Source organism: Galleria mellonella, unplaced genomic scaffold, assembly GCF_026898425.1.
Source record: "Galleria mellonella isolate WM207_F2 unplaced genomic scaffold, CSIRO_AGI_GalMel_v1 utg654, whole genome shotgun sequence".
Lineage (NCBI taxonomy): Eukaryota > Metazoa > Arthropoda > Insecta > Lepidoptera > Pyralidae > Galleria > Galleria mellonella.
In genome coordinates this window covers 750,477-1,327,192 of record NW_026442139.1, presented here as the reverse complement: position 1 = coordinate 1,327,192, position 576,716 = coordinate 750,477, and the positions used below count along the sequence as shown (strand labels likewise).

At 36.8% G+C, this 576,716-nt stretch overlaps 21 protein-coding genes across 31 annotated transcripts in view; 14 read left to right on the top strand and 7 right to left on the bottom strand.

Moving 5' to 3' along the window:
- LOC113522352 (sodium/potassium-transporting ATPase subunit beta-1-like) overlaps positions 1-4,367 on the top strand; it is a 23,251-nt gene extending 18,884 nt beyond the window's left edge. The window contains exons 5-7 of the mRNA XM_052900809.1: positions 436-537; positions 855-1,011; positions 1,572-4,367. Of these exons, the coding sequence (XP_052756769.1) occupies positions 436-537; positions 855-1,011; positions 1,572-1,726 (414 nt within the window). The 3' untranslated portion in view covers positions 1,727-4,367. The remainder of the gene's footprint in view (positions 1-435; positions 538-854; positions 1,012-1,571) is intronic.
- A 1,263-nt stretch (positions 4,368-5,630) lies between these two features.
- Positions 5,631-21,565, top strand: LOC128202021 (sodium/potassium-transporting ATPase subunit beta-2-like). The gene is made up of 7 exons (XM_052900813.1): positions 5,631-5,814; positions 16,708-16,836; positions 17,906-18,028; positions 18,735-18,913; positions 19,502-19,606; positions 20,038-20,206; positions 21,207-21,565. Exons 1-7 carry the CDS (start codon positions 5,679-5,681, stop codon positions 21,314-21,316), a joined length of 951 nt encoding a protein of 316 aa, XP_052756773.1. The 5' UTR covers positions 5,631-5,678; the 3' UTR covers positions 21,317-21,565.
- A 2,170-nt stretch (positions 21,566-23,735) lies between these two features.
- Positions 23,736-32,814, bottom strand: LOC113512282 (sodium/potassium-transporting ATPase subunit beta-2-like). The gene is made up of 6 exons (XM_052900811.1): positions 32,728-32,814; positions 31,176-31,358; positions 28,095-28,349; positions 27,355-27,647; positions 25,940-26,108; positions 23,736-25,210 (listed from the first exon to the last, which is right to left on the bottom strand). Exons 2-6 carry the CDS (start codon positions 31,333-31,335, stop codon positions 25,107-25,109), a joined length of 981 nt encoding a protein of 326 aa, XP_052756771.1. The 5' UTR covers positions 31,336-31,358; positions 32,728-32,814; the 3' UTR covers positions 23,736-25,106.
- A 10,900-nt stretch (positions 32,815-43,714) lies between these two features.
- On the top strand, positions 43,715-46,448 carry LOC116413559 (GATA zinc finger domain-containing protein 14-like). Its single transcript, XM_031913393.2, has 2 exons — positions 43,715-43,770; positions 45,429-46,448. Exons 1-2 carry the CDS (start codon positions 43,744-43,746, stop codon positions 46,293-46,295), a joined length of 894 nt encoding a protein of 297 aa, XP_031769253.2. The 5' UTR covers positions 43,715-43,743; the 3' UTR covers positions 46,296-46,448.
- Positions 46,449-49,031: 2,583 nt separating this feature from the next.
- On the top strand, positions 49,032-64,276 carry LOC113510516 (sodium/potassium-transporting ATPase subunit beta-2-like). Its single transcript, XM_052900812.1, has 7 exons — positions 49,032-49,217; positions 57,246-57,386; positions 58,379-58,498; positions 60,066-60,259; positions 61,706-61,795; positions 62,277-62,460; positions 63,619-64,276. The coding sequence occupies exons 1-7, from the start codon at positions 49,085-49,087 to the stop codon at positions 63,726-63,728; spliced, it is 972 nt and encodes a 323-aa protein (XP_052756772.1). The 5' UTR covers positions 49,032-49,084; the 3' UTR covers positions 63,729-64,276.
- Positions 64,277-72,825: 8,549 nt separating this feature from the next.
- LOC113520160 (sodium/potassium-transporting ATPase subunit beta-2-like) lies at positions 72,826-83,683 on the top strand. The gene is made up of 7 exons (XM_052900796.1): positions 72,826-72,963; positions 77,369-77,419; positions 78,133-78,252; positions 79,379-79,560; positions 80,431-80,517; positions 81,209-81,437; positions 82,241-83,683. Exons 1-7 carry the CDS (start codon positions 72,900-72,902, stop codon positions 82,342-82,344), a joined length of 837 nt encoding a protein of 278 aa, XP_052756756.1. The 5' UTR covers positions 72,826-72,899; the 3' UTR covers positions 82,345-83,683.
- Positions 83,684-85,236: 1,553 nt separating this feature from the next.
- Positions 85,237-104,821, top strand: LOC113517673 (lysosome-associated membrane glycoprotein 1-like). The gene is made up of 5 exons (XM_052900795.1): positions 85,237-85,444; positions 85,632-86,006; positions 94,631-94,855; positions 95,437-95,625; positions 102,754-104,821. Exons 1-5 carry the CDS (start codon positions 85,387-85,389, stop codon positions 102,783-102,785), a joined length of 879 nt encoding a protein of 292 aa, XP_052756755.1. The 5' UTR covers positions 85,237-85,386; the 3' UTR covers positions 102,786-104,821.
- Positions 104,822-108,607: 3,786 nt separating this feature from the next.
- On the bottom strand, positions 108,608-335,440 carry LOC116412780 (laminin subunit alpha-1). Its single transcript, XM_052900805.1, has 54 exons — positions 334,834-335,440; positions 264,518-264,695; positions 263,833-263,998; positions 229,033-229,296; positions 228,107-228,274; positions 226,656-226,829; positions 225,562-225,667; positions 224,417-224,625; positions 223,421-223,567; positions 222,951-223,058; positions 221,871-222,033; positions 220,630-220,823; positions 220,002-220,206; positions 219,327-219,415; positions 218,404-218,691; positions 217,394-217,574; positions 216,679-216,840; positions 136,810-136,916; positions 131,912-132,083; positions 130,388-130,549; positions 129,354-129,538; positions 128,811-129,011; positions 128,478-128,726; positions 127,736-127,914; positions 126,612-126,873; positions 125,706-125,856; positions 125,161-125,367; positions 124,159-124,667; positions 123,516-123,752; positions 122,692-122,930; positions 121,948-122,186; positions 121,531-121,815; positions 121,158-121,324; positions 120,618-120,788; positions 119,695-119,849; positions 118,885-119,163; positions 118,065-118,266; positions 117,833-117,992; positions 117,308-117,552; positions 116,622-116,796; positions 116,300-116,415; positions 115,432-115,607; positions 114,588-114,720; positions 113,625-113,777; positions 113,187-113,318; positions 112,332-112,487; positions 111,702-111,840; positions 111,350-111,495; positions 110,841-111,152; positions 110,462-110,749; positions 109,938-110,370; positions 109,373-109,882; positions 108,885-109,020; positions 108,608-108,752 (listed from the first exon to the last, which is right to left on the bottom strand). The coding sequence occupies exons 1-54, from the start codon at positions 334,913-334,915 to the stop codon at positions 108,608-108,610; spliced, it is 10,797 nt and encodes a 3,598-aa protein (XP_052756765.1). The 5' UTR covers positions 334,916-335,440.
- Positions 235,687-242,964, top strand: LOC116412796 (uncharacterized). The gene is made up of 2 exons (XM_052900797.1): positions 235,687-235,980; positions 240,037-242,964. The coding sequence occupies exons 1-2, from the start codon at positions 235,739-235,741 to the stop codon at positions 240,215-240,217; spliced, it is 423 nt and encodes a 140-aa protein (XP_052756757.1). The 5' UTR covers positions 235,687-235,738; the 3' UTR covers positions 240,218-242,964.
- A 6,609-nt stretch (positions 335,441-342,049) lies between the features above and the next one.
- On the bottom strand, positions 342,050-425,708 carry LOC116412781 (uncharacterized). 2 transcript variants are annotated; one of them, XM_052900793.1, is made up of 7 exons: positions 425,348-425,708; positions 368,911-369,134; positions 355,989-356,133; positions 345,675-345,812; positions 344,349-344,486; positions 343,178-343,419; positions 342,050-342,311 (listed from the first exon to the last, which is right to left on the bottom strand). In XM_052900793.1, the coding sequence occupies exons 1-6, from the start codon at positions 425,691-425,693 to the stop codon at positions 343,235-343,237; spliced, it is 1,176 nt and encodes a 391-aa protein (XP_052756753.1). In that variant the 5' UTR covers positions 425,694-425,708; the 3' UTR covers positions 342,050-342,311; positions 343,178-343,234. The 2 variants fall into 2 exon arrangements, with proteins under 2 accessions (XP_052756753.1, XP_052756754.1); XM_052900794.1 differs by having other exon boundaries at positions 345,675-345,797.
- LOC128202018 (uncharacterized) lies at positions 369,817-373,053 on the top strand. The gene is made up of 2 exons (XM_052900799.1): positions 369,817-370,131; positions 370,954-373,053. Exons 1-2 carry the CDS (start codon positions 369,983-369,985, stop codon positions 371,174-371,176), a joined length of 372 nt encoding a protein of 123 aa, XP_052756759.1. The 5' UTR covers positions 369,817-369,982; the 3' UTR covers positions 371,177-373,053.
- Positions 397,737-410,195, top strand: LOC113514804 (maltase A1-like). Its single transcript, XM_052900800.1, has 9 exons — positions 397,737-397,845; positions 398,504-398,664; positions 401,643-401,811; positions 405,024-405,190; positions 405,830-406,215; positions 406,814-407,015; positions 407,394-407,750; positions 408,809-409,047; positions 409,400-410,195. Exons 1-9 carry the CDS (start codon positions 397,782-397,784, stop codon positions 409,470-409,472), a joined length of 1,818 nt encoding a protein of 605 aa, XP_052756760.1. The 5' UTR covers positions 397,737-397,781; the 3' UTR covers positions 409,473-410,195.
- Positions 420,300-424,307, top strand: LOC113522315 (neutral and basic amino acid transport protein rBAT-like). Its single transcript, XM_031907907.2, has 7 exons — positions 420,300-420,447; positions 421,209-421,388; positions 421,820-421,956; positions 422,225-422,490; positions 422,732-422,921; positions 423,035-423,412; positions 423,875-424,307. The coding sequence occupies exons 1-7, from the start codon at positions 420,300-420,302 to the stop codon at positions 424,208-424,210; spliced, it is 1,635 nt and encodes a 544-aa protein (XP_031763767.2). The 3' UTR covers positions 424,211-424,307.
- A 5,091-nt stretch (positions 425,709-430,799) lies between the features above and the next one.
- On the top strand, positions 430,800-452,585 carry LOC113522316 (uncharacterized). Of its 3 annotated transcripts, XM_052900788.1 has the most exons (3): positions 430,810-431,813; positions 434,906-435,097; positions 450,991-452,585. In XM_052900788.1, exons 1-2 carry the CDS (start codon positions 431,004-431,006, stop codon positions 435,089-435,091), a joined length of 996 nt encoding a protein of 331 aa, XP_052756748.1. In that variant the 5' UTR covers positions 430,810-431,003; the 3' UTR covers positions 435,092-435,097; positions 450,991-452,585. The 3 variants fall into 3 exon arrangements, with proteins under 3 accessions (XP_052756751.1, XP_052756750.1, XP_052756748.1); XM_052900791.1 differs by lacking the exon at positions 450,991-452,585 and having other exon boundaries at positions 430,800-431,856; positions 434,906-435,039; XM_052900790.1 differs by lacking the exon at positions 450,991-452,585 and having other exon boundaries at positions 430,801-431,852; positions 434,906-435,044.
- A 7,902-nt stretch (positions 452,586-460,487) lies between these two features.
- LOC113509850 (uncharacterized) lies at positions 460,488-486,874 on the top strand. Of its 2 annotated transcripts, XM_052900779.1 has the most exons (11): positions 460,488-460,669; positions 476,561-476,647; positions 478,234-478,337; positions 479,526-479,597; positions 480,847-480,996; positions 481,272-481,470; positions 482,569-482,739; positions 483,921-484,075; positions 484,660-484,880; positions 485,120-485,345; positions 486,193-486,874. In XM_052900779.1, the coding sequence occupies exons 1-11, from the start codon at positions 460,657-460,659 to the stop codon at positions 486,403-486,405; spliced, it is 1,611 nt and encodes a 536-aa protein (XP_052756739.1). In that variant the 5' UTR covers positions 460,488-460,656; the 3' UTR covers positions 486,406-486,874. The 2 variants fall into 2 exon arrangements, with proteins under 2 accessions (XP_052756739.1, XP_052756738.1); XM_052900778.1 differs by lacking the exon at positions 460,488-460,669 and having other exon boundaries at positions 476,315-476,647.
- A 338-nt stretch (positions 486,875-487,212) lies between these two features.
- LOC128202014 (kelch-like protein diablo) lies at positions 487,213-490,552 on the bottom strand. The gene is made up of 4 exons (XM_052900787.1): positions 490,458-490,552; positions 489,566-489,704; positions 488,083-488,195; positions 487,213-487,395 (listed from the first exon to the last, which is right to left on the bottom strand). Exons 1-4 carry the CDS (start codon positions 490,535-490,537, stop codon positions 487,371-487,373), a joined length of 357 nt encoding a protein of 118 aa, XP_052756747.1. The 5' UTR covers positions 490,538-490,552; the 3' UTR covers positions 487,213-487,370.
- A 446-nt stretch (positions 490,553-490,998) lies between these two features.
- On the bottom strand, positions 490,999-509,903 carry LOC113522393 (kelch-like protein diablo). The gene is made up of 13 exons (XM_052900777.1): positions 509,690-509,903; positions 509,512-509,582; positions 503,533-503,712; positions 503,172-503,340; positions 499,536-499,715; positions 497,494-497,652; positions 496,771-496,963; positions 495,785-496,008; positions 495,176-495,328; positions 494,207-494,457; positions 493,287-493,425; positions 491,803-491,915; positions 490,999-491,181 (listed from the first exon to the last, which is right to left on the bottom strand). Exons 3-13 carry the CDS (start codon positions 503,709-503,711, stop codon positions 491,157-491,159), a joined length of 1,785 nt encoding a protein of 594 aa, XP_052756737.1. The 5' UTR covers position 503,712; positions 509,512-509,582; positions 509,690-509,903; the 3' UTR covers positions 490,999-491,156.
- Positions 509,904-510,472: 569 nt separating this feature from the next.
- LOC128202011 (conserved oligomeric Golgi complex subunit 4) lies at positions 510,473-520,862 on the top strand. Of its 2 annotated transcripts, none has more exons than XM_052900775.1 (13): positions 510,473-510,656; positions 512,015-512,208; positions 512,700-512,802; positions 512,888-513,020; positions 514,081-514,201; positions 517,240-517,449; positions 518,340-518,510; positions 518,620-518,747; positions 518,871-518,984; positions 519,431-519,561; positions 519,671-519,909; positions 520,131-520,380; positions 520,486-520,862. In XM_052900775.1, the coding sequence occupies exons 1-13, from the start codon at positions 510,566-510,568 to the stop codon at positions 520,860-520,862; spliced, it is 2,262 nt and encodes a 753-aa protein (XP_052756735.1). In that variant the 5' UTR covers positions 510,473-510,565. The 2 variants fall into 2 exon arrangements, with proteins under 2 accessions (XP_052756735.1, XP_052756734.1); XM_052900774.1 differs by having other exon boundaries at positions 520,483-520,862.
- Positions 520,863-531,592: 10,730 nt separating this feature from the next.
- LOC113522097 (CKLF-like MARVEL transmembrane domain-containing protein 4) lies at positions 531,593-540,011 on the bottom strand. 3 transcript variants are annotated; one of them, XM_031907860.2, is made up of 4 exons: positions 539,847-540,011; positions 538,514-538,659; positions 533,135-533,401; positions 531,593-532,895 (listed from the first exon to the last, which is right to left on the bottom strand). In XM_031907860.2, exons 2-4 carry the CDS (start codon positions 538,646-538,648, stop codon positions 532,743-532,745), a joined length of 555 nt encoding a protein of 184 aa, XP_031763720.2. In that variant the 5' UTR covers positions 538,649-538,659; positions 539,847-540,011; the 3' UTR covers positions 531,593-532,742. The 3 variants fall into 3 exon arrangements, with proteins under 3 accessions (XP_031763720.2, XP_052756740.1, XP_052756742.1); XM_052900780.1 differs by lacking the exon at positions 539,847-540,011 and adding an exon at positions 539,563-539,781; XM_052900782.1 differs by lacking the exon at positions 539,847-540,011 and adding an exon at positions 539,322-539,448.
- Positions 540,012-541,340: 1,329 nt separating this feature from the next.
- LOC113510289 (uncharacterized) lies at positions 541,341-568,709 on the top strand. Of its 3 annotated transcripts, none has more exons than XR_008253559.1 (5): positions 541,341-541,765; positions 542,402-542,561; positions 543,339-543,605; positions 546,983-547,207; positions 568,692-568,709. XR_008253559.1 is itself a non-coding variant. In XM_052900783.1 (4 exons), exons 2-4 carry the CDS (start codon positions 542,433-542,435, stop codon positions 547,121-547,123), a joined length of 537 nt encoding a protein of 178 aa, XP_052756743.1. In that variant the 5' UTR covers positions 541,341-541,765; positions 542,402-542,432; the 3' UTR covers positions 547,124-548,499. The 3 variants fall into 3 exon arrangements, 1 of the variants encoding a protein (XP_052756743.1); XR_008253558.1 differs by lacking the exon at positions 568,692-568,709 and adding an exon at positions 553,224-555,195; XM_052900783.1 differs by lacking the exon at positions 568,692-568,709 and having other exon boundaries at positions 546,983-548,499.
- On the bottom strand, positions 564,069-575,171 carry LOC113510994 (proteolipid protein 2-like). 2 transcript variants are annotated; one of them, XM_052900785.1, is made up of 4 exons: positions 575,011-575,171; positions 569,883-570,021; positions 568,734-568,994; positions 564,069-565,715 (listed from the first exon to the last, which is right to left on the bottom strand). In XM_052900785.1, the coding sequence occupies exons 2-4, from the start codon at positions 569,997-569,999 to the stop codon at positions 565,629-565,631; spliced, it is 465 nt and encodes a 154-aa protein (XP_052756745.1). In that variant the 5' UTR covers positions 570,000-570,021; positions 575,011-575,171; the 3' UTR covers positions 564,069-565,628. The 2 variants fall into 2 exon arrangements, with proteins under 2 accessions (XP_052756745.1, XP_052756744.1); XM_052900784.1 differs by having other exon boundaries at positions 569,883-570,007; positions 575,011-575,170.
- Between the last annotated feature and the right edge of the window lie 1,545 nt (positions 575,172-576,716).

Below are 576,716 nucleotides of genomic sequence, written 5' to 3'. Positions count from 1 at the left end.
TACTAGCAATGGGGATTAAGGTCTCATTATTAACAAACCCTCTCCCCCCTTAAAATATTAGTATTAGAAAGGATTTTAGTCTTCTCATTCATCCGAAGAGTAAAATCTCTCCATTTGCAATATAAACTGTAGGGGGGCGGGGGGAGAAGGGATTGTTAGTAATGCGAGCTATCAGTTCCATTGCTAGCAATATACCCTGTTAGGTTGACCTCCACGCGGTTCCCCCTGGAAACCATCGTGGCTAATTTTACTGTAACTCCGCCAGCGTAACCCGTTAGCGCAGGCGGAGTTACCATTCCATTTTCACCCATCAAAAAAAAAAAAAAATTTATATATATATATATATATATATATATATATATATATATATATATATATATATATATATATATATATATATATATATATATATATATATAAACTGTAATATTACAGATATTCGACTGGGTGCCAGAATACTACGACGACGCCAGCAACTTACCCGCTGACATGCCTGAAGACCTTCAGGATCACATCAGGAGTTACGACCAGGCAAAGGTATATACATAAACTACCTTTTTCCCGCGGCTTCACCCGCGTGCATCAGTATATGTGTAATTTACAGGGTACAGAGGAATAACATCTGAGTCCTCAGAAATAGTGACGCATGGAGGGTATCATGGGCGAAACAGTATACTCTGTTATGTCCATGATACTGCTCATGTCTATAGGCAATGGTTACCACTTTCCATCAGGTGGGCCGTCAGCTTGTTTGCCATTCTAAGCTGTATAAAAAAAATACATTGCATTCAAGATTCTCCAGTAGAGGTGGGCAATCAATGTGATTATTCACTAACTATCTATTACTTGTACAGCTCAAACAAGTGTGGGTTTCGTGTGCTGAAGAAGGCTCCAGTACGAATTCAAGCAGAATACAGTACCCGTGGGGCAGGGCGCTGCTGGGCAGGTATCCGTTCCGGAGCCAAGTCGACCACCCGAGTCCGATACTGGCTGTGAAGTTAACGCCGCCAGGTAAATTGCTGCTTTATTTTTCCTCTATCCAAAAATGCACCGCCTACGTATGTCTCTGTTTGTCCAATGGTTGACTGGTAGAGAACACCGTCCGATGTTAAGTCCGCCATATGTACATAGAATTTCACTGTGCATTAAAGTTTAAATAAATAAATAAATTGTTTTTTTTTTATACCACTGAGGTGGCAAACAAGCATACGGCCCACCTGATGATAAGCGGTTATCATAGCCTATGAACGCCTGCAATACCAGAGGTATTACGCGTGCGTTGCCGACCCTGAAGAAACCTTTTTACCCCCCTTTTGAAGAACTCTATGCTGTAGTCTCTTGGGAAAACCTCGGCAGGTATTTTCCAATCGGCTTCAAAAAAACAGTAGCTTCTCAATTCGATTGTATTTTTTATGTTTCCCATCCCATTCTATCAGCTGTTAATTGCCCATTGCTGAACATAGGCCTCCCTAATAAAGTGGGGGTTTTGCTAATAGTTGCCACGTTTGGCAGGAGGACTGGCAATCGTAGTGTGAGTTCAACGCATACCTGATCTGTTTTGTTTGTTCCAGTGAACACTCTATACACAGTTCGATGCAGGGCGTGGGCTAAAAATATAATTTACAACAAGAGCTTGAAGGACGCCTCCGGGTACACTCGGGTCCAGATCCACATAGAGGGCAACACGGCACCCGTCACTGAAGACCCAGAGTCCGTTGCGACATAACATACAAGCCATACAACCCGGTTTCGCGCGGGTGAAATTATATGTTTCTACTTATTTAAAAGATATATTAAGATGTATTTGTACATATAAATCACACAGTAAAATACCAGTTTAATCAATATTAAAGTCCGTTGTGTTGTATAGAGGATGTAAGGTGGAGAAATAGACAAATGCGACTTTGTTTTATACAATATAGAGATTAATTTACAATGACCTGTACGGAAAAGGGACATTTTGTCTGCTGATAAAATTTCTTTTTACACGTGACGTGAGACAATCCTCGGCGGACATTTTTGTTCGGTCACAGTGGAACATTAAAAATAGCATGCTGTACAAGATTTTGTCCACGCTTTGTGTGTGTAGTCGTAATATATATATGTATATTATTAAATTAGTGATCTTACCCAGCTTCGCACGAGTGGACAGAATTTTCCAAAATCAATACATATAACAAAAAAAAAAAGTTTCAGCCGAATCAACTGATCGGTTTTTTTTAAAGCATTTTGCATGTGATTCTTTAGATTGATATAACTTTTTCACTTATGAACCGATTAAAATAAAATAAACAGTAAATGTTAAGTGGAGCAAACTGTAACGCATTAGTGAAAACCGCATTCAAATCGGCTAAGCCGTTATGGGATTAGCATGCACGAACGTACAGACATATAGACAAATAGACAAAAATTCTAAAAATCATTATTTTGGGTTTTACTGCGTTCATAAAGCCCCCCCTTATAAAATAGTTTTTCTTATGTATCTTTCATGGATAGACAGCGATCAGTTACTATTTTATTATATGTATTGATTACATAATTATGTAATAGAGACCATTCTATTTGTTTATGATAGAAAAAAATCTATTTTTTTTTTATTGTACATAGGTATACCAAATGAAAATCAGTATTTGTACTTAAAATTATGGCGTTCGAATTTTTTGTATAGAAAAATATGTGTGAATATGAAATAATTACATGAAATGATTATTTGAAAAAGCGAATATTATTTTAATAATTTTTTGCAGATAGAGTACTTATATATATTTTTTTTTTATAATCGGTGAAAATAAAATGGTCACCAAACAGGGGCACCGACAAGTAAGGGATGATAGGTGACGATGAAAACAGCTCAGTTAGCCCATCGTGACGAATTCCACTAGAATTAACCACGATGGTTTCCAGGGGGAACCGCGTGGAGTTCCACCTGATGGGTGTATTGCTAGCAATGGGGCAGTTGGGCCCCATTACACAATAACTATATAATAACATTTCCTTGCCCCTCGCCTATATCTATTATAAATCGGTAGTCTTAAATCTTGTGTTCAAAATTTTTGAAAAGTAAATTGTAAATGAAATTATGAAATTTTCGAAATTCGAATAAAATATAATAAAGTTATTGTAGCAACATTTGGAATGTAAGATTATTATGTAAAATGTCAAAGTGAAATGTTTAAAAAGTTTTTTTTTTTAATTTTAAAAGTTTTTACCCTCTTCAAGTACATCAGTCCTATTGTACTATTGTGTCAACTCATGTCTAGTTCAAAACTGTTTGAAAATATTTACGTTAATATCTACCTACATAAGTATTTCAAGGTGCGACCACGTATGAGAATTTTCAGAAATAAAATTAATCAAATTATATCGACGATGGTATGTCACTATTACAGAATGTTATAAAAAGTATTTATAAAAAGTCGTCAAGCTTGCACAAGTTCGTACTTTTTTTTACAGTAATTAGGCTGTGGGGTTTTGAGGTATCAGTTCCTTTTGGGAAAGGGGTTTCTTGTCCAAAACAGTTTGAGAATCTATGATACTAATTATCGTGTTAATTCCCTTTTTTTTTTGTAAATATTCAAATATTGATAAATGTTTAATCGTTTTTATAGAATAAATAATGCAGACGTTTCCTCACATATACATGTGTAGGTACAAACTAAATTAGTAAAATGTAGTTAGTTGAAGTGTAATTTTGGTAGTGAGGTTAAAACAAATTATATTACATTATTCTAAGCAACTGGTTGACTAAATATTTACCTTATCGTGTTGGATATTTATTTATTTATTTGTTACAAATTACGATAACAGTTTGCGAACAGAAATGAGCATGCCATCAAATTACCAAAGGGAGACTTTGTACAAAAGTTGTTTGCTTGTGTACCTCTGTCCCATTCGTTTTTCAACTGTAAAGCAGTTGTGTTTGCATGGCTGTGTTTCGGTTTGAAGGGTTGGATATGGCGTGAATTTACTGGGTACAGAGGAATAACATCTGAATCCTCAGGAATGGCAATGCATGGAGGGTATCATGGGTGAAACAGTATACTCTGTTATGTCCATGGTACTGCTTATGTCTATAGGCGACGGTTACCACTTTCCATCAGGTGGGCCGTTAGCTTGTTTGCCATTCAATAATTATATAATAATAATTTCATGAAAAAAAATAACCAAAGTTTGTTAACCTTATATACTAAACATCTGTAGCAGTAAGTTAGAAGAAAACGTTATATGCTTTAATATTGTATTTAAATGACATTTATCTTTTATTTTAGTTATTATAAAATTAAATAATATTCGTACATGTAAAAATAATGATATGTACTTATTTAGTAAAAAATAAAATTGTTTTCCACAGAAACACTGACATCAATTATGATAAAACCAGTTATTTTGATTTAAAAACTAAACTACTAAATTGATTTTTATAAAACTTCTACGGGACTAACCTGTATGTGTACGCATTCAAATAAAACTAAAAAGGATTTGCTAAATCGGTTTAGTATTTGGGGGGAAGGGATTGTTAGTAATGCGGACAACCAGTACCATTGCTAGCAATATGGTGTATTGTCAGGTCCAACCCCACGTGGTTCCCCTTGAAAACAATCACGCTGAATTCCAGATGTATTCGTCACAATTTTCATCCTCACCTATCACCCCTCATTGGAGCCCCGCCAGCGTATACAGTTAGCACAGGCGGTGTTACCGTTCCATTATCATCCATAAAAAGAACCTGATAGTTCAGGCATGGTAATCATTCCACTTTCATCGCATTACAAAAAAGACTCCATTACTAATAACTTTCAGTTAAACCTATTAGCACGTGACAATTACTCTATTCAGTAAATGAAAACCTCCAGTTAATTGTCAGTGGAGGGCTGGGCGGAGGGCGGCACGTCACGCCGGTTGTCGGCAGATTTGGGCGGCGCGGAAACGTCATAGACTATCTATGGAATATCTCTACATGTACCCAGTCATATTTTATATTTAATGCCTACATCGTCATATCAACCATCAACTGTCCACTGGCCACATAGGTTTTTCCCCATAAGGGGAGTTTTGCCAGTAGATGCCACGCTTGACAGGTGGGTTACTAACCGTAGTTAGGTTTTGATGTTTAGAGAGGGACGCTGTTGTCCATCGTTCGACAATTTATTTTCCTTAATCGCTTCTTACGACATCCACGGGAAAGGAAGTGGTGGCCTATTCTGTGTCGGGATCACACCACGAATAATAAAACCATATTGCAATAAAAAAGCGGAAATGAATATAAGTATTTAAAATAATATGTTAGTAATATAATAAAATTAAAATTAGACGATGTTTTTGTATAGGAAATATTGAAATAAATTCGACACGAAGAGAAGCTTATTCCTTTTTAAAAGGCCCCCAGCACATTTGCAATGCGTTTGGTGTTGCGGGTGATCACGGGCGGCGGTAGTCATTTATCATTTATATATATTTTGTCAATTATTCAAATTGGAAATTTTACACTGAAGAAAGAGATAAAACAGTCTAACAGTTAAAATATGAGATTTTATGAATAAAGGTTACTTCATATAATTAAAACACGTTGTCTCTCAGAGACGATAAAGGTGTAGGCACAATATTTTCCTGTTGGAGCGCAGCGATCATTGCGAAGCTGCCTACTAGAGTAGTCAGTTAGCGGCGGCGGATCAGGCACGATGGGCGCGGACAAGCCCAACGGCGTGGTGGACTATTGCAGGAGACCGCCGCAGAGGCCGTTCTTCCAGCAAATACAGTACGCCATTTGGAATCCAGAGGAGAGGACCTTCCTAGGGCGCACCGGGAAACGATGGGGTGAGATTATTTTTAATATTATCTGAAAAAAAAATAAGATATTTACTGTGATTATTCACAAAAAAAAATATTTTTTTTTTGTAAATTTTGGTATAATTTGAAACAAAAAAAAATTTATTTGGAAATAAAAATAAATAAATTTATATTAGTAATCGTGTTGAAAGTTTAAAATAGCGAATATTTGTCTTACATCTGGTATGTTTTTAAAACTTTATTTTTTTAACCGACTTCGTAAAAGAGAAAATTTTCAATTCCATGTCTCTTTGTGTTTTTTTTTTCACGATATCATAGTAAAATAATTATAGTAAAATAATTATAAATAGTAAAATGATTATTAATCGAAAGATTTTTTTTTATAAAAATATTTACTTTCGTATTTGTTCGTAAATATGTTTAAAAAAAAAATAATAATAATATTGCCATACAATTTAAGTAAAGACAATTTTATTTTGAAAGGTACATAGAGTATATATAAGTTACATTAAGTGCCAACAATTTACACTTACAATGTAGATTTTTGTGCATTTACAACTTTTCGAATTTCTTTTCGAACTTTTCGAGTTTGAATTTTGATTACAAAATACGTTGCATACAATTTTTTTTCATGCAACATGGATTGGGGCATATAATTAATGACCCATCTAATGGACAGTAGTGGGGGGAAAGGGGTTGTTAGCAATGGAGTTTGACAGCCCCATTGCTAGCAATAATATTAGGTCCATCTCCACGAAACCATGTGAACAGTTTTTGTTGAATTCAAAGGGCTAAGAAATATTCATCCTTAATCATCCTTCATGGTGCCCCGCCGGTGTATACCGATAGCGCGGGTGGGGCTACCATTCCATTATCATCCATAAAAAAAGAAATGGAAAGTAGTAAACGTCGCCTATAAACATGAACAGAGTCATGGACACCATAAAATACATCGTGATACCCATACTTCCTTACTAATAATATACTAGAGAAAGGGTGAAGGGGTTGTAAGTAATGTGGATTATCAGCCACATTGCTAGAAATATGCCCTGTCAGGTCGACCTCCTCGTGGTCCTCCTTGGAGACTATCGCGTTGAATCTCAGGTATATTTATTACGATGGGTCAACTGATCTGCTTTCATCGTCACCTATCATCCCTCACTGGTGCCCCGCCAGCGTAATCCGATAGCGCAGCCGGGGTTGCCGTTTTTCATTCTAGTATTATTCATTAAAAAAAACTTTACTATATTCTACTCACGTGTCGTCGTTTCTGGAACTTAGTTGTTAAGCCTTCGTATCCCGTAAATTTATTGTTATGTCTCTTTTCAAACCATAAAAATGATATGCAAGCATTGCTCTGTTTTGTAACCAAAGGGAGAGTTGGTACAAAAGTCGTTTGCTTGGATACTGTTCAGTTGTGTTTGCATGGCTGTGTTTTAATATGACAGTGAAAACAGGGTACAGAGGAATAACATCTGAGTCCTCAGGAATGGCAACGCATGGGAAGCATGGGCGAAAAGTATACATGATGGTACTGGTCATGTCTATAGGCGACGGTTACCACTTTCCATCGAGTGGTCCGTCAGCTTGTTTGCCAAGTTTGTTAAGTTGTATAAATAAAAAAAAAAAATAACAAAAACACAAATGGGACAGATGTAGCCAAACTGATGACTTTTTGTACAAAGTCTAAGAAATATATTGAAAATTGCTACACATACATAATTATGAATAAAATCTGTTGTCGGTAACCATTAAGAATTGCAGGATCAATTTAAATAAAATTTTATATATATATATATATATATATATATATATATATATATATATATATATATATATATATATATATATATATATATATATAGGCATGATTATCAGTTCATCATCTTCATCATCATCACCTATGATCTGTATCGTTGCGTATTGGTATTATAGTATATATTCGTGTATTTATATTTGCATGTGTATTTTTATGATATATATATATATATATATATATATATATATATTTGTATATGTAAGTTACGTCTATAGCTGTTTATCTACAATAATTTTCAATTTTTCACTGCTTAATTACATTTCTGTTTTGCCGAAGGTTGACTTTTTCTTTATACAATTTAGAATGGCAAACAAGCTGACGGCCCACCTGATGGAAAGTGGTAACCGTCGCCTATAGACTCCGTTACTAACAATCCCTCCTGTCTCCCTTCTCCCCACGAGTGAGACATCTTGAAGGAGCGGCCGAGCCCGTCTACTGTACAATAATTTTATATACCGACGGAACTTTCCGTAACATCCGACCTTGATCTGGCACTTTTTTAATTAAACTTCGCATATCGATTGCCACCCTCTATACGACTCATGGTGTCACAGTGAAATATTGTAATGCTTTTAAGATGTTTCAGCAGTCTGCGAAGTGAACAAATGAATTGATTTGATTATAAGACAGTCTGCTGGTGTTCCAACGGTAGTACAAATAAAAAATCGATTAATTAATAAATGAATGAATGGTTTATTTTCTCTTCACAAAAGGTAGTACAAAGTGACAACTTGAGGTACAATTAAATATTTGAGACCAGTTGTGTGAGAGACTGGTGCTTGCGGTAGGTTTTGAAGAACCTATGTTACAAGTCACCAGTGCCCCATCACTACATTAAAAGCGAGTAACATGGGTTGTAGTTATTTTATACTGAACAAAGCAGACAAAATAGAGGGAGACTTTGTACAAAAGTCGTTTGTTTGGGCACCTCTGTCCCGTTCGTGTTTCTACCGTGAAGCAGTTATTTTTTTTGATGAGCGAAAATGGTATGGTAACCCCGCCTGCGCTAACGGGATACGCTGGCGGAGCACCAGTGAAGAGTGATAGATGAGAATGAAAACAGGCCAGTTAGCCCATCATGATGAATTCATCAGGATTTAACCATGATAGTTTCTAGGGAACCGTGAGGAGGTCGACCTGGTTGAGTATATTGCCAGCAATGGGATTCTCAGTCTCCATTACTAACAATCCCTTTCCCCCCAAATATAAACAATTATAAGAAATGATCACAATGAGAAAACAATGGGCGACCTTATCGCTAAAAGCGATCTCTTCCAGGCAACCTTTGGATGGAGAGGAGTAATTATAAACAATTTGATTTAATTTAAAAATAATTATTTCATATGTGATAAAACATACTGACGAACGTCGAGATGTTTTGTTTACATTGGAAATATTTGTATTGGGAATGCGGAATCGTGTATCCGAGAATTATTTATTTATTTATTTACGTTCACATACAACTTTTACATTTTACATGCTACATAATCAATAACACAAAAAATAATTTTGCCCAATGTAAAAGTCTTTTATAGGCGAACACCACATGCACTATTATAATATTTAATAATTATTTACAATGACAATAACAATATCCGAATAATAAGTAGATTAAGAAATTATGTCTTAAGATTTTCCTCAAAAAGTTAAATCTGCTGTTGATGGATCCAAAATTGATGTCAATTTGATCGCTGTGAGCATTTAGAATCCTACATAATCTGGGTACAGGCGAGTTGGCTCCTAACACTGTTCTTCTTAACGGAGGACATAAAGGTGTTATCTGTTTCCGAGGTATTCTAGAGATCGAGAATAATCGGGAATTCATGAAATACATAGTGATCACAGCTTGAAGATGAAGGTCTTTCCACTGCGTGTTGCCAGTGATGACCTACGGAACCGAAACATGGTCCTAAAAGGGGGAAAGGGATTGTTAGTAATGCGGGCTACCAGTCCCATTGCTAGCAATATACTCTATCAGGTCGACCTCCCCGTGGAAACCATCGTGCTGAAATCCAGGTGTATTCATCACGATGGGCTAACTGACCTGCCTTTTCATTCTCATCTGTCACCCCTCACTGGTGCCCCGCCAGCGTATACCGATAGCGCCTTGTTGTAACTCCATGGAGTAGGAGGTTGATCTACAGTGCATATATTTGTACGAGATTGTCACGCTAAAACCTTTTCTTTCTATCGATTGTAAATTTTTCTAAGCTATACGATCGTTTTTAATCTTATTTCTTACAAATTTTACATAAAGTTACAAAATTTTTTTTTTGATGGGTGAAAATGGTATGGTAACCCCGCCTGCGCTAACGGGATACGCTGGCGGAGCACCAGTGAAGGGTGATAGATGAGAATGAAAACAAACCAGTTAGCCCATCATGATGAATTCATCAGGAATTAACCATGATAGTTTCCAGGCAGAACGGCGAGGAGGTCGACCTGGTTGGGTATATTGCTAGCAATGAGATTCTCAGTCTCCATTACTAACAATCCCTTTCCCCCCCTTTCTAAATATGTTTAGTTTTTTATCACTCAAACATCTTTAAACGGCTGAACGCAAATCTATGAAATTTGGCACACAGATAGACAATATCCTGACTAAGATAGCGCCGTAACCATGGAGAATGGCTCACTCCATAAAGACGGTGATGTGAAACCGTAAAAAACAGCATTGGAGTAGTAAATCTAATATCGTACTTCATAAATGTTGCTAGCTACACCGCGCGCGAACTAATGCCATATGCACTCGTATCTACCTAACAGTGAATCATGCGCGGACGGTGGTTATTTTAAACGTATACCAATCATAACTTACCGAGAAAACTCAGTAAATCTACACAGACGTATGGAAAGTGGTATTCTAAACATAGCAAGAACTAGCACATTATAATATTGAAAAGTGTATGTATTGGTATATACACACATACACACACATATATATATATATATATATATATATATATATATATATATATATATATATATATATATATATATATATATATATATATATATATATATATATATATATATATATATATATATATATATATATATATATATATATATATATATATATATATATATATATATATATATATATATATATATATATATATATATATATGTAGTTCTTTTAAGGTCAGTTAGCCAGTTAGTTACAGTTATTAAATTCATCACGATGGTTTCCAGGGGGAACCGCGTGGAGGTCAACCTGACAGGATATATTGCTAGCAATGGGGATTGACATCCCCATACTTAACAATGCACGTTCCTTCAACAAACATATCCTGGTCACAGCTAGTAGGTTTAAGTATAAATGTAGTATCAGGTCGACCTCCACGCGGTTCCCCCTGGAAACTATCGTGACTAATTTATCGTTGAATTTGTCACGATGGGCTAACTGAGCTGCCTTTTCATCCTCACCTATCATCCTTCACTGGTGCCCTGCCAGTGTATACCGATAGCGCGGGCAGGGTTACCATACCATTATTATCTAATAAAAAAAAGTTTTTTTTATTTTTTTATACAACTTAGAATGGCAAACAAACTGACGGCCCACCTGATGAAAAGTGGTAACCGTCGCCTATAGACATGAGCAGTACCATGGACATAACAGAATATACTGTTTCGCCCATGATACCCCCCATGCATTGCCATTCCTGAGGACTCAGGTGTTGTTCCTCTGTACCCAGTAAATTCACGCCATATCCCACTCTTCAAACCGAAACACAGCCATGCAAGAACAACTGCTTCACGGTTGAAACACGAATGGGACAGAGGTGCCCAAGCAATCGACTTTTGTACAAAGTCTGGTAAAGTATAAATAAAGAAGCATAATGTACCTCTCGCCTACAGATGGGCGCGACCGTACCACTATAGTAATGATCAATTACTTAAGAACACCATGAGAAATTTCCTCATAAAATAACTTCCTATTAAATATGAGTACGTATGTTTTATACATGTATTCTTAAGTAAAATAAAATTGGGATTTAAAAGCATTTTTCGTGTTTTTTTTTTAATGTATAATAATGTATTGGTATAAGGGTAGGAAAAACATGATTTTATTGTGATTTTTTCGGCGGAATATAGTAAAAAAGTAAACGTTAGAGTCATCATATATTTATTTATTTATTCATTAGTACATATATGTGTATATGGCGGACTTAATGCTAAAAGCATTCTCTCCCATTCAACCATAGGGAAGTGTCTGAATATTCGAATGTGGTACTAGTAATTATTGATATACATACATACTAAAATTACATATATAAACGAATAAATATATATGAATAATAAATATACTTACACATATATGACATATACTATATTATACACGATATTGAGAATAATATAAAGCACTTACTGCTCGGATAAAGTAAAAATGTGAGCATGAAGGGTTTTTTTTTGAAAGACGGTTTAGTCGGTAGTCTCTTAATGGTATCAGGATGCGCGGTCCAGAGTCGTGAAGAATGTAGGAGAAAACAGTTTGAAGCGAAACCAGTACGGTGAGAGGAGATAGATAGTTGGAGAGTAGTACTGGAACGAAGGTTACGATCGTGAGGTTCAAAACGGTACTGGAATTTGCTGCTTAAGTAGTTAGGAGACTGGGGGTTTCCTAACGTTTCTGCATTAACGAATTGGAAGCCATTTGAGCTGAGACCGATAGAAAGAAATCTGATCGAACTTCGGAAAAGGGAGACTTTGTACAAAAGTCGATTGCTTGGGTACCTCTGTCCCATTCGTGTTTCTACCGTGAAGCGGTTGTGTTTGTATGGCTGTGTTTCGGTTTGAAGGGTGGGCGTTTGAAGTATGGCGTGAATTTACAGGGTACAGAGGAATAACATCTGAGTCCTCAGTGTACGCATGGGGGTATCATGGGCGTAACAGTATATTCTGTTATGTCCATGCTACTGCTTATGTGTATAGGCGACGGTTACCACTTTCCATCAGGTGGGCCGTCAGCTTGTTTGCCATATTAAGTTGTATAAAAAAAAGGTTAAAAATAAAGCGTATAAAATATACTTGGCTTGGTATAAAATATATAATATACTACATATATTATACACGAAATTGAGAATAATATAAAGTACTTACTGCTCGGATAAAGTAAAAAAATGAGCGAGAACTTTTTCAATCATTCACTTACATACTGTTCAGAAAATATTGTATTATACTATACCGGTAATATTAGATAATACAAGATCGTGTACGTCATCCAATAAAGTTTACTGGAGCCATAAATAGTGGTGCGGCCTCGGCAACAGTTTACACGACTGCGCCTATAAATGTCTGTATGTAGGTATGTGCAAGGCCAGGGTGGTAACCGACGGTGGATGGATCGCGCCATTCGCCCCTTGATGTACATAGCAACATATTTATAATGATATACTTATTTCAAGTGGTTTGTGTTTCATTTAATCCTGATAATAAATATAATGTATATTTGTTTCCTTATCATGTTTTTTTTTTTTAATTTTTTTATGCTTAAATAGTTGAACGGGTTCCAATAAAATTTTATGTTTGGCTAGGCTATGTCCAAACTTAACAGAGGATTTTGGGGGGGGAGGGAGTGTTAACAATGCAGACTACCAGTCCTATTGCTAGCAATATACCCTATCAGGTCAACCTCCACGTGGTTCACCCTGGAAACCATCGTGCTGAATTGAAACTGTATTCATCACGACGGGCTAACTGATTTGCCTTTTCATCCTTACCTATCAAGTTTTGCTGATGCCCCGCCAACGTATACCGTTAGTGCAGGCGGGGTTAGCATTCCATTATCATCCATTAAAAAAATTAGGATATTTTGTTCTATACAAAATATTGTACACGCAAGTAAAACCATGGGAAACAGTTGTTAATGAATAGGTTCTTTTATGAAACTTAAAATTACAAATAAGCTAATAGCCCAAAGTGGTAACTGTCGCCTATACACATTGTGATAGTAATAAAATACCATTCTTGATGAAAAGTCGATTGCTTGGGTACCTCTGTCCCATTCGTGTTTCAACCGTGAAACAGCTGTGTTTGCATGGCTGTGTTTCGGTTCAAAGGGTCCCACCCTTTTAGAGGAAAAACACCTGAGTCCTCAGGAATGGCAACGCATTGGGGGTATCATGGGCGAAACAGTTACTCTGTTATGTTCATGGTACTGCTCATGTCTATAGGCGACGGTTACCACTTTCCATCAGGTGGACCGTCAGCTTGTTTGCCATTCTAAGTTGTATAAAAAGAATAACTGGTTATTTGGTTAGAATTACTTCTTCGAGTGTTGCCAGTCACACACATACTAATGGTAGTGGAATTAAACAAAATAATTCTAATAAAATAACCAGTAATATGGACTTCAACAAAATAACACATAGTTTAGGAAAATATGTAAAATAATTTAAAAAAATGGAATCATTTACATTTTTTTATGCAATTTAGAATGGCAAATCAACTATTTCGTATACTGTTTGGCCCATAATACCTTTCATGCATTGCCATTCCTGAGGACTCAGGTGTTATATCTCTGTACCCTGTAAATTCACTGCCATATCCCACCCTTCAAATTGAATCACAGCCATGCAGACATATGAATTTGCGTCGAAGTGTATGTAAATGTTGTATTGATGCTAATTAGCGTCATCTCAAGGTTTAATTTTCTCTTGTAACACACCTGTTTACCTTTTTTTTTAACCGACTTCAGAAAAGGACTAAGTTTTCAATTCGTCTGCATATTTATTTAATGTCTGTTACCTCATAACTATGTTAGTTCTATTTCTATCTGAAAGGGTACACTTTCAAATTGGTTCCCACAGAAATTTTATCAAAATAGGTTGAGTAGATTAGTTTTTAAATAAAATTAACTAATTTTGCCATAATTGGAGTCGTTTACTATCATGATTAATTCCTGATGAATTAATCATGATGGGCTAACTGGCCTGTTTTCATTCTCATCTATCACCCTTCACTGGTGCCCCGCCAGCGTATCCATTTCACCCATACCATTTTCACCCATAAAAAAATGTGAATATATAAATGTATATTTTAAATGATTGGTTAAGTCGTTACGGCGCTATAAGGTAACAAATAAACAGACTTACTTTCACATTTATGTTACTAAGAATGTAGTATTGAACTAGGTGTTCTAGATTGTGAAGTGGGACTTCTTGGGACGTCAACAAACGATAAACAAACGAACAAGCGGTCTCGGCACGAATCGATTCGGCGTCCAAAATAGCTGGAATATAGTTCGATATGCTGGTAGTAACGAAAACTGAATGTTTACACTGTACGCGCGTCATTGACTACTGATTTAATGACGTATCCACGGATTGTGGGCGAGTGAGGGTACCTATATTTGGTAAAACGAGATGTTATCCACTGCTATTAAGCTAGAAACAACATTCGTTTCGACCGACTCCCAAAAGACAGAGGTTCTCAATTCGCTTATATTTTTTTTCAATGTTCCTTGCCTCATAACTCCGTCAGTTTTTTTTTTAATATATGATAATGAAAATGGTAACCCCGCCTGCGCTATCGGTACACCCTGGCACCAATGAGGGATGATAGGTGAGGAGGAAGGCATCCGTCGGCCCAACGTGAAGAGTTCGACAAGAACTAACCACGATGGTTTCCAGGGGGAACCACGTGGAGGTCGACCTGATAGGGTGTATTGTTAGCAATGGGGTTGTTAGAACCCATTCCAACTCCGCCAATTCTAAACTGATTTGAAAAATTCTCTTTTTATCTGAAAAAATATACTTACAATTGGATCTCGTAGAAATTTTATCAAAATCGGCGCAGTAGATTAGTTTTTAAATCAAAATAATTTGTTTAGTCGTTTTTTTTCTTTGTGTGTACACAGTTTTCATACTATAATATTTAAAGCCAAAAAATTTTTTTTTCAAAACAGCTTCCAATAAAGGTTCCCCACCAATCAACATTTGGGATCTACAGTGAATCATGAATGTGGTACTTCTTTATCAATATAGTTAATAAAAATAATAATACTTCTCTCTCTTTTCATTTAACAGTTTCCTCTTGTCGGTGCAGCTAATTCATGCATCTTCCTCCAGCCAGCTCTATCCCAGGCCATATCCTTGACTTCCCTATACGACATGACACCTAGTGTTTCTGTTATCTTATACGAATAATACTTATACAGATATATAAATTAAATATTCAACAATTTCTACAATGACATAATAAAAGCCAAACACAAAGCTCGTTATGTTCCATTTAGCACTCAATTTACATGAATGTGTTAATATTGCAATCATTTATATTTGTACAGCGCGCCCACAATATTCAGAGTACATAGCTAAACAAACTATTTCAGTACAATAGTTTATAGCTTCTAACAATTTTATGTACATGTAACATTGTACTTCAGTTTTGTAGCTAATATAGATAGATAGATAGATACTTTTTATTGTTTCCTCCAAAAGATTACAATAGTAAACTTATTATAAATATAAACAATTACAAGAAATAATCACAATGAGAAAACAATGGACGAATTTATTATATATATACATGCATATAAACACCTACACAAATACATAAAAATGGGTGGAAAGGTATTGTTAGTAATGCGGTCTAATTGACCCATTGCTAGCAATACATTCTATCAGGTCGACCTCCACGCGGTTCCCTCTGGAAACCATCTTGGTTAATTCTAATGGAATTTGTCACGATGGGCTAACTGATCTGCTTTCATTCTCACCTGTCATCCTTTACTGGTGCCCCGCCAGCGTATCCCGATAGCACACCCGGGCTTACCATTATCACCCATTAAAAACAAATACATAAATATATATAAATACTATTCACATGTATACGTAATCAAATTTATGCCTATTCTATTATAATTTTCAAATAAAATTTTACATTAATATTAGATACAGCATCCATATTTTGGAATATGCATTCGGAAGTACGTCAGTAAAGTCTCTGGAGTTGACGTCCATAAGCTATGTTAATCGTTTACCATCAGACGTGCCGTATCTTTGATTGAAGTATTGCTATTTTTGTTTATTGTAGTTTAAAAGGAACAGGTTTTAGTATTGGTCCGGTTTGTGATTTTACGCTTTCCTGTTTTCCAGGTGTCATCGGTTTGATCTACCTGGTGATGTACATCTGCATCATCATATTTTTCTCGATCTGTATGTGCGGTCTCCTGGCCACGATGGATGAAAGGATTCCTTACTTCACGCTTGCTGACTCTATTATAGGTAGGTATTTTTTTACTTGACTTACTGCCTATGGGTGACTACTTACTACTTGACTATGGGTGTCGCATAAGGCGATTAAAGGAATTTAATGGTTTAAGGCATTGTTTCTAAACCATTTTTATGTCGCGATCCACGAAAAATAACAAAAAGTTATGGAGAAAGTCTTGCGACCCCGTCACTAGAAAATTAATTAATAAATAATTAATTAATTTTATATTTTAATTAATAATTAGTCTTTTCCCTGTATCCACTATTATCACACCGATAGTGTAATAAAAAAAACAAGTAATAACCAAAAAAAAAAGGAAAAAAAGTAGTAAGAGGGAGACTGTACAAAAGTTGATTGCTTGGGTACCTTTGTCCTATTCGTGTTTCAACCGTGAAGCAGTTTTGGTGGGCGAAACAGTATACTCTGTTATGTCCATGGTACTGCTCATGTCTATAGGCGACGGTTATCACTTTCCATCAGGTGGACCGTTAGACCTCTTTTAATGATAAACGTGACCTCCCCAAGGGTCGCGACCTCTCGGTTGAGAAACGATGGTCTAGGGATAGACAGCAGTGTGCCTTTTAAAACATGATACCACAATACAAGACAAATCAAGCGTGGCAACTACTTGCAGAACCCTCCAATATGGGGGGACCTATGTCCGGTAGTAGACAATCAAAGACTGATGTGATCATTGTTATAATATTAACCTTTAACTGTCCACTGCTGGACATAAGCCTCCCAATAGTGGGTTTTTGCTAGTAGTTGTCACGCTTGGCAGGCGGATTGGCAACCGCAATTAGGCGGGGGGAAAGGGATTGTTACTGATGGAGACTGAGAATCCCATTGCTCGCAATATACCCAACCAATGCGATCTCCTCGCGGTTCCCCCTGGAAACTATCATGGTTAATTCCTGATGAATTCATCATAACGAGCTAACTGGCCTGTTTTCATTCTCAGCTATCACCCTTAGACTAAGACCCCTTATATTAAGTTTCCTTTAATATCTCCCATGTACAGAAAATTTCAATTTTATTACATTACATTACTCATATATCTCTAAACGGCTGAACTTTCAGGCGACAACCCCGGCATGGGCCACAGGCCGCTGCTGTTCGAGGAGGGCGCCCTCATCTGGTACTCGGCTGACAACTCCACACAGGTCAAGAAGTATGTGGACAACATCAATCAATTTCTAGCACGTGAGTGATTTGTATATATTGTCGTTTGAATTATCTAAGAGATGAAATGCCTATAGTTAATTTTTTTTTTTATTTATTCGTATTTGACGTTCCATTGAATCTGCTACACTTATTTTCGCATATGGGATCAGATCCTAAACGATATCCGTTGTTCGTCGAATAGACCCACATATCTACTACCGGGATCTTTTATGTGACTTCCCAAACTAGGATCTCCTGTGTTATTAGGAACCAGCCATCGTATATCTGCCAACACCAGAGGGAGACTTTGTACAATAGTCGACTGCTTGGGTACCTCTGTCCATTCGTGTTTCAACCGTGAAACGTTTATGTTTTCGTTGGCTGTGTTTCGGTTTGAAGAGTGGATATGGCGTGAATTTACAGGGTACAGAGGAATAACATCTGAGTCCTCAGGAATGGCAACGCATGGGGGGTATCATGGGCGAAACAGTATACTCTGTTATGTCCATGGTACTGCTCATGTTTATAGGTGACGGTTACTACTTTCCATCAGGTGGGCCGTCAGCTTGTTTGCCATTCTAAGTTGTAAAAAAAAAAACCCAGAACAAAGATTATTCAATAAGAAAAAATTAATATCCAGAATTGAACCCGGGATCTTATTCGTTGGTAAAAGCTCGTTTAACAATACATGGCTGAATTCTACATATATTTATATAATGTGTTATTTAAAAAAAAAATATTACAGCCTATGAAAACAAAAGCCTACTGATCAACAAGGGCGTGAATCAGCGCGAGTGCGGTGATGTGAAGCCGCCGCGGGAGGAAGTGTGCGCATTCGACACTAAGCAGTTTGGACCGTGCTCCAAGCAGAACAATTACGGCTACTCCTCCAAAACGCCTTGTATCATCATCAAACTAAATAGGGTAAGTGGTTGGTGACGTCGCCATTCTTGCTGTTTCTAAAAAAACATATAATGAGTATTCTGTATTTGGTAAACTAAACCAAATTTTCATCCCAACTATATGGACAAGTGGCAGTCCTCTACCGTGCATTTTTCAAGGCACTTTCTCCCACGCACAACCACTCTTTAGAATCAACATCCAACAGCAGTATTTCCAAACCGATACGACATCATAACCTTCAAGAAAAGAGCATATTCCTTTATAAAAGGCCGGCAGTACACCTGCAATGCCGCTGGTGTTGTGGGTGATTATGGGCGGCGGCGGTCACTTACCATCAGGTGAGCCGCTTGTTCGTTTGCCCCCTGTGTTGTAAATAAAAAAACTAGTATTGGATTGAAAAACTTGCCTTTACGACAGGATCCAAACTTCATAATGGCTTGGGTCTTGTTCAAGAATAAATATTTTGTAAGAAATGTTTGTTCCTCACATTACATTATTATATATATGATATATGTATGTATGTATGTCCTCTTCATTGATTAAATACACAGAAATTGTTTTAGGTAGATCCTTATTTTTATTACTACTATGTATTAAAATTTTTATCAGTTATTCAACTGGAATCCCGATTTCTACGACGATCCCGGCGACCTGCCCCCTACGATGCCTCCAGACATCAAGGAGTATATCAATTCCACCACAACGGCGCAGCAAGTGAGTGAACAGCTTTTATGATAGCTATGTATATTGAATCCAGATTTTACCACAGGATTATTTTGTACAAAAGTCCTTTATTTGGCTACATATTACTCACTCGTGTCCCTGATCTCAAACAGCTTGATAGTGGTTTTTCGATTTCAAGGACTGGATATTGGAATTTAATTACAGAGTAAGAAAGCATAAAACCACAGAAATGGAAACGCGTGAGATTTACTGGCAATTAAGTTATAGAGAAAAGAACTATAACTTCTTAATCGAGCATGAGGTGTATCAAGGAGCCGCGGTGTATTTATAATGTTAATGGCGCAGTTTAAGACTTTCATGTTATTAAAAAAGTTCTGGCTTCTTCTGTCAAACTGTATCTGCTAAATCTATTCAGCAGTTTAAGATCTTTATTACCTGTGGTTAATTTGATTTAATTTCAGCGTCGCAAAGTGTGGGTGTCGTGCATGGGCGAGCGGCCAGCCGACGTCGACGCTCTGGGCCCTTTGAAATATTGGCCATACCCTGGTCTGCCAGAGACATATTTCCCGTATGACAACACGCCAGGTTACCTCAGTCCCCTGGTAGCAGTGCAGCTCCTCAAACCAACTTGTGGGTTTCTTTAATTTATTTTAGCTTCATCTAAAGTGCTTTTTGTTGCCCAGATTACCGTTTTATTTAAAAAAAAAAATCAGTTTAAAAAATTCACAGATAGATCTCAGTTCCCTGGGTAGTGTTCTAATTTTAACGTTAATCATTAAATTTTAAATTATTTGATATCTATTCTTATATATATAAAGTAGGTTTAAATTCAGTTTTTAAGTGTTTTAAAAAGCAGAAGGTCCTTAATTGACCTGTATTTTTTTGTTATGAAATGTCATTGCCAACTGTAAACCGATTTAGATAAAGATTTGTTGCCATTAACAGGGCTTATTTACATATTGAAACCATATTTTATGTTGTCTTACATTTTGCTCTTAAATTGATATTTTACTATAAAACAATTGCAAGAATATACATACATTTTTATATTTGAATTTGTAATAATAATTGATTGTTTTATTTGCTCTTCTAATCGGTTTATTTATTTGTTAAAGTACAATTTTATATATTTATTTTAAATATAATGTGTATGTTTGTTTTAGTCTGATTATATTAATATATATATATATATATATATATATATATATATATATATATATATATATATATATATATATATATATATATATATATATATATATATATATATATATATGACTTGCTCAATGGTTGACTGATAGAGAATATCATCGATGTTATGTCCGCCAAATGTTCGAAAAATTTCACTGTGCATTCAAGTTTAAATAAATAAATAATTATTGTATTGTATTTAATGTTTGTTATATGTGTGTGTGTTATGATGCAATATGCTGTTGGTATTCCTATAAATAAATAGATATTTTCACGCGAATTCAATTAACAAATATTTTGTGTAAATTATATTTTAGCAGTTAACGATAATATTAAGGCGCAGATTTATAATATCTTCACAACTAAACTCGCTGTTTGCTGGAGTATAATTTTAAATTTTAACATTTATACTATATAATATAAACATTTTTATTTTCAGTGCACCAGATTATAAACATTCGATGCCGCGCGTGGGCTCGCAATATCAAATACACGCCGAGTTTGAAGGAGAGGCTCGGCTCTACACATCTCGAGATTATGATCGATTGAGTGGCCAGTTTACGTTTTAATTTATAATTAGAATCTGAATGTTAGTCGAATTTTTTCTCATAATTTTATACATTAAATTATTTTTATATTTATATTTTATTTGTTTTTAAACGTACTTATTGTAAGGTGAAATTGAAATCGTTAGCATTGTTCGAGTTCTAACAGTAAAAATACTGGTCAATGTCAACGTCAATTTATTTATTAAAGAAAAATGAGAAAAATGATGTGGGAGACCAAAATTGTTTTATTATTCTTAATTTTTAAGAATTACTGTCTTAGTTTATTATATATATATATATATATATATATATATATATATATATATATATATATATATATATATATATATATATTGTCAGGATATATTGTCCAGTATATGAACATCTATTTTAGATTAATAATTAGGTAATTTTGAATCTCGAAGATCAGGTCCAAAGCTGGACAATTTGTGATTATTTTTCCTACATATTTATATTGGAGTAATTATTATTGTCTCGTCAAACATTAGGTCGTGTCGAATTAAAGTCATACTTAGAAATTATATGAATGTAATGTAAATCAATGTTATTAATATCGTGCCTTATAATGGTATTTGTAATTTAATGTTAGTAGTTAGTACGTAATAGACATTTTGTAATATTTTTATGAATCTATATATAGATAATAATCTTTATTATAAAAATTTATATATTTTTGTATTGAAATATTATAAAAAAAGAGGGGAATTAAACTTATAATCAGTTATACATTGCTATATAGGTAAAAACACAAATTGTGTGTTCCCTATTTACCCGTAGGTTAAAATATTAGTCAAACTATAATATGTGATGCTAGTCCTATTAACAAAGTCGTGTTTAGTCCACGGGAAGAGAAATTACATTGAAATTACGTGCCATCTCGAAACATGTCTACCGTGCTGTGATTTTTATTTTAAATGACGTCAGGAACTTGTAAAAAAAGGTCAGTCCATCAAACAACTAAGAGAGGGAAAGAAACAAATATTTTTATTCAAGTAAACTTAGATTTAATAGTCCTTTTCTCATTATCGCCCATTCGGAATGGAATTTCAGCCAAGAAGAACGGACAAGAAACTCAGCTGTTGCTTTTTTCAAATAGTTTAACTATATAAATAATGAATTTGTGTTAATACAAACTACTAAGCAGTATCTGATTATAAAATTTAAAATAAAACAAACCAATAAAACAAATCAGTTGCAGTGACTAGAGCAGACCAGTTCTTACAGGCAACGCTTAATAACTCAAAATCATGTCTCAGATATGATTTTGAAAAATTTTTACATAATAATTATATGTATTATTATTTATTACCTATTTTATATTATTCGTGTCAGTAACGTGGTGTAGTTGGAATAAATGTATTTCGATGTTACCAGTGAAAAGCTATTAAGCTTCAGGTTTAGAAGCAAGTCATTGTAATTTCTTTGGATTTCTTTTATATATCTAGAAACTTTAAGTTAGATATTTCTGTAGTGCGAATTGTATTATTTGATGAACAATATGAGATGAAATCTCGCAGAAAACTTAAAAGGAATATGGCTTGTTTAAAGAAAAAAGTGTTATGTTCTATAAATTGTGTTCCATTTTTGTTTTTTTTTTTTTAATCAAATTCTTCTAAAATACTATTTAATGAAATATAAATCATTGTGATTTGCTTACACTTGGGTAACAGACGTAATATTTATGATCTATAAATTAAAGTTGGAAATTATAAAGTGAATGCTAAGGGAGTTAATGTGTTAATGAATAAATTACATTCATGAAATGAATGGAATTTACAAATAGTACAAAATTTGTTTTTTTTTTTCCATCATTTTCATACTAAGTACTGTACTGTGTATATACGAAATGACCATACAAAATTAAACGTTGCATTTTTTCAAGTAGATATTCCATCAAAGGGAGTGACAATTTGTATCAAAAACATAGGTAGAAAAACGTTAGTGTTGAGTTCAATTCAACTGGCTAAAAGTGGATATCGTTGTCAATGAACATGAATATCACAGAATAAACTGTGACGTGACACCCTTGGTACTTCCTGTGGGTTTTTGTTTTTAATGGATAATAATGGAATGGTAGCCCCACCCGCGTTATCGGTATACACCGGCGGGGCACCAGTGAAGGATGATAGGTGAGGACGAAGCAGGTCATTTAGCCCATCGTGACGAATTCAACAAGAATTGTTCACGATGGTTTCCAGGGGGAACCACGTGAAGGTCGACCTAATAAGGCATATTGCTAGCAATGGGGCTGTCAAACTCCATTGCTAACAATCCCTTTCCCCCCACTTCCTGTGGGTTGTTATTTTAGTGTCAATCCGTTTTAGCTAATTTGTTACTAAGAATCTTTTTGGGATTTTCATTTAGGAGAACGGGAGAAAAGGAAATAGAAACCATATATGTATATGCTCTCAAACTATATTCGTTTTAAAATAAATTACAAATTAATCTCACTCTTATTAACATTACGGTAACGTTCACGTTCGCTTTCCATTCAGAGACTATTACATACTTTCACAAAATACTTTACTTTACAATACAATACAATATAATATAATGTTTGTCAAACAAAGATAACTTTATAATCTATAAAGAATAAAATACCTTTTCACAACACTCCTGATGCTTTTGTCCCCATTAGGGACTGAAGTCGACCGAAATTTTGCGACCCTTCGGTGATCCCGAAACTTCGGAATTAGACTTCATTATAGATTCTTAGATGCAGATTACCATGTGATTTCTTCATAGAATGGGCCATCCGTTTCTTTATCGTAGTTGTCGTAAGAAGCCACTAAGTGAATTTAATGCTCGTGGGATGGGTAGCAGCGTTTTAAGAGTAAAACATCACCAAACCCTAATAGTTGTTGCCAATTCGTTTGCCAAGCGTAGGAACTATTGACACAGCCTCCCTTTTGGGAGAGGCTTATGTTCAGCAGTGGACAGTTAACTGCTGATCTGATAACAGATTCATAGATAATCAATATTTTCAAGTTGGAATTCAAAGTTGTATCGAAGACAGATAGGATTATATATAATAGTATATAAGTGTATATAATGAGTAGGGATATATATTTTACATTTATTACATGTATCACATCTCTATATTAAGAAATAATAGAATTTCATCGTGCCTCCGATCAAACTGTTTATAACTACTCCTCTCCATCCAAAGGTTGCCTGGAAGAGATCGCTCTTAGCGATAAGGTCGCCCATTGTTGTCACATTGTGATTATTTCTTGTAATTGTTTATATTTATATTAAGTTTATTATTGTAATCTTTTGGAGGAAACAATGAAGAGTATCTATCTATCTTTTTGGTGCTGTTTTGTACCGATTGTCTCCAGTTAATGGAAACGAATTGGAGTAAATGTTAATTAATTTAAATCAAATGTTAATTTAAAATATACGAACTATAACCTTGAAATGCAGAATTGATTTTGATGTTAAAAGGTGCGAAAATACTTTTAGCGAGATTGGTCAAAATTTTTAGAGAATCGGGGTGTCCAAAAGGGTCTTTCACATGCTTTGCTGCAGCAAAGCATTGGGCACTACAATTGCTGTTACTGATTTTGTAAGAATTTTGAATAAATATCTTAAAAGAACTACGATCTTTGGAAATTTCCACTTGCATCGTGCCTTCTCATCAAAGTGTTGTGAAAGGAGTCTTTGACGTGTTCTATTAATTTAAATTTCAATACAGACATAGAAGAGGACATAAATAAGAGATATGTACTAAACACTCGCAACACTCACTGTCCTGTTACTGTGCAGGTCTACTCGATCATGATCTCTATGTGGACGGTGCCCATGCCCTCGTGGCGGTCGTACATGATGTTGTGCGCCCACGCACGACACTCGATATTGATCAGCATTCCCGCTGTAAGGACACAGAAGGTGTTACGCTCACAAAGTACTCGATCTTACTGTTCATATGGTCGGGTGAATGATTGACGAGCACAAAGTGGAATCAACATGTGCCATGAATAAATGAATTTGGCATGACTTTTGAATACCTATATGCTATTATTCGAATTATATTCCATTGATGAATAAATTTATAAACAACTATATATCTTGGACAGATATTTTCCATTATATTTTTTTGGTAGGTGAGAATGAAATGGTAACCCCTCTTGCGCTATCGGTATAAGATGGCGAGACATTAGTGAGAGACAAATTTCACAAGAATGACGTGTAGCTAGCAATGTAGCTATCAGACCCATTATACAAACAAGCTGTCGGAAAGTGGTAACCGTCGCCTTTAGACATGAGCAGTACCATGGACATAAGAGAGTATACTGTTTCGCCCATGATACCCCCCCTGCGTTGCCATTCCTGAGGATTCAGATGTTATTCCTCTGTACCCAGTAAATTCACGCCATATCCCACCCTTCAAACCGAAACACACCCATGCAAACACAACTGCTTCAAGGTAGAAACACGAACGGGACAGAGGTACCCAAGCAATCGACTTTTGTACAAAGTCTCCCTCTGGTAAAAGTCTCCCTTTTCTCCCTCATCATTATTATTTCAAGCGTGAACAATGAACAGCTAAAATAATGATGACAAGAACAATTATAATTATAATTAGAGATAAAAATCTTACTTTTCGGCCTCTGTAAGTGAACAGCGACCAGGGGACTGAGGTAGCCTTCCTGGTTGGTGTATGGAAAGTAATAGCCAGGGAATCCTCTGTTTGGCAGGTATTGAATAGGGCCAATGTTCTCTCTGTCCGCAGGGTTTTCGCCTTCGCAGGACACCCACACCATGTTCAGCTGAAAGGGTTGAATGTTAAAAATAAACTTGTAATAAAAACTATTATGATCTGAAATATATTATGACGATTAAAATTTTTGTCAATCATTTGGTGCCAAGAAATTAAAAGCCAGAGAGGCTTTTTCACGCAATTGTAATTGGCAAACACCTGATGGAAAGTAGTAACTGTAGCCTATAAAGACTTATAATGCTCCTTGTGGTTTCACATTTTTAAGGACTAAGGTGTGAGCCTTCATATCCTGTAATTTAGGTCATAGAAACTGTAACTCTCCACGGCGTGGACATTCATATTCACAAAATTCATAGATAGAACATTTATTCAAATCTTACATTGAAGCACTTTTGAAAAGTCATTACATTTTTTTTATTTTGCTCGTTCGGAAAGCTGATGTTATGAATTTCAAATAATTTTATCATATAATAATATACATAACATCAAAATAATAATACATAACATCAAAGTATTGATGTTATGAATTTTGTGCCAGATATTACACTAGTTACCTTAGCCTTCAGAGCGACACACAAAACTTATTTCCATAAGAGATATAGGTAAGGTGCGTTTTTCAAGGCACTTTCTTCCACGCACAACCACTCTTTGGAATCAACTTCCAGCAGCAGTATTTCTGAACCGATACGACAACATAACCTTTAAGAAAAGAGTATATTCCTTTTTAAAAGGCCGGCAACACACCTGCAATGCCGCTGGTGTTGTGGGTGATCATGGGCGGCGGTAGTCACATCAGGTGAGCCGCATGCTCGTTTGCTTGTTGTGTTGTAGAAAAAAAAATAATGACAAGAATATGCTGTTAAATTTTGAAAAATTTTGTTATTGATACGCGCCAAATATTTTTTTCTTTATTTCTTCTTATTTTTATGGTAATGGTCACATAAAACTCGCTGGTAAAGAATCATGGGAAATATTACAAAAGGTCCTTAGAAGGGAATTATTTATTATCATAGTTCCAGGAACAAAGCAAGAATGAATGAATATGTCGGTAGGGGCCGCCCTAGACGGACGTATGTCGACCAAATAGGCGACATGCTGAAGAAGGGCCAAATTAAAAGTACCCGTAACCGGCGAGCGTGTATGAAAAGATTGATAAATGTGGAAGAAGCGCAAGAGGTTTGTTTGAATCGAAGCATTTGGCGTTCGTTTGTTTCTGCCTACCCTAATGGGAGACAGGCGTGACAGATATGTATGTATGTATTCCAGGAACAAAGTAATAAGAGGACTTTACTTACATAGTTTTTATCATGTGCCGTCAAGTTCCTGATATGGTTTTTCAAGTCTTCAGGCATGGCAGGTGGCAAGCTATCCGAGCTGTTGTAGAAGTGTGGCTTCCATCCGTATATCTTGTTGAGCTTTAGGAACACACAGGGTGTGGACTTGTGGTATGCAAAGTGGTTACCCTCGACGCACGGTCCCCAAGTGCTGATGTCGACGTCGCAAACCTTCCCGGCTGGCGGTGGATGCTGGAAGTCACAGTTGTGAATATTCTGTCCAGCTCCGGCTTTTTTATCGTCCCGTTTGTACGCTAGAAATGGTGTTAAGTTGTTATATTTATTGATGATTTCATGGCTTACAATCCTGAAGACTAAAGTATTCTTAATTTGGTGGTAAGGATATGTCTCAAATTTAAATTTAAATATAATTTTATTATTAAACTGAACAAAAGCAATTTAAGGGTTATATAATAGAAGACAAGGACTTATTAAAAGTAAAACTGAAGGTTTTCTGTACCACGATCTTTTTTTTATGCAACTTAGAATGGCAAGCAAGCTGACGGCCCACCTGATGGAAAGTGGTAACCGTTACCTATAGACATGAGCAATACCATGGACATAACAGAGTATACTGTTTCGCCCATGATACCCCCCATGCGTTGCCATTCCTGAGGACTCAGGTGTTATTCCTCTGTACCCTGTCAATTTACCACCATATCCATGTGATTTCTGTTACTGTTTTCTAAAATCAGAATTACCTTTCAGAAACTTCGACAGTTCTTTCACCCAAAATTGGTGACTGCTTGGATCATTCCCTTTGTACCAGATGACGCTGCTCATGACCTCTGGAGGCAACGGCCTGAATCCCAATCCTGGGTTGGTGCCAATTATGCTTTTGTCTAATTGCCACATGGGCTGCCTCGGGTCCAAGAGTTGCAGGAAAGTCCACATGCAAATAGCGACCAAGATGGCCAGAGCCGCGTAAAATATGAAGTAGAACAGCGCTATTTTAGCTGAAATGAAATACATAATAAACATTTAATGGTTTAACATTTGCAATTAGGAAAGTAGCCATACTTTCTTCCCTAAGCATACCTAATTCTGAACAATTTTCTTCAAAATTAAAACGATATTCTGAACAATTGTTTATTATCTATACTTAGGATAAATCTGTACATGAAATATGTATATTTCCAAAATAACTATCAGGGGGTGATTAGTGATCGATACTGATACCAAAAATGCAATCAGTAAAATTTTTGTCTGTCTGTCTGTATATTCGTTATAGAAACAAAAACTATTCGACGGATTTTAACGAATAACTTGGTACAATTATTCTTCATACTCCTGGACAGGTTATAGCATACTTTTCATCACGCTACGATCAATAGGAGCAGAGCAGTGAAGGGAAATGTTAAAAATGTCCACCCGAGCGACGCCGGGACAGGCCGCTAGTTCTAAATAAAGTAAAAAAAATGCAACGACGCACGAATGGGCGCAGTATCAATTGCATCCTGTCTACATTTGTTATTAACACATATGTGTTCGCATATGATAGTATAAAAAGTACGTATATAAATATAAATTTTGCTGGGAAGTCGTAACATAATCAAATTCATAACTTACTGATATTTCACGGTAAAGTCACGTGAAAAAACAGATACATTTAACTAACTAAAAAGAGAAGGTCCGTGCCAAAAAACCAGAGTGAAACAAAAACGAACTTAGCTTGCAATTAGTAAATTGCTAAGTACCTAATTATAAATAACAAATGTTTAACAATAAAGAAAAATTACAAAAAAAAAAATTACAGCTATTCCAGACAATATATGGATTCTGATGATACTGCATACATGCAAATCTCTTTAGACATTTAAAAGTTTTTGTATTGCAGGCAGTCAGTAGCTGCAGGTGGTTCGGGACCGTTCTTTATGGCAGTCTATGGGGGAGGCCTATGTCCAGCAGTGGACGGATAGCAGCTGATATCATGATGATGATTTAGAAGTTACGGTGGAATAAAGAAACTCACATATGTGTACATGAACCCTAACACTTTATTTTTAGAGAGTCATGTAAGAGCGATAAGACAGCCTTTTGTACCTTTATGTATATATTTCAATCTGTACTCCATGCTACTGTATTTCACTTGAATTGTTTATATGTCATTTTTTATTTTTATGTTTTTGGTGCAATAAAGAGTTAAAATAAATAAATAAATAAAATGTGATTTATGTATTTTTTTTTTACATGAAAACACATCGATGAATGTCATAGTTCATATAAATGAATACTTTCATTAAATTTGAATGCTTTCTAAAATTCGAGGTTAAGTTTTGTGTAGGTAATGGAGAACTAGGTACTATTATATATATAATCAAGGTTGGGCAGCGTCTTGTCCAGTTATATCGACCGAGCGCACCGCCGGCGCCGTCCAGGATGTCGCGTAATGATCTCATTGCTTCAATTCTGCGGCCGTCGCTGCTTCCGCTCCCACTCCGCCATGCATCATTCTTGTCATTTGGATACGGTCGACGTTTGCTTTGTTTTTGGTAAAAGTCATAACGTTTCAACGTAATTCCGGACAAATGAACAGGGACTTCTTTTGTGGGATTTTTTTATACAACTTAAAATGGCAAACAAGCTGACGGCCCACCTGATGGAAAGTGGTAACCGTCGCTTATAGACATGAGCAGTACCATGGACATAACGGAGTATATTGTTTCGCCCATGATACCCCACATGCGTTGCCATTCCTGAGAACTCAGGTGTTATTTCTCTGTACCCTGTCAATTCTCGCCGTATCCCAGCCTTCAAACCGAAACACAGCCATGCAAACACAACTGTTTCACGGTTGAAACACGAATGGGACAGAAGTACTCAAGTAATCGACTTTTGTATAAAACTTGTATCCTTGTTGGTTTTAAGAAATACTGTTATATATCGAATAACCAATTGTCAAAATTAGGTCAGAATTAATTAAGATATTGCGTATCATACAGATAATTAGAATACAGACGATTTAAAAACCTCCTCCTTCTAGAAGATGCTAACAAAAGAACTTTTTCTAATAAAGATTAATTTCTAGATCTATGTTCAATAGTGGACAGTTAATTTTAATATAATAAATACTGGTTTAAAGATCAACTAGTTTCGGGACCAATCCGTGATCCTTAATCATGAGCGGCTGTGATGTGAGCACGAGCCTGACTGCGCGCCTCGACTCGTTATGGTTATTAATGAAGTTAATAGCTGATATGATGATGATTAATTTGTTGCTTTTTTTATTATTATTATTATTTTAAGGGCTTTTACCTTTTTCAGGTATATCAGCCCTATCGTACCCTGAACTGATTTCTCAAACAAAATATTATCTACTTTTCCTAGACATGGAAAGAAAATAATTAGTGGGCATCAATTTGTTGCATTTATTATTAATCCAAATTAAGTTTTACACTTTTTTACATTATCCGACCAGTAAGTGCTTTATATTATTCTCAATATCGTGTATAATATAGTATATGTCATATATGTGTAAGTATATTTGTTATTCATATATATTTATTCGTTTATATATGTAATTTTAGTATGTATGTATATCAATAATTACTAGTACCACATTCGAGTATTCTGACACTTCCCAATGGTTGACTGGGAGAGAATGCTTTTAGCATTAAGTCCGCCATGTACACATATTTGTACTAATGAGTAAATAAATAAATAAATAAATAAGTTTTACAATATTTCAATAATAGTATCTTTACGAGATATTTACAATAAAAGATAGATAATAAATACAAAAAGGTAAATGAGTAGTAAAACTCGACAGCCAATATACTCACACCAACTGGAGCCGGTCCTGCCGCAGAATTGCCTGGTTTTAGGGTTCCATATGAAGCGTCGCATCCTCTCGTTGGTGCTAAGGTTCGGCTCCTGCTCCTTGTAGTACATATTGAACCGCTCCAAACTGGTCAGATCCGACACACGCTTCTTCACCGTCATCTTGGCTTGATTTATTTACGGTACTGTAAGTGTAAGAAGTATCATGTGCTATTAAATTCGAAGCCTCTCGCCATCGACATGTAATCCTCACACGTTTGAACCTAAATTATCGCGTACAGTGTGATTTCAAAAGAGTTTCCTCCCGCGACCGCTCATTCTATGGGTTTTTCTTAGACTACAGTATGGGGTTCTTTAAAAACTATTCTTTTTAAGGTTTCTTCAAAATCAGTAACACGAATTTGATACGCCTAGGTCTTGCACGCGTCCATACGCTACAGTGACCTTTTACCATCAGATGGGCTGTATGCTTATTTTTTACCTTCGTGGTATAAAAAAATCTTGTTATGAACTCCTTCATGTTTTTTAATGGACGATAATGGAATGGTAACTCCACCTGCGCTAACGGTATATGCTGGCGGGGCACCAGTGAGAGATGAGGGTGAATAGACAAGAATTCAACACGATGGTTTTCAGGGGGAACCACGTGGTGGTCGACCTAATAGCGTATATTGCTAGCGATGAAACTGGTAGTCCGCGTTACTAACAATTTCTTTCCCCCCATTCCTTTAGGTTATGCAAGTACTAAGTATTAATAACCTTGTACTATTTATGTAAAATAAATAAATAGATAGTAATATGAGTATATCTAAAGAAGAACTATAGAAAGAAGAATATTTAAGATAAAATATGGCAGCTGGAGAACTATATTTTCATATAGGTGTATATTCCAACTAAAACCGGTTTTAACTGCTCTCAGCAGTTAAAACCGGTTGTGTAGTTGGTGTGTCTGGATGTGACTGCTCAAGATCTGTGTAAAATAAATAATGTGTGTGTGTGTGTGTGTGTGTGTGTGTGTGTGTGTGTGTGTGTGTGTGTGTGTGTGTTGATCCATTTATTAATTTAGTTGAGTAGGATTTGTGATAATTTAAAATTGGTTTTTTTTTTTTTAAGAAAACGTGATACAAAATTCTAGTAAATCGCTCTCAGTATACTCTATTAGGTCGACCTCCACGCGAATAACTCTGGAAATCATCGTGATTGATTTATTGTTGAATTCATCATGGGCTAAGTGACCAGCTTCATCCTCACCTGTCATCCCTTACTGGTGTCTCGCCAGTGTATACCGATAGCGCAGGTGAGGTTACCATTTCATTATCATCCATTAAAAAAATTATAATAAACGGATTTGAAAAAAACATTTTGAATTTGAAAGCACATTTGTCGAAGAAGGCAAATGGTTATTTACTATACGACCATGGGCGAAGTCAGCTAGTAATAAAATCTAATAATTTAATATTATAATTTGTCTAAAATTGACACGAAAAATAGTTTAACTCTCGACAGTTTAACACATTCCCTATCTGTCCTTAATGAATCCCCAGGTACACTTACCTATCCACGATATCAGCGTGCGAGTTGCGCGTGTGTGTGGCGACGCGGGACGACTGCATCGGGCGCGTCGCCTGGACTGACCTCACAGGATAATGGGATGCCGCCGTGCAGTCGAGAGCCACGAATGAATGCTCTAAATAATTAGAACTAGCTCTTTCTTGTGAATTTTCTGCCTTTATGAGGCTCCTTAGGACATCATCATTAACGAAGTCGACCTAATTTTTTTTTATACAACTTAGAATGGCAAATAAGCTGACGGCCCACCTGATTTCTGATAGAAAGTGGTAACCATCGCCTATAGACATGAGCAGCACCAGCTGCTGCCTATCCCATGACCGATAAGTTCCTTTACTTACCTTTTACGAGAAAGGAAGGAACGGTATTTGTTAATTTATCTATATGTATTATATATGTGTTTTTATAAAGTTTCCCTTTTATTTTAAAGTAACGCCACCATCTCTGTTCGCCCCATAGTTGACTGGTCGAGAACGCCTTCAGATGTTATGCTCCCCGTGCGTGCTTTTGTTTTGTATATGTTTTTGTGTATGTTAAATAAATAAATATTCGAGGACAAAGGTGACAAAGGTACTCGCGTTACTGTTCAGTACCCTATAATTTTATTGCCATGTTCTATGCCATCTATTTTGTTGCCATTGCCATTCAAGTTGAACAATACTATGCAAATACAGCTGCTTTGTGGTAGAAACACAAAAGGACAGTGGTACGTATGCATAAAGTCGCCCTCTGATGGTGTTTGTCGTAGATTAGGTTAACTAATGCAAAATTGTGTTACGTACTTGGATTTCTTTTTAATGGATGATAATGGAATGGTAACCCCCGCCCACGCTATCGGTATACACTAGCGGAGTACCAGTGAAGGATGACAGGTGAGGATGCAGCAAGTCAGTTAGCTCATCTTGACGAATCTAACAATAAATTAATCACTATGGTTTCCAGAGGGAACCACGAGAAATACATTCTATCAAGGACGCAAGGACAACCTTGCGGTTCTTACTGGGAACTGGAGTGTTCTATTCCAGTTGAATTTGTCACGATAGGCTGACTGACCTGCCTTTTCTTCCTCACCTATCATTCCTCACTGGTGCCCAGCCAGCGTATACAGTTAGCGCAGGCGGTATTACCATTCCGTTATTATCCATTAAAAAAAACTGTTGTCAAGTGCGATGCGAGTGTGGTATAGTGCCGTCCAGTCGCCCCCTCACGCGATCTGTACGCCACTCGTGATTTGTCACCTCCATGTTATTAATGTTACCTTATATAAGAATTGTAATGGTTTATTACCTTAACATAGTATAGTATTATATTATCTGTGCCTTTACCTTATGTATGTTAGAAGAATATATAGATAGATAGAGTAGAATACATAGATAGAGGATCGAGTCTCAAAAACGGATCAACTTTTTGTCAGCAAATTGTTAGGTGATAATGCATGATCAAAGTGTACACTTGTATTAATACGAATATGTTAAGGAATTTACTTATATTTGTATCGTATACGTATTACAGAATATGAACAATTATAAACTACAGAATATTTTTTTCATACAACTTAGAATGGCAAACAAGCTGACGGCCCACCTGATGGAAAGTGGTAGCCTTCGCCTATAGACATGAGCAGTACCGTGGACATAACAGAGTATACTGTTCCGCCCACGATACCTCCCATGCGTAGCCATTCCTGAGGACTCAGGTGTTATTCCTGTGTACCCTGTAAATTCACGCTATATCCTACCTTTTAAACCGAAACACAGCCGTGCAAACATAACTGCTTCACGGTTGAAACACGAATGGGACAGAGGTACCCAAGCAAACGACTTTTGTACAAAGTCTCCCTCTGGTAAATTAGTAATGTAATAAATGTGAAGATTTGCAACGATGGAGGTTTTTTCCAATTTCTAAAATGACTGGTGTGATGAAGGTGGTGAATGATCTATAATGACTTAAACCGTAACATTATTATTTGAATGACAAGCAGACGAAGTCGCGGGCAATTAGTTAATTACTCAAAACCTTTGCGGTCTGTAAATCCAAATAGGTCTCTCATTATTTTTCAATTGATTAATTTAACACTTAACCTGCCAAGTGCGTTCAAATGGCCGTTTTTGAAATTTAGTTTAAAAATTTCACGTATAACGTTACTGTATCACCATGTAACTCATTTTTTTTTATATGGGTGAAAATGGTATGGTAACCCCGCCTGCGCTAACGGGATACACTGGCGGAGCACCAGTGAAGGGTGATAGATGAGAATGAAAACAGGCCAGTCAGCCCATCATGATGAATTCATCAGGAATTAACCATGATAGTTTCCAGGGGGAACCGCGAGGAGGTCGACCTGGTTGGGTACTGTCATGTATAGTTAGTTTGAGGGTAGTTGAATAATATGATTAAAACAGTTGTTGTCTGACATTGGGATGGTTTCATTAAAACATTACATGGTGGCAGCGGTATATCATAAATACGTGTATAAATTTGATAAAAGTGTTATAAATAACGTATTTAAATAAAGATTAAACTTAACAAATATAAATTTGCATAATAAACTAGTCGTGAGTGGATATTTTGTTATACGGCATAATGGAGCACGCGCGACCACCGCCCGAATTAAATATGGAGGGAGGCCCTGTGAGTCGTGCCGATGCATGGAGGCGTTGGCGACAACAATTCCTGCTGTTTATCAAGGCTTCGGGTGTGGATTCCGAGAATTCAGCAGTACAAGCCAGTTTACTAATCAATTTGATCGGTCCGGAGGGGTTTGACGTGTATCAAACTTTCACTTTTACTAAAGATACAGATAAAGATGACGTAAATGAAGTACTAAAAAAAATTCGATAGTTATTTTGGAACTAAAGAAAATATTACATTACGCGCGCCGGCGCCACGCCGCGCCGACGGTCGGTTCACGCCTGTGCACGCCGCGCCCTGCTCTGGCTGCGGTGCCAGGGTGCGCTGCCAGCAGAAGCAGTGTCCGGCTCAGAATGCCACTTGTTTTGTATGCGGTAAACGAGGACACTTCGCTCGAGTATGTAAGTCTGGTTACAATACTAATTTCAACAGTGGCAGAGTTAGGCACGTATACGAAATCGGCGAAGAAGAAGCAAATACCGAGTCAGACGAGGAAGAATCGTTTCACATATCAGTAATTACTGATAACAAAAGTGAATCAGGAAAGTGGTTTGAAATTTTGACTTGTACGAACGGGGAAGAAAATTTTAAATTGGACACGGGGGCGGACATAAATGTAATATCATACAGGAGATTCATAGAACTAGGTTATAATGAATGTGATATTAAAAATACTAATATAAAGCTAGAAGCATACAGTGGGGATAAAATACCTATTAAAGGTACATGCAGCATGAAGTGGGTGTATAAAAATACTATATATAATTTGAGATTTGCGATAGCAACAAAATTGTCAAAGCGTGCTGGGCCGAAAATCATGTGAATTAATGAAATTAGTAAAAAGAATTTATGGAATAAATTTAACAGATTATAGTGACTTATTTCAAGGAGTAGGATGTCTGCCCGGAAAGTATCACATTGTAGTCGATAATTCCATACGCCCTGTCGTATGTGCTTCCAGAAAAATACCGTTAGGGATACGGGATAGATTATTACTAGAGTTACAAAAAATGGAAAAATTAGGTATCATTAGGAAAGTATATCATCCTACCCCGTGGGTTCATCCATTAGTTATAGTTGCTAAAAAAAATAATGGCATTCGCATATGCCTAGACCCGCGCGATCTAAACCGCGCGGTACAGCGCGCACACTTCCAGCTGCCCACAGTAACGGAGTTAGCGACACGTTTACATGGCGCCTGTTATTTTTCGGTACTTGATGCCATAACAGGGTTTTGGGCTGTGCAACTCGATGAGGAAAGTGTAGATCTTTGTACTTTCGCAACTCCCTTTGGCCGTTATCAGTTCCTTCGGTTACCGTTTGGAATTAATTGTTCCTCAGAGGTATTCCATGCGAAAATGCGTCAACTCTTAGAAGACTTGTAAGGGGTGGATAGCTTCGTCGATGATATTATTGTTTGGGGAAAGACGAAACGAGAACATGACGTTATCTGCCTATTATGTATGTTAGGCTGGTTGCACTATTAAATCGAGCACGAAATATAAATTTAAAATTTAACAAAGATAAATGCAAAGTGGGTGTAGAAGAAGTTGTATATTTAGGGCACGTATTTGATAAGAACGGTATGCGACCAGACTATAACAAAATAAAAGCCATAAAGGAGATGCCAGAACCGAATGATAAGAAAAGTTTACAGCGATTTTTGGGAGCGGTAAATTATTTGTCAAAATTTATACCGAATCATTCTGAGAGCGCGTTACCGTTAACCAATTTATTAAAAAAGGTGATCAAGTAATATGTAATGATGGTAAAAATCGTACTAGGGCCACTGTAGTAAGCACGGCTGATACGCCTCGTTCTTATATTATAGAAAATAAAATAGGAACCAAATATCGACGTAATCGTCGTCATTTAATCAAATGTGAACCACCGGAAGTAAAGTTTGAAATAAACAAAGCTGAACCAGCCGTGGTTACTAAGGTTTTAAACCAAAAACATCGGAAACAAGGTCGGACGTATGTATCGGTGGCACGATGGATGCACCGTACCGCACTGTGAGACACCGCCGGGTTCGAACCCGCAACCAAATAGCAGTAGTGGTAGTATGTTTCTTAAACCATCGCTTACGCGCAAACGTGCCAAAACACTCAAATAAATTAGATAGAATGCATTCTCAGTGAACACACTCATATCTGTTTTTGTATAAAACATACTACATCTACTATATTTCATTATACTGATTTCTTTAGCAATAAGGTGTTATAAAGTAGTATATAAGAAGTACATATTAAAGCATTACAAACTCGGACTGTTATTGCATTTACATGTTTATTTTTTGATAAGGTTTATTTTCATCTATAGATTTAATAAAAATACGAGTATATATTCCTATTTACTGTTTATAGACTTGTATTGTAGTAGATAAGTAACTATGTAGTTAAAGTGTATATATTTAAGCAAATAGGTAATAAGTACTCAATTATATATTTTGTTTGGGGATATAAGTTCTTATGTCTTTTTTTTATATAGGGAAAGATGTCATGTATAGTTAGTTTGAAGGTAGTTGAATAATATGATTAAAACAGTTGTTGTCTGACATTGGGATGGTTTCATTAAAACATTACAGGTACATTGCTAGCAATGGGATTCTCAGTCTCCATTACTAACAATCCCTTTCCCCCCCATGTAACTTATTGATTTTACCTATAATATACGTACAAGCTATTTTTCAATATTTTTAACTTACTATTATTTACTTGTTCACTATCCAATTGGCTAAAATCTCTTTCTATACTAAGATACATACTTTATATTAAAGCGATCATTTGACAGCTCATGGTAGGATTAGGTATATATGAAATGTCGGTAAGTGTTGAGTTTAACAGTAGAAGGAGCCCAGGAGTTCAGTAAGAAGAGGCACAACTTTATTTTTTATTTTTTTTTAATGGGTGATAATGGTAAGCTCGCTTGCGCTATTGGTACACGCTGGCGAGACACCAGGGAGGGATGATAGGTGACAATAAAAGCAGGCCAGTTAGCCCATCGTGATGAATTCCACTAGAACTAACCACGATGATTTCCAGGGGGAACCGCGTGGAGGTCGACCTGATTAGGGTGTATTGCTAGCAATGAGTCAGACCCTATTACTAACAATCCCTTTCCCCCACAACTTTAATATTATAATTACGTACGGAAGTCACCACAGTTTGCAGAGAAGAGAGGGAGGCGGCCGGTACAGATTAAATATTGTTTGGGATATAGATTAGCTATTCTAACAGTACATTGTGTACATCTGTAATTTGTGTAAGTGCAAGATGCAAGCCCAGGGGGAAAGGGATTGTTAGTAATGGAGTTCGACATTGCTAGCAATATGCCCTATCAGGTCGACCTCCACGTGGTTCCCCCTGGAAACCATCGTGAACAGTTCTTGTTGAATTCGTCACGATGGGCTAACTGACCTACTTCATCCTCACCTATCATCCTTCACTGGTGCCCCGCCGGTGTATACCGATAGCGCTGGTGGGGTTACCATTCCATTATCACCCGTTAAAAAAAAAGATGCAAGCCCTGTATATCAATTAAAATTTGTCTGTATTTACACTGTTGATGTACCTTTTAAAAATAAATAAATAAATAAACAGTAGGTTTAGTGTTAATTAGTGCTCAAGCCGGGCGTCGTGTCCAGGAGTCAGGGGCCGTGCTGGCCCACGTCACGCCGGACGCGGTCGATTGTGTCGTCGCGTACGCTTCCTTTGGTGGTGACCTCCGCGCCTCACTACTTAGTGGTACGTAGGTATGTTACAAACATATGTATCACACGTGGTCACTATTATATACGTACTATTGTAGATATGTTGCAGATAAATAAGAATATTAGGAGATAAATGAAATACCTAGTTGTTTTACGAAATCAGGAATCGTCTATTGCGTTTTATCGCTGGATTAAGATTATGTTCCATAAAAATACTTTGTATATTGACTTGTGAATTCATATAACGTATGTTTCCCTTTTAAAGTAAAATAAAAATAAAATAATAATACCAGAGGGAGACTTTGTACAAAAGTCGTTTGCTTGGGTACCTCTGTCCCATTTGTGTTTCTACCGTGAAGCAGTTGTGTTTGCATGACCGTGTTTCGGTTTGAACGGTGGGATATGGCGTGAATTTACAGGGTACAGAGGAATAACACCTCAGGAATGGCAACGCATGGGGGGTCTCGTGGGCGAAACAGTACACTCTGTTATGTCCATGGTGCTGCTCATGTCTATAGGCGACGGTTACCACTTTCCATCAGGTAGGCCGTCAGTTTGTTTGCCATTCTAAGTTGTATAAAAAATACTCTGTATTTTATAATTATGCAGATTCTGTTATAAATAATAAGTATACGATACAAGTAAGTAAATTCCTTAACATATTAATACATTATTTAGCCACAAGAGACAAATCTCCGGTGCGCTTCCTCGAAGTGTTTAATAAGGTTACGATAATAAATCGTCAATCGATAATGACTCGCTGAGCAGCGATGCCATCGCGATAAATTGATATAAAAATAAATAAAATGTGCCAAGTGCGAGTCGCGACAACAAGGTGCTGTATCAGTATAGAATAAAAGTCATGGCTCCCGACATTGAATAGGCCATCCCTTCCTTTCCCGTGACTGTCGTAATAGGTGGCTAATGGAACTTAAAGATCGAGGGATGGGCAGCAGTGTCCCTCTTAAAATGTCAGTAAAATCTAACTGCGGTTGCCAATCCGGCTACCAAGCGTGGCAATTACCGACAACCGATGGAGTGACGACCTGAAATGCTTTGCAGGGAGTCAGTGGATGCAGGTGGCTCAGGACCGTTCCTTATGGCAGTCTATGGGGGAGGCCTATGTCCAGCAGTGGACGGATAGTGGCTGAAATGATGATAATGACGAATATTTTGTGTATAATCTTCTATACTTATAATAAATCTGTGGAGAGGTCAATTCTGTACATGAAATATATTTCCAAAATAACTATCAGGGGGTGATTAGTGATCGATACTGATGCCAAAAATGCAATCAGTAAAATTTTTGTCTGTCTGTCTGTATGTTCGTTATAGAAACAAAAACTACTCGACGGATTTTAATGAAATTTGGTACAATTATTCTTTATACTCCTGGGCAGGTTATAGTACACTTTTCATAACGCTACGATCAATAGGAGCAGAGCAGTGAAGGGAAATGTTGGGAAAACGGGAGAAGTTACTCGATTTTTAAGCTTCCGTCGCGTGTGCAGCCTTAATGGCCACTTTTTAAAATGTAAAAATGTCCACCTGTGCGAAGCCGGGGCGGGCCGCTAGTAGAGTATAAATAAATTGTACAAACAATAAACGAAGTGTCATTTATATTCAAAATAAAAAAAAAACTTTTATTAAGAAAAATGACAATTAAGCTAAACATTTGTATTGGTGTTTCTATTGATAATTAAAACATTTGTACAAATTGTTTTACCAAATAAAAGTTAAATGATTAATAGTTGTTTGTTTAACATTACAAACATGTAACTAATAAAATTAATTACAGGGGTTCCCTCTTTGATACGAAACCCGAAAAAACAAAAGATATGATGACGTTTATTTTGTGCGCGGGCGCTGCGTCAATCACTGTGGAGGCGGTGCGCTTGCTCCGCAACGGGTTGGCAATGGTCGATATTGGTTTATCGATATTTGGATTTTATTCTAATATATATATATATATATATATATATATATATATATATATATATATATATATATATATATATACAGGGTAGGCAGAAACAATGGAACGCCAAATGCTTCGATTCAAACAAACCTCTTTCGCTTCTTCCACATTCATCAATCTTTTCATACATGCTCGCCGGGTATATATATATAAATGAGGATGCTGACTGACTGACTGACACATATATCAACGATAAACGTGTCATTTGATTTGATCAATGTACAGCTGCAATGCGAAACCGCTGTATCTAGAATCTTGAAATTTTGCAGATAGATTCTTTATATAGCATAATTGAATAATAAGAAAGCAATTTTGAAAATTCAACCCCTGAGGGTTGAATTATGTAGGTTAAAAGTCCGTATGAAATTTTTTCAATTTAGAAATTAGACGTAGTCATTCTTCGTGGTGAACCGAATGAATTTCCATTTTTTATATGTACGAGTACCTTTTAGATATATTTTGGTGTTTACCATTGAGGGCTTTGTCAATAGTCATTACGCTTGGCAGGTGGGTAGGCAACCGCAGCAAGGCTTTTCTTAAAGAGGGATGCTCTTGCCTATCCTTTGATCATTAGGTTCCCTCATTCACCTCTTACGACACCCACGGGAAAGGATTGGGTGGTCTATTCTATGCCGAGACCACACGGTAAATATATACCATTTTATTAACGAAGTGTATGCATGTGCATGTATGTAATGCGAACACAGGGGGTGAAGGGATTGTTAGTAAAGCAGATTACGAGTCCCATTACTAGCAAATATACCCTGTTAGGCTGACTTGCACGCGGTTCCTCCTGGAAACTATTGTGACTAATTTATAGTTGAATTCGTCACGATAGGCTAACTGACCTGCCTTTTCATTCTCACCTACCACCTCTTTCTGGTACCCTCCCAGTGTATACAGATAGCGCAGGTGGGTAACTCCGCTATTTACACCCATTAAAAAAAAAATGCAAACACAGAATACTGTCTGTGATATTAATTTGTTGTTTATTTCTAATAATATTGAAAATATGTGAATAATATTTCTTAACAGGAAAATCGATAGGTATAATCGTCCCCGCACTGGGCTGCCTACTATAGCGGTACTTCATACAGGGGTGAGATAAGTCAACGCATCGTTTTCAATCACATGCGATTCACAAATTCACTATACGAATACGTGTAGGGTTGTCAACCAACGGATACAACAAGAATTTTATTTAAATTTGATATTAGTTGACGATAATTTTCAAAATTATCACTTTAATTATCTCTCTACTAGTCAACAATGTTTGTAAATTTTAATACACATACAAATCTAATGGCTTGATTTTTATTTAACCTCGACAATACGGAATACACCTAATTGACAGTCATATTTTAAATTGCATGTCTTCTTTTGTATTGAGGGATAAAAATAAAGAATTTTAGAAATTGACTTTTCTTTAGTTTTTTTTTTATAACATAGGGGGTAAATTTTTTATAACATAGGAGACTTTGTACACAAGTCGATTGCTTGGGTACCTCTGTCCCATTCGTGTTTCAACCGTAAAGCAGTTGTGTTTGCATGGCTGCGTTTCGGTTTGAAGGGTGGGATATGGTGTGAATTTACTGGGTACGGAGAAATAACACCTGAGTCCTCAGGAATGGTAACGCATGCGGGATGTCATGGGCGAAACAGTATACTCTATTATGTCCACGGTACTGCTCATGTCTATAGGCGACGGTTACCACTTTCCATCAGGTGGGCCGTCAGCTTGTTTGCCATTCTAAGTTGCATAAAAAAAAGGTAGCAAAATACAATTTGTTCAGTGTGCATTTTGTATGTGATACATTTGTTTTATTAAAACTAATACTAATTATTACATGTTGAGTGAAGGTAGCGTTTTACATACATACATACATATCTGTCACGCCTGTCTTCCTTTAGGGTAGGCAGAAACAATGGAACGCCCAATTGCTTCGATTCAAGCAAACCTCTTTTGCTTCCTCTACATTCATAAATTTTTCATACACGCTCGCCGGTTACAGGTACTTTTAATTTGGCCCTTCTTCGGTTGGTAGCATTTTCTAGCGCTAAAAGTTTTAAGCTATCTTTGTTGAAATTTTTCGGTTATAATCTTCTTTGACATTTAAAAGGGTAGAAAGTGTTAATGATATTTTAAATGATCCAATTTAGGATACCAATTTACCATAAATTTAAAAAGGTTCGGTTTGAAATGTGGGATATGGCGTGAATTTACTGGGTACAGAGGAATAACACCTGAGTCCTCAGGAATGGCAACGCATGGGGGGTATCATGGGCGAAACAGTATACTCTGTTATGTCCATGGCACTGCTCATGTCTATAGGCGACGGTTACCACTTTCCATTAGGTGGGCCGTCAGCTTGTTTGCCATTCTAAGTTGTATAGAAAAAAAACAATTCGATAATTTAAAAGTATTTTTGATCAATTGGCATTTGTTGGCAGTTTTAAAATCCAACAATATATCGACTGAGTTATCAACTTTTATTAGTTAAAAATTAATATTTAAAAAATTATAACTAGGTATTATAAAATTTAACTGGAGGCAACCCTAAGACATTAATACAGTCGGTAGCGTCTTCAGAAAGTACAAGAAGGTATAAAAGTGTGTCCTTGAAGGCACCGTGGCAATCGTCGCACCTCCTCCGTGGGACCGGACCACCAGGAACCAAAAATGGGAGCCAGTGCTAAAATTATTCTTGTGAGTATTCAAATATCAATTGGGCATTATTATTATTTTGATTTTTTTTACTCAACGTATAGTTGGCTTTATTACGACGACTGGCTACGAGTACGGGCTGGCCGCCAAGTATCTCGTAGCCGTACCGCCTAACAATGGAACAGGTGTTTAGTATTATAGACTTCTGCAGTTCGATGTAAGTGTAGCACGGAAGGTCAAGTGTTCTAAGTGATAAGTGTAGCTAATTCGGGATTACTCCTGTAGTAGATAGGACTATGTTGCGTTGGTTTGGTCATTTGGAGAGGATGGATGAAAGAATTACGAAAGAGATTTATCGAGCAAGAATGAATGGAGATATCGGTAGGGGCCGCCCTAGACGGACGTATGTCGAACAAATAGGCGACGTGCTGAAGAAGGGACAAATTAAAAGTACCCGTAACCGGCGAGCGTGTATGACAAGATTGATGAATGTGGAAGAAGCGAAAGAGGTTTGTTTGAATCGAAGCATTTGGCGTTCCATTGTTTCTGCCTACCCTAATGGGAGACAGGCGTGACAGATATGTATGTATGTATGTAGATAGGACTATTGGAACTATGGTTGCGGATTGTAACCGCCACATGCGGGTTATTTCGTCCTTTAGATCTGTATATTTTGCCAGTTTTTCAGCTATAGTGTTCTGTACATTGTGTGTATTTGGGACTGCAATGTCGACAATATATGCTTTGCGATTATTATTAATCAAATATATTTTTCTACTTTAAATAGGTATTTTTTATTCTCTTCATATATTTTTTATATTATATTAAGAATTGAATTTATTTAAGACATTTTATGTAAATGATAATTAAATGTAATCATAATAGATTGTGTTAAAAAATGTATCAAAACCAGTTATTTTGATTTAAAAACTATATTATTGAACTGAATTTGATAAAATTTCTATGGGATCAAACTGTAGGTATAAGATATACCTACAGATCAGATACACATCGGTTTAGAACTGACAAAGTTATGGGGTAATATAAAATTTAGCACACCTGCAATGCCGCTGGTGTTGTGGGTGATCATGGGCGGCGGTAGTCACTTACCATCAGGTGAGCCGCGTGCTCGTTTGACCCCTGCGTTGTAAAAAAAAAAATTCATATTTCTTTATTAACCAATGTAACAGTTTCCGTCGCACAATGGCCAGTCAATATTTACATTCTAAATTTAAAATTAATAAAATAAATAATAACAATAATAATAACATTTGAATTATAAAATAAAAATAACATTACAAATTAATTACAGTTAACATTATAAATTAGTTAATACATGTCCATATAATGGAAAACTATATGAGTTAAAGGAAAACAAATGCGACCGAATTGACAACATTCTTTTTGAAATCGGTTGAAAAGTTAATGAGATGCAAGGTTTGATTCTCGGTTGGTTAAATTTAGGATTTTTTTTTTAATTTTCTGGTTCTCATAACGTAGTTCACACATCAAATACTTAGTTCTCAAGCTAGGATACTTAAGAACAATAGCTATTATTGATTAATTATTAAATGTGATTTTATATATTTTTTAAACACAACAACACATGTCTTTCTCTTGAGAAGATTCAAAGACGTAGCTTGAATCATACGTTATATAATGCTTCTATAATTATATTTAAATTATTGATTTTTTTTCAGTGTTTCATCATTGCAGCTATATGTGACGTCGCATCATCCAACGAAAAGGAGCCTCGGAAAGTGGGACTGCTAATTCCTGAGAAATTAATAGGAGGCGTTATAGACATTGTGCATAGCCACAAGCAAAAACCATCGACCACCGTGCCCGTGCAATCGATCCAGCAGACGTATCCAAATCAACAGATCTACGCCCCACAGCAGGGCTACCAACCCCAGTATGGTAACCAGTGGAGCCAACAAAACTATCAAAACCAGTTCCAAAATCAATATCAAAACCAATATGGCAATTATCAAACGGCTAATGGCAACTATCCACCAGCTAATGGCAACTATCCACCAGCTAATGGCAACTATCCACCAGCTAATGGCAACTATCAAGCAGCAAATGGAAATTATCAATCAACGACGGGAAATTACGTCTCCAATTATCCTGTGCCCATTCAACAGGGTAATTACGTTAGTCAGTCGCAAAATCAATACATAACTCATCCGCAGAACCAGGGAAATTACGTTCAGAACCAAAATCAGAATCAGGGCAATTATATTCAGAATCAAGGCAATTACGTTCAGAATCAAGGCAATTATGTACCAAATCAAGGCAATTATGTTGTTCAGAACCAGAATCAAAATCAGAATTTGCAATTTGCCGGGCAAAACGGTCAGAATCAGTCCAATAACCAATTCCAAGGACAGGTAGTCAATCAGGCGACATCAGGTTCTGGGGGTGGTCAGAGTGGATTTCAAGTATCGGGCAGTCACCAAGCTGGCGGACCGGGGCCCACCTGTATATGTCAAGCATGGACTAAACCGCAAACAGCTGGAGTGAACGAGCAGGGCCAGTTGAAACCAGAAGAAAAGAAAGAATAGTAAATTTAAATGTTTAAGTTGCTTAAGTAACAAATAGGTAGTAGTAATTTAAATAATTAAGTAATACGTATTGTATTTATTTTTTAATCAGTACTATTTATTCCTTCAAAAAAAGATTAAAATCATTCTATCTTTCCAATTTAGTTTAAATATAAAAAATGATTAGAAGACTGTCATCATTGTGTTCTCTTGTAATTGATATTTATATGTTGTATTTAACGTATATATATATATATATATATATATATATATATATATATATATATATATATGTGTGTGTGTGTGTGTGTGTGTGTGTGTGTGTGTGTGTGTGTGTGTGTGTGTGTGTGTGTGTGTGTATGTGTACGTATGTATGTATGTGTACGTATGTATGTATGTGTATGTATATGTATGTATATATATAATGATTTATAATTTATGTAACATTGGTGGTAATTTTAATTATATGTATTAATTTTTAATATAATTTAGCAATGCGTGCATCTATATCAGTGTATGGATTTTTTTATTCGGTTGAGTCAACGTACTTTTCTGAATGGGTCGGGTCTAGGTGTTTTGTGTTGCGGCCCCAGGTATTGATTACCTATTTACTTATAACCTAGGGTATCCTAGTTGAGTATCAAACAATTGGTATGATAGTGTGGCATTTTCTTTTGCAATCTAAGTTCTTATTTTTTATTAGAAAAAAAAAAAACATTTTTTTTTCCATTTCCGCCAAATTACAATTGAACAGTCAATATTTTGATAAGAATTTAAACTCCTGAGAGGTGATGAAAACTTGACTAAAACAAATAAGTTTATTACCTACATTATAAAGATAGAATGTCTCCATACAAATGGTTCGAGAAAAGCGGGTCAACTTTTTCATAAAATTTTGAATGATAATTTTTTTTATTTTTTTTTATTTAATTAGCATGCATATACATTAAAAAAAATTGTGGATTTATTAGTACCACTTAAACCTTATGGCATTAAGGCTTATGAATGTTTCCTTTATAACTTCTATATTTATTTTATTTTATAATTTTTGCTTATTTTTAATTCGTAAATATTCATTTTATTTATTAAATAATTAAATATAGATAGTCGTACGTCAAGATACATTACGTGCGTAAGTATATAGAACACTGATAAAAAAACGAGTCGGCTAAATTGACAATTAGCTGACAAAAAGTAGACCCGTTTTTGAGACTCGATGATCTATACAATCTAAGATTTAATGAGACCAGTTAGCAATTCTACTGATGTATTTTTTTAATAACAGTTTACTGTTTATACCCTATCAGGTCGACCTTCACGCGGTTCCCCCTGGAAACCATCGTGGTTAATTCTAGTGGAATTTGTCACGATGGGCAAACTGACCTACTTTCATCCTCATCTATCATCATTCACTGGTGTCCTGCCAGCGTATACCGATAGCGCAGGTGGGGTTACCATTCCCTTATCACCCATTAAAAAAAAAAACAGTTTACTGTACGATAATATAATGTGGGTAAATGTTACAAAAAAATGTGAGGTTTGTAAATCCTATGGACTGAATCCATTAGCATTTAATGGCTCTTTGCCTATTCCATATAAGAGATTTCGCGTGAAGATTTAAGCAGTTAATGTTTATTGAGATTAAATAAATCGCTTTTATTTAAGTACATTATCTATTATGTATCGTAATTCTATTAATATTGGGCTTGTTATTTCTTGTTTTTGTCACTTATTGCTTTTAATTCTGAGCAGGCGTTTCTTTTTGTTGATCTCTTTCTACTTTGTTATATTACTAAATAATAATGTAATTTTATCAATAAAATATTTAAAATTTATTGGAACCTTTAACAAGGGATATATTGAATGTATTTAGATCAATATTGACTCATCCTGTTTTAAAATATATTAATCTACATTAAAAATAAATTTAATATTTAAAATAGGTTCTTAAGTTTTATTAAAATCTATTACGGATATTTTTTTTTTGTTTACTTACTAATTGAATTCATATAATACTTGATTGATTGTTTATGTAAAGTGAATTTTATTGTAAGGATTTATTACTTAGAATAAAATAAATATTTGAAGGATGATTACTTTTATTTTTATCAAACTGAACTGTGCCAGTGTTTTTTTTGTCAATGAAAGTCCCAACAATATCAGTCAGATTCAATCTTCTAAGTTTTATTTTATTTTATTTCTAAATAAAATGAAATGTACATCTGAATAAAATGTAATGTTGAACGATGAAATATTTGAATTTAGAATGCTAAATCATATGTAAGTAAATCAATCATAGATAAAGAATAAAACTAAAAAGACGCAAATTGGCGCCAATTTTTATTTTTTTATAATACAAATAGAACATAGACCATTACATGCGCAGACATAAAATCAATTTTTCATTGAACCTATTAACGCTACCAACACTTAACTTATATCAGTAGGTACATTATGTGTAAGAAAAATATTATTGGATAATACTCCATAGAGATTCTATTTATAGCGCAATGGTTAAATTTGCAATCATATCTTTGGACCATTTTATTAAAAACCCTCATAAATTGCTCCATATTAATAGTGAAGTGTCATAGTATAATATAGGAGAGGTCCGATACACTGGTTTGTTCAAAGTAGGTTCGAATCGTGCGCGCGCCGCTTGCCTTACGTAATCGTTACGTAAGGGGCGAATGGGGTTGCAGGGGTAGTGCATGGATAACGGAGGGGCCAGAAGGGAGAGGAGAGAGGCAGAACGGGGGCGAAGGCGCCGGCAATCGATTCCCATCCGCAGTCCGGCTTGGCGTTTGAACATGGCTGACAAGACTAAAGTTGCTGAGCAGTACTACGCTCCGCCACCGGACCTAGGAAAATGGGAAGCGTTCAGGATATTTCTTTACAACTCCGAGACTGGACAGTTCCTTGGCCGCACGGGATCGAGTTGGGGTGAGTTTTTTTTTCACACTTATCGTTTTTCCGGCCAGTTATGTGACAAAGGACGGTTGCTAATTTTGGAGGGAAATCGATGACGTTTAATTTATTTATAATCTATGAAATGTAGTTCGTGTTAATTAAAAAAGAAAACACGCGCAGGGGCAATGTCATAAGACGGATGTTCCCATATATGTAACATATAAGGGAACGAATGTTACGTAACGTCTTTAATATTTTAAAATTACTTTACTACTTTATAGGAACAAAATTACTACTACTCTATTATACAACTAAAAAAGAAGGTCATTTTTATGTTAATATAATTTAAGTAGAGCTCTGAAAAAAAAGCGACTTAAATCGGACATAACTAATATAAGGCCGACACCTCCCGTATTAAGTAAATCGTATGAACCATATGAATATTATTGATTGCAAAAATAAATATTAAAATCGGTTCAGTTAATTGGAGAAGATTATGTGTGACATACACACAGAAATACAGGCTAATTGAGAACTGGCCCCTTTTTGAAGTTGTTTAAAATTTTTAAATAGGTGGGTAACTTAGCGAATTTTATACGTCTAATTGTTGCATGACTCAAGTAATTATATTGAATGGATAGATTTACATACATAATAAAATTATTGACCAAATAAAATACTTTGCGTACCAAATTCGCTGTGTAAATGACGAGTTCACTCAAATGGTGCTGATATTCCGATGTACTTAATAATTTCGAGTGATATTCGACTTGTGCAGTGCGCATGCGCTCTATTTTATAATAGGTACCCACAATCAGCCAGTCGAGTGGCTACACACTACATTTTAGACAATATTCGAACGTACAAATATTTTATTATCTGTAGCTAATTGTATACTTGTCATATACTGCGTATTTGCCCGTGTAGTAACTAAACATATATCCTATGTTTTTTTTTATACAACTTAGAATGGCAAACAAGTTGACGGTCCACCTGATGGGAAGTGGTAACCGTCGCCTATACACATGAGCAGTACCATGGACATAACAGAGTATACTGTTTCGCCCATGATACCCCCCCATGCGTTGCCATTCCTGAGGGCTCAGGTGTTATTACTCTGTACCCAGTAAATTCACTGCCATATCCCACATGGAACACTTAATTAATCAATAATCACTTAATTAAACAATTTATAAATCAATCTTCATTATTTCTTATAGTGTATTCAGACAGGAACTGTTCAGATTCGTATTTGAGTTGATTTAGTATGTAAGGTCTTATCTGATGATACACCTGATCGAAAATACTAATGCAAATAATAAATTGAATTTAGAACTACATAATGCACAAAATACCCTTTTTTTTCTGAAGTTTTTTTTTTAAATTATGTTTCTTTTTAAGGCGGTAGAAGACTAAAGAATTTTATCAAAGGTTTTTTTTTAATAGGTGATAATGATATAGTAACCTCGTCCGCGCTATCGGTATACACTGGTGGGGCACCAGTGAGAGATGATAGATGAGGATGAAAGCAGGTTAGTTAGCCCATACTGACAAATTCAACTAGAATTAACCACGATGGTTTCCAGGGGGCACCACGTGGAGGTCGACCTGACAGGGTATATTGCTAGTAATGAGGCTATTTGACCCCATTACTAACAATCCCCTTCCCCCCTTTATCAAAGGGTTAGATAGGTGGGCTCGGCTGCCGGCTGCTGGATGTCATTGGGAGAAGATGGTGATAATGAAGTTAGGTCAATTAGTCAATCGTGATAACTGACTCTCCCCCCCCCCCCCCTCTCCCAGCCCTCTGTAAGGCGACAAGGACACTGCATTTAGTGTTCGTTGACTGCTTTTTAATTTATAATATAATCTTATACTATCTATACTTATAATAAATCTGTAGAGATGTCATATTTTTGATATATTTCCAAAATAACTATCATGATTTTTGATCGATATCGATATGCATTTATTGTTTTATAGAAACAAAAACTTACGGATTTTAACGAAACTTGTATCAATTTTTCTTCATACCAGGGCAGTTATGCTACTTTTCATCACGCTACGATCAATGGAGCAGAGCAGTGAAGGGAAATGTTAAAAAAGTCACCCGTGCGACGCCGGGTTCTGCTATATTCATAAACCACGACCGTTTATTGTACCTTCCATCACGTTTTTATTTCTAAATGTCAAAATTATAAAAAAAAAAATATGTATTAGTGTTGCCAGATACATATTTTTTATTTTACCCAAATGTTAAATATTTTTTATCTAAATCGATATGCATTTATTGTTTTTACCCAATTACATGCTTGTATCAATTTTCACCACGTCTTGCCATGTAACCACAAATGAAAGTCGTCTACGCTTAACTTCACTGACCCTATTGTTCTGCTATATTCATTGACATGGTTTATTGTACCTTTGTACGTTTTACAAATACCAAAATTATAAAAAAAAAATCTAAATTCCTCGAATCCTTTTCCACTTTTCTCCAAATGTTTATTCAGCAATGTTTCATTTCATTTTCCTTTTTTAGTTATGATTTTCAGCGAGTCTCTTCACCACTTGATACGATACGACATCAACTTTTCCCTTGATCTGTCTGATGTAGTCATGCCCAGAACTGTCTTTCTCTCCCCAGGATAAAACTCTAGATGGTTTACTATGAAGAATTAATAGAGGATATATATATATATATATATATATATATATATGTATATGTATATGTATATGTATATGTATATATATATATATATATATATATTATACCAGCTGTTAAATGTTCACTGCTGAATATAGGACTCCCTCTATTTTGCCAGTGAGTTGCCATACTTGGCAGGCGAGCTGGCAACCGCAGTTAGGCTTTAATGATGTTTAAAGAGGGCCGCTACTGCTCATCCCTCGAACATTGAGTTCTCTTATTCGCCGTTTACGACACCCATGGGAAAGGAAGGGGTGGCCTATTCTATACCGGGACCACACGGTAAAGACATAATGTGTTATAAGAATTTCAAGTTCTCCCGCTATCGTTCACGGAAAATAATCTTAAATACGTTAATATTTACTTAGCGATAAAGCGTACTTGATACTGTTTACGTTTTATGCCAGAACTAAAGCGTCTAGACGGCAAAATTAACTAAACAATGTCCTAGGTCTAAACTTTTCTATATATTTCTTACGATGATAATATAATGATTGGGGGAAAGGGATTGTTAGTAATGGAGACTGAGAATCGCATTGCTAGCAATATATCCAACCAGGTCGACCTACTCGCGGTTCCCCTGGAAACTATCATGGTTAATTCCTGATGGATTCATCACGATGGGCTAACTGGCCTGTTTTCATTCTCATCTATCACCCTTCACTGGTGCTCCGCCAGCGTATCCCGTTAGCGCAGGCGGGGTTACCATACCATTTTCATCCATCAAAAAATATAATAATTATATAATAATAATTTATCACATGGAGACTTTGTACAAAAGTGGTTTGCTTGGGCACCTCTGTCCCATTCGTGTTTCTACCGAGAAGCAATTATTTTTGCATGTCTGTGTTACGGTTTGAAGGGTGGGATATGGCAGTGAATTTACAGGGTACAGAGGAATAACACCTGAGTGCTCAGGAATAGCAACGCATGGGGGCTATTATGGGTGAAACAGTATACTCTGTTATGTCCATGATACTGATCATGTCTATAGGCGACGGTTATTACTTTCCATCAGGTGGACCGTCAGCTCGTTTGGCATTCTAAGTTGCATAAAAAAAAAAAATAACAAATTGTTGAAAATTTTTTAATATTATTTACGTAAATCAGCATTCGTCCTTGGATCGATTGGGCGAAGGACGCGGCGCGCGCACCACGCAATGGCGGGCCATCGGCCGCCATAACGCGACTTCAAGATTCTAAGATATTTTATCATTTATCGCTAAATTTGAATTAGTAAATCCTTTTGTTTGTTTGTTATTTTACAGCGTCTTAACGATTTAACTAATACTATGATTTTTTTTAATGGGTGATAATGGTATGGTAACCCCGTCTGCGCTATCGGTATACACTGGCGGGGCACCAGTGATAAATGACTGATGAGGATGAAAGCAGGTTAGTTAGCCCATCGTGACGAATCAACTAGAATTATCCACGATGGTTTCCAGGGTGAACCACGTGGAGGTCGACCTGGTAGGGTATATTGCTGGTAATGGGGCTATTTGATCCCATTACTAACAATCCCTTTCCCCACTACTATGAAATTTAGTATACACGTACTTTTTTGGGTGGAGAAGGATGTAAGTTGATTTTTATATTATTTTTTTATGCAACTTAGAATGTCAAACAAGCTGACAGCCCACCTGATGGAAGGTGGTAACCGTCGCCTATAGACATGAGCAGTACCATGGACATAACAGATTATACTGTTTCGCCCATGATACCCTATGCGTTGCCATTCCTGAGGACTCAGGTGTTATTCCTCTGTACCCAGTAAATTCACACCGTTTTAGGTCAACGGGATATGTTTACTGAAAGTATATCGTTCAGTAAATATGTCCCGGTCACGCGGGCGAAGTTGCGGTATAAAACTAGTTAGTTAATGACGTGATTTATGATTAATTGAATGTAAAGTGGCCAATCGTTGAAGGCACGCGTCAATTTGTACGCGACCATCATTGCGTTGTGTAATGTTTGATTGGGTTGAATTATATTTATCAACACGATATCTATGCAAAATGTTTATTTATTTATTCATTAGTACATATATGTGTACATGGCGGACTTAATGCTAAAAGCGTTCTCTCCCAGTCAACCATAGGGAAGTGTCAGAATACTCGAATGCGGTACTAATAATTATTGATATACATACATACTAAATTTACATATATAAATTAATTAAAAAAAAGACACTAGTAGCAGCAAACTTTTTTGCTAACCTACGATATTTGCGGAGACTATGATAAAGTACTGTCAAAGATAATGCCAAGATTTTTTTACTTTTGTTTGGTAATCTATTAGAACCCCATCAAAAAACCACAGGCAGAAGACTGCCCAAGGAAATTTTTAAAATGAGTCTGGGACTACTTGTAATGATGGTTGGTGTTTTTAAGGGTTTACAACAAGACTATTAAATATTACTATTTTTTTTTTGATGGGAGAAAATGGTATGGTAATCCCGCTCGCGCTAACGGGATACGCTGGCGGAGCACCAGGGAAGGGTGATAGATGAGAATGAAAACAGACCAGTTAGCCCATCATGATGAATTCATCAGGAATTAACCATGGTAGTTTCCAGGGGGAACCGCGAGGAGGTCGACCTGGTTGGGTATATTGCTAGCAATGGGATTCTCAGTCCCCATTACTAACAATCCCTTTCCCCCCAAAATATTACTATTTATCTTTTAATTATTATGTTTAATTGTACAAAATATATACACTAAATGATTCATAACACTGGACCGGAGTTGGTTGCAATGGCCTGAATAATATCTGTGACAGGCGGTCGATAATAAGCGATAGTTCGCGCTACTCCACTAATTACAACTTGTGTGTCTCTCTTTTCAAATAGTATACGTAACATTGCTTATTACAAAGTTATAATTGTTTGTATTATATTATATGTATTTAGTTTGCTTCCCAAGGGAGAAATCACGTCTGTAGAATAGGGAAGCCTTGACTAAAATGAAAGTGAGTTTTTTTTTTGATGGGTGAAAATGGTGTGGTAACTCCGCCTGCGCTAACGGGTTACGCTGGCGGACATGATGTTTGATAGATGAGAATGAAAACATTGTTCTTTTAGACTTTCATGATAGAATTCATCACGGAATTAATCATTTATTGATAGTTTCCAGGGGAACCACGAAATTGAGTCTCGACCTTTTGGGTATATTCATTTCATGGTAGACCCGCAGGTCTTCATTACTAACAATCCCTTTCCCCCCAATGAAAGTGAGTTAGTTTGTTGCCTCTTAGCGTCTCAATAGTCGATCCAATCACTGTAAAATTTGGTATTCACGTACTGTATGGGATTTTATTTAGTTCATTGAACATATCCCGGTCACGTGGACGAAGTCCGTGTGTTCCCTGGATAGAATAGGCCACTCTATTCTTTCCTGTGAATGTCGTAAGAGGCGTCTAAGGGACGGCGAGCGTCCCTCTTAAAACATCTCTAAAGTCTAACTGCCAATCCGCCTGCCAAGAATAGCAACTACTGGCAAAACCCCCCAAGGGGGAGGTTTTTTAATCGATGATAATGGAATAGAAACCCCGTCTGCACTAACGGGATACGCTGGCGGAGCATCAGTGAAGGGTGATAGATGAGAATGAAAACAGGCCAATTAGCTCATCACGACGAATTCACAAGGAAATAACCATGATAATTTCCAGGGAGAACCGCGAGGAGGTCGACCTGGTTGGGTATATTGCTAGCAATGGGATTCTTAGTCTGCATTACTAATAATCCCTTTCCCCCCGCAAAGGAAGGGTTATGATAATATGTCCAGTGGTGTTTATTTATTTGACCAAAAATCGAATTTAGATCCTTAACGGGAGGAAAGCGACGTGTTTACCAATATCTTAACACACGAGAGATCGTATTTTGTGATTTCCATCAGATTCGTTATCGATTCGATGGTATCAACTCATCAATTGCCTTAAATTCAGTGTAGGCCGCTAAAATGCGGCCAGTATTCGATCGGCAATTTGGTAGGAAACTCTTATTGTTGCCACTTATAGCAATTACTTGACCCGATACTATTTGTATTGAGGTATCGGCTACGAATCGATATGGAGCTATACGTATCATATAATTACATAGAATGATATAATAAAAATTGTAAATCATATGGTTGCCTCCTTTCTTTTTATGCAAAAATATAATTAGTAAAAAGACGACGAAAGATACACAATCAGTTGCTATTTTTCTCAATTCATAGCAGGCTAGTGTATAGAAAATGTTTGATATGTCAATTGTTTGTCAATGACAAATTTTACATTACTAGATTATATATTCGACACAGTCTATGTAGAAAGTATGCAAGCAGGTTGTATCTGAATTTGGTAGGGTTATACGGCCGTATAACATTTTCTATACACTAGCTTGCAATGAATTGACAATTTTATCACTTCTTCTATGTAATTCCTTGTTCTTAGGTTCCATGAGACGCGTCGACTCGTTCTTTTTTTAAACTTATTCTATTTTTAAACAATCGACTTTAAAAAGAAGGTGCTTCTCAATTCGGTTATATTTTTTTTTATGTCTCTAACCACATAACTCCGTCAGTTGTAAACAGAGGGCCTACCATGAAATATTTTCCGAAACTTCGGGGACGAACGAAACAGAAATTCGATGTTAATATTATTGTTATTATTGCTATTGTTAATACATGCTGTTGAAAATTAATAAAAATGTTTAAATATCGTTCCTTTGGACTTTTATGATAGGATGTATGACGAACGAAATGTTAACTCCATTTATTGGTCCGATTTTGGTATAAACAAAAACACGAAATTGAGTCCGAAATTTCGGAATTTCATTTCATGGTAGACCACCTGATTAGGAATATTCTTTTTTTTTTATCTGAATAGATATAGTTATATATTGGCGCCATGGAAATTTTATCAAAATCGGTTTAATAGTTTAGTATTGAAAACAAAATAACAGGTTTTGCGACAATTGAAGTAGTTTTTTTTTTTTAAATTTTTAATTATTTTCTCCATATTTCTAGTTTACACTTAATATCTTGATTTATCATTTATATATGTAAAATATTTTAGTTAGTTATTAGTTAGTTACCAAAATAAATAAAAATTGTATTTAGTACGCAATTTGGCACCTAGATATGATACGTGTTCCTGTGGGAAACATATTCAACCTCACCGACAGAATATTTCTTTAAAAGGCCATGATTTTAGTATTATCCGGCGCAAATAGGGGGAAGGGATTATTAATAATCTAACTGGATTAACTTAGAATAGCAACCGCGTTGCTAGTAATACACCTTGTCAGGTCGACCTCCTCGCGGCTCCTCTTGGAAATTTGTTATAAATATTCTTATTATAATGTTTGTTCACAGCTAAAATCTTGTTGTTCTACCTAATCTTCTATGCGGCGCTGGTGGGTTTCTTCGCGGCCATGCTGGCCATCTTCTACCAGACACTCGACGCGAAGATGCCCAAGTGGCAACTTGATGGGTCCATCATAGGAAGTAATCCAGGTATGTAATAATGTTAAGTATGATTATCTGGCATAAGACCCGACTGATGGTAAGTGACCACCGAAGCTGAATAATTTCTGTGACGCGGCACGAAAACTTTGATTTCATCGTAGCTTGTAATCTAACTGATATAGCTCGTCTTTGAAGCTAAAAGACATCATGCAAGTAGTTGGTAGAAGAAATAAATTATCCCAAAGGTAATCATAGAATACTGTTAGTGAATTAATTTACCAGAGGAAGATTTTGTACAAAATTCGTTTACTTGGGCACCTCTGCCCCATTCATGTTTTTACCGTGAAGCAGTTGAGTTTGCATGGCTGTGTTTCGGTTTGAAGGGTGGGATATGACAGTGAATTTACAGGGTACAGCAGAATAACACTTGAGTCCTAAGGAATGGCAACGCATGGAGGGCATCATGGGCGAAACAATATACTCTGTTATGTCCATGGTATTGCTCATGTCTATGGGCCATGCTTGTTTGCCATTTTAAGTAGCATTATAAAAAAATCACTAAAATATTAGATATACCTTTTATACCATATTTTATTAATAATCCATAAATAAAGAAGTGATACAGGTTTATTTTGTAATGGTAACTCCACCTGCGATTTCATTATTCGTTTGCGGGGCATCATTGAGGGATCATAGATGAGGATGGAGGCAGATCAGTTGACTTATAGTTTTTTTTTGATGGGTGAAAATGGTATGGTAACTCCGCCTGCGCTAACGGGATACGCTGGCGGAGCACCAGTGAAGGGTGATAGATGAGAATGAAAACAGGCCAGTTAGCCAATCACGATGAATTCATCAGGAATTGACCATGATAGTTTCCAGGGAGCACCGCGAGGAGGTCGACCTGGTTGGGTATACCCAATATTGCTAGCAATAGGATTCTCGTTGACCCATAGTTAATCCATCAAGTATCAACCATGTTGATTCACAGGGAGGATCATATGGTAGTTGATTTGCCTAATAATCCTTCTCCTCCCCAGGTCTGGGCTTCAGACCCATGCCGGACTCCGCCAATGTGGAGAGTACCCTCATCTACTACAAGGCTAACGACAAGGGCTCCGTGCTCAAATGGGCCAAGGTCATCGACGAGTTCCTTGAACGTGAGTATTTTAGGACACAGTATTTGTGGCACTACATACGATTACTTATTTAATTATTACACACATATTGACAAGTTGTATATTTAATTACGTACCTAAATACTATATTTATGGTGTTTTTCATATTAAAGGTCGTGACCCAAAAAAATCCGTCTTCAAACGTGACAACCCTAGTTATTTGGTTGATAAAACTGTTATGGGCTCAATCTGTAAGTAAATTTTTTCCGATAAAAAAAGAATATTCACTAATCGGTTTAAATCTGACAGAGTTGAATTATGAGGTAAGGAATGTAAAAAAAAAAATACAACCGAATCGAGAACCTCTTTTTTAAAATCGGTTGAAAAGCAAACAAGCTGACCGTCCATCGACTGGAAGGTGCTAGCTTGTTTGCCACTAAGTCGCATAAAAAAAAATATTTTAGTATCGTATTAGACACATGTCAGCTGCATGTTATTTTTATATTACAAGATATGAATGTTAATAAAGAATAAGAAAAAACTTCTGTGTAAAAAAAGTTATAATTTTTTTAGAAAAAAAAAAACATGTACTATCTATGGATAGTATTCCCGTTTCTACTCTCGACTCAAAATGTGTTAAATTTATCTTATATCAAGAATTACTCTATTTTGCACATCAGACAGAAATACCACTGTATCTACGCATTGTTGTTTTATGGGAAATAGGCACAGGTTAAACAGTGTAAAACCTCATGTCCGGATCAAGGTTGCATAAATCCTGCCTTAACCTTAATCCATGGTACTGCTCATGTGTATAGGCGACGGTTACCACTTTCCATCAGGTGGGCCGTCAGCTTGTTTGCCATTCTAAGTCGCATAAAAAAAAATATTTTAGTATCGTATTAGACATATGTCAGCTGCATGTCCAATAAACACTTATGTGGCAAACAAACTATCTGGTACTTCGTTAAGTTGATTACATTTGAGCAATCAGTGCCACTTTGGTTTCTAAGTGTTCAAGTTCAAAATTCAATTCAATTTTAATTCAAATAAACTTGTTTACAAGCACTTTTTAATCGCCATTTTTTATGAAGGCAGAAAATTTACAGTTACTCCTTTAAATCACTGTTAACATTACGTGTATTTATTTAAATGTACTATCTCTAAAATTACATGGTCGTTAAAAGCTCGTGCATGATCGACTAGCACCATACACATTTGTCTCTCAAGTAATCGTTTAAAGCAGGGTATCCCAAACTTATTTTGTCTACTGCCCACTATGAGAATAAATTATTATAAGTATAGTTTTTTCTTTTTTTTTTATGGATGGTAATGGTATGGTAAGCTCGCCTGCGCCATTGGTATACGCTGGCGAAACACCAGGGTAGGATGATAGGTGACGATGAAAGCAGGTCAGTTTGCCCATCGTGATGAATTCCACTAGAACTAACCACGATGGTTTCCAGGGGGAACCGCGTGGAGGTCGACCTGATAGAGTGTATTGCTAGCAATGGGTCAGACCCCATTACTAACAACCCCTTTCCTCCTTCGAAGTATAGTTGTATTAAGCTTATTAAGATCACTGTTCTCTATTATACTAATTTTGTAGAATATCGCAAGAAGGGAAGTGGCAGCGGTGAGGCCAGCGGCGCTGAGAACAGGGTTCCATGCTCCCCGACATCAGGCGCCCTCGGTGAGAAGCAGGTGTGCGATGTGCCAATTGACGAGTTCCATCCATGCACTGCCGCCAACCAGTACAACTACGAGGCGGCCGGACCTTGCGTCTTCTTGAAGCTGAACAAGGTTAGTTCAGTTTTACAATGATATAAAGTCTAATTAATGTGACACCACTGAAGTTGGATTTAGACCAAATGTTAGAAACTTGTTTTTTTTCCTACTGTAATATTTTTTTTTAGTATACTCGTCATGATGTTTCCGTATTATCCCGGTATAGAATAGGCCATCCTGTCCTTACCCGCGGGTGTCGTGAGAGGCGACTAAGGAAAGTTAATGGTCAAGGGATGGGCAGCAGCGTCCTTCTTTAAATGTCTCCAAGGTCTGACTGGGATTGCTAACCCGCCTGCCAAACTTGGCAGTTATTGGCAAAACCCCAGTAATGAATCAATAACATCTGATATGGTATGGTATATTCTTAAAGATACTAGGAGACAGTTATTAGCATTCTAAGGTTTTTTAATAGATGACAATGGAGTGGTAACCTCGCCTGCGCTAACGGTATACGCTGGCGGGGCACCAGTGAGGAATGATAGGTGAGGATGAAAAGGTGGGTTAGTTTGCCCATCGCGACAATGGATTGGAATTCAACACGATGCTTTCCAGGGGGGACCACTTAAAGGTTGAGCTGATACCAGACTGAGACCAATTCCATTGGTAGCAATACAGGGTATAGTTCGCATTACTGACAAACCCTTGCACAAAGGTTGGAAACCTTAGAATGCAGGGGGACAAGGGTCATCATCATGTCTTGAACTCAGCTGTCTATAAATAACACTACTATTATGACCACATAATTGTATTCATATGTACAAGTGATAGTTACCACTTCCAACCATCAGGTGGACCGTCAGCTTGTTCGCTATTTTAAGTATTATAAAAAAAGAAACTAAGAATACAGGTAAAGTAAACTAGGAATATCTTATTCTTCTACTAAATTAAATTTTATTTAATGTATGTATACTAAAATATGGTTAATAACATTCTTAGAGCATTCTTTATTGGATCAACTAGTTTTGTGAATTATTTTTTTTAGATTGCTCTTCTAGTCCATGTTTTAGCTCTTATTCTATGGGAAAATCTAATGGGATTAAATTTTATGGCACACGTAGACCTTGGTCATTATCTTATGTAAAGTATAATTAACCTATTTAATGGTATTGTATTCCATGACGTGAATACTTCTAGATATTATCTAGTACCCATTGTTTTAGTTAACGCCAGCCTTAGCCTATCTGGTGACATTGGGCAACTTCTTGATAGGGCTCTAAAAAACGAGGTCATCTTTTACTGAAATGCCCTTAAGAATAATTTAAGGCACCGACCAATTTCACTCACGACGAAAAATGTTTATTATGATTCGCTCTGTTCACTCTCTAAGATCAAACTTGATCCTCTACTTATGCTGTAGCACCTATCGTGAAACTCTTTGCCTTCTAAGGCCAGTACTGGTGTTAGTATGTATTTTGAATTTAACTGTAAAAGTTTTAATGCTACCGTATTTGTCACTTCCAGATCTTCAACTGGCAGCCGAAACCTTACAACAACACTGAAGACCTGCCCGGCAACATGCCAGAGGATCTGAAGTCACACATCAAGATGGTTGTAAGTATTCACTTTAACTGTAAACCGCAAATTGTCACAGCCATGTGATCTTCACTAATTAACACTAAGAAAATGGCTTAAGTAACCAGCAAATTCAATTTCTTTTTTAATTTACTCTTCCATAATTGCCCGTTATGAACACTGTTTGCGAATATTGTAAAAATTAAAGCCAGGTTAGTTTACATTTATTTTTTATTAAATTTGGGGATAAGTACTTATTCGTATGTAATTGTTGGTTATTCAACAAACTGGCAGTCATCTCTCTTTGCTTATTTTGCAAGAATATGGTGTGAAGATTGATAGATAGCATCTAATTTATACTCTGAAGTTATGCAAATGCAGAAAGCAAAAGGTGAATGCCAGGTCTTTAGTGCTCAGTTTTTTCTACCTACCATACAAGTGACTTAGTGTGAAGACAGATAGAATCTCTAGGTATATCTAGAATGAATATCAATTACTAAGTAAAATAATTCTTTTGCAGTCGGGCAAACCAGAAGCAAATACAGTGTGGGTGTCGTGTGAGGGTGAGAATCCCGCAGATGTCGAGAATATCGGGCCAGTGCAGTACATCCCGCGGCGGGGCTTCCCTTCATACTATTACCCATTCACCAACAAGGAGGGATACCTGAGTCCCCTAGTTGCTGTACTCTTCGAGAAGCCCAGAAGTACGTACCTTTGTATATTTATTATTACATATGTGCACAACACAATACAGCGTATGACTAAAATATTCGTTTACGTCAGTACTTTGACTGTAATAGGAGCCACAGGTCGCTATATTAATTTTTAAATGTGATAGTTAGACATCTGTGTACGAGTATTAATTACATGTAGTTTTATATCATATTCGATTCGAAAATCTGTATTTTTTTTATACAACTTAGAATGGCAAACAAGCTGACGGCCCACCTGATAGAAAGTGGTAATCGTCGCCTATAGACATGAGCAGTACCATGGACATAACAGAGTATACTGTTTCGCCTATGATACCCCCCATGCGTTGCCATTCCTGAGGACTCAGGTGTTATTCCTCTGTACCCAGTAAATTCACGGCATATCCCACCCTTCAAACCGAAACACAGCCATGCAAACACAACTGCTTCACGGTAGAAACACGAATAGGACAGAGGTGCCCAAGCAATCGACTTTTGTACAAAGTCTCCCTCTGGTAAACTGTATATATGTTTTAGATAATTTGCGATCACTTAATTAATTACATTAAGGCAATGTTGGCCAATACTGTGACAAGTCAAATCTTACAGAGCAAAGATCCAGAAGAGAAAGAAAAAATATTTATAATGTCTCCCATTATAAGTATTTTATATATACTTATAACAAATACACTATGGCTAGATAATTCTTATATATATCTATGGGAAAGGGCTACATCGCATGTACAGGAATCAAATAATTAAATAGTCAACTTTAAAGAATTGTCTATATGTATCAGGATTTAAATCGCTTCTCGGGTTTCTCTGTGTCTAAGAGAGTTGGTGTAAAACATATATAGACAGCATTACATTAATAATATCCTTGCTAACATAGACCGTCAATTTTATTAATTCGACAGGTTATCTGTTCCTAAAATTGCTCCCAAAGGAGCAATTTTAGGGACAGAGGGATTAAGATTTTTTAATGTCAAAACATTAACATTATTGTCGCTGACTATCTCAGGTCAGACGATCTTTTTGTATACTTGGATATATTTTTATATTATTCTTCTTCATATTCTTTTGGATGTATGTTTTTTTTTTAATATCTTTTTTTAATAGTTTATATGATATACATTCTTTTCCAGTTCTAATAATAGTATGTTTTTGCAGCGGGCGTACTGATCAACATCGAGTGCAAGGCGTGGGCGAAGAACATCTTCTACGACCGCTACGAGCGGCGCGGCTCGGTCCACTTCGAGCTGATGGTGGACCGCTCTTAAATCCCCATCGTCAGGCCATTGTAGCCAACTGACTACCGTGGTCGACATATCCCGTGAAGCTCAGGTGTAATTGAACACGGAATCTTTGGCCAAAACGATGTAGGTGTCTGCGTGAATGGTCCAATATGGTAGCTCGTTAGTTCTTACATTTTGACGACAAAAAACTGTCTTTACTTAGATGGAGAGTTAGCGTAACTGTTAAAGTCTTAGATCTTAAGTATATTGATCTCGTTATCCAGTGCTCAGTGCCAAACATTCGGTGTTTTATTACATGTTCAGTGAGTCAGTTGGCCACGGAGGTCGTTGGTCGGGCCGAGGCAGCTTGGCACATGGCAAGCATTTCAGCAGTTGCGTGCCGCTGGTGCCGGGCGATTAGCAATAGCCACATAGTCGGCGGTTAATTTATATTCGTTTTAGAATAAGCCAAATGGCGTCACTAAGTTAAGTTTCGTTTCACGCTTCAAATAATGTTTTAAATTATTGATAATATTTATTATGTAATGTTTTCTGGACGAGATGTCAATAAACACGCAATAGTTGGTTCCAAATTTTGTTTTCTGATATTTTTATTCAACCCCTGAGTCCTTGATTTAAAGAATTAAGCAATGACATATGTTTAGTTATGATTTTAAATACCTAAGTAAATAAAGGCGATTAATTACTGAAGAATTATAAATATGTTGAAGATTTCCTTAGAAGAACCGCCTATAGATTTGGCCATCAAAAACAATGGCCACTTTTTTTTTGATGGGTGAAAATGGTATGGTAATTCCGCCTGCGCTAACGGGATACGCTGGCGGAGCACCAGTGAAGGGTGATAGATGAGAATGAAAACAGGCCAGTTAGCCCATCATGATGAATTCATCAGGAATTAACCATGATAGTTTCCAGGGGGAACCGCGTGTAGGTCGACCTGGTTAGGTATATTGCTAGCAATGGGATTCTCAGTCTCCATTATTAACAATCCCTTTCCCCCCAAATAATGGCGACTTAAAGAGATTAGTATTTATCTTATATCTGAAAGGTAAAGTGATATCGTGAGAAACAGTAAAATCAGAATATGTCCCAGTTGGCGAAATCAAATAAAATGATTTTTTTTAATGGGGGTATAAAAATGCAATGGTAGCCCAGTCTGCTTTATTGGTATACGCTGACGTGGCACCACTGAGTGATGATAAGTAAGGATATATGGTATGTAGTCAAGCTAGTTGGCCGTCATGACCACCACCGCTATGAATTAATTTTTTTTTATACAACTTAGAATGGCAAACAAGCTGACGGCTCATAGACATGACCAGTACCATGGACATAACAGAGTATAGTTTCGCCCATGATACCCCCCATGCGTTGCCATTCCTGAGGACTCAGATGTTATTCCTCTGTACCCTGTAAATTCACGCCATATCCCAACCTTCAAACCGAAACATAGCCATGCAAACACAACTGCTTCACGGTAGAAACACTAATAGGACAGAGGTACCTAAGCAATCGACTTTTGTACAAAGTCTCCCTCTGGTATAAATATGTCCTCTCCCCTCTGGTAATAATTATGTCCGTATACCATTCATAGCCACAAAACTAAAACTTTGATCTCACTGATCTTGGTTTAGATGGATCTGGGATTGCTGTGTAACTCTAGTCATATCTAAAAGTCGAGATCAGAAGAAAAAGAATGAGGCAATTTATTTAATGAGTGAAAGTTGTTTGTATGCAGTTGGCAACATGTAAAGACGCAGTAAAAGGGCTGTTGGAATATATCGATAGATACGTTTTCGCTAGCTCATGCATGAGATAGAGGAGAAGATCGGACGTAGCTGTCTCGTTTTATCTCATACATGACGTAATAACATTATCGTTGCGGAAGAATGTCTTATGGCATGATCGATTCGTAATTTATTGTCACAAAAAAGAGAAAAGAATAATTAGGATAGAAGAAAAAATATTGAAATTTGGACAAAATAATTTCTTATCGAACAGTGCTCTGGTCTCTCGGTGCTACTTACGAGTCGCGAACCGCGCTAATGAATGAGGGTTCCTGTTAACCTGGAAACTAGTTGGGCATCCCTGCATTTTTTTTTATACAACTTAGAATGGCAAACAAGCTGACGGCCCACCTGATGGAATGTGGTAACCCTCGCCTATAGACATGAGCAGTACCATGGACATAACAGAGTATACTGTTTCGCCCATGATACCCCCCATGCGTTGCCATTCCTGAGGATTCAGATGTTATTCCTCCGTACCTAGTAAATTCACGCCATATCCCACCCTTCAAACCGAAACACAGGCATGCAAACACAACTGCTTCACGGTTGAAACACGAATGCGACAGAGGTACTCAAGCAATCGACTTTTGTACAAACATGTGTAAAGTTAACATAAATAATTACATGACAAAGTCTACCGGGGGTTTTTTGTACCTCCACCTGTAGTAACGCGCTTTTTTTCGTATATTAATTTCCACGTTATTTATCTATTTTTATTATTCAAGTAGTATTTTCATTCATTCTTCCTATCCATTCTTCTTCCATCTTTCATTATTTTATATATACTCATTATTGTTTCCTCCATAAGATTACAATAGTAAACTTATTCTAAATATAAACAATTACAAGAAATAATCACAATGAGAAAACAATGGGCGACCTTATCGCTAAAAGCTTGATTGGAGGCACGACGAAGACCCTATTATTTTTAAATATATAATATTTTATTTCATTCCCTTCTTAAGTGTGATTTCTTTTCTTTTCTGTCTTCTTACCGGTTAATGTTGTTTTGTTGTTCAGTTATTTAGTGTCTGTTTAAACTGATCATGTCTACCTAGTTGGCAATTTATTAATAGCTGCTTAAAATGGTCCACGTACAGTTTGTAAAGACATATTTCAACAGCGGGATCACTCATCAAACCATACATTGTTAAATTATAATGAGTTCCCTGTTAAATTTGAGGCTAATTCTTTTCTTTTTTTTTCGTTTTATTCTTTACTCAGGTGGATATATTAATTTTGAACTAGATGGCTCAGGTGCATTTGTTTAAAAACTTTTTCTAGCTTAGCTTCTCTGCAAAACAAAAAGATGAAAAAGAATGGTATATTGGAATATGGTATATTGGTATAATGGAATATGGGATTTACACAACCATTGCATGCACATATACGTAGATTTTTTTAATGGGTGATAATGGAATGGTAACCCCACCTGCGCTAATAGTATACGTTGGTAGGGCACCAGTGAGAGATGACAAGTGAGAATGAAAAAGCAGGTCAGTTAGCCCATCGTGATGAATACACCTGGGATTCGCATTAATGGTGTCCAGGGAGGATCATGTGGAGGTCGTCCTAGCAGTGTATATTGCTAGCAATGAAACTGATAGTCCGCGTTACTAACAATCCGTTCCTCCCACATATACTCGTAAGTATTTTTTAAATGAATGATAATGGAATGGTAACCCCACCCGCGCTATCGGTATACACCGGCGGGGCACCAGTAAAGGATGATAGGTGAGGATGAAGCAGGTCAGTTAGTCGATCGTGACGAATTCAACAAGAATTGTTCACGATGGTTTTCAGGGGGAACCACGCGGAGGTCGACCTAATAAGGTATATTGCTAGCAATGGGGCTGTTAAACTCCATTGCTAACAATCCTTTTCCCCCCATTCGTAAGTATTTGTAATATGCTCACAGTCAAGAAATTCAGGAGAATGAATTTTGTGTAATTCCTACACAGATGTATATCAGTGAAGGTTTGCTATTACACCCTCTTAGCGACGGTCTATTTTTTTTTTATACAACTTAGAATGGCAATGGATGGGATATGGCAGTGAATTTACAGGGTACAGATGAATAACACCCGAGTCCTCAGGGATGGCAACACATGGGGGGTGTCATGGGCGAAACAGTATACTCTGTTATGTGCATGGTACTGCTCATGTCTATAGGCGACGGTTACCACTTTCCAACAGGTGGGCCGTCAGCTTGTTTGCCATTCTAAGTTGCATAAAAAAAAGAATAATTCAGAAAGTATAAAATTAAGGAACATAATTAGAAGTACTTATTATCAAATTGTTTAAATAAAATTGTAATGGTTGTTTAAAAAAGTTACAAATCTATTCATCTATCTGTTATTACTAATTTTCACATTAGTAATATTAATATATATATATATATATATATATACATTTAAGATACATTTATTTATTTATTGAACAAAGTATGTTTGTATTAGCACAGAATTTATCATTGCTTCCTACACTAGGCTGAGCCTGTCCTGTAGGAAGCAGTACTCGTGTTATCATATACATGCATATAGATATTAAACATAGGCTTTTTAGCAGTACTGACAACTGTGTTACTAATCTGTATAATACAATTTTTTTTTTTTTTTTTTTTCTATATATCGTCATAGTAGTAGAATACTGACGGATCTGATGAATATTACATATAAAGATCCGTCAGTATTCTACGACTATGACGATATGTAAATAATTGAAATAATTTATTTGCTGGAATAAGGTACATTGTTATAGGTGTTACTTTACAAGAGAATTAGTCCAATCTTATTCTGCCACGCTGTGGACTTGCAAATATTATAACTTATTAAACAAAAAATTAAAAAAAATTCATCATAATAACATATACATACTGGGGGGAAAGGGATTGTTAGTAATGGAGACTAAGAATCCCATTGCTAGCAATGTTCCCAACCAGGTCGACCTCCAAGCGGTTCCACCTGGAAACTAACATGATTAATTCCAGATGAATTTATCATGATGGGTTAACTGGCCTGTTTTCATTCTCATCGATCACCCTTCAGTGGTGCCCCGCCAGCGTATCCCATAAGCGCAGGCGGGGTTACCATTCCATTTTCATCCAATAAAAAAAAACATATACATATTGCAATAATATTTTGTATACATAATGTAACTATTTTTCCTTACGTCACATCGCATGTTACCAATAACCCAGTTAAAGATGTTTCAGGTACAGTGTAATGGTAGACAAAGACCTCTATGTGGGCCAGTAGAAACTCCCCCTAGGGGGAGGGAGGGGCGAGTTCAGAGGGGACGGCGGCGCCACAACGGCGCCTAGGGTGCTGGCTCGCGAAATGTCACAAGTATTGCAGATTTGAACCGTTGGGGTAAACGAGACTATTAGCGAATATTTTTTTTATACAACTTAGAATGGCAAACAAACTGACGGCCCACCTGATGGGAAGTGGTAATCGTCGCCTATGACTATAGACATGAGCAGTATCATGGACATAACAGAGTATACTGTTTCGCCCATGATACCCTACATGCCATTCCTGCGGACTCAGGTGTTATTCATCTGTACTCTGTAAATTCACTGCCATATCCCACCCTTCAAATTGAAACACAGCCATTTAAACACAACTGTTTCATGATAGAAACACGAATGAGACAGAGGTGTTCAAGCAAACGACTTTTGTACAAAGTCTCCCTCTAGTTGATGTTCTCTGTATATAAATAAAATTGTTCCCTTTAAAGAATGTTACAGATTATAAAGACTAACAATGTGTACACGAACTAAATAAATAACTAAATAATTACATAAACCTCGATACATAAATATAGATTAAAAAATAAGATAATATTAATAATAATTTTCTCAAACATGCTTGAAAATGTGAGCATTATTTTGACAATCTTCTTAGAGATAAATCAAAATTGCCGTACTGGCCAGGTACATGCGGGCAGCGGCCGGCAAAAGTTGTATGAAAATCCATATCTGTCGTGTTTTGCGGCCAGATAAATTACTATGTAAACTCATATCTGTCCTGTAATTTAAAAATGAAATGACCTTTTACTTCGAAACATGCCTACCAAGGAGGTAACTAATACAAGGTTTTATTTAAATTTCGAACTGGCTTGCAAATAGAAAGCTGTTTATTGAAAAAAAAAAAAAAAAAATATTAGCGCGAATGAAAAATTATTATTGTTCGTCATTGAACTTAAAAAATAATATTGTGTTTTTGATTTCCGCGCATTGTTTGAGAAAAGTACTATACAAGCCTTGGCCACAACTAGGCATTGGTGGACTCACGTATGTGTGCCTCGGCTACGTCTCGGCCCACATTTGCACGTTCGTCCATCAATGCCTCAGTTGCTGGCCGCTGCAGTAATGTACTATTGTTTTACCTTTTACCTATATATCACTGCTGTGACAAAATTACACACTGTGACACCCATGGAACTTTAAACGCATTACTATTTCAAAGTAATTTATGTATTCTAATCCTAGATAAATGAAACGAAATTGATATTTTACAAGGGAGATACTCACACTATAATATTTACATACAAATGTCCCCTGTGCAAAAAGTATTAGCAAATCTGTCGAACTGTCTATACGTGTACATCTACCGAACAACCCCCCCGCTGGTATTTCTTCCCTTCGCAGATATTCGATGTCATTGACCCTTGCAACTATATTTATGGTGTATGTATATATCTGTCTAACCTTCTACACCTACTAACATTATTTTGAGATAACATTGTTTAATATATATATACTGAAAGCTGAAAGTCTGTCCGTTTGTGTATTTTAAAAATAAGAGAAGAAAAAAACAATGATATAATATTTCTCTATAGATGGGGGAGGGATTGTAATACGAACTATTTATTCCCATTGCTAGCAATATACCCTATCAGGTCGACTCCACGTGGTCTCCCTTGAAAACTATCGAATTAATACAGGTATTCTAGGTGTAGTCTTCACGATGGGCTAACTGACCTGCCTATTCATTGTCACCTATCATCTCTTATTGGTGCCCTTTTGGTTAACGTAGGCTGGGTTACAATTTTATTGTTATTAATGTGAAAAAAAAAAAAACTTCTGTATCTATGAACACAGTCTCGCCCGTTTAAATTTTTCAATTATACAATAATTCATAGAAAAATTATTTCATGTTACTCTATTTTTACATTGCATTAATAAGTATGTCCGTACATGTGCTGTTTTATGCAAAGTTAATAATACTCCATAAAAATGTATTTGTTTTTTTTTATCTATGGCACAAAACAAATTACCTAGAGAATCGATTCGGGGACGTTAATTATACGAAGCAACGTGTGTCTATACCTACCACGGTTCCAGAGAGTTTGTAAATACACCGATTGTGATCAGGAGGAAAGGGATTGTTAGTAATGGGTTCTTACAGCCCATTGCTAACAATACACCCTATCAGGTCGACCTCCACGCAGTTTCTCCTGGAAACCATTGTGGTTAATCCTTTATGATTTCTTCACCATGGGCAAACTGACCTACCTTCATCTTTACCTATCATCTATCACTGGTGCCTCGCCAGCGTATACCGATAACGCAGGCGGGGTTACCATTTCATTTTCACCCATCAAAAAAACCTCACTTTATCTATGATCAACTTATGGTATCTCTCTAGAGTTAATTAACAGTGCAGCTAAGCTTGTCATTCCATTTTCATCCGCTTAAAACGCCAAAATAGGTAAAGCCAGGGTTTTCAATAGTATTACTAGTGAATGTTATTTGTAGTACGCTGGAGGTGCCTGGTGGCGCCAGCGCGGCGGGCTCCAGCTCGCTGCGTCGCCGTCTGCCAGACCCTCGGCCTCGGGGATGGGGTGTGCGTACTTAGCAGTACATTGACGCTCACTATATATTTCAATATTATATAATAATTTATTTTAATTTAATTTAATTTAATTTATAATAATTTATTTGGATTACTTACAACACACAAATAACAACAGACATACGCAGTAAAGAGATAAAATAATGTATACACAAAAAAAGCAATATATATAAAGTAACATATTTTTTTCTTTCTTGCGTGCCATAAGGAGACTACCGACTAAACCGTCTTTCAAAAAAAAACGTTCACGCTCACTTTTTCACTTTATCCGAGCAGTAAGTGCTTTATATTATTCTCAATATCGTGTATAATATAGTATATGTCATATATGTGTAAGTATATTTGTTATTCATATATATTTATTCGTTTATATATGTAATTTTAGTATGTATGTATATCAATAATTACTAGTACCACATTCGAGTATTCTGACACTTCCCTATGGTTGACTGGGAGAGAACGCTTTTAGCATTAAGTCCGCCATGTACACATATATGTACTAATGAATAAATAAATAAGGGTTACAACTCAGTTTATTGTTTAATAATGTAATTATTGTAATCATATTTTTTTTTTGTTAAATTACAATTGTAGGGTAGTGTACGATAACAGCCACATTAGTTAAACATAACTGTGTCGTGGCTGTCAACGCCCACCTCCTCATGGCAGAGGCGCTAGCGTTCTAGTAGAATAAATAGAACTGTTAATTAAATAAAGACAAAGTTCATAGGATAGCATCACCATGGAGACTTTGTACAAAAGTCGATTGCTTTATTGTTTAATAATGTAATTATTGTAACCATATTTTTTTTTTAAATTACAATTGTAGGGTAGTATACGATAACAGGTTAAAAATAACTGTCGTGTTTGTCACGCTCTGTCCCATTCGTGTTTCAACCGTGAAGCAGTTGTGTTTGCATGGCTGTGTTTCGGTTTGAAGGGTGCGATATGGCGTTTATTTACAGGGTACAGAGGAATAACAGGAAACAAGGAAACAAGCTGACGGGCCACCTGATGGAAAATTGTAATCGTCGCCTATAGACATGAACAGTACTATGTATATAACAGATAATACAATTTCGCCAATGACACCCCAATGCGTTGCCATTCCTGAGGACTCAGGTGTTATTCCTCTGTACCCTATAAATTCATTGCCATATCCCACCATTCAAACCGAAACACAGCCATGCAAACACAACTGCTTCACGGTAAAAACACGAATAGGACTGAGGTACGCAAACAAATGACTTTGTGCAAAATTTCCATTTTAAAATAACCAGTCAGAAATATTAAAAAGTGTTAAATTGTTTTTAAAAATTGTTAGACACTTCGATCAGCTAGAGTTATGAAAGTTCTTAATGCTAAGAAGAACAATTTCGATTTAATTCCGTATTATTTTTAAAACCTATTCTAAAAGCAGCAATGTATGTTACACACTGATTGTACCCATTAATCCCGACAATCTCGGGACGCGGTGCCGGACGGGACGGGACGCCGCAGTCTCGTACTGGGTTCTGGGACGGCGCACGACTCGGGCCATCACCATGGGACTGGAGAAGAGGACTGTGAAAATAATTGTTATTGTGTTCTTTACGCTACTTGTTATAGGTAAGATAGTTGTTTTTCTGTACTAATCGACTTAAAAAAATAAAGTGTTAAATTCTACATTATTAATTAAATATAAAAACTAAAATATCCATTTATAAAAATATAGTGTATATTTAGATTTGGTATTTTTTTTTTATATTTGTTGTTAGTGTTTTTGTGTTTTTTTAGTATAACATTATTTTTTATTATTTCTCAATCTATGGTTTACTGATAGATAACTATGTATCCAATTTCATATTAAAGTATGTGTATATAGAATAATAAAGTACCATAACTTTTTTTTTAATAAGAAAGCACTTTTATTTTTAATATTTGTTTACACTATTGCATTGTCAGTTACTTATTCTATTATTTCTCAGTCTATGGTTTACTGATAGATAATTATATATTATTAAACTTCGTATACAAGTTTAATGAATAAAATTAACTAAAATGACATTATAAATGTTTTAATAAGAAATTAAAAGTTAATATATTAATGTTAAAAATCCATAGATATAAATTTTAATTTTTTTTTTTGTGTAATATATTGTTTTTAAAACTAGTAGGTCCTCAATTAAAATGTATTTTTGTGTGTTTGTAATGGGAAATAAATAGTTTTTAAATAGGTACGTAGGTATTATTATTTTTACGGTTTACTTTTATGATAGCCTAGTCTTGATTTTCATAAAATTGAAATAGATTTTTTTACTTTAAATTATTGTTACTATTCAAATTTTAAGGAGGTTAACTGAATTCAATTTTCATATATCTTATTCGATCAACAATTTTTTTTTAATCAGTCGTATTTAACGGTTTTTTTAAGGTGACCTTTAAAACTAGCAGAAGTTAATTATAATATAACAAACGAAAAATACACAATCGACATAAAAACTCTTTTTTAATTAATTTATATATACTTAACTAAATTTTACCCGCAGTTTCGTCCGCGTGACCGCTATGAAAATAGTAGTGAAAGTGGTAGACTATATCCTTCTCCATTCCATATAGAAAGTAAATTTCCCGCCACCAGACACATGACATTATAAATTTTTTTCCGATTCCGGACGATAAAAATGTAGGTCCGAAGTTAATATATTCCTTTAAAAATTGAACCTTTATAAAATTTATATATTTTTCTTAGAAATAATTCGTAGTTACCCATACTCGTTCATTTGTCGTACATCTTAATCCATCTCTCCAACCGTTCCTCTCTTCACTCCACGTCAGTCTTTCTCATTCCTCGTATTCCAATCTATGCATACAACATTCACTTTTAACATACGTTCCATTTCATATCAAACCTACATGTACCAAATGTCATAGAGATTGCTGTTAAGGTGTCAAGAGATAATAAACAAACAAACAAATCCAATACCAGAGGGAGACTTTGTACAAAAGTCGATTTTTACCTTGTCCCATTCGTGTTTCAACCGTGAAGCAGTTGTGTTTGCATGGCTGTGTTTCGGTTTGAAGGGTGGGATATGGCGTGAATTTACTGGGTACAGAGGAATAACACCTGAGTCCTCAGGAATGGCAACGCATGGGGGGTATCTTATACTCTGTTATGTCCATTTTTTTTTTAATCATGTCTATAGTTAACGGTTACCTTTCCATCAGGTGGGCCGTCAGCTTGTTTGCCATTCTAAGTTCTATAAAAAAAAAAAATCAATTTTTACACTCATAATATTAGTACTGTAGTACTATTACTTATACTGTGATCTTAGTGATAATTACTAACTTGATTAGGCCAAAATTTCATTGTTATCATATTAGCCGTTAACTGTCCACCGCTGGACATAGGTCTCCCCTTATTGGGGAGTTTTGCCAATAGTTGCCACCCTCAGCAGGCGGGTTGGCAACCGCAGATAGGTTTTACTGATGTTTTAAGAGGGGCACTATTGACCATCTCTCTAACATTACGTTCCCTTAGTCGCCTCTTACGACACCCACGGGAAAGGAAGGGGTGGCCCATCCTATGCTGGGACCACACCGCCATTACTATACTTACTCATAACTTAAAAGCTCAGGGGGAAAGGGATTGTTAGCAATGGAGTTTGACAGCCCCATTGCTAGCAATATGCCTTATTAGGTCGACCTCCACGTGGTTCCCTCTGGAAACCATCGTGAACAATTCTTGTTGAATTAGTCACGATGGGCTAACTAACCTGCTTCATCCTCATCTATCATCCTTCACTGGTGCCCCGCCGGTGTATACCGATAGCGCGGGTGGGGTTTCCATTCCATCCATTATCATCCATTAAAAAAAAAAAAACTTAAAAGCTCAACGGTCGTAACCCCACCTAAGTACTTAAATCTACTATACAATATTGTGAGTCAATGACGTCATCCACGTCGTCTGTCCGTGTGGCCAGGAACATAAGTAACATATTACGTACTAGGGCTTCATAATTTATTCATTTATTCATTTATTCATTTATTCATTTATTCATTTATTCATTTATTTATTGCCATTACATGTTGTAACAAAATTGGTCTTAATTTACTAAAAGTATAGAATCAAACATGAACCCTGAAAGGGCACAGCATTGTTACATTAATAAATCTTATATAAACTACATAATTAAATTTTTACATTATATATATGTATCGTCGATTAGTATAAAAAATAAAAAAAAAAAAAAAAATCATCATTAAATTAAAACAAACAGGCACAAACACAACTAACTTTTTTCCTTGAAAAATTCCTGTAGCGCATAATAACTCTTTGCGATTAAATATTTTTTTAGAGAATTATACAAAGTACATAGACTTTTGACTTAGCATTAGTTGTACGAGATATCGCATTATAGGGACTCCTTCCCGGACACCGATATATACGAATAGATGTAGTTAGTGATCATAATAATAACACTAGTAAAATATATATATCTAATATATAAAATTCTCGTGTCACGGTGTTTGTTACCAAACTCCTCCGAATCGGCTTTACCGATTTTCATGATATTTTGTGTACATATTCGGTAGGTCTGAGAATCGGCCAACATCTATTTTTATACCTCTCAATGTAAAGGGTGACCCACCCCTAAAAATTTTTTGAAATTTTTTTGACAAGTTTTTTTATTTTTATTTAAATATGAATTTAGCATTGAAAAATACATACATCTTCAAATTTTCAACCTCTGTTTTTTAAGCGCAATTTTTATATTTCGCAATAAGTGGTAAAACAACGTTTACGGGGTCAGCTATATATATATATATATATATATATATATATATATATATATATATATATATATATATATATATATATATATATATATATATCGTACACATTAAAATATGTCTACAGGGCGGGCTTAATGCCTGATGGCATTCTCTACCAGTCAACCGTTACGCTAAACAGAGAGAGAAAATGGCGGTGCATAGATTAAAAAAAATGAAAATTATATGAATATTTCCAGAGATACTCTCTATTTACAATTATAACCTAATCTAGTGCGCGGTCGCACACGTCAATTGCTCTTAAAAGTGTACGACATTGCCTCTGAATTTCGTGTGCTAACTTTGACCAACTTAGCACGGGATCGGCTTCCCACGAGACTGTGGACCCCTTTCCAGAGATAACATATAGTACAGATTATAATGACATAAAATTTTGACGTTTATTAAAAGTGGTTGTCTTTTTCTATCATTTTCGAAGATGGGCTGTAAACTTGTCATTAAAATATAGTAGTATCGCAATGGATAAACGGTTGTCCATTTACGATCCATGATAGCGAAATTCCTTAATTGGCTTAGATCTGATACAATTGACTGGGGCTTACTATGAGCGCTTAAAACCTAACAGTTTTTCGCTGCCTTACAAATTGGCGCTGAGAACATAGGCATTTATATATTTAGACTTATAGATATAGGGGGAATCTTGTTAGTTGGGATCTATAAGTTCCATTGCTCAACATAGTAAGCATCAGGTCGACCTCCACGCGGTTCCCCCTGGAAACTATCATGGTTAATTCCTGATAAATTTATCATGATGGGCTATGGTAACTGGCCTGTTTTCATTCTAATCTATCATCTGCTTGGGCACCTCTGTCCCATTCGTGTTTCTACCGTGAAGCAGTTGTGTTTGCATGGCTGTGTTTCGGTTTGAAGGGTGGGATATGGCGTGAATTTACAGGGTACAGAAAATAACACCTGAGTCCTCAAATGGCAACGCATGGGGGGGTATCATGGGCGAAACAGTATACTCTGTTATGTCCATGGTATTGCTCATGTCTATAGGCGACTGTTACCACTTTCCATCAGGTCAAGTTGTATATATAAAAAAAAAAATATGTATTATATATATGGCCACTATTTGCAAAGTCCCTCTTTCGAGATGAGCGCCTGTTTTCCACGCTCCCGTTCCCTGATTTGGGATAAATCTTTTGCTTGTTTTAAAATGTCAATTTCTTTTTAACAGGTTGCATTTTAGGCCTCGTTTTGGGATTAGTGTTGCACCGCCGCTATGTGGGTGAGTACACAAAATCTTATTGTTATTTTATTTATTTATTTATTTACACTTTATTGCACCAAGTAAAAAGAGAAATAACAAATACAGTAAATATTAATGAGAAGTGATACAAAAAGCGGCCTTATCGCTAAGCAATCTCTTGCAGACAACCTATGGGTAGAGGACATTGAGAAAAAGACAAAGAGTAGGTGGCGCACTATTATATAAATATTATCATATACAAACATATATAGATACATACATACATACATACATATACATACATACATACACATACATACATAATATATACACAATGATTATTGTTATTTTAGTAATTATGTTATGTAATTTGTCGAATTGCAAACGGCCACCCCATGCCAATATAAACAGATAACGAATTTTTCGAATGCGTAATAATTAATTATTTATTATTGTATTTAATATAATATAGATAGATAGATACTCTTTATTGTTTCCTCCAAAAGATTACAATAGTAAACTTATTATAGATACAAACAATTACAAGAAATGATAGTGAGAAAACAATAGGCGGCTTTGTCGCTAAAAGCCAAAAAGGGGGTACAACCTTTATTTATTTAATTACATCAAGAGATAAAAGTCTTGATGGCAAAAAATGTGAAATTATCAGACATTCAAAAGAATAATTTTATTTTTACATTAATTTTAAATTTTGTGATATGTTACATACATGATCATGTTGTCTGTAACAGAGCTGGAGGTATGGCCTCGCTCCGACGAGTACAATTGGGAACAGCCGAGGATACAGTTCCGGCCGTCGGACCCTGGCAGCTGGCATCATTGGTACAGGCGCATCAACGAATTCTTAAGAGGTGCAAATGGCATGCCAGCTTGTTTTGTAGTCATTACTCAATAACATGAGATATAAATATCTATAATTATATTCCATATACCCACATAAAAGGAGATATTGATTCCTTGGATGACAAATTAACGCTTTACTGAAACTGCTGGATCTAGACCAGATTTTTTTACAGTACTTTATACGTACTTGATACTGTATTATAACTAATAAACTGTCTATGAATGTTGTGCACTATTTTATCTTTGTTTATAACTTGTCTTACCCCTTTCAGACCTGAACGATACGGGCGTGAGTTGTAACTTTAAAAAAATTCTAAAACCGCGCGCAATTATTTTTTACGCACTAAGCTGAAATAACACGATAGTGAGATTCTAAACCAGCCAATAAGAAATCATTTTAGCGGTTAGATGGTGCAGTAGTCTCGTGCGTGCCGGCGAAATGGCTTGGTTCCAAAACACGAAAATATGTTTAATCTGAAAGAAAAAATCTTGGGTCTGAAAGGGTTATGTGTGTAGGGTTATAAAAACTAGAAGCTCGGTAACCACTTACCATCAGGTAAGCCGTATGCTTGTTTGCTACCTCAGTGGTATATAAAAAAAAAGCTACTTCATCAGAAGTATATGATAATTAAATATTGAACCGCGATAGATAATTTGACCACAATGCAGGTGACAGGAGACAATGCAGATGGTATAGAACAATACTGTTTTGCTAAATACACTTTTTTTTTTAATGGGTGATAATGGAATGACAACCCCGCCCGCGCTAACGGTATACACCGTCGAGGCACTAGTGAGAGATGACAGGTAAGATGGCAGGCCAGTTAGCCCACCGTGACGTATTCAACAAAAACTGTTCACGATGGTTTCCAGGGGGAACAACGCGGAGGTTGACCTAATAGGCCACGTTGCCAGCAACGGGGCCGTCAAACTCCATTGCCAACGATCCCTTTCCCCCAGCGAAATACATATAAGGGAAAATTATGTTCAGCAATGAACCATGGTTATAATTATTGACTGAAGATCCTTTCAATAGATTATCACCAAACGATGCCGTGAATTGTTGGATTTTTGTCCAACAAATGCTACCGTTTTTGTTATACTAATATTTTGGATTGTTTTTTATTCTACCAGCTTACGAGACTACAGTGCCGGACGAACCCCCAAGGGCTCCGTGCTCTACCCACAACCGCCGCGACCAGCAGATGCGTTCGGACAACTGCGACTTGGCAATGAGAATGTGGGCGCCGTGCACTGCCGATGAGTTCTACGGATACCATATCGGGAAACCTTGTGTTTTCCTGAGGCTCTCTCATGTGAGTTGCTTTTTTTTTTAATTTAACCACTTACAGCTTACTGTTAAACAGCTTTGTTACACTGCCTTTGATATTTAAAAGTGATTATACTCTTTACGTCAATAGATAATGGCTGATATGGTGATGACGATGATACTATCTACATATTTTATTTTTTATTTATTCATTAGTACAAATATGTGTACATGGCGGACTTAATGCTAAAAACATTCTCTCCCAGTCAACCATAGGGAAGTGTCAGAATACTCGAATGCGGTACTAGTAATTATTGATATACATACATACTAAAATTACATATATAAACGATGTAATAGCAATCCCGCCTGCGCTAACGGTATACGCTGGCGGGGCACCAGTGAAGGATGATAAGTGAGAATGAAAACAGGCCAGTTAGCCCATCGTGACGAATTCGTCAGGATTAATCATGATAGTTTCCAGGAAAAACCGCGTGGACGTCGACGTGGCTAGCAATGGGATTCTATCTCCATTACTAACAATCTTTTTTTTCCCCGATCAGTTAAATTAGCTCATTCCATTATCACTTTAACTTTCTGACCAAAATTTTTCTCTAGTTTTAATAGTAAACGCATTTAAAAATTGTAGCAGAGATTTTAATTATATGTGTTTGAAGTGGTAATGCTAGACAAAAAATATATAAATATTGATTGGTAGACAGATAAATACATACTCTTTATTGTTTCCTCCAAAAAATTACAATAGTAAACTTATTATAGATATAAACAATTACAAGAAATAATCACAATGAGAAAACAATGGGCGACCTTTTCGCTAAAAGCGATCTCTTCCAGGCACCCTTTGGACCTTCTAAAACAATAACTACAAATTTATTTGTGTATATTGTTGTTATAGATCCACTACTGGGTGCCGGAGCCGTACAATATGTCCATGCCGATGTCGCTGCCGCCGGAGATGCCTGAACATCTGAAGCACGCCATGGTCAGAACTCATCTCACTGTATTCTTGTGATGATTAATTTTAGTCAAATATTTAATAGTTTTTTTTTTACAACTTCAAAAAAGTTTTGACAATTGCACAGAGTAATGTAGTTAAACCAATTCTCATAAGCTTATTTTTGGATATAAAATCTTGACCATCTTTGTTACAGACGCTTCGACGTGACAATCCATATTATTAGCAATGGGGCTGGTAAACCCCATTGCTAGCAATCCCTTTTCCCCTAATTGGTATAAATTTTGAGTTATTGGTACTACTCTCTTTTCGTTCGCCGTGTGGTTCCCGCCTTAATTCCGATTGTCAACCTGCCTCTCGAGCATGGCAACTATTGGCAAACCCTCACTTATAGTGGAGGCCTATCTTCAGCAGAGCTGATGATCCTCTTTTTAATAAATAATTAGTCATATGAGACTAATTATTGTTTATCATTGAGATTGAGATATGCGTTGTTTATCATTGAGATTCGCTGCATCTAAATTCCTAATCATCATCATAACAGCCTTTAACTGTCCACTGCTGAACATAAGCCTCCCCTTTGGGGGTTTTTCCAGTAGTTGCCACGCTTGGCGGGCGGATTGGCAACCGCAGTCAGGCTTTAGATATGTTTAAAGAGGGACGCTGCTGCCTATCCTAAATATAAACTAGAAATAATAAATATTTATCCATTTTGCAGCATCAGTATCCAGCTCGGCAATACGGTGACTACGTCTGGGTATCCTGTGGAGGGGAGTTCAATTCGGACGAGGAGAACATAGGCCCCATTCAGTACATTCCTGCTGGTCTGCCACCAGGGTTCCTCATGTCCCGATTGCACACTGCCGACCGCATCCCCTACTCTTCCAGACACCTGCCAGACCAGATTCCTGCTCCGCTTGTCGGTGTGTTCTTTGAGAATCCAAGACGTAAGTATGGTTTATAATATAAAATTATTACGGTAATTTCATCTTTGCCATTTTAGACATTAATTTCATTGTGATGAGCATTATGTTCTGAAGTCGAGTGATATTTTTAGACTCAGATAGTCTTCCAAGTTTCTTCTTAGTCTTCCAATTTATTTATTTTATTTTATTTATTTATTTAACACTTTATTGCACCAATATAACAGGATTTGTTGAACAATTTTCAATACGTATAGTGTAGTACAAAAGGCGGTCTTATTGCTAAGCAATCTCTTCCAGACAACCTTTGGGTAGAAGGAATTAAAGAATTAATAGGTAGGTGGCGCGTTAAAAAAAAATAGATCTGTAAAAAATAATATCTGTGACACATACATAAATAAACAGTTTTGATGTTCAATTTTAATTTACTTTAATTGTGGCGAAACCCAAAATTTTGATTTAAAAATTAAACTACTGAGCCGATTTTAATTTTTAATAAAATTTCTATGGAACCAATCTATAAGTATATTCTTTTACATAAAAAAAAAAAATCCAAAATCCAGAGTAATAAGGCAACAAACGTAAAAAAATTACAGCCGAATTGACAAACTCTATCTTTTTGAAGTCGATTGAAATTAGTACAGTCAGTAACAAAATGTAATTAATATTTTTCTAACATAATATAAAAATAAATATTCTATTTTATACACAAAAAAAAAAAATGATTATTTCGGAAATTCGAATACACGCTTGGAGATTCAATGCTGAATGTACATATTTAAATTCTTGATTTTTATTTATAATATTGATTACATTTTTCCCCTCAGGTGGTCTCCTAATTAACGTGGAGTGTCGTATATGGACCCGTGACATTTACTACGATCGGTCAAGCAGAGTCGGACGAGTGCGGTTTGAATTATACATTGATTAAACTCTATACAAATTAACATAAAAAAAGTTTTAACATAGCGAAGGGGCAGAGTGAAAACAGCTTTTGCAATATCGTCTGACTCGGTTACACAACACAGTACTGAGTAACTAATAAAATAGATGTGAAGAAATTATTTTGTATCTGCCTTACTTTAAGTGGAGATATCCTTCAAGATTAAAATGTTGTTTTTATAATAATTTCCACAAAGTAAATAAAATGTAATGCCGTATTCTTTTTCTGTATTTAAAATTTAAACCATTTTTTATAAAAAAAAAAATGTTAATTATACACAAGAAAAAATTACTATTTTAGAAGTTAATTTTTGTACTGAACTATAAAGTGGCAAAATACCCTAAAATCGGGGTGAATGTCACTAAAGAAGGAACTAAAAGATTCCATAGATAGAAGGAAAATACAGGTTAAGGAATAATCGATTTACTTTTTTTATATTTATCAATACATAATTTCCTATAAATTATTGAAATATTCTTTTTTACTTAATTAAAAACTTCATGAAATAACATAGAGTACCTTTAATAAATAAAAACATAATGTATTTAAATTCTATAAATGTGTTAATTATTTTGTACTTAATATAGTAATTCTGAACACATTCCAAATTTGACACCCTATTACATTGAGTGTATTGATTGATAACTTGAAAGTGTAAATATGTATTTGAGTTATTATTAATACTGCGGTAGTAATAATCTGGTGAACTAAGTCAATTTAATGTTGTAAGGAAATATTCACTCATCTAAATTAACTTAAACTAAGTACACCTTTCCTTTTAAACATTATTTACTTTAAACACGCCAATTATGTCTAGTTTTTACAGTTACCTAATTTTAAATATTTATGAAGGAAAAATTTATTAAAACTAATAATTGATTTCATGTATTTTTTTACGTTTAATATAAGTAGTTATATTTATTATGTAATACAAGAACGTAACTATGTTGTGGTTATTAGATGTTTTTATAAGACAAAATAGAGATAATGATAAATAGAGATATTAAAGTTTTGCTGTAACTATTCCTACCGCCTTTGATGCTTAAGTATTAAATAAAAAATATATGTTTTTAATTAAGATTACAAAATGAGTACTTATTTGCAAAATGTAATAATATATCAAATACAACTATGTACCTTGGAACTATCATCAGTTTTAAACAATATAACTAGTTTTTGTAGTTAATGATTTTGCTTAAGATTCTAGATAAATAAGGTGAATAATAATTTAGTAATACGATCGTAATGTTATGAATTGTATTTTTCTTAAAATAACTATTTTGTCTGTTCGTAAAGTTTGTGAATAAATTAAAATATGTATAGAATATTTTATTTTCTTCTTTTTATACCTTGAATTCATCCATCTACTAAGATATAAAACTAGGAGTATACTGAGAGTACTTTACAATTATTCAGTTGAACAAGATATTGCGCATTTTTTATAATTTATTTTACTGCAAATAAAAGTTTATTCAATATTTGAGTATATTACTCACTACAACTGTATATAATGTACAATGTAACTTAATTTAATTTAATTGTAAAACAATATTAGATTTTGCCCGTGTTTACTATTTCTGAAATTCACGCGATTTCGTGTGTGTAAATTTTAGAAGTAGGAAAACTAATAAAATGCATAAGTTCTAAATATCATATATTATATCATATAAGATAAAAGAGATTTTAAGTTTGATTATCAGAAATATAACTGGGAAAGCATAAGTAGTTTTTAAATAATTATAGAACAAACAAGCAGATAGAGACAGACAACATTTTTAAAAAATATAAACCTTTTAAATTATTTTTTCTTAAATATCTTCTAAATACAAGCTTATGTCTGTATTTATAAGATACAGACATCAGTCTGGACATTACAACTAGGTACATGATTTTAGTTGCAATTTCATGAAAGTATCATACAATTAAATCAATTAGAATAGATAGCTGTACATCTTGCATTATGAAAAACTTAAGGCTAATCTTAGGATGATACACCACACAACACAAAATACCTATTTAGAAAATTTATTTTCCAAATTGACTAGAAACAGAATCCAAACCCGGTAAGTAATTTATCATTGTAGTATAGGTACATATAATACATTTTAAATTATATATATGGCTATACTAATATTATAAAAAGAAAAGATTTGTTTGTTTGTGATGGATAAACTAAAAACTACTCAATCGATTTTAAAGATTTTATTACTTATAGAAAACTCTTTAATGAAAACTATATTATCAGCGAGTAACATATTATTTTTAGAACTATATCTACCCATGTGAAGCTAGGCTAGATCCCTACTACCTAGTATTGTGTAGTTTTGTTGTACTAAAATGAGTAAAGTAGTAAAACTATGCAATATAATTAATTAAAATAAGCTCATCAATGATGCCATTACTATATTCATTATATTATTTAATTATTATATTATATTAATATATAATAATAATAATTATTATTATATTAAGTATATTAATGTCAATTAAAAAAAATACTAATAATGGCATTATTTATTATATACTTTTAAGTATTCATTAATACCTACATAAAGTACAAAAATATTATAATTAAATGTAAGTATTGAAAATAATATAATTTAATGTTTCTATTATATAAATAAAAAAAAAGATTATTATAATGTTGAATTATAGTGGTGTAAATGCATGTTAGAAACGAGTAATATCTAAAAATAATTTTTTACTTTCTTTATTATTTAAAAATAATGTGTAAAGCAGTAAATTTCAATAAATTATAACTAATTAGCAACGCAATGGTATTATATTTTTCTATGTATGCTAGCAACACTGTTTAGCTGTCGAACAGCTGTCGACTGTCATCCGTTAAGTCAAAAAGATGAGATTACATGACATTTAGATATGTAATTAGTCTGTGGTTCTGAGTCGAGGTCGACATTTTTGTTCGTTGTTCACCGCTGCATTAATAGCAAATCATTATTTGCTTTGCATTTTTATCTTCTTATCCTGTCTTCTAATATAAGTCATTAAAATACAAACCAAAACGTGTAAATGGCTCGCTTAAGGTTTTTTGTGTTATTAGCGGTTTTATGCAGCTGTTCCGAGTTGGGTAAGTGCGTTCTAAAATCGTGTTGCAATGGTCAATATCTTTCTTTGTTACTTTTTATCATCACGTCGGGGCGGCGCAGCGTCATTCCCGCTATTGTTGAATCTGATTTGCGTAATTGAGTAGAATTGTTAATTGCAAAGATGGCGTATGATTTTTCTAGAATGTTGAAATACCCACATTTGTTTAGGACACGGGGAGATGACGTCCCCGAAGACGGTGCTGATTGATGTGCCTCCTCAGCATCCAGGGGTGGTTTACAGCGTCCCAGACGACCCAGTGTCCTCCACTGAAGCTCCGATCACTCACCCTACGACGGATTCGACGGAAGAGCCGACGACAACCAGTTCCACAACCACGTCTACAACTACGTCCACGACAACTACAACCCCTCCCCCGCCTCCGCCTCCACCTACTCCAGCCCCAACTCCAGCACCCAAACCTGGTCCAGTCCCTCCCCCAGATCAGGGCATGTGGCATTACACCGATATGAACAACATCACCTGTGTCATGGTCCAGTTTGCTGCTCAGCTTGATGTCAAATATCCACAAGGAGCAAATAACAGTAAGTATTTACTGCAAGTTTTTTATTAATTATAAAATAGTGGGTAGTTTTAATAATGGATTAAGTTTAGGGTAAGGTCTAACATTTGTGACATGTCCTTTTGTCTTTGATTAATTAATTAAATAATTAATTAATTCATTCATTCATTCATTAAATAATATTCACTGTCAGATACTTGTCTCCAATAATGTATATATTTTTTTCTAATAAATTTTAATAGAATTCAAAGAAAAAATATAAATCTTCTATGAAACTTTATAACAAGACTATAATGAAATATATGTCATTAGGTAGGTTTATACTGAAATAATTAATTGTACAAAAATGAAAAAATATTCATAATTTCTTAAGTAATTTTGAACATAAGGAGCAAGAAATGAAAGGTCTTTTTGTATTGGAGAGAAAAATAGGAGAAAAAGCATGTCCTCATTCTTCTATCATTAGGAAAAAGAGGAAATGTGATTTTTGAATAAATATAGAAAAGTTGCAGACATGATGTAAATGGTAACACTAAATTGTATTCTAAAAAATTCTCGAATTTTTAATCTCAACGAATTTAGTATGAGATTGATATGAGAGAAATCTGTTTGATTTATAAAAGAATCATTAACATTGGCTCAGACTTATTGCAGTTAGTGCATACACAAAAAAAAAAAAAACATATAAACAAACTGATAACCTTATTTTTGTAGTCTATTTAAAATATAATTTATAATAATTTTATGTCCGGAAACTATGATCTGATCAGATGTAAGGAGGGTCAAGTTTTGTTGTCTGATAAAGTGAAATTGCATTGCAATTTTATTTGTTTATTTTGCATTTTATTGCTTTTTTTACCATTATTTTATCTATCATAGTCTCCTATTAAGTAGATGAGTAAATTATCATTGTTGTTAATGTGAAGCCAAGATAGCAATTGTCTCATTACTAAAATGATATTGCTGTTAGAAATGAGACTATAATTGTCTATGGTCACCAAGGCTCTTTTAGGAGACATATTTTTAAAGATTCATTTATTTATTTATACTTTTGCATACATTAAAATATGTATACAGGGTGGACTTAATGCCTGATGGCATTCTCTACCAGTCAACCATTACACTAAACAGAGAGAGAAAATGGCGATGCATTATTTTACCAAAAACAACTTGTAAATTAAATATTTTGAGAGAAAACAACATTAATGCATTTTAAGTTTCATTATTTCAAGCTAGATAAGGATTTGTGTGTATGATGAAACATCATTGGCATATTTAATTTTATTTTTTTCTCCTCTACTTTGGGAGCCGGGCTTTTTAAAAAAATACATATTTACTACTAGATATTTTTAAATAGAAGGTTATACTCCTGATCCTGGGGAGAGCGCCACACAATTTTGGGGTGGGCACAGCTCACCTGAATGAATGATCTTTTAAATATGCCTGTGTGAAACTTGAAAACAAAATTGGTCCCACATACAGAAGCTACAATGTCTGATTTGTTTTTTCTTTTGTTTGATATATTTGACAGATTTTTCATTAAAAATAAGAAATCTATCTAGAATTAAATAATAAATGTGTCAGCCAGTGGGAGACTGTACAAAAGTAGATTGCTTGTGTACCTCTGTCCCATTCGTGTTTCTACCGTGAAACAGTTGTGTTTGCATGGCTGTGTTTCGGTTTGAAGGGTGGAATAAGGTGTGAATTTACTGGGTACAGAGGAATAACACCTGAGTCCTCAGGAATGGCAACGCATGGGGGTATCATGGACGAAACAGTATACTCTGTTATGTCCATGGTACTGCTCATGTCTATAGGCGACGGTTACCACTTTACATCAGGTGGGCCGTCAGTTTGTTTGCCATTTTAAGTTGTATAAAAAAAAATTGCAACTTTTTATGTGTTGACTTAAGAAACTCAACTTCCACCAGTATGATTAATTATGAAAGTATGGATGTATAAATAGTATATTAGAGAGTATAATTATCACATTATAAATTGTTTTTTTGATATTTCTTTTTCATATGTGCAACAAAATAACAAATTACATTCACTTAATTGCATAACGTTTTAACAGTTGATAGAAAAATTATGAATCTTATATTTTCAAACTTTTCTTTCATATTTATGATATTGTAGATATATTACTACAATGATATGTTCATATTTTTTATTTTTAAATGGATCATAATGGAATGGTAATGTTGCAGTCAAAACTCTTAACCAGTCAAAAGTACTATTGACTAGCAAAATCAGTGAAAAGTACTTTTAACTGAACAGGTTGGTCAAAAGTGGTTTTGACTGAAAATTATTGGTTATTAGTACCTTTGATTGCAAATTTTCGGTTAGGTTAAGTACTTGTAACTGTTATTTTTGTCAAAAGTTTTTTATTGATTAAAGCATACGGTCAAAAGTACTTTTGACTGATTTTGATAGTCAATAGGACTTTTGACTGGTTAAGAGTTTTGACTGCAACAGAAACATTATCTGCGTTAACGGTATACGCTGACGGGGCACCAGTGAGGGATGATAGATAAAAATAAAAAGACAGGTCAGTTAGCCCATCGTGATGAATACACTTGGAATTGAACACTGGTTTCATAGGGGATCGCGAGAAGGTCGACCTGACAAGGTGTATTGCAAGCAATGGGGCTACTAATCCCCATTATTAACAATTCCTAATAGGTTAATGTTTAATATCATACTTCAGATATAAATCTGTTATTTACTCTTACTACATTCTATTGGTAGGAAGTGCGAAGCCGGGGCGGATCGCTAGTATTTAATATATTAAATTTTGTAATTTTTTAGTAGGTACTTGGTGGTTTGTATTTTCGGAGAATGTAATTTATTTAAAAGGGGGAAAAAAAGGAGGGGGAAAGGGATTGTTAGTAATGGGGTCAATAGCCCCATTACTAGCAATATACCTTGTCAGGTCGACCTTCACGTGGTTCCCCCTGGAAACTATCGTGACTAATTCTAGTTGAATTCGTCAGGATGGGCTAACTGACCTACTTTCATCTTCATCTGTCATCCCTCACTGGTGCCCCGTCAGCGTATACCAATAGCACAGATGGGGTTACCATACCATTATCACCCATTAAAAAAAAAAATATTTAAAAACAGCAGTGTTTCGTGCCAATTCTTTACAGCTAAAGTTACGAATTAAACGGTAGATTTATAAAAACAAAAAATTTATAAGTTTTACATAAATAGTTTGTTGAATAAATATTATTGCTGTTCTATTCTATATCTATGAAAAAATGTTATAACATCAAGTAGTTTAGTAGTAACACATTTAATTTTCATATAAATTGATTTACCTGAAGTGGCGGCGCGGCGTCTATTTCTGTCTGTGGTTTTCCTCCTACGTAGATGGTAGTTTTTTAATTTTTTTTTATTTACGTTTTTTATTTAAAAGGCGGACAGGCTCAGGACCGAATTTAGAAGTGGACAGGCTCAGAGGGCCTACCATCAAATGTTTTCCGAAATTTCGGAACCGAAAGAAACACAAATTTAATGTTAAAATTACATAATACTTACCGTTTAAAAACATTAAAAATATGAAAATATGATTCCTTGGGACTTTTACGGTAGGATTTATGATGAACGAAATGTTAAGCTCCATTTACTGGCCCGATTTAGGTGTGAACAAAAACATGAAATTGAGTCCGAAACTTCGGAATTTCATTTCATGGTAGGCCCCCTGGACCGATTTTTACGGCAGTCTACGGGGGGGGGGGGGATGTTCAGCATTGATAATTGTTGAAATGGTGATGAACAGTCATTGAAATGTAATAAAAAAATTTTTACATTAACACAAGATGCTTACAAAAATACCTGACCAAACAAAATCAACAATAGGAACTAAATACCTTAACAAAGACATTTGAAGGTTGCCATTAAACAATTACTGAATAAATCTAACTATATAAATATATATATATATATATATATATATATATATATATATATATATATATATATATATATATATATATATATATATATATATATTGCTATAATCCTTTCCCCCTTATATAAATATATTAATGGCATGGATATTATAAATATTTTTTTTTATAATTTTTTTATTTATTAATTTTAGTCCAAATTATGTAAACAATGCGGTATTCATTCTAAAAGCGTTCTTTCCCTATCAACCTAAAGGAAGTGGGGGGGAAAGGGATTGTTAGTAATGGAGACTACGAATCGCATTGCTAGCAATATACCCAACTAGGTCGACGTCCTCGCGGTTCCCCCTGGAAACTACCATGGTTAATTCCTGATGAATTCATCATGATGGGCTGACTGGCCTGTTTTCATTCTCATCGATCACCTTTCACTGGTGCTCCGCCAGCGTATCCAGTTAGCGCAGGCGGGGCTACCGTATCATTTTCACCCATCGAAAAAAAAACCTAAAGGAAGTGTAAGAAATTCAGTTAAATACTGAATATTGTGCAAAATTTTTATAGGGGTTAGGGGGGGGGGGAGGGATTGTTAGTAATGAGATCTCACTGACCTATTCCCAGAAATACACCCTATCAGGTAGTTCCGACCTCCGCGTAGTTCTGATCACGAGGACAACTTCGCGGCTGAAAGCTAGTTTAAGAAATAAACATCTAAAAATAGAAATAACCAAAAATAGCTGAGTCGTAGAGTCCAAATTATAGCGTCCGTTCACGATTATGACGTATGAGCCACCGTTCACTGTATATCCATATGTCGGAGCGACGACGCGACGCCCCCTTCAATTGAATAAACACTTGCTGTCTGATAAAACGCATAAAATGCTATTGTTGTAGTAAACACCAGAGGGAGACTTTGTACAAAAGTCGATTGCTTGGGTACCTCTGTCCCATTAGTGTTTCAACCGTGAAGCAGCTGTGTTTGCATGGCTGTGTTTTGGTTTGAAGGGTGGGATATGGCGTGAATTTACAGGGTACAGAGGAATAACACTTGAGTCCTCAGGAATGGCAACGCATTGGGGGGTATCATGAGCGAAACAGTATACTCTGTTATGTCCATGGTACTGCTCATGTCTATAGGCGACGGTTACCACTTTCCGGGCCGTTAGCTTGTTTGCCATTCTAAGTTGTATAAAAAAAAAACAGAACGATGAGCGCTCAGTGCAAATATGACTTTTTTTGTAATGGATGATAATGGTATGGTCACCCCGCCTGCGCTAACGGGATACGCTGGTGGAGCACCAGTGAAGGGTGATAGATGAGAATGAAAACAGGCCAGTTAGCCCATCATGATGAATTCATCAGGAATTTGATACAAACCGCGAGGAGGTCGACCTGGTTGGTATATTGTAGCAATGATGTCATCTCCATAAGATATTTAAATATAACTGTTAGTGAACCATATGTCTAAATAAGTCACGACTTGGTGATTCCCCGCTCGTTTCATTCGGGTAACATGATAAGAAACTTGTTTGGACATACTTACATAGCGCGATCCCGTTAGATTGAGTCCCATGTATATTGGACTGCATTGGTATATCCACTCTGCCGTGTTGCGCTGTAAACTTAGATTTTTTATTTATTTTTTATACCACTGAGGTGGCAAACAAGCATACGGCCCACCTGATGGCAAGTGGTTATCGTAGCCTATGAACGCCTGCTATACCAGAGGTATTACGCGCGCTTTGTCTGAAGAAACCTCTAAATAACCCCATGCTGTATCTCTTGGGAAAACCTCGGCATCGTTCCATTTCGTGGATAACAACTAAGTGATTTAAGTACAAGTACTTCATTGTAACAATTACATTTCGACTTTTTTTTTTTTACACAACTTAGAATGTAAACAAGCTGACGGCCCAGATGGAAAGTGGTAACGTCGCCTATAGACAATACCATGGACAAACAGAGTATACCGTTTCGCCCATGATACCCCCCATGCGTTGCCATTCCTGAGGACTCATGTGTTATTCCTCTGTACCCAGTAAATTCACGCCATATCCCACCCTTCAAACCGAAACATAGCCATGCAAACACAACTGCTTCACGGTAGAAACACGAATGGGACAGAGTTACGCAACGACTTTTACAAAGTATAATAATAATCAAACAGTTTAATTTTTTTTTAAAACATGTAATCAATGCAAATTTACGACCGCTTTTACTAATATAGGTTAAGTTTTTGACAAAATGGGCCTTATGCTTGATTAAATAAATATTATTATTATTAATAAAATGTTTGTCAAATTTATTTTATTCTAAAGTTACGCCAGGATACATCGCATCAATTTGCAAACAGACGTTTTCGCATCAGTGGTTGAAGCACTGTGTAATGTAATAACAGAGCGGTACACGTGATAATAAAAAAGCCGGTCAAGTGCGAGTCGGACTCGCGCAACGACGGTTCCGTATAAAATAATCAAGTTTAATTTTTTTTTGTGTAATAACTACAAATTTAGGGTTTTCGGATTTTTTCCTTTACTTGTGCTATAAGACATTGTTTCTTGCCAAATTTCATGGTTCTAGGTCGGGAAATACCGTATAGAGTTTTTAGATTTCCTTTGCGAATATCAAAATATGCGATATAAATGGAACGTATATGGCCGTATCTTTTGATTGCGTCGATTTAGAAGCGTGATTTTTTCATTGCTTTAAGATATTGCAGACCTGAGTATATGATATTAATTTCAACTTGATACCACCACGCGTTCCTAAGAAAAAGGCTTTTGACAGACAAATGGACGGACAGACAACGAAGTGATCCTATAAGGGTTCGGTTTCTTCCTTTGGACGTACGGAACCCTAAAAAATAACTGTGAATCTCATAATATGATATATCACTGACTTTGTTTTTTTTTAATGGGTGAAAATAGAATACGTCACGATGGGCTAACTGACCTGCTTTCATTCTCACCTATTCATATCTCTCACTGGTGCCTTGCCAGCGTATATCATTAGTGTAGCCGGGGTTACCATTTCATTATAATTATTTAAAAAATAAAACTTTTCACTGTTGAACATTAGCCTTTTCCAGATGGCAAGTTTTTCCAGTTGTTGCCACGCTTGGCAGGCGGGTTGACAATAAAGAAAAAATTATAGATATTGCTAGTGGTCAATTGACGTGTATTTATATGCCAGATAGTGTACAAATGATTCACGCCGTCAAATGACTCATGCTGTACAGACTTTTTGCACATTTACTGTCTTTGTTTAACTCGAAGACAAAAAAGATATATATATAGTTTTCTTGCGTGAATCAGTTATTAAAAATTATAATAATTACCAAAAATTATGTTAATGATGTGCGTTTGCATTTTGATGATGAACAGATGATATGATGATGATGATGATGATGATGATGAATAAATATACCTAGTATTTGAAGCGGTTTAATTAGGGTAGATAAAAAATAAATATATAATAATATATATATAATAATATATATTATATATATATATATATATATATATATATATATATAAAAGCCTTCCCCATAAATAAGGGGAGTTTTGTCCAGTATTTGGCATTCTTGGCAGGTGGGTTGGCAATCGCAGTTAGGCTTTTAGAGATGCTTTAAGAGGGACGTTGTTCCCCATACCTCGCCGTCCCGTAGACGCCTCTTATGACACCAACAGGAAAGGAAGGGATGGCCCATTCTATACAACAAGCAGTATATTCTATAAACATACAGTAATTATGACAAAGCAAAGGCTTAACTTATCTTTAAAAGGGATTTCTTCTAGTCAATCTAACACAGTGGCATAGGAAGTAGTTAGTGGGCTAAATAGGCAGTAGTAGAGAACTAAATAACAAAAATAAATATTTACTTAATTTACATATAAATACATACATATATTTATTTATTTATTAATGTCATACAGTGGAACTTGGTCTGTCTGTCCGTATATCATAGCGCTGTATCTCGGCAGTTATTGAAATTTGGAATAGTTTTACATATTGCTTGCCCAACATACATGAATAAAAAATGAAAATCCCTACTAATATTATAAATGTGAAAATGAGTTTGTTTGTTACCTTATAGCGTCTATACGGCTTAATCAATTACCATGAAATTTGATATACACGTACTATATGGGAGCTACTTTTTGTCAAAAAATACGAACGAAGTTGCGTGAAAAACCTAGTAACAAATGGAAATAATATATAAATATTTTTGATTTACGGTGTCCATTTTGTTCTTTATCGTTGTGGTTTCATAATTGGTAAATTTTTTGCGAAATAAAATATATCTGATTAGATTTTTCCTTGTAATTCTTTTGACGGTGTGTATTTTGCTTGTTTGTAAGTTTTATGTTTTTTTTCTTTTGCTTATTTATGTTTTTAGGACATTACGAACATAGTACTTTTTTTTTTAAAATGGTTGATAATGGAATGGTAATCCCGCCTGCGCTATCGGTATACGCTGGCGGTGAACCAGTGAGAGGTGATAGGTGAGGATGAAGCTAGTCAGTTAGCTCACCGTTTCGAATGTAACAATAAATCGATGGTTTTTAGGGACAACCACGAGGAGGTCGACCTGATATAGTATATTGCTAGCAATGGGGCTACTAATTACTAACAATATCTTCCCCCCATATTTAATAATTAGCTACATTATGGTATAATAACCATAAATAATATTACATTATTAATCTAAGCACCAATTATTCTATTGTTCCAGCACTAACAGATGTGTTCATCAACGTGCCAGCAAACGCGTCCGTCACCGGCGGTAGCTGCAACGCGACTGAGCAGTGGATCGAACTCGTCTGGGGCAACGTCACTGTTGGCAATAACATTTTCAACAATACCCTCAGAATTGTGTTCGCAGCTAATGCCACCACCAAGACCTATACGTTCAAGGGCTTGAATGTATCACTCAGCCCACAGAACTTCTATAACAGCTGTGAGTAAACTTATGCCCTTTACAATGTAAATGGTCACTGACCGCTAATACAAAGTAGCGAATGTCAGATATTATACCTGAAGATACAAAGTTAATGTTTAGTATGATGGACGACTCGATGAATTGTAATAGGCATTCGTTGCTATTTCTCATTTGTCTTGGATTTTTTTTAATGTGTGACAATGGTATGGTAACCCCGCCTGCGCTAACAGTATACGCTGGCGGGGCACCAGTACAGCATGATAGGTGAGGATGAATAGTCAGGTCAGTTAGCCTATACTGAATACACCAGGAATTTAGCACGATGGTTTCCAGGGGGGGACCATGTGGGGGTCTACCTGATAAGGTATATTGCTAGCAATGGGACTGGTAGTGCACATTACTAACAATGCCCCCTCCTCCTGAAAAGGCAGATCAGTAAGCCCATCGTAATGAATGCACCAGGCATTCAGCACGATGGTTTCCAGGGGGGACCACGTGGTGGTCGATTTGACGGGGTGTATTGCTAGCAATGGGATTGGTACTCCCCATTATTAATAAAGTAATCCTCGTGGTATCTTAATGAAGTATAATATCAACAGCCATCAATACCAACGTGGACGTATGGCACGGCAAGGAGTGGCAGACGCCGCTGTCCACGTCGTACCGGTGCTCGCGGCCTACCGAGCTGAAGCTGACCGGCGAGACGAGCAACGTGGCCGCCGCCATCACCTTCACCAAGCTGCAGGAGGAGGCGTTCAGGAACACTAACAGCACATCGTTCAGTGCCGGTGAGTGGCTCACATTAGTACAACGTAACGGCTTGTTCCTAAGAACTAAAACCTTTTACAAGCTAATTTATAGCCAGATATACTAGCTTTGGCTCACAACTTCGTAGGCTCTTCATATAATTCTTTTTTTTAAACATCTATCCCTATATATATGTCCCTATAAAGATGTTGTCTAGTTACAGCTTTAAACCAACTTCAAAAAAGGAAAAGGTCCTTAATGCGGTCGTAAATACATATTTTTATAATTGTTACCTCTTTTTCTAGTAGTTGCCACGCTTGGCATGCGGGTTAGCAGTTAGGCTTTGGAGATGTTTTAAGAGGAACTTTACTATACTATACTATGCTATACTCTAACGCTATCCAGAGGGCATTTGCGGACCGTCCATACTGCCAGTATTTGAATCGTTGCAGAATGATTCACACGCTGGCTAACATACAAAAAAAGAGGGGAAAGGGATTGTTAGCAATGGAGTTTGACAGCCCCACTGCTAGCAATATGCCCTATCAGGTCGACCTCCGCGTGGTTCCCCCTCGAAAACATCGTGAACAATTCTTGTTGAATTTGTCACGATGGGCTAACTGACCTGCTTCATCTTCACCTATCATCCTTCACGATGCCCCGCCGGTGTATACCGATAGTGCGGGTGGGGTTACCATGCCATTTTCACCCCAAAAAAAAAATTATATTATTGTCCATCCCTCGACTTATAAGCTCTCTTAGTCGCCTCTTACGACACCCACGAGAAAGCAAGGAGTGGCCCATTGCCCACATGGCGTTATAGTTTTTTTTTTAATGCATGTTTAATGGAATGGTAACCCCGCCTACGCTAACGATATATGCTGGCGGGGCACCACTGAGGGATGTTAGGTGAATAATGAAAAAAGGCAGGTCAGTAAGCCCATCGTGATGAATACACCTGGAACTCAGCACGATGGTTTCCAGGGGGAACCGCGCGGAGGTCGAACTGACAGGGTATGTTGCTAGCAATTGGACTGGTAGCCCGCATTACCAACGATCCCTTCCCCCTTATACATGGCGTATAGTAATACATTCGGAGATTTTTACAGCGAATAAATATAACAAACTATATTTATTAACAATAATGTTCGTTTGTCACGTTATCTCGGGTCTGGCGTGGCCGATAAATGTGTACCTAATGATTTGTTATTACTGATAACACATTGTAGGCACCTAATGTGATAAAATATAATATTATGATGTACACGAAATATGCCAGTTGAAATTGTACGAATCGACCATTAGATGCAAAGGTCGTGTCAGAGCAGGTCTTAATGTTTAAATTTTTTTTTTTTAAAAATAGGGAGACTGTCAAAAGTCGATTGCTTGGGTATCTCTGTCCTATTCGTGTTTCAACCGTGAAGCAGTTGTGTTTGCATGGCTGTGTTTCGGTTTGAAGGGTGGGATATGGCGTGAATTTACTGGGTACAGAGGAATAACACCTGAGTCCTCAGGAATGGTAACGCATGGGGGGGTATCATGGGCGAAACAGTATACTCTGTTATGTCCATGGTACTGCTCATGTCTATAGGCGACGGTTACCACTTTCCATCAGGTGGGCCGTCAGCTTGTTTGACATTCTAAGTTGTATAAAAAAAAAATATGGGCCCAGTATGGACTAGGCCACACTTTCTTTTTCTGTAGGTATAGAATGAAGTGACTGAGGGAACTTAATATTATAAGGATGGATAGCAGCGTTCCTCTTAAAACATCTCTAAAGTCTTAAGTGCGGTTGCCAACCCGCCTGTGGCAACTATTGGTAAAACTCCCCAAGAGGGCTTATCCAAACATCGTCATCACATCATTAGTTATCCGTCCACTGAGGACCATCGACCTTCCCCATAAACCGCCATAAGAAACGGTCCTAAGCCACCTGCATCCAATGACACCTTATAATGCATTTGAGGCCGTCATCGCTCCATCTAGTGGGGGGTCGTCCCACACCGCATTTGACCGTACACAGTCCCCACTCAATAACCTTTTTCCCCATCGAACTATACGACCAGCCCATTGCCACTTCAGCTTGCTTATCCTTCGGGCTATGTCGGTGACTTTAGTTCTTTTACCGAGATCCTCATTTCGGCTTTTGTAACGCAAAGTAATTCCAAATATAGTTCTCTCTCTCTCTCGCAGCTCGCTGAGTAATTTAAAGCTTGGAATATATATAAACAAATATACATAATTAAACATGATTATATGTTTTCCCAGCGGACCGCGTGGAGGTCGACTTGACTGTATATTGCTATCAATGGGGCAGCTAGTCCTCTTTAATAAAAAAAAACCCTTTATTGTCGACTTATTTAAACTGCATTACAATTTCTAAGTATCGTAGATCGTGTGTTATCTATCTGTATAGAGGCGGCCTCGTCCAACGTCGTATCGGCAACTTACGTGCTTCTTTGAGTTTTGTTATCGAAACATCTTTCTGTGAATTATAACATTATGTATTATGTCAGCATTTATATACATATAATAAATTTGTACGTCCATATGTCCTCGGCATGGAATAGGCCGCCCCTTCCTTTCCCGTGGGTGTCGTAAGAGGCGACCATTATGCAAAGAAGTATTAACATGTTAACAAAGCGTAAATGTTTCTGGAATGTTACGATTAAACAGTTTGAACTCCCCATTTGCATGTACGCGGCGACACTAGCACATCCTGCGGCACACACGCCGGACGATGGAGTCATTGATATGCCTGTCTAGTCTAGTCTAGTCTAGATTGGTAAAAATATTTATATGTCTGCAGCGAGTGTTATAATTTAATATAATTTTCTATATTATTTTTCTTTTTTTTTTTTATACAACTTAGCATGGCAAACAAGCTGACGGCCCATCTGGTGGGAAGTGATAACCGTCGCCTATAGACATGAGCAGTACCATAGACATAACAGAGTATACTGTTTCGCCCATGACACTCCCATGCGTTGCCATTCCTGAGGACTCTTTTTTTTTATGGTTTGCGGTACAGTATTTAAGGCATCCCGTCCTCGCTATTGGATACGGGTGAGGGAATGCCTATATAAGAGGGTACTTGGTGGGCGTAATTTAGACGCAATATTTGAGGAGTATTAAGAAGATGTATGTCGGTGTGAGTGAGTATATATGTGTATATAATAATAAAATAACAAAAACCAATAGAATTCATTCATTTCTGGTCATAGTGATCAGGACAGTAAAATAAGATAGAATAAATTTGACTTTTTTTTTTTTTAAAGATATTAAAGGTACTGCTTATGATATATTTTGTTTCCTATATTTTTAAGGACGGCCATAAGTTGAACTATAAGACGTTTCAAGGTTATCCATTCATTACTGGACACTTTGTATATCGTCATAGTCGTAGAATGCTGAGAGGGAGACGTTGTACAAAAGTCGATTGCTTGAGTACCACTGTCCCATTCGTGTTTCAACCGTGAAGCAGTTGTGTTTGTATGGCTGTGTTTCGGTTTGAAGGGTGGGATATGGCGTGAATTTACTGGGTACAGAGGAATAACATCTGAGTCCTCAGGAATGGCAACGCATGGGGGGTATCATGGGCGAAACAGTGTACTCTGTTATGTCCATGGTACTGCTCATGTCTATAGGCGACGGTTACCACTTTCCATTAGGTAGGCCGTCAGCTTGTTTGCCATTCTAAGTTGTATAAAAAAATACCGACGGATCTGACAAATATTACATAAATAGATCCGTCAGTATTCTACGACTGTGACGATATGTACTATGTGGGACGGAGGAGGACGTTGGTTACTTCTATCCTGGTCATTTAACATATGCCGGTTATATGCGTACGAAGTTGTGAGCTTATTCATTAATTATATTTTATGTAAAATATTTAAATGAATGAAAACTCTTTCCTTTGAAAGAATGACACAGATTATAAATACTAATAATATGTACACAAACAAAATGAATAATTATTTACATACACTTAATTACGTAAAATTATATTTAACATTTTAAGTATGATTTTGATATTTTAGTAATATTTCTGTATGTTTTTTTTTTGTATGGGTGTTAATGGAATGGTAACTCCATCTCAGTGATAGGTGATAAGTGAAGATGAATCAGGATTTGTTGAACAATTTTCAGTTAGCCCATCGTGACGAGAAAGAGTTCCGCGTTAAATAAGATATATAAGATGGAGAATACCTTTTCACCCCCGCTCCGAGAGGTGTGTTTCAGCGCGCGAACGGCGCGTGGATGTCGCGGTGGGGTGCGCGCGGGCCTGGTGGTGGTGGTGCTGGTGGCCTACCTGGTGGCGCGCCGCCGCTCCGCAATGGGTCAATTAGACCCCATTACCAGCGCTAGACAATGACCAGCTTTTCATCCCCACTAGTAGCTCCCTGCACTGACACCAGCGCTGTGAGTCAGCGTCAGTCGAGCCAGTTTCTTTTACCCAATATGAGACACTTTTCATATATGTATTTTCTATTGTAATTGTGTTTTTGTAGCAATAAATATTTTCTTTTTTTTTATACAACTTAGAATGGCAAACAAGCTGACGCACAGTGGGAACTTTGACTCCTTTTCATCTCATAAATCTATAACTTCCGTATTAATAAAAATATGTACATGATTTTTTTTCCTGATAATCTTAAATATATATGCTTTTAAATTATGTATGCTTTGTGAGTAAAAATTTATTTCTAATAGTTATAAATAATATAGCGGTGCTTACATTTATGTCCTAAGAAATTTATACAGGAATAAGGGGTAAAAAACGATAACGCTCAAGAGCTCCTTTACTTCATCAAAAAGTTCTAAATATTTTTTATTGGAAGGTTTTCTGTATGTGGTGGTATATAAAAGGTGCTCTTCGGTGGCTACCCTCGAACATTGTCTTGCATGATGAAGCGAACGCTTTGTTCCGTGACTCTTGATCATCGCGCGCGAAAAGTAACGTATCACACTCCAATGAATCAATACCTTGTGATTTTGCGGCGTAACCACGAATCAACTTGTATGATAGAAACAATAAGCAATTCTTTGCTATCAAACAACTCCTCATATTTTCTTACTGCCTTGTTCACCTACAAAAATGCTAAGATCTTCATCTTTTGACTGTTATATGTATCATTAAGAAAATTACTGCGTATTTCACTCTTTTTTTCTGACGGCCATGCTCGTAAAATATCAACGATGAATGCTTCATCTACTTCAGCTCCTACCACTAGTGACTCCCTGTACATATGAGTTCAGTATGAAATCAAGTCCACAGGTATCAAGCAGTCCCTTGTTTTTCCGTTTCTTTGTACTCTCTGAACTGTCATCGTATCTTTTAGTCTTCCTCTTTTCTCTGTCGAAGTAGAAGGTTCAGGTTCGCATGTTGTTTTTTCTAGATTTACAGCATTAAACCAATTGCTATTTTGATTTAAAAACTGTTCTTTCTTTCGACCACATTTCGTATAGCGTTGACGAAACTGAGTTATGAAGGACTTCTAAATACTTGCGAATATAGCAAAAATTCTATATTCGCATCTGAAGATTCGGTAATATTATTTTGTACATAGTTTGAGATATAATCAATATAATTTGTATCACTTTCAACAATAAGAGACTTAAGTCGCGTCCAGTACACGAGACTTCACTTATTGCGGAGAGATAAGTAATTAACAATTGTTTAGAAATGACAAATGCTTATATATATAAGAACTGTAATATTTCATATGTAAATGCACTATTTTATACTTAATAATGATCATAGACGTGTGCAAAATTACTTGATTTTAAAAAATTCATCATTATGCGGTTATGCGGTAAAGAATAGGTCTGTATGAAAATGGGAACTAAATACTATGTGAAATACTTGTAAAAAGTAACGCAAAAGATAAAATATAAAGTAATAATTGAGACAAAAGTATTTTTTTGAGTGTCCAGACAGAGAATCTCAAATAAAGAAAAAAATCTTAATATACGTACTTAGAAAAAAACATTCTCACCATGATATTATACTAGATTTAAATATATTACGAGTAAAACTGCAAAAAAAAAAAATCTTTTGCCCTCAAATTACATTATATTTCCTAATAAATTAAACCAAAATCAGAACTTCGGCAAGTCGGCAACTGTCAAATCTCCAACTGAAAGTTTGAGAAAAGAAAATAATACATATAACGATATATGGATCTTTGGTTAAGTAATATTGTACTAAACTAAATATATTTTTATTTTATAGTAAAGTACACATTCTAAGCATTTTAAAATGGTATCACACTATATGACTTCTATTGTTTTGATACTATAAAATTATACCAAACGAAATTTAAGTTTCATAATTATTTTTGTATTTTTTTCATTCCTTGACTTTAGATGCTCTGTTCTATGAAGTATGAATAGTGATAGATTTGAATCATACTTATAATGATAGAGTAACTCTTTAGCTACAATTTGAGGTATTATACATGCATATCCACAGAGTTTTAGAAAAAGTATTTATGAGATGGCTTTCTTAGGAGAGTTCCCACTGTGTGACGGCCCACCTGATGGAAAGTGGTAACCGTCGCCTATTCTATTCTAAAAATGATCTAGTAATTTTTAAATTTATTCATTATAAACAAATAGATATACAAAAAGACAAATGTTTCTTTTTTTACTGTAATAATTTAGGTCATCTCTTATCACGTTTAAAATACGTCAATACCCAACTAGTTCCAAACTCAATAGGAGAATATTATGAATAAGGGATTCATGAAAGCACTTTAAGACTGTCGCGACCAGCGCGCTTTATTACTAGTTTTTTTTTTTTTTATACAACTTAGAATGGCCAACAAGCTGACGGCCCACCTGATGGAAAGTGGTAACCGTCGCCTATAGACATGAGTAGTATGTACATAACAGAGTATATTGTTTCGCCCATGATTCCTCCCATGCGTTGCCATTCCTGAGGACTCAGGTGTTATTCCTCTGTACCCTGTAAATTCACACCATATCCCACCCTTCAAACCAAACACAGCCATGCAAACACAACTGCTTCACGGTTATTCTTCATGTATAGGTTAATTTTTTTTTTTTTCCTAAAATTATGTACACAGTAAACAGAAAACTTTTCATAAATAAATTGTATATTCTATAATTATTTGTATAAGCATATTTTTTTTTATTTCCAGATAACACGGCATCGGAGTATCAGTGCAAGTAGTCAATATATAAATATTATATTATATAAAACAAACAGCATCCTTCCATCCAGTCTGTTCATCCGCATCGCGACCACAGAACTCTGCACGCCGGTACGAACGCTCAAAGCAATTGATTCCCAATCATTAAAAGGGACTTAAATATATATATATATATATATATATATATATATATATATATATATATATATATATATATATATATATATATATATATATATATATATATATCACCCTATAAGCGATATTCGCTTGAAATACATATTTTATTTTTTAATTTTTGCTTGTTTAAAAATATATATTTCGTAATTTGATATATACAATGGCTTCCTACACAATACTGTGGCGATAGTCATTTGTATTTTGGAATTTAAAAATTGTATAGTGAAAAAACTGGTTTATAGTACTGAAGGTTTTGTTTAACTAAAGCATTTAATAAGGCAGCAATAAAAGGCGTGAGCAGAAGTCTTAATTCTTAAAAATGTTATAGCACGAATAATGGAGAGCAGAGCTCTTGAAGCTCTGTACGTATCGTAACGTAAAGCATTTTTTTCTACGCCTGCAGCGACTATTTATAAATACCATAGATAAAATTTTCTTTAGTAACTGGTTGGGAATCAGTTGTCGCGACTCTGTGTCCTAAAATATTGTAAATGCGTAGATAGGTCGCACGTAACATTTGCTCAAGCTTATTTTGAAAGCTGGCAACACTCATGTCCAGTTGTCGTTTTGTTCACGTTTAGGTTATGTCAAATATAACTTGTACAGTTTTATGTAGAAAAAAATTGCATCACTGACTGTGTTTAGGTTTCCGAAATGAAAAAAAAAAAATAGGTGGATACAAGTGTCACTTTAGTGTTCTAATAAAGTCTTTGAGATAGGTACCAGAAGTATTAAATTAACATATTTCAATTAGAACAAGTACATCTGTTCGCTTCTCATGTGGTATTAGAACAACTATATATTGTTTCAGAACATCGTTAATAAAAAAATAATAATAGCTAACAAAAATAAAAAAAAATGGCCATATTCTGCTCAGCATTCTCAATTTTATTTCTGCTGGATGGAGTTTTGATTTTTTATTATTTTTTTTTTTAAATAACATTATTATCCAAAGCAATGATCCAGAGATGGAAAGAGTTTTAGCAAAAAAAAAAAAAGACATTCGTCTCGGCCATAATTATAGATAGAATTTATTAAGATTTTAAAATTCGAAAGATTCTTTTCCAATTTCAAACTTTTATTTAAAAGATGCAGTCAAGGAATCTATTCATAAATATAATATGTGATGTTATTAGTTTTAAATGTGATGGGGTTAGCATAATATGTCAAATAAATTAACTATTATTGCAATATATATAAATATATATTTTAATTAATTTTAATTTCTTTCATTGTATTAATTATTTTTGAATTCTAATTCCGTGATTGTGTCCAAAGATGTTGTTTCAGTTATACACAAGTATAACGAATCAGTTTTACATTGGTTTCTGTCCAAATATTGAGAATATTATATTATAAATGGCGCTCGTAACTATACAGTTGATACGAAGCAGTGTCTTTCTTTACTGTAGTTAGTATTCGACATCTACTTATGTAAGTGTAAAAGTACGGGACATTCATTGCTGAAGATCAAATTGATGGGATTACTGGTTACAATGTTCTGGCAACACATACTTTGTCGATATTTTTTTTCTCAACGTTTTAACGGTCCTGGATACTAGTCTTTTAAGCATACCAATATAATACTAGTGTTGCCAAATAATATTTAAAAACTGGCAATGAATCGCCCTGTATTGCGGCGGTACCTTATTATCCATCTTTGAAGGGTTCTCGCCGAGGTGTGCAAAAAGTTATCGTTGTGTGACTAGACCGGGATTTTTATTTTATAATTCCATCGATTCGTTTATTGATTTCTGAATTTTATCTTTTTTTATTTTATTTTTAAACGACCCGCACTGGCCAACCAACGATAGCTAGACTCGTGTTGGACGAATTGTAATTAATTGATGAAAAAAATAAATGTTTTTTATTGCCATACCAGACTTTTATTTCATTAAAGCAGTTACAATAAATACGTACATAATTATTTACACAGTAGTTCATTATTTACACAGATAAAAGCTACTGAACACGTTTTGCTAATAAATTATTTGTGATTATGCTGTTAACTATTAAAGCTGATCCCTATGTCTGTATGTACAAAGTAACTACGTTTATAATAAACCTCCAATCCTGGGCAAAGCATGAATGAATCTATATTATTGCTAGCGAGTCCTTGAGAAAAGATAGCGACATCCGACATCTTGTTCTTTCTCATGCGATCGAAAGAGATATATATATATTGTACTTATAATATATAGCAATACCTATATATTGGTAGTACAATACCTATATATTATTGCAAGAAAGAATATAATAAATGTCTGTTATCCAATATACTATATATTAGAATGAAGAATCTGATAGAAATAAATATATCTGATTTGTATGAGCGATATTAAAATAGATCATTAGCTTTTTATCCGTCATCAATATCTATAGCAACCCAATAATGAACGGATATAATGAATATGGAACGGTAATGATATTACCATCCCTACTTGGTACATTATAGTGAGTCTATGTATTGATAGATTCGTTTATCACTTGTCTGGGAGGTACTGGGCTTTAAACAAGTGAATTTATTCTTTGTTTCATGTGTATATCATGAGAAAGAATAAGACTGAATGTGCCGTCTCGTTCTTAAGGGACAAATGAAAATTTAAAAAAAGAATAATTAGAAATAAATTACATAAATGTAGAGCACGAGTGCTAAATGATACGAAGCGTTTCTATTTCTACAAACGTTATTGATTAAATTTTGTAGTAGCGAAGTAAATAAATTTTATGCTCGTACAAAATATTTACATTCCTTTAACCGAGAGCCTGATATAAATGGTACGGGCAGGACTAGACGATTCAGTTTCTTACGTATATAATAATATACAATCTTTTACATTGCCAAGAATAAAATATTAACGCTTATAAAAATAGATACGCTTTTAAGTCTCTGACACAACTAAAGGTTTAAAAATCTGTCAACATAAGTTGATCGCTTGGTTATCTTTATTAAAAGTGTCACCAATGAATTAGCATCACAGACTATAGCAGCTGGCAAGCGATATTTCTTTTGGTATTTGTGGTTTCGACCGCCATGGAGTAGACCAGGGAGTCAACCATGAAATGAAATTCTGCTTAATTTCGTGTTTTTATTCATACCGAAATCGGTCCAGGAAATGGAAGTTAACATTTCGTTCGTCATAAATCCTACAATAATAGTCCAAATGAACGATATTTTAACATTTTTTTATATATTTTTAAACGGTATGTAATATATAATTTTAGCATCAATTTTTTGTTTCGTTCGGCCTCAAATTTATAAAAAAAACTTTTAAAATCTGACAGGTTCAATGCCTAGACAGAGAAAACTAAAATGCTTTTATTCGAATTATGTGAAGTTTTTTTTTTGCTAAATTGTTTATGAAGCAAAGAGCTTTGCTGTAAAGTTTTAAATTTCTGACTTACATCTCGATTAATTTTTTAGTCTATGAATTTATGCTTCTAATAACGATTTGCAAGGTCATTTGTGCGTTGTAATTTGATAAAACTGTCAGATTTTAAGCGTTTATAATAATCGTAAGTTGATATCATAATTTCGTTACATAAATTTGAATTGTATCCAAGTGAGTTAAAGTTTGAATTGCCAATTCTTTTTTTAGTGTTCACAGATGCGTCCAAGTCTTGCTTATCAAATGAGTACGAAACTGACGTTAAATTTAATTACCCACTACTGACTATAATGTAAATGCATTTCACAATATGGTTATTTAAGGTTACTTGCGTGCACGGTAGTGTAGTGCCAAGTCATGTTATATTTATTTATGAAAATATGTTATTTCACGTAAAAACGGACAGAAATTACATAACGTAGAACAATTATATAAATTGCCACTTCTATAGAATATGTTACGATTAGTGAGTTTATTAAAACAAATCTTATTATGGTTATTTGTCTCGTTAGATTCTGTGCTAAAAACACTGCTCGATCAGTTAGCATAAATGTCATTTCTCGTTGCTCTATTCGAGCTTAAATTTCAATGACTTTGTAAATATGCCATATTTTTGTATAACCGTGTCCTTGTTGCTGCATTATGGACATAGTTGTACGTCAAAAGAACGTAATCTACGATCATTTACACACGCATTATGTTGTACATACAAAGGCACTTATAAGTGGGGTTACTTATCTATTTGAAACTTAAAATAAACACTATACAGTATTAAGAGCTAGGAATACTGGTGATTAAGTACCCCGACTATTTACATTGAGTATTGTGCCTCCAGCGGATAATTTAACTTATATTTAACTTAATTTTACTTTTTACATTAGCCTCTATAGGTGTCTAGCCTCATGAAAATTACATTCATTAATTAAAAATGTGTAAATCCCCCATATAAATGTAAAGTCATGTAATTCAGGTGCTAAGTATTGCATAAACTATGTTTTTTTGACTTAGTTTTGGTTAATGATCTTAAGATACTATTACCCTATAGTTACAGTTCAGATTGAATAGATAGAGTGTCTCCATAGAAATGCTTCGAGAAAAGCGGGTCAACTTTTTTATACAATTCTGCGTGATAAATAGTTATGAGTGAAATCCTTCTATATTTATTTTATTTTATAATTTCTTTATCTTTTTAATGCGTCAACATTCATTTTATTTATTAAATAATACCTCAATATACATTTTATGCGTAAGTATATAGAACACTGATAAAAAAACGAGTCAGATAATTTGACAATTAGCCGACAAAAAGTTGACTCGTTTTTGAGGCTCGAGGCTCTATCTTTATAATCTAAGAGTTACAGTAATAAATTACAAACACTTGTTTATTTTATTTTAATATAAAAATTAAGGGAAAATAACATAAAAACTATAAATTGTATGGATTTGACATTACATGTCAAATTATTTAATTACTCTGTAGCATAATTTTATAAGGGGGTTTACATGGTCGCAACTTCTAATCATGACAAAGATTAGTCAAGTAAATGTTTTTTTTTTTTTTAAAACTTGGAATGTCAAACAAGTCGACGGCCCACAAACTTAATAGTGATACTATCTGATGGAAAGTGGTAACCGTCGTTTATAGACATGAACAGCATCATGGACACACGGAATGTACCGTGAAGCACATAATACCGCTCACGCTTTGCCATTCCTGAGGACTAGGATATTATGCCTCTGTACCCAGTAATTTATTTTATTTTTTCTATTTATATTTTTCAGTATAAAATTAAGTACAAGTACGCTATTGCGTCCTACGTAATATGGCAGTAAGGTCGATATTAAAATGGCACTATTTGGTAATTAAATATTTACAATTAAAGGCACATAACAAATATGGTAGCTTTCATGCTACCAATGTGCGTAGTCCTTGCCCTTAACAACAGTTTGGGCATAGATAATTCAGAAAAGAAAAACTAAGAAACAGCAAAAGCTGTAACTTCAAAGTATAGTCTTTACACTATGCCGAGGTTATAGGAGGCTAAAGAAACATGTGTTCATTTGATTAATATAACTATGGAATATGACGCAAATTTTGAACCTTCAGATCTTTTGGTTTAGTAAAGGTTTTCTGGATTAAGCACACTGACAAAAAATGGCCCAATGACATTTTCGGTGTACATATGGTATATGGCCATAACAACTGTCTCGTGAAGTACAAATATTATGGCTGAGGGCCATGTTAATTTCTCAACAGGCTGTAAATGGTCAAATTAACCTCCAAGTGGGGCGTGGAAGGTATAGAACCATATCAACTCTGCAGCAAGGCGCAATTGATACAGGATTGCAACAACTCTTTGCTGAGACTGACATTCATTTCCATTGTTCAATTTGATGCAGATGGTACACGATCGTTTTCTATATAGATCATTAAAAACTCCTTAATCAAGTATAGGTTCATTTTAACGTCCATCTGAAGTCAGATGGTACAAGATTGTTTCCTTCCCGATGGGGTGATGACGTAGCCCGGGCATTCCTACGGCGGCTCACTGCTGCACCGGGCACGAGTCGAGCAGCACGTTGTGCAGCGCCTCCATCTCGGTCCAGTCGCGTTTCTGTCCACCTACGGTCACCTCGCGCATGCACCCTTTGAAGTTTTCTCGCGTGCTCTCGCCCGTGTCGCCCTCTACAATTATTATATAAATCATTTGTAGTACAATATTCATTGTACGAAAATGGGATTGCTTTGAAATATATAATTAAAACAAAAAAAAAATTGTGAAGTATAACAGAAATAGAAGACGCAGCCATCGTCCAGCGTGAGATAGAGAGAGAGAGAGGTAGAGCGGCGCGCGGGCGCGCGCGGTGCGGCCGGTCGGCCAGCAGCGCGGCGCGGCGCGCGGCGAGATAGAGAGAGAGAGTTAGAGCGGCGCGCGCGCGCGGCGGGCTGCGGCCGGTCGGCCAGCAGCGCGCGCGGCGCGCGGCTCGCAGCAGCGTGGCGCGCGGCTCTGTTGCGAGAGAGAGAGAGAGAGAGTTACGGGCCCTCCGTCCGGCGTGAGATAGAGAGAGAGAGAGAGTTACCGGGCAGGCCGGCGAGGTAGAGCGGCGCGCGGGCGGCGGGCTGCGGCCGGTCGGCCAGCAGCGCGGCGCGGCGCGCGGCTCGCAGCGCGGGCCCGCCGGCCGGCGTGAGAGAGAGAGAGAGAGAGAGTTACCGGGCAGGCCGGCGAGGTAGAGCGGCGCGCGGGCGGCGGGCTGCGGCCGGTCGGCCAGCAGCGCGGCGCGGCGCGCGGCTCGCAGCGCGGGCCCGCCGTCCGGCGTGAGATAGAGAGAGAGAGAGTTACCGGGCAGGCCGGCGAGGTAGAGCGGCGCGCGGGCGGCGGGCTGCGGCCGGTAGGCCAGCAGCGCGGCGCGGCGCGCGGCTCGCAGCGCGGGCCCGCCGTCCGGCGTGAGATAGAGAGAGAGAGAGTTACCGGGCAGGCCGGCGAGGTAGAGCGGCGCGCGGGCGGCGGGCTGCGGCCGGTCGGCCAGCAGCGCGGCGCGGCGCGCGGCTCGCAGCGCGGGCCCGCCGTCCGGCGTGAGATAGAGAGAGAGAGTGAAAGTTACCGGGCAAGCCGGCGAGGTAGAGCGGCGCGCGGGCGGCGGGCTGCGGCCGGTCGGCCAGCAGCGCGGCGCGGCGCGCGGCTCGCAGCGCGGGCCCTCCGTCCGGCGTGAGATAGAGAGAGAGAGCGTGACCGGGCAGGCCGGCGAGGTAGCGCGGCGCGCGCGCGGGCGGCGGGCTGCGGCCGGTCGGCCAGCAGCGCGGCGCGGCGCGCGGCTCGCAGCGCGGGCCCGCCGTCCGGCGTGAGATAGAGAGAGAGAGAGTTACCGGGCAGGCCGGCGAGGTAGAGCGGCGCGCGGGCGGCGGGCTGCGGCCGGTCGGCCAGCAGCGCGGCGCGGCGCGCGGCTCGCAGCGCGGGCCCGCCGTCCGGCGTGAGAGATAGAGAGAGAGAGAGTTACCGGGCAGGCCGGCGAGGTAGAGCGGCGCGCGGGCGGCGGGCTGCGGCCGGTCGGCCAGCAGCGCGGCGCGGCGCGCGGCTCGCAGCGCGGGCCCGCCGTCCGGCGTGAGATAGAGAGAGAGTGACAGTTACCGGGCACGCCGGCGAGGTAGAGCGGCGCGCGGGCGGCGGGCTGCGGCCGGTCGGCAAGCATCGCGGCGCGGCGCGCGGCTCGCAGCGCGGGCCCGCCGTAGATAGAGAGAGAGAGTTACCGGGCAGGCCGGCGAGGTAGAGCGGCGCGCGGGCGGCGGGCTGCGGCCGGTCGGCCAGCAGCGCGGCGCGGCGCGCGGCTCGCAGCGCGGGCCCTCCGTCCGGCGTGAGATAGAGAGAGAGAGAGTTACCGGGCAGGCCGGCGAGGGAGAGCGGCGCGCGGGCGGCGGGCTGCGGCCGGTCGGCCAGCAGCGCGCGCGCGGCGCGCGGCGCAGCGCGCGGCGCCGGCGCCGTCCGGCGTGAGATAGAGAGAGAGAGTTACCGGGCAGGCCGGCGAGGTAGAGCGGCGCGCGGGCGGCGGGTAGGCCGGTCGGCGCGCAGCGCGGGCGCGCGGCTCGCAGCGGGGCCCCGCCGTCCGGGCGTGTGAGGAGAGAGAGAGAGAGCACGCGAGCCGGCGAGGTAGAGCGGCGCGGCGCGCGGCTCGCAGCGCGGGCCCGCCGTCCGGCGTGAGCCACAGCGCGCCGCCCGACGCGCGCGCCTCCGCCTCGTGCCACGCGCCGTCGCACAGCGAGCCGCCCGCCGCACTGCCCGCGCCCCGCCACTCCACCACCTCGTCGCCGCGCGACAGCACCACCTGCACACATGCAACATTTTTGTTAATCCATATTTAAATCCGGCTTGAAGGACCATTTTACAATTTGGTCCTTCGAGTCGAATATCAGATTAATATAAAATTAATTTATATGCCATTTTTGTCACGAATTTTACTGAATCAATATTACACACATGCTAATATATTATATTTATTCTAAGAAGGAATGTAATACTCACGGCACCATCTTTCAGTTCGAGTATAAGATCTCCGATCGCGAAGAGCACGCCGTTCGGCTCAGCAGTACGGAACTGCAATCGCACCTCGAGCACTCCGCCCTCTCCCCACAATGTGCGCGACGACGACCACGTCGCGTACGCGTCACCTGATTCGACAGTATAATAAGAATTTATTTCAAACATTTTTTTAATCAATCAGACTAATCAGTGATTAATAATCACTTGTTATAATAAAATAAAATAAAATAAAATTATAATTATATATAAATTATATTTTTCGAACACATTTAAGTTCTAATAACCTATTGCAATAGCAACTAGGCTTCGAGTGCACACGCGCATTTGTACATACCTGCGAAGTAGGCGGCGGGTTCGACCCGCGGGAAGCACTGTCCGACGGCGTGCAGGGCGGCCTCCCGCGCCACGTCCCGCGCGCGCCCGCGCACCGTCACACGCCGCACGCACCCCACGAACCGCGCCCACCGGCTCATCTGTTGCGCACACGTACACATTTGTTACTGGCAACTGTTTAATCATCAAACCAAAAAGGATGTAATCGGAAATAAAACGAGAGACAGAACAATATCATTGCCTAATAAAGGAACAAAAATAGTAATTGAAAGAATTTAATATGATGGTTTAAGAAAATGGACCAATAAATGCTTTACGAGCACATGAGGGAGACTTTGTACAAAAGTCGTTTGCTTGGCCCCCTCTGTCCCATTCGTGTTTTTACTGTGAAACAGTTGTGTTGCACGGCTGTGTTTCGGTTTGAAGGGTGGGATATGGCGTGAATTTACAGGGTACAGAGGAATAACATCTGAGTTCTCAGGAATGGCAACTCATTTTTATAAGCGACGGTTACCACTTTTGGGTGGGTCGTCAGCTTGTTTGCCATTCTAAGTTGCACAAAAAAAATGGGTCCGTAGTGACACGAGCAGCTCGAAGTTAGCGGTGAAGGTAGCGGCGGCGAGGTACTGACCGCGGCGGGCAGGTGCGGCAGCGCTGGCGGCGCGGGCAGGCCGCCGAGGTAGAGGCGGCGCGCGCGGGCGGCGGAGGGCGCCGCGCCGCCCGCCGCGCCCCCCGCGCCCCCCGCGCCCCACAGCGACGCGCGCGCACGCGACACGCGCACCGACACCTGCGCCAACACAACCACGCATTACGTAATGTCCCCTAGCCACTATTGGCTACCTGCTGTACCCGATGATTCGTAATATATTTATTTATTTAAACTTTAATGCACAGTAAAATTCTATGTACATTTGGCGGACATAACACCGGAAGGAGTTCTCTACCAGTCAACCATTGGGCAAACCGAGAAATCAGTAGGCGGTGCATTTTTGAATAGAGGAAAAATAAAGGAATACTTGATAAATCCATATAATATAAACATACATGTAATGTATGAAATAAATAAATATATACATATAATAAATACATACAAAGATAAATAAATACATAAAATTTTACTATATAAAACAACTGCAATAGAAGAGTAAATAGTAATCCATAACTCAAACAGAGTAACCAGCAGGAGAAGCTTAAATTAGATTATAAATATATCAGTTTCTAAAAAAATATTATCTCATAATTTTCTGCAATGTGTTCAACATTAGTCGAAATGGATCCTCTGCAGAGTTTAGAATTAATATTTTATTTTAGAATCCAGCAAAAAAAAAAAAACATGAACTACAACACTAAATACTAGTAAAAGTACAGTTTCATGATAAATATATCAATGAATTTTTGCATACAATGCGTATTAATTTATACTATAATTTATAATAATAAAAAAATTACATAAGACAGTTTATATTATTAAGATTTGCAAACTCACAGTTCTCCATGTACCGTCGGCGACGAAGGCGGCGAGCGAGAACTCGCGCCGCTTGCGCCCGCGCACTATCAGCTTCAACTTGCCCTCGCGCACCATCAACACCGTGTAATGTTTGGGTTTCGTTTTCGAACCCTGCACATTTTGAAAGAGCAATTTATACTTACAGTTACAAAAAGGCATTTACCGTAAGACTGTGTTTTGTACAAATTTATTCAGAAATAATATTAAGTAAATAATAGGAATAATAGGAGCAACCTGAAATGCATTGCAGGGAGTCAGTGGATGCAGGTGGCTCAAGACCGTTCTTTATGGCAATCTATGGGGAGGCTTATGTCCAGCAGTGGACGGGTAATGGCTGAAATGATGATGATGATGTACATCATCGATGTCGATAGTGAAGGCGGGGTGATCATTCGATTCACTATGTAGTGCATTTACCGGCGCAAGCAGCAGGATCCCGTTGGGCGCGAAGGTGCGGAACTGCAGCGTGACGGCGAGCTGGCCGCTGTGCGCGCCCAGCCGCAGCGTGGCGTGGCTCCACGCCGAGTCGCCGAACTTCAGCGCGCCCGCCTCCAGCGTGTACGACGACGACTGCGCAATACACACGATACAGCTCAAACATCGCTCATGATCAACCAAAAACACCATAGGAAAACAAGGTTTTTTTAATGGGGGATAATGGAATGGTAGCCCCGCCTGCGCTATCGGTGTACGCTGGCGGAGCACCAGTGAGGGATGATAGGTGATGAAAGCAGGTCAGTTAGTGCACCGTGACGAATTCCACTAGAATTAACCACGATGGTTTCTAGGGGGAACTGTGTAGACGTCAACTTGATAGGGTGTATTGATAGCAATGGATCAGTTAGATCCCATTACTAACAATCCCTTTCCCCCCAGGCGAGGAAGGTTAGCTGTAAATGTACGTCGAACTATTTTAGAATAAATTATTCTAATTTATTTATTTACAGGTGTTTTTTTAAATGGATGATAATGGAATGGTAACCCCACCCGCGCTCTCGATATACACCGGCGGGGCACCAGTGAAGGATGATAGGTGAGGATGAAGCAGGTCAGTTAGCCCATCGTAAGGTATATTGCCAGCAATGGGGCTGTCAATCTCCATTGCTAACAATCCTTTTCCCTATTTAAAGGTGTTGTACAGGTTAAAATAAATTTTGGTCATCAGCCCATACCTATGTAATTGGAAACTAGTATAGTAAGGAGTTTGTTTATCCATAGCATAACATATGATTTAACAACATGAGTAAACTTCAAGCATTTTTTATCATACTCTCACTTGAACAGTTGAATGACAATTGAAGAGTCCAGTCTGGTTCGAAACCAGAAACACCCAGCATTATACCAGAAACAAGACAGCGGGCAGTGGTGCAGGGCGGGTACCTTGGAGCAGCCGCTGGCGGCGGGCGGGCGCTGCAGCGCTCGCGGCGGCTCGCGGGCCAGCTCGCGCGGCTCCGCGTCCGCGCGGCCCAGCCCCGCGCCCCGCCACCGCACCGCGCCCTCCACGCCCACCAGTCTGAAACGTTTCATTATACCCGATTCACTTCACTGCCTACTGTGCCTTATTAATTACAAGACACAGTAGTTCATGTCTTTACAGTGTAAGTAAACAAAACGTCCCAATGATTCTTGTTTGTTTTTTTTAAATCGAGTACTAGAAGAGCAGCAGCCAGCTGAACCAACTGAACCACTGATACAGTTCGCCGGCTCGTAAAAAAAAAAATAAAAAACTAAAAAAATAAGCAACAGTTTTAGCTACGTTCTTCCGATTGCATAGCTAAGACATGGTTTCAATTTGAAGAGTAATATGGCAGCAAAATTACAGGGTCATCATCATAACCATCATCATCGTATCAGCCGTTAACTGTCCACTGCTGAACATAGGCCTCCCCCAAAAGGTGGGCTTTGGCTGTAGCTGCCACGCTTGGCAGGTAGATCACAGAGGGATAATCACAGTTAGGCTTTGGTGGTATTTTAAGAAGGATGCTGCTGTCTATCCTTCAACTATTAAATTCCCTTAGTCGGGAAAAGAAGAAATGGCCTATTCTGTGCCCAGACCACACGGTACAAAATTACAGGGTACAGAAACATAAAAACATAGTCCTCAAGATTAGTATTGCATGAGGATTAAAATAAAGCCTACAATCAACGGTTACCACTTTAGATGAGCTGTCAAAATGTAAACTACTCAAGTATCAAGAAAAAAAATTAAACATGAAAAACTTACTGTCCGTCCACGATAATATCAGCGATGGTACCAGTGAATCCAGTAGTGGGCACGTTGGGAATATTGGCGGTATCGTTATCTACGCCACCAACAAAGAAACCGTTGTCGCGAGCTGCGAAAGTTGACCCCGACAAAGGACCTTGTGCCAGCTTCTCATCATCCACCCATAGTTCTAGCTGAAAAAATTATAGGAAGTTAAACTTCGAGTTTTAAACGGTATAGCCAGGTAAAGAATATTTGGAGGCACAATTCAGATCACCGAGACACGAAGCAATTTAGAAAATTTATGATATAAACTAACCAGGGCTTCTAGACAAGTGGCAAGCGAATTCGTCGATAGAATCGATATCGCTAGCGAGTCCATGAGTTAGAATGTCATTTAGCGTTGCTATCTCATTCTGTCTTACGGACATGCTAGCGAAGTCGATTCTATCGACGAATTCGCTTGCCACTTGTTTAGAGGACTTGATAGGAAATCGATTTTGGAACTAAATTTATGCAAGACAATATGCAAGTTGAGATTATCTCTAGTCTGAAGTTTGAAAGCTTGAAAGAACTTAAAGTTTTATATGTATTATGCAAAATAAATAAATGTCTAGGGTGTGTGTTCTTCTAGCACGTAGAACTGGTGGCGAAACAGTATACTCTGTTATATCCATGGTGCTGCTCATGTCTATAGGCGACGGTTACTACTTTCCACCAGGTGGGCCGTCAGCTTGTTTGCCTAATTTTCATAAAAAATCTTTAGACCCGATCTATATTTTACTTCACACCCGACCTATGTATTAAGTGGCATCTTCTATAGCTTCTATTTACCTAGTAAGTATACTTTTTTATTCATATTAAATATACACAAATTATTATTCACCTGTTTATGAGCACGCAGTAATCGGACGGTGTGTAGTCTCCGGTCGTCGAATTTTGTACCGTTGGTGCGCAGACGCAACTCTTCTTTGCCCGCCGCAGCTATCACTTCCAGTTCACCTGCAAAAAATTAAGCATTAAGTTTAATCTATTAATAACTTACTGTTATTAGAAGATCCGTCTCTAGGTTATTTTAACAGGTCTTCAGGTAAGCGACTTTAAATTGTACATCCACCTGTAAAGCACTGACAGGATCATTGCATATATTTTAAAAAATAGTAAGTGTATAATTCGGCGATATAATTTGTAGGTGTACGAATACATACCGTTGACCATGAGTAGTGCGAGGTAGTGGGTGCGGTCGGCAGTGGGCGCGAGCAGCAGCAGCAAGCCATCTGCGGCGCGCGCACGAAACGATGCGCCCAGCGCGCCGCGCCGTCGTAGCGCCGTCCAGGGCAGCTCCACGAACCCGTTACCCTCGAACACCGCTGACCGCAGCACCTGCGGACAAGGCGTTACAGTATTTACCCATTGATTCATGGAATTAGGGATCCACTTCAACATGCTATCTTTTTCAGATCGTTACGAGTTCGACACTTGCAGCTGGATTTTGTGTGTTTATGGGTTTTGTATGTACATATTAAATATGTATTAAAATGCAATTTGAAATAGCAAACAAGCTGACTTGGCACAGACTGGAAACAGGTAGCTAACAATCGTTTGTATACAGACAAGATTAGCATCATGTATGTACCTCACAAAATATATAATTTTATGCATTTTTTGTTTTTATTTTTTAATTTCTTGTACATGTATCTTTTTTTTTATCTTTTTTCACTGTGCATTTATGTCTATTGTTGTTTGTATGCTGTAAGTAATGCAAATAAATTATTTATCTATCTATCTATCTATGTGTTGAGACATCAGAATCACGAGTGGGGCTGATCAACAAAGTTTTCTCTGGAAAAATAATCATATTTGCATCAAATAAAGGAAGTTAATATGAACTGACCCTGGTCCCGCAGGAGGGCTCGACGCCGTGCCTGCTGGGAGTGTCCATCAAGTCGTAGCCCTCGCGGTCGACGGAGACGGCGCCGAGGCAGCCGAGCAGCGCGGGCGCGGGGGCGGGGACGGGGCGGCGGGGCGGCAGCCCGCCCAGCCAGTAGGGCGCGGCGGTGAGGTCGGGCAGCGCGGCCGCCGCCTGCACGGGCGGCGACGGCGAGCCCAGCGTCTCCTCGCCGTTCACGCGCAGGCTGCCTGCCGACCATGCGCTCTGAGATATCGCCTACACGTATATACTCGTACAACTAAGCACAGCGATAACCCGTGCTGAAGAGGAACGGTTTTTACACGAACAATATCCTTTCCTGAGTCCTTCATCTTTGTTCATTTACAAAATAGTTTGGTGGCGGTGGTGGTTTTCTCTAATGAATGATAATGGAATGGTTACTCCGTTTGCACTGTCAGTATACATTGGTAAAAGTACCAGCGAGGGAGGCGGTGGTGGTTGTAAGCGGTGAGGGCAGCGGCACGGTACCTTTTTCGAGGTTGTTGGCTGCGAAGACGCGAATGGCCTGCACGTGCGCGGGCCGGCCGTCGCAGTGGCGGCCGCCGTCGGCGATGCGTAGTCGCGCGCCGCCGTACTGCACCGTGAACACCACGTGGCAGTCCTGCAGTGCCACCCACACCGACCGGTTCTGTGCATGGCGGATCAGTTAATAGGAACCCTGTTTTACAACATAAACATGTGCAGTACAGAGTATACGTACGTTAGCAGCGTCAAACGCCATGAAGAGTAACGCGTCGCGGTCTCGCGTGCGGAAGGTGAAGGCCAGGCTAAAGTGACGGCGGTCAGGTGCGCGCGGCGAGGCTCGCCTTAACTCTGCGTAGCCGGCGCCATCGAACCACGCCAGCGCTGCTTCCGCGCCACCGCCCGCTGCGCCACCACCCGCCACGCGTCCACCGAACCATCTGCCCAAAACCATATTAGCCCTTGTCTGTCGTAACGAAGAACAACTACTATGTGAGTTGCATTGATAAAAGTTTGTCACTATCAGCAAAATAGCCATAGGAAGGGATTGTTAGTAAATAGATAGGTTAGTCCCCGTTGTTTTTAATGTACCCTATCAGGTCGACCTCCACGCAAGATTATCGTTGAATTCATCATAATAGAATAACTGACCTGCTTTTATATCCACATCTATCATCTCTCACTGGTACTCTGCCAGTGTATACTGATAGCACAGGCGGGGTTACCATGCCATTTTCACCCATTAAAAAAAGCCATAGCTGCAAAGATGAGAATGGGTGTCTATCCTTCGTTACGCAAAGGTTGTTCGTTGACGAACTGTTCTTTGTTATGTCCCGTAACACTGGATCTCCAGTGTTACAAAGTCCTTTCATATAAGAATATATTACTTCCTTTTATTCTTTCAACACTTTACCCCTAAACAGACTCTTAAAATTTCTTTATTCTCACCTTATAATCGTCTACTTCTACATCTCCTAGTCCCGGAAATTAAAATAGACAATTTTTGAACGTTTGGTGACTTTCAAAATAAATATTTTGAATTTTAAATTTAAACTCACCTTTGCGTACAGCCCGTGCACTGAGCGTTCTTCGGCTGCTCCACGAAATTCCATAATCCAATAGTCTTGTCATCACTGTACAACGCGTGCACACACCCGGGCAGCCCGGGTAAGTGTGATATGCCGGGCAAATCGGATGCACCAGTCTTGCCCGGAGGCGGCGCCCCGAGCCAAACACGCGACGCTTGCAGCGTGACGGCTCCAGGGCCGCTGCTGTTGGATGCGGACACCACGCCCGCGCCTAACCGCTCCACGCGGAGGTGCACTGTGTTCCATACCCTACATTGGGTACATGACTATAAAGTATGGTACACATAATAAATAAACGGATTGTGTGATCTTGATGTTGCACTCGAAAAAAATTAATGTCACGTTAATATACTTCTTTTTTTATTTATGGCAATATTATTTTTGAGAACATGTTGCCAGTATCGAGTGTATATATTTAAATTGTTTTTTGTCATAGAAAAATTACTGGTTAGGAAAATATACAAAAGGCAATGTAGTAGGTAAATTTCGGATTACGATCATCGTTTTAAATCTTCTATGGATATTCTCATTTAAGATCCTGTCTCGCAATGAAACTAGGTTCCGTGGATCTGCAAGCAAATTGGAGTTTATTCATATGGCTAGCACAATAACTTTATACTTTTATTGTAAGACCTAAATTTCAGCTTTTTGGAAATCAGTTTTTAAAACTGTTGTCAATTTAATGTGTCTATAGGCGACAGTTATCACCTTTTATCTCGCCGTCAAATGTTTGCCATTCTGAGTATCATAAATTAGAAGACACTGTCATGACGAGATCACCTGTCGAGTTCGATCTTGTAGGTGGCATGGTCAGCGTCGTCTTGAGCTGGCTGCAGCTCCTGAGGGTGGCGAAGGTAGCCAGGACCGTCGCCCAGATCCCATCTAACGTGTAGCCGCTTGTCTTCTACACTTAAGTGTAGATATTTCTCGTTCCCCTTGTAAAAAAGGTTTAATTGAATATTCGTATGTTTCTAATATTAGTTGGTAAAATTGATAGGTGTTTGAGGACCTTCTAATTAATGTTATTACGAGAGCGTCGTGTTAAGTGCTATTCCACTTCTACCTATTGGGAAAAAGGATTGTTAGTAATGGGTCTAACATTTTTATTGCTAGCTATATATCCTATCAGGTCGATTTCCATACGGTTCCTTGTGGAAACCGTTATAGTTAATTCTTGTTGAATATTTGAATAATTAACTTGACGAATGAATGATTTAAAAGTGCTTGTAAACAGGTCTACTTGAGCAAAGATAAATTGGATATTTGGTAAATTCGTCACGATGGGCTAACTGACTTGTTTTTCATCCTCATTTATCATTTGTCACTGGTATCCCACTAGCATATATTGATAGTAAGGGCGGGGCTACCATTCTATTATTATCTATTAAAAAAATCCTACTTACTACAGTATAAAGCTGGCCAAGATGTATATAAGTTCATTTTTTGCCATGTTGGATTTAAATTTTGAGTGTTTCTTTTCTGACTAATAACAAATAAATGTCATTGACTACTCTATGAGACGTGGTTTATTCCAATCACCTTAATGAAATAAAATATAAATTACTTTAAAAATAGTTTTATCTTCTCTAATTTCGATTCGCGACCCATTTAGATCGCAAATGTTTCTTTATTATGTAACTATATAGTATGAACGCTTTTTTAAATCATTATCCGAGTCATGTACTGTGTTAGCGTGTACTTACGTGCGCGTTGTCGTCGTGCCCGTCGTCGAGCACGTAGAGCAGCGTGCCGGGCTGCACGTGCCGCTCGAACGACACAGCCAGCGCCAGCCGCCACGCCGCCGCCGACGGCGCCTCCCGCAAAAACGCGCGCGCGCACGTGCCGCTTGCCGCCGACGACACTGACACTGCGATCTGGTGGGCAGGGGCGTCATATCATCACATGTAACTCAAAACTGGTTATCCGTTTCGACTCGTGATGTTGATTATAATAAGTTAATTTTTCAAATAAAGTTTATAATAAACTTATATGATAAATTCGATTTAGTATGGGTAGGCGACTCACTCCGTAATCAAAGATTGAGTTAGTTTATATGTGAAATGTCGAGACATCGCAGATGACAATGTGGTAATCCTTTAGTTACGTCTTCCTGCTTATTTCATAAGGAATTTGGCATAAAAATAGTTTAGATGACCGCGCCGCGCTCCGCCTGCTCCCGGCCGTGCGACTTGTTGCTGCAGGTGCCGGTGACGGTGAGGGTGACGGTGAGGGTGAGTACGTACGGATGCGGCGGCATGGTGCGCGCGCGCCACGCGGGCGGCGAGCGAGCGCAGCGCGGGCGACAGCGCCGCGCCGCGCTCCGCCTGCTCCCGGCCGCGCGCCGCTGCCGCGCCCTCTAGCGCTGCTACCACTTCAACTTCACGCGCCATGTTTCCCCGGATCTGTGACACTGTTGTAATTTTTTTTTTTATATATCATGAATAAAAAAAAGCTGACGTCCTGCTCTACATACGCTCAAAATATGCTGGCAGACAGCACAAATAAGAGTGGAAGATTGCATTCCTCTGGTCATACACCCTTTTCCCCCATACCACTACTTGTCCAAACTTTGTTATTTACTAAAACATTTGCGGGATATTTCTCCTGATTACTCACCATGTTCCTGAGCAGCTCCGAGAGCAGTATCGCCATGCCGCTGTAACTCGACGAGCTGCCTACGCATCTGGTACTGCACTCGTCTCCGCAGCTCCGCCGCCTCGTCGTACAGCGCCCTCGTGGTCGCGAACACGCGGTCAGCCTGCCTCCCAGACTCCGCTAGCGTGGCGGCCACATTCGCTTGCGGCATTATTTCCAATTCCTGCTCCTGCCAGCCGAGACCTCGTAGCGTTACACTGACGAGGTCAGCCTCGTGGATAAGGCGGTCTAGTTGTGTTCGAAGTTCTACAAATTGTAACAAAAAATAACTTTCGAATTAGGTAGGGATTACAGCTCGAGATCTTTTCTAGAGAACATAAGAAAGAGTTTAGTTACTTCGATGTTTAGATCGTATGCTACTAATGAGAGAGTACTGACCATCAGCCTTGGCGAGAACGGCAGCTCCCTTTTTGCGCAGACCATCGGAGGAGCGAATGCCAGCAGCGGCGGCGCGCAATACGGGGTCGGGTCCACGGGCCATGGATGCGGCAGCGGCGGCAGCAGCGAGGGCGCTGTTGGCAGCCGCGGCCGCCTCGCGCACCGCTGCCGCTACCGCCGACCATGCGCGCGCAGCTGACATGCCCGGCGATGCAGCAGCGCGCGTACCCGCGAACAGTCTGTACACAGTACACACATATCACAGATCGAAAATTAAATCAGGATCTAAAAAATAATCTTTAAAGAGCGAGGACGAAGGACTTTCTTTACACAAAGAGAAGGGGCTCTCCACGTTTGAGGAGGAGAAACGCATTAATTGGCCATTGCCACATCAGATAGATCATCATTAATGAGAACCTGGCAGTACCTATAATGAACTTACTGATACAGAGATATTTTTAAAGGAGTTATTCAACTGGTTTAAAAATATCTCTGAACTAGTACTCCTTCTGTACTATAATTGGAAATGCCACTTGTCAGAAATTTGCGCGCAGAACTCCAACTCCCAATACAATTTCGAATTCTATCGTAAGTATATTTCAATGAAAATTTGCTTATGTAATAAATACGAAATGTTTATTTTTATGCGGAGTTAGTTCCTTTAGTAGAGAGAATTAAATTTCAAAATGTCTTTTTTTACAAGTCCAGTATACCACAATACAGTGGAACAGAAGTAGTGATTACCTTTTATATTCTTTGGCTTTCTCGCCCAGCATAGCGACGTGTCTTTCTGCATTTTCCAAGTATTTCTGTCGGTAAACTGGAGTAAGGTTATATAAGATTCCTTCCTTCTCCTCCGCAGCTGCTGTGAGAGTCTCCAGTTCTGCCGTCAGGCTTGGGAACTTGATGGCCACCGCCTGACTCCGTAATATTGCGGACGCTATCTCGTCTGTCAGGTTCTTTGCAGACAGCGATGTGATATCCTGAAAAGAGAAGACTATTAGATTTTAGAGATGTATCGTCCTCTTTTGAATGTTTACATATTTATTTGTTTCTCTTAAATTGCCCCTAAATACGAGAGCAAGTTACTTGTTTTGGTATACTACTTAGTTGGAATATAAAATCACTATTCAATTTAAAAACAAGTCGCCCTTTGCTGCAAAAAAATAGTGTTCTCAAAAATTTTAAAAATTTCAAAAAAATGAAGTAGAAATTTTTTTGAGAATATTCAATATTCAAAGAATAGTCTTTGAATATTGAGTTACATTAGTTTTTATGTTTTGGAAATTGGGTAGATTATATAGATAGAGTGTCTCCATACAAATGCTTCGATAAAAGCGTGTCAACTTTTTCATATAATTTTGCGTGATAAATAGTTATGAGTGATTCCTTTATAACTTCTATATTTATTTTGTCTCATAAATTCTGCACCTTTTTAATGTGCAAAAACAATTTTTTTTGACAATTAGCTGACAAAAAGTTGACCGATTTTGATATTCGATGCTCTATCTATATAATCTAAGGGTAGGACAAAATCTAGTTTTAAATTTAAAAACATGTAAACTAACCTCCAGCATGAGTCTGCACCTCAAGCCAATATCTCTGACTGTGGCCAGTCTGGGCAGTACGCGCGTGCCGACGGCGGTGACCACCTCTCCCGCTGTCCACACCGTATCCGCCAGTCTTGTCAGGTCCTCCCCCTTGCGGTCCCACTCCATTAGTGCGTTTTGCAATGTTCGTACTCGTTTGTACATGTCGTCGATTAGTCGGTTGTTCTGTTGCACTGAAGCCGATTGGAGATGTGCCTGAGAAGATGAGGGAGATCTTAAATATTCGAGGACTATGTCTAGCTTTAGCCTTATTTAAACCATTTTCAAATATAATACTGTTGTATAAATTATAAAATTAGCCAGTTCCAAAGAAGGTCTAGCTAAATTAACGTGATATGAAGATTAGATAATCCTCCAGACCCGAGAAGGATCTTCGGAATAGGGGTGTACAAGAGCCAAGTTATGAAAGTGAATAAAGCAACAGATGAATATAAGGAAAAAATGCTTTTAGGACTCCATTTTTTCTATCTATTACCCTAGAAGATAGAGTATACATTAATTCACACTTTTTATCGAGGATATTTTTGACATACTCGAAGAGTTATTACTTTTCATTTCTGTCAGTTTTAAAAAAAACGTAAATAAGTAATCTATAACTTACCGTATTAAATACATCATTCACTGATCCAATGTAATCGATCAATTTTATATCATTAATTTGCCTAAGTAACTTCCTCGCTTCTTTCAGCGCTTTGTGCGCGCTAAGATGTCTTTCGCCTTTTGAAAATTCGTTCAAACGTGCTACCTGTTCACTTATTTGCCTTCTTTGTTTGAGCACTTCATCTAACGCATTCATGCTTTCTACATTCATAGATTGTGAATAATTTTGTATTCTAAAAGCTTCTTCTTTCAGTTGGTGCGCCTCTGTAAATACTAGATGTTCTTCGCTTTCTAGATTAGCTATAGAGTTTTCGATGTATTGCATTTGTGTCATGTCTGTCCTCAAGTTTTTTAGTTCGTCGACTAGTTTAGAAGAGTTGTGAGCAAATTCTAGCAAGGCTGGAAATGGTTTTGGTATCCTGCTGAGTTCTGTGGGGTTGGCGCGTGCTCGTAGATCTCGGGTTAAATCTTCTGCCGCATCTAAGAGGGTTTGCGTGCAGTTGTCGCAAGCTGTAAGGTAATTGATAATTTTTTATAAAGTGACGTTATGAGTTTATTTATTACGTACGTGCCAATTAACAACCGGTTAATGAAATAACTGGAATTTTTACACAGATAACGTCTAAAACCTTTAGTTGTTATTGTAACAAAATAGACCGTGTGCTGTTTTAGGAAAAGATCAAAAGTTATGGAAGTAAATGTGGCAGAATGTGATAATAATAATTATTATATCACATATTAACTGTTCATTAATGAATAAAGATTTTCCCCATAAGGTGAATTTTACCATTTGTTGCTCAGTACGCGGATTGTTAAAAGCATTAAGTTTTTAGTATACAAGGTAGGTCTATCTTCGGACATACTGTGCAGACTGTGCGGTGAGAAATCGGAATTCATGGAATACTTGATGTGCAAAGATATCAGACGTAGCGGTCTCGTTGTTTATTATGCGATCAAGTGTTCGTTAGTCTCTTCTTCAGAAAGGAAGGTGTAGTATACTGACGCGTGCAGCCGTCGTGGCCCATGTAGGTGCGTGGCGCTGCGCAGAGAGAACAGGTGGGCCCGGCGGCGGGCGGCCGGCAGCGGCACGTGCCGCGTGCGTCGCAGCGCGCCGACAGCGCCCCGCGCGGGTCGCACGCGCACGCCGCGCACGCGTCGCCCACGCGCCGCCAGCCTGCTGCACACCGCTCGCATTCCGCGCCCGCGTACCCTGCACAGCGCACCACGCTCTACTTCACACCGGCTCGAAGGACCAAATGTTGAGCCTCTAGTCATCCTAATTACGAGTAATTTATTGTGGAGGTGAGGCGGGATATTGTTGAAGACAGTGAAATACGTTGTGATTTCTTTACTTTTCAGATAAAAAAAAGAATTTTCCAAATCGGTTCAGAACTGACAGATTTATGGTGTAACAAACAGAAAGGAAATACAATCGAATTAAAAACCACCAACTTTTTGAAGTCGGTTGAAAATAGAACAACTCAGTATGAGATCTTTTAAAAAATATATAAAAAGGTCGGTGTGGGTGTGTTGGTACTATGTACATACCGGGTTTGCAGAGGCACTGCAGACGTCCGGCGATCAGGCGGCAGCCGGAGGCGCCGGGCGCGCAGGGACAGGGTCGGCAGGCCGGCGCCGCGCCGTAGTAGCCCGCCGCGCACTCCGCGCACCGTGCTCCGCCCGTGCCGCCCGTACAGTTCTGTGGGCGACGGCCATGCGAGAACACGTGATAGGCATAAGATACTTCTTATTGGATGATAATGGAATCGTAACCCCGACTGTACTATCGGTATACACTGGCGGGGCACCAGTGAAAGAACTCAACTAGGATTAACCTTGGTGGTTTCCAGGGGCAACCAGGTTGAGGTCGACCTGACAGAGTATATTGCTAGTAATGGGGCTATTACCAACGATCCCTTTCCTCCAACCATGTCTGGTTAGCCTATCGTGACAGACTCACCAATAATTAATCACGATGTTGTTCAGGGGGAAACACGTGGATGTTGACTTAACTGGGTAAATTGCTAGCAGCCAGGATTAACGATTTCTCTCCCTAGGCATAAGGCATGACACCTTGTTGAAGTTCACACATGATGACATGATACATAAGATTGCATGCGAGAGCATGACGCTGTTCAAAATAGATGGGAGATTCTGATTAATTCAAGCATGTTCATTGATACACTAACACGGCTTTCATAAGCAACTTAATGGGAATAACCAAGCAGTCGCCTCTGAAAGAATCTTAGATGGTAGCCTATCCGCTGTAGTTGCAGTGCTGCGCTTGGCAGTCCACACTGATGACGATAATCCTATAGAAACCAAATGGGACAATCTCCAGTGACGGGTTTGTTTGTTGCAGTTACATGGCTGAACTTAGTCATCTATCCTAAAAATAATCATCTAATATAGAGACGTTTATATGATTTTGAGTAGTAACAAAGTGAGACTGACCAAGCAGTCGCCAGTGACAGGATCGCAGGCGGTAGCCCTCCCGTTGCAGTTGCAGGGCTGCGCTTGTCCGTCGAGTGTGATGACGATGGTGCCGTCTCTGAGGTGAATATTCTGGCGTATCGGTGGCAGCCAGTAGCCGCGCGCGGGCCGCTGGCACGAGTCAGATGCGAAGCCCGACGTGCAGTCGCAACGCTCCACCCCTAACGCCGGCTCAGAACGGCTTAAGCCTGGGATCGCCGTGTCCATTGATACGTTGAGGAGTCTGTTATGGATATTATAGCGTGAAAATTTTAGTATCTATATCTTCATGCAAAATCTTTTGTGGTTTGGCTTGAAATCATGCCAAAAACATCGAATGGCAAAAAACTCTAACCCTATATACGTCTCTTGCTTTCTGCACTTTCATATCTCGTCTTGAAAGACTTGAACAAGGTTTAAAATATACATCACACATATACATATACATCACGCTTATCTTTCATTAAGGTAGACAAATACAACGGAAACAATTCTTCGGTCCTTAAAACTTCAGATAAAAATATCGCTCGTTTTTGCATCGAGTTAAAGAGTCATCTACGCCTTGGATAATGGACATTTGGTCAAAGACAAAAATTCTCTTATGCAACTTATGCATGTAATTTTGGTGTTTCATTATGACAGATAGCGAGGATTGTTAGTCGTCGGACTTAAAAGCCTGGGCAGATCAGTGAAACACAAAAAGCAAAATTTTGATCGTTGTCAAAATGTCTCTTGTCTGCCAGAACAGTGCAGATTGTATGTTTCATTGGTAAGTAAGTATCCTTCACTAGTGGAAGACTTTGTACAAAATTCGTTTATTTGGGTACCTCTGTCCTGTTCGTGTATTTACCGTGAAACAGTTATGTTTGCATGATTGTGTTTCGGTATGAAGGGTGGGATATGGCAGTGAATTGACAGGGTATAGAGAAATAACTGGCAATGCATGGGGGGTATCATGGGCGAAACAGAACACTCTGTTATGTCCATGGTACTGCTCATGTCTATAAGTGATGGTTACTACTTTCCAACAGGTGGACTGTCAGATTGTTTACCATTCTAAGTTCCATAATAAAAAAAATGTTGGTTTGGTGCATCCAGATACTCACAGCGCATGAACGTTGTCCCTGGCAGTGGGTACTCTGGTGGTGACCCGCAGCAGGATCCGGTCGAGTTTCCCCAGGACCACCATGAGAGCGGAGCGGCTGGCCACGCCGCCGCGATCCCGCACGCGCCATAGCGACTCGTACAGTCGTACTGAGTGCGTGCCGTTCTTGGCTGGCACACGCTGAGGATTATATGAAGAGTTAGAGAAATAAATTTATTTCTTATATTCAGTGAGATAGCTGTGAACTAAGAAGCCCTACACATGCAAGAATACAAATGAGAGTTCCGGAAGTACTAGAGGAAGCCCTTAGAAAATTAGTGTTATTCTATTAACATAATCTACAGGATTTATTTTCGGAGCGCTTGTTGCTTTTATTGTAATGTTATTGCTTATAACATATTTGTATGATCAATTACAAAGAAAAGAAACAGTAACTTAGAGATTATAGGGCACGGAGTTATAATACTATAAATAGATACTCTTTATTGTTTCCTCGAAAAGATTACAATAGTAAACTTATTATAGATACAAACAATTATAAGAAATGATCACAGTGAGAAAACAATAGGCGACCTTATCGCTAAGAGCGATCTCTTCCAGACAACCTTTGCATGGAGAGGAGTAATTATAAACAGTTTGATCGGAGGGACGATGAAAATTCTATCATTTTAAAATGCATATAGAGATGTAACAAAAAAATATATTTTGCCATTCTAAGTATCATAAAAATCTTAGGCATTTACCTCAAATTGTTCCAGCACGATATCTTTACTATATAACAAGACTAGCGGGAACCGTCTTCTGGTTTCTAGCGGTAACTCCTCGCCGCCCTCCTCTTCTACGGTGAATCGCAGCGCTCCACCGTACGACGTGACGCGGTCGCCAAGGAACCGCTTGTCCAGCTCCACGTAGACCGGCACTGGAGGCCAGGGGAGGGAGATGGTCGCATCGGGGGAGTGCGTATGAATAGCTAGCGGAGAGTTTTGATCCATCTATTGTGTGAAATAGAAAATAACATTTAGTGTTTCTTTTTTCTGTTGCATTCATGGTTTTAAGAGATGATAATAGAAACCTACCGTAGTGATCTGATCTTCGCCCCTGAGTAGCGTGACGTGTTGAGGAACGGCGACGTGCAGCGCGGACCTGGTGAGCGCGGCTTGGGAACAGTGGGCAGCGCGGCCGAAGCAGAAGCACGCCGTGCACCCAACCGGGTTGTGTGCTGACAGTCCGAAGGTGCCGTCCAAACATTTGTCGCATTTGTCACCCACCACGTTCTCCTGTAGAAGTAAGATTATGCAGCTTTCTTGTCTAAGTTTCAACTTAAAAATAATGGTTTGATTTGAAGATATTTGATGTTTTCTATGTGGCATAGGTCCCGACCAAACCCTTTCTTTCCGGTGGGTGTCGTAAGAGGCGACTAAGGGAATTTAATAGTAGAGGGATGGGCAGCAGCGTTCCTCTTGGAACATCACCAAAGCCTAACTGCGGATGCCAATCTGTCTGCCAAGCGTGGCAACTACTAGCAATCCCCCTCTTTTGGGGGAGGTTTTACAGATACAGTATTCTGACCGATTAACTAAGAATTAGGATGTCAATGAAGTTTGTAGTAACAGCCTCACCTTGCAATTACACCGTCCGTGCTCATCACAGCCACAAGTACCATTCTCACAGTGCAGGGTGCCGACGGGCGAGCAGTCGCACGGCCGGCACCGAGGCCCATAGTGGCCCGTAGCACATCTGTCGCACCCCACGCCGGTCCAGCCCAGCCGACATTTGCACTGTCCTGATACTGGGTCGCACATATCTGTAAAACAATTAATACGGAAAAATGATAAACGCTGCTTCTGTAAGCATTTTTATGTAACTTAGAATGGCAAACAAGCTGACGGCCCACCTGATGGAATGTGGTAACCGTCGCTTACAGACATGAGTAGTATTATGGACTTATCAAAGTATACTGTTTCGCTCATAATACCTCCCATGCGTTGCCATTCCTGAGGACTCAGGTGTTATTTCTCTGTACCCTGTAAATTCACTGCCATATCCCACCCTTCAAACTGAAACACAGCCATGCAAACACACCTGCTTTATGGTAGAAACACGAATGGAACAGAGGTGCCCAAGCGAACGACTTTTGTACAAAGATTTTCTCTGATGAACATACGAGTACAATTATATTTAAGAAACCTCTGGTTTATCTCTTTTATTAGAAATTGTATCTATTTATAATGGGCTAATTTACATTCAACCATTACCCTTGAAAGTTCAGTTCATTTAGATTTTCATGATGATTGCGTTTGCTGGATGGTGGCTTGACGGCATTCTTTGATAAAATAACTAAAAAAAACAAGAGTAAGAGAACTAAAATTATATTCAAACATTGATGAGTTACCAAAGAATGCTTTTAATTATCCCCAATCATGTTAAAACTAAACCAAAACGGGAAGAAAATGAATTTGCTGATTTAATAGAAATCCTTATTTACATGTTTCTACTTAAAATTCAACGATCCGAGAACATTCCAGATTCGCTGTGTGGTTGTTAAAACTAGAACAGTCTACAGCGTTGTTGATCGAGCGTTTATCTTCTACCAGACCTTAGATCCTTTGATCTTCCTTGGACAATCCAACTAGTGCACTACTAAGATACTTACTGAATATAGCTCCAGCGCCACATCTGCAAGGCTGACAGCCGTTCTGTTTTGACCAATAGCCAGGCGCGCACTGCCGACAACCAGGACCCCGGGAACGCGGCGGACACACGCACTGTCCAGTGTCCGGGGAACACACCTTGCCGTCCGTGCACGTCGGACAAGCTGAAAAGTGATGGTTTGGATGGCTATATATATTTACATAGCCTGTATAGAATAGGCCACCTCTTCTTTTACCGTGGGTGTTGTAAGAAGCGATTAAGGGACGGCAAGGGATGGATAGCAGCGTCTCTCTTTAAACATTTCTAAAGCCTAACTGCGGTTGTCAATCTGCCTGTCAAGCGTGGCAACTACTGGCAAATCCCCCCAAAGGTTAGGCTTACGTTCAGCAGCGAAGAAATAAAGGCTGATATGAAGATACATTTATATCAGGTAATATACATTGTAAATAAAGAAAATCAAATGTCAACGACCTGTATTAAATTGTTTGTTTATTTTCTTATTTATTTTGTTTATTTTTGTATTAAATAAATAAGTATTAGAATAAAAGATACATTACATTTTTAATTATGACCTTTTGGAACATAACCTCATCCAATTGGGGGGAAGGGATTGTTAGAAATGGAGTTTGACAGCCCCATTGCTAGCAATATGCCCTATCAGGTCGACCTCCACGTGGTTCCCCCTGGAAACCATCGTGAACAATTCTCGTTGAATTCGTCACGATGGGCTGACTGTTTCATCCTCATCTATCATCATTCACTGGTGCCCCGCCGGTGTATACCGATAGCGCGGGTGGGGTTACTATTTCATTATCACCTATAAAAAAAAAACACATCCAATTGGGGGGAAGGGGTTGTTAATAATGCGGGTTACCAGACCCATTACTAGCAATGTGCCCTATCTGGTCGACCTCCACGCGGTTCCTCCTGGAAACCATCGTGCTGAATTCCAGATGAATCCATCACGATGGGCTTACTGACCTGTGTTCTTATTCTCAACTGTCACCCTTCACTGGTGTCCCGGCGGCGTATACCGTTAGCGCAGGCGGGGTTACCATTCCATTATCATTAATAAAAAAAAACTACATCCAATTTGGTGCAGTAGCTTTTTAGATGTCGGAAAAAATAAACGGACAAAAAAAAAAGACAAAATTTCTAAGAAACATTGTTTAAGCTTCTATTGTCTTTATTAAGATCCCTCATACTTATATATTTTTTAAATGTCTTCTATGACATCGTATGCTTAAAATTTTATTGTACGTAAATAGATAAGTAATTGAGTAAGATAATTTGCAAAAAATGCTTTTTTAATTATACAGCACTATCATACCTACTTGTACAACAATTAGTCCATTACCTTAAGGTTGTCTTGAAAAGATTGCTCTCAGCAATAAGACCGCCTCACTGTACTTATACAACTGTATCGTTGTGTTTGTAAATTGTCTTGCTTATTTCCTATATTGTATAATGCAAATAAAGTATACTCATTAATTCATTCATAAGTAATCATATTATTGTAACTCACGTAAACAGCCCGCAGGTCTGAAGCCATAATACCCTGGTAGGCAGTGGTCGCACTGCGCGCCTCCTACTCCGGATGCGCACGCGCACATCCCAGTGACGGGGTCGCAGGCGGCAGCGCCCGCGCCGCACTCGCACCGCCTGCACCCTCCCTGCTGTAGGCCCCAGTAACCCACCTGGATAAAAATAACAGTAATATAATTAATTAGTGTATTGTATCTCAATAGCCGTTAAGTATCAACTGCTGGGGGAAGGGATTGTTAGTAAATTGGAAGGATAGTCCTTATCGCTATCCAGCCACGCAGAGAGAACTGTGTGGAGGTATACCTGATAGGGTATATTGCTAGCAATGGGGCTGTTAAACTTCATTGCTAGCAATCCCTCCCCCCACTGGTCATTTACCATCGCTTCACTCACAAGTCGCTTTCCTATAATATCATGGTGATAAACTTATGTCGCCGCACATCTCCTATTAGCATGGAAATTTCAGGAACTACACTTTAATGGACTTACCTATAATGCCATAAAAACTAGCTAGTCAATATTAAAGAGAATAAGTCTTTGTAAACGTATCTTATAGCAGTCTATAAGATTGCTATATTATTAGATTTATTTATTTATTCTTTTATGACCACATTACAAAAAAAATGTCTGGTACAAAAGGCGGACTTAATACTATATAGCATTCTCTCGCAGTCAACCTTTGGCAAAACAGAAAATTTTATTAGATTGCTATATAGATTGCTATGGGAGAGGCATAGGTTCCAGCAGTGGACAGATAACGGCTGAATTGATAACGATGCTATTTATCTTGTAACAGTAATAATTTTTATATTATTTATATAGTTATTTAAAACAGGACTTAAAGCTTATTCACAAAAACATAACGATAAATTAATGACAATTATTAAGCCTTACAAGCTTTTAATAAGAGATAATTTTGTTTCGAAAAGTACAAGACCAATACGGGAGTAAATCTGTCGACTGTGAAGGAATGAACAGTCCTTGTAATATAGGTATAATATAATTTATGAAGTACAAAAAAGCGGTCTTATCGATATAGCAACTATTTGCATACAAACTTTGGGTAGAGTGAAAAAAAAAAGACAGTAGAGATTTAGCGCAAAAAGTGTAACTAATATAAAAAAAGAAAAGGCTAATGTTATTAAAACATATGCAAAAAAAAAAAAACAATATATATCATACATTTAAATATATTATATATTTATCTTTGTATTATTATTTACGTGGTACAATAAAGAATAAATAAATAAATAAGGACGAGTCAAAAATACCTTTTTTTGTAATTTTGATTCAGAAAGATGTATCATCAAAGAAAATCAAATAGAAATTCGAACTGGGAAACTCAATATTTTATTAGCCAATAGAATAGATTATATATTTACGTCTCCATGTTTTATAAGCTACGACATACCCATTCAATTCACAATCCCATATCATGAAATACTAAAGTCTACGATTAGAAACTGCAATGCTTCATAAACTGTAAATTCAATCGGTTTCAATTCTCAGTAAGTCTCCTAATACATACATATTATCATTACACAATTGTTCGGATTATATGAAAATGAAAATACTAACTCCACAATGGGATTTAATGCTGAATTGTAGCGCTTTAGAAATCGTATTAACATGTGTTAGAACTTTCAAAGCGACACGTCGCCTGCCAAAGTCGTTTAGCAATTTTCAATGAAGCATATAATGTTGCTTGCATTATTACTCTGCAAATAGCTGATCCATAAATTTGTGGTTTAGTTTAGAATTCTGTTGGAGTTGCAAACGGCATAAGTTTATAATTGGTGTAGTTCTATCAATAGAACTGTGTAAGTTATCGATTCGATTCCTCAGCAGTTATAAAATAGCTTTAGAAGTATAAGAGAGTAGTTTAAATTCTCTAATTTGTTTAGATAAATAAAAAAGTGGCATTATTTATTATTATTTTTTTTTTTTTACAACACAGGAGGCAAACGAGCATGCGGCTCACCTGATGGTAAGTGACTACCACCGCCTATGGTCACCCACAACACCTACGGCATTGTAGGTGTGCTGCCGGCCTTCTAAAAAGGAATATGCTCTTTTCTTGAAAGTTATGTTGTCGTATCGGTTCGGAAATACTGCTGCTGTAAGTTGATTTCAAAGAGTGGTTGTGCGTGGGAGAAAGTGCCTTGAAAAACGCACAGTGGAGGACCGCCACTCGTCCATTATTGAAAGATTTGCTTTTTTTTTTTCAGGCAAAATAACCTGTGACACTGCGACCTTCCCATGATCTTTTGTGCTCGCTCTTTTTATAAAGTTCGCTGCTAATTCCTATCAGTGATAAGAATTTTAAGATGTGTTTTTTTATTTTCGACCACTTGATCTGGGGAATTTTTAATAGAAATACTTGCAACACTGAAAAATGGCGCGATCTGTTAAAAAAAAAGTATTTCTCGACTAAAAAGACATTTTTGACTACCTGTTTTTTGTTCCATTTTTGGGACTCGATGCTCGATCTTATTTAGGCACATGCAGTCAGACACATTCAAAGATTAAGAATGTATCAAGGATACACCTGCGCCGTAGAACCGTTTGACGTTTATTGAAATTTTAAATGTAATGCAAATGTTACCAGCCTTGTGGTATGCGATCTCTTTACACTGTAATTCCTCAATCACGAGACTTGTATTGATCCATTTATTTACATCGCGAGTGTACAACGGGACCTCGTGGAAATCCGCGGCGAGTGTTCCACATCGATAAATCAGGTACCGTCTGAATGACATTTAATTGAATAAACAGCGGCCCATTCCATCGGCCAATTATTGATATTATAACCGCTCGCAAATTCCGCTCCGGTACCCTCATTCCGCTTTTATAGCTTGCAAATGTCACCGAGGCATTTGCGGGTTGTGTATAGGCAGTAGGGTTGCCAGATAAAAACGTACTTTTCCTGGAAATCCTTCAGAGGGAACAAACAAACTCGGAGTTAAGTTTAACAATAGGAGGTTGCGTGATTCGTGTGCATGCATACCTCTACCTTACACTTTTTTTGCTTCCAAACGGTGCATGACTGCATTTTGCACTTTCAAGTTAATTAAAATTCAACCTTATGAAAAAGAAGTTTCATACAAAAAAAAAGTGTAAAAAGTAAACTTAATACCGTATAGTGTTGTTAGTTTAACTTGTTAAATATAGACATATAATTATTTCGCAATTAGTATTAAAAATATAAATTCTCCCGGATGTTCCGGACATCTGGCAACCCTATCTGCTGGCAGGGAACTCAATTTTGAACGGGTTATATTCTTGTGAACGGAACAAATTGTTGCAGGCGTGGCAATTACGAGCAAATATTATGTGCTACAGAAAAAATCGTAATGACACGATGTTCCACATTTTTTTCCCATGAGGTATCAAATTATTTTTTGATGTTATTATCACTGTAAAATCAGTATCGATTTGTTTAAGGTCGTAAACAGAAGTATATTGGAAAGGGGAGAAAGAATTTGTTTTTTATTATTAATGGATGATAATGGAATGACAACCCCTGCGTTAACGGTATATGCTGGTGGGGCACCGGTGAGGGACGATAGGTGAGGATGAAAAGGCAGGCCAGTTAGCCCATCGTGATGAATACATCTGGAATTCAGCACGATGGTTTCCAGGGGGGACTACGTGAAGGTCGACCTGGGTGAACATATTGCTAACAATGGGACTGGTAGTCCGCATTACTAACAATCCCTTTCCCCAGGGGGTATTTGTCACAGAAAAGAATTGTTTAGTACTGTCCCCATTACTAGCAAAACACCCAAACAGGTCGACCTTTTTTTTATACAACTTAGAATGGCAAACAAGCTGACGGCCCACCTGATGGAAAGTGGTAACCGTCGCCTATAGACATGAGCAGTACCATGGACATAACAGAGTATACTGTTTCGCCCATGATCACCCCCATGCGTTGCCATTCCTGAGGACTCAGCTGTATCCTGTACGCCATATCCCACCCTTCAAACCGAAAGACAGCCATGCAAACACAACTGGTTTACGGTTGAAACACGAATAGGACAGAGGAGCCCAAGCAAATGACTTTTGTACAGTTTCCCTCTGGTGACACAATATTTAATTATATTAGTCATTGTTTTCAACAAGGTGGTTATCTTGATCTATGTAGTATATAAATATATATAAGTAGGTAGATTATGGTCAGCAATAAATTGATCAGATAAGTGGATATATCACAGGTGTATTACGAGTCACGCATGAGTCAAGGAAGTGATGATGAATTTGTGGTTTCTTGATAATCAACGTGATAAGGGAATGTCAGCGAAGATTTTAAGGTTGTCATTAGAGATTGACGTATGGATGCATTTTTATTACATATCTAACCAGAGGGAGCCTTTGTACAAAAGTCGTTTGCTTAGGATTGTTAGTATAAGGGATGTGTGAGGAGTGAGGAATGATGGGTGAGGATGAAAGCAGATCGATGAGCCCATCCCAGGTGGGACTACGTGGAGGTCGACCTGATTATTGCTAGCAATGGTGCAGTTAAACCTCATTATTAACAATCCCTTTCTCCCGGAAAGCATGTGGTGGCCCATTCTACGCCGGGAGCACACGGCATGAGATACGGATGATTTGTCACACAAATACCTTGTAGGTGGGGGAAAGGGATTGTTAGTAATGGAGACTAAGAATCCCATTGCTAGCAATATACCCAACCAGGTAGACCTCCACGCGATTCCCCCTGGAAACTATCATGGTTAATTCCTGATGAATTCATCATGATGGGCTAACTGGCCTGTTTTTATTCTCACCGATCACACTTCACTGGTGCCTCGCCAGTGTATATCGTTAGCGTAGGCGAGGTTACCATACAATTTCCATCCATAAAAAAACAAATACCTCGCAGGTGTCGCAGGCGCGACCCGTGACGTGCGGCTTGCACCGACACTGGCCCGTTCGTATGTCGCACACATTGCTCTCGGCGCCCAAGCTGGAGCAGTTGCAACCTGGAACAATGCAGAAATAGGTTTTCATTGCTGTCATACTCAAAACAAGCTGTACCTGGGATCTAAATGTAAAGCTAAATATTAGCAATGGAGTTTGAGCCCCATTACTAGCAATATGTCCTATTAGATCAACCTCCACGTGTCTCCCCCTGGAAACCATCGTGAACAATTCTTGTTGAATTCGTCACGATAGGTTAACTGATCTGCTTCATCCTTACCTATCATCCTTCAATAGTGCCCCGCCGGTGTATACCGTTAGCGGTGGTGGGATTACCATTCTATTATCACCCATTAAAAGAAAAAAAAATGGGTATAATGATAAGTTGACGATGAAGGTCCATTTTGAACATGAGAAAGCTCTTTATATGTTGTTCTTGGGATTCATTACTGAATAATGTTTTAAAAGGTTGATTATAACTTTGATTTTGATTTATATTATATAATAAAATATATAATCTTATATATAAAATTCTCGTGTCGCGGTGTTTGTTACCAAACTCCTCCGAAACTGCTTTACCGATATTTATGAAATTTTGTGTGCATATCGGGTAGGTCTGAGAATCGGCCAACATCTATTTTTCATACCCGTCAATGATAAGGGTGACCCACTCCAAAATATATTTTTTTTTGACAATTTTTTTATTTTTATTTTATTATAATTTAGTATTGAAAAATACATACAACTTTAAATTTTCATCGTTTTACGATCAACCCCTGTATTTTATTTGCGATTTTAATATTTCGCAATAAGTAGTAAAACAACGTTTACGGGGTCAGCTAGTGTTCTTATATAAGTTGTTTAGGAACAGAATTGACTGTTCTCAGTTTCTTGCCAAATTTCATTTTCCATTGCCCGTGCACTATCCCCGTAGTTACATCAGTCTAATGTCCGTGCCGTTCCGTAGAACTGTTCTTGGTGCCAACTCCACTGTACCACGTCTTTGCAAGCTGTTGAATGACTGCAAGCAACACTTGGATATTCACTTCGATACAGAAGGGGATTTCTATAGGAAAGCACTGCAGTTAATTTAAATAGCTAAAACTTATGTGAAGCAATCATCTACAGAATCTAAAAAACTATACCAATGTTAAATACTTCAAGAGATTGTTATACCATGTTATTGTTTTTGTTAATTAGCACGCTGTGTTTCATTTAAAATGATTGTACACTAAGTATAAATAGACAGTAATTTTAATATTAAATCTTACCAGTGTAACAGTTGCTGGGAGACCAAATAAAGATAAAAATAAAAATATTTGCAGTGATCTAAAAAACTAGTAATTAAACATGTTTGTGAGATTATAAACATTAATAAGTTAACTGTGTAAAGTAGACGCTGTTTCAACTAACCGCCGATCTAGATATCTAGGCGCGGTTAAAAAGCCGAGATTAGTATAAGGTTGTGCGTAGGCTTTTTAAAAGAGAATTTAGTTATCGTATATATATATATATATATATATATATATATATATATATATATATATATATATGTGCACGACGCACCTTTTTAGTTTCTTTTTTAAATTTATTAAAAAAGATGTTTTGTTTGTAATTTGAAGTGTGTGTCAGTTTAGGTTTTTGTTTTGGCTTCGCTTTTTTACTCCGTTGGTTTGCTATGTACATTTTTTATATAATTATATTATCTTTCTAAAACACCGTGTTTCCATACCAGCATACAGTCCTTTCGCCCACATTTTTGGTCACCAAAAAAGCGAAGGCAAAAACAAAACCTAAACTGACACACACTTCAAATTACAAACAAAACATCTTTTTAATAAATTTAAAAAAAGAAACTAAAAAGGTCGTGCACAATATATATATATATATATATATATATATATATATATATATATATATATATATATATATATATATATATATATACGGCCCATCTGTTGGTAAGCGGTTATCGTAGCCTATGAACGACTGTAATACTAGGGACATTACGCGCGTATTACCGATCCTGAAGGAACCCCTCTACCCCTTTTTTGAAGATGAATCATGGGGGATGCTGTAGTTTCTTGAAAAAACCTCGACAGAAGTGGTTAAAAAAAAAGGTTTTTCAATAGTGAGAAATTTAATACGGAATGAGCACAGAAGTAGCCCTATACCTTGCAAAAACAAAAAGTAAAATCGTTTAAAAAAAATTAATGATTTTAACAGTCTATATGCAACATCGAAAATTTTAAAAGAGAAATTTAAATTAGAAGGAGTTTGAAGGTCCTTAAGATCACCACTGACTTCGCCACTCACGGTATTAGAGAGTATGTATTCGATTGCAGATTTTTAATCGTGATGTTTACGAACAGCCTTAGACAGAGAGATCTAAGTTATGCGGCATTAAAGCAGACAGCGAACTGAACAGCGCCGCCGGCTATTGACAAAGCGAATTCTAATGGCGCGCGCCAAATTATGAGCTTGTTATTTATCGCTAATTGAGCGAGTTGTGTGAGCTAAAAGCATTCGCCAATGATGCAAAATGTTTCTACTTAATGCAAAAACCAATATCACAGTGTAAACTCTTTTGTACCAATTTAACGGGTGTCTAGACAGAGTAATGCGTGCCGAATTCGGGGCATGCCAAAGGCGTTAGGTTATCTCTGGTTATTTCTTACACTGTGTCAATATATTTTTTTTATTATACTTAATATTCCTTTTAGTTTAAATTGAAGAGCTATAGTTTTATCAACGTCATCATTCGATACTGGACAGTCTTGCCAATAGTTACCACGCTTGACAGGCGGTTTGGCAACCGCAGTTAGGCTTTGATAATGTTATATGTGTACACATGTGTAGGACGATCCTTATTAGATGGAACGACGACCTCAAATGCATTGCAGGGAGTCAATAGATGCAGGTGGTTCAGGACTGTTCTTTATGGCAGTCTATGGGGAAGGCCTATGTCCAGCAGTGGGCAGATAATGGCTGAGATAATGATATACTTTTAAAAAAATTAAGTCTTGACCACAAGATTTTACTTTACAAAGACGTAAGTATTTCTGTACCATAACAATTTGCCAATTAAACGAGATCTCATGTTTAACGTACATGGGAGAACTTCGAGTATAACGACACTTATTCTGCAGAAATAAATGCATCGTTAAACGAACAATGGTTTATTGTTTACATAACTCAAACAATAGGAATAAAGAAATGCAAGGTAGCGAAGTATTTAACTATTAATAACGTAGGCATTAATGTAATTATTATTATTATATTAATAGCAATGCTGTACAGTAAGCATGGGTAATATTGTTACCACTCCGATTTTTTTTTATACAACTTAGAATGGTAAACATGCTGACACCTGATGGAAAGTGGTAACCGTCGACTATAGACATGAGCAATACCACGGACATAACAGAGTATACTGTTTCGCCCATGATACACCCCATGCGTTGCCATTCTTGAGGACTCAGGTGTTATTCCTCCGTACCCAGTAAATTCACGCCATATCGCATCCTTCAAACCGAAACACAGCCATGCAAACACAACTGCTTCACGATAGAAACACGAAAGGGACAGAGGTGCTCAAGCAAACGACTTGTACAAACTCTCTCTGGTAATTTTACGAATAATTGCATATTTATGTTAGTTTATGAGTCGTTTAGTGTTTATGACATAATTATAATATCTCAAACACTTTTACGAGTTAACCGTTATGGTGAAGAGTGAATGATTTCAAACTATCAATACACTATACAAGGCAATTAATTGGTGATAAATTATACAGCACTCAAATGTTGACATCATTTGGTAAGAATCATAATAAAATTTATAAGAGTGGGTTGAATTATTATCGGTCGTAGATTTTATATTTGTATTAAAATAATGACGAAGCATCGAGTGTCGAAATCGAATTCAAATTCACCGTGTTTTTGGCGTTTGCATGTATGCATTTGTTTGGAGATACTCCATCTGAATGTTTATAATCTATGTAACTAGCGCTACAAAATAATTATTACTTCGGTATTCCGTTGGATTTTTAAGTGATTTCTGAAACAAAAAGGTTCCATCTCCCATCACCACTTTTTAGAGTTTACTCCTATAACGGTCCCATAAAAAATTTGTCAGGAAATTGTGTTTTGTTTCGAAACACTATTTTTTTCTACGTTGTTTTCTAACTCTGCTATTTTTTAAAGATCATAACATTTTTTACTATTAAATTTATTAATGTATTTAATCTATATGTCTGATGCAATTAAATACAATGGACAGCCACTAACCAGTTTCCCCTATATCTCAGTAGCCACTCTATAAAGTGACTACATAATTACATTATTTTATTTCTCCATGATATCTCGAAGGTGTAAAATAATTAATATAATATTGCCATTTGCCTTCGTGCTGTAGAGATTTTATTAGTTTGATGCCATTCCTGGCTAAATAATTGTAAATAGATAGATAGATAGGTAATTTATTTGCATTACTTACTAACAGCACACAAATTACAACATACATATACAAAAAAAAGCGAGATAACATAAATGATAAAAAAAAAATACATAAAGCTAAATACAATTTTCGTTTGTGCGTGTGCCGTAGCAGTACAAAATGGCCACAACTCAGTTTATTGCTTCGCCCTCAAAAGAGCAAAGCACTGATATTCTGTTGCGGCCAAAGGGAATAGGGTAACAATAAAACAATACTATCAGATTATCCATACAGTAAATAGATAGATAGATACGGTAAACAGACAGATATGACAGTTTATCTAGCAGACAAATGGAACATACATATATAGTTTTTACATACATACATACATATATGTCACTCCTGTCTCCCATAAGGGTAGGCAGAAACAATGGAACGCCAAATGCTTCGATATATAGTTTTTCTTTTTTATGTAACGAATAGCAATGAAGCTAAGGGCTTACTTTATGATGTTAACCGTCGCCTATGTGTAGACATGACAGTACCGCCACACCTTCTATGGTTTTAGTACTTTTGTTATGTATACATACTTTATATTTTATATTTTATTTTTTTAAATATTATTGTCCAATAAAATGTGGTTCAAAAGGTGGACTGAATGGACTTAATGCTGTCTACCAATCAACCTTTAGGATGTGCAAGATACTTGATGGCCGTTTCAATTATAATTTATTTTTTAGTATAATATGGCAAATTACATACACACAGAAACGGCTTAACCGATTTGAACGCTAATACGTTGCAGTTTACTTTATTTAACATTTAATGTTTGTTTTATTTAAATCGGTTCATAAATAAAAAAAGTATTTCATTTCTCAAACATGTTTGGAAATGTGAGCATTATTTGAACAATCTTCTTAGAGATAAATCAAAATTGCCGTACTGGCCAGATACATGCGGGCAGCGGCCGGCAAAAGTTGTATGAAAATTTATATCTGTCGTGTTTTGCGGCTAGATAAATTACTATGTAAACTCATATCTGTCCTGTAATTTAAAAATAGAATGACCTTTTATTTCGAAACATGGCTACCAAGGAGGTAACTAATAAAAACTTTTATTTAAATTTCGAACTGGCTTGCAAATAGAAAGCTGTTTATTGAAAAAATATAACAAAGGAACATTATGGCGCGTGAAAAATTATTATTGTTCGTTATTCGTCATTGAACTTAAAAAATAATATTGTGTTTTTGATTTCCGCGCATTGTTTGAGAAAAGTACTATACAAGCCTTGGCCACAACTAGGCATTGATGGACTCACGTATGTGTGCCTCGGCTTCGCTTCGGCCCACATTTGCACGTTCGTCCATCAATGCCTCAGTTGCTGGCCGCTGCAGTAATGTACTATATCAATCTAAAGAATCACAATTAAAATTGCTATAAAATAATGGGACAGTTGAATTGGCTGAAAGTTTATGAAGATATTAGGTATGTAATTATCATTTAAGTATATCAATATAAGACCGGATTCATAAAGAGTTCTAATGGGAATGATATACGGGAACTATATAGTTAGAAGCGGGCAACGCCACGGGAAACTGCTAGTTTACAATATTAATAAAGATGAATAATACGATAAAATATATACTAAGATTATTTAAAAATTTCACTGCAATAATTTACCTAAGAATTATAACAGAGGGAGATTTTGTACAAAAGTCGATTGCTTGGGTACCTCTGTCCCCTTCGTGTTTCAACCGTGAAGCAGTTGTGTTTGCATGGCTGCGTTTCGGTTTGAAGGATGGGATATGGCGTGAATTTACTGGGTACAGAGAAATAACATCTGAGTCCTCAGGAATGGCAACGCATGGGGGGTATCATGGGCGAAACAGTATACTCTGTCATGTTCATGGTACTGCTCATGTCTATAGGCGACGGTTACCACTTTCCATCAGGTGGGCCGTCAGCTAGTTTGCCATTCTAAGTTGTATAAAAAAAATCTAAGAAAAGAAAAATAGATTAAACGTAGTATGTTTATTCTATGTGAACTACTGCCGAGCCCACTAGAGGGAGCGGTTGTGAAACTGATACTGATTAACATTATCGGATATCGCGGTGAAAGTCGGTTAAATTATTAATAAAACACAAGTTGTAATCTAAAAAGTATAGATATTGATGGAAATAAGAAGCTTATTATAGACGGGTAGGGTTTTATTACTTGCCTTGTTGTATCCCGTGGTTTCATCCGTATGAATTACAATATGTGTATCCTATATGTTCATTTAGAATATAGTCTATCTATAGTCTAATATACTCAATTTCAAAAATTTTGAGGATAAAAGCTGACAAATACACATAGCCCAATGTGACAAATACACATAGCCCAATGTGACAAATACACATAGCCCAATGTGACAAATACAAAAAGAATGGGGGGAAGGGCTTGTTAGTAACGTGGACTACCAGTCGTATTGCTAGCAATATACCCCGACTGGTCGACTTCCACGTGGCCCCCTTGGAAACCATCGTGTTCTAATTCTAGGTGTATTCATCACGACGGGCTAGCTAACCTGCCCTTTCATTCTCATCTATCATGCCTCACTAGTGTCCCGACAGCGTATACCGTTAGCGCAGGCGGGGCTATCATTCCATTATCTTTTACTAAATACAAAAAGAATTAAGCATGATAGTTTCCAAGTGGAATGAAATGGAGGTCGACCTGTTAAAATCTTGCAACAACAGGGCAATTAGACGCCCCTACTAACAAACCCTTTCCCCTTGTTCCCTACTTTACGGATTTTATTAAATTCTGTCGAAACAATTTGTAATCCTTCAAACTTGACAGCGTAATAAGGACCTTAGTAAAAGGGCTAATGTGCAACGAGATGAATAAGTAGGAACCTGGGGCATTGCACTTTAAGTGAAACAATAGAATGTTTACAAAGTCTCCAGCAAAGCTCTGTTTATTCGTGTAGTGACTTACAAAACATAGGTACCTATACGATAAGCTTCGACTTGTGCATAAGACATGTGTTACGTAAAGACGTACTTCATCACAATCGTGACTTTCTATTATCTGTGTTTATTAACATGATTATGTTGAGAAACATACTCTTAGATATGACTGTAAATAGATATCGCAAATGAATGAGCCATATAATTGTTTTCCTTTTAATTTTTTTAATAAATGACAATGAAATAGTAAGTCCATTATCATCCATTAAAAGAATAAGAAGGAAAACAACCGAATTGTTATTTTCTTGCAACTTAGAATGGCAAACAAGCTGACGTTCCACCTGTTGGAAAGTGGTGACCGTCGCTTGTAGACATGAGCAGTACCATGGGCATAACAGAGTATACTGTTTCGCCCATGATACCCCCCATGCGTTGCCATTCCTGAGGACTCGGGTGTTATTCCTCTGTACATTTATTTTCAAAATATTCGCAATAACTCATCGTAAAAACAATGCCACTCACCTCGCTAAAAGGGTATACGGAAACATGGTAAAAAATCTCAAATTAAATGCTGCTTCGAGTTACAGTAAGAGAGTAATTGCCAGAGCCAAATTTGAATTTGTGGGCGGAATTGGTAGGCGACTATCAAGCCTTCCTTCTGGTAACCGTGCTTTCTGGTCGCTTGCTAAAGCTGCCCAAGGAAACTTTTGTCAGTCGTCTTTTCCACCACTTCGGAAACCGAATGGTAACTTGGCCCTCAGTGCTAAAGAGAAAGCCGACTTATTTGGCATTCTCTTTGCCTCTAACTCGACTATGGACGAAGGTAATTCTGTACCACCTACCATCTTGTGTTGCGGAAGCTCCATGCCGGAAATTACTATAACACAATGTAAAGTCCGGCGGGATTTACTATCCTTAGATGTTCATAAGTCGAGTGGGCCAGACGGTATACCGGCAATGGTCCTAAAGCAGTGTGCTCCGGAATTGTTTCCTGTATTAACGCATCTCTTCACGATCTCGTACTCCACAGGGCAATTTCCTTCGACATGGAAGACCACCCTTGTACATCCTGTACCTAAAAAGGGCGATAAGTCGGACCCTTCAAATTACAGACCGATTGCGATCGCTTCCCTTCTCTCTAAGGTGATGGAGCGTATAATTAACGCACAGCTGTTAAAATACCTAGAGGATCACGATTTATTGAGTGACCGCCAATATGGCTTTCGCCATAGTCGCTCAACTGGTGACCTCTTGGTATATCTTACGCACCGATGGACATCAGCTATTGAGAGTCAAGGTGAAGCGCTCGCTGTCGGTCTTGATATTGCAAAGGCATATGACCGGGTCTGGCATCGGGGTCTTCTATCGAAATTGCCCTACTATGGACTTCCCGACAGCCTCTGTAAATGGGTCGCCAGTTTTTTATCCGGCAGACGTATAAAAACCGTTGTAGATGGTTGCTGTTCCGATAGCATGGATATTAACGCTGGCGTCCCGCAGGGCTCTGTGCTGTCCCCAACGCTGTTTCTACTGCATATTAATGATATGTTAACCTTCGGTAGCATTCATTGTTATGCGGATGACAGCACCGGGGATGCCCTTTATACGGGTCGTACCAATGTCTCCCGTTCCATCGTGGAGAACAATCGTGAACAGCTTGTGTCTGAAATCGAGAGAACACTAACTGGAGTCTCTGATTGGGGACGACAAAACTTGGTCCAATTTAACCCCTCTAAGACACAAGCTTGCGCGTTCACCGCTAATAAAACCCCATTTGCTGTGGCTCCACAATTCCAAGGCACGTCTCTTAACATCTCTAAAAGCATTGGGATCCTTGATGTCGACATCTCTAGTGACGTACAGTTCCGTGGCCACCTCGAAGATAAGGTGAAGCTGGCATCCAAAAAACTCGGTGTGCTCAATAGAGCGAAGCATTACTTCACGCCGGATCAGCGATTAATGCTTTACAAATCGCAAATCCGGCCCCATATGGAGTATTGCTGTCACTTATGGGCGGGAGCACCTAGATACCAGCTTGAACCCTTCGACTCAGTGCAACGACGAGCTATGAGAATTGTCGATGATCCCATGCTTGCAAGCGGTATTGAACCCTTAAGTCTTAGGAGAGATTTTGCCTCACACTGCGTGTTCTACCGCTTATACAACGGATTGTGCTCAGAGGAATTATTCAATATGATGCCTACGGCCACTTTCTATCATCGTACGGCTCGCCATCGACAGGGAGTTCACCCTCATACCTTACAGCCTAAATGGTCGCGTACAACGCGGTTTCAGAGATGCTTTCTCCCACGAACACTCAGGTTATGGAATGAGCTCCCTGCCGAGGTTTTCCCGAGAGACTACAGTATGGGGTTCTTCAAAAGGGGGGTAAAGAGGTTTCTTCAGGGTCGGCAACGCGCGCGTAATACCTCTGGTATTGCAGGCGTTCATAGGCTACGGTAACCGCTTACCATCAGGTGGGCCGTATGCTTGTTTGCCACCACAGTGGTATAAAAAAAAAAAATCGAGAACTCCCGGCAGTAATAGTCAATCTTCGAGTGTTGGCAGTCGCAAACATACTAATTGGTAGCGGAATTAAACAAAATAATTCCAATTAATTAATCAGTATTGTGACGAATTTAGTAAAAAAAAAATAATTACGGTTTCTTCGTGGTATCATCTCATAAGCAAAAACACAATAATCTCCAGAAATGGCAATGAAAGATGTATATCATGGAAAGGGAGACTGTACAAAAGTCGATTGCTTGGGTACCTCTGTCGCATTCGTGTTTCTACCGTGAAGCAGTTGTGTTTGCATGGCTGTGTTTCGGTTTGAAGGGTGGGATATGGTGTGAATTTACAGGGTACATAGGAATAACACCTGAGACCTCAGGAATGGCAACGCATGGGGGGTATCATGGGCGAACAGTATACTCGGTTATGTCGATGGTACTGCTCATGTCTATAGGCGACTGTTACCACTTTCCATCAGGTGGGCCGTCAGCTTATTTGCCATTCAAGTTGTATAAAAAAAAAATCACAATATATTCTATTATATCCGTAGTCACTAATATCCACCAGGTGTCTTCAGAAGCAAAATATCTGATTCTTTATATGATGACATAAAAGATGCATAGACATCGAAGAAGATTTAAAACCGCCTACCTAAGTAAGCGAAACTGCATTCGAGATGGTTCCATACGGGTCAAATGTTAATTAGGGCTGAATTAATAACAAGTTAATACTTACTTAGGCTGCAGTGCAATCGTCTATCACCTGCACCCATATGAAAGTTGCTTCATTGACATTTATCTTCGAGATTATCATTTGCAAAATGTTTCAATAAGCCCACGTGTTGCATAGTTAATCTATTCTAAAATTATAAATCTAAGCAAAGACTTATTATTAAATGACTTGGGCAGCAGAAATAACATTATCTTGAGATGGATCCCTGGTCATTTAAACATTCATGGAAATGAAACAGCTGGCCAATTAGCAAAGGAAGTGGCAAAGGATGCCCAAATAGGACCAAAACCTTATGCCTGTGGCATGCCTCGAACTATAAAGCTCAGACTTCTCAAACACGAAAGTTTAGAAGCAGCAAATAATAGCTGGCTCTTGTTGCTAGGTTTAAATCACTCAAAAGCCTTGATTAAGGGGTTTTCAATAAATCACTTCGCGATTTTTTTAGGCAGAAAAATATAATGTAACTGCGGATGCTCTTCTATCCAGTATATTCGCTTATTCACGAATATCTAATAAAAAATAGGCCATGAATTGTAATAGACAAGTAACAGTTTTGTAACACCGTCCAACCAACTGCGCTAGGTTAGTACCTGGCGCGGTTTACTGCACATAAATACAGATTTTAACGGGAGCTATGGACAAATGGACGATTTCTAGTAATACGTGTTAAATGCTTATCAAATGCAAATGGCAACCAGTATTATAATATTATTAAAATATGTATTTTAATATACATTTGCGACTGAGAATTGAACGCGTTGTCATGGTAACGAAAAGCAATGTATTTTTACTAATATATTAAAATTGTAACTAGACGATGTCTGTATACGTGACATATTAAACAAAAAAAAAAAAAAAAATAAGACGTCTGAATAAGACCAATAGTTGCCAAAACGAAAATTTTTAGGTTTTTTTTTATCTGTCTCTTTTTAAGTTTGTTCCGGCATCACGAAAAAATTACTACATCAAATTAGATGACTTTTTAACAATTATATTCCTGAAGGCCTAATGGCTTGCTCTACCTTAAAAGGCCCTATGCCTCAAAATGAAAAGTCCCAAAAAAATTGGTCACATTCGCCTTTTCAAAGTCACTTAACGCTTCTGCCCTATCAAACAGTTCTTTTGCCCTACCTTAAACTTGGATCTAGCTACAACCTTGGCGTGGAGTCGATCTGGCAGGGCATATTGTTGGCAATGGGGCCGATAGTCCCCATCAACAATCCTCTTCCTCCAGGGGAAAGGGATTGTTAGCAATGGAGTTTGACAGCCCCATTGCAGGCAATGTGCCCTATTAGGTCCACCTCCACGTGGTTTCCCCTGGAAACCATCGTGAACAATTCTTGTTGAATTCGTCACGATTGGCTAACTGACCTGTTTCATCCTCACCTACCATCCTTCACTGGTGCCCCGCCAGCGTATACTTATAGCGCGGGTGGGCTTACCATTCCATTATCACCCATTAAAAAGACCTCTTCCCCCCGTCGTCCGACCGTTAGCTATTTCGTAACATGTCGCTCGCCCCGTCATCTCATCGTTCACTAGTTATCAAACGTATGTCGTAAGCGCTGGATACATTGTTATCAAACGCCTATTGCAATTACCGTGTTAATTGATCGTTTCTGAACGTTCGTGACCTATTTAATGTCTAATTAATGAAGTGTTAAGTGCTTTACACAGATGTGGTAAGCGGTCGTGTTGCCTACGTAGAAATGTTTTATTTTTATTTCATTTCAATAGGTACACATTACAGAGAATTAACATGATTACATTAATTTATACAGTACAGTAATGTTTTGTTCAAGCCTCCCTCAACCCTCCAAAAATATGCGTACACAGCATGATCAAAACATACAACACACAGCTAAACAAGTCTGTAAAAACAATATAATTTATATAACAAAAAATAATTTAACTTGTACATTAACTGTGGGGTGAGGACCTGGTGATCTGTAACACAGGTTTATCCTACTTCAGACACCAGTTCTTCACAATACATTAAATTATGTAACCTCCAAAAATAAATGTATTAGAATATACAGTGGACCCCCGATAATCCGGCCCCTGTCTAATCCGGCGCCCCCTGTAATCCGACATGACAGAATTATGTTTGACAATCTTTGCTAATATAGATCACGCAAGTTTGAACAGGTCACAACTCGTACGCGCCACCGCTATTGTGCTCGACGCATATGCATTGTTTTACTTAGTTTGAATTTGACTACTAGTGATAGCGATACGGCCTAGCGTACGTTCATTGTTTACTATTTATTCATTGTGTATTAAGTATATGTAGTACCTAGTAATGTCGTCACAAACCCAGAAGCGAAAGCACAAAACGTTGACAATTAAAGAAAAATGTGATATTTTAGATCGCTTAAATCGCAATGAAACTTTCAGTAGTTTAGCAAGTGAATACGGCGTAGGCCGATCTACAATTTATGACATTAAAAAAAACCACGAGAAGATTAAGAAGTTCGTGTCAACTACTGACTGCGGGCCAGGCAAGAGACAGACACTCAAGAAAGCTGAACATCCAGAAGTGGAAGAAGCTTTGTACATGTGGTTTCTTCAGGAAAGAAACAGGCATGCACCAATTTCGGGACCCATGTTGGCGATGAAAGCTAAGTTTTTTTATAAGGAAATAACAAAAAAGATGATTTTATGGCCAGCAAAGGATGGCTAGAACGTTTTAAAAGTCGTCATGGCATACGTTTAATGACTATTACAGGAGAGAAACTTTCTAACGATGCCACCTGCATAGAGCCCTTTAAATTAAGATTTTTGCAAAAGGTGAACGATTTTAATCTTGACCCGTCACAGGTGTATAATGCAGACGAATCAGGGCTTTTTTGGCGTGTGATGCCTAACAAAACTTTCGTTTCTTGTAACGAAAAAGACGTACCTGGACGAAAGTGAGTAAAGAGCGTGTAACCATACTACCATGTGCTAATGCTGCAGGTACACACGCGCTTAAGATGGTGGTCATTGGGAAATCTAATAAACCAAGGGCATTCAAAAACATTGATTTACCTGTACACTATTACGGACAAAAAAGTGCATGGATGACAAAAGACCTTTTCAAAAAGTGGTTTGATGAATGCTTCGTACCTGAAGTTAGAAAATGGTTAAAAGATCATAATTTTCCTCAAAAAGCGTTGTTGCTTCTTGATAACGCTCCCGGTCATCCGTCTGAAGAAGAACTGACAACTGAGGATAAATGCATCACTGCGATGTTTCTTCCGCCAAATTGCACTGCACTGATTCAACCAATGGACCAGAACATCATTCAGTTTGTTAAGCAAGACTATAAAAAAAACCTACTTTTGAGAGCCGTATCAAAAGACCAACCAATAGAAAAACTTTAAAAGAATTTAATATGAAAGACTTGGTTTTTGCTCTTAGTCAGTCGTGGAGTGCGTTACCGTCATCAACTATTAAATCGTCTTGGAAAAAGTTATGGCCAGATATAATCACCACTCCTAGCAACGATCCACAAATCAGTGTAACTTCGGAAGTTATAGAACAAGTCTCTACTGAAACACAGATAAGTCCGGAAGATTTGGAAGTCTGGTACCGTGGAATGGATAAAGAAGAAAATGTTTTTCTTGAAATGTCTGACAAAGATATTATAAAAGAGGTTTCTAATAATACAACAAACGATCAGGAAGATAACGACGACGTGATTGCAACTGCTCCACAAGTCACAGATCAAGACGCAGTTAACGCTTTTGAGCTAGGTTTACAATGGGCTGAAGAGAATGGTACATCCTACAACGAACTTTTACTTTTGAGAAGACTGAGGGACAAAGCTCTGATCTCGCGTTATAACAACCTTAAACAAAAAAAATTGATGAATATGTATTTCAAAGCTTCATAATTTGATATAGTATTCACTACATGATTTTGATTAATAATTCTTGATTATTTTGGTAGATATGTATGTGCATTTATGCTTAATTTTATAATAAAACGTAAGCTCTCAATTGTTATTTAATTTACTAAATTCGACTTACATAAATTAAGTCTGATTTGTACTTCAAAGTACATACATATGTACGTATAATATAGTATAGACTCTCGTCATTAGATATGTAATTTGTCGGATTACAAGGTACTCTTTCGTAAAAAAATCCGGACTATAGGGGTCTTAGGCAGTGGTCTATAATCCGACAAATTCGATAGTCCGACACTGCCCTGCATAATGTTTGCCGGATTACCGGGGGTCCACTGTAATAGATGTACAACTGGTATTGTGAAGAGAATAAACTTTATTATTATTATTTTTTAAATTTCACTAAAATTCTCATCTCCCCTCTTAAGGAGAGGAGATGGCAACTAACCCCCGGCAGAAGCACAGTCGGCCGGGGTTCAGGGCCCCAGGGAGAGAAACCGGCGTACAATGCGGGCAGAATCTAAGAGCACCGCTTTCTGCATCTTTCCCGGGAGTGAGCCGCCTCGGAATCCCAACCGTCTGAGATGTTGTTCCAGACTGGTTGGGATAAGACCGTTCACCGACATAACGATTGGGATGATTTCGGTAGATGTCACCCCCACATTTCGGTCACCTCGTGAGCCAGGTCGAGATATTTTCTCTTCTTCTCGGTTTCGGCTTTCACGAGGTTCTCGTCATGCGGTATGGTGACGTCCACCAAAAACACCCTCGAGAGTGCCCGATCCATCACCACGATATCAGGTTTGTTCGCAAGAACGGTCCTGTCCGTGATGATGGATCGGTCCCAGTAGAGCCTTACGCTGTCGCTTTCGAGGACCGGCTGGGGCTCGTACTTATAGTACAGCAACCTCTCATTCGCGAGGCCGTACTTCAGAGCTAGCTCTTGATGGAGTATTTTGGCTACCTGGTTGTGTCTATGCAAGTACTCAGTGTTGGCAAGAGCTGAACAACCCGAAAGCACATGTCTGAGTGACTCTCCGGGATGGCGACATGCCCGACAGATGTCCTCAGTGCCATCCTTCAGAATGTGCTTTCGGTAATTGTTCGTCTTAACCACCTGATCCTGTATTGCACAGACAAAACCCTCGGTCTCTCCGAAGAGATCACCGAACTGTAGCCAGTGCACGGAGGTCTTCGTGTTTACGTACGGCCCGTGAAGGGCTTTGAAGAACCTTCCGTGCAACTCCTTCTCTTTCCATACGGCCTCCCGCTGAGAGGTACCCAAAACTTCGGGTTTTCGCCAGTCCTCTTTAGCCAGAGAAAGAGGGGTGAATCCTTTGTCACATTCTATGACCTCTCTATGCAAACCCTCGTCTATTTTCTCCAGAAAATATGTCCTGAGGCTGTCAACCTCGCGGTTGTGCATGGTCTTAACACTTAACAAGCCTCGACCACCAGCCTTCCGCGGGATATACAGCCTCACGACTGACGATTTCGGGTGATGCATTCTATGGAGGGTCATAGTTGTGCGGACTTTCCGATCCAGGGCTTCGAGATCGGTTTGAGACCATCTGAGCACGCCAAAAGTGTAAAGGAGTACGGGTATGACCCAGCCGTTATAAGCTCGGATTTTATTGGCGCCCGACAAAGAACTTTTCAGTACTCTTGTAAGGCGCGCAAAAAATTCCTCGCGGACTGACTGTTTCATATCCGTCTCCTTCACACCGATGTTTTGTGACATGCCCAGATACCGGTATGTTTCAGCCTCGGAGAGGGTTTTAATATTAGAGGGATCTGTGGCGATCCCTTCAGTTTGAGTGACCCGTCCCCTCTGCACATGGAGGACCGCGCACTTGTCTATTCCGAGCGCCATCCTAATAGAGCTGCTATAATCGTTTACGATATTTAGCAGCTCCGTCAGGCGTTCGACGCTCGGAGCTAGCAGTTTCAAGTCATCCATGTACAGAAGGTGAGACACTCGTGTACCTCCTCTCCGATACTGAAATCCAGTCCCCGAATTCTCCAGTAAAGTACTGAGTGGATTCAGGGACAGGCAAAACCAAAGTGGACTCAAACAATCGCCCTGGAATATTCCCCTCTTTATCTCTATCCGGTCAGCGGTATCCGTCAATCGCTCGCCCTGGATAGTCAGGATCGTCGTCCACTGCCCCATGCATGCCTCCAAGAACACCCGAACTGTACCGTCGATCTTGTACAGCTCGAGTATCCTCCGGAGCCATGAATGGGGCACGGAATCGAACGCCTTTTTATAATCTATCCAGGCGGCGGAGAAATTCCGACGGTTCCGCTTGACCACGTGGCCAGCGACAGCATCAATGAGGAGCAGCTCCTTCGATCCGCGGCTACCGCTCCTGCATCCGTTCTGAGCGCTAGATAGGATCTTATTCTCGTACACATGACGAGAGATCTTAGCGCTCAGAACGGATGTTAACGTCTTATATATTGTCGTAAGACAAGTGATGGGGCGATATTTAGATGGATCCGCGGTATCGTCCGTCTTAGGAGCTAAATGAGTGATCCCGGTTGTAAGGAAGTTCGGGAGCGTCCTGTTTTCGAGGGCACTCTGGAATTGCACGGCTAAGGTCGCATGGCTGGCCGAGAACGCCTTTAACCAGTAGTGCTGCAATCCGTCGATCCCCGGACTTTTCCAGTTCGGAGCCCGACGGATCGCGGCAACCACGTCTTCCTCCGTAATGGCAATGGCGTTCATCGGCGTTATTCGAGCACATGCTTCCTCAACATCGTGCATCCATGCGCCCTCCTCATGTTCCACAGGTTCAGACCACAGCTGTCTCCAGAAGGCGACGAAATTGGCTGTTTCGGGTCTTTGTCCTGTGGGCTGTAGTTTTGGGCGCTCCAAGTTCCTATAAAACTTCCGTTGATCACTCATAAAGAGGCGATTCTGTTGATACCTCTCAACCCTCTCAGAGTACCGTCGGAGTCGCTTCCCCCATGCAGCGATCTTCTGCTTCAGTTCATCTATGCGCTCCGTAAGTTTGTGCCCGAAGTCCGGCTGGAACAGACGTACACCTGTCCCAGCAAAGGCCTCTTTTACGGAGCGCATAATTCTCGGGCGTGTGTTGCCCTCCCTGAAGCAGAGCAGTCTACCAATGAGGACTCTGGCCTGGGCGATCCGTCGTTCAATCCTTCTTTTCCAGGCTGGTTTCATATTATCCCTTTGGATATTACGTCCAGCCCGGGGCATTTTTGCGCCGGTATATCGGCATACTGCCAACGCAGCGCCAAACAGGATTGAACTCGTCTCTCCCAGGTCACCGCTGCCCTCAAGGTACTGAGGCAGAAGTCCATTTGTGGCCTCAATGGCATCCCGCGTCGCCACATTTAGATATATCCGGGGAAGCTTCGGTCTCTCTTCGAGGGGAGTTCTTCGGATCTCTAGAATCGCCTCGTCTAGTATGCTCCTCATATGCTCTATATCCTGGGAAGTTGTTCCGTCCGCATCCGCTTCTGAAAGCGTTTCGGCAACCACCTCTACGCTAGGTAGCACGTCTGAGATGGGTTGCTCTACGGTCGCGGAGTTTGCTTCTGGAACAACTTCACTTCGCAATCGTTCGAGTTCGGTCGCGCTAAACATACCAGAGCGCTGTATGTACCGAACTCTGTCGGCTAGGTTCTGTTCCGAGACGGTTAGATCCGGTAAAAGACGCAGAAACTCGCGGTGCATTACTGCCCGGTATCCTGTTCTGCCTGTTTCTGTCCCTGTAGCCCTGAAGAACGCACGCATGAGGTCCTCATTCATGGCTCTTGTCCACCTCATGCGACGTGTACCACCAGTGGCGGGCACCGATTGCTGGGCCTGTGACGGCCCTGCCGGCGCCAAGCCAGCTGATGTCGATGGCGAGGGGTCGGACCGGCCAGGTGGTGGGGCCGGTCGGCTGGCTCGCATTCTGCCGCGCCTACCGCCAGTTGTAGACGCGCCCCGGCGACCCCCGGGCAGCGACCCTATACTGTCTCCATTATAATTATTCACCATCTTTATTTTTGCCATTGCCCCTTTAGCCGCGTAGGTTTTATTTATACGCGTGACCGCCTTCCACGTGAGCTAGATGGTGAGCTCGGACGCGGGGTTGGACTTTGGAAGGCTTATTATTATTATTATTATTATTAACAATTATAAAGGTAAATATACATATATATTACATTATTACATGTATATGATTATCCATATACATATTTGCAAACTAATTGGAGATTGGAGGAACATTTTTTTACAACACAGGGGGCAAACGAGCATGCGGCTCACTTGATGGTAAGTGATTTTTTTTGCTAGGTGAAAATAGTATGGTAACCCCGCCTGCGTTAACGGGATATGCTGGCGGGGCACCAGTGAAGGGTGATAGATGAAAATGTAAACAGGCCAGTTAGCCCATCGTGATGAATTCATCAGGAAATAACCATGATAGTTTCCAGGGAGAACCGCGAAGAAGTCGACCTGGTTGGGTATTATGCTAGCAATGGGATTCTCAGTCTCAGTCTTAGGAAATGATTTTGTTTTTTTTTTTTTATTTAAAATTTAATACACAGTAAAACTATGTACATATGTATATATGGCGGACTTTTCATATAATTCTCGTATTAGATCGACAAAATTAAAAAAGAAAAAACAACAGAAACAAGACTGGACGACGTCTGTCGGGTTTTAAAATAAATTATAATTTATTTATTAAAAAAAAAATAACAAAATTTCCTATTTCAACAAAAAATCAACTAAAATGTATGTACACTTTATTGCACCATTTATAGAATAGTAAACACATTTAACTGTAATAAGAAATGATACAAAAGGCGGCCTTATCGCTAAGCAATCTCTTCCAGACAACCTTTGGGTAGAGAACATTGAGAAAACAAAGAAAAATAAAAAATAAAGTTGAGTACGAAATTGAGAAATGTGATCATACTTGCGAAGACCAAATATGAAGCGAATACATAAATTTTGAAGACGCTCAAGCTTGTTTAATTGCTCTTCAGTAAGGTCTAATAACATATAAAATATAATTTAGTCAGTGACGAAATATCTATATAATTGGTTTATGCTAATTTGTAACGCCATTTTTCTTCTCCGTTCGATATATCTGTCAATAGAAATGATCAATAAAATGTGCTATAAAAATTTCCTCTAGTCACTGATAACTTGATACTATAACTGTTGTGCAGCGGTTCTCAAACTTTCTTGATGACAAACCTCTTTTGGAGTTTTAAATATTTTATGAAGGTAGACTTAAAATGATAAAAACTGTTTTACTTTTATTAAGTAATAGAAAATCGTATAAAAATATTTCTATAATTGGCACAATTATTTAGTATTTTTCCAAATTATTTTCATTTAGTCGCTATATGATGTAATGAATTCTATACGCTATTTGCAATCATTATATCAGCCTTTAACTCTCCACTGCTGTATATAAGCCTTCCCCTTGGGGAGGGGGGGGGGGGAGGTATTGCCAGTAGTTGCCACGCTTTGCAGGCGGATTGGAAACCGCAGTTAGGCTTTGGAGATGTTTTAAGAGGGACGCTGCTGCCCATCCCACGCTCTCCCATAGTCGTCTCTTACGACACCTACGGAAAAGGATAGGATGGCCTATTCTATGCCGGGACTACACGACTCTTAAAATAACCGCATAATGTAATTACATGTATTATTTTAAATTAATAAAAAAAAGTTTTCGATTTGTATGTAATTTTTCACTATATTAAGCAATTAGAATGCTAATTCTAAACCGATTTTGATACATTATTTTTTATTGAAATTTTCCTTACATAATTAAAATATTTTTCTTCTATTAAAAAAGTATTATTTGCATTAATGTTTTTAATTTTTTGAAACTTTTTATTATAACAGTAATTTTCACAGAGAGGCTTTACAGATCTGCTAAGCATACTTTGAGAAGGACTGTTCTAGTTATAGCCCATTAGAGGCTGTGCTAATGTATCTGTTTTACGTGGTTATAAAATATGGAACACGCATAAAACCACTTTAACCGATATTCACGAGCGAAATGTGAAGCTTCTGAGATGTTTTACATGTAATAAAAATGGTCGTAAACTTTGGGAGCTACTGGGTGTGTACAAATATTGCTATTTTTATGCGACATCAAATAACGACATGGCGTAGTGGTATAGTACGTACTTCGAATTATAAAACCCCTAAAGCACGGGATACGGTCAACATAATCTGTTTTTTTTTACAACACAGGGGGTAATCGAGCATTCGGCTCACCTGGTGGTAAGTGACTACCACCGCCCATGATCACCCACAACACCAGCGACATTGTGGTGTGCTGCCGGCCTTTTAAAAAGAAATATGCTCTTCTCTTGAAGGTTATGTTGTCGTATCGGTTCGAAAATACTGCTGCTGGAAGTTGATTCCAAAGAGTGGTTGTGCGTGGTTATACGAAGTCACGGATGAAAAGTAAGTACATTGATTTTTTTAATGGATAAATAGATTTTTTTCATACAACTTAGAACGGCAAACAAACTGACGGCCCACTTGATGGAAAGTGGCAATCGTCGCCTATAGACATGAGTAGTATCATGGACATAACAGAGTATACTGTTTCGCCCATGATACCCCCCATGCGTTGCTATTCCTGAGCAATCATGTGTTATTCCTCTGTATCCTGTAAATTCACGCCATATCCCACCTTTCAAACCGAAACACAGCCATGCAAACACAACTGTTTCACGGTAGAAACACGAATGGGGCAGAGGTACCCAAGCAAACGACTTTTGTACAAAGTCTCCCTCTGGTGGTAGATGATAATGGAATGGTTTTTTTATGAATGATAATGCAATGGTAACCCCGCTTGCGCTATCGGTATACACTGGCGGGGCACCAGTGAGGGATGATTGGTAAGGATGAAAAGGCAGGTCAATTATGCCTATCGTGACGAATTCAACGATAAATTAGTCACGATAGTTTCCAGAAGAACCGCATGGAGGTCGACCCGATAGGGTATATTTAGAGTAATGGGGACTAACCTCCCTATTACTAACAATCCTTTCCCCTCGATAATGGAACGGTTACCCCGCCTGCGCTAACAGTGTATGCTGGCGGGACACCAATGAGGGACGATAGGTGTGAATAAAAAGGCAGGTCAGTTAGCCTATCGTGATAAATACACCTGGACTTCAGCACGATGGTTTCCAGGAGGGACCGCGAGGAGGTCGACCTGATTGGGTATAACAGTATATATTTGGTAACAATACTGGCAGTCCATATTACTAATAATCCCTTTCCCCCCTAGTATATTGATTGTGTTAAAGAAAATAGAGAGAAACCTAAACTAGAATAATTAACTATGTGAAGCTAAACAATTCTGCGGATAGGTAAAATTAAGTCGTTCTAGATCTGATGACCTATGGGTCGCTGGCTGTAGACAAGAACGAGGCGTGTTCTAAGGAATGGGAATTCTAAGTTTCTAGTTAAACCTATAATTAAAGTTAGGTAAATAAAGCGAAATATACCGTAATGTTGCAATGTCTGAACACTGTTAGAATTTTGCATAACTACTTCTTGAGTTGAGTTTTACGAAATATTATTTTATTTATTTATTTTTATTTATTTTTTATTGCACCATAGTGTACTTTATACTCTGTTATGTACATGCAGTACTATGGACATAACAGAGTATACTGTTTCGCCGATGATACCTCCCCTTGCGTTATCATTCCTGAGGAATCGGATGTTATTCCTCTGTACCTAGTAAATTCACGCCATATCCCACCCTTCAAACCGAAACGTAGCCATGCAAACACAACTGCTTCACGGTAGAAACACGAATGGGTTAGAGGTACCCAAGTAATCGACTTTTGTACAAAGTCTCCCTCTGGTTAGCAATGAGGTTGTTAAATCTCATTACTAATAATCCCTTTTCCATCCTCTATTTATGTATTAGGAACTGTAAAGATGTAATGGTATGAACTAAGTCTATGGTGAACATATCCGTACTGTTTCTATTGACGGCGATAAGTGTAGGTCCCAAATACGGAGACCGCCGGCGGCCAGCTCTTGTATGGCAAGTCTATTATCCAATTCGAGAGTCCGCTACAGGCCCTATTTGTGTTCACATAATTGACGTTTTGTTGAGGGTTTAGAAACATTTCACTGGTATAAATGATCGCATTGTCTGTATCTATCTATACTTATAAAAAATCTGTAGAGAGGTCAATTCTGTACATGAAATATATTTCCAAAATAACTATCAGGCGGTGATTAGTGATCGATACTGATGCCAAGAATGTATGTTCGTTATAGAAACAAAAACTTCTCGACGGATTTTAAGGAAACTTGGTACAATTATTCTTCATACTCCTGGGCAGGTTATAGTATACTTTTCATCATGCTACGATCAATAGGAGCAGAGCAGTGAAGGGAAATGTGTCTGTTACATCAAAACCACTGAACCGTGAGGAAGGACATAGGCTACTTAATTTACGAAAAACGACGGAAACGCGGACGAAGTCGCCGGCAACAGCTAGTCTATAATAATAGTGATCATTTGAAATAGTTAAAGAAAAGTAAACGAAAAATTCATTTATTATTTTACTAAAACTTTGTACAAAAGTCGATTGCTTGGGTACCTCTTTTCCATTCGTGTTTCAACCGTGAAGCAGCTGTGTTTGCATGGCTGTGTTTCGGTTTGAAGGGTGGGATATGGCGTGAATTTACAGTGTACAGAGGAATAACACCTGAGTCCTCAGGAATGGCAACGCATGGGGGGTATCATGGACGAAACAGTATGTGTGTGTACTGTTATGTCCATGGTACTGCTCATGTCTATAGGCGACGGTTACCACTTTCCATCAGGTGGCCGTCAGCTCGTTTGCTATTCTAAGTTGTATAAAAAAAAAAGTAGTATATCAGGCGGGTTGGCAACCGCACTTAGGCTTTTAGAGATGTTTTAAGAGGGAGGCTGCTGCCCATTCTTCTATCGTTAAGTTCCTTTAATCTCTTCTTACTACTCACTCCTAAAGGAAAGAAAGGAATAACCTATTCTATGCTGGGACCATACGGGACGTCGTAACAAGTTTTGTTGCAAATTACACTTGAAATTTGAATTGTCAATGTATATTCTAATGTTATTGGTGCAATAAAGGGTTTAACATTTTTAATATTATTTAATGGTATGTATATATATATATATATATATATATATATATATATATATATATATATATATATATATATATATATATATATATTTTAATAACAAACTGGAACCCATCGTGATTGAATTATTGCTAGATTTGTCACCCTGGGCTAACTGACCTGCTTTTTCATTTTCACCTATCATCTTATTATACAAACAAGCATACGGCCCACCCGATGGCAACCGGTTACCGTAGCCTATAAACGCCTGCTATACCAGAGGTATTACGCGCGCGTTGCCGACTCTGAAGAAACCTCTTTACCCCCTTTTTCAAGAACCCCATGCTGTAGTGTCTTGGGAAAACCTCGGCAGGTAGCTCATTCCATAACCTGAGTGTTCGTGGGAGAAAACATCGAAAACATCTCCTCACTGGTGTCCCGCCAGCGTATACCGTTACCGCAGACCGGGTTACCATTCCATTATTATCCATGATAAAAAGAACAGTTCTTTATAGACTAACATTGGATGTACCATACAATTCGCTTAGTGGATGATAAATTGATAATCACTAATGGCAACCGAGTAATGTACACTGCGTAATTACAAGATTCCCTTATCGTTCAGGTATCAGCGCGTCCGAGGCAATTAGTGATAGCGCGTGAATACGCGTCTGGCCAGTGTCTAATCTCGCCGCTAGATGGTGCACCTGCTTGTTACGTGATACCCTATAAATAAGTTAAGATGTCATTCGGTTTATACTGACACCTGAGATTGGGTTGTGTCGCTCATTTATGACGTATTTTTTTTACAATTTAAGAGGTTTTTGTCGGTGCAACTGTTTCATGCATTCTCTTCCAACCAGCTCTATTCCAGGCCATATCTTTGACTTCCCTATACGATATGACATCTAGTGTTTACTTTATCTGTCCCATATAGTTATTCCTCGGTCTTACCGTTCCTCTTGGGGGGGGGGGGGGGGGGGACTGTTAGTAATGGAGACTGAGAATCCTCGCGGTTCTCCCTGGAAACTAACATGGATAATTCCTGATAAATTCATCATGATGAACTAACTGGCCTGTTTTCATTCTCATCGATCACCCTTTACTGGTGCTCCGCCAGCGTATCCCGTTAGTGCAGGTGGGGTTATCATACCATTTTTACCCATCAATTCAATTTTGTACATATTTCCAAAATAACTATCAGGGGGTGATTAGTGATCGATACTGATGCCAAAAATGCAATCAGTAAAATTTTTGTCTGTATGTTCGTTATAGAAACAAAAACTTCTCGACGGATTTTAACGAAACTTGGTACAATTATTCTTCACACTCCTGGGCAGGTTATAGTATACTTTTCATCACGCTACGATCAATAGGAGCAGAGCAGTGAAGGGAAATGTGTCTATTACATCAAAACCACTGAACCGTGTGGAAGGACATAGACTACTTATTTTATGAAAAACGACGGAAACGCGGACGAAGTCGCAGGCAACAGCTAGTCTACAAAAAAATACTTTATGTACCACTTCAGTTAGGAATAAAAACATTTAAGTAATCAGTAAGATGAGATAGAGTTAGCAACAGTTTAAAAAACAATAGTTAAGGTTAAACAGTGTTTAGAGATATTGATCAAAGCTTTATGGAGACCGTGAGTGTTATATGTCACGAAATTTATGGACAATCCACTGACAACGACAGCGCCTTCTCGTGACCACGGTTACAAGCTAGTCGTAACGTCTAGCTAGGTAAATACTCTATCTGCACTCATACAAGTATTATAAAGCGGACAGATTTGATTGTTTGTTTGTAATGAATAAAATCAAAAATTACGGAGTTAAATTTGAAAATTTTTATACTTATACATAGCTACGTTGAGTAACATAAGGTATTTTTTAGAATGTAGAATAGTATAGGATAGGATAGGTAGGGAGAATAGGATAGGTAGGATAGACTAGAATAGGATAGGTAGAATAGAATAGAGTAGGATAGGTAGGTTAGAAAAGAATGTGATAGGTAGGATAGAATAGGATAGGATGGGATAGGATAGGATAGAACAGAATAGACTTTTTTTAATCAGAGATCGTTACGAAAATTATTATAATGTGAACCAAAATATCAAAAATTTGCCTATTAAAGTTAATATACACAAGTCATCACTTTTAAGACATGTCTAGAGCCTAACTGCGGTTGCCAATCCGTCTGCCAACCGTGGCAACTGCTGGAAAAATCCCCCAAAGGGAGACATATTCAGCAGTGCACAGTTAAATGATGAAATGATGATGATGATGAGAATGAGGAGACTGTACAAAAGTCGTTTCCTTGGGCACCTCTGTCCCATTCGTGTTTCTACCGTGAAGCAGTTGTGTTTGTATGGCTGTGTTTCGGTTTGAAGGTTGGGATATGGCGTGAATTTGCTGGGTACAGAGGAATGACACCTGAGTCTTCAGGAATGGCAACGCATGGGGGGTATCATGGGCGAAACAGTATGTGTGTGTACTGTTATGTCCATGGTACTGCTCATGTCTATAGGCGACGGTTACCACTTTCCATCAGGTGGGCCGTCAGCTTGTTTGCCATTCTAAGTTGTATAAAAAAATATATATAAAATACTTATTTAATTTTCCTTCTATTTACTGGTGAGAAACCGGGGCGTTTACTACAAAATAATTCGTTTTAAGCCTCCACGAAACGTGATAAGACGGAACGAACGAAGAATACCTAATTACGTAACGGAATATCGTCATTAGAATAAAGAGTATACCTTAATGTTTAGAATGCCCTTCACAGGTGTGAATAAGCGATTTAAAGAAAAAAAATGTTGTGAGTATTTCAAATAAACTTTTTCGTAGTTACCAAAAAGACTACTTAACCTATTAAATTGGGGGAGGGACGGGGGGAGGAATGTTAGCAATGGAGTTTGACAGCCCCATTGCTAGCAATATGCCTTATTAGGTCTACCTCCACGTGGTTCCCCCTGGAAACCATCGTGAACAATTCTTGTTGAATTCGTCACGATGGGCTAACTGACCTGCTTCATCTTCACCTATCATCCTTCACTGGTGCCCCGCCGGTGTATACCGATAGCGCGGGTGGGGTAACCATTCCATTATTATCAATTAAAAAAAACCTATTAAATTGGGGATAGAGATTGTTAGTAATTGGGATGTTAGTCCCCATTGCTAAAAATATAGCTTGACGGGTTTGTTTTTTTTTATACCACTGAGGTGGCAAACAAGCATACGACCCATCTGATGGTAAGCGGTTACCGTAGCCTATGAACGCCTGTAATACCAGAGGTATTACGCGCGCGTTGCCGACCCTGAAAAAGTCTCTTTACCTCCCTTTTGAAGAACCCCATGCTGTAGTCTCTTGGGAAAACCTCGGCAGGGAGCTCATTCCATAACCTGAGTGTTCGTGGGAGAAAACATCTCTGAAACCGCGTTGTACGCGACCATTTAGGCTGTAAGATATGAGGGTGAACTCCCTGTCGATGGCGAGCCGTACAATTGATTAATTTCATTTCATCTCATTTCATTGTTGCCTTTTTATTTCGCTTTTATGTAATTAAATTTAAGTTTTTAATTATTTATTTTGTTTGTGTACATATTATTAGTATTTATAATCTGTGTCATTCTTTGAAAGGAAAGAGTTTTCATTCATTCATTTAATTGAGTCACACCTGAGTCCTCAGGAATGGCAACGCATGGGGTGTATCATGGGCGTAACAGTATACTCTGTTATGTCCATGGTACTGTTCATGTCTATAGGCGACGGTTACCACTTTCAATCAGGTGGGCCGTCAGCTTGTTTGCCATTCTAAGTTGTATAAAAAAAAAATTACATAAATACATATACTATAAATTAATATATAATACCTACCTACTTATATAATAAATGTTAAAATAAATACATTATCAGAATGGCGGACTTAATTCAGAAGAACGCAACATCGACCGTAGATAGGCACGTGTGGTGCAGATTGTGACTAAGTGGACCGACCGGTTCATGTCCAGCAATCAGCAATGACAAGATTGTTTACAATCAATAACCTTTTAACATCAGTTATTAATCGATGAAAAGGAGGCATTTCTTAGATGCACTTTTTTGAGTTTATATTTTTTTAATTCAAATCATATTGTTATGGCACACGCACAAAAGAAAAAAATTTACTTGGCTTTAGGGGTTTTTTTTTAATAATTTATGTTATCTCGCTTCTTATGTATATCTATATTTGTGTGCTGTATGTATATATATATATATATATATATATATATATATATATATATATATATATATATATATATATATATATATATATATATATATATATATATATATATATATATATATGTATGTATGTATGTATGTATATATATACTAGCAGCCCGTCCCGGCGTCGCACGGGTGGACATTTTTACATTTTAAAAAGTGGCCATTAAGGCTGCACCTGCGACGGAAGCTTAAAAATTGAGTAACTTCTCCCATTTTCCCAACATTTCCCTTCACTGCTCTGCTCCTATTGATCGTAGCGTGATGAAAAGTATAGTATAACCTACCCAGGAGTATGAAGAATAATTGTACCAAGTTTCATTAAAATCCGTCGAGTAGTTTTTGTTTCTATAACGAATATATAGATAGACAGGCAAAAATTTACAATATAGACATACGTGTACAAGTCATTATTATTCGTGAGAAACTTGGGCCAGCGTTATTACAACACCCAGGCCCTGGCGGAGGAGCGTGTGCAGTAAATTCTGCAGGTGACTCCTGTCGGTAATTACAACAGTATTGGCACGTTCAGTCCCAACAGCGGCTATACATCACATCGACGCGGCCGCGCGTAAATACTCCGGGATATTTATCGACCGCTTGCAGAATGTGTCGCAATGCTATCGGAATTTGAAATTATTACTATCTCCGGACGTTTACAGTTTGGATTTTTTGTAATTTTCTAAAAGGAGAAAGTACTCTATTTCTTTTGTACTTATAGTAAAGCAAATTGTGAATTTATTTTAATAATACTTTTGCAATCGATTGGATTTCTTTATTTGTGTTTCTTTTTCCTTCACAAAGAAAATTTATATTTTTTTTTATACAACTTAGAATGGCAAACAAGCTGACGGCCCACCTGATGGAAAGTGGTAACCGTCGCCTATACACATGAGCAGTACCTTGGACATAACAGAGTATACTGTTTCGCCCATGATACCCCCCATGCGTTGTCATTCCTGAGGACTTAGGTGTTATTCCTACGCCATATCCCAGCCTTCAAACCGAAACACAGCCATGCAAACACAACTGCTTTACGGTTGAAATACGAATGGGATAGCTCATGTCTATAGACGACGGTTAGCACTTTCCATCAGGTGGGCCGTCTTGTTTGGCATTCTAAGTTGTATTAAAAAGAAAAGAAAAAAAAAAGCAATAAAAAATACAGGATAGTTGTATTTTTTAATGCTTTTTTTTTGCTAAACGCGGGTAAAGTCATTGGTAATAAACAAGTGGCAGTCTACATAGAACATAGACGTAGTATAACGTATTGTACTTCATGATCTGTACAGAACTGTATAATTCTAAGCAGTTAGCTACTTATAACTTCACAGTACAAACAGACATTTCTAATTCCCTTCTCGCAATCAACGTCAATTTAAATCGTTCCGCGCGATATTTGTCGTGTTTGCGGAGCTAAGTCCAGTCGGTGTTGTCGACTACAATGTAGCAACCGGCAACCGAGCTGAGACTGCTAGGGTTGCCTGAATTTATTTTACAAATAAAAAAAGTAACAATTGAGTCAGTACTCTATTTTCTATAATAGATTTCCGAATGGGCGATAGACTCATAAAAAATGACCATTCAAAAATGCTTGTAATTAAGTTTACCAGAATAAAAAATATTTTTATTTTTACTCTTTTTCATAAATACATTATATAAACGGTTATTACATTATGATTACAATCAAATGCACTTTGGATCTACGATTAGGTGTTTGAATTAAAAGACGTAGGTAAGAGAGGTAGTCCACGTGCTAGAGATTTCCAACATGATAAATATGGTGAAAAAATATTAACATAAAATATAACATATTAATAACATCATACGCCATTATTAGCATAACAGAAGCACGCACGCACGCTCGCACGCACGCACGCACGCACGCACGCACGCACGCACGCACGCACACACACACATGCACACGCACACACACATTTTCAATTATTAACAAACACAACAAAAGTGTGTCTTAACATAATAAAAGATAGATGTAAAATGAACTTTTTACAATTTATTGCGTACGAATAGATTTCGAATAGAAATTGGCAACCCTAATGCCGAAGACTTTAAAGTAAATAGTAGTGGAAGCAAATACCGCCTTTATGCCGTCATGTCGTAGATATTATAGCTGCATTTGTTTGAACTGTTTGAAAATATTTATATTGTTAAACAGGTACTGTTTCGCGATTAAAATCTTCAGCAATTTTTTTATACGCTTTAAATTCACGTATAGTGTTGATAGCTATCTGGAGGGGGAAAAGGGATTGTTAGTAATGGAGACTAAGAATCCCATTGCTAGCAATATCTCATCCATCACCCTTCACTGGTGCTCTGCCGGCGTATCCCGTTAGCGCAAGCGGCGTTACCGTACCATTTTCACCCATAAAAAATATAGGGAAATAAGCAAGACAATTAATAAATATAACGATACAGTTGTATAAGTATAGTGAGGCGGTCTTATTGCTGAGAGCAATCTTTTCGAGACAACCTTATTTGAATTTGGTAGGGTTATACGGCTGTATAACATTTCCTATACACTAGCCTGCTATGAATTGACAATTTTATCACTACTTCTATGTAATTCCTTGTTCTTAGGCCTTACCATAGCAACAGACTGGCCAGCCCAACTCGTGAGCGATAGTATCTCGCGTCCAATGCCGCTCATGAATGGCCGTTTGTTCTACGGACGGCGGTATTACCATACTCAGGGCCAGATAATCTACGTACACTGACTTACATATGTCTATATTTTTTTTAATTGTCTTTTTTGGGGTTCCGCAATTAAGGAGTGAAATACTACATTCATTTTAATAAAATCAAATATATATATATATATATATATGTATGTAAAAATAAGAAAGAGCGTAAAATGAAAATAATGTAGGTACGCGAGCGCAGGTGGTCGTTTCGTATGGTGTGTGGTAGCCGTGTGGTCCCGGCATAGAATGGGTCACCCCATCCTTTACCGTGGGTATCGTAAGAGGCGACTAAGGGAGATTGATGGTCGAGGAATGGACAGCAGCGTCCCTCTTATAACATCTCTAAAGCTTAACTGTGGTTGCCAACCCGCCTACTAAACGTGGCAACTACTGTCGAAACCCTCTTAATAGGGGGAAAGGGATTGTTAGTAATGGAGACTGAGAATCCTATTGCTAGCAATATACCCAACCAGGTCGACCTCCTCGCGGTTCTCCCTGGAAACTATCATGGTTAATTCCTGATGAATTCATCTTGATGGGCTTACTGACTTGCCTTTTCATTCTCACTTATCACCCTTTACTGGTGCTCCGCCAGCGTATACCGTTACCGCTGGCGGGGTTATCATTCCATTAACATCTATAAAAAAATAGGGTAAGGACTATGTTCACCAGTGGCCAGTTAACGGCTGGTATGATGACGATAGGATTATTTTAAATGCACTGTCAGTTAAAAAAATGTACGCGGGTTGGCGAGGCTCGTGCTGAAAATCAGCGCTGTAGTGTTTCTGACACTATAGCAAAATGCTAAGCATACACCTTATTTTGCAGGTATTGTGCCGCACGCGCGCGCACACACACACACACACACACACTCGTTTTGGATGAAACTGTTATAATAAGATTTTTTTTTTCTATTTTTTATTTTATATTCTTTATATATATATAAATAATTTGTGTGTAGTTTCGTTATTACAATTCTTAATAATTTTTTTTGACCGCTGTGTGGGTGTAGTCGTACATTTCTGTATAATCAAATTTCTTTCTTTCTTCTAAACGAAGTAACGGACGAAAAACTGGATAACTATATTTTTTTTTTAAAATACACACAGTAAAGTAAAAATTAACTCAAATTATTGTATTGGCAGAAACTGTACCAGTACACTGTGAGCACTATTGCAGGTAGCAATTTATCTATGTTCACATTGCATCCTGCCGATCGGCCGTGCACGCTTCTTGTAACTTACGAGGCTCGTACCCAGATATACTCTGAAGTTATGAGTGCCCTATTCAATGGTAAACCTATTGAGATTAGACAGTAATAGATTCTTGAAGTGGTCTCTTGTTTAACATGCTTCTAATGGGCTTTATAAAGGATTGCTACTAATGATGGTACAATTACCAGAGAGAGACTTTGTACAAAAGTCGTTCGCTTGGGTACCTCTGTCCCATTCGTGTTTCTACTGTTAAACAGCGGTGTTTGTATGGCTGTGTTTTGATTTCAAGGGTGGGATATGGCAGTGAATTTACAGGGTACAGAGGAATAACACCTGAGTCAGGAATGGTAATGCATGGGGGGTATCATGGGCGAAACAGTATACTCTGTTATGTCCATGGTACTGCTCATATCTATAGGCGACGGTTACCACTTTCCATCAGGCGGGCCGTCAGCTTGTTTGCCGTTCTAAGTTGCATAAAAAAACAATTACTTCATATCAGCCGTTAACTGTCCATTGCTGAACATAGACCTCCCCCTATTGGGGGGTTTTGCTAATAATCGCTACTCTTGACAAGCGGTTTAGCAACCACAGTTACTATGATAATATTTCAAGAAGGATGCTGCTGCCTATCATGAAACACGTGCCGCGAACGTGCGTGCACGAAATGACGGTCGGAGATTGATGGCTAATATGGAAGGTTGTAGAACTTCTGGTAATAATAACAGTAGTCGATCTTCGAGTGTTGGTTGTCGCACGCATACTAATGGTAGCGGAGTTGAACGAAATAATTTCATTCGCAAAATTCCTTACGCAAAATAACACCTAGTCCATTAAAATGAATGAATGAATGATTTATTTTCTTTTAAAAAAGGTAATACAAAATAATAACTAGAGGTACAATTAAATATGTGAGACCAATTTTCTAAAAGACTGGTGCCCGCAGTAGGTTTTGTAAAGACCTATGTAATAAATCACCAGTGGTATTAATATTATTTATTTATTTATTTGAAAATTACCACACTTACAGTTTCCCAAAACGTGTAGTGGGCCATAGTTTTATTTCACAAACTTACAAATTTTGTACAACATTTTAAAAAATTATCTATTTTGTCATTAAATATGTCAATATCTGGCTGCTGAGCAATCAGAGAATTGAGCAGAGAAATAGCCTGATAAGTGGGAGCGAACTGAGCAGTACAGGTGCGAGCCGGCGGTGACGATAGTAGTCGACACGCGCGCAATCGCATGCAGCGTTGGGGTGCGTACAGAGAACAACGGCTGAGAGTTGCAGGATTACTTATTTAGTACTATTATTTTTAAATAATCCGTCAATAATTATGTGTTGCTTGATCCTATTTAAAATAATACAAGAAAGTCTTAAATAAACGATTTTAATTAATCGAGAATTATCGTTGGAATGAAACTAAAGCGACAAATAAAGGAAGAGCATATTTGCATTGGAAATAAGCGCATTAGTACCTGGACAAATGATTATCATGCAAGCGCCCTCTTTCAAGAGCACAGGAACTGTCGCCGCATGAATGGAAGTGTCAAGGAACTCATGAGAATTATGCCGTGCACGTATTAACACGACCTATGGTCAGAGTTAATCGATTAATTATTTATAATACTACATCGTTTTCACTTGTTGTTTTCGTAAAATTGGCACACTAATTTAATTTAATTTATATTTGTAAATCGCCGTGTCTTGGTAATCTCATATGGACTCCCGCGATACAGGTTCACCTAGTGCGGGCTCCAATGTACTCGCTGTTGTAAATTTATTGTATTTAATAAATAAATAAGTAAATATTATTTCAACCACTACTGCGTACAGGTTACTCTGTGATTATTTCTTTCTCGAGGTTCTGGAGAGGAAAGTAAAAAGGGAAACAGTACGAGACGATACGTTGTGACGTAAAGTACCGTATATCTCCTAAAGAAGACTTCCAGATGAAGTCCAAACAGCTATAATCTTATCCCCGTATATAACTATAAAACCCAATATTTTCCTTTCCATTCTCCTATCTTAGAAATGTTGGCCAACGTTAATATAGATTAGTGAAATATCAGCCCAATCATTACGATACGTGCATAATAACACTCTAACATGTGGACATATAATGACCGAGATGATGATGATGATGATGTACTTGTATCTTTCCCTCTTTACCACAGGGAGACTTTGTACAAAAGTCGATTGCTTACCTCTGTCCCATTCGTGTTTCAACCGTGAAGCAGTTGTGTTTGCATGGCTGTGTTTCGGTTTGAAGGGTGCGATATGGCGGGAATTTACAGGGTACAGAGGAATAACACCTGAGTCCTCAGGAATGGCAACGCATGGGGGTATCATGGGCGAAACAGTATACTCTGTAATGTGCATGGTACAGCTCATGTCTATAGGCGATGGTTACCACTTGCCATCAGGTGGGCCGTCAGTTTGTTTGCCATTCTAAGTTGTATTAAAAAAAAATATAAAAAAAATCCTCTCATCCAACATTCCACACATAATTGATACATGTACGTTAGCTTATAATGTGCAAAATCAGTTTTATAAGCAATTCTCGCTATAGTAACATGTCAAGTACCACCGCCCACCGTGGTATCGGACCGAACTATCCGCTTGACAGCTGGCACACCTTCTAACCTGTGGCCAATGGGGACGTTACATCATCTCTATAATTAGCGGAGACTCGTACAGCTTTTTCTCCGAGGTCAATGGTAGGATTCCTGATTAAACACGCGAAGGCCGTAATAGATTTTTAATATGGTTTTTATTGTGCACAAAAAAAGTGTGGTTTATGGGCTTGTAACTTTTTTTTTTATATTAGAATACAGTGTTAAGGAAATAGATAGATAAATAGACCTTAATCTAGATATAAACAATACATACATACATACATATCTGTCACGCCTATCTCCCATTAGGGTAGGCAGAAACAATGAAACGCCAAATGCTTCGATTCAAACAAACCTCTTTCGCTTCTTCCACATTCATCAATCTTTTAATACACGCTCGCCGGTATAAACAATTACAAGAAATAATCACAATGAGAAAACAATGGGCTATAGGTATAAGGTAAGGCTATGGTATGCAACCAAGCACGTCATACAATTTACTGAATTTACTGGGTACAGAGGAATAACACCTGAGCCCTCAGGAATGGCAACGCATGGGAGCTATCATGGGCGAAACAGTATACTCTGTTATGTCTAAGGTACTGCTCATGTCTGTAGGCGACGGTTATCATTTTCCATCAGGTAGGCCGTCAGCTTGTTTGCCATTCTAAGTTATATAAAAAAAATAGTTCTTATTTTAAATGTTATGTCCACGGTACTACTCATGTCTATAGGCGACGGTTACTATTTTCCATCAGGTATTTTGCCATTCAAAGTTGCATAAAAAAAACAGTTTATTTAAAAGCTATTATGTTACCATAGATGGCGTGTAGGTGTAACATAATGTTAGCTGTGATATTAGTTTGTTAGATACAGTCATTTACAATGATGATCATTATTAAGTTCTGTAGGTAATGATATATTTTTGTAGCAAGTAATTACATTATTTTTTTTTTATTTATACATACATATTTATTTATTTAACTCTTTAATGCACCATAAGCAAAAATATACAATGACAAGTGAATGATTTAAGTGAAATACAGTATTATAAATACAGATTGATATATACACATAAAGGTACAAAAGGTACGGTCTTATCGCTAGGGCAATCTCTTACAGACAACCTTTGGGTAGAAGGAATTAAAGAATAAATAGGTAGGTGCGCGTTAAAAAAATAGATCTGTAAAAATAATATATAAAAAATAAATATCTATGTAAGCACAATTATATATATACACAAATATAAATATAAATATACATGCACACATAAAAATATAAATACATAACAAATATACGACACTAACATACATATATAATACACATAAATACATACATACATACATATCTGTCACGCCTGTCTCCCATTAGGGTAGGCAGAAACAATGGAACGCCAAATGCTTCGATTCAAACAAACCTCTTTCGCTTCTTCCACATTCATCAATCTTGTCATACACGCTCGCCGGTTACGGGTACTTTTAATTTGGCCCTTCTTCAGCACGTCGCCTATTTGGTCGACATACGTCCGTCTAGGGCGGCCCCTACCGACATCTCCATTCATTCTTGCTCGATAAATCTCTTTCGTAATTCTTCTTTCATCCATCCTCTCCAAATGACCAAACCAACGCAACATTCCTTTTTCGATTTTGGTCACTACATCGACTTTCAGTCCACACTTCTCTCTAATCACACTGTTTCTTACTCTATCTTTTAAAGTAATACCACACATACTTCTCAAAGCTCTCATCTGTACAGCATTTATCTTACTTTCATGCTTCTTCTGCCATACCCACGATTCGCTTCCATACATGAGTGTTGGTGTCAGTACTCCTTGAATTATAGCAAGGCGAGCTTTGCTCGATACATTTTTACTTGACATAATCGAGAGCAATGCACCGTTAACACTGTTTCCCGCTTTTACTCTCCTCTCAATATCTCTTTCACACTTCCCATCCCTCGTAAACAAAGAACCTAAATATAGAAACTCACTCACTTGCTCCACTTTTTCATCTCCTATCATAATCTGGCATGCCGTTAAACTTTCATTCCTCTCAAAAACCATTACCTTCGTCTTCTTCGCATTTATTTTCATACCTTTTCTTGCATACGCTTCATTCATTATAGTCACCATTTGTTGTAATTCATACTCCGACGATGCAAAAAGTACTTGGTCGTCGGCGTATAAAAGAGTCTTAAACAGAGACTCATTCATCCTGAATCCACAATTAGATCCTTTCAAATCGGTCAAGCAACTGTCCATAAATAGGTTGAACAGCCAAGGAGACGCTACACAGCCCTGTCTAACACCGCGTTCAATGCCAAACCAGTCTGTATTGACTCCATTTATTCTGACACAGGCATTTGAATCCTTATATAAAGATTTGAATGCCCGTATCAAATGGCTGCTCACCCCATACATTGCCAGTGTTGACCACAGTTCATTCCTCTCCACTCTATCATAAGCCTTTTCAAGGTCAATGAAGGCGCAGAAAACCTTCTGATGTTGAGCTAAGGTTTTCTCTGTTATGCACCTTAAGGAAAAGACTTGATCCGTACATCCCATACCCTTTCGAAACCCTGCTTGCACATCCCAAATTTTACTTTCCGTCTCATTCATCACTCTTTTAATCAAAATCCTAGCATACAATTTGCCTACAACACTAAGAAGGCTTATTCCGCGGAAATTTTTGCACTCCTGCTGTGACCCGCTGCCTTTATATAGTGGCACAATAACAGCTTTGCTCCAGTCACCTGGAACACAACCGGACCGCCAACATTTATTGAACAGCAGACACAGCAGGTTTACAATGATTTCTCCACCTTCTTTAAGCATTTCGGCAGATATTCTATCAAATCCCGCTGCTTTACCAAATTTCATAATCTTCATTGCATTCATTACTTCATCCATACTTATATCACTTTCACTGTCAACTTCTTCGTCCATTATTTCATTTTCAACATTCTTTCTTTCACTTCCACGTTCAAATAAACTTTCAAAATATCTCTTCCAATGATCTAAGACTTCCTTTTGTTCCGTGATAACATTACCATCCATATCCCTTATCACGCCCATTTTCGGATCTCTCTTTTTACCTCTAGCTGTTCGAACTAAATGCCAGAAAAGAAATACATACATACACATAAATCTAGTAGAAAATAAGGAGGACTAAGTGATTATAAGGACAGGTAGTGGAATTTAACTAGGTTTTAATTTTTTTTTTAAATATATAATTATTACACCTGCTTATGTAACGACTCGTTGCCTTTTTCATACGGGATCTCGGGATTGTATTCTCTCTAAGTAATAAACGTAAAAAAAAATAACCGAATATATCCGTCCCCATTTTTTAAGTCGGTTGATAAAGCGGCAAATATATTTTAATTCTATTAAACACCATTACTATGTAATAACTTAATCATAGAAACGAAATATCAAACAGGTTTCGGTGAACGACCTTATTCATATATGATATTCGCCATATAATATTCGAAGGTGTTCGGAGTCATGAATGAACCAAGTGGCAGACGTAATATGAATATTATTAGACGAACTAAACCCGTTCCGGCCGCACCAGGACCCCAGATCAACGTTATCTGGAACTGTCAGTGATTAGCGCGAATAACGGCGTACTATTTTTTTTTTAATGGATGATAATGGATTGGTAAATGGTAACCCCACCCGCGCTATCGGTATACACCGGCGGGCCACCAGTGAAGGATAATAGGTGAGTATGAAGCAGGTCAGTTAGCCCATCATGATGAATTCAACAAGAATTGTTTACGATGGTTTCCAGAGGGAACCACGTGAAGGTCGACCTAATAAGGCATATTGCTAGCAATGGGGCTGTCAAACTCCATTGCTAACAATCCCTTTCCCCTCCGGCGTACTATTTACTTGATTAGAATTATTTTATTTAATTCCGCCACCATTAATATGCGTGTGACTGCCAACACTCGAAGATTGATCACGTCTATTACTACCAAAAGTCCCTCAACATTCCATATTTTTTTATTTTGTATGCAATTTAGAATAACAAACAAGCTGATGGTCCACCTGATGGAAAGCGGTAACTGTCGCCTATAGACATGAACAGTGTTATGGACAACAGAATATACTGTTTCGCCTATGATCGCCTTCCATGCCTTGTCATTTCTGAGGAGTAAGGTATTTATTTATTATTTCTCTGTAGCCTTCAAACTGAAACACAGCCATGCAAACACAACTGCTTCACGAAACACGAATGGGACAGAAGTACCCAAGCGAATGTCTTTTGTACTAACTTACTTTTGTAAATCTCCTCTGGTAATGTTGGCCATCAATTTCCGACTGCCATTTTGTTCGCGCACGTTTTGTGACACGTGTTTCGCCTCTAAACGAGGCATCTTTAGGCAAATACCTGTTTACCAGTGTAACACAGTTTTTGTCACACGAACTTTGTGATGAGTTTTATTTATTTTGATGTTCCCTCATTCAAAAAATAATAATATTTTGTTTTAATCACATCCAGTTTTTTCGTGACAGCCATATATTCTTTTCTGACCTCATTTACTTGTTGTTGTTTGAATAACTTAATTTAGGCGACTGTACGAGTATAACGATTACATTTAACTAAGTTACGTTTGTTACATTGTAAATATGCCGCAAAAGTGTTCTAATAACCCGGACAGTTTTTGTTATGTATGTGGAGAATTAACTTTTACATCTCAGTGTCGAACATTTACGCCTATAATTGAAAAGTGCTATTTAGACTATTTTCGTTTATTAAACACAGTGAACATGTTTGGAAAATTTGAGGAGATTTTAAAGTCATTGCTCTTTTGCTTGGGCTACAGCTTGGTTACACAAAATCATTTGCAAATGGGACAGCAGAGACAGAAAAAGTCACTACACAAGGAAAGTATGGCCCAAGCGTGGATCACTTACTCCAGGGCAGAAGAATGTTAAAAATGATCCTTTAGTGAACCCTGAGGACATACTTTTACCACCATTGCGACCAAACTGTGAATGCGCGATGTGTAATAAATCTATTATTATTTTAAAATTTAAAGTTAAAACACAATTTATCCTTTAATGCGAAAGCGGTGTACATCTCTGATGCGTAGGGTCCGGGACAGCTCTAACGCTATCCTAAGGATATTTGCGGACCGTCCAGAATGCCAGTATTTGAATCGTTGCAGAATGATTTACAGGCTGGCCAACATACAAAAAAAAGTAGGTTAAGTGAATGTTATTTATTTATAAGTGTAACAATTTAATTTAATACTTTATGTTTAGTACCAATTGATATTGTTCAAATTTTGTGGGCCCCGATTGTCTTTATTAAAGAATTAATGGGCGCCTAAAACATTTTCAACTGTAAAAGTTCCTTCTAGTTATATTTATAGCTTCGTTTGGTAGCAACAGTGTACGCCCACGACTTACTTAAAATGAACATATAATTCTGTAGCAAATATGCAGTTTCGAAGGTGTAATGGGATAGTTATATCGACAATACAATAAGATGTATTTGGCTAAATACTCTTATATTTAGAGTAAGTATTAATTTTTTAATCAACCTATTTCAAAAAAGGAAGAGTTTTTTGAATCGGTTATATTTTTATGGTTGTTACCTTATAACTCCATTATTTATGGACCGATTTGGAAAACTCTTTTTTATCTGAAAATTCTCTTTCCCTTTGTTATCTTCTGGCTTGTTTATCACGTGTTTTCCACCTTCACCTTCCAATGAAATTCCAAGAGTTTAAAGCCCTGTTACTTCTGGTGTACCCTGGTGACATGACAGGGCGCGTGGGAGCGCCCACGCGCCGCCACGCGCCACCTGATCCCACCAGAGCGGAACTATGATTGAAATGAATCTTGCTTTATCAATTCACCTGTAATTGGCCGTGACAAACGATAGAGCTCATTGAATTTCATTGGCTTGTTTATTAACCATTGATCTGTATACAACAGTACGCAGAGATATTTGCTAGGAATACCTATTGGTAGTTTTTTTTTAATTGATTACAATGGAATTTACTGGGTACGGAGGAATAATACCTGAGTCCTCAGGAATGGTAACGCATGGGGGGTATCATGGACGATACAGTATACTTTGTTGTGTCCATGGTGCTGCTCATGTCTATAGGCGACGGTTACTGCTTTCCATCAGATGGGCCGTTAGCTTGTTTGCCATAATAAGATGTATAAAAAAAATTGAAGAAAAGAGCGCAGGCCAGTTAGTCTATCGTGGCGAATTAAAAAAAAATCAACCAAGATGGTTTCCAGGGGGAGCCGCGTGGAGGTCGATCTAATAGGGTATATTGCTAGCAATAGGGTTGGGGGTGAACTGTGCACAGTTCACTTGTGTTTATTAATTTATTTATTCATTAGTACATATACGTGTACATGGCGGACTTAATGCTAAAAGCATTCTCTCCCAGTCAACTATTATTATGTAATAAATATTACTCTATTACAATAATATGTATGTATGTATATGTATGTATACTGCTGGACATAAGCCTTCCCCATAAGGGGAGTTTTGCCAGTAGTTGCCACGCTTGGCAGGCGGATTGGCAACCGCAGTTTTTTTTTAAAGGATGATAATGGAAAGGTAACCTCGTCTGCGTTAACGGGATACGCTGGCGAGGCACCAGTGAAGGGTGATAGATGAGAATGAAAACAGGCCAGTTAGCCCATCATGATGAATTCATCAGGAATTAACCATGATAGTTTCAGGGGAACCGCGAGGAGGTCGTCCTCAAAAAAAAACTCTTTAATGCCATGTCTGTTACTCTATCTCATAACTCCTTAACTCTTTTTTGCATAATTTTGTTATTGGTGAAATACATCAAGGTGATATAATTAATGTTCAAAATTAAAGGAAAAATGGTTAAAAAAAATAAATTTGACAGCTATGTTTTTTTTTTCTGCAATGGACATTAAAAAGGCATCCAGACACGATCAACTTAAAGTGAACTTGTTCTTTTATAAAATTTTCGGGCTTTCAATGTTATGATGGAAATATCCACCATTATGCAAAAAAGGGTTAAGTTATAAACCGAATTGGAAAACTCTTTTTTTTTCCGAAAGGACCTACAGACTAGTCCCATAGAAATTTTATCAAAATCGGTTCAGCAGTTAACTGATTTTGCCACATTTGAGGTCGGTTTTTGGTGGCACACAATCATAAAATATGTTCAAATAGCGGCGGGCCGCTAGTATATATATACTTTACACGTACGTGCTTCGCCACATATAAAGTGAAATAATAAAAAAAAAATTAAATGACCGCATGAATGACATAATAACAAGCATGTTGTTATGTACTGTCAACACTGAAAAAAGTTTCAATTCGACAGCGCAATCCCCATCTTAAAAAAAGTTTGAATTTGACTCAAAAATCCCCATTAACAAAATGATCCGCCATTTATTGAATTCATTTGTTACAAAAAATGTGATAAACGAAGAACCGCTCGAGCGATTTTGTGCAAACTTCACATAAACCATCTACTAAATACACCTATCCCCCGATTTACACGGTACTTGTTTTATACGTTTTCGCTTTTCAAAATTCAAAATTCAAAAATCATTTATTCATGTAGGACATTTTAGCCGCTTATGAACGTCAAATTTTTACATTATAATTTTATATTTACCCTACCGTCCAGTTCGGTATATAGATCCAATTGAGAAGAACTGGCAAGAAACTCAATTGAATTACTTTTTTTTTTAAAGCCAGTTTATTTACAATGTATATTTATATAGGTGTCTATGTCTAACATTAAATGAAAATTCAGTGCATGAACAACTATTGCCATGCACACTCATCATTCAAGTAATCGTTTAGTGAGTAATAGGCTTTGCTCAGTAAATATGATTTAACAGATGTTTTGAATTTATTTAAGGGTAATTCCAACATATCCTTTGGTATCTTATTGTAAATTTTTATACCTATTCCCATAAAAGACCTATTAACTTTTTCTAAACGATACTTGGGGACAGCAAGTTTGTCTTTAAATCTAGTATTAATATTATGAATATTGCTGTTTTTTGGAAATAAGTCAAGATTTTTATGAACATATAGAATATTTGAATATATAAATTGAGAAGCAACGGTGAGAATATTTGCCTCTTTGAATTTCTCTCTTAATGAGTCACGACTCTTCATACAGTAGATCGCTCGAACGGCACGTTTTTCAAATAAGTTTTACACGGTTTTCCAAATAAGTTTTTTTTTTTTGTTTTTATCGCACTCTACTAAATGCTACTGTGTTTGAACACGTGCGCTGTGTACACATTTTACGGGGAATCCCGAACTTATGTGCTGACTTGCTGCACATGCACACTGTGTCTGTATTTCTTCGCATAAAATTAAAGTTTTATCTACGGAATATTGTATTTGAGTGAAAGTTTCACAGTGTCAGAAAGATTTAATTTTTGAAGTTTAATGTATTGTAATTAAATAAAAAAACAGTGTTTCCGTAATATATTACATATTTTAACCTGTCAATGCATTTTATTTTTATTTCTGTGTACACCTAAAAATATTGAAAAAAATCACAACTGTTAAATAGCAAATTTATGCATTTTCTGCAAGCTTTTCGATTTACACGGTTTTGACTTGAAAATTTTTAATTTTCGATTTACACGTTTTTCTCAGGAACGTATCTACCGTGTAAATCGGGGGATAGGTGTAGTCCGAACAAAGCCTAAACATTTGGTTTGGATAGGTGAGCCCGTTCTTGAGTTATAAAATTACAACGAAAAGTGGCATTAAGTTTTATACATATAGATATAGATTTAATATACATTTAATATTTAAACCGAGTCACATAAGTAAATAATCACCTAATTAAATATTAAATCGAGTATTACCTCGTAATGACCGACGTGTCACCTAAAATGTACAGTTAACATGAAAAAAGAGCTCATAAACTCTTCCGGTTTTAGCGCCGTATCCAATTAAGGGGCCTACTTAGGGTTGCCAACCGATTCGGGATGGATTGCCCAGGAGACTCCGGTGAAAATAGTTAACCTTCTGACTTGGGGGAAAGGGATTTTTAGTAATGGGAACTAAGGGCCCTATTGTTAGCAATATACCCAACCAGGTCGACCACCCCCTGGAAACTATCGTGCTTAATTCTAAGTGTATTTATCACGGTGGGCTAACTGACCTGCTTTTTCATCCTCACCTATCATCCCTCACTGGTGCCCCACCAGTGTATAATACCATTAGCGCAGGCGGGGTTACCATTGCATTATCATCTATTAAAGAAAAGAAACCTCCCGACTTTCCGGAGTGTAATAATTTCTTCGGTTATTCAAAAAATTTTATGTATCTATCGCTCGTTTGTCGCTATACACTCGATTTGCTTCATGCGAGCGCGTATTCAGCATGATGGAGCAAATGTGGAACAAGGAAAGAAACCCAATGAGTATTTCAAACAAAATAAATGTAAATTTTAAAAAATAATTAATGATTATCTTTTAATAATCCCCTCTCTCTTTCTTGATAAAATTCTTAAACATAAAATTCTCCCGGTTGGTCTTTTCGAGAGTTGACAACCCTAGGCCTACTGGATAAAGTCGAAATCATCGCAAACTCATTTGTCAATCAATTGACAACTTAATGTTCATAGACATAAGTTTCATCGGAGTTGTTTTATGTTTGCATATGTATAGCGTGACCAATTTAACGCGTAATTATAGGAATTACAAAACAATTGGGCTTCATTGAAGAAAAATTGTTTGACGATAATATTGGTTTTAAAAAGATGTGAATGTAAATGCGAAATAATTAGAATAATTTAAGGAATAAAAATCTAAAATATTTAAATAACGATAAATTTATTCAGTTTTCGACATAATCGGCATTTTTCACTAGCAACCTGTTACAGTTAAATAGGCAAAACTCTAATTTAGATAAGAAATACTGCTAATATCACTCGCTATTAATGTAGCTTTGTATAGGTCAAAGAATGTGTAAAAACGATTAAACATTTTTAAGGTTATAAATTTAAAATATATTATAAATTTAAAATGAAATCTTTTCTCTTTATAAATGTATGTAAAATTAAAAAGTTTAAAAATTGTCACAATACTGTACACTGCTGTATCCGCTGACATTGATGCTCCTTTCCACTTTGGGTTTGCTGGAAGAGAACTCTATCAGAGTTGAGCTCGCCTTTGTACTTTTGTTTACCTCTGTCTTATTCTTATAACTAGTGTGTATAATAAAGAATTAAATAAATAAATAAGATAAAATATATACACATATACGTAGGCAGAAATAATGGAACGCTAAATTCTTCATACCTCTTTCTCTTCCTACACATTCATTAATTTGTTAACATTCGCCGATTACAAGTTCTATTAATTTGGTTTTTTTTTTCAACATCTTACATACATATATGGTTGGCATACACTCATCTAGAGTACTCTCTATTGACATCTGATTTAAACTCTATCTGAAAGGTGTAATACTCTCTGTCGTTTATCGACATTCGTTCTGTTTTATTTTGACAATAATAAAGTGTTTAATCGATAAAATATCTTTAATTTTCTCTTTTTGTACTACATTTTAAGATCGATATTATCGTCAAACAATTTGTCACTAATGAAATCACTAATTGTTTTGTAATTCCCGTAATTACACCTTCGATTGGTCACGCTATGCGATTACAAATATATATAAAGCGACACCGATAACACTTATTCCTACAGCCATTGAGTTGATAATTGCCCGACAACGAGTTTGTATTAGGACATTTTGTAGCTTGTACGAAGGAGTAGAGGTGTGATCAAGTCACGGTGTCGAATCGATTGGACTCGCATGTCCTGATACATAGATCGGGGACAATGATGATGTAATCGAATAATCTTGTCTAGTAGATATTGGTCAATCTTGCGTTTGAATTAATACGCTTAATTATTTTTTATATTTTAAGCCACAAAAAAGTCAGTATGCTTTGAGGAATTATGTTTCATTGCTTCATTGATTATAAGGCTATAAATAATTATTAGTACCCAAGGTTAAAGACCGGGGGAAAAGGAATTGTTAGTAATGGAGACTGAGAATCCCATTGTTAGCAATATACCCAACGAGGTTGACCTCCTCGCGGTTCCCCCTGGAAACTATCATGGTTAATTCTTGATGAATTCATCATGATGGGCTAACTGGCCTGTTTTCATTCTCATCGATCACCCTTCACTGGTGCCTCGCCAGCGTATCTAGTTAGCGCAGGTGGGGTTACCATTCCATTTTCACCCATCAAAAGGGTTAAAGGACCGTTAATTCGAATGTATTGAAAATGTATTCGAAAATTGCTTTTCTGTCCAAAATGGCAATTTTCGATTGATATCAGACATTAACTGTACACTACTAAATATATGCCTCTCCTTGGGAGTTTTACTAGAAGTTGCCATGCTTAGCAGGTGGATTGGCAACCGCAATTACAGCGCATTTAATTACATTTTAAGAGGAACGCTGCTGCCCATCTTTCGACTACTAAGTTCCCTTAGTCGCCTCTTACGACATTCACGGGAAAGGAAGAGGTGGCCCGTTCTATACAGATTTTCGAATAATCCACCTAAATTTTCCATTCGTTCTATTTACCTACACGTAATTGATGTTTAAAAATGTTTAAAGTATTGACAAAAATAGTTCCAGATGCTACCTATCTACCTAATTGGCGTGGATGGAACAGATGGGGGTTTGCTATCAATAACTAGCTTTTACAAAGACGGTTGGTTGGCCTTCGCACTGAGGAATGACGCACTGGCGCGTAGGTACTGAAATTAAAATATTTCCATCATGTCTTTGTCGATCGATCGATCTAAGATTCATAGGAATGAATCAATACTAAAAACTACTATTTTACCGGTATCTATTATATATTCATCACAGGGAAACTTTGTACAAAAGTCGTTTGCTTAGGTACCTCTGTTCCATTCGTGTTTCAACCGTGAAGCAGTTGTGTTTGCATGGCTGTGTTTCGGTTTGAAGGGTGGGATATGGCGTGGATTTACAAAGTACAGAGGAATAACACCTGAGTCCTCAAGAATGGCAACGCACGGGGGTTTCATCGGCCAAACAGTATACTAAGAAATTGTTAATGCGAACTACCAGTTCCATTACTAGCGATATACCATGTCAGGTGGTTCCCCCTGGAAACCATCGTGCTGATTTCCAGGTGTATTCATCGCGGTAGGCTAACTGACCTGTCTTTTCATCCTCACGTATCATCCCTCGCTGGTGTCCCACCAGCGTATACCGTTAGCGCAGGCGGAGTTACCACTCCATATATTGATTTACTGGGTATAGAGAAATAATACCTGAGTCCTCAGGAATGGCAACGCATGGGGGTATCATGGGCGAAACAGTATACTCTGTTATGTCCATGGTACTGCTCATGTCTATAGGCGACGGTTACCACTTTCCATCAGGTGGGCCGTCAGCTTGTTTGCCATTCTAAGTTGTATAAAAAAATCCATTAAAAAAATAACCCATGGGTATTTTTCCTTATGCTTTATTCCACCATCTTGTGAACGTTATCAAACTGTGTTATGCTTTAGATAATCTATTCTTAGAAAAAAAATATATGCATACATGTCAATGACTCACGTGAAGTGGTCCTTTGACTTGGAATTATGAGTAGGTACATATGGTGACCATTTCCTATGAACACGTTTTTTGTTTTTTTTTACAACACAGGGGGCAAACGAGCATGCAGCTCATCTAATGGTAAGTGACTACCGCCGCCTATGATCACCCACAACACTAACAGTACAGCAGGTGTGCTGCCGGCCTTTTAAAAAGGAATATGCTCTTTACTCGAATGTTATGATGTCGTATCGGGTTGGATATACTGCTGGAACTAAGTTGGAACGTATACATAAATATCCTGTACAGCAGTGGACAATGGATACACTGTAATGATGATAAATGGCATCCCATACCATATCTGTTGCCATGTCTACTGCTAAATATACACCTCCTCCAAAAGGGGAGGTTTTGCTAGTAAATGCCACACTTGGCAAACGGATTGACAACTGCAGTTAAGCGTTGGTGAAGTTTGAAGAGAGACACTGCCACTTATATCTCGACTATTAAGTTCCCTTAGTCGCCTCTTACGACACCCACGGGAAAGGAAGGGATGGCCCATTCTATGCAGGGACCACACGGCAGATGATAGCATAAATTTCACCAACACGAGTACATACAGAATCGCCATATTGGCAACAGAAAAAAAATTATCTTAATTTTTTTTTTTTATACCACTGAGGTGGCAAACAAGCATACGGCCCACCTGATGGTAAGCGGTTACCGTAGCCTATGAACGCCTGCAATACCAGAGGTATTACGCGCGCATTGCCGACCCTGAAGAAACCTCTTTATCCCCCTTTTGAAGAACCCCATGCTGTAGTCTCTCGGGAAAACCTCGGCAGGGAGCTCATTCCATAACCTGAGTGTTCGTGGGAGAAAGCATCTCTGAAACCGCGTTGTACGCGACCATTTAGGCTGTAAGGTATGAGGGTGAACTCCCTGCCGATGGCGAGCCGTACGATGATAGAAAGTGGCCGTAGGCATCATATCATATTACATTATACAAAATAGCTATAATTTTTGGCAATTATGTTTTTCTCTTTTCCATTTTGCGTTACCGCTCAAAGTCATTCATTAAGCACCCCAAAATATATGCAAAGCCAAAATTGAAATTGCCCGTACATTGTATGTACGGATGAGGCCTGACCCACAGGTCACGGGTTTGGTGCCTACGCGAACCTGCCCACGGACAAACGGAAACACTGTAATATTATAATAATAGTGTCTTCACGCCTGTTAACTCACAAGCCCCAATTTGTATATGACATTAACCGATCCTCAGGGGCTCGGGGCTCGGGGCTCAGAGATCTCGAAATATTTTACAACGTTTTACCTCTTTACTGTAGCATGAGCAAGATTGTAATCGTGCTATTTACATTTATGTATGTATTATTTTTAGATATTATTATTTAAATATGTATATTTTGCATATATGTACTTAGTATGTCGTGTGATTTTGGCATAAAATAGGCCCTTTTCCTGTGGTATTGTAGAAGACGACTAAGGGAGGGTAAATAATGGGCATCAACGTTCCTCTAAAAACATCTCCAAAGCCTAATTGCAGTTGTTAATCTGCCTGCCAAGCAGGGCAACTACTGGCAAACCTCCTTAAGGGAGAGGCTTAGCCTATATTCAATTATCAAGCCTATATTATATTTTTTTAGTAAACCGTAAAAATGAAAGATGACCTATTTTTGGTAAATTTATTATTATTATTATTTCAGCCGTTAACTGTCCACTGCTGAACATAAGCTTTGCCCATAAGGGGAGTTTTGCCAGTAGATGTCACGCTTGGCAGGTGGGTTGGCAACCGCAGTTAGGCTTTTAGAGATGTTTTAAATTTAGTAAATTTAAGTCACGTAAATTCTTATCCATATGTTAATACTTCAAACATAGATATTTTGTGCGTTCAGTTAAAAACATAGAAGAGTTTTCACAAAAAAAAAAATCGAAATAAAGCTCAAAATCACATACCTATAAGGTAACTAATTCACGGGGCCCTGGCCCTTCTATGGGGCCCATAGGTAACTATTCCGCTCTATAATTCGGCACTGTTTATGGGTGGCGGGTTCTGGCTCTCATTAGGTGCGTGGGAGTTGATGGGGTACGTCCCACTTTGATGGCAATATGATGTTGATAATGGTGATTTATGTATGCATTAAGATGTCAGTTCCCGTAACCCATCATTGGAGGCTTTTAATTATGGGGTGATATAATAAATAATTTGATACATTGTAACATTTATAAGTCGTTAATCAAATTGTCATAAATAATTTAATCAATTAATATTTTTTAATTGAACTGTTGTTAATTACATGTATTTATTAAAAAAAAATATATATATTAGATTTATTTATATATATTCTTTATTGCACTTGTAAGTTACATATAAAATAATGTATTTATAAATGTTGTGAGCAAGGGTGGACTTATCTCTGACAGAGATCTCTTCCAGTCAACCCAGTACAGTGAGAAAGCATTTCGTTAGCGGGCAGCTGAAGTGAATTTATTTATTACTTGTAATGTTTGTATTACGTGCCATGTGGTCCCAGAATAGATTGGGTCACCGCTTCTTTTACTGTAGCTGTCGCAAGAGGCGACTAAGAGAACTTAAAGGTCGAGGTAGAAGGAGGTTAACCAACACACCTGCCAAGCGTAGTTCATCATCATCTTCCTACCCTTATCCCAATCATTTGGGGTCGGCGTAATATGATTTTATCCATACTACAAAAAGATTTGGTTTTTAGTTTTACGACCGGCCACCTGCCTGACGTCAACCCTCTTTGGGAATACCTGCCAAGCGTAGTTACTACTGGTAAAACCCACCTAAAAGGGAAAGTCTATACTCAGAGAAAGGAAGTAGCTTGTTCTATGCCCGGATCACACGGCAGACAGGTATACAGTACATATTTTTAATTAAAAATATAATCAAATGTTACGCAAGGAGTTAATTTGAGAAAATGTAAAATTGATTAAGAAGCAAAGTTATGGCGATTAAGCATGATAAGTAATAGTAAGCAGAGCAATCACAAGACCGCTGCTTCTGCGAAGCGACCGCACAGCTAGCGGCGGCCCGGGGCAGTCCGGAGACACCTTTGTAGGCTATGAACACACTGGGCGATTACCAATCTCTCCTGTCATGTTTATAGTACAACTATAGACATATATACTTGATCTTTGTAAGTACTAGAGGAAGCTAAAGATTATAAGGATGAGGAACTTTGCAACTTGGTTCCATATTTTTTTTTTTGATGGGTGAAAATGGTAACCCCGCCTGCGCTAGCGGGATACGCTGGCGGAGCACCAATGAAGGGTGATAGATGAGAATGAAAACAGGCCAGTTAGCCCATCACGATGGATTCATCAGGAATTAACCATGATAGTTTCTAGGGAGAACCGAGAGGAGGTCGACCTGGTTGGATATATTGCTAGCAATGGGATTCTCAGTCTCCATTACTAACAATCCCTTTCCTCCCAGGTTCTATATCTATTAATCCAGATGAAGATGTAAAGAACTAATTGTAGGTAAAGGACAGTCGACAATTTAACAAAACTGTCCTTGCATAGAACGCTACATAAGAAATATTCATGTCTCTCGCTGCCATAGAAAATATGGCTATTCATGGTAGCGGGAGACATGAATATACTCTGGAAGAATCCTGCAGGTTGTAATTGCCCTATATTATTGTAAATCCGACCTAACTGTATTCAATTTGCGATTATCTCCTGTAAAGTTTGTTGGTGTTTCCAAAGTGGCATTGGCAGCAGTCCGTGTGGTCCCGGCATCGAATAGGCCACCTCTTCCTTTCCCGTGGGTGTCTTAAGAGGCGACTAAAGGAGAGCGAGGGATGGGCAGCAGCATCCCTCTTAAAACATTTCTAAAACCTAACTGCGGTTGCCAACTCGCCCGCCAAGCGTGGCAATTACTGGCAAATTTCCCTAAGGGGGAGGATTATGTTCAGCAGTGGACAGTAAAGGCTGATATGATATTGGCAGCATCGATACATACTGTAATCCCTTAAGTTTTCGTTTATTATAATTACAATCATAAATAAGTACTCCTGGTAGAAAGTTAAAAACGTCGCATTCAGCAGCATGAATATTCTAGAATGTACTCTGACATCTGTGGTGGCCTTCAAAAGTTACCATTCCTGTAGACTGTAGATTTTCATTCCTTGTAACCTCACTACCATTTCTGTTTTGATTTGACGTAAAACAGCTGCCTTGCTACTGAAGCGGGTGCAATTAGAAACGCTCCATGAGCACTCACCCTAAGAGGTCCTGGCTTAATGATCCCGTCTGATTTATCGCGCATCATAACAGTGGAACCGGTGGCCTGGTGGCCGTCGCTCGTTAACACCGACAGCAATTGATGGCACGCTCTAATTCCATGGAATTAGAACTGCAAACACGGATTACGCGCCGCCGAAGACAGACTGGCTTAAAAATAACGGAATCGCGAGATTTATCTCGTAAATAATTTGATGTGATTACCGGCTAGGTGGTGTGCTCGTAGCTCAGTGGCTCTCGTTGAGTGATCATGATTGAAGAGTTTCACTTATCCAGTATAGCCATATTTTAAATGACATATTGTTAGCAAGCTCTTGCCTGCTAACATTAGCTTGCAAGAGAAATAAGCAATTTATTGGGATTACGCGTCCCATGTTACACACGCCTTTGATCATGTAGGTTTTCGGTCATTAATAAGCAGATTTACGCAATTTAATGGTAAATGATCATTTGTGACGGTAGTCACTGACCATCAGGTGAGCCGCATGCTCGTTTGCTTCGTGTGTTATAAAAGAACACCAGAGGAATTGCAGGTGTGCTGCCGGCCTTCTAAATATTTTTATGGTCTTTTCTTTAAAGTAACGATATTGTATCGATTTGGAAATAATAGCAGTGTTTTTGAAAAAAAAAAATCATTGCTGCAAAAGTACGAACAGAAAAATAAAATATGGAAATATTTGTCATTTCAATAAAGTACAGGTGTGGTCCTAGCATAGAATAGGCCACGCTTTCTTTTCCCGTCGTAAGAGGAGACTAAAAGAGGGCGAGAGATGAGTAGCAGCTTCCTTTTTAAAACATCTTCAAAGTCTAACTGCGGTTGCCAATCCGCCTGGCAAGCGTGGCAACTGCTGGCAAAACCCCCTAAGAGGGGAGGCTTATGTTCAGCAGTGGACAGTAGAGGCTGATGTGATGATGGTGAGTGGAGTTGGCAGTTGATGCACCAAAAAGAAACAGACTCAATTTTATATTTACATAAAATTAGTAATGAATAAATAAGACTTAAGTCTGTTAACAGGAAAGAAAGAACTTTTTCCTTTCGGCACTCATATTTATCATTTGATATTATCGTATAAAAATATTATATACTAAAATATATTCCAGATAAACTTTTTTTATGTAAATTTTTTATCATCAAACATATCAAGGCATCCACATAAAAACTACATTTTTATCAGGACTTAGATTTGTTACTGGTAACCCCAATTGGGTGATTAGCTGCGCGGGCGCACGCTCATTCGTTAGCTGTTAAAATATCACGTTTTTAATATTCAATGATTTATATTTAATTGCTAGAGGTGTGGTGAACGTGTAGGGCAGGTATATAAGTTGATTTTTATTGATGCAGCAGGTATATCCTGATTTAGATGGCTTGAATGCATGTATGAAAGGGACTTTTCGGATTAATACTTGAAAAATTCCATCATAATCATCATCATCACCTATCTTACTTTATCATATAGATCGATTGTTTGCTGTTCTAAATAATATTAAACCTTACTATATAATATAAAAGGGTGAAGTTGGTAAAGATATCTGTATGTTTGGTTATTAATAATTTTTAAACACTTGGAAGAATTTGTATGAATAGGGGGGAAGGGATCGTTAGTAATGTGAGATACCCTGTCAGGTCGACCTCCACGCGGTTCCCTCTGGAAACCATCGTGCTGAGTTCCAGGTGTATTCATCACGAAGTGCTGACAGACCTGCCTTTTTTCATTATTCACCTATCACCCCTCACTGGTGCCCCGCCAGCGTATACCGTTAGCGCAGGCGGGGTTACCATACCATTCATCATCCATTAAAAAAAAATTTTATGAATGAATGAGTATACTTTATTTGCATTATACAATATAGGGAGCAAGCAAGACAATTAGTAAATGTAACGATACAGTTGTATAGGTACAGTAAGGCGGTGTTATTGCTGAGAGCAATCTTTTCAAGACAACCTTAAGGTAACGGACTAATTGTTGTACAATTAAGTATGATAATATTGTATAATTAAAAAGTAAAATACAATTAAGAAAATAATTGCAAGTACCTATTATCAAACAAAAAAAAAATTACAATATTTAAAGCTATACATATATGTTAAATATGTACCTCATACTATGTTGATAATAGCTGGAAATATTTTGATATGTGTAGTTTGACATAAATTTAAAATTACTATAGGAATTCCTTTTTGTCTTGTCCTTCATTGTGCTAATAAAGTATACAATTCTCTCTGAATACATTCTTTCTAATAATCACTTTATATATTCGACGATTTAGAACATATTAGAATAGGGGGGAAAGGAATTGTTAGTAATGGAGATTGAGAATCCCATTGCTAGCAATATACCCTACCAGGTCGACCTCCTCGCGGTTCCCCCTGGAAACTATCATGGTTAATTCCTGATGAATTTATCATGATGGGCTAACTGGCCTGTTTTCATTCTCATCTATCGCCTTTCACTGGTGCTCCGCCAGCGTATCCCACTAGCGCAGGCGGAGTTACCGTTGCCATACCATTTTCACCCATAAAAAAAAACATACTAGAATAAATATTTATAATTGCAGGCACAAGAAAAACAAATTAACAAAAAGTAAATAATTATATAAATACATAAATAAAAAAAAAATGCCAATTTATCAAATCAGAAACAAATCGGGCACTCTAGACAAATGGCAAGTGAATACGCCGATGGAATCGACATCGCTTGCGAGACCGTTTGATAGAATGAGACGGCAACGCCGGGTGACTCATTCCAACTCACGGACTCGCCAGCAATGTCGATTCCATCGACGAATTCGCTTGCCACTTGTCTAGAGGCCCAGATTTGATATCTATGCACCAAATTTGTGATTTGGTTCATAGACAGACCATGTTCTAGATTAACACATACTATAAGTACGTTTTATTATGCTAATTCACGTCCGCGAAGCCCCGAGATACAGTTATAGAATATGTTAAAACAATTCCATTAAATACCAAAGAGACATGAGAATTATTATGGCGAAAGCCTACATCCGGCTATTCAATAAAACACCGTGAAAGTTTATACGCTTCTTCAAATTCCCGACATAGCTAGCAGTAAAAATTGGGAAGCAATTCGTTCTTCAGTACAAGCGTATAAACGAGAGGACGTTCGCAGTTAATCGAGCTCTTTTACAAGGGCAAAAAGTTTAATTTGCAACGGCGTAATTGCCGGCAACAATATTCCGAACACGGTCGGGAATCTCCGGCATCCGGAGACAGTTACACGAGTAACATCGGCGAAATTGCGACAAGCGATGTATCTACGTCAATCCTGGTCTCCTGGTACATCACTGTCAGTAACCTGATGCTTTTGAATTTATATGTGAAAGTTTGTGAATATTCTGATTAAATGATTGATAGTGCATGCTAAAGATTAAATTTGTGATATTTTGATCAAACTGTGATACTTCCTTCATATTTTATTTGTTGATACAATTACCGATACACTAACGACTCTGCCTGCGTGACCCGGGTATATTCACTGACCAGGATGAAAAAGTGCTTACATACTTCTCCATCTCATATAATAGTACTATCTATCTATCCTATTTAAGAGCTGCGCTCTTGTCGTATTTTGATAGCAATGGGGACTAATATCGCCATTATGAACAATCCCTTCCCCCCTGTCAACCGCAATTAGGCTTTGGTAATATTTTAAGAGGGAGGTGCTGTCCATCCCTCGACCATAAGTTTCTTTAATCGACGAAAGGAAAGGATGGCCTATCTCTACCATACAGTACACACAGCATTCTATGCTGGGATCACTGTCATTAGCATATCCTATTAATATAATAAATGTGACAGTTTGTAACGATGGATAGACGGATAGATGTTTATTAGATAGATAGGTAATTTATTTGCATTACTTACAGCACACAAATAACAATAGACATAGATGTGCATGCACAGTGAAAAAAGATAAAAGAATATAAATACAAAAAAAAGAAAAAAAATGCATAAAAGAAGTAACACTGTTTTCCTTCATACGTGTGCTACAGTAACACAAAATGGTCACAACTTTGCTAAGATTGCTTTGTCCTTAAAAGAGCAAAACATTGATATTCTCTTGTGGCCAAAACTACTCCTTCACGGAAAAACTAGTGAATGAATTTGAATTCAATTAGGTACGCGAGTAGGTTACATCTTAACTTGGCACACAGAATATATTCAGATTTACACGAGCAGAGCCGCGGGACATAGTTTTTATTAATTTTCGCATATCGAGCTTCTGAACCTCTCTGGAAACAAGTTACTGTTACATAACAGAGTATACTGTTTCGCCCATGATACCCCCCATGCGTTGCCATTCCTGAGGAAAAAGATATTATTCCTCTATACCCTGTAAAATATATATACAAACACAACAACTAAAAACACGAATGAAAAATGACTTTTGCACAGTAAACTTACCTAGGAGACTTGCTGCATTTCCACGCTGAATAGCTATGGAAATACGTTTTTAAGTTATGGTGCATTCAACAAGTTTTATTATGACAGAATAATTTAGATGTAATTGAATATATCGTTCCTCGAAGGAAACTAGCAACTTCAAGTATGATAAATCAACTCTAATCAGTTAAGCAAAGGATGCTTTCATACTGCCATGTAAATGCAACTTGCAATGTATTTTTGCTGATTTTTTTGATGGGTGAAAATGGTATGGTAACCCCACCTGCGCTAACGGGATACGCTGGCGGAGCACCAGTGAAGGGTGATAGATGAGAATGAAAACAGGTCAGTTAGCCCATCACGATGAATTCATCAGGAATTAACCATGATAGTTTTCAGGGAGAACTGCGAAGAGGTTGACCTAGTTGGGTATATTGCTAGCAATAGGATTCTCAGTCTCCATTACAAACAATCCCTTTCCCCCCTTCTTGCTGATTAATTGTAAATATTTCAACGTTAGATATTTCCTTACATGCAAGGATGTAAATAATTATAAATCGCTAAACATGTTTCCAAGTGTAAATCTCTAGAACGGTCGGTTTGATTCGGCTACATTTATTTTCAAATAAAGAGAAAGATTGGAAGAGTTGCCCGCAAAAAAAAAACAAAAAAAAAACCCTTTTTTCCTATAGAATGTGTTTAGCTCGTAGATGGAGTGCCTGCTTTATTACGTTACATAGTTTTTTTTTTTTTTTTTGAGATAAATTACTTATGCAGTATGTCGCGTACCTAAATTGTTTTAGGGACAAGGAGTTTGTGTATAAAATTTTATCCAAATTGTTAGAGCCCTTTTAAGTTCACGTAATGGCAAGTATTCTCTTAGATTCTTATGGTTTGCTCACAAAATTGTTAATATATTTAGTATTAATAGCTATACAATTTTGGTCACAGAAAACATTTTTATTTCTTGAATTTATTACAAAGTTACGAATAATTTAATATATTTCAAAACTAATTTAGAAACCCTAGTTACAATTGTACATTTTGTTATGTTTAATTGACTTCAAAATTACTTTTCAACGAAGTGAGAAACGGCGAAATTCAAACGATTTTACACATATTGTGCGCTTTGTACCTGCATTTGAATCTATTTAAATAATACAAGAGACAATTTGAACGCCTACAGTAACAAAGACCTTAAAGGTTATGCAACATGGCTATTTGAAGATAATTTGGTTGGAGGGTATCGCGTTGGGCAATTCAATGGTGACGGGTACCACGGGCTTTGTACGTGTAAAGAAATCATCTTAGATGTAGATAAGACTGGAGATACAGTTACATTCATAAACATACGCAATAGTTAAGGAACGGCCTATCTACAATATATTAAGATACTCATGCAGGTATAAGTATAAAAGTATTTAATAGTAATTTAGTATTAAAAATATTGCGCTAAATTTGATGAGCTTCTAGACCAAGTTACGTTACAGAATCGTTCAATCCGAGAACTGAGCAAATGTTTACGGATTAACTGCATGAAATAACTGGACACAGTAATCGAAAATCTAATCATAAGGGTGTAAAACGTACGAGGGCAACACTAAAGCCATTATTTTGGTATTGCAAGTACTCAAAATTGTAGTGCCAAAAATATTATTAAAACCGTGTCAGGAAAATATGTTTGTCACCTTTTTTAAAATCATGATTACAGAATTTTTCGTGTTTACCACAAAAATGTGTTGTTGAGTACTAACATTACTAAATTACATATCATTCAATAGATTGATAACCGTTATTGCTGTTGAAAAATTACGGAAACATAATACCAAGGAATGGTCGAACGTCGTGTGCCGGCGTGGAACAATCTATTGGGAGGTAAAGTTTAAAAAAGGAAGTTTCAAATCCCGTAACGAGCCGGTGAAACAATTCGGCCGTGTAAAATCGATGACGGCTTACAATTCTCGATTCGGGCAAGCAGAGAAACCTCCGGGCGACGACCTCGCATCAGGAGGTGGTCCTGTCAAAACGGATTCGGTCCTCATTTTTTTCCGTTTATCTTAACGATCAGCTTTGTTGTGTAATTACTACAAGATAGAGGGATGGACCCGTGCGCGCGATCTACAGGTCACGGTTCACGGGACAGGCTGAATGCCGCTTTATGGATCTGCCCCAGCTGCTCAGCGCCGATCATGAGCGCGGCTCGATTGAGACATCAATACACAATCGATACATTGTGCTCGCGTCCTACAGAACTATAGCGGCCGTGACACATGACGCGTTTTGTTTAGATTACAGCTTTCTCTACAGTGATGAATTGGACGGTCCTAAAACAAAAAGATACGTTGATGAATGACGGAGTCGCTCCGTCCACTTACGGGGACATGAATGAATCACTGACTCGCTCGGATGATTTATCGATCGACGGAGCGGCATTAGAGATTTGCCGATTGAGACAATGAATCAATAGTGATGTGTTGTATTGATAAATAGATCCCGTTGAGTAATTTAGCCGGGTCAGGCGGCGGCGTGGTCCGTCCGGTCGCACCGGTTCTATGCCGGTATCCGTAAATATAGTGTCGTGATTGATAAATGCGTGCGGCTGATTGAGACCTTAATTCTGCAATGCGATTATGGTGTTATCGAGTTGCAGTAACATGACGACAATATTATGCGGCGCTATTAAGAACGCTAGATTGCAATTAGATAAATTGAAATAAAGGATACGAAGTGTGCTAGTCTGATTATATGGTCTCGACTCTTTAGTAAATTATCTGCAACTTTCAATCGTATGTGTTAAAATTATTTCTATGGATTTTTTTGAGATATTATATTGAAAAAATCCTAAATAACAATCAGAAAATAAATTCAATACCTAGTTTTAATATATATCGAGTTGTAATATTAACATCATTTTAGTGGGGGGAAAGGGATTGTTAGTAATGGGACTAGAGGTCCCATTGCTAACAATATACCTTATCAGGTCGACCTCCACGCGGTTCCCCCTGGAAACCATCTTGATTGTTTTTTTTTTATGAATATATCATTATGGGTCAACTGTACCTGTTTCATTCTCACCTATCATCCTTCACTGGTGCCCCGCCAGTGTATACCGTTAGCGCAGGCGGGGTTACTATTCCATTATCATCCATTAAAAAAAACATCATTTTAGTCGGGTGACTGTCCAATGCTGGACGTAAGCCTTACCTATAAGGAAAGTTTTGCCAATAGTTGTCACGCTTGGCAATCGTTAGGCTTTTAAAGGTGTTTTAAGAGAGTCGTTGCTTCCCATCACTCTACCATTAACTTCTCTTAGTCAGCTTTTACGACGCACACAAGTAAGAAAAGGGTGGCTTATTCTATACCGGGACCACACGGCCATGTAATATTATAATCCTCAGAAAAGGGAACGCATGAAGGATATCAAGGATGTCAAAATGTATATTGTGGTTTCCTTGGTATTGTGTACTTGTATAGGCGCCGGTTACTACTACGCATCAGAATGGTCATCAGCTTGTTTAGAATCGCAAGTTTCATAAAATAGATAGATAGATAGATACTCTTTATTGTTTCCTCCAAAAGATTACAATAGTAAACTTATTATAAATACAAACAATTACAAGAAATAATGATGAAACAATGAGAAAACAATGGGCGACCTGATCGCTAAGAGCGATCTCTTCCAGCCAACCTTTGGATGGAGAGGAGTAATTATAAACAATTTGGTGAGAGGCACGATGAAAAATTCCGTTAGTTCTAAATACGGGAGATGTGATACATATACTTAGTAAAAGGTCGTAGAAATTCAACAAAAGATAAAATTTATTCATTAAAATGCGCTTAATGAAAATTTTTTAGAAACGTTGAGTCGACAATCAAAGATGGTGGTCGGGCAATGTCAGTCATTATTTGGATTTGCATATGCCCGTTACGAGATCGATCGACACGGCCGATGATCGATGGAATTGTGTTTCTGAGCTCTCGATTCGATGTCAATAGTTTTTGAATAAATTATTGACAAGTCAAGTACATACTTGCTCCTAATCTCTTGAGATTTCAGTACTGTGTACAGAAGAGAGAAGTTTGCTTATTATCGGTAAATAAGCATTGTGTTCGAAGCGATTCTTTTTTTGATTTTTGAATTCTTTCCGCTTTCTTTTTTTTTTTTTTTGTTAAGCATCTATGAAAGAGAAACAAACTGGAAATGCTTTTATGTAAAGTGGTAACCGTCGCCGATTCATATGTAATAATAATAATAAATGTGTTTATTTTTTATTTTTTTTGATGGGTGAAAATAGTGTGGTAACCCCGCCTGCGCTAACGGGATACGCTGGCAGTGAAGGGTGATAGATGAGAATGAAAACAGGCCAGTTAGCCCATCATGATGAATTCATCAGGAATTAACCATGATAGTTTCCAGGGGGAACCGTGAGGAGGTCGACCTGGTTGGGTAACAATGGGATTCTCAGTCTCCGTTACTAACAATCCCTTTCCACCCTAAATGTGTTTATTGCCATTTGTATAAATACAGTACAATAATTATAAGATTAATAGAATATGATATATTATATTAATAAATACATCATAAAATACCCGGATGCCTGGCAGTAAGTTCAGATTTTCTGAACTCATGTGTGTTTAGCGCTAATTTTTATATACGATATATGTATATTATACCGAAAAAAAAAACTAGTGTACCAATAAATAAAAAATAAAATAAAAAACGGTATATATTTACAAGTGTAGTATATTGTATGCATTGTGGATACTTTAGTTAGGTAATATTTTTACCAATTCTGAAGGCCTCGATCTATTTTTTTATTAATTGTTTTTTTCTTTTTGATTATTTTTACATACCGTTACCTATTAATTTTGGAATAATTAAAAGTGTTGCTTTAAAAAGAGTCTAAAGTATTACGAGTAAAATTTCCAAGATACCAAAATTAATATCAGAGCATTTATTTCAAGTAAAATTCACATGAATTCAAAATTAATATCAGGGAATTTATTTTAAGAATTTCTAAAGGTGCTAAACCGATATGAGTACGTTTACATTAATACTTATATACAAGTCAGTGTTAAAACAACTACTGTGCGTGAGATAAATTGATAAATTTATATTACATTCACGTACTATTTGTTATTTTAATTTCATTGGGCTACGTCGGGTGTTTGAATCTAATTTTAGGTAACTCCGGTTCCATAGCACGTACCTATTAAACGCAATACCATAAATCCATCTAATCTTTAATGATTGGAATTAAAATTAGCTAAGTGTATTTTATAGTGCTTTCGAACATACTCAGCTTACAGTGAAGAGATAAAATTGATCTAACATTTTTATTGCATACATACATATATACAAAATTGAAAGAAAACTCAAAAACTGACTTTTAAGTTTCTATTATTTGCAACCGACTTTCCGAAGGTTCTCAATTCGGTTGTAATATTTTTATGTTTGTTATCTTAATAACTCCGTCGATTTATAAAATTCTTTTTTACCTTATTTTTTTTATACAACTTAGAATGGCAAACACCCTTCAAACCGAAAGACAGCCATGCAAACACAACTGCTTCACGGTAGAAACACGAATGTAAAATATGATGAGGACCCTTAGTAATCGAGACGATGGAAGAAAGATTACGACGACGCTGAATCTCGGAAGGAAGGGATTGTTAATAATTTACATTTTTAAATAACAGTCCTAGTTGCTAGCAATATACCCTGTCAGGTCGACCTCTACCTGGTCCCCCCTGAAAACCATCGTGCTGGACTCCAGGTGTATTAATCAGGGTTAACTGACCTGCATTTTCATTCTCACCTATCATCTCTCACTGGTGCCCCGCCAGCGTATAGCGTAAGCGCAGACGGGGCTGCCATTCCATTAGCATCCATAAAAAATGAACCCTGAACTAAAAATATTATTTAAAAAAAATATAGCATTAAATGAACAAACTCCGTTACTTTTTATAATACGCTACTGTTTTTACATAGATAAATAGTTTACAAACAAGATAATGTACGATAAAGTCCAAGATAAATCTTTGGATATCTAAAAATTTGCTTAATTTTTAGGCCACGTCACCATCATGGAGATGAGTCTATGAGGCATGACGTATGCAGCTTATCTCCAAATCCGCTCCAATAACCTGAATGGACAGGAAGTGCGATTAGGTTATCAGCCAACCGAATAGACATTTGGCAACGTTACAGAATATCAACGGTTCGACGACCGCGCTTCCGATAACCTGCGCCTGCGCCGGTGCGCGCAGGGGTGCCAATTAAATAAATCCATTGTAGTAATGATGAGTTCAATTAAAATCTATACATAAACACTTCATTGCTTGAATTAAAATGAAGCCATACAACCTTCAGAACTGAAATAATTTCACAGTCTTCTATGCGGGATAAAACTAGAGGATCAAACGTTTAATATCGTCATTATATACTAATACAAAAAATAGACTTTATTCCACCGTCTATGTAAAAATACTATCAGTCTATTAAATGGATCGATGTAGCATCCATATAGTATGCACTATATGCACTCATACATTTAAAATAATCATTTTCATTTGATACCAAAATGCAAGACAACAAGCTATTATTATCTTATTGACAGTTTTCTACAATAATCCATTAAAATAGGTTTGTTGATGTAAATTGCTGATAAAATCAAATGCAGAATTGACTAGAATCATAGATAAATATTGATAGAAGATAAATTCTCGATGATAAATTTGCTTTGAAAACTGGGCCATTTCGTATATTACCATTAAAAATGTGATTTATATTAATGGAAAACTTGAATCAATTTATAACCTTATAATGAGGCATCAAAACGGTTGCGTCAGATTATCTAAGTTGTGAAAACTGTTTTAATTGAAGCGATTATTTGGCTTCTAGCAAGTTGATTTCTACTAATATATTAAAGCGGAAGAGTTTGTTTGTTTGCTTGAACGTGCTAATCTCTAGAATCACCAGCTGGATTTAAAAATCTTCTTAGACTTGATAGCTTATTTATTAAACACAAACGAAATCGCGAGATAATGCCAGTTATGTTACGAATTAGTAAACACTGCACGATGGTTTTGTGATGGTTTGCTAGTTGTCTAAAATAAAGGCATTAATAAGAGATACGTAGATTTTTAAACGCTTGATGGATTAACTGAACTTTCCTGTAATAAATAGTCTCAAGAATGATTATGTGGCATTATACAGAATTAATCTATAATATATAATTAACTTGGCGACAAGGACAAGTTTTCTCAGGACCGTACCGTCTGTGGGAGAGGCCTATGTTCAGCAGTGGACGGATGATGGCTAATATAATGATGATGATGTAATTACTTCCTAATCACTGTACAGAGACACCACAAACACCGCTGGTTAAACTTCTGGTGCTGTTACAGAGGTAGGGCGAGTGCGAGACGACATAAACTGGAGATAAACGTAGCTAGCTATCTTTGACCTTTGCGAGTCTACAAATTTAATTTAAAAAAAAAAACAAATATTTTGAATGGAGATTTGGCAAATGTTTATAACATATCAGAAGTTCGACGCCCGACTTTTGTGCTTGATAACCTGTGACTAACTGACAAAACGGTTAGGGTTGCCACAATGCAGTTTAGATATGTTATTGATAAACATTTTTTTTTTATCAATACGTGATTCGTATAAATATAATTAATAATAGGAATAGTAAAGATATAAATTATCTATAAACTGTATTTATACAACTAATGATTCAGTTTGAAGTTACAGATATCAATGAAGATATTTATCAAATTTATCTTTTAGTAAACTTCCTAAACAAGTTTAGATTATTGTTGACCCATTGATGTTAATACGGATTAGAAAGATTAATTACGATAATTATTTATCGATGCCGCAAACGTGATAATGAAGCAAGACATCAAAGCAGTTAACATACCATAGAATATAAAGCAAGCTTCTATAGTCTATGATATGGTATATTAGGAGTGCCAAGTGTGTTGAGTTGGCGCGTTGGATTATTAGAAACCTAACAAAGAAATATATGAGGGCGTGTTATAAAATATAAAAATTAGATACAGGTTCTTTGGACAACTGGTAAATGATTTTATTCATAAGTGCTAAGTGTGTTTATGCTATCGCAACTATATAAAAGACCAAGACAGCATATTTGCGTCTCGTTCTTTTGAGACCTGTATAGCGGTAGACATTTTGTCCGTGGATAAAATTCTGTTATATTTCTAATAAGAATTAGAATATTCAAATCTTGTAAAGTGCATAATACATGTGCATTACACTATGCAGTTAGAGGCGTATTATTCTGACTGGAATAAAAACTAGGCCATGGATTTTAATGATCTTAAAAGTCTAAGAAGACGAGGCAAAGAGGCATAGGAAGTTATATGAGAAACGAAAGCAGAAGAAAGTTCATTTTTTTAAAAGAAGAAGTTATGATCGCAATAAATGCATGCGGTAGCAGGATCAAAAATAGAAATAGGTTTGAAATCCTCGATCAATTCAAAACAGTTTTCAACGTTGCCCCACCCGAATGAATAACCAATTGGACCAGCTACGAAGACCTTAATTTCGCCGTCTTCTATCTTAACATTACTATTAATTAAACTATTAACAAATTAATTACTGTATCAATCATTCTAGGCGGAAACGTTACCGACCCTACGCGGTGCCGCGGTGATGTGGCCCGCTGTGGTGTAGCTTGAGTTCGGCCTCATTCAGAAAGGTCACGACTCGGCTCACGATCCACATTTTGGACTGGTTCCGTTCCGCTATCGAAATGCACCCGTATTAGTGTAAAATGATATTGTTGTGAAGAATCAGAGGTGAAGTATGGCTTTGTGGAATGATAATTGAAGATTGATCGAATACATGTTCGAAGTATTCGGATGAATTTATTGGTACATTTGTTCACTACTGTAATCCTTAAATTAATAAAAACTCATTATTGTTAACTTCAAATATATATATATATATATATATATATATATATATATATATATATATATATATATATATATATATATATATATATATATAAGTACCAATATATTTTGGGGCCATTTCAAAAAGAAGGAATTTTTCAATTTAGTTGTATGTTTTTTTTTAATGTTTGTTACTTCATAACTCTGTCAGTTGTAAAACGATTTTAAATATTATTTTTATATCTGTCGGTTTAGTAGTTCAGTTTTTAAATCAAAAGCAGTTGTTTTGTCACAAATGAAGTTGGTTTTTTGTTTTAGTAATCATTTCTGGGACCTGCAGCTAGTGAATGCCCCTAAATTATATCATTGTATCTAGGTGCTTTAATAAACAAAACTTTAACGTTTCTATCAATCAAGGAACACGCTGCATACATCTATGAATGGAGCTCCTTTGTAGATAGATAAATAGACAATTTATTTGCATTACATACAGCACACAGATAACAATATAAACATACACATAATACAGACATACACAGTAAAAGAGATAAAAGAACGAAAAACAAAAAAAAAAAAACAACAAATAAAAAATCAAAATACATAAAACTACAATTTCCTTCTTTCATGTGTGTGAAATAGTAACACAAAATGTTCACAACTCAGTTTATTGCATTGCATATTTTAATTTATTGTAGAAATCTCCGCGACAAATCAGTCTCTCATTATTATCTACTTATCGTTGTATTACCAACTTATTAATAGATCACTTAGCAAACTCAGTAATTACATAATCGTGTCAATCAATTTTGTTATGCTTACATTTTGATTTATGAGAAAAAATATTACTTCTTCATAATTTTTTTTTATTATCATACACACATTTTTTTAATTAAAAAAAAAAAATTATACCACGAACGTAATAAACAAACATACAGCCCGTCTGATGGTAAACGGTTACTGTAGCCTATGGACGCCTGCAACATTGGGGGTGTCACGTGGCAGGACCGAGGAGGAGATCCTACTTCACCACATGGGCCAGGGGTGGCAGCTGCAAGGGCAGCTGTCACCTCATCACCAACACGGCCCGGAGGAGGCACGCGCGTGTTCCCGCGTGCCTCTCAGTGAGGATACACCTACAGGTCATCTAGTGTAGGGGTCCGCCTTGTGTGGCGGTCCAATGCGTTCGGGACGGGACGATTGCTCGCGCACACACGTCTCGAAAAAAGCGCTGAGAAGGAGCACCGGAGGGTTTTAGCCGGTAAGAGTGCGGCAGTACCCACATATCTCTTTCGAGGTAAGTATATCTTGCAGACACTGCATGAGCATTTCTCCTCGACAAAAAAAGGGATGTTATGTGCGCGTTGTCAACTCTTAAGAAATTTTAATATACTCTTTACGTATATAAAACGCGTTAAATACGATACCGTAATAATTCAATGGGCTGACAGTTCGTAGTGCTAATACTGCGAGGCGAAGTCTATCATGGCTATGGATCTAGAATTGTAAATGTCATCGAGTTATTGCCCAGTAGGTTTCCGACACTAACTCTAACGTCTGCGATATGTTGTTTTAACACTGTAGAGGAAATGTGATGTGACTGATTACCTGTACAAGTTCAGTTTAGAACACTGTTCTTAACTAACTTCAAAGTGTTTTATAGGTATAGGTAATATATAGCAAAATTTATATACTAGTCCGATAACGAATCAGTTTAAAGATAAATATATTTTTTTACACAACTTAGAATGGCAAACAAGCTGACGGCCCACCTGATGGAAAGTGGTAACCGTCGCCTATAGAGATGAGCAGTACCATGGACATAACAGAGTATACTGTTTCGCCCATGATAGCCCCCAAGCTTTGCCATTCCTGAGGACTCAGGTGTTATTCCTCTGTACCCTGTAAATTCACGCCATATCCCACCTTTCAAACTGCAACACAGCCATGCAAACACAACTGCTTCACGGTTGAAACAATATAATTTATTTGCATTACTTACAGCACACAAATCACAACAGACATAGATTGACATACACAAAAAGCGAGATAAAAGAAATATATAAACAAAACCTAAATACATAAAAGGGAAACATAGTTCTTTTTTTTCTTGTGTGTACCATAACAATAATGTAATATTAAAGTCTTTTATCTAAAAATAATATCGGATAACAGGCTTAAAACACATATTAAATTGATAATATAATATATAGATATCATATAATATTGGATCGGTATCCATATTTGACATGCCTAATATTTTGATCACCTCTAGTACACCATAGTTCGTCACTTTTTTATCATTAGCTATTTTTAGTATGTCTTAAAGAAAGGTTTCGTACATTACAAGATATGTCCGCATTATTTTATATGTAATCTTTTGGAGGAAACAATAAAAAGGTGATCTATCTATAGGGTCCCTATTTAACCCAATCAACAGAGCAACTAATACGTACTTCGGATAAAATTATTTAAATGAATCTAGAAAAACTCTGTGAACTTCGGACTGTGAACCGAAATATAAAAATTGAAGAAGATCGACGAAAGTAATATTTTATTCAGCAATAATGGATCCAGGTAATTGATAAAATTGAAAATTGTTGTAATTTGTTAATGTTTAGGCATAATGTTTTCAAAATTTACAAAATTGTAACAAATTAATAATATTTTTGATGTACAATATTTTCTAAAATAATCTATAACCTTCATCTTTAACCCCAAGATTAAGTTAATTAAGATATAGTACAATTAGAACCTGATTATATACATTACACCGATTTATTGTAATTTCTTATGAACAGCTTCGTAAATAATAAATATTTTTTTAAAAATTGTAATCACCTACCATATTTGAGACCGTACCACGTCTTGTGAAATGGCTGATATCGCCTGCTAGAAGTTGGCCGTGATCTGCTATATGTAGTGGAACATATAGGAGTACAGCACAGTAAGTAGAACCTCTTGTCCCGAATCTTCTCAGCAGCTTTAAGCCGCTCTCTAGCGAGCCGGCCAGCACAACGGCGAGGGCCTAGCGGCTTTGCAGCTAATGTCATCGCAGCCAGAGTGGCTACCGCGGCCGCAGCCGCCAGCAGCCACCAGCGCATCACTGTTGAACCCTCGCAGACCGTTCATCTGTTAGTCATCTCCAATCTGAACGTTCTCCCACTTTAATTCACTCACAACAAACAGTTAATCACAAATCACATCACACTAGAAACGAAACAAGATAACTACCGCAATGACTGTTTGTCAATTAGTAAGAACAGAAAATCATCTAATGATGTAGGAACTAATCATTTCCTAAACTACGATAATGATATCGCGCGCGTTGTAGACCGCAAGGTAAGTCCGCGTCCGCGATGCGTGCATACGGCCTCCTCCACTGCCGGCGACTGGGCATTGAGACCCGCGAGCTCCGAGCCTGCCAGTCTTCGTATTCCGTAGGATTCGGCCCGCAATCCTGGGGCACTAAAAACGCGCCGACTTACAAATTGGCTCATTAATTGGATACCGTTAGCTTCATTCGATTGTTTGTATCAATTCGAGTAATAACAAACCCATGTTTCGTTTTGAAAGATCACGATTAACATCTTATCGGATGTTTCATCTTAAAGTTAGTTTAAGATGAAATTGAACATGTGAAACAATTTTAAGACCCATCCTATAAAAGATAATCTTATCTGATTCAGACCAAACGCATTTAAATTGAGTCGCTGCGCTTTTAAAGTTATCAATGTTCTCAAACTCGTAGAGTTTGATTTTCTAGGATCACCATAATGTAAATAATTGTCATTCATGAAAAATTTATGTCCCCATTCTTTATCAGTAGTCGACAAGCATAAAACGAGCAGCATTTTACTATTGGTTGGGCAGCGGCGGCACGCGAGTCCACTAATTAGGCCGGCTCTCATCTAGAGATTGCTTCGCTGATAGTGTATGATAAAAACACGCGGGTGGTCGCGACACTGCCTGTGGCGTTCGCGTACTCTCATGGCTGTCACATCCATCATGCCATCTATATCTTTAAGCCAATGTGTTAGAAGCTACATTTGCATGTGTCATCCGTTCTAAAATATCACGCCGTTTTCCAATTAATGCACGCAGATCTTTATCGTTTAATGCTCTAACGCTGGTTCCTAGTGCGTCTGGTTGTAAATCCTGGGTGATGTCATGAGAATTTGACGTCGCCTCATTCATAGAAACATCACATTTCTGCATATTGATACATATCCACTATGTATTTTGTTTTATATTTTAATTTTACGATTCTTGATTCATGTGACGCATTACTAAGAAACTAGCCTACTAAGAAATCTACCAAATAAACTAAAATATATATTAATTCAAATTTTAATTTCGTGTACTCTTAATGGTGGTATGACGTTGAATTTTTACTGACGTAAAAAACACATTTAGCAGAATGTACCTAACCATTCGAGAGCCTTCATAGAGAAAGATAAGGTAAGTATTCGAAAGATTTATTTGAACTAAAATATAACTCTATTTCAGTTCCAAATATTTTTTTAATTATTATATTATAGACGATATACTTTTAGTTTTGCTAGGTACCTGCTAGCTATTATACTAAAATACTAAAGAATGCTGGACATACATCATATCACACACATGAAAGTTCTTTACCATTTTGGCAAAAAAAAAATTGTATGAAGATGTTTTGAGTTGCAAAAAATACATCTTGCAAAACAGTAAAATAAATTTAGACTTTAAAATTACTATTAAACAAAACACTGAATTGAGTAAATGTGAATAAACCAAAACATTTCATAGACTAACGTCTGTTTGATAAAGAAACACCTATAAACAACGGCATCAATGATTAGATCAATGATCGACGAACATGAACAGCAGAGACTTGGAGTTGGCAATTAATTCGTTCAAATCCTAATAAATTTTGATACGACATTTGTTTATTTCACAAATGCAATTACAGTCACACGAATAGACATAACCAAATGTCGACATGAATTTACTTATTCAGCTTGGACTCGATCAATGTAGAAGTGTCCCCGTAGTCGTGGTTCTGAATTAGTTGAAGAAAGTCTTTGAATTAATAAGTGGTCCGGTTTCATTAAAGCGTATCAGGGTTTCACTAACAAACGTACTGCTCTAAGTGGCCGTATAAATGTGTAAATCTAACGGGCTTGCGGTCGTGACGAGTGAGTAATGTAGAAACAATGATTCATAGAACATGGCACTGTTGACATTAGGGACGGGGTGATATCTAGTAATATTTATATATTGGCCTAATAATAGATGTATCAGATATCGATGGCCCGATATATAATATCAAAAAAACGAATCCGCTCGTAATGAATATAGATATTCGACTGGTATGGGCGATCGTCAATGTCCACAACATATCAATTAATAGATATCGGATATACCAATCTATAGAAAGGTAATATATAGCTGTATCTAATATATATTGTATCCACGATCTCTATATATTGACTTAATAACAAATATAATAATTATTAGTTATCTAATATATAATATCGAAAATCCGCCTGATTTAAATGAATATCAATACCTGACTGGTGAACATCCATTTCGATAACGAAAAGGACGGAGGTGGATCTGGTAGATTATGTGGCTAAAAATGGTGGCCCCATTAGGGCCAAGTATTACTAAAAAATCCCTTTTTCTCCCGCACAACAACTTTGAATAATTCCGAACTATCATAAATTTAGACTAGGATTATCTTTTGGGATACTCGTATTGCTTTACGTGGTACTATGTCCTCATGACAAATAACAAAAACTTATTTATTTACCTGTTCAAATGTACTCTTTTAAACAATTTGGCATTAACCAAGGCCCCAGAACATTGCCCTGAGGTATCACCTATTTTTGATAAACATGCTCGTTATTATCTTATATTTCTTAAGTAAATACTCAAATAAAACTGTGGCAAGTACCTACAAGTAGACCCATTGTGGGAGAGGCAACGTTGGATTCATGGAGCCTCAGATTAGATTACAACCAGCCGCTCCTACTCCGCTATTGTGTAAAGATTCTTTGCAAATGCGCACAGAGAGAGCTTCTAATTTTTTTATTTTAATTTTTATGACTCTATTACACGTTTACGTTGTCAATTCCAAACCGATTTTGATAATTCTTTTCGCAATTAACTATTTTACATGCTTGTTTTTTTTTTTCTTTGTTTCTTTGTTGTCGTTAAATGTAGCATCTTTCTTGCTAAAATTATAAATATTAAAAGGTACTTAAATTAAAAATGAAACTCTATCTTAGTAATAAGACCGCTTTTTGTATCACTTCTCATTAAAATATGTATTTAATATGTTTATAAATGACGCAATAAAGTGTAAATAAATATACATAAATACAATATAATTTTATCTATATATAGGGGGGAAAGGGATTTTTAGTAATGCGGACTACCAGTCCTCTGGTTAGCAATATGGTTGCTAAGTCAATTTCCACGTGGTCCCTTGTCACCTGGAAACCATTGTGCTGAATTCCAGGTGTATTCGTTACGATGGGCTAACTGACCTGCCTTTTCTTTTTTTTTTTATTTATTAAAAGGTATACACAACAGGTTACAATAAAGATAATATATTGAACTAGATTGATACCCAGACAGGTGTACACACAGCATGGTTAAAGCAGTCGACAAACGATGTTAAATTATAAATTATATAAAGAAAGCATATGAATGTGGTAAATAACAATGAAATTTTCATTTTCATCAATCTATAAGACCACGTTTATAACTTTTAAAAACATTTTGACCCCAATGTCGTTCAATAAATAGAAGTGAATTAACTCGGTACAGGAGCAATGAAAGTTGGAAATGCACGTTTAAAATAAACACGAGACATTGGCAGTGTCTTATGTGTATTTCTGTAACAATATAAAAAGCAATAAGTCTATACCGTTTAGATACGACCATATCCAGACAACAAGCGCGATCAGGGTTGCCATATGTGATTTTTGTTTTTGCCCAAAATTGACAAATATTATTTCTCTAAATCGATACGATTTCCATCACATTTTTAAACCGAATTAAAAAAAGGAGGAGGTTGTATGTTCCAGTGTATATTTTTTTTATGTATGCCTACTGATTTCTCCGTCGATTGTGAACCGATGTTAAAATAAAATAATTTATTCGCAAGAATATACTTCTAAGGTGGTTGTCGGCATCAAGTCTTGATCTGATGATAGAGTTTCAAGGTAATCGAGGGCAACCCTTAAATTTTATAAGCATATTAATGGTGTTTCATATTTTATCCAATTACACACAAGTTTCTGTCGATTTTCATTAGAATCTGCCAAGTAACGATTACGCCAGATGCCGAAAAAATTACAGCGCCTTTTGCTAGGCCTGACTTTTTCACAGTACGTTGTTACTTTCATTTATATCATACTAATATAATAAAATGGGAGAAAGGGATTGTTAGCAATGGAGTTTGACAACCCCATTGCCAGCAATATGCCCTATTAGGTCGACCTCCACGTGGTTCCCCCTGGAAACCATCGTGAACAATTCTTGTTGAATTCGACCTGCTTCATCCTCACCTATCATTTTTCACTAGTGCCCCGCCGGTGTATACCGATAGCGCAGGCGGGGATACCATTCCATTATCACCCATTAAAAAAAAATATAATGAAATTGTAACTAGACAATATCTATGTATAAGAGATATTTAAGAAAAATTGATATGATTGATAAGGGAGTGAGCCGCTTCGGATTATTATTATTATTATCATATTATAATATAAGGAATAAAGAGGAATATGGGCTACATTTTATCCTAGTTAGTGAACATATTCCGATAACGGGGAACAGAGTAACGAGGTCACAGGTAAAAGATAGTGTTCTATAAATTTAAACGTATTTATACTACTAAACTGTTATAGGGTTTACAAATATTTAAAATGTCAAAAAATACCTATATTCCTATATCCTCATTTCGTTTATATAAAATTTCGCGATCATCAAAATTTTACCCAATATCGTGGAAAAATACTCAATCTGGCAATACCAGGTGCGGCGATCTCCGCCAGGCAGACAGCGGGACGCATACTCGACAGTCAAGCCAACTGGCTATTTGTGGGCGAGAGATTGATATGGGAGAAGATAAACTATGAATCCACTTGTACTTATATCGACGTTGGTGGTTTTGGACTTTTGATGTGGCGCATATTCCTGTAAAATAAAGTTTCTTTCTTTCTTCTTTCATAAGTCCGTCAGTTGTGAACCGATTTAGATTTTTTTTTATACGTAAGGATATACTTACAGATTCGTCATATAGAGATTTTGTCGAAATTGGTTCGACAGTTTAGTTTTTTTTTTTTATAAGACAAGGGGCAAACGAGCATGCGGCTTACCTGATAATAAGTGACTACCGCCGCCCATGATCACCCGCAACACCAGAGGTTTACTTTAGAGCACTGTTTTTCAAAGTGTGGGTCGCGACCCCTTGGGGGTCCCTGGGCCTCTACAAGGGGGTCGCGGAAGGTCGCGAAGCAGTGAAAAATCATCAGTTCCGTAAATACATCAATCAATTAATAATACATAATGAAGTAATTAGAACAGACATCGATTACATGTCTGTTTTAGATACTTTATTATCTATTATTTATTTTATTTTATCGATACCTAATTGTGAATTTAAGGGGGGAAAGGGATTGTTAATAATGGAGACTGAGAATCCCATTGCTAGCAATATACTCAACCAGTTCGACCTCTTCGCGGTTCTCCCTGGTAACTATCATGGTTAATTCCTGATGAATTCATCATGATGGGCTAACTGGCCTGTTTTCATTTTCATCTGTCACCCTTCACTGGTGCTCCGCCGGCGTATCTCGTTAGCGCAGGCGGGGTTACCATACCATTTTCACCCATCAAAAAAAACTGTGAATATAAATACAACTGTACGGATTTCATAATTGTACTATAATAAAATTCATACACATTCGAAACTTTGGAGGGTAGAGGGTTGCAAGATATCTCTACATACTAAGGGGGTCGCAAGATATTTTTACATAATAAGGGGGTCGCGTCATGGAAAAAGATTGAAAAACACTGCTTTAGAGCTTAGTTTTTAATTTAACGGTTTTTATTTCATGCATTCTTTTAAATTCGTTTTCATTTCTTTTAAATCTTTGAACTATTTCTACTCGGAGTATAAATTCTTTAAAATATGTAGCCACCTAATTATTTCGCATAATTATCGCACAGAGCTCGAATTTATCAATTCGTATTTGGTAATATTTATTTATATTGATGTGGTAATAAAATAAATATACAATTACCAACAAAAAAATATTATCGAATGGAAAAATTACGTATGCGTAGATCAAAGGAAAACATCGTACGAACGGTGATGGCAGCCACAAACTATTTCACAAACGAGAAACTCATCAAAGGGAATAGTGTAAATACGTGGATACAACCATGATCATTGTACTGACATAGTGATGTTTACGGGACCGAAGGCAGGTTTATGCAATACTTACCTACATTGATATCTTTAAATCGTGCATTGCTACATGCACTGTAGGGTTGCCAAATTAATAATTATTTTTAATTATTATTATTTCAGCCGTTAAATTGTTATACCTATTATTATTTCAGCCGATAACTATCCATAGCTGAACGTAGCCTTCCCCATAAGGGGAGTTGTGCCAGTTGTTGATAGATAGATAATTTATTTGCATTATTTACACACTTGCATTTATAACACATAAATTACAATACAAACATATTGGGGGGAAAGGGATTGTTAGTAATGGAGACTGAGAATCCCATTGCTAGCAATATACCCAACCAGGTCAACCTCCTCGCGGTTCCCCCAGGAAACTATCATGGTTAATTCCTGATGAATTCATCATGATGTGCTAACTGGCCTGGTTTCATTCTCATCTATCACCCTTCACTGGTGCTCCGCCAGCGTATCTCGTTAGCGCAGGCGGGGTTACCATACCATTTTCACCCATAAAAAAAAACAACAAAACTACAATTTCCTTCTTTCATGCGTGTGCCATAGTAACACAAAATGGTCACAACTCAGTTTATTGCTTTGCTATCAAAAGGGCAAAGCTGTTATTATGCCGGTATACACCGGCGGGGCACCAGTGAAGGGTGATAGGTGAGGATGAAGCAGGTCAGTTAGCTCATCGTGACGAATTCAACAAGAATTGTTTACGATGGTTTCCAGGGGGAACCACGCGGAGGTCGACCTAATAAGGCATGTCGCTAGCAATGGGGCTGTCAAACTCCATTGCTAACAATCCCTTTCCCCCTTTATGCTGTATAGTCCTGGCATAGTATGAGCCACTCTTTCCGTAGGTGTCGTAAAAGGCGTATAAAAGAACCTAACATTCGAGAGATGGGCAGAAGCGTCTCTCTTAAAATCTCACCAAAGCCTAACTGCGGTTGCCAACCCGCCTGCCAAACGTGGCAACTACTGGCAACCCATTGACAAAGCAGTGTTAACTTAAAATAGGTCTGTACAAGGAGTAGTTTAGTTTTTATAAGGGGATTACAGTTAAAATAAACTATTTGTATTTTTTTTATTTAAAACTAAAAGAATCATAAAGACTTTAACTACAATAAATCTATCGGCAGGATCGCATTAATTTGTGAATACAATGTCTACATATTCAGATTTGCTGTAACAGCCATACAAACATTATTTGCCTTTACAGCTCGCCCACCGTGCATGTACTTATTTGACACCGTTCGATTGAAAATAAACAGCGATTACACTGCCGGCCATTATAATGCGAAACAGTTAATTTATTTTATTTCCTACTTTTTTTTGACACTTATTGTTGTGAATATATTAATTTGAGGATTGCATCTTACTAAAGTGTTGTCAAAGTACCTGCCAAACGTGACAACTACTGGCAATACTTCTTTTACTGGGAATTATGTTCAGCAGTGGACAGTTAAGGGCTGAAGTGATGAAGGTAGGTATGATAAGTGCAGTATGTATGTAAGCTGCGACTTGTGTATAAATGTATCGTCAATCGATTTAACAAAGCGCTTTTTAATTCGGTTGCATTTTTTTTTATGTTTAGAAAACTTTTTTTTTTCTAAAATGATATCAAATCATACTTTTTTATGAAAATCGGTTCCGCAGTTTAGTTCTTAAATCAAAATATTTATTTGTTATTGTACCTTCCTATATGTATTTGTAATAAAAAATATTATATCTATTTAATACTCGTAATAATAATTATATACTCAAATCTCGACTTTTATTCGCCTATAAGAAGAGTTCAAATTGGCCTATCCGTATCCGTCTTTGTTTACGTCCGCGTGCGTGCGTGCGTGCGTGCGTGTGCGTGTGCGTGTGCGTGTGCGTGTGCGTGTGCGTGTGCTGACTTACTGAGCGTACTTATTTATTTATTCTTACATATATATGAAATATACTATATTATACACAAAATTAAGAATAATATAAAGTACTTACTGCTCGGATAAAGTAAAAAGGTGAACATGAACGTTTTTTATTGAAAGACGGTTTAGACGAAGCTAAGGGATATAATATATATAGGATACAGTATCATAAAAAAAAAAACTAAATCTACTGACTGTAAATTGTTGACCGTTGTCCGCATGTGTACCGCTTATTTATAGGGCGTGTATTTAGATGGATTTAGTTCACAGTGTGTTTATTGGTGTAGTTAAACCCGCCAACACCAGAGAATCTATGGGTTTAACTGTCAGATGTAAGTAAATATTTACATTATATGAATTTGCATATTTGTGTCACTATTGGCCCATCTAAAGACAAATCTTTAAATATCATCTTTGTGATGTATTTTTTTTATGCAATTTAGAATACCAGAGGGAGACTTTGTACGAAAGTCAAAGTTCTAAGTTGCATAAAAAAAGCCAAACAAACTGACGGCCCACCTGATGGTAAGCGGGAACCGTCGCCTATAGACATGAACAGTACCATGGACATAACAGAGAATACTGTTTTGCCCATGATACTCCCAAATCCATTTCTGAGGACTCAGGTGTTATTCCTCTGTACCCTGTAAACTGTCATATCACCCTTCAAACCGAAACACAGCAATGCAAACATACTGCTTCACGGTAGAAACACGAATGGGACAGAGATGTCCAAACGTACGATTTTTGTACATAAGTCGAGAGACATTGTAATTTGGACTTGGTCAGAATAACAGACGAACCTACGAGCTATCATATAAATTAGGATAAGCTAAAATGGAACGCTTTTTGTATATTGCTCCTTTGAGGGCAAAGCGATAAACTGAGTTGTGACCATTTTGTGTCCCTATGCACGAAAGGAAAAATTGATATTTATTTTATGTATTCTCCTTTTTTGTATATGTATTTTTTTTAAACCATAGAGGTGGCAAATATGTATATGGCCCACCTGATGGTAAGTGGTTACCGTAGACAATGAAAGCCTGCAATACTAGGGGCATTACGCGCGTGCTACCAACCCTGAAGAAACCTCTTTACTCCTTCTTAGAACAACCCCATGCTGTAGTTTCTTGCTCACTCCATAACATGAGCGTTCGTGAGAGAAAACATCTCTGAAACCGCTCTGTACGCGATCATATATGCTCTAAGGTATGAGGGTGAATTCTCTATCTATGGCGAGCTGTACGATAGTGGAAAGTCAATGTGGGCCTCATATTGCACGTTTTTTGAGTATTTATTTACGTTTGTTGTTATTTATGTGCTGTAAGTACCCGTAACCGGCGAGCGTGTATGAAAAGATTGATGAATGTAGAAGAAGCGAAAGAGGTTTGTTTGAATCGAAGCATTTGTCGTTCCATTGTTTCTGCCTACCCTAATGGGAGACAGGCGTGACGGATATGTATGTATGTATGTATGTGCTGTAAGTAAAGCAAATAAATTATTATTTACCTATCTATCATTTAGGTGAATTCGCGAGCGGCTATTAGTGGAGAATTAAATATAAAACTCAATTTATAGATAAAATTAAAATAACACCATAAACTAAAATGACGCCGCGTGCACATGATTGAATGCCGGAATACCATTCGGACCAATATATACCATAATTACTTGTACGCAGGGACGTTTGGATTTACGATAAAAACAAGCGTAATAATATGCAATTTTGCATAATTTCATCAAATTGCTACTTCTCGGTGTAGTTATTCTAAACAATCTTGACGTGACGTCATAATACAGTATATTGGAACCCGTCATTATATCCCCCAAGTTGATACACGACGTCATTATATGACAGGTATGTTTAAGTGTCCAACGCGTGGTTTAACATGTAATTTCGAAGGGGAGTTAATACTGAAACAGCAATGTATTCGATGCGATGAGGATATCGCCGGCGGCACGTGACTCTGTGGTGGGTCCGTCGCTCGTATGCACATACTCTCATCACACATTACACAAATTGCAGTGCGCGGTTGTGTACAAAATACGTAGTGTGCATTCTGAGCTTGTGTAACTTTTACGTGTTCTGTGCTTTTCTTTGTAGATAGCTAGTCATATCATGTAAACAATTATTAAAGAAGTATAGAATTCTTTAGAATTCCACCCTAACGCTGACAATTGTGAATAATATTACGTGAAGTAATTAAAATTGTCGCCAGATGGCGCTGTCAATACAATGCACATATAAATGAACTATTTCACAATTCGTGTAAATAAATAATTAAATATTTTTTTTATTACAGATTACTATGATCTATGATTAATTTTGACCCAAAATAGGTACATCGGGCTGTCGTACATATTATATACTTTCAAAATGCTGTTACTGCTGCCATAAAGTCGGTGTAACAGAGACATAAGGGGGAGGGGGGGGGGGGGAAGGGATTGTCAGTAATGTAGACTGAGAATTCCATTGCTAGCAATATACCCAACCAGATCGATCTCCTCGCGGTTCTCCCTGAAAACTGTCATGGTTAATTCCTGATGAATTTATTATGATGGGCTAACTGGCCTGTTTTCATTCTCATCTATCACCCTTCACTGGTGCTCCGCCAGCGTATCCCGTTAGCGCAGGCGGGGTTTTTTTTTTTTTTATAAATTATGCATCTTTTATTTATTATTAAAGTCTGTGGTCAAATTGAGAATAGATTAATATTATTTGTCTATAGCATTACTGAATGTCAAACATAACCATAATAAATTAATTTATTACAATATATGTTATGGTCGAATTTCGACCACTGGGCGACCACTGGTTTAATATTATTATGGATGTTGGCCGTTATTGAATAAGAAGCCATAAATTGGGTTTAACGATTTCACATGATATTCGAAACACGATCTTCAAATTCTTCGAATTGAATGATTCCTTTGTAAACTTCATTATAAATAATTATTGGATAATCTACCAATTGTACATGTCAGAATTACGAGTAGTTTAATTGAGAAATTATAGACAAGACCGGTACTTACCTAGTTTGTTGTGCTTGTACTTGGTTGCTTGAAATGTAAGACGTAAACTGGATTTGTGTACATAGAGTTTATTATACTTTAAAAATTAGTTATTAAAATAAAATAAAAAAAGAAATAATATATTTTTTAAAATTTTGTATCGTTTAAATAAGTTCATTTAGTTTAAGTATTGAATAACTAAAAAAAATTAAAAAAAATGTGATTAATGTTTTTTATATGTTTTTCTTTTATTCAAAATTAAAAGTAAAATAGTAATGTCATTATATAATTGTGTATTCTTCATTATTATGTTGTTTTCTCACATGTAACATGTATAATTTATATAATTTTTCTTAAGAGCAATTGTATTTAACTAATGATATCATTTAAATGTAAGGTTTGTTTAGTGCATGTGTAAATAAATAAAAAAATAAATAATGTGAATTTTAATTGAGTAGAAATCAAATATACTTAGTTATACACTGAGTAATATAAACATTATATCTATCAACTCAGTTGGGTATTAAAGTACTTACTGAGTGATTACAATCCACAACATCTTGAAGAAAATGAAATTTTTATAATTATATTCAATGTTCCGGCCTACAACAACCTGACCTTTATCTTATATTAAACACATCCATAAAAAGTTTACAAATTCACAATAAAGACATAAAAAAATGTCTATAAATATGTAAATAACGCCAGCTAGCGGAGAATATAATTACTATTTTTACTTACCGCTACAGCCAGTTGTGTTGAGGTCGTAATATTCGGGAAGGCACGTGTCACAAGATGGCGGCGCTGCGCCGGGTGCGCACACGCAGGCGCCACTCTTGCCGTCACACGCACTGTGTATCGCAGCCACGCCGCATCGGCACGGTGGACAGCCTTCTTCTATGCCTAATTAATTACAATCTATTAGATTAGATGCATGATAGTTTTCTTTTTTTTTAATGGGTGAAAATGGTATGGTAACCCCGCCTGCGCTAACGGGATACGCCGGCGGAGCACCAGTGAAGGGTGATAGATGAGAATGAAAACAGGCCCGTTAGCCCATCATGATGAATTCATCAGGAATTAACCATGATAGTTACCAGGGAGAACCGCGAGGAGGTCGACCTGGTTGGGTATATTGCTAGCAATGGGATTCTCAGTCTCCATTACTAACAATCCCTTTCCCCCGATGCGTAGTTGTAGTAATAATAAAATTGTACTTTTTACAATTAGTCTAGTTCGTGGTTCGTCACCCTCGGAAAACTGAGACAGATATTCAGATTTACGATATCTGTTCTATACCCAATTACATTATTTTAAATACATATATGGGACATAATTATTATATGAGTATTTTGTAAGTTGCAATACGATACAATCAGTCACACTAATAATATTTTTAGAATATAAATTAGAAAATAACTTAATCAATAAAAAAAAGTTATAAAGCAATGGTGACCTCCATGTCCGGGTGCGCAGACGTCGCAGGCGCGGCCGGCCCAGCCGTGGCGGCACGCGCACTGGCCCGAACGCGCGTCGCACGCCGCCGCCAGCGCGCCTGCACCGCACGCGCACGCCACGCACGCACCCGAGCCCACGCTCGCACCCATGCCGCCGCTCGGCCCGAACCAGTAGCCCTCCTGAATAATTTTCAATTAAAAATACACCTTCTCCGATGGGTATTTAGTTATATTTTCCTTACTCTAACAATCCAAAAAATATATTTTTGTACAACTTAGAATGGTCAAGAAGTAGACAGCCCATTTGATGGAAAGTGGCAACCATAGTATAGACATATACAACTATAGACATGAATAGTATCATGGACATAACAGAGTAACTATATTGTGTTGCCCATGGTACTTATTATGTATTGCTGAGGACTAAAATATTATGCCTCTGTACCCTGTAATTTCATTGTCATGCCCTACCTTTCAAATCGAAACACAGCCATGCAAACACAACAGCTCCACTCTAAAAACACGAATTGGTCAGAGGTACCCAAGCGTACGACTTTTATACAAAGGCTTCCTCAAAACATCATGTCTCATTGGTGATGATGGGTTCCATTCCCTCATCAGCAATTCCGCATTAACAATCCGGTTACGATACCCAAATGATCGGTCATTACGTCGACGGAACATTACAGAGTGCTTGCGTTTGACATCTGATTACTTTGTGCTCGTCGATCTGTAACACCATGGAACGTTTTGTTATATCTGGAGTCGGGTTAAATACTTTAAGTACTTTTATTATAATTTTATATGTTAGCACACTAGTTTTATAACATTGATTTAGCTTTTGCTGTCATAATGTTGCAGTTATTTTTAATAAATAAATAAAATGATATGTCACACTCGACAGGTGAACTGCATCGATTGCACGCATCGGTGAGCACTTATACGATCGAAGATCGACGACTAAAAATACGTTAAACATGGCATTAACGTTAAGAACGTTAGTGCGTACCTCGCAAGTGTCGCAGCGCGCACCCTCAGTGTGTGGCGGACACACGAGGCACTCGCCAGTGTCGGCGCGGCAGGGCGCACCTCCACACTCGCAGGGTCGACACGCGCCCCCAGGTTCCGTGGGCGCGCCCCAGTGTCCGGCATCGCAGTGCTCACAGTGTTCGCCTGTGTATCCGTCCGGGCACTGTGTGCAAACGTACTCGTCGCCCGACGCGGACGCGAGCACGCAGTTCGGGCTGAAGTTGTTCGACGGGATGTACAGAGGGCACGCGCACGGCTTGCACGCTCCCTGAGTAAACGTAATTTATAAAGTTATTGATATTTCCAAATTTGTAGTAATTTATAACGTGTAGGGGCTATTCTTTTGCAAGCACCTGGATAATGACTACAATCCTTTTAGTCGTATTTCATTATTGCAGGCATATGTAAATGCGTGTTATAATGTTATTGACGTGTGGTTCTGGCATAGAATAGGGCACTCCTTCCTTTCCCGTGGGTGTAGTAAGAGGCGACTAAGGGAGGGCGAGAGATGGGCAGCAGTGTCTCTCTTAATACGTCTCTGTAGCCTACCTGCGGTTGCCAATCTGCCTGCCAAGCGTGGCAACTACTGGCAAAACTCCCCAAGTGGGAGTTTAATGGTCGAGGGATGGGCAGTAATTTTTTTCTCTAAAAGCCAATCTGCGATTGCCAAGCGTGGCAGTTACTGGCAAAATCTACTCAATAGTAAACTGCCATAAGGAACAGATCCGTTCATTATGGTCTACGGGTACAGTTTGTGGGGGAGGCCTAAGTTCAGCGGTAGACAGATAACAGTTGATATGATCATGAATTAAAGTTGTTGAGAGTGTAGTTAATTTGACAAAGACTTAACCAAAGTTACAGGTCATAATTCAAATCTTCAGAATAAGATTGGTAATTACATACCTGTACAGGGTTTCCATAGTGCCCTGGTAGGCACCGTTCACAGTGTGGTCCCGTCGTATTGTGTTGACAGGGACCGCAAGGACCGTCAACTATAAGGAGTAAAATTATCAATATGTAGAACTATTATTATTATTAAGTATATAAGTGTTTTACAAACAAAAAATCTAGCTAAAAAGTCTGGCTAGAAAAAGACTACTTGGCAAAAAGCTGTGCTTACTAAGCCATGTTTTGGTTTGAAGGATGACGTTTTCGTTCTCAGGAATGATAGCGCATGAGTGTTCTGTGGTATTCATACCACAATACCAAAGGGAGAGTTGTTTGCTTTGGCACCTCTGTTCCATTCGTGTTTCTACCGTGAGTTGTTTGCATGGCTGTGTTTCGGCATGAAGGGTGCGATGTGGCAGTAAATTTACAGGGTACAGAGAAATAACACCTGAGTGCCCAGGAATGGCAACGCATGGGATGTATCATGGGCGAAATAGTATACTCTGTTATGTCCATGGTACTGCTCAAGTTTATAGGCGACGGTTACCACTTTCCATCAGGTGGGTTAGCTTATTTGCCATTCTAAGATGCATAAAAAAATCATTGTGCTGCTCGTCTCTGTTAGATTTGTCTTCGATCATTCTTGAGTTGTATTTGTAATGGTGTAGTATGTGTCGGCGGGCGCGGTACCGGTGTCGCAGTGCGCGTGGTGGTTGCAGGCGCAGGGCACGCATTCGAAGCGCGGCGTAGCGTGCGGCGCGTGCAGCAGGCGCGCGTGCCCCCAGGCGCAGCGCGAGCAGTGCGCGCCGCCGTAGCCGCGCGGGCACGCGCACGCCTCGCCCGCCGCCCGCGACCCCCGCGCCGCCCCGCGCACCTCCGCGCCCTCCAGCCGGACCTGGCGGGCCCCTCTGGTCCAGTCAATGTCTCCACTTCAACGTGTTAACATCGACAAAAATGTCGACTCATATATAGTATTAACATATACACACTGGGAGGAAAGGGATTGTTAGTAATGGAGACTAAAAATCCCATTAGTAGCAATATACCCAACCAGGTAGATCTCCTCGTGGTTCCCCCTGGAAACCATCGTGAATAATTCTTGTTGCATTCGTCACGATAGGCTAACTGACCTGCTTCATCCTCGCCTATCATCCTTCATTGGTGCCCCGCTGGTGTATACTGATGGCGCGGGTGGGGTTACCATTCTATTATCGTCCATTAAAAAAAAAAGTCCTCTATGATCAACCTCACACATCAAGTTATACAAATTTATATATGAAAAAATAAAGAAATACAATGTGGATGGTTCAGTGCAGACCTCGTCCTGGTCGAGGTGCAGGTGCGCGCGCAGCAGCAGGCGGCGCACGTCCCGCAGCACGTCCATGAGCTGCGCGCGCGACGCCGTCCACTCCTCGCCCGCCGCGTACCACGCGTCTTCCTCCAGGGGGACCGAGATCTCCAGCTGCCCGGCCGTCTCGTAGCTCGTGTTCGCTGATGTTAACTTTGTGCCATCTGCAAGAAAAGTAATATAATAATATGTAAATCATTTTCAACCGACTTCAAAAAAGAAAGACCTTTACAGAGAGCGAATTGTAATCCGTTTGTACATTTTTCTTTATGTTTGTTTACTCGTATCTCACAACTCCCGCCATTTGTAAAACAATTTGGAAAATTCTTTTTTTTATCTAAAAATTAAAGTGGACGTCTCTGTATACTGTCTGTACCTACGTGATTCAGAGATGATTGTGTTCTGACGAATTGTTTGAAATAATACCTACAGCCACCTTTTATAATCACATCGCTCGCCATCGACAGGGAATTCATCCTTACACGCTTCAACCTAAACAATCACGTGCAGCTTCAAAGAAATTTTCTCCCGCGAACGCTTACGCTGTGAAATGAGCTCGCTGCCGAGGTTTTCTCTTTCAGAGATTATGGTATGGAGTTCTTCAAAAAGGGTATATTAAGATTTCTTGAAGATCGGCAATGCGCACGCGACTTCTTTTGTGTTGCTAGTATCCATAGGCTACAGTGACATTTACCATCGGACGGGCTGTATGCTTGTTTGCCACCTTCGTGGTATGAAAAAAAAGAATTATAGCATTTATAATTCTTTATTCGTTACAATATGAAAAATCTATAGAAGAGATGAAAAAATATGGAAATAACTTGTAATAATATATATAACTGGATGTACCAGATATATAACTGATTCATCAGAGGGAGACGTTGTACAAAAGTCGATTTGCTTGGGTACCCATTCGTGTTTCAACCGTGAAGCAGTTGTGTTTGCATGGCTGTGTTTCGGTTTGAAGGGTGGGATATGGCGTGAATTTACTGAGTACAGAGGAATAACACCCGAGTCCTCAGGAATGGCAACGCATGGGGGTATCATGGGCGAAACAGTATACTCTGTTATGTCCATGGTACTGCTCATGTCTATAGGCGACGGTTACCACTTTCCATCAGGTGGGCCGTCAGCTTGTTTGCCATTATAAGTTGTATAAAAAAAATGTTTTAGGGCAGTAAAGAATATTATATAAATAAAAACTTACTCACCAGCACCGATCAGTATGATATCAGGTCCAACAGTAGGATTCCCGCCGGTGTCCCCTCGAACTATGCCTAAGTTGAGGGTGGCATGGATCTCACCGCCGTACATGGAAAGTTGCTCACCGTTCCAAGAGTCAGTAGCCCAGTAGAACGACTCCCAGCCTTCCACCTGGTGAACGAAATTGTTTTAGTTTATTAAAATCAGAGGGAGACTTGATATAAAAGTCATTGGACGAAAACGGAATGGTTACTTTGCCCGCGTCTTTGATATACATTGACGGAGTAAATATATAGAATGATATAATAATATGATATGATGGAACAAGATGAAATCAAGTCAGTCGGTCCATCGAGATGAATTCTACTACGAGGATTTCCAGAGAAGATCGCGTGACGTTTGACTTGGCAGAACATAGCAAGAAGCCGAGGCGAGAAGAGATTGCTAGTTAGTAATGGGGACTAGCGATTCCATTGCTAGCAATATGCTTATCAGATCAAACTCATAATGGTTAATTGACCTGCTCATTCTCATCTATCATCCCTATCTGGTGCCCCTCTAGCATACACCGATAGTGTAGGCGAGGTTATCATTCTATTTATCATCCTTAAAAAAATACCCCATTTCTAAAAATCCCTTTCCTGCTCGGCATAAAACTCATTGGCAGATCGGATATTTCTATTCCATTCATGTTTTTGCTTCCTATAAAATTGTGATTGCATGCTATGTTCCAGTTTGAAAGGCGAATATAATGGTTACTCAAGATCTTTATAACACAAAGGTTGGTGACGTGCGAGTGATACCCATATTGTAAGCTTTAATAGTCTGCAATAGTTGCCGTGTGGTTCCGGCATAGAATAGTCCATTCTTTCCATTCCCATGGGTGTCGTAAGAGACGACTAAAGGAGGGCGAGGGATGAGTAGCAGCGTCTCTTTTAAAACATCTCCAAAGCCTAACTGCAGTTGCCAATTCGTCTGCCAAGCGTAGTAACTACTAGCAAAACCTTCTAAGGGGAAAGGCTTATGTTCAGCAGTGAACAGTTAAAGGCTGATATGATGATGATGATGATGAATAGCTGCATACTTACCTCATAACTAATCAAGTACGGTTTCCCTTGCTCGTCAATGGATGCTTGTAATGTCTGGTTGCCTTCAACGTCGCTTACCAACCATGCATCTCCCAGGGGTAACACTACCTAAAAATTATGCAGTCAAAAATCAGTTTCCGATAAAATCTACTCGTTCATCGATTGTTTATGGAATGGCATTCAGAATAATGTATTGTTGCGTTGCCAATTCTTGATTTAAACTTGGCTTTGACACGCTGTCTGTATATCTAGATAAAAATGGATGAAACAAGACGAATGCCATAACGATGCTTTTGAATCTAGTTGTAGAAGCTGTAAAATCAGACAGAAAAGAGATATGTACATTATAAAATCTTCCAAATTTGACTCTGTTATCCAAATCAAGATCCACAAAATATTGACAACCTATCAGATCACAATGTGTACCGCTGAGTTTTAGAATTTTCTTTAAAGTTCTTCTAAGTACTGACCGGCGGCAGTGGATCGGAGGGTTCAGCAGCCACGCATGAGTCAGTGATGTGGGAACAGTAGCACGGACGACAACCGCTTGCTAGCTCTGCACTCAGCCCGTAATGTCCGCTCGCACAAGTGTCACATCGCTCGCCTACCACGTTTTTCTGCAAAAATATATATAAAAAATTTAAAGGTGAATATAGAATTATGACTTCGCCTGCGTTTGAATTACACTGACGACTATTAACAATGAAGAACGAAAACAGATTGTCCATGGTACTGCTGACTGGGCCGTTAACCCATCATGATTAATTCGTCGACAAAATTAGAAAAAATTAGGTATTCATCTTCTTAAAGGATTTTACTAACACTCGAATAATGAATCTTAACAACTGTTCCTAGAGAGCAAGATGTTAATATATATGAAAGTCATTTCTTGGATTTTTTTTATTAAATTCCTTCTTGGGCCATTACATTTGTTAAATCATTATTCAATCAAGGCCGATGTTCACTGCTGATCATCAGCCTTCTCCATGGACTGCCAAAGGGAGCGATTCTGAGCCATCCTCCATGCACTGACTTCCCGCAATGCATTTGAAGTCGTTACTCCATCTAGTAAGGGGTCATCCTACGCTGTATATTGGGTCGCCAATCAAAAACCTTTCTTCGAACGGTGGTCAATCTTCGAACTATGAGACCAGCACATTACCATTTTAGCTTGCTTATACTTCAAACTATGTCGGTCACTATGATTCTTTAGCGGATATACTTATTTCGGATTCTGTCATGTAAAGAAACTCGGAACATAGCTCTCTCCATAGCTCGCCGAGAAATTTGAAGCTTTTGCATACGGGGCTATCTGTAGGACCATGTTTTGGTTCCATAGGTCGTACAGTTTGGTTCCATAGTTTTCCAAACGTTTGTTAAATATGTGACTTCCCAAAATCCAACTGTTACTACAAATATTGTTTTGCCTTAACTAATTTATAAAAGGATGAGCTTCAGTTCCTTACCTTGCACTCACAAACTTCGTCACATACTCGCGTTGGATCCACTATACCCCTGGGGTCACATTTGCATTTCGGTACAGCAGTAGTTGTTATTGGTAGACAGGCAGGAAATACAGCAGAAGAGTCCTTGCAAGCATCGCAGTGGGGTCCGGAGAACCCTGGCCGGCAGTCACATAGTGCTTGGCGATGCTTTCTGTTCCATTTACATGTACCTGTAAATTAACATAAGGATATATCATTGTTGGAGGAGTAAAATAGTGGAACTAAATCGACATCATAATCTTCAAGAAAAGAGCATATTCCTTTTCAAAAGGCTAGCAGCACACCTGCAATGTCGTTAGTGTTGTGGGTGATCCTGGGCGGTGGTAGTCACTTATCATCAGGTGAGCCACATGCTCGTTTGCCCCTTGTGTTATAAAAAAAAGTTGAACAATCCAAATTAATATAATTGTCCTCTCTGTTCATTCTTACTAATGGAACTAGGTTTTTAGTTCGTTTTGTTCTACTAGGAGAACAGAACAGATTTTTTAGTTGGTTCTGTTCTACTAGTAGAACTAAATCGTAGAACAATATGGATATAATCACTTTTGCTAAGTAGGTAAGGATGCATTAAATTACTGTCAACGTGAGAACGCCATTTTATTATTGTAAGAACTGGAAGGTTTTCAGAGGAGACTGCGTGGAAGTCGACTTGATTGTATAAGTACATCACTAGTAATAAGGTAGCTGGACCTTCTTAATTATACGCTCCCAGTATCTTTGTTTTATGTATATCTCTGAGTCGAAGTAGTTTACATGTTGTTCTGATTTCACAGATGAGATATGGCAGGGACATTATTAAGTCCAGATCTTTTTTCTCTTTATTCTTTTAACTCTCTTTATCTTTTTATTCTTTTAACTCGTGAGCAATGCATCTACTTCTAGTTAAAAGTGGTTGGCTGGTTATGGCTAAAACTTTTATTGATGGATAAATTTGCCACTTGCCTAGGAGAATTAACGTAGAGTAAGTGTTTAAGAGATGCAGTAGCCACTTATCACGATGGCTGTATATTTCATGCTATCTTTGTTGCATAAAAAAATAGATATGCAATCAATTTAATCCAATAGAATCTGTTATAACGATATATTTATGAACTAGAGTAAATTACCTTTAGAACCTTCTGGATCGCATTCGCAAGGTAGGCACGGTCCATCTGGTAAGGCGTTGTAGTATCCGACAAGGCAACGATCGCATAACGGACCTGCGCGATTTTCCTGTAATAATAAAATTGATACTTTATAAAAAATATTTATTCGTAGTCTATGCTGCTCTGCTGTATGATAAACCATAGATTGATGGCTAACCTCAAGCACCTGTATTAACTTCTTACGATCATTGGTTGTACTTTTATAAAGATTTTATAAAAAAACAGAAGTGAAATTTTTGGCATAGTGCTTTAGATCGCATCCACCAATTTTTTTTTTTTTTGTAGAAAATTTAGATATTCAGAGACCTAAATTCTTGTTTAAGAAGAAACTATGAAACTATTAACTACACACTAAATCCCCGTAGTGTGATTAAAACTCTAGATCAGTATGTATTTTTTTAATCGAATTGTCTACCAAAGTTTTTGAAGTAAGTAAAACAATACGTAATAAATGCCTCTGAGTAGCAAGCATTCATGATAATTCATGTCTTTTTGATATTCTTAATCAAAAACATAGGACTCGTAAAAGGAATTTCCATTTATGATGCCACTCCACAACAAGCTCCAGGTCTTCCCAACTGAGACTAGTCAACGAAGTCTTGTGCTCAACTGTTTTCTTGCCACCTACTTCTCACTCAAGACTCTTCTTAGATATAAGACTGTCTGGTTTCCGAAAAGCATGCCCATAGACTATCATCTGTTTACCGTCTGTCAGGCCGTATACTCATTTCAGTAGTTTAAAAGAATATTAACAAATGTCAAGGCATTTCCATTTGCTTCGAAAAGCAATGTTTTTACAACACAGGGGGCAAACGAGCATGCGGCTCACCTGGTGGTAAGTGACTACCGCCGCCCATGATCACCCACAACACCAACGGCATTGCAGGTGTGCTGCCGGCCTTTTAAAAAGGAATATGCTCTTTTCTTGAAGGTTATGTTGTCGTATTGGTTCGGAAATACTGCTGCTGGAAGTTGATTCCAAAGAGTGGTTGTGCGTGAAAGAAAGTGCCTTGAAAAACGCACAATTGAGAAGAAAAATAACCAGAAACACTAACCGTACAATTGACGCATACTATAGCGCCAGTGTCATCGTAGGTGCACGCGCCCCGCTCTCCGCACGTGCAGTCTGGTTGTAGTCCGCATGGCACACCAGCCGACCACGTGCCGCCTGAGCAGCATCGCTCGCACTGCGCACCGCAGGTGTCGTGCTCGCATGAGCACTTAGCACCCTGCTCAATGCACAGACAAATCTTCATAAGGAAAATAGGAATTAGTAAGATCACAGCATGAACGAATGTGGAAAACTGCTACCGCAATTCTGGTTAAATTATATTCAGAGACAGAAGGAAGGGAAAAAAAGAAAGACTCACATTGACATTTATTCTTCTCTTATTCATCGAGTAAACACATTTGCTATTAAATTATTTAGAATTTTACGGGTAAATCTTGCGTAAGAAATAGAGGGAGTGGGAAGGAATACGTCCTACATTCTGAGTTTCAGAGGCAATAAAAAAAATTTCAGCCAATTGTGTTCTTAGAGCTATTACATAACTATTGCAGCTTTTTGTGCATTACAGAAAAACAATTCAATAGAATTTTAAACAGAAAAACACCATAGTTCTCAGAAATGAACACGCATAATAGTACAATAAGCGTTCTGCTATATTAATGATGTTTTTCATGCTATGCGACAGTTTAGTAATTGGTACTTCCCATCGGGAAAGTTCCCTTGGGAAATAGTACATTCTATCATTATCTAGCAGAGGGAGACTTTGTACAAAAGTCGATTGCTTGGGCACCTCTGTCCTATTCGTGTTTCAACCGTAAATCAGTTGTGTTTGCATGGCTGTGTTTCGGTTTGAAGGGTGGGATATGGCGTGAATTTACTGGGTATAGAGGAATAACACCTGAGTCCTCAGGAATGGCAACGCATGGGGGTATCATGGGCGAAACAGTATACTCTGTTATGTCCATGGTACTGCTCATGTCTATAGGTGACGGTTACCACTTCCCATCAGGTGGGCCGTCAGCTTGTTTACCATTCTAAGTTGTATAAAAAAAAACTTAAATGATATTAGTAAGCCATAATTATAACCAAACGAGGTTTTACAAGATAGCAGACATAGGAGATATTTAAAAAAAATAATATAAGATGTCTTAATAAGAGAAAAGCTAAAACATTAATTATTTGGAAAATTTGTCTCTATGTATGTTTGCCGCTAGTATAATGCAAAAGTTACTGCACCAATTTGGATGCGGTTTTCCCAGTTGTATTTCTGAAGGTACAAATTAAAATTTGGTGTATGTTTTATGTTATCTAGTACTGATCTATTTCATTGACTTTTGTTTTTTTTTTGCAACAAACGAGCACGCGACTCTCCTGATGGTAAATGACTACCGCTGCCCATGATCACTCACAACACCAGCGGCATTGCAGGTGTGCTGTCGGCCTTTTAAAAAGGACATAAGATTAGTAGGTGATATATATAAAATGTGTAGTCCATGCCTGTGCGTCAACATTGCAGTGCGTGGCGTGTCCGTGGCACAGGCAGCGTGCGGCCAGCGTGAGCGCGCGCACGGTGTAGTACCGGCGGTGCGCAGGCGCAGGGTGCGCGCTGCGGAACGACACGCGCACGCGACGCGCCCACACACCTTCGCCTATGCCGACGTGCATCTGTAATGGCATATAATTAAAATTTTTACTAATATTAAAAAAGGAAAAAGCGTTTGTTTGCTTATTGTTGTTTTTGTAATAATTAACATGACAAAGTGTATACAAATTTGATTATTGTAAAATTAAGTAGTAACTTAAAAAAATATATTCATATAATTTGCATGCTAAATATTAGCTAAATATGGAACTGTCTACTTATTAACTGAGAACTCTGTATCACATATTCAAAGCAAATAAAGTATTCTATTTTACTCTATTCTATAAATATAATAATATATTATTTATAAATTAAGAGACTTCATGCATGCAGTCGAATTTATTATTGCAAGGTACAAAGCAGTCAGGCAAATGCGCAGAACGACGAAACCAATTCATCGAGTTGACATGGACACACAAGGTCGCTAAATATTCATTTTTATTCGGATAGATAAAATAGCTAGATCGAATACTGCATCTTGCTGTAGGTCACCCCATACTACGCATGCTGATTTATTAGTCTACTTTCCAGAAACAGTCATGTTTATACTTTGTTTCGATATAAAGGGTGAAATATGGCAATGCAATTCCAAGGCATGGAAGTGTAATACTATAGTTCTCAAGAACGACAATGCCTTAGGGGTGCCATGGGTATCATGAGTATTCTGTGGTATCCATGGTGCTGTTCATGTCTATAGGCGACGATTGCTGCTTTCCATCATGTGGCCGTCAGTTTGTTTGCTAATTTATATTTCATAAAATAACGAAGTCGAGAAACTTACCTCTCCATTTTCAAGAGGTCTTGGACTAACGAACTGAGTTGAGCACGTCGGCTTATCAAACCTATTAGATCTCTTCGCGCCCCTGGCCTTCCGTCTTCGTCTCTCTGGTCTTAAGTCCCAAAGGCGGCGACAGTGTTCTTTGTCTCCAAACGCGCGTATCATCTGCCAGTCATCACCACCTTCAGACGTTGATACCTCGAGAGACCACGCAAGCGGGCGAGGTGATGGACCTGATTTTATTATAACGTGGAGCAATTCCATTTTCTGTAAAAAGCAAAACGAAACAGAGTAAGTAATGACGGTAATGAAATATGATGTCTTGTTGCATGTAAATGTTTCAGACTACTGTATATGGGGCAAAAAAGTCAACAAAAAAGAAACGGAGCTATTTTCAAGTGTTTTATCATATATTTTACTCTCTATATGATATAAAATTTTAAAACTATCTATTTCGCTATATGCTGTTTTGCAACATAAGTGTAAACCCAATAATGATCAGAGACTGACGACTAACAGGGAAGGTCACAGATCCTCTACTGAAAGTAATCAATCTTCAGCATTAAATGTTGGTAGTCGTACACTTATTAACAATAATGTAAATTAACTAACCAATGAAAATTATGTAAACAAAAGATGTAGCGACGAAGGTTTGCTTATAGCCAAAGATCCTGTCGCTGACTTCTGCAGGTATAAGACTTTTATGAAATGAGTTTTTTGGCTAAATGAGAACAGACATTGCGTGCATTGTAATATTTCACATCTTTCATTAAACTAAGTTTCATTAAAAAAATGTATACCTGCAGAAGTCAAAACCAGAGAGAGACTTTGTACAAAAGTAGTTTGCTTGGGCACCTCTGTAACATTCGTGTTACCACCGTGTATTTTGGTTTGAAGAGTGGAATATGGAAGTGAATTTACAGGGCACAGAGGAATAATACTTGAGTCCTCAGGAATGGCAACGCATGGGGAGTATCATGGGTCAAACAGTATACTCTGTTATGTTCATGGTACTGCTCATGTCTGTAGGCTACGGTTGCCACTTTCCCTCAGGTGGCCGCAGCTTTTTTACCATTCTAAGTTGCATAAAAAACAGTCAACTGCGAGATCTTAGGTTATTAACTTGGGTCTCAGTGTAGAGCTGGAAATATTGGCACGATCAGTGTAGTGATCCTCTGTCTAGTATTATATATCATTTGCATCACAAATATCGCTGATACTTAATATATCATTTGCAGTGAAACTCGTTTTTGAGATAATGCTTTTAAATATTACTTCAGCATTGTTATTAGTGTAATATACTTGTATGTACACATTGCTTCCACCAAGAAGAGCAGTTCAAACATTTTTTTAAGCAATCGTATGGAAGCGGAGAGTGAGCAAACAGTTAAAAGCAAACACCCAGATCCGTGGTATGATTTTCAAGTTGTTTGTCTTCCATTGGTGTAACAGAAAATACCTCAGAAGTGAAGAGACCAAGTTTCGAATACTGATAGGGGCTTAAAATACTTAACGTATTAATTTTAAATTTTAAAACAGATGATGTATATGATTTATTTATTGCTACAAAAGATTGACTCATCAGAATGAAATGACTCCACCCATGCTATTGATTTATACTAGAGAGGTATCAATGAGTGTTGATAGGTAAGGACGACGCCAAATCTATTGATCTACTGGGACGAGAATTTAAAAATTAACTATGATGGTTTCTTGGGAAATCACTTAAAAGTCGACCTGTTTGAAAATAATAATATTACTAGCAATAAAGCTATTAGTTCCCAAGCATCTTGCTTGTAAACTGTTTCATTTGAAAGGTACGATACGATAATAAAATAGTTTTCGATTATGTCCCCAGATATACGTCGTCTGGTCCTTCATAACATAAAGTATGCAGTTTAAGAATCAGAAAATTGGTATTTGTGAAAAAAAAAAACTTTTTGCTTGACAATATGATATACATATTTATCACTTTTCTTATATAAAAAGTAATTGTCAAAATAGTATGGCTTTGGCCAAAACAGAATATCAGTGTTTTGCTCTTTTGAGAGTAATGAAATGTGTAGTGACCATTTTATGTTACTGCATATGCATTCAATAAAAAATTATGTTACTTCTTTTATGTACGAGTATATTCCTTTTGCTTTTTTCTTTTTATATCTCTTTTTGCGTATGTATCTATATTGGTTGTTATTTAAGTGCTGTAAGTAATGCAAACAAATTATATATCTATCTAGTACCTATAAAAATTTAACACGTTTCTTCTAACTCTCATACTGCCTAATTAAAAACATAAAGATACACGCAGCGTTATCGTTAATGTACGGGGAACGAAATCTATGAGATCTCTCACACCTCTAAAAGTAAATGTGTAGACAAACAAGGTGGAAACAAATACGCATTGTGGCCGTCTTGATTTATACGCTCCAAGCAGATGTCGTGTCTCCCACATTAACGCAATTATCTGCGCCGGAACACGTGTGAATAGGAAATGACTTATTTAGATGTTTAGACCCATTCCAGAATTCGAAGAAAACTTTTGTCAATAAAGTGCGGAAATTGTTTTAAATTAAAGAATTACATAAGATGATAACGAATTTAAAATAACCAAAGTAGAATGAAACTAGTACAGAATAATGGCGTGAATTTACTGGGTACAGAGGAATAACACCGGAGTCCTCAGGAATGGCAACGCATGGGGGGTATCGTGGGCGAAACAGTATACTCTGTTATGTCCATGGTATTACTCGTGTCTATAGGCGACGGTTACCACTTTCCATCAGGTGGGCCGTCAGCTTGTTTGCCATTCTAAGTTGTATAAAAAAAAGTCTGAAAGTTAATAAGGAAGAAAGTACATTAACCTGTCATGTTCAAGAAAAATCGCATGCTGTCTGAAGGAAATAGAATAAAATTGACAGACAAAAATGGTTCTAACTATGAAAACTAGGAAATTCAGCATTGACCATAGGATTATCCATTGACAATGACACTAGAATAAACAATGATTCAGATACACAACAAACATATCTAAAAACATATTGATAATTTTCTATCTAATCATTATACGACATACATACGCTGATATTACACCTGTCACTGTGTAATACAAATGAAAACATTTGCTCATATTTAACATATCATTAGAGTATTAATTTTTATAACCATTTCAAAGGTACATATAAACATTTATGAGGTAAATATTTAAAAATTAATTCAATTATCATGGCTTAGTGTTTTTTTTTATTATTTGTATACAACTTAGAATGGCAAACAAGCTGACGGCCCGCCTGATGGAAAGTGGTAACCGTCGCCTATAGACATGAGTAGTACCATGAACATGACAGAATATACTGTTTCGCCCATGATACCCCTCCCCCCATGCATTGCCATTCCTGAGGACTCAGGTGTTATTCCTCTGTACCCAGTAAACTCACGCCATATCCCACCTTATAAACCGAAACACAGCCATGCAAACACAACTGCTTCACGGTTGAAACACGAATGGGACAGAGGTACGCAAGCAATCGACTTTTATACAAAGTCTCCCTCTGATTAAGTAGAGTCATTTAAAAAATTAATTTATAAATTCGTATCTCGCTGACACTAACAGTAAAGAATATATTAACTTTAAATGACTCACTAAATTGAGATAAATTATAGTTAAACACGCCTCCAGCAATCGGAAAGTAAATTAAAACCACTGACATAAAGGGAATATATTAGCTGTAAGTATGGCTTTGTCCACGTGAATTAGAATTTATTAATTTAGCCGTTAACTGTCCACTGCTGAACATAAGCCTTCCCCATAAGGAGAGTTTTGACAGTAGTTGCCACGCTTGGCAGGCGGGTCGTAAACCACAATTAGGATTTGATGTTTTAAGAAAGACGCTGCTGCCAATCAATCAACTACTCGTATTAAGTTCTCTCAGTTGTCTCTTACGACATCCACAGGAAAGGAAGGGCTAATCCAATCTATACCGGGACCACACGGCAAACTTTTTACAGCCTAAATGGTCGCGTACAACGCGGTTTCAGAGATGCTTTCTCCTACGAACACTCAGGTTATGAAATGAGCTCCCTGCCGAGGTTTTCCCAAGAGACTACAGCACGGAGTTCTTCAAAAGGGGGGTAAAGAGGTTTCTTGAGGGTCGCAACGCGCGCGTAATACCTCTGGTATTGCAGGCGTTCATAGGCTACGGTAACCGCTTACAATCAGGTGGGCGTATGCTTGTTTGCCACCTCAGTAGTATAAAAAAAAAAACTATTATTTTCCGTATTATTTCCATATTAATTTTATTATAATTGAGTAAAATCTACCTGTTTGTATGATTACAGTTATGAATTATAATTTGGGATCGGTGTAATATGTTGAGCGTCATTGTCGTCTTATGGGTTCTCATGTTAAGAAAAAAGAGCCACGTCATGAGTTATCATCTTATGAGCTTTATTTCTTTTAAAATTGAAATAAAGAGATTACTAAGAATTAATTTTAATTTTGTCATAATCGAAACCATTGCTTTTTTGTGAAACGAAATTTATTCGTTAAGTACATTTTTTATTTTCTTAATCACCTGTTATAGCATAGCTCTTTCTTTTTAGCTAACTTTACCAAACACACTTAAGGAAATAAGAAAACATTTAAATAATCTATTCAGAGTGCGATCAAAACTATGCTGTGGCAGGTTCCAATTAGACCGAGGAATGCGCTGGTCGCCTTACGTCCAGTCACGAGAGGTGCTAACAACGAGCTCTACATATCGGATTCAGATTAATTGGTATTGGATGGCGAGAAAACATTACTATTTCAGTAACAAGCTGTAAAAGATAACATAAATAAGTACACAAACAACAAGTGATCGTTAAAAATATTTTACTGAACAAATTATTAAGAATTCAAGTTGTCTAAAATAAACAAATAAATAAAAAAATATTTTGCGGAGGAGATTATCCATGTAAATTCATCATCATATCAGCCTGAACATAAGCTTCCATCTAGAGGGATTTTGCCAGAAGTTGATTGGCAACCGCAGTTAGGCTTTGAAGATGTTTTAAGAGGGATGCTACTGTCAATTCCTCGTCTTCCCTTAGTCGCCCCTTACTTACAGAGAAAGGAAGTGTTTACCCATTCTATGCCAGGACCGCACAGTTTATAAGTAACACATAAGTTAGTTCATGATAATAACTTTTTTACGCTAACGTTAGCATGTAAGCATCTTCAAGTATTGGAGAGATATGTGAAGATTGACTATTATTATTATTATTACCAGAAGTACTACAATCTTCCATATTAACCATCAATTTCCGACTGCTGTTAAATCCACGCACGTTTTGCGACACGTATTTCACCTCCAAACGAGTCATCTTCAGGCAAATTAATAGATCGCTGTTCGAAGCCGAGTGTTAACAGTTCGGCGTCAAAACTGCGAACGACTATATTTAAAAATGCCAAATGATCCATTTTAATAGCCTTAGAGCTTAAGGGGGAACATTTAAGTTACTACTTATTAACTAAAATTCTTCAATCCACTTAGATAGAAAGACATGTTTTGTTATTCTCGCCAAAAAATTTTAGTGTTAAACTTAGGAAAATAAAAAAGAAATCATTAGGTAAGTAAACTGGGCATCATTCGTGCAATAACATATAATCATAAAGGCATTTTGATGCGTTTTTGATAAGTGAATATGTATAGTTTTTAGTTTTCATTTAACATATACAGCTCACTTTATGAGGTTTTCAGACCTACATCGACAATTGCACTGACTTCTTGACTCAATGCTGGTAAATACGCATTCATAATTAGAATTCCTATTGACATTATTTATCCATTCTCTGTTAACTCTCTTTCTTTTATTAATTAAGTATAAGTCTACATTAAGATTTAAAAACATTTCTTTTTGCCTGCCTTTTTGATTGCCAGCAATGTAAGAAAAAAAATTACTATTCCCTTCTTTCTATTAAATCCTTCAAGCGTAATGGAGTTGCGTAAGTTGATATCTCAACGTATACCCATGATATTCGAATTTAAACTATCTTTATGCAAGTGCATACATTATGTTCTCCTATTCTCCACATCAGTAGTTATACTATTAAATGCAGTTTTACTTGCACTTAAATTTTTATGTGCATTTAGTTTAAATAATCTTTATATGCATAAAATAATTACACTAACGACATTATGGGTTTACTGCATTTTTTCACGATACAACAATATTACGTAGTGCATTCCGCTTTAACAGAGTTGCTCGATGGGGTCTTACCCGTATACGGCGCAACTAATGAGAACGCGTGAGCGAGACTCTTTTTGTTTTTACATTGTCAGTTTATTGGATAATAGGAAATAAGTATCCCCAATTAGGTCTAAGAACAGAAATAATTTCCTGCCCTTAAATTTTTGTATTAATTCATCAGCTATAAGGTACGGTATCTTCAGATATGTTTGTTATCTAGATACGAACGTATTTACACATAACGCTATGCATACATCAAGCAAAATCATATATTTTCCGACAATGTAGATACAGTTTAAGCACATAAAAAATATAAGCCAAAACAAAGTGTGCATATAAAGAGCACACAAACAAAACCCGCAGCCGAGATCTATCCTCGGAAGTCACAGCTATCAGCGTCGCGATATCTTATCAAACAGTACCCATACGATAACAGTTAGTTGTTCGCGAGATGTGATACCGGCTAGACATTGTTAAGACAATGTCTAAAAACGAGATCCCGCTATCCGCTAAATCCCTTTCTGATGTCCGGGTTGAGGTGTTGACACACAAGCCAAAACATAACCATGGCTCGAGCACGCCAGAAAAAGATAAAAGAAGAATAGCGGAAGTGTCAAGCAGTAGTGGTAATTATGTGTATGTGAACACAGCTTACGTTGGAAGTTTAAACAATCTTACAACAAGAAGCGATCGGATTGATAGATTACCGGAGCCGCCGACAAGGTTGGTATTATTTCGTCGTTGAAGCCTTCTTTTAGAACTATAGACGTTAGTAGACATGCGAACTGATAGTAAGCAGTTGTTCTAGCCCATGGATACCTGCAATATTGGGAGTATCACAGTAGAGCATCGTTTTTTAACCGGGGAGTCAAGTTTGTTATTAAAGGGGCTCGCAGTTTTTTGAAAAATAATAAGACCTCGAAAGATTTGTTTAACGTAGCGATGCTCGACTTTACTAATCCGACTATTAATTATTCTACTGAGCAATTCATTTGGATTATTCGAATGATTTTCAAATCATTCGACTACTAATTTCATTTACTATACGCTTCTATTACTAGCTCTTTTTTGGTCGTCTCTTGTTATCACTTAACGTGAAGGTAGTAGTGTGGTAGTAGTGGATATAGGGAACGAACTTTGTTTTCATCATTCTGGTCGATTAAGAATTAGGGAAATCAATCGAATACGGGGTTGCAACACTTTTTGGATTTTTCGTGGATCACACATAAAAATGGTTGAGAAACAATGCTGTAGAGCAGGGATGTCCAAACTAGATAGGATCTAGGGCCAATAAAAATGACTAACATCATTGGGGGGATGCAAAATATTTGTAAAAACCAAAATGCAGCTTATAATATCATTATTTTGTTATTGTATTACTTTTTTTAATAATTTATCTTTTACAATTCTGTCAACATCAACATCAATATTGGTAGTGGCTAGAAAAGATTTGGTGGGCAGTGTCAATTCAAGCTACGGGCTGCATGTTGCCCACGGGCCATGGTTTGGACAGCTCTGCTGTAGAGCAATCTCTATTCTACTGTAGTTCCGAATATGAGGCAAAATATGTCAAAATTCCGGAGTCGTTATTAGATAGTATTTCTTTATTTTTGTCTTAATCACTAACATTCTTATATCTCCTCTTATTTTTTTTTTATTAACGTCGTAATAAATATTGTTAAATATCATTTACTGTCCACTGCTGGACATACGCCTTCCTCAATTTGGGAATTTTGCCAGTAGTTGCCACGCTTGGCAGGCGGATTGGCAACCGCAGTTCGGCTTTAGAGATGTTTTAAGAGGAACGCCATCCCTCGTTCTCTCTTAGTCGCCTCTTAAGACAACCACGGAAAAGGAAGGGGTGGCCTATTCTATGCCGGGACCACACGGCGATGCCGGAACCGACACGGCGTTATATTAATGTAACACTGCTGATAATATATTATTATTAAACTAATTTGATTTAAGATGTACTTGAATTCTACAATCTAAAACCTTCATAAAAATAATCTACAGGAATTTCCTTGTTATTTTACCTATTTCAAATTTTTTTGTATTATTTAGATATGGATGTACTGCTTTATTATAACAATTAATTATATATATACATATATACATATATATATATATATATATATATATATATATATATATATATATATATATATATATATATATATATATATATATATATAAATTTTCATTTTCTTGTACATTATTAATTACAATAGACCGACATAGCCCAAAGGATAAGCAAGCTGTAGTGGCAATGGGCTGGTCACATAGCTCGAAGAACCGACAATCGACGGGGAAGAAACGTTCTCGAGTGGCGACCTCGTACGTGCAAACGCAATGTAGGACGACCCCCCACTAAATGGAGTGACAACCTCAAATGCAATGCAGGCAGTCAGTGGATGCAGGTGGCTCAGAACCGTATCTTATGGCGGTCTATGGGGGAGGCTTATGTCCAGCAGTGGACAGTTAGTGGCTAAAATGATGAGGATGATTGACTACAAAAATCAATTTTTTTTTTACACAACTTAGAATGGCAAACAAGCTGACGGCCCACCTGATGGAAAGTGGTAATCGTCGCCTATAGACATGAGTAGTACCATGGACATAGCAGAGTATACTGTTTCGTCCATGATACCCCCCATGCGTTCCCATTCCTGAGGACTCAGGTGTTATTCCCCTGTACCCTGTAAATTCACGCCATATCCCACCCTTCAAACCGAATGCACAGCTATGCAAACACAACTGCTTCACGGTTGAAACACGAATGGGACAGAGGTACCCATGCATTTATTTCTTAAGCACTCTAATTGCGCATTTTGGATCGTTTTGATATTAATGACGTAAATCCAAGTATTGTGCTGAAAGTAGTAGCTAGGAGTATACTTCAAAAACTTTATATTATTATTTATTTATTTATTTATTATTTCTACCATACCTTTTCTAATCTTTCTAAAATATATAATAGATAAATATGAATTATCAGTCGCAGCCATCTTTGAAATGACAGTAAATATAAAAATAGTTTTTAATTTCATTTTTACAATTGATTTTTAGGTAGATATTGCCTCGGAGTCTTTTTCTTTTGAAAATTATATGGTTTCATTCTAGTTTACCGAGACTTTTCTTGAGTATTTCATAATAAAAAAGTAGCCTATACCGAATACTAGATATACACCAAGTTTCATGAAAATTTGTTACAAGAAGTAAAAAGCCACTTATAAATATTAGTAAAGATACGGTTTAATATTATATATATATTCTTTATTACACTAAAACATACAGTAACAACAATAAGTTAATAACAATGTTAGCAAAGGCGAATTTTTTTTTATACCACTGAGGTGGCAAACAAGCATACGGCCCACCTGATGGTAAGTGGTTACCGTAGCCTATGAACATATGCAATACCAGAGGCATTACGCGTGCATTGCCGACCCTGAAGAAACCTCTTTACACCCCTTTTGAAGAACCCCGTGCTGTAGTCTCTTGGGAAAACCTCGGCAGGGAGCTCATTCCACAACCTGAGTGTTCGTGGGAGGAAACATCTCTGAAACCACGCAACTTATCTCTAAAAGAAATTTCTTCCAGTCAACCTAACACAGTGGCATAGGAAGTAGTGAGTGGGCAGTAGTGGTGCTAAACAGAAGTTAGAATAAATAATTACATACAAAATAAGTCTAAAAATATTGTCGTTGAATTAAAATACGTTAATCATCGTCTCATTAGTACTACGAATGAAGTCGACAAACGTATTGTTAATGAAATAACCTCAATTAATAACCAAGTCACAGAACTCGCATGAGTCATTATTTCATCTTGATCATACGTGATGATTAGCAAAAAATAAATACAACACGAAAATAAAATTAATCAGATTATAGCGTGGCTATTTTTTGGAACTGTCTAATTCCTCTTCGAAAAGTAGGTGCTTTACTATACGATATCTGACAGATAGCATATCTGCGGCATTAAACATGATAATATTATCAATTTATACAAAATATTTAATTGCAGAATATTCATGTGTGACTTTGTAAATTGTAACAATATAAAAGTGTAAATATTTTATTGAAGAATTGAAACCTCCAACAGTACTTTAAAACACATCCCTTAAATATTCGAAACGATTAAGTTAATTAATGAAATAATAATCTATGTCATCGTCAACATTAGAAGCCTATCCTTTATGCACGTCTTCCCATCATTTATGGGATTACCATCCCATACCCACATCAATAAACTGCAAGTTTAAATGTAAGTGCGAGCACAAACACTTTTGTGGTCGTCGATTTACTTACGATTTTATCCATTTCGAGGCTAGGTCGCCATTTATGAAAGCTTTGACCATATCGTTTAAGACTTCCTCGAGTTTTATAGAGTCAATCAAAGTTTTATCAAGAAAATTACAGCTTTTATTTCTGAACTATATAGGTATTTTTAGTTTTATCTTCGGACACCGTAGTTTTTGGTTCTCTCCAGTACTAGTTCGAGAATAGCTTTATTCATTGCGTGAGCTACTTAGAGAAATTGTAGGACCAATAATAATAAATACTTCATAATTACACCAATCGACTATTATTAAAGGCTGTATACCCTGCCTTATAAGGAACTAGGCAATGAATCTCTGGGTCACAATATCCAAAATACCCAAATCCTAGGCAATTCAGAAAAGCTCGTTTCCTAAGTAGACCAGACTGGGAATCGAATCAATATCTTATTTGCTTAAAGCAATAGTCTTTATAATATTCCTTTTTATTATTTCAGTGTGGTCCGCGAGCAATACTGGGCATGCTCAAAATGGCCTTTTGGTCAGCGCATGCTTGCAATCGCCGTGGGAGTGCTGCTCGGAACAGTGATAGCATTATCCTGTATCGTCGGATTGAACAATCGGGACGTCGTGGACAACCTACTACCGGGACTTCTGAGATCGAATCCTGAGAAATGAGTTTTGGCTTCTTGAAGTTACTTAAAACTGGATTCAACATTTTGTCGTAAGATTTTATGACTGTACACCTATATTTGTCAGTATTCAAAATGTAAACTGGCAAATAAAGAGTTATACTCCAATAGACTAAGGTTTGGTGTTACTAAACCATTTTAACATTTTGAAGCTATTTCAAAACTGGACTCAAAATGTCATCCAAGGTTTTAATGACTTGATACTTATATTTGTTAGTTAACAAAGTAAAACTGACAAACAAATGTAATGGAGTTACATTCCACTCATCTAAGGCTTAGTAATATTAAGTCAGTCTTATTATATTCTCTAATATTAAGACAAATATTCTGACTGAATTACCTATTATTACCAGTACAGCAGATTATTACCATTGTATTGGAAATAAAAGAATTTTGGACGCAAGTTCTATATGTGATTCATATGTGATCTAGGCATCCATTAAACATGTATCTATTGACACAATAATTCTTACTAGAAATTGTTTTAAAAGAAAAAAGTAGGATTACAAATACTGACCAAATAGTTTAGATCATGTATTGGCCTATTTGGCCCCCAAAGATTTGCCAATGATGATCTCTTATCTGCATAGAAAAGCATTTTGGTAATGCTTACGAGAATAGTAGAAATCAAGTTTCGCTAAAGATTGCTTGTATTTTTCGAGTAAAAGATCTTTTGGCTTGAATATTAATATCTTCCAATAGTTTGATCTTACATTTAGACGATGCCCATCCAATGCTTGTCTTGGTATACTTCTGCAATTGTGATTAGGTTAATAGTAAGAGAAAACATAGCAGTATTAAAATAAGGACAAAATAGAGTGAGTGTGTGAAATATTGGAATGGGTGACTAAGTGTGAGCATTTTAAAGATCCCAACTGTATATAGGTTTAGGTTGAATAGATTAAATCAGAACATTATGTTAATATTTAATATTCTAATTAAAAAAAAAAGAACCTTTCAAATATTGCTTTTGTATAATTAATAATTTTTTGTAATTAAATTTCTTTTAATTACCGAATATTAATGAATTAGTTCCTTCATTTCCGTAAGACGTATATCAAACTTTGAAGTTTTCAATTCGGTAGTATTTTTAAGTCACCCATATGAGTACATGATAATGAATTTTTTTGAAATAATTTAATTATAAACAGTAGGATAATTATCTTATTAATATAATAAAATTGTAACTGAAAGACGTCTGTACGTGCGAGATATTTAAGAAAAAATAATATGAGCGGTCTTAATAAGATCAACAGATGTCAATACAATATTTTTTAGAAATTTTGGCTGTCTATTTGCACATTTGTTCGAATATGACGCAAAAACTACTATATCAAATTAGATGCGGATTTAACAGTTGTATTTCTGAAGGTCTAACTTAAAATTGGTGTATGTTTAATTGTGATACGCTCATCTAGTGATAATTTATTTTTATTTATTTATTTAAACTTTAATGCACAGTAAAATTCTATGTACATATGGCAGACTTAACACTGGACGGTGTTCTCTACCAGTCAACCATTGGGCAAACCGAGAAATACGTAGACGGTATATATATATATATATATATATATATATATATATATATATATATATATATATATATATATATATATATATATATATATATCTTTGTATATATTTGTTTATATATAATAGTGCGCCACCTACCCTTTGTATTTCTTTCTTTTCTCAATGTTCTCTACCCAAAGGTTGTCTGGAAGAGATTGCTTAGCGATAAGGGCGCCTTTTGTATCACTTCTTATTACAGTTAAATGTATTTACTTTTTTATAAATGGTGCAATAAAGTGTAAATAGATAAATAATCTATTTAAATGGTTTTCCTATATCTGAAATCCGAGTGTACAGAGTAGAAGACAAACATATAGTTAGATAATTAAAGTAAGGATTAGTAATAAGCTTACTTTTTGACATTATACCGTCCTATTCTTCTTATTAAGTTAATTATTATTAAAAAATATGATTGAACAATTTTTTTTAATTAAAAAGTTTTTCGTCTTCGAAAAGCATCGTTTTATTTCCTTGATTTTATTAACTTTTTAATAAATAATATATTGAGGAGCTAATAATAATAAATAATTATATATTCTTTGTATTTGTTGTTTTAGTATCTAGTAAAATAATAACATGTTATTTAACATGTTAAATATATATATATTATTATATATACATTTGTATATAATATATATTAAATATATTCATATATTTTACCACACTTTCATATTTTGTCTCATATCTTTTAAAATCAAAAGATAAGCTTTTTTTTTTTTTTAATATTTTAAGGGCTTTTACCTTCTTCAGGTATATCAGTCCTATTGTACCCTGAACTGATTTCTCCAACAAAGATGAACAAATTAAACAAAACAAGTGCTGAATTTCTTACTCTATTAGTCATAGATTTACAGTCGTTCTGTTTATTTTTTCTTTTAAAACAAATGTATATGTTACAAATTATTATTATTATTCATTATTTAATGGTGCATTTTTATCTTTGGTTTGTTAATATATAAATAAATGAAGTCTGTTAAGAAGGAGAATATATATCTAGTAAAGAATAAAAGTTGACTTAAGCTGTGACGCTGATGTTTTTATCATAATGACGTGCCGACGTGACGTGGGTGAGAGTCAGTGAAGCAATTTGTGATATCGTATAGTTAATTTATTTAATAATTAAATGTACTGTAATAAATAAATATACTGTATAGTAATTTACGACACTGTATTTTTGTTTTATTACCAGCAAATCTTCTTAACCGTGTGGTCCCTGCATATACGTAATCGACTACCCTTTCCTTTCCCGTGGGTGTCGTAAGAGGCGACTAAGGGAGAACGAGGCATGGGCAGCAGCATCCCTGTTAAAACATCTCCAGACCTAAACTGCGGTTGCCAATCCGCCTGCCAAGAGTGGCAACTACTGGCACCCCCAAGAGAGAGGCTTATGTTCAGCAGTGGACAGTTAGAAGCTGATATGATGCCGATTATGAAATCTTTGGGGTGAGAGCCAAATGTTATAAAAATGGATGAGTAAAAAAATATATTTATACTCCCCTGCGGGCAGATGTCGTTCAACTGTCACGTGACCGCTGACTGGCTGGTTTGTAGCGTTCATAATATGAATAACTTGCTAAGTTCAATTTACGCCGTAATCTGCCTGGAAATAAGAGTTCATAATACGACCCCTGGATATATTGTTTATCACAATTCAAAATAGTGTAATAAATAAAATTCTTTGTACAGACATGCATATTTAATTTTTTTTTTTTCTAGTTACACAACTTATATGTTATAGGTACGAAAAACAAATTAATAACAAAAAATTTTACCATAGAGAATCTCATATCTATATATATAAAAATTTATGCCACTTTTCGTTGTATTTTTATTTTATTTTTTTACAACACAGGGGGCAAACGAGCATGCGGCTCACCTGATGGTAAGTGACTACCGCCGCCCATGGGCACCCACAACACCTACGACATTGCAGGTGTGCTGCCGGCCTTTTAAAAAGGAATATGCTCTTTTCTTGAAGGTCATGTTGTCGTATCGGTTTAGAAATACTGCTGCTGGAAGTTGATTCCAAAGAGTGGTTGTGCGTGGGAGAAAGTGCCTTGAAAAACGCACGGTGGAGGACCGCCACTCGTCCAGATAGTTGGGATGAAATTTTAGTTTATGGCGGGTTATACGATAGTGAAAATCAACAGCAGGTATCAATCTGAACAATTCCTCAGAGCACTCGCCATAATAAATTCGGTAGAAGATGCACAGAGATGCAACATCTCTACGCAGTTTCAGTGGGTCAAGCCGGACAGTAAGACGCCGATCGTCAACGATTCGAGCTGCCCGACTTTGAATGCGGTCTAACGGAAGGAGTTGGTACTGTGGCGCTCCTGCCCATAGGTGAGAACAGTATTCCATGTGTGGCCTCACTTGAGCTTTATACAGTTTCAGGCGGTGTTACCTAATTTAATATTAGAATTAAAATACGATCATTTATCAAGCGCTCAATTAATACGGTAATATGATAGAATACTAATAATGCATCGTCATCGTTAAGCTACAATTTTAAAGCACAATGAATTCTATTTTTAAATCCATTAAGTTTAGATTACAGCGTATTGCTATTAAGATGTCCTGATAATTAAAAAAACATTTTTTATCACATGTATCAGCATTTTATCTTCTTTGGGACTATAATATTTATTGTACTATTTTTTTTTGCGATAATTTTTTTATTTATTTAATTATCAATTAATTTATATCATAATAAAGTTATTTCAACCTTTGTTTTTTTTATGGAATGCATGGAAGCATTTCTTTTTTAATGGAATGGTAATCCTACCCGTGCTATCGGTGAGGATGAAGCAGGTCAGTTAGCCCATCGTGTCGAATTCAACAAGATTGTTCACGATGGTTTCCAAAGGAAACCACGAACAGGTCGACCTAACAGGTCATTCTGCTAGCAATGGGGCTATCAAACTACATTGCTAACAATCCCTTCCCCTCCGACCTTCCATATTAGCTATCAATCTCCGAACGTTATACAGTCCACACATATGTTGCAACATATGTATGGACTTTGTGTTATGTGTGTTATATGTGTATACACAATAATTTTTAGACATAATAATTTTTAATTAAAATATAAATTAAATTAAATAAGTAAAAATATTTGCATAAATTCTTATTGATTATCATTATATCAGTGATAATCAATATGTGGTTATAAAGCAATCATGTAAATAATGAATTGCATTGTTTGTATGAAGTGTTGAAACTAATGACGTACATACAAACATCGCAGAGATAAAGAAATAAATATATCCTGCATTATAGAGTGCGTAACTTGATTTTTATTAATAGATAGATAGATACTCTTTTTATGTTTCCCCCCATAAGAATACAATAGTAAATTTATTGTCATTTATTCAACTCATTTATTGCACCAGAAACAATTTTTTTTTATGTAACTTAGAATGGCAAACAAGCTGATGGCCCACCTGATTGAAAGTAATAACTGTTGCCTATACACATGAGCAGTACCATGGACATAACAGAGTATACTGTTTCGCCCATGATACCCCCCATGCGTTGCCATTCCTGAGGACTCTGGTGTTATTCCTCTGTACCCAGTAAACTCACGCCATATCCCACCCTTCAAACTGAAACACAGCCATGCAAACACAACTGCTTCACGGTAGATAATGTGAGTTTGAATTTATTATAAATTAAATAACGAGTACATGATAATATTACTAATTATAGTTATATAGATACAGATTATGTTATATCCGTAATAGTATATAATTATGTACAATAATTAACTTGATATTCAATACATAAAGCCGTCTGAAGGCGGATGTTTATCATAATTAACATTATTTATCTATTTTTACGCTACTGAAACAGCACACAAGATGTCCATCGGGCATTTGGAAAATATTACCAATACCTTTTTTTTTTATACAACTTAGAATGGCAAACAAGCTGACGGCCCACCTGATCGAAAGTGGTAACCGTCGCCTATACACATGAGCAGTATTATGGACATAACAGAGTATACTGTTTCGCCCATGATACCCCCCATGCGTTGCCATTCCCGAGGCGTTGCGTTCCATTCATGTTATTCCTCTGTACCTTGTAAATTCACTCCATATCCCACCCTTCAAACCGAAACACAGCAATGCAAACACAACTGCTTCATGGTTGAAACACGAATGGGACAGAGGTAGCCAAGCAATCGAGCAATTTGTAATAAAATAATTGTAAGTAGGCGATGTTTACATGGGAGATATTTAAGAAAAATTGATAAGGCGCGGGCGTGCGTGCGTGCGTGCGTGCGTGCGTGCGTGCGTGCGTGCGTGCGTGCGTGTGTGTGTATATGTATATGAGAACTTGAGTATGCAACTGATTTGTAGAGTCAAATCAATGGGTAACTATACAAAGATATATAAAAATGAATAATAATTTAAATTAAAATGACTGTTTGTTTGTAATAGACCAAACTTATAAATTACTCAATCGATTTTAAAAATTCTTTCATTTATAGAAAGCTATATTATAAGCGAGAAACATAGGCTATATGTATATTATTTTCGAAAATTATATCTACTTAGGCGAAGCCTAGATTATATATCTACAGTCTTCTAAATTTCTATACCTTAATACGAAACCTGTTTTTATGACACATAATTACCTTATTTTTAAGAGCATAATAGAAGGAAAGATACAGGGCGAAAGAGGAAGAGGAAGACCGAGGATTAACTACATGGGACAGATAAAGGAAACACTAGGCGTCATGTCGTATAGGGAGATAAAGGATATGGCCTGGGATAGAGCTGGCTGGAAGAAGATGCATGAATTAGTTGCACCGACAAGAGGAAACTCTTAAATGAAAATGAATGAATTACCTTATTGTACTTAATATATTTTGGAAGGTAGCTACCAATATCTTTGTTATTATAAAATAAAAAAAAATACTGAACCTAATGTCAAAATGTTAACAGACATTTAAAAGAGTAACTGTTGAGTTTCTTGCGGACTCTTCTCAACAGATAACAACTTTCCGAATCCTGAAGTAGATTTAAAAGGAAATATTTTTTTTTACAACGCAGGGGGCAAACGAGCATGCGGCTCACCTGATGGTAAGTGACTACTTAGTATAAAGAGAGATTATCACACCCATAATGTTTGCTTTTACGATAAGCCTATAGAAGATAAGCGTGGAGAGGCGAAACGCTCCGAAATATCTCCGTTTGTCGTATACTAACTACAACTGTGATACTACTGTTTCTTTCTAACTGATAACGATTAATGTATCTTATCAATTTATCAAAGATAGGATTAAAATTGTAATCCACAAACAAAACGTCGGTTGACTTGTGCAGCAAAAGGGATGAGGTAATGAAAGTATGGTCATAAAAATAGACATTTTTTAATGGGTGATATTTTTTTTATTGAATAAAAATGGAATGGTAACCCCGCCTGCGCTAACGGGATACGCTGGCGGGGCACCAGTGAATGGTGATCGATGAGGATGAAAACAGGCCTAACTGGCCCATCATGATGAATCCATCTGGAATTAATCATGATAGTTTCCAGGAGGAACGGCGAGGAGGTCGACCTGGTTGGGTATATTGCTAGCAATGGGATTCTCAGTCTCCATTACTAACAATCCCTTTCCCCCTAATGGGTGATATTGGAATGGTAAGCCCGCCTATGCTATCGGTATACGCTGGCGGGGCACCAGTGATAGGTGATGAGGATGAAGATGAAAGCAGGTCAGTTGGAAAATTTCTTTGTGAAAATTTCATAAAGCAATAAACATGATGGTTGATGGAAGCAGGTTAGTTAGCCCATCGTGATGAATTAAATAAGAATCAACCACGATGGTTTCCAGAGGGAACCGCGAGGAGGTTGACCTGAAAGGGTATCTTGCCAGCAATGGGGATCGAACTCATTAGTCAAAAACCCTTTCCCCCCTATGAAAGTATGGTTATAAAAGTCGAGCATGTGCTTTATGAATGCGACTATGCCGGCAAATTGATAATAACTAGGGGGGAGAAGGGATTGTTAGTAATAGGACTAGTCGTTTCATTACTAGCAATATAGTCTATCAGGTCGACTTCCACGCTAGTCCCCCTAAAATCCAGCGAGACCTATTCTTTACGTATTTATCACGATGGGTCAACTGAGCTGCTTTCATACTCACAGTTCATCCTTCACGCGGTTTATTAATAAAAAAAGTAAAGTTAAAATAATATTATTTAAAAATTTTGTCTCTTTGTCTGTCTGTATGTTTGTTCGGGTATCACGCTGAAACCACTGCATGAAATTGAAAGCATTTTTCATAGTTATATTCCTGAAGGTCTAACTTAAAATCTGATGTAAATTTTATTTTCTCTAAAGGTAGTCTTTTTTCAATCGACTTCAAAACGAAGGAGATTTTGTACAAAAGTCGTTTGCTTGGGTACCTCTGTCCCATTCATGTTTATACCGTGAAGCAGTTGTGTTTGCATGGCTGTGTTTCGGTTTGAAGGGTGGGATATGGCGTGAATTTACAGGGTACAGAGGAATAACACCTGAGTCCTCAGGAATGGAAACGCATGGGGGGTATCATGGGCGAAACAGTACACTCTGTTATGTCCATGGTCCTGCTCATGTCTACAGGCGACGGTTACCACTTTCCATCAGGTGGGCCGTCAGCTTGTTTGCCATTCTAAGTTGTTAAAAAAAATTTAAAAAATCAATTAACAGAAAATCAACTGACGATAAGAAGTAAATGAAAACAAAAACGGTCGTTTTTGTTTTTCAACGAAACATGTCAAAGGTTCCGCGATCTCGTAAGGCCGGCGCGGTTTATCTGATCGCTTTCAACAAATCTGTTTTAAACGAAAGCCGAGACTGCGTTAATTTGATCTGGCCAAGCATTAATCACGTCTATAAAAATTCACGAACTACCACACCGTTGTATAAATAGAGGAGACATGTATAATCTATTTCTACAGAATTTAATGAAAATGGCAAATGTATATGGCAAAACAACGTTTGCCGAGTCAGCTAGTCTACATATATTAATTTTTATCGGTTTTCATTCATTTTTCATACATACATTTCTTTTTTATATATAAGAATAGAATAGAATAGAAACATTTATTGTCATACAATTACAATATAAAATATAAATAACATATACAAAAAGTGTTCCATACTCGGCAAAAGGAACCGGCTCAACTGATGCTGTGAGTGTCCCAGCGCAATGTGAACAGCTGCACAGCGCTGGTTTTCAGCTAGTCCCTCTCTTAACAAAACATAACCAAAGTGCAGGGTACCACTGTAAATTGCTTCTTACAAGAATTATTTTTCAAATATACTAATTACCAAAAAAAAGGAAAGAAGTTTTTATTTGTGCCTAATATATTGGATATTGGATAATCATCATCAATATTTAATATATACGTTAATGATCAATATATAGTTATTGTCTCTACAATATATGGATATTGCTGTATTACCCAGCACTACGTCTTAATAAAAATGTCCGCTCTACTAGCTAATCTCAGTGCGAGCCCTTTACAGCGATCAGCGCGGGCGCAGGCTCGTCGGTATCTCGTGTAATTAAAATACGACGGCAATTTACGAGTCGGCGCGTGAGTACAGTTGTACGTATTAATATGTACTATTAATATTGAGAGTTTAACTACATGTAGTGTACACTACAAACTACACAAAGATGCTAATGCATATGTGCATCAAAAGTATTTTTTTTTATACAACTTAGAATGGCAAACAAGCTGACGGCCCACCTGATGGAAAGTGGTAACCGTCGCCTATAGACATGAGCAGTACCATGGACTTAACAAAGTATACTGTTTCGCCCATGATACCCCCCATGCGTTGCCATTCCTGAGGACTCAGGTGTTATTCCTCTGTACCCTGTAAATTCACGCCATATCCCACCCTCCAAACCGAAACACAGCCATGCAAACACAACTGCTTCACGGTTGAAACACGAATGGGACAGAGGTATCCAAGCAAATGACTTTTGTACAAAGTCTCCCTCTTGTAAAGCGTGACTAGAAATTTGTCTATTATTAAAGATACATATATTAAATATGTATCTTTAATAATAAAAACATCAACAATTTTTTCAAATAATAGAGCATTTGGCGTCTTGTACGAAAATAAAAACGTTTTACCTTTTATCAAGAGGATTTTAATTTAAAACAAGATTTTGTACTAATAACTAAATGAAACATCTTACCCTAAAAAGGTTACGTTGGCAACATTGGCCAGGACCTCGTGTTTTCCTAATAAACAAGATGGCGCTCGGCGGTTAATTCGCTAAGCGGCCCCGCAAAGTATTTTTTAATGGCCGCGACACGTGCGGTCGCAATTAACAAAACGTTTAATTGGATATTTATTAAAAGCAAACTGTGTTAATGGCATCGCATTTTTAAATACATAAAAGCCGCTAATGTGATTGCAGTGAAAATAATGTGGCCGTTAAAGTAAAAAGTGTTAAGTCTTTAAAAAATAATCTCAGATTTGTAATTAAAGCAAAAATGTTTTTTCAATTTATATTTATAGCAATTATAGGAAATAGGATTTAAAGCAATGCGGACTACCAGTCCCATTACTGGCAAAATACCCTGTCGGGTCGACCTCCACACGGTCCCCCCTGGAAATCATCATGCTGAATACCAGATGTATTCATCACGATGTGACTAATTGACCTCTTGAAGGTTGTGTTGTCATCCCTCAAAATACTGGTGCCCCGGATGTTGTTCCGTCAAGCAGGCGGTTTTTTTGGATTTTATTTTTTTTTTTATTTTATTTATTTAATAACGCACATACAACTTTTACATTTTACAGATGGTTAATGAACACAAAAAATAATTTTGCCTAATGTAAAAATCTTATATAAGTGAACACGTATGCACTATTATAATATTTAATAAATCATTTACAATAACAGTAAGATTATCCGAATAATAAGTAATTATGAACTTATGTCTAAGATTTTCCGCAATAAGCTATATCTGCTGTTGGTGGGTCCAAAATTGATGTCAATTTGATCACTGTGAGCATTCAGAATCCTACACAATCTGGGTACATCATGCTGAATACCTAACACTGTTCTTCTTAACGGAGGACATAAAGGTGTTATCTGTTCTCACCTGGCATTCTCACTGGGCCCACGAAATGTTAAACAATTGAAGCATTTTTTTTATATGGTGATAATTTTAAAACCCCGAAATGTCAATAAAATCTCTGCGTTTTTCTAATGAGATGATAGAATGAAAATGCTTCAGCTTGTCAATGTAAATTCATCAGTTTTTAATCCTTTATTATTTACATATATGTTAACAATCTCTTTTGAATACGTATATTTCTTTTTTATTGATAATGTACCATTCCATTTTAACCTTAAAAATGATAATTTAATAAATCATTAAAACAATTATAGATGAGAATGAAAACAGGCCCTGTTTACCATTTTGATGAATTCATCAGGAATTAATCGTGATCGTTATATATATGTTAACAATAGGTATAAGTATTTCTTTAATTAGGCATGCAAAATTTAAAATTTAAAAATGATAATTTAATAAATCATTAAAACAATTAGTAACGTTAAAAAAAATACATTCTTGTTTACCATTTTAAGTTAATATCGTAGAACATAATAATATTTAAACTACTATCAAAAGAATACTTGTAAGATATATATATATATATATATATATATATATATATATATATATATATATATATATATATATATATATATATATATATATATATATATATGTCCAGCTGTTAAGTTGGTATAGTAAATTAATAATTTTTTGTAATTTTTCGACAAATATTTCCTTATAAAATAGTTTGTTTTCACTTCATTATCTTTTATTAAAAGGATCCAAATAATTTTGATGTCACCTTGTTTAATAGGCACGTAGGGGAGAGGAAAGGGATTGTTAGCAATTGAGTTTGACAGCCCCATTGCTAGCAATATGCCTTATTACGTCGACCTTAACGTGGTTCCCCCTGGAAACCATCGTGAACAATTCTTGTTGAATTCGTCACGATGGGCTCACTGACCTATTTCATCCTCACCTATCATCCTTCACTGGTGCCCCGCTAGTGTATACCGATAGCGCGGGTGGGGTTACCATTCCATTATAATCTATTAAAAAAAAATAGGCACGTAGGTCATGGCTACCCTACAAATAATGATTTACAAGGCGCCCCATGAGTCCATTACGTCGTCCACTCTATAATGGTGTAGATCTGTATCTAACCCCATTATCCTGATATGGCTTGAATCTTTTGTTGCTTACGAACTCCATTGTTCGAGAGTCTGTGGTTAAGTCCTCGGGAACTGCACGTATGAGAGGTTAATTTTTTTTTTAAATTGTAGAAAACCAAAAAGTAATAAGAATAGTGGCAAGCATAATAATCGATTAGGGTGTGCATAATTTAATATTTTTGCAGAATGAATGAATGAATGAATGAATGAATAAATGAATGAATGAATGAATGAATGAATGAATGAATGAATGAATGAATGAATGAATGAATGAATGAATGAATGAATGAGTATACTTTATTTGCATTATACAATATAGGGAGCAAGCAAGACAATTTATAAATATAACGATACAGTTGTATAAGTACAGTGAGGCAGTCTTATTGCTGAGAGCAATCTTTTCAAGACAACCTTAGGATAACGGACTAATTGTTGTACAAGTAGATATTGTATAATTAAGAAAATTAACAGAATAAAATATTTAGGAAAATAATTATAAGTATTAAATATATATATGTATAATAGTCAAATTAAAATAAATAATAATAATAAAATTATTACCTATATATAATATATAATCGCAGACATGTTAAATATGCACCTAATACTAGAACATATAGGTAATTATAGGCATAAAGAAAACAAATTAACATAAAATATATACTAATAATAAATTTAAAATACTCCACGAAATGTTATTAAAATTATGTATCTTTTTAATAAAGTTTTTTAAATTAACAATATCTTATTTAAAAAAAATGTTATGTACGCCTTTTTAATTATTATTCGAGTTGTAAACGTTCATCAGTACCGCCGTCGATGTGGCTTTATTCTAAGCGAAGATCTATTATGGTACGCTAAATTTGATTGTCAAAATTGTGCATGTATGTATTTTCATACATGTATTATTATCAAAATAAACATATTTTGTTTTTTTCTTTTTCTTTTCTTTCAATAATTTATATGACTTATTCGAAAAACGTCTGGTCATGCGGCGAGTTGCGTTTTAAGTGGATTTTTTACTAAACTTTTTGTTATTTATGAAGCATCCCCGTATCGAAGTAACAGGTTATCTTTGGCCTTAAGTGGTGGCCTTTGTACTATTTTTAAATTATTCGACCATTTATGTCACGCTGAGCCTGGAATTTGGGTTATCTGCCTTTTAAATTTGTGTACAATAAATTAAAATAAATAATGTGTTTTAAGTCGAACTTTCCGTAAATTGTTTAGCATAGAATATTGATTATTGGAATGACATCATTCCCGAGATATTACTAGTTTCAGTGTTGCTTTATACAATATTTGTTGTTATTATTCCTTATATAATATATAGTTTATTAAATATCTTATTAAACAGCAACTTTTTTTATATTAAAAGACATTATTGTAGTGTATAATTCAGCCGTTAACTGTCCACTGCTGAACATAGGCTTTCCTCATAAGGGGAGTGTTTTCCAGTAGTTGCCACGCTTGGCACGACCATAAGTGTCAATGTCGACATTTATGACAATGTTATAAGCAAATTATCTATATCTGTTTTTTTATTTTAATAATAAAGCAGAAATTAATTTACAAGAAAATAAACAACACACAAGCAACTTCTGTCGTATTGCAAGTGTTCATGAGCGATGGTAGCCGTATTCCATTACGTCGACCGTCTGCTCGTTTACCTCCTTACAATAAAAAAAGGCAATACTAAAATTAGAAGGATTGGCAACTCATCATATTTGATATTTCCAATTTATCTTTCTTTCTCTCTCTCTCTCTTATTGCCCAATCATGCTGAGTAGCGAATCATATTTATATTACGAATAAACAATGCCCTGGAATGACACTTAAAAATAATCCGGCAACATGTTCCCATGGGATAACTTTTCAAAGAAAACTACACACAAAACCATTACAACTTTACAAACAACTTTACAAATTAATTTTGTTACAACATGTAATGGCAATAAATAAATGAATAAATGAATAAATGAACAATTATTTCGATATAAATGACAAATCGGGACTGTCCATAAATTTACAAGTTCATGGTGTCACGAGTGCGCCGGCGCAACGCACCGCGATTTATTGTTAATCGGCAGATAAGCGCTCAATAGGGCTAGAAGCGCCCTTTTGTCCAGCTTATCAGCTTCTAATAGGTTTAAAGTAGATAGTGCGTTATTGATGCCCGGGCGCGCATGGACTTCACTGGATACCAGCTGGTATATATGTATTTGGTATTACAAGCAAGTTTGAGTTGCTTTTTATAATAACAAGTATAAGCTAATGCTGAGAAAAAAGAATAAAAAACAAATAATAATCTGTAAGCTACCAACCTCTTTCAAACCTACATAGTCACAGAAAAAGAAATAGTGACGTTCTTGACAATCTCCTTGTCTTAGCAATTTTTACGGAACTATATTTTGTATCGCGACTTATTATATCTGAATTTATTTACTGTAAATATTATTAATTATACAATCTCGTACTAAATCTTTCTTTCTTTCACTCCTTATGAATTTATATATATAAATATCATCAAGCCCACACGTCTACACGCCTCCACAAATCTTTTTAAACTATATACATTAAAAGTACATGTTGTCCTGACTCCCAAACTAGCGTTAACTATTAAATGAAATATTTAATAAAAAAAAAAAAAAAAAACCGTGCGACGTCTGGGCATTTCGATAGTAATTAGTTGAAATGTTGATTGAAGGTCAAATAATGGCGCTTGATTAATTCCTAGTTAAAGTAACCCATCTGTGGCAGAAATGGATTATTAGTAATGGGGTTTTACAGGCCCATTTCTGTCAATATATTCTGTTAGGTCGACACTTACAAGGTTCCATCTGGAAACCATTGTTTTGTAAAATTTGTCACGGTGGGTAAACAGACCTCTTTTTTTATACTACAAAGGTGGCCAACAAGCATACAGCTCACCTGATGGTAAACGGCCACTGTATCCAGTGGATCCTTGCAATAAACATGAGCAGTACCATAGACATAACAGAGTATACTGTTTCGCCCATGATACCCCCCATGCGTTGCCATTCTTAAGGGCTCAGGTGTTATTCCTCTGTACCCTGTAAATTCACGCTATATCCCACCCTTCAAACCGAAACACATCTATGCAAACACAACCGCTTCACGGTAGAAACACGAATGAGACAGACGTACCCAAGCAATCGACTTTTGTACAAAGCCTGAGCGTTCGTTGGTGAAAATTCCTTTGAAACTGCACTGTACGTGACCATTTAAGTTCAAGCGTGTGAGCATGAATTCTTTGTCGATGATGAGCAGTGCGATGATAAAACTGACCTGTTTTCATCGTCACTTATCATCCTGTACTGGTCCTCCGCCAGTATATACCGATAGTACAGGTAGGGTTACCATTTTCACCCATTAAAAAAGTTTACTTATTCATAGAAGAAATAAGGCTACCGAAAAAAGTTTAGTTGACCAGTAGCGTTTTACTAATGACTCCTAAAGGTAAACATTCCGCTTACTTTACTTAAAAATGATAATCAAGACGTCATCACTAAATCATACTCCTGGTAATCATGCTGGAAGAAAACTCTATCAGAGTTAAGCTCGCCATTGTACTTTTGTTTACCTCTGTCATATTTTTATAACTAATGTGTACAATAAAGTATAAAAAATACTCCAACTACAGTAGATTGTTTTAGAGGGGTAAGGGATTGTTAGTAATGGAGACTGAGAATCCCATTGCTAGCAATATATCCAACCAGGTCGACCTCCTCGCGGTTCCCCTGGAAACTATCATGGTTAATTTCTGATGAATTCATCATGATGGACTAACTGGCCTGTTTTCATTCTCATCTATCACCCTTCACTGGTGCTCCGCCAGCGTATCCCGTTAACGCAGACGGGGTTACCATACCATTTTCACCCATCAAAAAAAAATAAAAAAATAAAGCAGATTGTTTTAATTGGAATTTAATTGTAGCGCAGTACAGAGATTGTAAACGCAGTGAACGACGTAGGTATATCTCATTTAATACACAGTTGCAAATTGCCATGTTTACGATCTTTAAAAATGCATAAATTTCGTGTAAGCACTATGTACGAAGCCACAATTGTCGGGTATGGAGGTATTAATTTATGGATGCGATCGTGTACGCTTGTTATTGTTCCGACATTTCGATATCAGATAACGGAAATGTCTGAAAGGGGGTTTATTAATGAGAGTAGCGAAATCAACGATAGCATATTTTTTTTTATACAACTTAGAATGGCAAACAAGCTGACGGCCCACCCGATGGAAAGTGGTAACCGTCGACTATAGACATGAGCAGTACCATGGACATAACAACTGCTTCACGGTTGAAACACGAATGGGACTTCGACTTTTGCACAAAGTCTCCCTCTAGGATATTTTTTTTAATGAGTGATCATGGAATGGTAACCCCTCCCGCGCTATCGGTATACACCGACGAGGCACCAGTGAAAGATGATAGGTGAGAATGAATGCAGGTCAGTTGGCCCACCATGATTAATTCGACAAGAAATATATGATGGTTTCAAACACAAGTGCTTCATGGTTGAAACACGCATAGGACAGAGGCACACAAGCAATCGGCTTTTGTACAAAGATTTATTCATGAGAGTGGGATATATTTTTTTTAATGAGTGATCATGGAATGGTAACCCGAACTACGCTATCAGTATACACTGGCGGGGCACCAGTGAGGGATGATAGGTGAGGATGAAAGCAGGTTAGTTAGCCCATCGTGATGAATTCAACAATAATTTACGATGGTTTTCAGGGGGAACCGCGTGGAGGTCACCCTGTTAGGACATATTGCTAGCAATGGGGCTACTAAACTCTATTACTGACAATACTTGACCTGACCCTAGCGCCTATTTATGTTATAATAAATGTAAAAAACTGCATAAATCATTATAACCTAGTATTTGACTAAATTTATGTCCCTTCACATTCTATGTTTTAGGAATAGTATGTATTATATTATCTGTTGTTTCAGGGCACGAGCCTACTATTATATGTTGAAATTATTTTGTAATTACGAGTATAAGGAATACTTCTGGATGAAGTCGAAACAGTTGTCGGAAACGGCAAAATATAGAGTGTATATATGTATATATATATTATAACAATGTTAGCAAAGGCGAACTTATCTCTAAAAAGATTTCTTCCAGTCAACCTAACACAGTGGTATAGGAAGTAATGAGGGGCAGTAGCACAATATATATATATATATATATATATATATATATATATATATATATATATATATATAGACATCGAAATGAAATATTATGTTTGTTACAGTATTTACGATCACCGGTATTAGTTTAAAACCTTATATTTATTTATTTATTTATTTAATACATAAATCCACAGCTCTTAAAAAATAACTTATATGCTAAGATTCTTATAAAAACAGCAAATAACGGATTTTAATTATATAAACGAACATTATAAGGTAAGATAGGCATATTATATAAATTAATGTCATTCAACTGCCTAATCTATACAGCGCCATCTAAGGTCGAATAGCTGAATTACGTAGTCTTATAGTTTTGTAATTTAATAAACTAGTAAACGATAACTATATATATATATATATATATATATATATATATATATATATATATATATATATATATATATATATATATATATATATATATATATATATATATATATATATATATAATTTCATCATTATTATAATTCTTTATGTATATATTTTAATCTGTACTCCATGCTACTGTATTTCACTTGAATTTTTTATATGTCATTGTTGATTTTTATGTTTCTGATGCAGTAAAGAGTTAAATAAATAAATATATAATATTGGTATTTAATTATGATGGATATTGGTAAGTCGTGATAGGTGAGGACGAAGTGAGGCCAGTTCGTCCATCGTGACAAATTCACCAGGAATTAATCACAAAGGTTTCCAGGGAGGACCGCGTGGAAGTCAATCTGAAAGGGTATATTGCTAGCAATGGGACAAATTTAGTTACCGTTACCACAGATAATATCCGTTACTAAGAATTCCTCCCCTCCCTCTTTGCTTAATCTACTTAATACCTATTTACGTCAAAAGTATTACACGACCAATTAAAATGGGATCAAAGATAAAAAAAAAGACTTATAGAAAAGTAGAGAGGTGTTTAAGTTTTTTTTTTTTAACAATGAACAGATTTGATTATATAAGCTCGAAGCAGATTTGGCGGGAGTGTAATATTTTTTCTGTAAAATAACTCTTACGGTTGGAATATCAACAGATATATTTTTTTTATCACGACTATCGTGATTGCAACATTACGATTCTGCTGTCTATTGTCTATGTCATTTGTCTATAGATGCGCAAAAAAAAAAAACATTCTAACTTGTCAATGTATAAAAATGTGATCTTTGATAGAAAAAAAAAAACAAAATATATTTATAATTATTTTTTATTTCCATCGCAATCACAAGTAAACTAGAATTTAAATTTTAATTGGTGTTAGTTTGAAATATTTATTTTATCAAAATATTTGATAAAGAAATTGGCAGACGTTGTTTTACCATATACATTATTTCGAGAACTATACATGAAAATATATCGTACTACAATTATTATATTCGATTGCCATCTTGCAACCCTATTGCGGCATATAAAAATCGCCATTAAAAAATAGGAGTTGATTGTAAAAGCGTGAAAATTTGAATTTGTATTTTCAATGCTAAAAATAAAAAAAATAATAAAAAAATGTCATAAAAATAAAAAAAACATATTTAGGGGTAGGTCGCCCTTATCATTGAGGGATATGAAAAATAGTTGGCCGATTCTCAGACCTACCCGATATGCACACAAAATTTCAAAAAAATCGGTAAATCCGTTTCGGAGGGGTTTGGTGACAAACACCGCGACACGAGAATTTTATATATATAGATATATTTGTATTTTTCCCAAGGCCATGCATATTGATATGAATGGAAACAGCGGTGGCCTCTATCAGTCGCGCCAAGAGGATGCAGGACGAGGTCAATGAACCCACAACACAGTCCTTTATCGCAGAATGTAACAATCTTTATTTCGCATGCAAGCGCTAGGAACTATCCGTGTACTATGATGTAAATATGTTTACGGCTGTAAATCCTTATGGGGTAGTCAGAGGTGTATGTCGACTATTATCGTGGAATTGTAATTGTTGACAGTGTTCATTTATATTTATATATTTAGTGCACTGACATCACTAATAATAATAATAAGTCGATTGCTTGGGTACCTCTGTCCCATTAGTGTTTCAACCGTGAAGTAGTTGTGTTTGCATGGCTGTGTTTCGGTTTGAACGATTTTTTTTATACTACTAATAATGGCAAACAAGCTGACGGCCCACTTGATGGAAAGTGGTAACCGTCGCCTATAGACATGAGCAGTGCCATGGACATCACAGAGTATACTGTTACGCCCATGATACCATCCATGCGTTGCCATTCCTGAGGACTCGGGTGTTATTCCTCTGTACCCTGTAAATTTACTGCCATATGTCCACCCTTCAAACCGAAACACAGCCATGCAAACGTAACTGATTCACGTTAGAAACACGAATAAATATATATAAATTTAACAAACAAGGTATCGTTTAATGCATTTTTTATCGGAAATAGCCATACCACCAAAACGGTTTAATTATTTCATTACCACTTCCCACCACATTACTATATTTAAGCTATGATATGTCGCATGACGTTTTCGTCATTCCGTCACACGTTGTCCATATTTACTTTGTATATGTTGCGGTCAAAACTCTTAACCAGTCAAAAGTATTATTGACTAGCAAAATCAGTCAAAAACACTTTTGCCCAATGGAGCTGGTTAAATTAAAAGTACATTTGACTAAGTGATTCCGTCAAAAGTGATTTTAAATACTTGTATCAGTCAAAACTAAAAAAATTCCTAACTTAACCTCATTTAAGTAAATTTTGTTTAATGGGTGAATATGGCTTGGTAACCCCGCCTGCGCTAACGGGATACGCTGGCGGTGCACCAGTGAAGGGTGATAGATGACAATGAAAACAGGCCGGTTAGCCCATCATGATGAATTCATCAGGAATTAACCATGATAGTTTACAGGGGGAACCGCGAGGAGGTCGACCTGGTTGGGTATATTGCTAGCAATGGGATTCTCAGTCTTCATTACTAACAATCTTTTCCTCGCTAATTTAAGTAAATTAGGTTAGGTTAGTATGTTTTCTTTGTATTGATTGTAATGCCAAATTTTTCGTAATAAACGATTTCACATTTAATAAATATCTTTCTTATTCACATCTAACGAGTTAATATTGCTTTTGACTGACGCTTAATTGCAGTTAAAACTACTTTTGACAATAGTCACTCTGTATTCATGACTAAATTAAAATATTGATGTGACCTCGCCATTACATTATATTTATTTATAATTTATAATAATTTAATTACAATTTTCATTATTTATATTATATTATTATTCATGTTGTTAATATCTTTACTTATTTAATGACATTTAATAATTTAATTACATTTTAATGTTTATCAAACACAAGGCATGCTGTGGTCGCCTATAAATGTAAGAACAGTTAGATCTAATCTGCCAGTGTATTGTATTGAAATGTTTAGCTGTATCTTATGTTGGTGATCCTATAAATAAATAAATAAGAGCGTCAGTCAAAAGTATTTTTAACCGCAAATTTGCAGTCAAAAGTAAACTAATAACCAATAATTTTCACTCAAAACCACTTTTGATCAACCTGCTTAATTAAAAGTACTTTTCACAGATTTAGCTAGTCAATAGTATTTTTTACTGGTTAAGAGTTTTGACTGCAACATATATAGTGATCGCTGCCGCAACAGAGCCTACACAGTCGCAGGTCAGGGAGGGCGTGGGCGCGTCTGCGCGCGCGCACCTAACATGGTAACACGTGACCGCGCTGTCACTACCGCCAACATGGAAATGAGCTAACTAGTTTTTTTCATGTAACTTAGAATGGTAAGCTGATGATCCACCTGATGCATAAAGGTAACCATCGCCTATAGGGAGGGGAAGGGATTGTTAGTAACGCGGACTATTATTCTTATTGCTAGCAATATACCTCCACGTAGTCTTCCCTGGAAACCAATGTGCTGAATTTCAGATATATTTATCACAATGGACTATCATCCCTCACTGGTGACTCATAAGCATAATATGCTTATGGGGCACCAGTGAGGGATGATATATCGTGAGCGCAGGCGGGGTTATCATTCCATTATCATACATTAAAAAAAACCGTCACCTATGGGGGCGAGGCAGATTCACAGTAATGGGGACCCGATGGTCCTATTGCTAGAAATGTACTTTATCAGGTCGACCTTCTCGTGGTTCGCCTCGGAACTATCTCGGGTAATTCACGGTGAATTTATCACGACGAGTCAACAGTCAATTTCTATTCAAATCCGTTTAGTAGTTTTTGCGTAAAAAAAAAAAACAAATAAATATTCATCCATCCATCTTTACAAATTTTCATACAGTATTAATATTATCATATTTTTATATTTGTTAAATTTTTTTTTTAATGTTTACTCAGAACGAATGTAATCGAATGCCATAATAAAAATGGAAAAATAACGCCACTGCATGGTCTGTGTGTCCTCTTGAAGTGACAGTATTATCTGTTTTATTTGCATATACTATAGATAATTGTAGTAGCATTGAACTTGTCCGCCGCCACTGATATAGGTAATAATAGCTCTACATAACTAATTATCTGTAATTATATTTAGACAGGAGTCACTAGTAAGCTATCCGTATGATCCCGGTATAGAATAGGCCACTCTTTCCATCCCCGTGGGTGTCGTAAGAGGGCAACTAAGAAAAGACGAGTTATGTGTAGCAGCGTCCCTCTTAAAACATCACCAAAGCTTAATTTTGGTTGCCAACTCGCCTACCAAGTGTGGCAACTCCTGGCAAAACCCCTCAAGGGGAGGCTTATGTACAGCAGTGGACAGTTAAAGGCTGAGATGTTGATGATAATGATTTTTGTGTTTTTTTTTTTATACAACTTAGAATGGCAAACAAGCTGACGGCCCACCTGATGTAAAGTGGTAACCGTCGTCTATAGACATGAGCAGTACCATGAACATAAAAGAGTATATTGTTTCACCCATGCGTTGCCATTCCTGAGGACTCAGGTGTTATTACTCTGTACCCAGTAAATTCACGCCATATCGCACCCTTCAAACCGAAACACAGCCATGCAAACACAATTGCTTCACGGTTGAAACACGAATAGGACAGAGATACCCAAGCAATCGACTTTTGTACAAAGTCTCCCTCTGGTGTCCTCTCTTGAAGTCATAATATTATCTGTATTGTTTGCATATACTATAGACAACTGTAGTGGCATTGAACTTGCCTTCCACTGATATAATAGGTGGTAATAGCACTACATATGTAATTATATAGTAGACAGGAGAAATACTAGTAAAATCTTAGAATACAAAGTATATATTTTGACAATGTAAACGAGATAAAAAAGTTATAACAATGTTAGAGTGAGATAAAAAAGTAGGGTATGCACCTATACAATATAGGCTCGAAGCTGATTTGTACGAAATAAATTCTCATTCTTTTTAAAATTGAAGGGTAATTAGTTTTAAGTAAATGTAAGGTAAGAGTCAAGTGTGTATCAGGCATGAATTTACTGGGTACAGAGGAATAACATTAGAGTCCTCAGGAATGGCAACGCGTGGGTGGTATCATGGGCGAAACAGTATACTCTGTTATGTCCATGGTACTGCTCATGTCTATAGGCGACGGTTACCACTTTACATCGGGTGGGCTGTCAGCTTGTTTGCCATTCAATGTTGTATAAAAAAAAAAAGCAGAATATAATATACTCGTAAAGTAGGGGAAAAACAAAATTGCATTTTTTTCAAGTAGTTATTTAATAAACATTTAATTCTTTAAATTAAATATAACGGAACCATCAAAAATATTTTTACAGGAACTGATGAAAGGATATTTTATTTAATTCACATAAAATTCTGAATGTTCACAAATAAAATTAAAGTTGTGAAAAATATGTGAATTCTTGTATAAATATAAATAATAAATTCAAATTTGTCACATGTACATATTTACGAAATACGCACACCAGTGTAACCATTTTTTGTCTCGTTTTGTTCATTGTATTGCCAGTCTGCCAGTATATTATATTAAGTTTTTTTTTTTTTGATGGGTGAAAATGGTATTGTAACCCCGCCTGCGCTAACGGGATACACTGGCGGAGCACCAGTGAAGGGTGATAGATGAGAACGAAAACAGGCCAGTTAGCCCATCATGATAAATTCATCAGGAATTAACCATGATAGTTTCCAGGGGGAACTGCGAGGAGGTCGACCTGGTTGGGTATATTGCTACCAATGGGATTCTCAGTCTCCATTACTAACAATCCCTTTTCCCCCTATTATATTAAGTTAAATTAATAAATATATAATGTGTTATGCCACTCATGAATAATGATCACAAATTGAGCCCGAAACTAGTCGAGTTTTCTCGGTCTAATTATACGGAAATTAAACCTGTAGTTATTATATTAAAATATTCCTTTTATTTATTTATTTATTAGGAAAACTAACAACTTTTCCAGCAGTAACAGTAAATATAAATTATAATAAGAATTAGACAGCCAACTATGCCAGATCCCATGGTCAGAACAGAATTTTTCACTTGTTCTTCTAAATTGAAAGAATAAAAAATATCAAGTAAATATCAGTACTTACATCAGGTAAAGTGGCGACCAGCTCTACATGGCTGAACTCTTCACCGGCTGCTTGCGTTGGACTCTGCCACCAGGTTGTAGGGCTTCCATCCACTGCGTGTGAAGGGGGGTGACGCCGCGAGGGGGACCCGTCGATGCCTTCGCATACATCGCAGACCACGCCGCGTCTGGTAAAGAAATATTGTCATCACAATTTCGTTGCCCTTTTTTTCAACTGATGAAAATGGATTTTTTTTTATACAATTTAGAATGAAACAAGCTGACGACCCACCTGATGGAAAGTGGTAACCGTCGCCTATAGACACTAGGAAGCAAAAATATAGTCGTACGTAAACAAACAATATTTACGGTGTATCCTTAGATTATAGGTGTACCCTACACTGTAAACTGCAAAACAAGTGGTTGTAAGCATCTGTGTTTCGGTTTGAAGGGTGGATATATGGCGTGAATTTACAAGGTACTGACGAAAAACACCTAAGTCCTCAGGATGGCAACATATGGGGAGTATCATGGGCGAAACAGTATACTCTGTTATGTCCATGGTACTGCTCGTGTCTATAGGCGACGGTTGCCACTTTCCATCAGGTGGGCCATCAGCTTGTTTGCCATTCTAAATTGAATAAAAAAAAATCTACGATACATCTACATACGAGTACTTTGTAGTTACATGAATTGTGTCTACGTACTTGCCAGGAGTGTCTCTGCAGAACTCCTCGGTGCCCGTGTCTCCGCATGTCGCGTTCGCTGTGATTGCGGAGTAGGGCGCGACGTCGAGTGGGGCGGGTAGTAAGCCACTAGTCTCATCACCGATCGCCACCACCTCACCCTCGCTGGTACTCGCGAGGCGGTCCAGCAGTGCTCTACCTGTAACAAAAGGAAATGTTATGTTTACTTGATAGTATATACTTGCATGTTTATTATTATTTCAGCTATTAACTGTCCACTGCTGGACTTAAGCTTTCCCCACGAGGTTAGTTTTACCAGTAGTTGGCAGGCAGGTTGGCAACCACAGTTTTTTTTTGATGGGTGAAAATGGTATGGTAACCCCGCCTGCGCTAACGGGATACGCTGGCGGAGCACCAGTGAAGGGTGATAGATGAGAATGAAAACAGGCCAGTTAGCCCATCATGATGAATTCATCAGGAATTAACCATGATAGTTTCCAGGGAGAACCGCGAGGAGGTCGACCTGGTTGGGTATATTGCTAGCAACGGGATTCTCAGTCTCCATTACTAACAGTCCCTTTCTCCCCTAGCAACTACAGTTAGGCTTTCAGAGGTGTTTTAAAAGAGACACTGTTGCCCATCCTTCGCCGTCCTTTAGTTGCCACTTACGATACTCACGGGAAAGAAAGGGGTAGCCCATTCTATGCCGGGGCAGTCACGGCGAGAGACTTGCATGTAGAAATTGAAAATTATGAGCATCCTTTGAGAGACTATAGCACGGGGTTCTTCAAACAGGAGTGTAAGAGGTTTCTTCCGGGTTTGAAATGTGCGCGTAATATCCCCGGTATTGCAGGCGTTCACAGGCTACGGTAACCGCTTATCATCAGGTAGGTCGTGTATTTGTTTGCCACCACAGTAGTATAAAGAATTTAACTCTTTGGAATCAACTGTGTTTGCAGCAGTATTTCGGTCGAACCGATACGACAACATAACCTTCAAGAAAAGAGTATATTCCTTTCAAATGGCAACGCATGGGGGTATCGGCAGCACACCTTCAATGCCGTAGGTGTTGTGGGTGACCATGGGCGGCGGTAGTCACTTACCATCAGGTGAGCCGCATGCTCGTTTGCCCCCTGTGTTGTAAAAAAAAAAAAAAAGAAAAGAAAATATAAAGAAAAATAATGTTCTACCTTAACCGATATCTTAATTTGAACATTGATGGCACGATTCACGAATGAATATATCAAAATAATCTTAAAGTTACGGATATTATGTTATATTTTTAGAATAAATAATATATATATATATATATATATATATATATATTAGTATAAATTATTACCTCCTTTATTATATATTAAAAAAAATATATTATAAAGGAGGTACTCTTCGAAAAAATCAGCCAATCATAGCTACGCCACAAGAAATAAAGACAAATTGGAATTGACAAGAACACGACTCACAAAAGCTATGAAACAAGGCATGTATCTAAAAATAAAAATGTATAATAAATTATCCAATACAGCAACGCAATTGCCGAGAAATGAATTTAAAAATAAAATAAAGACATAATTTGAATAACATCCTTTTTACAACGTGACCGAATAACTAAATGCCAATTATAAATTATGACATTATTTATTTATTTCTGTTTAACTATAAGAAGTGTGACAACTCCTATTTTATAACTTGAAGTCATTATTATTGGTATATAGTTACCATTATATTGGCATGTATTAACTAATATATAATGTTAACTGTAATTAATTTGTAATGTTATTTTTATTTTATAATTCAAACGTTATTATTATTGTTATTATTTATTTTATTAATTTTAAATTTAGAATGTAAATATTGACTGGCCATTGTGCGACGGAAACTGTTACATTGGTTAATAAATAATAAAGAAATTTGAATATGAATTTACTACTAAAATTAGAGAAAATTCCCTATCCAATCACAGTGCATCAAGCCATCAATCCCACCAGCATATGTCATACAAACTGATATCTAATTACGTGCTCGGCTGTCACAGAACAGTCGTGCGTCTGGTCGTAACATATCTCAGTGGTCAGCGGTATAAACCGGCTAATTTATGCGAGCTCTGACTCCACACAGCATGTTCTTGTGGCGTCATCTCTGTAACTTATTACCATTGGCACAGCTATCTCCCGCGCGCCATCTGGCAACACTTCTTGACGTTGTGATAGCTTTATTTGTGAGCTTGGCCACAGAGTAGCTACGTACAGAGTGCGAACTTCGTCTATTTCGAAAGTTCTAAACACCGTATTTTTGAGAGTTCTCTAAAAACAAATTTTTGTGTGCGTTGCCTGTTATCTTTATTGATATTGAACCGATTTTGATAAATTATTTTGTGGCGATTGTTTGCGGAGCAAAATCTTGAATTGCCATACATAAGAATTAAAATAATTACAAAATAACAGCAGCGTCGCTCTTAAAAATTCACCAAAAGCTAACTGCGGTTGCCAATCCACCTGCCAAGCGTGGCAACTACTGGCAAAATCCCCTTATGGGCGAGAGTATGTTCAGCAGTGGACAGTACGGTTGATACAACTAATAAAATATCGACAAAATAAATTCCTCGACGTTCACCCTTGACCAAGTTTTTCGAGTCATTTCATTCTCGGAAATCAACGAGTCTGAGGTCAAATACATAATTAAAAACATGTTACAAGGATCATGTGAGATATCACCGATAACATCGCGTCTTTTCAGTTCGCTTAACCGCCGGCTTTCCAGTGCCGCCAACGGACATATTCTTGAGTAGTGTTGTGCCGAGTCAAACCGACTCGAATACCTATTAAATAGTCATTTACTCGAGTACTCAATATACCGAACTCGAATATATGATATCCGAATACAAGTTTTAATTAATCTAGTCATGTATTTATTGTAAATTTTTAAGTCTCTGTTATAAATTATTATTATTATTTGCCATGTGGTCCTCGCATAGAATGTGCTACCTCTTCCTTTACCATGGGTGTTGTAAAAGGCGACTAAGAGAACTTAATTATTGAAGAATGGGCAGCAGTGTCTATCTTAAAACATCACCAAAGCTTAACTGCGGTTGCCAACCCGCCTGCCAAACGTGGTTATTACTAACAAAACCTCTCTTATGAGAAGACTTACGTACAACAGTGGACAGTTAAGGCTGATATGATGGTGATTATTATTAATTATCATTTTATAAATTATAAATTTATTTATTTATTTAACTCTTTATTGCACCATAAATAAAAATATAAAATGTCAAGTGAATAATTCAAGTGAAATAAAGTAACATAAATACAGATTGAAATACACATAAAGGTACAAAAGGCGGTCTTATCGCTAATAAAGATTAATTATTAAATGATTGCACATTTTTTTTTTTTTTATTTTTTTTTTATTATACACACCAGTTATAAGAATATGACATAGGTAATCAAATGTACAAAGGCGAGCTTAACTCTAATAGAGGTTTCTTCCAGCAAACCTTAAGAAGGAAATTTATTATGTTTATTACAAGTAAAATTAAGAGATTACTAGAATTTTATGAAGTTCTTTAATTTCCAAACAATACTCGATTACTTATACGAGTACTCGAACTCGAATCAGAATGTGACTTTATTTAATCCATTCTAAAATACTCGAATACATTAACACATCGACTCGGGACATCACTACACGCAAGTACTGAAGTTATCTGGTAACAAGTTGTTCCTTAGCTCTTCTAAGACAACTAACAGCTTGTTTGCTGCGAATATTTACATATTAATTCCTGTTAATACTGGTGTTTTTATTAAATTTGATCTGGGTATTGTTCAGAGCATAATGTTAATCCTACTGCCAAAGTTATTTTGTGCTTAACCCTTCATTGCACGATTTCTTTTATTGGTGAAATAAATCAAGGTGATATAATTCATGTTCAAAATTAAAGGAAAAATGGTTAAAAATATGTATATAAACATACATTGGTCATAGTTGCAAAAATTATGGAAAATTGCCTACGAGTACATCTTTACGATTACCTCTTCACGCCTAATCATATTCCAAATGTATATAATTGTATGATATTAGCACAACTCATACAGCGTTTCCATTTAATAAGATTTACAATGAAAGCTCATTTGCCAAGTAACTATGGGGAAATATATAGTAACTGACGGCAAGTAATGTATGAATAATTTTACCATATGTACGTATCTAAATGCATATTATGTGTTTTACATATTTATTACATATTTATTTATGTAATAGGAACGTACTTATATGTATATTATATACAAATATATACAAATAATTACATATGTTTTATTAACATGAGCGTTTTTTATTTGTTACATCTCTTGCGCCAATAGTTACCGTTTCTTTCTTTTCTCTTCTGTCCAAAGGTTGTCTGTCAAAATCTTTTGCTAATTTTCATGATTTTTAAATGGGTCAGTGTATATTGGCCGGGCACTAGTGAAAGATGATAGGTGAGGATGAAGTGGATCAGTTGGTCCATCGTGATGAATTCAATAATTATTAACCGCAATTGTTTCCAGGGGGACTTAGTGGAGAGCGACGTGTTAGGATAAATTTTTAGCAATGGAACAGACAGACTCCATTACTGACAATCCCTATGTTATACACAAGTACACGATTCTGCGGTCTAAATTCAAATATTTTTAATAGACTTCAAAAATAAAGAAGACTCGCAATTCGATCGCGTTCCTTTTTAAATTTGTTACTTCAGATTTTTTTTCTTTTAAAATGAATATATCTACTTTCACATTAGTCGCAAAGAAATTTTATCAGAATCGGTACAGTAGTTTAGATTTTAAATCAAAATAAAAACGTTTGACCAGGATGAAGCCGTTTTTTTTCAACACAGGGGGCAAACGAGCATGCGGCTCACCTGATGGTAAGTGACTACCGCCGCCCATAATCACCCACAAAACTAAAAGCATTGCAGGTGTGCTGCCGGACTTTTAAAAAGGAATATGCTCTTTTCTTGAAGGTTATGATGTCGTATCGGTTCGGAAATACTGCTGCCGGAAGTTGTTTCCAAAGAGTGGTTGTGTTTTTTTGACAAGAGACAAGAGAAAAATCTATTTATCAATATCAATGTTATATATTTAGGAAACATATCTTTGTCCATCCGTGTGTCTTATTACTTATTACACTGCAACAAGTATCTTTTTTTTTTTTAAATGCAAAATGCAATTTTTCTTGCAAATATTTTCTAAATTATCTTCCAAGTCTCGGGATTCGTAGTTAAAGAAACAAAGTGCGATACGCCGAATGCCTGACCAATTACAGTGCACGGCCCGAGAATTCGGCAGTGCGCCCGGCGCTGCGTACCGAAACCTCATTACTGGTAAACGGTTGATTAAACAAATAAACCGGTCGACAGGCCGCCACGAATGTCGGCTGTTTAACGTAATTACGGACATTTCCACTTATATCTATATTATTATTAAGTATGCAGTCACATCAATGTTTATGTGTGTATTAATATATATATATATATATATATATATATATATATATATATATATATATATATATATATATATATATATATATATATATATATATATTTCCATAACTAATAACGCAACTTTTAAAATATTTGTAGTCCAGTATTATTTAATTCCTTGAAATTGTTTACTTCATTTCACACTGTATAAATATGTTAAAGGAAATGCTGTAAATACCTTTAATAGGCATGTGTATTAATATTGTATTGTATTTAATGTTTGTTATACATATGTGTTTTTTAATGGGTGAAAATGGAATAACCCTACTCGCGCTATCGGTATATACCGGCGGGGCACCAGTGAAGGATGATAGGTGAGGATGAAGTAGGTCAGTTAGCCCATCGTGACGAATTCAACAAAAATTGTTCACGATGGTTTCCAGGGGGAACCATGTAGAGGTCGACCTAATAGGGCATATTGCTAGCAATGGGGCTGTCAAAGTCCATTGCTAACAATCCCTTTCCCCCTGATTTGTGGGGTATTACGTAATACTAACTTACATGGTATATCTTTAGAAATATAAAGGTTGTAATCCTCTTAGTGATAAATAGAAATAAAACACAAGTACTTACAGCTCTGTTCAACGGTTGGACAAGAAGTGTCTCCCCACCCAAAGAATAATCTTTTATATCTACACGGCCGAATTCGAGTGAACATGTCAGCGAGATCACGTGTTCTTACAATTTCATTACTTTTTATTTAAGTATCATAATAATAAATAATTATAAAATCAATTAAAATATAAATTAGTGTTCTATATACATTACAAGAATAATTTATTACCAAATTTGGTATAATAACAATTTTAACGTTTTATTATATTTAAAGTAGTTAGTCTGATTTTTATTAATAAATGTAGGTACACATTTTGACACAAGATGTTTAAGAAAATTAATATAATTTAAAATAAATATCTAACACGTGCAGTGCAGTAAGGGAGTTCACCAGAGGGAGACTTTGTACAAAAGTCGTTTGATTGAGCACCTCTGCCCTATTCGTGTTTGTACTGTAAAGCAGTTATGTTTGCATGGCTGTGTTTCGGTTTGAACGGTTGGGATATGGCAGTGAATTTACCTGACAGGGTATGTACATTGGGGGAAAAGGGATTGTTAGTTATGGAGTCTAATTCTCCCATTACTAGCAGTACACCCTATCAGGTCGACCTCCACGCGGTTCCCCCTGGAAACTATTATGGTTAATTTTAGTTGAATTAGTCATGATGGGCTAGCTGATCTACTTTCATTGTCACCTATCATTCCTCACTAGTGCCCCGCCAACGTACACCGATAGCGCAGGCGGGGTTACCATTTCATTATTATTCATTAAAAAAAGACAGGGCGCATTGCTAGCAATGGTACTGATACTCCGTATACAACAATCCCTTCCCCCCCGATACCCTTCTGTTAGCGTACACGAGTATCGTACGAACTCTCAGAATGTTACTGGACAGAACCCGTTCTGCTTCCGGCGTGTAATAGCTTTAGTTAAATAGACGTTGTGACTTGGAACACGTTGCGGAGAGCACGTGTCGCTGTTTATCTAAGCGTCCATCTGAGAGTGCGCTGGCCTCGGCAAACAGCGCCACGACCGGCCACCAGGCTGACTCAGCGATAGTAGAAGATGATATAACTTCGAAGCGTATACAGTATCATCTGCTTGGAGGGATTGTTAGTAACGGGGAGGTTAGTCCACGCAGGATAGTCAGGTCGACCTCCACGCGGTACCCCCTGGAAACCATCGTGACAAATTTTTCATTGAATTCGTCACGATGGGCTAACTGACCTGCCTTTTCATCCTCACCAATCATCCCTCACTGGTGCCCCGCCAGTGTATACCGATAGCACAGGCGGGGTTACCATTCCATTATCATCCATCTAAAAAGTATCATCCACTTTGTTAACAATTTGACACAATTTGACGTGACAATCTCTGTAACGCAGTAGTGGACACGTTGTCTAAATGAAATCTCGGGTTTGACTCCAAATCAGGCCAATTAAAAAAAACTAACTTTCCCAAATAATTATAAATAAAGAAATACCAACGTATATTATAATTTTCATCTGTCATTATAGCTCTTTTTCTTCTTTTATTTCACTTTTATTAACCGGCTTCAAAAAAGAAGGATGATTATTTAGTGTATGTAATATGTGTTGTAAACCGATTTGAGAGATGAGACATTGGTCCCCTAAAAAATTTTTATCAAACTCGATTCAGTAGTTTAGTTTTTAAATAAAAAAAACTAACTTTACCACAATTAAAGTCTTTTTTTTTTTTTTTTTGTTGAACACAATTTAAAAATATCTTATAAACTTATAATTTTAAACTTATTCATTGAACTGTATCAGACAGTTGTTACTTTTTACTGTTACTGCTTTATCTTTTTTTTTTTTTGCTTTATCTCGTCCTTGGTTATCATTATTGCCTTATTTTTTTATCTTCTTGTTTAAGGTTTCAATATCTTTTGTCTCCTTCAGATCCTTATTAATTTCATTCTCACGTTTGTCCTACATTCTCACATAATATTTTCATCAAGTTCGTATTCTTTTCGAGAAAAATCTTAATTTATTATCTACAAAAAAAGATTTTTCTGTTATCAAATCGTAAACCTTCACAATCATTACACTCCTTAAGATTACTTTACCATCAACAAAGTAATAACCACTCACAGAACAAGTGTAACAGCTCTGACAGTTCAACAAGCAATTATCGCGTCAAAGGAAAGCTTCGAGAACGATATTATCGAATTGCGTCGGGGTGGTCCTGTTAAAGGGTTCGGCTTGGCAATTTTATCGACATTTATTTATTTATTTATTCATCCGTTCGTTTGTTCAATAATTCATTTATTAATTTACTAGCGACCCGCCCCGGCTTTGCGCGGGTACACATTAGAAATCTCTAAATTTATCAATATTTCTCTACAATATTATGCATGTATTATACATATGAACCTTCCTCTTGAATCTATCTATTAAAAAACCGCTTCGAAATCCGTTGCGTAGTTTTAATGATTTAAGCATACATAGGGACGGTCAGACATCGATAGTGACTTTGTTTTATACTATGTAGTGATTTATAGGAAAACCAGCGTTAAACCAGAGCAAATAAATACAGTTTAGAAACACAAACAAGACATACCAAGACACTGATAGGTTTTCACAAATAACAACAATACAGATAAAAAGCGTCGCACACAAAGCAACAAAAATTGGAATTAACATTAATATACTATTTATTTACCGATTTTCTACAAATTTATTTTAAAATTTAATCCAATAGTCAGTGATATGGATTTCTGTAAGATAATATATATATATATATATATATATATATATATATATATATATATATATATATATATATATATATATATATATATATATATATATCTTCATCGCGCCTCCAATCAAACAGTTTATAATTACTCCTCTCCATCCAAAAGTTGTCTGGAAAAGATCGCTTTTAGCGATAAGGTCGCCCATTGTTTTCTCATTGTGATTATTTCTTGTAATTGTTTATATTTATAATAAGTTTACTATTGTAATCTTTTGGAGGAAACAATAAAGAGTATCTATCTATCTATCTATATAAACTAGTAAAATAGACAACATTTCTTTCGTGTGTTCCACAGTAACCTGATGTCACGTGTAATCATTCTCGAGTTTGAAGCTTATCAACATATTCATATATATATATATATATATATAACATGACGTTAAGGTACTACAGGCGTCTGTAACACGTCTCACAATTTGGAAACACGACCAATAAAACTTTTATTAATTGAGCCGTTGCACCTGCTACAACGGTTACAACACAAGCATCACGAGCGCCGCGGGCGCCGCCAATAATTACTTAATTATCAGATCGTAGTACCTATATTTCTCACCGTAGTAATAATGCATCGGCGGATATGAGCTAACTACATGGACAGATAACATGGGTGTGTCGGTGGGAAAGGGATTGTTAGTAATGGAGTCTGAGAATCCCATTGCTAGCAATATACCCAACCAGGTCGTTCTCCTCGCGGTTCCCCCTGGAAACTATCATGGTTAATTCCTGATCAATTCATCATGATGGGCTAACTGGCCTGTTTTCATTCTCATCTATCACCCTTCACTGGTGCTCCGCCAGCGTATCCCGTTAGTACTGAATAACATATTTTAGATAGAAAAAAAAAATTAACCCCTTTCTGAATTCTAGGTGTATTCATCACGATGGGCTTACTGACCTGTCTTTTCATTCTCACCTATCATCCTTCACTGGTGCACCGCCAGTATATACCGTTAGCGCAGGCGGGGTTACCAATCTATTATCATCGATTAAAAAAATACCGACTCGATTCTATCGATGGACTCGTATCCCATATGTGTAGGATCGTATCTTCTATTTTAGTATCGCATCTCCTTCAATCGATCGTTGTTATAACTCGACAATTACATCCACGCACTGGCCAGGATGAATCATGGTATTGGAAATGCAATCCAACATTAATATGGCAACTCATCCGTACAGAAACGGTTTTGGAGCACTCGACAGTGACATCGGTATTCGCCATCGATGATTTCACGGGCTAACGATTTCACGGCGCGTACCCAACTGGCAGGCCACAGAGATGATATGATACAGCGGACAAATAATTCAAAGGTACAATAACCTAAATCGCTTAATACAGTGGGGAAAGGGATTGTTACTACTAGAGACTGAGAATCCCATTGCTTGCAATATACCCAACCAGGTCGATCTCCTCGCGGTTCCCCCTGGAAACTATTATGGTTAATTCCTGATGAATTCATCATGATGGGCTTGCTGGCCTGTTTTCATTCTCATCTATCACCCTTCACTGGTGCTCCGCCAGCGTATCCCGTAAGCGCAGGCGGGGTTATCATACCATTTTCATCCATAAATAATTAATACACGTCGAATTGCTAGATACAGACTCCGTGGTTTTCATACAGCGCTTTAAAAATTAAATCACCACATTTATGTTCACTGCGTGACCCCAGCATAGAATAGGCCACTTCTTTATTTTCGGTAAGTGTCATAAGAGGCGACTATAGGGAATTTAATTGTCCAGGAATGGGTATCAGCATCCCTCTCAATACATCACCAAAGCCTATCTACGGTTGCCAACTGGCGCAGGCTTATGGTCAACAATGGACAATTAACGACTGATTTGGTGAATCGGTTAGGCACATAACGTATGTCGCTTGTATGCACATAATAAAAAGAGAAATATGGCTTATTATATTTACCAATAAATTTCTCTTTAAAATCGTAAAATATTTTAACTTTAGGAATTTTAAAAAAGTATTTTACTTTTAGTATATAAAAGGTATATCTATATATATAAAAATTAATGCCACTTTTCGTTGTAATTTTATAACTCAAGAACGGGCTCACCTATCCATACAAATGTTTAGGCTTTGTTCGGACTATTTAGTAGATGGTTCATGTGAAGTTTGCACAAAATCGGTCGAGGGGTTCTTCATTTATCACATTTTTTGTAACAAATGAATTCAATAAATGGCGGATCATTTGGTAATGGGGATTTTTGTGACAAATGCAAACTTTTTTTAAGATGGGGATTGTGCTGTCAAATTGAAACTGTTTTTCAGTGTTGACAGTACAAGCATGTTGTTATGTCATTCATGCGGTCATTGTCATTTTGGACGTGCTTCGATTAAAGCAAATTGTCAGCGATATTGATTTTACAATTTTTTTTTATTATTTCACTTTATACGCAGCGAAGCACGTACCAGGCCGCTAGTATGTTATATAATGTTTTAATTTAGATTGAACCGGGTGAGCTTACCCTATAATATCTATATTTTCACCTCGCCTTCCGAGAAATGCGGAATCAATCTTCGCATAATACAAATATGAATCTATATGTAGTATGTGTATTGTTCTAGAGTTCTTTTTTTCTAAATTTAATATTTATATATTTACGAATAAAAATATAAATAGTTGTCCAATAGGTGCCCATACAACAAGTTCAGATTAGGTTGGTACCAGATGGCGCTGTATTCCAGAGCTATTAATATATATATATGTACATATATTTTTAAACTTATTTTCATTTTTAATACCATATATATCATCTATCTATCTATATTTATACTTATAATAAATCTGTAGAGAGGTCAATTCTGTACATGAAATATATTTCCAAAATATCTAACTGATTAGTGATCGATACTGATGCCAAAAATGCAATCAGTAAAATTTTTGTCTATCTGTCTGTATGTTCGTTATAGAAACAAAAACTACTCGACAGGTTTTAACGAAACTTGGTACAATTATTCTTCATACTTCTGAGCAGATTATAGTATACTTTTCATCACTCTACGATCAATAGGAGCAGAGCAGTGAAGGGAAATGTGTCTGTTACATCAAAACCACTGAATTGTGAGGAAGGACATAGGCTATTTATTTTACGAAAAACGACGGAAACGCGGGAAACAGTAACTAGTATATAATAAAATACAACGGGAATTTAATTTTAATTTAAATTCCCGTTGCATATGTATATAGTCATCATATTTAATATATTATTTCAATAATGCCACCTCTAATCACCGTACCCATGTATTGTACAAGTAGACAATAGAATGGACCCACTCGAATGAATTGCCAGAGGATGCGCAAGCGCGCTCCGCGGCGCGGCGCCGACAAAGCGACCGATTAGCTAGCCTGATAGTGTTTTTTTTTATACAACTTAAAATGGCAAACAAGCTGACGGTCCACCTGATGGAAAGTGGTAACCGTCGCCTATAGACATGAGCAGTACCATGGACATAACAGAGTATACTGTTTCACCCATGATACCCCCCATGCGTTGCCATTCCTGAGGACTCAGGTGTTATTCCTCCGTACCCAGTAAATTCACACCACATCCCACCCTTCAAACCGAAACACAGCCATGCAAACACAACTGCTTCACGGTTGAAACACGAGTGGGACAGAGGTACCCAAGCAATCGACTTTTGTACAAAGTCTCCCTCTGGTGTGCTAGATTGAGACTGGACGGAGCGAACCGTTTCTTTTTGACATATATGGCCATAAATAAATGTAGTTTTTATGGGAACACTAAATGAGTTTAAAGAGCTATGTAGGCTCTTTAAACTAGCCAGTAACAAAAATAACTGTTAAGTTTTGTTAATGTAAAAACAAATAATAGAAATAGAAGAGAAGAAGAAACACTATTATCATGTCACTATAGGATAGGGAAGGATAGGAGCAACATACCCTCCACGTAGTCACTCTTGGATACCGACTTAGTAAATATCTAGTGAATTTGTCACGATGAGCTAACTTTACCAGAGGTAGACTTTGTACAAGTCGTTTGCTTGAGCACCTCTGTCCCATTCGTGTTTCTACCGTGAAGCAGTTGAGTTTGCATGGCTGTGTTTCGGTTTGAAGGGTAAGATATGGCAATAAATTTACTGGATACACAGGAATAACACCTGAGTCCTCGGGAATAGCAACGCATGGGGGGTATCGTGGGCGAAACAGTGTACTCTGTTATGTCCATGGTACTGCTCATGTCTATAGGCGACGGTTACCACTTTTCAACAGGTGGGCCGTCAGCTTGTTTGCCATTCTAAGTTGTGCCCAAATAAAGGACTTTTGTACAAAGTCTCCCTCTGATAAAAAGTATTTAAGTATTTCTCAGTGTTTCAAATATTTTAGTGATGTTTACAAAATTTTTTTTATGCAACTTAGAATGGCAAACTAGCTGACGGCCTACCTGATGGAAAGTGGTAACCGTCGCCTATAGATATGAGCAGTAAATGATTATTATTATTAATTTTTTATCCTAGTGCAAATATGCTGTTTATTGCTACGGAATTATGGAAACAAACTCAATGATAATTTAAAACTTACAATACAACGTACTCGCCAAACATTCATAGAAAATACTAAACATAACATAAGGTCAACCGCCTCTAAAGTGAGTTCGAGACAATGAACAAGCAAAATGACTAAAATATGCAAGTGTCCCGGGGTCAAAGACCATGTGCCTACAAATATTGCATATAGTTTCATGTGTCAACCGCAACACTATGTGGTCCGGGGACCACACGCAGCCCCGGCGAGATAAAACATTGGTCAAGAACAAGCTAGGGTTGCAAACATTGTATAATAAATACTTTTTTTACATACAAAAGGATGGTAACAAAGCATTCAATCACTTGAATACTTGCAAGACCATACGAGTTGCATGTAGCCAACCCTTGTGACATGAAGATCTTGAGTAAGTACCCAGTAATTCCAAAGCCTTATCTCACTTTTCGAATCTTTATTGATGCTAAGGCGACATGATTATATCTTTTGGACCTCGGTGTCCTCTTTAATTCTTAGACCTGACCCAATCCTTTCTGGTGACAAACTGCTACTGAAGGTAGACGATTGGTAGACGACTTTGTACAAAATCTCCCAACGATTAGACCCTAATAAAAAAGTAACAATTACGTTAGATAGAAATTATAAACTGACATTCTGAATAAAGTCTTAAAACATGTCTATTAATTATGCCTTTCATTGGTCACTTAATACCACTGACAAGGAGTTCATTCCCATATATTAGAGCCTATATGGTCGCGTAAAGCGTGGATTCAGAGATGTTTTCTCCCACGTGTACTCAGGTTATGGAATGAGCTGTATAGAGTTCTTCAAAAAAGAGGTAAAGAGGTTTCTTCAGCATCAGCAAGGCCGTGCGCCTTAAACTTAAACGCCTGCAGTACTCCTGGTATTGCAGGCGTTCGTAAGCTACGGTAACCGCTTATTTACCAGAGGGAGACTTTGTACAAAAGTCGATTGCTTGGGTACCTCTGTCCCATTCGTGTTTCTACCGTGAAGCAGTTGTGTTTGCATGGCTGTGTTTCGGTTTGAAGGGTGGGATATGACGTAAATTTACAGGGTACAGAGGAATAGCACCTGAGTCCTCAGGAATGGCAACGCATGGGGGGTATCATGGGCGAAACAGTATACTCTGTTATGTCCATGGTACTGCTCATGTCTATAGGCGACGGTTACCACTTTACATCAGATGGGCCGTATTCTTGTTTGCTACTTCAGTAGTATAAACCATATACAGACTTCCATAATACACTGCCATAGGCAATGATCCTAAGTCATGATAGCCTATTTGATTGAATTAGATATTTTTAGAAATCCAAATATTGGTGGGCACAAATACTAATGATAAGGGGGAAAGGGATTGTTAGTAATGGAGACTGAGAATCCCATTGCTAGCAATATACCCAACCAGGTCGACCTCCTGGTTCTCCCTGGAAACTATCATGTTTAATTCCTGATGAATTCATCATGATGGGCTAACTGGCCTGTTTTCATTCTCATCTATCACCCTTCACTGGTGCTCCGTCAGCGTATCCTGTTAGTGCAGGCGGGGTTACCATACCATTTTCACCCATAAAAAAAAATACTAATGATAGTGGAAATACAAAAAAAAAAAACTATATTTTAGAACATAAGACTACCCTGCACTGCATTTAGCTATTAGAAACCTTTGGTATCCATTCCATGTAACTGTACTTCTTGAATATTCTTGTTACAGCTGTGTATTCCTTGTACAGTTCAAAAGGCAAAGCCCTGTGCCATCCAATTTTCTAGAAACATGGCCACCTCTTCGTGTGTGGAGGCACAACAAATGTTTAAATGAGGGAAGTGGTCACTGTGTAAACATACCACTTATATTTTAAACGGCTAGGAAGTACGCGGCGCCGGGGGGCGTGTTTATATTTAAGTTAACATCGGTCTTAAATTTTAAGTGTTTCGTTCGGCGTTTCATGTAACATTCCTGTTTGGGTTATTGTTAGTCAATTAAGGTATTTAGTAACATGTATTTTATGTTTATATTGCTGTGACAGGGGTAAAAAATGATTCTTTGTATTGGAATTATACACATGGTATTGTGGTAAAGATAGATAGATAGATGTTTATCACTCTTTTACATTAAAATCTACTGAACTTACTGAACTGTAATGAAATTGCATTACAGTGGTAGTTGGTAGGTTACATCTTAACTAAGCATATAGGGGGGGGGGGAAGGGATTGTTAGTAATAAGGATTAGTAGCCCCATTGCTAGCAATATTTTTTTTATACAACTTAGAATGGCAAACAAGCTGACGGCCCACCTGATGGAAAATGGTAACTGTCGCCTATAGACATGAGCAGTACCTTGGACATAACAAAGTATACTGTTTCGCCCATGATACCTCCCATGCGTTGCCATTCCTGAGTACTCAGGTGTTATTCCTCTGTACCCTGTAAATTCACGCCATATCCCACCGTTCAAACCGAAGCATAGCCATGCAAACACAACTGCTTTACGGTTGAAACACGAATGTGACAGAGGTACCCAAGTAAACGACTTTTGTACAAAGTCTCCCTTTTGATTATTTTATACTAAATACCTCATGTATAAATTTAAGTTGTTTTTGAGGAGACATAAATAAATATATTATTATTATTATAAGTAGCATCATTTATTACACTTAAGTAAATAACTTACCAACACACAATACTAATCTTTATGGGCGGAAAGGGATTATTAGTAATGGGGGTTTAATGAGCCCATTGCTAGCAATACACCCTATCAGGTTCCCCCTGGAAACCATCGTGAACAATTCTTGTTGAATTCGTCACGATGGGCTAACCGACCTGCTTTATCCTCACCTATCATCCCTCATCCCCTGGGTGTGCCTTTTTAAAAACCATGTTATAAATATTTATTCATTTATTTTTTTAAAGGAACACCAACAGCATATTGCATTATAACACATATGTATTGGGGGGAAAGGGATTGTTAGTAATGGGGTATAATAGCCCCATCGCTAGCAATACACCGTTTCAGGTCGACCTCCACGCGGTTCCCCCTTGAAACCATCATGTTTAATTCTTGTCGAATTCATCATGGTGGGCCAACTGGCCTGCATTCAGTCTCACCTATCATCTTCCACTGGTGCCCCACCAGTGTATACCGATAGCGCAGGCGGGGTTACCATTTTATTATATCATCCATTAAAAAAAAAAACCACAAATCTTTAAACGCAATAATTCTCGTAACATTCAATAGAGGTCCTAACAAGCAAGAAAACTTCATGGACATAACTTCATAGAATATCTATAATAAGCATCCGAGCCGGCCGAGCAATAGAATTCACCAAAAAGGAGTTGACACGCAAAAACTGGTGGAGTGTGGGAGCGCGTCCCGGCATTATACGGGACCCATTAGGCTCATTAGGGGCAACCAAATAAGGGCACGGGCCGCTTTTTGTGGGAACCCACCGCGCACCGATGTCTGTTATCGATATTGTATCGATACGAATACGTATGATCGTAACGATCTATCACGTTTCATATGCTGCTCGGAATTATACACGGCCCAATATGGACGTCGTCGGGTCGTCTTAGAATTTATGTTTTTTTTTTTTTGCATTTCAATTGGAAATTATATGAATATTTGAAAAGTTATTTATTATATATACAAGTAATGTAAACGTCTATACGTATATGTACATAAATAAATAATAATTTATTCAGCAAATATTGTTACAGTTACAAAAAAATATTCATACAGAGTAAAATAACAGATGTGAATAGCAAACAAGCTGACGGCCCACCTGATGGAAAGTGGTAACCGTCGTCTATAGACATGAGCAATACTATGGATGTAACAGAGTATACTGTTTCGCCCATCATACCCCCAAGTATATTTGCCGAAATGGTCCCCGCTCAGTGATATGCCGCAACCGACTTAATTAAAACTGATGGAAGATAATGGAATGGTAACCCCGTCTGCGCTACCGGTATACGCTGGCGAGACACCAAGGAGTGATGAGTGAGGGGCGCGGTAGTTAGCCTATCGTGACAAATGCAAAAAGAATCAACCAGGGTGGACCGCGTAGAGGTCGATCTAATAGGGTATATTGCTAGCAACAGGGTTGGGGGTGAACTGTGCATAGTTCAGTTGTGTTTATTAATTATTAATTTATTTAATTATTAGTACATATATGTGTACATGGCGGACTGCTTTTAGCATTTAAAACATTCTCTCCCAGTCAACTATTATTATGTAATAAATATTACAATATTACAATAATATGTTGTATATTGCATCAGTCATTAACTGTTCACTGCTGGACATAAGCCTTCTCCATAAGGGGAGTTTTATTAGTAGTTGCCACGCTTGGCAGGAGGGTTGGTAACCGCAGTTAAGTTTTTGGTGATGTTTTAAAAAGAATACTGCTGATAAGTTCCTTTAGTTGCCTCTTACGGAAAAGGGAAGGATCACCGAGACCTAGACGATTATTACCACAATATAATATAATATTAATTATCACAAATAATTACAATAATATATTGTGCAAATACACAAAATCATCACACTTAAGACACACACCGGTCACCAAACATCCAACAGGCAACTAACACACAACACTCAACAAACACACCAGATTCATCCAACACAATTCATACATCAAACACACAATCACTCACAAATTCAGTATACAATCTAAAGAGAAGGCGATGTAGAAGACGGACATAAAAATAAAACTGGGGCATACGTACCTTTTTTCCTGTGAGTTACAGGACGGGGTATGTTTTTAAGCCGACATAAGTCGAGAAGGTGAAAACCAAAAAAATAAATATATTATGCTAATACATTGGATAAGAAATTTTATTTGATGTAAACCGATAAAATGTGTGTGATATAAAATCGTTACATAATCGGTACTCGGAATCAGTTACTCGATTCGATCGAGATATACCGAGTTACTTCAGGAGGCTGACTGCAAAATACCTAATATATTATATATAAATGACTTTAAAGAATATATATCTGTCAGTTGATCATTTAAGTGCTCCTAATATGTTTAGCAAATTAATTATACGGCCCACCTGATGGAAAGTGGTAACCGTCGCCTATAGACATGGGCAGTACCGTGGACATAACAGAATATACTGTTTCGCCCATGATACCCCCCATGCGTTGCTATTCCTGAGGACTCAGGTGTTATTTCTCTGTACCCAGTAAATTCACGCCATATCCCACCCTTCAAACCGAAACACAGCCGTGCAAACACAACTGCTTCACGGTAGAAACACGAATGGAACAGAGGTGCCCAAGCAAACGACTTTTGTACAAAGTCTCCCTCTGGTTTCAATTTTTCAAGACAGAAATAATAATGTTTGAACTCATTATTTTTAAAAATCATAAAGGAACCTTTCTATATCGTTACAAAGTCGTCACATCATCGTTGTTCGAGATCAACCGCGCGATGATATCGCGACAAAATCGCAAGACTGGTCGCAATAAATCGCCGCGAGGAATGCTCATACCATACCGGGGATCGTCATCTTATGAATCTCCTTAATGCGTTACACGGAAGCCGTGGTGTTTGACGTATCTGATTCTATCAATATGTAGTTGTTTGGAGGAAATAAGTAACAACTAGCTTGATTATATTATTGATTTTAATATAATGAGAGAATGACAGCAGAAATGAATGTGAGAAGTAAACGTCGCTGTCATGTCTGTATGTCCAGTGCGAAAGATAGAAAGAGGTGAAACATCTATGTACAATTAAATTAACCTACTTGATGGAGAAGAAAGTAATGATGTTGACAAATGGTTATGAGATGAATATTTACAATATTAATTTACAGACGCCACAACACTCCCCTGCCGAGACCGTTTCACGGGCGATAGTAGTTCGGGAACCGAACAGTTCTGCCGCTGCGTGTGTTTCTTTCAGGTGGCCTCTCTACTGAAGTGTGCGGGAGTAGCGGTGATGTGGATGCTTCTGGGCTGGTGTTATTGTTGTCCCATGCCATATACGCCGGTTTCAAGCGATCTATTGTGACGGTAAGCTCTTTTCCTTGAACGTCGATTTTGAATGTTTTTGATTCTCTTTCCAGAACTTTATGTGGCCCCGTGTAGGGTGATTCAAGGGCTTTCTTGAGATGACCTCGGCGCAAGAAAACATATTCTGCATTGGCGAGATCTTTGGGTAAGTAAAATGTCGGCTTACTGTGGCACGATGCAGGTGTTGGTGTCAACTTGGCCATATGTCGACGTAGGCGAGCAACGAAGTCTGTGGGATCGTATATGGTGTTAGCAGCTGGAGTGAAGAACTGGCCAGGCAATCGAAGCGTCTCGCCGAAGACAAGCTCTGCTGCTGAGGTCTTCAGGTCTTCCTTCCAGGCACTCCTGATACCCAATAAAACCAGCGGCAATACTTCAGTCCACTGCGGGTTATTGTGGCACATGATAGCTGCTTTGAGTTGCCGGTGCAGTCTCTCCACCATGCCATTGCACTGCGGATGGTAAGCAGTGGTGGGATTGTGTTTGGCACCTATTAGTTGTGAGATACTCTGGAAGAGGCGGGACTGGAACTGTTGACCCCGATCTGTAGTTATGGAGTGAGGACAACCAAAGCGGGCCACCCAGCCAGACATGAAGGCGCTCGCACAGGATTCGGCCGTGATGTCCACCAGTGGGTAAGTTTCAGGCCAACGAGTGAACCTATCGATGGCGGTGAGGCAGTACCTGTAACCAGATGAATGAGGCAGAGGACCAATTATGTCGAGATGGACATGAGAAAAGCGTTCAGATGGAATGGGAAATGTGGTGAAAGGTGACAATGAATGACGGGTGACTTTGTTGCGTTGGCAATCTGTGCATTGTTGAGCCCACGTTCTGCAGTCACGTTGTATACCAGGCCATACATATCTATGAGCAATTAGTTTGGCTGATGCTGCTGCTCCAGGATGACTGAGATTATGCAACTTTTCGAATGCCAGTCGTCGAAATGATGGTGTCAAGTATGGTCGTGGATATTCCGTCGAAAGGTCGCAATATATATTTCCGTCAACCTTTTTCAAGACAAGTGCTGAACCTTTTTTGGATCGGAGGATTGGAGGAGATCTTGTAGTTCAGGATCTTGAGCCTGATCACGTGCAAGATCTTCGTAATTAATGTCCGATGTGATGTCCTCAATGCGAGACAATGCATCAGCTACAATGTTGTCGTTACCAGCAATGTGACGTAAATCTGTTGTGAACTGGGAAATGAAGTCTAAATATCGAAATTGACGTGGCGAGCATTTGTCTCGTTTGGTTTTAAATGCATACGTGATAGACTTATGATCGGTGAATACTATGAAGATTCTGGCTTCCAACATGAATCTGAAGTATTTTATCCCTTCATATATGGCGAGAAGTTCTCGATCATAAGGGCTGTACTTCTTTTGCGATGATGACAGCTTTCGCGAGAAGAATCCTAACGGTGACCATTCGTTATTACGCCTTTGCTGGAGAACTGCGCCAATAGCTTCATCGGATGCATCAGTGAATAAAGCAAGTTCGGCATGAATATCTGGATGTGACAAAAGGGTTGCCTGAGATAAACTAGATTTGCATTGGTTGAATGCTGTTTCAAATTCCTCCGTGATATTAATAGGAGCTGAACCCTTGATGTTTCCTGTGAGTTGGGAATTGAGGGGATCTTGAATTTGCGCTGCATTAGGAATAAATCGCCGATAATAATTCAGCATTCCCAAGAATCTCCTTAACTCTTTGGCAGTTTTGGGCACAGGGTAATTCTGTATTGCTGTCACCTTCTCTTGGAGGGGACGAGTACCGTCTACAGAAACGTGGTACCCTAAGAATGTCAGCTCACTAACGCCCCAGACACACTTTGCGGTGTTAATTAGTACGCCGTAATCTTTGAACCTCTCGAACAGGATCTTAAGGTGGTTAAGATGCTCTTCCTGATTCTTGGAGAAAATGAGGATGTCATCGAGATAACCGAAAACAAAATCAAGTCCTTGCAGTACTTCGTCGATAAATCGTTGAAAAGTTTGGGCTGCGTTTCGTAACCCAAAGGTCATATAAGGAAATTCAAACAACCCAAACGGTGTGGTAATAGCAGTTTTCGGAATATCGGCTTTGTGAACGGGAATTTGATTGTAGGCCTTGATTAAATCAATTTTTGACAATATTTTTGAACCTGATATCTGATAGCTGAAGTCCTGGAGATGTCTGATGGGATATCTGTCTGGAATCGTTCTTGCGTTGAGTGCTCGGTAGTCTCCGCAGGGACGCCAACCATCATCCTTTTTACGGGCGAGATGAAGTGGTGAAGACCAGGAACTCTCCGATCGACGAGCGGTTCCATTCTGTAACATGTCCTCAAATTCCTTTTTAGCAATGAGTAGTCGGTCAGGTGCTAGTCGGCGAGGCTGAGATGCGACTGGAGGTCCGGGTGTGGTTCGGATGTGATGACGCGTGTTATGCTTCGGTTCGACTGGTGCACCGGCTGGTCTGGTGATTTCAGGATACCTACGCAGCAAGTCGTGAAATGGCGAGTCTCCCACAACTGCTTTAATGGCAACTGTCTCTAGTGAGGTATCGTGACAGTGAGGAACTGACACAGAGAGAGTGGTGAGTCCGTCTATAAGTCGATGGTTACGGCAGTCGATTAATAAATTATAGTGACTTATAAAATCAACCCCTATTATCGGCTTGGTAACGTCGGCCACGATGAATCTCCAGCTGAAGTTCCTTCTTAGACCAAAATCGAGGTGAAGTTGGGTGTAGCCATATGTAGCTATAACGGAATTATTAGCTGCGTATAACTCGTACCTGGTTTTAGGTCGCTGTCCTCTGGTCGCTGATTTTGGGAATACGCATAAATCAGATCCTGTGTCTACCAGGAACTGCGTCTTCGTTTTTCTATCAGTGACGAAGAGGCGGCCATTACACACTAGGCAGTCATTTGCCGCCACTATTGGCTGCCTATGCAGTTTTCCGACTTGAACGTGCATGGAGTCGTACACCGTTTGGCTGAAGCCCCGAACTTCCGATGATACCAGCAGACACTGTTGTTACGTGTTATAGATCGCGAGCGGGATCGTGAATTAATACGTCGATAGTTCGGTCGGTCTCTCGATCTTGACCGAGACTGCTCCTGTTGTTTTAGAATCAGCGTCTCTACTTGGTTTGTTAACTCCTCTACTCTACGGCACATAGTATTGAAGACAGATTCAGGCACTGTTGATGTTACCTGAGCAATGGTGGGTGGTGCAATGTCGTGCACATGATCCACGAGGTCTGCAATGGTTTCGAGCGGGTTGTCCTTTTGCATGGCGACAATAGCTTGAAGGTTGGCCGGCAGACGACTTGACCAAATAGTACGCATCAGATCTTCACTTACAGCTTGACCGGCGAGACTCTGCAGGTGACGCAAGAATTGTGAAGGCTTCCGATCACCGAGCTCTTCATGCATCAGCAATGCTTATTCTACGTTCCTTAGATGTGGTAAGGCGCTTAATAAGTTCCGATTTCAATTTATCATATTTGTCTGAAGATGGTGGCGATACGATAATGTCTTTCACCTCGGCTGCATACTGATGATCAAGTTGACTAATCACGTAATAAAATTTTGTATTGTCGGCCGTAATGTTTGACAAAATAAATTGACCTTCAATTTGCGCAAACCATACCTCCGGTTCTTCAGGCCAGAATGGTGGAATCTTGACGCCTACTCGGTATGTGTCATTAAAAACTTTCATTGCTTTAGTATTAAGATGGCCGACAACACACTTGTAATGCCGCTGGTGTTGTGGGTGATCATGGGCGGCGGTAGTCACTTACCATCAGGTGAGCCGCATGCTCGTTTGCCCCCTGTGTTGTAAAAAAAAAACCTTCTCCAAACGTTTACAATCACATTAAAAGCAATCATCGATGCAGAACGAATGATTCTCGAGTATTATGCATTGCATAAGAATTGCGTGTGGGCGACTGTGCATTGGTATTGTTGCATCGAGCCCGGGGCGCCGGCGCCGTCCTTTACTCTCTAACCTCTCTGTCCTATTGACAGGGGAATGTTAAATGTCTGTAAACGGCTTTTTTTGTAAACAACGGACATATTGGGGTCGATTCTATTATTTCTCTAAATCACCTAATGTTTTAAAAAGTAAAAAGTAAAATTAAAAATGTATTTATTTATTTATACTTTATGCATATGTGGAGGCGTGTAGACGTGGGCTTGATGATATTTATATATATAGATTCAGAAGGAGTGAGAAAAAGAAAGATTTAGTACGAGATTGTATAATGGAATAATATTTACAGTAAATAAATCCAGACATAATAAGTCGCGATACAAAATATTGTTCGGTAAAATTGCTAAGACAATAAGATTAACAAGAACGTCACTATTTACCTTTCTACAACCATGTAGGTTTGAAAGAGGTTGGTAGCCTACACATAGTTATATAAGTATATATATATATATATATATATATATATATATATATATATATATATATATATATATATATATATATATATATATATTTACGCTGCTACTCATCCCCCACCTTTCCTTAGTCGCATCTTACGACACCCAAGGGAAACCTAAGGGGTGGCCCATTCTATGCAACTGTAAACTAGGTTCAAAGTTCGATTCTCTATCTCATCAATTTAGGGATTGAATTTTCTAAATTAGCTCAGATAATCATATTAGACAAAAATGTGTACGATTTCACAAAACACATAAGATATAAGATGGGATAATATTATCAAGTGGCAGAAGTAACATGTAACAGAGTGGTTCAAGAAACATAAGACCGAAAACGGTTGGAGGTCTTTGACGATTGACTAACAGATAGTAAATAACAAGCAATTACTAGACTTTGTACAAAAGTCGATTGCTTGGGTACCTCTACCCCCTTAGTGTTTCAACCGTGAAGCAGTAGTGTTTGCATGGCTATGTTTCAGTTTGAAGGGCGGGATATGGCGTGAATTTACAGGGTACAGAGGAATAACACCTGAGTCCTCAGGAATGGCAACGCAAGGGGGGTATCATGGGCGAAACAGTATACTCTGTTATGTCCGTGGTACTGCTCATGTCTATAAGCAACGGTTACCACTTTCCATCAGATGGACCGTCAGCTTGTTTGCCATTCTAAGTTGTACAAAAAAATTGTTTTATTAAGTTTTTTTTTTAAATTTAGTGTTTTTTTAAAACAGTGTTATTAGGCTAAATTGAACTGAATAATACATAGCTACAATTAATTCCCTAAATATATGGTTAAAAAAAAACAAAATAAAAAGTTCGCGATAGTCGTCCATCTAAAACTGAAATGTAGCAACGATTTTATAGTATGAGTCACATACACACACAATAGTACACTATTAAAGTACATACAAAATATGCCACTTCCAAAAACACGCATTATCTAACAAACATCACCTTTTACGGTACATCCACTATGTATGGTGGCATGCAAACGCTGGTACCTGCCGAGGTGAGTCTAGTGATGTGCTAAGTCTTCCTTTTATGTATTCGAATATTTTGATATTCGATAAATAAGAATCGAATCCTGATTCGAGTTTGACGACTCAGATCAATAATTAAACACAGTGGTATACATACGATTTTAATTCGTTCCGTAATCTTGCCCGTATGTCAAATTGCTCGTATCTCAAAATAATTTTCCCCATTAAAATTATTGAAATGTCATTAATCCGTTTTCCCAAAAAAGTACCTCAGTTGTTTTTGTTAAGTGTTAGTCTGAGGTGGGAGAAACTGTTAGACACCAACATCCACCCCGCGTGTTGAGATCGTGTGCAGCGGTGTAGTGTGCGATTCTTGGCATCTCAAATCCTGCTCTCATCTCAAAGCAAAATATCGCTCGCTCGGCGGCTCGTGTCTCAAAACACTTGTATATTAGGGCACTCGTGTATCGAGGTACCACTGTACTTGTATGTATACTCGATTAATCAAGGCTTGGACACTTGTTTTATTCTATACACAGGGTCGAAAGCGTTTTTGTTCTTGTTTTTCTTTTGTTATTATTGTTTTTACTGATATTTTTTGTTCTTTACCTATTTCTATTTGCTCATGTTTGTGTACTATATTGCTATAAACATTAATTCATGATCTTGAAGGACCGGGCAAGGTGATGAGGTGCTAATTGAAAATCAGCGTTTCTGCAGGAATAAAAACTTTAAGCTGAATTAGTATCCAAATTGAAAAACATTTCCATAACACTGATTGGCTTTAACTATACTTTATATAAAATGTATTTTTTTTTCTATATATATATAAATATATATATATATATATATATATATATATATATATATATATATATATATATATATATATATATATATATATATTATATATATATATATATATATATATATATATTTAATGCAAATGTTGCGAATTATTGAAATGAATTTTCATTCATTCATTTATCAGACATGATTATTATCGTGCCAACTCGCTAAGCCAAAACCAAGCATGCCAATTACTGGCAAAGCCTTCCAGTTGTAAAGGCAGCCTATTGGGAGACCCATATTCAGTAGTGGACAGTTAACGGCTGATATGATATGACGATTATTTAGATTAATTTCTGAAACTAACGAACAAACATAATCTTCAGTCATTTTATTTTTATACCACTAAGGTGGCAAACAAAACGGCCCACCCGATGGTAAGCGATTACCGTAGCCTATGAACGCTTGCAATATCAATTTAGTATTTTCTGATTTTTATATATTTCTTCCATTGTAATTAGGGGGGGGGGGGAGGAAAGGAACAAAGAATGCAGGGGAAGTAGCAACAGCTGTTAGGCTTTAATGTTTTACGAGGGACGCTGCTGCCCAACCCTCGACCATTAAACTGCCTTAGTCGTCTACGACATCCACGGGAAAGGAAGAGGTGGCTCCATCTTTGACGGGACCACACCGTGCGAGTACTTTAGTATCTCTACTTATTAGTTTCGAGTCAAACTCGACTCGGTACATCACTGAGTCGGCGAGTCCCGCTGTGAAGGGTGCGCGAGCGCATAAAGCGCGTCTAAACGGCACTTCATTAACAATTTATGGCCTCCCCGCCCTTTGACGGCCCACCGCCACTAGGTATTGTCCGTAACAAAAACGGCACAATAAAACGTGTTGTCTACGACAAAAGGGGACAAGGTATCAATTATATTGCTATTAAAGTAGGTGTTTATGGGAGATCAAAAGACGATTTGGCGGTTTAAATTTCGAAGTTTCATGTAATAAAATCCATTTTGAATAGAAACGAAGAGGTCGCCATATTTTCAGCTTGATATTTATTTATTATTTTAGTTTTTAAATTAAAATACGAGGTTTTACAATTATTTAAGCTGTCTATGTGGAATAAAATCATAAATTACGTACGGCGCACATACTGTTGAAACTTTCACACACGTGTGATTAATTTAGAAATTCTCACACACACTATAAGAAAAAGAAATAGGCTGTTCATTATATATATATATATATATATATATATATATATATATATATATATATATATATATATATATATATATATATATATATATATATATATATATATAACATATATTCAATTAGCCAAGCATTTTTATAAAGATATAGACAATTATGAATTGATTTTTTATCAAAACCTCATATTTTATGTTTAGGCTTTTATACTACTGGCATATTAATTTTAAATAACATAACTAACTTTACACAAAACATCAGTTAACACCGTGCTAATGACGGCGAAAAATAAAAATAATTTCAAGCTCACTTCCTTTTATAATTTTCTTATTTAATTCCCACGCTGTGCCACCCAGTCTTGACGTTCAGTCTAATAGCTTTATAAAGAAAGATGGCGGCCGAGACGACGACACCACGAGCATACAGCCATAGCATACGCACTGGTCACAAACTAATATTTAAGTAGTTCAAGTATAGCCGAGTGCAGCTTTGGACACTCGTAAAACGAATTCTCGTGAGAGAAAACATTTAAAATTGTATTTGACATATCGTAAAATTTTATTATTAGCTCTAAATACATAATACTTGACAATAGTCATAAACTAACTGATTTAGAAGACATGTCGGAAGTCAGTGAACATGAATAACGAAATTGTAAATAAATAGAAAAAATATTTCAATACTAGCTATATCCCAGGGGTTCGTCCTCGAAAATCGTTGTATATAAAATATCACATACATATGTATGCTTAGTATAGTAAGTATAAGTAAGTAGCAGCGTCCCTCTTAAAACATCTCCAAAGCCTAATTGCGGTTGCCAATCCGCCTGCCAAAAGTGTCACCTACTGGCAAAAGCCCCCAACGGGGAGGCTTAAGTTCAGCAGTGGACGGGTCACGGCTGATCGTCATCGTAATCATATTACGATGACAATTTCAAAGACGCATGGAATGGATATTTTGCAACGGACATTTCTTATTACCAAACCAAAGGAACGGAAAGGTCTGGCTGTTATTCCAACTATGTCATTGTTAAGCCAAATAAGACAGAGGCATTCCCCAATTACACACGATCGGACTGTAACAGTGGAGTGTAAGCCATCACGGGCTGCGTGTGCGCCGGTTCCAAATATGGCGGCGGTAACAAGCGGCCCATACTCGGCCTCACAATCGTCCTATCACAATTCGGATAATATGTGGCCGGGGCGCGGAATCTGTATACCATGTTGACCTCTCCAAGTTCTATATACCATAAAACAAGTTACAATGGATACAAAGACCTTAATAATCTTAAATTCACCAATAGTATTCGTTTTGTCTATGTATCTAGTCCATGATTTGACAGTGACAGTGAGAAAGAATTCTTTTTTATTGTTGACAAGTGTCTGACATTTTTCATGTATTTTTTTTTTTATATAACATTTCGAATTTTAGTGACTCATATTTGCATGCCTAATTATGGCGAAATATGAGGACTTATACTTATTGTAACATCTGCACACTAACCATGTTTCTTGTAAATAAATAAATCTATAAAGTCCAGGAAACACGGGAGCATTCAATTAAAACAACCTCAGTTGATACTCCAGGTTTTATAACTACCTTCCGAACTTTCATTACAACAGTACCTGCTTCATTCTCACCTATCATCCTTCACTGGTGCCCCGCCGATGTATACCGATAGCGGGTGGGGTTACCATTCCATTATCACCCATTACAAAAAAAAAAACCACATAAAAATTACAGATGGATTCAGAAGCATGTTTAAAAAAATGACTTAAAAAACTGATTACATGAATACCAGTATAATAATATATTAAAGTACTTAAACTGGTAAGGCAGTAAATTGTATGTAAATCTATTCATAATTATTTCTGTACATTAAATCCCTTGTATACGCCACATTCCCCACTCCTAGTTACTATACATCCTTTCAAACCATTATATAATAAACTACAACACATACACAATCCTTTTCATAAATATTCCAACATTATTTTATTAAGTTTAGGGTCCAGTGAATAAAGCTAAGACGGAATGGCAGTTAAGCAAAGTCTTAGTAATGTTATAAATTTGAAAGTTACGTTGTTTGTTTATTAACTGTGATTCGGTTTGAAGGGTGGAATATGAGTTGCCATTAGAGTTGTTAAAAGGTTCGAGTCTCCCGAGTCTTCAACTCATTCAAGGCTCGAGTCTCCTATGAAGGCTCGAGCTTCAGCCTCGAGCCATATTGCGAAGGTTCGAACCCAGTCTCGAGGCCTAGTTTCGAGACTCGAGTCGCGACTCGAGCTCTGTTTAAAATTGCTGAGGACTCAGGAATGGCAACTTGCTATTCCTAAGTCCTCAGGAATGTTATCGCATGGGGGATATCATGGACGAGCAGTATACTCTTTTATATCCATGGTACTGCTCATGTCTATTGGTGACGGTTACCACTTTTCATCAGGTGGGCCGTCAGCTTGTTTGCTATTCTAAGTTGTATAAAAAAAAATTTAGTAGGAAGCTACGGCACCCTGTTATTGCATCCCTGACATGTGCTTGACCTTCTTTTTTATAGAGTTGAGGAGCCGTTGACGTACGAACCGACACGCTAATGGGCTCAGCCATTCATTCAATTCAATTCCATAATAACGACAACCATAATCATAAGTCCATATTGGTACCTACGTACACCGTTTGATTGCCATGAAGGAGCTCAGAGGCCTTTGAAATCGTGTATGAATTAATCGCTATATATGGATCAAACAAGAATACTTTTTTTTTTTATTCAAACAAAGAATGGAAAGGAAAAAATGTACAATACATTGGTCGTCAAGATGTACTGGTTTATTTCTGGTATTAGCAAGAAGAAATCCAATTTTTCCATGTAGTTCAAGTTTCAGTGTTTCAGGTATGTAAGCCCTGATGATACTAATCTAGTGCTTATAACTTATAGTGACATATTTTGAGAATCAAGCAGTTATTGTTTTCCTGTAGTATTTTAAAATTCAATTATTCATTACGTTTTATTTACCTATTATATACATCTATTACAGGTTTGTTTGAACCGAAGCATTTGGCGTTCCATTGTTTCTGCCTACCCTAATGGGAGATAGGCGTGACAGATATGTATGTATATATACATCTATATAATAATATAGTGAAACTTCGATTAACTCGAAACATGTTAAATAAAATTCGAGTGACATCAGTAAGTCGAAAAAAGATCATTTCATTACAGTGAACCTGAAAATATTATGCGCTATTTCGAATTATTTATACTTTATAGCTCATAAAAAATATAATTTCAATATGAGGTAATAATAGTACATATTTTTACTGTATAACTCGAATTTTAAATAGCAGACTCTGTAATTCGAATATCAATAAAATCTTCTTTTTTTTTATCTTGCAATCTGCTAATTATTAAATCATTATTATTAAACTATGACACTACAACTCGAAATTCGTAACCAAATGTGACCAAAATCTTAAACTGTTTATCGAATCAAAACCTCGAATGACTCGAAATTTATATCTTATCTTAAAATTCGAGTTATTAAAGTACTATTTTATATTTACTTCAATAACAACAATTCACTAATTCCACTATTTGGTGTTGCCATCACAGTCGAAGAAACTTTCAGACAATAACAAACTAAAATATAAAAAAAAATATTTTTAAACATTGTAGGCTACAAAAAAATAGGAATATAATTCGGAATAATATTTGAATGCTGAAGCTAAAATATTAATTTACTTTAAGTCATATGACATAATTAAAAACATTTTACAATGTACCTAACTTCATAAGACAACTATTTAAGATTATTTTAATTATTAATAAGCTATTAATAATATCGCGAATCCATTTTAAAAGCATCAAATTAATAATATTCTAAACAAAAATACCAAAATTTATTAACTGTTATTGCTTTTTAAATTTTAATTTCATCATGACACAACATTGTAAATGAAAAATTCGTTTTGTAAATTAATAAACATAAAGTGATTGTAATTTCAAATTTATGGCCAGTTAACGCTTTAATATTTTAATTTCACTCATTATAATTATCATAATATTTGAAACGTAATGAAATGAAAAATTTATTTCAGAGATTATTAATAGACATAAAATTATCATATCTATTATTCTAACAATATGTACAGTTAAATCCTATTTATGCTTAATAATTGTTACTCCCAATAAAATTGTGTTTCATTAAATTTTATTAACAATTCTCGTCGTCATTTCCATGTAAAGTACTTTACTTGTGTTGGTAATTTACATAATTTTATGATAATTAAATCTATTATAAAAAACCTATTATAGAGATAGTCCCACGAGTCTTATTCAAATGTATGTGTATATAATATTACGTATCTTCGTAACCCGTAGCTTTTACAAAGGCCTTTCATCCAATGCCGACTGCTTAATTAAAAAGGAGGGATAGTATTTTTTGGTTTGTTTGTGCTCTAAAATGAGATGTTACGTGTGGACGCAAGGAGCTGACGGCGTTACGGGGTATTCTGTAATTTACGAGACAAGCCGCGGGCCAAATGTAGACTTTTTCAACACGGACGTACGTCGTTACCTCGCCTCTGATGACGGCTTTTTGATACTGTAATTACGGTAATAAATGTCGATGGGAGAATGATTGGGGTGTAAAGAATATCTTGACGATTTTTTACTGCTAGTTCGATGGGGATTTTTAACGAATCCTTACTAATAATGTATTTTTTTTTATAAATCACGAAGGTGGCAAATAAGCATATAGCCTGTCTGATTTTAAAGGGTCACTGTAACCTATAGGCGCCTATAACACTAGGAGTGTCACGTGCACGTTGCTGACTGAAGAAACCCCGTCTGATTATAAAGGGTCACTTCAGCCTATAAACACCTGCAACATAAGGGCGCCACGTGCGCGTTGCCGACCCTGAAGAAACCCCGTCTGATTTGAAAGGGTCACTGTAGCCTATAGACGACTGCAACACTAGGGGTGCCACGTGCGCGTTACCGACTCTGAAGAAACCCCGTCTGATTTGAAAGGGTCACTGTAGCCTACAAACGCCTGCAACACTAGGGTGCCACGTGCGCGTTGCCGACCCTGAAGAAACCCCGTCTGATTTGAAAGGGTCACTGTAGCCTATAGACGACTGCAACACTAGGGGTGTCACGTGCGCGTTGCCGACTTTGAAGAAACCTTAATATGCCCTTTTTGAATAACCCCATACAGTAGTCTCGAAAACCTCAGTAGTGAGCTCATTCCACAGCCTAAGCGTAATTTCATATAATAGATTCAAACATAATTGCGAAGTATGTTCTCGTGTTTATTATTGTACATAATTTAGTGTTACACATGAAAAGGTTTGCTGAAAGAAATCTCTTATTAGAAATAAGATAAATGTTATCTTTAAAAATATTTAATTTAATTTTTTTTTTAAATCTATGCACCGCCATTTACTCTCTCTGTTTAGCGTAACAGTTGACTTATAGAGAATGCCGTCAGGTATTCAGTCCTGTAGACATACTGTAATGTGTGTAAAAGTATAAATAAATAAATAAAAATAAATAAATAAGCTTGCCTTTGTACATTACATTTAAAATTAATTATTCCTATTATTAAATTTGCGTGCAACAAAGAATAAAGTATTGTTTTCTTTAATATTTGTTTTAAAACCAATTTGTTTTATATGTATTAAATATAGCAAACAAAACATGCTTTTATAAACAATTAACATTATGAATTTTTTTCAATTTTCAATTTATTTTTATTCGCTACAATACTGCATTGCGTTGAATATTTTTACAAGTGACAAGAAATCAATTTACAAATTACACAGAATCACAGAGAAATTGACAAATTAAACCATTCATTATTATGTTTAGATAAAGATAAGACATGGTTATTTAAATTGACTTGTTTACAAGCATTTTACATCGTCGTGTAATACGACCGATGTATTCGGAATGCCGTTTCTGTTGAGAAAAACCGGCAAGAAACGAACAGTCGAAGAGTACGAGAGTTCTCAGTCGTGTATTTGACTGCTGACACTCTTTTTACAAGTTATTTTAATAGTGATTTTAAAATTTATTTCAATACAGATCATAATATTTGTATTATTTAGTAATGGAGTCACGGAGCTTCATTGCTAGCAATATGCTCCGTAAAAGCGGTTCCCACTGGAAACCGTTGTAATAATTTCGAGGACAATTGATTACGAAAGGCTGATTAACATGCTTTCTTCCTCGTCTGTCATCATTCATCGGTACTCCACCAGCGTATACCGATAGCGGCGTATGCGCAGCCAGAGTAACAGTTCCATTTTTATCCCATTAAAAGAAACCATTCAAAACTGGGCAAAATATTACGCAAAATACTCGCATATATACAAACAAATTGAGAACTACTCTTTCTCAGAAATAAAAAAAATAAATAAAAGAAAAAAGCAAGAGGTTACATTGCAAATTGCGATTCTAAGACAAGAAGCAACAATGCATTTTCGTTAAAAAGCATACGAATCGAGTACCCCTTTCTTTTAGAAAGAAAAAAAGCAAGATGTTGCGTCGCAAATTACAAATCTATTAATTCTTCTCTTTCCGCGTCTAGAGAAAGTAGATAAAGTTTTGTTTGAGAAATCAGTTCAGGGTACAATAGGACTGATACACCTGAAGAAGGTAAAAGCCCTTAAAATAATATTAAAAAAAAAAGATAATAGTGCATTCTGCATCTTCGTTAAAAAAAAACAACAGACGATTGGAAAAACTTTTTCTCTTAGAAACAAAAAAAAATTAAAAGAAAAAAACAAGACTTTACGCTGCAAATTGCGAATCTAAGATAAGAGCCAGTACCGCATCCCGCATCTTCGTTTAATCCGTCTCAGTAAAATTGATATCATCGCCTCTAAAGTTTCACGAGCATAAAATTATCATGAATCTTCAAGCGTTCAATAATCAAAAAACCGGTCAAATGAGAGTTGAACTCGCACGCGGCGGGTTCCGTACGTAAAACAAACTGGAAATAGGTTTTTATTTTCTTTGAATAAAAGTACTTATACACACTATAAAAATGGATAGATAGTTAAATCATTTATTTGCATTACTTACAACACACAAGTAACAACAGACATAGATAGATATACACAATAAAAAGAGACAAAAGAATAGGTACATATACAAAAAAAAAGTAACTTTTTTTTTTATACAACTTAGAATGGCAAACAAGCTGACGGCTCACCTGATGGAAAGTGGTAACCATTGCCTATAGACATGAGCAGTACCACGGAAATAACAGAGTATACTGTCTCGCCCATGATACCCCCCATGCGTTGCCATTCCTGAAAACTCAGGTGTTATTCCTCTGTACCCAATAAATTCACGCCATATCCCACCCTTCAAACCGAAACACAGCTATGCAAACATAACTGCTTCACGGTTGAATGGGACAGAGGTACACAAGCAATCGACTTTTGTACAAAGTCTCCCTCTTGTATTTATAAGTATATACTTTCAGATAAAAAAAGTCCAAATCAGTTGCAACTGAAGCAATATGAAGTAACAAACGTAAAAAAATAACCCAAATGACGACTTCCTTTTTTAAATCGATTAAAAATGTCCAAGACCCAAGCGTATAGATTAAAATAGTCGTGCCATAAGGGTTCCTTCGTACCTTCTTGGTGCGGAACGTTAAAAACTGGTTGCATCCGCCTGTCTCACAACACCCGATATGCATCGCCAACTATTACTAAATTATGCATAATAAATAGTCATTTCCGAGCGATGCATCTGTTTCGCCAACAAAATTTATTTGTCGTACAACGAGCGTTTAATATGTATATATTTGTATTTATTGCTCGTTCCATTTGTATAGATGGATTCTACGTGAACGATGTTCAGCGATATCTCAAGTTAACGATTGAAAACTTTATTGGACATGCATTTCGCTGGCGATAATATTAATATCTACTATTCATACCAGAGGGTACATCTGTACAAAAGTCGATTGCTTGGCCACCTCTGTCCCATTCGTGTTTCAACCGTGAAGCAGTTGTGTTTGCATGGCTGTGTTTCGGTTTGTAGGGTGGGATATGGCGTGAATTTACTGGGTACAGAGGAGTAACACCTGAGTCCTCAGGAATGGCAACGCATGGGGGGTGTCATGGGCGAAACAGTATACTCTGTTATGTCCATGGTACTGCTCTTGTCTATAGGCGACGGTTACCACTTTCCATCAGGTGGACCGTCAGCTTGTTTGCCATTCTAAGTTGTATAAAAAAATACATATAAATATCCATATATATATTGCGAGGCAAGACAATGTGACGTAAAGTACCGTACTCCTCTTAAAGAAGACTTCCAGACGAAGTGGAAACAATTGTCGGAAACAACAAACATAATAAGTTCGTAAAATTCCCGTTATAACATATACATAGTTATAAATGAACATATATTTCAGAGACGTCTTCATCAAAGACTTTCTTATGTTTAGAAAATACAAAATGGTAGCCGCTCCGTAAGTTCAGGGTTGCAGCCGTCTATCGGTGCTTAAGCACGTAATAAAGTTACAAGAACTGTCTTTGTGTATATTTTATGACTTTATTTTACGAGTCGATGCTCTGACGAAATCATAGTGAATGATGGACTTGCTCTCACGTTAATAATGGGCCAGTATTAAGAGGAAGATTAGTAAATAATAAAAAAAAAAAAATACGTGTACGTATTTAATATATTTTTTTTTATATTAGATACATACAGTCATAAATGAGCAATATAAAAGGAAACCAATTACGATAATTAAATAGAACTGGCTGTAAACCAGCGCTGTGCAGCTGAACACATTGCACTGGGACACTCACAGCATCAGCTGAGCCAGTTTCCTTTGCCTAACATGAGACACTTGGGGGGAAAGGGATTGTTAGCAATGGAGTTTGACAGCCCCATTGCTAGCAATATGCCTTATTAGGTCGACCTCCATGTGGTTCCCCCTGGAAACCATCGTGAACAATCTTGTTGAATTCGTTACGATGCGCTAACTGACCTACTTCATCCTCACCTATCATCCTTCACTTATATATATATATATTATATATATATATATATATATATATATATATATATATATTTTCTATTGTATCCTATTCTATTATATAAAAATATATAGATACTATAACTACAATGATACGGCTGTATTATTATATATTACAATCCCTCTAGCACATACGCGGTTACCGTTTCTTTTTCACACATTATAAAAAATGCTATTGGAAATCCCTTTAACAAATTGTGCTCCAAAAGCTATTTCCGCTATCCCTTAAAAATCAAGAGAAGTTACATTAAATGCTGTGTAACAAACATTTTAACGACACACTGTGTTCTGGTGAGTGGCGTCCCCGGATGTGGGAGCACCAATTACATAAATCCCGTACGGCGCAGCTATCTCGGACTGTCTGACATTGTCAATCGATCAGCGGGTGGAATCTGGGCGCCAGAACTGTTACTTGAAAGCCACTGTCAATCTAGGTACACTCGGACGATAATGTCTCGACTAACAGACACTACGTGATAAAATTACGTATAAGGACTTTTGCTTGCAACTTGACCAACCAACTTTTTTCACGAACACTTAAAAAAAAGGCGTAGCTTCTCAATTAGGATTATATATTTCTTACGTTTGTTACCTTAGAACTTGTTTATTTATAAATCAATTTAAAAAAAAAATGTTTTTTTTTTGTTCTGAGGGGATATACTTTTAGTTATGTCCCATAGAAATTTTATAGAAATTGGTTCCTATAGTTAGATAGAGTGTTGGGAGGAACATTAGGTGTCTGGGAATCAGACCAGCTCCCCGATACACTGGCTTACTGTGTAGAAATGGATCACCCTGGTTTCTATAGTTTTATTTTTAAATCAAAATAACCGGGTTTGTTTGTAAGAAGCGACTGAGGGAAGTTCATGGTCAAAAGATGGCCAGCAGCGTCCTTCTAAAAAAATCACTAAAACAAGCGTGGCAACTGTTGGTAATCCTCCCCTCCCCCCTCCTTGTTAGGGAGGTCAATGTTTAGCAGTGGACAGATAATGGCTAAAATAATAATGACGATAATGAAATTAGAATGTATTAAGGTGTTATGACTGTGTAATCTGTAATTTCATTGCCATATCCCACCCTTCAAACCGAAACAGCAACACAAACACAATTGCTTCACGGCAGCATGTGACGGTTCGCCTATAGTACAATAGGTTTAATATCATAAGTACATAGAAAAGAAACAGGGGTTCCTATGGGTGACCGCTGCGAAAGCTGAGCTATTTAATATAAACAAACTTTAAAGTCAAGCTTCACAATAGTATACAGAGAAGACGTTACCATATATGAAATATTGACACAGAAGGGAAACTCCTTTGATGTGTTTCCAGAGTGTAGTGGACGTCACAAGAAAATTAAATAAATTAAACAAAAATATATTATATTTTATATTAACCAAATTATAGTTTACCTTTTTATCATCAGGTGTAAAAAAGATACATACAACACAGTTTAATAAGGTTTATGAGATCCTTTAAAGTTTTATAAATTAGATAATCAATTTAATATAAAATACCAAAATACGTTAACATATAATTAAATTGAATTTAAAGAAAAGTTCAATTCGAATAATAGGCTAAATCTGATTATTGAAATATCTACCCTTCGGTGACATAATCTATGACGTTATTAGAGAAAGAATAGAAAAAAAAAAGAAAAAAAAAAAATGGCGCGGGAGTCGTGTTTTAGGAATTGCGCAATAGAAATAAAAAACTAACTGGGATATAGATCTAGGAGGGACTGGATCGATGAAGGGGTTTGAGACCTTAGTGTATCACTATCGATTAAGAGTGTGAAATTAATCAATGGAAGACTGGAGAATCCGGTGAGCTTGTTCCATTTATTACTGCGTAGTTAGATTTTTGACTGTGATCGCAGGCAATGTCTATACTTAATATTTCCACCAACTATTGAAATACATATTTACTAGAGTCAATACAAGCTTAGGTAATGCGTTTAATCTTTAAATGTTATCACATTTGATAAAATTTTGACTTCAATATAACGATGATGATGAATAATCTATATGATGATATATACCTATGTTATTCTATTCATATACAAAACTCTAATTAGACATTTGTTTAGTAGAACTTTATCACTTTGATTCAGTGAAGCTGATGTAAACTTAGGTTCCACTATTACAAAATTGTTGTACTTGTTTAGATTTGGAGATTACTTTAGGAATTAACTATCAAGCTATTATAACAACTATATAAAGACAGCTTATTGTTTAATATAAAATTATTTATTTATAACGGTCAGGCAAGCAAGCAAAGTTATTATAGGTTGATCAGGGAGTTAGTGGATGCAGGAGTCTCGAGACGTTCCTTGTGGTAGTGTGTGGGAATTGCCTGTGTTCAGTCGTGGATTGATGATGGTTGAGACGATGATGATGATGGAATAGTTGTATTTATTACACTATTACAGTGTTGGTTTGAAATATCTGTGCATGCTTAACGTCTCATGGTGAAATGTTTTCATACCGTTGCTCGGTCGACTGGACTAATAATTCTTTTGTATACTTCTGTTTACCCATGATTACATGTGGGATTTGTTTTACACCAGATGTACAAAGAAACAGCTTAACTGTTGCATGTAATATTATGTGAATGTAATACTTTTAATACATTATTAATTGTGTTATTAGATAAATTCATGTGACTGTGGGGTGTTTATGGTAAACAAGCCTGTATTGTTTAAATAGATATTTTGTCTTGATTTATTATAAGCTTTAATATTGATTTTATTGTAGTGAGCAAGCTGACAATAACAACTCTTTGTATATTACTGCTTTTAATAATATTTAATTATATTGATATTATAGGTGTGGATTTATTTCCTAATGGTAATAAATGTACTAAAGGATTCTCTGACTATAGTTACTCTTAACTAGGTATGAGGTACAGTATAAAATTAGTACTAAATGACAAGTGTGAGTTATTTATTATTTATTATATTATTTTACTCATATTTAAGAAGAAAGTTGTCATGGCGATAAGGTTTGAATGTGTGTTGTTTGTTCATGCTATATTGACTAGACAAGTTCAGACAGGGTTAAAATTAGTGAATCTTTATTCGATTTATATTTAATATACATATTTTGAATATTTATGGGAATAGAATGGAGATATACAAGTAGTAAAATATAATATTAGTATTTTATAAATTTCATTATTGAGTTAGTTGTATATGTCGGACTGTATCCAAGGAGATATTATCCTATTAATATCAAGTTAGGACAATTACTTTAAATATTAATAAAGCAAACACTAACACTGATTATTCACTTCTTTAATAAATTTACATTAGAGGTTAGGAATCAAATAGATAGCATATTGGGAAATCTTCACCACACATGTATTTGAGGAATGTCCTTGATAATTAGTACTGTATGTATATATTATTGCAAGTACAATTGCAATAAGAATGTTAAACTTCTAATCTTCTGTTCATTCTTGAATTTGAAAGTAAGCTTGGCTACTGATATGAATATAAAACTGCAGCATTACTGGATACTATTAATTATTTCTGGTGTAAACCATGATTATTTATGTCACTGATAATTTAGTTGTATATTACGGTTGTTATATGATGATTTTATATTTAATTATATTAAACAAATACAAATAAACAAACTTGCTAGTATTTGTTACGTTGACAGTTGTGATAGATAATCAAAATTCAATTCAATACATCAATACGTCATTCAATACGTCATTATTGTGACAGACGTCAAACAAAAGGAGATTATACACGTTATGATTCTATATCTAAGTCTATAGAAAATTTATATAATTTTCTGTTATTTTATAATAACTGTAGGGGAAATATTGGAATTATTTATATGAGAAATTTCACTTAAATGATATGATAATTATTTAAAGACCTAATTTCTTAGGGATTTAATCATGATGATTTAAACACTAAAACACTTGTTTATCTGAGAAATCCTCTTAGTAAATAGGTTTACTAAGACACTAAAAGGAAGTAGATATAGTATAACTATAGTACAGCTACAATAATTGTATAAGACTTACTGTCCTTTCTATACAAATATATATTTAATCTATATCTTTCACATTATAATTATGCAATATATTGCCTCTACTACTACAACATACACAAATAGGACTTATTGTCCTTCCTATATACCTATATATAATAATTGGCCTGGCACTTTAATGTGTAATTTATCAGTACTTATGACAACAACCAATTAGAACTTATAGTCCTCTCTATAAAGCTACATAATTATTTAATCTGATTATTTCACAATGTGATTAATCAAACCTCTACAAATATTACAAAAGATCTCTATTACTCTCAACACAATAATAGCTTGTTGGACTTAGTGTCCTCAAACTTATAGAAAACCCAACTGGTTATTTCACGAGACGTTGTTAACTTGTGATTAATCAGTGTCTTTTAAAGGACTTATAGTTCCTTTAGATATATCTCTCTGAATAAATAATTGGTTAATTCACAATGTGGTTAATCAACAATAATAATAATAAAAATAATTGACTGGACTTATAGTTCATTCAATAGCACTCATTACTTTTAGTAGCTCTCGACCTATGGGTTGAACTACTCGTTCTTAGGCTCCGGCCTAATCAACAGATTTAACTTGAACCTTGAGTATTCTTGGTATTAAGTAAATAATATTAAATTGACAATGCTATGTTATGATATAGCAATTATCAACATTATATGGCTTGGCCAATTCCAGGGTGTGGAAGGTATCCCCTATCACACAAATCTTCATCTCTATCGGACTGTCTTCACAGGTGATCTCTAATGTCACATTATAGGGCCGAAGGGTTATGTCCCAACAAAGTAAGTTCTGGTGTCTGGGTGATCTCGCTTCTTGGTCTGATCTCTTGTGGAGCCGAAGGGAAACCCCCATTGAGTAAGCTCGTAACAGGGTGACGCTGGGAAACAGTTTCGTACTGTTAGTGGGTGATCTCTATGTCGCCATATAGGACTGAAAGGGTCATCGCCCATGAGTAAGCTCTCGTGTCGGAGTGATCCTGGGATTTCAGTTCCGATCCGTTTGCCTCTGGCAAACACTAATTTATACTGGAAGCATCGTGGGGCTGGTGGAGCCACTGTAATGTTGAAGTAAATCTACTTATGTTTGGTTTGGAACTGAGAATACTCATTCCCTTATTACCATCAGAGTGCATTAATAAATAGTAATACCCTTCCCTACCTTTTAGGAGGAAGAGTTATAGATAGTTGGAAAGTCTTCCACTGGTCTGGGCGTGTGAGGGGCCCGACCGCTCCCCCATTTTTTTATTATTACAGTTATTCTGTAATTTACTATTAAATTAATATATTATATTCTAACTTCCTAGTTACATGAATTATGAGTATAATTCATTAATTATTCTTAATCCTTAAATATTTATCAATCATCTTCATTATTTAACTCCTATCATATACCAATTAAAGAACCTTTTGGTTATTACACACACAACGGGTCCTACATTACTAGACGATCACACATTTATTTATCTGGCCAGATGATCAAGTGTTCTACTAAAGATCTGTTCAATATTATGTGTTTATTGTAAGTTTTTTTTAAGATTCATAAGATGTTTAGGGTGTATAAGCTAAACAAAAATAAAGTCGAATCTTGATCTTGAATGTGTTTATTAATTTTGTACAAGAACGTCACAATCGAAAGTGTCAGATAAAAACATTATTTTTCTTTTTTTGTATAAAGGGCCAACAAAGAGTTTATATACCAGTTATTAATTAAACATTCCGCCACCCAAGGACTACTATAGTCCTTCACAATATAGTAAACAAGTAATACAAAGTGCGATAATAGAAATCAAATTAGTACATAACTGTTAGAAAAAATAACAAATTTTACTTATTCAGTGGCAGAGGGCACAACTTGGCTACAGGTCTCTTAAAGAAACTGTTTTTATATCTAAGTGTAACAACTCGCGTTGTACCATCTGCACCTGGATGTTTATCTACAACTTGACCCAAAAGCCACTTACCAGGTGGTAATTTATCATCTTTCACTAAGACTACAGTACCTAATTCAATATTAGGATGTATTTTTGACCATTTGTATCTATTTTGGAGAGTTGTTAAATACTCTAGTTGCCAACGATACCAAAGAGATTGAATAAACCGTTGAATCATATGCCAACGATCCAAAGTGTTAAGCTTTACTTCTTGTAAAGATTCCTCAGGTACAGCAATTAGAGGACCACCTATTAGGAAGTGACCCGGGGTTAGCGGAGGTTCATCAGGAGAATTGTTCATCAAAGTAAGAGGTCGAGAGTTAACACAAGCTTCGACTTGAGTTAGTAATGTAGAAAATTCTTCAAAAGTTAGAATGGTCTGACCAATTACACGTTTTAAATGTCCTTTGATAGACCTGACTCCGGATTCCCACAAACCTCCAAAGTGTGGAGCACTAGGAGGTATGAAATGCCAAGTTGTGAAATCGTTTGCTAAAAGTTCGGCAATTTCTGTGACTACTTGGGACTTTAAGTTCTTAAAAGTAAGATTTAACTCTCGTGATGCACCAACAAAATTAGTTCCACAGTCACTCCAGATATTCCGGCAATGACCACGGCGAGCAGTAAATCTTTTAAAAGCAGCTATAAATGCAGCAGAAGATAAATCACTCACTAGCTCCAAGTGAATAGCTTTTGTTACAGTACAAACAAATAGACAAACATAGGCTTTACATGTTTTTTTACATCTACCGGGATACAGTTTTAACGTAAAAGGTCCCGCAAAATCTACACCGCTTGTACTAAATGGTCTATCGGGATTGACTCTGTAATTTGGTAAATTACCCATAAATGGTACCTTTGGTACTGCTCGTTGTTTGAAACAAGATATACAATTATTTACAATAGTTTTAACAAGATTTTTTAAACGAATAATCCAGTATCTCTGTCTGACGTAATTTAAGGTAAGTTGCAAACCACCATGCAGAGTTTTAAAGTGTGCATCAGAAACAATTAGTTTAGATAAATGACATTCATTACTTAAAATAATAGGAGACTTTAGATAATTCGAAATCTCTGCGTTAGCTAGTCTGCCACCCACTCTTAGTATCTTTTGTTCATCAAGATACGGATTAAGTGTATATAACTTGCTTCTTTTGTGAATTCGCTTATTGTGAGTTAAAGTTTCAATCTCGTCTTCAAAACTAATAGCTTGTGACCGACGAATACATACAAGCAAAGCATTTTTTATTTCAGAAGCAGTTAAGTAAGAAGTACAATCCCTTTTGATTGAATTAATTTTGTTTTTACAGCATTGAAAAAATCTTAAACAGAACGCTGTTACACGGATCAACTTTGAAAGCTTTGAATATTTGTTTAGATAGTCAGTAATATCATTATTTTCAGTAGTACAAATGTGAACTTTAACTTTTGTTTTTATTTCTAAGTCTGTTTCAGGAATATTTATATCATTATTAACAATATCATTGGGTTGACTTAAAAAATCAGGGCCGTTCCACCATAGTTTTGACTGTCTCAAATCATTCGGACTTAAACCTCGAGAGCCTAAATCTGCAGGATTATCAAAGGTGTCAACATGACGCCATTGACTGCTATTTGTGACAGTTAAAAATTTCTGCTGTTCGATTAGCAACAAATGTTGTCCAAGTACCAGGTGTTTTGCGTAACCACGCCAAAACTATAGTAGAATCAGTCCAAGCGAACACACAATTATTTTGTATTTTCAAAACAGTTTTAAGACTGCTCAACATCTTGGCTAATAAAACAGCACCACAAAGTTCAAGTCGTGGCAACGTGATTTGTTTTACTGGAGCTACACGTGTTTTTGCAAAAACTAAATGAACATTAACGTTTTTGCCATTCCAAACCCTGATATAGACAACAGCAGCATAAGCAGCACAAGATGCATCGCTGAAGCCATGTAATTCTACTCTAGTAGTAGTATTTAAAATACTGAGCCATCTTGGAAAGGGAATGATTTGCATGTGAGAAAATTTATCTAGGTAAGTGAACCATTCAGTTTTTAATTCTAGTGGTAGCTCCTCGTCCCAATCCAATCCAGCTAGCCATAATTTCTGCATGAATATTTTAAGAACAATAATAGAAGGTGCTAACCAACCAAGAGGATCAAAGGACTTAGTTATCGCAGAAAGAACAGTTCGTTTAGTGACATTGTGGGATTTAAATTCTAAATTTAATGTAAGTTCAAAGTTGTCAGTTTGTGAATTCCATATAATACCTAAAGCTTTAATAGTGTCTTCTACTTTAATAGTGACTGTACTTAAAGAATCTCTTTTGTCGTTCGAAATTTGATTCAATACTAGTTTACTATTAGACGACCATTTGTGCAAAGGAAAGCCACCTCGAGCTAATAACTCAGTTAACCGATTTTGAAGAAATATTGCACTTTCCTCTGTTGACGTACCTGTTAACAAATCGTCCATGTAGAAGTCTTCCTTCACAATTTCAGCTTCTCTAGGAAACTCACCACATTCATCTTCAGCAAGTTGGTGCAATGTACGGATAGCTAAAAAAGGAGCACAAGACGTACCATAGGTTACGGTAAGTAATCTGTACTCTTGAATAGGATCATTGAGAGATTCACGCCATACGATTCTTTGTAGATCTATATCTTTTTTAGATACAAGTATCTGTCGATACATCTTCTGTATATCTGCAACTAAACATATTTTGTGTTGTCTCCATCTAGTAATTAAGTATTGAATATCTTGAAGAAGAGGAGGACCGATTAACAATTCATCGTTTATTGATTTTCTATTTGCAGGTTCAACACTACCATCGAAGACTACGCGCAACTTTGTACTCAAGCTCGATGGCCTAAGGACAGCATGCTGAGGTAAGTAGTATATATTTTTATTATTAGTATTAAGTTCACTTTCAGGAATCATCTCCATATGTTCGTGTGACAGGTATTCATCCATAAAGTTACTATATTGACTTCTAAATTCAGGTTTGTGTAAAAATCTCTTCTCCATCTGTTGCAGACGATTAATAGCCAAGGTTTGTGAATCACCGAGACTTGTAGAAAGAAACTCTTTAAATGGCAAGCAATCTATGTATCTACCATCATCGTTACGTGTGTAAGTGTCCTTATAGTGTTCCTCGCATTGTACTTCTGATGTAGACATAGGCTTTTTGTGAGGAACGTGCTCTTCGATCTCCCAAAACTGCCTAAGTAACTGATTAACCTCCAATTTAGTATGAGCTACAGTCACATTGTGTACTTGTGTATCAGTTTGTGAAACGCTTCCAGACAGCAACCAACCCAGGCGAGAGTTAAGAGCAACGAGAGTGTTGTGTTTGTGCATTCCATCGAGAATTATGTGAGCATGCACGTCGGCACCCAATAAAACATCTATAGGACTCGGCTTGTGAAAATCAGGATCAGCTAGATCTAATTTCATTGATGAAGGCCAAGTACCTTGTGGAAATTCTCGAGATGGTAGTATTGAAGTCAGTTTTCTAAGTACATAAGCGTTAACTTCAATACGTGAAAGTGATGGGTTTTTACAATGAATTGTGAGTGTTACCATAGAGTTAGTAGTAACTTCTTGTGAGTTGGATATTCCAGTGACTTTACCAATTACAGGTGTGCGATCAAGATTCAACAGTTGTACAGCTGCTTCAGTAATAAAAGAAGCCTGAGAGCCCTGGTCTACAAGTGCCCTGAGAACGTAAGTAGAGCCATTCTTTGCCTTTACTTTAATTTGAGCTGTAGGTAAAATAACTTGTTTATTATTTGTTCCAGGTTTCGTGTTAGCAGTATGACAAGACGTAGAGGGACTCTGTACTGACTCATTTCTCTCAGTTGTAATCTCTGGTTTGTTAAGAGTTGTTAAATGCAGCAAAGTGTGATGACGTCCTCCGCATTTCTTACAGGTTGTGCTTTGCCGACATTGTTTCACAGAATGACCCTTAATCAAACAGTTGAAGCAGATGTTGTTCGTTTTTATAAAATGTTGACGTTCTGATACGGTAAGTGTAGCAAATTTCTTACAATGACAAATGTAATGGTTCTGTGAGCAATATGTGCAAGTACTATTTACTTCAGTAACGTAAGTTTTGACAGATGTAGATTTTTGTGGTGTGTATATCTTCTTTGACAATTCTTTAACTTGAGTTGAACTAATCATTTCTAGTGTTCTGAATCTATTCTCCAAGAAAGAAGCTAAATCGGCATAAGTAGGAATCTCAGTAGAATTACCAAGAGACTGCTCCCAAAGTTTATGTGATTCGGAGTCTAACTTTCCGACAATGACATATACTAAAATAGCATCCCAGTTAGAAATACATATGTTGAGATTTTTCAACGAGTCAAGACATTGACTAGTAGTGTCTAATAATTCTTTGAGACCTTTAGTTGATTCACCAGCTAACTTCTTTTGACTTAATAAGCGATTCAGTATGTTGTTGACAATAATCCTTTTATTGTCATACCTTTTTTCCAGCTTTTTCCATGCATCGAGATAATTAGCTTCGGTAAGTGTGAAATTCTTTAATAACTCTGCTGCTTCCCCAGTTAAACTAGACTTAAGGTAATGATGCTTTTCAATTTTAGACAAACTGTTATTGTTATGTATTAATGAAATATATAAATCTCGGTAGTTAATCCAATCATTATAATCACCAGAAAATACTGGAAGGGGTATCGGAGGAAGATGTGGTCTCGAGTGTGAAGATGATGCGATGGTGATGGTGTTATTATCATCAGTTTGAATTGATTTTGTTTCATGTTCATATAACCAATCTTTTATCCAGGTCTTGAGATCTAAGTAAGCCTCTTCAGTAGAGTTATAATTTTCCTCTAGATCGAGATTACATGATTTAAAATCCGACTCTGAATATGTAGTTGTAATGTATTCATATTGCTTATTATATGATGACCAGTACTCACATAGCATCTCTAAACGTGCATCCAAATATCCTCTTGTAATCTTAGCTCGAGCGCACTTCTTCGTGTTAGTTAGTAATTTCACAATTTTATTTGAATTGTCCAACAACATTGTAATACGTGATCTAAAATCTTCTGTCATTGTGATATGCAAACAACAAAGTCCGATATATATATGTGAAACAAGTATTGTACACTGAAGTTGTGAATATTTATGCGTTTAGTACTGCACTATATTTATTTACTTAATTATGCGGCTATCGAAGGACCAAATGAACAAAAATAAAGTCGAATCTTGATCTTGAATGTGTTTATTAATTTTGTACAAGAACGTCACAATCGAAAGTGTCAGATTAAAAACATTATTTTTCTTTTTTTGTATAAAGGGCCAACAAAGAGTTTATATACCAGTTATTAATTAAACAATAGGTATGGGCTATATTGAGGGTGTTAGGCCTTTCTTTAGGGTAGATTTTCATTATATTTTCATAGATTTCATTAGGTAAAGCCTTCGTAGGCTTTTCTTAGGCTTTGTAGATTTTCCATGTGTAGGTTAGTTTAGAGGGTAGTTATTATAAGGGGTGCAAAGGGGGGGACCATCACAAGCAACACGGATGGTATGGATGGTACGGATGGATGACGGACAGAGGTAGCCAAGCAAACGACTTTTGTACAAAGTCTCTCTCTGACAAATAAATAAACAAACTTACTTGCTTACACCAGAGGGAGACTTTGTACAAAAGTTGATTGCTTAGGTACCTCTGTCCCATTCGTGTTTCAACCGTGAAGCAGTTGTGTTTGCATGGCTGTGTTTCGGTTTAAAGGGTGAGATATGGCGTGAATTTACTGGGTACAGAGGAATAACACCTGAGTCCTCAGGATTGGCAACTGTTATGTCCATGGTACTGTTCATGTCTATAGGCGACGGTTACCACTTTCCATCAGGTAGGCCGTCAGCTTGTTTGCCATTCTATGTTGTGTAACAAAAAAAATTTATTTGTTACATATTTTCTCTTTAATTTAGTATATTAGAAGTAACAACCAACCCAAATTAAATCTCGACAAATACGAAAACAAAAGAAACAAAAACTCGAAACGAAATGAACAATTTTAATCACAGTGGAAGAATTTGACATCGTTAAACTCTCGACCGGACATACCTTTCTATACAAAAAGTCCAAAAACAATTCAAGTCTCTACTGGCGACCTTATAATATACGTGGACAACGATATTCGGAAGGTATTAACAACTCGTTAACAATCACTGTTTATTGGGGGATATGGGATTGTTAGCAATGGAGTTTGACAGCCCCATTGCTAGCAATATGCCTTATTAGGTCGACCTCCACGTGGTTACCCCTGGAAACCATCGTGAACAAATCTTGTTGAATTCGTCACGATGGGCTAATTGACCTACTTCATACTCACCTATCATCCTTCACTGGTGCTCCGCCGGTGTATACCGATAGCGCGGGTGAGGTTACCATTCCATTATCATCCATTAAAAAAAAAATCGCTGTTTAATTTCTATGTTAAAATTTATAGCTTCGCTCTGTGGTGAGTCGTAAAATTAGAAAAGGGTATGCACAAGATCAAGGCGGTACGCCTAGTGGGAATATACATTTTTCTTTATAACTCACGCAGCAGCATTGAGCTCACGGTGAGCCCAATGCTCGTTTGCCCCCTGTGTTGCAGTGTCATGAGCCGCTCATCTGATGGTAAAGGACTAACACTGCCAATGAGCACCCGCAACACCGAAGAAATTACGAATGAGCTGCCAATTTTTAAAAGGACTATACTCTTTTCTTGAAGTCTATTATTTCCGAATCGATACAACATCATAACCTTCAAGAAAAGAACATATTCCTTTTTAAAAGGTCGGCAGCACACCTGCAATGCCGTTGGTGTTGTGGGTGATCATGAGCGGCGGCAGTCACTTACCATAAAGTGAGCCGCACGCTTGTTTGCCTCCTATGTTGTAAAAAAACAAGTCTATATCTAATAACTTATTAAAGAGAAACTAATGAGAATGACAAACCAAATTCTTTGAGTGTAAAAAAGCTTCCATCCACTTCCATTTAAACCGTATGCCAACTATCAAAATATAGTGATATTGAAAACAGAACGTGGCCGTTCGACTCCAACGCATATCTGTGGAAAGGTCACGGCATCCATTCATCACATCGCAGCGTGGTGGGAAGCCAGCGGCACCGCATCTGATGAAAAGGAAATCCGCTCTTGTTACAAAGAACATTCTGTAGATTTATTGACATTTTTAAAGGGACTTTCGAATATTAAAACTACAACAAGTATGCCTAATACACCATTTCTACGTGTTTTTGATTAATTTTAAAACCTCTTTGTACATAATACAAAACTATACCAAAGGCCATATCGTTGCTGCTTTTTTTGTGGGTGAATATGGAATGGCAATCCTGCCTGCGCTATTTATTTACGTTGCTCAGAACAATTCACTGCTGCCAAAGACTTTAGCATTGCTAACACGATATAAAAAACTCATCAAGTGAATTCTCAGCAGTTAAAGTGTTAATCTCCTCTCTCCTCTTCTCGAGGAGTCAATTTAGGGCTTGAAATATTCTGAATGGGCTCGGATTTGGATGTTCTGGGTTTTGTTTAATAGGTGAAAATAGAATGGCCTGCGCTAACGGGATACGCTGGCGGAGTACCAGTAAAGGGTGATCGATGAGAATGAAAACAGGCCAGTTAGCCCATCATGATGAATTCATCAGGAATTAATCATGATAGTTTCCAGGGGGAACTACAAGAAGGTCGACCTGATTGGGTATATTGCTAGCAATGGGATTTTTAGTCTCCATTACTAACAATCCCTTTCCCTACGGATGTTCTGGGTTGTGCCTAGATGTGCGTTGCCTGGTTCCTTACAACACATGGTATCCTGGCTTGAGGATCAGTATCCTGACTTGAGTAATTAGTGTGATTGTGGCGTATTTATAAAAATTAAGATTGTATCCAGAGAGGACCTAGTGGAAGTTAATGAGATCGCTAGTTGCTATTATTAATAATATCTTCTACCAATTAACATCCTACAACTGAGCATGCTCTCTTGCAAGCATGGTCCATTGTCTCTCTCAAGCAAGACTGTTGCATGGTCTCTCTCAAGCAAGACTTCTTTTTCCATTAAAATGAGAAAAAGAAGATGAAGGGTTTCGATTCAGCGGCGATTACTACATGCGTTAGAAGAGCTGTATGCTTTAAAATTTTAATATCGTAAAAAATATTATATCCCGAAGCTATAATTACACTATTACATACAAAATCCGTTTATTGTCACGCTGTAGAGTTACGGATCCCACGACTAACCAAACATAGTTGTGGCCACATACAGCGATAACAATTAGAGAAGGCCAGCCGATATGTCAAGAAGGGCAGTTAGAGCTCTGTTTGCCGAACAAACACTGAACGAATGAATATGATGCAAGACATAAATGGTAGCGGTAATTAAATATTTATAATTTTTTTTTATACAACTTAGAATGGCAAACAAGCTGACGGCCCACCTGATGGAAAGTGGTAACCGTCGCCTATAGACATGAGCAGTACCATGGACATAACAGAGTATACTGTTTCGCCCATGATACCCCCATGCGTTGCCATTCCTGAGGACTCAGGTGTTATTCCTCTATACCCTGTAAATTCACGCCATATCCCACCCTTCAAACCGAAACACAGCCATGCAAATACAACTGTTTCACGGTTGAAACACGAATGGGACAGAGGTACCCAAGCAATCGACTTTTGTACAGTCTTCCTCTGGAAATAGAATTTTATATGCAAATGTTATTTAGGAAATCAGTTATATATAGTATAATTATATTTTTTTATATCTAAACTTCATGCTTCTTATATCAACGATTAATTGACATTTACAATTTATTTTATTGTATAGTGAAAGCTTTAGTTACGTACAAAAGAAATCCTCTAATACATTGCAAGTTCAATTTAAAATGTTCAGTTTTACTAAATAAACATTCTTAATTAATTTTTTGACATCTTTTTAAAATGCAAAGATATTTTCTCTTCATAATTCGACACAGTAAAATACAATGAGACATGCTTATACTAATTAAATTATTAATATAATTGTGGGAGCCTGATGCTGCCTGAGACAGGTATAAGAATACCTGTATAGGAAGTTAAAGATATATTAAGTATTACATTAAATACATCTAAGCCAGAGTTTTTAATTTTCTGACTTCCAGCAACGTTTCCGCTATAGCGAGTGCTTTGTACCACCTATTTGTGGTATGTAGAACACGTCCGATGTCCAGTGAAGATCGCCATGTGAACCCAAGTTGGCCTAATCCGTGAGAACTGCAGTCGTTACGACATAACTACCATTTGTGGAAGTGTGTCATTCTAACTTGTACCGTCTGCGACACTGTTGGCGGAACAATGACCAAATTTGGCATTTAGGACCTTAAGATCCCGAATCATAGGACCATATATTTTCACAGTAAATGGGATATTATTTTATGCGAAATTATAGAACCCCGCCTACGGCATTCGTATACACTTACAGAGCAGCAGTGAGGAATGACAGATGAAAATAAAAAAATAAAGTTTGGTCAACTGGCCAATTGTGATGAAATCGTTAATTTTAAACTTTCACTTTGTTTACACATATTTTAAATACACAATCGGGAGTTAACGCGATGTAAAAGCCTTTACAGGTAAATAGTATCTACATATCTGGTGCAATCCACGCGGCCACATCGAAACATCGGCAATAAAGAAGCTGAATTCTTTAGAAATTAACTACAATGGTTAACCAGAGAATATTGTATAAAAGTCGATCTAATATCGCTTGCTAGAGGTCTTGTATCATTTCCCCTCTCCTAAATAAGATATTATATTGCTAAATTAATATATAATCATTATGGTATCATTTAATTGCATAGTCCTCAAATTAGGGTTAAACAAAACTGGACAAGTTAGAACACCAAAATTTGCTAATTTAGAAGCCTACTGCCTCCTAAATTGCCCCGCCTGGAATCCAATTCGGAACCTAATTAAACTAAAGCACTACACCATGAAGGTCGTTAAATTGAGAACGATTATGGCTACTGTGCCGACATAGTATCTAATGATGGAACACAGGAGCGAGGAACCAATTAGCCGAGGGCACGATAATTGGGCCAGAACCAGTTTGGAACGACCGATCTTTCCACCGTGAAGGTTTTGGATGCGTCACATTGCTCCATTGAGGACAAATAAAGAACGTATAGCGTTGGTATACCAAAGTCCCAAGACTCACATTTTATAATAATAAAAAATGTATAAAAAAAATCAGTTATCGTGAGCAAGACATAACTTTATCCGCGTGATTGGAATATATTGTAACTTACGTCTTTCTTCACGCCAAATATCACATATAATCTATTATGAAAAAAAAAGTATGGTTATGAGTCATAACCATACTTTCAGATTTATAATATTAAAAAATATCATGAATCTGTGTATCTAGACGCTGTATTTAAACAAATTTCAACAATACGAGTATTTATGTTTGTAATGGAATGAGCGCAAAATTTGGTATAATGCGTTCTATTTTAAAACCTTTTAATGTTTGATTCCACATCTGATCATTTTGCTTTTAGTCATATATACCGTCTTAGCTTCCTCAACATTCATACAATTCTTGATACAGGCTTCTTGGTTATTGGTGCTCCTAATTTGTCTTTTCTTTAGGATGTTACCAAGTTGTTCGTTGTAAGTACATTGAAGGTACTTTCCGCTGTCTTGCTTAGTTAATTTTCTCTATTTATTTAATAGTATCTAATCTAGTGCCCTCTACTGGCCATGTGAGGTTGCTCCAAGCTTTCTTTCTTTTTTCTTTCTCCAAATCAGTCAGGCTATGGAGAGGCCTTGGAGTTTTATTGCGTGGTAGGATTCGAAACGAGGAAATCCGCAGAAGAACTAAAGGCACCGACGTTGTCCTTTAAATCTGCAAGCTGAAGTGGTAATATGTCGACTATATAGTTCAAATGAACGATAATCGATGAGGACGAAAGTTTCTCAAGTGGTGATTCCATGTAGGCAAGCGTAGTGTGTAGTGACCATTTAGGAGATGGAGCGACGACCACATGCAAACAACACAAGACAGTGCTTTGTGGCGAAATATGAGGAAATCTAAAATCAACAGTGGACGATGGATGGGTTCTAACAATGGATATGTATCTAGTAAGAGTTAAAGCAATCACACTACTGTCTAAATTTACTTATTCTATTTATCTCACTGAGTGCATGGTGACAGTGAATCACGCTGTCCCGATTCTGAACAAGTACGTGTTTATAAATAGACGCTACTCTAGCAACAATAGTACGAGACGAATTGTCTCAAATAAACAGAAATGATAATGTGGCTTCGGTTTGTACTATTATAGATAGATAGATAGATACTCTTTATTGTTTCCTCCAAAAAATTACAATAGTATACTTATTATAGATACAAACAATTACAAGGGATTGATCATAGTGAGAAAACAATGGGCAAGCTTATCGCTAAAAGCGATCTCTTCCAGGCAACCTTTGGATGGAGAGGAGTAATTATAAACAGTTTGATCGGAGGCACGATGAAAATTCTGTTTTTAAACGTATATGGAGATGTAATCCATGCAATTATGTAAATTATATAATTATTCCATATTTTATTCTTTTGTCTGAAAATCGTAAGTCAGAGATATTAACGACTCTCTTTGTTGCTTGACCTTCTTGTCTATGGTCTTTGCCCGTGTGAATCAGTATATAATATATACTATATTTTGAATCAGGATAGAACCTACCATGTACCAAATTTCATTCAAATCTGGTCAAATATTTAGGCCTAATTGAGCAGCAAACATCCAAATATCTTTACAATTTCTGACATTTATAATATTAGTAAGATAATTTTTAAAATTAGAACTGTCGAATTAAAAAAAACGAACATATTCATAAGTATATTCATTTATTTTGATCTCATTTGGGTATAATCTATTCTATTTTTTTTTATAATAATTGATGGTATAACAAATGCCTGCAAAAGAAAGATAGTACTAGTGTACAATCCATAAAAAAGATCAGCCCGAGAGCTAGGTGAATCTAACTCACCGCTTGACCACGCTATACCAACTTTTTTTTACAACACAGGGGGCAAACGAGCATGCAGCTCACCTGATGGTAAGTGACTACCGCCGCCTATGATCACCCACAACACCAACGGCATTGCAGGTGTGCTGCCGGCTTTTTAAAAAGGAATATGCCCTTTTCTTGAAGGTTAAGATCATAACTGTTTATATTCATATATAATAAATGAGATTAGACATTAACTTAACATCAGAGAAAATGCAATTCTTTTGCCTATCTTTTAAGAAGGAATATACTCTTTTCTTGGAGGTTTCCATGTGTTTTCCACTTTTCTTACGATCTGAAGAGGTTTTCCCAAGAGACTACAGCATGGGGTTTTTCAAAAGGGGGGTAAAGAGGTTTCTTCAGGATCGGCAACGCGCGCGTAATACCTCTGGTATTGCAGGCGTTCATAGGCTACGGTAACCGTCTACCATTAGGTGGACCGTATGCTTGTTTGCCACCTTAGTGGTATAAAAAAAAAGTCGGAGGAAAAACACAGGATGATAAGTTGGTGTACATTTTCATAGCTCAACATAAGAAACAGTTGCCAAACTTAGCCGTACGATATACTTATTTCCATACGATATACTTATAAAAACTAATATAAAAACCAGAGGGAGACTTTGTACAAAAGTCGTTTGCTTGGGTACCTCTGTCCCATTCGTGTTTCAACCGTAAAGCAGTTGTGTTTCCATAACTGTGTTTCGGTTTGAAGGGTGGGATATGGCGTGAATTTACAGGGTACAGAGGAATAACACCTGAGTCTTCAGGAATGGCAACGCATGGGGGGTATCATGGGCGAAACAGTATACTCTGTTATGTCCATGGTACTGCTCATGTCTATAGGCGACGGTTACCACTTTCCATCAGGTGGGCCGTCAGCTTGTTTGCCATTCTAAGTTGTGTAAAAAAAAATATTTAAATATGACTATCAGATATTTAGAACTAATATGGTTCATACAAAACATTATCCGACCCACGTTCTTTGAAGTCACTTGTTCAGTTTCATGAATAGGTAGTCTAGCTGGCTGGATTTCTAGTTACTGTACGATTCAGTCTGCTAACAATTATATAAAATGGTCGAATAACAACATGTGGTCTTCTAGTTACGTAGGTATATTAGATATGACCAAATTTATGCGCTAATTCTAAACATGTGTGGACTGAACATAGATGGAATCTATAACCGTAGATACGTATTCTGTTCTTCAATACATGTGATTAATTATTAATGGAATATCTAAGAATAAAAATAATTTATTTGCTCGAAATGTGGTACAAAGGTCTTAAATGGTAACTGAGCTACACATTTCGCCTTATCTAAAGGCATGCAAATGTCTTAGCACATGTTAATTTATCAATTACGTATGTACAAATAATTATTCTAAATACATATTAATTGTTACATTGAATTAGTTAATTATGTCAACATTTAAAAGTAGTCGATATTATAGTTAGAAAGCATTAAAATTGTACATGTCATATTATTAATATTATTACATAATGTGCATTCTTAGTCTAATCTAGCATTCAGACTTACAAATTCTTTTATCGTGTAAAAACATTTTTCAATAAGCCAATTTCTATAAAATAAACTGGCGTTTTGCGTTGGCATGACATGGTTTTTTTTTTAATAAAATACAGCACATATTTATTGATAACGTAGTTTTCTGTAGATGAAGAGTTTTTTTTTTCAAATCGGATGTAAGTTTTCAATTTATCCATTACAAATAAAAGATCAAGTCCTCCTTGTAATATCTGTTTGGACATATTGTTAAGTTACTCAAAGTTGACTGGCAGAAATCCCTTAAAGGGATAAGTCTATAAGTGTACATTTATTTATTTGACAAAAAACATAAAGTTACAAATACAAAATACACTGGGCCCCACACTGGGCGAACCTGTATGGTGGGCACCCGACAAAGATTAACAAATCACAAATGTGTTATAATAAAAAGTACATAGTGGGCGGGTATTAATATGAAAAGGAGTATAAAATTGAAATGTTGAAAAAAGTAATAAAATCAACAATATAGATACACAAGCAATTATAAGATACTGACAATATTTGTTTGTTATTATTTAATATTTATATTAAAAGTGAATGTACAAAAATATATCTGAGGAATTGTTCGGACTGATACCTGCTGCTGATTTTCACCACCGTACAACCCGCCACAAACTAAAGTTTCATCCCAATCATCTGGACGAGTGGCGGTCTTCCACCGTGCGTTTTTCAAGGCACTTTCTTCCACGCACAACCATTCTTTGGAATCAACTTCCAGCAGCAGTATTTCCGAACCGATACGACAACATAACCTTCAAGAAAAGAGTATATTCCTTTTTAAAAGGCCGGCAGCACACCTGCAATGCCGCTGGTGTTGTGGGTGATCATGGGCGGCGGTAGTCACTTACCATCAGGTGAGCCGCATGCTCGTTTGCCCCCTGTGTTGTAAAAAAAATATATATATATATAAATAAATAAGTTCTCCTTTCCTCTTTGTAACAGTTAATATTTGTAAAAGTTTAGATATATAAATATGCTTACGACAATTATTCTTAATAAAATAAACAAAGGCATGTAAGTGTCATGTTTACCAAAACGACAGGGGGGAAAGGGATTGTTAGTAATAGAGACTGAGAATGCCATTGCTAGCAATATACCCAACCAGGTCGACCTTCACGCGATACTCCCTGGAAACCATCATGGTTAATTCCTGATGAATTCATCATGATAGGCTAACTGGCCTGTTTCATTCTCATCTATCACCCTTCACTGGTGCTCCGCCAGCGTATCCCGTTAGCGCAGGCGGGGTTACCATGCCATTTGACCCATCAAAAAAAAAACCACAACGACATAAAGAAGATGAAATGAAATGAAATAAAATGAAAAGATGTCATTGTACATGACACTTACGTACCGATATTTCGCCGAGCATATTTTTAATGGATGATACTCGTAATAGAATGGTAGGCCTAAACTATCGGTATATGCTACCAGAGGGTTGATTAACTGCGGATTGAATCAGGCCAGTTGGCCCATCACGACTAAATGCATGAAGAATTAACGAGCAAGTTTAATATTGACAAAATTAGTATATGACCAACACATAATAAGCCCAATCGGTTGCAAAAATCGGTTCAAAATTGTGGTTACAGATTCTATGTATTATTTTTCTTATTTTTCGTACAAATAAAAAAGCCACCAAATTTTTTTTTTTTATACAACTTAGAATGGCAAACAAGCTGACGATCCACCTGTTGGAAAGTGGTAACCGTCGCCTATAGACATGAGCAGTACCGTGGACATAACAGTGTATACTGTTTCACCCATGATACCCCTCATGCGTTGCCATTCCTGAGGAGTCAGATGTTATTCCTCTGTACCCAGTAAATTCACGCCATATCCCACCCTTCAAACTGAAACACAGCCATGCAAACACAACTGCTTCACGGTTGAAACACGAATGGGACAGAGGTACCCAAGCAATCGACTTTTGTACAAAGTCTCTCTCCATCCCTACTAAATGAGGTACTTCCATCTTTTTACTACTACAATTTATAGTACGTCCAAATTATCTGAAAATTATTTTCTCACTCCGCGAGGGTAAGTGACCGGTGATTCAGCGTCGAGACCATGATCTCACTGTAACCGCATGACAGTTGTCATATAATTAACTACTCTATTTTGTTTCGCATACAGTTGTCATTGCTAGACGTATACACTTCCATATGAGACGTTCCTGGCCCGGTGTCGGTATCAGGTCTATATCGGTACTGTCTCGCCCCTCCCCGACACGTCGTACTATTTATTCCGCGCCCCCTACTTTCGCTCCATTGAGAACTGTAGAGGATCATAACCGGGAACTTGCGAGCTGCCTAACTGCTTCACTCGTCACTTTGGTCTCTCGCATGAAATAGACGTTTTATGAATACGTATTATGTTGGCCATAAATGGTTACAACACAGTAAACAAAGAGACCACGCAACCGAAGTTTACGATATCGGTTAACACTTGAAAGCATCCAATATATAAGTTTATACGTAGAATAAGATTACAACTAACAAACCCTTTACCATTGGATTTTGAAGGGGATTATTAGCAATAAGGACTTGCAGTCCAATCACTATATAGTATAAAACAAAGTCGCTGTCGCTGTCTGTCCGTCCCTATGTATGCTTAATCTTTAAAAGAACACAACGGATTTTGAAGTGGTTTTTTTTTTCAATAGATAGAGTGATTCAAGAGGAAGGTTTATATGTATAATGCATGCATAATATTGCAGAGAAACACTGATAAATTTAGAGGTTTCTAATGTGATGTCGTCAATAAACACATTTGTTTGCGCTTACATTGCTAACGCTGGCTGAACCCCACGAGATAAATCAAAATAATGTACACCTTAAAAAGGTCAACAAAAAAGTCCGCGATGGTATATGTCTATTTCTTAAGGATAATCCACAATAACAATTGTTTATCCTTTACATTTTACGGGAAAAAATGACTTATTTACGAAGTGATTTTAAGCAATACAGCATTAATTTTTATCCAATTAAGTACCTTAATTAGATTGTCCATTTAATATAGATTAATATGGCCCTTTACAGCATATAATTTAAATGATTATTTTCGAAGATATTACAGATTTAAAATGTAGGGACATAGAAATGCGGCATTGCACCCGTGTGAAGCCGGGGCGGGTCGCTAGTTGCAAATAAAATAAAATAAAATACCCTGTCAGGTAGACTTTTACATAGTGCCCCTAAAAAACTCAATGGTAATTTCCAACTTTTACCATCGCATCATTCAATATTGGCAAGGGTTTTAGAAGCCTAATACCCCTTGAACCAAAATGGTCACACACACTGCGGTTGTGGAATAACCTTCCAGCCGAGGTTTTCTCCAGAGACTACTACAACATGAGGTTCTTAAAAAAAGGTGTCGTAAAGGTCAACAATGCGCGCCTGACGTTCTTGATGATACAGACTACGGCTAGATTACAGTAACCCCGTTTACCATCAAACGAGTCATATGCTTGTTGTCACCGAAGTAGTGTAAAAAACCTAACATAATTGTTAACAAATATCATAAATTTAAAAGAAAATTCAAGGAAATTAAAACTGATAAACTTATCTTGAAAAATATCGATCTAATAATCCAAAAATCAACCTTTCATACTAAATCGATAACAACTGAATTGGCAAGCGCAGGTGGAAAAATATTCTTACGCTCTAGGATAAACAGAATTTCTTCGCCTCCATCCGTGTTCCCTTATTACGTCTACGCAACAGTGTCGATTACTGGCAAGAGCATGCCTTCTGTTGACAGCGGACCACGTGTTCTGTTTAAACACGTCACCTATACATTAGTACGTGCTACAGGATCGTAAATAAAAAGTACATTTGTTTATGTTGCTAGAGAAGATTCTTTAAATACTCGAAGGAGCATTTATTCAACCCCCATATCACTGCTCGTCATCAACAGGGAGCTTACCCACCTCCGTCAATAGCATTGAAGTAATGTTTACTCGTACCAACTTAAATAAAGATATACCACCCTTCAAACCGAAACACAGCCATGCAAACACAACTGCTTCACGATAGAAACACGAATGGGACAGAGGTACCCAAGCAATTGACTTTTGTACAAACTCTCCCTCTGATGAGTACTTTATGTATTTAGATTTTTATATCAATTTTAGTTTAATTCCAAAGATTTCAACTATGACGGAATTCTCGATCAACCAAGTGTTAATTTAATTTCTAATCCAAATGCGTAATGTATTGGAATCTTTCTTGAGTCTATTTAAAATTTATGGCCCAAAACAACAATATTTCACAAATTTCTGTGCAATGGTGCATCAAATAATGTGAACTCAAATGAAAAAACAACACTTGTCGAGTTAGAATCATTGTCAGTACAGTTGAAAGCCGCCCCTTGGACAGGTTCGGAGGGGTAATCGGGTGAAACAAAGCGCAGGTTCCCGGGTTCCCCGAACCGACTACCTGCCACCTGCCAACTGCCAGCCACTCGTCCTTTCTGTAGTGACGGACAGACGAGTACTGTTGTTTAGTAATCGTTGGGTATTGATTATTAATCGATTAGTCGACTAAGGGCCCAAAAAATCTAATTCTCGATTATAAGTAATGAATTGATTACAATTGACTAAGACACTATAAGCTATGGTATCAAAAGTTTGGAGTCCTGGAAAACCTACCAGAGGGAGACTTTGTACAAAAGTCGATTGCTTGTGTGCCTCTGTCCTATGCGTGTTTCAACCATGAAGCACTTGTGTTTGCATGATTGTGTTTCGATTTGAAGGATGGGATATGACACTGAATTTACACGGTACAGAGAAATAACACCTGAGTCCTCAGGAATGGCAACGCATTGGGGGTATCATGGGCGAAACAGTATACTCTGTTATGTCCATGGTACTGTTCATGTCTATAGGCGACGGTTACCACTTTCCATCAGGTGGGCCGTCAGCTTGTTTGCCATTCTAAGTTGCATAAAAAAAAAACATTTATTGACATATTTTATATTATATATAATTTGTACTATCAATTGTATTGCTTTATTGGATAGAACGTTTCACCCTTTCCTTTTCCATTGGTATTGTAGGAGACGATTAAGAGAAGTCAATGGTCGAGGAATATGCTTCTTAAAAATAGATAGATGGATAAACTTTTTATTTGAGCCATTTATGACACACGTAAATTTACAAATGAGTTTATACAATCAAATTATTTACACTTTTTAAAATATACAACAAAAGATAAAATATGAAAATACGGTTTCGCCATGTGTGTCACAGTGACCCAAATAGGCTACAGCTCAGTGATGGTTTTGCTCGAAAGCAAAGCACTGATTTTCAGCTGCAGCCTGAAGTTTGGCTACACGGACGCGTGCAACAAACTCAGAGTGTAACCTGTAAAAATATTGAGTATTATTTTTTTTTTTTGTAATTTTCTCAAATCTTAAAATCATTAAACGAAATTTCTAATGTAAGTAGTATATTAATTTATTTTAACATTTGTTATATAAGTAGGTAGGTATTATATGTATTTATAGTGTATGTATTTATGTAATATTTTATTTAATTGTATATTTATTTATGTATTAATAGTTGTAGCACTTCAGCTGCCCGCTAACGAAATGCTTTCTCACTGTACTGGGTTGACTGGAAGAGATCTCTGCCAGAGATAAGTCCACCCTTGCTCACAACATTTATAAATAGATTATTTTATATGTAACTTACAAGTGCAATAAAGAATATATATTAAAAAAATAGTTTATTCATCTCCACAAATTACAATGTATAATAATATTACAATTTACTTTATACAAAATAAAAGTATCGTAATTTGTGGGAGACATGGAGCCTAAACTAAGTCGTAACTTGTATCTTAGACACCAGGTCCCCCCAATAAAGTATTGACAATTATATTGATAAGTCAAAGTAAAAGGTAGTTGCGTGGAGTATTACTTCGTTTTTTTTTTTATAAAATATCTTTTTTTATATATCATTTAAAATTACTATCGAATAATTAATCGATGATCGGTTAGTTAACTACACTAGTCGGGTCGTTATATCGCACCATCATATTTGTAGTTCACAATTGAACGTTAAAGAAATATTACGTTGCTATTTTTTTGGAACGATTCTTTACATTATAGCGTTAAAATTCTAACACAAAATAATAAAAAAAAAGTAATTAAACGTTACTGTGATAAAATCTTTGCCGCATTTTATAATTTTCTGTAAGAATGATGTCTTACTGTTGTATGCGAAATTTAAAATAGTACTAAATAAATAAATAGGTGGATATTTTTACAACATTTTAAAAAGTGGTTATTGTGACATAACGATAACAGTTGGACATACAGTATCGCGGAGTTTTTTGTAGTCATTGATATTTTCTTCAATATTGTAGAACATACTTTTGTTCTATCACCAATAGTTTCCGCAGTGCACGCGACGAAAGATATTTTATAGCATTTTTTACACCTTGAGTTACTTTACTGATGTTTTAGTAAGGATACCTAATCTTTTCTAGCAATAAATATAGCTTATGTTACTCAGGGCGAATGTAGCTTTCTAATGGTGAAAGAATTTTTGAAATCGGCAAGGTAGTTTATGAGTTTATTCATTACAAACATACATACACATAAAAATACAAATCTTTCCTCTTTATAATATTAGTGTAGACGTAGATTAAAATTGCATTTTGTAACAATTTCTGCAAAAATAAGATTACTTTTTATTCTAGTAAACTTAATTACAAGCATTTTTGTATAGTTTTTTGTTTATGATTCTACTATCCATTCGGTATACAATTTCAGTTGAGAAAGACGGGCCTGAAACGTTATTATTTAAGTATTTCAGCCGTTAACTGTCCACTACTGGACATAAACCCCATAAGGGCAGATTTGCCAGTAGTTGCCAAGCTTGGTAAGCGGATTTGCAACCGCAGTTAAGTTTTAGAGATGTTTTAAGAGAGACGCTGCTGCCCATCCCTCGTCCTTTCTTATTCGCCTCTTACGACACCCATGGGAAAGGAAGGGGTGGCGTATTCTATGCAGGGACCACACGGTTAGAATATAATTGAATAAATTTCCTCAAAAACTTATTACATAAGAAAAGTAAGAGTATTTACTATGCTTGTTAATATTTAAACACTATCTAGAATTAAATTTATTTTGATGTTTTAAATGCAACTTAACTTCAAATCTTATGGGTTTGCACGGTAGCCTGAGTGCAGACCATGGCCACATAGATATGCAATATTAACGTTTACAAGAATTTATTTGCGTAGTCATAAAATATTACATTTTAAAACAATTTATAAAAAAAATAATAATATTTTTTATTGAAGTAAACTTAATTAAAAGTATTTTTCGATAGTACTTTTTTTTATAAATCCACCGTCCATTCGTTATGCAATTGCAGTTAAGAAAAACGGGCTAGAAACACATAAGTTGCTTTTTTTATCAAATAAAAGATAAGTTTACAACAAAACATATGAATGTTACAACGTAACCAAAAAAAAATACTTATGTTGAAGTTACTTATTTCTTTGGACAAATCGCGTCCATTATTATAAATATTATATTGTATTATATGTCAAATAAAATATATTCTAATATATGTTACATTTAATTTGTAATTTAGACAATGAATATCCCACGCACAATCATTTAGAGCCTGGCACGTTTATCTTGTAAGTAATCGTTTGGTTTATTCACTAAATATATCTTAATAAAACAAAAAAGGAATTTCGAAATCTTATTACGAAAAGGAAAAAATAAAAATGGAGTTAAACACAAGCACAATTTGTGAAACAAATCAAATATTAATACATTTATTATGAGAAAAAAAAACAATAAACAAATAAGTATAGACTTTGAGATTAACAACGTAAGATCGAAGCATTCCTAGCAACGCATGGGGGGTATCATGGGCGAAACAGTATACTCTGTTATGTCCATGGTACTGCTCATGTCTATAGGCGACGGTTACCACTTTTCATCAGGTGGGCCGTCAGCTTGTTTGCCATTCTAAGTTGTATAAAAAAAAAATCCACTAATTGTTATGTTACAATATGAATTTTATTTATTTATTTATTCATTAGTACATATATATGTTTACATGGCTGCAGGAAGGAGTTGGTGTCGTCTCGTATCAAGAGGTGAAGAGACTCGCTGTAAATCGTAGTGAGTGGCGAAAGCTCCACCGACAAGAGAGCAGCTCTTAAATAGGATAGATAGATATTCATTATTTATACACAATTATTATTTCTAAGTAAGACTTTCTATACATACGGTACTGTGAAAGCAATCTCACACTGTCACATTATCTTGTCATTTTTATCTGCCGCGGACGTCTCTATAAATAATGCGTACGCGCACGTGTGCGCACTGTCGATAGGATAAATCTTTGATGAATAACATACGGGGAATAGCATACGGGGAATTGAGGTGAATAGATTTTCCAGAAATAAAGTTTTTTTTTTTAAACACAGGGGGCAAACGAGCATGCGGCTCACATGATGGTAAGTGACTACCGCCGCTCATGATCACCCACAACACCAACGGCATTGCAGGTGTGCTGCCGGCATTTTAAAAAGGAATATGCTCTTTTGAAGGTTAAAGTTGTGTACATACGAATAATTAGAGAAAGGTCTAAGTAACAATTGTCTCGGCTTAGAATGGGCCACTCCTTCTTTTTACGTGAGTATTGTAAGCGGCAAATAAGGGAACTTGATGGTCGAGGGATGGGCAGCAGCGTCCCTCTTAAAACGTCACCAAAGCCTAACTGCGGTTATAATTAAAAAAAAAATAATATTGTTCTGGCCTCTTTTGGTGAGACCATCAAACCCAAGACCCAGACCATTTTCATCAAACCCAATCCGACATATTTTTTTTTAAATCTCAGTATCGCCCGCTTCTATGTAGTTCCCGTATATCATTCCCATTGGAACTCTTCATGAATCCAGTCTTATATTGTATTATATACTTAAATGATAATTACATACCTAATACCTTAATAAAGTTTCAGCCAATTCAACTGTCCCATTATTTTATAGCATTTTATATGTGATTTTTTAGATTGATACAATTTTTTTATTTACAACCCGACTTAAATAAAACAAACACTAAATATTAGGTGGCGTAAACTGCAATGTAAGAGCGAAAACCACGTTCAAATCGTTTAAGCCGTTTCTGAGATTAGCATCCCCAAACATACAGATAAACAGTCAAAATTTCTAAAAATAATTGTTTTTGGTTCTATTGCATTCATAAAGTTTTTCTTAATATCTCCCATGTACAGACAGCGAACAGTTACGATTTTATTATATGTATCGATTGATTTGTAAATCGTTATCGCCGTCCATTGTAAGAACATAGACAAATCGTTTCCTTTTTTTAGCCGAGACAGGAATGCTGTTGATCACTGGTTTCCTTAAACAGGACATGGCAACCAGCGTTCAACAGGCGAGCGTAAACACATACGCTAGTAACGATAACCACCCTCGAGGTTTATTTTAACTCTCAGCTAACTGGCGGTTGGGAGTTTACTCTGTTATTTCCTAGCTCTACGAATAGCGTAATTGCAGATGCTTCTTGGGAAGTTTTACACAATGTTTATCCTATTGGGTTTTCTAGTGAAACGGTTGTACGATCAATTCGCGATAGGTCTAAAATTTGTTGCTAATACGTATTAAGTAAAATTCAATAACTATGGAAACAACAGAAATACTCCTCACGTTGACCACTAGATGGAGTTGTTATTTTAGTATATATGTATGTGTGTGCTACAACGCGATATTAAGATTTCTAACCTGTGCATATAAGCTCAGGAATGTATTGAATAATAATAGTAATTTAAAAAATGTCATCGGGTACAGTTCACGGGTGTATTTATTTATTGAAACCTAAATTAAAACTTACCTGTACTCGTACATCGGACTTTGTATAAAAGTCGATTGCTTGGGTACCTCGGTCCCATTCGTGTTTCAACAGTGAAGCAGTTGTGTTTGCATGGCTGTGTTTCAGTTTGAAGGGTGGGATATGGCGTGAATTTACAGGGTACGGAGGAATAACACCCGAGTCCTCAGGAATGGCAACGCATGGGGGTTATCATGGGCGAAACAGTATACTCTGTTATGTCCATGGTACTGCTCATGTCTATAGGCGACGGTTACCACTTTCCATCAGGTGGACCGTCAGCTTGTTTGCCATTCTAAGTTGCATAAAAAAAATCAAGTACCTCGATTATGAAGTCGGTTGCTAAAATTTTTTTTTTAACTATGTTTGCACTCAATGTGTCAATATTTCACACAAATTAGGGTCACATCCATCATGTCGCATTAAACTAATAACCCACTTAACCTATGAAAGCGTGTACTCAGTGTAACAAGTTAAAATTGTGAAATTTATGTTTCTGCGGCATTTACAGAGCGGTAACGATCGATAAATCACTATGATACTATCGTTTGGGAGCAAATTATAGCCTGCCTGATGGTTTTGACGAATTCATTAATCCGCCATTATTATAGTTTAGATAGTTAATTATCTAAATATTATATTAGTTATTCTTTGATATTAGAATTATTTCGATTAATTCCGTTACCATTAGTATGTGCGTGACTGCCAACTCTCGAAGATTTTTTTTTAATGGAATGGTAACCCCGCCTGCGCTAACGGTATACGATAACGGGGTACCAGGAAGAGATGATAGGTGAGGATGAAATGTCAGGTCAGTTAGTTCATCGTGATAAATACACCTGGAATTCGGCACGACGGTTTCCAGGGAGGACCATCTGGAGGTCGACTTGACGGGCTATATTGCTAGAAAAGAGGACTAACTCGTCATTGTTAACAATATGTACCTCCCCACTCTCAAAGATTGACCATCACTGTTTTTACCATTTAGTTCACTAGTCATCAGCAATATCTTCCTACTCTTTACCCCAATTGTTATTTAGGATCGGCGTATTATGTTTTTCACCTCCATTCTTCTCTATTTGCAATCATTTCTGTATCCACTCTCATTCTGGCCAGATCATCTATCACACAGTCCATCTATGTCATTAGTCGAAATCTCCTGCTATGAAATTATCGAGTACGGAGACATAACACCTTAGTGATCAGGAATGGCAACGCATAAGCATACCCATGGCACTATAAGCGTAAAAAGGTATTGTGGTGTCCATTGTACTGTTCATGTCTGTAGCTTCTTTTATCGTCAGATTAAGTAAACACATTACATTTACTTTTATAACTTCGAATCAAACATGTATTATAATTCTTACTAGTCGTCGACATATTCTATACTCTTTACTTGTCAAGTAATGTGTCAATGTCAAAATGTCAATTGAATGACATATATCAATTCTGATGATGCTACTAACAGTTTACACAGATACTAAAACTTTACAATATCCATAGGCAACGGTTACCTCTTTCCTTTAGCTTTAGCTTATTTGCTATACTAAATGCTATACTAAACCGTCTTTCAAAAAAAGCGTTCACGCTCACTTTTCATTTTTATCCGAGCAGTAAGTGCTTTATATTATTCTCAATTTCGTGTATAATATAGTATATGTCATATATGTGTAAGTATATTTGTTATTTATATATATTTATTCGTTTATATATGTAATTTTAGTATGTATGTATATCAATAATTAGTAATACCGCATTCGAGTATTCTGACACTTCCCTATGGTTGACTGGGAGAGAATGCTTTTAGCATTAAGTCCGCCATGTACACATATTTGTACTAATGAATAAATAAATAAATAAGTGAAATAAAATAAATAGTGAATAAAAGAAATAAAAAAAATATATTTATTTAAATATTTCCAAAATATGAAATATATTTTTTATGTATGTATATTAGTAAATATTATTTGACTGAATACTTCAATTCGATAGTAATATAATATTATATAATTTGGAAAGCCCCGATTGCCGCCTGTGTTCGAAAAAAAGCATTTCTATAATAATTTGAACAAAACTAGCTTACCTTTTTATTAAGTTCTATTGAAATGGAATACCTATAATAACCTGAAGATGAGTCTTCCATTTTAGTATACCTCGCCCAACCAACGGTGCATATGAACCATTTCGGTATTTGGTTTCAAAAGACAATTTTCCACTATGAAATTCTATACGACCTTATTAAGAATAAAGTAATATAAATAATGAACCTAATGTATATAAAGTAAAAAATTGAATTTTGATTTATTTTGTCTTAATTAGTGGATGGAAAAGACGAAGTAATAAATTAAATGAATAAATAAACGTAAACCGTCAACTGCTAGTTTTTTTTTTGTTATTAATGGATGATTATGGAATGGTAACCCCACCTGCGCTATCGGTATACACCGGCGGGGCACCAGTGAAGGATGATAGGTGAGGATGAAGCAGGTCAGTTAGCTCATCGTGACGAATTCAAGAAGAAATGTTCACGATGGTTTCCAGGGATAACCACGTGGAGGTCGACGTAATAAGGCATATTGCTAGCAATGAGGCTGTCAAACTCCATTGCTAACAATCCCTTTCCCCCCGTCAACTGCTAGTTATACATATTAATTATAGAAAAAACAAATTGATTTTCTCATTTGATTCGAACATAGATCTTTTTAATACTAAAACAAAGGGTTCGAGAAAGTTTAATAATACAAAGTTCATTGGAGACATACAATGTAAATACAGTTTTTAAAATACTAATTGCCGGACGCATAGGCAGTTGCTTGCACTGCTTAATGGATTATCAGACTCTGTTTGAAAAACGTACAGCGGTATACATTATATATTTTATTCTATGCCGGCACTACACAGTTAAAACTGTGGTTTTGCCGTCACACATACCTACACAGATACATATAATTTTTTTTTTATCTAATACATATATAAAATTCTCGTGTCGCAGTGTTTGTTACAAAACTCCTCCGAAATGGCTTTACCGATTTTTATGAAATTTCAATATGCACATCGGGTGGGTCTGAGAATCGGGCAACATCTATTTTTCATACCCCTCAATGATAAGGGTAACTAAACCACTCCTAAATATATATATATATATATATATATATATATATATATATATATATATATATATATATATATATATATATATATATATTTTTTTTTTTTCTTTTTATTATAATTTAGCATTGAAAAATACATACAACTTCAAATTTTCAACCTTTTACGATCAACGCCTATTTTTTTAATCGCGATTTTTATATACCGCAATAGGGTTGCAAGATGGCAATCGAATATTATAATTGTAGTACGATACATTTTCATGTACAGTTTTAAAAATAATATATATGGTAAAACAACGTTTGCCGAGTCAGTTAGTCTTTGTATAAAAATAAATTAAAAAAATACTTTTGCATCGGTACTGTAGTGCCAACCAGGAACCATAGGTGTCCGGTGGCTGCCTCACGTACCGCCCGCATTCTTTACATTTCTCGGAACTACGTTTGTCCATGGTGATAATGATGTAAGTATAAGGTCTTATGGGCTCCCTTTTCTAACCCCACCGTAAACAGGGCAAACCGGAATGGTGTGACATCCAATGGATATCACATCTATGGACGCACCCTTAAATATTTTTTTCTCAAACATGCTTCGAAATGTGAGCATAGTTTTGACAATCTTCTTCGAGATAAATCGAAAATGCCGTACTGGCCAGATACATGCGGGCAGCGGCCGGCAAAAGTTGTATGAAAATCCATATCTGTCGTGTTTTGCGGCCAGATAAATTACTATGTAAACTCATATCTGTCCTGTAATTTAAAAATAGAATGACCTTTTACTTCGAAACATGGCTACCAAGGAGGTAACTAATACAAGGTTTTATTTAAATTTCGAACTGGCTTGAAAATAGAAAGCTATTTATTGAAAAAAAAAAGACAGGAACATTATGGCGCGTGAAAAACTATTATTGTTCGTAATTCGTCATTGAATTTAACTTTTTCAGGAGGAGAAACCTGTGTTACTGCGATCTTTCCATGATCTTTCGCTGCTAATTCCTATCACTGATAGGCATATTAAGATGTTTTTTGTAGTGATGTTTTTTTTATCTCCTCAGAATATAGAGTGTGTTTTCCAAAGGATATATATCGTTTATGTATGAGTGTTTATGTATGCCTCAAATTAAGTGCTACGGCATTTCTTCCACATCGTGACGAAATCTGCAAACACTTTTTGGGCATAAACCTAGATGGGCTATATGCTTGTTTAGTTTACAGTGTACATTGTAAATATATGTTAGTCATTACATTTATTGTAGATAATTAAATTAAATTACCATTTTTAAATAATATTATAATTATGTAATACTATTACAAAGTTTAAGTTTCGAGATTTTTTTGTATAAGTTATTTAAATTTTATTAATATTAAAAAATTATATTTTAATATTATTAATAATAATTGTTTTAATAAATTTTATTAAATTCATTTAATTAATTTAATGAAATTAAGTTTAATTAATTTAATTTAATTAAGTTTAATTAATTTAATTTAATTAAGTTTAATTAATTTAATTTAATTAAGTTTAATTAATTTAATTTAACTAAGTTTAGTTAATTTAATTTAACTAAGTTTAGTTAATTTAATTAATTAATATTAATATTATTAAATAAAAATATTATTTTTAATATACTTAATTTTAATGTACTTAAAAAAACCCTCCATATTTTTTATAATATTCTTCATATGTATTATTAAAAAGATGGTCTGAAAATTTATTTAAAAATTTCTATTCGTAATTAAGTTATAGTCTATTTTAAACACAATAGAAAAAACCAGTTTGATAGTAGAGTTACAGTTGTAACTCACCAGGCTTCTGATGGCGATGCTTCTTGCCCTTACCAGCGGCGACCGCCACCAGCAGTGCCATCACCAACCACCGACGCCACATTCTACACCATCACACAACACCACACATTACCACAGAAAACGAGGGTCTGAGAAAACTTAAAAAAAAAAAATATTAAAAACACCAAAAAGTAATCTTTCTATTTAAGTACTTTGTTAATGATACACAAAATATTAAAATATAATTAAAAAAAAACACACACAAAACGATTAATGTTTCATTAATAATATTTCGGTTTTGAATTCCACTAGCGTGTTTAAGATCGAAGGAACTCTGAAGGTACAGCGCGCGTAATACCACTAACGGACAGAAAACAACTGCCACTAACTGACAGGGGCCTAAAGCGAGTTCGCCCGAGTCGGTCACTACCCTGAACTTACCGCTAACAACAAAACAAACAAAACCCCAAACTGAGCTTTTTGCTATTTAACAACCATAATTTTAAATAATAACAATATGACATTGCTGAACGTAATCTGGTAACGTGAAGACAAAAAATTTAATGTAGGGTATTTAATAATAATAAATTAACTTCAAATTTTGTTTTTGTATTTCATGACAAAAATGTTTTGACAAAAGCTCGTCGTAAGCTCTCATCTGCTAAGCAAACTTTTAGTTAAGATATAGTTTAACTACTCCACGTTAGATGGCGTGGTAAAGGAAAAAGTATCTAAAAGTAACAAAACGATAGATTTTGAATTTTTCTTATAAACAATTTGTTACAGTATTTCTGTTAAACTATCTTAAATATAAAACATTATTATATCAAATAAAACCAAGTTCAGTGAATGAATCGTTTAAATAATTTACAGTTACTTTATTTGTTCACTAGATGGCAGCACACGGTTCGTGTAGACATTTTGCATATTAGTTTTTTAAATCCTATTTTTTAAACAAAACCAACGCTGCACATTGCAATCTCGTTCTATTCCATATGCGGTAGCGATTACATATCTATCAATAGATTCGTTCACTTTTCCATAACTCTATCAAAAGTACCTATTTTATTATGGATTGCCAAAAATCTATTTATTATATTAGTGATTAACTGGCCGTGTGGTCCCGGCATAGAATAGGCCACCCCTTCCTATACCGTGGGTGTCGTAAGAGCGGACTGAGAGAGGGCGAGAAATAGACAGAAGCTCTTAAAAAATGGGGAAAACTTAAGTCCAGCAGTGGACAGTTAAAGGCTAATATGATGATGATGATAATGGGTGATAGTTAACTGTCTGCTGCTGCACACATCCCTCTCCCCCTATTGGGGGTTAAACCCCCCAGTATATATTTATAAAAAACCTTAATTCCTCACTAATAATATCAATATGAGCTTGTCATGCCTTTTATCTTATCTTATATTCGCATATGGGGTCAGCAAAGCCGTTGCACGTCGACCCATCGGGATCTTTTGTGCTTTTACCATCATTTTATAGATCCTTTGTGTTAGGGGAAAAATGTTAGGACACTTGATACGACACGACGAACTTATGAACATTATAATAGAAGGTAAGATAGAAGGAAGAAGGGGGAGAGGGAGACCGAGACATAGTTACATCAGGCAGATCAAGGAAGGAGTTGGTGTCGTGTCGTATCAAGAGGCGAAGAGACTCGCTGAAAATCGTAGTGAGTGGCAAGAGCTCCACCGACAAGAGCGCAGTTCTTAAATGGATAGATAGATAGGTTTGTGTTACCTTAACGATATCTCGCGGTTTAAGATATCTGTAGTCCCCTGGCTTTGGATAAGCCGTTCCCAGTAGACTCATGCGCATGCTCGCTAACGAATCGCAGTTGCACATCAAGTGTTCCATGGATTCCGATTTCTCCCCGCACAGTCTGCACAGTGTGTCCGAAGATACACCCATCTTGTGTAGTATATGCCTTATTGGCATATGTCCAGTTAGGGCACCCATAATGAGTCTTGCCTGTTGTCTGCCACCGCTATAGATGAGTTTATCCCATCCTTCAATTGTCACCCCTTGGTGCTTTAACGATTTTTTTTTAATAAGTTTTTTTAGTAAGGAATGGTATTCGTAACCCCGCCAGCGCTATCGGTATACGCTGGCGGGGCACCAGTGAGGGATGAAAGGTGACTATAAAAGTAAGTCAGTTAGCCCACTATGGTGAGTTCGACAAGAATTAACCACGATGGTTTCCGACGGGGAACCGTTTGGAGGTCGACCTGAGAGAGTATATTGCTACCAATGGTGTTATTAGACTTCTTTACTAACAATCCCTTTACACCCTTACTTTAATGGTTAAACCAGTAATCATGGAATAAGTTATTTGCCAGAGGGAGACTTTGTACAAAAGTTGATTGCTTGAGTACCTCTGTCTCATTCGTGTTACAACCGTGAAGCAGTTGTGTTTGCATAGCTGTGTTTCGGTTTGAAGGGTGGGATATGGCGTAAATTTACTGGGTACAGAGGAATAACACCTGAGTTCTCAGGAATGGCAACGCATGGGGGGTATCGTGGGCGAAACAGTGTACTCTGTTATGTCCATGGTACTGCTCATGTCTATAGGCGATGGTTACTACTTTCCATCAGGTGGGCCGTTAGCTTGTTTGCCATTCTAAGTTGTATAAAAAAAGTTATTTGCTACGGAGAACTACAACTGGTAGAGACTGCTGTATATTGCGGCCATTCAATAAACCCCAGTTACGGGTTAAAAGTAGTACCAAAGTTTCAGTTTGTTAGTGCTAGAAATAATACTCGAGCCTTAACTCTCAGGGTTGTCAGAAAAAGTCGCAACTGTGATCCAATAAATAAATTAAAACAATTTTGTACTTAGCCACTTTCTACCATCGTACGGCTCGCCACCGACAGGGAGTTCATCCTCATGTCCTACAGCCTCAATGGTCGCGTACTGCGCGGTTTCAGAGATGTTTCCTCCCACGAACACTCAGGTTGTGGAATGAGCTCCCTGCCGATGTTTTCCCAAGAGACTGCAGCATGGGGTTATTCAAAAGGGGAGTAAAGAGGTTTCTTCAGGGTCGGCAACGCACGCGTAATACCTCTGGTGTTGCAGGTGTTCATAGGCTACGGTAACCACTTACCATCAGGTGGACCGTATACTTGTTTGCTACCACAGTGGTATAAAAAAAAAGTAGGATCATTGAAATAGCCAACCCTACGATATGCATCAAAAACTAGGGCTGTCCATTAAATAGAGGCGGCCCTTTCAGCGTGTTTCGGCCGGTGATAAATTGATAATTGAAAATACAATACCCATTAGCCTCAATAAGGGTCGGCCGACCCTCGACCGACACGCTTCGGATTTCGAGTTTAATTATGTGTGCAATAAGTCGATATTACTTTTCGAACGACTTCGAAATGGGTGGAGAGAATTTTTTGGCTACCGCCATTTTTTATATTTTCAAGCAAGCCTACATATTTTATATTGAAAATAATGAGTTCATATTCAGGTTGATATTGCTATATTGACATTTTTTTTATACAACTTAGAATGGCAACCAAGCCGACGGCCCACCTGATTGAAAGTAGTAACGGTCGCCTATACACATGAGCAGTACCGTGGACATAACAGAGTATACTGTTTCGCCCATGATATCCCCCATGCGTTGTCATTCCTGAGGACTCAGGTGTTATTTCTCTGTACTCTGTAAATTCACTGCCATATCCCACCCTTCAAACCGAAACACAGCCATGCAAACACAACTGTTTCACGGTTGAAACACGAATGGGAGAGAGGTGTCCAAGCAATCGACTTTTGTACAAACTCTCCCTCTGGTCAGTAAAATCCCTCTTAATGGAGAAAAACAGAGTATTTTTAATAATTTATAAAAACAAACTCGATGTCACATTTATAATATTATTAAAAATGATATAATAATAAAAAAAATATACAATAATCATTCTATTATTACGAATAATGACTCGCTGCTCTGCGCAAGTGTCATTTTGTGTACTTGCAGGAGCACCCGCGATGGGGTACAGTGCCATCAATCATGGGGCACGGCGTAATGGACTCACGTACTTTGTTAGATTGGTTCCAGTTATAATCGATTCCATTATGTATTTTTTTTTTATGGTATCTATAAAATATACGTACCATTACGTGTAGAACTCATTAACGTGCCGCTGTAATGGCGTGGATCTCTTCCCATAGGACATTAGCCTAGTATTACCACCTTGGTTTACCTTCTTTTATTCTGGAAACCATCGTGACTAATTTATCGTTGAATTCGTCATGATGGGCTAACTGACCTGCCTTTTCATCCTCACCAATCATTTCTCACTGGTGCCCCGCCAGCGTATACCGATAACGCAGGCGGGGTGACCATTCCATTATCACCCATAAAAAAAATAAAGATATATTTATGTTAAACCTTTTTCTAAGCCGATATTAATATCGAGCTATTTTGTATCATTTCCTTTCCTATATATATTAAACAAATAACAAATGTTTTTAAGTGGTGACCCCGTATGGACAAACGTAGTGTGAGACGCCCCCACACTATATGGAGTGACGACCTCAAATGCCTTGCAGAGAGTCAGTGGATGCAGGTGGCTCAGAACTGTTCTTTATGGCAGTCTATGGGGGAGACCTATGTCCACTAGTGGACGGAAAATGGCTGAAATGATTATTAAAATTACTATGAGTATTGCATTCGTATTTTTTTTTCTTTTTTTAAGCCTACAAATAATTTTTCAATTATTCCCCTAAATTATATTACCATTCCTTTTCAAGAGGTTATGGGCCCAGTACTGTAAGATAGCTGGATTGATATACATAGAAAAATAAAAATATACAAACACAGCCAGGTGTCAATATTAGATTAAAAAATAATTTAACAATTGTATTGTAACTATTTCACCATACGAACATCAGTCATATTTCAATCATATTGAAGCAGAATGGAAGGGGCAAAAATACTTTTTATACTCATTTTGGTACCAAAAGAAAGAAATAAAGACAGAAAGAAGGAAAGAAAGAAGGAAATAAAGAAATTTATTGACTATTTTACCTAAATTTATATACTTTTCTCAAACATGCTTGGAAATGTAAGCATTATTTTGACAATCTTCTTCGAGATAAATCGAAAATGCCGTACTGGCCAGATACATGCGGGCAGCGGCCGGCAAAAGTTGTATGAAAATCCATATCTGTCGTGTTTTGCGGCCAGATAAATTACTATGTAAACTCATATCTGTGCTGTAATTTAAAAATGGAATGACCTTTTACTTCGAAACATGCCTACCAAGGAAGTAACTAATAAAAGATTTTATTTAAATTTCGAACTGGCTTGCAAATAGAAAGCTGTTTATTGAAAAAAAAAAACGAAAGGAACATTATGGCGCGTGAAAAATTATTATTGTTCGTTATTCGTCATTGAATTTAAAAAGTAAAATTGTGTTTTTGATTTCCGCGCATTGTTTGAGAAAAGTACTATACAAACTTTGGTCACAACTAGGCATTGATGGACTCACGTATGTACTATTATTTGATAACCAATTACGTTTACATACATAATAAAAGCAATTATGTCTGCTGTGTACTTACAGCCGCTCCTTACGATGTTCTCGGGATGAATATATTTAATGGTGTATCGTATTTTTTTTTGATGGGTGAAAATGGTATGGTAACCCCGCCTGCGCTAACGGGATACGCTGGCGGAGCACCAGTGAAGGGTGATAGATGAGAATGAAAACAGGCCAGTTAGCCCATTATGATGAATTCATCGGGAATTAACCATGATAGTTTCCAGGGAGAACCGCGAGGAGGTGGACCTGGTTGGTTATATTGCTAGCAATGGGATTCTCAGTCTCCATTAATAACAATCCCTTTCCCCCCTGATGTATCGTATTTTGCTCCATCACCATACGAAAAACGCTCATATATTAGTCAGATATGATAGAAGAGGGAGGTTAGTCCTTCGAGCCGGATCAACCTTGCGAGATTTTTAACTTAATTATTTTTTGGTGCTTTGCCCGAACATGAAATCGATTGTTGATAGATAAAGATAAATATGTATTTATTTAACAAAGTATGTTTGAATACGCACAGAATTTATCATTGATTCCTACACTGGACGAGTGGCGGTCCTCCACCGTGCGTTTTTCAAGGCACTTTATTCCACGCACAACCATTCTTTGGAATCAACTTCCAGCAGCAGTATTTCCGAACCGATACGACAACATAACCTTTAAGAAAAGAGCATATTCCTTTTTAAAAGGCCGACAGCACACCTGCAATGCCTCTAGTGTTGTGGGTGATTATGGGTGGCGGTAGTCACTTACCATCAGGTTTGCCCCCTGTGTTGTAAAAAAAAATACATGCATGCATACAGAGATTAAACATAAGCTTTTTAGTAGCACTAACGATTGTTTAACTAAATTGTATAATGCAATTATTTCATTTAGATCTCACCACTAATACATATGTATGTATTAGTATTATGTATGCGCGTGTGTGGATGCGTGAGTGTGGAGTGTTTGTGTGTGTGTGTGTGTGTGTGTGTGTGTGTGTGTGTGTGTGTGTGTGTGTGTGTGTGTGTGTGTGTGTGTGTGTTAGTGCGTTAGTGCGTTAGTGCGTTAGTGCGTTAGTGTGTGTGTGTGTGTGTGTTAGTGCGTTAGTGCGTTAGTGCGTTAGTGCGTTAGTGCGTTAGTGCGTTAGTGCGTTAGTGCGTTAGTGCGTTAGTGCGTTAGTGCGTTAGTGCGTTAGTGCGTTAGTGTGTTATTGCGTTAGTGCGTTAGTGCGTTAGTGCGTTAGTGCGTTAGTGCGTTAGTGCGTTAGTGCGTTAGTGTGTTAGTGTGTTAGAGTGTTAGTGTTATGTGTGTTGTGTGTGTGTGTGTATGTGTGTGTGTGTGTGTTTGTGTGTGTGTGTGTTCGTGTTTTTGTATGTATGTGAAAAGTATTTTCATTTATATGATTAACACATTACATTAATAGATTTACTTACTATATACTTTATTATTATTTATATACTTTTAATTTTGTTTCTTTTAGGGTACAGTTCTTTAGGATGCAAATTTTGCAAATTTTATTATACATGAATGGGATCATGCAAGGAGAGAAGCGTTCGGCATAATCAGTTTTTGATAGAACATATGTATAATAAATAAAATGCCTACAATATTTTCAATTTGGAATTAAACGTAGGGTCTGTTTATTTCAATCTCACTTATCAGCTATCAATGTGGAATAACAACTCAATAATACGAACAATAAGCCAAAAATGTTTAATGTCATATCGATAAATTTACATTGCGTTTATCGTAACACCAAAAACTGGACACCCACGACAACACGCGTGCGGCGCGGCGCGCCATCCACTAAACGAGTAAAAATTCACCTAAAAAAATCCTCGCTAAATCAGGTAGTACATACATAGATACGTTCGGATAGTTGCGCCAGCTGGCGCGCGCCGGCCGCCGCCGTCGGCGCGGCAGCCGCCGGGGGCCGGTACGGCGCCCCCGCCCTGCAACAACCAATTCACACTACACTCTAGCCACATTTCGTATATAGTTAGACGAGATTACTTTTTCATTCATTGACCAGTTTAAATAAAATGGCGGAAAATCTAATTTTTATATTGGCAATAATGCTCTCTCCAAGTCAAAAGCCCAATATAAAAAAAGCAAAGAAAATGCCTTTAACATTAGTAAATAATGTTCTGATTGGAATATATATATATATATATATATACGGGCAAACTCAGTGTAGGATGACTCCCCACTAGATGGAGAGACGACCTCAAATGTATTATAAGGAGTCAATGGATGCAGTAGGCTCAGGACCGTTCCTTATGGCGGTCTATGGGGGAGACCTATGTCCAGCAGTGGACGGATAATGGCTGAAATAATGTTGATGATTTTTTTACCACGACTATACCACGAAAGTGGTAAACGAGCATACTTATAGATCTAATTTTTATTTATATACCAAATTTATAGAAGAAATATAGAAAAAGAGACAAAATGCTGGGCCACCTTATACGACATGACGATTTTTTTAAGAGCATAGTAGAAGGAAAAATAGAGGGCAAAAGAGGAAGAGGAAGACCGAGGAATAACTACATGGGACAGATAAAGGGAACACTAGGTGTCATGTCGTATAGGGAGATCAAGGATATGGCCTGGGATAGAGCTAGCTGGAGGAAGATGCATGAATTAGTTGCACTGACAAGAGGAAACTGTTAAATGAAAAGAAGACCAAATTTATATACCAAAGGAAATTTCATTCTAATCTGGCTGGACCTTAAGGATTATTTTACATTACACTCTCGGCGTTGGTGCATTATTCACACAGCGCAGTGCATATACATGTATGGGCGAGCGTGCGTACCTGCGGGCCCGGCCGGGCCGCCTCAGACGAACCACTCGTCCTTGTGCGGGGCGGCGCTCAGCGCTGCGCCCGCGCCCGGAGGCGGCCCGGACGCGCCGCACTGTACCCGCGCGGGCCCGCAGGGAGCGCCCAGTTTCCCGGCAGCCGCGTGCTGCCGCTAGGCGAGGTGGCCGGCTTGCCGCCGCCGCCGCCGCCGCCGCCGCCGCCGGCTCCGGCGCCGTTGCTGCTCGCCATTTGTTGCACTGAAAACACAACGACAGCGGCGTCAAGCGCTTCGGTTTTACGCTTAATCAAAATAATGATTAAATAGTGCGGGATATGGTAGTAAATTTACAGGGTATAGAGGAATAGCCATAGGAATATCCACAGCCACTTTCTACCATCGTACGGCTCGCCATCGACAGGGACATCCTCATGTCCTACAGCCTCAATGGTCGCGTACTGCGCGGTTTCAGAGGTGTTTCCTCCCACGAACATTCAGGTTGTGGAATGAGCTCCTTGCCGAGGTTTTCCCAAAAGACTCCAGCATGGGTTCTTCAAAAGGGGGGTAAAAAGGTTTCTTCAGGGTCGGCAACGCACGCGTAATACCTCTGGTATTTCAAGTGTTCATAGGCTACGGTAACCACTTACCATCGGATGGGCCGTATGCTTGTTTGCCACCTCAGTTATATAAAAAATAAAACATGAATTCTCGGAGTTATTTCATTATTATGGGATTTTCAATAGTGAAAAATGTGAAATGCTGATGAGAATTTTGCTTTATACTACGAATGTGGCAAACAAGCATACACCCCGTCGGATGGTAAACGATTACTGTAACCTATGGACGATTGCAATACTAAAACTGTCACGGTCGCGTTATTGACCCTGAAGAAACCTTTAATGGGGTTAGTAGTATAGTATGGGATTCTTCAAAAATATACCCTTTTTGAAGAACCTCATACTGTAGTCTTCCACAGCATGAGCATTCACGGGAAAAAATCCTTTGAAACCACACTGTACGTGACCATTTAGGTTCAAGCGTGTGAGATGAAATCCCTGTCGATGGCGAGCGGTGCGATGATAAAAGGTGGCTGTGGGCATCATTTCAAACAATTCCTTAGAACAAAATCCGTTATACATACGGTAGAACACAGAGATTAAAAATATGTTAGTAGATCAATATGCGTACAGTGTAAATGTGTGCGCTGCGAGACAGCGCGTCGGCGACACATACAGCAGAGCACGACGGCGGCCGCCAGCGCTGCCAGCGCCGCGCAACCGGCGCCTATCACCAACCACGCGCCGTTGGCGCCCGCCCCGCCGCTGTCTGTACCACAAAAACAATTTGTACTTCAAGTCGCACAGAAAGTAAATTGAGATGTTTTTTTACGGATGACAATGAAATAGTAACTCCGCCTGTACTATCGGTGTACGCTGGTAGGGCACCCGTTAGGAATGATAGGTGAGAATGAAAAGGCAGATCAGTTAGCCTATCGCGATAAAGGCACCTGGAAATCAACACGATGGTTTCCAGGCGGGATCACGAAGAGGGCGATCTGACAGGGCTTATTGCTAGCAATGGGAGTGGTAGTTCGCGTTACTAACAATCCCTTCCCCCAGTAAATCGAGGTTAGAATTCAAATGTTAACCAATTATAACAATTTAGATATTGAACACAAGTGGGATTGATAAATGAAATGAAATGAATTTATTTTGCTAGAATGTAAGTAATTTTAGATGACAGAGGTGACATTTTCCATATATATTTTGCTACTAAGTCGGCGTGCAAATGTTTATGATAACATACTAAGGATAAAATGAAGGAATGAAATAATCTATACATATAAGCAACGCTGTTCACCACACAGAATTTACTATTCATGGTATCCCAGAGACAATGCCGGTCCTTAGGACTAAAGTGTTAAGCCAATTGTTCCTGAGTCTGCACAAGTTGATTATGATGCGGTTTATCTTTCAGACCGGAAGACTTTTAGTTTATTTTGTATCATTCAAATACAAATGTACATACATTGTGTTTTTTTGTGGGTCATATTAAAGTTTTACACCAAAGATTAAGGTGTTCAGTAAAAATCTTACCAATCTACCATCATATACGACGGAGAATTTTAATCACTATTGACAGCAATATGTCCTGTCAGGTAGACCTCCGCGGAATCCCTTCTGGAATCCATACAGAGTCGTCGTGGTTAATTAATAATAAATTGGCCACGATAGGTCAACTAACCTGATTTCATCCTTACGGTTTTATCCTTTACAGGTGCCCGACCGTTGTCGTTTTTTTATGCACCTTAGAACGGCAAACAAGCTGAAGGCCCCTCTGATGAAAAGTGGTAACCGTTGCCTATAGACATGTGCAGTACCATGGACGTAACAGAGTATGTTGTGTCGCCCATGATACCCCCCATATGTTGTCCTGAGGACTAAGACGTTATGTTATAAGCTGGAGTATCATTCAATCTACATCCAGAAAATATCAGATACGTGTATAACGTACCGGGACAGAGCGAGGCGGTGTCCTCATCAGATCCATCGGCGCAGTGGTCGACGCCATCGCACGTCAAGTCTGCGCTCACGCAGAATTCGCGCTGCTTACACCTGAACTCCTTACATCCGTGTTCTGCAATAAACGACACTGTTCTTACATATAAACTCGAAATAAATGCTAACACACGAAATGCAATTTTTTATTTTTATGCAACTTAAAATGGCAAACTAGCTGACGGCCCACCTGATGGAAAGTGGTAACCGTCGCCTATAGACATGAGTAGTATCATGGACATAACAGAATATACTGTTTCGTCCATGATACCCCTCATGCGGTGCCATTCCTGAGGACTCAGGTGTCATTCCTCTGTATCCTGTAAATTCACTGCCATATCCCACCCTTCAAACCGACACACATGACCATAGCCATGCAAACACAACTGCCTTATGATAGAAACACGAATAGGACAGAGATGCTCAAGCAAACGACTTTTGTACAAAGTCTCTCTCTGGTATACATATCCAAGATATGGTTTCAAAAATCCCGCTTTTTGGAACTAAATGTATAAGCCTGGAAAAAAGAATCAATTTTTAAATTCAGTTCATAATTGACGAAGATATTGCATAAGTATACATAAAGCTTACACTAGAACTAGAAACTATCATTTCATCATAAATTTTTCACTGTCTAAAAAAATTGGAAAACCTAAGTTTCTCCATTTTCCCCGAGAATATTTCCCTAAGTATTCATCATCATCATCAACATATCAGCCCTTAATATTTATTTTACTAGCACAAAACGGACACTAAAAAGATATTTAAAACAATTCCTATTGCACATACCAAAACGTTTTTCTTTCAAACTGTTATCTGACAAATATCTACGAGTAATTCCTTATTTCTTTCTATCATGTTTATCGCAAAATATCCAATAGCCACGCAAAATTTCCTTTCAATAAATAATATGTTAAATAAATGTTTAATTCATTTCATTTCGTATTTTTTGAGAGAATCGAAATATACATTCAGTACTTAACGATTTAAAATAAAAGTTTCTTTTTCAACTTTAAAAAAGGAACGACCTTTCGTTCTTTGTTTTAGTATTCCAAGAAAATTTGAATAATAAAACTGCTGAGAAGTCGATTGAAGTAAAATATGTAGAATTGTCTATGGTCCATGGCTATGATTTAATGGACAAATGTGATTTGTGGCGGTAACTGTCAACGCCATTCGATTCTTTATTCACAATAAAAAAATATGTATAACGCATTATAATGTTTTTCTCGTATTTCAGTAGGTAATTTTCTCTTTATAGATCTTACCACGCTATGAATTCATTATTATATATAGGTATTATGATGGTTACAAAGTCCAAGAGTTTAGAAAAAAAAGTAGAAAATTATTTTTTTTAGCTTTTTTATGCCGTTTTTTGTAAAATCCCTTTCAAAAGTACAAACACTAATTATTGCTCATGACTTTCTAGTTTTAATACGTTACATTTTTTTGTTTGTTTTTGCACTCTTGCACTCTTGGAGAGAATTGAGAACTTAGAGTCGGTGGAAAAGTTAGAAAACTAAGTTGGGGAGAGTCACGAAACCAAATATTCAGACAATCTACAAGTATATATTAAAAGATACATTATACTGTTAAAAGTAAACATTACTTTCAATGTTGGCGCTCTAGGCGATTACAATCAAGGTAGAGAAAGCATTCAACTACACGCATCTAGAGAGCTTTTGATGTTCAACGGGGAATTGTCTCGGAACTCAGGTGCCCGAGGGTGCACGACGCACGACGCACGCCCCCCGCCGTGTATGATATTCATTGTTAAAAATTTTATTTAGGCAGCAACGGGTGTTGCCGCTTTGTTGTATAATTCAAAGGCGTAAGTGCTTAAACACATAGCTTTGTGCCAAGTCTGCTGGGGGTATTTTTAAACTGGCTCTTGTTGATATGAAAATGTTTTGTGGCTCTTATACGACTACGCTGAAATTTATCTTACAATTGAACTTTTGTTTTGGCAAATAGACTTCTATTCGTTTGCGTTTAATTGGGGATTTTTTTATGTAACTTAGAATGGCAAACAAGCTGACGGCCCACCTGATCGAAAGTGGTAACCGTCGCCTATAGACACGAGCAGTACCATGGACATAACAGAGTGTACTGTTTCGCCCATGATACCCCCCATGCGTTACCATTCCTGAGGACTCAGGTGTTATTCCTCGTTACCCTGTAAATTTAAGCCATATCCCACCCTTCAAACTGAAATACAGCCAAACAAAACTGCTTCACGGTAGAAATACGAAAAGGACAGAGGTACCCAAGCAATCGACTTTTGCACAATGTCTCCCTCTGGTCCTCTTGTTTTTAACATGTCAATCCCATAATATCTAGACCGGTTATCCACTACTATAAATGTGACTAAATAATTCTAGTTATTAATTCACTTAATTGCCGTGTGCCCCGGCATAGAATGGGCCGCGCCTACCTTTCCCGTAGATGTCGTATGAGGCGTCTAAAGAGGGTGAGGGATTGGCAGCAGCGTCCCTCTTAAAACATCTCTAAAAGCCTAACTGCGGTTGCCAATCTGCCTGCCAATTATGGCAACTACTAGCAAAACCCCCTAAGGGGGAGGCTTATGTTCAGCATTGGATGGTTAAAGGCTAATATGACGATAATGATTGAAAAAGGATCTCGATTTTTTTTTTGTAGAACTAAAGTGGTATAAATTTAAAAACTGGCTGAAAACCAGCGCTGTGCAGCTGTTCACATTGCGCTGGGACACTCACAGCATCAGCTGAGCCGGTTCCTTTTGCCGAGTATGGGACACTTTTTGTATATGTTATTTATATTTTATATTGTAATTGTATGGCAATAAATGTGCTATTCTATTCTAAAAAGATACGTGGCAGTAAAATATTCTTATTTCTTCTATAGAGATACAAAAACAATCTCGGAGTCCCGACTTAAAGTATGCAAGTAAAGATGCCGAGCTAGTAGAGAATCCAGGAGCCCCGGGGTCGGTTACAACTATTCCTTAATGGGCCAAGTTTCTGACGCACTTCATTATCAAATCGGCAGTGGCTCCCTAACTGGCCTCTTATAAACTTATTAAAACAACACAAAATAGTTGTGAAAAGAACTTGTATATGAAATTGTTAAGTATAATAGTCTTAATTTATTACTTAATAAACTATTAAGGGAAATATTTTAAGTGTTCACCACAGGGAGACTTTATACAAAAGTCGTTTGCTTAGGTACCTCTGCCCCATTCATGTTTCAATCATGAAGCAGTTGTGTTTGCATGGCTGTGTTTCGGTTTGAAGGATGGGATATGGCGTGAATTTACAGGGTACAGAGGAATAACACCTGAGCCCTCAGGAATGGCAACGCATGGGGGGTATCATGGGCGAAACAGTATACTCTGTTATGTCCATGGTATTGTTCATGTCTATAGGCGACGATTACCACTTTCCATCAGGTGAGCAGTCAGCTTGTTTGCCATTCTAAATTGTATAAAAAAAGTGTTTATAGGATTTACATAAAATTGTTTGATATTTGGTCGAGTTTTAAGTACAGTATTAATTATATACTAAAGTATTAATTAATATACTTTAGTATATAATTAATACTATACTTGCCGTGTGGTCCCGGCATAGAAAAGCCCCCCCCCCCTTCTTTTCCGTGAGTGTCGTAAGAGTCCACTAAGGGAGGACGAAGGATGGGCAGCAGCGTCCCTCTAAAAACATCTATAAAGCCTAACTGCGATTGCCAATCCGCCTGCCAAGTGTGGCAACTACTGGCAACCAGTAGTTGCCACACTTGGCAGGCGGATATAATGATGATTATGCTTTTGTATATTACTCGACCTTAAATTCATCGACGGAATAAAAAGTAGACTACATCTTCCTTCATTTCATATGACCACGTGGTATTCCAAATTTTATAACGTTTGGTATACTGTGTATATGTATATATATATATATATATATATATATATATATATATATATATATATATATATATATATATATATATATATATATATATATATATATATATATATATATAGACGCCAAGGGATCATGAACAAACTTATTTTTACATATTTATAATAAAATATTGATAAGGACTCAAATCTTCGAGTTAATCCCAAAATACGCTATCAATTTTAACTTAAAGTAACTTTTAGACTTTCGCGTTGCATGTTTTATAAAATACAGGAAATACGGAAAAGGTGGGTGACTCAATTTAGTATATATTGTCTGTTATCTCTGCAAAGAGAACGGATTATTAAACATGGGGGTTAATAGTCCCATTGCTAGCAACACACCCTGTCAAGTCGACCACCTCGCGGTTCTCCCTGGTTACTAAACCATCATGTTCTATTCCAAGTGAATTCATCACGATGGACTAATTGACCTGCCTTTTCATTCTCACCTATCCCTCACTGGTGCCCTGCCAGTGTATACCGATAGCGCAGACGGGGTTACCATTCCATCATCATTCATTTAAAAAAAAAACTATCTCTAATTAATAATTAGTGTTCGCTGTAAAATAAATCGAATAAAAAAAAAAATAAAAAACAAAATTAATCAAATCCATTTTAATATACCATATTACATCAAACAGCCCATAAAATATCAGAGACAAGACATTTCTATTCGCAACAGAGATAGACTTGTTGCATTATCACGCCTATTACTCCTATACCAAATAGCTGAAGGCGCTGTGAGCACTCAATACCATATTTAATGTCCTGAACATAAAAATATTACGAGGCACCATAGAGAGGCGAACCATCTAATGATGCTGCTTTATCCCTCGATAAAGACCACTAAAACCCCTATTGCTTTTAATACTACAATAACAGTTCTTTGTCCTCAATATTTGGGTCAAGTTTGTTTACTGTCGCTCGTTTTGTATATAATGTATTAGAACTAACAGATCTTAATGCGCTGTGATGGTCGTTACCGGATGATTTATGTATATGGGACAAAGTCTTGAATGTATAAAGGGTGTCAGTGGATGCAGGTGGCTCGGGACCATTCTTTGTAGTCTATACAGGAGGTCTAAGTTCAGCAGTGGACAGATAACGGTTGATATGGTGACGATAATGAAAGTGTTGAAAGATGTTAGCTACTTTAGCTACTTTAGCTACTTTACTTTTTACCAGAGGGAGACTTTGTACAAAAGTCGATTGGTGATATGGAAAGTGTAATGTGGACACCTAATGGAAAGTGGTAACCGTCGCCTATAGATATGAGCAGTACCATGGACATAACAGAGTATACTGTTTCACCCACGATACCCCCCATGCGCTGCCATTCCTAAAGACTTAAATGTTATTCCTCTGTACCCTGTAAATTCACGCTATATCCCACCTTTCAAACCGAAACGCAGCCATGCAAACACAACTGCTTCACGATAGAAACACGAATGGGACAGAGGAGTTTTCGCTATTTGTTCATTGCATTTAGAGAAGAATAAATTGTTAATAACGGAAAGTATCAACCCAATTTCTAGCTATATTGCTAGAAATTGGGCTGATACTTTCCGACCTACCAGGTCGACTTCCACGTGGTTCATCCTGGAAACCATTTTGGATAATCTTTATGAATTCGTCATTATTGACCAAGTAACCTGCTTTCATCCTCACCTATCCTTCCAATATCCTGCCAGTTTATACACTAACACTGAGGGCAGAGTTACCATTTTATTTTGATCCTATTAAAAACTGCTTACTTAATCCCAATATTTAGATTTAATCCCCTTTCATCTTCAGTAAACATTTAGAAATCCATCCTCTATATTATTAGAAGCTTCAATCGAACCTACCAATTAATATTTATTCAATACTTACTAAATTTAACATTCGGTTTTGTACTTTGAACGTCATTTAGGCGAGGCCTACCTACCTACTGATTAAAGTGAAAATGTTTTCGCATCGCCAAGCGTAAAGGCGTTCCCAGCGGCGTTTTCTTATCCCTTTAAGCATCCCAAGAGCCTTTACCATTTTTTTCCAAGCAGCCAAGCGTAAAATTTAATTGGTAGCTGACTTATTAATTGCGTATGTATGCAACAAAGGCGCAGAAGCCTTTATACATACATACATATGTATGCAAACAAGCCAACCAAGGTTCTTTGTTACCATTGTGCTCTTGTAAACATTTTAATGCACATATTTCAAATTCTTGCTGTAACGAGAGCTGAATGTATTTTATAAAAACAAAGAGCTTTAAAATACTATTGTCGATGCATGATTTATTTTTATTTATTTATTTATTTAAATAATTTTTTAAAAATGGTAGTAAAGACGACCTTGAAACTAGTAGTAGTTGACTAGTAAATTTTCGTGTTAATTTTCACTTGTTGTCTAATCCTATCTATCTATCCTATTTAAGAGCTGCTCTCTTGTTGGTAGAGCTCTTACCACTCACTACGATGTTTAGCGAGTCTCTTCACCTCTTGATACGACACGACACCAACTCCTTCCTTGATCTGCCTGATGTCCTTCTATCTTACCTTCTATTATAATGTTCATAAGTTTGTCGTGTCGTATCAAGTGTCCCAATATTTTTCCCCTTCTGTCCTCAATAGTTCTAATAATTTGTCTTTTTTCCTTAACCCTAAGCGGGACCTCCTCATTGCTAATTCGATCCCTCCAGCTTATTTTCTCCATTTGTTTAATCCGTGTAATGTATATTAAAATTAATAATAACATATCCCAGTCAATGCGTTCAAATGTATTTCGAAATTTTCCTAAGAAAACTACGAATTTGCTTGTAAAATGTTTTTTAAATAACAAAAGAATTTGTTTAAAGTCTATTATATACTAGCTTTTACCAACAATTTAGTCATCGTGACTAAGATATCTGACTGAGATAAAAGGTAGCCTGTAGCCTTCGCCATTCCACACAGTACTTGTATACCTTTAAGAGTCATTGGTTAAGATGTTAAAGCGCTTTAAGATAACAAACAAATCAACTCACATGTAATATCAGTAATTATATATAGATAATCGAGTACTTACATATTATTTTTTACATTTCCTTAATTCAATAATTCACTGCCTACTTATTTCTCGGTTTGTTTAATGATTTGTTTGAATCGAAGCATTTGGCGTTCCATTGTTTCTGCCTACCCTAATGGGAGACAGGCGTGACAGATATGTATGTATGTATGTATATATGTATGTATGTATGTATGTATGTATGTATGTATGTATGTTGTTTAATGGTTGACTGGTAAGGAAAATTGTCTAGTGTTAAATCCGCCATATGTACATACTTTTACTGTGCAGTAAGGTTTAAATAAATAAGAATAATATCTAAAGTAAAAATATTAATTACTATACAATAAATAAATATATAATTATATACTTGTATTTACAAGTCTGATAATAATCGGTGCGCTCAAACTCTTACTAGCTTCAAAACCTCTGTTAAATCCTACTACCTCTCACTTTAGTACTATTTTCCTGTGTTCTCTTTTTGTTTTCCTTCGTAATTTTTTTTCTGTTGTATGTGTGCTGTTAAGTATGTGTATGTTATGTATATATTTAATTGTGTATATATTATATGTGTATTTATGTATGTGTGTATGTATGTATGTATGTATGTTTGTATATGATAATATTTATATAATAGTGCGCCACCTACCCTTTGTCTTTTTCTCAATGTCCTCTACCCAAAGGTTGTCTGGAAGAGATTGCTTAGCGATAAAGCCGCCTTTTGTATCACTTCTCATTAATATTTACTGTATTTGTTATTTCTCTTTTTACTTGATGCAATAAAGTGTAAATAAATTAATAAATAAAATAATAACTTCTGCTGTAATAAATTTATACTTGTCAATAAATATATATATGTATATGTATATATATATTGGAATATTCATGTTTCCATTCTTAAAAGTAACAATACAATATTAATAAAATTCATTAGAATAATTATCATAAAAAATATGGAAGGAGACGAGACGACGAGTGAAATAAATTGTGAAAAATATCAAGGAACCAAAATTACTTCTTTTATTGGCGACAAGATACTCATTACGGTCTCAATAACAATTCCGAAGCCGCCGCTCACAGACAGACAGCTTATTAAATAAGTAGACGTGATAAGATTTTATTATATCGATAAAAAAAAACTTTAGGAAAGAAAGAATATGTATATCAACAAATCACGCGACATAAAGGTATGAGCAGTTTATCCAAACTATTATTATGAGAGGGAAGACAAGGCATTTAAGTGTTTGTATTATTATTATTTCATATTATTTAAACTGTCCATTGCTAAGCATAAGCCTTCCCCATAAGGAGTGTTTTGACAGTAGTTGCCACGCTTGGCAAGAGGGTTGGCAACCGCAGGTAAGCTTTTACAGATGTTTTAAGACGCTGCTGCTCATCTCTCGACCATAAATTCCCTTAGTCGCCTCTTACGACACCCACGGGAAAGGAAGTGGTGGCCCATTCTATGCCGGGACCGAAACGGTGTTTTAAAGTTTGTAATAAATAAAACCGATCAGATGTTATACTCGCATGCCGAGGGTTCCGTACGCACATATGGGATTAAATGGTTTTTTTTTATACAACTTAGAATGGCAAACAAGCTGACGGCTAACCTGATGGAAAGTGATGACATGACAGAGTATACTGTTTCGCCCATGATACCCCTCATGCGTTGCGTTATTCCTCTGCACCCTGTAAAATCACGCCATATCCCACCCTTCATATCGAAACACAGCCATGGAAACACAACTGCTTTACGGTTGATACACGAATGAGAGAGGTACCCAAGCAAACGACTTTTGTACAGTCTCCCTCTGGTCTAAAATATATATATATATATATACAAGGGTAGAATATGTAAACGGACTGCCCTATCGGCTGTTTGCACAAATAAAACACCCAGCTAAATTAAAGAGGGTCGATCCGGCTCTATAACGTGACGGATTCGGTTATAAAAATAATTATTTATTACTCGGTTCGATCTATTCAGATCATCGCTTCGTCCGTACACTTCATTTAATCGTTTACCCTTTATTTATGTTGACTCGGTCAATCTATCAGCTTTTAATAGACGCTCGTAAAATTTTTCTTTATTTTCAATTTCTAAAACGATTACCGGTTCTAACAAATTAAATCATTATTCGAGTCTGAAATGTAAATCATTAATATATTTTTCCATAAATTGTTGTATTTGTGAATTTAGGCATTTTTTAACAAGATACTAGGTCTCTTATATCAATATGGCGTGCCATCTCTATATAGTATAAAAAGAAAATTTACCAGAGGGAGACTCTGTACAAATGTCGATTGCTCGGGTACCTCTGTGCCATTCGTGTTTCAACCGTGAAGCAGTTGTGTTTACATGACTGTGTTTTTGCAAGCAAACGACTTTTGTACAAAGTCTCCCTCTGGTAACTTTTCATTGGTCATTTTTCATTTACAACATTAGTAAAAATAAATGCATAAGTTATAGATTATTTTAACTCTATTTTATCATGTATTTTATGTTGATATAAATGTATGCTTTGTTGGTTTTCTTTAAAAGAAATAAAGAAATAAATTACTGATTTATTCGAGCGAAACAACGGGACAGGGTTTCTGTTTTTTAAAGATTTATTCTTAAAGATTCTATAAAGCTAAAATTTATGTTAGGATTAGAAAATTCAAAGGTGAAAGATCTCTCTCGTAGTGATAAAAGAGTATATAAACTTTTACATTTAAATAAAAGTCCAATACTTAATGGGCCATCTGGGATCTCTGAATAAACAGTATGAGTAATTCTCACAAAGAATTAAAGCTATTACAAGAGAACTTTATGTATACAAGTAATTTACGAATATTTTATTACTGTTTCAATTATAAACAATAGAGATAAATTATTAAATACAACCTAAAAGTTTAAATATAATTTCTTATACTCTGAATATAAACTATAATAAATATATTAACCAGAGGGAGACTTTGTACAAAAGTCGTTTGCTTGTGTACCTCTGTCCCATTCTTGTTTCTACCGTAAAGCAGTTGTTTGCATGGCTGTGTTTCGGTTTGAAGGGTGGGATATGGCAGTGAATTTACAGGGTACAGAGGAATAACATATATATATATATATATATATATATATATATATATATATATATATATATATATATATATATATATATATATATATATATATATATATATATAAACAACTGTAACTGTAACTCAATAACCGTATTAAGCTGTTGAATTAAATTAATTAATTAAAATAAAAAAATAATTAAATAAATAAATTAAAAAAGAAGAGAAGAAGAAGAGACCAAGTGTACTTACTGGGATCCTTGACGGCGGTGATGACGAGCTTGAACCCGTTGGCGTCAGTGCCCCAGTTGTCGGTGACATACTTGAGGGTCACGAAGTTGCTGCGCGTGAACAGCGCGCCCACCTGCTGCTTGGTGTTCCGGCACGACAGGTCCGCCTGCAATCATGTGCACTTTATTCAATTAAAAAATAAATCTATGTTCAAATAAAGAGAATACTTACTGACTAACTAACTGACTCGTATACCAACGCACAGATGGAATTGCTGAATTTAGCATCTTCGAATTTTGTAAATAGCATAGGTAAAAAAGGAATTTAGACAATTTAAACCCTAAGGAGATAAACCTTGGGTTGAAAGTTTGTATGGATTTAGTCAGTATTAAAGATTATGTTCCACAAAAAACCTGCTTCAATTCTAACAAAACCAGTTATTTCGAATTCAAAATTAAACTATTAAACCGACTTTGATAAAGATTCTATAAGACCTATCTGTAAATGTACCCTTTTAGATAAAAGAAGAATTCTCCAAATCGGTAACCAACTTAAAAAAAAAAGCCAATGAATTGAGAAGAACCTCCTTTTTTTTTAAATCGATTAATTTAATTGTATTTGTACCTATATGTTTTGTTTTAATGTAACAATGTTTTATTTATTTTGTGTTAATTGTCTATACATATCTATACATACCAGAGGAAGACTTTGTACAAAAGTCGATTGCTTGGGTACCTCTGTCCCATTCGTGTTTCAGCCGTGAAGCAGTTGTGTTTGCATGGCTGTGTTTCGATTTGAAAGGTGGGATATGGCAGTGAATTTACTGGGTACAGAGGAATAACAACTGAGTCCTCAGGAACGGCAATGCATAGAGGGTATCATGGGCGAAACAGTATAATCTGCTATGTCCATAGTACTGCTCATGTCTATAAGCGACGGTTGCCACTTTCCATCAAGTGGGCCGTCAGCTAATTTGCCATTCTAAATTGTATAAAAAAAAAAAACTATATAAAGCATTTATCTTGTTTCCAGCAAAACAACAGTTAAGAACATAACAAGAAACGAGTGGCTAAATCCTACGGAACTCGTGTGAGAAGCAAGTTGGTAACAAATATTATGTTCTGAATAACGACGGGACTCTTTTATCCAACTTTCAATGGTATCCTTAAGGCTTCCCTGTATGAAGAGCCATCTAAACATTTATAAGGGATCGAATAATCCTAAAGGTAAATTTACAGTCTATTGCAATCGGGGTGTCTACGTTTTCTTGGCATTTTTTAACCGACTTCAGAAAGGAGGAGATTTTCAATACGATTATATATTTTTTTATGTTTGTTGCATGTTGCTTTGATTTTTTTTTTATCTAAAAGGGTATATTTTGAGATAAGTCCCATCCAACTTAGAATTGCCAAGCTGACTGCCAACCTGATGAAAAGTGGTAACAGTCGGCTATAGACATGAGCAGTACCATGGACTTAACAGAGTATACTGTTTCGCTCATGATACCGCCCATGCGTTGCCATTCCGGCGAACTCAGGTGTTATTCCTCTGTACCCTGTAAATTCACGCCATATCCCACTTGTCAAACCGAAACACAGTCATGCAAACACAACTGCTTCACGGTAGAAACACGAATAGGACAGAGGTGTACAAGCAAACGACTTTTGTACAAAGTCTCCCTCTGATAAATGTTATTTGTGTTATTATTTTTTTATTTATGGGCATAAATAAAAAAATGAACAAGATAGGTAGGTTTTTTCTTGTGTTGTTTTTATTGTAATGAATATAGTAATAATTATACATTACTTATAGAATTATAACTTAATAGGGTTACGCTAGTAAAAATAGTTTGTTTTTAAATGAATGAAGCCATCACTGCTAAGTTAAGTGTGGCAACATTATTTTTGGAAGTGACATTAGCTTATGTCAGTTTAATGCATCGAATTAAAAGTTCGACCATGGCTATGAACTACACAGCAGTGGCTATGAACATGTCTATGTCTATATATGTTATGTCTATATGTACACTAATATTATAAAGAGGATAGATTTGTATTTTTGTGTGTATCTTTGTAATGAATAAACTCAAAAACTACTTTGTCGATTTCAAAAATTCTTTCACGATTAGAAAGCTACATTCACCCTGAGTAATATATTTATTTCTAGAAAAGATTAGACATCCTTACTAAAACTTTAGTAACGTAACTCAAGGTGTAAAAAAAATGCTATAAAATATCTTTCGTAAAAGTATGTTTTACAATATTGAAGAAAATATCAATAACAACAAAAAACTTCGCGATATTATATGTCCAACTATTATCGTTATATCACAATAATCACTTTTTTAAATGTTGTAAAAATGACCACCCGTGTGAAAACGGGACGGGCCGCTAGTACAATATATACATATAGCCCGCGTCCCCCCCCCCGTCCACGCTGGATCGTCAGGCGCGGGCAATATTTCCTTCATCGAGTTTGGGCTTTAGCGAGCGACGCTCGTATTACATCGCTGTCATATTTTAAGGAGACCGATGGTCGGGACGTGAGGGGCTCCGGATTTGGAGTGAATCCTCTAGCGCTATACATCATAGCGTCCCCGTCTCGCCTCACTCTGTGAACTGCCGGGAGATGGTGGCTGCGTTTATTGACTGACTTTAAAGCTAACGTCCCCGTCGAATATTAAAAGGATTTTGTGAATATTTTTTTGCAAACAGTATGTTAACTTGTACCTGAAGTTATTCTCAGATTATTTTGTTTGTTCGAACGCTGTCTTGCTTCTTTGGTTTGCTTTATATATATATATATTTTTTTATGATTATATTATCTTTCCTAAATACACTATGTTTCTATACCAACATACAGTCCTTTCGCCCACAGTGTCTATAGATACGCTATTGCATACATGAAATATTTAGCAAGATAAGAAAAATAACATGGTTCCTTCTCACGCCAGCACCAATGAAGACCTGTCTCTCGATATATTTGTCACTTGTCTAGGATCTTAATCATTATAATCTTTTGGTGACAATTTGATTTTATAAATCAAATCTGCCCAGTAGTGACATTTTAATCAAGCTAGTATCACTGTTACTGTAGTAAAGGTTTGCTTTTAGTTCCAAGCAACAAAAGAATAGACCAATAGCTAGCAAGCCGTCCTACAGAAGCGTCGCCTCCGCGCGCCACGGCGCTCGCATTCACTGCTGGACTTTTACAGTTCTTATTGCCTCTTTTATGTTCCCACTTTAATAAAGATCGAGCTCGGGTTGATTTTAAAAATTCCTTTAACATTTTCTTGGATTAAACCCGTGAATTAACGCTCCCGACAATTAGTTATACGATATGAACTAGTAATTTAAAATGAGCGCTGTTAGATTTAATGATGAAATCTTTACTCTTTGGATAAATTAACATGTTTAATTGTATTTATAAGATGTAAATCTAAGTTTAAAGCCTAAAGATATAGCCTCCATAACGACGATGGACTTTACTTTCATGGACAAAATATTCCTTTATATTAGCAAATTCACCAGAGGGAGACAAAAGTCGTTTGCTTGGACACCTCTGTCCCATTCGTGTTTCTACCGTGAAGCAGTTGCGTTTGCATGGCTGTGTTTCGGTTTGAAGGATGGGATATGGCGTGAATTTACTGGGTACAGAGGAATAACACCTGAATCCTCAGGACATGACAACGCATGGGGGGTATCATGGGCGAAACAGTATACTCTGTTATGTCTATGGTACTGCTCATGTCTATAAGCGACGGTTACCACTTCTCATCAAGTGTGCCGTCAGCTTGTTTGCTATTCTAAGTTGTATAAAAATATATATATACTTGCATAACATGTGTGCATTGTTGTATGCAATTTTAAGGGTTTTATTATATATAACCGAAGGAATTAACTAAATTCACTTCGGTCGTACCGAAGTGAATTTAGTTAATTCCAAACTTTGGCGTCGTTTGCACATATTTTAAATATACTATGTAGTGTATGTGTATTATTTACTTGCAAAATTTTTTCATCGAACTTAAATTGTCAGGATTATCAGAACACCAAGGAATGTCTATGATCCAACTTAAAAGTATGGGGAGACGAAACTAACATAAAGTGATATTGTATTCTTTCTGGAAACTACCAATGTTAGTACCTATGTAGTATTAGATGTAATTGGTAGGGTTAAATTGAAACCCAGTAACAGTATTCACGAAACTAAACAACACCCCATAAGAATCGAAATCGAAGTCCTTAAAGTTAATTTCATACTAATTTTTTTAATTACTTGATAAAATTTGTATGAAATTTAAAAAAATGAGATTGTGTTGTTTCTTGTGGAACGTCGTAAAGTTATATAAATCAATTTTACTTAGTATATTTAGAATATAATATAAAATATTTGTATGAATTAGTTGCACCGACAAGAGGAAACTCTTAAATGAAAAGATAAAATATTTATTACCAGAAAATACATTAATATTATATATAAGAAGTGACTCATTTCAGGCAAAAGGAATTGGCTCAGCTGATGCTGCGAGTGTCCCAGTGCAATGTGTGCAGCTGCACAGCGCTGGTTTACAGCCACTCCCATTTATCCAATACCCAATACAACTTACTTTGTATCTGGTATCGCTAACATAACATTGAATACACCCAAATAAACATGCCTGTCATCAAAAAGTTTTCTCCTAAAACAATCTCGTTTCTCCCACTACACCATCATAGCAGCAACACATAACAATACACTTACAGAAAACATCAAATAAATATTTTATAGTTACAACAACGGCAATAAATATTTGCGCGGGAAGTTTGACGTGCGTGGAGTTGGCCGTCATGCCGAAACTTGCCACTCGGCTTGTCGCTACATTGTTGTTAGTTATTGTCGGAACATTCTACTGAATTGTTGCAAATAGTTCGCGAACTCGGTACAGGTGGTCGCAACTTTGCCCTTTGTCGGCGCTGTAATGAATCCGTGAACACTGCCCGTGACCGTTTCGTAACGTATTCGTATAATAGCGACTTGAAATTTATCCCATTTAAGTTTACAGTTCGCTTCGCGATAGTTTTCAGTTCGTAAATGGAGATTTCGGATTTAGTGTTTAAACGTTGTGGTGGAATGCTATTCCCAGTGTGTTGTGGCGTGCGGCTCCGAGTCGAAAGTTAGACCCGGACAAGTTTTAATTTAACTATCTGTACGTTAAAGTGGTGTTATATTTGTGTACAGTTAACGATAAACCTGCATTATATTTATACATCAACATCTTAAATTTCAACTAATCGTCGTTCTCTGCTAAACAATCTTCTTTCATCGAATCCATAACGTTTTTGAAGTCCACCTAATTGCAACACGCTTTGCTATGTGGATTTTTACACGATCAGTGCTACTTTATAATTGCTAACAGCTGCACCAATATCATCATTTCGATCACACAATGATACTCTTAGAAACCTCAAGATCTATAGGTGTGTGCATGTATTCGTCAGAAACAGCTTCATACTTTGATGAGAGAAGACTACTCGACATATGAACTCCTTTTCTGGAATCTATCTCATTACATTCATTAATGCTGAATTAACGTTTATTTCATTCAGTACATATGTTTATATAACTATGTTTAAAGTGTGAGTGGGATATAGCAGTAAAATTATAATATACGAAGATTTTGCATCTTAGTCCTCAGGAATGAGGACATATGACATGTACTACGAGCACTACATTGTATTCTGTGATGCCAGGTCGAGCCTTGATAATTTCATCATTTTTTATCAGAAAGGTTTTTGTTTACCAGACGGTTTATCATCATTCTATGTTACGCAAAAAAAAACTACAATGCGAAAACAATAACCATTGATGTTAAGGAATTATCACCAAAGAGTGTAGAAAAGGGATTGTTAATAATGGGGACTTGCAGCTGCATTGATAGCAATATGCACTGTCAGGTAGACCTCCATATAGTTCCTCCTGGAAACCATCATGATGAATTCTTGTAGCATTCATAATGGTAAGCTAATTGACCAGCTTTCATGCACACATATCATCCCTCACTGGTGTCTTGCCAGCTTATACCACTAGCGAAGACGGGGTTACTGTCTACTGCTAAACATAGGAATCCCTCTATTGAGAGATTTTACCCATAGTTACCACGCTTGGTAAGCGGGTTAGCAACCATAGTTAGGCTTTGATGATGTTTCATGAGGAACGCTGCTGCCCATTTCTCTACCATTAAGTTCCCATAGTCGCTTCTTACAACACCCAAGGAAAGAAAGAGGTGGCCAATTCTATGTCGGGATCACATGGCAATACCATTCTATAAATATCCCATAAATAACTGCTAAATTGTAGAAACCTAGTTTGTTAAATATATTATATTACGGGCGAGTTGGTCGTAAATTGAAAGTTATCAAACATTATTTCATAAAGTCAACTGGAATCGTTCTCAGAGCATAAATCTCATGAGTTTGAAGTAATGAAACTTTGCTACAAGGCTCTCGTACCACATAAACTTTTCTTGTTCTTCAAACATCCAAACAGTTGTAAACGGCTTTGAGCGATATAAATTCGTAGAATATACGATTGGGATCTCCTGCGACCCTTAATCTGAAGTCCCGACAAATCCTGCAAAGTTTTGGTACAACGCTACATTGCGAAGTTCCGTCATTGGTGTATCAATAGGATATTTCCATTTCAAATAACCTCCGAACATACGGATAGGTAGGAAACTTTGTCCTGTCCTGGATCGTGAATACGGGACTTGACGAACTGTGGAGTGTCCACTTGGTAAGGCCAACTTTCTGATGGAGTAATGGCAGACGTTAAGATCAAATGTGAATTGAATTTGGAAGTAAAGGTTTGCTTCCAAATTCAATTCACGTTCGTTGGTTTGATCACATTAAACTTTGCTTTATAGATTTCTAATTTTTGGTTTTGAAATCAAAAGCAAGCTATTTGTACTTTAAAAGATCAACATATAAAAAATGGTCTAAACTCGAATAACTACAATTATAAGTCTCAGAAAACTGTGACATATAGCTTTTTAATCATACTTATAATTTGACGTAAATACATGAGAGATATTTAAGAAAGAATAATACTAGGAATTTGTCAAGACCAATAGATGCCAAAACAATAAATTTCAGAAATTTCATCTGTCAGTCAGTCTGTGTGAATGTTTTTGTTTTTTTTTTTTTATACAACTTAGAATGGCAAACAAGCTGACGGTCCACCTGATGGAAAGTGATAACCGTCGCCTATAGACATGAGCAGTACCATGGATATAACAGAATATACTGTTTCGCCTATGATACCCCCCATGCGTTGGCATTCCTGAGGACTCAGGTGTTATTCCTCTGTACCCAGTAAATTCACGCCATATCCCAACCTTCAAACCGAAACACAGCCATGCAAACACAACTGCTTCACGGTTGAAACACGAATGGGACAGAGGTGCCCAAGCAATCGACTTTTGTGTACAATAAAGTATAAATAAATTATACATATAGTCTTTCAGATAAAATTATGAAGTACCGCATTCGTTATTTACTGTTCATCCCTCAATTTGACAATGCTACTCGCATTAAGTCCGCCTTTTGTATCATATTTTCATTTAATTAACAAAGTTATTTAAATAAATAAATAAATAAAAGAATATTCCATATTGGTTTATAAATGACGAAGTTTTAAGGTAACAAACAAAATGCAACCGACTTGAAAGCCTTCTCCATTTCTGAAGTCGATTGAAAAACTAATAAAAATTTTACACTTGAAACGTGGGAGTGAACCATATTAATAGCAAAAAAGAATTATAAAAATCAGTTTCATCATATTAGCTATTAACTAGCCACTACTGAATATAGGCCTCCCCCCATTAGGTAGATTTTGCCAGTAGTTGCCACGCTTGGCAGGCAAGTTGCCAACCTAGCCACAGTTGAGGCTTTGGTGATGTTTTAAGAGGGACGCTGTTGCCCATTCCTAAACCGTCAAGTTCCCTCAGGTGCCTATTACGACACCCACAGCAATAGAAGGATTGGCCTATTCTATGCCGATGAAATGAAATTTGCTAAAGTAATAAAACACCGAAATAAATCAAACCAACTGAGAAACTGCTGTTGAAAAGCGCTTAAAAATAAAAGTAAATACTTACCATACTAGAAATAATAGAAGCCGTTAAAGAAAACAGGGGAGAGTCCATCAAGAAACTCCATCCGTCTCACAAAGCGATCACAACAAAGTTCCACGAGGTCTTTGTTCGTACGCCATTTGTCCGAAACTTGCTAAATTTGAATTTAAAATTCTCAAAGTTGTCTCTCCATTCGAGTGTTAATTATTTGGATGATTCACGACACCTGACGTCTGTCTATAGCCATGATTAACATTCTCACATAAATTAAACGTCGCCAAGAATTTCATTATTTATAAATAATGCTAATAATAATTCATCTACTGAATACTTAAGTCGCGTATCAATCTTCAGTGTGAGAACTCGCTTGGGTTCTACGAATTAATGACAAAACTATGAATATTTCTTTTTTATAATATGTATGTATATATCATAAAATACTTACAGATAAGTTCCATAGAAATTTTATCAAAATTCGTTTTGTAGTTTAGTTTTTATTAATTTTTTTTTATTCAACTTATAATAGCACGTACAATTTCTGTAACGAGTCCCACAATCTTGATATATTTCACGACCATCCCAAGTCATTCAAGAGTAAAGTTCTAAAAGTTCTCTCGTAATACTGCCATAATTTTTCCACAACCAATAATTTTAATTCTGTGTGCACTGTTCTAATAATTTTATTAATTGTATATTTTAAGTATTCTTATGTTTCTTACTTGTATGTTTTTTTTTTATTGTTTTGTTTGTGTCAGTTTTGTTAATATGTAATCGATGACTTAAGAAAATGTTGTGTACATCTGTAGTTGGTGTAAATGCAAGATGCAAGTCCTGTGTATCAATTAAAATTAATGTCATGTCAAAAAAAAAATTAATAGCATACAAACTGACAGCCCACTTGATTGAAAGTGGTAACCGTCGCCTATACTATAAATGAATGAACGAATAAATGAATATATTGCTAAAAATACGGTACAATAAGGCGACATAGTAATATTACAAGAGTTGGTTTCACACGTTTTCCATTACTGATATGATAACAACAGTCTTTATAAAGTTATAACAATATGGCAAACAAGCTGACGGCCCACCTGATGGAAAGTGGTCACCGTCGCCTATAGACATGAGCAGTATCATGGACATAACAGAGTATACTGTTTCGCCCATGATACCCCCATGTGTTGCCATTCCTGAGAACTCAGATGTTATTCCTCTGTACCCTGTAAATTCACGCCATATCCCACCCTTCAAACCGAAACACAGCTGAAGATAACAAGTTCATGATAATTCCGTTTAAACGTTTACCTCAGTTTAAATAAATTATTACTAACATAAACTTACTCTACTCATTAGAAGATAGGAGTAGTTGTGTTTAAACGATAAACTAAAAAGCTATAGATACTATCTGTAGTTAATATAACTTTGCGAGCAACGTCGTGCAATTCAAATGAAATAAGGTAGTACGATTATTTACTAAACATTTCTGTATTATAAGGCTCGATCTATACTATAGTTCTGGTCTCTGTTCACTCTCGATGGCTGTTCATAGCACCATGAACTTTATGGAATATTCTTTACATGTTTGATCTATGATGTCCATAATGCTGACCAAGTCTTTATGTGAACCGTTCGTTCAGTTGGGCCGTCAGCTTATATGTCGATATATAGGCGATTTAGCATCATGCGTTTTTTCAAGACAGTTTCTTCCACGCATCACCACGCTTTGGAATAAAATAGCAGTGGTATTTCCGAACCGATACGAATCGTAATCTTTTATAAAAGAGCATTTTCCTTTTTAGTTACTCCGATGTTACTTGTGCTTATGGGTGGCGGTTGTCACTTACCACCAGGTGAGTCGCATGCTCGTTTAACTTATAAAAAAAAAAGTAAAAAACTAAATACAATCGTGCAATGGTAATGGCGCGACGTAATTATGGTTTGTATTGTATAATAATGCATCTTGTGCCTAAATAAAAAAAACATCGCCATCATATCAGGCTTTAACTGTCCACTGCTGAACATAAGCCTCCCACTTGGGAGGTTTTATAGTAGTTGCTACCCTTGGCAGCCTTGCTACCTTTGGAAATATTTTAAGAGAAACACTGCTGCCCATCCCTCGCCCTTCCTTAGTCGCCTCTTACGACACCCACGGAAAAAAACACCCTATTCTATGCTATTAATAATAAATATATGATATTTTATATGATATTTATGCGAAAGAAGTCACGAGCAGATATTAGTAACACCTTTTGCCCAACCAAAATCTCGAACCGTTGAAATCCCTAGATAATAATCAATAAGGTTTAAAATCAAGCTTCCAAATTTAATTCAGATTAATGGTCGTATGCTTTGGATGTAGGATTATCAATAATGGAACGAGATGGCGGATTCCACCAGGTCTCATTAGCGATGGAATCTTTAATAACGGAGACAGCCGATCGGTAGCTGCAATAATAGGGAATTGGCGGGATAATGGCTGACACCGGCGACCTGCTGGAATGTCTCCAAATTAAGCTGTTTGAGTGCTTAGTAATGCGATATTAGTCGCTTTACTGTAGCGTTGTATGATTTATTGACTTGTCGTAAACATGTCAGTTGGAAATTGGCGGCCATTATTATAATTACATTAATAACATAATTAACATGTGTTTTGAATTTATAGAATTGTCAGTAGTAAATAACAATATTGCCGTTTAGATGCCGGCATAAAATACGCCACCCCTTCCTTTCCCGTAGGTGACGTAAGAGATAACTAAAGAAGTTTAATGATCCAAGTTTGGGCAACAGCGTCTCTCAGAGATTTAATAGCCCCATTGCTAGCAATACACCCTCTATCAGGTCGACCTCCACGCGGTTCCCCCTGGAAACCATAGTGGTTAATTCTTTTTCAATTGGTTACTACGGGCCAACCGACCGGCTTTCATCCTCACCTGTCACCCCTCACTTGTGTCCCACCAGTGTATACCATTCCATTATCATCTATTAAAAAAAATAGCGTCCGTCTTAAAACATCACCAAAGTCTAACTGCGGTTGAAATCTGCCTGCCAAACGTGGCAACTACTGGCAAAACATCCTAATAGAGGGAAGTCTACGATCAGCAATGGACAGTTGGCGGCTGACATGAACATGATGAATATAATATTATCATCAAACCAGATTTTCATATTTTGATGTTAATTTTTAAACGTGAAATTACTGGGTACAGAGGAATAACACCTGAGTCCTCAGGAATGGCAACGCATGGGCGGTATCATGGGCGAAACAGTATACTCTGTTATGTCCATGGTACTGCTCATGTGTATAGGCGACGGTTACCACTTTCCATCAGGTGGGCCATCAGCTTGTTTGCCATTCTAAGTTATAAAAAAAAACTAATAATAGAATAGAACAGACAGAGAATATAAGAGGAAGCCTTGATTAGCCTGTTACCTTTTATAAATGTGAAAGCGAGGTTGTTTGTTACCTTATAGCGTGTTAACAGCTTTACCAATCATTATGGAAATTGGTATACATACATGGGGGATGGAAAAGGATATAGACTCTTGTTTATCTCATTCAATAAACATACCCCGGTCACGTGGACGTGTAAATGTGTGTGTATGTATACATATATACGAAATATTGTACATATACACAAAACAAAGCGTACACAAATATAACAGCTTTGACAAACATATATAAGAGTGAATATATAAAAAATAAATAATAAATGTAATTTTTCTAACGAAGCATTACAACAGTGGATCAGTCAAGGCGTCAATTTTTCGGTCCTAGCACAATCGTCAGATTTGATGACGTAGCCAACAACGTGATTCAAGGAAAAATATATATATGTATATATATATATTGAATCTATGAACGGTGAACCGTAAAATGAAGGACAGGAAAACCGAAGAAAATCGAAGGCAATTACGATTAAGATATTGTTTATTTTTCCTCATTCGTGCTTATTAACGTAATGGGAGATTTCTGTAATCACTTTGTAACTTCACCTTAAGCCTTATTGCTTAGGGGTGATTGAAAAATTACTTCATCCTAAAGAAGATATTACTATTTCGTGGAAAGAAAATAAAAAATCGATTTCAAAAAGAAATAATGTTGTAACAAATAATTAATTTTTTTCCTTTCTTTTTTTTTTTTATATATATATATATATATATATATATATATATATATATATATATATATATATATATATATATATATATATATATATATATATATATATATATATATATATATATATTATCAGTTCGGAAATATTGCTGCTAGAAGTTGTATACTCATTTCAAGAGGGACCAAAAACTTTATCCCATGGACACAACTCTTGTTCACTCACTTTTATAATTACATATATATACATTAATAATATTAGTAAGATAAGTAATTAGGGTTAGTAACATTAAGAATTAAAAACTTTGACACATTTTTTTTCAAATTGGCTTTGGCAGAAGTTAATAGGTTATGATATAGGGAAAGACCCAAGGTTGCCGAAGACAGAGAACACACATAACCTGAAAACTGTCTGATTAAAAAAATCTAAGGAATTCGGAATGTGTTTCGGGTTCCTTTTAAGATGACAGTGGATAAGGGTACAGAGGAATAACACCTGAGTCTTCAGGAATGGCAACGCATGGAGGGTATCAAGGGCGAAACAGTATATTCTGTTATGTCCATAGTACTGCTCATGTCTATAGGCGACGATTACCACTTTCCATCAGGTGGGCTATTCTAAGTAGTATAAAAAAAAAGCTTTTACCTTGAAGTGAACAAGGCCAATCTACCTTTCTCTTTATAAATACATCTACACTCGTATTCTATAGTCTCACCTTCGGCGGCGCGGTGGCGTGAGCGCCATCGTACACGTACAAGTGATCATTGCAGTCCAGCTGCAGGAGGTCGAAGTGCAGCATGAACCGCTGCAGGATGCTGTGTGTTTGAAACGTCACCGTGCAATCCAAGTTGCGCTCGTTGCGGGACCACAACACGCCCCCGTCCAGCTTCCTGTACTGCCGCTGCAGGAAGTGGTCCTTGCATAGCGAATCCATATAATCTGCAAAGAAAATGTGCTGTTAATCATAATGATCAGGTTGCAGCAGAACTTTTTGTTAACTACAAGGTTCATAAACCAGCACCAACTGTTGCGTGCAATTTTCGAATAACTTTAATCGAAATGTTTCAATAAGTATATATGTATATATATATATATATATATATATATATATATATATATATATATATAATAATGAGTAGGGATAATATTTATATTATTATACCATATGTGTCACACCTCCCATATTTAGAACTAACAAAATTTTTCATTGTGCCTCCCACCAAATTGTTTATAATTACTCCTCTCCATCCAAAGGTTGGCTGGAAGAGATCGCTCTTAGCGATAAGGTCGCCCATTGTTTTCTCATTATGATTATTTCTTGTAATTATTTATATTTATAGTAAGTTTACTAGCCTATTGTGATGAATAAGGCTAACGAGCCTGCCTTTTCATTCTCATCTGACATCTCTTACTGGTATCCTGCCAGTGTATATGTAAAGCAGATAGAGTTACCATTCCATTACCATCCATTAAAAAAAAAAACATATAAATAATTATTTCTGCATATTTTTTTTTTATTATTAAACTAAGACTTGAAACGTTGGTATATATGTATGTGCAAGAACAACAAAGAATAAGAAAATAGAAGGGAAAACAAAAGAAAGTCGGGAAAAACACAAAAACATCGGTATTTCAACAAGGAACAACTATTAGAAATTGCGAAACATGCCACATTCTTTTAAACCTTTATCGGCGTCCCCATATCTATTTTTTTCCACAGAACTATTTCCTCTCTTCGACAAGTATTATCGAATTAAAACTCTATCGCTGGTTACGTAAAGATCAATATGACTTCGACGATTGATCAACAGATAAGAGGGATTTATCTGATCTGTAAGACGCTTTCTGCCACTACACGTTTCCGTCCATTCGCGTGTCAGCATTGTGACCGAGATATTGAGACAACGCTGGTGCGTTGCCTCCGGGCAGTATCCATGTGAGTCTATTATATTTTAGTTTAACTTACACATTACTAGCTGTATCCCTCGGCTTTGTGCGTGAAGTATTTTAAAACATAATCCTTCTGGATGCCAAATTTAAATCGAATTCTTTAAACGGTTCAATTGTGATTATTTTATGTTGTTGTGTCAACTGTTAATTGTCCAATGCTGAACATAATTTCCCTCGAAAGGGGGGAAGGAGGTTGCCAGTAGTTGCCACGCTTGGCAGGTGGATTGGCAACCACAGTTTAGCTTTTAATGATGTTTAAAGTGAGACGCTGCTACCCTTCCCTCCACCATATCATCTACGAGAAAGGAAGGGGTGGCCTATTCTGTCTCGGGACCTACAAGGCTACAACTTAAAATATTAAGTCTTAATAGGGACATAGATACCAAAACAATTTTTTTTTTTGGAAATTTGTCTGCTTGCTTGTTTGTTTGTATATTTATTCGGTATCAGGCAAAAACTACTGTACCAAATTGGACACGGTTTCCGTGTTAGTGTTCCTGAAAGTCTAACTTAAAAATTGATTTAAGTTTTGAATGCTTCTAAATCTAAATATTTGTCCTTAAAAATAAGAATGTATACTAATACTAATTCTTATTAATATTATATGTTTGTTTATTACGTTATAGCTCCTTAACAACTCAACCAGTCATTATGAAATTTGATATACACACACTATATGGGATGAAGAAGGATATAGATTTTTCATCCCGGTCAGTAAACATATCCCGGTCACGCAGATGAAGCCGTGATTAAAAGCTAGTATAAAATAAATTATTACAACATAACACTTTATTCGAATTAATTTTAGGGCCTCCTGGGGCTTGACGCCCGCGCTGATAATCATCGTGCTTCTAAGCAGTGCATCACCAGCACCGGTGCCTCGCTTATCGTCACGGGTGACTGGCATCACCACCGGACTGGAGGTGCCGCTCGATCTGATGGTCGGCACAGGTGTTGGAACCGGTTCTATTCAGCTGGTCATTAATGTACGTACAGACAGTAATGGGAATATTGAAGTTTATACAAATTGACAGTATAATGTAATAATACATAATAATAAGATAATTGACAAGAAAATGCAAAAATTTTACTTAACATAAATGCTAGACTTCATTTATGTAACAGAGAAAAGATATGACAATTTGGAATGAGAAACTGATAAGTTGATGTAAACCGTAAAAAAAATTACTGATAAATTGATATAGGCAACATTAAAGGAAATAATACGATGACAAATAAAAAATAACTATACCAGTGATTTAGAAATAGGTGTAATTACAGAAAAAGCTAAAAAACTAGTTTAAAATGCAACAATAGGTCCTGAATAGACAGCTATTCATGACGCAAGACGATGTGAAATCCTAATGAACAATTTGGGATCTTCTGAAAAGGACGCCTAAATCCTAAGCAATCCAAGCATGGCAAATAAAACGTAAACGGTTTACAAAACGGAAAACAATCCAAAATGTAAATGGGGTGAGCCTGTCAAATTACTGGCAGCGAGCACGGCGGCGTCTCACGTCACCCGCACTTCACATAGATACGAGTTATCGTCAGTATAAAGACGTCGAGATAAAATGAAAATGCCTTGCGGAACTGGAGCGATACCGCCGTGAGAAGAGCACACACACACACTTCAAATGTAATACGCCACCGGAGAGAGCTACGAGATATTTGAATTATTGATATTGAGCTCATTTGAAATGGGATTGATTAATGAAGATAATATATTTTGGCATGATGAAATTGTATTTACATTTGTCGATGGATATGAAGGAAGAAATTGCAGAATTAATAATCCCACTGGGAGAATTTAATTCAATTTTCTATATACATTTTTTAGAGATATAGAACAATTTGGATTAGAAATATGAAGAGATGTATTAACGTAAACTAGACTGCATGTCAGAATAGAAATAGAAAGAAGTGAAACCGTCACTTGCATCCGTTGGAAAAAGTCGTGAACTTTATACCATTTGTAAATGCATACAATGAAACTGACTAAATCGTTAATGTACAATGCGTCATATAAACAAAATTGCTGGACCAATTTTGAATTTTATTGGTTGAAAAAATTTAGTAATTGGACCAAGATATGAGATACTTTTAAACTGTCTCATTGAAGCACAGTTAGATAGTTAGTTAAATAGAGAAAGAAGATGTCATGAAAAGCTAAGTGATAATATTTCATACAATATTCATACAATGAATATAGTCATGGCTGTTATTATCATTATAAAATTAATGCAGGAATAAAATTTGCAAGAAAGTAAACAGAGACTACCATCTTGTTCATAAAAACATTAATCTCTCATAAACCTATTATAGCTATTGAACTGTTTTGTTTCTTTCGTTTTCGCTTATTTCTCAATTTGATAGAAAGTGACAAAATAATTATAATAGTTAGATTATTATAGGTTTATAGAAGAGTTTAGTTTTTAATAATATAGTAGTTAGATGAAGTTTATTCGAATTATGTATGTATCGATATTAGTATGTTGTCGAATCAGTTTTTTTTTTTTTTTTGTTAATTATTGAGTATTTTGATACTCTTTAAATTTAGACTAAAATTTGACAACTTTTCTAAATCGAGTACATTCTCAAATAATAATAAAGTTATTCGAGTATTTGATCAGACTACTGTAATGGAATCATGTATCAGAATTCTCAGAGTATATAGAGAGCACTCGAGAATCTGAGTACTCATTAGGTATTCGATCCAATACTCGAATCAACTTGACTCGACTCGTCACCAGTCGACATAAATGTAATAACATCCTAGCACTACGGTGAGGACGCCCGTGTGTATAGTATATTACGACAATACATAATGTCAAATGTCTCACGAGTGTATTGTCTATGGTATAAGATTTTTGTATTATTTTTTATTAAATAATTTTATTTCTAACATTTGTTTCAATAATACCAGATAATCATATGGATAGATAGATTTTCTTTATTGTTTCCTCCAAAAGATTACAATAGTAAACTTATTATAGATATAAACAATTACAAGAAATGATCGTATTGAGAAAACAATGGGCGACCTTATCGCTAAAAGCGATCACTTCCAGGTAACTTTTGGATGGAGAAGAGTAATTATAAACAGTTTGATCGGAGGCACATTACAAATATATATAGTCTGCATTACCAGACTGTCTCATGTGAATGAGTTCAGAGAACTCGCCGAGAGTACTAGATCATTATTAGTAATTAAGTATTGACATATTTATTAGGTACACCTACTAACAAAAATGGATCCAAGTTGTTTAAAATAAATTAAATGAAATAAAAATACATATTAACAACAGAGGGAGACTTTGTACAAAAATCGTTTGCTTGGCCACCTCTGTCCCATTTGTGTTTCTACCGTGAAGCAGTTGTTGAATTTACAGGGTACAGAGGAATAACACCTAAGTCCTCAGGAATGGCAACATATGCGGGGTATCATGGGCGAAACAGTATACTCTGTTATGTCCACGGTACTGCTCATATCTATAGGCGACGATTATCACTTTCCATCAGGTAGGCCGTAAGCTTGTTAGCTATTCTAAGTTGCATAAAAAAAAATCCTATTTTTGTGTTTTTGCGTTGCATGCTTTATAGTTTACAAGAGGCAGGAATTAATGTAATCATTTAGATAAATTATGATAATTTACCAAAGTCGCCGTGTGGTCCCGGCGTAGAATGGGACACACCTTTTTTTCTCGTAGGTGTTGTAAGAGGCGACTAAGGTAATTTAATGGTGGAGGGATGGGCAGCAGTGTCTCTCTTAAAACATCACCAAAACGTAACTGCGATTGCCAGTCCGCCTGCCAAGCTTGACAACTACTGGCAAACCCCTCCTTATAGAGGAGGCTTATGTTCAGCAATGGACAGTTAACGGCTGAAATAATAATAAGAAATAAATAAACCCTGAACTATATTTTAACTCCGTATTCTGCTTTACAAAAATAACAAAAAAGCTGTACAAAAAAGAACGAAAAAACTTATCGGGATCTAAATAACTGTAAGTCTGTGCGAGAAGACACAAAAAAAAACTCTACTATAAAATCGTGTCTAGACAATGTTATAGTTTATTCAAAGATCTAGCCTTAATATTACTGCCGAAGATGAAAATGCTAGCCATTTGCGGCGATTCTTATGTTTGATGGAGCTTTAACAGTTGAGTCAATATTTTGATATTTCTTTTAAAGAAAATTAATCTTATTTACTTACTTGTAAATTTAATTAATACTATTTGTATTTTTAATAATGTCATTAATTTAGATTTAGATATTTATATATATATATATATGAGTTATATTTATGTATTTGTGTGTGTATTTCTTATGTATTACTATGTATAATTATTTCAGTATGTTGCTATAATTATGTGACATATTTCTCACCACATCTGCCCTTCATACGTTTTCTGTTTTTACCTAACAGTTAGCTGGTAGATAATGCCATATGGCATCAAACTCGCCACATGTACAAAGTTTTTTTTTTTTATACAACTTAGAATGGCAAACAAGCTGAGAGCCCACCTGATGGAAAGTGGTAACCATCGCCTATAGACATGAGCAGTACCATGGACATAACAGAGTATACTGTTTCGCCCATGATACCCCCCATGCGTTGCCATTCCTGAGGACTCAGGTGTTATTCCTCTGTACCTAGTAAATTCACGCCATATCCCACCCTTCAAAGTTTCCAGTTTTATTGTGCAATAAAGAATAAATGAATAAATGAATGATGAATGATTTAGTTAATTTAATTTCATTTTACTAAAACAAATCAAGTAAAACATTTTTAATTTTAAACCTTAAGTGCTACAACATAATGTAATAATATATTATTTTACATTTCTTCCTGTATGAATAGTGAACTAGAAAAGATTTAAGAAATTATTTTAACAAAAGTGTCAACCGTGGCTGAAAGTGATTGATGGCTGAAACTTCTAACATATAAATTTGGTTTTAGGATAAAAATAAAAAAAAAAAAAAGAATCATCAAGAGCTAATGACCCATGAACAATCCCAGCTTCAAATATAAAAATCGATTTATATTAATGTCTCCTTGTAGAAAATTCGACATTTTTGGTAAATTTTAATCCTAATGGAATCCGTTCTATCAAATGAAGATTTTAAGAAATGTCTGAGTCAGCAATCGAGTCTGTCTGCGATATGTTTTATCTCGAATCGTTTCTGCACAGGACAGATTTGTTGAAATGGTTTTTTAAAGCGGCAACCACCGTAATGACGCCAGCTTTTGGATTTAAGAGGGTTTTCAATTAAAACAACCTTTTCCAGTAAAACAGATATTGAGATCTTCGGGAGGTGTTGTTTTAAATTTTTATTTATATATTAATTAAAAATAATTACAACATTATAACAGCAAAAGCCAAATCATAGTTATAAACCTAGTGTGCTAACATACAAAATTATAATAAATGTATTTAACCCAACTCTAGATATTTCTGAGCCGCTTCTGTATATAAATATAATTCAGGATAAATTGGTAGGATCAATTCAGGCAAAGTAAGATTTATTTTTTATATTGTTTCAGGTACATAAACATCTGTTTGTTGTCTAGTTTTTTTTAACGTGGGTACGATTTTATATGAAGATTGACAATTCAATTGTTAATCCAAAATACCTAGCACTTTAGTCTTCAGAAATACAAATACATAAAAGATGGGACCTTGTACCTCCGATGATACAATATCTAATGTCTAGATGCGACATCTACAATTATTTACTAAGCAAGGCATCAGCTTGTTACTAATAAAAACACACAGACAAACCTTGTATACGGTTATATATTTATTAAATATATTATGAATTAATTAATTAATGAGTATACTTTATTTGCATTATATAATATAGGGAATAAGCAAGACAATTAGTAAATGTAACGATACAGTTGTATAAGTACAGTAAGGCGGTCTTATTGCTGAGAGCAATCTTTTCAAGACAATGTTAGGGTAATGGACTAATTGCTGCACAAGTAGGTATGATAATATTGTATAAATATAGATTATATTTAGATAGTTCTTTTATTCTGCCATTTAATTGAAGAGTTTTAATATTACTTCGAAATAAACCTATTAATGTTATAAGAAATCTGTAAGTCCTTATAAAATTAATCGCAACCAATTCATCGTTTTGCAGAAACCTCGAGGGATAATCTTTAAACGTCGAAATCTTTTTAAAGTTCTGTAATAAACTGTACGATATTTTAGAAAACCTACAAACCAATGTACGCCGCCGATGATAAAGTAGCTAAAACGAGTTGGAGAAACTTTAAAAGCTGAAACCTAATCTCGATCACGTCCATCACTGGAGGCTGAAAATAGGGGGAGTGAGCACACAATATCTCACGTCTCGCTTTGGCAGGCTTAATTACCTTCTGACAGTTAACAGAACTGTCTTAAAATTGCACTTCGTACTGAAACTCGGTCTGAGAGAAACTCGAAATTGTAAGGTTGAAATTTGTTAGAAGACGTAGCCAATTTAAACATTCAGTCATGTATTTTCAGGTGTCTAAAAGTATCGAGAATATAATTTTAAATCTCTTAAACCACAAGGAATTACAACAACACAACAATATCCTACATTTTCTCTAATTAATTGCATGTAAGAAGGGTATAAAATAGCTACTTTATTTTAATTATAATAATTTAGCGATTTTAGAAATTTCCCCTCCCATGAACGCTCACGTTATGGAAGGAGCTCCCTGTCGAGGTTTCTCCAAGAGACTACAGCAGGGGTTTTTAAAAAAGGAGATAAAGAGGTAACTCAACGCGCGCGTAAATTTAAACTACAACAGTTGTCTATGTTAGAAATTGCATATAAAAATGCTATCGGGCATCTAGGACCAATATAGACTGTCTACATCAGCATGAAACGCCTCTCCAACTTTTACATCAATGCGTGTGACCATATATAAACATTGGAGCTCTGTTTGTGTTTGTAAGGAAACATCTTCAGTAGCGGTATTGCCAGATGGTATTATATTCTTTGATCGAAGTTTTGTCAATATTTTTACTTAGTCATTTTTAATTCTTTGGATTTTGGAGAGGTCTGCCTTATTGTTGTAGACACTCGTAGACTCATCCATCAAACCTTTTCTTACTTAAAAGATAAAACTGAACTAGTACGTAACAAAAATAGACCAACTATGCAGGTTGCAGGCACAATAAAAAACTAACTTCTGATATTTTCCAACAAATTCCCACATATACTATTACAACTATACAAAATTTTTGCAGTCTGAGTGCCGAAAGGTTAACTAGGTTCCGAGAGGCGATCTAATAATTTGCTTAAAGATGTCTCGTTTAGAGTTGAAACAATTGTGGCAAAACGTGCGTGAACAAAATGACAGTCGGAGATTTATGGCCAATATGGGAGATCGTAATAATGGTGGTCAATATTTGAGTGGTGGTAGTCACACATATACTAATGTTAGCGGACTTAAACAAAATAATAAGTAATCAAATAACCAATGATATGGACTTCCAGAAGGTAACATCTAGTTAAATAAACAAAAACAGAGTTCTAGTAAAACAAACAGAATTTATATAAAGGCGTCTGATAAGTATTCTAGCTAACACTCTGAAAGTAATCTGGATCAAATAAACATATCAATTTAAAAAGCGTATTATTATTATTGACAATATGAAATACATTTTCATTAAGTAGAAATAAATTATCCAATAAAATATCAAATGTATATGTAATCAAGAAAATAGCCGTATAATTCATTCCTATTTACAATAATGTAAGAACACTCGAAGCGTCAACAAGTCAAAACAAGAGAGGAATCACAATATAAAGTATTTACTTTATACTATACAAGTGAAGTATCACTATGCTGCATCACTTCCGACACTTATCCGATCTCGCCCGGCGGCTGGAGACCTCCCCCATCCCCCACTTAGGAGTAAATTATACAAATGATGTTACTGGGACTTAAGTGTTCGCACTCCGCATTACCCGTGATGCCTTCCTAAATTTTCCATATAATATCTTTAGAGGGTACTGTCTGAAACTCATCTCTAGTATCGATGATCGCTCTTGTAATTACTATGTGCTTAACGGTTCTTGCTGTAATATGATTATAATATTTTCATATATATAATATTACTTTTGCGTTGTGCAAATGAGTTCACGTATTCGAATCCCGGTTGGACCCATTTTGAAAACTTGGTACTTTTCTATATTTGTTCCAATCTAGGGATTGTGAGTTCCTTCCAAATCATTACTGGTTTTCCCCAATCATTAAGGTTTTGTTTCATAAACAAAAACTATATTAATAGACATAATATTTACATATGACTCATTAACATCAACATATTAGCTATAAATTGTCCACTGTTGAACATAGGCGCCCTCTATAAACTTCTATAATGAATGTTCCTCAGCCACTTTTATCCATACGATTCAGTCATTACAAAATTATTATGGGAAGAAATTAGTTAAATATCTATACTAAAACAACAGGAAATTAATAATCTTCTGTTTAAAGTCACTTAAACAAAATATTTATCTAATTTTAGATCAATCAAAAATATTTTATTTATATAAACTTATGTATGAGCACTTTAAAAATGTGAATCTTTGTATTGCTTCAAGCAAAATCAGAAAGCTATTTTAGCCGAGCGAACAGGCAAGACTCGACTGCGGAACTTTTCAAATAAAAATGGAATTCAAGCTTAAAATTTTCTATTTATACTTGTTATATTAATTAGCACTTGGAAAAGTCAATGCAACTCAATACAATTATTAATAACATCAAACTTATTGAGGTTCGCGGTCAAAAAGAAACGGAATCGATAAAGAAATGTCTTTACTCTGGGACTGTTATTATCCTAAATTCCAAAAACTTTTTTGTTTTTAATTTTAATATCCCTTATTTTAACCTGATCATATGCGAAACTACGACAATTTGGTTTCCGATCGTTAAAGGAAGCCATATATCTGCTGATAACTCAAAAGACGTATATCGTTAAAGTACAGAGTAGAGAGTCGTTTGTAATTGTAGATTGCCGTCGAATTACGTTCAAATGGTTTTGGGACCGCGCCATAAACTCTTAGCTCCTAGGCTTGTTTAAGTTTTATGGCTTTTATTAATAAGATAAGGAAGTCATTTGGCCTATATAGGCTGCTATTCGACGATTGCTATTGTGTAAAATTAGAGACAGACAGTATCAATGAAACTGGATGTTCTTTTAAAGGAACATAAATAAAAAAAATTAGAATAACTAATACAGCGTATCCAGTTGACAAGTTAGTGTAAGAGGCCCAAAATGGCTTCAGAGCAATAGAATTGTACTAATTTCCGAACCATATAAAAATAAATAAAAATAATGTGAAAATTTAATGTTTTACGAACAGAAAGGTAGTGGCTTTTAAAAGGGAGCCAGTAATTTCGACTTTAAGCTTTTGTGGTCTAAAGCGATTGATCACGCGAAACTAAAGAGATCTTTCTAGATCACATAAAACCCGGACCCACTTAATATACACTATTGTATGAAAAAGTTAATCCAAAACATATTTGAATCTCTTCTTACAATTCAATATTATTTTCTAGCACAATATATGTATTTAAAAATTCAACAATCGCCAAACAAAATGTTAGTACATCGACGTCGTTTACAGTGACGTTTGTTGGACCCAATGATGTTACGTAAATCGCTAAATAACTGTCAAACACGTCGGATTTTCAGATTGTTTTACTTTCATTTAGAAATTCGTTTCGTGACTTAGGAAATTCATTAAAATTAAACATAATTTACTTATTTATAATTGCTTTACAATATAAACAGTAATTTACAGACCAATTATACGATATTGGTATTACATTTAACAGTAAATTAGATTAATTAATGACTTTTATAAGGTTTTATTATCCTTCCTGAATGTACACAATATGACTTATTTTCTGCAATAGTTACTCGTAATTTTAAACTTTGGCGTTGTTTACACGTATTTTAAATACACAATCGGAACTAACCGGGATATAAAAGCCTTTACAGTGAAATAGTACTTACATACCTGCTTCTTTATTGACGACGTTTCCTGTAAAGGTTTTTACATCGCGTTAAGTCCTGATTGTGTATTTAAAATAAATGTTTTCTGCATCAATAAACAATTATTTAAATTATTTTCAATATATGTGTCTGAAAACATTGATTATCATTTATTTATTTTAAGATAGTGTAAATCGTCTGGGCCTAAAAAAAAAACATCTTATAATTATTTAAATAAAAATAAAACAATTGTGAAAATACAAAATAACAATAAAAATTGTTGAAGTTATCGAATCAAAAACTGTTAAAGGATTACTTAATTCTTCTCACGCCGAATTTCAACATAATAACCCACATATAGCGACCGATTCCTCCCCGAGGGAGCTGGGGGCTGGTGTGAGAGGTGCACCCCTACCCTCGGAAGCGGAAGGATCGTGCAGTAATTACGGATATGCCCGTCCGGCGACAACCACTTCGAAATTCGCACTTCTATTTGAGTACCGACTAATTTTACGGAAGTTCCGCACCGCAGCTCCAAAACATCACGGTATTTCGGCGGAGACCCGAACTGGAAGGCTCAGTTTGTTTTAAGTTTGCATTTTGTTTCTCGTGACTCTGTTCGCTTCTTATCTTGGAATGTGAAATCGCTACTTTGGTTTGTAATATAACCTTAAAACTTTTTAGTATATTTTTATGACTAGCTGCAACCCGAGGCGTCGCCTGTGGTCGTATGGTGATGGTAAAAATCCTATGACCTTCCTCAAATCCAAAAAGAATTTTTCAAAACCAATCGATAAATCCAGAAATTGGTGCGTTCAAACAAACAAATAAGCCAACTCACTTTATTATATTAGTTTATTATATTACCCACCAGAGGAAGACTTTGTACAAAAATCGTTTGCTTGGGCATCTCTGCTCCATTCGTGTTTATACCGTGAAACAGTTATGTTTGCATGGCTGTATTTCGGTTTGAAGAATGGGATATGACAGTGAATTTATAGGGTACAGAGGAATAACACCTAAGTCCTCAGAACGGCAACGCATGGGGGGTATCATGGACGAAACAGTATACTCTGTTATGTCCATGATACTGCTCATGTCTATAGGCGACGGTTACCACTTTCCATCAGGTGGAGCGTCAGTTTGTTTGCCATTCTAAGTTGCATTAAAAAAAGTATTTATTACTAGTAAATCATCTTAAGGTTACCTGATGAAGATCTTTATTTAGACCGTTGTTATTTTTATATCTTGCTCCTTATAATGCGGTTTTTAACCACATACTTTATGTAAATTCCCCTCATATTTCGCCGCAAAATACGATCCCACTCTTACGCCACCATTAACGATGGTCGACGGGCATTATATATTAATAAACGCTATTACTAAAATTTACTTAAGAGCATTACGTTAAAACTAAAGGTTTGATTGGGTCACGTCGGCTTTTACCAAAATAATATAATCTCAAAGGGCGCACATGATATTTGTTGGAAAGTTTACAACCAATCTGACTTAGAAGTAATCCTTTACTTGTTGAATAAATTTCGCAGTATGATTTTGTAAATAGTTTCCAAAAATCCAGAAGAAAAGTTTTTAATTTCGTCTTTTTTTTTACCACTGAGATGGCTAACTAACATACGGCCCACCTGATGGTAAGTGGTTACCGTAGCCTATGAACACCTGCAATACTAGAGGTTTTACGCGTGCGTTGCCGACCCTGAAGAAACCTCTGTACCCCCAATTGAAGAACCCCATGCTGTAGATTCTTGGGAAAGCCTGGGCAGGAAGCTCATTCCATAACCTGAGTGCTAGTGGGACGAAACATCTCTGAAACCGCGCAGTACGCGACCATTGAGGTTGTCCTACTTTGTTTATTTATAAAACGCTGTTAACTGTCCACTGCTGAACATAGTCTTCCCCGTAAGGGGGTTTTGCCAGTAGTTGCCACGCTTGGCAGGCAGGTTGGCAACCACAGTTAGTCTTTTAGTGGTGTTTTAAGACGGGCGCTATACAATACCTCAAATATTAACCTCATCATCATCAATTCAGCCATTGTCCGTCCACTGCTGGACATAAGCCTCCCCCATAGACTGCCATAAAGAACGATCCTGAGCCACCTGCATCCACTGACTCCCTGCAATGCATTTCATGTCGTCACTCCATCTAGTGGGCGGTCGTCCTATTTTGCGTTTACCCGTACGCGGTAACCACGTAACGCGGGAATAATCAACCTCAGTACAATTTAATCCACTTGAAGTCGCTGTTCAATCTAATATAACTACGAAATATCTCAATATTCATAAATATATACTTATACTTACGATTCAAAACTAACAATGGCTGCCAAGAAAACTTAGTTAAAAACTAAAAGCAAACTGATATGTATTTTTTTTTATACAACTTAGAATGGTAAACAAGCTGACGGCCCACCTGATGGAAAGTGGTAACCGTCGCCTATAGACACGAGCAGTACCATGGACATAACAGAGTACACTATTTCGCCCATGATACACCCCATGCGTTGCCATTCCTGGGGACTCAGGTGTTATTCCTCTATACTCGGTAAATTCACGCCATATCCCACCCTTCAAACCGACATATAGCCATGCAAACAACTGCTTCACGGTTGAAACACGAATGGGACAGAGGTACACAAGCAATCGACTTTTGTACAAAGTAAATATAGTAAATAAATAAGTATTTATTTCTCTCCATCTGATAAAAAAATAAATATAAACATTTAAAATATAAACATTTTTTTTAAATCGCTATTTAGTATCTCTACTCATTCTAAAGGTTGACTGGTAGAGAATCTTTATACTCATTAAGTCCGCCTTCTATACCAAGAAAATGTTTATTGGTTAATAAAGTTTAAATAAATAATATTTCTAAAAAGAATAAAAACAGCGCCCATCTAAAAGTGAACGAATAACAATATTTTAAAATAATAGGATAGGATAGGGCGGCCATCAATGAAATCCGCTTACCGATGAAATGGAGTGTATCTATTCGGTATAAAGAACCAAAGCAATACGATTGACGACATTATGATTGGTTTTGTGACCGGCCCGAGAGAAATACGGACACGATCGGACTGAATGAGACCACGGATTGTTTGCCGGAATGCGTACGTGTTCCGAAGTATAATGTTTAAAGCGCTTTGTTGCAGCGGTTGTGGTTTCAAAAAGCACTGATGCTGAAACGACTTTACTACATTTTTTTTATACAACTTAAAATGGCAAACAAGTTGAAGGCCCACCTGTTGAAAAGTGGTAACCGTCGCCTATAGACATGAGCAGTACCATGGACATAACAGAGTAACCCTGTAAATTCACGCCATATCCCACCCTTCAAACCGAAACACAGCTATGCAAACACAACTGCTTCACGGTAGAAACACGAATGGGGCAGAGGTAACCAAGCAATCGACTTTTGTACAAAGTCTCCCTCTTATATTTCAAACACTTCGTCGTTTGATTTCTCCAACACAAACTGGTTTAAACCTCCCAAACTATGTTAATAACTAAACACATAATTTCAGAATGGAAGATTCATAACTTTTCATTGTTTATCAACCCTTTGCAGAAAATATTCAGTTTATTTATTTTCTATCATTTATCACCCCATTGCTCCTTTGTAGAAACGTTCAGTTTCACTATCAGAACACCCCTGTAAGGATGCCAATGATTTTGCTATCACCATGTATATTAAATACGAGTATATTAAATTTCCTGCAATATTGTGAGCATTAGTGTCCTTTCACATGGCGCGGCTCGATTTTGATCGCGTTCAAAATTGAGTTTTGGATTATTGGTGTAAGGTTTATTTTAACATTTCACTTCTATAAAGTAGGCTCTCAGCATTCAAATATAAGAAAAGAAATGCGATGTAAAACTAAACCTTATTTCAATAATATAACCCCGGTCTGTGTGAAGTGAGACCGCTTCAAGATCAGAACTAAAGTTTGCCGTGATATCGGCAACTAGGAGAAGTGAAATGAGTTTTATACAGCAATAAAGAGTTTATGTAAGTAATATGAAGCGATAAGGACAGTATCATAGTTTTATATGCGACTGTATTTCCTGTACGTATCTCTTTATAGTATATCAATTTGTACGGAAAATATGAGGTTTTGTCACCTTCAAGGGAATTTTAAATACCAATTTTTAAGAGAAAAGTCTACGGTTATCTTTGTAAAAAACTGTGAAAGAAGTTCATCATCTTCTTCATCATCACTTTTGATCTCTGTCGTTGTTTATTTGTGTTATCGTATATAATCTATAAGTATGTAGGTATATTTATATATGTATATTTATATTTGTATGTATGTATTTGTATTACATATTTGTATATCTATGTAATATTTGTTTAATGTATTCATGTATGTATATTTAAATAACCATAATGTGCAGTAGTTCTCCATTGTATGTGTTGTAATTTTTTTCACCGCATAATAAAATTTCTGTTTCGCCAAAGGTCGACTGCGAGAGAATGCTATATAGTATTAAGTCCGCCTTTTTGGATATACCAGACATTTTTTTACATATATATATATATATATATATATATATATATATATATATATATATATATATATATATATATATATATATACAGTGGTCAATAAAGAATAAATATAATAAAATAAATAAATTTTAACATCGTGATAGAATAATCACAATTCTTCTCTGCATTAAAAAGAAATTTTTATTTATGTAATTTGAAAAAAGAAACATGAATTCTTTTTTTTGCTCTTTATTTATTTTTGCATAATATAGTAGATATTTCATTAAAAAAAAGTCGATATTATTCGATATATTCACTGTGTGGTCCCAGCATAGATAGGCCACCACTTCCTTTCCCGTCGGTGTCGTAAGAGGCGACTATGGTAACTTAATAGTTGAGAAAACGGCAGCAGCATCTCTCCTGCCTGCCAAGCGTGGTAACTATATTTTCAAACTAGTTGATTCGAATCCCTCCCATCAATGCTAACGGTGGTCCAACAAAGTATTCAAATTTTATGTGTACGAATACTTTTTGTTTGTCATTATTTGGGTAGGTTTATATTTAGCAGTCGATATTTAACAGTTGATATAATAATAATATACATATACATATATATATATATATATATATATATATATATATATATAACTTTGGATTCTGAAAAAGTACTTTTAATACGTATTGCATAGTAACTTGATGAATTTTTGTTTATACAACTTAGAATGGCAAACAAGCTGACGGCCCACCTGATGGAAAGTGGTAACCGTCGCCTATAGACATGAGCAGTACCATGGACATAACAGAGTATACTGTTTCGCCCATGATACTCCCCATGCGTTGCCATTCCTGAGGACTCAAGTGTTATTCCTCCGTACCCAGTAAATTCACGCCATATCCCACCCTTCAAACCGAAACACAGCCATGCAAACACAATTGCTTTACGGTTGAAACACTAATGGGACAGAGGTACCCAAGCAATCGACTTTTGTACAAAGTCAAAGTCCTCTGGTAAGTCTCTCTCCATTTAGTTACAACACACATCCATCTCAACATTCTGTTACTAAGTATCTTGTTTTCTGTATTTTTCTTTGAAGAGTGAAATGTTACAGTGAGACTACATACTGGGTAAAACCTAGATAGGGTATTTCAAGATTTTTACTTTGCGTTAAAATAAATGAATTAGTCCACCAAAATTTTTCACAGTTTTCTAACTTCGTTGGAATTTTTCTTTTTTTATGCAACTTAGAATGGCAAATAAGCTGATGAAAAATGGTAATCGTCACCTATAGACATGAACATTGTCATAGATATAATAGAGTGCTTTATATCGTCCATGTTACCTTTTAGCCGTTGCCATTCCTGAGGGCTCAGAAGTTATACCTATGTACATTGTAATATCAGTGCTATATTTCATCCTTTAAACCGAAACACAGTCATGCACACATAACTACTTTACGGTAGAAACACGAATGGGACAAAAATATCCAAGCACTTTTGTACAAAATCTTGCACTGGCAAATTTGGTTTTATTAAACCACTCGTATTAAATTTTCTAATAACAAGAATTATATAAGTATTTTCAAGAAAACTTATTTTTATACCTATAATAATTCAATTTGAGAAACCTCTATAACTGGGATTACGTAGGTGTTTTTTATGAAAAACTCATGTTATAATTAATTCTTATTTAATTTGTTTCCGACAGCAGATATAAAGGGAAGTTTGTTTAACGAGAAAGTCAAGTTGTAGCGGTTAAAGTTAATTATACTTTTTAATCGATCAATTAGTCTATGACTACCTTAACAACCGCCAACAATTTGTTATGGCCAAGAAAAGATTAGGGCTTACTCTTGTAATGGTCTCGGATTAAAATAAAATCTGTATTCTACAAAGGCCTCGAATATCTCGAGGTTATAATAACGAATGTGCTTTTTTAAACGACTTCAAAAAAAAATACTCAATTCAACTGTATTTAATTTTGTGCGTATGTTATGTGGTTTAATTATAAATTTTAAATCAAATTTGATTGACGCTTTTTTTTTCAATCGATGGGGTTTACTCCCGTGTTGATTGCGTATTAATTTTGACACTGTATTGCGAATTTAATTTTGTTATGAGAATTGTGCAGTGAATTTTTAAATTACTGTTTATTTTATGTAACTATTACGTCAATTATGATCCGATTTTGGTGACTGTTTAAAAAAATATAAGGTGTAATATAAAACTATTTGAATTTACTGGGTACAGAGGAATAACACCTGAGTCCTCAGGAATGGCAACGAATGGAAGGTATCATGGACGAAACAGTATACTCTGTTATGTCAATGGTACTGCTCATGTCTATAGGCGACGGTTACCACTTTCCATCAAGTGAGCCGTCAGCTTGTTTGCCATTCTAAGTTATAAAAAAAATTGATAAGATTAAGAATAAGTACATAAGAGGAAAGTTGAAAGTAGCGCCAATAATCCCATTTTGCTAGCACATACTAGAAATGGAGTACATTGCTGTGTAATGTATCTTGTCAGATAACCACTTGAAGATCATCGTAGCTAGCCACAGTAAATCAACTAACCTGACTTCATCCCCATCATTTGCATATTATCAGTATGGTGGGTGTACCAGTTTATCAATTTAAAAAAGTCTCCGGTAATGGTAAACGCCGTTAACAAATCCAATTAAACCGAAGCACCACAGTATGTTCATCCCCTATCACGTTAAATTCAAATATGCTCGGTGACTCATAAGAAAATACAGAATTGTAAGTATATATTTTGCATACGAAGTAATCTACCTACAATTTTCACGATGCACTATTGGAAAGTCGAAGTAACCTTAGACGGCCCACGGCTACTTGATTCATCTTCCAAGCCCTACTGTGGGGTGTGAGGGGGCGGGCGGCGCGGGGTAGACAAGCGGGGGTATCGACCCGCGCCATTATACCCCTAGGTCGTTCACCCCGCGCCCCTCGTAGGCCCCCACGTAGCGTCGTAGCCTCGCAGCCGAAAACAAGGGACGAATTATATATTTTTTTTCTACCCTGTTTCGATATTGAACAGTATGTCTGCTATTTGTTTTGATCACGATTAAAGAGAATGTCCAAATTTATCTTTAACGATATCAAGCGTGTTGAATTAAAGGTTTTCGTATTTGGAACAATCACGGCCGTTTATGTAACTGGCCGATGGGGAAAATAATTTAATGGAACTCACATGCCGCTATGTGTGTGTGTGACGAAGCAAGAATACAATGGGATACAATGTACCTATTCCTGCTTCGTCACTATTCCCTTTTGTAACTAGGATGTCGTAAATGCTATTGAAGTTAATTTAATACACACGTTGAAAAGAAGAGAGTTTTGCAATGAAACCCTGTATTGAATATATATAAATAAAAATATTTTTTTGTCAAGTACACTTCTTTTATTAATCATATAGTCCTGATATAAAATAGACCATCCCTTCCTTTCCCGCAAGAGGCGACTAAGAGAACTTAGCAGTTAAGATAACGCATGGAGGGTATCATGGACGAAAAATAGATGTCCAGGCTGCTCATGTCTATAGGCGACGGTTACCACTTTCCATCAGGTGGGCCGTCAGCTTGTTTGCTTCTAAGTTGTAAAAAAAATCACCAAAGCCTAACTGCAGTTACTAATCCGCCTGCTAAGTGTGGCAACTATTGGCAAATCCACCATTATGAGGAGACCTACGTTCAGCAATGGATCGTTAATACTTAATTTCTATATTTATATTTTTTTATAAATAAGCTGACAGCCCACCTGATGAAAAGTGGTAACCGTCGCCTATAGACTATGGACATAACAAAGTATACTGTTTTGCCCATGATAGCCCCATGCGTTGCCATCCCTGAGGACTCAGGTGTTATTCCTCTGTACCTTGTAAATTCACTGCCATATCCCACCCTTCAAACTGAAACACAATTGTGCAAACAACTGTTTCACAGTTGAGTCACGAATGGGACAGGGGTACCCAAGCAAACGACTTTTGTATAGTCTCCCTCTGGTAAGATGATGATGATGATACTTAACAATAAATATTTTAAAATAGTAATTTCTTTGTAAATTTATTTCCCGATTCGAAATGCAAATTCAGCTGAGAAAAAAACTGTCAAGTAACTCAGTTACTGCTTTAAAAAAAATGTAAACGAATAAAATAAAATCACAAACTTCACATTAATAAAAAAAAAACTACAATCATAGTATTCTGAAGCAGATAACTCTCTACTATAAGCACCCGTTCACGAGTATGACGGATACGCCAGTCATCGTGTGCGATCATATTATACAATATAAAGTCCAACAACTCGACCCACCACGTCGCTACCATTCTAAACATTATAGTGAGCATTTATGGAATATGAATATTTATAGGACAAGAGGACTCTCCCTGAGATAAGGAAAAATATTATGATTATAGCCTACTTGTATCGACATAGTACAAGTTTATATTTTAAACTATTCTTCTCTTGTAGTTCTGTTTTCGTTACTTGTCGCCTGTTATGGTTTTCAAAAAAACAGGAATGTTATTTTGTATTTTTACTCCAACATTTGATGTTTGTCATTCCGTGTGGTCCCGGCGTAGAATAGACCACTCCTTCTCCTCCCGTATGTGTCGTAAGAGACGACTAAGGGAGGGCAAGGGATGGACAGTAGGGTCCCTCTTAAAACATCACTAAAGCCTAACTACGGTTGCCAATCCACTTGCCAAGCATGGCAACTACTAGCAAAGCCCTCTAAAGGGAAGGCTTATGTTCAACAGTGGGCAGTTAAAGGCTGATATGATGATGATGATAATTTATATACAAGGTAATAAAAAAAAATACGGGGGGAAAGGGATTGTTAGTAATGGAGACTAAAAATCCCATTGCTAGCAATATACCCAACCAGGTTGACCTCCTCGTGGTTCCCCCTAGAAACTATCATGATTAATTCGTGATGAATTCATCATGATGGGCTAACTAGCCTGGTTTCATTCTCATAAATCACCCTTCACTGGTGCTCCGCCAGCGTATCCCGTTAGCGCAGGCGGAGTTACCATATCATTTTCACCCATAAAAAAAAATAAAAATAAATACTGGATGGAATCGAACATTAGCATTTTGGTTATTTTGTTAAATTCCACTATTGTTTAGTTTAAACCTACTATGATATTAATAAAATAGGATTGTACAAAACTGAATAACTGTCTAATAAATACTAAATATAATAAAAACTAAATAATATACAGAATATAATAGATTAATGACTAATAGGGAAATTTATAGAGCCTCTACTAATAATAAATATTCCTATAACAAATGCTGATGTTCACATGTAATTATTTTGTTTAATTCCGTTAACATTAGTATAATATATTAGCGGATTTAAACAAAATAAACTTAATCAACTTAACAGTGATATAGATTGCCACAAAATAACCCTTAATTTTATATCAATCAAATACTCATATTTATATTTTGTATGAATAAACTATCATAATATGACAAATGTTGATACAATACGTACGTAAATTATTATCAATTACATTATTGTTTAATTTATTCTATTATCACGTGAAAATCAATCACAGTAGAACAACGAATGACATTTGACATTTACACAGCAAACTACGCCATATAAAGTCAACAATGTAAAGCTCGTACAACAATGGCTTTTAAATAACTGATAGTTATTTTTTTATAAATATATTGATATTACATTTTTTAAAATTGATAACAAATAGATTTCTTTATTCAACTTAGAATGACAAACAAACTGACGGCCCACCTGATAGAATTAGCATGGACATTATAATAATAATATAATAATAATAAAATTTATTGCCATTCTTCACAAATTATAATTAATTTATCAATATATTGTCCATTAATCGTATGCGTGGCAATAGGTACAAACTCAGCTTTTGCTGGACTGATGTTCGTTCAGCGCTGATTTTCAGTTTGCACCTACACGGGGCACCGTTTCATTATCAAATATATATATTGATGCAGATATTACATAAAAAGTAAAAGAAAACAATACAAAAACTAAAATAAACAAGTATAAAAACAATGAGTAAAAGAAAAAAAAAATAAAATATAACAGAACAAGAATCCAATATACCAAATTAGTGACAAGAAAAAAATTACATTAGCAGTACCATAGACATAATAGCGTATACTGTTTCGCCTATGATACTCCCCATGCTTTGCCATTCCTGAGCAGTCCGGTGTTATTCCTCTGTACCCTGTAAATTCACTGCCATGCAAACACAACTGCTTCACGGCAGAAACACGAATAAGACAGACGTGCCCAAGCAAACGAGTTTTGTACAAAGTCTCCCTCTGGTGTTGTAACAAAATGTTTGCATTGTGTTCAAATTTGGAAGCATCGTAAATTGAGACAGTGTTACACTTCTACACCACTAAATCCCTAGAACCTACTTTGCTTTCTCGTAGTTTAGACAAATAGTCTAGTCTTTCTAAGTATTATAATAAAAACCGCTTTATTTGGAAGTGACTGACCACGAAAATCATTTTGCTTTCCTGTTGTCCCAAAAGTTCTAAACCTTCGACTAGAAATTTAGTAAAACGTGTTTCCATTAATTACAAGGCTATATCCTCAATTGCCTTAAGGGGGTCACACACGATACGCGTACATAACAGAGCCTTTATACACGATCAATTATCGAGCGACCTCTTATATACATATATATGCTTTTAGCTATTGGATTAATTTTTCACGATTTGAACTCAATCGAAGTGGGTCGAGTCCCAAAACGGAGGGCGTCGAGTTCTCACCAAACATCCGGGACCCTTCAAAAACTTCAGCTCATCAAGATGACACAATTAATCAATTTTGATCCTTCTAGGGTTATGTGTAAATGTAATGGAACGCTTATAGGATCAATCTGTCGGTTGTCTGGCCATCCATAAAGACCTTCTCTCGCAACATTTAAAGTTTCAAGTTTGAAATCTCTAAATATTTTACAGAGATTAAAATAGTAGATATATTGAACATTTTGAAAGATTTATTATTATAATAGATTTTTTATTCTTGATTAAAATTCAATGCAATGGTTCAAACGATTGTCATGATCTGCAATATCAGCTTTCTCTGCGTGTCCCAACCAACCAAACCTTTAAAAATTTATATGCCAATGATTAAATGCAACCATATTTCTTCCATTTGTTTCCACTAACTATAGAAAAAATTCATATCTCTGGCGTGCAAGCGATAAATTTAATAAAATATCTAAAGATCTATATTTAGGTTTATTTAATTTTAAGACAGAATGCGCAAGACGTGTGCTGAGTCAGTGGTTTTTTGATGGTTCGTCTTTGAGCGTGTGATTTCAACTCTATTTTTCATAACTATCTCCCTATAATGTTTCTACTACTGTAATGCTGTTACTCTAAGTTTAATTTAGTTGAAAGATTGTAAGTATTAGCGATGTCATATGTATTAGTTGAATATTGTTTTTATTTGTGAAACCCTGTAACTGGCTTTTTGTTTTTATTGTTTTTTTTAATATGATATTTTCTAGCTGTTGATTTTTCTTTAATAAAAAATAAATAAATATTCCTTATTGCATTTGTAAATTACATAGATAATACATTTATAAATATTGTGAGCAAGGGTGGGCTTATCTCTGATAGAGATCTCTTCCAATCAACCCAATATAGTTGGAAAGCATGTCGTTAGCGGGCAGCTAAAGTGGACGAGTGCTATACGAACAATTTTTAATAAACAAATAACTATTAATACTAATCAGTATATATATATATATATATATGTGTGTGTGTATATATATTATACATATATGTATTTTAGATCTAAGAATTGCATGATTATTTATTTTTAATAACTTAAAAATAAGAAAGTTCACTATTTCGCCTGTACTTTTTTTTGTGTGTGAGTGTATACGACGCGATAACTCCGTCAATTTTGAACCGATTTCGATAATTATTCACAAAGGAGAGACATGGGTCGAAAAACGACAAAAAATGTACAGTTCCCCGCATAATAACTTGACAGCTGGATTTGCAGTTTTAGTGTGGAAGGGTCAAAATTTTTTGTAGTTTCTTGACCCATATTTCTTTTGGCGAAAATATTCAGTTCGCACACTCCCTCAATTGTATGCCATTGATTTAGATTTTGTTTAGTATATAAATATTTACAGACAAATTAAATTAAAATTAACTTAACTTAAGGTGGTTGGTCATTAAACAAAACTAGACAAGAGATAGATGGCGCTAGAATACTTGTGGTTTAAAGATAATTTGAGTAAAATTTCTAAATTGACGATTGAATGTTTCTTGTTAGTATGTGTTTTTTTTAGAAAGTTGTACAACCATAATTATACTAGCCCTTAACCCTCCAATGCTGAACATAAGCCTCCCCCTTGGGCGGTTTTGCCAGTAGTTGCCACGCTTGGCAGGCGGGTTGGCAAGCGCAGTAAGGCTTAGAGATGTTTTAAGAGGGATGCTGCTACTCATATCTCACCCTTCCTTAGTCGTCTCTTACGATACCTACAGGAAAGGAAGAAGTGGCCTATTCTATGTCGGTACCAAATGGCCTACAATCCTAGTTGTACAATACAGGAGAATAAAGACAAAAATTAGAATAAATTATTACTATATTGGTAAACAATAAATAAATACACTCGCCAATTTTTAAATTTTATCTCAAATTATCTTTAATTGCAAAATAATCTACAAAAACCACAAGTCTCGATACTAGCGCCATCTAGTGTTTCGTGTTCAATTATGTTTAGTGATCAATCACCTTAGTTAAGGCACTTTTAAACTGTCATATTTTGTAAATCTTATATACTTGTACATTTATTTTATCTATTAGTATTAATTTTATTATGTACCGAGAAGCAAAACGATATATATATATATATATTTACTCGAACGGTTACTACTTAATCATGCTTAAACGGCTGAAAATTCGGTACAGTCAGCAACGTAAATTAATTAACAAAGCTATATAACACAGCTTATCTTATTAATATAATAAAATTGTTAGTAGTCGATGTCTGTATATTGGAAATATTTAAGAAAAATGAATAATAGGAAAAAAATTAATATAAAAACAATATTTTTGAAAAATTCATTTGTACACCGATTTTATTGCGATTTTCATACTTGTATTTTTGAAGTTTTCATTTAAATATAGTTATATGTTTAATCTTGATACGCCATCTACAAATTAACTATTTTATTAGTTATCCTACTTATAAAATCCACGTGTGCGAAATAACGGTCAAAAACTAATACAGAAAAAGAAAGAAAGAAGAAAGAAAGTAAGAAACTTAATTTTACAGAAATATACGACTATGACCCACATAGGGGTAAAAAAAATATTAAGAATTATATTAAAGAATAGATACATAGATATAATACATAGATAGATGGAGAAATAGATATATAATTTATTTGCATCACAGCACACATAATACATTAAATATTGGTACATACTTAAAAAATAAATAAATAAATAATTAATATATATACAAAAAAAAAAGTAATGTATAAGAGTATATAAGCCCAGCCCGAATCAGAGACAGGCAAACGTCAAGTTCTCATTCCGCATGGCCGTCACGTCCGCCATGTGTATCGTGGAGAAATGAAACGTTCGATATTTCGATTATACGTGCACACCGCTTAATTTCTTTATAAATGGCCCCGGAATTTGATATTCGGGGCGCGAGCCCCTGCTATCGACAGGGGCCCGTGCCTTTTTGCTACCCACGTGATTAATTAACAACGAGACCGGTCCGTGATTAATGTATTTCACGAAAAAATATACATCCGATGGAAAAATCAATTTCGGTAGCGAGGGCCACTTATCGGAGTACGAGTACGAGAGAAAGCTATCGGCGACGACACCCAACGCTAAATTGGTTTCGAAAATGTGCCTTACGAATATAGCGCGCTGTGATTTACAATGTTTCTAATTAACTGTTTAATTACACACCTTGACAACTTATTGAAACTTATCTCACAGCATGAAGATAATTATTTCTTATTCTAGATAACTGTACAAAACGTGTGGCCATGTGATTTTATTGTAAATAGCTGGATGCAGTAATAAAACATATACGTATTTGTGATTACATGAGTGTAGTATTAAATTGTCATTAGCAATAGATTTGGATTGAGATCCATGTTGGATTCAAAAGTTGTCCTACTGTTTGTTTGTTTGTTTGTATATTGATTATTATTATAATTTAATCGCTTTCTATTTGTATATAATTATTATTTTCTTTTGTTTGTTTTGTTTTGATTTCTTTTGTTCTTGTTTTGTGCGCTACTCGTACTGTGTGGGCCGCATGCTTCTTTGATTAAATGCTTTCTTTCTTTCTTTCTTTCTTTCTTTCATTCTTTTTTTCTTTCTTTCTTTCTTTCTATATAAAATAATAAGTTTAGTCAAAAGATACAAGGCACCTTTTATGAAAATCTAACATAGAACAAATATAAAAATAATACATTATTCTAAAAAACCTCAGTGTCAACAGCCAGTATTAAAACTGCAACAGATTTATGAATATATTCTACAAAAAATAAAATATTTAGAACAAGTCCAATGTGGAAGTAAAAGAAGAAAACTTATAGAAATCTATTCACCATAATAATAATTATGTTTATTGCCATTTTTTTACAAATACGGTACAATGGTTAGTAGAACATGTATTAATAAATATATTATAAAGTACCCGTATGCCTGACAATAGGTACAAACTCAGCTGGACTGATGGGCGCTGATTTTCAGTTTGTACCTAATGATACAGATCTTTTTATCACCAATTTGAACAGTATTATCTCTTTACGTGACAGTTTTCTCAGATATTTTTTCAAAAATGTCTGTAGTCTATTATTGTGTGACAGTTTACGTACACATAGAAAAATGTTATTTAAAGACTGTTATGCTTGTAGCTCATTTACCTACCAATTAATCACAAAATAATACCAAAAATAAGAATTACAATAAAAATAAGAAAGTTTATATTATAGATACGGATAATTTACAAAATTTGTAAATGAAACTGGACTTAGAGTCCACTTTCATTTAATAATTTTATTGCCTATACAGATTTATCATACTTTATTTAATTAAAAATTCGATAAAATAGCAAATTTTCTATATAATAATATTAATATTTAAAAGTTATATTAATTTATGACAACAATAATCATGTCGCTTTAAAATATAATTCTATTCTTACATTTTAGAATTATATATTGTTTATATTTTATGAATCGACAACATATTTTTCTTCGGAGTAGATTTTTTTTGCTAAATGAGGATGTTGTAAAATAATCTAAAAAAATGTTTTAGAAATACAAATGGGTATAAAATTATACAAATGAGAACTTTCAGAGTATAGGATTTGAAAAGAGTACGGATTGCGTAAAAAGAGTACAAAACTCAGTAAATGAGTATATAGTTGGTCACCTTTATAATAATAATAATTAATACTTTATACTGATGCACACGGGGGATAGCTGGTAAATTAATCTTCTTCCCACACTTCTCACATCCATAATTCTATGTTACAACTTGCTGAACTAGCTACCGAATTTCATTTCATAAAAATTTTCATTTCACTGAATCCAACAATTGTTAAAGGGGGAGAAAGGGATTGTTAGTAATGGAGACTGAGAATCCCATTGCTAGCAATATACCCAACCAGGTCGACTTCCTCGCGATTCTCCCTGGAAACTATCATGGTTAATTCCTGATAAATTCATCATGATGGGTTAATTGGCCTGTTTTCATTCTCATCTATCACCCTTCACTGGTGCTCCGCAAGCGTATACCGTTAGCGCAGGCGGGGTTACCATACCATTTTCACCCATCAAAAAACAACAATTGTTTAAGTCCCATACTCATTCAAACTGCACAGGGGAAGAAATTACGAAAACTCCTGTCTTCGCTGTCGTCTCCGTTCCAATTAGCTTCCACCTGCTAACAGTTTTGGCCTGTACTTTACCTCAGACTGTCACTCAACGTGTCAATCAGCACCGTCGGATATCTAAGGAAGAGGTGGCTCGATGGGTAAGAGCTCTGAGCCAGATTTAGTAAAGATGTGCAAGCTAAAATACCGCTCGCTTTACATTCAGTCATAGAAAATCTAATCTTAATATTAAATTTTATTATTTTTCAACCGATTATTTCGAACCGAAACAAAGATGTAATCCCTTTACATTAATATTGTTAAGAAAAATATAATTGATAAAAAATTAAAACAAAAAAAAATAAAATAAAATGTCTCCTTAGAAAAAAATCCGATAATACTTTTTTTTTATTATATAAAAATTCCCGAACTAAAATTATTCACCTAAATATCCGCAGAGACAACCTTTCTTCTTAGACTATCCACCGGCTACAAAAAGAACCGGACCGGGACATAAAAACGTGCCCAATTATTATGGTCATACAGAATTGCCATTGGCAATAGGTACAAACTCAGCTTTTACTGGACTGATGTTCCTTCAGCGCTGATTTTCAGTTTGCACCTACACGGGGCACCGTTTCATTATCAAATATTTATATATATTGATATAGATATTTATATATATATGTTACTTAAAAAAGTTAAGAAAAAAACTCTAATAAATAGGTATAAAAATAATGAATAAAATAAAAAAAAAAAAACAGAACAAAAAACCAGTGTACCAACAAATTAATGACAAGAAAAATCTTTAAAAAATGATATATAAGTTAACCGAACATAACCAACGCGGTCCCCACCCAGACGTACCGACCCTTCGCCGTCCCTTGACGGGGGTCGAAGTGCGGTGGCCTAAGCCGAGGCCGAGCCACTCTGGAGTCACTGCAGTCCATAAGAAAGAGTCGACACCTCTGTCGCTCTCCTCTCGCGGGCTTGGAGCGCCATCAGCACTCGCCCCTGCATTCGCGTCCGGTGAAGCTGTAAAAACCACTCACGGCCAACAGCAAACACATTCAGAAAAAAAAAAACCAACGCGGTTGTTGGCGAGCCTACCATTGTCGCTCGGATTGATTATATACAAATTGTACAAATCAAGATAATGATAGTATTTGATCGCGTTATAATAGTACAGCGGCGCGCATCCACCTACACAGTCCACAATGAAGGCAGTACAAGTGTTCGGGTTCACAGTCGGTGTGTTGGGCGTTTTAGGTCTTATTGCAGGTGATTACGACTTTATTTCAATTGTTCACTCTGTATTATGTTTACTTTGTCCCTTCCTTCCTCCCTTACCAACCCTCTCTCTAGAAGGAGGATACTAGCTGACTATTAACACGTTGGCTAAACGAATTTGTATTGAGTTTTAACTCGAGATTTTCTTTTGAACTGGTGTCTGATGCTGTATTTATTATTATCTCCTATTTATAAAATTTATAGAATCCTGAATATGAAATAGCAGACTTTATTGTCCATGTTCCTTTTCCGTGAGTGTTTTTTTTTATGCAACTTAGAATGGCAAACAAGCTGACGGCCCACCTGATGGAAAGTGGTAACCGTCGCCTATAGACATGAGCAGTACCGTGGACATAACAGAGTGTACTGTTTCGCCCATGATACCCCATGATAATGTCGTAAGAGGCGAAAGGATGGGCGGCAGCGTTCGTCCTAAAAATTCTCTATAAGCCTAATTGTGGTTGCCAACCCGCCTACAAGCGTAAAATTTTATGCAGTAAATTGGTTCAAGATACAATCTATTTGTGTAATCTTTCATTAAATTTCATTTAGAAATTTAATCGTGATTAAGTGACAAACGTCAAAATATCCCTACAAATGTTAGAATTTACAGTATAAGTTAGATACCTATATAATTTGCATATTTCAGTTGGCATCACATGGGCTGTGTTAACAGATAGTGAAACTTTGAAAGTGGCTGAAATCACTCCCATAGAATGGTGGAAGCACTGCGTCCTATATCAGATATATCCCAGATCCTTCAAGGACAGTGATGGGGATGGTATAGGAGATCTACAAGGTATGTCAAAAATTCTAGAATAAAAACAAATAACATAATCTATGCCTATAGCATTAAGTCTGCCTTTTGTTCCACATTTTATTGGTGAATAAAATTTTAAATAATTAAATAATATTCCAAAATATATACGAGAATTATCCCACAATTATTTTAAAGTCAATTTAAAACGTTGACTTCAGAGAAAAATGTTTTTATTCGATAAAATATTAAAAATATCAAAAAATATTTGGACGTTTTAATTATTCAAATATATCCATACGATGTTTTAAAAATATGACATGTTATTTACTTTTTATTATTTTTATTAAAAAAAGAATAAATAATGGTAAAAAAATAAATATATTATTTATTGTATAAAATATATGATACAACAAAGTATAATGAAGGTATGTTAGTGATTAGTATGAGTAATCCTTAAAGAACCTTCATAAACAATAAATAAATAAATAAATAAAATAATTATAAAATGACTTCTATATTATATGTTGTCAATTCGTCTGACATTTTCTGTGAATATATTGCGCGATTACGTCATCAATTTTGAACCGATTTTCATAATTCTTTTTGCATTCAACAGGATGTATGCAAAAGATCACAGACATAAACTCATAATAATTATTACGTAAATTTGCTCTATCTAGTATTCAAAACTTATACCGATTCTGTTAATTGAAAACCAGCTAGAGGTACTTGAAAATAAATTATAAAATACGTATTTCACAGTTTAATTAAATTCGGATTTAGGGAAGGAGATTGAAATGAGGTAGGAAGTAAGTTTAATTAAAAATGTTATTCTTGTGATTTAAAATTAAATGACACCATAATTTTATCTGTAAATTTCAAAATTATTTTAACGTTTCGACGTGCAAGTTTTGCCTGGATTGTAGAGGGATCTCTGACAAATAAGAAATAAATGCTGTAATGTAAAAATAATAAATAAATAATTTCTAAGCAGTCTATTACACCAGAGGGAGACTGTACAAAAGTCGATTGCTTGGGTACCTCTGTCCCATTCGTGTTTCTACCGTGAAGTAGTTGTGTTTGCATGGCTGTGTTTCGGTTTGAAAGGTAGGATATGGCGTGAATTTACAGGGTACTGAGGAATAACACCTGAGTCCTCAGGAATGCAAACGCATGCGGGGTATCATGGGCGAAACAGTATACTATATTATATCCATAGCACTGCTCATGTGTATAGGCGACGGTTACCACTTTCCATCAGGTGGGCCGTCAGCTTGTTTGCCATTCTAAGTTGTATAAAAAAAAAATCAAAAAAAAACAATTTCACTTATCGCCGTTTGTGGTCTCTGCCTGGTTTAGGGTTTTATTTCGAATTTCCTTTCCTTTTCATTAGTCTATAATACTTCAGTCCCCTAGTCGTCATTTACAACAGCCTTGTTATAAAAAAATGGGATGGTATACTCGTATTGCATTGGTGTTCCCTCGGCGCATGGATTTTTTTAATAATAATAATAATAAACTGTATGTAAATAATATCCGAACTCGAATTGTGAACAGGAAAGATTTGATTTTTTTTATACAACTTAAAATGACAAACAAGCTAACGGCACACCTGATGGAAAGTGGTAACCGTCGCCTATAGACATGAGCAGTACCAGGGACATAACAAAGTATACTGTTTCGCCCATGACACCCCCCATGCGTTAATAACATGGGCTGTTTGTTATTTAAAAAAAAGACCGTGCAAAGCCGGGTCATGTCGTTAGCAATATGGGTATATAACGTATCTGAAATATAAAAACACGAACAAGAATATGAAGCAAATGACAGTGAAATACATATAAAAATAATAACCGAGAGTGCAGTAATGATGATGATTTATAAATCATTGTTGATGTTGTTGATTCGTGAAATAACATTTCCGTTGTCCCTCAAATACGTCAAATTGTACAAACGATTTGATTTTAAACAGCACAGTACTACGGTAATAAAATGTAGTCGCGAATTTTACAATTCCACAATAATATATTAATGGTATTGATTGGCGACCCCGTAGAGGCAAACGCAGTGTAGGACGACCTCCCCCCTCCTCCAAAAATTGGAGCGACGACCTCAAATGCTCTGCAGGGAATCAGTGGATGTAGGTGGCTCAGGACTGTTCCTTATGACAGTAAATGGGGGGGGGGGGGGGCAATGATCAGCAGTGAACAGATGGTATGGGCTGGTACTATATGATAATTTGATTTATGTCTTGTAATTATGAAATATTTATTTTATATCATAATGTATTAAATATTTAGGATCGGAAAATATACAGGGCCGTTACGGGAGCAGACCCCATCGATTGCAAAACGAGTTGTGAAATGGGGTCGTAATCGCATAATAATATAACCATAAAAATAACCAATTATTTTGGATGTCACTTGAAAATATTACACTCATTTCTTTCAAAATTGAGTGAAATATATTACTGGTTATTTGGTTAGAATTATTTTGTTTAATTCCGCTAACATTAATATATATATATATATATATGACTGGCAACACTTGAAGATTGGCCACTAATATTTTTACCAGAAGTTCCAAAACATTCCATATTTCTTTTAATGGGTCAAAATGGTATTTTAAGCCCGCCTGCGCTAACGGGATACGCTGGCGGAGCACCAGTGAAGGGTGATAGATGAGAATGAAAACAGGCCAGTTAGCCCATCATAACGAATTCACAAGTAATTAACCATGATAGTTTCCAGGGAGAACCGCAAAGAGATCGACCTGGTTGGGTATATTGCTAGCAATGGGATTCTTAGTCTCCATCACTAACAATCCCTTTCCCCCTAACATTCCATATTAGCCATCAATCCCCGCCTGCCATTTTGTTTATGCACTTTAACAAAAAAAACTATTGAAAACAGCAATATTATGTATTATTATATTACCATATTATAATCATTAGCTTTTTCATAAACATCTTTGGTATGTCTTTTCTTTGTAACAGAGTTGGACAGTTGTTCTTTTTTTGACATCAAACGAATTGGAACATTTCGTGGATGCTGGTGTGAACGCCATATGGATGTCTCCGATCTTCGAGTCTCCCATGTACGATTTTGGGTACGACATCAGCAACTTCTACGAGATACACCACGAATATGGAACGATGGAAGACTTTGAGCAATTACTAGACAGAGCTCATAAATTAGGTATGCACAAATAATCTTAATTAATCAAACTCCTGTCTGTTTCTTTATTATTATTTTTTATGCTACTTAGAGTGGCAAACAAACGGACGGTCCACCTGATGGAAAGCTGTAGTTATCACCTATAGATATGAGCAGTACCATGGACATAACAGAGTATACTGTTTCGCTCATGATACCCTACATGCGTTGTCATTCCTGAGAACTCAGGTGTTATTCCTCTGTACCCTGTAAATTTACTGCCATATCCCTCCCTTCAAACTGAAACACAACCATGCAAACACAACTGCTTCACGGTAGAAACACGAATGAGACAGAGGTTCCTCAGTAAAAACTTGATGGACTTTCATTACCTAATAATGGCACGATACACTCTGGGATCTGCGATGAACTCAGTTCGATTTCCTCATTAGTTATTAGAAATAGTCTTACTTTACTTACATCTTTCAAAGCACGATAGAAATTTGTAGCATCAGATATGTCAGTTGTGTGATCAGCAGTACGCTTTTCAAGCAAATGACTTTTGTACAAAGTGTCCCTCTGATTTAGGGTCAACCCTCCTAGTAAATGAGTTTCATAAGAGGCAACTAGAGGCGTCTCTCTTAAAACATCACCAAAACTTAATTGCGTTTGCTAACCTGCCTACCAATTTTGACAACTATTAGTAAAATTCCCCAACAGAGGTTTTTTTTAGATGGGTGAAGATGATATGGTACGCCTGCGTTAACAGGATACGCTGGCGGAGCACCAGTAAAGGATGGTAGGAGAATGAAAACAGGCCAGTTAGCCCATCATGATGAATTCATCAGGAATTAACCATGATAGTTTCCAGGGAGAACCGCGAGGAAGTCGACCTGCTAGCAATGGGATTCTCAGTCTCCACTACTTACAATCCCTTCCCCCCTCCCCCAACAGGGGTATGCCTATGTTCAGTAGTGGACAGTTAATTAATGATATGATGCTGTTTGGCCGTGTGGTCCTGGCATAGAATAGGCCACCCCTTCCTTTCCTGTGAGTGTCGTAAAAGCCAAGTAAGGAAGGGTGTCAAGCATGACATCTACTGGCAAGACCCTCCAAGAGGGAAACTTATGTTTAGCATTGGGCAGTTAAAGGATGATATGATGATATAGAGAGGAAAGGGATTGTTAGTAATGGGGTCAAATAGCCCCATTACTAGCAATATACCCTGTCAGATCGACATCCACGTGGTACCCCCTGGAAACCATCATGGCTAATTCTAGTTGAACTCGTCACGATGAGCTAACTGACCTGCTTTCATCCTCATTAGTCATTTATCACTGGTGCCCCGCCAGTGTATATCGATAGCGCAGACGAGGTTACCATACCATTATCACCCATTACAAAAAAAATATGATGATATATGATGATGTTGATGTCCTCAGGAATGGCAACGCATGGGGGGGTATCATGGACGAAACAGAATACTCTGTTATGTCCATGGTACTGCTCATATCTATAGGCGACGGTTACCACTTTCCATCAGGTGGGCCGTCACCTTGTTTGCCGTTCTAAGTTGTATAAAAAAAATTTTTAGTTTAAGCATAAAACAAATAAATCAAATCCAAGACAGAAATAGTTATAAAAGCAACCGCACAAGATCCAAGGTACGCGCTAAATATGTAAGCCAAGCCTAAACAATCAATACACAGAAACTGTAATCTACAAACTTTTCCAGAATCAAATTACCTAAAAGCAATTATATTTAACATCAATATAGCTTTCCTAGAATCATATTATCGGTAATATTTGAAAATATTCTAATATTACTCGATATTTACGAGTAAAATGTTTGGATTAACTCGATATAGCTAATTGATCGTATATTTGTGATCTTGTCCTTTTATATATATATATATATATATATATATATATATATATATATATATATATATATATATATATATATATATATATATATATAACTAGCAAACAAGCTAACGGCCACCTTGATGGAAAGTGGTAACCGTCGCCTGTAGACATGGGCAGTACCATGGACTTTACAGAGTATACTGTTTCGCCCATGATACTCCCATGCGTTGCCATTCCTGAGGACTCAGGTGTTATTCCTCTGTACCCTGTATATTCACACCATATCCCACCCTTCAAACCGAAACACAGTCATGCAAACACAACTGCTTGACGGTTGAAACACGAATAGGACAGAGATACCCAAGCAAACGTCTTTTATTTATACAAATAGGCTATAGAAACATGCCAATTAACTGATCCTCAAACTATTACCAGTTTGGGAACCAACCAGTTGGAGAAACTGGGTAACAACAATACGGAAGTACATCTCTGCACACTCTGAAACTATTTAGAAAATTGTCCAATTGAGGATCGACTTTTACGAAAAGCAATAGGTTTATGAAATGAAATAGGATAAGACGGAGTGGAATAACATGAAATGCAATAGAATGTCATGAAATGGAATGAAATTGAATAAAATTTTATATAATTTTAAATTCCATTAATAAAGGAGGTAGGAACCTCATATTAAGTAAAAACAATACATGTAACATAAAGTTCCGACCTTTTATAACATAATCCATGCGAGAAACTAACACTTGCAAATAAAAGTCCATTATTACCTCACTAATGTTATGTACCCCAATAATGAAGTACCGGATCCGTGATTCACAATTCATCCCAAAGGTTGACTGGTAGAGAATGCTACTAGCGTTAACTCCGCCTTTTGTAATATACTCGTATTTTCTTTTGGTCAATAGAGATATTTAAATAAACAGATATCAGAGGGAGACTTTGTACAAAGTCGTTTGCTTGGATACCTCTGTCCCATTAATGTTTCAACCGTAAAGCAGTTGTGTTTGCATGGCTGTGGTTCGGTTTGAAGGGCTATGGCGTGAATTTACAGGGTACAGAGAAATGACACCTGAGTCCACAGGAATGGAAATACATGGAGGGTATCATGGGCGAAACAGTATACTCTGTTATATCCATGGTACTGCTCATGTCTATAGGCAACGGTTACCACTTTCTATCAGGTGGGCCGTCAGCTTGTTTGCCATTCTAAGTTGTAAAAAAAAAACAAATGTTATTAAACCAAAATCATAAAAATTTAAATTAAAAGGATGCAATCTTTTATAATATTTTATATTTTATCTTTATATTTATAGGTTATATTTTATCCAAACTTAAGCAAGCAAAGACATGGACTTAGAATTTTTTTCCAGGAATTAAAGTTCTATTGGATTTTGTACCGAACCACGCGAGCACTTCTTCTGAATACTTCATCCAGTCCGCAGCTAACAATGAAACGTACAAAGATTACTTCGTATGGGCAGACCCACGGTGGGTGGACCCTGTAAATGAAACTAACAGACTTCCACCATCCAATTGGGTATGATCTAACTTTTATCTTTACCTTAACTCCCTTAGACTGGGACGAAAAGGATTGTTAGTAATGGAATAAAACAGCCCCATTGCTAGCAATATATCCTACTGAATTTGTCACGGTAAGCTGATAAGATAACTTGCTTTCATTCTCACCTATCGAGAAATCGGTGCATTAATAAAATTATGGGTTATTATAACAGATAGTTCTTCTTACTTCATATGATTAGACCAGACCCCATAACGAATTTCTGCATACCGAAATCAATACATACTAATGTCTCTCTTAAAATATCACCAAAGCCTAACTCCGGTGCCAACCAATCCTTCTGCCGAGCGTGACAACTACTGGCAATCCAGTACTTACCAGAGGGAGACTGTACAAAAGTCGATTGCTTGGGTACCTCTGTCCTATTCGTGTTTCAACCGTGAAGCAGTTGTGTTTGCATGGCTGTGATTCGGTCTGAAGGGTGGGATATGGAGTGAATTTACAGGGTACTGTCTGTACCTGGGTCTGTACCATCTTTCCATCAGGTGGGCCGTCAGCTTGTTTGTCATTCTAAGTTGTATAAAAAAAAATCCGCTCCCTCCCAAGAGAGGCCTATGTTCAACAATAAACTGTTAACGGCTGATTATTTAATTCCAGATTAGCGTATTTGCTAATTCAGCGTGGGAATGGAATGATGATCGCCAAAAATACTACCTTCACCAGTTTGCAATTCAGCAAGCTGACTTCAACTACAGAAATCCAGAGGTGAAAAAAGAGATGTACAAGATATTACAATTCTGGCTTGACAAAGGAGCTGATGGCTTTAGATTGGACGCATTGCCGTATCTGATGGAAGCTGACCCTGCTGACCATGGTGGTTTATATCCTGATGAACCACACTGTGGACTGACCCAATATGAACCACACCAACCTGGTTATTTGTGTACAATATATACAAAAGATCTGATTGAATTGTATGACATAGTTTATGAATGGAGAGAGTTTATAGACGAATACAATGAAGTGCACGGTGGTGATACTCGGTAAGAAAGATTTTTTTTAAATACACTATCAGGACTTAACTATAAAAATTACTGGTCGAAACGTGGGCAACAAAAATCAGTGAGACCTACCAGTGAGATATGATAGATAAATGATGATGAAGCAGATCAATTCAGGCCCATACTGATACATTCAATAAATAACCACGATGGTTTCCAGGGGGAACTACGTGAAAGTTGACCTGAACAATATACCTTATATTGCTAACAATCAGTGAGACAATACTTAGAATCTCTTTCTCCCATACACTGGTTTACTGTGCTTTACATAATATAAAATTAGATTTTTTTATATAATTTTTTTACTTTGTAAAATGAACCTATAGCTCACTACATATTTTAGGAAACTCTAAGTGAAGTGAGTAATTTACACTTACTAAATAAATAAATAAAAAAAAAATGTTTATAAATAGTAGAAAATTCCATTATATATATTTTTATAAACAAGCATGCGGATCACCTGATGGTAAGTGACTACCGCCGCCCATGATCACCCACAACACTAACGGCATTACAGGTGTGCTGTGGGCTTTTTAAAAAGGAATATGCTCTTTTATGCAACTATAGTATTATCTTTTAGGATTATATTTTCTGAAGGCTATACAAATATTACAATGACAATGCTGTATTACAAAAATAAAGATGGCCGTTTGGGGGCTCACTTTCCTTTCAATTTCGACTTCATCACGGACTTGACTGCAGAATCCGATGCTAGAGACTTCGTTTACACGATTCTCAAATGGCTCACGTACCAGCCGTATGGAGCAGTCTCTAACTGGGTGGTAAGTGGTTTTTATGATATTATAGAATGGCAAATAATCTGATGGAAAGTGGAAACCTTCGCCTGTTAAACAAGCACCATGGACATTACAAAATACACTATGATATCCATAGTACCTGTCATGCAGTCTTTCCTAAGGATTAAAATGCCTCCGTACCCTGTAATTTTACTACCATATCCCACTCCTTTTTTGCAAAAGAAAGTTACATAAATGCTTCTTTCATATAATTACATATAGTGTCTTTAATCATTCACTATTTCAGTGTTAAACAGTAACTTTGATGATCTTATTAGGCAAATTTATACCAAAAATGAATTCTGTTATTTCCCATCCCTATTAAGTTCTATTCAAAATTCAAAACATCTCCAAATTTTCCAGTTTGGAAACCACGACAACAACAGAATGCCGACCAGATTCCGATCAGACATGGTGGACGGCCTGAATTCGCTCAACATGATGCTGCCTGGAGTAGCTGTCACATACCAGGGTGAGGAAATAGGCATGAGGGACGGGTACGTGAGTTGGGAAGACACGGTGGATGTGGAAGCTATCAACAAAGGAAATAACGAGACCTATCTTCTGTTTTCTCGAGACCCAGCCAGGACACCTTTCCACTGGGATAACTCAACGAGTGCTGGTTTCTCCACCAATGAAACCACCTGGCTGCCCATCGCTGAAGACTATTTAGAGTTAAACCTTGCAAAGCAGAAAGAAGATGAAAGAAGTCATTATAAAGTAAGTTATTAGTAGTTACCAGAAGGAGACTTTATACAAAAGACGTTTGCTTGGGCACCTTTGTCCCATTCGTGTTTCTACCGTGAAGCAGTTGTGTTTCGGTTTGAAGGGTGGAATATGCCAGTGAATTTACAGGGTACACATGAATAACACTTGAGTCCTCAGGAATGGCAACGCATGGGGGGTATCATGGGCGAAACAGTATACTCTGTTATGTCCACGATACTGCTTATGTCTATAGGCGACGGTTATCATTTTTTATCAGATGGTCCGTCAGCTTGTTTGCCATTCTAAGTTGCATAAAAAATAAGTTATATTTAAAGCTTATCGTGATGATAGCAAAAGTCAAATTTCTAATATACTAATGTTCTCATCATCACATCACCCGTTAACCGTCCATTGCTGAACATTGGCCTTCCCCTATTGGGGAGGTTTTGCCAGTAGTTGCCACGCTTGGCAGGTGGAATGGCAACCGCAGTTAGGTTTTGGAGATGTCTTAAAAGGGACACTGCTGCCCATCCCTCGCCCTCCCTTGCTCTTACGACACACACGGGATAGGAAGGGGTGGCCTATTCTATGTCGGGGTTTTTTTTGGTGGATAAAAATGGAATGGTAACCCCGCCTACGCTAACGGGATACGCTGGCGGAACACCAGTGAAGGGTGATCGATGAGAATGAAAACAGGCCAGTTAGCCCATCATGATGAATCATCAGGATGATCATTAACCATGATAGTTTCCAGGGGGAACTACGTGGAGGTCGACCTGGTTGGGTATATTGCTAGCAATGGGATTTTTAGTCTCCATTACTAACAATTCCTTTCCCCCCTCTATGCCAGGGTTACACGGCAACCATACATACACAACAAATGTTATCACTTAGCCAAAATTAAATTAAGAAGAACTTATATATCTTAATAATACCAGTATAATAAAACTGTAACTGGATGGTGTCTATAAACGGATGGAGGAGAAATTTAAGAAAAATTTATATATAAGATTTATTTTTGTATATTTAAGAAAAAAAAATATAAATTTTCCTTCTGTACATAACTGCAGGTATACCAAGCATTGACAGCCCTACGCAAAGAGCCCACGTTGTCCCATGGTCAGTACCACGTGAGGGCGCTAACAATCCACACCCTATACCTGGTGAGGAGTCTTCACGGCTATGATACCCTGGTGCTGATATTTAACGTCAGTGAAGAGATTGATACTGTTGATTTGAGGAGAATAAAGGACCTTCAGCTACCCGCTGTAGTCTACATTTCTAGCATACAGTCTGACAAATTACAAGAGTAAGTTGTACATAAAATAAAATTACTTTCAATAATTCTACTACTACTCTACTTCTACTATATATATATTGAATAAAACTATCTATCTACTCTCTTATTAAAAAAAAGCGTGTGTATAAATGTATACCATATATAATCTAAACTGTAGTTCTTGCTTTTTCTTCCTTTAAAATTAAATATTAATTTATTTTTCTATCTCGAAAGAAACAATGATCACTCTCACAAATCTTCGCACATCTACTGACACGTGAAACTTTGTTAAATATTTTGTTAAATAACTTTACTTAACTTTGTTAAATTTTAAATATTAAATGTTAGCGATCAAAGCACTATTCCTCAATATTTGTTTCAGATCATTAATAGAAGAAAATCAATTGACTCTTTCACCCGGAGAGGCGGTAGTACTGCGTGCTCTCCCCACATAATATTTAATAAATTAATAAATTTACTAAAATACATATTACAAATTAACTTATAGTAATCATTAATATTATAAAATAACTCAGGTTATGGAATGAGCTCCCTGTCAAGGTTTTCCCAAGAGACTACAGCATGGGGTTCTTCAAAAGGTGGGTAAAGAGATTTCTTCAGGGTCGGCAACGCACGCGTAATACCTCTGGTATTGCAGGCGTTCATAGGTTACGGTAACCACTTACCATCAGGTGGGCCGTATGCTTGTTTGCCACATTAGTGGTATAAAAAAAAGAAATTCAAAAGTTCATATGTATTAATAAAATGTAATAGAAATCCGTGCATAAAATATCTATTAATATGTAGGTTTAATAAATTAATTGAAGTTACCAAAATTATTCGTAGTGACAATAACTTTTCTTTTTATACAACTTAGAATGGCAAACAAGCTGGGGGCCCACCTGATGGAAAGTGGTAACAGTCGCCTATAGACATGAGCAGTACCATGGACATAACAGAGTATACTGTTTCGCCCATGATACCCCCCATGCGTTGCCATTCCTGAGGACTCAGGTGTTATTCCTCTGTACCCAGTAAATTCACGCCATATCCCACCTTTCAAAGCGAAACACAGCCATGCAAACACAACTGCTTCACGTTTGAAACACGAATGGGACAAAGGTACCCAAGCAATCGACTTTTGTACAGTCTCCCTCTGTCACTTCTAATATATCATTCATCAGCTAATACAACGTTCTATATTTAATACTAGAGTATTCTAAAAGTTTTTCAATAAGCCTCTATAAATGAAACTTCACCCACGTCGTGCTCAACTAAGTGACGTCCCCCTGGGAAACGTCACAAATTGGGTGGTAAGTGGATATCGTGAGAATGATCTGGTAAATAACAAACCCATATTAGGTTTTTATATGTGAACAAATTAGTTTAATTAGAGTAAGATTATTTACTTCATTTTCTCGCACTGTATAACTATGTTAAAGTGAATGCTGTGAATACCTTTAATAGGCGTGTGCATTAATATTGTATTGTATTTAATGTTTGTTATACCTATATGTTATAATGCAATATGCTGTTGGTGTTCCTTAAATAAATAAATAAATAAAGATTCTATTGAATGGTGTTATGTGAATCAGATTTAATTAATTATCCATTCTTTTTATAGATTTTTTTTTAAATTTTATCTTTTCTTTTGTTTTCCAAATACATAGTTTAGTTGGATAATATTTACGTTCCGCGAAAATGCCTAAATCCAACTACATTCTCGTCTACCGCGACATTATTTGCCTCTATTTTCCCACGACATCCGCGTTGATAACATTCTGAAAGATTTATACAAATGCATTCTAAGAATACTATTACTTCCATTTGAATTGTCCTTGGTCTTGAGTTTATATAGATCTCTTCTCAGTTCGGCAACGACAGTAATGGAATGCCGACAAGATTCCGAACAGAAATGATTGACGGTTTGAATGCTTCTAACCTAATCCCACCCGGATATTTCTTTTTTTTTATGATAATGTAATGGTAACCCCACCTGTGCTATCGGTTGACACTGGCGAGGCGGTGCTACTATTCCATTTTCGCCCATTAAAAACAAGAAACGGGCGACATAGTTTATAGACGTCTGCAACTGAAGGAACTTTTTACACAAAGTCTGTGCGTTAAGGAAACTTTCTCGAGAGGAAATTCCTGTGGAAACATACGAATGACGGATAGCGTAACTCCATTTCAACAAACCAACACTATTAACTCTAACAGTTGCCACAATAGAGTTATTAATTACCGTCCACATATTTTTTTTTATGCCACTTAGAATGGCAAACAAGCTGACGGCTTACCTTTCGTCGCGTTCGCTGCGGAAACTATTGGTGATAGAACAAAAGTATGTTCTACAATATTGAAGAAAATATCAATAACTACAAAAAACTTCGCGATACTATATGTCCAACTATTATCGTTATGTCACAATGAACACTTTTTAAAATGTTGTAAAAATGTCCACCCGCGCGAAACCGGGGCAGGTCGCTAGTTATATATAAAATGAAAAAGATACCAACAAATGTTTTATTTAAGATAACAAAATTACAACACACACATAATTTGTGATTAAACCAATTTAGAGGCTTTCGTATTAAATGGTATAACATTAAAAACTTAATTTAAATTGATTTACAGCACCATACAAGCTCCAATTACGTTAATTGGTTGAATTTACATAAATGAAAGTGGGTACCTAATTACCTACGAGTATTTTACGCAAAAATTTATACGCAAACGGTAATTGTAATTTGGAATCGTTAGTGGTTAACGATCTCTAAAAATTTGGTTAAAATTAACCCCTAGATCGTTGGATTTTATAATTTGAAGTACTGTAATGGAATTTTCATTTTCACATAATTATTGTTACTAATGCTGCCAAACGTGGTAACTACTGGTAAAACCCTTCAAGGGGAGGTCTATGTTCAGCAGTGGACAGTTAAATATTTTTTAAATAGTGATAATGGAATGGTTACCCCGCCTGCGCTTTTTTTTATGGGTGAAAATGGTATGGTAACCCCGCCTGCGCTAACGGGATACGCTAGCGCAGCACCAGTGAAGGGTGATAGATGAGAATGAAAACAGGCCAGTCAGCCCATCATGATGGATTCATCAGGAATTAACCATGATAGTTTCCAGGGGGAACCGCGAGGAGGTCGACATGGTTGAGTATATTGCTAGCAATGGGATTCTCAGTCTCCATTACTAACAATCCCTTCCTCCCCCCTGCTCGCCTGCACTGGCATGGCACTAGTCAATTAGTTTATCTATTGAACTGTTTTTTACTTGGGTAGTCCTCAGGAATGGCAACGCATGGGGGGTATCATATGCGAAACAGTATACTCGGTTATGTCCATGGTACTGCTCATGTCTATAGGCAACGGTTACAAATCACCTTTATTTGTTCTAATAGTATAAAAAAAGTTAAAAACGGTTTGCTGAAGATTTTAGTTTTTATAAATAAGGATGTAAGTCCACAGAATAAGATAGGAAACTCATATAAGTAGGTTATTTACCTGTTATTACCACCTTTACCAGGCAGCTTATTATTGGGATTTTATTTCGAGTTTTCCCTCCCTTGTATTGGTGTAACATGGCTTTATTCCTTTCATTGCCTCTCATGATATCCTGGAGTAAAATGGAATATTAACAATAACAGCAATGTTATTGTTTTTTTTTTGTTGTCCCCATTGCTTTCAATACACCCGGATCGACCTCCACGTGGTCCCTCCTGAAAACTGTCGTGACTAATTTATCGTTGAATTCGTCACCATAGGCTAACTAACCTTTTTTTTTAACGTCTGCAAAATGCTTTATGCAGACCCAACCGCGTGGGAGGTGAATGGTTACTATATTGCCCCCGCAATGGGATTGTGCCAACCAAAAACCAGACGATATACCCTGGAGGTGCCATATGTCGGAGACATGGGTTCGTAAGTACTTTAATCTCCAACGACAGCGATCCGCTACTGGTATATTATTTTACTCTCTCTAACTAGGCTTTGTACTAACCTGCCTTTTCATTCTCACCTATTATCCCATTCGTGTTTCTCCGCCAGTGTATACAATTGTGTTTGCGGAGCTATGCCATTTTCACCTATTAAAAAAAAATGAAGTTTTTTTACACCGTTAGTCTATAGCCTAGATTGGCTAGATTTTTTTTTTATTACAACACGACATGTGACCACATCATCCTGAGCGACCACAGAGACGGCGTGGTCCGTGAATACGACTAACCGAAAAAAGAAAGTTCCATTCTTAATTAATTTTGTTAATGTTATTATGACTATATTATTTTACTCTCACCAGAGGGAGACTTTGTACAAAAATCGATTGCTTGGGTACCTCTGTCCCATTCGTGTTTCTACCGTGAATCAGTTGTGTTTGCATGGCTGTGTTTCGGTTTAAAGGGTGGGATATGGCGTGAATTTACAGGGTACAGAGGAATAACATGTGAGTCCTCAGGAATGGCAACGCAAGGGGGGTATCATAGGCGAAACATGGATCCATGGTACTGCTCATGTGTATAGGCGACGGTTACCACTTACCATCAGGTGGGCCGTCAGCTTGCTTGCCATTCTAAGTTGTATAACAAATAAAATTTTAGTTATTGTAAAAAAAAAATTTACACACCTACGTAATGGTAAATATTGCTAAACAATTGTAATTAATTTTAAGATCTGCTACTGGTAATTATTCATTCATTCCTTCATTCACCGGTCGGCCGCACTATGCCGGCTCACGAAGGCTCTTCCACGTTACGTTTAAAGGATCCAAGGTCACAGGATGAAGTAAATATTTTGTATGTAGTTTCGTTATTATAAATCTTAATAAAAATTTTTAACCCCTGTGTGAGTATAATCGCATATTTCTGTAAAATAAAGTTTCTTACTTCCTTCCTTCCTTCTTTCTTTCTTTTAAAATAGGTCACGGGAAAAGCCATTCCACATTGTTACGAAAAGAGTTGGCAAATCTATACGTAAGAGAGCGCAGACGGTCTACCGTGTATGGATGCAGTCACTAGCCTATCCTCGTGTTGCAATATCGCAACAGGGAAGGTAGAGTAAAATGGATGAGATAAGCATATAATGGAATTAATACATATAATACAGACAATCTTTCTTTTAAAATGGAGTTTGACAGCCCCATTGCTAGCAATATGCCTCATTCCACGTTGTTACCCCTGGAAACCATCGTGAACTATTCTTGTTGAATTTATCACGATGGGCTAACTAACCTGTTTCTTCCTCACCTATCATCCTTCACTGGTGCCCCGCCATTTCCCGCCCGGTTACCATTCTATTATCATACATTAAAAAAATACAGACAATGCTAGAAGATACAGTCAGAAGTATATATAATAGTATATTACATATATTATTAATGTAGGGTTAGACAAGCCACGTCACAATTAAAGAAAAACACCACATCGTGTATACCATCAATGAGCGGCACTATTATTAGTGGGAAATTAAAATAATGGCTAGCGTTTCGTATAATAAGTGGTGTGAATCACTTGGTGTGTACCACAGGCTTACTTCCGCCGGATACTTCAACGCAAGCCGTAATAGTCCAAATCATAACATCTCAATCATAATTTCAGCCGTAGCAGCAGCAGTATATGTACAAGAGTGGATAATTAGTCCACTGCTGGACATAGATCTTCGGCATAAAGGAAGTTTTGCCAGTAGTTGTCACGCTTAGCGGGCGGGTTGGCAACAGCAGTTAGACTTTCAGAGATGTTTTAAAAGAAACGCTGCTGCCAATCCTCTGATCATTAAAATCCCTTAATCACCTCTTACGACACTCATGGGAAAGAAAAGGATGCCCATTCATGCCAGGATCACACAGCTACTAATAAATATTTATAATCTTCTACAGGTTGTTCTCGAAATTTCAAGAAAGTGTTTCTTTGGGAGTCATTGTGTTTTTTCACAAATTAGAATGGCAAACAAGCTGACGGTTCACCTGATGGAAAATGATAACCGTCGCCTATAGACATGAGCAGTACTATGCACATAACAGAGTATACTGTTTCGCCCATGATACCCCTCATGCGTTACCATTCCTGAGGACTCAGGTGTTATTCTCTGTACCCTGTAAATTCACGCTATATCCCACCCTTCAAACCGAAACACAGCCATGCAAACACAACTGCTTTACGGTTGAAACACGAATGAGACAGAGGTACCCAAGCAAACGACTTTTATACAAAGTCTCCCTTTTATAATTTTCAACAGGTTTTTCTCGAAATTTCAAGAAAATGTTTCTTTCGGAATTATTCAGTTTCACTTATAAAGCACACTTTTAGAAAGATGCTAATGATTTCCAAATCGATCTATATATAAACCCGTACAATACAAGTTCCCTACTTTGCCAACAAACGCGGAATCACACCGCTCATTACGCAGTTACATTTTGGTCCAGTCATCGCAAATTATGGGCCAACCACATTATAAGGTTGGCACTGTAATTTGAATAGTACCGATTACTGGTTCACGACACAGCGTATGTAGCACCACTAGTGTTGTATTCAACAAGTTGTCTGGTACTATGTAATATACATATTTATTTGTAGTTATTTTTACTGATAGATTATAATATTTGGTCTCTGATTTGAATATTACCAATTACTGGTTAACAGCACAGCGTATGGAGCACCACTAGTGCTGTATTCGACAAGTTTTTTTTTAAAACACAGGGGGCTCGGAGACACGGATCATGGGGCTCACCTGTTTTTTTTTATACAACTTAGAATGGCGAACAAGCTGACGGCCCACCTGATGGAAAGTGGTAACCGTCGCTTATAGACATGAGCAGTAACATGGACATAACAGCGTATACTGTTTCGCCCACGATAGCCCCCATGCGTTGCCATTCCTGAGGATTCGGGTGTTATTCCTCTATACTCTGGACCCTGTAAATTCACGCCATGTCCCACCCTTCAAACCGAAACACAGCCATGCAAACACAACTGCTTCACGGTTGAAACACGAATGGAACATAGGTACCCAAGCAATCGACTTTTGTACAAAGTCTCCCTCTACCGCCGCCCATGATCACCCACAACACCAGCGGCATTGCAGGTGTGCTGCCGGCCTTTTAAAAGGGAATATGCTCTTTTCTTGAAGGTTATGATGTCGTATCGGTCTGTTTAATGATGTTTTATCAGTTGTCTGGTAATAAACGATATAAATTGGTATGGGCATTAATTTTCAGCCGCATAAGATTTGAACTGTAATTTCGTCATCATTGGCATCATGATATCAGCCGTAAGTATAGGGAAAATACGAAAAGCATAAATTTGTAGTACTTTCACAAAAATGAAAATCTGAATCAAACAAATTTCAACTTTTTTTTAATTTTGTATTTTGTACAACAATTTTGTATTTTGTAACAATTTTGTACGGAACCCTCGTTGGGCAAGACCGACTCGCACTTGACCGGAATTTTTTAAACATAGACAACAACGTTGCCAGAATTCTGCTTTATTTCATGTAATGTCATACAAATTAGTTTACAAATAATTGTTACATTTGGCTGTTCATCTGCTATTTAAATTTACGGTTCCTTAGATTCTTAGAAAGATTTTTTTCTATGTAAATAGCAAACAAACCGAATGTGTGACTTACGTCAATGCAAATAAGGATCGTTTTTCAATATCAAAGTTAAAGGTAAACTATCGGAGATCAGAATCAATTAGATGCTGTCTGGGCCCCAGGTCAATGGATTGAATTGACGAAGGATACCCGTTGGGGACATTTCACCGTTTTCATCTTACAAATGATCAACCCTTCTATTCGGCCGTTGTTCAAAGATGGATTTCGTATCTTAAATCATTATTGATCTGTCAACTAATATCCTACAAGTATCTAAGCCCCAAATATATATATATTATTTATTTGGAATTGAAAGACATTCACTCTCTATAGATACCGTTTTCAATTAATCGAAAACTAGCTTTTATCCGCGACTTCGTTCGAATGACTGAAATACATTCAGTAGCTAAGTTAAAGTAGCCTTTTGTAAACAAAACTGCATTTCAAAGTAATATACTTGTACAGTCAGTCTTGGGTAGAGGAGAAGGTGAGATCCAAGAAGATCGGGCGGCTCGAATTATTGATAATCAGCGCCATACTCTCCGGCTCGACTCACTGAAGCTGCGCAGAGATGTTGCATCTCTGTGCATCTTTTACCGAATTTATCATGGGGTGTGCTCTGAGGAATTGTTTGGATTGATACCTGCTGCTGATTTTCACCACCGTACAACCCGGCATAAACTAAAGTTTCCTCCCAACCATCTGGACGAGTGGCGGTCTTCCACCGTGCATTTTTCAAGGCACTTTCTTCCACGCACAACTACTTTTTGGAATCAACTTCCAGCAGCAGTATTTCCGAACCGATACGACAACATAACCTTTAAGAAAAGAGCATATTCCCTTTTAAAAGGCCGGCAGCACACTTGCAATGCCATTGGTGTTGTAGGTAATCATGGGCGGTGGTAGTCACTTACCATCAAGTGAGCCGCATGTTCATTTGCCCCCTACGTATACATACCTGTCTTATTGAACATTACTTACGTCGATATTCGATTTATCATTACTTTCTACAATATTTTTGTTATAAAAAAGTACATTGACTTTATTAATTTCGAAAAAGACCACAATTACCAAGCCAGATCCCTGTGCCACCGAAACGCTTTGATCTTTAAACATTCGACTGCAGCGAGGTAGATTCCCTTTCATTTACCTTTCTCGTATAAACCAGAGACTAAAATTTGAAAACAGTGATTTTAATTAAAACATTAGATACGTAAAAGAGTTTCATTATAGTACTTTATCTGATCGACCTATGGGGAAAGAAGTAGTGACACAGTATAAAGATCTAGTTCCTCGTACTTACGAGTACACTGTGCTAGTAGTCTGAACATGTATTGAGCGTAAATAGATTCTCAATCTATGGCACAAAGTAAGACAGAGAAACTTGATGGCGCAGAGGTTTTCTTTCAATGGGTGAAAATGGAATAGTGATCCTGCCTGCGCTAACGGTATACACTGGCGGGGCACCAGTAAGGGATGATAGGTGAGATTGTAATGGCAGGCCAATTTGCCCATCGTGATGAATACACTATGAATTCAGCATGATGGTTCCTAGGGAGAATTTCAGAGAGGTCGACTTGACTGTATATATTGCTAACAATATGCCCGTTAGTCTTCATTATGGGGGGGAAAGGGATTGCTAGTAATGGGGTCCAATTGCCCCTTTGCTAGCAATATACTCTATTAGGTCGACCTCCTCGCGGTTCCTCCTAAAAACCATCATGATTGATTAATTAACTAATTCGACACGATAGGCCAATTGGCCTGCTTCTTTTTCACCTATCATCCATCACTGGTGCCCTGCCAGTGTATACCGATAGCGCAGGTGATGTTACCATTCCATTATCACCCATTAGAAAAAACTCTTCATTACTAGCAATCCCTTCCCTTGTATAGAGGTTTGGTTAGAACAGCTTCCATCGCCTTACTCTTCAGATAAATTACAGTATCTGGTCTCACCTTCTGGTGGTAGCAGATTCGAGTCCCGCACAATACAAGTCGATTGCTTGGGTACCTCTGTCCCATTCGTGTTTCAACCGTGAAGCAGTTGTGTTTGCATGGCTGTGTTTCGGTTTGAAGGGTGAGATATGGCGTGAATTTACTGGGTACAGAGGAATAACACCTGAGTCCTCAGGAATGGCAACGCATGGGGGGTATCATGGGTGAAACAGTATACTCTGTTATGTCCATGGCACTGCTCATGTCAATAGGCGACGGTTACACTTTCCATCAGGTGGGCCGTCAGCTTGTTTGCCATTCTAAGTTGTATAAAAAAAAAGTTAACATAACAGATATTAATTGCATTCGAAAGAGTAATTGACAATGTTTTTTCGACCTTTTTTTACGCTTCTAAAAATTCGTTTCTTAACTAAATTATAATAATATATACAGTGAGAAAACTTGTTAAATGGGTTTTTTTTAATGGATATAATGAAATGGTAACCCCGCCTGCGCTATAGGTTTACACCGGCGGGGCACCAGTGAGAGGTGCTAGGTGAGGATGAAAAAGTAAGTCAGTTAGCCTATTAAGAGAATGCATCGATATATTAGTCACAATGGTTTCCAGGGGGAACCGCGTGGAGGTCGATCTGATAGGGTATATTGATAGGAATGGGATCTAACCTCCCTGTTACTAATAATCCCCTCCCCCCTGTTAAATACGTATTAGACACACATATTAAGGGTTCTGTAATTAAAGTGACCTAGTGTTATTTTTTTAGAAATATACTTTGGAATACGCAAATGAACCTTTTTAAATAATACCTCACTTAAAATAGCAATCTTCTTTTGAATTCTCAAACCCCTAATTTGGACTTGCTTACAAAGGATTTTTTTTTTCATCTTTTTCTTTCATAACTCTTGTAGTAAAAGAAAATGTTTGTTGACCATACCTTTTCGTTTGACAATATGTAATTTCAAATTAACAGAATTGGAAGCTTCGAAAAATATAGAGTGATATATATATATATGTACAAATGTAATAGAAATAAGGGTTTCTTTTTACTTTTTAAAACGGAACCTCAAACAATATTATATATCGCTAATTATATTTAAAGGTAACGATTTAACTCTTTATTGTTCCCCTCAATATTGTTTAACAAAGAGTTTTATAATGTTACAGAATTCCTAAAATAATAACTGACTGCAAAATATTCAATTATATTTATTTATTATTTTATTCTTGTAATTAAATTATTATAACTATTAACTAACTAATTACAATTGTTTACTGACATTATTATAGCTTTTTCTCCACTTCAGTTGTCTCCAAGGGTAAAAGCCTCCTCCATCTTTTTCCACTTCTCCATATCTGTAGCAATATTTGTCCAGATTTTTCCTGCTGTCTTTATTATGTCATCAGCCCATCTCTTTCTTTGCCTTCCAACACTTCTTTTTCCTGCTGGGTCTCGTCATTTTGTTGTTTGGAGAGTTTACTGGCATTATTGTAACAAAATTTTGCATGTTATTGTTTTGGCAAAACGCATGTTCATATTATTACTACCATCTGTATACCGTGTTTTTACGCAAATAAATTATTATTTTTAATAATAATGAATGTATTAAAAAAATAAATTTATTAAACTTTTATTCCCTCAATAAAAAAATACCAGAAAATAATGTGTTCCATCACTAGTACGACAAGGTCGAATTATAGCGTTAAATTGCCGTCCTTTACTCTCAACAATGATGTGGGTAGGTGTGGTTGTGTTTACTGCACTGGTGAATTATGGTGTAGGGGAAGTCTCTCCATGGTGGAGCTCCGCGGTGTACTATAGACTTCTTGTTGATTCTTTTAAAGACGGCGACGGAGATGGTTTAGGAGATTTGAAAGGTTAGAAATATTTATCAATGTATCTATCATTATACCAAGTCTTTTCCATCACAAACAAAATAGAAACCGAGCCAACGACTCCATCTCTGCTTGCTGTTGAGGTTCAGACTTGATTCTTTCTTCAACTTCACCATACTTTATTTAATAATTGTAGCTAAGTTCAGGCCTTACCAATTATATATAAACTTCCACTGTCGTATTTCATATATTATAACAGATTATGTTCTGAAAAACTTTTCGATATGATGCCTACAGCCAACTTTCATCATCGCACCAATCGCCATCGGCAGAGAATCCCTCCATACACCTTAGAACCAGAATCATTCAAGTTATGAAATGATCTTTCTACGAAGCCTTTCCCTTAAGACTAGAGCATGGGATTCTTCAAAAAGAGCGTTTTAAGGTTTCTTAAAGGTGAGCAACGCTTGTGCGACATCTCTGGCGTTACAAGCGTCCATAGGTTACGGTAAATCCGTTTACCATCAGACGAGCTGTACGCTTGTTTGCCGCCCAAAATAGTGTAAAAAAACTCAACGATGCAAACGCCTTGGCAGTTCTAAATTGCCAATACGAGTAGATTAAAAAACTAGTTGAAAAGGGGTTGAAAATATACCAGCTGACAGTCTTCTTTCCGTGGTGTAACTGGGTACACACTTAGCCCAGACATCACACATAGAGAGACATGGATTCGACTCCCATTGGATCAAATTGTGGGAAGGTATTTTTTTAACTTTTTTATTATCTTATGTTAAATTCTGCAGGATTATCCAAACAAATTAGTTACGTGAGGGCGCTAGGAGCTGACGCTATCATTTTATCATCATTATCTTCAAAAAACCCAGATTGCTCACAGCCCGGTATTATACAGCATACTGAAATAGACCAGCGCTATGGTAACTTAGAAGAGTTCAGTAATGTTCTGGAAAAGGCGAAGAAAATAGGTGAGTGCACCAAATAGAAGCTGATGATGGTAACTACCGTTCATGAGGTAGTTTACCATTCCAAGATAGTTATAATATCTCTGTCGGACAACGCTTGACCGAGGGCCAGTGTTTCTAATATCGAATCCGGGCTCATATTGCCGAATATATCAAATTCATGTCTGGACCTTTTAAACAACTGAATGATTTTTATTTATAAAATAACACATTAACATGGAAAGGTTTTGCTGGAAGAAATCTCTTTTAGAGATAAGCACATTATGTTTATAATGAATTGTAATTACCAGTGTTTTGTGTACAATAAAGAATAAAGAATAAAGAAGGTCGTTAATACCTGTTCAATTCATTTTAAAAATTACAATAAAATTGCCTAATTGTTATTGTGGGAGTGGTACGTGTATAATTTCATATGAATATTTTGTTTTTTCCAGAACTCAAAATACTGATCACATTACCGTTGCAAACAATAAGTACAGCTTCTGAATGGTTTAAATCTAGTGCTGATAAAATTAATGGTTTTGAAGACTGGATTTTATGGCGGGAAGGTACTGCTGAAGAAATGCCGCAAGTACGTATTTAAAACATTCTGTAATTTAGAGGAAAGATATTTGATTAGCAACAAGATCCTTGCCTAAGAGGAATTGCCTGAGAGAAAATATAAGCAAATTGATATCCTTACTTGTTATTATAAATGTGAAAGTGGATTTGTTTGTTTATCACCTCTTGGTACCTCCACAACTCAACGAATCATCCTGAAATTATATACAGATTTACTATAGGAGATGGAAAATGGTATAGGATACTAGTTATAGTTTAAGAACTCTTGTCCTATTCAGCTTGAAAATGGCGTCGATACTTGGACTTGGCACGAAGACCGCGGTGCACATTTTGGCGTATCAGGCAAAGAAGCGCTTCTTAATCTTTGTTCTGAAGGGGTGGCGGCTGCATTAGCAGCAGCTCTATGTGCCTGGCTACGGAGAGGAATCTCAGGCGTTCTTCTTAATCCAGACTTTCCTATGGAGCAACGATGTGGTGAACAGCTGCTAAGAAAAATGGTTGTTGAAGCTTTAAATTGTGCTCGCAGTTTTAATTTAAATACTCCGTAAGTGGTTAGGATAGACTAAAGATCTTGATTATTTAACCTATAATTGATCACGTCTAAAATCTGCGTTTAGGTTTATTATATTTTTAGAAATTATTTTGTTATCATTAGACACTATTGAAGTTCAACAAATAAAAAAACTATATAACGTTTTAAATATTCACCTACTAAGTAATTAGCCAAGTGTAATTTATATTTAAATCTCTAATAGCTTTAACGTATCTTGTTTATTGTTCTCCAGGGTAATATTAGCAGATTCATCTTTGAGTCCAGAGTTAGCAGCTAAATACTATTCAAATAGTGGTGTCGGCGCTAACAGTGTTTTAAGTAGAAGTCTAACCTCTCCAGTGAGGAGCAATGCTCCTGAAATAGCGCTTGCTATCTATGCTGATCTGTTGTATGCACCGGATGATATGGCACCTACGTGGATTGTAAGATTTTTATATAAATATTTCTTAAATTAGTCCTCTTACTTGCCAGAGTTGCAAAGACATATTTTGTAAAACGACTCTAGTTTTTGTAACGAATTATTATTTTCCAACAGACTAGTATACCAAACGAAAATAGAATAGCCACAAGACATAGTAGCGATATGGTGGACGCAATAAATCTATTAAGCCTAATCTTGCCTGGATCTGCTGTCATACAGCAAGGAGACGAGCTCGGAGCAGCCGATACTATCATGGAATGGGCAACCTCTTCAACATGTTGGCCTAGCGAGGCTGTGCCGTCGGCAGCGCCATTTCCTTGGGATGATTCTCCTAACACTGGGTTCACAGCAGGCGAACCATGGCTACCTTTTACTTCCAACTACAAATATGCGAATGCTAAATCTGAATTCAATAGAAACCACAGCCACGTGGGAATTGTGAGAATTGCAGCTGCTATGAGAAAGTCTCCAGCTTTTGGGCCGCATTTGGAGGTATTGAAGGCATTGTTTATATTGTTTACTATTATTAAGTAACATCCGTACGCACTTAAGTTATCTTTGCGAATCGTCACTATTTCAGATATAATTTTGTTTGTAGGTATATTAATAAATAGACAGGAAAACTTCTGCCGTTCCTATTTGAGATTATAATCTTTTAAACTTTTAATATTCCAAACCTACAATATAAATGTTTATAAGTAAAATATATAGGTTGTATGTGTAACTCTCTACAACTGACACTGCCACGCAAAATGCAATTCAAAGCCTATTGCAATAAAAACTACTATTATACCAACACAAATTTGGGTTAAAATCTTTATTTATATTATAAAATAATTACAATATATTAGTATATTATACAATACTGTATTGTAATTGTTATTAGACTCTAACATGCAAATTTATAGATTTTGAAATATTATGAGTTTCTTATAAATTATACCCATTGTTTAGATAAAACGATTGGGAGATGCTCTTGCTATTTTAAGATGGGGTACTGCTGGTTCTCTCCTAGTCCTCACCAACTTAGCTCGAGACCAAACTGAAGCTCAATTATCAAGGATCCATGGTTTACCAACCGAAATGACTGTAGCAGCAAGTTCAACTGGTTCCAGTCTATCAACAGGCTCACATGTGACTATAGACAAAACTATCAAACTGATTCCTGGAGAGACATTACTCCTGGCTGGTGGACACAGGCATTGTGGAGGTCCAGGGCCAGTGGATAAAATAGCCAACAAGTTATCTGAAGGTTGGCAGAAGATAAATAAATATTTTAGTAATATCTGAGGTTATCGAGCCATTGAAGACTAAACATTCTGTTTTCCAATAGCTTTGCAATAACCTAATAACCTTTGATAATACAGTAATAATATATATACAGTAATGCATTTGTTTTATTTGAAAAATGATATCATCGCATATGCTGCAGGATTTACGGTTAAATAAAATGCAAAGCAGCATCTTCTAAAGAAGGAGATAATCTAATCAATTCTTCTGCCCATGAGCACCTACCTGATGTGGGTACTTTTAAAAATTCGAAAACTACTTAAAAAGAAATATATCTCAAAATAAGCAGATTTATTACACTTTTTTTTATTGATATCAGCCGTATTGACATATTATTTAAATTGTTGGACCAATTATAAGCAGATGCATTTAATAATTTTGAGATAACGATGCCGGTTAACTTTTTTACATTAGTATTGATAAATTTATCTAAACAGACATCGAATGTTGACAATAATGAAATACAAAATGATAACTATAAAGAACTTCAATTAGATATAATGAAATAAGTAGATCTTCATTAATCTGGATTAATTGCAATATTCAACCGTATCTTCATAACTACGTAATGTATAAACAATTAAAACAAAAGCACCACAGAATGGTATGAATGCAAAGACCGGTTTAAACTCTAAACTAGAACATAATAAATTGAATAGAAAACTAGATACGAACATACGCGCGCGTCTCGTACGAACCTAGTTACTCCAGTACTTACTATTGTCTCGTGACCTATTTACAAGCTAATAAGAGAAAATGCTGTTTTATATAACCTGTAACCTAGTTACAATGTCACAGAAGCTTCCGTTTCAAAGAAACGAATTAAAGGATACAATCGTCGTATCAAGCAACATAAAGGTTATAAAGGAAGCCTTGAAACCTTTCAGCGGGCTACTCACAAAGTACGGATATAGGTGCCATTGCTTTAAAATCGATTACCATTCCCATCAGTATAAACGAATATAGGTGGCCAATAAAAACATATAACCAACGTTAAAGCCCGCGAATTGTAGAATTACGGCTGCTTCTTCGTAGACGGCTAAGCGGCAGAGGGCGTTAGCGGTCTTACGAGCGGTTTAGCGGGAAAAGTACACGAAATATAGAAAAGTAAGGAATCTAGTGATGTTTAAAACTTACAGAACTTGCTCTTCTCGGCATGGCTTATTGTGGAGACAGCAAAAACTGCGGTTAGCATAGAGAGCAACGCGCGCGCCCTCATGGCGGGGCGGCGCGGGCTCGCTGGGGCCCGGCGCGGCGCGGACTGGCCGCCGCGACCGGCTATCGACCCGGAGCACGCGGCACGCATGCGTCGCACGCACTCCGCTAACCCACGCCACGCGAATGGGTTGCCAATCGCAAAATAATTCAAAATATATAACGTATATCCGTTAATTTTGATACATTTAGTCCCTTTTTGTTCGCGTAAGTCCAAAGCTAGAAATCCTCTTAAAACATGGTAGAAGATTCTAAGGTTTTTAGCCATATTTTATTTTAAACTCCTAAATTTTAATTAATCAAATTTCATTAATATTGAGTTGTTATACAAATTGTAATCTGTCAAATATTAGTACGGGGGGAAAGGGAGTGTTAGTAATGGAAACTGAGAATCCTATTGCTAGCAATATACCCAACCAGGTCGACTTCGTCGCGGTTCTCCCTGGAAACTATCATGGTTAATTTCTGATGAATTCATCATGATGGACTAACTGGCCTGATTTCATTCTCATCTATCACCCCTTCACTGGTGCTCCGCCAGCGTATCCCATTAGCGCAGGCGGGGTTACCATAACATTTTCACCCATTAAAAAAAAATAGTACGAGTTACATGAATATAAATAAATAGCCACTCGATTTGAAAGTGGAACATTTAACACTAAATACGGCAACACTGACATCGCCTTCAAGCCATCGAGAGGTAGTACTCGGCAGTCTCCTTCATTCGATGATTCGTTCGAACGAGTGAGAACGAGTGAATGAACCGGTGCGGTTGGCGCGAGTACGCGGCTACAATGTCAATCACGTCCATATCTCTAGTCCTAACTATGTAGATTCAGTTGGAGTACGCATCACAAACAAGTCTATAGTAGACTTAATACAATCGGTGCCAATTTTTCCGTTACTTATAAAATTTCATTATAAGATTTCTGAACGCATCGCCATATACATTAGAATTAGTTTTTTTTTTTTCTTTTCATTAGAATAGAATAGAAACATTTATTGCCATACAATTACAATATAAAATATAAATAACATACTATACAAAAAGTGTCCTGCACTCGGCAAAAGGAACCGGCTCAGCGGATGCTGTGAGTGTCCCAGCGCAATGTGAACAGCTGCACAGCGCTGGTTTTCGGCCAGTCCCTCTCTTAACAAAACATAACCAAAGTGCAGGGTACCACTGTAAATTACTTCTGTAAATAAATTTATTTATATGCTTTTGTATATTTACTTATAGATATAGGTTATAGCGCAAACATGTACACGGACGGACTTATCCCTTAAAAGGATTTCTTCCAGTCAACCGTACTAATTCAGTTATACAAAAATTCATCATCCTCATCATATCTACCGTTAACTGTCCACTGCTGGACATAAACCTCCTCCTAGAGAGTGTTATCAGTAGTTGCTACGCTTGGCAGGTGGATTGGCAACCGCAGTTCGGCTTTGGAAATGTTTTAAGAGGGACGCTGCTGCCCATCACTCGCCGTCCCTTAGTTGCCTCTTACGACACCCACGGGAAAAGGAGAAGTGGCCCATTCTATACCGGGACCTACACGGTGACAACAACATTTCTTCAGTAAATAATACTGAATAAATTTAAAATATATCATCATTACAACTCATAATCGTTCCACTGGACATAAGTAGAGACCTATGGGACCTCTTATTTGGGGAGAGCCGCAATAAGAGGAAGACACGTGTAACGCGCTTGATACACGTGTAAGGCGCTTGACACACTCCCCTCCCTCCCCCCATCGTGTTCTAACTCCGCAGTTTACATTCAGCGCAGTACAATTTTGTAATCGACGGTGGGACGCAGCGCGTCTATGAAGCGCCTGAAGCGCATAAGCGCTGATTTTAACGGCTTGGATTTGTTTATACCACAAAGCTTACAGCTTGTTTAATGATTAACGGTCACTGTAACCTTGGGATGCCCGTACCTCCAGGTGTTTTACGCGTTTCCAACCCTGAAGAAACCTTAATACACCCTTTTTGAAGAACTTAATACTCTAATCTTTAGAGAACACTTCTGAAGGGAGCTTATCTTTGAACCCCACTTAACACGATAAGTTGATGTAAAGTTTTAGTTAGTATTTCCTTTGAATTCCATTTAGTTCTCTTATTACCAGAGGGAGACTTTGTACAAAAGTCGATTGCTTGGTACCTCTGTCCCATTCGTGTTTCTACCGTGAAACAGTTGTGTTTGCATGACTGTGTTTCGGTTTGAAGGGTGGGATATGGCAGTGAATTTACAGGGTACAGAGGCATAACACCTGATTCCTCAGAAATGGAAACCCGTGGGGGTATCATGGGCGAAACAGTATACTCTGTTATGTTCATGGTACTGCTCATGTCTATAGGCGACGGTTACTACTTTCCATCAGGTGGGCCGTCAGCTTGTTTGCCATTCTAAGTTGCATAAAAAAAAATTCAACATCGACAACAAAAGAAAGACGACGCATTCAACAAACAATATGTTTTTCATTTTTCGACCTTAATCTATGTTTTCTGAAAGTTGACTATCAATAATATAATATATATATAATATAAATATAAAAGTTTGTAATAATAGATGTTTGTTACTCTTTCACACAAAAACTACTAAACGGATTTGATTTTTAAAGTCACAGGTTAATAGCTAGTATCTAACCATCCAATATTGTAGTAATTACTTGTTGCTCGTAGCACTGTAACGATTTCAGAGGTCTACAGAAAATCAGCATTTACCATAGATAAAAAGATACGAAATTTCAACCCAACCATCTAGACGAGTGGCGGTCCTCCACCGTGCATTTTTCAAGATACTTTCTTCCACGCACAACCACTCTTTGGAATCAATTTCCAACAACAATATTTCCGAACCGATTCGATAACGTAACCTTCAAGAAAAGAGCATATTCCTTTTTAAAAGGCCGGCAGCACACCTGCAACGCCTCTGGTATTGTGGTTGATCGTAGGCAGCAGTAGTCACTTACCATCAGGTGAGCCGCATGCTCGTTTGCCCCCTGGGTTATAAAAAGAAAAAAAAAAACACATATGTTAAACTAAATCACACAATCAGTCCACACTTTGGTTCACAATCAAAATTAACTCATAGAAAATAATTTAAAAGTAATACAAAAGAATAAACATGCAAACAAAATGATAACGGAGTTTTTGTACTCTAAAGTCGGTATTAGGTCTCGAACCAACAACAAAATTGGGTCCGTCTGACCACCGCCGACTTCTGAAGTTGACGCCAGCAGCGAACCCTTGCCAACTATACGCTCTCCTCGCCTCTCGAACCCCCCTTTCTACCTGAAATACCACTCACGCGCACTTCTCATGAGCACCACTCGATTGAAGGGTACTTATAACGTAAAAATATCTTTCCAATAACTTATAGGTATATAGATAAATTTTAAAGATTACTAGACTAACTAAAGATGGTCTCTCAGCCTACGATGTTAGTATACAAATGGTATATTCAATTAGAAACGTTTTTTATGTCAAGCATGCATTTTCTTGCAGTAAAATTTATAAATAAAATAATATTAGGATTATTAATAATACTTGGAGTTTTTTTACATAGGTTATTGATAAAAAAAAAATTCTCGATTTAAAAATTAAACTATAAGAACTAGAATTTTGTTAGAAATTAAAAGAAAAAAAAATGGCTGCAAAATAAATATAAACACTGAATTACTTTACAACACGTCCATTAATCGGACATTGATCGATTAATTACCAAAATTAATCAAGATTAGACAAAAAAAAAGGTATTGAAGATAAAAAACCGAACGATCCAGGATCAGCAGAGGTCTCGAATACCATTCAGCCGCAAAGGGTTTAGAGGCTGCCCACAGGTACCCCAGACCACCGCTGATGATACGAAAGCGCCGAAATTTACAACTATTTCTACATATCTGGTTTGTTTCCACGTTTATCAGCTTATCTGTGATAATTTGTTAGGTAGCGATGCGGCGCACTTGACGCGCAATCTTTGATAATGACAAATGCCGTATTAATTGTGTCCGCTAATCAGTCAATTTGCAGCCGTCGAAAGAACTGGCTTGATAACATACTGGGCAATCAGCGATAGAACTAATTTCCTTGCCGCTGATCTTGGTTATTACTATGAATACCAAAGGTACTAGTATGAACAGCTGTTCGCGCGGTCTCTTAATATTATGTATTTTGAATATGTGTATTGTGTGTATATGTATTTTGAATTTAATGGATCATAATGGAATGGTAACCTCGCCTGCGCTAACGGTATACGATAACGGGGTACCAGGAAGAGATGATAGGTGAGAATATAAGACATGAGCAGTACCATGGACATAACAGAGTATACTGTTTCGCCCATGGGCCTTCAAACCGAAACACAGCCATGAAAACACCACTGCTTTACTGTTGAATTGGGATAGCCCATCGTGATGAAATATATATAATCACCTGGAATTCAGCACGATAGTTTCCAGGGAGAACCACGTGGAGGTCGACCTTTTGCTAGCAATGAGATTGGTAGTCCGCATTACTAATAATCCCTTCCTCTTTTATATTAGTATTAGGCATGTCTCTGCCATGAAGCATCTATACATGCTGCCTGCTTCGGTTTGAAGATTGAAATAGAGCAATGGAATCAAGTGACACAGAGCTATAACACCATAGTCCTCAGTGACAATGTATTCTTTAATGTCTGTGTATGCTCTTATTTATAGAGAATCGTCGCTTTCCATCAGGTGGTCCGTCAATTTGCTTGCCATTCTAAGTTGCATAAAAGACTATCGGAGACATGAATGTCTTTCCAATATTTTAATACTAACACGTGCCGTTAGTTCAATACGACTTATCCGTAGGAACGATTCAATAAATCTCACGGAAATATGAAATTGAGCTGTGCCATCCAATCGGTTAATAGATTCTAGATTTCGAATTCCCTACACAATAAACATATCGTACAATAAATTAATATCCAATAACTATGCCTATCTAACAGTTTATTTAGGGGGGAAGGGATTGCCTAACAACCCCCTTTCTAGCAATATACCCTATCAGGTCGACTTCCACGCGGTTCCCCCTGGAAACCATCGTCGTTAATTCTTGTGGACTTGTCACGATGGGCTAACTGACCTGCTTTCATCCTCACCTATCATCCATCACTGGTGCCCCGCCAGTATATCCCCTTAGCGCAGGCGGGTTTACCATTCCATTTTCACCCATAAAAAATAACTCGTTTATTTAATAAATTACTTCGTATAATGATTTATAATCTAGTTACATTTAATTGTGCAACAACAAGTGAAGCGTATCAAGTACTCCATGCATTGGAATGTTGCAATGATTTTTTCTAACACGACAGAAATAGGGCTTAAATTGAATTAGTCGAGCGCAAGCAGGCGTCCCCTCATGCATTCCGGCTGAGTCGGCGTATCGACACGGCACGGCAAAGCAAACAGTTCCTTTTAAATAATTAGGCGAAATCAACAAATTAGTATAGTTAGTTATCGCACATTACGGCCGAGTCGCGTGCGTGCCGCTTTCGTGAACCGATGGACTAGTGCATCCGCGCGCGCCGCCCGAGCGAGACATGAGCCTGTTCACGCAGCCGCGGCACGACGGTCCCACGTCTGCACCGACACCGATGCAGTGTATGCATTACATCGAAATTGTAGAACCACAGCCGGAGGACTGCTCCGGCGCACCCCTCCCGCCAGAGGGCAACGTCAAACTCCGCAACTACCGGCTGCTCAACGAGAACCTCCGCGCGTACTCTCCCACCGGCGATATCCACACCTCACCGTCCAAGGGCAAATTGGTGTCAAGGTTCGACGTCTGCTCGACCATATCGCCACCGCGGGCGAAAATACTCGAGCTCCTCCGGCCAGAAGATCCGGGCCGGGATGTTTTGGAGGCGATAATTAAACCGGCTCCCCGTAGAGGACTCACGCGACCACTCGATGAGGATACGCGGCGATTTCTACAGCGAGCGCTACTGTCTCCGAGTCCGCAATGTGTCTCAATGACCACCACACCGGAACCTCCTAATCCGCCGGCGGTACCTGTTGAAACCCCGACGGAACCGCCAAATTTCACTCAAACATTACAAAATCCAAAAACAGAAAGATCTCTAGCGGACGAGTTACGTGAAGCGGAAGAAGAAGAGCGTTCGGGAGGAAATATTCGAAAGGAGTTGTTGAGGGAGTTCAGAAAAAGAGGTGGGAGTATTAAAGAAGCCGTCGAGAGAGAAAGATTGGGAAAGTTAGCGTTATCAGTGGAGGAAGACGAAGGGGAGTGCCAGGAGACCGAACTGAGTGCAGCAGCGCGACGCCTGGACGCCCTGCTGGCGGAGTCCCGGGACCTGCACAACGAGCTGGCGGGTATCCACGAAGACATCCAGGTGCTGGCCCGGCGCGTGGCTCGCCGCGACCCCTGACGCGTTGGTACCGTTGCTCGCAACACAACCAACACCACTTTTTCCAATTCCAACCTCACGATATATTAATTGTGCCTATTTTTAAAGTTACGCGAATGTTTACCGATAAGTTTGTGTTATTGACCCGGTTGTTATGCAGCAATCACATTTCTAATCTGTTATTGTGTGTGGCATTTGTTATTTAACTCTTTAAACTTCATAATGACAGTGCTAATGGTCAATGAGGTAATTCATTACTAAATGTGAATAAATATTCGCGTAACTTTCACTCGAATTAACTTCATTTTGTGCATCGCTTCAACAAAACACGCTGCACAATGCACCAATTGCAGTATACATACTTAGCGCTGTGCACCAAGTATAGTACATTAGATAGCGATCGTACTGTGCACTTACGTTAGTTCCACGTTGCAAATATTTAGACTTTTAATGAACATGGAACATAATTCGTTCATTTTGCTTGTATTTGTAAACTTGTAACTGTATTTTAAAAGATAAGCGAGCCCAATCTTCGACCTCTAGTCTAGTCATACGTCATAGAGTTGTATTGCAAAACTCTCATTCGTGTTTCTACCGTGAAGCAGTTGTGTTTGCATGGCTGTGTTTCGGTTTGAAGGGTGGGATATGGCGTGAGTTTACTGGGTACAGAGGAATAACATCTGAGTCCTCAGGAATGGCAACGCATGGGGGGTATCATGGGCGAAACTGTATACTGTATACCACAAGGAATAATTCGCAGGAAAATTTCTAATGCCTCATTATAATTTTTTTATATTTAGGTATCAGGTTTATATAAGGTATGCTAGAAAGTTGGCTGCTCTTTGCTCATACTGACTCGAGTTTCACATAATTTATTGTTATAATGCCTTAAACAAACAGTTAAAGAACAGTATACTCTGTTATATCCACGGTACTGCTCATGTCTGTAGGCGACGGTTATCACTTTCCATCAGGTGGGCCGTCAGCTTGTTTGCCATTCTAAGTTGTATAAAAAAAAACTCTTCAGTAGTAATCGCAAACAAAAATATAATACACGTGATTGTCATTTGTTAGCCGACAAATATATATATAGTTATAGTATGAAGCCAGAGTTACTAGTATACAGGGGGCCAGTATACCGCCGACCCTCGAATTAATAGAGAGATATATGTACATACTTCCCAATAAGCCACAAACTTTATCCTACTCATAAAAAAAAATATGAGTCATTCGACTATAATTTAAATCATTTTAAACAATAACTCCACTAACTATTTTCATGGTGTACTTTCCATTTCTTTGTCTAATTGGAATTGATTTTAATATTATATGTTTTTCAATCTGTAAGGTATATATCTTTTAGGATTATTCCATACTTACTAATTCAATTACAAATGTCTTCTATTCAATTTTTCAATGATTAATTAATTAAATTTATGAATAAAGTAATAGGAAAATTAAAAATTAATTAATAGGAAAAAGTAAAACAAAAAGCTAAAATAATAGCCTGTTATTATCTGTAGCATAGTAGTCGATAAATATTGTTGAAAAACTGACCTATTTTCAGCTAACATTGTAATTAGACATCAATTGTTATTAATCTAGTTCTAAACATACTCGTAGGTTCCCCTTATTTCGCTACAAAGCAGGTTGGCGCTTCATCTCGTGAAAATTGGTATACATTTTACCACTTACTTGAACAAACATAAAGAAAATTGGGCCGATTCTGGAGTCGTATTTCTTTAAACTATCTCCTAATCTAATATTTTAATTTGATAATTCCATAAAATTACTGTTTTATCTACCACCATATAAACTAATACAGTGAACGCTCTATACGAGTATAAGCAACTCAATATGTACCAATATCAATAATAAAAGAAACTTATTGGGAAAAGTTGCATTGTCTTATTGGAAAAAAAGGAGTATAAAAATACTTACCGTCTGTAAAATATTTTTATTTATTTCATTTACTAACTAAGCTGAGTAGAGTAAATAAAATATAAAGAAAAAAGAAAGCTGTATTATAATAATTTTGACATAAATCTATTAGAAAATTTGTTCATATCGGTCCTTTTTTTTTTACAACACAGGGGGCAAACGAGCATGCGGTTCACCTGATGGTAAGTGACTACCGCCGCCCATGATCACCCACAACACCTACGGCATTGCAGGTGTGCTGCCGGCCTTTTAAAAAGGAATATACTCTTTTCTTGAAGGTTATGTTGTCGTATCGGTTCGGAAATACTGCTGCTGGAAGTTGATTCCAAAGAATGGTTGTGCGTGGAAGAAAGTGCCTTGAAAAACGCACGGTGGAAAACCGCCACTCGTCCAGATGATGGGGATGATCTTTACAATAAAGATTACGCTGTGCTATCAAATAGAAATATAGAGATAAATTAAGAAAATTTACAGTTCAGAATCGACCGTAATGTGGTCCATGAACACAATGAAACTGTTCAGATATATTCTTTATTGCATTAAAACATTGTTTACAAAAATTATTATTATTGCATTATAATAACAACTTAAAAACAAAACAAGCAAATGCGAACTTATCTCTAAAAGAGATTTCTTCCAGTCAACCTAACGCAGTGTCTAGGGGGAAAAAGGATTATTAGCGATGGGGTCTAACAGCCCCATTGTTAGCAATCTTACTAATCAGGTCGACCTCCACATGGTTCCCCTTGGAAACCATCGTGGTTACTTCTCGTGGAATACTTCGCGATGGGCTAACTGACCTGCTTTCATTTACATCTATCATCTCCCACTGGTGCCCCGCCGGTGTCTACCGTTAGCGCAGGCGGGGTTACTATTTCATTATCATCCATTTTAAAACACAGTGGCTAAGATATATAGGAAGAAAAGACCACTGTAATTGTGGTGAGTAATTTTCAAATAAATAAATAAATATCACGAAAAAGGCCACTCCGTAATGCTACAGTTCGGTTCGCGTAGATCACGGGTTTACTTCTTTTGTTCCCCACTAGTTATCAATTCTTCGACCCATATATGGTGTATTGCCACTTCAGCTTATTTGAAATTTATTTGAAATCTTTTTATTGTGACATTTCCAGGCGCAGAGTGCGCGCGCGTGCCGGTGCGCGGCCGCTGCGCGTGCGCTGGTGGCCGAGTGGCGAGCGCTGCGATACATGGATGACGTGGTGGCACTATTGAAAGGGGACGTGGCAGCCGCTGTAAGGGCTAAGGCCTGGCCTTTCGCTATCGGCCGGAGAGACCCACGCCGCAACTACATCGTGTGATCCCAGGTACATACTGTCTACAAAGGTACCATTTCTGTTTCTAACTTGTCAGCTTATTAGTGCGGTATTTACTAATATTTACCATTGTGTAGCCATATAAATGTTAAGCAAATATGCACTTTACGTCAAATAGGTTACAGTTTTAATTTCCGTTTCATACAGTTTTAGAAATTACAAATTTTTATATCGACTAGAAAATAAATGCTCATTGTATAATAATTAAACAGAAAATTATAAACCGACATATATTTAGTGGAAAGTAAGTTGAAAACTATATCCCAAAGTTAAAACAATTATTTTAAGATACTTTAACATATAATATAAATAAGTGCAGGTTAGATTTACATAAAAGAAACGCACAACTGTATGGCTATTAAAGTTTACAACCATCTACCAAATAACATTAGAGAAGTAACAGCTCATACAGTGTTTAAACGTAAACTTAAAAATTGGCTGTTATGTAACGGGTTTTATACCATTAATGAATATTTCGCTAAAAAAACAAATGCACTTCACAACCTACACTAGAGATACAGTTGTTAAAATATTTTATTAATTTGGACAACTATTGTACAGGCTTTTATTTTTTCTGTTTATTGTAATAAATAATAATACTATATTGTATGACTAAGGAAAGGAAATATAATGTAGAATATATATATAAATTTATTATATTGTTAAAAATTTGCACGCCGACATAGAGGCAGAATATACACGGGAAATATAAACCTCTATCATCTAAAATTACCTGCATTCTAGCAAAATAAATTCATTTCATTTCATTTCATATTTCCGCATCAATAATATTTAGAAAAAAAAAAAGAAAATTTCTAAAGATGTCGAGTAACATACAAATAAAAATAAAGTTACGAAATCCATAAAAAATCGAATAGTACTCATACGATAGTAATAGGTAAAAAAAAAGTTAACAGAAAAAACAAAAAAAAAGAAAAATTTAAGAATATTTTTTTTTATATGATCAGGTTAGTATAATAAAAATTTCTTATGTATCTTTTTTTATAACACATACATTTTTCTCTAGATATTATGTGTGAAGTACTTACGTGAGAATATGCCTACGTATATATGACACATATCGACGAACTCTGATACATGATCATTAAATGATTTCCACAAGATACTGTTTCATAATCATCGCGCGTCGTACCTGTTAATGTTTGTATTTAATGTAATCTGTTACCTGCCTACATATACATACAGAACGACAGAACGATAGAGTATTCATACCACAATTAAAACAACTATTAGCTAAAAAATGTTATTACGATATAGATGAATATATATATGATAAAAATTTGTAATAAAAAAAAAATAACGCATAACATATAAATATTACTGGTTTAGTTAATAATACTAAAATTGATAACGATACTAAAAAGATTTAAAAATATGAACAACTACATTAAATTGCATTAAAATGAAATAAAACATTTGGAAATAAAAAAAAATCGTTAAAATAATTAAATTAATTTGGAATTCAATTCGAATTTAATTAAATCGATGAAATTGAAATTGATTTATTTAAATCTTTATGAAAATTCTTTATGAAATTAAGGAATAACTCCCTCCTCGCTTCTAATTGCTGCGCCCGACAGTGACTACAATGTACTTTATCCATTATTAACACCTTTCATAATAATATTGTAGAATGCAATAAATTGAATTGAATTGAATATCTAATTGAAACATGTATTAATCGGTATTCTATGTACTTAGAATAAACTGTTTGATTTCAGTTCACCATTTAAATTCAAATTTTAATTTCAAATTCAAAATATCTTTATTCATGTAGGCCTATTACAGACTCTTATGGTATGTCAAATCTACCGTCAGTTCGGAATGATTTTGAGATGAGAAGAACTGACAAGAAACTAGGCTCGTATTCTTTTCAAATAAATTTTATACTTTTTTTTTTATACAACTTAGAATGGCAAACAAGCTGACGGTCCACCTGATGGAAAGTGGTAACCGTCGCCTATAGACATGAGCAGTACCGTGGACATAACATGAGTATACTGTTTCGCCCATGAAACCCCCAATGCGTTGCCATTCCTGAGGACTCAGATGTTATTCCTCTGTACCCAGTAAATTCACGCCATATCCCACCCTTCAAACTGAAACACAGCCATGCAAACATAGCTGCTTCACGGTTGAAACACGAATGGGACAGAGGTACCTAAGCAATCGACTTTTGTACAAAGTCTCCCTCTGTTTACAATAATATAGATTGTTTGAGATAGATGTCTATCTATTTATTGTATGGATAATCTGGTAGTATTATTTTATTGTTACCCTATTCCCTTTGGTCGCAACAGAATATCAGTGCTTTGCTCTTTTGAGGGCGAAGCAATAAACTGAGTTGTACTCAAAATTCCCAAATAATTAACCATTAATTGCTCTAAAGCAATAAATTACACTTTTCTCTAAGAATTTCATTTCAAAATTTCACGAATAGAAAAATCCTTGCGTAAAACTGCGAAACAAATACCCGGTCTAGCAACGCTGTTCATCACCATCATTGTCATCATATCAGCCTTTAACTGTTCACTGGTGAACACATGCCTTCTTCTTGGGAGATTTTGTCAATAGTTGCCACACTTAGCAGGCGGATTGGAAACCGCAGTCAGGCTTTAGAGATGTTTTAAGAGGGATGGTGCTGCCTATCACCCGCCTATTATAACACCCGCGGGAAAGGAAGTAGTGGCCTATTCTATAACAGAACTACACGGCCCAACGGGTTTATCACCATCATCTTCCTTATTCGGGGGGGGGGGGGGAGGGATTTTCTAACAGGTCGACCTCCACGTGGTCTCCCTTGGAAAAAATCATACTGAATTCCAGGTGTATTTAGCACGGTGGGCTAACTACTGACCTGCCCTTTCATCTCACCTATCATCCCTCACTGGTGCCCCGCCAGCATATACCGTTAGCGCAGGCGGAGTTACCATTCCATTATCACCCGTTGAAAAAAAATCTTACTTATCCATTCAATCTCATGTAGCCTTCGATAGATGCAAATAATATCTACTCCACTTTGAACATAAATTTTCATGAAATTTTCCCACAACAGCTGTCGATCCGTCTGTACTTTCACCCCATATCTACCGTACTCTGTCACTCATTACACAGAATTAACAAAATTTTTCATCGTGGCTCCCACCAAATTATTTATAATTACTCCTCTCCATCCAAAGGTTGCCTGGAAGAGATCGCTCTTAGCGATAAGACCGCCCATTGTTTTCTCATTGTGATTATTTCTTGTAATTATTTATATTTATAATAAGTTTACTATTGTAGTATTTTGAAGGAAACAATAAAGAGTATCTATCTATCTATCTATCATCACTCTATCACAGCAGTAAACTTACGTTATGATCACAAGTCGCTATTTGTCCACACCGCACACAGACACCCTCTAGTTTGCGCACACTGGCGCGTTCCTGCACGCAATACACAAAATCCACACATACGCGAGTTAAAGAAACGACTTTGAAATCAGCAAACGCGTGCGTGCGTGTCAAGTTTTTATTAATTGGTGACAGCAATTAAAATTCATAAGTTTTTTTTGGATTCACTACTATTTCACTATCCTTATTTATTTATTTATTAAACTTTAATACACGTAGATAGTGTAAATGGCGGACTTAACACCATATGGCGTTGTCTACCAGTCGACCGTAGACAGGAATAAAAGAAAATATAATTGACAGTGCAACGTGATGAACAATATTAAACTAAAACAATAGTTTTTATGGTATAAATATGAAAGTGAGTTTGTTTATTTGTTACCTCTTATCGCCTTAACGGCTTAACTAAACACTATGAAATTTAATACATACGTATTATATATGGGATAGAAAAGAATTTACTTACAGATAGCTACTTTTTATTATGGTCAATAAACACATCCCGGGCACGCGGACGAAGTCGCCCGTAATACCTAGTCTATAATAAAGAGCAAATTTCTGACTGACTCGAATTAACGCACAGCCGAAAATACGAAACTTAGAAATACTAAATGTCGACAATGGGTTCCTTAACACAAGGAATAAATAAATGATTTTTCGAAATTCCGCCCCTAACGATGTACAACTAGAGGTGGAAGTTTTTTTAAGAATATATGTATATTTTTTAACCACTTTTCACTTCAAATTAATCATAACATCTCTTATATAAAAATATACAAATAATTTCATGATTTTTATAAATTTATTCATTAACGTATATTAAATAATGTATGAAAGTTTATGTAAAACATACTTTTTGAAGAGAAAAACTAAAAATGTAATAATAATCAAGAAATCACAGTAAAATATTTATTCGATTGCTTTATTGGGCCGTGTGGTCCCGGTATAGAACGGACCACCCCTTCCTTATCAGTGGATGTCGTAAGAGGCGATTAAGGAAGCTGAATAGTCTTGGGATAGACAGCAGAGTTCCTCTTAAAAATATCACCAGGGTCTAACTGCGGTTGCCAACCCGCCTGCCAAGCGCGGCAAGTACTGGCAAAACTTTTCTTATGGGGATAGCCTATTCTCAGCAATAGACGGTTAAAGGCTGATATAGTAATAATAAATAATCCTAAATAGACCTTTCCCATTAGTGAAGTTATTTTTTTATACAACTAAGAATGGCAAACAAGCTGACGGTCCCACCTGATGGAAGGTGGTAAACGTCGCCTATAGACATGAGCAGTACCATGGACATAACAGAGTGTACTGTTTCACCCATGATACCCCCATGCGCTGCCATTCCTGAGGACTCAGATGTTATTCCTCTGTACCCTGTAAATTCACACCATATCCCACCCTTCAAACCGAAACACAGCCATGCAAACACAACTGCTTCACGGTAGAAACACGAGTGGGACAAAGGTACCCAAGCAATCGACTTTTGTACAAAGTCTTCCTTTTGGTGAAAGTGACGTTTTGACAGTAGTTGCCACGGTTGACAAATTACTTATATTACTACTTATACAATTGTATCGAAGCAAAGAATTAAACACAATTTGACATTACCCAGTGACAAGACCAGAAAGTCACGTTCACAACGGTTCGCGTGATCATTAGTAATGAACTGAAAACAAATTATACATTTCTGTCAAATGCGTCCAATTGAAGAAGCAAATTTTACATAATACACGACTAAGTTTGACTACTCATATTTTTAAACTGTCTATTCTATATACCTACTGCAAAATATAATATAACGACTTGACAATACCACCACTTGTTATTCTACCACTTGTTTGCCATTCTAAGCGTAGAAATAAAAAAAAAAGCGTTTATTGTCCACTACTCAAAACAGGTCTCCCCCCCCCCTAAAAGGGGATTTTTCCAGTAGTCGCCATGCTTGCCAGGTAGGGAAACGCTGCTACCCATCCCTTGATTACTAAATTCCCTTAATCGCCTCTTACGACAACTACAGGAAGGAAAGGGGTGGCCCATTCTGTACCGAGAATACATAGCAATACGGGTACCGTATTTAAATATATTAAAACCAGACCCCTGTCCCATTCGTGTTTCAACCATAAAGCAGTTGTGTTTGCATGGCTGTGTTTCGGTTTGAAAGATGGGATATGGCGTGAATTTACACGGTACAGAAGAATAACACCTGAGTCCTCAGGAATGGCAACGCATGGGCGGTATCATGGGCGAAACAGTAAACTCTGTTACGCTCATGTCTATAGGCGACAGTTACCACTTTCCATCAGGTGGGCCGTCAGCTTGTTTGCCATTCTAAGTTGTATAAAAAAAAACTGTATTTAATTTTTTTTTTATTCTGTGAGACTAACTCGAAAATATATCCTTTCAGATGACATAAAATATTTCTAAATAGATTTATAACTGACGTACTGACATAGGGGGTAACAAACATAAAAAAAAAATACTATCGAATCGAGAACCTTCTTTCTGAAGCCCATTCGAAATAACTCAAAATAATCGTCCAAAAAAAAAACAATAACAAAATCCCCAAACTATATTATTATTCGTTATAATATAGTTTGTGGTTTTTTTTAATGGATGATAATGGAATAGTAACCCCACCCGCGCTATCGGTATACACCGGCGGGGCACCAGTGAAGGATGATAGGTGAGGAGAAGCAGGTCAGTTAGCCCATCGTGACGAATTCAACAACAATTGTTCACGATGGTTTCCAGGGGGAACCAATTGGAGGTCGACCTAATAAGGTATATTGCTAGCAATGGGACTGTCAAACTCCATTGCTAACAATCCTTTTCCCCCCATAGTTTGTGGATTATACAAACTATATTATTATCAATATTATTCGTAGAATACAAAAGCTCCTCTCAAACGGACCAACTGTTAACAACCAAAGTTTTAAGTTGAAACTAAATCTAGCGATACCGCACCAATGCGTATTCCTAAATCCTGCGGTGTGCGATTCGTGTGCGCTAAACGGGAATTCGCCGCGGTCGGCTCGCAATCCGACCGCGTTTTGACATAACCGCATTACGGATTACCGCGGTACCGACTGCTAATTACGGTATATACCCCGTACCGGTACGGGTACTATTATACTAAAACTAAGATTTCCGATAGCTCGCGTAGCTTGTACAGGTGCATTGCGACAACTACAGGAATGAAAGGGCTGGCCCATTCTATGCTGGGACCACATAGCAATACGGGTACCGTATTTTAATATATTACAATTGTTACATTCAAAACTCTTAACCAGTCAAAAGTATTATTGACTAGCAAAATCAGTCGAAAGTACTTTTTTTTTATACAACTTAGAATGGCAAACAAGCTGACGGCGCACCTGATGGAAAGTGGCAACCGTCGTCTATAGACATGAGCAGTACCATGGACATAACAGAGTATACTGTTTCGCCCATGATACCCCCCATGCGTTGGCATTCCTGAGGACTCAGGTGTTATTCCTCTGTACCCAGTAAATTCACGCCATATCCCACGCTCTTCAAACCGAAACACAGCCATGCAAACACAACTGCTTCACGGTTGAAACACGAATGTGACAGAGGTAGCCAAGCAATCGACTTTTGTACAAAGTCTCCCTCTGGTACTACTGATTTAATAATAATAAATAATTATATATTCAGTTTTTATAAATATATTTCAATTTTTAATGACATTCAGCAGCTCAATTAATAGCATGATAAGTATTAATAAAATTCCCCAAAACATTTTAATGGGTTTAAAGACCCATAAATTTTTTGGAAACAAATTCAAAGTAACGTTAGATATTGGGGAATAACTCCTAATATTGCATTTCAGCACGACACTTGTCACAGTAAGTCAAACAACAAAATATATGGTGGGATATGGCGTGAATTTACAGGGTACAGAGGAATAACACCTGAGTCCTCAGGAATGGCAACGCATGGGGGGTATCATTGGCGAAACAGTATACTCTGTTATGTCCGTAGTACTGCTCATGTTTATAGTCGACGGTTACCACTTTCCATCAGGTGGGCCGTCAGCTTGTTTGCCATTCTAAGTTGTATAAAAATATATATATAAAAAAAAAACCAATCAGCTAATCGACGATAAAATCACCAATTAACATAAAATATACAAATATGAGTCTTTAAAAGTTGTTTAAGGTTATCAGATAACAAAATATGACTAGTATTTGTATTATGTAGACAATCTTATTATTTTCAATATTGCCTTTCATTTTACTGTCTAATCTCTGATTACATTTAAAGATTAGATATAATAATAATAACAAGTGATCGCCCAGTGGTCGAAATTCGACCATAACATATTTATTTATTTATTTGTACTTTTGTACATTCACTTTTAATATAGATATTTTTTTTAATAGATGATAATGTAATGGTAACCCCACCCGCGCTATCGGTATACACCGGCGGGACACTAGTAAAGGATGATAGGTGAGGATGAAGTAGGTCAGTTAGCCCATCGTGAGGAATTCAACAAGAATTGTTCACGATGGTTTCCAGGGGGAACCACGTGGAGGTCGAGCTAATAAGGCATATTGCTAGCAATGGGGCTGTCAAACTCCATTACTAACAATCCCTTTCCCCCCTTAATATAAATATTAGGGCATAACAAAAAGGTGCACAGGCGGACTTATCCCTTAAAGGGATTTCTTTCAATCGACCTTGAGAACCCGAAGGGAACCCGAATTTATTATATATATTGTAATAAATGAATTTATTATGGTTATGTTTGACATTCAGAAATGCTATAGACAAATAATATTAAACACAAACAATATTAATCTATTCTCAATTTGACCACAGATTTTAACAATAAACAAAAGAGTATATATGCGTGTGTGTGTCAAATACATGGTAGTGTGTGTAATTTTTTTTTATTGATTTAATGTATTGTTTATGCATAAGTAAAAAATATATATATTATCCTTCTGCACTACTTCTCTATATAAAGTGGAGTGTTCTCCTTAGAGAGTTCATGTTATATCTCCATTAGTAAAAAAATTTTTCTCAAACATGCTTGGAAGTGTGAGCATTATTTTGACAATTTTCTTCGAGATAAATCAAAATTGCCGTACTGGCCAGATACATACGGGCAGCGGCCGGCAAAAGTTGTATAAAAATCCATATCTGTCGTGTTTTGTAGCCAGATAAATTACTATGTAAACTCATATCTGTCCTGTAATTTAAAAATGGAATGACCTTTTACTTCGAAACATGGCTACCAAGGAGGTAGCTAATAAAAGGTTTTATTTAAATTTGGAACTGGCTTACAAATAGAAAGCTGTTTATTGAAAAAAAAAACAAAGGAACATTATGGCGCGTGAAAAATTATTATTGTTCGTTATCGTCATTGAGCTTAAAAAGTAAAATTGTGTTTTTGATTTTCGCGCATTGTTTGAGAAATGTACTATACAGGCCTTGGCCACAACTAGGCATTGATGGACTCACGTATGTGTGCCTCGGCTATACCTCAGCCCACATTTGCACGTTCGTCCATCAATGCCTCAGTTGCTTGCCGCTGCAGTGATGTACTATTACTAATGGAGATATAATAGCTCTATTGTTAGCAATATACCCTATAAGATCGACCTCTACGCGGTTCTCCCATGGTTGATTCTTATCGAATTAGTCACGATGGGCTAACTGACCTGCTTTCATCCTCATACTTATCATCCCTCATTGACGTCCTGCCAGCGTATACCGATAGCGCAACTGGGGATATCATTCCATTATCACCCATTAAAAAAATCCCTTCAAACCGAAATACAACCATGCAAACACAACTGCTTCAAAGTAGAAACACGAATGGGAGAGAGGGTTTTTTAATGGTAACCCTGGCGGGGTATCGGTGAGAGGTGAGGATGAAAAGGCAGGTCAGTTAGCCCATGGTGATGAATTCAATGATAAATTAATCACGATAGTTTCCAGGGGGACCGCGTGGAGGTCGACCTGATAGGGTATATTGATAAAAATGGGGACTAATCTCCCACTTACAATCGAGAAGTGACCCTGGGAAAGAGGTACACAGGTCAACAACTTTTGTACAAAGTCTCCCTCTGGTTAAATCTGTAATTTTAAATACTCCAATAATACAAACTACACTAATAATAATTATTAAGCTAATTGGGCGTTCATTTGTTTGCATCCAATGTACAATTAGTGGGTAAACAGAACGAATTGTCCCTTAATTAACGTGTTAACGAGTGTAATCAATGGGTTTTAATTCTGCACCGCTGCGCTGCACATACACTGCACTATCGTGCAGCTACATTGTTAGCAATGGAGTTTGACAGCCCCATTGCTAGCAATATGGCCTATCAGGTCAACTTCCACGCGGTTCCCCCTGGAAACCATCGTGAACAATTCTTGTTGAATTCGTCACGATAAGCTAACTGACCTGCTTCATTCTCACCTATCATCCTTCACTGGTGCCCCGCCGGTATTACTTGTAATGCGGGCTACCATTCCATTATTACCTATTAACTAGGGGGGAAAGGGATTGTTAGTAATGGAGATTGAGAATCCCTTTGCTAGCAATATACTCAACCAGGTCGACCTCCTCGCGGTTCCCCCTGGAAACTATCATGGTTAATTCCTGATGAATTCATCACGATGGACTAACTGGCCTGTTTTCATCCTCATCTTATACTTATACCTCAAATATACTTTTTTCGTTCTGAAACAGAAAATCAGTTGCCAATTATTTTATTGATTGATTAATTAATTAACTTATACTCAATTATTTACATAATTTGTATTAGAAATAAAGAATGAATTTCTTAGATAATATAACACTTCGTCGTAACCGGACTAAGTCAGATACATTTAACCGAACGCAAGAAAATTTATCAAGATCCTTAAATGAAACTAGCAGTAGCCTACCGGATATATCAGTCGAGGACATAGATCAAACTCTGAAATTAAAGGCACGAATTGAGACATTGGAAATAGAACTGGAAAGTGCACATGCGGAAATAGATAAATTAACATTAGAAAATAATATATTAAAACGAAGCAGTGACGATTTACAAAAAAGAAACGAGTTCCTGAAAAAAATTTCTAATAGCCCGATAAACCATAAACAGACACCAAAAAAGGGAGAAACATCAAAAAATGCGAATATACAATATAATCTCTTGGCAATGACACAAAATACTATGAATGTTGATTCATCACAATCACGAGATATTCATGACTTACATGACAAAAATACAACCTTCACTACCGAATCAGACAAAATAAACTTAAGAATATTAGAAAAGGCCACGGAAAAATTTCAAGGAATAAAATCTAATACACACAAAATACATATAATAAGTACTAATAAAAATAATAATATACTTTCAATAACCGAGACCAATCTAAAAAATTACTCAGAATTATGTCACTACAATATACCTTATAGCAATATATAACATATGTTAAAAGGAGTTGATACAAAACTTACACATTTTACTATGATGGATTACTGTGTTATTATGATTGGAGATGATGATTTTAAAGTAACAAAGAATTATATTAACTTGATTTATTATATTCGAAACATTTTACAACAAATGAAACATACAAATATTATTCTCTGTCTTCCTACATATAAATATGGTTATCACACGAATATGTTCAACTGGAGAGTGGAAAATTTTAATAATCTATTATACTTGGATGTGGCTACTCATAAGCATGCCTATATATTAGATTCGAACAAAAGACTTTCTTATGGCTATAAAATGTTTTGGAAGCATTCAGGCAATGTTAATGACTATGGTATGAAGATAATATTTAAGGATCTTCAGAAACTCATCCTTGACATACAATATAATAACAATAAGAATGACATAAAATGTAATGATAATGATAATATACACAAATATATAAATACAACAAATGACGAATCTATATTTTTTCGACACTAAACATATACACATTTTACATCAAAACATTGCAGGACTACCGAGTAAATCAGACTCACTAATGATAAATATAGAAGAACTAAGAGACAAAAATATTAAAGTAGACGTACTCTGTATAACAGAACATTTTATGATGAAAGAACATGAAATGCTTTTAAACATACCAAATTATACATTGGCCGCTTGTTTCAGCAGAAGTGACAGCAAAAGAGGAGGAGCATGTATTCTAGTAAACAATGAATATAAATGGTCAGAATTGACTAAATTTCACAAATTTTCCATAAAAAATATATTTGAATGTTGTGCTGTCGAATTAATTGATTATAAAATTATTATAATATGTATTTATAGAGTTCCAAAATGTAATAATCTTAATATATTTTTTAGTAGATTGGAAGAAATATTAATGTATTCTTCTAAATTGAAATGTAACAATGTATTATTGGCTGGTGACTTCAACATAGATATGTTAAAACATAATAGAATCGCATTGAATCTAGAATGCTTATTGTTAAATTACAACCTAAAACTGGCTTTGAAGCAACCGACAAGATTAGCAAGCGGTACATGTATAGATAATTTTGCTCATACTTATAAAAAAATATGTAGGACTGATGTATTAGAATTTGGTCTATCAGATCATACGGCTCAGTTAATAAAACTTCCTGTCAAAAAGATTTTAAAAATAAATTCTTGGCATAAAACAATTCGAGATTATAGCAAACGCAATATACTCAAATTTAAAGAATGTTTAGAGACACTTTCCTTCTCTGAACTCTACGAAATAGATGATCCAACGAGTGCCTATCAACATTTCATTGACAACTTTAAAATGTTTTATGAATTATGTTTTCCTAAAAAATATATTACCATACAAACATATCGCAAGTCAAAGTGGATATCCCGCGGTCTAAAAATTTGTAGTAAACAGAAAAGACATTTATTATGGAAATACAGACTAAATTCGACTAACCATAATAAATTAAAATATCAAATTTATTCTAAAGTATTCAAAAAGATTATTAAACTAACCAAACGTGCACAAAACAACTATGACATAAAAACATCAGATAATAAAGCTAAAACAACATGGAAAATTATTAACAATTCTAAATTCAATATACCTAAAGATTTTATCCGGACAATAAAAATAAACAATGAATACGTTAGTAACCCTAAAAATATAGCAAATCATTTCAACAATTACTTTATCGACAGAATTAATCGTACGACTAACTGTGGAAAAAATATAACTGCAAAGCTCCATCATAGAACACATTCTATGTTTATGGCCCCAAGTACACCCCAAGATATAAAAAAAATCATAAGAAACTTAAAAAATACAAACAGTGTTGGATATGATGGTTTTTTAACTAAAATTATTAAAGAGGTAAATGAACATATATGCGCTCATTTAAGCTATATTATAAATTTAAGTATACAGACAGGCATTTTCCCCCAGCAACTAAAAAAGACCATAGTTAAACCTCTTTACAAAAGGGATGATAAAGAGGTAATGGAATCTTATAGACCCATAGCACTGATATCTATATTTTCAAAAATATTTGAAAAATACCTATATACTGAAATTAATGCCTACTTAGAGAAAAATAACATTATCTGTAATGAACAAAAGGGTTTTCGAAAAAATAAAACTATAAATATGGCGATTTATGATTTTTTTTGGAAAAAGTTATGTCCGAAATTGATAAAACCTCACCTGTTTGTTCTATATATTGCGATATGACACAAGCATTTGATCATGTAGACCACAGCATCCTAATACGTAAACTCTAGGCATATGGGATAAGGGGTAATATCCTTAATTTGATAAAATCATATTTATCAGGTCGACAACAAATTACAGAAGTGACAAGATTAAATTGGAAAACAAAAAAGCAACAAACGTTTACATCAAAACAGCGCACTGTAACATTTGGTGTACCCCAAGGTAGTGTGCTGGGTCCCCTTCTTTTCCTAATATATATTAATGACTTGCCTAACTTTGTTGACCAACCTATGACGTTATTCGCTGACGATAGTACAGTTACTGTAAATTGTAATGATATTAATTTATATGAATATATTATAAATAAATCTCTGACATCAATAATTGCTTGGTTAAAAAATAATAATTTGGTAATTAATTTAAAAAAGACTAATATTATGCACTTTAATCAAAGAACACAATCTAAATCTAATATTAAAATAATATATGAAAATAATATTATAAATGAAGTTGACACGGCTAAATTTCTCGGTCTAAATATTGACAAAAAACTAAACTGGAAAACTCATATAGACGAAATAAACAAAAAAATATCTAGCCTGGCATATCTACTCTACAAGCTGTCTAGGACCGTAAACAATAACGTGCTACTTACAGCTTATCATGGTTTAGTAGAATCGATATTAAGATATGGCATTATTTTCTGGGGTAATTCAACAAATAAAGATATGGCTTTTAAGATGCAAAAAAGATGTATAAGATCCATGTTTGGATTGAATGTCACAGATAGCTGTAAGCCATTATTTACTAAACATAATATCCTCACTCTTCCGTCCTTATATATATTTGAAATGGCCTTATTTGTGAAGTTAAATCCAATCTTATTTCCACGTCTATCTGATAAAAATTATCGAAATAGACGTAATAAAAATCTATTATGTATACATCCAGCCAAAACCACTTTATTGCAAAAAAGCATTATATGTATGGCCCCAAAAATTTATAATAAAATTCCAGATGTATATAAAAATTTAAACACAAACTTATTCCGGAAAAAACTGAAAATGCTACTGATTGACAAATGTTATTATAATATTGACGAATTTTTAAATGACAACCTTTAATATGTTTCTCTTTCGACATTTGCTATTGACATTGTAATTCCATTTGACTTTTTATTTAGTTTATATATAATCTTCACAAAATATTAATATGTTTTGTAAGGCATGGATAGATAGGGGGCATGGATTTGCTTTGTAAGGCACTTGAAATTGCCACTGTCCTTGAAATAATATTTTGCACGCTAATGTTAGCAAAACATGTTAGGACTATACAAATCCTACAATGAACAACAAGTATGTCTTTGCACTTACTATGTACACATGTTTGCAAATAAATTTATCTTTATCTTTATCTTTATCTTTATCTTTATCTTTATCTTTATCTTTATCTTTATCTTTATCTTTATCTTTATCTTTATCTTTATCTTTATCTTTATCTTTATCTTTATCTTTATCTTTATCTTTATCTTTATCTTTATCTTTATCTTTATCTTTATCTTTATCTTTATCTTTATCTTTATCTTTATCTTTATCTTTATCTTTATCTTTATCTTTATCTTTATCTTTATCTTTATCTTTATCTTTATCTTTATCTTTATCTTTATCTTTATATTTATCTTTATCTTTATCTTTATCTTTATCTTTATCTTTATCTTTATCTTTATCTTTATCTTTATCTTTATCTTTATCATCGATCACCCTTCACTGGTGCTCCGCCAGCGTATCCCGTTAGCGCAGGCGAGGTTACCATACCATTTTCACCCATATTACCCATTAACTACTAGATTGCAGGACCATAATAATATATGCATGACTACCTTCAGCCACTCACCATACTTACAAACCTCTAATCCTTTAAATTTGACTCCCATATTATAATGGCTAAATCAAATAATTTAAAATTATAATTCACACACAAAAAAATAGACAAACCGAGTAATTTTGATTTAAAAACTAAACTACTATTTTGGTTACGATAAAATGCATATCTATAAGTATATTACCAGAGGGAGACTTTGTATAAAAGTCGTTTGCTTGGCTACCTCTGTCCCATTCGTGTTTCAACCGTGAAGCAGTTGTGTTTGCATAGCTGTGTTTCGGTTTGAAGGGTGGGATATGGCAGTGAATTTACAGGGTACAGAGGAATAACACCTGAATCCTCAGGAATGCCAACGCATGGGAAGTATCATGGGCGAAACAGTATACTCTGTTATGTCCATGGTACTGCTCATGTCTATAGGCGACGGTTACCACTTTCCATCAGGTGGGCCGTCAGCTTGTTTGCCATTCTAAGTAGCATAAAAAGAAATTTGGGATTTTTGTTTTTTAACATGTCAATCCCATAAAATCTAAACAAGTTATCTACTATTATAATTATGACTAAACAATACTACTTACTAATTCACTTAAGCACAAAGCAATATTGGTAGTAGGAGCATACATTATGCTCTGAACAATCCCCACATCAAATTTATTAATATGAAGTGTTTTTAAAAATGTTTCCCTTTCCCTTCGGTTGCTATCACATTCCATCAATACGTGCTGTACATCTTCAACTTTTCCACAGACAATGCAATTTGGTGAAATTTCTTTTTTCATTAAATATGCAAACTTTCTTGATGAACTTCTTATTCGGTCTTAAAATCTCAGATGCTTGGAGAAATTAGTGAAAATATCTAACCTCTTTTTCTTGAAATCGGTTGAGAATATTGACACTTTGTTACAGAGTAGCGACATGTGCAACTCCGCGATCTACCGACACTGCGGCGACAGTCGACACGACACTCCACACTGGAGATGAGAGCCAGCGACAAGCCATAGTCACTATTTAGAGTTTACAAACACCTTCTTTCCCTATCACAAATTACCATATATTTTTTTTAAATGGATTATAATGGAATGATAACCCCACCCGCGCTATCGGTATACACCGGCGGGGCACCAGTGAAGAATGATAGGTGAGGATGAAGCAGGTCAGTTAGCCCATCGTGACGAATTCAACAAGAATTGTTCACGATGGTTTCCAGGGGGAACCACGTGGAGGTCGACGTAATAAGGCATATTGCTAGCGATGGGGCTGTCAAACTCCATTGCTAACAATCCTTTTCCCCTAAATTACCATATTATTACTTTTTTTTTCCTATTAGTCACTAACTAAAGTGAAATATGTCCACTTTAGTTACTGATAAATGTCAAAATTATTTGTTACTTAAGCTAAATATAAAAAAGTAACGCCCTCCCAGATGCAATATATTCTTGTTTTGTTATCGGTGAAAAGAGTTTAAAAAAAAGTTGATCTCAAAATTTTATACTCTTATTGGATCTCTAAAATTGATAATGTCACGATTAGTTAAGTTACTTTAAATAACAGGAAAGATATTCAAGTAAGAGCTGTTTGTTAGAATCATAGATATTATAGTATGTAACAGATAACAGAGGAAGACCGAGGAATAACTACATAGGACAAAATAAAAGAAACACTAGGTGTCATGTCGTATAGGGAGATCAAGGATATGGCCTGGAATAGAGCTGGCTGGAAGAAGATGCATGAATTAGTTGCACCGACAAGAGGAAACTCTTAAATGAAAAAAAAACATAACATATAGTATGGATAACATATAGATGGAGTTTCATGTCAAAACAAAACATCTAACTACTGACAGGCGCGTATTTTTGTTCAAAATTAATTTATGTATTTTCCGAATTGAAGTGTCAAATCTTAAAATCATTAAACGAAATTTCTAATGTAAGTAGTATATTAATTTATTTTAACATTTATTATATAAGTAGGTAGGTATTATATGTATTTATAGTGTATGTATTTATGTAATATTTTATTATATATTTTAATATTTTATTTAACTGTATATTTGTTTATGTATTAATAGTTGTAGCACTTCAGCTGCTCGCTAACGAAATGCTTTCTTACTGTACTGGGTTGACTGGAAGAGATCTCTGTCAGAGATAAGTCCACCCTTGCTCACAACATTTATAAATAGATTATTTTATATGTAACTTACAAGTGCAATAAAGAATGTACATATATATATAAAATTACGATTTTTAAACAAATGAAAATTTTAAACGAATAGTGCACCAATTTTCAGTTTTACGAATAATAACTGTAATATTTTGGTGCCTATATTCAAATATACAGTCTTTCGTGTCTCCAATTACTGTCACATAAAAATAAAAAAAGATTGCATGTCTTTGACGAAGTGTTTATATACATAAATATATACTCCATCTAAACATTATTAGATAGAACGTAGCTCTCGCGTTATTTAATTAAATGTACATTTATCTGTATAAATTCATTATAAAACATAAAAATAAAAATGGTAAGTGACTACCGCCGCCCATGATCACCACAACACCAGCGGCATTGCAGGTGTGCTGCCGGCCTTTTAAAAAGGAATATACTCTTTTCTTGAAGGTTATGTAGTCGTATCGGTTCGGAAATACTGCTGCTGGAATTTGATTCCAAAGAATGGTTGTGCGTGGAAGAAAGTGTCTTGAGAAACGCACAGTGGGTGACCGCCACTCGTCCAGATGATTGAGATGAAACTTTAGTTTGTAGCGGGTTGTACGGTGGTGTTTGATGCGTCAACTGATCAAAACTATTATCATCTAATAGTACTTTTGAGTGGTTCGTGGTTTTGACTATTGTAACTTAATGTCATAAGAATAAGTCTCAAATTAATAATTAGATATTTTCCATACAGTTACACTTAGGACTCTATAACTATACTGTATTACCTAGTCATTATTCTTTATAATAATCTCAAAGAATATATGCTATAATTAACAAAAAGTAACAAACAAAGTTATGTACCTACAGAATGATGTCAAAATCATTATTAGCATGCTTTCAAAAGTGTTCTATATTTAAATTAAAAAAATTTACCCCAAAGAACACAGGTCGAAAGACGACAAAAAATCGGAGCTACCCTACTCAAAACTTTTTGACGTTTTTCGACGCATGTTTGCTTGGGAGAAGTGTTCAGTTACACTGGTAGAGCGCCACTTTCAAAGGAAGTTAATGAGCTAGATTCCTTTATGTAAATATATATAGAGCATTTTTTTTTTATAATTTATATATTTTTTTTGTGTTACTGTGACAGACACACTTCGTTTTTTTATGTATTTTTTATTTTCATATTTTCTTTTTTTTTTTTTTTAATGTTTATGTTCTCCTTTTTTGTTAATATTTATATGTGTTTATCGTTATTTGGGGAAACGAGGGTATCCGCAAAAGAACCAAAGTAACCGACATAGCTCCAAAGATAAGCAAGCTGAAGTGGCAATGGGCTGGTCACATAGCTCGAAGAACCGACAACCGATGGGGACTTATCCCATAAAGGGATCTCTTACAGTCAACCTTTGAGAAGCTGAAAGAAAACTGTAGAATGTATAAGGTATTAATGTATCTTAATGATAACTTTTTAAATTAACTATATAATATGCGTCAAAAATATCTCATTTGTTACAGAGGTATTTGTTGTTCAGAATAATTTAAATATCAACCTACAGACGATATGTTTCATTACATCTATTCAGAAAGTTAATAACTCGTATTAATACTTTACTAATTGTTACAATAATAACCTAATACAATCAACTAATTAACTGAAAAAGCAGGTTATATCCTTTGGGAGAAAAACTGTATGGAAAACCACATTCGGTTTTCGTACATTTTTTGTATTGTAACACATAATAATTGTAGTAATTTCATATAGGCATTTAGGTAAAGACCCTTCCATATTCTCTGGAATGAACATATTCAACTATAGTTCATATTTATATTTATTTATCTTATTTTATTTCTTATTTGCATAAAGGGTTAGCTAAACCGTTGCACGTCGACCCCATGGAATCTTTTGTGCTTCCCCCTGCCTTATAAAATCATTTCATACATTCTATATATTACCTTTGCAATATTTCGCGGTTTAAAATATCTATAGTCCCTTAGTGTTGGATAAGCCGTTCCTAGTAGACTCGTACGCATATTTGCCAAGGAATCACAATTGCACATCAGATGTTTCATGGATTCCATTTCCTCACCACACAATATACATTGTGAATCCAAAGACAAACTCATCTTGTATAGTATAAGCCTTACCGGCATATGTTCAGTTAAGGCACCAATTATGAGTCATACCTGTTGTCTGCCTCAATTATAGATGTGTTTACCTCATCTTTAGACGTTGTTGTTTAAGAATTATAACTTGTAGTATTTCGTAAAGACCTATCCATATTGTCTGGAAAGAACATATTCAACTATGTTTCATCTTTTAAGAATTGTACTAGATAGGTGTATTTATTTAGTTGTAAGTACATCGACAGCCAGTATCTAGACATATATCAATTTTATAATTAAAATAATTTAGATAAACTATGTTTAAAGTTTTAATCGCAGATAGGTCTATTATATTAAGTAGTAACCTACCTTCTTTATCTAAGATTTTGATATACCTACATTTTGTAGGTATATCAAAATCTTAGTATTTTGTATGAAAATTTGTATAAAATATTTAGTTATCTGTAAAAAAAAAGTTAAAAAATAGTTAATATTATCATAATACCTATAATTTAAATCACATAAGTGATTTTTCTGTTGACTTATTTCACAGGGAATTGTAGTATAAATAAAAAATTATGAATGCGATTTTAAGCGAGTAAACACGATTCGTTACCACTAGCTATGGCGGGTTATATGGCGGAGATAAGGAGAACCATCTCATATGGTGAAACAGTAGCAAAAGCTTCCAATTGTGAGCTGTAAATAACTTTCAAATCCTTTCAGAAAGGAAAAAGAGATTATGAAATGAATGTAGCAGTTTTTATTAAAGTACGCTGACTTAAAAAATTTAGTAACTCCATTTTCTATTTAATTTATAATTAAAATTTAACAATGTTATTTAACATAATCTTAATTATATATTATATCATTGTTTTCTATTTAGATTTTTTTTTTAATAAAAGGTCGATGTTTTGATTTCCTAGTTCACTTCCTTTAAAACTCACCTGCTACTGCAGCGCCACCCTAACTAAACGCATTTTAACGTACACCTATTTATATATAGAGACGGTTCTTTACCTCTGCCCTCTACAGCACTAGCAATCTGTCAAATGTCTGTTCATTATAATCAATCTGTGTATTAATGAACAAATATGTATTTTGTTGTATGTTGTATTTTAATAATTGTAATTATTATTCGAGATTTTTTTTTTGTTTTTTGTTTATTCTAACCATAATTTTTTTTAATAAATTGGACATTATTTACATGTTATCTAGTTTTACTGAAAGACCCTATATATCAAAGATTTTTTTTAAAATTCCCATTCAAATATCAGAATGTAAAAAAAAAAGTATATTTAACCCTTAAATACCTGAAGTTTCAAATTTGATACCGGAGTTAGAAATCGCATTGGGCGCCTACAATCGATTTTATTTTAATATTTGGCTATTTACATGTTCCAAATGTTTCTTTTCAAAATAAATATATAAAAATTTATTTATAAATATTTGATTTTTTTTCTATTTTTCACCCCTTTAGTAAACACAATAAATGGTACACTTATATATATTTTTAATTTGATTTAAAAAATCAGGCTTTTAAGGGCTAACGTAAGATACCGGACGCGACCACTCCCCCGGCCCTGAGAAGAGCAGCACACATCGAGCGGTGGCAGGCGGCTGAACGGTTTGTTATTGATTACCACACTAGTTCATTACGGGCGTGCATCTAAACAGAGCAATTTGCTTCCGTCAGCCTTCGTGATTAATGTCCCGGTCCCGGAGAGGCTGAGGTGTTGCCAGATCCGTTGACATATTGTACAACAACGACGTTAAATTTGTTACACTCCCCATAATTACCCTCTACAAACGCATTTTGCTCCATAAAAGAAATAAACAAACCCATAAACAACAAAATGTGTGGCAACACATAAGATTCAAAATATTTTAATTTATAATTTACCGTGAAGCAGTTGTTTTCGCGTGGCTGTGTTTTAGGTTGAAGTATTATGGCGTGAATTTACAGGTTACAGAGGCATAACACCTGAGTCTTCAGGAATGGCAACGCATGGGGGGTATCATGGGCGAAACAGTATACTCTGTTATGTCCACGGTGCTAGATTATCACTTTCCATCAGATGGGCTGTCATCTTCTCTGCCACTCTGTTTCATAAAAAAAAATCAAATCGTGTGTTAGAATTTACATAACAATTCACAAGAAGCAAGATTTTCATCAGCATAAAAAATAACAGCTTCAATTAATACAAAATTGATACGATGAGACGTGACACAGAGGAAATCCAATAAATTGAAAAAAAAATTATTATTATCACATTGGCTATAGTGTGATTCCGGCATAAAATATACCATCCCTTCCTTTTCCATGGATGTCATAAGAAGGGATTAAGGAGGGCAAGGAATGGGCAGCAGCGTCCCTCTTAAAACATCACCAAGGCCTATTTCGGTAACAACTAACTGCGGTTGCCAACCCGCCTACAAAATGTGGCCACTGTTGGTAAAACTCCCATTATGGGCAAGTCCTATGTTCAGCAGTAGACAGTGAATGACTGGTATAATAATAAAAAAAATATATAACTTACAAGCTACTTACTCCTTTAAAATGATACTAGCATAAAAACAAATGAAAAGTGAATGGAACAAACATGTATATAAATTTAAAATTAAATAACTCAAGATTATATACCACAAAAACCAACTCAAATTGTGTATATAGTAATATATAAGAAATATATCTCTATGTAAATTGAACTAAAATATACAGTAATAACAACAATAAGTTAATAACAATGTTAACAAAGGCTTAACTTATCTCTAAAAGAGATTTCTTCCAGTCAACCTAACACAGTGCCATAGGAAGTAGCGAGTGAGCAGTAGTAGTGCTAAACGGAAACTAAAATAAATATAAACATAAAGAACGTTTTTTAACAAAATAAATTTAATTGCAAGCATTTTTTAATAGTAATTTTTTTACAATACCACCGCCCATTTGTAACGCAATTTTAGCTAAAAAGAACGACCGAAAAACTCAACTATTTCTTTCTTCAACAATAGTTGATTTTACAATTTAAAATTTTTGTCAATACAGAGACTAGCAAACAGCACGGGACTTATTTAAATTATTAAACAAATCAAGTCTCTTATTGTAAATATTATATAGACTACTGTTAAGGAATATGATTCACTATGCCTCTGATATTTGCCAAGGAATCACAATTGCACATCAGATGTTTCATGGATTCCGTTTCCTCACCACACAATATACATTGTGAATCCAAAGACAAACTCATCTTGTATAGTATAAGCCTTACCGGCATATGTTCAGTTAAGGCACCAACCTAACACAGTGCCATAGGAAGTAGCGAGTGAGCAGTAGTAGTGCTTAACAGAAACTAAAATAAATATAAACATAAAGAACGTTTTTTAACAAAATAAATTTAATTGCAAGCATTTTTTAATAGTAATTTTTTTACAATACCACCGCCCATTTGTAACGCAATTTTAGCTAAAAAGAACGACCGAAAAACTCAACTATTTCTTTCTTCAACAATAGTTGATTTTACAATTTAAAATTTTTGTCAATACAGAGACTAGCAAACAGCACGGGACTTATTTAAATTATTAAACAAATCAAGTCTCTTATTGTAAATATTATATAGACTACTGTTAAGGAATATGATTCACTATGCCTCCTAAAGGTTAACTCGTAAAGAATGCCAGAATTCTATTAAGTTTTATATTTTTTCTTATTATTATTATAATAATAAATAATAAATAAATATATTTCTTTACAATACAAAGGTAGTTAGTTACATTACAGGGTTTCGTATCTCCTGTTAAGCAAAGATTGCTTAAGTCCGCCATTTGTATAATATTTTAATTAGATCAATAAAGCTTTTTAAATAAATAAATCTGTACATGTTCCAGTCAAGCAGATGAATATTAACAAATTTATTATATTTATACCTAGGATAATGGTAGAATATTCGAAAATAGCAACACTAAAAGAGGCAAAAGTGGAGGGGTGAAAGCGGCGTTGCGATAGAGTCATAAAAATTTATATCCGACTAGAAATGACACTCCGTAACAATAAATACGTTGGCCTTAGATGTTAACGCACTGTGATCCTGCATCTCTTCAAAAGCTAAACCAGTCAAGACTTGCAAGCAACAGATATCATATTGAGACCGTTGATAGAGCGTTAATAACTTGGTCCAACAGGTATACACCGGCGGGGCACCAGTGATGGATGATAGGTGAGGATGAAGCAGGTCAGTTAGCCAATCGTGACGAATTCAACAAGAATTGTTCACAATGGTTTCCAGGGAGAACCACATGGAGGTCGACCTAATAAAGCATATTTGCTAGCAATGGGGCTGTCAAACTCCATTGCTAACAATCCATTTCTCCCAGTCGCTTCATATTTGGTAAATATGAATGATTTTGTGATGGAGGGTTTCCCGTTAGTTGGGAATGTTGCTGCGAAGCCTTAGACATATTTGCCAGAATTGCTAAATTCACAAAACATAGTACATAAGTGTCGTTTCTACCGGGTTTGTTTGTTTCTATGGCGGGGGTGCAGGGACCGCTGTAATCTCTGCCGGTGACAGAGCGATGCCCGGCCCGGTATCCACTTGATGCACTCACCGGGTCCCGCCCGTCCCCTGCCAGCTAATTACACGGATTGCCAAACAATTCTTCAAATTAATATCGCTGTACACACATACATACATTACGTTTTATACTATGCACAGAATTTGATTCGTTGTACGGAAGATTCAATGTACTAAGAATAAACTTTTAACTACATATATGAGTTCCCCCATTGGAACCCTTCATGAATCCGGTCTTATATTATATACTTACATGATAATTATGTATCTAATACCTTCATACGGGGGGAAGGGATTGTTAGCAATGGAGTTTGACAGCCCCATTGCTAGCAATATACCCTATCAGGTCAACCTCCGCGTGGTTCCCCCTCGAAACCATCGTGAACAATTCTCGTTGAATTCGTCACGATGGGCTAACTGACCTGTTTTATCCTCGTTTATCATCCTTCACTAGTGCCCCGCCGGTGTATACCAATAGCGCGGGTGGGGTGCCATTCTATTATTACCCATAAAAAAAAATCCTATCTATGGCAGTTAGGCTTTGGTCATGTTTTAAGAGGGATGTTGCTACCTGAAATGCATAACTCGATCATTAAGTTCCCTTAGTTGCCACTTAAGTTACCCACGGGAAAGGAAGTTGTGGTCCATTCTATGCCGGGACCACATGGCAAGAAATACATACTTATTTAATTTTTAAGATTTATATTTTACTTTAAAAACATTAACAGACAGTATAAACAAATAAATATAGATACATAAATTTTATGAAAGATTTTATGATACAATGACAAACAAGCTTCACTTCACGATGGTTTCCAGGGGGAACCAATGGTAGCAATGGAGCTACTAATACCCATTACTAACAATCCCTTCTCCCCCCCCCCCCATTAAATTATTTATTAAACAAACTCTTGCAATAGAGCAAACATGTCAAATAAATACAATTCCACCATTCTTTATTTGCGCCCGTCCAATGGAAAGATATTGTCATAAAATGTAAACTAAATGACATTTATCGCTGTAACTTGAGCAAACAGCGATAAAAAAAAGCAGTTTATAAAGTGAACCGACGCAGGAAGACGGTACATCGCGTGCCAGCTTACCTAATTATTGGTCCGCGGGTCGCTAGCAAGCGCCCGCCGTTCGCTGCAACCAGTATTCCGCGCGGCGTGGGCCTCGCTCGATGCCACTAAACACTAACTAAAGAAAATAAAACAAATCTATTCACTCGCTATTTACAAATTAATGTAAAAAATGTATTTGTACCGTTTAACATTAAATTTCAAATTATTCATTAATAAATAAATTTTAAACGCTAATTAACCAATTTAATTTTGTTTAAATTAAATATTTAGACTTCAATTTAATATTGAATCTAAAAATAATATAGTTCTTAATTTAAAATTTACACCATGTTATTCGAAATTTAAAAAGAAACATTAACTCTTTAACTAATTAATGTTTATTAATGAGTTTAATTAATTTAAAGTCATTTTTTGTATTGATTTAATTTAATTTCAAATAAGTCATTGAAATGTTTGAAATAACGCGATTTATAACTAAGGAGATATGTCGTTATGATTGTAACATACCTCGAAATAAATGTAAACGTGTACACAATCTCGAAACAAGAAGCTAATGACTTGATACATTTGTAGTTCAGTGTTAATTTTAGACTTGACTATCAAATATGGACTTAGAAAATATGTGACGGAAAGTGTACATTAGAGTGATCATCGCGATGAGGCTGTCACGTCAGTAACGTAGTTAGATTTACGCTTGAAGCCGCTTCACTTTCCTGCAGTTTTATCTTACAATCACCGAATATTAGGAATGTATCAGAGGGAGATTTTGTACAAAAGTCGTTTGCTTTGGCACCTCTGTCCCATTCGTGTTTCTACCGTGAAGCAGTAGTGTTTGCATGGCTGTGTTTCGGTTTGAAGGGTGGGCATATGGCAGTTAATTAAAAAATCTCAGGTAGAACACTACAGAAATACTCTCTGAAATTTGAACAATGTACGCGAATATTCGCAAAGCCCGATATGTTTTAGTTAACAACGATTTATACCGCGGGCTCGCTTAAAATGGGAGACGAATGACTTACTCATTTCCCTTAGTGCTTGATTTACCGAAGTTCGGCGGCTAATTTCATTTCAAAAACTTCACGAAAATTAGACTAAGTTAAGTACATCAATCTTATGTCCGTAATGCTTGTTCTGGTACTTGAGACAACAAAATTTATTATTCGGTTAATTTAGAATTTTGATCCACAGAAGTATCAACTTTAATCAGCTTAATTAACTTTAATCAGGACAAAATAAGCATGGGACTGACAAAAACCCCATCTGTTACAATAGAGAACTGTCAAAACTAATTTACTTATCTAGTTTTGATTAAATTTCTATGGACCTACATATATCTTTACAGATAAAAATAGAATTTTCCAAATCGGTTTACAACTGACGCAGTTATGAGGTAATTAATATAAAAAGAAATATAATTGTGACCTCGTAATTGCCGTGTGGTCCCTGGATAGACTGGGCCACCCCCTCCTTTCCTGTGGGTGTCGTAAGCGGCGATTAAGGGAACTTAATGATCGAGGGATGTGCAGCAGCGTCCGTCTTAAAATATCACCGAAACTTAACTGCGGTTTCCAACCCGCCTAGTGTGGCCAATACTGGCAACTACTGGCTGTCTTTTTTATTATGACATTTTACAGCCGTTGGTTTTTCTTTTAATAAAAAATAAAATACCTTAATAGGGGAAGGCCTATATTCAGCATGGGCAGTTAAAAATTTATATAATAATAATAAAAAAAGATTAAGATGTCTTCAACAGACGTCTTTTTTTATTACACGAACATTCGTAGTAGAATTATTAAAAAAATTGCCTTCTATACACGTTACAGTATACTCTGTTATGTCCATGGTACTGCTCATGTCTATAGGCGACGGTTACCACTTTCCATCAGATGGGCCGTCAGCTTGTTTGCCATTCTAAGTTGTATAAAAAAAAAGTTAGTCAAGATATACAAGAGCCTTAAATATCTAGTCCTCTTTATACACAGTAGTAGAATTACAACTTCACCATGTAGTATTATGTATATATATCACTGCATGTATCATTAATTGTAAATACTTTATATGCACTATAATAGAGTACATAAAACATGTATAAATAATAATAAAACATGCACATAAAACATGTTTAAAAAAATTGGTATGAGGGATCTTAATAAGGGCAAAAAATCAAATATTTATCAGAGTTTTTTTTACGTATTTTTGAATACGATTTGGGATTAGAATTCATTTATAAGCGACGGTTACCACTTTCCATCAGGTGGGCCGTCAGTTTGTTTGCCATTCCACTAAAATCCACGTTAACAACGAAAAACGAATCTTAAATAAAAACCCTGCAGACATTTTTTCCAAGTCGATCTTTAAGATATACAGAGATATCCGATGTTATTAATATAAATATTAAAATTTCTTGTCGTAGTAATTTGACCCATATGACTGATAAAAATTTCCATTTTAGATATCACAATGTAGGTATATCTAGATGTGGTATGTATATCAAAAACCTGTCAGTCAATTGTCAAATGAAGTGTCACTACTTTATACTGAATGTTAAATTATTGAGTCGTTGTGCAAAAAAACGTCTAAAAGTATTATATAATATAATATTGATAATATAATAAATATAAATAAACAAAATGACTATTTTTTTGTTTTGTTGTTTACATTGTTAGTTTAAACCTGTACATAGAAATAAAACAGTTTGCATAGGTGATACGAACCGAGACTCACCTCTAAGTCTGAGCCTTCTACAAGCACGACATCAAAGCGAACCATCTTTACAGACCTACTGATCCATGTCCACGGCTGTGGTCGGATTGTGGACATCAAACGACAGTAAAATTATCACGAAACGTTACACAACGATGGATTAATACAGCGGTTAACTTTGGCAATCATTCGGGCGAATATTGTTTTCCGTATTTACGAACGAAACTTATAAATATTCATGAAGTCAAAATTATTGTTTGCCCTCTATAATAATAAGAAGGAGTAAAGCTCTGTTACGATGAGACGTATAATAAACTAGCTTTCAACCGACTTCGAAAAAAGCGATTCTCAATACGGCTGTATTATTTTTTTATGAATGAATGTATAAACTTAATTTGCATTATATGTACAATATAGGAAATAAGTCAGACATTTAAAAAATGTAACGATGCAGTTGTATAAGTACAGTAAATTGGTGTTATTTTTTATTGTTTTACAAGTAGGTATATTATAAATCCCAGAGGTAGACTGTACAAAAGTCGATTGCTTGGCTACCTCTGTCCCAATCGTGTTTCTACCTTGAAGCAGTTGTGTTTTCGTGGTTGTGTTTCGGTTTGAAGGGTGGGATATGGCGTGAATTTACAGGGTACAGAGGAATAACACCTGAGTCCTCAGGAATGGCAACGCATGAGGGGTATTATGGGCGAAACAATGTGCTCTGTTTTGTCCATGGTACTGCTCATGTCTATAGGCGACGGTTACCACTTTCCATCGGGTGGGCCGTCAGTTTGTTTGACACTCTAAGATGTATAAGAAGGTTAAGAACGTAAAATATTAAGGAGAATAATTAAATATAGCTATTATCAAATTGATTTTTTGTTTGTCATAATAGTATAACTACGTCATAACTCTATTTATTTTGTAGTTTACTTTTTAAACCAAAATAACTGGTTTTTCCACGATTGAAGTCAGTTTTTTTTATTGTAGTACACAGTCTTAATTAAATAAGAAAATGTATATTATAATATTATTTAAGTTGTGAAAAATGTCGCAGAAGCATGGCGTAAATGCCACGGGTTCAAACCGCGGTGTGCTCTGTTCTTTTCAACCAGGCAGCTCGCAATTTAATACGGATTTTATTTCGAGTATTCCTTCTCGGTTAACGACTTCAAAAAAGGAGATTTTCAATTATTCGTTTATATTTCCTTTTTTTATGTATGTATATATATATATATATATATATATATATATATATATATATATATATATATATATATTATACAACTTAGAATTGACAAACAAGCTGGTGGCCCACCTGATGGAAAGTGGTAACCGTCGCCTATAGACATGAGCAGTACCATGGACATAGCAGAGTATACTGTTTCGCCCATGATACCCCCCATGTCATGAAACACAGCCATGCAAACACAACTGCTTTACGGTAGAAACACGAATGGGTCAGAGATACCCAAGCAATCGACTTTTGTACAGTCTCCCTCTTCCTCGATAATTCGAACCAGCTTGTTTGTCATTCTAAGTTGTATAAAAAAAAAATTCGCCACTATTGAGTTTTTTCTTTTTTTTTTTTTTTGCAGAAAACAATCTTAACTTATTTATAATCGAGTATTGTACTTTCTTTCTATAATCGCTTCACGATATCACGGTAATAAAAAGAAGGAACGACGCGCTAGCATATTACTTAATCGCCACATGAATTCGTTGTACCTAAAGAAGATTGTCTTCAATTTGAAAGAAAAGAAACAAAAGACTTGTCATTAAGTAATTTTCTTAAACATTACATCGCGTGTCTAATGGATGACAGAATAAAAGTCGATATATTTGTCATTGTTTATATCACGGCACGCGAATGTACTGGTGGTCTACCATGAAATGAAATTCCGAATTTTCGGGTACAATTTCGTGTTTTTGTTCGTATCAATATCGAGCCAGTAAATGGAGCTTAACATTTCGTTCATCATAAATCCTATTCTAATAGTCCAGAGGAACGATATTTTAATATTTTTTAATAATTTTAAACAGCATATATTATGTATTTTTAACATCAAATTTCTATTTCGTTCGTCCCCGAAATTTCGGAAAATACTTCATGGTAGGCCCTCTGATTGCTGATTGACAGAACTGAATCTACATTTACGATGCCATGTCGACCTTATGAACAGTATTTGTAATAGATTTCGTATCTATAAATTTTAACATTTATTATATAAGTAGGTAGGTATTATATTTATTTATAGTATATACTAGCTGACTCGGCAAACGTTGTTTTTTTATATACGCTATTTTGAGAATTATACATGAAAATTTATCGTAGAAGCGTGAAAATTTGAATTTGTATGTATTTTTCAATGCTAAATCATAATAAAATAAAAATGGAAAAATTTGTCAAAAAAAAAATTTTTTTTTGGGTACGGTCACCCTTGTCATTGAGGGGTATGAAAAATAGATGTTGTCCGATTCAGACCTACCCAATATGCACACAAAATTACATAAAAATCGGTAAAGCCGTTTCGAAGGAGTTTGATAACAAACACCCTGACACGAGAATTTTATATATAAGATGTATTTATGTAATATTTTATTATATATTTTAATATTTTATTTAACTGTATATTTGTTTATGTATTAATAGTTGTAGCACTTCAGCTGCCCGCTAACGACATGATTTCCAACTGTTTTGGGTTGACTGGAAGAGATCTCTGTCAGATATAAGTCCACCCTTGCTCACAATATTTATAAATGCATTAACAATGTAATTTACAAGTTCAATAAATAAATTTGTATGTAGTTATGAATATATTATACAAACATGCTCCCCTTTCTCTTCCATTGAAACTACTCATTGATATTTTGAGACAGTATCCACAATTACGTATGATGTATTTGCCTCCAGGAGTTTCGTCGGATGGCCACTGAGTGTTATTGTAATGTATTTATTAGAAAAAAAGAAACAGCTGTGTTTCCTGTCCGTTCTTCTCAGCTGAAATTGTATTCCAAACTGGGCGGTACAATCATAAATAATCTATGTAAAAGGCTGATGATGGTACTAGGTAGAGTTGCCAATTTTATTTCAACCTAACGGAGAAGAACCTTAAAAAACACGGGATTTCTCTTTTTCACCCGAAACAGACACACTTCACTGCATTTTTTGTTATGTTCTTCTTTTTATTTAGATTTAAAACCATACATTACTAACTTTCGCCCGCGACTTCGTTCACGTTACAGCACTATGCTTACTGGCCGAGATAAAAAGTAGCAATATCCTGCTCCCTCCCATATACGTATTATCCCAATTTTATAGTAATTGGTTAAGCTATTAAGGTAAAAAAACAAACGCTCTTTCACATTTATAATATTAGTAAGAAACACAGTTTTTATTGTACTCAACATATATAAAGAAAAAACCAGTGGTCGAAGGCTCAATCCAAGATATCCGGGGATAGTGGCCCTCAGTGATGATTCTGGGGCAAAGGGCTTCACCACGAGGCCACCATCTGAGCTCTCCTGAAGAAAGCTTGAGAAGACTTGCATAGGTCTACGGAAGCCATTGACCTAACTTACTGAACAAATAACAACGACATTTTTAAACATATACATGAATTTTCAAAATTCTGAATAAATTAAGGATTCTTAGGACAGTCCACACATCCAAATCTGTTCGGGCATTTAGAAATTACGATGGAACAAAGAAACCCACGTGCATGAACCTTGTAAATATTACAATTCTTTTTTTAAACGGTTGGATTATCCTTGAATAAATAGACTGATGTTAGACCAATTATAAGTATATAAAGAGAACAATGGTTCCCTCCAAAACATGCAATGGTAACATTACATTGCGTACTTACCGAGTACTCGGTAAGGGAACACGCAAAAGTTGGGGAAATGTATCCATCGCTCCAAATACGCTATCGCATAATTTGGCTAACAAACTGTGTATCAACTTGGGCACCGAAATCATAGTGACCTGATTAATATAGTCACATATTTATGTCTGTTCATTTCCCTTTCGTTGACCCAGCTGTTTCACTAAACTTGTTTTATTAAAAAAAAACTAATGAACAAGACTTACTACATACAAAACCAATACACAACACAAACGTGCTTTCACTTAATGATTTTTTTTAATGGGTGATAATGGAATTGTAACCCCGCCTGCGCTATCGGGATACGCTGGCGGAGCACCAGTGAAGAATGATAGGTGAGGATGAAGCAGGTCAGTTGGCCCATCGTAACGATTCGATAACGTTCACGATGATTTCCAGGGGGAATCACGTGGAGGTCGACCTAATAGGGCATATTGCTAGCAATGGGCTGTCAAACTCCATTGCTAACAATCCCTTTCCCCCCTCTCTTAATGATTATGTTTATTTAAGTTGTATTATGAGAAAGATGGAGAAAATTAGCTGGAGATATCGAATTAGCAATGAGGAGGTCCTGCTTAGGGTTAAGGAATAGAGACAAATTATTAGAACTATTGAGGACAGAGGGGGAAAAATGTTGGGACACTTGATACGACACGACGAACTTATGAACATTATAATAGAAGGTAAGATAGAAGAAAGGTGGGGAAGAGGGAGACCGAGGCATAGTTACATCAGGCAGATCAAGGAAGGAGTTTGTGTCGTCTCGTATCAAGGGGTGAAGAGACTCGCTGTAAATCCTAGTGAGTGGCAAGAGCTCCACAGACAAGAGCGCAGCTCTTAAATAGGATAGATAGATAGACAGATAGATGATTTACCACATATATCTGAATATACTATTTTATTTAACATAACATCATCATCATCATCATACTTTAACTGTCCACTGCTGGGCATAAGCCTCCACCTTCGGGAGTTTTACCAGTAGTTGTCATGCTTGGCAGAATTGACAACCGGAGTCTGGCTTTAGAGATGTTTCAATAGGGTCGCCATACATATATAAATAGACAAATTGGCGTTCTTTATTTATGTATTTATATAACTATTTGTTTTATATTATTTTTTTTAATTGCACATTACCTACTTGTACAACAATTAGTCCGTTACCTTAAGGTTGTCTTGAAATGATTGCTCTCAGCAATAAGACCGCCTTACTGTACTTATACCATTGTATCGTTGTGTAAATTGTCTTGCTTATTTCCTATATTGTATAATGCAAATAAAGTATATATATATATATATATATATATATATATATATATATATATATATATATATATATATATATATATATATATATAAAATATATATATATATATATATGAATAAACTATAGTTAAACTTTCATTGAAGTTGGCAATATTGCTATATATAGAAATGGCAACATCTGGAACAAGTGACAGATCTTGTAAATAATTGGGCACCCATTGACTTTTGTTGAGCGACAATGGCCATCCGAAACATCCAGCTAGCAAATCTGCTGCTGTCACAAAAACTTTTCCTATCCGTCATCCGGGCTTATTCTCCCCTGAGTTATTTTATATAGTACTAGCTTTCGCCCGCGGCTTCGCCCGCGTGGATCTTGGTTATCGCAATATGCAATTTTTGGAAATATCTCGATAGATTTATTTGGATAAGGAATAATAGCGTGAGTAAAATAAATGCGTTTAAATGTAGTCCAAAACAATTCAAGATTTTTAAATAAAAAAATGGTTGTTGTGCCTCACTCGACATAGATAGGTATAGTGTGTCGCGGACTTTTTTGTACATATTTATAAGATCTACAATTATTTAGAACATTTTATGGTTCTATCTTTTATAGTTTAGGCAGCGTACACAAAATAAGTAACTTTTCGGGTTGATTTTTTACACCTTGTGTCCGATAAACCCAAATATTTTACGGGACCCCATTTTTTTCCAAAATAAAATATAGCCTATGTTACTCGTGGATAATGTAGCTTTCGAATGGTGAAAGAATTTTTAAAATCGGTCCAGTAGTTTTTGAGCCTATTCATTACAACCAAACAAACAAACAAACAAAGTTTTCCTCTTTCTAATATTAGTGTAGATATAACACTAGCGATACGCCCCAGCCTCGCATCATACATTATTTTAATGTATGAAAATCTATTTTAATGATTTGATGTTACACATACAATTTTTATCTAACTAATATACCTAATAAAATTAGCTGACCCCGCAAACGTTGTTTTGCCATATACATTAAAGGAGGCCGGCTTCGCCGCATCCCTACTCTGTAATATAACTAATCGATTGGGGGGAAAGGGATTGTTAGTAATGGAGACTGAGAATCCCATTACTAGCAATATACCCAACCAGGTCGACCTCCTCGCGGTTTCTCCTGAAAACTATCATGGTTAATTCCTGATGAATTCATCATGATGGGCTAACTGGCCTGTTCTCATTCTCATCTATCACCCTTCACTGGTGCTCCGCCAACGTATCCCGTTAGCGCAGGCGGGGTTACCATACCATTATATTGAGAGCTAAGACGAAAACAAGCCAAAAGAAATAGTTTTTAGAAATATTGTCAGTCTGTCTGAATATTTGTTCCGGCATCACCCAAGAACTACGACACAAAATTGAATGCCGTTTCACGGTGGTGTTTCTGAAATACTAACTTAAAACCTAGTATATCTTTTATCTTGATTCACAGTCTAGAAGTTTTATATATATATATATATATATATATATATATATATATATATATATATATATATATATATATATATATATATATATATATATATAACTTAGAATGACAATCAAGCTGACGGTCCACCTGATGTAAAGTCCCCGTCGCCTATAGACATGAGCAGTACCATGGACATAACAGAGTATAATCGATCTGTTTTTATTCTCACCTATCATCTCTCACTGGTGCCCCGCCAGCGTATACTGAGAGCGCAGGCATGATTACCATTCCATTATCACCCATTACGACTTCATCCTTATCTGTCATATCTCGTTGGTATCCTGCCACAACCATATTGTAAGCGGGATTACCCTTTTTCATCCTAACAAAACTCTATTAAGTACCCAATGTTTTGTGTTTCAAATAACTAATTTATTATCTATACTCTTAAATTGAACTCCACATTTAATGAACCATTCATCATCGTCATCATATCAGCCTTTAACTGTCCACTGCTGGACATAAGCCTCCCCCTGAAGAGTTTACCAGTAGTTGCCACGCTTGGTAGACGGGTTGGCAGCCGCATTTAGCTTTTGGCGATTTTTAAAAGGGACGCTCCTGCCTATCTCTTAACCATGGCACACGCATGAAGGAAAAGAAAGAAAGGAAATTGTTGGTTTATATATTTTGCTTTTTGTTTTGTTGTTTTTTTTTTTTTTGTTTTTCATTCTCTTATCTCTTTTACTGTGTATTATGTGTATGTTTGTATTGTAAATTGTGTGCTGTAAGTAATGTAAACAAATTATCTATCTATCTATCTATCATTAAGTTCCCTTAGTCGCCTCTTACCACACCCACGGGACAGGAAGGAGTGGTCCATTCTATACCGGGACCGCACGGCGATAATTATTCGTTACTAGTATTAATTAAACGGAAAAATATTTTCTATTGTAAAATATGTACTTCAGTTCCATACGGTTTCAGAATTAAATACTAATACTTGGTAATTTAAAGCGAACAATTTTATGTGTTTCCAATATTCTTAGCAATTTACATCTTTCGTAATGGTACACGCATTGCTATCGGCAAATACAGTTTTAAATTATAAATATTAGAATAGAATAGAATAGAAATCATTTATTCAAATAAACTTACATTGAAGCACTTTTGAATAGTCATTACATTTTTTTTAATCTACCGCTCGTCCGGAAAGCTGTCTTTTGCGTGTTGCTCTTTTAAATAATTTTATTATTACTTTACATTTTTAAGTTTAATCGTGTGAATACAAACCACCAATTAGCACTAATTCAATTAAATACTCAAAAGAAAAAATATTGAATACATAACCAACTGGTTAAACAATTAATAAGAGGAAATCAGTCATAGTGATTAGAGCAGACCAGTCCCTACAAGCAGCACCCGTTCACGAGCATGACGGATGAGCCAGCCATCACTGCGCTCGACCATATTTTAGGGAGCCCAATAACCCGGCCCACCACGCCGCCACAAGTCTGGACATTTTAGTGAGCATGACTACTCAAAACACTAGACCACGTCAAAGATACTCACAATTGCCATCTGATAGTTATAGTATTCACATTTTACATAAGAATGCATGCGGCAATTAATACAAAAACCGCTACGCTTTCATATTTCTAAAATCAATCAATTAAATCAAGAAAGCAATGAGAAAATAAAATTATAACGTTGTATGCTAATAAACTAATTATTTACTTGATATGTTGTCATCTATGAATTCGTCTATCCTGTAATAGGCTTTCTTACATAAAAATCGTTTAATATAAGATTTGAATTGCCTCTCTGTCAGATTTAATGCAGATTCTGGCAGTTTATTATTAAAAGTAGAAATACACACATTATATATATATATATATATATATATATATATATATATATATATATATATATATATATATATATATATATATACTATTATAAATAATATTCCGGCCACATCGATTTAGTATTTTTACTGGAAAACCAATTATCTATCAAAATAGGTTAGTATGAATAATTCATGGGTTTAAAGCATCGTAATTTAGTGAAGTTTCCCCTCCCGTGCCCCCCGGACGCCCCCTCGCGCGCCCATCTGCCTCCCTTCTAAATAGTCACACTGTTCAATTACTAGTTACAAGTCGGATATATACATATCCACATTCTAATAATACGTTTTAAGCTTTCATATAGCTATGTCTTCCTTCTGGATCGAAACTCTCTTAACCTTATTAATACTAAAATATAATATAACCAGAGGGAGACTTTGTACAAAAGTCGATTGCTTGGCAACCTCTGTCCCATTCGTGTTTTTACCGTGAAGCAGTTGTGTTTGCATGGCTGTGTTTCGGTTTGAAGGGTGGGATATGGCAGTGAATTTACAGGGTACAGAGGAATAACACCTGAGTCCTCAGGAGTGGCAACGCATGGGGAGTATCATGGGGGAACAGTATACTCTGTTATGTCCATGATACTGCTCATGTCTATAGGCGACGGTTACCGCTTTCCATCAGGTGGGCCGTCAGCTTGTTTGCCATTCTAAGTTGTAAAAAAAAATCTTCCTCGTTATATTACATAGAAAAAAACTCGTTGCGTTAATCCGATCCTCGATCTTTCCCTTCAAAATAGTGAAGTAAACCTATCCACTTTGCTTTCCTCCCCTAATCTCTCTTTATTCTCCAAACAATTTCATGTAATTTCAAAGAGAAGGAAATCCGACGTCGCCTGTATTTTTGAGTATGTAACGTGATATTTCCGTCAATTCTGCACCAAACTTAATTAACTTTATTTCAATCGACAATATTTATTTCCGAGTTGATATAATGTAGTTATATTGATTTAGTGACCATTTAAAAAAAGTTATTTATGAAATAAATTCTAATATTATTAACTCAATTGTCATTGTATATTTATCATTGATGATCATTTAAATAAATACACATAATGTTAACAAAAATTTAAAAGATCTTGTAAACAAATCTATTTAAGTAAAGACGATTTTAATTTGAATTTGAGACAGCAATCCAGTGTCGAGAGAAAAGGGTTTGTTAATAATGGGTTTTAACAGCGCCATCGCTGGCAGTATACTCAATCAGGTCGACCTCCATGCGGTTCCTCAGAAAAACATCGTGATTAATAATTGTCAAATTCGTCATGATGTGCCAACTGACCTGCTTCATCCTCACCTATAATCCCCTGCTTCATCCTCACCTATAATCCCCTGCTTCATCCTCACCTATAATCCCCTGCTTCCTCCTCACCTATAATCCCCTGCTTCATCCTCACCTATAATCCCCTGCTTCATCCTCACCTATAATCCCCTGCTTCATCCTCACCTATAATCCCCTGCTTCATCCTCACCTATAATCCCCTGCTTCATCCTCACCTATAATCCCCTGCTTCATCCTCACCTATAATCCCCTGCTTCATCCTCACCTATAATCCCCTGCTTCATCCTCACATATAATCCCACATTGATGCCATGCTCGATTTTTACCAATAAAAAATCCAATATATAATACATAGTTATGGATATTTAAGAACAAATATATTTTTTTAACTCACATTCCCGTGTGAAATGTCCTGTGTTATGCCGAAATATGTTTTTTTAGTCTATTGGATGCTAAATATCAAAAAAGATCATGTCTAAACACGAGTATGACAAATATTAAAAACTCTGTCTGTAAAATATCAGCAAATATTTCTCTGCACTATATAAAAATAAATTAAAGGAAAAATCTTTCCCTGAATTTTACAGGGTGGTAAAAAAGAGGAAAGCACCTACAAATGTACACAGCGGAGTCTACTTCCAATGAATGAAACGCAGATAAATTACGCGTCCCAGAATCTCACCGCAGTTTGCTCCGCGGAAAAAGTCCTTCTCTCCATAACTTTTAAAGCGCTTACACATTTATGTCCGCTAAAGAAAAGCCTTTACAGTACCAGTGACTGTACGAAAATAATGATGCATAACAAGTACGGAGCAGTTCATAATCGAGTCGGTAGTAAAAAACGTTTTAGTGAACGCGGAATGTTTCGGCGGCATCTACCCACTTTGAATGTCTCGGCGTGCCTCTGAAAGGACAAAAGTGCCCTCCGACCCTCAGTCACGTTCGCAGCTTATTGTTTAATGTTGACAACATAAGAAATATATCGCATTTAAACGATTTACATGGAAATTAGTGATCTTGATGACAAAGTGGAGTAACGCAAAAATTGGATGTTTTTAGTTTATTTTATCTTATTTATTTATTTATAGCCTTTTGTACATTCACTTATAATATAAATATTAAAAGACTATTATTTATTTGGTGCACTTAACAGAGGTTTACAAATACAAACTTAAAACATAACATCGTCAACCATTATTACTTCACTGGTGAACGTAAGCCTCCCCACAGACTGCCTTAAGGAACCGTCCTGAACCACCTGCAAAACGTAACATGCAAGTACATACATACATACATGTGCACACAGCGTGATCCAACAATAAATACGACTGTAACAAAACCATTATGGTTGCAACAAAGAAAAAAACATAATTTCACATTAGTATAACAAGAATAATTTGTGAAAAAATATAAAACATAAAAGAAGGAAAGTTAAATAAAAAAAATAAAACAGAAGTTAAATGAGAAGCGTCAAAATATTAGATAATTCAAATAATTTAATATAATTGCCTGCGGTATTGATTAAAACAGTAATAAAAACATCTGAAATAGTTTTAATGTAGAAGGAAAATTACCCAAACTAACAAATACGAGCTCATACTTCTGTTCCTTTACATTACATAGAACAGATGTTTGTTTTTATTCTAATGGGTGAAATTGGAATGGTAACCCCGCTGCGGTATCGGTATACGCTGGCGAAGCACCAGTGAAGAATGATAGGTGAAGACGAAAGCAGGTTAGTTGGCCCATCATGGCGAATTCAAAAAGAATTAAACACGACGGTTTCCAGAGCGAACTGTGTACAAGTCGACCTAACAAGGTGTATTGCCAGCAATGGAGCTGTTAGACCCCATTACTAACAATCCCTTCCCCCCATCAAACTCTGTCAAGTCAATGTTTCTTGTGAAAATCGCCGTTTTTATTTCATCACGATGGAACAACTGACCTAACTGCATCTTCAGCCAAAGGTATTGGTAGATGACCAATACCTTACTAATGTATACCGATATGGCTATTACGTGGGCCGGTGCTGGCAGGGAGCCGCTCTGATTCCTTGCCATCAGATATGTTGAAGCGTAAAGCAATCATATATGGTAAAATAATGTATACCGATAGCGCAGACAGGGTTACCATTCCATTATCATTTAAGAAGCCCAATTACCTGCGCCATCTGTTAACAATATATAGAAGTAACGATATTATTAAAATGTGCCATCTAGCGGAGAATAGCAACAATATTGTAAATAATACGGAACGACACCTTATTTAAGTTTTTAATTGAATTTCTGCCACTAGACACTAGACTGCAATAAATTATGAAAGAAGCATAGTTTGTATTACGGGATAATAGTTTAGTAAACGAAATATAATAGACCAGAATTAACGCACGCGATTTTTTAAATAATCTAATGAACGCATATACCTTATGATTTATAAACTTTAAATTAAAGAAAGAAAGTAAAAGATTCATTTGGCGCATAGTTACAACAAGAACATAAACAATTATAAACTTAAAGAAAATACAAAAAAATAAGTTTATACCTAATTCGGAATAATTCGCCTAAAATGGACACCACTCAACTAAATATCTAGGTATTCATATCTAGGTATATATACATATTTTATTTATTCATTTTATTGTATTTATTCATAAACAAAAATTTGTATTTGAATGTTATAGTAGATACAATAATTTCATACACTATATAAAATATAAATTAAATCAAGCATAAAACAATATTATAGTCACTTAGTCATCTCTTAACATAAACAATATAGGTATATATTCAAATTTACTATAATTAGAATTCGTCAATTGAGTACAGACACCTCTCTAGCAGTAATGACTTCAATTTTGTCCTGAAGATATTTAAATCATTCAGTGACTTTAATTCCTTAGGCAGCTTATTAAATAACACCACCGCTTGGTTTCGTGGACAATGTTGTACTATGTTAAATGTGGGTATAATAACCTTTTGTAAATCCATCCTTCTTGTAATTAATCGTTGTTTCATTCTATCCTCTGATTCATATAAATGTTTATTTTTAAATAAATCTATTAGCATAACATTACGCCTAAACACTGATTTTCTGACGAACTAACGGAAGTGGTAGATGGACGGATATGATATGACAGTCATATTGCAGGGTTGCAGGCATAACACCACAATCCTGAGGAATGACAACGTGTAATGTGTACCATGGGCGTCATAGAATCTTCTTTGATGTCTATAGTGCTATTTAAGTCTACAGGCGACGGTTACCAGACCACTATTCATGAGGCCGTCAGCCGTCAGCTCGTTTACCAATCCAAAAAAACAACACAAACGATTACAACCTCATCTGAAAAGGTTCTCCCTTTTTAACCGACTTCAAAAAGAAGGACGTTCTCAATTCGGTTGTGTTTTTTTTTATCTTTGTTTTCACATAACTCTATATATGTATGTATATAGAATAGAGAAGGTAGGATGCTTGGCCACCTCATATGACTCATCTCTCATAACTCCGTTAGTTCTAAATTGCTTTGAAGAATTCTTTTTTTATCTAGAAGGATATATTTACAGATTAGTCTCATACAAATTTTGTCAAAATCGGTTCAGGGATTTAGTTTATAAATCAAAACAACTTTCTTTGTCACAATTGAAGTCGAATTTTTTTCTGGGACACATTTATTAATTATAAAAAAAAAATATCTCTGAAACATTCTCAATTTAAAAATTGAATACAATTTCCAATAAGAGCTTGATGTTTATACACAACACTAAAGTAACAGTTTTTAAAAGTCAATTGAGTTACTGTTAAGTACCTACTTCAGTACTTTTTTACGTAAATTAGATTCAATTCACCTCACTACCATCACAGATAATATAATACAATTACCAAACTGCATCTTCACAATCCTGCCACGTTGTACACATAGAGACATATTAGTATTTGCTCCTCAAATTCAATATCCAACCGGTAACATGCCGGCACGCACGCGTGCACGCTTCCCGCCATTATTTGCCGCCAATCGACAATATGGCGCTGACGAGCGCGGTCGCCAACGCCGCCGCCGCCGCCGCCGCCGGGGCAGGCAAGAAGGCCGCACAGGTCCAGTTGCAGGCCGAGCTCAACAATGATGATGAGTGGCATAAATTCATGCAGAGAGAAGGATTGCTTGGTACGTGACAGTGAACTAAAACGGAGGTTTTTTTTTTTATACAACTTAGAACGGCAAACAAGCTGACGGCCCACCTGATGGAAAGTGGTAACACTCGCCTGTAGACATGTGCAGTACCATGGACATAACAGAGTATACTGATTCGCCCATGATACCCCCCATGCGTTGCCATTCCTGAGGACTCAGGTGTTATTCCTCTGTACCCAGTAAATTATGTGTGGTATTTAAAGCAAGCTCCACGCGATCGTCCAACAGTCTAACTATATGCCTTATCGTCCACATGTGGAGGGAAAGGGATTGTAAGTAATGGGTAGTTTTTTTTAATGGGTGAAAATGGAATAGTAACCCCGCCCGTGTTTTCCGTATACACCGACGAGGCACCCGTGTAAGATGATAGATGAGAATGAATGCGAGTCAGTTGGCCCACCATGATGAATTCGACAAGAATTAACCATGATGGTTTCCAGGGGGAACCGCGTGGAGGCCGACCTGAGAGGGTATATTGCTAGCAATGGAGCTATTAGACCTCATTACTAACAATCCCTTTCCTTTAAATGGGTACTAATATACCTTACTAGGTCGACCTCTGTGTGGTTCCCTCTTGGAAGTATCGTGACTATATCCAGATGAATTCAGTACGATGGAAACTTTGTACAAAAGTCGATTGCTTGGCTACCTCTGTCCCATTCGTGTTTCTACCGTGAAGCAGTTGTTTGCATCGCTGTGTTTCGGTTTGAAGGGTGGGATATGGCGTGAATTTACTGGGTACAGAGGAATAACACCTGAGTCCTCAGGAATGGTAACGCATGGGGGGTATCATGGGCGAAACAGTATACTCTGTTATGTCCATGGTACTGCTCGTGTCTATAGGCGACGGTTACCACTTTCCATCAGATGGGCCGTCAGCCGTCAAAAACGAAAAAAATATTGACTTGTTTTAATGCCACCGCCCTACCTACCATACCCTCACTGGAGCCCTGTAAGTGTATACATTTAGCGCAAGAGAGGTTACCATTCCATTTTCATCCATTAAAAAAACTGTTCACGTCCGAGAGCTAGTTCGAGAATGATTGTCTTTTTTATAGATCTCGAGTTACGACAGATTGGAGCCATGGTGTGGACTGTTGGAAGATAGTGTAGTACCGGCTGTTTATCATCAACCCATAAAGGTTTCACTGCTGGTAGGTCTCTTACATAAGAGAATGATTTTTTTTTTGATTGGCGATAATGGAATGGTAACACCGCCTGCGCTAACGGGATACGCTGACGGAGCACCAGTGAAAGGTGATAGATGAAAATGAAAATTCCATCATGATGAATTCATCAGGAATTAACCATGATAGTTTCCAGGAGGAATCGCGAGGAGGGCGACCTGGTTGGGTATATTGCTAGCAATGGGATTCTGTTTCCATCACTAACAATCCCTTTCCCCCCAAGAGAATGATATTAGCCTACTATTACAATCCTGGCTGGACGGTTTGGTATAGTATTTTGTTTCGATCGAGTAGGTATCGTATTTTGTTCCCACAGTCATCTCTTAAGATATCCTGGGGACAAATGGAAATGGATCTATTACTTTGTTGCAGTGATAGATGTGTATTCGGAATGGTGTGGACCATGCATCGGCATGGTGGGGAATTTGAAGAAGATCAAGGTGGAACTGGGAGGAGACAACCTGCACTTGGCCGTGGTAAGTTTAATTTCTACACTGCATTTATGATTATTTAAAAAAAAATGGTGTAAAACTCACGACCCATCCGATGGCTATGAAAAACCCGTATTTCCCGGCATAGAATGGGCTACCCTTTCCTTTCCCGTGGGTGTCGTTAGAGGCTACTAAGGAAACTTTATGGTCGAGGAAGTGGCAGCAGCGTCCCTCTTAAAATATCATCAAAGCCTTACGGTTAGCAACCCGCCTGCCAACCGGGATGCAGCATGGGAAGACCTATGTTCAATAGTGGAGCAGTTAACAGCTATTATAACAATAATGGTACATCCTATTGTTTCATTGTGACATCTGTGGTTCATATCCATAAACATACCAGAGGGAGACTTTGTACAAAAGTCGATTGCTTGGGTACCTCTGTCCCATTCGTGTTTCAATCGTGAAGCAGTTGTGTTTGCATGGCTGTGTTTCGGTTTGAAGGGCGTGAATTTACTGGGTACGAAGGAATAACATCTGAGTCCTCAGGAATGGCAACGCATGGGGGGTATCATGGGCGAAACAGTATACTTTATGTCCATGGTACTGCTCATGTCTATAGGCGACGGTTATCACTTTCCATCAGGTGGGCCGTCAACTTGTTTGCCATTCTAAGTTGTATAAAAAAAAAATCAACTGACACTCGAGTGGGCTGTTAAGTTTGCTATTCCAAGTTTTTTTTTGATGGGTTAAAATGGAATGGTAACTCTGTTTGCGACAACTTTATAGGCACCAATGAGAGATGACAGATGAAAACAGGTCCGTTATCCCATCGTGATTAATCTCAGAAGAATTAATCATGGTTTCCATTGGGATCTCAACCTGATGCAATATATTGCTAGTAACTTTATTTTCTGACGGATGATAATGGAATGGTAACACTGGTAAAATGGTATACGCCGGCGGGGCACCAGTGAAAGATGATAGGTAAGGATAAAGAGGCAGGTCAGTCAGCCCAACGTGATGAAAATCTGGAATTTAGCACGATGGTTTCCGGGTGGGACCACGTGGAGGTCGACCTGCCAGGGTATATTGCTAGCAATGCGACTGGCAGTCCGCATTACTAACAATCCCTTCCCCCCTGCTAGCAATTTAACTGTTAGACTTCATTCCTAACAATCCTTTTTTTTTACTATTTTAATAAATTAAATATTTTAATAAATTAAACATTTCCAGGCAAAATCAGACAACATAGAATGCCTGAAGCGGTTCAGAAAACGCAGCGAACCCACGTGGATGTTTCTTGCGGTGAATATTTCAAACGACTTTGCGACTAACATTTGCAAATGTACGATAAAGAAAAAGCCACCCTATGCTCTGGTGCTTAAAACCTGTTTTGGTGGCATGCGATGTTTTTATTTCCAGTATATACGTATGTTCAGGTCATATATGTAGTACAATACATCTTCGTGGAAGGGTACGCGGCAGCGATATCGACCAAACTTATACGGGGTACAATAAAAATAATCCAAATGCAGGTGAATACGTAGGTACCTATAGATATCTGTCTACCTGACTACCTACTTGGCAAAACTCCAGCGTGTTGTTTCCGACTTCGCCTATCAATTATAACAGAGTAAGCTTCGATTATATAGATAGAGCATCGAGCCTAAAAAACGGGTCAACATTTTATCAGCTAATTGTCAAATTAGCTGACTTGCTTTTTTATCAGTGTTCTATATATTAAGGCACACCATGTATAATACCTTGACGTAACTATATTTAATTATTTAATAAATAAAATGAGTTTTTGCGTCTTAAAAAGGAAAATCTAAGACAAAATATGTATAGAAGTTATAAAGGAAACTGTCATAACTATTTATCAAGCAAAATTGTATGAAAAAGTTGACCCGCTTTTCTCGAAACATTTGTATGGGGACACTCTATCTATGTAATCTAAAGTACTATATATATATATATATATATATATATATATATATATATATATATATATATATATATATATATATATATATATATATATAAATCCCAAAATCAATAAGGGAACTGCCAGTAAGTCACTTTAAAAAAATGGATACTGGAATACAATTTTTATTTAATAAATGTTTTTTTAAAATAATGAAATGTATGTATGTAAACGTATAAATAATTCAGCTATATTGTATAACCATTTATTATATTTAGGGATTTTAATTTTGGACTTGTTCTGCATTTAAATGTATTGACACAAGTATTTGTATAGTAAATATTAATTTGGAATAATTTGATATTAGAATATTAATCGATGTTAATTATATTAAAATTATAATGTAACGGATTCAGTATGTTTAATGGATACTACTCATAAACATTTGCATACATACATACATACATACATACATATATACATACATATCTGTCACGCCTGTCTCCCATTAGGGAGATTAACATTTGCATGCTATTAAATATGGCGAAACATACTGCACATTAAAAAAACAAACTGTAACATCGTATCATGTATGTTTCTGGAAATAAACTAAATAAAATTCTTTGTAAGGGCGGACAACTGCTGAACGTGATGTTCGGTGCGGACGCTCCTCGCCTCACGCGGACTATAGAACAGGAACTGCGCAACGAAGAGCAGGTGCAGACAGGGGAGAGGGGACGACCGCTGAGAGCTCCGCACGAGCTCACCCCGCCTGAACAGGTACGCAGCCGTACGGGAACTTGCTTACAAATTATATATATATACACATATACATACATACATACATAAAAATATAGTAACTATTGAGTAACCTGCAACTAGAGCTATATATATATATATTCTTTATTGCACTTGTAAGTTACATATAAAATAATCTATTTATAAATGTTGTGAGCAAGGGTGGACTTATCTCTGACAGAGATCTCTTCCAGTCAACCCAGTACAGTAAGAAAGCATTTCGTTAGCGGGCAGCTGAAATCCCAATATTTTTTTAGGAAGTAGCTACAGCCCAAGAGAAGATATATCAAGAGAGAAGACAAAAAGAAATCGCGGCGATCGAGGCGGCCCGTACCGCCCGTCGGGAAGACAGGGCCAAGCGCCTGGAAGCATATTTCAATGACATATGCCCGGCACTGATGACGCCGGTGGCCCAAAAACATTTGAGAAGAGTGTCCGATGCTTTGGAACCGATTGGTAAAGAAATAAATTTTAACTTTTTCTTGTTTCGAGGATTTCTGAAGTAAATGTTTTAATGACTTACCCTCGCTGTTATAAGTACTCTAATTCATCGTTAATATATAAAGAAGTACAGTGTGGTCTCGGAATAGAATAAGCTACCTTTTCCTTTCCCGTGTGTGTCGTAAGAGGCGACTAAGGAAGAACGAGGAATGGGCAGCAGCGTCCCACTTAAAACATTTCCAAAGCCTAACTGCGGTTGCCACCTCGCCTGCCAAGCGTGTCAACACCCCCAAGGGGGAAGCTTATGTTCAACAGTTAACAGTTATAGGCTGATATAATGATGATGATGGTATATATATAATTAGAATATAAGAACTTTATTTATAAATTCATTTAACTTATAACGTTTTAAAATTAATATATGTAAAAATTAAGAGCCATTTTAATAAATACTATATTTTATGTTAATACAAGATTACCACAAGGAATAATTCGCAGGGAAATTTCTAATGCCTCATTATTATTATTTTTTATATTTAGGTATCAAGTTTTTATTAGGTATGCTAGGTAAGCTGGCTGCTCTTTGCTCATACTAACTCGAGTTTCACATAATTTATTGTTATAATGCCTTAAATTCTCTAGAGTCGTGTAAAGTTTCAAATAATTGCTCTAAACAACAAGTTGGATGACTAATTATACAAAAGTTAGTATATTATCTTGCCCAGTTGTCTGTAGTAAAAAATATAACTAAACAACATTCAAACTCAATATCCCAACAAATATTTTTTTAAATATTAATACCTATTACAAAAGTATTTAGTAGGGACAAACGCATTGTAGGACGATTCCCCTCTAGACGGAGTGACGACCTCAAATGCATTGTAGGGAGTCAGTGAATGCAGGTGGCTCAGGACCGTTCCTTATGGCAATCTATGGGGGAGACCTATATCCAATTTTTTTAAAAGATATTTTTTTCCATAACAGAATAGTAGAGATAGATACAACAACGTAAATTAAATTTCTAGAAATGTTTTTTATTTGGGCCTCAAAAATAGAATAAATCAGATTTTCTCGAAGAGTTAAAAGAAAAAATAACTTTATTTCTAATTCCAGGAGTGATAGTTGCAGACAAATGCCCCCTTGTAGTGGGCAAGGACGGAGCCAAAAGGTTGGCGGTGGAGGACCCTGAGTTCGGGGACGAAGCTGTGGTAGCCCTACTGGCGGAGAGACCAGCTCTCGCGCTGTTGCTGAAGAAGGCACCTGACAAGGAAGGCAGTGTTATCGGTATGCACAAGATTTAGTTATCAGCTTATCTTACCAATAAAGAAAATTCTTCAATCTATGTCCAGTTAGAATTTTGAATGTCCATGGGATGTATCGGAAAAATGTAGGGGATTTTAACAAGAGTAATATAGTGGGTATATAGCCATGTAGGTCCCGGCATAGAATAAGCCACCTCTTTCTTTCCTGTGGGTGTCGTAAGAGGCGACTAAGGGAACTTAACACGAGAGAGCTGGACAGCAGCGTCTACTCTTCATATGTTTTTCCGGTATCAAGTAAAACCAATAAATTTTTTATTGACCACATTACAAAAAATATTTGGTACAAATGGCAGAATTAATTCTATTTTTTTTATACAACTTAGAATGGCAAACAAGCTGACGGCCCACCTGATGGAAAGTGGTAACCATCGCCTAGAGACATGAACAGTACCATGTACATAACAGAGTATATACAGAGTACAAAGTATACTGTTTCGCCCATGATACCCCCCATGCGTTGCCATTCCTGAGGACTAGGGTGTTATTCCTCTGTACCCTGTAAATTCACGTCATATCCCACCCTTCAAACCGAAACACAGCTATACAAACGCATTATTACGTCATTCTCTCCCAGTCAACCTCAAGCGCTGAAATGCTGTAAAAAACTGAAAATTGTTAGGGATAAACAGTTGCAGACGTAACCATATTTTTCTTCTGTGTCATCTGTATAGAGCATCATATCTTATTTTATAGAAAATACTGCTCCAAATTGGATGCTGTTTTCACAGGCGTATTCCTTAAATTCTATTATTATTATTATTTCATTAACTTTCCACTGCTGATCATAAGCCTTCCCCATAAGGGGAGTTTTGCCAGTACTAAAACTCTAACCATAACCTAAAATTTGGTGTATATTTCATTTAGTTATACCATATAGAAGTGGTCCCCTATTGCCTATATCCACGCATACATAATGGGCGAAATCTATTAACCTTTACTTTGTCTGCATTACGCAACCATTTACAAGCGGTTACCGTAGCCTATGGACGCCTGCAGTACCAGGAACACAACGCACGCATTGCCCAACCCTGAAGAAACTGCTTTATCCCTTTTTTGAAGAGCTCCATGCTGTAGTCTTTTAGTTTTACGTAAGTACCGTTGATGATTCTGATCTGATCGTGTTAATTTTAAATTTTTTTACAGAACTAACTCGTCGTGCTCTGTACGGAGACGGCGAAGAAGACCAGGAGACCAAGAGATACCCGGCTGAAGAACTATATATAGACGGTGTCCCTGGTATATTTGTACCCAAAGACAGACACCAGAGGGCTGCTGCGTTGGACCTGCTCTTCCCGAAGGTATAAATCGAAACTTAAACTTTCTGTTATAAGGCAATAGAGCACAAATGTGTATTATTATGCTTTTTATTCAGAATGTCACATATATCGGCTGCGTAAAGCTCCAGAGATCCGGATTTCCGTGTGGGCAAATGTAGTAAAAATGGCCGAAAGCTGATGTGGCAATGGGTTAGTCACAAAGCTCAAAGAACTGATAACCGATGATCCCCATCGAAAAGGTTCTTGAGTGGCGACACCGTATAAAGTTCGTGTAAGATATCCCCTCCGCCCACCTTTCCGCTTCGCTCTACTAGATGGAGCGACGACCTCCAGTGCATTGCAGGAAATCAGTGGATGCAGGTTTTTCAGGACCGTTCCTTATGGCAGTCTATGGGGAAGGTCTATTGTCCAGCAGTGGACAGTTAACGGTTGCTATGATGATGATGATGAAATTTAGAAAACAGAATTTTCTGAATTGACTCGGGTCTGAGAGTTCTGGGTTGTACTCCAAAATATAATTTGCTGGTTCTTCATAACAGATCCTAGAGTGAGGATCAGAGGATCAGGAAATTGGTGTAATGGTGTGACCACTTGTTATTTCCAAGATGGTGGGAGCCGTGCTAGAGCCGCCGGCGGTAGCGGAGCCCCCGCACGTGGCGATGATTTTCGGCGCGTGGCAGCGGCGCGCCGTGCTGGCCGCGGCCGCCGCCCCCCGCGTCAGCTCCAGGGTACTTCGCTGCGGGTTCTTCGCCGACGCCGACGTCAACGAGCCGAAGCTACTATGCAAGACTGTTGATAAATACGACGAGAAACTGGACAAAGACTAGTAAGTATTGGCTGATATTATACCAGAAAATCATATTCTCGTTAATGTTTCTTGAAATTTATAATATCATAGCGGTTCAGAAATACTGCTGCTGGAATTTGATTCCAAAGAGTGGTTGTGCGTGGAAGGAAGTACCTTGAACGGAAAAACGCACGGTAAAGGACTGCCACTCATCCAGAATAAAAAAAAATAAAAATTCTTTGACGTACCTACGTATCCATATGTAATTAAATCCACAGTTGTGAGACCATGGTAGTGATGGTAGCCATGGGATTAGCTGAGCCTGAACTAGCCGAGCCCGGCGACATTCCCCCCGAGGGTCCCCCCGTCGAGCTGCTGGCCCTGGGCCCCCTACATGTGAGCGCTGACATTGTGGTCGGGGAGGAGGAATGCGCCAGGTTCTTCCCGTCGGGGTACAACGAGCCGGAGGTCAAGCCCAAGCCGAAACCGAAGAAGAAAAAGAAGGTTCTTTTGCTCATTTATTTATTGACCTCTCGTTAAGCTATTCTAAAAAAAATGTCACATGTGCTTACGTATCTGTTATTAGTACATTCATGAGAACATCTGAAAACCATCATGGTTAATTCTAGTGGAATTCGTCACGATGGGCTAACTGATCTGCTTTCATCGTCACATATCATCCCTCACTGGTGCCCCGCCAGCGTGTACCATTAGAGCAGGCAGGGTTACCATTTTTTTATACCACTGAGGTGGCAAACAAGCATACGGCCCACCTGACGGTAAGTGGCTACCGAAGCCTACGAACGCCTGCAATACTAGAGGTATTACGCGCGCGTTACCGACCCTGAAGAAACCTCTTTACCCCCCTTTTGAAGAATCCCATGCTGTAGTCTCTTGGGAAAACCTTGGCAGGGAGCTCATTCCATAACCTGAGTGTTCGTGGGAGAAAACATCTCTGAAACCGCGTTGCATGCGACCATTTAGGCTGTAAGGTATGAGGGTGAACTCCCTGTCGATGGCGAGCCGTACGATGGTAGAAAGTGGCCGTAGGCATCATATTGAATAATTCCTCTGAGCACAATCCGCTGTACAAGCGGTAGAACACGCAGAGTGAAGCAAAATCTCTCCTAAGACTTAAGGGCTCGCAAGCCTGGGATCATCGACAATTCTCATAGCTCGTCGTTGCACTGAGTCGAAGGGTTCACGCTGGTATCTAGGTGCTGCCGCCTATAAGTGAAAGCAATACTCTATACAGGGCCGGATTTGCAATTTGATTACCATTCCATTATCATGTATTAAAAGAACTCTTAGTTACATGTAAATTTACATAGTCTGTTTTTTTTTATTGCAGAAGCGCAACGAGACCAAAGAAGAGACGATCGACTCAACAGGAGTGTCGGCCAGCGAGGCTGCCGAGGCGGAGGCCGGCGCCGAGCCCGACAGCCTGGCCGACGCCGACGACGCGGCCGACGGCGACGACGCGGCCGACGCCGAGCCCGACGACGACGACCCCGCCGCACTCGACAAGGCTACGTCCCCGCCGCCCGCCACGCCGCATTCATAGGCACATTGTTGTTTTTTTTTTTAAGTTTTTACACTGATACTGTCAATTGTGGTAATTTTGTATTCAGTTTGTTTTTTTTTTTTTAATTTTGGTTATTTTTTTTTTTTATAATTTTCAATCAGTGTATTGAGTCTCCCATCCGAAAAATGGGTATTGGCGACGAAACAATTGAACAAGAAGTGATTGTAATTTAGCTTGCAAAATTTGACCTAAACAAATAGAAATAACTTACAAATATAGAAAAAACTTGCGAAAAAAATAGGTATACATGTATTTATCAACACGTTGACTGCCAACTACGGGATAACTCGTAGGTTGCGTTCTTTTCTAGGACGCCAACTACTTACCATTTTTGTGCAGCTACGATTAAATTCAGAATATATCAATGCTAATATCGATAGATGGGGGGGAAAGGGATTGTTAGTAATGGGGACTAAGGACTACATTGCTAGCAATATATCTAACCAGGTCGACCTCCTCGCGGTTCCCCCTAGAAACTATCATGATTAATTCCTGATGAATTCATCATGATGGGCTAACTGGCCTGTTTTCATTCTCACCTATCACCCTTCACTGGTGCTCCGCCAGCGTATCCCGTTAGCGCAGGCGGGGTTACCATACCATTTTCACCCATCAAAAAAAATTCAAAATGAGTTACTTTTTCATTTAGAGTTATTACTATTATGCTAAAGGGAAATTTTAGTCTCTGCACGTTCAAAATACTCTCTAGTAGAGGATTTTGTAACATTTTACTAGTCAATAAATTATATAAATTTCCTTGTTTATTTAAAAAATAAAACACTGAACTATAATATCCTAAAATTTGTATTTTTATTTATTTTATTTATAAATAGTCAATTTATTAGTAATATACCTTTATATAACAATAAAATAAAATGAGTAACGACTTAAAAGATACGAGTGGAGGGGGAATATTTTACAGCGAGTGGGGGGGAGTTGGTGGTTCACACCACCGAGTCTTTTCGATTCCTGAAACAAAACGGCACATGTTGAAATACACAGCACACTTTCCACAAACTTTTGCTACACGGCTACGCTGTCGAATTGGGGGGGGGGGGGGGGGATTGCTAGTAATGCAAACTGCCATTGCTATCAATATCTTCGTGCACTATTGAGTTAACACAATAGTCCTTGGGATCCTTTTTTTTTTATACAACTTAGAATGACAAACAAGCTGACGGCCCACCTAATGGAAAGCGGTAACCGTCGCCTATAGATATGAGCAGTACCATGGACATAACAGAGTATACTGTTTCGCACATGACACCCCCTGTGCGTATTAGAGTATTCAGTGATGACCAGGATGCCGTTTTTTTTTTTTCGTTTATTTTTGTCTTTTGTTAAAATATTCTTTGTAATTAAGTCTATATAAATGTATATATATATATATATATATATATATATATATATATATATATATATATATATATATATATAATTCTAATGGCTCGATTAACTGACAAAATGAACAAATTAAAATGATTTTATGCACTAAATACAAATACAGTACATTGAGACGAAAATGGTGGGGCGACATATTAATATTGACCTGGTGCGTGCAGTGGTAAATTAACAATTATTACATTTGTAAGTAAACAGCAATTTCTTTACTGCACTGCACGCATATAAATAACACAGACATGAGTACGTACTCACCATATGTAGTGGTTGTCGTGGTGCGGCGCGCGCATGACGCCGACGCCGCCGCCGAGCCGCCGGTAGTTCATGGCGCCGCACAGCCGCCACTGGTTCGACTCCGGGTCGTACACCTGCCGCGATCAGTATCACATTTATAACAAATATAATCCCTTTTATGGGATAAGTCCGCCATTATACTTTTTTCTTTATACAACTTAGAATGACAAACAAGCTGACGGCCCACCCGATGGAAAGTGGTAACCGTCGCCTATAGACATGAGCAGTACCATGGACATAGCAGAGTATACTGTTTCGCCCATGATACCCCCCATGCGTTGCCATTCCTGAGGACTCAGGTGTTGTTCCTCTGTACCCAGTAAATTCACGCCATATCCCACCCTTCAAACCGAAACACAGCCTAGAATTTAAGACTCTACTGTACAGTGAAGTGTTACAAACAAACAAACAATTATTATTTATATCATAAAGCTTATTTTTTCCTATACAATACCTTTTTTTATTTTATTTCAATAATATATTTATTCAAATAGACTTATTTACAATAAATTTTAAATTATTGTTTTTTTATGTATATATCTAAATCTGTTGTCTATGGTACTGTTCATGTCTAACGTTTCCCATAAAGTGAGCCATCAGCTTATTTTTCATTCAAAATATGTATCACAAAAAATAAGTCTGTAATAAGCTGCAATGTGGTCCTGACATAGAATGGACCATCCCTTCCTTTCCTGTTAGCGTCGTAAGAGACGACTAAGAAAACTCAAAGATCGAGGAATGAGCTGCAGTATTTCTCTTAGAACATCACTAAAAGCCAAACTGTGGCTGCCAACCCGTTTGCCAAATATGGCAGCTACAAACTGCTCTAATGGGGAAGGCTTATATTTAGCGGAGGACAATTAACAGCGAATATTTAAGCTCTGAAGCCAAAGAGGGTTGACGTCAGGCAGGCGGCCGGTCGTAAAACTATAAGCCAAAAACTCAAAATAATGATAGGGACAATAACGGGCCATTGTCCATTAAACAAACATTTTTGTACACAACAGGAGCCACAGACAGCCCTCTATGTAGAGGCTGTTTCGACGCCAAAGAAACGGCTGCTCACGTAATCCTGGAATGTGAGGCTGTGACCCATCAATGTTTAGAAATCCTCAGAACGGTGAGGTCGCTCCGTGAGGCCTGTGAAGAACCCAGGAAGCTTCTGCGCTTCTGGGCGGAGCTAGGTTGGCTGTACTAGCCACGACTCATACGCACAACGGCCCAAATGAGAGGCTAAGCGCGGAAAATAGAGCCTTTTTCACATTCACATTGACACAAATCCTTTAGTAATATGGATAAAACCATATTACACCGTTAGTAAGAGTAGGGGGATGATGGTATAAGCTCTCAAACCATGGCTCCTTATAGTCATACCAATCTTACCACCAATGTGACCATGGTATGGGAGATCTCCTGCACTAGTGATAGTGAGTGACGTGGTTACCTCTATGGATTTGAGGTATGCTGTGCCGTCGAAGCCGCCGACGGCGTAGAGCTGGCCGTTGACGACGGCGAGCCCCACGCCGCTACGCCGCGACGTCATCGCCACCACCGGCGACCACGTGTCCGTGCTCGGCTCGTACCTGCATGTACAAATATAATGACCAATGTTAATCAAATTTGACACTGTTATTTATTTATTTCTGTGGTACATTAACAGATTGCAAACAAAACTTTTAACAATAGAATAAAACAATAGTAAATTACTGCAGCGGAAATTAAAATATCGTGTTTTGCGGCCCGATAAATTACTATGTAAACTCATATCTGTCCTGTAATTTAAAAATGAAATGACCTTTTACTTTGAAACATGGCTACCAAGGAGGTAACTAATAAAAGGTTTTATTTAAATTTCGGACTGACTTCAAAATAGAAAGCTGTTTATTGAAAAAAAAAAAACAAAGGAACATTATGGCGCCTGAAAAATTATTATTGTTCGTTATTCGTCATTGAACTTAAAAGTAAAATTGTGTTTTTGATTTCCGCGCATTGTTTGAGAAAGTACTATACAAGCCTTGGCCACAATTAGGCATTGATGGATTTATGTATGTGTGCCTCGGCTACGTCTCGGTCCACATTTGCACGTTCGTTCATCAATGTCTCAGTTGCTGGCCGCTGCAGTAACGTACTATATATCGGCCGCGTATGTCAGACAGTTACATTTAAATGAGTCTAACAGGTCATTAATAAATAGAGGAAAAAATAAAGATCCCAGGTTCGAACCTCGAGGTACGCCTGTTGATGCTATATATATACAAACAGTAGCAGTAGTAGTAGTATAGATATATTTAGAGTGGTGTTCGGTGTTCGGTGTTCGCTACACGAGCGGGCCGTACCTCTCGGCGGAGGAGAGCTCGGTGCAGTCGTCGCGGCCGCCGACGGCGTAGATGTTTCTAGGACGCCAACTACTTACCATTTTTGTGCAGCTACGATTAATTTCAGAATATAATATATCAATGCTAATATCGATAGATGGGGGGAAAGGGATTGTTAGTAATGGGGACTAAGAACCCCATTGCTAGCAATATATCCAACCAGGTCGACCTCCTCGCGGTTCCCCCTAGAAACTATCATGATTAATTCCTGATGAATTCATCATGATGGGCTAACTGGCCTGTTTTCATTCTCACCTATCACCCTTCACTGGTGCTCCGCCAGCGTATCCCGTTAGCGCAGGCGGGGTTACCATACCATTTTCACCCATCAAAAAAAATTCAAAATGAGTTACTTTTTCATTTAGAGTTATTACTATTATGCTAAAGGGAAATTTTAGTCTCTGCACGTTCAAAATACTCTCTAGTAGAGGATTTTGTAACATTTTACTAGTCAATAAATTATATAAATTTCCTTGTTTATTTAAAAAATAAAACACTGAACTATAATATCCTAAAATTTGTATTTTTATTTATTTTATTTATAAATAGTCAATTTATTAGTAATATACCTTTATATAACAATAAAATAAAATGAGTAACGACTTAAAAGATACGAGTGGAGGGGGAATATTTTACAGCGAGTGGGGGGGAGTTGGTGGTTCACACCACCGAGTCTTTTCGATTCCTGAAACAAAACGGCACATGTTGAAATACACAGCACACTTTCCACAAACTTTTGCTACACGGCTACGCTGTCGAATTGGGGGGATTGCTAGTAATGCAAACTGCCATTGCTATCAATATCTTCGTGCACTATTGAGTTAACACAATAGTCCTTGGGATCCTTTTTTTTTTATACAACTTAGAATGACAAACAAGCTGACGGCCCACCTAATGGAAAGCGGTAACCGTCGCCTATAGATATGAGCAGTACCATGGACATAACAGAGTATACTGTTTCGCACATGACACCCCCTGTGCGTATTAGAGTATTCAGTGATGACCAGGATGCCGTTTTTTTTTTTTTCGTTTATTTTTGTCTTTTGTTAAAATATATATTATATAATTAAGTATATATAAATGTATATTTCTAATGGCTCGATTAACTGACAAAATGAACAAATTAAAATGATTTTATGCACTAAATACAAATACAGTACATTGAGACGAAAATGGTGGGGCGACATATTAATATTGACCTGGTGCGTGCAGTGGTAAATTAACAATTATTACATTTGTAAGTAAACAGCAATTTCTTTACTGCACTGCACGCATATAAATAACACAGACATGAGTACGTACTCACCATATGTAGTGGTTGTCGTGGTGCGGCGCGCGCATGACGCCGACGCCGCCGCCGAGCCGCCGGTAGTTCATGGCGCCGCACAGCCGCCACTGGTTCGACTCCGGGTCGTACACCTGCCGCGATCAGTATCACATTTATAACAAATATAATCCCTTTTATGGGATAAGTCCGCCATTATACTTTTATTTTTATACAACTTAGAATGACAAACAAGCTGACGGCCCACCCGATGGAAAGTGGTAACCGTCGCCTATAGACATGAGCAGTACCATGGACATAGCAGAGTATACTGTTTCGCCCATGATACCCCCCATGCGTTGCCATTCCTGAGGACTCAGGTGTTGTTCCTCTGTACCCAGTAAATTCACGCCATATCCCACCCTTCAAACCGAAACACAGCCTAGAATTTAAGACTCTACTGTACAGTGAAGTGTTACAAACAAACAAACAATTATTATTTATATCATAAAGCTTATTTTTTCCTATACAATACCTTTTTTTATTTTATTTCAATAATATATTTATTCAAATAGACTTATTTACAATAAATTTTAAATTATTGTTTTTTTATGTATATATCTAAATCTGTTGTCTATGGTACTGTTCATGTCTAACGTTTCCCATAAAGTGAGCCATCAGCTTATTTTTCATTCAAAATATGTATCACAAAAAAATAAGTCTGTAATAAGCTACAATGTGGTCCTGACATAGAATGGAGCATCCCTTCCTTTCCTGTTAGCGTCGTAAGAGACGACTAAGAAAACTCAAAGATCGAGGAATGAGCTGCAGTATTTCTCTTAGAACATCACTAAAAGCCAAACTGTGGCTGCCAACCCGTTTGCCAAATATGGCAGCTACAAACTGCTCTAATGGGGAAGGCTTATATTTAGCGGAGGACAATTAACAGCGAATATTTAAGCTCTGAAGCCAAAGAGGGTTGACGTCAGGCAGGCGGCCGGTCGTAAAACTATAAGCCAAAAACTCAAAATAATGATAGGGACAATAACGGGCCATTGTCCATTAAACAAACATTTTTGTACACAACAGGAGCCACAGACAGCCCTCTATGTAGAGGCTGTTTCGACGCCAAAGAAACGGCTGCTCACGTAATCCTGGAATGTGAGGCTGTGACCCATCAATGTTTAGAAATCCTCAGAACGGTGAGGTCGCTCCGTGAGGCCTGTGAAGAACCCAGGAAGCTTCTGCGCTTCTGGGCGGAGCTAGGTTGGCTGTACTAGCCACGACTCATACGCACAACGGCCCAAATGAGAGGCTAAGCGCGGAAAATAGAGCCTTTTTCACATTCACATTGACACAAATCCTTTAGTAATATGGATAAAACCATATTACACCGTTAGTAAGAGTAGGGGGATGATGGTATAAGCTCTCAAACCATCGCTCCTTATAGTCATACCAATCTTACCACCACTGTGACCATGGTATGGGAGATCTCCTGCACTAGTGATAGTGAGTGACGTGGTTACCTCTATGGATTTGAGGTATGCTGTGCCGTCGAAGCCGCCGACGGCGTAGAGCTGGCCGTTGACGACGGCGAGCCCCACGCCGCTACGCCGCGACGTCATCGCCACCACCGGCGACCACGTGTCCGTGCTCGGCTCGTACCTGCATGTACAAATATAATGACCAATGTTAATCAAATTTGACACTGTTATTTATTTATTTCTGTGGTACATTAACAGATTACAAACAAAACTTTTAACAATAGAATAAAACAATAGTAAATTACTGCAGCGGAAATTAAAATATCGTGTTTTGCGGCCCGATAAATTACTATGTAAACTCATATCTGTCCTGTAATTTAAAAATGAAATGACCTTTTACTTTGAAACATGGCTACCAAGGAGGTAACTAATAAAAGGTTTTATTTAAATTTCGAACTGGCTTGCAAATAGAAAGCTGTTTATTGAAAAAAAAAAAACAAAGGAACATTATGGCGCCTGAAAAATTATTATTGTTCGTTATTCGTCATTGAACTTAAAAGTAAAATTGTGTTTTTGATTTCCGCGCATTGTTTGAGAAAGTACTATATAAGCCTTGGCCACAATTAGGCATTGATGGATTTATGTATGTGTGCCTCGGCTACGTCTCGGTCCACATTTGCACGTTCGTTCATCAATGTCTCAGTTGCTGGCCGCTGCAGTAACGTACTATATATCGGCCGCGTATGTCAGACAGTTACATTTAAATGAGTCTAACAGGTCATTAATAAATAGAGGAAAAAATAAAGATCCCAGGTTCGAACCTCGATATATATATATATATATATATATATATATATATATATATATATATATATATATATATATATGTAGCAGTAGTAGTAGTATAGATATATTTAGAGTGGTGTTCGGTGTTCGGTGTTCGCTACACGAGCGGGCCGTACCTCTCGGCGGAGGAGAGCTCGGTGCAGTCGTCGCGGCCGCCGACGGCGTAGATGTGTCCGTCGTAGACGGCGCAGCCGAGGTGCTTGCGGCGCGTGGACATGGGCGCCACGGCCGCCCACTTGTTGCTGCGCGGGTCGTAGCGCTCCACCGAGTTCAGCGGCGCCTGCCCGTCCGACCCGCCCACCGCGTACAGCTGCCCGCCCAGCACCGCCACCGCCACGCCCAGCCGCCGCGTCGTCATCGCCGCCACCTGCGCGTTACACTCCTATGTGCTCATACCTAGCATGCGGGGGAATCGCCACCACCTCTACGTGGTTCCCCCTGGAAACTATCGTGGCCAATTCTAGTGCAATTCGTCAGGATGGGCTTATTGATCTGCTTTCATCCTCACCAGTCATCTATCACTGTTACCCCGCCAGGGTACATCGATAGCGCAGACAGGGTTACCATACCATTATCACCCATTAAAAAAAAACAGATAACATGCACCATGGATATCAATGTACATGGTAACAAACGTAATATTGCTCGACAAACTCTCTTATCCTCAAAATCCCTTCTCCCTTATCTACGCGCTATACTAGATCTTTACCGTCCATGCTGCTAGATTGTGGAATTCTCTTCTCATATCTATCCGTGAGAGTCAATCCCTAAATATTTTTAAAAGTAGACTTAAAGAGTATCTTCTATCTTTATGAACATATATTTACCTATATATGTAGATATATAATATATATAGTAGTACCTCGATATACGTGTGTTTTGAGACACGAGCCGCCGAGTGAACGATATTTTGCTTTGAGATGAGAGCAGGATTTGAGATACGAGGATTCGCACACTACACCGCTGTACACGACCCCCACATGCGGGGTGAATGTTGGCATCTAACAGCCACCAGCCTGCATGGCAGCTAGTGGATCGTGAGCGAGTGTAGGTGGTGGGAAGGTGTATGTAGGTGTATGTGTGACCTTGGTCCAGCGGTTCTCCTTGGGGTCGTAGCGCTCGACGTGGTTGAGGCACTGCACGCCGTCCTGGCCGCCCACCGCGTACAGCGCGCCGTCCAGCACGGCCACGCCCACCGACGTGCGGCACGACGACGTCGGCGCCACCGCGCCGCACCACTGCAACCACATGGGGGGGGGGGATTACTAATAGTACTCCCCATCGCGGTCGGCTATCCAGTGGAGCATCGTTCACTGGTGCCCCGCCGGTGTATACCGATAGCACGGGTGGAGTTGCCATTACATTATCACCCATTAAAAAAAACAAGTCAACCTCCTCGTGCTCCCCTCTGAAAACCATAGTGCTGAATTCTAAGTGTATTCATCATGATGAGCTAACTGAATTACCTTTTCACTCTCACCTATCACCCCTCACTGGTTACCTCAAATGCATTGCAGGAAAATCCTATCGTGACCACGATGTGGTGCAATCTATGTTGAAACGTTGGCAATAAAAAAGCAGGTATGTAAGTACTATTTTACCTGCAAAGGTTTTTTCATTGCATTATGGCAGTCCATGGAGGAGACCTATGTTCACCAATGGACGGATAAGAGCGGAAAATGGCCCGTTCGTACCTGGTTGGTCTGCGGGTCGTAGCGCTCGATGCTGTTGAGGTAGCTCTGGCCGTCGTGGCCGCCGACGGCGTAGAGCAGGTCGTGCAGCACGGCCACGCCGACGCCGCAGCGCCGCTTGGACATGGGCGCGACCATCTTCCACTCGGCCGTCTGCGGCTCGAACCGCTCCACCGACGCGATCGCGTCGCCCGAGCACCAGCCGCCCACCGCGAACAGCACCTCGCCTGCGCCACGGCAAACAAACCATCCTTACTAGGAGGCAAGAGCAGACATCCTGCTACTAACATAACCTGTCCAGAGGAACAGTTGGGTTCTAACAGCTCAAATATGGCCTATCAGATTGCCTATAGAATATTCCTAGCAATATCACATCGGCCTCCACAGAATTCTTCCTGGAAACTATAGTGATTAATTCTTGTGGAATTACTCACGATGAGCTAACTCACTGATGCCGAGGAGAAAGAGATTGTTAGCAATGGAGTTTGACAGCCCCGTTGCTAGTAATATGCCTTATTAGGTCGATCTCCACGTGATTTTCCCTAGAAACCATCGTGAACAATTCTTGTTGAATTCGTCACGATGGGCTTACTGACCTACTTCATCCTCACCTATCATCCTTCACTGATGTCCCGCCGGTGTATACCGATAGTGTTACCATTCCATTATCATACGATAGTGTTACGTATACTGATAGCGGACTTACCATCCATTTTCCTTCATTAAAAAAAGCACCTATTTGGTATACCTTCAAAGAGTTTCCCAAAGAAACTATCATGGTTATTTCCTACAAAAACATCACAGCGGACTGACTAGCCTGGCTTCAATCTCACCTTTCATCCCCATCCATTGGTGGTGATGAAAGGTCACTTGTAACAAATTTTTCTTCTACTAGAAAGATTCTGTACAGCCAATAATCAACCTTTTATTACATAATTTTAAGATAAAAGAGGTTACAAAGTTTTGTAAGTAAGGTACAAAGTACAAACCTCTTCTAGTGGGCTTCCTGGGTCTGGTGCGCGGCCCCTGCATGAGTGGACGCTCCTGTGGCAGCAGCAGGTAGTTCTTGGCCTCGTCCAGCAGGTCGCGGCACGCGTCGTCCGACCTGATGAGCAGCTCCGACGACACCGTGCCCACTAGGAACTTGGGGCTCAGCAACGGGAGACGCACGTGTTGAAGCACCTACATAGGCAATGATTAATATATATATATATATATATATATATATATATATATATATATATATATATATATATATATATATATATATATATATATATATATATATATATATATACAACTTAGAATGGCAAACAAGCTGACAGCCCACCTGATGGAAAGTGGTAACCGTCGCCTATAGACATTAGCAGTAACATGGACATAACAGAGTATACTGTTTCGCCAATGATACCCCCATGCGTTGCCATTCCTGAGGACTCAGGTGTTATTCCTCTGTACCCTGTAAATTCACGCCATATCCCACCCTTCAAACCGAAACACAGCCATGCAAATACAACTGCTTCACGGTTGAAACACGAATGGGACAGAGGTACCCAAGCAATCGATTTTTGTACAAAGTCTCCCTCTGGTATATATTTTATTATATGTTTTTTTTTTATTAATTGTTTACAATAGATAAATATTTTCTGTATTATTATTATTCATTATTTGTGTTAAGTTCGGTATGGTATGGTAGTCCCTCAGTAGTGTACCTGCGCGAGGTGCTGGCGTCGCTCGGCGACGTTGTACTTGACCCAGGACATGACGGCCTGGAAGGTCTGCTCCTCGGAGCGCACGTTCAGCTCGTCCGACGACACGATGTCGATCAGCTGCGCCGCGGGCAGCAGCAGGAACTCCTCGCTTTCCATCACCTGCACGTCACAATCAAAATGTTAGTGCCTGCAGTGCAGTAAGCAAATTGTTTATTAAGACGTTTATTATTTGCCAATTTAACTCTACACGTACATAAAGGTTGTTGCCCCACCTTTTCATTATCATTATATTTTTTTAACAACTTAGAATGGCAAACAAGCTGACGGCCCACCTGATGGAAAGTGGTAACCGTCGCCAATAGACATGAGCAGTACCATGGACATAACAGAGTATACTATTTCCCCCACGATACCCCCCATGCGTTGCCATTCCTGAGGGCTCAGGTGTTATTCCTCTGTACCCTGTAAATTCACGACACGACACTGCCGGTCAGAAGATACAAAAGACATAACAATTATGGCAAATGCGAATAGGCTATTCGTATGCTCGCAAGCCCCATACAAGAGCACACCACTTAGACTTTCCATCAGGTAAGAACGTGATCAATCGTGGGACCCTTTTAATAGTAAAAAAGGGTTGAACTTGCTGGAGAACGAGCAACTGACCTTTGACTTCTTAAACATCACCGCTGCAAAAGGATTCGGCATGGATAATTTCCCGGACACCACTCCCGATCACAGAATAATGGACTTTAAGGATCAACAATAATTATGCGGAGAACGAAGGAAATTGATTGGCGGATTACGTCGAACACAACTTGTCGACCGACGTGTTTATTATAATCTGACGTCATATATAAAGTCTATATAAAGATTATGTATTGAAAAATAAAGCAACGATCGCATTAATTCGAAACTGCATAGATACGCTCGATCTAGGTCAGGTTTGCGCACAACGGTTGCAATCAAGAGTCAGCACATTTTGTAACAATGCACCACACCTGCGATAAACGGAATCAACGCAACGAAACAATATTTATTCTACTTAAACGCCATCTATGAGCGTTAAATTACAACTTTTTAATATCTTACTCGAATATACATGGACGCATATTTTTGCCAGCTATACGTATTTTACGTGAATACATATGTACATATTTGTCTTGTTATTACTGGCTGTGTGGTCCCAGCATAGTACAAACGACTCCTTACTTTCCTATGAAGCGATAAAGGGAGGGCAAAGAATGGGCAACAGCGTCCCTCTTAAAACACCTCCAAAGCCTAACTGTGGTTGCTTATCCGCCTGCCAAGCGTGGCAACTTTAACAAAACGTCTTTAGGAATGACAATTTGTCATTCCTAAAGACTTTCGAAATAACAATATTAAGGCGTCATCCTAATTTTTTTTATACTACTATAATGGAAAACAAGCATACGGCCCGTCTTATGGTAAACGGAGTAAACGTAGACTATAATACCAGGAATACTATACGTCTTTAATACCACTAAATCTGCGTAGTGATGTTGCATCTCTGTGCATCTTCTACCGAATTTATCATGGGGAGTGTTCTGAGGAATTGTTCGGATTGATACCTACTGCTGATTTTCACCACCGTACAACCCGCTACATACTAAAGTTCCATCCGAACCATCAAGACGAGTGGCGGTCTTCCACCGTGCGTTTTTCAAGGCACTTTCTTTCACGCACAACCACTCTTTGGAATCAACTTCCAGCAGCAGTATTTCCGAATTGATACGATATCAAAACCTTCAAGAGCATATTCATTTTGGTGTTACGGGTGATTATGGGTGGCGGTAGTCACTTACCATCAGATGATCACTTACCATCATGCTGGTTTGCCCCCTGCGTTGTAAAGAAAAGTCTGGCCTATCCGATTTTTAGACATCTGTAAACACCAGGGATATCAGGCACGCGCTGCCGACCCTTAAGGAACCTTATTATGCCCTTTCGAAGAATCCGATGCTGTAGTCTCTAGGAAAAATCTGTATTACAATTGTATTCAAATAATGAACTAATGATACCTCAGGAAAGTTCTGCTGTGTGAATTTATCGGCGATCCGCAAGAGCTCCCTGCAGGAGTGTGTGTCGGCGAAGGCGCGGATGCCCAGGCAGTTGGAGCAGTCCAGCTGCCGCTTGAGGAACTCGCAGCACACGTCCTGGATCTCCTGCAGCTGGAGCAGGCACGCCGCTGGCAGCAACGCCTGCCGTACCATAAACAATTCATCACCATCGTCATATCAGGCATTAACTGTCCACTGCTAAACTTAAACTTCCTCCTTGGGAGGTTTTTTCTTGATGGGTGAAAATGATATGGTAACCCCGCCTGCGATAACGGGATACGCTGGCGGAGCACCAGTGAAGGGTGATAGATGAGAATGAAAACAGGTCAGTTAGCCCATCACGATGAATTCATCAGGAATTAACCATGATAGTTTCCAGGGGGAACCGCCATCACGATGAATTCATCAATGGAATTATTACTAACAATCCCTTTTCCCCCTTCTTGGGAGGTTTAGCCAGTAGTTGCCACTTGGCAGGTGGGTTGACAAACACAGTTACATTGTGGCGTTGTGGCAATGTTTTAAAAGGGACGCTGCTGCCCATCCCTCGCCTTCCTTAGTCGCCTCATACGACACCCACGGGTATTATACGAAATTCGCAATTTACAAAGATATACTGTGTCATGCTTGCTTGACAAACGTGGGCAATGATTTATTAAAAATCTACACTAATATTATTAGGAGTACAAATAAGTTTCCGCCGTTTTTTAACACAAATTAAATATTTATTATAGAAGAACGGTAATATAGATTTATATAAAATATTGCCCATCACTCCCTTTTCCCATCTCTCAGGCAGCATCTTGGGAGGTTTAGCCAGTGCGTCGTCAGTTGCCACTTGGTTTCAGGTGGACGTTGACAAACACAGTTACATTGTGTTCGATAGAGGGTTGTGTTTCGCAATATTCGGTTTTGCTGTTGATGTTGACGCTGCTGATTTTTTTCTTTTTGGATTGTCCATCCCTTTTTTATGTCGCCTTCCTTAGTCGCCTGAGTGACTTCTAATGTTAGAGCAAGTTCTTTTTGTGTTTGAGATGAATCCCCTCCAATAATTCCTCCAATTCTGCATCCTCGTAAATTTTTGGCCTTCCACTGCGATCTTTGTCTTCTACGTCGAAATCACCGTTTTTAAACTTTTGAAACCACTCTCGACAATTTCCAAAGATATACTGTGTCATGCTTGCTTGACAAACGTGGGCAATGATTAATTAAAAATCTACACTAATATTATAAAAAGGAAAGATTTGTATTTTTGTGTGGATGTATGTTTGTAATGAATAAACTCAAAAACTAGACAAAGTAGTTTTAAAAATCTTTCACCATTAGAAAGCTACATTCATCCTAAGTAACATAGGCTATATTTATTGCTAGAAAAGATTAGGGATCCTTACTAAAACTTTACTAACGTAACTCAAGGTGTAAAAAATGCTATAAAATATATTTGGTCGCGTGCGCTGCGAAAACTATTGGTGATAGAACAAAAGTATGTTCTACAATATTGAAGAAAATATCAATAACTACAAAAAACTTCGCGATACTATATGTCCAACTATTATCGTTATGTCACAATAACCACTTTTTAAAATGTTGTAAAAATGTCCACCCGTGCGAAGCCGGGACGGGTAGCTAGTATTATAATAAAGTCGTGTGCCGCGAAATATTGCTGACGCGGCGATATGCGCGATCATTGACCGCACAGACAGAACTCCTGGACAACGTTTGAATTACTTGTACACACACATTTATAAACAAATAATAATAAATTCTTTATTGCGCACAGTAGAGATGTATACAAGGAGTATTTATACAGAATGTGCATATACAAAAGGCGGCAAAATTTACATGCCTTTAGATAAGGCGAAATGTGTAGCTCAGTTACCATTTAAGACCTTTGTACCACATTTAGAGCAAATAAATTATTATTATATTATTATAAATTTACATTTTACACCTTAGAATGGCGAACAAGCTGACGGCCCACCTGATGGAAAGTGGTAACCGTCGCCTATAGACATGAGCAGTACCATGGACATAACAGAGTATACTGTTTCGCCCATGATACCCCCATGCGTTGCCATTCCTGAGGACTCAGGTGTTATTCCTCTGTACCCTGTAAATTCACGCCATATCCCACCCTTCAAACCGAAACACAGCCATGCAAACACAACTGCTTCACGGTTGAAACACGAATGGGACAGAGTGGACATAATAGAGTATACTGTTTCGCCTATGAACGCCTGCAATACCAGTGGAATTACGCGCTCGTCGCCAATTAGCATCCTACTCGTGACCCATTAATTCAGGTTTTGCAAGCACTGAGCAGTGCAATGATGCAATATATCGTAAAATTCATTCATTATGATCATATCAGATGTCAACTCTTCACTGGTGACCATAGGTCTCCTCCAAAAGGGGGGTTTTGCTAGTACTTGCCACGTTTGATAGTTGGGTTGAAACCCGCGGACATTGGTGATGTTTTAAGACGAACGCTGCTCCCCATTCCTCAACTATTAAATCCTTAACCCTAATCCCTCAACTATATCCTTCACTGCCTCTTACAACACCCACGAGAAAGGAAGGGGTAACCCATTCTATGCCGAGGGGATAATAGATTGTTAAAAATGGGGATTAGTACCCCCATTGTTAGCAATACACTCTATCAGGTCGACCTCCTCGCGGTTCCCCTTGGAAACTATCGTGTTCTATTTCAAGTGAATCCATCACGATGGACTAACTGACCTGTCCTTTCATTGTCACCTGTCATTCCTCACTGGTGCCCCGGTAGCGTATGCCGTTAGCGCAGGCACGGTTATCATTCCATTATCATCGATTTAAAAAAAAAAACCCATTCTATGCCTGGATCATACGAAAATAGTTTAAAATAATTTATTTTAAATTAAAAATTTATCAAATACGACTATATTTATAACAATTCTCCCACCCAAAAGCGAAAAGGAAGAAGTGTACATTCTGAAGGCATTGCTGCATTCACAGAGTACATGGGTGTCACTTCTAGCTTACTTCTAGCAGGTCCCCACCTGCTAGAAGGGGTTTTAGTAATGGAGACTAAGAATCCCATTGCTAACAATATATCCTACCAGGTCGATCTCCACGCGGTTCCCCCTGGAAACTATCATGGTTAATTCTTGATGAATTCATCATTATGGGCTAACTGGCCTGTTTTCATTTTCATCGATCACCCTTCACTGGTGCTCCGCCAGCGTATACCGTTAGCGCAGGCAGGGATACCGTTCCATTTTCACCTATCAAAACTACTTCTAGCAGGTAGAAGTGAACAGCATGATAGAGGGCGGAAACGGATTGTTAGTAATGGGGTCAAATGAACCCATTGCTAGCAATACACCCTACCAGATCAACCTCTATGCGGTTGCCTCTGGAAACCATCGTGGTTAATTCTAGTGGAATTCGTCACGATGGGCTAACTAACCTGCTTTCGTCGTCACATATCATCCCTCACTGGTGCCCCGCCAGCGTATACCGATAGCGCAGGCGGGGTTACCATTTCATTATCACCCATTAAAAAAAAACAGCATGGTAGAACGAGGCGAGGCTATCAGAAGCAAGAGAGTGAAGCACCTGCACGTTGCTCTCCTCGACGACGATGTGTGCGGTGTAGCAGAAGTCGACGAGCTGCTCCATGGCCTGCTCATCCACGTCGCGGATGGTGACCTCGGTGGCGCGCGACTCGGCCAGCTCGCCCGTGAACATCGCGCGGAAGTACGGGCTGCACGCCGACAGGATCACCCTGCCGCCGCCACACGCGCACACGTTAACATTTTTTAAATGATTGTAGTTTATGACACTTGACACTGTAAAAACATAACATCTTTACAGTCTCCCATATCATGGTTGAAGTTTTTTGGGGTCATAATGATTGATATGGTCGACCCATCCGCCTGTAGTGTTCGCTGGAGGAGGGGTAGGGCAGGGCACTGACCTGTGCGCGAAGAGCTTCCTGTTGGCGACGTTGAGCACGACGTCGCAGAGCTCGCGGTGGCGGCGCAGCGCCGACAGCTCGCCGAGGATGGCGCGCGGGTGCTTCTCCGACGTGTGCGACAGCCGCGCGCCGCCGCCCACGCCCACGCCGCCGCCGCCCGGCGACCCGCCTTCGCCCATCCTGCTTACAAAAATATTCGTTACCAACCACATGGACCTGTATACTTACATTCAAAATGCTAACATCAATTATTTGAAAAGTTTAACAGCCCAATTTCCTGGCAGTTCTTTTCGGTTGAAACTATTTTCTGGACTAGTATAAAAAAAAAATCGACGCTTCATAAGTATCTCATATGTACTAGCATTGAATTAATATATTTTTTTTTTATTTTGATTTCAACTGATTTATTACTTTTTACCCACGACTTCGTCCACGTGATTAGAATATGTTTATGGACTGGTATTAAACGCTATATCTGTGTCTATCCCATACAGTAGCATCATCTCGGCCATTATCTGTCCACTGCTAATATAGACCTCCCACATAAACAGCCATAAGGAACGTTCCTGAGCCACATGCATTTATTCGACTTCCTGCTATGCATTTAAGGACTAAAATTTTTGTCTTTGTAGACTGTAGTGACAATCCCATATACCACCATTCAAAGCAAAACGCAGTCATATAAGCTTAGCTAACTTGGTAACAAACACCAGACAGACTTCTAGTCTCCCTGTGGTTGAATTAAGCCAATGGTGAAATTAAGGCTCTCTTACCTGCCATAGAATAAATTAAACAAACAAAAAATATTCTCTTTAGTACAAAATTCAAAACAATCATTGATTCTATTACAGTCATTGGCTATCGATTATTTCAAACATAAAGGGGAAGAGAGAGACCGAGACACGGTTACATCAGGCTAATCAAGGAAGGAGTTGGTGTCGTGTCGTATCAAGGGGTGAAGAGACTCGCTGAAAATCGTAGTGAGTGGCAAGAGCTCCACCGACAAGAGCGCAGCTCTTAAATAGGATAGACAGATAGTGTAAACGTCCAGTTGGACAATAATAAACAAATAAAAAAATATAAACCATATTAATGTGTTACTAAATGAAAATAACACATTTGTTAATGACAGTGTAATCATTTATTTATTTATTGCATGCCACCACAGATAATATAAATCCAGTTGGAATGCTACAATTAGTGATAGATACATTACATTTTTCCATTAAAAATGTATTAATAAATTTATAAAAAAAAACAGTAATGTACATTAAATATTATTAGAAATATTGTTTACTGAAAACATGCATTAGTGGCTAACAAAAATTAAGATTTTTAAATTTATCTCCACTTTTTTTCTTAATGGGTGAAAATGGAATAGTTATCCCGCCTGCGCTATTGGTATTCATCAAAGGGGCGCCAGTAAGAAATGATAGGTGAGAATGAATGCAGGTCAGTTGGCCCACCATGATGAATTCGACAAGAATTAACCATGATGGTTTCCAGGGGCAACCGCGTGAAGGTCGACCTGAGAGGTATATTAATAGCAATGGCGCTATTAGACCTCATTACTAACAATCCTTTTCCCCCCTCCACTTCTGAGTTAGCGTTATATGAAAGACTATGACATTTTTTTACTATATTTAGTGACTTTATCAGCATGACTGAAATATGTTCAATGAGCAGGAAGCTTATGTACATTTACAAATCATATAGTATCTACATTACCAGAGGGAGACTTTGTACAAAAGTCGATTGCTTGGGTACTTCTGTCCCATTCGTGTTTCAACCGTGAAGCAGTTGTGTTTGCATGGCTGTGTTTCGGTTTGAAGGGTGGGATATGGCGTGAATTTACAGGGTACAGAGGAAATAACACCTGAGTCCTCAGGAATGGCACTGCATTGGCGAAACAGTATACTCTGTTATGTCCATAGTACTGCTCATGTCTATAGGCGACTGTTACCACTTTCCATCAGGTGGGCCGTCAGCTTGTTTGCCATTCTAAGTTGTATAAAAAAAAAAAATTCATGATAACTGGTTAAAAGTTAACGCACCAAGATATAACAAACACACTTTCAAGCTTATAATATTAATAAAAAATGTGAAACAGCCAGTTATTAAGAATTTGTATCTATGTAATAAGTAACAGTATGTTAGGTATGTATTATGTCAGATTACATTAAGGGCAAATGGCACAGGCCATTTGGCAACACTTACCTACTTAACATAATTAGAATATCCATTTTATTTACATCAAGTGTTTTGTTTCAACTTATTTATGTAAACATATATAATGCCCTTGGATAATATCGTAATTTTGCATTAAAAGTATCGCTTTTAAAAGCTTCATTTTACAATTAATAATATAATAATTGAGTAATGGGCTTTGTTAGGTAGAAAAATCTGTAACACTGTGATTTACTGTGCTTACCCCCTTTTAAAATTTGCTGCTAATTCCTTTCAACGATAGGAATTTTTAAATATTTTTAGTAGCAATTTAATGTTTTAATATCTCATGAAGATATTAAAGTGAATTATCTAAAGGAGGTATGTCATTGGTGCATGTGTGAGCTGTAGTTACAAATTACTTTAATATATTCCTATTAATCAAAAACCTTTGTAATTATTTATATTACTACTTGACATTTTATGAAATAGATACAAATTATGCTTAATGAATTTATAAACAATGCATTAATTTTTTTTTTTATGCAACTTAGAATGGCAAACAAGCTGACGGCCCACCTGATGGAAAGTTGTAACCGTCGCCTATACAAATCAAATTATGATTGTAACCTTAAGGATATCACACGCACAACGGCCCAAATGAGAGGCTAAGTGCGAAAAACAGAGTCTTTCTTACATTACATTCTTCTCTTACCTTAAGGATACCATCATGCAGTTGAAACTTGTTTAAGAAGTTTTGGAATTATAAAGGGTAGATGTTTAATGTATACTAATATTATGAAGAGGCAAAGATTGATTCTTTGTTTGTTTGTTTGTAATAGATAAACTCAAAAACTACTCAAGTATTATTAAAAATTCTTTGTTATAGAAGCTATGTTATCTATGTATACATAGTCGGGCTGAATCACTAATAATTAATATGCTACAAGTTCAAATATCAAAATAAAACATCATAAAGGCTAGATAAGCATAAGGACAGAGATAGGCAAATGTACATGAGAAAGAGGATGAGAACAGTTTTAATTTTACAATTTCAATTTGTATAAAGTAAGTAAATATTGTTACAATGTTACATAACATTAGGTGTTTATGTTATCATACATTTATTAAGTATAAAGAAATCAATCTACCTTATTTATTGTAAATATAAATTAATTTATTTATTTATTTATTAATTAAAAATTATTTTTCTTTGTTTTCTCAATGTTCTCTACCCAAAGGTTGTGTGGAAGAGATTGCTTAGCGATAAGGCCGCCTTTTGTATCATTTCTTTTTACAGTTAAATGTGTTTACTATTTTATAAATGGTGCAATAAAGTGTACATAAATAAATAAATAAATAATTAAAAATAATTATAACATTATAACAGCAAAAGCCAAATCAATGTTATAAATCTAGTGTGCTTTTACTTTTATACTTTATTTTTATTATTTATTATGTATTTAACCCGACTCTAGATATTTCTGAGCGGCTTCTAATATCTTTGGGAGGTATAGGTAATAGGTAACTTTCCCCGATTAATATTGATCAATATCATTAGGTGCCTTAACAGCTTTAATATAATCATTGATATTTGGCATGTATGGTATTTGAAATGGAGAATGATACCAATAAGTCAATAGGCCAGTCCTGTGAATCGAGGCACTGGTAAATATTGGTTATTACATAAATAAAATAAGCTATTTAATTATAATTGTCACTAGATTTTAGGTGGGTATAATAGCCTATTATATATTTATACGACTGATTTGTGGGAATGATCTCCGACTGTTCAGTGGTATTTAGTAGTCTATAAACATATAGAGCCTATTCATTCTGATTATTTATAATTTTTTTATTCAAAAAAATAAATAAAAAATACAATTTAAATATGCCGCCAAAACGCAACTTTTGAGCAATATGGCGTCAGTGACGTCACAAGGAAGTAAACAATTATATAGAGTCACATACGAGTTTTTATTTTTGTTAATTTTTACTGTTTACCAAGAAAGAAAATGTAGAAACAGTGTGTTGTGTCAGTGTGCACAAATACTACTATAAAAACACCAGAAAAAATATTTATTAATGTACCAAAAAATCCCATAACATGCAAAAATTGGTTGTAACTTGCTCATAGAAATCCTAATGCTATAGTAAATGATTCAACCAAATTCATTTTTGAAAATCATTTTGATGTACTTAAACATATTTTTATTTATGTGAATTTATGACGATTTCATTTTAAAGTTAATATTTAGATTTTATAAAGACATTAATTATCAATTTAAGTTCACAATATAATATTGTCATTTTGATGCCCTACATTTTAAGTGTAATTTAGCAGTTGTAAAATAAAAAGAAATATTTGAGTTTTTAGTGAACAGTATACTACTTACTTATATATTACCAAGCATACAAAGAAACATCAATGACAGACATTTTTTTTGCTTTCATATAACATCATCATACTTTCCAGATGGTTTTCGATCACATGTTCCCAGAGAAAAATATGAAAATTATTTTTCAGGGCTCTATGCATAATTAATTATAATTGATTACACATATAATATATAAGGACAATGTCCAACAGTGGACAGAAAATGGCTGAAATGATGATGATGATGATGATGACATATAATATATAAAACATCTACTTTTATGTCAGATTAATACATACTACTTTTAAAAATCTCATAACTATGTGGACAGCATATTGAATCAAGCATTGTTATATATATATATATATATTTGCTTAATAAATTTCTTACTGACATCAAAAGAAAAGTCCATAACATAGAAAATCATAAAGAAACTTGATAATAATAGTTTAATATAATAGTATAATAATATTCTGATATATGAAGTTATAAAATATTTTAATGTCACGTACAACCCACCTATAGTATATAGTGGATCAAGATATGAAATCACTAGGTGATCACCTTATACAGTGAACACTTATGTTCTATATAAGCAACATTCTTTATATTTTATTTATTCTACTCAGATCAATCAGTAAAAGAAATAAGTAACAATATTTTCCAGACGGGAAGTATTTTTACACTCTTTTTTTCCCTGTAAGCAACTTATGCCAATAAGAAATTTTTGTATTGAAATTGGTTCAAATGAGTTGCTTATATAGAATGTTTTTTTTTTTTTATACAACTTAGAATGGCAAACAAGCTGATGGCCCACCTGATGGAAAGTGATAACTGTCGCCTATAAACATGAGCAATACCATGGACGTAACAGAGTATACTGTTTCGCCCATGATACCCCCCATGCATTGCCATTCCTGAGGACTCAGGTGTTATTCCCCTGTACCCAGTAAATTCACGCCACTTCACTGCACTTGTCTACATCTTCACATCAGATTATGGGATAATCAACTAAGAATACAGATTGCTTTTTTTTTTAATAAACAAATTTAAATATAGAAGAATAAACAACTGAGAAAAGAAATATTATTATTACAATCATGAATATTACAGTGACCCCAATGAGTTGTGAATTACTAAATAAGTACCATGACAAGACATTTATTCTGTAACTGTATGCTTATAACACCAACTATTGAATATCTATACACATTGTAGATTATGTACAAACTTTCCCACCAATATTTACAACACAGAATCTAGAGGTAAGTTTAATTTTTGTGTACTTTTTATCTACTTTAAAATAAACAATATATATATAAGGCATGAACCATGTAAAAGCTGATTTAAGCTATCAATAGTTGTTTCAATAAGGATAAAATTATCACGACAAACAGTGAACAATTAATTTGTTTATTAAATGATGGATCATTACCTCTTGGGTCCGCGCGCGTTACCCAACTGCAAACGCAGTGGGGGCGAAGCCCAACCCCACACGGAGTCAATCTGCAAAGGATCAAAAGCACCCAATGATGTTAGGCAGACATCGCAGTAATATCTAGGTTTGTTTAGCAATCGTGTTAGGCAAGTGTCAAAACTAGCATCGTTATTACCTTTGACGATTACTGTTCTACTGCCAAACAAAACCCGTGCTCGGAGGAGCGCAGTCTATAATTAAGCGCTTAGAGGAATCTTTCACAATTATCGACACATCGATTTTTCAATCTAAAATTTCTGTTTACTATTTCAATTCATTTTGTTATACAGACAATATGTATGGGAAATTTGTCCAGTTCAGCAATCTATTAATTTTTAATCGTTCCGTTCAAAACTTTGCATTATTAGATCTTTCTGTTGGAGAATATAAGTACAAACTTCTTTAAAAATACGTATATTTTTAATATATCACGCAAACTAAAATAAAAATTTATATGCAAACTAAAATTTATAACTTTCTATAAAATTTTCACATGACCATAGTTGTATTTAAAAAAAAAAACAAAGTTTTCATACAGGAAATATATTTTTATAAGTGCCTATTTCTTCTTCCGATAGATATTCATTCTAATTTCTGAATAGACTCTGTATATCTTTATTCGAGAATGTCATAATGTCAATGTCAAAGCAGTGAGTTAGACCCAGAGCTTTTCAAACATCAAGCAGCTTCAATCAAGCACATATACATTTCTGTTTATATACATCACAGATATTTCAAAATTTGCATATACAAACATAAATAACACTATTAGTTTATAATATGCTTATAAAACGGAGGTATAATTGCTCTATCTTTTTTGTATAAGCGGCATGTAATGTATACTTAACTCAAGCGACTAGGGATCTCATGCATTATTATTTGTCAAACTATTGATGTTGTCATCAAATTGTCACTTTCATTTGATTGAGTTGTCAAATCTCCTTAGCTGACGTTGTTTACAATTTTTATTTTATAAAAACTCAAAAATATTCTTATAGAAAAATTCCGTAATATGTCTCTAACATTGTTGCTAGAAAAATATGATGTATCTACAGAAGAAGGACTGCAGAAAGCTCTGCTTGAAATCGAAAAGGAAGAGGTAGGTTAAAATCCGTATGATGTTGACGGCAAAATAATTCTTATTCCGGTTTAATTATTATTGGTATTGTTTTTCAATATTTAGTGATTTTGGAATCATATGCATATAACTTCAAGGTATTAAGAGATTAGTAACAGTAACCAATTCAAATCAATGCTAACCTCTCAAAAACTAACACCCTCTAAAAGGCGAATCCAGTCTCCTAGATATGTAATTGCACGATGAATAAATATTAATTAATTCGCCTACTAATAGTGACGTTAATCTTAATCTTAATCAATTAACAATAGACTTATAAAAAGCTCATAAAAAAATATAGTAAGTACATTTGTTTAATAGAGAAAAAACAATAATACCAATGTGGAAAAGTTGATATTTTTTAAAACACGTTTAATTTCAAACAATTAGAAAATTTTTATCTTTAAACAATGTTTACTTATTTTAATATAACATAATATGGCATTAAGCTCACCATTTGTACAACATTTTATTGTGCAACAAATAATAAATAAATAATATGTTATTTTGGAATTGGCTGTTGTTTTTACATTAAAACAGGAATAGGTGCAATAGGTTGCTTATTTTACTAGTGTTGAATCTATAAATAATTTGTTACATACTTTATGTTATAAAATAGGACTCTTGTATGTACTTATTTCAACCTCCCGTACATATTATTCTGTATTTGTAGTTTTCATTCAGTTTTTTTTTATGGATGATAATAGAATGATAACCCCACCCGCGCTATCGGTATACACCGGTGGGGCACCAGTGAAAGATGATAGATGAGGACGAAGCAGGACAGTTGGCCCATCGTGATGAATTCAATAAGAATTGTTCACGATGGTTTCCAGGGGGAACCACGTGGAGGTCAACCTAATGGGGCTGTCAAACTCCATTGCTAACAACCCTTCCCCCAGTTTTTATTCAGTTATTGCAATACACTCCTCAATGTAACACGTAATTTTAATCAACAAATTCCTTACAAACTATAGTCAATCCTATTACAATCAGTTTAAGACCACCTCTACTGTGTATTTGGCGTGAATTTACAGGGTACAGAGGAATAACATCTGAGTCCTCAGAAATGAAAATGCATGGGGGATATCATGGGCGAAACAGTATACTCTGTTATGTCCATGGTCCTGCTCATGTCTATAGGCGACGGTTACCACTTTCCATCAGGTGGGCCATCAGCTTGTTTGCCATTCTAAGTTGTATAAAAAAAACAGAAATTTTAGAAAAAAAAATTATTCAAAACATTATTTGATTTGGTTTTTTTTTATTCTTTAGAAATTCAAATAGGTTTAGAAAGTTATTTGAAAATTTAATTTTAAATCCAATTATTGATTTACCAGGTAGAAGTAGATGAAGCTTTAGCTGGTGTGCTGTCACGTGCTTGCACACTGGAGGGCCGACTACGTACTGCCAGCCAGGCGTACACAAAGCTGGGAGAAGTGAAAACAGATGCACAAGTGGCTGCTGACATGGTAGATAGAACTGCAGAACTGGCGAGAGATGTCAGTGCTAAAGTACGCCAACTAGACTTAGCTAGAGTGAGTTCAACCATTAATGAAATTATAAAATATTAGTAACCAGCTAAAACTTTATATGATTTTTTAAAATAAACATATACATATTTAAATTTATAATTGGAGCTTGACACAATTAGATTATGGGTTCAATTAACCCATGTTACTTAATTATAATGAAGTTTAATTAAGTGGGTGAAAATTTTTAGAATTGATTATTTTTTATGTTTATTCATTTCAATTTAAAATTCATATAATTTCTCTTAATAATATTTAAAATATGAGAAATTAATTAAAAAATAAAAGAGTATTATTTGCTATTTTTATTCATACAGTAAGATTTGATCTAAAACATGCAGGAATTAAATTATTGTACCTATATTAAAATTCATGCACAATATGAAGGGACTAATGTTTTCAAATTACATACCATCTTTGTAGTACCTATCACCTTACCAACTTATCTAATAAAGTATTTCATTAATTGAAAAGTTTCAACATATTATTTGCACTAGTCGCGTGTGGCCGAGTGTCAGCGGCGCGTGCACGACTTGATAGACTTGCAGCTGTGCAGTGCAGGCGTGGAGGCGGCCATAAAAGCTCACGATTACGAAACGGGTATGTATTACTTGACTGGTGGGCGGTGTGGTGGTGTGTGGCGGCAGTGACAGCAGTGACGGCAGTGACGAGGGTACGTGTGCAGGCGCGGCGCACGTGGCCCGCTACCTGTCCATGGAGCCCGGCTCGCTGCAGGCGGCGCGGGCGCGCGGCGCCCCCGACCCTCGCCACACCATGGAGCGAGCGGCCGCCACGCTCGGGGAACATCTCGTACGCAAGTATGGTACCCCTTATTTATTTATTGACACTACACTCGTTGTCTAGACATGTTTACACGTATATTGTGTTTTGTAAATCTATACTTATAATAAATCTGTAGAGAGGTCAATTCTGTACATGAAATATATTTCCAAAATAACTATCAGGCGGTGATTAGTGATCGATACTGATGCCAAGAATGCAATCAGTAAAATTTTTGTCTGCCTGTCTGTATGTTCGTTACAGAAACAAAAACTACTCGACGGATTTTAAAGGAACTTGGTACAATTATTCTTCATACTCCTGGGCAGGTTATAATGTACTTTTCGTCACGCTACGATCAATAGGAGCAGAGCAGTGGAGGGAAATGTGTCTGTTACATCAAAACCTCTGAACCGTGAGGAAAGTCATAAGTTACTTATTTTACGAAAAACGACGGAAACGTGGGCAAAGTCGCGGGTAACAGCTAGTATTGAATGAAAGTCAGAACATGGATAACAACAGTAATCCAACAAATGAAAGTTACGAGTAGTAAGCTATAGAAAGAAGTATGTTTGGAGTTTCGCGAATTTAAAACGATAAGTGTACGTTCCACCGTAGAACGCTCGCGCTCATCGTCTTTTCTATCGATAGAATATCGGCAAATTCTCCTTTTTTTTTTACGTGATACGCCACACTCGTCTATGTATGTTATTTACAGTCCACGTTAACTGTACGCATTGATGCCAACCCAGCGCATGTTCGCTGATTGTAACGCTAACTTTTGCATTCTATTTTTGTATTCTATATTCAAATTTTATTTTTTTATTAAATACCTCGTTTGACACCGGAACTTGAAAATATGGATCATTTACAGTATTTATTATTTTAGTAACCAATGTAATAAAGTATAAATGAATGCACATTTATTTCAAAATTAGTAAGATTTGTAGTCGATGATAACATAATAATTACTTGCTGTATAAAACAATTTTTTTGTTATCATAATTGAGATCTGTAGAACAAATAATGTTTTAAACATATTTTATATTTTTTTGAACGACAAAAATATAAATGTATCAATTTCGTACTTATTGTAAGATTCGAGGAGGCAGCAAAAAAGGAAGACGAAGCGGCGGTGGAACGCCTGTTCAGGTTGTTCCCCCAGATCGGTCGCGCTGACGACGGAGTCGATTTGCTCGCGAAGTATCTCCTTACACAAGTAAGTATTATTATACGTAGGTCACACTATAAGTTTTGCGTAACTTAAAAAAACAACATGTTATAACCAAAATATTATGTTTATTGCTTTTCAAAATACTCTTCTTTACATTTTAAACATTTTTTCATGCGATCGAACCATTTTTTAAAACAGGAGGACCACAGATCTGAAGGCATGTTTTCTACGTGCTGATTGAACACTATCACTGCTTCTTCGGGGTTGGTAAAAGCGAAACCTCTCATCAAATATTTAATTTTGGGGAAAAAACAGAAATCACAGGGTACTAGGTCGGGGCTATATGCAGGATAGGTGACGAGTTGTACTTTTTCGGAAGCTAAAAATGACTTTGTTTTGTTGGCCGTGTGTGAAGAAGCATTGTCATGATGTAGGAGGATGCGGCTTTTTGGTCGTCTTTCGCGAACCTTTTCTAATATCCTGGGTTAACAAATGGTAGAATACCACTCGGTATTAACACTCTTTTGATCTTCAAGTGGAATTGTACAGATGGGACCCGTAGCTGAGAATAAAAACGCGATCATTTTTTTACCAACGATTCTCGCCTGCTTCACTTTTGTTGGCCTGTTCTCATTTTCAAACACCCATACACAAGACTGTTGTTTTTTTTCGGATTCAAAATAGTAAATTCACGTTTCGTCTCCTGTGACAATGTCATAAACAGCATTAGAATGTCCGTGGTCGTACTTCAATAGCATCTGTAAGCACCATTCCCCTCGAGCCCGCTTCTGCTCCGCTGTCAGTTCATGAGGGATCCAACGACAACAAAGTGTCCGAACTCTCAATTCTTCGTGTAAAATTTTCTGAATTTGGCTCATACCAATCCCCAATAGTTCTCGAATTGCCTCATAGATAATCTGCGGGTTTTCTTCAATTAGCCGCTTAACAGTAGCCACATTATTTTCGTTAACGGCAGTTGAAGGCCGCCCTTCACGAAATTCGTCATGTAAAGAAACTCGACCTCTCTCAAATCACGGTGCTCAAACAAAGTGCTTCTCTCCCAATAGCATTTTGAAGACGAGCAGCACAGTTTTGCGGAGAGAGAGAACTTTTAAAATCATAAAAAATCATCGCTCTAAAATCTTTTCGTCTCAATTCCATTTTCGTTGCGTACGTAGAACTTTGATGTGTGATAAAAAACAATTGACAAATGATTTCCCGCTAATTGTTGTTTTTTATTACTAAGAAGGTTGCAACGTTTCAAAAAATATAGCATTCAAAATTCAAATAGTTCCGATTAGCTAGAAGTGCAAAACTTTTAGTGTGCCCCATGTATTTGAATTGATCATAATCTTGTCTTCACTCCATATTATTTTGGGTCGTCATAATATATTTTACTTTTTTCTATTATTTCTGTAACTACTATAGAAGACTACCATCAGGATAATCGGTATATCCCAACCTAATAGGTTTTTTGTGATGATTGAAAATGGTATGGTAACCCCGCCTGCGCTAACGGGATACGCTGGCGGAGCACCAGCGAAGGGTGATAGATGAGAATGAAACCAGGCCAGTTAACCCATCATGATGAATTCATCAGGAAATGACCATGATAGTTTCCAGAGAGAACCGCAAGGAGGTCGACCTGGTTGGGTATATTGCTAGCAATGGGATTCTCAGTCTCCATTACTAACAATCCCTTTCCCCCCTACCTAATAGGTGTGCACGCACCCTTACAATATGGCGACGTAAGCAAATATATAGTCAACAATAGGCGGTGGTAGCTTCTCTGTAGGCCATGCGGTGCGGAGCGGTGAGGCGATCTCCTCCGTGATTGGCGGGGAAGCGCGGACGCCGCGGATAGTTGGCCAGCCGACCAATCACAAAGCTCAGTTAGATTGGCGATAAGGTTTGAATGATAGCGGGGCAGGGAGAATTACATGTTTTTGTATTTTATGCACGAAAATTATTAATTCACTCTTGCCCCACTTGCCCTTTTCTATCTGTTCTCCCTTAACTAAAGGTTGTCTGTAAGAGATTGCCCTAGCGATAAGACCGCCTTTTGTACCTTTATGTGTATATTTCAATCTGTATTTATGTTACTGTATTTCATTTGAATTATTCACTTGTCATTGTATATTTTTATTTATGGTGCAATAAAGATTTAAATAAATAATAAATAAATAAAGTAATCAAAAGTACAAAGGGGAGCTTAACTCTAATAGAGTTCTCTTCCAGCAACACTCAAAGTAGAAAGGAGCATCAATGTCAGCGGGTACAATAGTGTACAATATTGTGACAATTTTTATACAGACAAAATTAAACTAATTATATTATATTTAATCGTACAAATACACATATACATATACATATACATAAATACATACCTATATCTATGCATATACTTACACACACATACACATATACAATATACGTACATGTATAGATATAGTACATTACTGCAGCGGCCAGCAACTGAGGCATTAATGGACGAACGTGCAAATGTGGGCCGAGGCGTAACCGAGGCACACATACGTGAGCTTATCAATGCCTAGTTGTGGCTAAGACTTGCATAGTACTTTTCTCAAACAATGCGTGGAAATCAAAAACACAATTTTACTTTTTAAGTTCAATGACGAATAACGAACAATAATAATTTTTCACGCGCCATACTGTTCCTTTGTTTTTTTTTTCAATAAACAGCTTTCTATTTGCAAGCCAGTTCGAAATTTAAATAAAACCTTTTATTAGTTACCTCCTTGGTAGCCATGTTTCGAAGTAAAAGGTCATTCCATTCTTAAATTACAGGACAGATATGAGTCTACATAGTAATTTATCTGGCCGCAAAACACGACAGATATGGATTATTCATACAACTTTTGCCGGCCGCTGCCCGCATGTATCTGGCCAGTACGGCAATTTCGATTTATCTCGAAGAAGATTGTCAAAATAATGCTCACATTTCCAAGCATGTTTGAGAAAAATAAATATATGTTCGTAGAGATAGGTATCGTAGCGAATGTTTCCTTTCTTGACTTGCCTCCCTACAAATGAGATGGTAACGGTGCGTGTGTGTGGCCGAGGTGGAGGGCGCGGTGCGTCGCGCGTGCGTGGTGGCGGGCGGCGCGGGTGCTGGTGCCGCCGGTGCCGGTGCTGGTGCGGAGGCGGCCGTGTTCGCGGACGCGCTGACGCGCGTGCTGGAGGCGGGCGCGGCGGCGGCCGAGCGCGCGCGCCGCGTGCCGCCGCCCGCCGCCGGCCGCCTGCCGCGCGCGCTGCGCCTGCTGCAGCCCGCGGTGAGCACGCACGTTTTTCTTTACAACACATGGGACAAACGAGCATACCACTCACCTGACAAAATAGGTCTCCATTAGGCACAAATAGATAGAAATAGATAGACCGAATACCTAGAAATAGGAAAAAAACATTGTGATATGCGTTGCGCGGCGGTTATCGTTAAACTGACGCGCGACCCCGCGCTCCTAAAATATATACGCAGGGGAAGGAGTGCGGGGTCATATAAAAGCCGCGACCCGCGGAATCGCGAATTATTCATTAACCGTACGCCATTATTTGTGCGCTGCACACAAATCGATCGCAAATGCTAGTTTATAAGTATGCCTACCTAGTACAGTAAGTTCTAAGTCGTGTAATGTAAAAATATAGATGTCACAATAAATTTGGGTATAGGAGGTGGGGAGACTAGTGCACCGCTGATCCGCTGGCCAGCGGTCATAGTTAAATATAAATATAGGGCCCTCATTGGCCGATAGGCATAGCGCAGTTGACCTCCCTAGAGAGCAAACAATAGTAAGAGAAAATAGGAAGAAATCGTGGAAAATAGTCTCCTCACGCCATCGCCATTTCAAGATCATCTTGTCGTCATCGTGTATAGTGGTACAGCCGTACCTGGTCCTTCACGCAACGCGCCTGCGGCGAAGACTGAGGCCCTTCCAGGAGAGAGTGCTTTGTGCGTCCACTATGCAAAGTACTCTCTTTTCTCGAGTAGAATAGGTCGACGTCCGGGCGTACCAACGCCCCGGTGCTTGCCGACGCGCCTACCGACCCATCGGGGGCAGCGGCCCGCACATATAGTAATAGTAAAATGTATAGCAGTTATTAACATAAAAAATATATAAATTACGTCAACTATAAGCTCCATTGAAACTGTCATCGGCGTATGCAGGTATGCGCAGGCGCTCGGCGTGTGTTCGCAGCACAGCGGGCCGCTCGTCTCGACAACGCAGCGAATGCGACCGGCGCGGGCGCGCTCGCCGCCGAGCCCGTGCTGGCAGAACTAGCACTGTCGCTGTCTCGAGTGCGGCTCTACTTCGACTTTTTGCGAAGGAAAACAGAGGTAGCTAAAATTAGAACGAAAATACAAAGCAAAATGTATTGAGAAATAATCATAGTTCAAGAGAATTAAACACAATACAGAAAAATACAGAAGATCGATTTTATTATAGGCAGATGCATCAACGTTAGACGAGGCAGGCAAGCAAGCGTCAGCGGAAGCGATAGAGAAGATCATAGCGGAGTGCGAGCTCACGCGCATCGCGCAGGACATGCTCGCGCACTACCTGCAGCTCGAGAGGTACCGTGCACTAATTATGGGTCCCTGTTATCGTTCTTAAATTAATAAAGAAATAGCAAAACAAATCTTTATGTAAAATTTGTAATGTTCCTCCTATTACAAATACTATATGTACGCATACAGGTATTTCCTGGAGGAGAGTGTAAGCAAAGCATTGAAAATGGCAACACCGCAAGCGGGTTCTACCACGTCGAGTCTAGTTGATGACGTGTTCTTCATTGCTAGAAAAGTTATAAGGTTTGTATTTTAAGGGAATATTGTACTAAAGTAGTTTTGTTTAAGCATGGTGCTGAACGAGGCGGGCGCGGTGCTGAACGAGGCGGGCGCGCTGCTGGAGCGGCTGCCGGCGGCGGCGCTGCGCCGCTGGCTGCGCGCGAGTGTGTGTAGTGTGTGTAGTGTGTGCGAGCGTGCAGCGTGCAGTGTGTCCGTGTGCAGGCGCGGCGTGTCGACGGGCAGCGTGGACGGCGCGTGCGCGGTGCTGAACGCGGCGCTGCTGAACGAGCCGGCGGCGCGCGCGCGCGAGTGTGTGTAGTGTGTGCGAGCGTGCAGCGTGCGGTGTCCGTGTGCAGGCGCGGCGTGTCGACGGGCAGCGTGGACGGCGCGCGCGGTGTGTGTGGAGTGTGTGTGCGCGCGAGTGTGTGTAGTGTGTGCGAGCGTGCAGCGTGCAGTGTGTCCGTGTGCAGGCGCGGCGTGTCGACGGGCAGCGTGGACGGCGCGTGCGCGGTGCTGAACGAGGCGGGCGCGCTGCTGGAGCGGCTGCCGGCGGCGGCGCTGCGCCGCTGGCTGCGCGCGAGTGTGTGTAGTGTGTGCGAGTGTGTGTGTGTGTGCGGCGTGTCGACGGGCAGCGTGGACGTGCTGAACAGCGTGCGCGCTGCTGTCCGGTGCAGGCGCGGCTGCGCGCGAGTGTGTGTAGTGTGTGCGAGGTGCAGCGTGCAGTGTGTCCGTGTGCAGGCGCGGCGTGTCGCCGGGCAGCGTGGACGCCGCGTGCGCGGTGCTGAACGAGGCGGGCGCGCTGCTGGAGCGGCTGCCGGCGGCGGCGCTGCGCCGCTGGCTGCGCGCGCCGCCCGACGCGCTGCCGCTGCCGCCGCCCGCCGCCGCACCCGCACTCGCGCCTGCGCCGCGACTTACCAAGGAACTCGACGCGCAACGTGCTCTATTTCTGGTTAGTCGTTTATTGCTCATCGCTAATTATTATCATGCTTGCATCCTTCGATTTTTTTAAATAAGTGTGAATTCTTTTACATTCAAACTAATGCGAAAAGAACTCACAGTTTCATGTAAGAGCTTACCGGAGTTCCGCGATCCAAAATTAGTTTAGTACCATATCTGGTTGATCAATACTTGTATTAGTATTGCAATGTACGTGGTGGGTGTGGTGTGCAGGCGCACCTGAACGAGGCGGAGGCGGGCGGCGAGTGGGCGGAGCGGCTGGCGAGCGAGGCGGTGGCGGAGGCGGGCGCGCTGTGCCGCGGCGAGCGCGACGCGGCCAAGCTGGCGTCGTGCGCGGCCGGGCTGGGCGCGGCCGCCGCCGCCTTCCGCGCCGCGCACGACCTGGGGCTGGCCGGCCTCCGCGCCGCGCTGCGCCCGCGCCTGCTCGCCTGGGCCGACGCGCTCGCCGACCCGGGGGACCTGGGTGCGTACAATACTTCAATTCATTACGACACCACATTGCAATATTGCATCATAAAATTATTTATACAGGTTTTTAGTTTCTCAACTGTAAAAAATCTAATAGCAGAAGACATAGAGGAGGACACGGACGCGGACGCGCTGCCCGCGGCGCTGGACGTGCTCGCGGAGAGCGCGCGCGCGCAGCTGTCGCCGCAGACGGCCGACGCCGTGCTGCTCGGCGCGCTCAGCGACCTGGCGGCGCGCGCCGAGCGCCGCCTGCTGCACCACACGTACAGCCGCGAGGCGGGGCTGGTGGTGGAGCGGCGCGCGCGGCGGCTGGCGGGCTGGGCGGGCGGCGCGGCGCCGGCGGCCCGCGAGCGCTGCGCGCGCCTGGCGCAGGCGGCCGCGCTGCTGGCACTCGAGCGGCTGCAGCACGCGCACCACGCGCTGCAGCCCGCCGCGCGCCTCGCGCCCGCCGACGCCCGCATACTCGCGCGCAGGTAGGACACGCCGCTGCACGCACGCGCACCACGCGCTGCAGCCCGCCGCGCGCCTCGCGCCCGCCGACGCCCGGGACATACTCGCGCGCAGGTAGGACACGCTGCACGCTGCACGCTGCACGCTGTGCAGGCGGCCGCGCTGCTGGCACTCGAGCGGCTGCAGCACGCGCACCACGCGCTGCAGCCCGCCGCGCGCCTCGCGCCCGCCGACGCCCGGGACATACTCGCGCGCAGGTAGGACACGCTGCACGCTGCACGCTGTGCAGGCCATATTTAGCGCCGCCGGCCCCCCGGCCGGTACCGACGCAACCGCTATGTCCCTGCATTTTAAATCTGTAATATCTTCAAAAATATTCATTTAAATTACATACTATAAAGGGTCATATTGATTTATGTTAAATGCACAATTTATTTAAGGTACTTAATTGGATACTCGATTGGAGGGAAGTAAGGGACTAGGATAAAATCGTTGAATCCAGCCCAAATGTCAACCCCACCTGTTCGCGTGTAATGGCGGCGGTTAACTCCGTGGTGCCTCCTGCTAGATAACGGACGGAGCTCTGGCGACAGAGCAAATGGCAGAATAACCATTCACCTACCCTTGTCTGCTCAGGGTCGAAAAATGACTGGTGCAGAAGGCAAGGGGAATCCACTGCACTATTTTTCCTAAGAAATCCTTTGAAAGTGAAAGTGATACATAGAAAAAGAAAGAAGGTATGCGATCCGGTAACCACCTGGCGCCATGTCGAGTCCAGGTCGCATGGTGGGAAATATGCTAATGGGCCGCGTGGATATGACTCACCAGGTGCAGTGCGAACAGAAAGCTACTGGTGATATAAATGATCATCGTGTGGTCATTCGCAAGAAGGTTATAATAGGAACATGGAATGTGCGCGGTATGCTGCAGCCAGGAGAAAGAGAGATTGTACACAAGGAACAGGAACAATACAATATAAAGATACTTGGGATCACTGAAACACACATGAGAGGTTCAGGGTTTTGTACATCCCCAAGTGGCCACACTGTTTATTTCTCTGGGCCGAGTGACAAAAGTAGGAATGGTGTAGCTCTTTCTGTATCAACAGATATAAACAAGGCGGTTTTAAGTTACAACCCAATAAGCGATCGCACACTAACATTGAGAATTAATGCAAGACCTTGTCGTATCAATGTGGTGGTGGTGTATGCGCCTACGTCTGCCGCAACCGAGGGTATTATGAGGAGTTCTATGGTCGACTCGAGGAGTCTCTGAAAGGCATGCCAAGAAGAGATATCACGCTGCTACTGGGAGACCTAAATGCAAAAATTGGCGAAACGTCGAAAGATGACCACCTGAGAGAAGTAGTCGGAAAATATGGTTTGGGTCAAAGGAATGAGAGAGAGGAAATGTAGCTTCAATTCTGTGCAGAGAACTCCCTCACGATTATGAACACGTGTTTTAAAAACCACCCGAGGAGACGTGGATAATGCCGGGAGATCGTGCACGAAATCAAATCGATTACATCGCTGTGGCAAAAAGATGGCGGTCATGTATTACTAATGCTAAAACCTATCCGGGGGCAGATTGCGGAAGCGATCATAAGCTCTTAATAGCAGAAATGAGGGTGAGGCTCAAAAAGTGCAATTGCACAATTCAACCATTCGTGAGAAGACCATGCCGTGGAGAACAAGACTTTGCTGAGCGCTTTGAGACCGGGGCAGCAGACTTAATTATAGACAGTCAACTTAATGCTGACGATAATTGGAACAGAGTTAAAAACCTGATACTTATGTCACGTAAGAACATCCAAAGTATGACGCCTGATGCTCCCAGAAAAATTTGGATTACAGAGGAAACATGGCACGTCATCAAGGAATGAAAGGCGATATTTAGAGGAGATACAGGGACCGTAAGCATCGAAAGCATTAAATATAAAGGTCTGCGAAGGTTCAGCGATTATCTCGAAGAGACTATAACGACTACATTAACTCAATATGCCACGAGGTTGAAGCGAATGCTCAAAGTTTCCAGACGAGAGACCTTTTCTTGAACAACAAGAGTCTCACCCGTGAATTTAAACCAAAGACATGGGCCATAGAAAACGAAAAGGGGTCAACTCCTGACAGAAATAGATCTAGTGATAGATATATGGAAATCATATTGTCAAAGCCTATATGCTAATGCTCATCCTGTCCAATGTCCAGCAGTGGACAATTAACGGCTGATATCTAAACTGACCATATTTACACCTCCATTTTGTATTACCGTCGTGTCAACAAACTATAGCATACTCTTGCCAGTCTCAGGAGTTTGTTTTATATTCCGTAACTATCCAATTATTGGATATCAGGTTCTAATTAGAATTTATATTTACTGTTATTGTTGGAGTAGTACATTACTGCAGCGGCCAGCAACTGAGGCATTGATGGACGAACGTGCAAATGTAGGCCAAGGCGTAGCCGAGGCACACATACGTGAGTCCATCAATGCCTAGCTGTGGCCAAGGCTTCTTTAGTACTTTTTCTCAAACAATGTGCGGAAATCAAAAACACAATTTTACTTTTTAAGTTCAATGACGAATAACGATCAATACGAGTAATAATTTTTCACGCGCCATAATTTTCCTTTGTTATTTTTCAATAAACAGCTTTCTAATTGCAAGCCAGTTCGAAATTTAAATAAAACCTTTTATTAATTACCTCCTTGGTAGGCATGTTTCGAAGTAAAAGCTCATTCCATTTTTAAATTACAGGATAGATATGAGTTTACATAGTAATTTATTTGGCCGCAAAATACGACAGATATGGATTTTCATACAACTTTAGTCGGCCGCTGCCCGCATGTATCTGGCCAGTACGGCAATTTTGAGTTATCTCGAAGAAGATTGTCAAAATAATGCTCACATTTCCAAGCATGTTTGAGAAAAATATATTTATCTACTAATAAATAAATAAAATAAATATTTATGTAGTACACATATTTGCCTCACGTGTCCGACTCGACCCACTGAAACTGCGTAGAGATGTTGCATCTCTGTGCATCTTCTACCGAATTTAACATGGCGAGTGGTCTGAGGAATTGTTCGGATTGATACCTGCTGCTGATTTTCACCACCGTACAACCTGTCATAAACTAAAATTTCATCCCAATCCTCTGGACGAGTGGCGGTCCTCCACCGTGCGTTTTTCAAGGCACTTTCTTCCACGCACAACCACTCTTTGGAATCAACTTCCAGCAGCAGTATTTCCGAACCGATACGACAATGTAACTTTCAAGAAAAGAGCATATGCCTTTTTAAAAAGCCGGCAGTACACCTGGAATGCCGTTGGTGTTGTGGATGATCATGGACGGCGGTAGTCACTTACCATCAGGTGAGCCGCATGCTCGTTTGCCCCCTGTGTTTGTAAAAAAAAAGTGTGCGGGTGTCCTCAGGGTGTCTAAGATAAATAATCCTATACTTTTTTGTTATTTGTGCTTTTTTTTAAATAAAGTGTACTAAATAGGTAATCGCACTCATAGTCCCCAAGATACAGGTCTGGCCTAGTTTGGGGACTTATGGTAATGCAGATATTTTCTCGTTGAATATAAATTGTAAATTGTACCTTATGCAACCCATTCGTGTTTCAACCGTGAAGCAGTTGTGTTTGCATGGCTGTGTTTCGATTTGAAGGGTGGGATATGGCGTGAATTTACACGGTACAGAGAAATAACACCTGAGTCCTCAGGAATGGCAACGCATGAGGGGTATCATGGGCGAAACAGTATACTCTGTTATGGCCATGGTACTGCTCATGTCTATAAGCGACGGTTACCACTTTCCATCAGGTGGGCCGTCAGCTTGTTTGCCATTCTAAGTTGTATAAAAAAAATGTATCTTTCTTGAATAAAATATTATTGTCTGAGACGAGCACTGTCCAATTAAATTGAAAGCTATAAGTGTATATTGTAGTTATTTTTTTTTTTTTTAATTAAATAAACCTTGGTTTTCCTATAACAAATAAATAGTCCAATATTTATATTTCATTTCAGAACGGACTTCAAAATAGAAGATATCAAACGACTGAAGCTTTAATTGTTTACAAGACAGAATTGAAACATTCAGTTTAGAAATAAATCTTATATGCATTTGTAATATAATTTGTAAGATATTTATTGTATTAAAAAGGAATAATAGGAGGCAAAATAAAATATTATTGTATATTAATTAATACTTTTATTTTATTAAGATTTATTTTACAAATTGTAAACATAGAGAAGTACATAACAGCGCGGTGTGACGGCATAACCGTGTCATAACTGCAAGTGGTAATAAATATATAATTATTTTAACAATATTTAGATCCACATAGACGACATATAAAACTATATATATTGTAAATATAGTAAGTGTTATATATAATAATTATAAATCTGAAAATATATATTCTAGTTTGCATTTAGCAATTCTCCATTAAGGCACTGTTTCGATGGGGCATCTCATATCAGTTACAAAAATATAAACAAAACATTAGATAAAAAAATAAAAACTTAAAAAAAAATGCTTAATAATACTTAGCATAATATAGTAAGAGGTACAGTAAAGGCTGATCCACATCTAACACTAGAATTGTGTTGACTGTTCCACACTGAACGCAGTCACTTTGGTTGTTAAAATCATATATTACATACATACAGTGTGGTCAACCCTTAAAATTGAAATAAATTGCTTTATTAAAGCAAATTACATGTTCAGAAGACTATAATACGTCTAAGGCCAATACCAAGTTATTGCATGGGAGCGACATCTAGCGATCATGGTAATTAGGTGACTTGTTACAGACTAACATATTCATAAAAATTAAAAATAATCTTTACAGTATTTTGTAACTTTTTTTTTCATATCTCGAAGGTGGCAAGCATGTATACAGCCCGTCTGATGGTAAACACACACGCGACACTAGGGGCGTCACGTGCACGTTGCTGACACTAAAGCAATCTTAATACACTTTTTTTAAACTGAGAATTTATTTATTACTTTATTGTATACACTGGTAATGCATAAAAATATGTTAGTGGTAAGTAAATGTACAAAGACGAGCTTAAATCTAAAAGGGGTTCTCTTACAGAAAATTCAAAGTGGAAAGGAGCATCAACGTCAACGGGTAGAGTGGTGTACAATATTGTGACAATTAAAAAAAAAAACTTTAATAGCTTAATTTTTATGAATAAATTAGTTCGTTGATACACTAAACAGTTTAACTGATATAAATTATTAACGCTATTTCAACAGCATATATTAATGCCACACAAGTTTTTTAACAATTCAAAAAAGGTATCTCTAAATTAATCTCTTTTGTTATATATATATATATATACACACATATACATATACATGCATATATGTATGTATATGTGTGTATATGTATGTATAAGTTTTGCATATATAAAAACCGATCAACTGACAACAACTAACATTACGCAAATGTGAGAACGATTCATGGCTTAACATAGACATAAATTTGATTATGTATTGACTGTAATTCAGCTGTACGTTTTCCAATAAATAAATAAATAATATTAAGAAAAGATAACCGCATAAAATGTTTCGATATTCAAAACACTGGCATTGGACTATTATAGTCTAGCGAACCATAGAGAACATTTAGAAAGATCTAATACTTAAAAAAATCTTATTAGTATTAAAAACATTATAACAATAACTCTTAAATTCGAAAATGAACACATGCTGAATTAGAATGTCAGTTTTTAGTTGAATATACAGAAATCTGAACCAAGAAACCAAACGCAAATTTGACTTAGACTTATAAAAACGTCAAACCTCCCCTCAACCTATTTTAGCTATAGATTTATATATATATTCTTTATTGCACTTGTAAGTTACATATAAAATAATCTATTTATAAATATTGTGAGCAAGGGTGGACTTATCTCTGACAGAGATCTCTTCCAGTCAACCCAGTACAGTGAGAAAGCATTTTTTGTATTTTTCTTTTAAACTAAATGTTCAATTTGAAAGAAAGTGACAAAAACATTTGAATAGTTAAAATAGGTTCGTAGGTGATTTTAATTTTCATGAAAAATTTCAAACCGAAACACAGCCATGCAAACACAACTGCTTCACGGTAGACATATGAATGGAACAGAGGTACCCAAGCAATCGACTTGTACAAAGTCTCCCTCTAGTAATGAGAGAGTTAATGAGAGGTTTGACGTTTTATATTTATGAATAAGAGCCGTAATTTATTTATTACAATTATATAGGCAATAACATAATCTTACAATTAATATGACAAGCTTATTTATATTATCAATCAAATTTGACAAAATAATAATACTAAATTAAACAATACATAGTGATTGGGAACAGAAATTGTTCGTACGTTACTTGCTAAACATGTTATTATATTAAGTTTATTTTTTTTTATATATATTTTTATATAATTTATACATATATGCAATGGCGGACTAGGCCCGTCGGAGGCTCGGAGCGAGAAAGCTAAATAAAGCCCCCAGTTTAAGAAGTAAATTTTATTTTTACAAGATTTTTATTCAGTTCATATTGGTGTGTATAAGTGTTTAAGTTTATTTAGTTAAAATGTCACAGTTGAAATTTAAATTAGACTTTAATTAACATACATAGAGTATAGATTTGGGTGGCAGCAGCCACCCTAGGACCAGAAGTCGCCCCCCCCCCCACCCGTTAGCCCGTCATTGCTTATATGGTAACAACTGCTCAACGTAGAAATACAATCTAGACTTTGATTTGGTACTTAAACCACTTCATCAATTAAACTTAAACGATATCATACATGTACCTACAGTATTGTACAGTCACATACATACTACATTTGCCGTGTGTGCCCCGGCATAGAATGGGCCGCCCCTTTCCCGTGTGTGTCGTAAGAGACGACTAAGGGAGAGCGAGGGATGGGCAGCAGCGTCCCTACAGAAACATCTTTAAAACCTAACTGCGTTTGCCAACCCGCCTGCCAAGTATGGCAACTACTGGCGAAACCCCTTATTGGGAAAGCTATGTCCAGCAGTGGACAAGTAACGCCTGAAATAATAGTACATATTACCTTATATAAACACTGCCCAATATAGATATAAAAATATAAAGAATCCGATAATAACATATTAATGATTTGTATTTCTTTTTTTAATTACGAATTCAATTCTCAAGAATGGAATTCAAATATTTCAATAGACTAAATAGGATTTATTTTTTTTCTTAAAATATGATAAAGATTAATTCCCGGATTGATGCTATATTAATTTAACGATAACTGATATGAACGTTTTTATTTTCAAGACAAAAGGAACAGCTGTTTGCGAATAAAATAACATTGTAAACAGTTCCTGTTAATTTTAAAATCAAATATTTGTTACATTGTTAAATACTGAAGGGCAAAATATATTGTAATTATTTATATTTATAATAAGTTTACTATTGTAATCTTTTGGAGGAAACAATAAAGTGTATCTATCTATAATTTTTCATAGTATACTGTATGCGACTGTACTTTTAAAAAAATTAAAATAATGAGTATATATAATTCGTTGTGTACGTAGTAAACCTATATGAAAAAAGAAAAAAAACAAAGTAACATTTGTGCAATATTTGACGATAACATCTCATTTGATATGAAGTCCTTTCAATGTGTCGTTTCAGGCTTATTTGTGAATTTATTTATAATATTCACATTACTATATATTTATATATAATATATATCAAACACAGATAGTGTCTTATCTATTTCTGATTAAACATTTGTGACTAATTTCACGATAAACTTGTGCTTAATTTTTGTTTTTGCTGTCGGTAAACATTTATCCTATATATATATATATATATATATATATATATATATATATATATATATATATATATATATATATATATATATATATATATATATATATATATATATATATATATATATATATATAAAATTTTATGTGCATATCGGTCCCCTCAATGATAAGGGTGACCCACCCCTAAATATTTTTTTTGACAATTTTTTTTATTTTATATTATTATGATTGAACATTGAAAAATACATACAAATTCAAATTTTCACACATGTTTTTTAATCGCGATTTTTATATGCCGCAATAGGGTTGAAAGATGGCGATCGAAAATAATAATTGTAGTGCGAGAAAATTTCATGTATAGTTCTCGAAATATGGTAAAACAACGTTTGCCGAGTCAGCTAGTATATATATATATATATATATATATATATATATATATATATATATATATATATATATATATATATATATATATATATATATATATATATATATATATATATATATATATAAGTACAAAACATAGAACGTGATGCTATATAGTTATATAAAATAAAAATTTTACACCTACAAAAATATTGAGCCTTCTTGCGCCGTCGCTACAAAATCTTTGGTGCCTATTTATCGTACATACTCGTATCACATTCCAGAATGTTCTCGGAACGCAATCGGAACTTTTAAACTATTACAATAGAAATTGTGCATGCGCAGTCATGGTAGTAAGAGATTGAGATATTGTGTACCTACTTTTAAAGTGAACTCTACCAGAATGTTTATACTAAAAAATATAGATCAACGGTTGTGCGTGCAGTCTCTTAGCCGTCAAGTTAGTATGTACTACGTCAAGTTAGTATGTACTACGTCAAGTTAGTATGTGATACTATACATTTTTTTGTTATCTACCCTCGTTTTTTTAGAACAAACAATGAATCCCATTTCCCATCGCATTTGGCGTTCCATTGTTTCTGCCTGCCCTAATGGGAGACAGGCGTGACAGATACGTATGTATGTATGTACAATGGATCCCAAAGCCATAAAGAAAATACCATCATCTTCCTACCCTTACCCCAATTATTATTTGGGGTTGGCGTTATATGGTTTTATCCATGTTACTAAAGGATTTGACTCATAGTTTTACGACCGGCCACCTGCCTGACGTCAACCCTCTTTAGGAGGGGACAATCCTTGTTAGCAATGGCGTTTGACAGCCCCATTGTTAACAATATACCCTATTTAAGTCGACCTCCACGTGGTTCCCCCTGGAAACCATCGTGAACAGTTCTTGTTGAATTCGTCACGATGGGCTAACTGACCTGCTTCATCCTCACCTATCATCCTTCACTGGTGCCCCGCCGGTGGATACCGATAGCGCGGGTGGGGTAACCATTCCATTTTCATCCGTGAAAAAAATGATGATATTGCCTTACAAAGATTTTTTAAACCACAAAAATGGCAAATAAGCATACGGCCCGTCTGATGGTAAACATTCACTGTTACTTATAATACTTATAGTTCCAATATCACCTGTACACAGTTACAGTAAAGATCAATTTTATTTAACACCCATAAATGTTTATAGTTGCTGGCCATATTAACAATTCCTTACACGTTTCAATACAAACATTAAAATCTTCGTCCGTCCGTCACGTCACATGTAGGTCCCGGCATAGAATAGGCCACCCCTTCCTTTCCCGTGCGTATCGTAAAAGGCGACTAAGGGAATTTTACTGTCGATGGATAGGCAGCACGCGTCCCTTTTAACCCTTAAATACCTGAAGTTTCAAATTTGATACCGGACTTATAAATCGCATTGGGCGCCTACAATCGATTTTATTTTAATATTTGGCTGTTTACATGTTACCAAATGTTTTTTTCAAAATAAATATATAAAAATATCGTTTTGATTTTTTTACTATTTTTCCCCATTAGTAAACACAGTAAAGGGTACACTTATATATTTTTTAATTTATCAAATCAGGCATTTAAGGATTAAAACGTCTATATATATATATATATATATATATATATATATATATATATATATATATATATATATATATATATATATATATATATATATATATATATATATATATATATATATATATATATATATATATATATATATATGCATTGCATTGCAGGTATGCTGCAGCCTTTTAAAATTCTTTTAAAAACTCTATATGTCTAACTGTGATGGCCAACCCGCCTGCCAAGCGCGACAACTACTGTTACCGCAACACTCCCCTTATGTTTAACAGTGGGCAGTTAACTGCTAAAATTATTCTTACAGATTAAAATACTGAACACAAATTACAATTTACCATTATAACGCGATAAGATTACAATTCGACGCATTTTATCAGCATGATTCATCGTTGTCATGTATCGTACACTATTTGACATATTGGGTGGCGCGTGCGCATAACTACCAAAATAATATTGACGATTTTATATTAATATTATAATTGCAGAGGTACAGAGGTATAACACCTGAGTCCTCAGGAATGGCAACGCATGGGGGGTATCATGGGCGAAACAGTACTTTCTGTTATGTGCATAGTACTGCTCATGTGTATAGGCGACGGTTACCACTTTCCATCAGGTGGGCCGTCAGCTTGTTTGCCATTCTAAGTTGTATAAAAAAAAAACTTATCATATGATTATTATAAATAAAAATTGCTTTAATTCCTGACTGTCTAATATGTTAAATGTGTGTTTTTAAAATGGAAATATTATAAAAAAAAAGTTGATACAGATTAAAGCAACGCCCTCTAACATCCGGATAACAGAATGACATAATATATGACTATTTAAAAACAATACAAGACATGAGTAAAACAGAGAGACGTGAGTGGTTCGTAAGCGGACGCAGTAACCGAATAAAAAATATTTATTAATGTCATGAAATAAATTATAAATAAATACTTTAAATTAAATTTAATAATAATAGTAAAAAATAATAAATGAAAATTATTTTTATGAATTATCACTTAAACATAGCGAACGTTAAATAATTTAAAAAAAAATTGCTAATTATTTATTTATTTATTTATTATTAGTTTTACTAGGTTATTACCTTGTTGCTGGTTTAATAATGAAATTAAATACAAAATTCTCTTTAACACTTTTTATTGTCGTTCGAAAAACAAAGGGGTCAAGCCCAATGAGAAATAATTTTCTTTTTTTTATCACAGGTGTGACAATACCCCTAACACGAAAGGGATTGTTAGTAATATGGAGGTCAGTCCCCATTGCTATCAATATACCCTATCAGGTCGACCTCCACGCGGTTCCCTCTGGAAACTAACGTGACTGATTTATCGTTGAATTCGTCACGATGGGCTAACTGACCTGCCTTTTTTCATTATTCACCTATCACCCCTCACTGGTGCCCCGCCAGCGTATACCGACAGCGCAGGCGGGGTTACCATTCCATTAATCATCCATTAAAAAACACTTACTCCATATAAGAGTGTAGAAATACATGTTTAAAAAATATAAAAAAAGATATTTAAGTGTTAATGTTCATAACAAAACATGGCAAAGACGTAATGAAAATTTTTAATTTTTTTTTAAACTGACATACCATTGCCACTTTGCCACACTTTGGTGAGCTTAACACGTTGGGCTCGGTGCCGGTCCCTGTGGACCGGCAGCGAACTTTCCGTGTGGCCAGCGTCGGTCCCTGGGGACCGGCACTAGAATTTTCCGTGTACATTGCACATACACCTAAAAAACGTCCAAAATAGCGCGACAAAGAGTTCCTTATCTCATTAGTACTAAAGTAATCTCTTGGCGATATCATACAACATTATATCTCTCGCCGGCTGCCGGTTGAACGGAAAGGACAGCAAATTCGGCGCCGGGCTCAACGTGTTATGAACGCTCTCAAGTAATAACATAGATTTTTTTTTTTAAACTAAGACGCATCGGTTTTATTATAAAATAGTTTACAATAAGGTATTTACGTGCACATAAGTACGATTTATTTTGTTGTTATTAAAGTATTACGTCAGTTAGAAACTAAAATGACTGGCAACAGCAGTGGCCGCGTGGTCGTGCAGTGCAGCGTACCTGGCGGGCGGCCTAGTATCCGACGCGCGGCGGCGGCGACTCGACGGTGGAGGTGGTCTGCTTGGACACGACGCGCGTGCCCTGCGCCAGCCCGCCCGCGCGAACCGCCCGCCACTTCAACAAGGCATCCGCCGCGTACGCCGCCGTCGCCACGAACCCGAAGAACTGCATCCACATCAAGGTGCATTTTTATTATAGTCAGAGAGCCCATCGAGCAAATAAACAAACATCTGTGGGCACAGACCAGATAATATTTTTTTTTAAAAAAAACTGATAAAATGGTATGAGAACCTCGCCCGCGCTAACGGGATACGCTGGCGGAGCACCAGTGAAGGATGATAGATGAGAATGAAAACAGGCCGCAATTAAAAAAAAACAATTAAAAAAAAAGTTGTTTCACTCACCGCCGCGGCAGAATGAGGGTTGTCGTGCACAGTCGTGGCCAGTATGGCCGCGATCAGGTACAGCAGCGTCCAGATGGAACAGAAGCCAAACTCTATCTTCAGCCACGGGATCTTGTAGAACTTCTCCACCATGTGGAACAGGTAGAATCCCAGCAGGATGCCGGTGAACCAGAAGGCGATCATGGAGATCCAGCAGAAGTAGGTCGCTTTTCTTATGAAGCTCAATTGCGAGCACATGATGCAGATGAAGCCTAGAAAGCTGCTGGCCTGAAAAATATATAAATCAAACATAATATGTAATAATATGCCCTGTGGTCCCGGCATAGAATGGGCCATTATGGGTGTCATAAGAAACAACTAGGAGAACCTAAAAGTCGAGGAATGGACAACAGCGTTACTATTAAAACATCATCAAAGCCTAACTGCGATTGTCAATTCGCCTGCCAAGTGTGACAACTACTGAAAATATCCCTCAATAGGAGGAGGCCTATATTCAGTAGATAGTAACAGCTGATATCACCATTAGCCACTCAAGACTGAGGGCCCCGAATGGTCCCGAAAGTAGTCGCGCTTTCTCTACCAAATTACATGTAAGTTAAACCGAAGTGTTGTAAAAACGATGTAGAATTGGATGAGTCATATCAGCGACGTAAATCCCAATAAGTGGATAGTTTTCCACCCAGTGCGTGTCTTCAGACAGCGTCGCCGAGACTAGTCCAAGAAATTGTGGCACGGGACATACTCATTGATACATATGAATAATGACTCGAGATAACGCAAGACCGGAGCTATGAGGAGGAAATGGCTACCTTTGCCTAGCAGTGTAATAATATGACTTTATCCTCAACCTTCGGAAGTTCGATTAGATTTATATCTATCGGTTTCAGCTCAAATGGCTTCCCATTCGTCAACGCAGAAATATTAGGACTCTTTGTACCCTCTTTACTCTTCTTCAAAATCCTCAGTCGCCCGCAGTCAGCAAATTCCAGTACCTTTTTAAGCTCACGATCATAACCTTCGTTACAACAATACTCTCCAACTATCTATCCCTTCTCACCCTACTGGTTTCGCTTTAAATTCTTTTCTCCTACATTCTTCACGGCTCCGGAACGCGCTTGCTCATACCATTAAGAGACTACCGATTAAACTGTTCTTCAAAAAAAAAAAAACGTTCATGCTCACTTTTTTACTTTATCCGAGCAGTAAGTAATTTATATTATTCTCAATTTCGTGTATAATATAGTATATGTCATATATGTGTAAGTATATTTGTTATTTATAAATAATAATTCGTTTATATATATAATTTTAGTATTATATGTACATCAATAATTATTAGTACCGTATTCGAGTATTCTGACACTTGCCTATGGTTGACTGGGAGAGAATGCTTTTAGCATTAAGTCCGCCATGTACATATATGTACTAATGAATAAATAAAACACTATAAACCATTATAATTAAACTGAACGTTATTAAAATCAATAATAGAAACTGAAGTGTAACGTTATACGTCGTAGAACGCAACACCTGTCGCAGTAGTTTAGATTAGCGATAAATGAAATCGATACGGGGGCATTACTTCAGGGTCGGATCTAGCTGTTGCCGCACCAGGCAAATGTTTGCCGCCCTTGACAATGATACCAGTATTAGCACTACTATAACGACGAAAAAACCTCTCTAAAAAGCGTACCATGCGACACAAGTATTTATCTCAATTTTGCCTCCCCAAATTTATGTTGCGCTGAGCAATTGTCCAGTACGCCTTCTCCTAGATCCATGTGATGTAATGTAAATTAGACTCCATTTTCCAAGTTAGGCGTCTCATTTGGGCCATTGTGCGTATGTGTCATGGCTAGTACAGCCAGCCCAGCTCCGCCCAGAAGCACAGAAACTTCCTGAGATCTTCACAGGCTCACGGAGCGACCTAATTGTTCCGAAGATTTTTAAACGTTGAGGCCCCTCAATTTTACATTCCAGGATTACGTGTACAGCCGTTTCTGCGGCGTCAAAACAGCCTCGACATAGAGAGCCTTCTTCATAAATGCGTAAAATATTTAAGAATTTCTATCTATAGTGCCGTTAGTTCCCATGGTGCCATACCATATCAGCCATTAACTGTTTACTGCTAAACATGCGTCCCAAGTAATGGGGATTTTAGCTAGTAGTTGCCACACTTGGTAATCGCAGGCTTTGGTTTTAAGTGGGACACTGCTGTCCATCCCTTGACCAGTAAGTTCTCTTAGTCGCCTCTTACAAGACCCATGGGAAAGGAAGGGATGGCCTATTTTATACCAGGACCATGTGGTAAGTACATATATAGTACAAACTCTACTAAATATGAGGATAGATGATTTAGGGTTCGTCTTAGATGGACATATGTCAACCAAATAGGTGGCGTGCGGGGGGAAAGGGATTGTTAGTGATGGAGACTGAGAACCTCATTGCTAGCAATATACCCAACCAGGTCGTCCTCCTCATCGTTCCCCCTGGAAACTATTATGGTTAATTCCTTATGAATTCATCATGATGGGTTAACTGGCCTGTTTTCATTCTCATCGATCACCCTTCACTGGTGCTTCGCCAGCGTATCCCGTTAACGCAGGCGGGGTTAACACACCATTGTCACCCATCAAAAAAAAAAATAGGACTTTTTGACCTCCATTACTGAAAATCTCTTTCCCCATATAAATATATGTTATTTATACAGTTGGGCGAAATAAAAAAAAAATAGGTGGCGTGCTAAAGAAAGGCCAAATTAAAAGTATCCATTACTGGTGAGTGTATATGAAAAGATTGATGAATATGGAGGAAGTGAAAGAAGTTTGTTGGAATTGAAGCATTTAGTTCCATTGCTTCTGCCTTGCCTACCCTAATGACAGGCATGACAGATATGTATCTATGTATATATTTATTTAATAGTATTATCACATAGTAATAATAAACTTTAATACTATTTCTAAAAGTCTTAATATAGATCTATTTTCGAAAAATATAACATCAGTGAGAGACCAACTGAGTAGGCAATTTTTTATTCATAGTCAGTTTGAATAACTATTGTATGGACAAGAAGGCCATATTTTAATCAAATACTTGCAATTAATTTTTACTTTGTATTTTATTCATAATTTTTTTTTGTTTTCCTTCTTGTTTGTTCATATTTTTTCTTTGTTAACTCCTATTTTTGTTGCTTTGTGTGCAGCGCCTTGTATCTATATTGTTGCTACTTGTGAAAACCTATTAGTGGCTTATTTTGTGATCCTAAACTGTATCTTTTTGTTGTAGTGTAGCCCTGGTTTTCCTATAAATAAATAAATAAATAAGGCACAGTGATGATGTCATTGTGGCTTAGTTACTAGGCCGATTACAAATATTCCAGTCTGATTTTCCCATAATCAAAGAGGAAATAGCAACAAGGTGAAATATAAGGATAAATAAAGAGTTCAACACCCCCATATTAAAACACACTATTCGATACACAGGATATTGAGAAAAAAAATACTTCCAATTAATGCCACAAATAAAAAATTTGATTACAAATTATTTATTTGACATTTCCATCATTTTTATTATTTACTAGCTTTTGCCCGCGGCTTCGCCCACGTGGATCTTGGTTATTGCAATATGCAATTTATGGAAATAGTAAAATTTTAATTCCACCATAATTTCAAAACAAAACGTCCAATTTTAATCATTCACAGACCAAATATTATCTACATAAACTGTACTTAGTGAATTTATTTTGATAAGGATTAATGGCATGAGTAAAATAAATGCGTTTAAATGTAGTCCAAAAAATTCAAGATTTTTAAATAAAAAAGTGGTTGTTGTGCCTCACTCGATATAGATAGGTATACACTATACCTATCTATGTCGCGGACTTTTTTATAGATATTTATAAGATCTACAATTAATTAGAACATTTTATGGTTCTATCTTTTATAGTTTAGACAGCGTACGCAAAATAAGTAACTTTTTTGGTTGATGTTTTACACTTTGTGTCCGAAAAACCCAAATATTTTACGGAACCCAATTTTTTTTCAAAATAAAATTTAGCCTATGTTACTCGTGGATAATGTAGCTTTCGAATGGTGAAAGAATTTTTAAAAACGGTCCAGTAGTTTTTGAGCCTATTTTTTACAACCAAACAAAGTTTTCCTCTTTTTAATATTAGTGTAGATAATAGCTTTATTGACTGCTTATAATGCATGACCAAAGTGTGCACTTGGTACCAGTAGTGATTTATGTATTTTATAATATAGTAAATAATTGAAAATTAAATATATAATTTACCTATATAAAATAACCTATCTGTAGGTATATTCAATATTTGCATGCCATTTGATGTGGCGAAACATAATGGACATGTTGTAAACTTGACAAATACAACATCTTATCTACAATGTTTCTGGCAAATAAATTTCATTTCATTTCATTTCATTAAAGTTGTTTGTTCAGATACAGTTTGATACAGTTTATTATTATAGCTTTTTATCCACTTCCGTGGTCCCCAAGGGTAAAAGCCTCCTCCATCTTTTTCCACTTCTCCTTATCTATAGCAATACCCGTCCAGTTCTTTCCTGCTATCTTTATTATGTCATCTGCCCATCTCTTTCTTTGTCTTCCAACATTTCTTTTTCCTGCTGGACCTCGCCATTTTGTTGTTTGGAGAGTCCACCTTTTATCTTTGTACCTCACTATATGACCTGCCCATCTCCACTTCTGTTTCATACTATGCTGAAGAGCATCTTTTATTTTGGTTTTCTTCCTAATATCAGTGTTTCTTATTTTCTGTATTTTTCTTAACTTTAAGATACTTCTTTCCATCGCATGCTGACATGATAGGATTTTGTTCTTTATTTTTTCTGTATAGGTCCATGTTTGGCATGCATATGTTAGGCTTGGAAGGATGCAGGAATCCATAATTATCTTTTTTAAGTTGAGACTGTAGTTCCCTTTAAGGATTTCTTTTTGAGCCCAATATTTCTTCCATGTTATGTTTATTCTTCTATCAACTTCATGATAGAATACATTATATAATAATAATATTTTTTTTTGGCTGTGTGGTCTCTGCATAGAATAGGCCACCACTTCTTTTCCCATGAGTGTCGTAAAAGACAACCAAGGGACAGAGAGGAATGGGCAGCTGCATCCTTCTTAAAACAGCTAGAAAGCTTGACTGTTGTTGCCAATCTGCCTGTCAAGCACGGCAACTACTGACAAAACCACCCAAGAGGGAGGATAATGTTCAACAGTTGATGGTCAAAGGCTGACTTGATGATAATGATAAATATTTTTTTATCCAAGTATACTTATTTATAAGCATATAATTTTTTTATGATTCTACATGTACATATTATATTTATCAAAGATACTTACAACTTGAACAACTTTCAGGATGCCTGGTACGGTCTTGAGGTATTGTGGGTCAAACCTCAGGTTGGTCTGCACCGTGGTACTGGAGGTCACAGTCGTTGTAGTGGTGTGCTGCCCAGGGAATCCTACCTCTGCCATTTTTCAATGATCTGAAATAACAGCACTTGATAATTTTGGTGGAAAGTGATTTAAAAGAATCTATCACCCATACTAACTAGTTCTTTTTTTAATAAGGTGAAAATAGGATGGTTACCACTTGCATTATTGGTGTATGTTGGCAGGTTACCAGTGAAGAATAAGCGAGGATGAAACCAGGTCAGTTAGCCCATTGTGACAAATTCATTAAAAATTAACCACAATGATTTGCAGAGGGAACTACACAGAAATTGTCTAGACAGAGTATATAATTAATCAATTATTTATTTGCATAGACATAGGTACAGTTATAAGTTTGATGTTGTAGAATTTGTAATTTGAGCTTTGGCACAATATTGCTAGCAATGGGACTGTTAAACCCCATTGCTAATAATCCCTCTCTCTCCTAAAACTAGCACTATCATCTATCATCCTTTGATGTCAAGAGTTTCTGGACTGCCTTCAATATACATGTAGACTTATGATACAGCTTAACAGATTTATGTCTTCTGAAGCAAAAAGCTATCATAAGTAGCCATATAGTATATATAGGTAGTCATAATCCATCTAATATTATTAAGATTAGAATAATAATAAAATTGTCTATGATTAGACTAATAAAAAAAAATTGTACATAAAAAAAAAAACTTTTAAAAAAGAATATTTTCAAAAGTACCTGAGAGTTAAAATTATTGTATCAATGTCCTCTTCATTAAATAGTAAATTTATGTTGAAAAATGAAATCTAAAGACACCCAATGACCAAAACACTGCCCACTTTAAGAATAAACACATACCCAAGCATAAACATCATGAAAAAAAAAACTTAGTATCCAATATATTGATTTATGAAAAATTTAAGTCACCGAGTGAAAGTTGTCAAGGAATTTTTCTAATCTTAGCTATTGTATTACGTACGTTCGTAAATTGCTGGAACCAATTGTATTGTGCAACATTCCCACGAAACTGAACAAGTGTTATGTACAAACACACTTCACTAAAATGTACACTATTTATTACCACTATATTTAATTTTAATGTTACGATATAAACTGGACCTCCACATACGAATATTGCTTTGAGGACATATTAAATATCAAGGCGTCTGTCACCACCTAAAATAGCGATTATCTAGCGACTGAACAAAAATAAGCACAAATTTTACACGAATTATTAACATAAAATATCTGAAAACTACTTACATAGATAATGGACTTCTAATTAAAGTAAAAATCATACACTAAGTCTAAAAAAGTTAAAGTATTGATATTTGGTATAATTTTGAATAAATTCAATAAATTTATAGGTAATCAATGAAATCAAACAAACACTAGTGGAACAACGCAAAGCTGTGACGAAATAAAAATAATTCTATAAGGTAAATGACAATAATTCTTACCATCATCAAAGTACAAAATTAAAAATTTTATTAGAATGTTAATAGAATAAATATATTTTTTTTATACAACTTACAATGGCAAACAAGCTGACGGCCCACCTGATGGAAAGTGGTAACCGTCGCCTATAGACATGAGTAGTACCAGGGACATAACAAAGTATACTGTTTCGCCCATAATACCTCCCATGCGTTGCCATTCTTAAGGACTCAGAAATTCACGTCATATTTCACCCTTCAAACCGAAGCACAGCCATGCAAACACAACTGCTTTACGATAGAAACACGAATGGAACAGAGGTACCCAATCGACTTTTGTACAGTCTCTCTCTGGTAATGGTAAAGATAAATTTCTGTACCTTAATTTTGCAACTATGTTCGCATAATAGTTACGCGAACAAAGTTGCAAAATTAACAATCAACTTAATTAATCGCCATATGGTTCAAGTATACAATGGACCACCTCTTCTTTTCTCGTATGTCGTAAGAGACAGCTAAGTTGTATAAAAAAACAAGGAAATTTAATGGTCGAAAGATGAGCAGCAGCTTTTCTCTTAAAATATGACCAAGACCTAACTGTGGTTACCAACTCACTTGCCAAGCATGGAAACTACTAGCAAAACCCTTTGATAGGGGGGAAGCTTATGTTCAGCAGTGAATAGTTAACGGCTGATATGATGATGATAATGAATTATGCACGGAAACATAATAATGTTGTCATTTTAACGTTACGAATCCATGTAAATATTGCATTACTGAATTATTTTTCCATCCAAATATAATCTGCACTAATTTTATTCCATTTTAATTCACATAATTGTTTTCCATCAGATGAGATCGCAATCATTTGTGAGACTCTTCAAGAGTAAAAAAAATTTTTTTAAAAATACATGATAAGATCCTTAAGATTTAAAATAAATGTCAGAATAAATTATTTTAAGAGATCCTAATACTATTCTGACGCTCAAGCGCTTAATATAGACCTCTATTCATTTGAATTAATAATAAATTCAGATCCACAAGTGGCAAAAAGAAGCGAAACAATACTGTGATATTTTGTTGTAGGGAAAATTAAAGTACCTGTAAGATTTGTGGTACATTTACCCTATAAATACTAATGTCAAAATTGACACTTCACCTCCCCTTGACCACCCACAAGCCACAGAATAAATATAAAAATGTCAATAAGTAAGTAAATATCTAATCTATACAGAAATGATAATGGATTGACGTTCACCTAAGGCAATGAGAATGACTGATTGACTTCTGATTTGTTTTGAATTTCGATTATAGATGGTGGTATGTCAATTATATCACTCAGAATCATATGTTTATTTTTTTTTATAATAATGTTTTTTCGTAAGAGAACAATTATGAATAACGGTGATAGTGACAATTATGAATGTGATAGTTACTGAATTAGTTAAATTATTACAACTGTTTAATAATATATGTGTAAAATCGGTGTTGCAGCGCAGTTGTAATAGATTCATGATAATGTTGTTGTAATGTAAGAACCAGAGCCCAGAGTTCATAGGTGTAAACAAAATGTGAATATGAGTCATTAATGTTTTAAACAGCAATCAGTATGTACGTATAGCGTTCTTAATCAGGTGCTCTGATCTAATTTTATAGTTTTTGATGAAAAGTATTATCAGATGTGTGTGTGGGGAACTCTACATAGGTACTTCCTGTACAACGCCGATTTTATTGTTACTTAATCTTGTAAGTAAACTGAATTTACTTATTTTTTTTTATCAAGGCACAAGTACACTATACTTACTTATATAAGTGCTTAGTACTTGATAAGTTTAATAAATGTAATAAATTTGTTTTATTCATTTGTCTAAATATATTATTTTTAAACAGAAAATGATTATTAGTAATAGAGTCTAAAAGCCGTATTGGTAGCAGTATTAGGTCGATCTCTTCATAGTTTCTCTGGAAACCATTGCAGTTAATTCTTATTGGATCTGTTGCAATGGGACAACTGACCCATCCTTATCCATTATCACTCGCTGGTGCTCCACCAGTGTATACTGATAGCATAAGCTGGGATACCATTCCATTTTCATACATTAACAAATACATAGGTATTTGATGACCCATAGGGGTCAGTATAGAAACTTTATTTATTTATTAGTGATTTGCCTCAGCTTTGCACTTTGTTAAATAAAGTAAAATATATATCGCCCATGTGACTCGCTAGTAATGTGACTTTCTAAAGGTAAACATATTTTGTTAAATTAATTAAGTATTTTTTGAGTTTATTCATTCCAAACAAAAAAAAATCTATCCTCTCTATAATGTTAGTTTACATGAAGTAAATACATTTGAAGTAATTTGGAATCATACTTTCAGGTTAATAACTGAATGGTGAAGTTTTATCATCATGGCATATGCAAACCAGCCGCCTGCACCCCAAACAATGGGCTCTGCAAATACAGTATTTATAATGGAGGCGCGGTTTGATTTATCATACCTGACGACTCCACCAGGCATCATTAAATGTGTTATCATTGTAAGTGGTAAAAATAGTAATATAATAAAACTTACATTAGGAAAAAATAATAATCATTTAGTAAAGATTGACTGCAAAAGACCTCTTTATGAGATAAATCCCCCATTGTATATTAAATATTTTAATGTGTTAATTGTAAAGTACAATAAAGGTAGAAACATGAATGAGGCAGAGGTACCCAAGCAAATGACTTTTGTACAAAGTCTTCTGGTAAAATGTTTATAGCAACTATCTTTTACCTGCAACTTTGTTCTGATGACTGCATTATGTTCACTGACCATAATAAAAAATAAAGTATGATGTCATTGTCCATCCCATATATCAAATTTCATAGAGCTATTGGTAAAACCATAGAACGCTCAGAAGTAATAAACAGACCTAGTTTCACACTTATAAAATTGATTACGGTTATTTCTAAAAAAACAATCTTTATAATTAAAAACTTTGATAGGGCCTAATACTTTTTTTATACCACAAAGGTGGCGAACAGCATACAGTGTAAAGATAGTAAACGGTCACTTTAGCCTATGGACGTATGCACAGTATGAGTGTCACGTGCTCATTGCCGACTCTGAAGAAACCTTAATATATTGTTTTTGAAGAAATACTGAAAATAATAATAATGGTAACTTTAATCCCTTTCTTTACCAAAACCAAAGTCTTTTCGGAAGTCTTCTATTCTATTCTGTCTTTGGCCATTCTTATCCGAAGGTCATTAGCTACTACTTTTTTTTTTCAGTTATTCCATTTACATTATACCAGTTTTTTGTGGTTCAGGTGTTCAGCCTGATCGGTTTCATCTGCGTCCAATCGTCAGCGTTTTGGTCGAATGGACGAGGCGTGTACTTCAACTTGGTGGCCGCGCTGGCGGTGATCTACTCTGGTGGGATGCTTCTACTGTACCTGTACCACTTGGTGGAGAAATACCACAATATCAAGTGGCTGAAGATAGAAATGATCGTATCGATCGCCTTCGTGTTTCTCTACCTGATTGCGTCCACCATCGCCGTAGCGTTTGGATCGGCGGCGTTCTCAGCGGCTGGGGTGAATATTTTTTTTTTATATTTATATTTCACCAACTTTTTGGCCCCTTGGTATGTTTAACACGTTCACGCCGGGGCCGACTTTAATGGTTTTTGCTGCGAGGTGGCGTTCTAATTGATGCTACGCTTCATCATCGAATACGTACCACCGGTGGTACGCGCCGTCAGAAAAGATAGTCTAGTGCGGGCCACCGGTGGTACGCGCCGCCAGATAAGGCAATCTAGTGCGTACCGCCGATGGTACGCGCCGTCCAATGGGACAGTCTAGCGCGGGCCACCGGTGGTACGCGCCGCCAGATTGCTTCACGTATTAATACATAGATAAGCCGCATTCGATTCGCTAATACCATTGTAATTGTCTATCCAGGTGCTATCCTCATTGTTCCGATAGCATCATTCTATTGAGCTAGTAGCATAAATTGTTTCATCACGGCGCATGCGTGACTTGTACACAGAGTGGATAATCTAAGGGGCATGACTAATATTATTACAATGTGAAGTACAGTCGCGTGCGATAATATTGCAATGATTTGGCATTAATCATTTATTACTTCTTAGAACGCATGATTGCGATTCGAGACACCTGTATAGTAGGTATGGGTAATATGAATACAGATCTGGGGGCCTACCATGAAATGAAATTCTGAAGTTTCGGACTCAATTTCGTGTTTTCGTTCATACCTAAATTGGCCCAGTAAATGGAGCTTAACATTTTATTCGTCATAAATCCTACCATAAAAGTCCAAAGAAATAAATATTTTTTTTTATATTTTTTATGTTTTTAAACGGTAAGAATTATGTAATTTTAACATTATGTTTGTGTTTCTTTCGGCTACGAAATTTCGGAAAACATTTCATGGTAGGCCCTCTGGTCTATATATTTAGTTCCTCTGGGCACTAATGGCGGAAAAAGGTCATCGCCCATTTCGATAACACTCATATCAGTCGGATATTTATTTTCCAATATGTTCAAACTCTGTTAGCCAATATTATTATTTGGCTAACAGATTTTCAACATATTCGTTACTAACGACCCGCCCCAGCTTCGCACGGGTGCAATGCTGATACTAAATATACCTACCTATTACAAAATGTCTTTATAAACAACGTTTATAGCTTTTTTGTCTTTAGACAATACAAACATGATAAAGTGCTATAGGGCGAAGCGCGACATTCGACGCGCTATTATATAGGCACGCGCCGCCGTCCGGGCCGGTACCGCTGCACCGCTATGTCCCAGTATTTTAAATCTGTAATATTCTAGGAAATATTTATTTAAATTACATGGTGTAAGGGCCATATTGATCTATATTAAATGAACAATGTATTTAAGGTACTTAATTGGATAAAAATTAATGTATTGCTTAAAATCACTTCGTAAATAAGCCATTTTTCCCCGTAAAATGTAAAGGATAAACAATGGTTATTATGCATTATCCTTAAGAGATAGACATATACCATCGCGGAGTTTTTTGTTGATCTTTTTAAGGTGTACAATACTGTAGTACATTATTTTGATTTATCTCGTGGGCTTCAGCCAGCGTTTGCAATGTAAGCGCAAAAAAAATGTATATATTTACGACATCGCATTAGAAACCTCTAAATTTATTAGTGTTTCTTTACAATATTATGCGTGTATTATACATATAAACCTTCCTCTTGAATCACTCTATCTCTATCTATTAAAAAACCGATTCAAAATCCGTTGCGTAGTTTTAAATATTTAAGCATACATAAGGACGAATGGACAGCAACAGCGACTTTGTTTTATACTATGTAGTGATGATGATAGTAATGATGATGATGAGACCAGTATATAGATATTATGATTAAAATATATAGATGTTACTATATATTACCCATTCCTATTGGCAACACACACAGGTTAAAGACCTTTGCCTTCAAACTTTGAGGTATTTTGAATAAGAAGACGTGGCATAGTTTTTCGGACGCTGCCCCGCCGAGTTGGATTCGTCGGTTGACCTATAGGTCGAAGTTGGATTTACCCATTCGGACAACTTGTACCAAGTATACATACTCGTCGACAACTTTGAGCGTAGTGTTATCAATTGTAACCGATATAGTTGTGACATGGACGTTAGACATGGTTTTAGTCATGTCCACACTCATCTTAAGACCTAAGAGGTCATTGAGCATAATGTGCAAGTCTTTTAGGGATTCCGCTATGATTACTATATCATGGGCAAATCGTATATGTAACCCCGCTGCTGATTTTCACCATCGTACAACCCGCCATAAACTAAAATTTCATCCCACCCATCTGGACGAGTGGCGGTCCTCCACCGTGCGTTTTTCAAGGCACTTTTTCCCACGCACAACCACTCTTTGGAATCAACTTCCAGCAGCAGTATTTCTGAACCGATACAACAACATAACCTTCAAGAAAAGAGCATATTTCTTTTTACACCTGCAATGCCGCTGGTGTTGTGGGTGACTATGGGCGGCGGTAGTCACTTACCATCAGGTGTATCATACCATACCCCGTATCAAATCATTAAAGCTAAAAATAACCAAGCGCCACACTTCACACTAGGTACGTCATAATTGCACGTTTACAACAGCTCTAATTTATTGTCGATATCTCGCTAAATGTACCGGAACTGTTTCGCTTAGCACTTCAGTGTACAGCCATGGCCATTCGAGGGAAGAAAGGGATTGTTAGTAATGGAGTCTAACAGCCCCATTGCGGGGGAGGGACTGTTAGTAATGAGGAGGTTAGTCCCCATTACAATCAATATACCCTATTAGTTTGACCTCCACGCGGTTCCCCCTAGCATCGTGATTAATTTATCGTTACGTTACGGCGAACGAGCATGCGGCTCACCTGATGGTAAGTGACTACCGCCGTCCATGATCATCCACAACACCAACGGCATTGCAGGTGTGCTGCCGGCCTTTTAAAAAGGAATATGCTCTTTTCTTGAAGTAATGGTTCGGAAATACTGCTGCTGGAAGTTGATTCCAAAAAGTGATAACATATATACAACGAGCAATCGTTTTACCAGAGGGAGACTTTGTACAAAAGTCGTTTGCTTGCGTACCTCTGTCCCATTCGTGTTTCAACCGTAAAGCTGTAAAGTAGTTGTGTTTGCATGGCTGTGTTTCGATTTGAAGGGTGGGATATGGCGTGAATTTACAGGGTATAGAGGAATAACACCCGAGTCCTCAGGAATGGCAAACGCATGGGGGGTATCATGGGCGAAACAGTATACTCTGTTATGTCCATGGCATTGCTCATGTCTATAGGCGACGGTTACCACTTTTCAATAGGTGGGGCGTCAGCTTGTTTGCCATTCTAAATTGCATAAAAAAAAATACAGTGGTAACATATTATTCAATAACAATTTTTCTTTTCAGTTCTTCGGCTACTTGTCTATGGTACTATACGGGTTCGACGCATTCCTAAAGGCGAAAGCGCTTAAAGCAGGCCAGTTGGCGCAAGGTCACCGCACGGTCAATAAGCAGACTCATGTGGTGACGCCGCCCGCGCTGCCATAGCAGGACGCCGATGGTCGGTGGTAGACGACGGTGACGGTGGACAGTGGACAGTGACCGTCGGTCGGCGGCTGTGCTATACTCTAGGTAGTGTAATGTTTGTACCATGGAATCCTGTTTGTTTTTGAACGTATTTAAAACTACTACCAAATTACCGATACTTATGGTAGATGCTCTGTTGAATAAAATGAAATCGAATGGTATATTAGATATTATGGGTCTACCATGAAACTTCATTCCGTATTTTCAGATCTAGATTTTATGCGGTCGATGATATAAGCTCATATTGTAATCTGGCCCATAATTTTTACTCTGTGAATCGAATTTAGAACCCAAAGAGCTATTAAGCAATAATGGCGTTTAACATCTGTAAGTCGTGTCTGTCGATTTAATTTAGTAGACAATCTTATATCCCATTTAGCAATGTGACGTCTGCGACTCAAATAGGACGTCAGTTTTAAGTCGTTTTAGGCTGGAAATCGACGTCAATATGACGAATAATCGCTACCTGGGATGTTTTATTATTTTAAGACAGTCTATTCGTATAGCATTAAAATCTTCATCTGTGTACGTTTATGCTCTTGTTGATAGCTGATAGTTCATGTTATCAAGATGTCTTTTTATCAAATGCCCGATTTAAACTGACAATTCGGTCTCTACCACAAAAATCCACTCTTTTAAACTGATTCAAGATGATTCGGCCGGCGAACGATTGTACTTATCATTGTGCAATTATTTAGCAAACCATGGAATTTCAATGACAAAGTCATTAAGTGGAAGTCATGTATGTACACCTACCGTTGTTTGTTTGCATGAGTATTTAGTGTGCCGGTCACGTGCGTGTTTGGAACCGATTTCACATTGTTCATATTATTTTCTCCATAACACTGGACAGCTCCTAGCCAGTGGCGGATAGGCATGGGTTATATGGATACCGATCCGATATGTATATATTGGGCTTCTTTTGACATTAATGTTGGGAAAAACATCATCACCCGTTTCGATATCGCCCATATAGGTCAGATATTGTCGATTGCTTGGCTACCTCTGTCCCATTCGTGTTTCAACGGTAAAGCAGTTGTGTTTGCATGGCTGTGTTTCGGTTTGAAGGGTGGGATATGGCAGTGAATTAACTGGGTACAGAGGAATAACACCTGAGTCCTCAGGAATGGCAACATGTGGCGGGTATCATGGACGAAACAGTATACTCTGTTATGTCCATGGTGCTGCTCATGTCTATAGGCGACGGTTACCACTTTCCACCAGGTGGGCCGTCAGCTTGTTTGCCATTCTAAGTTGTATAAAAAAAAGATATCTATTTTCGGTTATGTTAAAAATCCATAATCCAATATTATTTTTTGAATAATAGACTTTTAATATATTGGACTTTTAATATATATATATATATATATATATATATATATATATATATATATATATATATATATATATATATATATATATATATATATATATATATATATATATATATATATATGCTATATATATATTACCTGCCCCCTAAAGCCTCAATTGCCATCATCGAGTAGTGGTTAGGACCTTATTTCTCTACGTTGTGACCCTAGTAAGCTTACCTCTTAACGGCGGACTAAACCCGTCATTCAAAGCTGAATGTGACCCCCAGTTTATCCAGGTCACATTTGTATGTAATGATTAAATAACTTCTTATGTTTATTTAGTTAAAATCTTGCTAGAGAAATTTAAATATACATAGAGTATGGATGTGAATGAGGAAAATAGAGGCGTTTAGAATCTTATAGTCTAGAGGGGGTGGGGAAGGGGAGGGGAGGGGGGTAATTCAGTAAATTAAAACTCTTATTCAGGTTTTACGACAAGAGTTTTTCTGATGTAAAAAAAAAAATACTTAATAATTGTAAATATTAACACCGTTATGTTCATTATTTTACATATTTTACATTTTTGTACATATTACATGATTGTGTACGTGGTAATATATCTCGAGTTTGAATGATGACGCGTGTGTGATGATTGTTCGTATTGTGTTAAATAATAATTGATTTTACAATTATTTTTAATTTATCCGCGTATATGAGTTATGTACAGGACACAAGAGATGTACATATGTAAGGTATCTTTGATGCATTCGGTTCTTTCTGCCTACCTCGCAAGGGACTTGGCGTAAGATAAATTATTTTACAATTTAATCTATTTATAATACCGTCTAGTGTGGTCTCGTTAAATAAAATTTTAATTTGAAAACTGTGGGTCTGAATAGACAGGTGGTAATTAGCTTAATGTCTACATACATTAATTAATCATTCAGGTTCAATTATGTATGTATGTAATTTCATCCCAACCATCTGGACGAGTGGCGGTCCTCCACCGTGCGTTTTTCAAGGCACTTTCTCCCACGCACAACCACTCTTTGGAATCAACTTCCAGCAGCAGTATTTCCGAACGGATACGACAACATAACCTTCAAGAAAAGAGCATATTCCTTTTTAAAAGGCCGGCAGCACACCTGCAATGCCGTAGGTGTTGTGGGTGACCATGGGCGGCGGTAGTCACTTACCATCAGGTGAGCCGCATGCTCGTTTGCCCCCTGTGTTGTAAAAAAAAAATGTAGCTAATATTTCTCTCAGTGTACAAAAGTTCAGTTAAAACTATACAGGAAAATATTATATTAACACTAAACCTACCAAGCGCGGTTAAATGACCGTTATTGAAATTTAGTTTAAAAATTTTCGCGTATAACGTTACTGTATCACTATGTAACTTATCGACTTTACCTGTAATAACATACAAGCCATTTTTCAATATTTACAACTTACTATTATTTACTTGTTCACTATCCAATTGACTAAAATCTCTTTCTATATTAAGATACATACTTTATTTTAAAACGGTCATTTGACCGCTCATGGTAGGATTTTTTTGATGAGTGAAAATGGTATGGTAAACCCGTCTGCGCTAACGGGATACGCTGGCGGAGCACCAGTGAAGTGTGATAGATGAGAATGGAAACAGGCCAGTTAGCCCATCATGATGAATTTATCAGGAATTAACCGTGATAGTTTCCAGGGGGAACCGCGAGGATGGCGAGCTGGTTGGGTATATTGCTAGCAATGGGATTCTTAGTCTCCATTACTAACAATCCCTTTCCCCCCGCTCATGGTAGGATTAGGTATATATGAAATGTCGGTAGGTTTAGTGTTAAATATAACTGACCAATTTACCTTATCATATCAGCCATAAATTTAGTCATCTCGCAGTGTAACACACATTTTAAAGGACGGTATTAAGTTTTACTTAACAATAGCATTATTTAAATGATGACTCCGAGTCATTGTAGGTATGAATAGGATCAATTTGACCTTCCAAAGAAACTTGCATGATTGTATTATAAATACAGATTTATGTATATGCAGTCAAGTATATAGGTATTTTATAGTCTCGCAACGTTCAGTATTCTATGTCTTTATTGCATTTACACAAGATATATAGTTGTAAATAAATCTAAGAGTCTGCCAATGCTGTAGAACATATTGGACAGAAATGTCGATCGAAAATGATCGAAAATTCAAAAACGACAAAATTCCATCGTGACGAATTCAACAAGAATTGCTCACGATGGTTTCCAGGAGGAACCACGTGGAGGTCGACCTAATAGGGCATATTGTTAGCAATGGGGCTGTCAAACTCCATTATTAACAATCCCTTTCCCCCCTAGCAATGGGGTTGATGTTATATGTTGAAGCTGTTTTCCCATGTTTGTAAACATCCATAGGAACTCTACTCTCTAATACGAAGGGATAACACCTGAGTCCTCAGGAATGGCAACGCATGGGGGGGTATCATGGGCGAAACAGTATACTCTGTTATGTCCATGGTACTGCTCATGTGTATAGGCGACGGTTACCACTTTCCGTCAGGTGGGTCGTCAGCTTGTTTGCCATTCTAAGTTGTATAAAAAATCATATAAAATGTACTTTACATTATTATTGGGTAAGTGTTACCTGACAGACAGCGATATTCATAGTGGATTCAATTTTAATAGATAAAGCATCATAATAAACCAGCGTTGGTAGATTGGGGGTTTTTGTCCCAATTTTGGGTAAATAATTTTGTAGAATTATTGTGGAGAAAAAGTGGTTTTTCCATGAGCCTACAGCATGAGGTTCTTCAAAAGGGGGGTAAAGAGGTTTCTTCAGGGTCGGCAACGCACGTGTAATATCTCTGGTATTGCAGGTGTTCATAGGCTACGGTAACCGCTTACCATCAGGTGGGCCGTATGTTTGTTTGCCACCTCAGTGATTTAAAAAAAAGAGATGGGTTTAGGGAAATTTGGGTATTTTTTGGATAGTTTTTGTACTTGTAAATTGTGTAGAGGTATATAAATACAGAATAAAATGAAGGTAGCAAAATAGAGTATGGGACATTAGAAAGAGACGGTAAGAGTAAGCTAAAAGTAGAAAAAGAATTATAGGCTTTTTTTTTTTATTTTTTCGTCGTTTACTTTTGTGGCACGTTGCGAAATGTAGAGAAAAAGGATACAGTTTCGTTATCATGTAAAAGTCCTAGGAACTGTATATATTGGAGGAAATATATTTGACGTTTGGCTAAAAATCTAAATTAACATCTGGCAACCCTGTAATGAACTCTCATTGTCACCAGAGGGTCATTGTCTCACTGTCGCCCATCGAGGTGGGCAGGCAACGGATATTGAAATTGATTCAATGACATTCTAGATGTCGCTGTCGTTTGATGATCAATCATTTCGGTGGACGGCACATCCTCAATTAAACAATTAACCCTGCACCCTTTACTCTGTGGGCGTCAATAATCAAGCGCTAATTGATGCATCGCCGTGGTGGGTGACACATGTAGCAATACACAATACCACCATATGTACTTAAGGTGTGTGTGGGCGACCCGTACCATAAAGTATCGCCCCGACTGTTACATTTCTTTTATTAATTACTCCAACCATCTGAAATCCACACGTGGATTGAAAGAGACAATTTTTACCAGAAGGAGATTTTGTACAAGTCGTTAACTTGGATATCTCTGTCCCATTCGTGTTTCAACCGTGAAGTAGTCTTTTGCATGGCTGTGTTTCGGTTTGAAGGGTGGCATATGGCGTGAATTTACTGGGTACAGAGGAATAACACCGTAATCCTCAGAAATGGCAACGCATGGGGGGTATCATGGGCGAAACAGTGTACTCTGTTATGTCCATGGTACTCATGTCTATAGGCGACGGTTACCACTTTCCATCAGGTGGGGCGTCAGCTTGTTTGCCATTTTAAGTTGCATAAAAAAAAGTTTTCACGTTTTCAAGATTCTAATGATTTTTAGTGGAGGTACAATAAACTTAAAAAAAATAGAAGTATACAGAAATTATGAATTTGCGAATAAAGGCGAGTTCCTCTGATGGAGTGGACAACTAAGGCTCTTGTTACTGTACCTAACTTATTATGTGTGGGGGGAAAGGGATTGTTAGTAATGGAGTCAAATAGCCCCATTACTAACAATATATTCTGTCAGGTCGACCTCCACGTGGTTCCCCCTGTAAATCATCGTGAACAATTCTTGTTGAATTCGTCACGGTGTGCTAACTGGCCTGCTTCATCCTCAACTATCATCCTTCACTGGTGCCCCGCCGGGGTATACCGATAGCGCGGGTGGGGTTACCATTCCATTATCACACATTAAAAAAAAACTTATCATGTGTCAGATTTTCAGATAGGTAACTCCAATGACACCCATCCTTTAATAGTAGGGGGAAAGGATTGGTAGTAATGGGGTCTAGTAACCCCATTACTAGCAAGATACCCTATCAGGTCGACTTCCACGCTGTGGTTAATTCTTGTTGAATTCGTCACGATGGGCTAACTGACCTGCTTTTATCATCACCTGTCGTCGCTCACTGGTGCCTTGCCAGCGTGTACTATATAGGCACAGGCGGGCTTACCATTTCATTTTCACCTATTAAATAATTCGTTGTAATAATAATAATGTATGTACCCATATTCGTGCAATAAATGATTTGATTTGATTTATGATACTCTGTATATAATACATTTTTCAACAGTTTTCTTCACAGTTTTTTTTTTCAAAGGTGAAATGGTATGGTAGCCCCCCGCCTGCGCCAACGGGATACGCTGGCGGAGCACCAGTGAAGGGTGATAGATGAGAATGAAAACAGGCCAGTCAGCACATCATGATGAATTCATCAGGAATTAACCATGATAGTTTCCAGGGGGAACCGCGAGGAGGTCGACCTGGTTGGGTATATTGCTAGCAATGGGATTCTCAGTCTCCATTACTAACAATCCCTTTCCGCCCTTTTCTTCACAGTTTCAAACACTATTTATAATTATTTATCAAGGCGTTTATTTAGTGAAACTTAAAAATCTATTTAATAAATTATCTTTGTGATACTTGTAGTTTATTAAGAAAATAATGTAAATGTAAATATATATTTTAACCCATTCAATACGGCGGCCATATTGAGATCCCTATGCAGTATACGGCTTAGTTTTTCATAAACGGCCGTCACTGACGGCACAACTTTTTCTACGTATATGGCTTAGTTAATTGTTAGGAGTGACTGCCAGTAAATAACGGGCTTCCACAAGTGACTGGAACGGTCTAAAGCACGTTTGAAACTAAAGGAAACGGAGCGCTCGCCGTCATTGGGTAAGGGTGGGGAGAGCGCCTCGAGGCGCTTGCCGTCACAACGTATAACATTGGACAGCGCCCTGACGCGCTCTCCGTATTGAATGGGTTAAGCTGCTAAGTAAATATTTATTGGTATCAAACCGTCCATGCACTTTTTTTCTCACGTTGTGTCAAATATGAAGTAGTCGAGTGGAGTCCACTGCCTGTAAACACCGTGTTTCCCTTATCAAAAGGTACTTACACAATTATATTTCTATTTGCACACTTAATTTTGAATTTATTAATACATATTTTCATGGAAAATACGTTATTATTAACTTGTAGATATATGTGCCCTCATGTTTACATACAGCCGGGCTCGAATCGTGCATGATAAAGCTGTATCACACGGATATTGTGGCCTTGACCAAATTTTATGGAAAAAATAATCTTATACGCATATAGGTACTATATTTGATACATTTATATCTTTTTTTTTTATAAAATACATTTTCTCTAATTGCTCAGCAGCCAGATAATGACAACTTTAATGACAAAATAAATATATTTTTAAAATGTACAAAATTTGTAAGTTTGTAAAATAAAACTCAAGAATTGAGTAATTTTCAAATAAATAAATAAAACCGCTCAGGAATTGTGCTGAAAGCTACAAAATTGGTATCTGCAATTAATAAAATCTTGTAATTTTGATTAATATGGTTTAACGAGTTTTAACACAAACTTTTTAATGGTAAACAATTGCAATGGAGATAAATCGAGATAGTGGATGCATGTGGTCCAGGACTGTTCCTTATGGCAGTCTATGGGGAAAGCCAACCAGCAGTGGGCAGTAACAGCTGATTTGACGATGAAGCAACAGCAGTCGTTTCTGCGGTGTCATTCATTGCCTCTAAAACTATCAGTTCGACGTTATAGCAAAATCATTGAGAAGTATCAGTAAACAGGATTTAACTAAAACTTGTTTTAATTTAGTTCCAGCACGGATAATACTGTTTTATTAGCTCTAGACAATTAGCAACTTTCGTTTAACTGGCAAATTAATATTTCAGTTTTAGAGATAAGTACAGGGAATGACACCTCATAGTCGACGCCATTGCAAGGATTTTAGCAAAATTTTGTGTGTACGCTACCTAAAAATGGCGGATTAATTGTGCTGCGATATTGTCTTAACGTATTCGCTGACTTATGCTCAGAGTTTAATGCAATTGTACATATAATTTGGTAACTTCACAATTTGTATTATTTCACTATTTAGAACTGTAAGTGATAATATTTATGAAATATTTGAAGCGTCTTCAAATGTCTTCGCATCACAATTGTGATATATTTATGTATGAGTAATGAATTTTGAAATTAATGTTGTCCTTTCAATGTTTATTGTTGTTTACAAATAAAACGCTTTAATCGTGTGTGTATTATTTTATTTTATTACCATAATTTTTCCTAACAGTGGCAATATCACATACATACATACATATCTGTCACGCCTGTCTCCCATTAGGGTAGGCAGAAACAATGGCACGCCAAATGCTTCGATACAAACAAACCTCTTTCGCGACATCACAATTATCTGTATTTATTATTTTTTATCAACTTCAAAAAAAAACTTGTAAAAGGAGGTTCGATTCCGTTGTATATTTTTGTATTTGTTACCCCATAAGTCTGTCACTTCTCAACCGGTTTGGAAAATTCTTTTTTTTTTCGGCTGAAAGGAAATACTTATAGATTGGATTGTATATTATATATATATATATATATATATATATATATATATATATATATATATATATATATATATATACGATCTCACCATTCGCCTGCTCAAGCTACGATACCCTGTCATTATACGATATCGGGTCGACCTCCACGCGGTACCCTCTGGAAAACATCGTGGTCAATTCTCTTGAAATTCGTGGTGATGGGTTAATTGACCTGCTTTCGTCCTCACCTATCATCCCTCACTGGTGTTTTGCAGCGTAGCGTATACCGTTAGTGCAGGCGGGGTTACTATTTCATCTTCACCCATTAAAAAATAAAAATAAAAACCTAGAACACTTAGACTCGAGTCAATTTAAAAATGTTCGTTACCTAAATTGGGCCGACCAAGCAAATTCGGGACCTCATTACGCGAAGCAAGTGCCTACCGATGTGTTATTGACGACTTTTGTACAAAATCTTTGTTTCTAATGCGAAAGTCGCGATAGTGGATTAGTTGAAAAAAAAAATGCACAAAATAATTAGTATAAAAAAGTGTATTAAACAAATTACCGGTAATAATCGGTAAAAATAGACAGATCAATCGATTTTAAAACAAAAAGTATGAACACTCGTAATTGTGAAATTTACAATACAATACAAATAGGTGGTCCCCGTTTCGACACGTTAACGTTAAATAAAACGACTTTTAAACGTAATAATAATAAAAATCACTAAAAACAATATGCACAATAGAAAAATGTATAAAAACTTTACATTTAAAATATCAATACAACAATACATAATAATAATACAAAAAAAATACTTTTTTACTATTTTTCCCCATTAGTAAACACAGTAAAGGGTACACACTTATGTATATATTTTTTAATTTGATTTAAAAAAATCAGGCTTTTAAGGGTTAAATGCTACAGCATTCTTAACCAGCATAGAATAGATAAATAGTCGTCAACTAATGAATAACTTAATAATATAAATTCCTTAGAAAATTAGGTTGTTACCAAATAGACTTACTTATTTATCGTTTATAAAGAATTATAATACATCTGTTCGTTATGAAATGTTATAGTAATATATACAGGGTGTAAGGGACAGGTTGGTAAACACTGAAACAATGAATTCAGATCATTACTCTGAACTGAAAACTAATTGAATTTCTCATCGAAAAATTACAAATTTTCATTTTTTTTTTTTTCATTTTAATTCGTGTAATCTACGATATTATATCAAAATATAAAGAAATAATAATATTTTATAGTGAAATACTATGAAATACTAAAAAAACAGCTTTGAAATATTGGTATTAAAATCTAGCTGCGACGCGCGGAATCAAGTGGTCTACCATGAAATGAAATTCCAAATTTTCGGGCTCAATTTCATGTTTTTGTTCGTACCAAAATCGACCCAGTAAATGAAGCTTAACATTTCGTTCATCATAAATCCTATTCTAATAGTCCAAAGGAACGATATCATAACGTTTTTAATAATTTTAAACAGCATGTATTATGTAATTTTAACATCAAATTTCTGTTTCGTTCGTCCCCGAAATTTCGGAAAATACTTCATGGTAGGCCCTCAGCTATGTAAAGTCAACGCCACGAGCGTACAAAAACTAGCTACGTTGACGACGCGGTGTAGGTATCCCGCGTCACGTGGAGCGGAGTACCTCTTAAAATTTCAAATACACTGCGCGTCCTCAGAACTACAAATCGTTAATTACATGGCTGCAGTGCATTTTCGATGCAAACATAACCTGCCATTTAATTCTGACTATTTATCTAAAGAAGCTGTTTTCGTTTTGGCCAATCATTCCCTTCCTCCCTGTATGTATTTATATATCTATTATATACTTGTGATAATAAAGTATCATTAAATATTAATACATCCTAGTTTACAGACAATTGTATCGTCGTTAAGGCACACATTTACTGTAGGTACTTAAATTTTATTTTAAAATGTTGTCTTTTCGAATTATTAAAAATAGTATTTTCAACATATAATATAATTTAAAAACGTCATAAGATTTTTCAAAATAGACATTTTATATTAGTGAGATTGAAAAATATTCGAAACAGGCCAAACTTGACTTTACACTTATGGCATAGCGTGATCAGAGCTCTTATCGATTGATGCATCTTATCAAACGCATTTAGAGGCCCGTCTTAATACAGTGAACGTTCTATATAAGCAACATTCTTTATATTTTATTTATTCTACTCAGCTTAGTTAAAGAAATGAGTAAAAATATTTTCCAAATGTTATTTTTATACTCTTTTTTTCCAATAACCAACTTTTCCCAACAAGAAATTTTTTTTTATTGAAATTGGTTTAAATGATTTGCTTATATAGAGCGTTCACTGTATTACCAAATATCGTTACACAAGACGATGTTTCGAGAACGTATAAGTTTCATTTACTGACCACTATAAAAATACATAGTTTATAATTCTCCAACAAAATGGTACATTACAGGTACATATTAATAAGAACAATATACTCATAAAAATATATATCTATATCTAGTATATATTTATATATATTGTATTTAGTATATATTGTATTCAGAACTATCATAGTATGTTACAGTCACAAATATATCTTGGTCAAAATCGTACAAACATCAAAAGTGATAAACAAATTGTCGTTACACGTTATCGCCACCGCATGCGTGAGATAGAAAAACAGCGACATCTGACGTCTTATTCGTTATCATGCCTATATTAAGAAAATGGTATCTATCGACAGATTTGTCTGACATTTGTTTCGAAAGTCTAGTTTACAATATGTTAAGGGACGTCCATTATTTCTGCTATTTTTTTTTTTAATTTAGACCTCCATCTCCACTAAATGAGATTTTTTAAACATATTTCCAGAACCTCCGCCCTCCTCCCCATTTCAAGAAGCGCCCCTTTATATAAAATTCACTGTTAATCAATGAGGTATTCACAAATATAATTTAAAAAAGAAAACAGCTAAATAAAAAATGTAATACTTTACAAGTATCTTACTGAAAATACAAACTTACATTTAACAATCTTTGTTAAACAGCGACTATAAATTGTGATGACAGTATCTCATCAATAATTCTAATGTATAAATTTGTAAATTCGACAAACATCTATGCACTTGACTAAATGCAATTTGTCGTGGCGTCTATATTAATTTACTGGGTACAGAGGAATAACACCTGAGTCCTCAGGAATGGCAACGCATGGGCGGTATCATGGGCGAAATAGTATACTCTGTTATGTCTATGGTACTGCTCATGTCTATAGGCGACGGTTACCACTTTCCATCAGATGGACCGTCAGATTATTTGCCATTCTAAGTTGTATAAAAAAAATGTACATATTCACCTCATAGGCACTTGTCGACATCATCACGTTGAAGTCATCAGCTAGTTGTTCAATTTATTGACCCCGAACTTTATTTAAGTGCACAGAATTTTGTTAAATTTACAAATTTATATATTAGAACAAGGTCAAACAGAAATTATTAACATTCACTGCTCTATATAGTTAAAGAGTATATTTTCCTAAAGAAACAAGAATAAAAAACGACAATAAATGTTTGTACATACAATCCGAAATCAAGTCAAGTAAAATTTTATCGCTTTTGACTCACATTGGGATCGGTTCTAAATAGGCATGGATTATTTCATTTGTCACAAGTGAAATTGCATATGCTACACCAAATCACATTCCGTCCAGCTACGTCCCTTCACTAAGAGTGCTACAAATCATTTTACAGCAAAATCACAGGTAGTAGCTGTATTCGGATTTCTAAATCATCGGCTGAGCTCGGTTGGCCGTGAAGTGAATTGCATTCGACTTCTTACTGGGCCGTGCAGAGCGAGCAAATAGAAACTTTATTACACTGCTTTAAAGTCTCTATTCGCTCGTTATTGTTATAAAAATCATAATTCATATTTCACTTTCTATAAATAGTAGCATGTGTGACATTAAATCATTGCGAGCGAAAATCACTTGTTGTGATTTGTCACAGGTGATATCACAGTGAATAAAAATTATACTTTGTTAAATTTATTTAATAATGATATAAATGTAGCAATAATTTCTAGTATCTGAGAGACCATTTCTTTACAATTAAAATTTCAATTTTAATAACAAAGCAATATGAGTCAATTTCTCACAATTTATCATAAATTTAGTTTATAACAATAGAACAGTATTTTCATGAAATTATCAAATTAAAATATTGAGAGATAAATTTAGAATAAACACGCCTCAGAATCGATCCTATTATCTTTGGGAAAAATATTTCATTTCACTGGTAGAACTAAAAATTAGTATCACTAAATGAATTCTAATCATTTCAATTCCACCCTGTAAACGTGTTAACGATACTCATCGGTGAGACAGTATATTATGTTATATAAGTACTTAATACTAAAGTCACTAATCAACAAATGGTTGAAAGTTAGGCACATACAATCGTTTTTTTTTTTACAACTATTACATTTAGTAAAAAAATCTTGGCATGTCTTTCTTTTATCGAAATAACAGCTTATAAAATGAATTAAAATTTAAAACAAAAAAAAATTAAATAAATTGATTATGTATACTTAATAACACAAATTAAATCTTAAATTAATTAATTAAACTTCTCCCCCCCCCCCTTCCCTTTTTTATTATTAGTTTACTTTTCAATTACTAAAATAAAAAAGACATACTCTGATTATTTACGATAAATATTACAAAAAAAAAAAATAACTTGTCGCTAAATTATCAAGCTTATTTATTCTGAAACGATAAAGTTATCCAGATTGGTAAGTTGGACTTAAAACTAAAAATACTAACTTAACAATAATATAAAAAATTAAAGACGTGAAAAATATGGGCTCCGCGTCATTCAATTAATAAGAGAAACCTTCATAGTAGTTGGCACAGTTGAGTTGGAAATCATTTGAGATTCCAAAATCGGATCTTGGCTTAAAATATTTCCAAATACGTGTTCGAATTATTTTGAATACGATTTTCATTTGAGAGTACAGAAAGCTGTCATCCGGTGAGCTTAAAAACTTAACATCACATGGCTTTAACCTCAAAAATAATGGCTAGCTAACACGCTTCCAATTATTCAATACATACTGTGGTAGAGCCACGCTGTAATCCTATATGGTATTGCAGCATGAATGGGCCGGCTCGACCGGGGAAATACCACACCCTCACAGAATACCGACGCTAAGTGGTTGCATTTTTAGTGCGATCACATTCCGTATGGTTGGCCCATCCCAAACCCATCCCATTCCCTTTCCTATTCCTAAAATCCTTTCCCCAACCCCGTCCCCCTATCTTACAACACGCAACCATGGCAGTGGAATTAAAAAAAAATAACATACCCCAGGGAGGTACCAGTAACCATGTTGCTGGAGAATCCTCCCTCGAGCAACCACGCTCGGGCTGCCCTGCGTATTCTGGGGGGCAAAATTCCGCTCTTTGGAACCAAGGGCAAACGGAAATATTTCTACGGCATCCCCTTCGCTCAATGTGAGCTTCTGCAACATCAGGATTACATTCTAACCTAAACGCTGTCCACCACCACCTAGAAACGGCGCGGCCGGCATTGCTCTTTCTAACGGAGACACAGATATCCTCTCCAAACGAAACTTCATACCTGACGTTATAAACTTGAACATTGTTTTGTTTCGCGTGCCGGTGTATGCGCGTATGTCAGAGAGGATATCTGTTGTCGCCGCCTTGGAAGTCTTGAAGGAACGGACCTGTCTATTTTATGGCTGCGTGTAGACTGTAATGACCATCCTCGCGTCTATGCATGCCTATACAGGTCCCACAAACATCGAAACCGACCAACTCATTGAGCACGTCCAAATGGCTACAGATTCCCTGCTCGAACAGATTCCTTCCGCTGATCGTGAATTTTAATGATTCATGCTTGGTTCACGTACAACCGACTATGTCTGTTCATGACTTTGCTTTGGCTTATGGTCTGACGCAGCTTGTTTCCTCGCCCACGCGAATACCTGATGTGTTGGACCATTCACCTTCACTGCTGGACCTTCTGCTGACCACCCACCCAGACAACTATGTGATTTCCGTCGAAGCTCCGCTTGGATCGTCGGATCACTGTCTGGTGCGGAGCGAGGTGCCTCTCATGAGTCCGATTCCACCACGTTCTACGGGTAGACGTCGTGTTTGGCACTACAGGTCGGCAGACTGGGATGAGATGTGGATTTTTTTCGCATCTTACCCATGGAGGCAGGTTTGCTTCGCACTGGGGGATCCCAACGCCATCGCCGATTCCATCGCCGATGTGGTGCTCCAGGGAATGGAATTATTTATTCCTAACTCTGTGGTGCACGTAGTCGGGAAATCCCAGCCCTGGTATGGAGCCTCTTGTAGAATAGCATCTCGCCTGAAACATACTTCCTAGCCTGGGCCAAAGGTGTGGCTGAGATCTAACATCAGTGCCCTTAAAAAGAAGTATAACTTTGCCTCTAGGTCCTTCAAACAAGCGAAGTCAGAGCATATTGGTAGAATTGGCAAGAGATTGGCTAGTTTACCTTCGGGATCTCGATTTCTGGTCTCTTGCCAAAGCTGCACAAGGGAATTTCTGTCAGTCATCTTTTCCACCATTGCGCAGGGAGGATAACTCGTTGGCTCTGAACGCCAAAGGGAAGGCCGATCTCCTTGGATCTCTCTTTGCATCAAACTCGACGTTGGATGACGGGGAGAAACTACCGCCGACCATCCCGCGTTGTAGGAGCTCTATGCCGGATGTTAAATTCACGCTAAGATCAGTGCGTAGAGCACTTCTCTCCCTTGACATCCATAAGTCGAGCGGGCCCGAATTCCTCCAATTGTGCTTAGACGTGCGCACCAGAGTTGGCTCCGGTTCTTACGCGTCTTTTTCGGCTCTGTTACTCATCAGGTATAGTCCCAAAGTTTTGGAAGACTGCTCTGGTGCATCCGATCCCTAAAAAAGGAGACCGCTCAGATCCAGCTAACTATAGGCCCATAGCTATCACTTCCTTATTCTCGAAAGTCATGGAATCAGTTATTAACCATCAACTGCTCCGGTACCTAGAGGATCGCCAGCTGATCTCAGACCGCCAGTACGGCTTTCGACGGGGACGCTCGGCTGGTGATCTTTTAGTTTATTTAACACACCGATGGGCAGTGGCAATCGAGAATAAGGGAGAGGCCTTAGCTGTTAGTCTGGATATTGCGAAAGCCTTTGATCGGTGTGGCATCGGGCACTAATCTCAAAACTACCTTCGTTTGGGTTGCCTGCGAGATTGTGCAGTTGGGTCGCCAGCTTTCTTAAGGAACGTAGCATTAAGGTCGTAGTCGACGGAGCATGCTCTGACTTAAAACCTGTGAATGCTGGTGTCCCGCAAGGCTGTGTACTATCTCCGACACTGTTTCTTCTGCATATCAATGATATGTTACAGATCAGTGATATTCATTGTTATGCGGACGACAGCACAGGAGATGCATTATACACCGGTCATGCAAAGATCTTGCGGGCACATACCGATGAGCTCCGGAACAGACTTGTGTCTGAAATCGAAACTTCACTCGATAAAGTTTCGATCTGGGGTGAACGCAATCTTGTTCACTTTAACCCTAAGAAGACACAAGTCTGCGCGTTCACCGCAAAAAAGACACCGTTCGTCGTATCACCTCACTTTCAGGGCACTTCCCTTGATAATAAGTCGAGTCTGGGGATTCTTGGCGTCGATATATCTAGCGACGTCCAGTTTTGCGGTCATCTGGAGGAAAAAGCTAAGATAGCTTCCAAAAAGTTGGGGGTGCTCAATAGGGTGAGACGGTATTTCACGCCAGAAAACCGCCTGAAACTGTATAAAGCTCAAGTGAGGCCACACATGGAATACTGTTCTCACCTGTGGGCAGGAGCGCCACAGTACCAACTCCTTCCGTTAGACCGCATTCAAAGTCGGGCAGCTCGAATTGTTGACGATCGGCGTCTTACTGTCCGGCTCGACCCACTGAAACTGCGTAGAGATGTTGCATCTCTGTGCATCTTCTACCGAATTTATCATGAGAAGAATTGTTCGGATTGATACCTGCTGCAGATTTTCACCATCGTACAACCCGCCAACTAAAATTTCATCCCAACCATCTGGACGAGTGGCGGTCCTCCACCGTGCGTTTTTCAAGGCACTTTCTTCCACGCACAACCACTCTTTGGAATCAACTTCCAGCAGCAGTATTTCCGAACCGATACGACAACATAACCTTCAAGAAAAGAGCATATTCCTTTTTAAAAGGCCGGCAGCACACCTGCAATGCCGTAGGTGTTGTGGGTGACCATGGGCGGCGGTAGTCACTTACCATCAGGTGAGCCGCATGCTCGTTTGCCCCCTGTGTTGTAAAAAAAAAAAAAAAAAAAAACATTTATTTATTTATTGATCATATTTCTAAGACAAGACTAGTCCGTGCTCTGATTTTCTCGATATTTTTGTATGGAGTCGAATCATGGACAATAAGAGCAAAGGAGCGAAAAAAGATTGATGCTCTCGAGATGTGGTGCTTGCTGAGAATTCCCTGGACATCGAATATATCTATCCTGACGCAACTCCGGATAAAAGATAGGCTCCCGACAGTCTGCTGTCGGAGGGATCTTGGATACTTCGGCCATGTTGCTCGACTACAGTCCGACAATCTGGACAAACTAATGGTTGTGGGCAAGATAGAGGGAAAAAGACCACGCGGACGATCGCCTAATCAATGGTCGGACCAAGTAACCGCCGTTACAGGACTGTCGATTGCAGCTGCCTTGCGAGAAGCTGAAGACTGTGCAAATAGGAATAACATCATAAGAGAGGCAACAGACACCTTTCAAGGACACGACCTTCAGTAAAGAGGACGAAGAGAGAGACATATTGGCGTGTAGCCTGATCGTGTGGTCCCAGCATAGAATAAGCAACCTCTCCCTTTCCCGTGGGTGTCGTAAGGCGACTAAGGGAGGGCGAGAGATGGGTAGCAGCGTCCCTTTTAAAACATCTCTAAATCCTGATTGCGGTTGTCAGTCCGCTTGCCAAGCGCGGCAACTACTGGCAAAACCTCCCAAGGGGGAGGCTTATGTTCAGCAGTGGATAGTTAAAGGCCGATATGATGCTTAGTGATAAAATTACAAAAAAATGTTTGGTACAGAAGGCGGATTTAATGCTTTATAGCATTCTCTTCCAATCAGTCTATATTGTCCATTCCTTTAGTGTAAATCAATTTTATAACCGTAAATTGACAACTGAAATTAATCCAGATTTTACCAGAGGAAGACTTTGTACAAAAGTCGATTGCTTGGGTACCTCTGTCCCATTCGTGTTTCAACCGTGAAGCAGTTGTGTTTGCATGGCTGTGTTTCGGTTTGAAAGGTGGGATATGGCGTAAATTTACAGGGTATAGAGGAATAACACCTGAGTCCTCAGGAATGGCAACGCATGGGGGAAACAGTACACTCTGTTATGTCCATGGTACTGCTCATGTCTTGTCATGTACTTTCCATCAGGTGGGCCGTCAGCTTGTTTGCCATCCTAAGTTGTATAAAAAAAAATCCATATTGTGTTGCCCTTTGCAACCAACTATATCAAAAAGACTGAAATTACATGAAATATATTTCTGACTCTTTCTCTACAAATGAATGGCACAGATGGTGGTATAAAGTCACCTTTAACTTTTTTATTTTTTATTTAACAAAACTATTAGCCCTGCTATTGAAGACAAATATAATATTTTATTATTTCGTATAAACGTTATGAATTCAGATCAATAGCCACGCGGATCCATATTTCCTATCGTCCTTGATAAACTTAACTATAATATTTATCATCAACACATTGCAATATTATGCGACAATCAACAAAACTAATCAGTCGAGAAACTTACGCTTTGAATTAGTACACATAGAGCAGTGATTGTCAACCTTTTTTTTTTGTTGCGGCACATATTTAACGATTTCAAAATTTGGCGGCACACAAAAAAAAAAGATAAAAATGATTTACTTATTACAACACACTGCGTAAATAGTTTATGACAAAAATTTTAAATACTTGCAAAATTTGGCGGCACACAAGTGCCGCGGCACAGTGGTTGAGAATCACTGACATAGAGTAAGGCACTCATTGAGCCGGCAGACCTCTTCTCCAACCCTTGTATTTTAAGTAACCGTCGAGTCCATACGCGATAATGGCACACAGTCCGAAAAACTGTAAAGAAAATAATATAAGACTTGAATTATTATTATTTTAAGTCTTACATTGTTGTATTCTATATAATGGGCATTGATAGGGGGGAAAGGGATTGTTAGTACTGAGTATTGCTAGCAATGAGTCAGTTAGACCCATTGCTAGCAATACTCAGGTCGACCTCAATACGAATCCAGCAGCATGGAGTACAGATAAAAATATACATATAAAGGTACAAAAGGCGGCCTTATCGCTAGGGCGATCTCTCACAATCTCTTCTATATGTGTTATGTAGGACTTACGTTCGTAAGAATCAAATCATTATGGTTGTTATTTTCCCAGAATTACACATATTATCATCCACGTCATATTTATTTATTTATTTATAGGATCACCAACATAAGATACAGCTAAACATTTCAATACAATACACTGGTAGATTAGATCTAACTGTTCTTACATTTATAGGCGACCACAGCGTGCCTTGTGTTTGATAAACATTAAAATAGAATTAAATTATTAAATGTCATTAAATAAGTAAAGATATTAACAACATGAATAATAATATAATATAAATAATGGAAATTGTAATTAAATTATTATAAATTATAAATAAATATAATGTAATGGCGAGGTACATCAACATTTTAATTTAGCCATGAACACAGTGACTATCGTTGTGAATATCAAGTTCAGGCTTGGTTTTTACAATACAAATTAAATAACCACATTATACATTAGTAATATATTATGACACAAATAAACTGTATGTTAACATATTTTTGTTAACATCAATACAACAATTACATCATTGTAATTATTATAGTTTTATTCATTGATTAAATTTAAGAACTCTATTCTATTCAAGAGCGCAGTTCACGGCTGTGTCGCGAGCAACACTACATTGTGACTTTTTCGTGATTAGGGGAGTGGCAGGCTTATGGTGGCCCTGGTTAGCTTGAAAACCATCACGGTTAAGAATTAACAATGCTTTCCAGGGGGAATGGTGTGGAGGTTGATTTTTTTTATATTAATTCTTTATTTATTGTTACCTGCACTTTTACAGATGATTCAATTATTAAGTAAGAAAAATAATTAATTTTAACATTATGTATATGTATGTATGTATGTATGTATGTATGTATGTATATATATATATATATATATATATATATATATATATATATATATATATATATATATATATATATACACACACACCTATCCCCCGATTTACACGGTAGATACGTTCCTGAGAAAAACGTGTAAATTGAAAATTAAAAATTTTTAAGTCAAAACCGTGTAAATCGAAAAGCTTGCAGAAAATGCATAATTTTGCTATTTAACAGTTGTGATTTCTTCAATATTTTTAGGTGTACACAGAAATAAAAATAAAATGCATTGACAGGTTAAAATATGTAATATATTACGGAAACACTGTTTTTTTATTTAATTACAATACATTAAACAGAAGAACAAAAATTAAAACCAAAGGTGTTTTATTATCCTTCATCACTATCAGAAATTACTCTTATTCTTTTTTTCGGAATCGAAAGGTTGGAATTCACTTTCATCACTCGAAGTTATTTGTGCTGATTCGATGTTTAAAGCAGAAATATTTACATTCTGAGAGGTGGTAATAAAATCGGTTATTAACAATCGCTTCGAATTTTTTGTAAGATCTGTGTGAAAATACTCGTGGTATTGCCAGCTGCAACACTCTTTCTAATTGTGTTTTCATTTGTTCTAATAGTTCTTATTGTAGCTTCGTTCATGTTATATGATTTTGCAACATCTACTACTCTATCTCCCTTTCGTAAGCGATCCAAAATTTCGATTTTAGTTTTTAAAGAAATAACTTTTCTTTTAACTTCTTTCGACATTATAAGCCTATAATTTTTTTTTTAATTTATGTTAATTTATAAAAATCTTAATTATGCACTCACTTGTAATTTACGAATATGAAAAATTAAATCTTTCTGACACTGTGAAACTTTCACTCAAATACAATTTTCCGTAGATAAAACTTTAATTTTATGCGAAGAAATACAGACACAGTGTGCATGTGCAGCAAGTCAGCACATAAGTTCGGGATTCCCCGTGAAATGTGTACACAGCGCACGTGTTCAAAGACAGTAGCATTTAGTAGAGTGCGATAAAAACAAAAAAAAAACTTATTTGGAAAACCGTGTAAAAGCGAAAACGTGTTAAACAAGTACCGTGTAAATCGGGGGATAGGTGTATATATATATATATATATATATATATATATATATATATATATATATATATGTATGTGTGTATTATTTTTTACAGATCTATTTTTTTAACGCGCCACCTACCTATTAATTCTTTAATTCCTTCTACCCAAAGGTTGTCTGGAAGAGATTGCTTAGCAATAAGACCGCCTTTTGTACTACACTATACTTTATGAAAATTGTTCAACAAATCCTGTTATGTTGGTGCAATTAAGTGTTAAAAAAATAAATAAATAACAGATTACGATTATATTTTAAATTTACATAATAAAATATCAATTTCTTACTATATAGTGCAATGGAATATGATAATTATTTCAACCTTGAAGCAGTTGTGTTTGCATGGCTGTGTTTCAGTTTGAAGGGTAGGATATGGCGTGAATTTACAGGGTACAGAGGAATAACACCTGAGTCCTCAGGAATGGCAACGCATGGCGGTATCATGGGCGAGATAATATACTCTGTTGTCTATGGTACTGCTCATGTCTATAGGCGACGGTTACCACTTTCCATCAGGTGGACCGTCAGCTTCTTTGCCATTCTAAGTTGTATAAATAAAAAAAAAAAAAAAAAAATATATATATATATATATATATATATATATATATATATATATATATATAGGATATATTGCTAACATTGGGACTTTTAGACCCCATTACTAACAATCTCTTTCCCCCTGTAAAATAGTTTTAATAAACGCTAATACAATTAATATAATTGTTTTTTTTTTTAATAGAACAAGATATAAATTAAAAAAATATAAAAGAACAATACTCACCCCAACTGCGTATCCAACGCTTTCGCCGATAGCTGTGGCGAATATTGAGAAACATATATATGCCAGTGCCACTATGCTGCAGTAGAAGAACTCCAGCTTTAGCCACGGCCAGCGGTCGTACTTTTCAACAAAGTGGAACATGTACATGACTAGTATGAATATGGTCACGACGTTGGCAATCCAGTACAGAATATTGAAGAATATAGCAGAGAACCACGCCCAGGACACTTTTATGCAGATGAAACCGATCGTGTTGCATATCTGAAATGGAAATTCATTTGTTCGTAACTCTACCATTATTTTTACACATTCATAAATGTGAAAGTTAATGATAACATTTGTTACTCTTTCATATAAGACTTTTTTTTTATACAACTTAGAATGGCAAACAAGCTAACGGCCCACCTGATGGAAAGTGATAATTGTCTTCTATACACATGAGCAGTACCATGGACATAACAGAGTATACTGTTTCGCTCATGATACCCCCATGCGTTGCCATTCCTGAGGACTCAGGTGTTATTCCTCTGTACCCTGTAAATTCACGCCATATCCCACCATTCAAACCAAAACACAGTTATGCAAACACAACTGCTTCACGGTTGAAACACGAATGGGAGAGAGGTACCCAAGCAAATGACTTTTGTACAAAGTCTCCCTCTGGTAAGTACTACTAAACAAGTTTGGATAAAATTCAGTACATAACTAGATTATATTCTACGTGGAACATGAAGTACTTTAGGTATGATTTCAGAGTTGAGTGACCATCAGGGATAACACATTACAAGTTAAAGATTTGTATTTTTAAACACATAAATTTGTTTTAATAAACAAATTCACTTTTATATTAAAAATAGATTTGCACACCATGTATGGTAAAATATGGAGACACAATATGTATCATCTGTAAAACCCATATTTGAACAAATAAACTATTTTTTTTTTATTTCAGCCCTTGACTGTCCACTGCTGAACATTAGCCTTCCCCATAAAGGGAGTTTTGCCAGTAGTCGCCATGCTTGGCAGGCGGGTTGGCAACCACAGTTAGGCTTTTACATACATTTTAAGAGGGACACTGTTGCCCAACCCTCTACCATTTGCTCCCTATTATTATTACATTTATAATATTAGTAAGGATTGACAACTTACCAGTTGAACAATCTTAAGTAGTCCAGGCAGAGTTTTCACATAGTTCTTGTCGAACCTCAACACTTTTGGTGATGGAGGGGGTGGCGAGCTTTGAGTGTTGCCATAGTTGTCAAACATAGTTACAGCTAGAGCAGACAATCTATTATGAAAATAGGTACATATGAACAACAAAAAAATATGTAATTTTGCCAAGATTATTTGTCTAACGATAATGTCTGTAGGTGGCATAAACCACCAACAAATACATTCTCAAAGAGGGTTGACATCAGGCAGGCGGCCGGTCATACAACTATAAGCCAAATCTTTTTGTAATATAGATAAAAAAACATATTACGCTGACCACAAATAATAATTGGGATAAGGGTAGGAAGATGATGATGATTTAAGACAAATAATAATAATATATATGTATCGTCGATTAGTATAAAAAATAAAAAAAAAATCATCATTAAATTAAAACAAACAAGCACAAACACAACTAACTTTTTTCCTTGAAAAATTCCTGTAGCGCATAATAACTCTTTGCGATTAAATATTTTTTTAGAGCTATTTTAAACTTTTTAGAATCATCCTCACCTTTTAAGTTAATTGGTATTTTATTGTAAATTTTTATTGACATTGCGTAAGGGCCAGAATGGAATAACTGTAGCTTCGAGAATGGTCTTGCTAATCTACATTGCGGTCGCAATGCCTGAGGGCGGGTATATTGTGGAAATAGGTGCATATTACATTTAACAAAACGACACGCTTCTAATATGTACATTGACGGTAAAGTTAAAATTTTATATTTAATAAAGTATGGTTTGCAAGTTTCCCTGTTATCTATGTTAGCAATTATTCTGAGACATCGTTTTTGCAATTTAAAAAGATCAATCACGTTTGTACTATTACCCCACATCAATATGCCGTACTGGAGCAAAGAGTGGGCATATGCATAATAGGCGCACATGGCTGTCTTGGTATCAGAAGATATCTTTAGTTGGTGTAGTGCATAAGTGAATCTAGACAGCTTGGTAGCCACACTCTGCACATGCGCTTTCCAATTAATATTCGAATCTACATTTACACCTAATAGTGAATATTTCTCTACGCAATCTATTTTAATATTATTGAAAGAGTAGTTAATTTGCAGCGGGTTCTTTTGGAATGGACTGAAAACCATTAATTTAGTTTTATTAAAATTTACTTTTAAATTATGTGAGTGTAACCAGCTCACTATTTTTAACATACTACCATCCAGTGTACTTTATAGGTTTAGGTTATTTTTACAGAAAACAACAACAGAAACGTCATCTGCAAACAATGTGCAGGGGCTGTCTATCACTTCAGGCAAATCATTTATGAATATTAAAAATAATATACATCCGAGGACGCTTCCTTGAGGTATTGAATTTATTAATTTTGAATGTTGAGATCTTACTGTTTTTATTTTTCCAGTTTGATTATTTACATGGTCTATTTGTACATATTGGGATCGATTTGTGAGATAAGAGGTAAACCATTTATAAGCGGGACCTCTTACTCCTATGTTGTATAATTTTTTCAATAACGTTTTGTATTGGACGCAGTCATAAGCCTTACTCATATCGAGCAAAATGCCTACGGCATATTCTTTGTTGTTTATGATATTAATTATTTCGTTAATATACTTGAAGACTGCTAATGAAGTTGACCGATTTTTCCTAAAACCATACTGATGCTCGCTGAAGATATTGTATTTTTCGCAAAATGAATATAGACGGTCACACATTGCAGTTTCAAATATTTTTGAAAACGTTGGTAACAAAGAAATGGGACGATAATTATTTATATCTAATTTTTCACCTTTTTTATAAATTGGTTTGATTAGGGAGATTTTCAGAGGGTCTGGGACTATACCTTCTGTAAATGACTGGTTAATAAGTAAGGTTAAAATAGGCGTCAATTCTTCAGCACATTTTTTAATTAAGACAGGTGGAAACTCATCGTAGCCATAGCTACGCTTATTTTTTAGTTTTTTTATAATAGTTTGAATTTCTTTTAAGTCCACCGGTTTGAGATACATAGAGTTTTCGATGGTGCTACTCATACATTTATTTAATTGTAATGGCTGACTTTGGTTTACATTATCATTTCCAATAGAAGCAAAAAACTGATTAAATGAGTTTGCTATTTTTGTGGGATTGTCTGTGATATTATTTTCAATTTTTAATTTTATATTTTTTTTAATATTTCGAATACTTTTATTTGTATTTTCCCTAACTATAGACCACATTGTTTTAATTTTATTTTCAGATTTCTTTATTCTTTGAATATTTTGAAACTTTTTTGATAATTTAACTGATTTTTTCAAAATTTTTTCATATTGTTTGTAATTTTGATTTAAAATAGGACTATCAATTTTACAAATAAATTTTTTTAACAAACGTTTATTTTTACATGATGTTTTTATTCCTTTCGTTAACCAAGATTTATTTTTCTTATTTTTAATTGCTATTGTAATTTTAGGTATACATTTATTTAATATTTCCTGTAATGTTTCTATAAATATACTATAATTTTGATGTATATTTTTATTTATATCGATTATTTTGTTCCATTTAACATTACTTAGTTCAAATTTAAATTTTTGTATATTTTTTTCATTGAATATCCTTTTATCTAAGTACCAACATTTTTTTATTTTATTTTTATCTGTCGGTATAGTCATTAATATACCTTTATGATCTGAGAAACCATATTCATGAATTTTTAACTGGAAATTACTTTTATGGAAATTTGCAAAAATGAGGTCTATACATGTAGAACTTTTGTTCGTTATTCTGGTAGGCTCATTCACATATTGATGGAAGTCCGAACACCTCATAAGATCTAATAGATAATTAGATGAAGATGATTCTAAAATATTTATATTGAAATCTCCTCCTATAACTACATTCCTTTTATTATATTTTATTTGTAACAACTGTAAGAGATCTTCCAGTGATTTATAGAATATCTCTGGCATTCTGTTTTTATTTGGCCAATATAAATTAATTAATATTAAGTTCATTTTAGGTATCTCTATTCCACTTAACTCAATAATTGACTCAATAGACAAATCCACAACATCCTTAAGCTCCTTACACTCTATATCTTCTTTCAGTAAGATACATACTCCTCCTCCTTCTTGGTTACTCCGACAGTATGCTGAAACCAACTTAAAACCATCCATATGTAGTAAGTCCAATTTTCTTTCCGTGATCCAAGTTTCTGATAGGCAGAGAGCTTGTAAATTTCCATCTTCCTCGATTGCGGCTTCCAGTAAATGTTTTTTATTTTTTATGCTTCTTATATTTTGGTATAATATATTGAATTTATTTTCGAAATGTTTTTTGCATAGAAGATGTTTCAGGATTACTTGCAGATAAGGAGAGTCTGGCGGTTGCTTCATTGTTTAATTTCCGATTATTTTTTTGTTTTAGGTCAATTGAACTAGTATTAAGTGTATTAAGTGTATTATATTCTCTACCATCGATTATTAGCTTATTATTTATAATATTTGCTCGATGACCATTACGTCGAGCATCAATAAGGATTTCTATATATTTTTTCCTATTTTGTAGCATCTCGTCATCTAAAAATTCAGATATAGACAGACCAGTGTGCTTGAAAAGACGTCTATTTTGAAGTATATGTTTGGTTATATTTTTACTTAACAATTCGATTACTACTGGTCTTGCATGGTTTTTTCTTCCGATTCTCTTTATGTCTTCAATATAGGTAGTTACATTTATATTCAATATTTCGTGAAATATATATACAATTCGGTCAAATAATTCATTATAGTTTTCCCATTCTTGTTCACTAAGACCATAAAGGACTACTTTCTTTTTTATATCGGTTATATTACTTTCAGATTGCGAGAAATTTAAATTACACTTTGCAATTTGTTCCTGTATTTCTTGTAGTTGTTTACAAAGTTTTGTATTTTCTGCTTCCAGTTTAATTATCGTTTTGTTCATTTTATTAATATCTTTTTTGAGGCTATCCTGTTCGCTTGATAAAAGACTTGTAGTTTTTGTTAACTCTAATTTCAATTTTGAGATTTCACAGGTAGTTACTGAGATTATTGTTGACCTTATATCACTCAATAAAGATTGTTTTATTTTTTCTAACTTCGTATCCAGAAGTACACTCAAGTCTGTCGAATTCACTGTAAGATTGGTAGATTCGGCTGGATTTTTCGTATGGTATAATGCTAAGTTACTTTGTTTTTGAATATTTTCAGCTTCCAGTGTATCTCCTAATATACTAAGATCCACATCCGAGCATGATGATACATTTATACGATTACATTTCTTCCTTGTTGTGACGAAATCCTCACCAAACTCAGAGGTTTCCTTCAAGGATACGTTGGAATGCAATGATCTAATAGGAGTATTTGTGTTGTCTGTTTTTGGCTTTTGACAACGGCATATTTGACAACTCCAAGATGCCTTGTGTTCCTTAGTCATTGTATTTAGGAATCTTTGAATAGAAACATTGGAACATTCGAGGTCATAATTCTTTTTGCGTAAAATACATTCATCAATCTTTTCATACACACTCACCAGTTATGGGTACTTTTAATTTGCCCCTTCTTCAGCACATCGCCTATTTGGTCAACATATGTCCATCTAGGGTGGCCCCTACCGACATCTCCATTCATTCTTGCTCGATAAATCTCTTTCGTAATTCTTCTTTCATCCATCCTCTCCAAATGACCAAACTAATGCAACATTCCTTTTATGTGTGAATAAATAATGTTAAACAAATAACTCGATCACTAAATCTAAAACCATTTTATTGAATCTTATTTGTACTAATGTGTTTTCTGTAATTTCCAATATCCAGTGCTACAAGCGAAACTTAAACAATTATTAATTAGACTCAAAAAACTCAGAATATAGCGTAGGCACCAATGTGATTTTCTCTAAGTATGCTGTTTGTAGAATAATCAACTTACAACTGGCAGTAATTATGATAAAAAAAAGAGGATCAATATGCAATAATTGTTTCAAATTTATACCAAATTTGTCAGTATAATATTTATTATTATAAAATTCTTTGAATACACAGCTGGTGTACGGGTTTCAATAATTCTACAAAATTAATTCATAATTTATACCTTTAGAAATTAAGCACCAGCAACACTACGTTGATTTGTCGTTATTTTCCTGTTCTTCGATATATTAAAAATAGGTATTTTTATTACAATAGTGTTGAAAGTGAGCAATTAAATACAATTAGAAATAAACGAAACCACAGACCAAGTAATCACTATAGATTTTTTTTTTTTTTAGTACGTTTGTTCCGTTTGGAACAGGCTAAGGTCGGAGACCATGCTGCCTAGTCTTCAAAAAGATAATTTGTCTGGAATTTTATTTTTCTAATGTCGCTTCAATTATTGTCATAATCTTCAATATTTCATTTGTCAAATCCGGTAAGTACATTTTCATAAATATCTTTTCTTGAGTTTTCTTAAACCAGTGGATTTATCAAATTAAAAATAAATAATTATAAAAAATCATTGTCTTGCAATTCAATAAAAGTATTCTTATAGCTCCTTGAATGTTGTAGTAATATAAGTGAAAATAGCTTTGAAACAAGAAGGAAATCTTAAGAGAAGCGGGATTGAGTGCGGGATATTTTCGGGTTTTTTGAAGATAATCCTAAGTTCGTCAAACATAATGTGTCTTTGAATGACAAATTCAGAGCAATCAAAAAAAAAGGTGATGTAGAGATTGGGCTGTATTTGAGTTACACCATGTGCATGATGGGGAAGCGATCATGCCCATTCGGTGCAGGTGTTCGTTGAAATGTCCGTGGCCGATTCGTAATCTACAAATATTGGTGTAAAATTTTCTGTTTGTGTCCTTTCCTTTGCAGAACCACGGTTTTCCAATACGCCAATTAATTTTGCGGTACCATTTGCCTTTAGTCTGTAATATTTGAGTCCAATGCTCCTCCCATTTAGTTGTAACGATTTTATGTATTCCAATACTACAATCTGAGTAACAAAGGGGTAAATCTTGAACACGAGCAGCACTTGAATTAATAATTTTAGCCAAAGTGTCTACTTGTTCATTCCCAAACACTCCAATATGTGAAGGGGTCCAGATGAAGATAATATCTTTTCCATATATAGTACAGAGATGATAATATTTATTACGAATTTCTTGAATTAAGTAGTTTGATGATGAAATGAATGTGTTATTTTTTAATGCCATAAGAACACTCATACTATCTGTAATTATAATCCATTTCGAATATGGTACCTGTTTTTCTATGTATTCTAATGCTAAAAATATAGCTTTTGCTTCTGCTGTGTAAATACTAGCCAAAGTTGAAATTTTATAACCGTGACCAAATCTATTTGACAAATCGTAAAAAGCCACTGAAGTGCTAAGTGCATTTTTGGAACCATCTGTATATATCTGCCTGTAGTCAATAAATTCTGATAAAGTCTCATACATATCGTGCTTTTCTTTTATGTCTTTACGTATAACAATTTTGATCTTACAGAACTTACTCTCATAAAGGCCATTATAACAAGGAAGTATCTTACTACTATAGATGTTATATTCATCTCGTAAATTCAAATCATTGACAATAGTTTTATTCAAAAACATAGAAATGGGGCAATTTAATAATTTGAGTATGAGTGGGTTATTGGAAACTGAAAAAACTTTGAAGAGAAATTTGAGTTTTAGGTATTCGAAACGAAGAAGGATAGGAGGCAAATTACATTCTACTTGCATTGAGATAATTGGAGAAGTATACATAGCACCTAAAATAAGTCTTAAATTCATATTTTGAATTTTTTCGAGTTTT

Coding starts and splice junctions, on each gene's coding strand:
- LOC116412781 (XM_052900793.1), bottom strand. CDS start 425,693: ATGGCTAAAAACCTTAGAATCTTCTACCATGTTTTAAGAGGATTTCTA. Junction 369,135..425,347: donor TGCCGAGAAGAGCAAGTTCT/GTAAGTTTTAAA, acceptor TTTTCTTTGCAG/ATTATATGGATTCGCTATGC. Junction 356,134..368,910: donor ACGCCACCGCGCCGCCGAAG/GTGAGACTATAG, acceptor ACATGATTGCAG/GCGGACCTGTCGTGCCGGAA.
- LOC128202021 (XM_052900813.1), top strand. CDS start 5,679: ATGGGCGCGGACAAGCCCAACGGCGTGGTGGACTATTGCAGGAGACCG. Junction 16,837..17,905: donor GCTTGCTGACTCTATTATAG/GTAGGTATTTTT, acceptor CTGAACTTTCAG/GCGACAACCCCGGCATGGGC. Junction 19,607..20,037: donor CCACCACAACGGCGCAGCAA/GTGAGTGAACAG, acceptor ATTTAATTTCAG/CGTCGCAAAGTGTGGGTGTC.
- LOC113510516 (XM_052900812.1), top strand. CDS start 49,085: ATGGCTGACAAGACTAAAGTTGCTGAGCAGTACTACGCTCCGCCACCG. Junction 57,387..58,378: donor CATCATAGGAAGTAATCCAG/GTATGTAATAAT, acceptor TCTCCTCCCCAG/GTCTGGGCTTCAGACCCATG. Junction 61,796..62,276: donor AGTCACACATCAAGATGGTT/GTAAGTATTCAC, acceptor ATTCTTTTGCAG/TCGGGCAAACCAGAAGCAAA.
- LOC113522315 (XM_031907907.2), top strand. CDS start 420,300: ATGATGTGGGTAGGTGTGGTTGTGTTTACTGCACTGGTGAATTATGGT. Junction 422,922..423,034: donor ATATGGCACCTACGTGGATT/GTAAGATTTTTA, acceptor ATTTTCCAACAG/ACTAGTATACCAAACGAAAA. Junction 423,413..423,874: donor CTTTTGGGCCGCATTTGGAG/GTATTGAAGGCA, acceptor CCCATTGTTTAG/ATAAAACGATTGGGAGATGC.
- LOC113510289 (XM_052900783.1), top strand. CDS start 542,433: ATGGCATATGCAAACCAGCCGCCTGCACCCCAAACAATGGGCTCTGCA. Junction 542,562..543,338: donor TCATTAAATGTGTTATCATT/GTAAGTGGTAAA, acceptor TTTGTGGTTCAG/GTGTTCAGCCTGATCGGTTT. Junction 543,606..546,982: donor CGGCGTTCTCAGCGGCTGGG/GTGAATATTTTT, acceptor TTTTCTTTTCAG/TTCTTCGGCTACTTGTCTAT.
- LOC113509850 (XM_052900778.1), top strand. CDS start 476,506: ATGGCGCTGACGAGCGCGGTCGCCAACGCCGCCGCCGCCGCCGCCGCC. Junction 476,648..478,233: donor GCAGAGAGAAGGATTGCTTG/GTACGTGACAGT, acceptor ACTTTGTTGCAG/TGATAGATGTGTATTCGGAA. Junction 485,346..486,192: donor AACCGAAGAAGAAAAAGAAG/GTTCTTTTGCTC, acceptor TTTTTATTGCAG/AAGCGCAACGAGACCAAAGA.
- LOC113514804 (XM_052900800.1), top strand. CDS start 397,782: ATGAAGGCAGTACAAGTGTTCGGGTTCACAGTCGGTGTGTTGGGCGTT. Junction 397,846..398,503: donor CGTTTTAGGTCTTATTGCAG/GTGATTACGACT, acceptor TGCATATTTCAG/TTGGCATCACATGGGCTGTG. Junction 398,665..401,642: donor ATCTACAAGGTATGTCAAAA/ATTCTAGAATAA, acceptor TTGACATCAAAC/GAATTGGAACATTTCGTGGA.
- LOC113522393 (XM_052900777.1), bottom strand. CDS start 503,711: ATGGGCGAAGGCGGGTCGCCGGGCGGCGGCGGCGTGGGCGTGGGCGGC. Junction 496,009..496,770: donor CAGGAAGCCCACTAGAAGAG/GTTTGTACTTTG, acceptor GCCGTGGCGCAG/GCGAGGTGCTGTTCGCGGTG. Junction 493,426..494,206: donor GAGCTCTCCTCCGCCGAGAG/GTACGGCCCGCT, acceptor TTGTACATGCAG/GTACGAGCCGAGCACGGACA.
- LOC113520160 (XM_052900796.1), top strand. CDS start 72,900: ATGGGACTGGAGAAGAGGACTGTGAAAATAATTGTTATTGTGTTCTTT. Junction 77,420..78,132: donor GTTGCACCGCCGCTATGTGG/GTGAGTACACAA, acceptor TGTCTGTAACAG/AGCTGGAGGTATGGCCTCGC. Junction 79,561..80,430: donor TTTTCCTGAGGCTCTCTCAT/GTGAGTTGCTTT, acceptor TTGTTGTTATAG/ATCCACTACTGGGTGCCGGA.
- LOC116412780 (XM_052900805.1), bottom strand. CDS start 334,915: ATGTGGCGTCGGTGGTTGGTGATGGCACTGCTGGTGGCGGTCGCCGCT. Junction 128,727..128,810: donor GCGAAGATCAGATCACTACG/GTAGGTTTCTAT, acceptor TTCACACAATAG/ATGGATCAAAACTCTCCGCT. Junction 113,778..114,587: donor CCGCCAGCGGCTGCTCCAAG/GTACCCGCCCTG, acceptor TGTATTGCGCAG/TCGTCGTCGTACACGCTGGA.
- LOC113512282 (XM_052900811.1), bottom strand. CDS start 31,335: ATGACGGTGAAGAAGCGTGTGTCGGATCTGACCAGTTTGGAGCGGTTC. Junction 28,350..31,175: donor CAGGACCGGCTCCAGTTGGT/GTGAGTATATTG, acceptor ATTTCATTTCAG/CTAAAATAGCGCTGTTCTAC. Junction 26,109..27,354: donor CGGCACATGATAAAAACTAT/GTAAGTAAAGTC, acceptor CAACCCTTTCAG/CTGAACATGGTGTGGGTGTC.
- LOC128202014 (XM_052900787.1), bottom strand. CDS start 490,537: ATGGTAAGTAGTTGGCGTCCTAGAAACATCTACGCCGTCGGCGGCCGC. Junction 489,705..490,457: donor GAGCTCTCCTCCGCCGAGAG/GTACGGCCCGCT, acceptor TTGTACATGCAG/GTACGAGCCGAGCACGGACA. Junction 488,196..489,565: donor CATACCTCAAATCCATAGAG/GTAACCACGTCA, acceptor TGATCGCGGCAG/GTGTACGACCCGGAGTCGAA.
- LOC113522316 (XM_052900788.1), top strand. CDS start 431,004: ATGAGCCTGTTCACGCAGCCGCGGCACGACGGTCCCACGTCTGCACCG. Junction 431,814..434,905: donor GTATCCACGAAGACATCCAG/GTGCTGGCCCGG, acceptor TGACATTTCCAG/GCGCAGAGTGCGCGCGCGTG.
- LOC113510994 (XM_052900785.1), bottom strand. CDS start 569,999: ATGTTTGACAACTATGGCAACACTCAAAGCTCGCCACCCCCTCCATCA. Junction 568,995..569,882: donor TACTTAAGATTGTTCAACTG/GTAAGTTGTCAA, acceptor TTTCCATTTCAG/ATATGCAACACGATCGGTTT. Junction 565,716..568,733: donor GCGTTGGATACGCAGTTGGG/GTGAGTATTGTT, acceptor TTTTCTTTACAG/TTTTTCGGACTGTGTGCCAT.
- LOC113517673 (XM_052900795.1), top strand. CDS start 85,387: ATGGCTCGCTTAAGGTTTTTTGTGTTATTAGCGGTTTTATGCAGCTGT. Junction 85,445..85,631: donor ATGCAGCTGTTCCGAGTTGG/GTAAGTGCGTTC, acceptor ACATTTGTTTAG/GACACGGGGAGATGACGTCC. Junction 95,626..102,753: donor CAGCACATCGTTCAGTGCCG/GTGAGTGGCTCA, acceptor TTTTATTTCCAG/ATAACACGGCATCGGAGTAT.
- LOC128202018 (XM_052900799.1), top strand. CDS start 369,983: ATGACTTCGACGATTGATCAACAGATAAGAGGGATTTATCTGATCTGT. Junction 370,132..370,953: donor TGCCTCCGGGCAGTATCCAT/GTGAGTCTATTA, acceptor AATTAATTTTAG/GGCCTCCTGGGGCTTGACGC.
- LOC113522097 (XM_031907860.2), bottom strand. CDS start 538,648: ATGGCAGAGGTAGGATTCCCTGGGCAGCACACCACTACAACGACTGTG. Junction 533,402..538,513: donor TCCTGAAAGTTGTTCAAGTT/GTAAGTATCTTT, acceptor TATATTTTTCAG/GCCAGCAGCTTTCTAGGCTT. Junction 532,896..533,134: donor ACCCTCATTCTGCCGCGGCG/GTGAGTGAAACA, acceptor ATGTGGATGCAG/TTCTTCGGGTTCGTGGCGAC.
- LOC128202011 (XM_052900774.1), top strand. CDS start 510,566: ATGTCTCTAACATTGTTGCTAGAAAAATATGATGTATCTACAGAAGAA. Junction 518,985..519,430: donor ATTGCTAGAAAAGTTATAAG/GTTTGTATTTTA, acceptor GTCCGTGTGCAG/GCGCGGCGTGTCGACGGGCA. Junction 519,910..520,130: donor CGCAACGTGCTCTATTTCTG/GTTAGTCGTTTA, acceptor TGTGGTGTGCAG/GCGCACCTGAACGAGGCGGA.
- LOC116412796 (XM_052900797.1), top strand. CDS start 235,739: ATGTCTAAAAACGAGATCCCGCTATCCGCTAAATCCCTTTCTGATGTC. Junction 235,981..240,036: donor TTACCGGAGCCGCCGACAAG/GTTGGTATTATT, acceptor TTATTATTTCAG/TGTGGTCCGCGAGCAATACT.
- LOC116413559 (XM_031913393.2), top strand. CDS start 43,744: ATGGGAGCCAGTGCTAAAATTATTCTT. Junction 43,771..45,428: donor CCAGTGCTAAAATTATTCTT/GTGAGTATTCAA, acceptor ATTTTTTTTCAG/TGTTTCATCATTGCAGCTAT.